At 37.0% G+C, this 487,587-nt stretch overlaps 2 protein-coding genes and 1 pseudogene across 5 annotated transcripts; 2 read left to right on the top strand and 1 right to left on the bottom strand.

Annotated features, from left to right (window-relative positions):
• Positions 1-389: 389 nt before the first annotated feature.
• Positions 390-169,850, bottom strand: GPATCH2 (G-patch domain containing 2). 2 transcript variants are annotated; one of them, XM_055334027.1, is made up of 10 exons: positions 169,692-169,850; positions 158,746-159,462; positions 153,270-153,331; positions 150,277-150,459; positions 149,771-149,850; positions 66,273-66,340; positions 50,807-50,846; positions 43,936-44,006; positions 15,688-15,776; positions 390-5,311 (listed from the first exon to the last, which is right to left on the bottom strand). In XM_055334027.1, exons 1-10 carry the CDS (start codon positions 169,745-169,747, stop codon positions 5,091-5,093), a joined length of 1,587 nt encoding a protein of 528 aa, XP_055190002.1. In that variant the 5' UTR covers positions 169,748-169,850; the 3' UTR covers positions 390-5,090. The 2 variants fall into 2 exon arrangements, with proteins under 2 accessions (XP_055190002.1, XP_055190003.1); XM_055334028.1 differs by lacking the exons at positions 390-5,311; positions 15,688-15,776; positions 43,936-44,006; positions 50,807-50,846; positions 66,273-66,340 and adding an exon at positions 147,566-149,643.
• On the top strand, positions 61,187-61,982 carry LOC129515121 (high mobility group protein B1-like; annotated as a pseudogene).
• Positions 169,851-170,036: 186 nt separating the features above from the next.
• Positions 170,037-356,803, top strand: SPATA17 (spermatogenesis associated 17). 3 transcript variants are annotated; one of them, XM_055334108.1, is made up of 11 exons: positions 170,037-170,227; positions 183,551-183,640; positions 184,791-184,872; positions 197,918-197,968; positions 209,318-209,421; positions 243,002-243,125; positions 267,261-267,464; positions 274,047-274,195; positions 296,339-296,474; positions 340,066-340,148; positions 356,535-356,664. In XM_055334108.1, exons 1-10 carry the CDS (start codon positions 170,160-170,162, stop codon positions 340,144-340,146), a joined length of 1,089 nt encoding a protein of 362 aa, XP_055190083.1. In that variant the 5' UTR covers positions 170,037-170,159; the 3' UTR covers positions 340,147-340,148; positions 356,535-356,664. The 3 variants fall into 3 exon arrangements, with proteins under 3 accessions (XP_055190083.1, XP_055190082.1, XP_055190084.1); XM_055334107.1 differs by lacking the exon at positions 340,066-340,148 and having other exon boundaries at positions 356,535-356,803; XM_055334109.1 differs by lacking the exons at positions 183,551-183,640; positions 340,066-340,148 and having other exon boundaries at positions 356,535-356,803.
• Positions 356,804-487,587: the final 130,784 nt, after the last annotated feature.

Here is a 487,587-nt window from a genome sequence, read left to right as displayed (position 1 = left end):
TCTGACAGACCCGAATTCCCATCCTCACCCCAAACTCATTTGCTTACCGTAATTATGAAATTCTAGCATTTGAAGAAGCCACTTCAATAAGGGATGTAAGAAATCGCTATTGTAGGAAGCATATTTTAAGTACATGTTGAGTTAGCAGACTGATTCTCACCTTCTCTGCCTCTACTAAAGAATGCTGCCTCCAGGAAGAATAAACGTTTCTTAGAAATTTAATAAAAAAGATGAAAAATAGGGAGAAAATAGTTGTTGGGGGCGCTGTCTTTTTATTTGGGATACTATCATAATAGTCTTATCTCTACCATCTTATACCTGAAAAATCAAGTATCACACACACATTCAAAATTCTAGTGATTTATTTTGAAAACGCGAACCACAAAGAAACAAAACAAAACAAAACAAAACAAAACAAAACAAACCCAAGAAACTTAACAAGCACAAAAATCGCTTTCAACTGTTTCCCAACTTCTTCCTTGAAAGATTAAGGGGTAAACACAGGATGTTCTGATAACGAAACAGGAGTGAGGTCTGTGAATCTGGGAATGATTTAAACTGACAATTCAAAGACAGAAGACAACTCTAATGTACAGATAAAACTAAAAGTGGCAATAGTAGATCATACTCCTGGCAGTTAATGGCACTGGCTCACTAGAGACAAATCTGGATCTACTTAAAATGTCAGGTGTGTAAAGTAATGAGTCTTTGCTTAGTAGGAACCCAGCAGAAGGAGCCTTCATGGTCCACTTGTCAGTTGAGTATATATTACTGCAAGCCTGTTAAATAAATGAGTATTTAATACCTACTGGAAAAAAAAAAAAAAAAAGCTACTCACTCTAACAACTCTAGTCTTTCAGGAGAGAAGATAAAATTTTATCAACATAGCGAGATGCTTCTTACAAGCAAACAAAACTCAACACTTTAGTATCACAGAGTATTTAAAATATCCAAGCACGTTTGTGGAAGGTACAATGTTCCAGGGGGAAATGGAGTGACTGGAATGTATAGGATTCTCAGTGACATTTCGAGTGGCCAGAGAGAGGAATGTGTACTTGCTCTTTGAGAATCAGACAACGTTTGAGTAGGAGGGCCTTGAATCAGTCAGTTTTGCCCAACTTCGGAGATAATAAACACATGACGAAAATGTAATAGAACAGGTCACAGTCAGCTGGGAATAAATATGTTTTTCATCAGTCCAATATAAATATGTTTTTCATCACTCAAATATGTTTGCCAATTTTTTTCTCTAAAATTTTTTGTAAATACGGAAATTTCCCAGGGATTAGAAATTAAACAATGAATTTAATTGTTAGATCTTAATTGTCAAAGGGTAGTAATTAAATATTTTTAAAAGTACTTTCAACTCTTATCTTTTATTACCTTAAGGTCAAGAGGTAAACATTTAACACACAAAGACAATGACTGCTTATAAATAACATTTTTAAACATTGTTTTATTTTCTCATTCTTCGTTGTACTATTAATATAGCTTTCTACCAAAAGGAAAAAAAAAACACCTAAAAAAAAATCCAAAATACTCTTTGCTAACCAACTTCATTTTACAATACTAATTTAGATCACTTTTTGTTTTTAGAAAGACAAAATACAGGAAGAAATGGTTTTCTCTTTCATGAAATATTAGCGCAAAATGAAAATGTGTTGAAGAGAAGCAACTGTCAGTTCAATTAATTACAAGAATATCAATTCACGATGTTAAAATAAACATTAATAAAATGCAATATTTTGCAACCATGTCTGTTTATTGCATACATATGTGCCCTCTAAACACACCTCTAAGTATACATTATGCATATCTTTAACCCGACTGTCTTAACTTCGGTTTGATAACCACAGAATGAGTTATAAATCTATGTATTTAAATATTGAGACTAATTAATTGGTAAATTTTAGTTAGTTATGTTTTTTTAAAGGGGTACCATGTAACTGAAAAATGAAAGCAAACAAATTTGAGGGGAAACTAGCCTTGAAAATTATATTTGGGGGAAGGAAGGAGAGAAGGAAGGAGGGAAGGCGGGAAGGAAATGACCCGATCACACGGTCTCATCAGTATCAAGTATAATATGTATACAAAGAAGAAAAAAGTGGAACTGCTAAGGTAGTCATGTTCAGCCTCTCCGGGGTACAGCTAGGGATGGATATTTATAAAGGAAGAGACCTATGTATTCTCTAAAGCTTTTGGCATGACTGATTCATTTGACTTTGGGCTTTAGATACTGTAGCATAGACAAGTGGCTTCACATATGAGCAGAGAAAAATCTTACCACCTTCTAAGGAGACCTGAATGTGCATTCTAAATCATGAATTCCTTTGGATGCTTTGGGTTCTGTGTGCATAGTAACAGGTAAAAATTAACTATATGTGAAACACATATTAGTGAGCTTAATATCTTAAAAAGAGATTTGATTTACATTAAAAATGGAATATTTTAATTATTTCTCCAGTTACGTTTGGGTACAAACAGAACATCAGGTCTGCACTGATTTTTCTTGAGGACTGAATGGGGAAGGGATGTACGTGCTTCTGATGTATGTTTGTGTGTGTGGGATGGGTGGGGCGGGAGATGTTGTCACTTCTCTACTTTGAGTATTGATTCATGTGTTTGGTATAGTTAAATACTTCTGTAACATAGAAAATATCTTAAGTCCTCCGAGAGCTGCATAGAGGGACTCTAGACATCAAGAATAAGACCTTTCTTCTGCTTGCTGAAAATGAACTAACTTGGAGGGAGTGTTCGAGAACAACACCCAAGCTAAGTGAGCATCACAGAGGGGCTGCTTCCGATGACTACCGCCTTTTCAAAGGGGAAACGATACACCATGCTCATAAAGACTGTGATATTTAATGAAGGAGTTTCCCCATACCAGTGGGTATATGTTCTGCTCTTCCTATGAGGGTTAGAACATCGCAGAATGAAAAAGAACAGCCAAGTCTTCAGGAGTTTGGGACTAGTCTCATAATAATGTAACTGTGTGTTATCAGTGGCTCCAAATTCTGCTTTTCAAAATTCTAGGGTTTTAGAAGATTTTCAGGCAATGAATTAAAAAAAATACTTTGAATAGACCCTAGAGCACTATACACTATCATAAAGAAGTTTTTACCTGGTATATGGATGATCTCCTCCAGGTTTTACCCATTACATAGTTAGAATGAGTATTTAACAACAAAATTTTTAAAAAAAATTTTTTAAATGGCTGATTTCAAAGAGACAAACATAAAAGATTCAACAGGGTTATTCTATTTAATAAGAATGCCTCAAAAGAGCTATTCACTTGGTAGTCTATAATCCCTTAACTAACCTGTCCTCTTACCACAATATCCCTAGGAAAGAAGGTAATTCTTAAAAGGAACATGTACAATTCGCAAACATAGAGGCTCTCAAATGGCAGGATGACCCTTCTCCCCAGCTGACTGCTAGGGGACCACCTAGGAAAGGTCTATACTCTCCGCACAAACCTCCTCTCCCCACTTTAAAAAACTCTTGGGGATGTGCAAAATTTTCTAAAACCTACTAGAATGGAGCATCGAGGATTTTCAGGACAGTGAAACTGCTCTGTGTGATAATGTAATGGCAGATCCATGTCATCTTACATTTATCCAAACCTATAGAATGTACAAGACCAGAGTGAATTATAGTGTAAGCTGTGTACTTTGGATGATTAGGATGTGTCAACGTAGTCTTGTCAATTGTAACCAATGTCCCACTCTGGTGGGGGATGCTGATAATACATGTGTGGGGGCAGAGGGTATGTGAGAAATCTCTATACCTTCTTAATTTTTCTGAGAACCTAAAAATGCTCTTAAAAAATAAGTCTTAAAAAACTCCATTAGAAAGGTGATTCTCATGTGTTATTTTGACCTTTACTCAACCAATAAAAGCCATTATAAATATATTATCAGTCCTTAATAATGAAGATCAACATCTTCCAAGCTAACAGCAATTTAGAATCTCTGGCATTATGAAGCAGATGATTCAAAAATAACAATAGGAGGCACATAATAAAAATGACTTGTTTTGCTTGATTTTAAAGTAACTACTTAGATGTTAGAAAGGGCAAATCATTACCATTCATTCTCTTGTTCACCTTGTAAATGGGCTGGATCATTGCCAGAATTCTGAATTCTTGGGAGAGCCATTTAAATTTTCAAATTAATTGATCCAGTAATCCTAATAGGCTACCCCAATGGTTAAAATTGAAAATTAGCTTACCACCTTTGCACCGATCTTAAAAAAAATATCAACCTTTGGGAAGAGAGAGGTAGAAGTCAGTCTAGATCAACAGAATTTCCAGTTCAGTGATGGTAAATTTAAAAAATACATTTTTCTTTCAATCATTATTTTATGTTCTAGATGAGGTAAAATTTGTAAAATCTGCATTGAAGTCATGTTGTGGGCACTCTGGTGATAACAATGATGAGGTTTATTTTGGTCAAAACGTCAGAGGGAAACATTAATTGCTATTTTTCCACTGTGAACTTTATACTACATTGTCCAAGGATAGATTCATTGGTACCACCCCATTATAGAATCCTCACAAAAAGGCCAAATTTGAGGAATGTGAAATTGGCAAGCCTTTCAAACAAAGACTTGATTAGGACTTCACTGATGTGATGATAAGTCTCTCAAGTTCTTGGGATGATTGGAAACACCATCCTTTCTGGCCTATCCCATTTGAGAAACCTGTGGGTGTGCTCACATTTGCTTGGGCATTGCACACGCGCACACGCGCACACACACACACACACACACACACGAATGAATCAAGCTAGAAATGATTGACCTATGAGATCAAAATAAATAGGAGAAATGAGCTCTTCTTTATACCTAGAAATAGCTGAAAATTGCTGCAAAATTTTAAAAGGTAAAGGTTTTCACTTTAGCACCAGGAATTGCAATGGAACCCCATTTCTATCACTGTGGCAGGACTGTATGCAGTTATGACGCTAGAGTGATAAGTTGGAGGCAATGTAGATTTTTGCTTCAAAAACAGAAGCTATGTTGAAATTTTAAAACAATGGGATATATATCATGAATAAAAATGATGAACCGTTTCTTCTTTGCTTTTCTTCTTAGGCGGATTTTCCTGAATTGGGAGTGGCAGTCGCCTGGGTGCTTTTTGGAAGAGGGAATCCGAGACCTAATCCTTTCGGCCTCTGCAGGGCTTGAATTGGCTCAGCGATCCCCTTGCCACCTCGTCCAAGGCCTGACCCAGGTGTCCAGCCCATATTCTGGAGCATTCGGTTTCCAATGTTGTTTTCTAGGATTGGCTGAGCGTTTTCCCCTACAAATCCTGAAATTAAAAAAATGACAAAAAAACACAACAAGCCCCCAAACCATATTAGTACAGACATAGGTGAAGATTCTCTCAAGTTAAGAAAATCATATTCTCCTAAGTTTTTCTTCCAACAAGTTTATTTTATGTGGTGCTTTGTATCTGGCATTCTGGGGGAGAGCAAGTGGACTGCTTCCCATGATTCTGACTTGTAGAAGAAAGAAAGTGCAAAGTGCTAGAAATAAGTTTTAATAATGGACATTCATTTGCTATCATCAGCTGATTTTCAAAGCCATTTATTGGACATTGTGAGAGCCTCAGTCTTCAGTACATTGTAGGACTGAGAATGAAATGCACTATTGCCATTTGCTGAATTAGTAACAGGGAATAGATGAGAACCAGGTGACCACATAATGAGGCAGTCTGGGACTTGTCAAATGGGGTCTTAGCTCACTGAAACAAGCATCCTAATGTGTACTGGAAAAAACTTTCAGTTGCAAAAGGCTTGAATGGCAATGACAGGTATAAAAAAATTCATAACTAACATTATTTACTGCTAGACCAGGGCAAAAGATGCATTTCCAAAACAGACCTCCAGGATAACTAGTGTTTTCTGAACAGCCGCTGGTCAGGTATGTCAGGCTGAACAGTGCACTAGCAATCCTATCCCATATCCCTGATTTTTAAGTAATTGCCACAAATTAGTTTAATTCCATCTCTAAGGTCAAATCACATCAGAGGTCTAATGGTGCTCTGGGCTACACATCTCTTTAATCATATTTTATCATATGTTGGATTTAAGAGCTTGCTAAAGTTCAGGTGTAAGGTTTGTTTAATATTTAAGAAAAAAAATATGAGGCCAGTTGAATACACCCCTTCAAAAATTGCTAAATTGTGGTCACTTCTCAGTCCTAAAGTGAACAGCAAATGGTGAATGAGTATCACCATGTAAAAATGTTGATAATTTCCAGCACGGGGGTCCCAAGATTGGCCACTGTAATCCTCCCATCCTTGTTGTTTTTTATCTGGGTAGAAAAGAACCCACTCTCTTTTTTAGGTGCTGCTTTCATCTCTCTTCTTAATGAAAATAAAATGAGATAAAGCATTATCTTGTACTTTGAAGTAAAACAATAAAAAATGGGAGAACATCTAACTTCTCACATGTTAAATCTTTCCACATGTAAGCATGGATTCCTGAAAGAATAATAATAATAATAATAATAATAATAATAATAATAATAAAAGCTTTTCTATGCAACCTTAAAGACAAGCTAACAACAGTTAGTTCATTTTTCATGGACAGTGATTCTGGAGTGAGATCTACTGTTGGTCTCTCATCCTTTTTATGAGATTAAGGCTTAGGAGGGGAACAACTCAGTCTCCACACAGCCTCCTACAACCATAATTTCCTTTCCTTTTGCTCCTGGCAGTGCTAAATCTTTTAAGTCCTTTCCTGGAAGGCTCTCCTCCTGCTCCAGCAATTTTAGCAATACCTAGCCTGCTTGCCCGCCCGCATGCTCCCCATTCCCAGCCCCCTTGATGTGGGATCTCTCCTTTCTGTGACAGGTGACTCAGTCCTTTCCCCTAAAATCTTCCAGGGAGTATCGTGGATGGTAATTCACTGGTGTAATTGGCTCAAGAGATGAAAATCTTGTATCGGCCTCTCTTAGCTGCTAATCTGTCCAGCTGACTGCAAGCCTAATTGGCAGCTTGTTTAGTAATTTGGCTCCTAAAGTGTTGTATTGATGTTGGATAAACAGCCAATGGAAGGGGAGGTGACACATGCTGCTTCCTACATAACAGCTAGTGCACCCCGCTTCAGTCCCTCCCCTGTATTCAGAACGCATTTGTGGTATGCGCTCACTCTTTCTTCCCATCCTCTTTTCCCTCTTTACCAGTTAGCTGGGGGGCAGGGCTATTAATAATAATAATAATATTATTATTATTAGTGGTTATTAAAATTACGAGTTATAATATGGCCCTCTGTTCTTAATAACTAATTTAAGGACATGGTTTTTTTGATTACTGTTAAGGAAAGAAACAGCATTTAGCACAGTTTGAGATGTGAGAAAATGGTAGGTGTTACTACACTTTGTCAGATGTTTTGTTTTATTCTTAATATAGAAAAGCCTGATTCAGGCCATTCTGCATCTTTTCTGCAATACTGTAGACGTTTCTCATGTGAGTTTTGCTAACTCAAATCAGTTCAAACCCTTACTGGCTTAGAATACAAGGCACATAGTTTTTAAATAATAAAAATTTAATGTGGAACTAATTTCCTGTTTTTTTTTTTTTTTCAAGGTGAGAAAAACTTTGTGACGAATGAAAGATGTAATCTATATTGACATGTTTGGATAAGGAAATATTTTTTTCTAAAGATTTTATTTATTTATTTGAGAGAGTGAAAGAAAAAGAGAGAGTGAGGGAGTGTATGAGCTGGGGGAAGAGGAGGAGGAGAGGGAGAAGCAGACTTCTGGCTGAGCAGGGACCTCAGTGTGGGGCTCAATTCCAGGACCCTGGGGTCATGATCTCAGCTGAAGGCAGACGCTCAACTGACTGAGCCACCAGGTGCCCCAGGAGTGTTTTTATTAATAGATATTTTGATTATACAGAAATATATATATTTTTTAATTTTATTTATTTATGATAGGCACAGAGTGAGAGAGAGAGAGAGGCAGAGACACAGGCAGAGGGAGAAGCAGGCTCCATGCACCGGGAGCCCGACGTGGGATTCGATCCCGGGTCTCCAGGATCGCGCCCTGGGCCAAAGGCAGGCGCTAAACCGCTGCGCCACCCAGGGATCCCCAGAAATATATTTCTTATGGAATCATTACGAATCAAAGAAGGGTTAAAAAAACTAAAACATCTTAAAATTGTATTGGTTCTGAAGGCACACAGTTATGTCTATTTACAATAATATAATCAGGATCATTTATGGTCTGCCTACTATGTACCACACACATCGTTTACTTGTTAGACATATGGCATTCATTAGATCCATTCCTCGTAACAACTGTGCTAGGAAGGAATTCTAGTTGGGCTTGGAGACATGATGTCATTTGACCATGACTACATAGTGAGTAAGCTAAGATTCTAATTTGGTTAAGTTTACTCCAAAAACCTACACACTTTCCATGAGAATTAATGGCAAATAAACAATTCTAGTGATGATGATGCTTCAAACAACTAAAATAAAAATTAACTGGGTTATAGGTGAATTGTAATAATTTCTCTCAATTTGCATATACAACAAACATATACTGATATAGGTGGATAACAAAATATGATGATATCTACAGCTTTTCAGGTTACAAATGCTTTCATATTCACCATTTCTTTTGCTCTTCCTTATCAATCTAAAAGATAGGTATTATTGGTTCCATTTTATAGATGACACTGAGGTTTGAAGAGGTAATACACCTGCCCCAAGTCAACTAGCTAGAAAGTGTCTCAATTAGAACGTGGACTTACATTTGAGTCCAAATCTTATCCATTCACTGACTGAACATCTGACTTAAAATATTATATCACCAATATTTTCTCTTATGTCATTTCTCCTGCCACATTCTCCCAAATGACTTGGATTTTACTGTTCATAAATTTTAAACCCCTGGAAATTACTAGTGTAACCTAGCACATAGCAAGTCTGTCTGAAGAGAGTGGTTCAACTCTCTTGTGATACCTAAAGATTCATTTTGCTTGCTATAAATCCAGCTGATCTGGTGGGTATTTAAATTACAATTTAAGTTTTAGTTGTACTTGTTGTAAACACAATTCACGGGGGTTTGTTTTGCTTTTTTTTTAATCTATTATAATAATCCTTGAATTTAACTGAGGCCATCTACTCCATTTACATTTATTGTGATCCTCGGTATATCTGGATCTATTTTTCCTGTATTATTTAATGCTATTTGCCTTGCATTCCTCTACATTTTTGTCTCTTCCTTTCTGGCACTTATTGTTTGCTTACATCAGCTTGAAAATTGTATGTTGCATTTTTATTGTTTTAGTGATTACCTTTAAATATCAACATGCATAACTGACTTATTTCATCACATGTCCGCATTGCTGTCTAGAGTTTTACTTCCGCTTATTTAAAAAAAAATAACATTTTATTTATTTATTTATTTATTTATTTATTTATTTATTTATTTATTTAAGAGAGAGAGCATGGGGAGGGGGGAGTAGAGGGAGGGAGGCAGGGGGAGGGAAGGGAGTGAGGGAGAGGGAGAAGCAGACTCTCCACTGAGCAGAGAACCTGACACAGGGCTCCATCCCAGGACCCTGAGATCATGACCTGAGCTGAAGGCAGATGCTTAACAGATGAGCCACCCAGGTGCCCCTCCATCTTGATTTTTGATTCTCTCTTTATGAATTCCGTTTTCTTCTACATGACATATTAAGTTTAGTAATAATTGGTATTTACCTGAAATTGTCTTTATTTCATCCTCACTCTTAGGAAGTGGTTTAACTGGATATAAAACTCTATGTTGATTATTATTTTATCTCCACACTTTGAAAATATTACTCTTATCTTCTGGACTGTACTGATGTTTTTAAGTCTGCTACCACTGTAATTTCATTCTGATGTAGGTTCCATCTTTTTTCCCTGGCTGCTAAGTCCTTTTCTTTCTCTTTGGTGTTCTTAAGTTTTATTACAATGAGTCTAGATACAACTAAATTTATATTTATTGTTTCCTGATAAGGACTTGTACTTTTTTGAATATGAAGATTCACATTTTCCTTCAGTTGTATAAATTCCATCATTTTCACTGAATTCAGTCAATATGCTCCTCAAATAATGGACCTCCCTATTCTTTTTACTCCTCCTGGAAGCCCTATTGGATGTATGTTGAACTTCATCCCCCTCATAATCCTGTAGCCATTCTATCTTCTATATTTTTATCTCAGTGCTTCTTTTAGGCAATCTTTTCAGATTGCTCTTACAATTCATTAGTTTTGTTGTTGTTGTATGGCTAGCTGTATTGAATGTGTCATCTATCCAGTGAATTTATAATTTTCAAGATTTTTTCATAGTAAATAAGAATATCAAATTTCTCTTTGGTTCTTTACCATGCTTGTCTTACCTTTTTTCTATAGTTATTTCCTTCTGTTTTTAAATCCGTTTATAATTTCCATTTTTTTTTAAGTTTTGGTTTATGACATCACCTTCAGTAGGTTTTCATTTGTGAAATTAAATTAAGATAGTCATTGGGGTTTAAGGCATGTACCACTAAAGTAGCTTTGCATTTGCTTCAAAGTCCAGTTTTTATGTTAATTTGTTGACTTGGTATAATTTTAAAGTAGAAACTCATGTGAGGATAAGCTCTTGGTTATACATCTTCAGAGTCTTTTACTTGGAGCTCAGGTAGAAATGAGATTCTTATTTTCCCATGCCTGTGGGTAAGTTTTGTTTCTAGCCTGACTTCTTCTGAGGATAGAGCTTTCCAGATGTTCTTTTTTTTTCTTTTTTTCCAGATGTTCTGACTTGATACGATCCTTACATCCAACTCCTCAGCTTAGCTCCCTTCCTATGGGGCACTAAAAAACCCACCTCAGGGTTTCCTAGATTGGCAAAACTGGGCATGGGCATGGGGGCTCCATAGGAGCATTTCTGGTCTGGAACAATTTCCTTCAGTCTCAGCTATGCATCTAAAAAGATTGCTTTACACTTTGTTAGGTATGTCCAGGTATTCTGTAGTTTGAGAATTTTCTCATTATTTAGTCTTTCATATTGTCAGGAACATGATTATTTTCTATCTAATGTGGATGTTTACCCTCTCCTTAAGTATACCTTGTACCAAATGGTAGTGGAGAGTTAATACTCTCCTAAAACACCAAACTGAAAGGCAGTTTGGTGATGCATGTATCAAGAGGATGAAGGTGAGGGTGATCTGTTTGGTTTCAAAATTAAAACCAACAACGTCTTCAAAAGTCTGCCCATTTTAAAATCCTGGAAGAGATAAGATAATCTACATTGATCATATAGATCCAGTGGTAAAAGAAAATAAAAATACAATTATTGATAAAATAAATTTTGGACAACTGAAGAGATACAGCAGGAAGGGAGCTTGGTTACACTAACCATTTCCTGATTAAGATCAGTAAGACTTTTAATTAAAAGCACATCTTTAAAAAATCTTTACCCATTATTATGGTTTGCAACTTGCCTTTATTGCCTTAAATATTCCGAGATTATTTTATTATTGAAATACCAGTAGAATGCTGAGGAAGAAGTCAAAAAGTCACAAAAGGCTGTAAAGCAACCTCTTGCAAAGAACTTGCATGTCCATGAAAACATAGCCTGGAGCAATATCTATACCAAGATATTAAACTTCACTAGGCATCTCTACGCAATATAAAATGAATAGGAAAAAGGTTGACTCTTTTCAATGAATATTTTCCCTATGCTATCAGTTCAATAGAAAGCAAAATAGTAACAGCAAATAATAATTGTGGATAACAATGAATTTAGTAATGCATAGTGGACTAAACCTTTAAACGAATGTGGTAGCCATAATATTTCCAAAAGCACGCTTATATCTTTTCACTATGAGATCCTTACTAAGCTATGACTTCTACCAAAAACACAGACCATAACCAACATTGCTGACTGCCTTTTAAAAATGTGTTAATAATATTCTTCCTATTTTGTTCACTGCTTTTCTTCACCTTTACAGGTGACATTTTTCAAACTATAAAATGCATTCTGCTGGCAAACCTTCTTGCTTCAACAGTTCTCAATTTTATAATAGTAAATCTACATCCTTTGCTACTGAGACATCCACTATCTTTTGGTATGTGACTTTGAATGAGGCAGAGAACAAGCCATAGATTTAAAAATCAATATCTAACCTTATCAATATTCATTTTACTTTGTCGATACAAAATACAAAGGTGAAAGAGCAGTAAATAAGCTAAAGCACTGAAATAAATTTGGTGTTCCTGTCACAATTAATAAATGTTCAACCGATAACACTGCTGGCTAGACTATAGCTGTACAAAGTGAATGAAATTATGCTTCAATGCTATTGCTAAAACAGGGTGAGTAAAATTTTCAACACACTAGCAGGTAAAGATCAGATTTTGGGTTATTAATTGCATCGGTGACTTTTAAAAGTATTTATTACATGTATAATACATAACTGTTTATTCTTGGAGTCTACAATTGTTGCATAAACCCTGTTCAGGATTATAAAGTTAGAGTGCCAAATTATAGTCTTCTGACAATGCTTTGGTAAATATTTTCTAAAAGTGCTGTTTAACTGCACAATATTTCACATATAAATCAGAGGGGATGATTAAATAATATTCAAGCTGTCTGCCTTTTAACTCTTATCCCCCACTTCAGATGAGAGACTGTTATCTTTACCTGCATTTTTCCAGCTTAGATTGAATGTTAACTAGAGGCAACACAAAGTGTGAAAATGTATCTCAATTCAATGTGTTTTGGGGGGGAGGTCTGAAAGGGCCTATAAAATGGGAAGAATATTCATTTTGAAATAGTTCTACATGTTAACTCAACTCTGGAAGCTTACAAATATAATTGACTATTATGAGACCGAATATACTTCAGAATTTGAAAATTATAATTTTCAGAGACAAGATGATCGAGGATTCATAACCTCATTATCAAAGTGTATTTATGCAAAAGCATTTCTTACTTGAATTTGGATAATAATCTTCACCTTAGAGTTGATTCATTAGTATTAGAAGATATTCTTTTTAAAACTGAGGACTTTTAAATAACCTCATTCTCTTCCTCTTTGAGAGGAACAGTTATGCATGGATTTAAAAAATGCATTTGAAATGAGTAACATAATTCTCTTACTCCACTACTGTAATTACAAAAATGCATTAAATTTCTATGAATTTTATTCTTTAAGGAAAAAAAAATCTAGTAATATAATCAAAATCCTGAATCTTAAGAGAATCACAACAGTTTTGAAATATAATGTCTGAAATATGCTGGTATAGGCTTATGAATGTTTTAGGCTAAAGTTTAATGTTTAGACCCATACTCCGTATAAATGATTTCCTCTGATGCTACTGAGTTGTAACGTCAAAATCACCTTGTAGAAATAATTATATTATCCTCTCCTCAACCATTATGCATTTTCCTTCTCACTTCACATATGTTCAGAGTGTTAGAACCTGACCCTGATATTCTCTCTTCCTTATTGTTGGCACTAAGGTGCTTTAGTCACATCCCTAAGATTGTTCTTGTACTATTTCTGCCACTAATGTTTGAATCATTGAAACATAAGAGAATTCAGGGGACCATTCAACTGGAATGGGGATATTAAAGAATTCTACACCTGCCTTATGAAAGATTTGAATTGAGGAACTTATGACATGTATTCGATCTAAAAGTGGCTATCTGTCCCTGCGTAAAGAGATATATTAGAGGTATTCTCAGGAATGTTCTGTATCTCTACATAGCAATATTTAAGTAACTCTTCTATGAAACTTAAGACATAATAGCAAGTTCAAATAAACGTACACAACAGAACAGTCTTTACAAACACATTCTTACAAAAAGGTCATATGTTGTCATGAAAGAATAGGGATTTAGGGGTCATGTGGGTAGATGTAGGCCTGAAACCTCCCTTTGCCATTCAATAATTATGGCTTCTTAGGGAATGAAGAAAAATCTAACACTTCTCTGCATCTTAATGTTATGGTATAAAGTGATGCTCATACCACCTCGCTCACAAAATTGTTACAAAGATAAAGTGAAATAATAAAGTTCCTGTTACAGAGTAGGCACCCAATAAGTGGTAAATATTATTCTACATAAATACACATTCCATACACAGGTGTTCCTTATTTCCAAATTCTGAAAATTCAATACAGCTACAAGATGAAGATCAATATTATATTTACTCATAACTACATACATAATTTCCTAACATCACCCTTTATATAGGGTTCCAATTTTAAGTTATTCAATTTTTTAGGTCCCCTAAATGGAGAATTAAAGCTTCACATCTTTTATTTCTTTGAAAATCACCATGTCAAGATTTTTTTTTCCCCTTTCTCACAGTTTATTCTCCTGGTTGACATGAATCTTATTTTCATATTCTATAATTCACCATGGAAAAAATAACTTTTCCTATAAAAGGTTTCCCAAGTGGAGTTAAGAGAAAGTTTATAAATCTGAATTGGTAAGGATCCCAGGCAATAGGTCAAGGTTAGTATTTCTTGTAACTGACCAAGTATCTAAACTGGAAACATTTCAGCTGCACCACAAATCCATGATGGTTAATTGTACTTCATTTCTAGGTGGATATCTACCTTATAAGGCCCAGTTGGCTTCCTCCTTTCACTGGTTTTCATCTCTGCCTTTCCTTACCATTGCTCTTGCATGAGATTTTGTTATACATACTAAAATTATTCACATCCTTCACTTCCAAGTTTGAGACTTTGCCCTGGGAAGGCTTCCTGTCCCCTCTGGTCTAGTGACTTCTCTCTGCTCAGCACTTGTGGTTTCTTCTAATCCACACTCAGAATGGCCTGCTATTAGAACGATGTGATTTGTGAGGTGGAGATAATGAGACTTTTTATTCTAATGCAGATTTTCCTTTTTTTTTTTTTTTTTAATGGGCTCCACACCCAACATGGGGCTTGAACTCAGGACCCTCAGATCAAGAGTTGCAAGCTCTACTAACAGAGCCAGCCAGGCAACCCTGTTTAAATAAGGAAAGACAAATCTAGAATTGCTGCAGAGCTGGGACTAGAAACCAGACTGATGCATTCATGGCTAGCTTTGAATCTTCTATAATATGAGACCTTGAGTTTTGAGACTGCTCCTTATACTTTTGAATTTTTTACTATTAATCTCTTCTGGGGTTATTTTCCTTTTCATCTACTTATGCCTTGTTTTCCCAACCCGTCTATAAATTTCTGGAGGCCAAAGATACAGCCTTTGAAGTTCTGAACCCTTTAATACCTCACACAAAGTCTTGCATTTGGGCAGGTGTGTAGCAAGTATTTTATTGATTGGCTGCCTGAAAAATCTACACAAGGAACATGCAACACAACCTGTCACCAAATGCAAATGATTTAATAGTTGCTTGTATCTGTGCCTCTTCTTACATGCAAATGATTTAGAATTATCTATATTTTCTTCTTGAGGATTTATGAACTTTATTTATTTATTTATTTATTTTAAAGATTTTATTTATTCATTCATGAGAGACACAGAGACAGAGAGGCAGAGACACAGGCAGAGGGAGAAGCAGGCCCTGTGCAGGGAGCCCGACGTGGGACTCGATTCCGGGTCTCCAGGATCAGGCCCTGGGCTGAAGGCAGTGCTAAACCACTGAGCCACCCAGGCTGCCCGATTTATGAACTTTATATTTGTGATCTGCGCCAACCCATTTTTGCTTTACCTGTAGTAGTAGGTCCAGGCAAGGGTGCTGCTTTTCTTCTTCGTTTGATATCTCCTGTGCATAAGGATCCTAAATGCATGCTTGTTTGCCTACAAGTAATTATCAGAAAAAACTATTAACAAAGGAGGAAAAAAATGACACATAAATACACAGCTTGTATAATCTGAACCTAAATCAAAACATTCTCAACAAAGATGGAGCAGCATAGTAAAACCACCAATCTTGTTTATATCGAAACATAATTACGTTTGTTGACAAGCGTTCAGCAGCTAAATGCGCCATCATAAATTGTTACTGGAATGAATAATATAAAAGGAATGCTTTTTAATTTTCAAAACTGGCAATCTTTCTAGCTCAACATAAAATCAAGCACTGTTGCTTCTGACAGGAAAATAGCTAAGATTAATTATCTAAAGAGATCACAATATTGTTGCTAGGTTATCAATTGGTTACTAATGCTTTACTGTCAGAGCAACATTTATTACAGGAAAAGTATGATCAATTTCTTTTGGGATATTATGTGGCAGTGAATTCTTTTAAAACATTTTAAACAGATAGAAGGAAATAGTGATGTTCTTTCTTATAATTCATATGATTAGAATTCTTTAGTTAATTGTTTATTAGCTAGGTGAGGAGACATAATTTGAATATGTGAATGCTGTCTACTGCTACCAAATAGGCTAACCTGATATTGGATTATATTTGTAAAGACATAATATATAAGAAGAGAGAAGTAGACCTTCTGATAGTCTTGAAACTAGTTAGAATGGGATCCTTTTGCCTAATCATGGATCCTAAATTAAAAAGTTTTGGAGGAATTAGAGATGGCCTATTTGGAAATCAAGAAAAAATACAAAAACGGAAGGGATTTAAAAGTCTTCAAACATTTCAGGCTATAGAAGGACTCTGTTCATTTCCTGGATCATAATCCCAGATGGAGGGTTGGGATAGTGTCTGGGGATCATGAAGCAGAAATAAATGATGCATGTTTATTATAGCACATGTTCTTTTAGTAATTCATAGAGATATCTGGTAGTATCCTGAAGTTTTATATTTAACCTAGCAAGGCCTGTTGGATCAGGGTCCTCTCTCCATCCCATTGTTTCTGAATGGCCCAATAAACATTGGTTCACCAAACATTTTGACTTGTTTCATCTTATGAACTGTATTCCTCCATTTTAAGTCGCAGACTCCTATTCCCCTTCTCCTTCGTTCAGGATGACATAAACACCTCCTTTTGCCTCATTGTCTTTGGAATCTCCTGTTTGTGTGTACGTACAAAGTTTAATTTGATTACTCCCTGTTAATCTGTCCCATGTCAGTTTGATTCTTAGCCCAGCTAGAAGAATCTTGAAAGACAGAGAAATATTATTTTCTCTCCGACATACCCAGATTATTAGAGAAAAATTTTAAAGGAAAAAATTAATTCAGGTAAAAAACCAAGATATATATTTATACACATATTCTCAGGTGTTTAAATATAATGAAAAATTGGAACTGGGGGGAGTAAAATTACAAATAAGTTCAACCTATAAAGTACAAAGTACGATAATTATCTGGGTGATCCACAATCAAATAAATACATCATGAAAATTTATCAACATAGGTAATAGCAAATAGGCATTTGTGTCGTTCTCTTCCTTTTGTAGAGTGTATAATGTTTCCCTGTTGTTGAATACTTACACCTATTAAAATAATTTTAAAAATTAGTTAATTCAGGATGCCTGTGTGGCTCAGAGGTTGAGCATCTGCCTTCAGCTCAGGGCGTGATCCGGGATCCAGGATCGAACCCCACATCGGTCTCTCTGCAGGGAGGGAGCCTGCTTCTCCCTCTGCCTGTGTCTCTGCCTCTCTCTCTGTGTCTCTCATGAATGAATAAATAAATCTTAAAAAAAAAGAAGTTCATTCAGGTAGTGACTAACTGCAGAAACACACGCACACATACCATATGTCAGAATGTTAAGAGACATGCAAAACTAGCATTTTTATTGGCTTCTGAGGTGTGATCTTGGCTCCAAGGCCAAGAAAAATGAATGGTTGTGATCACATTTATTTTTTAAAACTCTTAGAAATTTAAAAAAACGACAGTAATATCAGAGAAGACACATCCTTTTTATACAAAATTAATGAATTCATTTATTCAGCAAGTACTTACTAGTATCTACTACTGATTTAGCATAAGAGTTCACTGAGGTGGTGACAATGTGGAGAGCAGGGAAGAAGAAATGGAAGACACGAAGGACATGGAATGTTCACTTCCTATTATTGGAGGAGTTTACGGGCTGAATGGGGAGATCAAGTCATGAGTACATGAAATAATTAGGGATAGTGGTGGCAGTGGCAGGCAACACCAACTTTATTAGCTGTTAGTAGAGACTACATTATTTAGGTCCTTATAACAATTCTAAACATGTTGTGTTGAATATTTTTTTTTCTTTCATAGGGAAATATTTTTGCATTAGTGGAAAACTATACTTTGAGAGCACACTCTTCTTGTCATCAGACTGATTCTATGGGAGCTAGTTTACAACTCTAAGTTATAGATATCTGAAAGCAATGGGAAATAATTCCTGTGTACAGAAATGCAAATGAATTCTCCTGAGGAAGGGCAATCCTCCCTCCTGTGGAAAAGTCTTGCATGCATTTGCGCATTCATGTCTACATTCCTTATTCCTTATAAATTTGTGTTTGACTTCTCTTTTGAACTCCTTTTATGTTGCTACAAATAACATCTGCCTGGTTCCCTCATTAACTCATGAGTTAAATATCTCAAACACATCCTCATTTTTTATTCGTGAAAGTCATGATTTTACTGTTTTGTACAAAATTATCCTTTACCATCTGTGAGCCCCCATGAAATCTCCCCCTAGCCTAAAGACTGCAGTAACACTGACCTTTGGCAGAGCACACACCAGACAGGCTCAGGCTCGGATATCAGGAATAGTGGAGGAGGAGGGAAAGGTAACATTCTAAAAATGGGAATAAGGTGGGAATCTGAATTCTGAGGCATAGCTCTTTTGTTATTGAGCTGTAAAAGTCAACCCATGGACTATCTACTTCTGATCCTCTTGTTAAAACATTATAAATATCCCTAATTTAAGCCATGATTGCTTAGGTTTTCTATACTTGTTACTGAAAGTATTTTTTAAAAGATTTTATTTTTAAGTAATCTCTACATCCAACGTGGGCATCAAACTCATGTTCGAGATCAAGAGTCACATGCTTTGACTGAGCTAATCAGGTGTCCTTGTTGCTGAAAGTATCTTCAACAATAAAGAGTTTTTGCTCTGGCCAGAGATTTAAGAGTAACTCAAAATGTCTGAGGAGCACTGTTTTGAGAAGAGACTATATAATTTGAAGGAAGAACAACACTGGGGCTGGATCATGGGCCATAAATGCCACATATGCCCATGAAGGTGTCTGGATTTTATATCTGACGTGGAGTCATTAAACAATATTTGGCAGGAAAGAAGGTTGGACAGATTAGAATCCTCGGATGCTGGTAGAGAGAGGGGGGCTGTTTTGGTGGAGAATAGCACGTAGCTGCTGCGCCATGGAACTTCTCTGTGCTAGTCTATCTGAGAGAGGAGGTGGGCAGGGGTGGGTAGGCAGCCCATGGAAAGTCCTGATTCTGGATTATTAAGCAAAAAAACAAACAAAACTATGTGAGGTTTTATTACTTCAGATATACTTGAAGCTCAAAATAAGGTAAAAAAATAGTAGCCAGGAGCATCCTTCTTAAGAAATATATTTCTAATATATATATATATATTTCTAGAAATAATTAGAAGACATACTTGAGGGTCTGACACATGGTAGGTACTCATTGTGACTATTAACACTGCCAGCTTCCACCTCCACTGTTCCTGCACTAATGGCCCGTAATCAGAGTCTTCTCGTTGCTTGAAAATCATTCTCCAAGTCAATATTGCTGTTAAAACTTTATCACTTTTTTTTACACTATTCAAACTTATTAGGAAAGGCCTCTTGGCAAACATGGTGAAACAAACCCCAGGAACAACTAACTCCCTCTTTTAAACATCTTTGCTCATCTACTGGACCGAAAATTCTCTTTTGGGTGTCTTTATGGAAGAAATGGAATATAACATTTTCATTCAACTCCCCTCCCCTGCCCCCAGTGGAGCTACATAAAGGAAAAGAGACAAACAAACATTCAAGGAGAATAAAGTTCAAGTTAATAAAGTCAGTACATTGAACCCCAAGACCTGAGCCATAAGAAAAACAGCTGGCTGTATTTCAGTAATTCTATCAGGAATTGACTATCTGCTGCAGCACATCCTGCGATCTGGATTATTGACCAGTAAGATTACCCCCTTCAGGCTGGTCCACCCCCCTGTTCCTTCAAATAGGTGCAATGAAGTTGCCACAAATAACACAAGTAAGGTCTACTCTGTTATTTGTTGTCACTCCTAATGTAAAACATGGCAGTTATTTTTTAATTTAAAATCAATGAGTGTCTCAAAGGCAGCCTTGTTGCTTCAGTCTCAATGAGTCCTTTGTTTTTGCAAAGCAGAGTACTTGCATTACTATTCAAGGTGATAGGTGGCTTTTTTTTTTTTTTTTTTTTGCAGTGATGTTTTCAAGAAGGATAATGCACTGTCCTATCAACAGTGTATTTGTTTCCATCAACAGTATTTGCTTGCAGGGGAGAGGAGGGGAGACGAATCAAGACCTGATCACTGTATAACTACTCACACCTTTACTACTGAAGGTAAACATATCTTTAAGTGGAGAGGATCGAGAAACAAAGCCGTTTGGTTCTGGATTAGTAAGAGTTGTCACTTAGTTATGATTTGAAACATGGCTTCCCATTACCAATTCTGAAGATTTTCCTATTCAGCATTAGAAAAGCTCAGAAATAAATCTTTTGCTGTTATTGTTGTTGTTTGTTTTGCTTTTGAAACAGACTTCACTTGGTTTTTATGCCCTCATCCTTTTCAACGGTGTGGTGGTAGGAAACTGGACATTTTATCTGGAGGAAAAAAACAGAAAAAAAAAAAAAAAAAAGCAAAAACAAAACAAAACAAAACATCCTAGCGAAAACCACCTTGCCTGAAAACTTGGTTTTCGACAGGGGCTGACAGGGACAGAAGCAGGCAGTGTCGAACACAATAATATTAAAGAGAAAAGAGTAAGAACTTGTCTCTTCATTGTACGCATTTACAGACAGAGGCTTTTCAGAGAATTAGGCCTAGTTAAAGCTGCCCCCTGGATAAAATGTGTTTCCAAGCAGCCGCAGACAAGCTGCGGAGGAGAGACAAACAGATGTGACTATGGGCCCTGGCATTTGGCAAGAACACTCACTGTCAGTTAGAAAAATATAAGCCTGGACAGGGCATCAGCTGCACAGAAATGAAGCAGGTCTGCGGTGTCACTGGAGGAGTTATCTGGTGGCAAAGAGAAGTACCGGGGCTGGAAAATCCAGCTCCCCAACTTCCTCTTTTAGATTCAAATTACCCTCTCCTCCCTTTATTTGATGTCGCTATGTCTCAAGATATTAAACTCAAGGAGTTAACATCAGTATCTCTTTTGCTTTTGTACCAAAACGCACATTAAGTAACAACTACCATTTAGCATAAGGATTTTTTAACTACTAAGATTGCATTGAGTCCATTTTTTTTTCATTTTTTTTTTAATGGTGTTTTTTTCTAAGCCTCTTTTTGTGCATGAAACACGCTTTGCATTTAGTGCTGTGGACCGCACCCTCCTCCTTGATTCTGGTGCCTTCTCTCTCTGTGGCTTTGGTCATTTGACTTCCCACTCTGCCTTGAGTTCATTTCCCCTCTTTCACCTGGACTCATCCTGATTTTAGCAGGGAGCACTTGAAGTTTTAAAGCAGTGCACTGAGTCCCAGAACCTTGAGTACTTGAGTTCTCCCTTGGTACTTGAGTCCCAGGAACTGGGCCCTTACTTTATTCTGGACTTACCTACTAGTCCTAAACCTCCCAGAATCTTAGTTCTTTTGGATTTGGGTCATGCCTGGATCTTCCCAGATGCTAAAGTCTGGACCCAATGAGCAACCTGGTAACCAAGGTCGTCTCTAGGGCTGTGGGCAGACCCCAGTCCAAGCATCAGCGCTCCTGGCCCCCAACTCTGCTCACTGCCCACTTGCAGGGACCATTCTTGACTCTGTGTCCATTAACCTTCAACCCTGTGTCCTGGTGCTTCCCCCCCCGACAGTGATCTCACTTCTGCCAGCATGTGGTTCCTCTCCATAGCCCATGGATCTGCCCTGTCAGTGCCTCTTACACCCAACAAGAGTTCAGGTCCAGACCTACTTCTTCCTAATCTGCTCTACCCTGCTACAGGACCGGGTGACTGCTGTGGGAATTGGGGGGAGGCTGTGCTGATAAAGGGATGACTTCCCTTCTGGTAGCGCCCAGTGTTGGTGGCAAGTGGGGAGCTCGGGGACCAGCTGCACTGCCCAGCCAGTCAAGGGCTGTTCTGGCTCCTCAGAGCAGAGTCCTAGGGGATCGGCTATCCTGAAGGAGGTGGAGAGATGGGCGAGGTGTGGGGGGGGGAACCTGCAGGTGGTTCAGGAACCCCCCTCCCCAATACCACCATATTTGTCAATGTTGGAAGAAGATTTTACCAATCTTTGGCATGTTACTTAAAGTCTCTTTGCTTCCATTTTTTTTTTTTACCTTCAAGAACTGTGATTAGACTAAGACTTACCTCAGAGATTTATTTGAGGATTTTATTTAGAAATCATTTGTGTAGAACATCTGGCACAGTGCCTACATAGAGTAAGCCATCAGTAACTGCTAGCTACTACATTTACTGTTACTGTCATGCCCACTTCACAGATAAGCAGCCCAGGACACAGAAAGTTCAATAATTTACTCGGGATCACACAGTTAAGGGGAACTGATGGTAGGCCTTTGTGGTGTAATACAGCCAGAGGAATGCTAGTGTAGTGTCACTAAACAGATACCAGATAAAAACTCATTATATCTAAACACTCTCAATATGCTACAATAGGGATATAATAAGGATCATTTCTAAATAACAAGTAGGTATTTTTGGGTAGTTAATAGAAAAGTTATATTTTTCTCTACTGTTTGGTTGTTTGCTTTGAGTGTGTCATAGCCTGTAAGAATAAGTCCTCATTTTTCATTTCCAAAATTCAATAAAAACCCAGGAGAGTCTTACTAATCTGAGGCCCATTGCCTCAAATTTTCTCTTGGCCATCACATGGTATTTCCTACTTCAAAGAAATCTTACTTTTCTCCAAGTGGTGTGTTCCATGCTTTATCTAAAGCCCTGGGGGCCTGCTATCCTAATGTTATCATTCCTTGTGTGTGTATCAATAAAGCCAACTTCCATATCCCTAAACAGCTCTTGGAAAAGCTTCTTCTTTTTGTATCTCCTTAATATTCTAAACAAAAGGTTCCTAAAAGATGGGGTGATTTTCTTATGCAATTCAGGTAGATATCCTGAGCTAAACCTTAGAACGTTCTGAGTGTATGTAAGTGAAGACATTCTCACATCTAGAGGAAAGTTAAACTTTTCATAGAGCAAATTCTTCAGGAAGGTTTACAAAACATCTATTTGGGAGAACTGCTGTTATATCTTGGCTTCCGTGGGGCTGACATTACGCTTCCCGTATTTGTCCAGGTCCTACGCATGTTTTTAAGGAATTGCTCGTCACCAAGGCCATGTATATGTGCTAACACTGGAGAAATGTATTCTACTCACTTGAAAAAATCTTCCTTTCTATGTTTCCTAATTCCACCTATCTTTGAGAGTCTGATCTTTCACCCCTCAGAGTTCTCCCACTGCCCTCAAATCTAAATGTTCTTTCCCACTTTTAAACTTTCCTAACCTCACTTTCCTTCCAAGAGTTCTTTCTCTACATTTCATCGCACTCTATGCTTATCTCTGTTGCTACATTTATCAAATGGTCTGGCCTCAAGTTGTTTTCAGATTAGAAAGGATTGTCAGCTAAGAACACTGGAACAACTTGAGGCCAAGAACCACGTGTAATTTTGCAGAACCTAGTTTTGCTTCTGTCATGTAATAGAAGCACAATAACAAGTTACTGAACTAAAACAAATCAAGCTACTTTAAAAACTGTTGCCTCAACATTTCATTTGGCAACTAATCATGCATTTTTTGGTGATAACACTTCTACTTTCTTGAAGTGTTACTTAAATTTACTCAAAAACATTCATTTAACAATTAACAAAACTTGACTATGAATCAGGTATTCTACTAGATGCTAAAAAAAAACAAAACAAAAAAACCAACCCACACAGAGTAAGATGGCTCTTACCATCAAGGGGCTCAGAGCCTAATGCAGGAAACATAGGAACGAGAAATTACTATACAAAGTAATAAGTCCATAGGGTTATGGTAGCAGACCACCTCTTTGGGGAAACTGAGGAAAATTCGTTTTGCCTGAGTTCAAATTTGGATATTTTCTCTCCAAGCAGAATCTAAGATAATTTGAGGCATCTTGGAGTATTCTTTTATTCTTCTTACCATAGTACCTAGGAAATAGTAGGCACTTAGAAACTGATAATGATTTAATTTATTCAGTTCCTAGCTACAACTACACATTCCTGGAATCTGTTTATCAGTGATATTTAGTTCAGAGTTTCAGCAACAAACTTATTCTAATTTCCTTTAAAAATGATATAACAAAACTAGTGTTGACTCTTAGGAGGGATTAAAAATTACTCAAAATAAACATGATCCTTTTGAATATCTCCATTAAATGCAAGAAGATAATGTGTCTACATTTAAAAAATTGGAGGTTGATCCTGATGACATCTTGCACCTTATAAAGAGGAACTATCAATTCAGATCAGAGATTCAGATATAATTCCGCATTCTCTCTCTGATCATGACACTATACAGTATTTCTTAAGATATTATGGTTGGCATTTTTAATATCCATTAATAAAACTGTGGGGTATTCCTAATAATATTTCTTACTTTTTTGAGTGAAGTCCATGTATTACTCATTTTCATATCCACTTCATCCAGTGTAGTATATAATACTTGAATATGTTTGTTCAATTGACTTCCTACTTTATTCTCCTATTTGGTATTTCTGACTCTAAATGAAGCTTTAACAAGTTCATTTTTTAGGGAATATTTTGGAACAGAAGTGCTGAGTTTCTTTCTTTCATTAGCTCCAGGGAATGAAGCAGTTAAAGAGGCAGTGCAGAAAACATGTTACATTTTTTTTTAATGACTTTGAATACGTATTGGTTTCTTAAGTCTTACAATTTATTACTGAATTACTAGGAACATCCAAACTTATTCAGTGTCAACTACATATGGGGTATTATGCTAAATATTTTAGCATACTTTAATTCTCACAGAAACCCATTGCTCTGAGGAACCTGAGGTCCAGAGAAACTGTTACTTGTCAAAGATCATATAAACAGAAAATGAAGTTACTGGATTTGAACCAGGGAATGCATGCCTCAAAAGAATCATTTTTCCTCCTATACCATACTACTTCATTCAACTTAGTTTATTATACTCCTTTTAATAAATGTCTACTGAAAATGTAATGCATGCCATGCCCTATGCCATAAAACAGGATTGAGAAATAAAAAAGATATGGCTTTCATTTTCTAGGGGTTAAAGTCTACCGATCATGTAGGAAAATGATTTCAACTCAATATTCAAAGGGAATTCCAAACCAGAGTGCGAGGCACTCTAGGCCCCTAGGTGAAAGAAGACATCTAAAGAGGCACAACTCTCTTGAAATGCATATACCATATGCCATCTTCGGGGCCCTGTAAGCGACTGTGTAAGACAGGAGCTAGAACATATAGAGATGTGGGAGGAGAGGGCACCTCCTTGCACATATCAAATTTCAATAAATTCAATGAATTTTTCCATTCACAATTAATTTAAATTCTTTGGGAAAAAAAGAGTGAAGTGGCCTATTTGGCTGAATTAATCAGCTTATTAACTAAATTGGTAGTTGAATTCAGTGGAAAAAAAAGCCTGTCCATAATTTTTTGTAGACATAGCTTTGGATTGTTTTGCAGCTATAGTCAAAAAGTTATTGCCCTAAAGCAGAGATCGAGTCACATGTAGATCCATTTCCAAGGCAGTTTTGGAAGTGGAGAGGCATAGCTCATTCAGTAGAGTTGACAATTTACTTGTATGGTCGAGTTGGCAAATACAGGTTCAGAGCTCAGCTTTGATGTTCTGTAAAGTGTCCCATGACGACTTGTTGAGAGGGGAGTTACAGTGATACCATAATTCTACATGCTGTAATGGATTTTTGTAGAGTATGACCACCAAAGAGCAAAGGTTGCCACTTTTACCTCCATATTGAGGAGATAATAATCAGATATTTTAATAGTAGGCCAGAATGTCTTAAACTTCTGAAACATGTAAGGAACTATTTCTACTATGGAATATGTGGAATGTTTAGCATTACCATTAAATAAAAACTTATTTGAATTTAGGTTAAATCATTGTTTATTGGTGGAATTCAATTGGGAATCTATGACTCAGCTGAAATATCACCTTCTTTATGCAGCCTTATCCAAGTGCAATTGCCAGAATAATCTCCCACTCCTAGGAGAAAACAATGATTTTTGCTTTAAGCTACAGCTATATATCTACATGAACCAATATTCTACTCAGATTGTATATTCCTTGAATGCAGCGGGGCGCACATTTGATTTATTTTTTTTTAAGTAAATTTCCCTCAGCACTTATAAGCCTTGGTAACAACAGGCACTTATTTAACAAGGCATGCCAGAGTTTTGATAGTAACTTGTTTTTATGATAATCAATATCTTTATTGAGGTTTTGATTTCTGTAATAAATAAATGCTTACTGATGGGAATAGAAAAATCACAAAACTTATTCAGCCTCTATCTTGGGCTTTAAGATATAAATATGTGCAAAATCAAACTTGTACATGTAAGTCAGCTTTTAAAGTATAGGCAGGCATCTGATGCAAAAGTGTCTCCCTTTTTACATAATTTTGCATTTTGCAAAGTTGCTAAGTGTAACTTTATGAAAAGAATGCTTTTGGTTCCTTCTCTTCCACGGTAGTTTTTGGCAGACGAATGAACAAAATGTACATAAAACTTTTACACACTTGTTAGCAAATGTTTACTAGACTGTGAAATATGCTGTAATAGCTATGAAAGGTACCAGAGGGCTTGTGCTGACTATCTGAACACTAATGTTCAATAATCAAGAGAAAGAGTATTCCAGGAATCCTGTAATTCAATTCAATTGTAATATTTACAAAGTTGGAATGCATTAGCTTATATTTAGGATTAGTTATGCCATCAAGATCTCTGACCAGACATTCTTTCTCATTCTGGTAATTCAAGTCTACTACTCTTTATATTTGGAAGGTCCATTGTCTTTAAATGTATATGGAGAAATATACTAACAAATATTAACTTCAAATAAAAATGAAGCCTTTCCTCTTCTCATTTACATAATGCATTTCTTTAGAAAAACAAGCAGGGCTCTATATTCTTTAAAATTCAGAAACTGAATGTCAAATAGACAATAATCATTTTAGTAATGTTTTCAAATGTTGCCACTTTCTTTCCTAAACAATGTAGAAATAATCTAAAATGTCTAAAATTACTATTTTAGAAGAATCAACAGTTTTGCTTAAAAACAACATAGTAGATTTAAAAACATGGTCAAGTACGTTAATAAGACTCAGGGAAAAAGATTATTACCATGTAAGGTATCTAGCATTTGACCTGGGAAAGTTACTGGACCCCTTTCTCTGTTTCCTCACATGCAAAATGGGAATAATAACAGTATCTACTTCACAGGGTAATCTTGGAAATTAAATGAGATAAAATAAATGCATTGTTAACACTTGGGGGAATCTCAGCTATTTTGGTATTTAACTATAAAAGTAATGGGAAATTTTTTCCTTCAATTTCAGGTAGTATACTTTATTTATTTTAAAGATCTTATTTATTTATTTATTTATTTATTTGAGAGAGAAAAAGAGAGAACATGAGCGGGGGTGGGGGGAGGGGCAGAAGGAGAAGCAGACTCCCCACTGAGCAGGGAGCCAGACTTGGGGCTCAATCCCAGGATGCTGGGATCATGACCTGAGCTGAAGGCAGATGCTTAACCTAGTGAGCCACCCAGGCGCCTCTAATATACTTTAAATTCTCTGTCTTTGGTCCTTCTTACCTACATATCCATTTATTTTGAGAGGCAATACAGCACAGTGGTTAAGAGTGTGGATCTCAGAGCCAAAAGAGATGAAGTTTTATTGGTGCTTCCCCATTTAACAACCTGGGCAAAAGTGGGCAAGCTACTTAATTTTTACACCTTGCCTTTCCCATCTGAGAAATGGAGATAATAATGGAATCTCAAAGAACTGACGTGAGGGTTGAATGTGTGGCTCACAGCATGCTCTCAGTAAGTTTTAACTATAATTTCTCACAGACAAAGGGAATTTGTGTATGGTAAACTCAATATTGTACTGATTCTGTCACCTCCTCCCTCCCCCCACCCCAATCATAAGCCCAAAAAAGTAGAGAAACTCTGTGGACCAGAACGTATTTTGTTGTTACGCTGCGAATGGGGAATATAATAGATTCATCATTAGCTAATGAGGTCTAAATATATTCTATAAACAAACATACAGATGTGTCATTTATGTAATACAACAGAACACAGTATATCAAATCATAGGTTGTCAAGTTGATTTCTCACAGGACTTTATATCCTTTTTATGAATCTTAAATTTGACTACAGAGAGGGCGGAGTTTATTTGAGGAACTAAAACAAGTTCATTGCAGTTGGTATATAGTGTTCAAAGTAGGGAATATTTGGAGATGAGGCTGGAATCATGAAACAGCTAGATCAAGACAGGCCTTGCAAGTCACATTTAGGACTTGATCCTAAAGGCAATGGGAAGCCATTATGAATTTGTGTGTTTGTCTTTCCATCTATTTGTTTGTATGTGTTTTTTTTTTTTTTTAGTTTTATTGAGAAATAACTGACTTATATAACAGATATTAGTTTAAGGTGTACAGAATGATGGTTTGATTTACATATATTCTGAAGTGATTACAGTAGGTTCAGCTAACATTCATCTTTTCATATAGTTACAATAAAAAGAAAACAAAGAAAAAAGGAAAAACCACTTCCCTATAATCATATAGGTGTGTTAGCTGTGGTTGTGATGTCTTATATTCCCTGGTACTTATTTATCTTACAACTGGAAGTTTGTTATCTTTCCATCACCTTCTTCTAATTCCCCCTTCCCTACTCTCTGCCTTTGGTTAACTATAAATGTGATCTCTTTTTCTATGAGGTTTTTTTCTCTCTCTCTTTTTTTAATTTCACATTTAAGTAAGACTCTGAAGTTTTATCTCCCTCTGACTTATTTCACTTAGTATAATGCCTTTAAGGTCCATCCATGTTGCCTCAAATAGTAGCAGGATTTGCTCTTTTCTCCTCACCCTATGGCTAAATAATCCATTGTGTGTGTGTGTGTGTGTGTGTGTGTGTGTGTATATGTGTATATATATATATATATATATATATATATATACATACATACATACAATTTCTTGATCCATTCATTGCTGATGGACACTTAGGATGTTTCCATGTCTTGGCCACTGTAAAAAAATTCATATATGGGGGACAGATATCTTTTTGAATTAATGTTTTGTTTCTTTTGGATATATTCCCAGAAGTGAAATTGCAGGATCATATGGTAGTTCTGTTTTTAATTTTTTGAGGATCTTCCATACTGTTTTCTATGGTCACTGCAATAATTTACAACCTATGAACAGTGCACAAGGGGCCATTAAGAATTTTTTGGGATACAGAACCAGATTTGGGTTTTCCAAATGTCTTTCTGGCCATGTTATGGAGAATGAATGAAGGGGACCAGAGAGAGAGACTAAAAAGAATAATGGAGGGTGCCCAGGTCTTCCTGACTAGGATATAAGATCCTGGAATGCAAGGACTGTACACAGTATGTAGGTTCCAAATGTATTACCTAGACAAGTGCCTTTTATACACTTGGTGCAAAAAGTCCTTAAAGGTGTGTGGAAGTAGTGCATGGTGCATCATTAAAAAAACCAAAAACATAGACAATACTATGTCAAAAGACTAGAAAATCATGACACACTAGATGGGTCAGTAGAGGAATGGCAGCCCTGATCTCTATTACTCCAGTCACTTTTTCCCCACTTATAAATAAAGATGTTAAAAAATTGAAGAAGTTCTGGAATCCTGTAATTCTAAGAAAAAAATCATAATCAGAATATTCTGGGAGTATGGTAGCAGTGGCACTGTTGTTTTTGAATCTATATAATAACATGTAGCATAGCCCAAAACCCCTGACAATAACAACTAGCCAAGAGTGATGACAGCATCCAGGAAATAATTAGAAGTAAAAGTAAAAAAAAATCATTTCAGAAATGAAACTAAACTAGAATATAAGAATGAATAAATAGGATAAAAGAGAATAGGAAAAGGTAATGAAAAATAGGATGCAACATATATAACATTAAAAATAAGAGGGAGAAAAAGGATTAGATAAGTGATAGCTATGAAAGATAGACAAAGAAGATCCAATATATGTGTAAGAGAAACTTCTGAATCAAAACCAAAGCAATGAAACAAAATGAATATGAAAAAGTATAACTGGAGGAATTCTTAAGATTTATTTCAAGAATAATAACAACTACCATAGTTCATTCTTGGGAAAAAACACCCAGAATGACTAATACCAAAATACAGTCTAGTCAAACTCCCGGGCTTTAAAGAAAAGGAATATATCATTGAGCATCCAGCCAAAACCAAGTCACTTAAACATGAAAGAAAAACAGACTCTATCAGGCATTGAAAACAATGTTTTATACAGACAACGGAGGAAACTATGTATTAAGGAAAGATATGAACCACGGATTGTAAATCTGGCCAAAGAGACCTTTACATGTACAGGTCATGGAAAAGCCCTTAATAACATGCAGGAACTCAAGGAACATTGTTCCCATGAGCCCTTCCAGAGGAAAACAAGAAGAACTAAAGAAGCACTGACATCAGATCTAAAGGGGATCGTTAACACTATATTTATTTGCAGAATTTATACAAAATGAACTGGACTAGAACTGAAATGAAAATTAAAACTAAGAAGACAGCACAGGATTGAATGGTTATATGCTTCAGTCAATGTACATGGAGTAAATCTGCCAAAAAAGGGAAAGAAATGAAAAGTATATAGGAGGGATACCTGGGTAGCTCCGTGGTTGAGCATCTGCCTTTGGCCCAAGGGGTAATCCTGGAGTCCCACATCGGGCTCCCTGCATGGAGCCTGCTTCTCCCTCTGCCTGTGTCTCTGCCTCTCTCTCTCTCTCTCTCTCTCTCTGTGTGTCTCTCATGAATAAATAAATAAAATATTTTTTTTAAAAGAAAAGTATATAGGAAAATAGAATGAGTTTGCTGACTGGCTGATAGCTATTAGCAGAGTATCATTTACTCCATATCCAATACTTTAGGATAAGAATGAGAAGGGCAGAAGAGGTTAGTAGCTAACCTAAGTACAGGTCACAGTAGGGAACCAACACCAAATAGCCTCTACTGTCCAAAGTGTTCATGTTAAGGTACTTATTAGAAAAAATAGAAAGTCTTCTGAAATGTCAAATGTTATGCCAGAGTGCAAGTAAGAGCAAGGGAAAGGAAAAATAGAAAGAAAGACATATCTGCTTGTCCTAAAGATAGAAAAAAAAAAAAAACGGCCAATGGAAGGATAAACCATAAATAGAACAAAGTAGAACAACAGCTACCTACCCCCTGTTGAGGGGACAGTGTAGAGGCTAGACTTGTTTGGTGGATTTTTTGGTGGAGATTTGATTACAAAACCTGTAACGATTTTTATGTCATTATATAACAAAATTAAACTTTAAAAAAGCAGCTCCTGAATATTAAAATGAAACTAAAGAACATAATTATACATTGGTATATTTATATTTAGAAATTATTTCAAGTGACTTTATTTTTTTTAAAGATTTTATTTATTTATTTGACAGAGAAATATTACAAGCAGGGGGAGTAGCAGGCAGAGGGAGAGGGAGATGCAGGCTCCCCGCTGAGCATGGAGCCTGATGCTGATAAAGGGCTCCATCCCAGGACCCTGAGATCATGACCTGAGCTGAAGACAGACACCTAACTGATTGAGCCACCCAGGGAACCCTCTTATGAATTTTAAAAGGATTTTTATTTATTTAAGAGACAGGGAGAGCATGAGCAGGAGGATGGATAGAGGAAGAGGAAGAAGGAGGAAAGAATCTCAAGCAGACTTGGCACTGAGCATGGAACCCTACTTGGGGCTGGATCTCACAATCCCTGAGATCATGACTCTGAGATCATGATCTGAGTCAAAACCAAGAGTCAGACACAACCAACTGAGCCACCCAGGTGCCCCTTCCTTCTGATTTTCTTAATAACATTTTTTTCTTTAGCTTACATTATTGTAAGAATACAGTATTTAATACATATAGTACACAAAGAATATGTTAATCAACTATGTTATCAGTAAGACTTCTGGTCAACAGTAGGCTATTAGTTGGTTTTAGGGGTGAAAAGTTATCAAAGAAAATCTGACTGCACAGAGGGGTGCCCCTCACATCCCCATATTGTTCAAGGGTCAACTGTAAATTAGGGTGTCACTGAGAAGTAATATTTTCAATGTTGGAAGAAAAGACTGTAATCTATGATGGAAAGTACGAAGACACCGAAGGCTTTTATTTGAGCCAGGACTATCAGTATAAGCCAGTATGTTAAAAAAAAAAAAAAAAAAAAAAAGAAAAAGAAAAAGAAAAAAGATCCTAACTCATTTCATTAAAAAGGGCTAGAAATAATGACATCACTACCATCCAGATTGTACTTTCTAAAACTATTTCCCTTCTTAAAGAAATGGCTGATTCTTGGTCTAGGCCAGGAAAGGTCCAAGGTAGCCTTGAAAATGTAAACATACCAGATGGCTAGGAAGAAAAGCAAAGACTAGTAGAAACAGACTGAGGAACCAATATAAATAATCTTCCATTGCCCAGAAATGGGCCAATTTCAACATCAATTAGGATAATAAATAATAAACTGAAACACATCAAATGTGTTTAAAATAAATGAGTTAAAAACAAAATAGAATCAAGTTTCACTGGTCACCTTTGGAAAAATGTAAGGAACCAATTAATTCTGAAAACTGATAACTGAGGGAAGAGATCAAGTATTTATCTTGCGTTTCCTACATGATCTGTGCCTTCAAAGTAATCAAGCAGTTGAAGAGGGGGAAATTTTTAACAGAAGTAATCCAACCAGTAAGCAAAAGTGAAATGATAGAATTAACATATCACCATTTGGTAACCCTTAATGAATGAATTTGGGATCATCATGGCTAATCAATCAGAGAGAGACACAGAAACTAGAGAAGTACAAGATACAGCCTTGGCCAAAACAAAACAAAACAAAACAACCTGAATTTAATCAATTCTCTAGATTTAAATACCAATTACAGGAAACACAAGGGACAGAAGGAATATGGGCAATGACACAATGTAGATAATATCAGCAGCATTCCTCAGAGGTGACAAACTTTATAGAACAAACAATGATTTCTGCCATCGAAAACTTTCAAGGAAAAAAAACAAAGGCTGGCAGGAGGGGATATTTATAAATCAAAGGGAGCTTTAAAGAGATGTGTATCAACCAATTATAAGAGATAGACCTCATTTGGATCCAAATCCAAACAATGCATAAAATAAAACATTACAAAATAATTGGGGAAATGTGACTATCAACTGTATATATTAATATATATTAAGAAGTTTTTAATAGATGTGATGATGGTAGTGTAGCTTCTTTTCCTTTAAAAGAGGCTATTATTTGTTAGAGAAACATACTGATGACATTTCAGTTGAAGTGATATACTGGATGGGCTTCAGGGCTGGAGGAAGGGATAGGTAGGGATATAGATGAAACCAGGTTGGCCATACACTGATAATTACCCAAGCCACTTGAGAGACACATTAACTTTATATTTTTCTCCATATCTCTGCATATGATAGATTTTCCATAATTAAGTATTGTTAAAAACTGCTTTTACCACCCTGACATTGTAAGTGAAAAGCACCTTTTCAACTCTTAAAACTGCCATTATGAAGTCATTCTAGGTTTTCAAATCTTAGTGACACTCTCCATAATTTTTAAGTGATCAAACTTGAAATTAAATTAAGTTATCCATGAAGTCTGATGTCTTCTAGTCTGAGTACGCCTCTGGACTGTAACTTGATATAAAAAGATTACAGAAATCCCTATCTGAGGTTTATTGTCCTTAGAAAGGATAATGCATAGTTTTTATTCCATCTTTCTAATTAGTAATTTAAGCATATGTTCAGCATTTAACTCTAAATGTTTGCCTTTTCCCCAAGCTCAAAGACAGCTGTCCAAGATTTGAATGCCAGAAAACATTTAAATATCAACATCTGTTGAATTATGTTAATTTAGTGTAATATAATTGGGCATGAGTTGGAATTGATCAGAAGTATATGAAATAAACAACGTAAATTCCCAACAATATCTTGCTATACAAACAAATCACTACAGACTGATGAAAAATATTTCTGAAGAGAAAGGATGAGGAAAAGTACTGATTATAAAGAAGTGGATTCTTTTAAAAACATAGTTCTGAGACATTATTTTCTGATTTATTTTTAAAAAATAATTGCCTCCTAATTGAAAGTTAATTAAAGTCAACTACAACAAGGAATAGTTAAGTGTTTAATATTTGAATATTTTTATAAATTATTACATAAAACTTTCTAATAACTTATATATGGAGTATCTGTTTTGGACTGCAGGACAATCCCTGCCTATAGTAGTTACGTATGTCAAAATTCAAGAGTTGGTGTAATTTCTTTCCTATAGACATAAAATAGTATTTTTAAATTCAAAGTGCTTCAATGCGGCAGATGAATTTATGAATTTATTCTCCAGGCTGTAAGGTACAGATTATCAAGTAGTAATTGTTGTTTATTATATATCTGGTTTAAAATATTGACTTGCACAGCACCTCTTTTACTAATAAATTAGGAATGCTTATTGTTTTGGGGAGTGTTCTGGCACATACACACATTGGATGATCAGATCCCCAAACGTACCCATAACGAAGTTATAACCTGGGCAGCAGCGGAGATACAGCTGTTGTTAATAGATGGCCCTGCAGGTGGACCACCATCATTTCCTAGGGGAACCATCTCTGGGAGTTAAAGGTTAGTTTTGTGTCCATGCTCATTTAATCACAGGACCAATTTGGAAAGTGCCAACTGTGAAACAGACACCTGTCTGAAGGACATGGACTCCACGAGACACATTTACTGAAAAGGTTTTCACGTGTTACTTTCCATTATTAGAGACTGTGGCCAAATTCAACTGCTGTTCAAGAGGTGAGAGGCTGTGCATACTTTTAGTTATTTGAAAATATCTAATCTATCTACCAGATTTTACAAAAGAGGGGACATCGTCCTGAATATTTCACCAGGAAGTACTTGATTGCTTTTTTAATTTACCACACACTGGAAACATTACCTATTTCCAAATGGCAAATCCCTTTTTTTTTGGTCTGAGTGTGTTACTCATAATACACTGAAATGCAATCTCTCAAAATTCTAATTGGCTGATTAAGTAATTTTATTTAGTATAGTCATAATTTAAATAAGTCTCTGTAATCATCAATTTAAAATTTTGGCAAGGAAGGTCAGAATTTCTAGATGCCAAAGGGACAGGAGGCATGAGAACTGGCAATTTGAGAATAGTGTCTTTTTTTAATACAACGATTTGATCATATAGTATAAAACAGATTAATTCCTTAGAAACCACTTTATGCTGTATATGGGATATTTTTCTAATTATTCTACTATAAATATCCACACCTAGGAGCTATTCAAAAATTTTAAAAAATTAGAACACATAAACAATTAAATATATTCCAATTAAGCAAATATGGAATGCATACATTTTTATTAAAGGGAATATGTAAATATATTCTATGTGTTCATTCATGCATACATATGAATGGATTAAAAAATCTAAAAGACTCTTTTCTATCTGGAGGATTGGGTAAACTTTTTTTGAAACAATGAAATTTAATGCTAATTTTAGATTTAGAAAGTAAAAACAAAGCACTAGACCTTTTACTTTTAACATTAGTATTTGAAAGCAGTTTCAAGTCATTATTTTGGACATATAAACATAAAGTATATAAAACATGAAATGTTATGTGATCTAGGTTGCTTTAAAATATGGTGTTGGGTCATTAGTTTAATATGACAGAAGAGGATTTGTTTTAAAATCCTAAATTTGTTAACATAGGGTAGGTAACTTCTCATCTCAAAAAATTAACATGAAGCATCACTTTTGTTAATACATTTAATTTTGTTGATACATTTCTGTGAAAAGCAACACTGAACAGATCTAGTCCATGTCATTAACCAGTACTCTAATGAACAGTTATTCTGTCCCAATTTATTAACAGCTGCTCAAAAATGTAGTAATTAATAGTTTCATTTATTTTTGGCAAACCTGCAAAATGACAAATAGTTTTGTATCCATTGCAAATTAGATCTCCTTCTCCAATAACAGATGACACTATGGGGAAGACTAAGCAAACCCAATCCTTGAACATCTTTGGATCTTTAGGAGATCAAATAAAGAACAGCCATAATTCTTTGTTACAGTTGCAACACAACATAGTGATCTGTATCATTATATAAAAAAGAATATGTTCTATATTCAAGGTTAGAAGACCTGATGGAAAAAAGCTGACTTTGGGGCAGCCTGGGTGGCTCAGCAGTTTAGCACTGCCTTCAGCCCAGGGCCTGATCCTGGAGACCTGGGATCGAGTCCTGCATTGGGCTCCCTGCATGGAGCCTGCTTCTTCCTCTGCCTGTGTCTCTGCCTCTCTCTCTCTCTCTCTCTGTCTCTCATGAATGAATAAATAACATCTTTAAAAAAAAAAAGAAAAAGGCTGACATAAATGTGTGTGTGTGTGTGTGAATGTGATGGGATTCTGTTTTGATTCTCTTATGGAATCTATTGTCATTTTTTCATTTTAGGAGACTCTTTGCTAATCAGGCAAGATGACAGGAAAATAAAGGTTCATTTCTTCCTCCTCAGTATTAATCACTAAATTAAGAAATAGAACACATAGTATCCAGGGATTATCAAATTATTTGATGCTGAGTAAATGAGAAATGTAATGTTACTAAAAACTAAGTAAAAGTGAATTAACACAGTTTTTAAGAGATATTTTAAGATACTAAGTAAAATTTGATAATATCAACAATAGAAATGTTCTTGCTTAATTTCAAATTATATATCAGTTAGATGATTCAGCCTTTGTGCCTCATAAGAGTAGTGACAAAAATCATGTAAGTAAAGGAACACACACACACACACACACACACACACATACACACAAGATACCAGACCTGAAAGGGAAGGCATAACATGATCTAAACAATCCAATAAAATTGCTGCCAATTTTTGTCAAACCATCCTTTTGTATGCATTTTTAGAATAATTATGACAATCATAAACATAAAGAAGTATTTAAAAAAGCAAGACATTTTCAAGAATGGCTCATGACTTAGTATTAGGCATCACTTAATGCATGTTTTACTGACTTTCAATTTAGTAGGCTATATTGAACTTTCTGGTACTAACCAAAGGTTATGACACAAGACATAATATGAAATTATCTAATTGGAGTTTTGAATGAGGTGAAGGCAGAGAAAAAGAACTTTCTAACTCTGAGAAGTATACAATTGTATTTGACTACTGAAATAAAAAGGGGAAGGTCTGGATTCAAAAATGGAATTTAGGAGAAAGATAAAGGTTGAAGAAATAAATCTAGATGTCACTAGGTTTTCTATAAAACACTTGGATGCATTGCCCCAACGGTTAGCTGAGTGTGTTAGTGAGTGTGAATGTGTGTGTAGGTATTTCATTTTGGCTAATAATCTCTTGCATGCAATGGCCACTCAAAAACTATGTCTGTTAATTATTAAATATTGACAGTGATAGGTAATAAGCAGTGGTTTTTAAAAATTACAATTATTTGCACTTTCACACATTTGTTTTTTGAAAGAATTTTGTGTTTCCTTAAGCTTCATTTCCTTAAGCTTCACTTATGTTTTCAAAGGTTTTAAGGTATATAAAATTTGAGAACAGCATGAACAAACTCTGAGACACTCATTCAATATTAGATGAGAAACAATATACAATATTCCTAAGACAAAATGCCATTTAAGAAAATGATAGAAAACTCTGAAGAAATGGAAGAATGACTGGCAAATCGAAGCTCGGACTAGTCAAACGGAAGAATCAGATGGGAATAATCAGTACAGATGAATGCAAGACAGGAGACACGCAACTTCGTGCACTGGCAGTGCAAAATCTTGGGCGAACACATCAAGTGAACATAAGAGGATACGGTTATGATGAAAATTTTTCACTCAGTCTCTGGCCCATTTACTGTATGATAAAGGGCTCCCCGCCGGCGAATAAAAATGAAGCAACAAACTAAAAGGAAGATGGGTAAGACTATCATTTGAATCAATGGGATGACGTTGTGCCTCTGTTTATAGTTAGAGTTTGTTTAAATGAGTTAACATTACATCTATGTTAAGAATCAGTCGGAAATTTGATTACAGGACCCATTAAGTATCATGTCTGAGAAGAAGGAGAATGCTAATTATGTTTACAACAAACGTAAGAACAAATAAAACACATTTATATTTCATTAACAACTGTCTGGATATGATGGGATGGTGTGTGATGTCGGGCACTGTTGTTGGCTCCTGGAGCACAGGGCAATGTGCAAGGAGTGAGAAGCCAGGTAAGAAATCCAAAGGAACACTGTCCTTTTGGAGGAGGAAGCACAGGATTCTATGAAAACCAGAGTCCGATGTTGATGAGATAGAGCTTCCCGGGAGAAGAGGCTGAAATGATCAAAGTAGGCTGTTTGTTTAAAGGAGACTCATAGGTTGTCACCTCTTCCGTACTGTCAGACATAAAACAGTCTCAGAGTTGGAAAAGACACAATTCCCCTGCACCCACCATCGTCCATCAATGGAAAGAGCCTAGAAGAATGTGAAAATGAAGGTGGGCAGAAGAGAGAAATGCCCTAAGTTGGATATCTAGAAAACCACCCGGCTGCATTATTGTTAGTGGCCTTGGTAAATAAGAAACCCATCTATGCAGGTCTTGAAAATCCCTCTGCAGAGCTGAGGGTGAGAGGTACTACCCTCCACAGGCTAGAGCCATGACTGGGCCACCTGTATCCAGGCAGAGCTCTGAGGGGGTGGGGGGCGGGGGATGCCTACCTGAAGAGCATGCTGTGGCCATGCAGGTCAGGAGTCTTGGCTCTGAGTCATTAATGGCAGACCACTTGTGCATTTATCTTTTCTTACCTGCCTAGTATGGTTTGGGAGTAAATGATCCCAAAATGTATTGATTTAAGGCATTACAGTTCTCTTCTCTAACCTTTATATTTTCCACAAGTTGAGAAAGGGAAGTGCAGTCCCTCATCCAAAAGGGGTAAGAAAAGTCAGGGCAATATTACAAATATTAGAAAGAAAATGGCTTTCAAGAAAGCAACATGGAAAAAAATACATGTAAATAAGGAGGGTGAAGAATTTTTGTCTCGCACTTAATAAAACTTAAAACAAAAATGAAAGGCAAGTAAGTCTTTCTCTCCTTGTGCTTATTTCTCCTTCACGGATTGCCCTGTGCCTAACACAAATGTTACCCTTCGAGACACAAGAAAATAAACTACATCCGCAAAACAAGACACAGAGGATATACGAAAGGAATGTTCAAAGACACAAGGCGAGCTCTTAGAAATGAAAAGTGTAAGTATTTTTTGATCGATGAAAGGTTTGGGGCATCGCATTGATTACATTGCCCAGAAATCTTTGAAGACAACAATATATAAAAGAGACATTAGGAAAAATTGGAGGATCACTGGAAGGCACTCCAAACATCCCAATCCTAAGAGAGCAGAGGAAATGGACATCACAGAGAACTCCAGGCACGGGAGTAATGGCTCCAAGATCCTGAGGCAAGATGGCTCCCAAACCAGAATTCCATCCCCAGCTGAAGCAATCAGTGTAAGACTAGAATAAACAGATTTTCAGACATGCAAAGTGAAACTGTTCTCTTTCTCAGAAAGCTTAGGAAAAATAATGGTGTGGGATCCAGAGAATAGGAAATCCCATGTAGGAGAGATGAAGAACATCCCCAGGATGAAAATGAAGAGAGAGATCACAGGACATCAGCTGTGTCGCAGGTCCAGACGGCAAACAGTTGAGAAAGGATCTGAGGGGTGGACAGCTCCAAGAGGGATGCCACCCAAAGAAAGAATTGAGAGGAACTACACTTCTGTGTAGAGGTGGTTGATGAACGGGGATGAGGCACACAGAAAACAAAGCAAATGAAAAACAAGACAGTTATCTCCATGACAACGGGAAAGTGATACATCTATGAATAATATTTACATACATAATCACATTAATGCAAACAATGAATATTGATTTGGTCTGACGATTATGATATAGCTACTAGAGAGAAAGAGAGAAATGCAGATATGGGATGTGTGTGTGTGTGTGTGTGTGTGTGTGTGTCTGTAGGACAACAGCAGGAAGTCAATAGTAACACCAAACTAAGAACTTCAAGAAAGAGTGATATAAGCATGTAATTTAGGTTGATACTAGAAGAAATGGATAAAATGGTTGAAAGTGGTTTCCTCTGGCTGTTGAAATTGGAGAATGGGGAAGGACAGGGCTGAGGCCTGCTGTACTTTGTCATAAGTCTTACAGAATGATTTGACATTCTAAACTAGGTACAAGAAAAAATGATAAAAAAAATAAAATTGAAAAATGCTGAAAAAACACACACATGGGACTAACAATACCATACTTGAAATAACATACTTGATTCAGAATTGAGCTCCTCCATTTTAAATGCTTTATAGGAATTTATAGGCACTAATTCATCTACATCTGACAACAGTGTTATGAAGTAGGTATGGCCATTTTCCCTATTTCATAGATAAGTAAACTGAGGGACAGAGAAGTTAAGTATTTTGCCCAAGATCACCCAGCTCTAAGTGGTGAAATGGGGAGCAGAGTCAGGCATTCTAACTGAAGAAACCCCCACAAGGACTCAATCAGAGCACTTTACTGACCCAGAAGCAATTTTGAGTGCATTCTACAAATACTTTATGTAATGAATACTTCTTGCCCATGTATCAGGTGTTGTTTTTGGTACTGGGGATATACCAGTGAGTAAAGCAAAGACCCTCCTCTCATGAAGCTTAAAGGGAGGGGTAAGAGGGCCAATCAGGAAGACAGATCAAGTAGAGTCTGATGGTTTGGGTAGAGAGTGAGCACTTTTTTACATTGAGCAGAGACTTGAAGGAAATGGGGAGCAAGCCATAAAGATAGTTGCAGGGAGAGGGAACAGCCCGTGCAAAGGCCCTGAGATGTGAGTGGGGTCAGTGTGCTGGGGGAATAGGACGGGGCCACTGTGCAGGAGTGGGTGAAATGAGAAAGTGAGAGAAGATGTCAGGGAGGAAGCAAAAAGGTCCGGGCCAGATCACAGATGGCCTTGCAGGCCAACATAAAGACTTTGGCTTTTACTTGTAATGATATGGAAAACCAAGGAGGGTTGTATTTAAAAAATTTTAAGAAGATCTTTATTGAGGTGTAGCTGACATAAGCAAAATGCACAAAATGTACAATTTGATAAGTTTTAACATATATACATGTGAAACCATCATCACACTCAAGATAATGAAGATAGCCATTACCCCAATAGTTTCTTTATGCCCCTTGGGAACCCCTGCCTCTAGCTCTTCCCTGGCCCTCGTCCCATGGCCACACAACAACTCTTCTGCTTCCTGCCAATTTAACCTGCTATTGTTGTCCACTCTTTTAGACTGTCTTTTGAAAAGTCCTATGAATCACAATTATCATCACTTCATATAAACAATGGTTTGTTGACATTTACCTAAATCTTAATCAGTTTATTTGCTCTGCATTGATTCTTGAATCTAGATTTTTCTTGGGAGATCAGTTTTTGGAAACCCATCCTTTAAAAATTGTTCTAGTCAACATCTGTTGATAGTAAATGTTCTTAGTTTTTGAAAATCTGAAAATGTGTTTAGTTCACCTTCATACAGGAAAGATATTTTTCTAGATGCCCAGTTCTAGGTTGTCAATGTATGTTCACCTAGAAATCTGGAGATGAGTCTACTGTGTTCTGGTTTCCTTGTTGCCATGGAGAAATCTGATATATAGCTATCATGCCTTTGCAGACACTTTGTCCTTTCTTTCTGTATTCTTTTGAGATCTTCTCTTGTTTTTGGTGTACTACACTATACTACTAGGTGTGGATTTCTTTTTATTTATTCTACTTAGTATTCACTGTGCTTTCTGTATGTGTATCTATGAATTTATAACTTTAATCAGCTTTGGGAATGCGTAGCCAATACTCATTAAATATATTTTTTTAGCCCTTTTATATTCCTTATCAAAGACTGATTAAATATATCTTAGATATTTTTCCATCTCCTTGTATTTTTATGCTATATTCTGGTTTATTTCTTTGGATATATCTCCATTTCATGAATTATCTCTTAATAATCATATTTCTCATTTTATTTATTTTTTAAAGATTTTATTTATTCATGAGAAAGAGAGAGAGAGAGAGAAAGAGAAAGAGAGAGAGAGAGAGAGAGAACGCAGAGACACAGGCAGAGGGAAAAGCAGGCTCCATGCAGAGAGCCCGACGTGGGACTCAATCCCGGGTCTCCAGGATCACGCCCTGGGCCGAAGGCAGGTGTCAAACCACTGGGCCACCGGGGCTGCCCATATTTCTCATTTTAAATAATTATATGATTTTTATTCAATTTTGCCTGATTAATTCCAATAGCAATCTGTTGCTTGTTCATTTTATTTCTATAAATATTTCATCCATAATTATTTTCAAATATTTTATTTTTATTTTATTCATGAAAGAGAGAGAGAGAGAGAGAGAGAGAGAGAGAGAGAGAGAGAGAGAGAGAGGCATAAGCAGAGGGAGAAGCAGGCTCCCTGTGGAACACGGAGCCCGACATGGGACTTGATCCCAGGACCCTGGGATCATGACCTGAGCCAAAGGCAGACACTTAACTGACTGAGCCACCCAGGTGCCCTTCATCCATATTTATAATCTGTACACATTTTGTACAGATGATTGCTCTAATTTTAGAAGCTGCCATTCTTAGGAGTAAATACATTGGTTTTATGTTGACTATCATTGGGGGTCGACTTATATGTGTGACAGTTTTTGATTATCTAAACTAGGCTGCATAGATAGGATTTACATTAGGTTCTTCAGGTATCGAGTGGGTTCTCAGTTGAGGTCAAGTTGTCCAACATTGTACCTTAAAGCAATACTGCTTGCTTGGGAAGGTTAAACACAGCGACTGGCACAGTAGCAATGGGAAGCAATGGGATGGAGTGGTCTGAGGGTCTGAGGTCAGTTGTCTTGTTAAAAATGGAGTAAGTATAAATCTCAGGGTGGTCATTCTGATCAACATTGTGATGGCCATTTTCATCTAAATAAAAGTCAAGTCTCCAGAAACACCACATGCAACATTTGAAAATATATGTCTAAAACAACTGAGGCAAATTCTTTCTGTTAAAGAAAAAAAATAACATTTCTGGCAATATAAAATGAGTAAGAACCTAGAAGCACGTCTTAAAAAGAGTGTATTTTCTAAAGATTCATTTCTATCTTATTAGAATAAATATACATGTTGCTCTCTCATAAGGTCTAAGTACCATCTAAGTTTGGGGAAGAAAGATTAATTCTACTTTTTTAAATTAAAAGCTAAAATGATTATTCTAAATCTTGATCTACTATTCATTCGTTATGAGAAACAGAAATTTTCTTTTTAAAATTCATTCTTTATTTTTCACCAGCTTCTTCAAAATAGAAATAAAATGGTATTTCTCATTACTAGTAATCCTGAAACAGATTCTAATAAACGATGTGTAAAATATTTCAAACTGGCTCTTCAGAAGGCAACTTCAAAGGCAACTCAACTCTAACTCATCCATTCATATCGGTATGGGGGAAAGAAAAGGCACATGACTTAATGAGCAGAATTAAAAGTGGTTTTGAATTGCTTACCTGCTGGCTGTTTTCACAGAACAGTTTTTCTTGTGTCCTCTTTCAGCTCGGTTATCTCTCAGAAGCTGATGCTATACAAAGTGTTAAGACAAAGTTGTAGAAACAAAAATATTTTCATTATATTATTTTGTAATTAGAAGAGTGTGTTCTTCTCACTCAAAGGGACACCACTTGTGCACTTCTGTTCACTTTTTTTTTTCCCTACTGGTTTGTCTCAAAACAAAGACCACTACTCTTGCTGGAGATGCCACTGCTACTAAAACTGTTTTTAAGGGTTGGCAATCCAGCGCTGTCCTGACAGTGAAACTGCTCTTGTAGTCACTTAAAATACAGCCCAGAGCTGGAAGGTGTAGAACTCACTTATGATCCTAGTTCTCTGGAGTAGTCTTGGGTAAGTAATATAACCTCTCTTGTCAATGGCCTCTACCATTGCATTCAGCTGTGAATTTTCTGAGACTGTCATTTATGCTGACATAAAAGATCTAATATTTTCTCTGTATCTTCTGGCCTAACATGGTAAGGGAACACACTTAAAAACATTTGTTTTCAATGAAATTATTGGCTTGGAAATATATAATTAGAAAGTATGTATATATATTTGATCGCTTCCTCAAAATGCCTCACCATCCACTTGCTTTCACACTTGCTTTACCCTAACTAATTGGAAAGAAAAAAAACCCGAGTAGTCAATACTCTATACTATGTGTTCGCTCAAACTGTAGCTTATCTTATTTATGCAGAAATATAATTATACACAAGACTGGGCCAAAAAGAAGTTGCACAGTTTTTAGAAATTAACTTTTTAAAAAACTAGAAATCTTAAAAGTAATAATGCAGGATAGATCTAGGTTCTAACCCCAGCTGTGCCAGGAACTGACAAGTTACTAGGTTTTTTTTTTTTTTTTAAAGATTTTATTCATTTATTCATGAGAGACACGGAGAGAGAGAAAGAGAGAGGGGCAGAGACACAGGCAGAGGGAGAAGCAGGCTCCATGCAGGGAGCCTGATGTGGGACTCGATCCCGGGTCTCCAGGATCACACCCTGGGCTGAAGGCAGCTCTAAACCGCTGCTCCACCAGGGCTGCCCAAGTTACTAGGTTTTAATAACAGATTTGCCATTCACAAACTGGATGGTCTTAGGCAAAGTATTTAACCCGCATGTCCATCTGTAAAATGGAGATAATATTATCCACTGGTAGGGTTGTTGTGAGTGTTAAACAAGATAAATCATAGAAAATGCTTAGCGCTAACACCAAAACATAAGTGGAGAGCAAAATGGTTCAAATACTACAATTATGATAATAATTAATGAACCTGGTTGTCAGTGGGTATTGTCTTACCAGTAACAATACCTTTTGATAAAAAACTACTTTAAACTATTTAATGACATTATTTGGAATCAATTATTAGTGTCATTTGGCCATCTTTGAGGGAGAATAGAACTTAATTAGATCATCAAGGATGTGGTTAGGTCGTGTATTTTTCCAGGACTCTCTTAATTAAGTAAGTGTACCTTAATTTCTCCTGCATAGCTACTTCGTTCTTTCCCCTCTACTACAATCCATCCTGGTCCAGACCATCATTTGCTCTTACTTGCAATGGCCTCCCTGCGCTCTTACTTGCAATGGCCTCCCTGCCTCCAGACTCACTCCTACCCAGTCTATTCTCCACACTGCCGCCAGTAATTCTAAAATTAGATCTGGTTCCATTACTCTCTGCAGAGAAACCCTCAAATCCTGTACAAGGCTTTCATGGCCCTTCATAATTTGATTACATTTCTAAATTCTTAATTTATTATGCCTCCTCCTATCCCCAACCTAACTAACCTTCCTACTTCCTCTTCTTCTTTTTCAAAAACTTTAATCCCAGTAAAGTTAACATGCAAGTTATATTAGTTTTAGGTGTATAAAATAGTGATTAGGCAATTCTACACATTACTTAGTGCTCATCGTGATAAGTCCACTGTTATTCCTCTGCGCCTATTTCACCACCCTTATACCCACCCCTCCCTCTGGTAATGGTCACTAACGCCCTTCTTTCTAAATTACATATCCCCACCATATGGAACTTTTTAGTTTGGGGTGTGTACCACAATCTCGCTCACCTTTGGCCCTTTGCTTCAATTATTCATTCTACTTGCTCCAAGGTCCAGCACAATGTCTGATACAGTTTTAGTGCTCAATAACTATTTGTTGAATGAATGAATGATTGAATAAATGTGATAAAGAAATAGGGAGTGAGATTTAGTATCTGATAGGTAGCTGAAGCTCTATCTCATTATCACTACATATAGAAAATGGCAACCATTTATCTTAAGTCCATTAATCTGAAAGTGTTTCAATTTAGAAACACTTCGTACCATGAAAACGAAATTGTTTCTGAAAATAAAAATAATTAATTACTTTGGCATTTCTAAGTCTAGTGCCTTTTAAAAAATATATATACAAACCAACATTTGTGACACAGATAGCCAGAGGTGAGATGATAAAATCTCTATGTCCACCTGAAATTAATAGTAGTGGTTAACTAACTTTTCTAATTTTAAGATAAAAGACAGATATGTGAACGCTGTTTCTGCAGTTTGTTAAGACAGTTACAGCAAAGAACTCAAAATCCCAAACACAACTTTATGAGATAAGAATTCTATAGTTTAGTTTTGAAAATGCAACTATAATGACCAAAATAAATATTAGGCTCTACCTACTTAGAGATCTGAATAGTTCTCAGAGAGGCCACCATTTGGATCAACTTAAATGAGACAGCACCTTCTCTGAACTCTGTTAGAGCTCCTTCTATGAGATTCATGTGAGAATTTCTTCTCTTCCTCAAATTTACAGTTTTGATGGACTTTATGTATAAAAGGAGACAAATACCTGAATTATGAAATGCAATGCTTTTATATTAAAAAGCCATCACAAATTTTCTCACTTTATCAATAAAAGTATAAATCTAGGTGCACCTTTGCAAATTTAAAATCAAACCCAGATAAAAAATACAAACTCAGATCTAAGGTCATGAATCCAGTACGTTAACATGGGAGGCTAGACCTTGTAAGGGGCAACGATGAAAAAAAATTAATCCAGAATGTTATTAGAATAGAAAACATATATTTGTATTTGAAAGATTCTCAACACATTTCTGCTATGGCCCAAAGAACAAGAAAAAGGACGGACGGCAGGGTCAGGGTGGGGTAGGGGGCCGAATCAGGTCATGAGTTCATGGTCAAAGACACAAGGGTTCTTGAGCTCTGCTCTAAGAAGCAAGAGTAGCTTATCAGGTTTTGAGAAATTCCTCACTCTTCTTACTGATAATTCTTCTCTTTCCTTGGCCTACTATCCGTGTCACAAGTGAGGTCAACTTTCAGGATTCTGACTCAACCATGTCAACTCTGATTAATAACAGAACTTCTGAATATGGTGCGAAGTGCTTCTTACCTTCCAACTTTCAGATTGCTGGACTTAGGCCAGATGGAGACAGAATTCCCTGATTAGTGACCTGCAGATGTATATTAAAAAATGACTCACATAAGAATTACATTAAACTTCATAAACACAAAACCTAGCGCAATGTGAGGTTTATAAATGGTTCACAATTTTTAAATCTACGGAGTTAAATCAGGAAGAGAAGTGTTCCTTGTGGATAATGGTTCTTACTATTGAAAAGGGAGCTGGGAATTTCTACAGCTCTTCATGATATTTTTACAAGATTAGTAGATGTTTCGAATCCATAACACAAGGGAAGAAGCCAAGAGAAGAATTCTTCCACAGTAATCCTGTCTTTACCACCTGATATTCAGAGGTGTTCACTTAGGACTGTTTCTGTTAGTGGCTACTTCTCAGAAATTTCTCAAATGCCTACAAAAGAGTTTCAGGTCTCCTCACACATGGGCTCTCAGTGTCCTCACCCTGAAAGGAAAACTAAGTACTATCTAAACTGTGATTTATGACACCTTAAGATACTTGTAAATTTGGTCAAAATGTCAAACCATCTGATGTTCAAAGAGGAAAAATTAGAATTCAGTAAGACCAGAAAAAAAAAAAATCTTCATATAGCTTTCTTCTTCCTTCCACTTCTGAACTGGCTTTATTTCTCTTTTGAGGCCTTTGTAACTGCCCTCTCTGTGGTTTTCTCAAACATTTCATAACCTTCTATCATTATTGCCTTCCTGCCCCAGATGACAACCACCACCATGTGGTTTTTCTAAATACTTTCTTCTGTAAAGCTAGAGAGTACCTTATGGATAGAGGCTGATGGATAACAGTTATTTACTGAATATGTAGTACAAGAGTGAGAAATACCCCTGGTGTCCGTGGATATGGGATTTAGCACTAAAGAACAGAAAGAGGAACTCTAAGACAGGGGAGGTAGAAAGGCATGGGCTTTCCAAAAAAAAAAAAAAAAAAAGTGGGGTTAATGTCATAGTTTCTTTATGTTGCTAGGTGGGTATAGGAAAAATGAAAGGTGATCATGCATGCTAACAGTCATTCATTCAACAACATAGTGAAGGATTTTACACTTCTTCACCATTTTGCATTTCATCACTTGCACTGAGGTCCATTTAGCAAGGTTTACTGTGCTAGAGTTGGATTTGAGTGGAATTAAATTTTTCTCCCTCAAAATATAAGTGGTCTGTATGTGTGGTTTGTACATGTACACAGAGGAGCAGACATTCCTCAGAATTCGTTCCATATTTACAAATTTGCCTATCTGCTAAAATTTATTTGTACTGCCAGCATCAATACTTCTGACACTTTTGCAGTCCTTCACCGACATGTGCAAGGTGGTAAAAATTTGGGTCTGCTGTTTCACACATTCTCAGCTGAGGCCTGGGAAGTCCATGCTTTGCTTGTTTCAGCTCTCATGGTGTAAACAAGTATCCTTTTTTTTTTTTTTTTTTTGCAGTCTGTATAGTGCTGCATTTTTCCCATTTTTGTGTTCTTGTTTTTGATTTTTATCATTTAAAATGGTCCCCAAGTAATAGCCTGAAGTGCTTTCAAGTGTTCCTAAGTGCAAGGCTGTCAGGGACCTTACAGAGGAAATATGGGCATTAAGTAAGCTTCCTTCAGGTATTAAGAATCAATGATATATATTAAGGTATCATTAAACATAAACATACATCAAACAAGAATATCTATTGATCGATCAGTAAATGAAAACGTGGTGACCTCTCAAGAACCTAACTTTATATTTCCTGAGGAGCAGTGTCTCAGCATTTGCTACTTTACTGTTCACATGGACTTTAGAGAACATAGCTATTGCCCACAACAAGAATCAACTGTACTCATCAATTAATGATCTACATTCGAGACAGAAATCTGGAATCATGTATCAAAGTTTAAACAACAGCCAATTCAAAAATTGGTCAAAATGATCTTAAAAATTAAAAAACAAAAAAGAATTGGTCAACTTTCTTCTCTATGTGATATTGGCGTTAGTTGATTTTTAACTGCAGGAAGACAGCTTGGCTGGAAGCATCCAGTTATACTGTGATCTAAAACACAACTTTATAACATAACATTACTTTAGCATTTCTAAAGGGTAGAAAAAGAGCTTTAAAAAATGTATATTGGGATAATCTATATCCTGATATGACATTACCCAGAAGCAGGATCTTCTTGTAAGCATTATACATAGACATGAACCTTTTGGGAAAGCAGAAAATCTGATTCTTACATTCTGAATAATAAGATAAACATACCACAGATGAAACTTAGTCTGGTTACTTTCCAAATCTTTAGAAATAGTGGTCCATATCACATTATTAATGTACGAGGTATCTTTAAAGAAGATAATCACTCTTATGGAAAAGGGCAAGTTTGCAAAATACCATTAAAACTGAATTTACATGATATTTTTCTTTGCCTAGGCTCATGTGTGTTAAGAAATTAGTATAGTTTATAATGAAGTATTTAGCACCTTCCTTTTATAAGCAAAAGGAATGATGGTATATACAACCAACTGTGGCTCAGCTTAAGAAATAAAATATCATGAATATATTAATGTTACCAATTACCAAGTACAACCCCGTCTTTCCCTACCTACCTATCTACCTGCCCTTCTCAGAAAATGATCCCTGTGGATGTGAGGTTACATTTTCATGTAGTTAAAGGTATTTCTGACATATTGTATTTTTTTTGACATATTGTATTTTTGACCCACTTAAAAAATAACTTTTATAGTTCATAATAAAAAAAATCAACAAGGATGCCAAGTCTAAAATGCATATGCTTTAAATCTATCAAAAGTTTAAGCCCTAAATTACTATAGCATGGTGCAGACAGACAACTAATACATTCAAAGGAAAAAGAAAGAAAGAACTTTTTTTATATGTCAAGTTCACTGAAATGAATGTTCAGTTCTTGTTAAGGCGACTAACCATCGTGCTGCCATGTATACTAGTGAGCAATAAAAAAAAGAAAATAAAAAACAAACCCAAACCAAAAACCTCATGGAAAAATATAACATAAACTTGTAATAAACTATTACCATCTTCTAAACTTAAAAAATAACAATATTCTCTTGCTGGCTGACCTTCATGTCTAATACAAATGCATTTTTTTTTCAGCATATGTACCATCTTGATACTTTAACTTTGTGAAAAACAAAGGTAAATGATGAAGTCCCATGAACAAGAGAATCCCAGAGTCTTTCCGTGGCAGAAAGTGACTGAGGAGGGTGGTGGTAAGGGAGCATTCTGACGGTCACCGAGGATGATTCATTTCAGCAGTGTGTGAAGTACTGGAAAATCTTCTTTTTAAATAAGCTGGGGTTTATATCTTTTCACAGAAAGCTAATCTGCTACCTTGAAGGAAGATAGTTAAATATTTGAAAGAGACTAAGCAACTTCCTTTTGGATTAGAATGTTCCTTACCTGGCCATGCTCTGTCCTAGCACCAGGGCTAAACCAATGGCTGCAGAGGAAAGAGAAAACGAGTTAGCATGAGCCTAACTAAAAGCACACGCTTTCACACGATCTGCCTGCATGTGCTTTAAGAAATGTATTTGCCACCAGCAACACAGCCTTAAATATGCCTTATTTTAATGGATATTTCATGTAAGTCTAGACTTACACCAATTTTGACAGAATTGTAAGAGTGCTCATAACCCAGTAATTTTCAATTTAATAAGCAAACTCAGTTAGAATTACATTTCCATTTAATTATGTTAACATAAACTGCTGGGACTGTATTCATTTTATGAATCAATTCTGGTTACAAAATCTTCAAATGCTATCATTTACCACAACTTAATTATAGCATCGTTACAACAAATTATGACCTTTGGATTGCTGGAGTTTTAAAAAACATTAAAAATACCAGAATAGTATATCCTTTGGCTATGCTGCCTGGAACAATCACACAAAGCCCCTGATGTGAATTCTGGAGCATCAGCTGATGGTACCTTGCTTGAACCTGTTCCTTTCATTATGATGACAACTTGGGGTCTGGCTGAGAACAAGTTTGACAATGTTCAAAATATATGAGTTGCTGCCCAGTTGACACGTTCCCTTGCCCTGCATGGCCCACCCACGTTGCTTCGGCTGCTCCTTGGATCCCCAGTAGGGACCTATCTGCAAATACCTTTTCAACGGGAGTTGTGATTAGCTGTGTGCCCAGCCCTTTGGCAGTCTTCTAGACCCAAACTACTCATAAACATCAAGGAATATGAACTCGAGAGAAACACTGTGGCAAATAAAGCACTAAAAGCCTACAGAGAATGATACCACTATGATTATTAATGCTATTTGTTTCGTCAAGAACAATAATATTGAGTACTTCTATTTACCAAGCACTCTTTTGACACATGACATGTATGATTTTCTATCTTCATGAAAACCTTACAAGGCTGTTCTCGTGTTCCAGGTGCAGAAATGAGGTGTAGACATTAGGCTATTTGTCTGCGGTATGCATTCACCATACCATACTGCAGAAGGACAAGACACTTAACATTAAAAGGGCAGATTTCCTAAGACTTCTATGTAATCTCTAGCCTCTGTGTTCTAACACCTGGGAATAAACAGCCTCTACATTAATAGGATTTATCTATGCTCTTACTGGAACACTTTTCAAGCTTATAGACAGTGATGCTCCTTGGCAGGTCACATTCTACCTTGATGTGGAATAGACACTTTTGGTATCTGTTAATGACATCTGGATTAATTACCAACTAGAAAAAAAAATTACCAACTAGAAACAAATTATTTGCTGCAGTTACCTCATAATTTGACTACTATATTTCCCCCCTGCAATGGATTGTGCCTTTATGTGACCAATGTATGATGTACTAAATCATGATGTGTAAGTGATCCATTCAGAGCTCAAGATAGAACAAAAGATTTAATAGAACAAAAAAAAATCATTGATATGTTTTCAGATTATACATTAAAATTAACTTTTGAGAAACAACCACTCTGTATTTTAGTGTAGTATCAGAGAATATCCATAATCATCTGAAATGGAAAGGCTATCAAAGTACTTCTTCCTTTTCCAACTACTTATCTGTGTGAGGCTGGATTTTCTTCATATGCTTCAACCAAAATAGCATCTCATCCCAGGTTGAAAGTGGAAGCAGCAATGAATCTAAGCTGTCATCTATTAGGCCAGACATTAAAGTGATTTGTGCAAACAATGGCACATTCTCACTAATTTTTTGGGCTAAAAAGATCATTAATTTTCATTAAAATATGCTATTTATATTAACATGTCATGGGCTTACTACATATATATATATGCATATATATATAATTTCTTTTTTAGAGAGAGAGACAGGGTGTGCATGTGCACACATGCATGTGTACGTGGGAGTGGGGGTAGGGAAGGGCAGATGGACAGAGAGGGAGAGAATCTTAACCAGGCTCCATGCTCAGAGTGAGGCCCAATGTGGGGCTCAGTCTCATGACCCTGAGATCATGACCTGAGTTGAGATCCAAAGTTGGACACTTAACTGACTGAGCCACCCAGGTGCCCTTGGGCTTACTATATTTTTGAAATAAATACATAAAAACCTCAAATATTCTTTTTGTTACAAACTAATTCTTCATCTAGCTAGTGCACTAGCCCAGTAAACGGCAGCACCAATCTTCCAGTGGACAACTAAATTCAGCTTGGACACCTTTTTCTTTCATATTCAAATCATCAGCAAGTTATAACTTTTCTTGTACCTACTACCTTTAATCCATTTATCATACTGCAGAGCTAGAGTGATGCTTCAAAGTTAAATTTTTCAGTATTTCGTTATTCACACCCTTGCATCAAGCAAACAAAAAATAAACAAAAGCAAACTGAAGTCTGAAGTGGCTTTCCACAGCTTTTAGGAGAAAAAAAATCCCTAAATGGCCCACCAGGCAGTCCTTGCCTACCTTGCTCCTATCTCACTGAATACTCCTTCCTTCTCTGCTTGAGATTCTCTCCCTTTCCCTCTGCCCCTTCCACTCATGCTCTTTCTGTCAAATAAATAAATAAATCTTTATTAAAAAAAGTTCTCTTTTAGAGTACTTTTAGCTCACTGTATAACAATGCATTTGTGTGTATGTAAGTACACATTTACGTGCGTGCTTACTGATGAATGTCTATTTTCCCCAGTAGGCTGTGCCATGAGAACAGTGATGCTGTCTGTCTTGTTCATTATTGTAGATCTAGCACCTAGCACACAGTAGGACCTCACAGATATTTTCTGAATGGATGGATAAATGGATGACTTGAGATATATGGCAGAGTTTTGACAACTGGAGGCACCATATTATTCTATGAAATGAGAAGAACAGCACTGGCTTAGGTGGTCTTTAAGATTATTTTGGGTTTTCATGTTCTGTGGACCAGATGACCAGGATGTAAAGATATTCCTCATTAATTTTTTCTACAAAACAAAAAGTCATTCTAAAACTATGCTCAAATTATGCTACTAAACTGCAAATGTAAACCCAGGAAGTAAAGCCTGGTGTGGATTAAAATCATGGATTTTAGAATCAGAAAGATCTAAGTTTGAATACAGGCTCTGGCACTTACTAGTTAGGTGAACTGAGACAAATTACTTTTATTTTCTGAATGCTGGTGCAATACTGCGATTTATTTATAGGAAAAATATGTATTTGGTTACTCAGATGATCAAAATGTATCTCATCCTCTTCCATGGTTCCTGGCTCTGGCTCCCAAGACCCCTGGAATTTCCTAACTGTTGAGAGTCACAGATTGTTATGTTATGTTATTGTTTGTTATGTTAATGAAGTGGCTTTTGGACATTACCTAAGGATGTTAGCTAGTTGCCAGGGGCACCAACTTTGTGATTAGGGGGTTGGATTTTTCAGTCCTAACCCTTGACAGCTAGGGAGGGTAGAGGGCTGGAGGCTGAATCAATCCCCAGTGCCAATGATTTAATCAATCAGGCCTTTGTCATAGAGCCTCCATAAAAATCCAAAACGGCAAAGTTCAAAAAGTTTCCAGATAGGGGAACAGATGAAGATGTGGGGACAGTGGCGTACCTGGAGAGGACTTGAAAGCCCACAACCCCTTCTCCCATACCTGGTCTTATGCATCTCTTCCACCTGGCTGTTCCTGAGGTATATTCTTTTATAATAAACTGGTAACCTGGTAAGTAAAACATTTCTCTGAACTCTGTAAGCAAATTAAATACACCAAAGGAGGGTGTTGTGGGGACCACTGATTTATAGCAAGTCAGTCAGGAATACAAGTAACCACGTGGACTTGCAATTGGTGTTGTGAATTGGAAGCAGCTGTTGGAACCTCCAGTTTGTATCTAGTGAGTCAGAAGCACAAGTAACAGCCTGGGCTTCCCAGGGCATCTGGAGATGTGGAGGGCTAGGGGGCAGGGCAGTCTTGGAGGACTCAACTCTTAACTTGTGCAATCTGATGCTATGTCTGGGTATTAGTGTCAAAACTGTGTAGAAGCAGGACAGCCAGCTGGTGTCCTCTCTTGTCATGAGGAAAAGCCAGTGTCAGAAATAAAGTGTTCTGTACAAGTGTTAAAGACACATAGGAGAGGAAAAAGTAGGAGGGACAAATCTGAGTTTTCCCATTACATTTGGCTTCTTCTTCATCTATACAATATAATTAATCCTACCTCTCTTCTCTTACAGTATTGGGAAGCTTAAACAAAAGTAAGAACCTGGCAAAGAATAGGTGTTTGAAATAAGTAATTTTCTTCTCCTATAGTATACAGTGGAATAGAGTAACATGTGAACTTTTATTCTGTGAATTTTTGTAATAACTACCTATTTATTCCTAAATGTCAGTGGATACACCAGTGTTCATGCATAATATTTACAGGTTCCCCCAACAGTTTTAACATTTATCATACACAATAGGTGTTGAGTACATGGTTGTTGTTGTCTTTTTTTTTTTTTTTAATTAACTTTTGGTTGAGTTAATTTGGGTTTGTGACTTTCTAAAAGTCAAACGTCTATAAAAAGGGATTTTATAACTGTTTCAGAGAGGCAGCAAAAACACTGAAGAGAGTGGTGCATATGAAATTACTCTGAAAAATACATGCTGTCCAAATAAAGCATTAACATCCTAAAATGTTTTATACCTAGTTTAATAATTTTTCTGTATTTTGTATAAGTAACTTGTAAAAATGTCTTAACATAAAGAAGAACTATTCTTATCCTCATTCCATAGCTAAAAATTAAGACACATGTAAGCTAAATTGACTTCCCAAGGGAATCACAGTAAATCAGAGGAGGAATTGATCTGGTATATTTTATTTATCTCAATCGGAAGTTAAAGCCACTTTTACTATAAAGCAATGGATGCTAAATTTCAAAGTATGAAAGTATTCCCAATGAACGAACCTTTAATCTAGGCAAATCTTGCTTTCAGCAAACTCGGTATTTATACAAAAGATAAAATAAAGTGTAAATATTTGCTTTATAAAGGAATTCATCATAGGATTATAGGTAGCTACTCACTTGCATTTAAAATTAGTTTTGATTTACATATAATGGTTCAGGTAAATGTCCTATACTTTAAAATGAAATAAAAGTAAATATAAATATCATTTTAAAAAGTCAGTTAATATATCGTATTGACTCAATTTAGAGAGTTCATCTCATAAGGGATTAGGAGAAAGGAAAAAATCCTGGAACCATTTAGGGTTAGTACAGAAGGGGAGGTAGAGTGAATACAAAATAACTGCAAAAATGAAGCCTTCCATATTTTTAAAGAATACGTAGTTATATGTTAATTTTATTTTCTGCATTTTAATATTTGTATTTTCAGAAAGTCAACAGAGTAATTAAATGTGAATTTCAAAACTTAACATTGTTATTTCTTCTCAGAAATTAGATACAGATTTCTCTGCTTTAGTTGGATTGAGGTTCTTGTCACTTTTTGTGTACCTTCTATAATCATTTTAATGAATGTTTCACTTACCTGGGCTAAATATTTTCTATTAAAAGAGACCTAGCATATATTAACAACTGGACTATATATGCAACATATATATATGATCATATACGATCATACAAAAGACAAATATATGACCGGTACAATGTTAAGTATTATTTTATTAAAACAATCGTGGTTTCAAAACTGAAATTCCTAAACATTATTGTGTTGGAACCTGTAAAATACTTTTTTCCTCTCTCATTAGAATCTGCTCTGAGGCCTGAAACTCTCTGCGGTAAAATTAAGTACTGTGGAATCCGACTGTTTTTGAGGTGACCTTCTAAAGCAAAGCACATACTGACTTAGAAGAATCACAGTTTAACTGAATGAAAGTAGCACTTGTTGCTTACTCCCAATTAGGAGTTGCTCAACGTTGGTAATTTAATGATCATTTCTAGCCATTCTTTCAAGTTTGTCAATACAGTTTTGAGGTAAACTGCAGTTGAGATTACACAAAACCATGGTTAGTCTGTGATCTCCCTGTGTTTTTATGCAAGTGTCAGGAAGGGGATGTGTCTTTCTATCACTAGCCAGTAGAGGAACTGGATAACCTTGACCCCAGAGCCTAGGATTTGATGCATAAGGTATTGTGCTGTGTATTGTAAGAAACTTAAAGAACAAGACAAAGTCTCCAACCTTGGCAAACTTATGATCCATATGAATGGTGAATGAAGCATGTATATAGTACCAATATTCTAGAGAACAACGTGATAAATAATATAATCAAGTAGAAATAAAAACCCAAAGGGAGAATATAGAACATACAGGGAATGGCTGGTGGCACTTCTGTGGAAAACACCAAGGATTCCTTAAAGGATGTTGTGGCAGACACTGTACTGCCCTCTCGATGGCCCTGGACCTGCCTATAGTTTCACACTTCTGGTAATGTCAGTAAACCAAACTGCAATTTGTAGAACATTATACCATTTATTTGTAGAATATTCCATTACTTCTTCCTGAAAGCAGTCTATACAGCACTGGTCTTCAATTATTTTTGCGGAAATGATAATTATCTGGTGCAGTTATGAATATATCCTCCTCACATATTTTAGGGAGAAATCTAAAACTTTTCACCATAATTATTTAAATATTTACAAAATATTAGTTTTCTATAAGTTGTATATATTAGTATTTTAGAATAAAATCATGACACCACTCTCTTAAATACACACATTGGAATCCAAATTATCATCACTGATTTGATATCCACCATCAATACATTTAAAAACAAAACAAAACAAAACACAATGAAGAAAGCATTTCTTTAACAGCTGAAAATTTACCTGGCTTATTTTTCTCTTTGAACTCTTTGAATTTCCAATATTACTGTTTCATAGAAGTTTAACCTAATGTAATATTTTTTTATGTTTGAAAGCCTTTTATTAGTAACCTTGCCATATTCCTCTGCACAACATGTGTCTTATCTATCTGTCTAATTTTCTTAAGCTTCTATGATCAAAAGACTAGAATTAATAAAGTATTCTGATGGATTTACTGGTCAGTCAACACTGATAACTACTGTTACTTGATAACTGTTTTTAAGGTCTGAAAAATTATCATTAGTATTTAATTAATGAAACTAGCATAAGCATATTTTGATAGTTCTAAACATAAAATAATATCATTTTATTAGGAATGGCACCATAAATAACCTTTCCCTGAAACTAGTTGATGTAGCCATTGATGCATATTATCCTTTAGCATCAATTCTATTCATATTTTTTATTTATTTAATTTATTTATTTTTTAAAGATTTTATTTATTTATTCATAGAGACACAGAGAGAGAGAGAGAGGCAGAGACACAGGCAGAGGGAGAAGCAGGCTCCATGCAGCGAGCCTGATGTGGGACTCGATCCCAGGTCTCTAGGATCACACCCCGGGCTGCAGGCGGCACTAAACCGCTGCGCCACCGGGGCTGCCCTATTCATACTTTTTAAATTTTATTTTTTTCAGTGCTTGGAAACCTTGTTCACATAAATTGGTGTGCGGAAACAAAAAGAAATTTGGTTAGAGCAGCCATTAGATTATCAAACTCCTTCAGAGATTTATGCCAAAAATCACACAATGATTTTTAGATTATGGAGTATTTTTACCAATCTACCAGCCGCTGAAAACAAAGAACTAGAAACTACATAATTTGCAAAGGGCTTTGTGATTTGGTCATAAGATTCAATGTGTTAACATCAATATCAACATAATATCTGGAATGTCCCTCTATTTGGAACCTAAAATGATTTTATACCGTGAAGCAATGTGCCAAAATAAGAGCAGGACGAGGGGCAGTGGGGAAGGGGGAGGGGGGAGGAGAGATTGTCTTTTTTTTTTTTTTACCAAAGTGGAAGAAAGGCAATTGTGAAAAATACGAATCAGCAAAATAACCAGGGCTATTGATTTTGGAAAACATATATGCAACAGAATCCGGAAACTGACTCCCTTAAAACTCTTGGTGACCAGGGTTCCCTTGGAAACTATTTGCATATCCTGAGGGTATGAATGCCTTGTTTTTTCTATTATGAGACACTGAATGTGGCAGTAAGAGTCGGTTTTACGTATCTGACTTTATAAAAGGAAGCAGGTTGAATGAAAGTATGTATTAATTACCTGGGCAAGAAATTTGGGAAAGTATCTACCTAAAACCATGTCTAGACTTACCTTGAACACCAACTATATACCTTCTCCTGTTAAAGGAAATTCTTCATGTTTTCCAAATTTTCCATGTTAGGAAAATTTCAGATATTGGGTTTCCTCCCCAGGACAACGGAAGAGCCAAACTGAAGCAAAATGTGTTTTTAAACTGTGTGTTTTTAAACTGACTAGAGAAAGAGGCTAGTCCCTAGAAGAGAACTAACAGGTAACTCAACTGGGGCTGCATATGTGTGTATGTGTGCGTAGTGCAAAGCATGCACTTATTTATTTGTGTAAAACAAAATACCCATAATGTTGTTCCTATGGTATCTTCCAAAAAGAAACTTGTAGAATGAGGCCACCAAGGCACCTTCTTCCTTTACTCTACCTAGGTAAGGAGGCAGGCCTAGGGAAAAGGATGAAAACATAGATTGGCTAAAAGAGGCACTTTCAGTCTATAGATTACAATTCAAGTTTAACTTTTTCCACTGCAGGTGGGAAAATCAGGTTTGGAACTCTTATATAGCAGCAGGTAGTGGCATGGAAGCTAGACTGAACAGGGATATGATTACCATGACCAGGGCTCTGGTCTAGATCTTCCTCAGAGTGCCTCTCTGTAGGATTTCTCTGACAGAGTGAACTCTCACTAGAGGTTTCTTAAAGACCTGTACCTACCCTCTGGAGGTCATTTTTTCACATGGTCTCAGGGAGAAGTCTTTAAGCTAAAAGCTAAGTCAGGATGTAGGAGAAACATCAAGGCCTGTAGCATTTCCAGGCAAGGAATTGCAACCGTAAACACAACAGAAACACCACAGAAACAGAAACACAAGGAACCCTAATGCCTAAGTAAAGAACCTGGCCACTTGTGACATTAGTCTGTGACTTTAAACTCCTGCTGATGTTCACTAATCAGAAAGGGGCTGCTAGGGAGGAAGATGGTGACAGAGGAGGCTATTGAACTTCTTTCCACGGACACATCAATTGCACAACTACACATGGAACAATTTTCTCTGAGAGAAACCCAGAAACTAGTTGAGTGACTCCTACATGTTGGGCAGATGAGAAAAAACCCACACTGAAGTGGGTACGAAGGCTGAGACATGCTCTTACCATAAATCCCATCCCTGGCACTAAGCCATACACTCAGGAGGAAACTCCAAATTCCCAACCTCTCCCTGAGGAGCCAAGGGTTTAGAACGCACACCTAGTGTCCCAATTTTTAAGACTCCCACCATGGAATGGGGCCCCAAAACATGTAGCTCTGAGAGCCAATGGGATCTGTGTCCATGAGACCCATAGGACTATAGAGAACAAAGAAGCGGTTCTTAATGGGCACGCCAGCATCTATCAGAGCAAAAGCAGTTCTAAGAGGAAAGTTTACAGTGATAAAAGCCTATACTGGGGGAAAAAAGACCCCAAATAAACAACCTTACACCCCCAAGGAACTATAAATAAGAAAAGAAACTAAGCCCGAAGCTGGCAAAAAGAAGGAAATACCAAAGATTAGAGTGGAAATGAATGAAACAGAGAGAAAAGACAATAGAACTGATAAATGAAACTAAAGCTAGATTTTGTAAAGATAGAACAGACAAAGCTTTAGGTAGACAAAAAAAAAAAAAAAGAGAAATCTCAAATAAAATTAGAAATGAGAAGTCATTACAACTGATAATACAGAAATACTAAGGATCATAAGAAATGACTGTAAAAAATTACAGGTCATTATATTAGATGATACAGAGATGGATAAATTCCTAGAAATACAGTTTACCAATTTTTAATAATAAGTAGAAAATCTGAACAGACCAATTTCTATTAAGGAGAGCGAAGCAGTAATCAAAAATCTCCCAACAAAGAAAAGTCCAGAACTATATGAGCTTACTGGTGAATTCTACCAAACATTTTTTTTTAAAGATTTTATTTATTTATTCATGAGAGACAGAGAGGGAGAGAGGTAGAGACACAGGCGGACGGGGAAGCAGGCTCCATGTAGGGAGCCTGATGCGGCACTTGATCCCGGGACTCCAGGACCATGCCCTGAGCTGAAGGCAGTGCTAAATCACTGAGCCACCCAGGGATCCCTAAATTCTACCAAACATTTAAAGAAGAATTCATAGACAGTCATTGTAGTACACTGAGCTCCACAAAGACAGCTCAGGGGTGAGTGAGAGAGAGCCAGACAGGCAGTGGGTGACTCTGTGCCTCACTGAAGAAGAATAAGTAAACATGGGGGAAGAAGACCACATGAAGCCAAGGGGCAAAATTTCATCATATCCATTCCTCCTGCAAACTTTCCAGGAGAAGCACAAGAAGAAGCATCCAGATGCTTCAGTTAACTTCTCAGAGTTCTAAGAAGTGCTCAGAGAGGAAAAGAAAAAAAAATTGGGGGACCCTGGTGACTCAGTTAAGTGTCCTACTCTTGGTTTCAGCTCATGACATGATCTCAATGTCAAGAGATTGACCCCCAAATCAGGCTCTGCACTCAGCGTAGAGTCTGCTTGAGATTCTTCCCCCCCGCATACCTCCCCCTACTTGTACATGCACTCTCTCTCTCTACAATAAATAAAATCTTAAAAAAAAAAGAAGAAAGAAAAGAAAAAAACCTGAAGACATGGTAAAGGTGGATAAGGCCCATGAGGAAAGAAAAATGAAAACTGGTATCTCTCCTAAAGGGGAAACCAAGAGAAATTCAAGGATCACAAAAGCCCCCAAGAGGAGTCTTCTGGCTTTTTTCTTATTTTGCTCTGAGTATCACCCCCAAATCAGCATCCCAGCCTATCCATTGGTGATGTTGTGAAGAAATGGGGAGAGATGTGCAATCACTCTGCAGCAGATGACAAGCAGCTTTATGAAGAAAGCTGCTAAGCTGAAGAAAGGTACAAAAAGGAGACTGCTGCATAGCAAGCTACAGGAGAGCCTGATGAGCTCAAAAAGGGAGTCCTCAAGGCTGAAAAATAAACAAGAAAAAGATGAAGAGGAGGAAGATGAAGAGGATGAAGAGGAAGATGATAATGCTGAATAAGTTGGTTCTAACACAGGTTTTTTTCTTTTTTTCTTGTTTATAAAGCATTTAAACCCCATATACACAACTCATTTCTTTTAAAGATAAAAAATGTAAGCCTGTGTAAGTCATGGTTTTAAGTTGTAAAGTGTCTTTTTTTTTCTTTGGTATAGTTAACACACTAACAAATGTGTCTTTAGATAGCCTTGTCCTGGTGGTATTTTCAGTAGCCACTAACCTTGCCTAGTACAGTATGGGGGTTGTCAATTGGCACGAAAATTTAGAGCAGGTTCTTTTTTTTTTTTTTTCCATTTCATTTATTTATTCATGAGAGACGCAGAGGCATAGGCAGAGGGAGAGGCATAGGGAGCCTGGTGCAGAACTCAATCCCAGGACCCTGGTATCAGGACCTGAGCCAAAGGCAGATATTCAACCTCTGAGTTACCCAGGTTTCGCTAGAGCAGGTTCTCATGGTGCACGCCATGAATTAGTTATATTGTACTGTCAGGAACCATAGGTACATAGTTTATATGGTACTGTTAGGAACTGTTAGGTACAACAGGAATGGTACTGTTCTCAACTTCTCTTGTCTCTGAAGCAGCTAATAGAAAATAATTGTTCTTTTAACTCAATACAACTCTGTAGTTGCAAAAAGAAAAAAAAAAAACCTGCACCTTGTTTTGTTGACATTCTAATGCCTCTAAGCAAATACAATTTTTTAAGTTGAAAATAAAAAAGGATTAATACAATATGCTTCTCAAATCTTCCAAAAAATAAATAAGGAGGGAATACTTCCACACAGTAACATTGTGAGATCAGCATTATATTATATAAAAGCCAAGTAAAGACTCTACAAAAAAAATTATAGGCCAATATCCCTGATGAATATAGATGCAAAAATCTTCAACAAAAAATATCAGCAAACCAAAATCATTAAAAGGATCATACATAATGATTAAGTGGAATTTATTCCAGGGGTGCAAGGATGGTTTTTAACACCTATAAATCAATAAGTGTGACATATTATATTAACAAAAAGGATAAATACCATATGATCATCTCAATGGATGCAGAAAAAAGCATCTGACAAAATTCAATATCCTTTCATAAAATCTCTCAACAAATTTATTATAGAAGGAATGTACCTTAGTATAGCAAAGGCAATATAAATGACACATCAGAAAGGAAAAAGTAAAATCATATCTGTTTGATATATAAATAGAAAACCCTAAAAACTCTACCAAAAAGATGTTAGAACTAATAAACAAAATCAGCAAAGTTGCAGAATACAAAATCAAGATTCATACATCAGTTTTTTATACAACAAACTACTAGAAAGAAAAATTATAAGAATAATTCCATATGTAATAGCATCAAAAAGAACAAAATATTCAGAAATAAATTTAATGAAGGTGGTAAAACATCTACACTGAAAACTATAAAATATTAAAGAAGGAAATGAAAGAAGACACAAATAAATGGAAATATTTTATATGTTCATGGACTGGAAAAATTAATATTGCTACCATGCCCCTACTACCCAAATTGATCCACAGACTCAATGCAATCACAAAAATTCCAATGGCAGTTTTCACATAAACAGAATAATACTAAAATTTGTATGGAGCCACAAAAGACCCCAAATAACCAAAGCAGTCTTGATAGGGAATAAATCTAGAGGCATTACACTTTCTGGCTTCAAACAACATTACAAAGCCATAGTCATCGAAACAGTATGTAACTGGCTAAAAACAGACACAAAAATCAATGGAACAGAACAGAGAGCCCAGAAATAAACCCATGCATATATAGTCAATTATTTTGACAAAGGTGTCAAGCATATACACTGGGGAAGGACAGTTTGTTCAATAAGTGGTTTGGGAAAACTAAACAGCCAACTTGCAAAAGAATGAAACTGGAGCCCTATCATATACGATACACAAATATCAACCTAAAATGGATTAGAGTTGAACGCAAGATTTGAAACCTAAGACTCCTAGAAGAAAACATAGGAAGTAAGCTCCTTGACATTGATCCTGGCAATGATGTTTTTTTGGATTTGACACCAAAGCACAGGCAACAAAAGCAAAAATAAACAGGTGGGACTACATTTAACTAAAATGTTTCTGCAAAGCAAAAGAAACCATTGACAAGATAAAAAAGCAGCACCCGGGGGGCAGCCCAGGTGGCTCAGCGGTTTAGCGCCACGTTCAGCCAAGGACCTGATTCTGGGGACCCAGGATCCAGTCCTATGTTGGGCTCCCTGCATGGAGCCTGCTTCTCCCTCTGTTTGTGTCTCTGCACCTCTCTCTATGTCTCTCATGCATAAATAAATAAAATCTTAAAAAAAAAAAACAACCTATGGAATGTAAGAAAATATTTGCAAACCACATATCTGATAAGGGGCTAATATCCAGAAGATACAGGATGCTTGTACAACTCAATAGCAAAGATCTAATAATCCAGTCAAAAGATGAGCAAAGGACCTGAATAGATATTATTCCAAATATTTGCAAGAACAAAATCCCAAGCTAATGAGGACAGTGAAGTAGAGATCATATTCAGAGAAAAGAGGCAGACCAGAGAGCTGGACCATTATCTATAAGGGAGAGAGAATGATAAGGTGGAAAGGTAACGGGAGCCAGATTGTGGAGAGTGTTTAATAATATGCTAACAAGGTTTCTCCGCTGTTAAGAAGTGGTACTGGGGCTTATAAATAGGGAAATAAAAGAATTGGAACTGAACGTAAGTAGTAGAAGTAAGTAGTATGTACTCAAATAGTGAGAAAACAGAGAGAGAAAGATTCACTAGGATCCTATAGTAACAGATAACAGAGCTTATTTCAAATAATGGAGCAGGAAGTAGAAAAGATGAGGAAGAGACTGGACTGAACCAGCGGCATGTGGGGTGTAAGGTAGTAAAGTGACTCTATTTTATTGGCGAGTGTGGATAGAATGGTAATCAAACACATTGGGGTAACCTAGGAAACTCTAAAAATAGTGACAACTGAGTTCCCACCCTAGAAAATCTTATTTAATTGACTAACAACCATTGGGGAGATGTATGGAAGGGATGTCAGGAGAATACAATGGCGGTCATACTTGCTAATTTGAGAAGTAATATTCAGTTGACATTATCCAATTTGTTCCATTTTAAATTCACAGTTTCATGTTTTCATTCACTCAATAACTACTCGCTGTCGAGGGGGCACTCTTAGCATAGGAGGACTACAGATCTGTCTGCCCTCAGGGTGTTTACAATCATTATCAAACGAAATTTTTGGTTTAAAAACGTCTCTACGTCTACTTGCTAGAATTCTTGATTCGTGTCAAAACAAAACATTAAGAAGAAAATATACAAGACTTTTGGTTGTCAGTCTGAGTAATAAAAGCTTCACTCTTTTTTGCTTTTTGTCTGAGAAACAATAGAGAAAAAGTCTTATTAGGATAATAAAAAGGAATGAAATAGACTATTAAAAGGGAATATTATGACATTATAATCTATAAAATAAATACTGTGGAAAATAATCTATGAACAATATATTATATAAATTCTGTTAATAATCTATATAAAATAAGCTATAGATGAAAAATAATTTGTTTTACATTGGTTAAGGAACGATTTACAAGCCAGGATCTAATGGATCCTAATAGGATTGCTCGCCAGAGGAAAATTCATTCAATCATTAATTCATGTCTTTCCACATTTTTACAGCCTTTTTTCAAGTTCAATCAATTTCACAGGAGACATGGTATTGACTCAAAATATATAACTTTTCAAATTCTTCCAATAAAGACAAATAGAATTAGCACCTAGGAATTCACCCAATAATTCACCAAAATTAAGCTCAGTTGCTTAATTTTTGGAATTACATAGTAAATTAGACTCTCCTTTCCATTGCTAAATGAAAATACATCCTGGTCCCTTCACAGCTCATGCTGGGCAGAAGCAGAGAGCAGAGAAGTATTGAGTTAAATAGTCACTTCTTCTGCATTTTAGTGCTTTAGAAAGAGTGAGGAGGAAGGGAGAGAGGAAGGATGAGGAGGAGGAGAGCTTGATGCTACTTAATATAATGAAAATGTAGAAATTCAAATTCTGTCACAAATAAAAGAATGACCGTACTAAAAAATCTTTATTGACATTCCTGCCACAGGTTGAAATGGGACCTGCACAACAGTCAATGGGATAAGGTATTTACTTTTTCTCAAGAGAAGTACAAAATGAAACTACTTTACTAGCAATTGCTTTCAATTTTCCACAAGAAGGATGTAGACCATCCCAACAAGATTATACAAATCAGTGCATACTCACTCATGGTGATGAGAATCTGGGGAAAAGTGAACCATCCTCTTGTTACTGACAGGGCCAGGGGAGCTCACCTGAAATGAGAGTTGAAACAAAAATGTCACAGATGAGTTTCTAAAAACAAAAACAAAAACAAAAATGATTGTGAATAATAGGGACATTTCCGTTCGAGGGCTTCCCATCTAAAATAGAGAATAAAATATTAATTCTCAAAAGCTAAACAACATTGCATGTAAGAACGCTGTAGTGTGGTTCCTCTGCTAGAATTTTAAGACTATTTTAAAAGTACCTTCATAAGTGAAAAAAAGAGGCTCAATTAGAGTTGAGCAAGCAATATTTCCAAAAACCAATTAACCAAAGTTAATTCCTACATACAAAGATGTTTTAAAATGTGCACTTCTTAAATGCATATAAAAACTCAAGTCAAGGAAGTAGTCACGAGTCCTTTTCATAGTTTCCCCATGAAGTCAGGAATAATCTGTGTATTTATATAGAACAACATGTAAGAACTAAAAGAAGAATATTTTATTCCTCTGTTTCTAAATAAAATTAAAATCGATAAGGAACTAAAGGCTCAACATGTTTTTCATAATGTGGGCTACTCTCATTAAAAAAAACACTCAAAACTTTGATTTTATGGAGAGTTCTCAAAAGGGAACATAAGCAGCACCACGCAAGAATGAATCTACAATCCCAGTCAACAAGGCATATCTTACAACAAAGGGTCATAAGTTACATAATAATAATAATAATAATAACCCCCCTCCACAATTATAAAGTGCCACTTAAAGTATACAATCAATAAAAAGGCACGAGGAGGCAGAAAAATGCCTATGTAAAAACACCTAACATCTGCGAAAAATTATTTATTCTTTTATCACTTGGGTAACAAAGATGCCAGCACACACTCTGAAATTCCAAGAAATGCAAATATTGCAAATGTGCACAGATGATGACATTAATAACTCTATGGTTTGGGCACCACAGGTAAACATGTGGCCCAACTCCAGGACTACATCCTGCATTCATCTCAAAATGAGGTTTTCATGCTATTCCGGTGGGTATCCCAGGAATACAGTAATCCATTTTCTACACTGTGGCTATGAGAAAAGCCGACTGTGCCTATGTCATGCTTTGTTAGAGGTTCATGATCACATTATCTCATGGTGGACCTGACACTTTTATTCAGTTTACAGTATGTTCTATGTACAGGCAACTTATTTCCTTTGCCAGGGCTGCTGACAACCTTTTCCACACTATATTAATCTTGTTTACTGACTTTATCTTGGTACAAATATCAGAAAACTGAACTTTTTATCTCAGAGAAAGAATAAACAACGTGTTGACAGAAGCAGAAGCTATTTTCAGGGCTAAAATTGCTTGTTTACCTGAAGCTATACTTATGGAAAAATGTTTAAGTCTTGCTCTGGCTTGAAATACATAATCTGAAATTTAATAAATGAAGAAATTTCACATACACCCATGTGATAAATTGCCTGATGAAAACAATGCAACTGAATACAATAAAACAGAATTTCTAACTAATTTATCCCACAATACAAATGTAAGCTTTCAATCTAGTCAGAAATAATCATACTACGTATTTCTCAGAAATCATATATGTATGAACTGTAAGCTCAATTCAATTGCTGCAGATAACTCACAAAAGATTTACAGTATGAAAGGTAGAAATTTAAATAACTTTACAAATTCACATAGTATGTGGCCCTTTTTTTTTAAAAAAAAAAAAGAGGGGTGAATGCCCTTTACTGTTATTTCAAGTCAAATTTTGTTTTACTTTTGAAGGTATGCCAACAGTCATTATTTAGAATATTTGTAAATGAAATTATGCAACACTGAGGTCCATGCATGATGATCTTCTCAGGGTTCATGTCACTGGTCTCTGCCTCAGGAGTAAAATGTTTTTACTCTGGGAACCTTTTGCAACTTTGTGACTAGAAACCCCATACTGAAAATCTGAGAATAAAATCTTAATACAGAATTCAGCCCATGGAAAGCAGTATTATATTGACGTTACAGTGTGTTTTAAACGTGGAAGCATGGATTATTAGGCGATGATTCAAAGTATTATAAAATATCAAGAAACACTGTTGTAAAAATTTATAATTTAGGGTTAGATAATAATCTTCATAAAAATAAATGAAATGATTTTAAACATCACATCAAAGTTATAATTTCTAGTTAACAAGTAGGTGATTATTTTATTTTCTGAAAAATGGTGGCTTCCAGTTATACCAGAAATGTCTTAGAAAGAAAGAACACATTTAAAAACATCTCTTTAAAATATCCAATAAAATATTCACACAGTAAAGTTTGTTAGAAAAAGCAGATTTTATTCCACAAGATTAGATAGGGAGCAGGTATTCTGTTGTTAAGACTCTGGAGACATTTATGTAATTAGCCAATATTTGCTGATGGCAGTCTTAGACATCACACTATATGCCCAGAATTCTTATAATTCATTTTTAAATGTCACTACATCAATAGAGACTACTGTCCTAACTACAGTAGGTATAGTTCTTCTCATTACCTATGTTTGTTACTCAAATTAGTAAATTAAAAAAAGAGATAACCCAACCTAGAAAGGAACGGATGGTCTCTACATAACAAAGCATTTGCTAACTTCTGGCCTTTGTGGATTGTGAAACAAAATGTAAAGTTAAAAGATCACGTGGGTCTTAGTTTTTGCTATTGTTATTTACAATCAAGTGACCAACCTCAGAAAACAGGAATGTGATAGTGACAGACAAACACTGAGTAAGAGCTGTACAAGTAAGTACCACTGTGGAAATTCAGCAGGCCATTAAGAATATATGGGACAGGGCAGCCCTGGTGGCGCAGCGGTTTAGCGCCGCCTGCAGCCTGGGGCGTGATCCTGGAGACCCTGGATCGAGTCCCACGGCAGGCTCTCTGCATGGAGCCTGCTTCTCCCTCTGCCTGGGTCTCTGCCTCTCTCCCTCTCTCTCTGTGTCTCTATGAATAAGTAAATAAAATCTTAAAAAAAAAAGGGCCCAATAAATTTAGCCCACAATTAAAAAAAAAAGAATATATGGGACACTTAGCTAAACGACATCAATGACAACATATCTGTTCTCTCCATTTCATTAAATACATTAAAACAATTTCTTATCCTATCACTGATTTATTGATACCAATTTCATAACTTTCCTCAAAAGATAAACAGAACACAGCCCATCCCATTCTTCTACAATTACATAACTGAAAAAATTACTTCCCAAATCAGGTAAGCATATGTGAGACACAACGGTCTTACAGGATTAATGCAAAGCTGGATCAGTATGGAGGATATCCTACTCATATTTTCAAGGATTAAGAGTCCTGTAAATGAGTGAAGTGCTATGTCCCCACGTAAGCACACGGAGCCATTCCTCCTTCTTCTCTCCCTCTAATATAGTCATTCTCCTTCAACTTTGCTCTTATTTGCAATTACATTTTATTTGCTTTCCAAATGCTATTCTGCTCCAGTGCCCACACTGACAAATACTTAGGGTGGCAGGCTGCCATTCGAAAGAAGGCCTTTCAATTTTGTGAGGACTGGTCAATCAAATCCACCCGGCCTCCAGGCTACAGGGAGACATTGTATGAGCCTCCTCGCCAGTGTGTCAACACCCAGAAGTTTTCTGCTTCTCTAAGGACCAGTATTAATTTGACTCAACTTCTCTGAAATAAAAAACAAGCCCTTAAAGTTTAGCAGGCTCTGCATGCAGGCCCCCTGGTACATTCAACAAATGTGTCAGTCAAATATATGTGACAGATATTAAGGAAAACAACTCAATGAAACCAGGCTTAAAAATAGGACTTGAAACCCTGGGGGTAGAAAGTAAGGGAAGGAGAGCAAAGACATGGGAAAGAATTTATTATAGTTGCTCGTCTACACATTTATCTTCATTAAAAAACAATCATAAGAAAATAATACCCTAAAAGTTTTGCAGTAACTGATCCTAATTAATAGCTGTTAAAATGCATGTATAAAATGTTCATCTTTTAACCCCATACAGAAAAATAAACAAAAAGATTCTCCAAAAGTATTTCAAATGAGTTTCATATCAGTGTTCTAAAAGGTTCTCTTACAAGATAGGTGGAGAATGAATAAAATATCTCATTGTGTCATCTATTCTGATATATATTACAGAGTGGTCACAATTCACAAAAGGCACAATCTATTTGGGGAAAGAAAACATTCAAGAAGATAACACTAGAATTACTTTTAAAACAACGTACAAAAAAATAAAAATTACTTTAGAATTACTTTTAAAGCAATACAAAAATGACAATTCAGGTAGCATAAATGGATATCATTTATAAGATTAAAGGGAAACAAAGTAGTTATCTGATTTAAGAGGAATAAGGGGGAAAAAAATCACCTGTGAGAAGGGAGTTGTATGCAATTATCTCTCCCTGCTCCAATCCATCTTACCAACTTGCCAAATTCAACTTTCTAAATCGCTGCTTTTCACATGTCAGTTTTCTCATTTCCAGAGCCATCCATAGCTCTATGCTGAAAGTAAAATTAAAACTAATGAGAAATGCATTCAAAGCCCCCTCTAATCTGATCCTTACTTTCCAGTGTGATCCTTCTCAGGTTGTAACTATTTTCTATGTTTGAAACCCAAAACTGCTCTACTTGATACAGTTCAACAAATATTTACCTACTATGTATGTAAAATTAGGCTTATATTTACTATATTAGTGGTACATAGTTCCCATTCTGTTGGCTTAACTTCGATATATTGTCCCACTGAGTCATCTTTTTGATGTCATGATAAAGTCCTAAGTTTAAGGAGCCTTTCATTCCAAGGTGTTTTGTTTTGTTGTTTGTTTGTTTGTTTAAGAATAGAGAAAAAATCAGCAAATGATCCATGTGCTAATTCATATTTTACCTTCATTTGTTTAGATTTATATTAAAGTAAAATGTGTATTTATACAGCAGACCAGCCCCAATCCTCTTTATTGGCTACAAGAAACTAAAAAATAGTAGGTACATGAAGAATGCCTGATGTGTGCTTGGGAATGTGTTGGATAGGAGGGAGAGGTCACTGTACATCTTTTACCTATCAGGAGTTTTAGCTTCAGACAATGCCCTCCCAGAAGGAAGACTCAGGAGGGAAGATGATCCATTTCTGAGGACAATGGAGTTACCTGAGTTGTACTAAATGACTAAATCAAGTAATTTATACACTTTCCTTGATTCTCCAAATAAGAAAATGCCTTACCAAATGTAATAACATTACAGAAAGATGTACCGCTTTTCATTTTAAAATTTACCAACATTCACAAACAATCTTACTCTTAATCAACAGATCTCACACTGGAAGATTATTAAGGGGGAAAGCCTCTTATTAGGATCAATGTGTCATCTACTATTCATAGCCTTCATGTTAGCTGGATGATATTGTAGTGGATATAACCCCATGCATGAATCTGGTTCTCAAGGTATCGTTCCATTATATTTTTAATGATTTTTAATCCTTCTTGGAAGGATGTAAACATGAATAAATGAGCAAAGAAAGTGTGATAATGACCACTGTGACACATCAAGAGTTAATAGAGTTGGTAGAAATATTATTACTATTATTTATGATAATGACTCTCCTAAACTTTATAACTCTTGCCTGCTTGTAAGATGTTTTCACAGGCAAGGTGGATAGAGTGAGTAAGCATCATTATTCTCAAATTTCAGATGAGACACACACACTGGATCACAGACTAAAAGAGAGCTAGCTCTGAACCTAAATTGTCCTATCCACAACCTACTACTTCTTTCCCTAGGACTACACAAAGGAGACAATACACCAGAATAAGTGTTTTCTCTATTTGAGGATTTGCTGCAGGAGATGCTTGCCTGGATCTAGAATCTACTCTTGGAAAACCTTCAGCCTGGATGATACTCTGGTCCTCACACGTAACTTCAGGGTAACCTATGGGGCTATTTTAGATAATAGGCAAGGAAGAACACAGTGGTCCAAATAGAGCTCTTAGCACATGTTATCAATTGATTAACAGGAATAAGAAATAGCCCTACTATACCAGGCATCACAACCAAGGGGGTAAAAAATTTAAAAACTATACCAGAGCTGGGTAAGCATTCCGTGATGACAATATGCGAAAGAACTTGGAAAATTAGAGAACGCAGACTATTTTTTTTTCCTTCAAAAGCAGGTATCAATGTAAATGTGAGATTACACCTTCAAACCAAGAAGGTTTTACAAAGAATCAAAAAATCAGGGGAAATAAAGCACAGAGGAGCACAAGGCTTGCCTTTCAATTGCGGATTAGCCTTCCTAGCAGGAATCCGTACATGTCAAAGGGAAGATGCCAACCTTCCAGCTGCCAGGATCACATGAAGTAGTGAATGAAGACAGACTTTGGATAATCTGCAAGTAAGCTCCACACATGTTCAAGGAACAGCAGCAAATACAGTTCTTTAAAAGAATTGTCAAAATGCGAATTATACTAAACTGATGAAGGATTAGAAATATGTATGCATACATATATGTATATATATGACAACAATGGCAACTGTTAGGTTATTTATTTATTTATTTACTTACTTATTTATTTATTTATGATAGTCACAGAGAGAGAGAGAGAGGCAGAGACACAGGCAGAGGGAGAAGCAGGCTCCATGCACCGGGAGCCCGACGTGGGATTCGATCCTGGGTCTCCAGGATCGCGCCCTGGGCCAAAGGCAGGCGCCAAACCGCTGCGCCACCCAGGGATCCCAACTGTTAGGTTTTTTAATTTAAAACTAAGCAATGTAATTATTTCAAACCTTACTTTAAAGTTTTTCTTTCCCTAGTTAAAATTAAGTCAGCATTAATAATTAAGAATTTAGAATGATTGGCCTATTAGAATAATAATACTTCTAATTATTAAGTGCATAAATTCTCATTTCTGGTATACACTAATAATGAATGATCTAAATGCTTTAATAGAAAAGATTAATCACTACATAATTAAAAAACAAATACAGGAACAACTTTTTTTTCATACTGCTCCATGGTAATATATTTTTTTTTTTTTTGAGTAAGAAACTAAAAATTAACCAGCTTGAAATGACGGCCAATAGTGATTAAAGGAGTTTCACTTTGCCGTCCAGTTTAGTAGCAAGCTGTGAGTGGCCTCTGCTGGCTGACCAAAGACTTCCTAAATCATTCATTTATGATGTTTGCAATGTTATGGGCTTCAGAAAAATAAGGATATGCCCACATATATTTATACAAAATCCACTGTGAATTAAGACCAGCTTTTTATAAAAGTAAAGGCCAAATAATAAACAAAATGTACATAAGATGGTCTAAAAACTTTATAATTTCATCCCAGTTCAACACACTTAGATTATACTCAGTATCTTTATACATCTTCTAAATTTTATAATATATGCCTTGATAGTATGTGGATTATTTTATTCAATTCATGTTGAGGAATCATATCTACATTTAATAACAATTATTTTCTTGAGTTTCATTACACACACCTGCATACACAAGCAAACTTTTTCTCAAAATTTAGTGTATGTTTAGGTTTGGTTAGTGACTTTGCAGGGAAATACAAAGGAAGACTGAATAAAAAATCCCTCTGCCTGTGTCTCTGCCTCTCTCTCTCTCTTTCTCTGTGTGTGACTATCATGAATAAATAAATAAAATCTTTAAAAAAAATCCTTTAGAGAATTAGATTTTTTTTTTAAAAAAGCATTAACACATTTTATATAATAGTTAATGAAGATACTGTCCTGGAAATGTAGTAAGTGAAGCAATTTTCAAGATTTCTGTATTATTGCACCTATGTTTGGGTACAAGTAATTTTAGATTCAAAACTTAAAATTGCAATCAAGAAGTTGAACCTTAGTAGTATCAAGTAATGTTAATTCAGTGATCATAATAGAAAAGAAAAAAAAACTGTTTCCAATTTTGCTCAGTAGCTTTCTAAGTAATAAAAATCCACTACGGCAGAATTTATGATTTTTTATTTATCTATTTAAATTTACAATTATATGTGATTCACTTCATACTCTCTACCCTATCTATCCACTTAAAATATACCCCATTAAAAATTATTATCAAATATGCCTAATGATGTCAAAAGGTGACTACATTTATTTTTAAAAAGTTATTGTTCTCACATGTGACAATATTTCAGCGTATTTCAACCCTCATTTCAGAATTCAGTCCCATTATCTTGCCTGCTCAAAATTGTTCACAGGGTTAGCTAGCTGACATATAAGATAACCCTCCATCTCACTAGACACCGCTGGGATATGACACACTGACCCACAGTAAGCCCTTATTATTAGCCTGAAATATATAGCACGTAATGTAGCTCCTGCCAGGGAATTTGTTTATAAAAATCCTTTTATCTCTCTGGACATTCAAAATGCTCTTAAAAGTAATGTTCAACTGTTTAAAGGAATTTCAGACAATAAATAAAAATTCTAATGGGTGCTTTGAAGTCTCCCCTCTTGTCTCCTACTATTCTGCAGAAGTTAAAAAAAAAAAGGCATCACATATACAGAAAATAGAAGCTAGATAGTGTTTCCTCTTTGGAGCTTAGCTTATACAGAGTCTATTATATGAAGGATAGAACTAAAACAAAAAGAAGACTCAATATTTCTCATTCCTAGTGAGAATTACAACATATTGAAAAGCTTGGTTCATATGAAATTAATTTTTTTTTTGTAGTTAGAGGAAGTCAGGGGGTAACACAGCAGTAAAGATAATTATGATATGCAGCAAACACAACTGGCAACATAAAAAATTATTAAGATGGCTTTTTAAAAAATTTTTATTTATTTATGATAGTCACAGAGAGAGGAGAGAGAGAGAGAGACAGAGAGAGAGAGAGAGAGAGGCAGAGACACAGGCAGAGGGAGAAGCAGGCTCCATGCACCGGGAGCCCAACGTGGGATTCGATCCGGGGTCTCCAGGATCACGCCCTGGGCCAAAGGCAAGCGCTAAACCGCTGAGCCACCCAGGGATCCCTAAGATGGCTTTTTGGATGGAAATTCTATCATGTACATTAAAAAATTACTTTAAAATATAAGCAGACTAAGAAAACATTTAGGTGCTTAGTTATAAATACTTAAACTAGACTTAAAACACTTGATCAACATTTCAGTAGTTAAAATTATTCTGTTTCTGTATTATTTGATAATTTATCACAATATTGATAGCTGTGCATATACCTTTTTGAATTGTGTATTTTTCTTTTTCTAAATGTTTTTATAAACTCATCAATTTCTTTCTACCGTAAGTTGACAGTGATGCTGTATGCAATCTTAATTTACATAGAGAAAAAAATACAGCTGGTTTTGATGTTTAAAAGATTGTTTCTAAGAATCTCAAGGATATACTGATGCTAATTTATGGTAAAAATGCTAATAGTCTCCACATTTTAAAACTGATTATCTTAATATGGTTTATATTTGGCAAATAAAACACTTAAGATACTATATTCAATAAGGTGTTCTCCTAAAGCAAACATGCAGGCAAACACTCAATAACCTGTAATGTATTTCAAAACCTGATGATCATACTATAAACTGCACTAAAATCTTCTTATAACAAAAAAAAAAAAAAAAAAAAAAAAAAGCTTGACTTGAGAGGGAAAGAGACAGCAAGTATAATCATATGCAAACTAGCCCCTAGGTATAAATTATGCAAACTATTCCCTAAGGTATAAGTGAGTGAATGAGTTAATTAAAAAGAAATCAAATATTAGTTAATCAATAACTATATAATCTTAGTATAGTACATAATATTATTCTTCTTGATTTGCAACACAAATCTCAAATAGTAACTTTAACTTTTAATATCCTTTGGCCAACATATATTTCAAGTAAAAAAAAAAAATCACACAGTAAAATTCTCCATATTTTGGGGATGCTTATCAGTAAAATTTGCTTGAAATCAAAAGAAGTTAATATCTAACTTGACTCTGGTTGGCGTAATAAAATCAATCAGCCAGTCAGTGGTGGCTATGTGAAGTGAGTTCTGGTCAATAAGAAAGAAGTACATGCAATCACTGGTGGAGGAGCTTCTAAGGAAAGTTCTTTCAGTAGGATTTACTTAGTTGGCATGAGCCTTGTGCCCTTCTTTGTACATTAGGTTGCCTGGGATATAGACAAGAGCATCCATCTTTTTTGAGTAGGAGTGAAAGATAACAAGAATCAAAGGTTTCCATTGGCCATCCTTTATCTAGGTAATGAAGCCATCAAATACCTTCTCATAACACGAGGGGAAAAAAAAAAAACAAAACAAAATCCCTTCTTGTGCAAGCCTCCATTGTTTGGGCATCTAGTTACATCTAGTTACAAGTTCAAGCCCAAATGAACAATAATATTAACGATGATGCCATTAAATTCTACTTTTTTTCTTAAAAAACTAAAAATATACCATTAAGTGGGTCAGGAATCCACTGAAAGGGAAGACATACTGAACATCTAATTTATATGCCCAGCATAGTGCTAGGTGCTACAGAAGATTTTAAAGAACTGTATAATATAAACCCTGCTAGGAGTACTGAGGTGGCTCAGGCTGTTGAGCATCTGTCTTCAGATCATGATATCAGGGTCCTGGGATCGAGCCCCACATTGGGCTCCCCAATGAGGGAGTTTGCTTCTCCCTCTCCCTCTGCCCCTCACTACACTCTGCTCTCTCTCAAATAAATGAAATCTTAAAAAAGACAGACTCTGCTAGCTAATATGTTGCAAACATAAAAAATATGAAACCAATGCAGATTATACAGCTGCTAAAATGTGTGCACTGAGTTCATAACTGCAACAGCAGTTCACAAAAGAGAGATCATTAAGGCCCAACTCAGAAAATAGGATTTGGGGAGGAGATGGGGCTTATTAAGTGCTAGAGACTGGTAGGGTTTAAGCTGAAGGATGGAGAGTAATTATACCCTAAACACAGATATAAGGTATTGATCATAAGAGTATATAGATTGGAAACAAAGAAATAAGCCTGAGTAGACTAGAAGTCTGTTGGGGTAAAAAGCTGGGCAGGTAATAAAGCTTCAGAAATCTAGCAATGTGGTTCATTGTGTAAAATAACCTATATGCAAGTCTCCCAAACTTATGCTAGATTATCCACCTAGTTGATACTGTCCAACTCCAGTAGAAAAAAAGAGCCCCAAATAAAAATGAATAAAAACAAACAAAAAAGGAGATAATATTTTCCTATTTTAAGATCACTGTATATTTGCCTTCACTAAATCCTTATTTGCTGCTTTTGGATTTCTGTATCAAGAGCCTGGGAGATGCAAATACAGTTTCCTTTAACTACTTTCAGCATGGAGAGGTGACCCCTCTTGCCTATGATGGCTGGGCGGTGTGGCACTTCCTGTCCTCTCACTCCTGTGCAACATGAAAGAAGAGCTGAGGCTGAAGGAAGAGGAGTAAGTTAGAAACCAATGTTCTAACTGCTCCCACTTGTCCGGGGGCAAGGTGAAGTGTGGTGCAAGGTCGGAGAATGTGGGGAAACTGAAGCAAGTCAGCCCCCCCAAGGCACAGCTGATGAGGAGGCAAGTCTCTGGGAGAGGCCACATTTGAGTTGGCACACTGACCAATCTGGCACAGGGATAAAAATGCCGCATCTGTGGAAGGAGGGGGCTAGAGAGATAGCCTGAGAATGCTACTGGTCCCCCCAGGCTAGGTGGCCCAGGAATTTCTGTAACCCAGTGTGGGGACTCAAAGAAGCACAGGGACTGGGGATCAGGGGCAAATGACTGGAATCCATGGGATACAGTAATGGGTACCAGCATGATACCTCAAGACCAAAGAGAACCAGGTTCCGGTAAGTGGATAAGGCACCAGGGTTCAGAACTAGACCAGCCAGCCAGAGATCAGCAAGGACCGAAAAATAATGAACAGATGCTAAGAGGGTGCAAAAATCTAAGGTAATCTTCTCTATCACCTCCATGGCACCTAAGCTCCCCACTGCCATTTTGGAGAGAAGTAGATGGAGGCAAAGAACTGCAAGACCAAGCATTTGTTAGAAAAAGGATAAGCTGTCCAAAGAAATACGTCATACTGAGATACAGTAATTGGCAGATGTACATCACTTTCTCCAACCTCTGCTCCCCACTCCATGTACTCTTTCCCTTCACTCTCCCTTCACCTAGCAGTAGTAAGTGGGACCTCATGAGAAATATCAAATGTCCTAAATTAAAAAGCTACACTTTCTTTTGTCCAGGTATTAAATTTTTGCCCTATGACACTATTATAAACTGACAAAAGCCCTTTAAATGATTCATAAATAGAAGAATTATCCTTACATGAAAATTGTGATGAAATAGATGAAAATCTTCCTATGTGATCCACAAGTAAGCAGTAAAGCGTACATACTTTACTAGTTTAAGCTTTCTCAGTGTTTTACAGCAAAATTCCACATAAGGTGTTATATTTTCAATCTATAACACCTTATAGATTATTATTATAATAATATTAATAATAATAATTATTAATTATTATAATTATAACACCTTATAGATTATTATTATTATAATATTAATAATAATAATTATTAATTATTATAATTATAGATTATAATTATAAATCAATTGTGATTTGTTTATCTATAAGTTGTGGAAGTTATAAAATCAATTGTGACCAAAACATACTTTTATAATTAGAAAACAAAGCAATATAAAATCTTAGCAGTAATTCTTGCTGTCCAATGAAGTGATCACAATGAGATATGCAATCTACCAGGTTTAACAAAATGAACTAGAATTTATGGATTTCATCCACTCTTTCTTTTTCTCCAGTCCAGGAACACAGTATAGAGCGATTAAAATGTGGGCTATCAGTCCAGACTGCCTGAGTCCAAATCCTGAATCTTCCACATTTCATTTTTTTATCTATCTATCTATCTATCTATCTATCTATCTATCTATCATCTTAAAAAGAAAAAGGAAGGGAATTCTGACATAGGCTACAACATGGATGAACACCAAAGACATGATGTTGAGCAAAATAACTCAGATAGAAGAGGACAAGTACTGCATGACTCCACTTCTAGGAGGTCCGTGGAGGAGTCAGACTCACAGGGACAGAAGATAGATTCCTGAATGCAACAGGATGGGAGGGGAGTCAGTGCTTCACAGAGACTGTATCAGTCTGTTGTCTTCCACATTTCAACTCTAAGATAGCCTCAACTCCCACATCTACAAATGGGGATGGAAACAGTATCTATTTTATACAGTTATTAGGAGAAGTAAATGAGACAATCTGAACAGCACATACATCAGAGTCTGCCTATTATTATTGGTATTAATTGTTTCAAAATTTAATGCAAGACACAACTACAATAATAAGATGACACAAATAAGTACTACAGTAGATGTAGGCATTGACTGAGGAGCTTCCATAGGATTGGAGGGAGTTGGGAACGAGCAGGGTATGTATGCAAAGTCATAATGCAATTGGAGGTGTTCAATATTGGAAATATCATCATTCTTTTCAGTGAAATATTTAAAACACTCTTGGTTAGGGTTGATAAAAATCAGACGAGCAACTGTTTTTCATGAGCATGTTAGAAATGCAGATACATGTTGGACATATAAAACACACCCTATTACAAAGAGGAGTTACTTTACAAATTAAGTAACAACTACACGATAGCCAGTCTAAATCACAAAACTTCATTCGGTAATTTCCACAAAGACATTATTCGTGACTCCATAGGCTGGTGCTTTTCTGATGCTTTTCAATTAGTGTAAAGGTCATGAGTTTAAATAAAATAGAGTTAAGTATCTTATCTATAATAATGGTCTCTAAATTGAATGTTTTACAGCTGATTTGCTGTTCTTGGCCAATTCTAAGGGCCTGAAAGAAACCTGAACTCGTAGACCATTTGAAAACATGGTATTGAAGTAATAAAGGGAATGCATCTCTTCCACAACCAACTTCAAACACACACACACACACACACACACACACACACACACACACACAATGATTTTACACAAAAGTGAAAAAACCTTGAAGGCTTCTCTGACCACACACAACAGCAGTAGACTCCCTCCCCACTTTAAGTTCATATATTTCCTTGTATTTTATGTCACATAACAAACTGCCTCATGTTAAAACTGCAAATATGTGTCTGTCTCCTTTATAAACATACACATTTCTCAAGAGCAGTGGCTTTTGTCTAATTTATTGTTGTATCACCCACAGAACCTGGTACACTGGCCTACACAGAACCATGGGTTGAAGTCATCTAAAGCACAAATATAGCTCGCCACTGCTGATTAGCATTTTGTGATAGCCATAAGGCAACTCGGCATATATTTCAAATAACTCACAAGCAGACTAAATCCTATAGTCTTTAAAAATCTGGATATGTTATCTTACATGCCAGGCTGCTATCTGTAAAGTTAAACCCATTCTAACACCAGTTCCACAAAATTAAATAATGCAAAAGAGAAAACCTACTAGGAAGTATGTAGAGAATAAATGGAGTAAATGAATATAATTTACTAAGTGCTTTGCATAAAGAATAGCCCACGATTTTTAAAGTACAGAAAATGAAAGAGATGCAATAACTCTTTAATGAACTCCTGGAACAGTTTCACATAAGCTGGCCAAATGTAATAAGGAAAAAAAGACTATAAGAAAAAAAGAAGAAAAAGTTGGTGAATAACCTTTCTGGCGTACCGCACTATTAAGAGAATTCCTGGACAGAAAGAAGCCTGTTGAATATCAGCATATACTGAGAAATTGTCAGAATACTACATGTTCTTAAAATCCATTTTAGAAGGAGCTATCCATAAAGCAAGAGTAGCATCTAAGCATTGACATAACTAGAGAGATATAACTAAGAGACCACCTATTCTAGAATCGTCCCATAGGTGTTAACTATGAGCCCCTTGGACCTTAAGCCCCACTATGCAATCAGAAACCATAAGATCTTCTGTGAAACACTGACATGATGTCATGACAACCCAACTCTGTGGGAAACAAAAGGCTACGTAGTATACTCCACTGGACCAGGAACCACGCCAAGTGCAGAGATAACTGTTTTATTTTTTCCTTTTGTCCTCTGGGATGAACCCAGGATGTACTAACTAAACAGTATCCATTATTATTGATTTTCCCAAACACTGATTGAGCACTTTCTGGGTGACACGGGCTCTCAGAAGCTGCACATATACACAGTATTACTACTGCTTGCAACCCTGCAAGATTTTAATTATTATCTCAATCTCGCAGATGAGGCTCGAAGAGATTAGAACAACCCACCTGAGGCCACCTACTTAACAAATAGTGGAGACAGTACTTTAGTCCAGAAATGTCTGGTTCATTTACTCAACAAGAAAATATTGAGCCTTTACTATGCGTCCTGGGAAAAGGAAGATGAAGAGACACACTGGCGAATAAAGACTGACCAGGATCCTGCATTTATAAGATTTGCATTTCAGTCTAGGGAGACACAATGAATTAAAAACAAACATATATACAAACACTATAGATTGTGGTAAATTCTATGAAGGAAATAAATCAGGAGAAGGTGATGGGGAAGTGGAACCCCAGCTGAGTCCGGAAGCATGGGATGGAGCAGCCAAGCTAAGGGTAGGAGGAGTGGGACACTCCTAGCCAAGGAAATAGTATAGGAAGGTATGGAAGCAGGGACAAGTTTACATGTTCCAGGAGTGGCAAGGAGATCGGGTGGGCAAGGAAAGATTGGCCAGGTGTAAAGTCAGAGAGCATGAAGGAGCCAGAACACACAGGGTGATCTTAGTTCTAAGTTAGAAGTGTGCTTTCTTTGGAGTACTTGGGTGGCTCAGTTGGTTAAGCGTCTGCCTTTGGCTCAGGTCATAATCTCAGGGTCCTGGGATCGAGCCCTGCATCCACTCCCTGCTCAGTGGGGAATCTACTTCTCCCTCTCCCTCTGGCCCTCCTCCCACTTGTGCTTCTCTGTCTCTTTCTCACAAAAATAAAGAAATCTTAAAAAAAAAATAAAGAAGTTGTGCTCTTTATTCCAGCAGTTCTCAAACTTTATACTCAAAAATAACTGAGGACTCCAAAGAGCTTTTGTTTATATGGTTTATATGTGTTGACATTTGCTGTACTGGAAATTAAAACTGTTAATTTTTCAACTCAAGAGTATCCAATACTCTTCTTGGAAACTGCAAAATACCACCATGTTCTTGTGAAAAATCGAGGTGAAAAAGACAAATATCTTAGTACTACTATGAGAACAGTTTTACCCTGTGGACACCCTGATGAGACTTGGGGATTCTCTGGAGTCCTCAGACCACATTTTTGAGAACCACCACCATACACCATGGTTGTCCAACTGTGGTCCCCAGGCCAAGAGCACCAACATCACCTGAGATCATGTTAGAAATGCAAATTTTCAGGCCTCTCCCCAAATCTACTGAATTAGAACCTCTGGGAGTCAAGCCCCACCATCTGTGTTTTAACAACCCTCCACGTGATTCTGATCCTCTCAAAAGTTTGAGGACCACTGTTCTAGATTTTACTGAAGATGGTAAGACAAAGTGGGAAAAATACCAACAGAGAGATCATAAGAAATGCTTTTAAAATATGCAAAAATTGGCTGTCACAGCATAAATACAGAACTTGAAATCAAGTGCAGGAAAAAAAAATTAAAAACCCTGTAGCAAGAAGGACAATCAATAGAAGGGTGACTTCTTTTTGAACAAAGGTTTCAGACTGCATGAAAATTGAAGAGGCAAAACTGGAAACACTGACAGATTCTGCAAATATGTATGGCAGCAAATCCAAATGTCAATCTTCATGGGTGAATAATACCAAAAGCGCTGGTGTTAGAGTGTCAGTCTTAGGCATATGGAGTCCCAGAGATAATAAACGATATCAAAGGTGCTAACCAAGATAATAAATCTATGAAGAAAAGAAAAGCTAATTTTTATTGAATCCTATCTCATTTCTCACAAATAATTCTTCTTAAAGGGAATAACTCCACATAACTTGTCTTGTTTAGCAGTACAAAGGAACAAACAAATGAGTTTGTTTGGTGATGCATATTAATATCTTAATTCATTAAAAAACTGTCACTGTGTACACCAAATAATATTTTAGTTCCTTTCACTGATTCTTACCTAAATCCTATAACATAACTATGTACCTGTATCCAAAATGATATAATAATTATCCTCTGAGCCCTTAGCAACATCTGTATACTCCAATCATTGTACTTATATTATTTATTACATTGCATTTTAGTTAGCTGTTGTGTATCTAACCCTCTTATAGACTATAAGCATCTAGAGACTAGGAACCATGTGTTACTCAACGGTCTCTCCCTACATTGCATAGTGTGTGGCACATGATACGAAATGAACCAATATTCACTTGTTGATTTAAGTATTTATGTTTTATCTTGACATCTACATTGAAATCTCAACAAGGGCCATGGCTGGTATTTTAATTGCTTTGAAATGCAAATAACAGAATCCTAGGTACACCTGTTTTCAATAAGCCCTCGGTTACTGAATATAGATACAGATACATATCTCTTGTAAATGACAATGGGAAGAACAAATACAATTAGTGGGAAAACTCAACATGCTCATTTAATTATGTATGGAAATATTTCAATGAATATAAAATAAGACCTACCAAAAATATTCTTACAGATCACACAGTTAATTGCCCGCACCCTATATTAAAAAAAAAATCATACCACTCACATTTTGAAGATATAGAAGCAAACATAAAAATATTCCAGCAATTCTTATTTATTAATTCTCAAATCAGAACCCTTGACTGTGACTTAAAATTATTAGCTGGGTAAGGTGCTAGCTTCATAACCAAAAAGTGCCCATCTTCTTATTAGTGATCAGGTTGTTGATGGGCCAATATGAAACAGGACCACATTTCATACTCAAAATGAAATTCTACTTTAGGTTGTTTCTTATGTTTATCAAACTATTCATTGTCTGTGCAAAAATGTTCAGGATGTCTAAAGATAATAAAAGCTCATGAGTGGTATCCTATGGACCCATGACCACTTGGACTAATAAGCAACAATCAATTGTCCTCTTTAAATCCGGACCCTTTTGGTTCTCTCCCAAATCTCTAGGGTGACCAGATGTCACATGACCGCACAGGTGGCTAGGGTACATACAATTTTTACTGTAATGACCTGTAAAGTACTATCTGCATTCAGCGTAGCATTTTACAGACACCTGGCTCAGCTACTTGGTTCAACTTAGCATCGATATTTGGAGCTTAGTGTGGATTTTAAAGTCACACTCTTGTTCAAATTCATGCTTTGCCACTTTCTACCTATACAAGTTTTTTTTTTTCACTTCTTTTTATTTTTGTAGACTTATGTGTAAAAAGACAATGAGCAATAATCCTAATACCTGCCTCCTAGGTCTCTTATGGGAGTTACAATAGTTAGTACGTGTCAAATACTGATAAAATGCCTAGCACATAGGAAGGACTAAAAAATGCTATTATTAGTAGTAGTACATCTAGATTTCATAGCCCCAATCTGCTTTACCAACAAGCTTGACATTTCAGTGCAGACAGTTGGTAAGGCTATTCATTCCTTTGTTGTTGGTTTTTAGTTCCAACCACTAAATCAATCTGAATGAAAAAATAACTTCTGTATTCGGTTGTTACCTCAATATCACACACCTGCCTACTCAGTTTGAGTGCATGGGTTCTTGTTATTTGGTTTAATAACAAGGAAGTTATTGTTTTCTTTTTAGGTTAATATACAAAAGAAAGTCAAAGCCAAAGACGCACCTTTTTGTATCTAAATAGTACCTACAATATTCGCTGAATGAATGGACAACTGACTCAAGTTTTCTGTGGGTGTTCAGTATATTTGGAATTGGAACTAAAAACCAACAAGAAAGGGATGAGCAACCTACCCCAAATTCTAGCAGTAGATTCACAACACCTCTATTGATTTCAGATTTCAAAGATATTTTAGAATCTTTTTTTCCTTATCACTTTACCCTTACTCTTTTTTCTTCCCTATCTTGCTTACATGCTCCTTTTTTAAAATTCTTTCTTTGCATATATGGTTTAATGCAACACCTACAGAAGCTCCTATTTGTATGGTTACTCACTATGAATCCTTAATCCTTACATAACTGGCAAAACTTTAAACTCACATGTGTATCACCATGTATGAAAAACTTCCTGGACTACAGAGGAAAGTAAGCATAATTAAAATATACATAAAATTTGGTAGTTCTGAACCATGATGCACTCATATAAAACAAAAGACAAAAAAATAGAGAAAATCTTGCCAAAATATATGACAAAACCATCATATCAACACACTTCTTAATCTCTTCTAATTGAAACTATCTCTTCCAGTTTTCCAGGGTGATATCTTTTGCCTTTCACTCCTTTATCTAAGTACTTGCTTTTTGGGAAAGTGCATTACTTTTTCCTACTTTCAATTATCACCTTCTTAATAATGGATCACAGACATATAGCTTTTTCTCCTCTAAAGTTCCATACTTCCAACAACTAGTCCCACACTTCCAGGAACCCTTTTGGGTGTTTCTTTCTGGAAATTCTAGAATCACCTCAAGCTCAAGCTCACGATAGCCAAGTAAATTTATTAAATTTCCTCTCTAATTAACTTCCCATCATAAAGTTCAATTCTTAATTTTTAAAAACGAGTAAATGAATGAACGAATGTATGTATGAATGCATTTATGGCTACTGGTCAATGGCAGCACTTTGCTAGTTTCACAAAGGAGAAAACGTGAGCGTCATCTGGCTTGGAAAAATTTGGTTTTTATCTTCCATCGTGGAATAGAAAATAGAGTGAGTACTTTGCAGTCAGATGAAGTAATCTTGGCTCTGCCGCATATTAACTATATAACCTAGCCACATAAATTAATTTCTCTTTGCCTCAATTCGTTTCATCTACAATTGGACCTACTGGTGATGCTGCAGGTTTTCTGTAAGGATTAAAAACAGACTATACAGGAAAAGAGGAAGCACATCACTCTGGCACAGAGCAGGCAAACAAACTGAATATTTTATCAAGACTTTTATGTCCAGGATTGTCACTCTTAAAATTCAAATTCCTTCCAACCTCTTACTTCACTTTTCTTTTATTTGCACTGTACCTCTTACACTCTCCATCTGTCCAGGCCTCAGCTACCCTGAAGCCCTAATTCGCTGACATCATCTACAGTGCATTCCCCATTTCTATCTATCAGCCTACATTTTCCTATCCTTTCTGTGAATTCATATGGCAGTATGGAGAATACTATACAATTTTGAACTTAACTGATAGCCCTCTAGACATTAGGGAGGTTTTGCCTAAATCGTAAGCTCTAGGAGTATGCTAAATCCTTAATCAATGACAATGTGAAAAAAACCCAACCTAGACGTATGAGCTTTGATAAGTCACTTCATGTCCCTGGACCTCAATTTTCTAATCTGTTAAAGAAAATTCAATATTTCCTCTAAAGTCTTTTACATCAAAACCATTCTGTGATTTTAAGTTGAGTGCTTAGATCATTTTCATAAAGATTAGAAATCAAAGAAAAGGAGTCCTTTTTTGACTCCTTACTTCTCTCTGAATTTCCTTAGCCCTTTGTTCATTCCATTAATAAAGCACTTACCTTACTGCATTAGATTAAGTACATGTCTACCCTGCTAGATAGTAGATCCCTTGACAGTAGAGCCTATTTCAATTAATCTTTGTACCTGGGGTTACTTAAGACAACATGTGGCACACAGTAGGCTTTCAATATGTATTTGCTAAATTGAAATTAATTAGCTTAAGAGGTTTGAGATGGGCAAAGAACAGATAAATTTTGCTTTGTACTGAACACAAATACTCTCTACAAAGCCCTGTTCACAGGTGTTGCCCCGTCCCCATTTCTGTAATATCTTGACTCTATTCAAAATATTAAAATATAAGAAGTGAAAGACTCATCACGACAATAAATAAAACTACTTCAAATAATAAGGATAGTGGAGCAGAAAAGTCAAACCCCTCAAAATATAATCAAACCACTTAGGACTTCAATGCCCATTTAAATTATATAAGAAAAAAGGAAATGCTTCAATTGATTTGGTAAATACAGCTTTCCCACTGATTCAATACTTTGGATAATTACAAGTATTTTAAATTTTGACAATGATAGTAATTTCATCCCTCAAGAATTTGATATTGGAAACTAAGAATCTTTTTAAATTTCAAAAATTAAAAAAAAAAAAAGTCAAGAAACTAAAAAGACAACCCAATGATCGGATTATAATATCTGAAGGCCTTTTAGATTTATTTTTTTTTTTCAGGTAAAATTTTTAATTACATAGACTTTCTGGTCTTCCTGACCAGGACCTTTTATTTTCAGACTGTATAAAGAGAAATAAGTATAAAACTATCACCTTAGCCTTACCTTTTCATCACAAAATGGATGGATTCTTTTTTCTTTTTTTAAAACAGACTCTGCCTTAGATGGATTCATATAGGTATCAATAACTGGGAAGTCTACATCCTTAAAAAAAATGAACTAAAAAAAAAGAACTAAAGTTTCACAAAAGAATTTAATTATTTTTAAAGTTTATTATTTTTTTAGTAACCTCTACAATCCAAAGTGGAGCTTTAACTCATGATCCTGAGACCAAGAGTTGCATGCTCTTCTGACTGAGCCAGCCAGGCACCCCCTCACAAAAGAATTAATTCAAGGGCCCCCAAAACACATCTGATTTTGTGGCACTTCTAAGGAGAACAAATGCTTGGAGTGAGTTCATGACAACAAAGCTGAGCACTCATATCTCAATGTTATCCCTAATGTCATTACACCAATACTGCTCACGATCTGCAGATTCTGCAAATTTGGGGTTAATATTACTAAAATAATGTTGTCATGTGGCATGGAGTTTATTTTGGCAGCAGAATTTACTTTAATAGCTTTATAAATACTTTGGTCTTGCGCTGATAGAATCATTAATGGCCTGAAGGGTCACTTAATTTTCTTAGTTTTACTTTACTGGATTTTATGGGGAAAATAACATGCTATGTTACATTTTCTTATTTGCAGTACATGAATGTCTCAGGACAAATCTCTTGCAAATGTCAAGGGTCTACTGTAATTGTTTCTAGTCTGCCCACTGAAACTTAGCAAATGGGTAATATCCTGGCCTCTCCATTCTGACAGTGACTTGTGTTGGAGGGTTAATCACCACGAAGAGCAGAAGAGCTGAACTTTAAGCGTTAAGATGGGCATAAATCCTAACGTACAATGTATACTTTTTTTTTTTTTTTTTTTTTTTAGCAGTAGGCTCTTTTAGGTTACTATGGGCCAAGTAATGTCCATCATAACTATACTTAAGATTGTTGGGCCATAATATTTCACACTGTTATGAATGCTGCACTATCAAAAAGCTTGGGTATTTAGGGAAAGATTCATGCTGATGCCTTCTGCTGACTGCTATCACCTCTTCCTTTATCAAATCACTTTCTAGAACTCTCTGCCCATCTCAAGGCAGATACGGTTTATCAATGTGGATGAGATACCTATTTTTTGGGGGGGTAGATATCGGTATAGTGCATGGGTTCAAATTTAGATTTTTTTTTTGTGGTGAAAACTGAGTAGTTCAATGGTTGTTCAATAGTTGAACTAAAGCTGTAAATACACACAGGAAGACATTACTACCAACAGGTTTTTCTCAGTAATTCAGGAAACAAAACATTGACCAATGTGAGTTCAAGTATAATATAAAAGCTAATTGCAGGAGAAGTATCTCAATATTCCTCCAAAATATAACTTCAGTGTTGAAGAAATGATTACTTTCTCAGTAAAAGGATCATTAATTTTTAAATCAAAGCATGATTTATATTTTTAAAACAGTATATATTTGCTCAATTTAATATCTGGCAGTTCTATCACCAAGATAGAAACGGACAGACTACTTGAAATTTGAAAAGGGCAATGTCCACATTGTTCCCCTGGCAGTATACAATGGCAGGTCAAACTTTTGTTCCTCTTGTCCTACAAACAATTTTCAAGCCCACGCTCAATAAATAAATTTGGTCTCAGCACTCCCAATCAGGGCTGCACAATCCCCTCAGTAGCAGACCTATGATAAATGGACTTATTTTCCCAAATCAAACACTTGAATTTAAATTCAGATGAGTTAATGCAAAGGTCAACATTGTAATCAGTTCTTTTGATCTTTATAGAATTTCTGGAGTAATACATAATAAATCTGAAACAAGGCAATTTGCAGCTCTGTATGTGTGGCTGGCAATAAAAATCTTAACGATCAGAGCCTTTATGTACTTAGGGAACGTTTTATAGTAATGGCTATGGTGAGAGCTTCAATGCATAGGAAACAATGGCAATAGATAACCCTGAAAGACTTGGTTTCTTGATTGTTTCTACAATTTATTTATATATGTATTTATATAGAAACTTAATGCACACACATCCATGCCAACTGTATTTTTGAAATAGTCACTACGTTTGTTATAATCCCCTAGTTTTGAGTTAATAAGTTAAAGATAAAATTGCTTGGGGCAAAAATTAGTATATCAGATTCAAACTAAAAATTTTCAATACCTAAATGAGGATTCCATTTCTTGGGAGTTTTTTTTTTTTCTTTCTTTCTTCTTTTTTACATTAAAAAGTTTCAGGAGGTTAAGCTATTTAATTAAAGTGTATACTTCAATTTCACGACTGATAAGGAAAGCGCAATTGATTATGGTACAATCACAAAGGGGTTGCATGCTCTTTAAATTGAGAGTTAAGGAAGGAAGGAAGGAAAGGCGAAGAGAAGGAGGAACAGAAGGAAGGACAGAAAGAAAAGTGAAGGAAAAACAGACAGACGGGCAGCTGAGGGCCACCCTGCAGCTAGCTGCTGGGTGCTATTGGGTACTACAGTATCAGGCTGTTCCCTTTCTCTGCATGTCTTAGCACCAGTCCCTGATTTTTCAGCAACACACTAAATTATTATGGGTGGAATAACATGAATTTTTATATTGACAGCAGTGATGAGTAATAGCCTGTTAATTTTTGAAAAAAAAAAAAAAAAAAACAAACAGAATCCACTCCACCACCTTTTTAGAGCAATACAGCAGTGATGACTTCTCTCTAAACTGTAAAACCATTTTGTGAACTTTATTACACTAAAATGCACAGTGCTTGCACAGAGTGCTACTCTTTGATCAATTCTGATTCTAGTTCATGAGAATACTTTGAACCGTTCTGGCGGTAAATGGGTTTCAACAAGGACTTTATTTGACTTAACATTCAAGGTAAGCCTTTGATGAAATTAATACTATGAAAAAAAATTCTGATTTCTAGCAGCGAGGGATCTAGTGTCTACAGACTTCGAGGTTGTGTGTGAGGGCTGTGTCACTGGAAGTGAAAAGAAAAAACAAAGTCCCTAAGTGTCATCGGATATCTGTGGTTTCACATCTTCTCTCCCCAGACCTATTCCAGGGGTAACTGCCCTAAATCTAGTCTTGGTGTTGGTTCTAGCAATGAGGCTGAACTCGGGCCTCCCACCAAGATTTACTATAATTTGGTTTTCTGGAAACTCAATGAGAATACTAGTATTTAAAAGACAGAAATATCCCATGTACCTGGGGCTTGGCAGTTATGATTCCAATTGGATCCAAACACTGCACAGGGTTTGGTCACAGAGCCAGACATTTTCGAAGAAATCTGGGATAAATACATCACCTGTGGCTCATACAATGAGTTCTTTCCTTGACAGGCAAGTCTGATTCAGATTCGTTGCAGATTAACTCCTCGCGCAACACTACTATATTGACATAGCTTATATCATTCTAAGGTTTGATCTTTGAAGACAAAGAAGAGAAAAACATAACTCACGGTGAGAATCCTGTCAATTTCTTCTGAACTGTGACTTAATTTCCCCAATAAGGCTATGCTGCCTTGTAAATCCCTGGCTCCCCTGAACTCAAGAAAATTTAGCAACAATAAATGACGGGGCTCCTGTGCTTTCTAAAGCAAATCAGCAATGCTCTTGTTTTCTTCTCCTGCAGTTTCAAATTTTCGGTGTACAGATGTCCTGTCACAGCAGTTAAAAAGTACAATCTTGTGAGTCACTAGGGGTCTGACAAGTCGAGTCTCTCAAAGCCTGACAATACAGAAAGTCCTTGATCTGAGGAAAGAGATCATTCGAATTTTTTTCCAGCAGTTCTACGATGCAGCCTATATTAAGAAAATGAGAAAACAGAATCATAAAATTTAAGCTTCCACACTTTGTTCAACCTCGTAAGTAGCCTAGAAATTGCAAATAGTTAAACATACACAGAGAAAACATTCTTTTTCTTAATCCATGCAAACACCACTGTGCAAGAAAATGGGCTGAGTAGTTCATTGTATCACATAATAATCTGATCTGCAAGTTCACGGTACAAACCTTCCACGTAAACAATGCAGCAGAAGCTGAGAACACTCAAGTTTAATTAGAATAAAGTGTTAAAGCTTCTCTCCTAAGTTATATTTTAGGTATTCCATCTGGGCAGAGGGAGGAAGCATTTCCTCTATGAAGACCAAACCTCCTATCTTCTTAATAGCATGTCCTGTGGTCCAATTCTATCACTGACGCTCAAAAGTGATAAAAACTCTCATTTTGGTAAAATTATTTCTAAGGTGGGCTATATATCCTGAGGTCAAGAAGGTCTTGATTTCACATTATAAGTTTTAGTTTTTAAGGAGTACTTGCTGGTTTTAGGCTGACTGTGGTGCACACCTATTGGGTGAAATCATCTATCGTTCTTATGATAGCACTCTGATTTGCAAATAGCCTTTTCTGGAAGGTCTCCAGTTTCCTGGCCCAGGCCTGAGCATTCACAGCATGCCATCCCATGTTCATTGTAGCTGGTTCACGGATGTGGATGTGGTGTAGTTAAAGTCATTAAGAACCAACTCTAGGGAATTTCTGGAACTATCGGAAGAGAAGATTCTCCTTTATTTTGGGTCGGGGGAGGGTGGGGGTGAGGATTATAGAGGTAAGATATAAGCTTCAAGAGCTCACAGCCATTTTGCTTCTATAAGCTGGAAAGCCTGCCTGAGAACAAAGTTAACCCAAGGGAATGCAGAGTCAAGAGATAAAAGGAGCAAGACTTAGTCCCATTGCCAACATTTGAGCCTGTGGTTCGGTGCTATAGTTCCTCTGAGCAAGAAATATCTCTCTTTAAGTTGCATAAGGCAGGCTGAGTTGGATTTTTGTTTCTTGCAACCAGAAAAATTGTAAGGATTAACACGAATGTCCTCAACTGGAAATTTCTAATAGTGCCTGTGGTTGAGCCATCTCCCCCAAATTTGCCAACATGTTTTTTCCTTCGGCGAGCTCTTGCACTTTCCCTGAACCTGCAAGTTTTTCTTCTACTTCCTCACTGGCAGGACAGGGCAGAACAGCTTTGGGAGGAGAGGCAGCCAGCAATAGTTCACCAACGGTGTGATGCCACTCCTGAGCTTAAAAAAATGCAGGTGGCATTTGGGGCTGGGAAAGGGAACTCAGATTGCAGAGCACCTGCCGAGAGCCAAGCACCGTTCTGCTTGCTGCACAACCATCAGTTCCCTTGACCTTCTTTCCTATCTGCACAGTATCGTGAAGGAGAGCGAGACACCTTACGAACCAAGAAATAGCTGGTCAGAGAAAACTGGTCAGAATTCAGTCCAGAGTGTAGCGAGCTACTGGTGTCAGCCCCGGAGTCAGTTTTAAATTTGTCTCAGAGGCCACGTCATTGAAAAGCATGATCATGTGAAGGTTTTCAAGCCCTTCTCTGCCTCGGCTTCCCAACTTGTGATGGAAATTATCCCTTAACCTGAGTGACAGGGATAGTGTGAGGTTGACTGAGATGTCTTCATCAGGTGTTTCCTCCACTACTTGGCACACTGTGAGCTGTAACAGCAAAGCCTGAAACGCAGACATGCCCAACAGACAGCTCAACATTATCTGTAAGAGGATTAAATAAAATGAAATGAGGAAATGGCCAATCTGGTCCAGTTTCATGAGACAAGAGCAGGACAAAGAAGTGAAGGAGAGCTACAATTATAACTACAGAGAAAAAAAAATACAGATCAAGGATGGTTCTCTTAGCTTCATATGGTTAAGATTGTATTGGTTCTGTAACATAAATGGGCTGGAAGTTCATACTTAGGATGTTACTATATCTTATTTATCTTGTGCATGTATAGTTATACTTGAGTTGCTATCTTTGTAAAGTTCTGACAAACTGGACTCTGGGTGCTCTTACATTAGACCTCTGGACTGAGATAGGAAACTGCAATCACAACTCTTTTGCCTAGAAAAAGTGGAAGGGCTAGGAGTACCCTGAATGCTTCTGTGACTAGCTTCTCATGGGCTCTAGGTGTGTCTCATTTAATGAAAATGTAATTGAATTTGAAGTCACATGACATCTCACTCTGATGAAAATTCTATCCTGTCCCATTCTTTTGGGGAAAAAAAAAATTCAATTCCCTTTGTCGACTCACCTTTCCAAACACCAGCCTAATTAAGTCCTAGTGATGAGCAAACCAAGACTTCGCCACACCCCCGTACATTATCTGCCCTCCTGTACCCAGGTTGTTAACAGCTCTTGTAAGAAAACCATACAACTGCGATGAGTGGAACTCCAAAAATGTACACTCAGGAGGGCTATCCCAACTCTCTTGAATTCACTCTCTTCCATCCTTCACATGAGATATTTAAAACGTTCTCAAGTTTCCTCAAAGCTTTTGACTGGTTCCTTTACCCCACATCCCATCTTAGGGAATGAATCTAGCTCGTATGTTGCAAATAAAGCAGAAATCCAAACACATTCTCACTTCCTGTCCTGAAATTTGTATACTTGACTTTAACCCACCTGCCCACCCCTTCTGATCCTCCTAATACGATGGAAGATATGTCTTCCCCCTGCTTAAGGCCAATCTCTCCCTCTATGCTCTGGCTCCTGTCATCTTCCATCGAATGAGGAAACTCATGGTCTATCAGACCATCTCCTTTGGGTGTTCTCAACCTCTCCTGAACTCCGGGAGCCTTCCCAATCAGCATTTAAACATACCCCAGGCCTCCCATTATTAAAAATAACCCAAACTCTGAACAGTGCCAGTTTTCCTTTCCTTCTCTCCCTTCAAAGCCCAAGTTCCTGGAAGAACTGCTGGCTCATGCCATCTCTGCTCTCTCACAGGTGTCTGAAAACATTAAATCTGGCTGAGGTGGCCTGGCAGCCAGGGATTCCAGGTGACCCTACAACTGAGAAATGTGCATGGAGAGCAACAGTGAAGTTTGTTCCTTCACAGCAGTTCCACCAATGGACCAGAGTGCCAGGGAGGGGCCGGTGGGGGGCTCTGGGAAGAGGACTGGCCGGTGGGTGAGAGCTCATGGCCGTTGCTGTCCTGGTCACAGAAGGTATCTGGCAGCAGCATCGTCTGGGAGCCTAAAGATGCATCATTTCTCTGCTCTTGCTGCAGGAAGGGAAAACCAAGGACAAGAGCTTTCTTAAGAAAGCCAGAATTTCCCCAATCAGAACTGATCTGTCCTTCATTGAATGTCTAAACACTTAACAAACAGTAATTTGACTTAATAGCCAGTTGTCTAAAGACCTCACTACTCTCGATTATAGGCTTCGTGGCAGCAGACTATGCACTAGTTTTCTCCAAGTTGTCCATGGCACTGAGCACGATTAGTCATAAAAACCAGCCGAGAATCATAAGGCCAACTGCGAATTTGAGCCATTCTGACCTATAGATAAAGTGGACAAAGTACATAAGAGGTATTATAAACTGTGAAAATTATTTCACACACAGCTAGATTGCAATATATATATATGCTGAGCACATGGATAAGTGTTAACAGACATTTGTTATTTTACAGAGCCAACAATGGCACTTTAATAATTTCCTCTGGTTGAAGAGTTGGACAAATGGGTGGAATGAATGGTGGGTCTGAATCTATGCCAAATCTTCTGTTCTTACTTGTGCTATAAAAGATTCTCTCACAGGTGAGTTTTTACATCACAAAGAATAGTGAATGATTACATGTGCTGCAAATACTAAGAGACACCTGCTTCTCTATCTATCCAAAAAAAAAAATCGTAAAAACAATACTTTGAATATTTACAGGCTTCATAAAATGTTTTCAAGAACTTACTCGTTTAATACGAATTTTTATGGAATTTTTTTTTTTTTTTACCTTGACTGAGAGAGTTCAGCTTGGAGATAATGTAGCATTTTCTTTAAAAACAAACAAACAAATAAACAAAAAATAACTCTAAGAATGATTATCATGTGAGGACATTTAACTGCTAAGCTCAAATAAGCATCTGCCTTTGCATACAATTGCCTGTTCTTTTTCTCCTTCTATACAAGCTTTGTCTAATAGTATCTAAACACCTTCTTTTCAAAATATTAAAATTTTGCCTTAGTCTCTCCAGGTCTATTTATATAGCCCTGATTGAAGGCGACAAGTCTCTCAGTTCAATTACAGCATCATTTATGGAGCACCTACTATGAGCTAGGCACCATGTGTGATATGTTTTAATTAATCCCAATGAATGACCAACTGATAACTGATAACTCAGATAAATATTTTACAATTTTTTGCAATTTAATTATATATTTATATTTCCCTCCAGGGCGTAGGTTTTTCCTCCTATATATCTTGCCTCAATATTAGAATATGTATTTCAGGACTGTCAGTTATATCCAACATTTGGGAAATAAAGATGGTAAATGTTGCTTTGGGATGAAAATGTTCCAGAAGCATTTAAGATATTCCTGCTACTGTGCATAGGAAGATTAGTATTCCATGAGAAAAGTTTATTTGATTTGATATCTTCCTTTTCCATCTTTGACCTTACAGTACAAATGAATGGCTCTAGTCCAACTGAATTTCAGCTCCTATAAGACCGTTTGGACAGAAATAACAAAATGCTTATGGCCTCTTGTTATTCATTCACCAATTTGTTTATTCATCTTGATTTGCAAGCATGTACTGGTCACTCCTATTCCTTGGCAAGATAAATATACTCAGATAGTGCTCTGCATGAGATAAACCAAGAGTCAATGTCAGTCATTAAGGTAAGGAATATACACAAAAAATAGGAAAATTTCTTAATCAGCAAGTGAATCTAAGAGCTGACTTGCTCTGTGCAAATGCATGCAAGTTAGAAAAAAACCCAACAGTTTCATGACTGAAAACTTTCACTTCATCTAGGTTCACGGGTTAGTTGGGTGTAAAAATCATGCATTAGTTGGATGCCAATTGCTTTAAATTATGTGCAAACAAAATCAAACTGCATTCCCTTCCGATGAGTTCTTTAATGGAAGAGCTCCGCAAGGAGCAACTGTCTATTCCCCAGTTTGTTTCCTATCTTCCTAAATGTCAATCTCATAAGTGTTCCATTTGTCTCTCCCTGAACATTATCGACGATTCTATTCTACCCCCAGAATATGAGACTGAGACAGCACGGCTTGGTGGCAAGAGCCTCAGTTCTACAGCACAGAGACAAGTGTCCACCATTTGTCAACTGTGATATGGGATGGGTTTCTAATTTCTCTAAGCCTCAGACTCAGCAGTGGTTAATAAGATCTATTTCTGCAGGTTGTGATGAAAATTGAAGACATATGCAAACACTCAGCAAAAGACCTACCAGACAGTAGCTGCTTAATGAGGTAACAACACCAACACCAATAATAACTCCGATTATCCACTTATTCACCAAATATTTATTGATACCTGCTCAGTGCTGGGCACTGATTTGACCTGAAGGACATAGTAGTCATCAAAAAAGACACTTGTAGCCCTCAAAGTTGTCATTCTCAAGAAGGAAAACCAACTATAATAATATGAGAAAGGGGACACCTGGGTGGCTCAGCGGTTGAGCATCTGCCTTTGGCTCAGGGCATGATCCTGGAGTCCCAGGATTGGTCCCTCATTGGGCTCCCTGCATGGAGCCTGCTTCTCCCTTTGCCTGTCTCTCTCTCTTTCTCTCTCTCTGTGTCTCTCATGAATAAATAAAATCTTTAAAAAATAATGCTAATATGAGAACATACTGAAGAGAGTCTTAAATACAAACTTTTATATTATCCTCATTCACTGTAATTATTTTTAGGGATGGATACTTGTCCACAAGGAAAAGTCGTATTTTCTTATTATCTTCTTGGTTTAAAAAATGAGGTAACAAAATCTACTGAGGGATGTCTGGCTGGCTCTGTTGCTAGAGCATGGGACTCTTGATCTTTGGGTTGTGAGTTCAGGCCCCACTTTGGATGTAGAGTTTATTTTAAATAAGTAAGTAAGTAAAATCTACTGATAAATAGTGTGTTCAGTAACTTGCTTTAGAAATGGAAATTCAGTAAAATTCACTTCAAAAAACACTGTAGCTTACTTTGTCCTGGAAATACTGTTATTTTTAAAATGTGATTTTAGGAGCACCTGGGTGGCTCAGATGGTTAAGCATCAGCCTTCAGCTCAGGTCATGATACCGGGGCCCTGGGATAGAGCCCCCAGTTGTGCTCTTTGCTCAAATGTGAGTCTGCTTTTCACTTCTTCCTCTCCCTCTGGCTCTCCCCCACAGTCCATGCTCTCTCTCTCGAATGAGTAAATAAAGTCTTTTAAAAAGAAAATAAAATGTGATTTTAAAACCATTTTTTACTTCTAATGGACAAAGGTCTGTCTGTTTTATATAATCTTAACTGAACAAATATTTCAGGATGAGCAAGAAAATGTCTGTGATACTGAACTGTTGCTTTTGCAATTATATATTATATTAAGACAATTATTTAAATACATGTAGAAAGGCAAGTAAGACATGTGATAATTAAGATATGCAATTACATGATTAGTAAGTGTAATTACATAGCATACAATCAGAGATGTTATGGAGAATTTTTGCTTACACGGACAGATACATTTTCACACACTTTCATGTTATGAATCTGAAAAGATTCATAATTTGAAATTATTTTATTTTAATCAAAATCATTCCAGAACCCCCAACTTCTTAAGAAAATAAAACAAGAATTTTTTTCATTAACTCCTTAATAAAACAGAGAAAAGCCTGGGCCAGGCAGGAATACAGATCTGGTATGTCAGCCAACAAAGACCGCTTTTTGTAGCCTGTGTGGGCATTCTGCCTGGGTGCCAGCATCGCCAAAGAGCAAATGCAGGGCTTATACATTAGTTCATTTCACTCTTATTATGTGTTAAGGAAAGGGTCTCTCTGGATCAGGGTTCGTGGAAGCATTAGCATCACTTGGGAACTTGTTAGAAATGCAATTCTCAGGCCCTAACCCTGATCTACTGGCTTGACAAACTCTGGGGGTGGAGCCCAACAACCTCTGGTTCCACACCCTGGCAGGTGATTCAGTCAAGTTTGAGTACTGCTGCTCGAGGTTAATGCATTCAAAGAATCAAGACTCCTAATCCTTCCTATTTTTTTTAAATTTTTATTTATTTATGATAGTCACAGAGAGAGAGAGAGAGAGAGAGAGAGAGAGAGAGAGAGAGAGAGGCAGAGACATAGGCAGAGGGAGAAGCAGGCTCCATGTACCGGGAGCCCAATGTGGGATTCGATTCCGGGTCTCCAGGATCGTGCCCTGGGTCAAAGGCAGGCGCCAAACCGCTGCGCCACCCAGAGATCCCATCCTTCCTATTTTAACCTGGAAATGGTGCCAAACAGTTCCCTTGGCCAACTGGGTTAGCTCTCTGAACCATAATCTGGGAAACAAGAACACAAATGTAATTCTGTGTTGTACTTGAACGATAATGTACATTTTTTTATTAAAAGTGTGGTGCCAGAAATCATGTTAAACAGTAAAATGCAATGAGAGAAATACTATTATTAGCCAACCTTACAAGGGGAAATACAAAATTTCGCTAGAGGAGTTACAAAACTTACAGAGACGGCAAAGTGGCTAATAAGTAAAATAGAAGGCTTGAAGATTACAGAACAACTACAAGCATGTAATATCACCCATTTTGAACTTACTTAGTTTTCAATTACCATAGTCTTAGATCTCACTGGTAATATTTCTCAACACTACCCACCAAAAACAATATAAAGAAATTAAGATAAATTCTTCAATCATAATTAATTCTAACATAACTAGAAATCGTATGTCTAGATGTGAAGTACCTGAAGAAAATATTGACCAACATACCAAGAGCCCAACCTGATGGGTAGGAATAAAACTACACATACTTTTGTTCTTCCTTCTTTTTTTTTTTTTTTTTAAGTTACAGAAATAACCTGAACTCTGAACTCAAGTCCAACCTTTAGATATTTAGGAGACACTTCAGTAAATTATTATTTTCTAGATTCTTACACAGGGTCACAGGACATATCCATAGCTATACATATACTATTCAAAGTGTATTCATATCATTTAATTTAGTGACTGATCTAGTCGAAGCTGTATGTGGTCGAATACAAAGTGCAGGCTGGTTTACCTGTTCCAGAGGCAGTAAAGACATTGAAAGGAGCCAAAGGAAAGGCAACAGAGAAGAGTCTATGCACAATAGAGAATTTTTGCTAGACAGTGATGAAAAGTCCATATGTTACAGTGCCACCATAAATTATGTGAGAACGAATGGTCAGGCCACAAAGGGGTTCCAAAAATAGGCTGAAACTGCCCACAGTCTGAAAACAAATTGCTTAAATTCCAATATGAGAAAACAGTGTTCTTGACATATACTTTCATGTGGCCACTACTGGGTGAAGCCAGGTCTGCGAGATGAAATATAATATGCTTTAGCTTTAAAACTGGAAGTTGTTATTCCGTCAAGAAACTAAAATGCAAAGATATCTGCATGAGTCTGATGCCTCAAGGCTTAAAGATTTATTATGAAGGAAAGACAAAAAATGAATGATGGCTTGTCAGTGGGTCTGAACCCTAAAAGTGACCCTGCATTTTAGAGAAATGGAAAACTCAGAAGTCTTACTTTTTCATCATCTTAGGAATTAAAAGTAAATTTGAATTATACAGTTACTGGTTTATCTAAAAATACATATTTAAGTGATAACAGGGATATTATAAATCAAAAGCAAAAATGCTCAAAGGGTTTTACTGTCTATTATTGAGTTCATTTTTCTTAAAGACCAACATTAAATCTAAAATGTTAAGAAACAATTATATGATCTTCTCCCATAAAAGGTGGAAAGTAAACAGGAAAAAAAGGTAATAAAAAAACACACTAAGAGGATGCTTATAATCTTTATTAAAGATGGCCGTGGTTAATAGGGAAATCAATCACCTATTGCTTACTAAATTTTCAAATTTTAAATTTAAGAACATCATACTCGTAATACAGACAACATGCAAAACATATAATCATATTGTCTTCATGAATGAATTCTCAACAAACTAGATGTTTAAAAACTTGATATTCTTCTAAAGGGATAACAATCAGTCCAAGAATATTATATTGATCAATCTTATCACAGACTTAAAATGTTGAAGGATCAGTGACTATGGTTTTATTTTAAATAAAATGGTAGTCTGTCGTCAGAATACTTGATCTTGACAGAAATGCCACGGCACATCATTATTATTAAGGATGCATAGACTGTATGTATCAACAACAGTAGAGTATTTAGGAATATTAAGTAATAGTTTACAATAATTTTAAAGCTCCAGTAATTTTGCATGGTCCGCATCACTGTTTTAAAAATTAAAAGTAATGAGTTATATTATGCTGAAGAAAATATACGTTGCTATTACTGAATACGATAACTTCATATGATTCAGGACACAGATTTCAACTGTGATTCGGGGTGTATTAAAATTAGTTCTCATTTGAGAAGTCATTCATCAATGATGGAAAATATCCTTAGCTCAGTTTTGTGAAATAGAACGGCATTTTTACGTAACTGAAAAGTAACCAAAAGCTCTCGTACAGGGTAAAAATGTTATATTGCACTACCAAGAGAGAGCCAAGCAGTGTAAAGCCATATTGTCCCACAGCATGAAGTGATCAGATACCTGCCTAAAATGATGGACAGCTCTGGCCTAGTGAACAGGCAAAAAAAATCCCATTTACTCTCGTCCAGATGGGACCAACTGGACGCTTCAGCGCAAACAACTCATCCTTCTTCGGACCTTCTTGTCCAGCTCTTGAGCTAGCTCCAGCTGATAATGATGAATATCAAGGCTACAGTAAAGTGGGTGACAACAGAAGCCTTGTTATAGCTGCCAGTCTTCCAGTCTTGTCATTATTACACATTGAAGATTTATTTGAGTTTATTGTTGTGCACAGGGTCTAGCCATTTGCAATTCATCACCTACTACAGAAAGTTCAAGATAGTGGCCGAAGCTATAATTGCCACCTCCACCTGCTTCTGGAAATTATGAGGTCACTAGCTAGGGCAGCCCAGTCTTCGATGAGCCCCAAAAGTCACAGAAGTCTCTAGTATGAAATACTCAGGCCCTATTTTCACTTGAGCATCTCTTGAGATCACATTAATAATGCTACATTGCCTGGCAATTGATTAAATTGTATCTATAGTACAGTGTGCTCTATGGCAAACACTAAAAGGTTACAGCTACAGGAAGGAAATAATGAAACTATTATAGCTGCCACAATCTGAGCATTATTGTTATTATTGTAAATGCTATAGTTACTATGTGTTTGATTCAGGAATATACAAACCCATTAACAAGGCACATTTCTTTTATTTAATCTGATAGAATCTTCTAATCTTCAGATGTCAAACCAGTCAACTGTAAATCTGTTTTGGAAGCAGGTGGAACATAAATCCTATATATAAACACACAGTACTTTGGTAGAACTGCTCGCATAGCTAAAATCAAATGTAAAGACGTCGTTTTGTTTCTATTCAAAATTAAAAAAAAATTTTTTTTCAGACATTTAGGATTTGAATTATTACTATGCCAGTAAGTTAAGGGAGTTACTCAGAATAAAAAAAGTCAATCATAAAAATAACCATTTAAAAAAATTTTAAACTAAGCCTCTCTCTCCTCCACTTACTCATTTTGTATTTTAAAAAGGTCTATTTTTATTTTTCTTCCAAAGTCATGGATAAATTTTGGAGAGCTTTCACCTGTACTATTGAGCATTCAAGGTTTTATGGCCAGCTACAAAGAGTAGGAGCTTATCTGATTTCCATTCATCTAAAATGTATGATTCACTCATCAGTGTACTTAGGGTACAGATGGCTTGAAAATTTATGATGCCTCAATCTTCTCCTGCTTTGTATTATGCCTTCGCTTGGTTTCTACATCCTTACCATTAATGACTTTCTAAAACCAAGATTTACTGAGATAGGTATTTTTTTGTTCCAGGTACTCTTTTTAAAAAATCAGTGGAAATGATAGTAATGTGTAAGTAAGTAGTGTGAGAAAAAGGTAAGCTAGCATCACAATGTAATATAAAATCCCAACTATTTATAAAGATTGCCTATATCTTATTTTATTCCCCAGAGTCTAATGATATTCAATGATTTCATTTTGTAAGGTTAGAGAGGAATCAAAGTTCTAAATGGAAAGTTTCTGTCTGCAAATTCTTTTACAAGTGGCCTCCTCCATATATTATTATAGTTTTCCACTATGCTGACAGGAGAGCCAGCTAGGCAGGACGTACTTCCCTCTTGGTTCCTGCTTGTACGTGAGGGTATGGAGGTTGGGATATTAGGAGGTATTTTTGCCAGCCAAGACTTGGTCCCATTTTGAACCTCACCTGTGCTTTCCTCAGAAGCACCATGAGGTAAGAAATGGAAATGCCCCTGATAATCCAATCCAATCCAATCCAATCCATCCCAATCCAATCCTGTCTTCAAAAACATAACAAGAACATAATTATCATAAATTAACAGCTCAGTGGGTTACCGTTTGCTGGAAGGCTGCAGAGAACTGCATGCTGAAAGCCCTTCTCCTCAGCTCCCCCCCCATTTGCTGACCAGTGCTGTAGGGAACCACCAACCAACTACGTGCCAGTGAAGGCTGATGGGGAGAGTGCCTGCCAACATGGGAGGACAAGTTCACAAACTCAGCTGTCTCTACAAGACTGAGGATTTATGGAGAAACAAATTAAGGAAGTCTATTCCTCTCCCCACTGAGGGACTTTTTAGGGCTCAAAAAAATAGTCACTCACAATTTTCAAATCAGCTCCCACAAACAACACTCTTCTTTGAGTAAGGCGTTGCTAGGGGGACACTCAGCAACAGGAAAGTGTGACTGGAATTCTGACCTCATACATATATTCTTTTTAAAAAAAATATTTATTTATTTTTGAGAGACACAGAGAGAGAGGCAGAGACACAGGCAGAGAGAGAAGCAGGCTCCCTGTGGGGGGCCCAACGTGGGACTTGATCCCCAGGACCCTGGGATCACAACTTGAGCCAAAGGTAGATGCTCAACCACTGAGCCACCCAGGTGCCCCTCACACATATATCTTTAACTAACACCTGTACTTCATCTTACAGTTTATACACTTCTTTCACAACTACTATCCTACAGCAATCTGGGCTGTGGAGATTAATATTATATCCACTTTACCAAAGGGGAGACTGAGGTTCAGGGAAGGAAAGGATTTTTTCCAAAGTCACAAAACCGGCCAGGTGATAGAGCTGGGTCTTGGTCAAAGTTCTCACTCCAGTTTCTTTACTTTATACTCAACCACAGAACACAAATAATTCAATTTTAAAATCACTAGAACTGCCCCTTCTTTCAGAATACTGAAAAGATTTTTGGGATTATGCTATGATGGATTTACGTGTTTATATTTTCTCCCAGAAAGTTTATCTTTTTTCTAGAACATGGATTTAAACAGCTAATGGTACAGAAACAGAAATATAGAAAAGGTAATAACATATAATGTCTTTACAATAAAAACTGAAATATAACTTACGTAGTTAAGAAAGACTGTATGAAAACACATGAACATTAACGAAACACATCCCAGGCCAAGCACTGGAATGTGAACCGATTCTAGATGGCCCATCCACCTTATCCCATTTATATCATCCCCCTTCTCCCCCTGAGTCTACCCTGAATTGTGATAAAATCATTCTTCTTTATTCATTACTCTTAGTGCCGGCTTAGTATCCCTACACAATATAGCTTAGATTTTTCCAATCTCAAAATGGAATCATATCATATGTATTACTCTGCAACTTGCTTTTCTCTTCTGAACAATTTGAGATGTATTAATGTTGATGCATGCAGCTGTGTTCATTTATTTTTTACTCTGTTTATTTTTACTATTGATACAGTATTACACTCAATGAGTATCCCACAATTTACACACTCTCCTGCCAATACATCGTTGTGTGTGTGTGGTTTTTTTTCCCCTTTGGTCCAATCTTTCACTCTTTCAAAGATTGCTACTATGAATATTTTTGTACATGATTTCTAGCACAAAAGTGCAAAAGTTTCTGTAGGGTATAGAACTCCCAGGAGATTGCAAATTTATAAAGTATGTGCTCTTTATTGGCTTTCACCCTTCCAAAATAGTTATACCAGTGCACATTCAGAAGCAGTCTTTCAGGGATCCCATTAATCGTTACCTTGCTAGCAATTTGGATTGTGTGTTTTTAAGTTTTCCTGATCTGATGAGGAAGAAATCATATTTCATTGTGATTTCAATTACATTTCCCTAATTTCTAGTAAAGTTGAACACACTGCATGTTTAAAGGTCACTGTGGTTCCTCTTTGGTGAAGTGCCTGTTGTTTTCGTTTGTCCATGTTTCTATCAGGTGTTTATTTTTCAATTACTAATTTATATTCTTTATATATTTTAGATTCTAAACTTTGACAGCTAAAAGCTCCTCCCAGTCTGTGGCATAGGGTGTGGAAGTGCATGCACGCGTGTGTGTTTTCACTCTCTTTTACAAATGTCAAGCTGTTAATTTAATGTAAATTTATCAGTGTCTTCCTTTACAGTTTACAGATTTTTGTCTTGTTTAAGAAATTCTTCTGCTTTGAGGCCTTAGCATTGTTTTCTTAATAATTGTTCTAAAAGTTGCTCTGCCTTTCAATTTATGTGCTTAGTCTACCTGGAATCAATTTGTATATGTGCTGTGAGGTAGGGATTCTAATTCCATCTTCCTCCATATAAATAATTGTCTCTTATTTAAAAATTAAATCAATGGTTAAAAAGTCCATCCTTTTCCCACTGATCTATAAAATCACCTTTGTCATATGTCAAACAATACTAATTGTGTGTGGGGGTGTTTTTGAACCCCTTGTTCTGTTTCATTTGTTTACTCCTGTATCAGATCCCACCTGTCCATTAATGCACCATTCATAATACTAGCAAAGTCAGGTATCTTTACTAATCTTTACTAATAGGGTTTAGTCTATAATAACATTATAATGGAATCAAACATCAAATGTACAAATTTTATTATCTTCTGTTGTACTTAAATGCACTCTGGAGCCCAAATGCCAGCTAAATGTATCCAACTGACTTAAAATGTATCTAAGGACCAACCTAACAAGTTCACCAGCCATCTTGCAACCCAATTACCCTTGAGCATCTATTTTTTTAAAATTCAACTCTGATATCTTCCCTGTTTAGAGATTCCATGTTCCACCTCACTAAAACTCAAAGAAGTTGTGGATTGTTATTAAAAGAAAACAAAAGACTATAGTCAATCGACACCAAGGCAAAAGTCCAGAAATCACCCTGACTCCTCCTTCCTTTCACTTCATCCAACTATACTTTGAGGGAATCAGGTCCTGTTCACCAAATCCACTAAATCTCTCTCAAGCCAATGTCTCCCTCTGTACCATCAACTGGCCATACTACTCTACACTGTAACAGTAATGTACCCAATCATATTACTTTACACAAGCAATTGAGCAATTAGTTAAAAACTGGACCTAATCTTCTTAAAAGGTACAATAAAATTCTATGAAATGATGTGATCATTTTGAGCTGAGAACACTGAGGCACGAAGAGGTTAAGTAACATGTCTAGAGTACTTATCCTTATACCCTTATAATGACCCAGCAATTAGAATTCATACTAGATCAGCTAATGCTAAAGTACACCTCTCAACTACTGCGCCATGCCACGGGCCATGAGTTATCATTCTACATTGTAAACATATCACCTCCTTGATAAAAATCCCTTGCAAGGTGTTGAGAAATGATATGATTCTGGAAATATTTTGACTATAGATCCTTCTGTCCAGGGCCTCTGTACCTAGGACGTGAAAAATCAAACTCCTTTTTCTAATAGTCCATTGAGAGCTGGCCAGTGCCTCCCTGAGTCCTATTTCTCACTCTTAACCACTTTATGCTCTCTCTCTGTCCTTAGCTTTGTTTTATCTGTCACATTACAAACATAGAGAATGGATGAAAGGAATAGGAAAAAAAAAAAAAAAGGTAAAAAAAACTGACAGCAAGAGGGCAAGTGGATGCAGGAGAGCCCAAGCCTGAGTGTGAGTGAAAATGGGAGGGAGCCCGACAGAGTGAGTGAGCAAGTACAACCTAGTAGTTCAGGGAGACATGGAGACTCGGTTTGGCAGAAGAGAGAAACCAGTCAGCCAGAAAGAGCCCAAAAGTGAGCGGGTGCCATGCAAAAGAGACTCAGTAAGCCGGAGACACAAATTCCAGGAATGGGGGAGAGGTCTACACCCCATTCTGTCCCTTGTCTGGGTATTCTGTGCCTGGTAAACCTTTTCCTCCCAACCTCATGTTCCTGGTTACCTTACTTGTCTTTCAAGGCTCAGCTCAGGGACCTTCTACTGCAAAGTTTTCCCTGAACCCACATGGTGAGTGTACATCATGCATCCTTTCCCACACCCCACAGGAGCCTGCCTTTACCACTAGCAGAACACTCAGCAAATAGTACTGAACTTTTCTCCATGACCTGCTTCATCTTTTAACAGCAAATTCCTTAGAAGTATTTTTCCCCCTCTTTAATCATCAGTGTCATGCATATAGTGGGGTTTAATAAGTGCTGAATGAAAGCCCCCTTTTTCAATTTCTCCAAAATTTTCCAAGCATAATGAAGGAATGTGCTATCTTACTCTCATCTCTAACACACACACATACATTCTCTCTCTCTCTTTTTTTTTTAAGATTTATTTATTTTGTGGAGGGGGGTGGAAAGGGAGAGGCAGAGGGAGAGAGAGAGAATTCCAAGCAGACTGCCTGCTCAGTGGCAGAGCTTGGGCTCCATCTCATCATCCACAAGAACATGACTTGAGCCAAAATCAAGAGTTGGACGTTTAACCAATTGAGCCACCCAGGAGCCCTTCATGTGCACATATCCTTAAACTGATTTTCTTTAATCAAGATGGGATGATTTATTTGATAAAAATAAAACATTAAATGAAGAAATGAAACTCAGGATGCCTGGGTGGCTCAGCGGTTGAGTGTCTGTCTTTGGCTCAGGGCATGATCCCGATTGGTATTGAGTCCCACATCAGGCTTCCTGCATGGAGACTGCTTCTCCCTCTGCCTATGTCTGTCTGTCTGTCTCTCTCTGTGTCTCCCATGAATAAACAAATAAAATCTTAAAAAAAAGTGAAATAAAACTCAAATATTTTGACTATAATGACCCAGCAATTATGACTGTGGCTTTTATATTGCCTTCCTTAGGGAAGAGATTCTCAATCCTCGCACTATTGTCATTTGGGGATGGATGATTCTTTTGTTGGAGAGAATCTTGCGTGTTATAGGATGGTTAGCTTTCTCCCTAGCTTCTTCCCACCAAAGGCCAGTCACATCCCACCGAGTTCTGACAACCATGACTGCCTGGTTTCCTATGAGGGGAGGCGCAGTTAAAGTTTCACGTTACACTTTCTTCCCATATATGGCAGCTCCCTTTTAAGACCTTACACTTGACATAGAGTGTGGAATGGGTTATTTGACAGATAGGAGGACAAAAAGCTCAGTCGAAACTTCATTTCAAAAGACAAGGGAATACCAGAAGTTTGAAAAGAAAGTTTTAGATGTGCAGCTATGTGTGGTGATGAAGTTAACTACTGCGGCAATCACTTTGCAATATATACATACAGCGAATCATTGCATTGTCCACCTAAAACTAATACAACATAACAGGTCAATTATATCTCAATAAAAAATACAAAAAGAAAAGAAAATTTTGGGGCTTCTGGGTGGCTCAGTTGGTTAAGTATCTGCTTTTGGCTCAGGTCATTATCTCAGGGTCCAGGGGTTGAGCCCCATGTCAGGCTCTCTGCTCAGTGGGGAGCCTGCTTCTCCCTCTCTCTCTACCCCTCCCCCTGCTCATGCTCTCTTTCTTTCTCTGTGTCAAATAAATAAATAAATAAAATCTTAAAAAAAAAAAAAAGAAAAGAAAGTTTTGGTAATGCAATTCAATTCACTTTTGGGAAAAAAAAAGATACCATTTGTGCACTATTTACACCTTTTTGGAATGCTCCAGTTTTCAAAGTCATTTCTGTGATACACTTGATTTTTTTCCCTTGTAGGCAGAATCAAAGCAGACATCTAAAATTACAACCCAACATGGGAGTAAATAACTGCATCTGCTACAAAACTTAATAAAATAATCACAAACATCAATGCTTTGCTGACAGGAGGAGCTCTGATGTCATTAGAACCGAAGAAAAGGTTTATCTGAAAACATATGCACAGCAGTCACTGGGATAAAATTAAATTTGGAGAGCAAAAACCTGAAAAATATGTGGCACTTCAAGCAGTGAGAAGATTTATGATGACATTTGTCAAAATGGTATGTGTGTGTCTACTTCATGCATTTCATGCAAGCCCACCATATTTGGCTGAAGCGCCTTTTTTTTCTTTTTACGTGCATAAAAGAATCCCATTCCTCTTTTCAAAATCTGTGGCAAGTTCACCTTCCAAATTTGATCTTCACACATTGGTATATTTATTTCCTCTTCTGCTAGAGGAGTTCTTCTGAGATAAGCTGGTTATCTAGAAGCTTCCTGAAAGTCTGAGTGGCACACCTATGGACTATGTACCCATTGGCTGGATCGTCCCCTAGTTCCTACACCCTGACCAGTGCAGGAGATCAAACAGAGCTGAACAAGGTACACAGGTCAAAGACTCTGCTCCTCTGCAGGGGATGGCTAGCTTTTGGCTTTGCTTCTGATGGACTCAGAGGACCTTTCCTGGGTAATGCCAGTCTTTAGAGACAGAAAATTCCCTTCCCTAAGGACTGGTTCCGGTTTGTGTTCCTCAAAGCACTTGTATGGGGATTTCGAGGAAGAACATACCTCTCTGATCAGGCATGCTGAGTTCTGGCCCTCACTCTCCTGTTTATCACCAGGTGACATGGGCACAGGAGAACAGCAGCCAGACTTGTGCCCTACGAGTCAGGCTCAAGTCCCATTGATCCCAAATGACCTGAGAAGTGCCCTAGTGTTTAGGAAGGAGACAAATTGTTTGGAAATACCACCAAAAAGTGGCATTCAAGGATGCTCCTCTCTGTCTCTCTTGTTTAATTACATGGAGTAGAACTTTTTTTTTTTTTTTTAAGATTTTATCTATTCATGAGACACACAGAGAGACAGGCAGAGACATAGGCAGAGGGAGAAGTGGGCTCCCCACAAGGAGCCCAACGTGAGACTTGATCCCAGGACCCTGTGATCACGACCCGAACCAAAGACAGATGCTCAACCACTGAGACACCCAGGCGTCCCTAGAACATATTATTTTATGACTTTTTGGCAGTGGAAATTTTCCTAATAAACTCTTGCTCAGAACTCTAAGGGTCAATGAGTTACTATGACTGAAGGCAGGCTGAATTCTTATCCTCTTAACCACTTCCTGGAACCTTCCCAGAGCAATCAAGGGCTCCACAGAACAGGCTGGAAAACTACTGGGACAGAAAACACTGATCAAGAAGACATGAAGTCCTGAATATCAAACACAGCAGAATAGCCACAAACTCAGAGTCGGAAAATTGCTATGTGAATCACAGTTGTGCATTTACTGTCTCATCTGAAACAAGCCGATCAACTCGCCGAGTTTCCATTTGCTCATTAATGAACCAGAGACAGACGTGCACGTCCCAACCACGCAGTCTCACACGAGTCACTTATTAGCAGTGTGACTCTGAATAAGCCACTTCACTTTTCTGTACTTCACTTTCTTCACCTGCTAAAAATGGGTGACACTGTCTATCTCATATGGTTACTGTAGAGATCAACTGAGATACTCAGCACATAAGAAAACAGTGAAGGTCAGCTAGTCCTCCTATTATTTTCTAGTAGTAAACTTTTAAAACTCTAAAAGCAATATAAAATATCTGGCAATGTACAGCTTCTGTTATATGATTAGCTTTGGTTGTTGCTGCTATTGACAGTGACCCTGGTCAAGCTGCTAAGTTGCCACGGGGTTTCTGTTGAGCTCCAGTCTGCTCTGGAGATTCCAAAAAGTCCCCACTCGTCCGATCTTTATTTTCGAACTGAAGCTACCCCACAAGGAAGGAAAACCCCCCGTCCTGCTGCACTTGTTTGCTAATCTCAGCTTGAATTCCTTTTCAGAATATTACATTAAGCGAGGAGATTCCCCAGCAGAGCAACAATTTGTCCATTTACTTGAACTACAGTTCTACAGCCAATGTTGGGTTTTTCCTTGAGATAACAAATTCCCTTTAGTACATTCAGGAACATCAACCATCGTAAAAACGAGCCACCCTGTTCAACACTTCAGATTTTTCAAAAATAGAAATTTTTACTGTATATGATGCTGCCTCCTCGTGGACTGAGCCACAATTAAGGAGACTAGTCCTAATAAACATCTTCCTTTCTACGAAGAGCTACCAAGATAGAAGAAAAGACTTGCAGGCTAATGAGTACAATCCTAGAAATCCAAAAGAAAGAAATATGATATTTTAATTCAGTTGACTTTGCTAAACAAAGCACTCCCCCCCCATCATTTGAACTGCTATTTTATTTCCCATACCTAAAAAATCCTACAGTTCCAGAAATGAAAGAAATAGGAGACAAATACATTTTGACTGAACCTAACTATAATGTTCTGCAAAATAAACAGGAAACTAGTATTGCTCTCTCCTTCAACTACAGTGTATAAGCACGTCAGAAACATGGAGAGAAAGTTTGAGAGAAGTAGACGTAAAAAGGATAATTTGTTCCAGAATAATTTACAGATCGAAAAGAATGTTGCAAATTACTCAAACAGGTCCAAAAGTTTCTTTAATACCTTACTTGAAGTCTGATAAAAATCCTCACTTAAAAAAAGGGTAACATTATTTGCAAATTGAGCAAGAGGACCCGATGATAGCCATATATAATCAGTTGTCACCTTGCAGCTCAATTAGCCCTCATGTAAAAACGAGGCATGTAAGGAGAAATGAGGTTTTGACATTATCTCTGCCAGCAAGATAATTACACAGCCTTCATTTAACAGTAGGGCAACACTACTGTAGCAACAAATTAACTCAGCTCCATTTGCAATTCATGGTGTGTTTTCTCATTTAATACCATTTGTCTTACCCCAAGTGAATGTTTCCATTAGTTTTCTCTAGCACAGCAAATACTCAGTTTGACTCCACATATTACATCACTGAGTCAATGCTCACCTTCCAGCAACTCTTTGAAAGCATATTCAAAATGTGATAGAATGTCCTGTTTTTCCATTTCAGCTACAACTTTCTCTGGTTTATGGCCAAATCATACAGTCAGTGTATCTGTGTTGAACAGTCAAAGGGCATGAAATTCCCTAAGCCTACAATTGATTTCAGAGCAGTTTTCTCTTTTTCACAAAGAAAAATCAAGAAAGAAAGAAATGTTAGTGAAGTCCTAATGTGGGTACAATCATGTATTAGGTTATTAATATATTTCCAAAAAGACATTTTAGGAGAGACATATTTTTAAAACTGTGCTGGCTATACACGTTAAGTAATTTTAAGTATGTACTCACCTAACCAGATGACTCTGTGTTCTCATTTATTTTCCTTTCCACATTTTGCATTACAAGTTTTCCTTGGTTTGAATTTAAAACCCACTATATGTCCTTAAAAGTAAGCATGACTGAGGAGAGTTTAAAAGCAGCAGCAGAATGTTAAAGGGTCATGGGTACAGAAGGCAGAACAGAGTGGGATCCTGTATCGTCCTGAATAGACTCAGCATGCAATTTCATGTTCAACTCCAAAAGGTCATGCTAGTTTGGCTACTGATTTATCATTTGAGATTTTATACCCTGAATTACCTGCTACTGACAATACAAGAAGCCCTAAATAAAAGTCCTAAGAACCCCAAGTTCCTAGAATCGCTTTAGTCAATAAAACTTAAACCCACACAATATGGTGTTGAGCTTCAAACATTCAAATTATAAAGGCAAATTCATTTATTTATAGCTAGTGTATGTTAGTAGGGGAAAAAAAATGAAGATTTAACTTTATAAGTGAATATACAAAGATTCCAAAGAAGGGGATTTCAATTTTCAAAAACAAACGGTCCCTCTACTGCATGAAATTTAAGGAAACTTGTGAGAAGAAAAACACTTTCCAGGAGTTTTATTTTGTTTATCACAACAATAGCAATTGGCAAAAATATCTACTGAAAACTGTATTATATTCTCAAAGAATGAGGAACAAAAAGATACGTATGCATGCACTTCAAGCAAAGTTTCACCGTAAAATGGTTACTTTAACATTGTGAGCTAGCAAGGAAGTACCCACAATATGTTAGTTTTCGTTTTTTTCTTTAACCACAAGATAATTCAATACTTCTACAGTCTTAGGGAACTAACTGTCCTAAGGAATAGATTGAAGTCTTGAAATTTAACTTATAAACAAGATGTATCAAAAATAAGGTCCATGCTCTTCTCTGTGGTTTGACTGGTTTTAATTCTCAGGTCCAAGTGATGCTAAGTGAAACAGAAGATGAAAGAAGGAACGCTTTATGCCTGTTCTTAGAAATGCATTCTTTAGTGGTTTACTTCTCCATACAGGAACTTATTTTAGTCATTTGACTAGCAGTCATCCAACCTTGGCTCAAGCAATTCAGGTACAGAGAAAAGATACAAAATAAAAGTAATATAAAGTTAGAATTTCTTTCTGTGTTCCCTTGCCCCTACCAAGTACACATTTATCCAACTGCTATGACGGGGGTAACCTGTTTAATGTCTTGTATCAGGAATTCTGAAACTGACTATGTGTTACCACTACAGGCCTCTATTTCATGTACTGAAGTAGTAAATTATGGACAAATATGATAGAGAAGAAATTACCATATTTGTTATATACAGTGAACACAAATCAATACTGGGCAAAGGATATGAATGGATATCACATTCAGCATATGGAAAATTAACTCATCAATACAATTATTAATAAAATATATGGGAAAATATTCATTCTTTTGTTTACATTCTTTCATTACTCATTTAATCAGATTGATCACTTTGGAAAAGATCAAGAAAGGCATGAATCCAAAAGTGGTATTTAAATTAGTACCTAAAGGCTGAGTATGAATTATTTTAAAGTATTCAATTAAAGTAGGCAAGTAAAACATTGCTATGCCATATTTTCATTTAAGGTAAAGCACACAGTTAAAATATGAAATAGGCTGTTTTATTATTGCAGGAGTTTGACTGCTAAGAAACTTCCCAATTTTTAATATAATTAAAACAATTGTTTCGATGGGAAATGTGGTTGGAGGATTACTTTTAGACTCACAATATCATAGTTATTTTTAGGGAAATGGTTAAATATTACAAGGTTTGTCACTGACTGTAGAGCTATCAAATCTAAACATCACTCAGTAAATACGGCTCTTAACTATACCTAGCTTTTGTGTAAGAGTACGGGCCTCTCTTTTCCAATTTATAATCAGCATTATCATTAACAAAGAAATTTATAACTTTTTTTTAATCATCTATGATAAAGCATAAGCCACTAAAACAATGCAATTGTGATTTATGGGGGAAAAGCATCTTACCTTAGTTGTTTCGGTTCAAATGATATTCTCTTATATCCAATTCACTTTATTTATGAACATGCATACATAGTGTCCATGTATAATGTTGAGAAGTAACTGATAAAACATTTATTTAGACACTACTGATAAGCTGATATAAGCTTTTTGACTCTGAATATTTAAGAATATCTACAGTCATCAACAAAGTAATTTTATTGAAGTAACTTCTGAGGAAGTAATTTTGTGTGTGCCTGTGTGTGTTCTTAGAAGGGTGAAACTTTCATGTACAAAGATGTTCACCAAGGCATTATTTATAACAGTTTAAAATGAAAACCTAAAAAAATAAAAATAAAAAAAAATTTTACAGCAACATGATAGAATATTATGCAACCATTATAATCTATTAATAAAAGCATATATCAGATTAAAATGCATGACTCAAAACTGCATTATAGTTTGCATTCATTCATTCATTCAAACATTGAGTATCTGCTATATGTCAGGCACTGTTCTAGGCCATGGGCACATAGCTATGAACAAAACAAACATGAATCTCTGCCTTTATGAAGCCTATATTCTAGTTAGAGGAGACATACAATCAGGATATACTGAGGACAGTTTGGATTACTTACAATGGAAAAAATACAGCAAGGAAGTGAGATAGAGCTGGGATGGGAGGCTAGTGGCTTTTTAGAGTCAGAGAATGCCTCAAACAGGTGAGCAAGTGAGCCAGGCATTTACCCAATGGAAGAACATCTGGGGCAGAGGAACAGACAGCTCTGAGTGGAGGGCACCCAAGCCAGGAAGCCCATGTTGCTGGAGAAGTGAGCAGAGAGACAAGCAGTAAGAGGAAGGAGGTTGGGGTGGCGGTGGGGTGGATGTAAGGTGCTGACTGGTGAGCAACTGTAGGACATCTGCCTCTACTCTAGTGAGAAAGGAAGCCACTAGAGGGTTTTGAGTAGAGGAATGATGCAGTGGAGCTAACATTAAATTGATCACTTGCTGTGGTTTGAGAACAGACTTGAGGAGAGTGAATGCAAAAGCCAGCAGCTTCTGTTATCAGGACAGAGATGAAGCGATGTTAGAACAAGGAAGTGATGTGGAAGGTGATTCAAGGAGGCCCGATTCTAAAGACATGTGAAGACAGACCAAGTTAGATTTGCTAATGGAGTAAGAATACGACAGGAACAGAGGAATCAAGGATGACACCAAGGTTTATGGTAGGAACACCTGAAAAGAGAGTAAGTACTGCCATTTCCTGTCTTGAGGAAAAATAATAGGAAGAAAATGGGTCAAAATTTAAGACTCATCAGAAGTTTTGGAAAACATATTTCCAATTAGTTAAGTAACAAGTTTGATTTGGATAAAAACACTAGAAGAAACTGTATCTGAAGAAAACAAATACGTTACTATAATCGAAGTTCCAGATAAAAAATGATGAATCGTTTCAGGAAGTGAGCAAGTGGGTGGGGAGGGGGTGGAGGTGGGCAATTTTATGGAGTCAATACTTAAGATAATAGGTAAATGAGCCCAGACGTTAAAAAAATATGTATACTATCCGGAATGAAACCAAGGATGAACATAAAACACCAGCATAAACTCATCATAATGCCTGGAGGACTGAAAGAGTCCAATTGAATCCTCCGAAAAACATAAAGGTCTCACTCTCATTAGTAAACGAAAGGATAACAATCGTTACTTTGAAAGGTATTTTGGACAATACCTGAGATGACAAACACAACTCAGAACAGGTACTTGAAAGCCATGTTCTTGATCCTTCCTTGGCTCAAACGCCACTCCACTCTGAATCCTTCTACAAATACTGTAGCCCAAGACAGGGAAGAGAGAATATTTACTGTTTTTAAATGAACTTAAATCTCTAGGTTCATACACATATTCTAAGATATTATTAGCATAATCCTGGAATTGCATTTTTATATCAGTAAAAATGTCCAAGGATCTATAAACTATTAAAACCAGCACAGTGATGACAAGTGAAGGTCAAAGTCTGCATCATGGCATCAAACGAAGAGTTTATGAGGGCTTAGAAGAGGAGACAATAATCGGTAGGAGCCAGCAGAGGTTCACTAAGAATAAATTTTGCCAAGGGAATGACATTTGATTTTATAGGCAGGGAGGGACAGTATCATGAAAGGAAGATGGCAGGAATGTGGCATACTAGAACTTCAAAAGGGTATCTAAGAAGTCTTTAATAGTAATATTTGCAATAATGAGAGTCAACTGTGGCTGGCTAAGAGTTCAGTCAGGTGGAATTACAGAGAGGAAAGCAGCTTGATATAAAGAGAATGGATTAACAGATTGGAATAACCTGCAAAGAAGCCTCAGATGGCAGGCATTCTTGGCCCCTTCGGTTATTCAACATCATTATTACCAAAGTACTGGAATGCAAAAAGAAAAAGTATGCTCTCAAACTTCACAATGCAAGACCACATTAAGTGATAGAATCAGATTTGGAAGAAAACCTTGACAATTTAAAATTTGGCCTTTAACTAAAAACAAGAAAAGTAATAGAGACATTAGGCTGTGTAATTACCTAACAGAGTAAGACAGACAGATAGACAGACTGCTTTAGAGAAAATGGAAGACTTGTACCTCAACAAAAGTTTGTATAAATTAGGGGTTTTAGTTCAAATCATGAGACGTGCTCAATGAAATGCTAGCCCAAATGTGATGTGACGAATCTCATCTCCACCTCTACCCCTAAATGAAGCATTTTTTTCCTTTTTTTTTTTTTTTAAAGATTTTATTTATTTACTTGAGAGAGAGAGAAGGAGAGAGGGAACCCATAAGGGGGGTGGGGAGAGGCAGAGGGGAGAAGCAGACTCCCCACTAAGCAAGGAGACTGATGTAGGGTCTGATTCCAGGACCTGGGGATCACAATCTGAGCCAAAGGCAGACACGTAACTGACTGAGCCACCCAGGTGCCCTCAAAGGAAGCATTCATGAAGTAACTCATGTGTCCAGAGTAAAAGTAACCATGAATCCAGTGGTATTTTACTTCCAGGTACTGTATTTGAAAGATATTAACAAATAAGCACATTTAAAAGAGAAAAATCAGAAGGGTGGGTGGGTTTGGGTTTGGGAAAATGTGAAAAATAACTGGAAAGAAATGAAGTGATCCAGTATGAAATGGAGAAGATACAAAATTGCCCCAAGTATTTGTGAGAGAATCGCATGGAACTCTTAATTACTTTCCTAATATCTTTCTATCTTACAAATGAAAAAAAAAAAAAAAAACAAAAAACAAAAAACCTGAGGCCTGGAGACATAACAGAGAGCTACTAGAGCCACATACACTTAAATTTACATCTTTTGAAAACGAGGAATCCAATTTATTCTGCATAATTCCAGAGGGAGAACTAGAACCAATTACACTGTGAAGCCGGATATCAGGTCACTATGAGGAAGAAATGGAAACAAAACCAAAAACTTAAAACCTTATATGATCATGCACAGTTTCCACAAAATCTGGACACAAAGGCTAATACATATATATGATGTTATCAACAACTTCAATCTTCAAAAATATGTTATCTGGGTTTCCAGACTTCATGGGCATCTACACTATGCGGAGTAACCATTACACCAAGTGTCCTATATCCCTTCACCTGCACAACTCTCCCAGTGAAAAAAACAGAACCTTAATAACCACTATAATAACTTGCCCACAGATCCAAAGCAAATCATCACAGGTCTTCCTGATTCTTCCTTCTGTAGTTCTTGCCCGCTTGCTACACATTAAGATCATTCAATGCTTCTTAAAAATACTAATTTCTGGGTTCCATCCCCAAGAGGTTCCAATTTAACTCATCTGAGATGGGGCCAGTTATTGAAACCTGTACAGGACTTCCTAAACTAGTGGGTGCAGACAGGACAACACATATAGGAGAGAAAAGCTACTTTTCTTAGGGATTGAAAGGGTAACAGTGAAAAGGTAAGAAAGAAATCTTGGCAAATGGAACATTTAAGTATCTTTATAAAAAATAAATTTCAAAGGCAATTTTGTACTTACTTAAGATATAATAAAACAAAATTCAGATATCCCGAGGCCCAAAACATCAGAAGTTCAAGAAGAAAGGCAGTTTGACACTAAAGTTCATAACCCACTCAACTAAAATATGCTTTTTAAACAAATAAAATGACACTTTTTAAAGTCAAATACTGTAAAAGATTACTTGTCTTTTGCACAAGTGGCAGATCTGTTATCATTCTCATCATATTGAAAGCTTATCCAACAGATGCCCTCTCTGTACCCTCCAATAGCTCTTTGTGCACTTAAAATTAACCCCACTATCACAGTGTTTCTTGGACTAACCAATGTAAGATATTTGAAGAGAGTCTTTGTTGTTGTAAAATGAGAAAAGTTGCATTAAAAGCATTAAAATAATTGTGGTTACTTGGGAAAAAAAATCAGCAAAATACCATGCCAGCATTTTATGTAAGCCATTCCTTGCCAACAACTAATACAGTTTTCAGCTCTTTAATTAAAGAGATATTCTTTAAAATTGGGAAGAAATGTTAAGTTGAATGTCATCCCCTTCCTCCTAGAATGAATGACCTCTGATAAGTATCTGAACCATTTAAACACAAACACACATAAAATGTGATTTTTTTTTTTTATTCAACAAACATGAACTTTGGAGTGGTCGAAGAAAATCAAGTACTATTTTCTAAATTTAATTACACAGAAAAAGACAGAGCTGACAAGCAGATGAGTTGTCTAAACAAACTTTACAAGCTAGGTATTCAGAGGAGTGTCATTTTTGTTATAAGAGCCCAAGGTGACTGCTTATGTTTTGAACTGCTAGTTAATTCTGGCCAGAGCACAAATCTGTCTTCTCTCTTATAATTAATTCTCAGTGTCAAAACTGTAGATGTCCTTTTCAGAATCAACCTATCTTGCCTGTTAATTATATTACAGAAATATGTTCAAATAATGTTAACGGCCTGATTCTAAAATGCTCACAGAACAATTTATAGGTAAAGCCCAATTAATGACTTAGCTAAATATGTTTACTTAATTATTTTGCAGAGAACATGAGAATGATTTGCTTTTTGCAAAGATGAAATGAGGAGATTATTTTTAAAAAGAAAAGAAACATGCAGTCTTGTGATGGATACAGGATAAGAACCACTGCTTGGATATTAAGACAAATACCGATTATGTTTAGAAGTACGTAACACTGAAATATTATTTCTTAGATTAGAGGGTTTCTTATATGCTGAGGAAATGGACAAATAAGACAGAATGGCCAAGGAAAAGTCTTTTGAAGGGTAGTAGAACAAAGTATGTTTTTTAAACATTTTTCTATATTCAAGTTAAAATAGTCTTATTTTCTCAATGGTTCACATTTGTGAAAGCCCCAACCCAGATGAAGTGCCTCTGCAGCTGCCATGGGAATTTAGATGGATACCAGGAAACCCATAACTGCCCCAGAGAGGGCTTGGAGCTGACATGCATGACTGGGAGTCCCACAGAGCTCCAAGACAAGTGTAGGTCCAGGAAGTGCCCACCTATTGATGCCTGTGATGCAGAATGACAGTCTGGGACTGCAATTAGTTTCTGGATGCTTTATCTGCTTGTGGATAGCTGTCCTGTAATTTATCAAAGCGAGATAGAATGATAAGTGGAGTAATCATAGGCCTCAAGAGAGAGAAGGGGGGAAACAGACAGTTCTGAGCACCTGTAAGGGGCAGGTCTTGGTGCAAGGTACATCTGTAATATCCATTCAACCTCTCTTCTCTCATACACCTTTTTAGGTAAACATTACAATTCCCATTTGGAAAAGTAGAAACTGAGGTATGGGGGGGGGGTAAATTGTCCAAAATCACTCGGTCAATAACGGCCTACCCAAGCAGGATTTGGGTCTGAGTCTTTCTGGCTGCAAAGAGCATGTTTATCTAGAAAACTACAAAGTAAAGCAAAAATCAAGATCAGATTCAGTGATAAAGAAAATATAACATTGAAACTCATATGTTCATACTTGAAATGTTTCTTCCCTTTAATTCTTGATAAATCCACACATGGGTTTGGGAGTTTGATACTTAAATGTTTTTTTTCTAGGTCTGGGAGTGATTTGGGCCTATGGTGACATTTGCACTCAAGAGTCATACCATTTACAGGTTAAAAAAAAATCATAAAAGAAGCCTTGAGGCTTCTTGGTTCCTACAAATGAGGAAACAAAGACATAAAGCACTTCAAATCTTGCCTGAAGTCACGGTGGTAGGTTTTTGTAAAACTGCGATTAGACCTCCATTCTAACCCAGGGTCTACTGTTCTTTCCATCACAAAGTGCTGGATTTTTGTTTTGTTTTTTTTTTCCAGCTCTGGAAAAGGTTTTAACTGTTAATTATCTCAACAACATGGTTCAACCATGAGACTATCATTAAAGTCCTACAATAAATTAGCATATTCAATCATTACCTTAAAAGGAAACCAATCATCTTGCTCTGTATCAACTTTGTTTTAAAAAATAAGCAAATACCAGCAAGAAAAACTAGGTAAGCTATTTAACCAAAATAAAATTTGGATTTATTGGTCAAAATTCCAGGTGGCTTAGATTTAAAATATAACTGATATAAAAGATCAATGCATCATGACATGAGAAAACGGTTACTGATTCTTTATGTGCTTCCAATTTGATTGCTTTGGCCTTCTAAACAAATAAATGGAAGTACCAGAAACCTATTAGTATGATTGATAATAAAGCCTCGCTCCTGAATGTGTACAATCTCTAAGCTCGGAGGATAACAAACAAACAAACAAAAATCAGTGTAAAGATCTGCTCTAAATTGTAATAAAATAATATTTGAATTAGTCATAAATGTAAAATTTTAAAGACTTTTTGAATAATCAGATCATCTTCACTTTAAGTCTCTACAGAAATCCATTTTTATGTCTTAAAAGCTAACAGCTTCTATCTTTTAACTCAGCATTCCTATTTTTAGTTCATGTCTTTTTGAAGTTCAAATTTTTAAAAATCCAAACATAATAAGCTTCAGATTATCATTTATTACTATTCAAAACTCAGTGACAGTGGGTCTTTTTATATACAGAATAGTATGGTTGACAGGAATATGTTTATTAATGTTATGAGAAAATGGAAATATTTATAAGGCATAAATCTATACATAGATAAATATATACACACAAAGATATCATACCTTTTACATTATACTTCATATTTGGAATGCTTTAGCTTGGATTACATATTTCCTATCCCCCCAAATCAAAATAGTTTAATAATTTAACAATGCATTTTCTTATTATGAATACTATTGTTCCAGTTACATATAATGAAATAAACTTGGAACAGCGAGGACAAACTGGCTGGTAGTAATTCAATAATCTATTTAAAGAGAAAGTATACTTTTCTAGAACTTAATACTGCTAAATCATACTTCATTACCACAATTTATACACTATAAAATGTTGCTTACAAAAAAAAATGGGTACGGGTTTTCCTATTTTTGTTCAACCTGTGTAACTTTAAAAAAGAAACACATGTATATACCCATGCAAATGAGGTTCCCAGATGTTTATATATTCTATTTACTCAGTTGCAGCCAGCTACATAATTCACATGCAGGGCTATCCCCCTTTGAACTAAATGAATTCTGTTATAATGGAGAGTGGAGAGTTGAAAAAATTGCTTACAATTGCACATACAAGTGAAAAAGATAGCTAAGTCTAAATTAAGATGTTGGCTATGAGGTTTCCAATAGGACCTTGACATGACTGTTGACCTACTCATGACATGATCACACCAGTACGGATTTGGAATTCTATTAGTATTACCAGAGGAAAAAAAGTCAAGGAGTCATCAAGAAAACAAATCTATATCTTCTACTCCATCAGCCAATTACTGTTGTTAAAGTGGAATTAGATGGGTATTGACAATGCGAAGGGGATGAGGATTAAGCAGATGACTGAATATATCGCAAGCAATGGTGATCATAGTTTAGTTTTTTTTGCACTGTTTTGTTTCTACTGCACAAAGTATTTTACAATTCTAAAACAGGAATGTGGAAAATATTTGCTAACCAGATAATAAAACATATTCTCATATAAGGTACTATTTTATACAAGGATATTCTCAGCAGAAAAGATCATAAAATCTGTACCTGCCAATGAATAAAGGACCCCTGGAGAGATTAAATAAAGGGTTTTTAAAAATTCGTTAATATTTCAAAGCAGAAAATTCTCCAACTGCATTCTGAAAACTGTATCTTTTCTTAAAATGTAAGGATGATACAAGTCAAGTGAGTATAACACAACAATAGTTCTATTGCATGAGGAGGCAGGATAGTGTAATATTTAAGAGCACGATCCTCGGACTTTATAAAGACCTAGTCTCAGGTCTGGACTCTGTCATTTGCTATAGCTCTGTGACCTTGAGGAAATTACTTACCCTATGTCTTAATTTCCCAATCTGTAAAACTGAGAGAGAACACCCGTGACATATGGTTATTGGGAGAATTAAATGAGTGTGCTTAGCATAGTATTCTGTTATTGTTAGCTTTTGCTATCATAAAATGTTAGTGCTATATTTCTACTGAAATCAGCCAGTTATTTTGTCTACAGGTAAAATCCAGTTTTGTTACACGTGGTCATTTGGAATTCCTGACGTGCTAAGTGGTCAAAGTCAAGGAACCCATAAAAGTATCAGTTTTCAATGCCAAAGTATTATATAAAACCTGGTTTTACTTTACATTACAACCTCCATTCTGCCTGGGGGAAAAATTACAAAGCATCCAGCAGATTTGATATAATGGTGGGAGAAGGATTACAAACCTAAACTGCAAATAATACCATTATGACACAAAGAATAGTTTTGGTGTTTTAAATAGAAACATTTTCTCCAGTTTGATTAGTTCACTCAATCCTGGTTAAAGTTCCTGGTACCATTTTTTTTGCCATTTTCTTCCTACATCAAAGTTTTTACCCATTTACACACTGTATTTTATTACTGACTACATAAGACTAGCACCTTCCCCTTGTCATACAATTCACAGATTTTGATATTAAGTATATTCATTACAGCCTTTGTCTTTTAAAGTGAACTTTAGATGGAGTAAGAGATAAGAGATAAGATTTATGCCAGACTGAAATCTTTAAGTAAATTTATAATATTAATAAATATATCAATGAACTTAGAGTAATATTTAAGTAAAATTAAAATCTAATGAAGATGTCACTTGATACTACTGGGGTCTGTTTTCTTAAATGTGTCAGTGAGTGATCCTCTCCTCTATTCTAAGTATGAAAGAACTGATATTTTGAATTAGCCAAAAGATATAAACAATGCTTTCACTTATAATAGAAAAAAATAAATGCTTTATTCATATGCACACTTAGAAACTATGGTGAATTATGGCTCAAATTTTTAAATCCTCCTGAGACATTTCTTATTTCCAATGAACTGAGGTAGCTTTGCCTCATAGTCTGATTTTAACTTTAATTTTAAACTTAAAATTTACAAAAAAAAGTACATAAGGGAAAAGTGCTTAATTTTGTGATTCAACTAAAATTCAAACAGTAATATATTTTTCAATAATATAAGAAGACTAAAAACACATTGTTTTAAAAAAGCAGTAGCAAAGAATGCCAGGAATGCAATAAGGAATGTTATGGCTTCCAGTGGCAATTCACTCAAGACAATAAAATTCCCTAAAAGTACTAAGAGGCAGGAAAGCATGTTATTAAAATTTTAGTACTACCTTAAAAACAAAATTATAATCGAGAATAGAAAAAGCAGAGAGCTACCTAAACACAGACAAGAAAAAAAAAAAAAAACCCTCTAGCAAATCTAATAAATTTAACTTGCCCTGCCAGATCTTTTCAACTTATTGGAAAATTCGCTTGACTTAATATTGACACAGAGATGTGTAAATCAATACATTCAGAATGAAAGATATATTTTAATTTAAAAATGTTCAGACTGCAGCAGTAAATCTATGCACTTAGCACATAAAAATCATCAAGACTCTGAATGTTGAGACATAGTAGTTGGGCTCACCAACATCTAAAGGTGAATGCCAAACACCTAAATTTTTACCATTAAAATTTCTACTTTTTATGACACCTGTAAGGCAATCTTTACAAAATTTACTGAAATATATTTATAAGAACCCAGATAAGCTGAATTTCATTGAGAATCCATCAAAGTCTGCAACCAGGGCACCACCTATCTGCTGTTTATATAAAGTCCTATTTTTATGTACAACTGACAAGCTATTGCAATCTTCCCAAATGAAATGAGAAAAATCAGAGAAATGAAGGTACTTCCTAATCTCGGTGGTTTTCTATATAGTGAAAAGCTTTAACTGTCCTATCCAATATGGTAGCCATCACTTATATGTCTATTAAATTAAGACGTATTAAATGTATATGATACACTGTAGACTTTAAGTACAAAATATTTCATTATCATTTTTGCTAAAATAATTTTACTATTACATACGTGCATTTTCAAGGTACGAAGCCAGAAATAATTGTGTTCCACCTAGGAAGGTATTACATAAGAAAGCAAGACTTCTACAGACAAGCGTAAGAATATAGTTTAACTTTATCTCCTTAAATAAACTAATGTGCACAAGTTTAATTTGGTAAAACACAACATAAATTAAAATGATCTTGCATTTAAACAAATCAGGAATATTCCCACTTCTCTGTCTCCCACATCCTGTCTACTAGGTATTATAAAAAGATGAAAAGCCAATACTCGTAACTGTAATCACTAGTAAATTAACCTTTCAAATGACAAATTTGAAAGCTAAGAGGGATATGTTATACTTCTAAAAAAATCTGTATCACATAAAAAAGGTTAGGAGGTGCATATATTTACTAAAGTATATACATCATAGCCGACTTTTCCCAATTATCCAAGATCACAGCAGAGATCTGCTTCTCACATTCTGCCTATAACCTCTCTTTATAATTACTGCGTAACTTTGCCTTCAGCAATCTCTCCCCTTGAACTCTCACCATCCTTCTCCTTGAAAGTTTTTCTCTTTCCCCACCACTTTCTCAAGCTTTGCTAGGTAAGAGCGGTTTGCTAAGACCAGCAATAGCATTACCCAGGAGTTGGTCAGAAATGCAAAATCTCAAGCCCCATGTTAAAACTTACAGAATCACAATTTACCTTTTAACAAGACCCACCCCCACCATTTTCCAAGACTGGTCTGGAGGCTAACTTTCAAATCCCTGCTCTAGGCTTGCAGAAAAGGGTTTGTACCCTCCCAGTCTGTTTCTCTTGTCCTTACCTTTTACTGGGCTTTACTGGTCTGCAGGTCAAACAAGGTTAGAGAGCATTCTAGAAACCCCTAATCTCAAAATCTGCATTTCACAGATAAGCAAACTAGAAATAACTATTAATCTCTAAAAGACCCTCAATAAATGAATGACAAGTTGTAAAACAAAAGGCAAGAGCGGAAGCTGAAGGTAAAGGAAGTTAAGGACTTACACAAATTCATGTAGTTAACCAGCTGCAGGATTAAAACATTATATCCGTCTCAAACTGACTCCTAAATTCAATGCTCCTTCCAATACCTGATGCCACTAGCGAGACAGGGCCAGAGATCAGAGCTTCCGCTCTCCTCCTTTCTCACTGGGCCGTTGGGGGAGACTATGTCTCTCTCGACTGGGTGTTATCTGCACACAGGTGAGTACATGTGCACATCTAGTTCTGGAATGCTTTGCAGAGGAACGGTTTTAACTGTTAAAAGCATAGTATTTTTTCAGTTTAAGGTCACATTTCCTTTTCCACATTCTTTGATCATTTTCAATTCTATCAGAAAATAGCAGAGGTACTTGAGAGGTGGGAATCAGGAAGTAATGAGTCAAGGTCACATGAGGTAAATTTAAAACACAGACACAAACAAATGGTAACCAGATTGGGTATCATTACTCGAGGTGGTCAGCTGTTCATCATTTGCCCCTACTTCTTTCCTTTTATATTCTGATTCTTCTTTGTTACCCAGTTTCCTGTTCCACTTACCCACTGCTTTTTTTCTTTGAAGGCCACAGAAAAGACAAAATTGAAAGTTACTGGTATAGTGCTTGATACTACCTAATATTACAAATAAGAACTTACAATTCTATAGTATTTTCACTTTTGTACCAAGTATTTTTATAAAGTAGTTCCATAAATATTTTCATTAAGCCATTATAACACCAAAATGCTAAAATGGCTGACAGTGAATATAAAGAATGATTCCATGTAAGAGCGTTCCCTGGACATGGTAACTCTGTTTACACTTTCTCAATTAATCACATGTTATGAAAAGCTCTAAGAGGAGGAAAATATCCAGGCAATAAGCCCCAAAAAACGAAGAATGGAGAAGGCAACACCACAATTTTACTAATACTAAAAACTTTAATACTTAGTATTAAAGGTGGTAAAAAAATATTGTAAAGCTCAAAAATAAATGCTTAATATCAAAATATTGTGACAATCAATATAAGACAATGGACTGAATCGTGTGTTATCAAAGACCACAAGGTGACAGGTATTTAAGCATTCCACAGTATAACTAGCCAACAAGTCAGTAAACAGATAACTAGTTTTATAAATATAATCAATTCAATTACTTAGTGTCTTATTCTCAACTAACATTTGAGTATAAAATATATACTTAAATGTGACTAATAGGAGCTCCTGATATTGCAGAGTTTATAGAAATAAAAGAACAGAAATAAAAGTACAGAAACACACCATTCTTTGTAAAGATATCAAATATGGTTGAGCATGTTATAAAAGCATTAAAAATTAGAATATCTTGAGTCTATAAAACTCTTGGGTAAAATGCAGTAAAATATGACTGAATTAAAGACTACTAGCATCTCATGAATAATTAGTATTAGATTACACCCACTTAATAGCGTAAGGTGAATTAAATAGCAGATTAGGCACAGATAAAAAGAGAGCTAGATAATGACGGCAAAGTTGAAGAAATTACCTACAAGGCGGCACAGAAAGACAAAGAAATAGAAACCCCCGAAAAAGGGTTAAGACACACTGAGAATAAAATGAGAAAGTTGCAACATCTGTCTGTCTGGAATCCTAGAAAAATAGGAGTCTCATAATAAACAAAAGACAATATTTAGATGAGGGCTGAAATTTTTTTTTTTTCTTTTACAGCTGGTTAAAGACAGCTATCAGCAGACAAAGGAAAGTCAACAAAAAACCAGGGTAAATAAATTTACATCAATACATCATGTTGTGAAACTACAGAATATCAAAAACAAACAAAAAAAAATCAGTGGGGGCGAGGGGGTGAGGGTGGAGAGGGGGCGGGAGAACTAATCTGACAATAGATTTCTCAACAGCAATGATGAATGCCAGAAGACAGTAACAGGGTATTCACCAAGTGTTGAGAGAAATTGTTGAACCCAGAATTACATATGCAGAAAAAGTATTTTTCACAACCAAGCATGAAAGGAATCCGGTTTCAGATAAAAAAGAACAAATTTATCAGTTTTAGAACTTCACTAAAATACCTTCTAAGAACGTATTCAAAGAAAAGTGATAAACAACAACAACAACAACAAAACAAAGAACAGGGATCCTATAAGGAAAAATATGAAATGTTAGTTGAAATAGTAAGAAAGAATCTGGTAAATCTTGTAGATCTAAAATAAACACTGTATATTAATACTAATGTCTAATTCATAGGTTTATAAAACTAATAAGATTAGAAAGCAAAGGAATGTTTGAAGGATGATCAAAATTAGTGTTTTAAGGTCTCTGTATTGAACCGTCAGAAGTTTGACATTATTACACATGAACATGAAATTTAACACACCCATGTACTCAACTAGATGTTAAATTAACCATGCATTTTTACAACTGTTTATCTTCAGTTACACTGAATTTAAGCACTCGAGTTAGAATCAGATGACCTGTCTGTTCACAAAAGTAATACCTACAAACAAACCTATGCTAATCTTCACAAAAATCCATGTTTATTCAATATTCTCACTGAATATTGAGTTCCCCTGATGTGTCAAGCTCTCTTCTAGACACTGAGGAGAATGGTGAACAAGAGAGAAGAGTCCTTGACCCTGGAAGCTTCTATTCTAGTAGTTGGAGACACCAGACAAGGAAAAAAAAAGGATAATTTCAGATTATGGTGAATGCTATAAAGAAAAGAGAGGTCATATGAGGGCAAGTAATTAATTAAGAGATGGGGGAGATAAGAGATCTAAGTAATTTTGCCTAAGACTTTGAAAGGGTGGCAACTCAAATCGAGTCCCTTCTAATTCCAATTGCCTGGTCTTCCTACTGTATTATATTACTTTCTTATTTTGTGGGAAGACTTCATCAGTCAAAGGCAGAGCTCAGATACTCTTTTTGCATTGCCCCTTAGTAGAAGTGATCACCCTATTTATTCTGTTCTCAATAGTGCAAATGGCTTATATCTCTGTTACGGCACTCACAATTTTTCTTAGCTGAGCGTTGGTCTATACATACCAATAACTGTAGACTCACTAAGATTAGAGATGTGTATCATTTGTTATTTTGGGCTTCCAGACCTTCCAGAGTATCTGGTACATAGTAAATCTCAATACTTTCTTGTTCTGAACCTCAATGATGATTTTCATTTAAAATGTGATCGACATAAGTACTACTTATATAAACTAATCTTCACTTAAAGGTTTCGGCATGCTTTAGAAGAGACAAGAATAAATAATGGCTATCAGGTCAAGTCACCATAGTAATAAACTGATGGAGATGACTATAAAAGAGGTGAAATTTTCTGGGGGTAGAAGGGTGATTCTTAAATGCTGGAAGAAAGGCAGAGATCAGGATGAGGAAAAGGGACCTGACCACAGGTCATGGGTCATAACTACCTTGATAGGATTTCCAAACTATACATGCTGTTCCCAATGTGGAGGTAGGTGGTGGGACTGAATTATGATACCCACCCATGGTTAAGAACTTCTACCTACTGAATCATCATAGTGAGGTAATGTGTTATTATCTCTCAGGTAGACTGGAATGGAAAAAAATACCTAGAGTTACTGGGCTAGAGGGCACATGGCACAATATAAAAAGGCATCATTGCCTTCTGCATAGAGGTAAGAATTGAAAGCTGTTAGAATAACAAAAAGCACAGATAGAAAAGATCTGACAAAGAATAAAAGCAAACACCAAACAAACATGAGAATGACAATATCCAATATACGGGGAAAAGAGAAGCCAGGAAAACAGGTCAGAGGCAGAGGAGTGGTTGCAGAGGAAGGAGAAAACAGAGATGGTATGATCACGAAAAACCAGGGCAGGAGTGCTAACAGGATGGAGCTAAAATGACAAATAGTAAAGAGTAGCCGAGAAAGGAAAAGATGAGAAAGGCTTGGAAGAATCATTGTCCAGGATGTCAGCAGTGACCTAGGAAGAGGATGATAGGAGTCTTAAAGGAATTTGAAGAGGATGGAAAAGATAAGTCAATGAAGAAGAGAGTTATAGTCTCTGCTTAACTTAGAATCTTCTCAGTAGCCCAGCCAGACACTCAATTGCAAAGAACTATTGAGGGCAGTGACTTAATTCTGATACATGAACTGTGTTGGGTCCAATGACAGTGTCTCAGAATATAACCAAGAGTACTGATCTACCTACTGGGAAGCTATTTCAATGGGAGGGAGTTTTTTTGTTTGTTTTTTTTAGTATACAGTTGTGTTTTCAAACATTATTATTATGACCATTAGGATGACTTCATCATTAAAAAGCCTAAAGGTTGTTACTGTTTTTATTGTTTTTTAATGAAGCACTTAACCTATTCAAGCTTAACTGAACCATAAGACATCATCCAGTGTGATATTCTCAAAAACAAAGAAAAAACAAACAAACAAAAAAAAACCAAACCAAACAAATAATTAAATGCCCTTCAGAATGAAGAGTAAAAACAAAATGAAACAGATTGCAAATCTTTAACTCCGTAATATCTTCTATGTCGTTCTTTATCTTTATTCAGTACCACCATTCATACAGAGCACTGTACATAGCAACTAAAATAGATTGTAACTTCCTAAAATAATGGACTGCAAGACAGGTGACAGTCATAAACTAATGTCAGCTGATGTCAGAAGAGGAAACCTACCCCCTCAGGGGGAATAATTCGATGGAGATAGCAAGTTAAACAAATACTCCATATGAACATTAAAACCAATAGTGTATGTTGTGAACACAACTGAAATAAATATAATCAAGTATGTGACTAGCAATAGTTATGCAAAGCCATATTTACATGAGTCAGACTGAGAACAACTCAGTTGTCCTTAAGAACAACTTAAAAGGGTGTTTTTAAGACACTTCTGAGGAAGGAGGAAAACTTAGGCGACTATGAACAGGGCACTATATCAGGAAGTAAGAAGGAAGGCTTCCAGGTAGGACCAATTATTTCAAAATCTGAGAAGCAAAAGTTGTTTGGTCCTGTATTTTTTTTCTTATGTATGAAAGAATGTGAACCCACATGTCATGTTGTTAGAAATCTTCCAGAGGGTCTGACTGCCTTCACTGAATTGTACAATCTCCCAGTGGGCAAGAGCCGCTCTTCCTGCCTCTTCTGTTTATCCCATGCACCTCCCTTTCTACAAGTCCCACTCCTGAAGGCTTGATTGCCTGTGGCTGCTAGCAAATGCCATGCTGCTTCATGCCATGCACCATTGCTCATGCTTTTCCTTTTGTCTAGAGCATCTGTCCCACTCTATTTGCTAATTAATGTTTAAATAAATATTTCCTAAATGGAAATAAACTGGATGATTGAAAGACATCCACTTGTTCTATACGCTCTACAGGTCCCCCAACTTAAAAATATAATGTGTATAATATGGTAAACCAAGTGGTTTTAAATTTGTATAAGCTGGAGAGGTCTATATTTATAAACAGGAAAACTATTTAGGCAAGTGAAAAAAACTAGACCAGAATCAATTAATTACTTTATAAGTGAACAAACACTCTAAAAGAGAGTCTAAGAAAATATGGAAATAACTTTAAGGGAAATTTTTTAAAAATGAATTTGTGCCAGACAGCTTGCTAGGCAATGGTTTTAATGTCTCAATTATTCCTTAGAGAAGCAGCATCCTTTCTTTATTAGACATTCTAGGGCAGTTAAATAATGTCAAAAGATATTACTTCTCTTTCTTGATGTAAGCATTTTAACCACTCATATCATAAAGGTCAAATTAACAGAGCTTTCATTTATTTGTACTCAATTAACCTAATACAGTCAAGTTTCTCCTAATACGTTAATACTACTACAGCTAAACTTATGTCTGATGACTTAGTTTTGCAAAACAGCACAATGATTTCAGTCACCATACTGTAATATAATTTTCCTTTTATCAAGGTCATTCAGCACCAGCTTTCCAGACTTCAACTGCAGAGATGGGTCATTTCATAGGTAAATTTGAGAAAAATAAAAGGGTACAGGCACATTAGAGACCTTGGGTCTTTGGTTTTTATTTTAGCATTGAACTAAGCCTATAATACTTCCTATGAAAGACATTAAGAATTAATTGTACCTAAATCTAAGTTTTAAAAGTGGCTTCTAACACATTGGATAAGATACATATAACTCTCTAAAGATGAGAAAATAAACAGCACCTATTTCTCAGATCTCAGGAAAAAAATCATTAAGCCTCAAGTACTAGGCTTTTCTTCAGCCAACGGTCAAGGATCAGAGGGAAAAGCAATTGAATGGAAAAGGCACTAGACTCACACAGCTCTATTCAGTCTGCCAGAGCCCACTCACACAGAGGACAGAGAAAATAACATCCTTACAGTAAAATGTCTGAATTCTCAATTAACTATAATAGTGCTTCTGTGATCAACACTACTTGAAGAAGACTTAAGCACATGCACTGGAAGTTTTCACTAGAGGACCAAAAGAAAAACCATGATTCATATAATGTCTTTATACCTCTTGCTTGATCAGGAAAACAGATTAGAATGCAAATATCTAATTTCCCACATTGTATGTTGAAACTTCACTTACCCCCTCCATTTAAGTCGTCTACTCGCCCACCAACCCTCCCCAAAAGTTCATTAAGTATCTGCCTCATGAAAGGCTCTGTGGAATGCAATACTGCTTTACTCAGCTGTGGAAAGGGATGTATGTAACACAAAGGGGCAGCAGTATTTGGCCAGTAAACTGGTTTTTGTTGTTTTCCTTTATCTTCCTTTTTCTTTTCCCCCCTATCAGAGTATCTTAAAATGTTTTGAATTTGAAGAACTTTACCTAGGAATGCCCTTGCTAGTGTGCAGGTACATCCCCAACACAAAGCTACTTCATATTATATGTGTGTGGATGTATGTACATACATATGTATTATCTGCCTGGACCCTGAAGGCATTTGAGCTTTGGACTCCGAAAATAAATGAGTAATAATAGTTTCTTTACAGTTCACAAAGTCCTATTACATACCTTATTTCACCTTATCTTTTATTATCCCTATTTTAGGGATGAGGAAACTAAAGCTCAAAAACTGATTTCTTCAAGGTTATGCAGCCAGTAAATCATGGATCTTGGAGAAGTTATTCCGATTTCTGGCTCCACGCTGTTTTGCTTGCACTCTACCAGAAGTGGCTACCACATGGTCCTGTGAGTAATGAGGTGATGGGAGTGAGGCCTCTGAATGACAGGAGAGATGCCTTTCTGGCAGGGAGGTTTTCAGATAAGGTTTTAACTGAAATGTATTTTGATGAATGGGCAAGATTTCCACAGACTGACATGAAGTGTGATGTTTCAAATGTAAAAATAGTTGGAACAAAGTGACAGAAGCTGCAAGGCCCCAGACACATTCAGGATGCATTAACCAGGGAGAATAGGGACGCAGAGATGGAAAGGGAAGTTGAAGCTCTAATGGCAAAGACCCAGAAGGAAGAAGAGGAACTTACATTCTATCTGGTAAACCAAGGGGTGGCACTGGAAGATTCAGAAGTCAAATGGGTCAGATGGACCATGTTAGGATTTGAGCAAGAGTTGATGACAGTGTGAAAGAAAGCAGAGAATAAAAGACTAAAAAAAAGAGTTTGGCTGAGTCAGTGGCCAAGAGACCGAAGGAGAAAATTGGGGGCAAAGTATGTAGGTTACTTGTTGACCTCCTTCAAAACGTTTATTTTGCTTGAAAACAGTAAAAACTTACTTGGCAGTTGCTAAAATGATGGCTGAAAATATTAACAGAATTTCAGCCTATAGGATGGATTCACATTCAAGCAGAAGGACAGAAAGGCAGGTGGGCACATTGGACAGTCTATGGGACCAGGAATCAGCAGGTTGGCCTTGGCTCTGCGTCTTCCTATTCACGTCACTTCCATGTCTTCCCAGAACCTTAATGTTCTCTCTTGAAAGGTGGGCAGAACAAATCTGTTGTCCTTCACAAAACTGAATACCATGCGAAGGTGACAACTGTGATACTACCGCTGTTGTTAAAGTCTTCATAACTGACAGTAACACAGAAACTTCAGCAATAAATTGACTCTGTATCATGAGCCAATGTTTATAAAACCACCAGAGAAGTAACACTCATATCTGTTATTGGAGTTTCAAAGGAAGGCCACGGCATTTCCGTTTATCATTTTTTATTTAATAGAAGATGACTGAACTTACTTTCATATTTAATGTGATCGAGAAATCAAGTTAGGAAGTCCATGTAAGTTGGAGATTATGTTTAAAGTTTTTACAGCTAGTTAAGATTATCAAAACTTGCCATTTGTTAAAAGAGACATTAATTTGGTAAATCCAAATGAATATTACATTCTGTATTAAAGAAGCCATATATCAAAAAAGTTATTAAGTTCACAGCTTTAAAAAAAAAAAGCTCTATTTTTAGATGAATAGCAAGACCTCTAATTCATGTCTGATCTTTGCACCTTAGAAAGCATCTGTTTTCTTCACTGGATAGTTAGCCCAATCAATGAATTCTATTTTGGCTATTCTGGCTACAAAAATCACCTTTTTAACTGCTAATTTCATCATATGGCATCTTATATATTAGCAATGACACATATCTGCTAGGGAGTTACAGGTTTAATTCAAATTAATGTTACTTTCATTTCTAATAGGATCCATTCCAAAATTCTATTTTAGAATTTTATTTGATAAAATATAAGAAAGCATAGACTTAACCACCAAGCCTCAGAACATGTTAATTGCAAACACATTTTTACGTACTTTGTGGGCAAGTAAACAAATTCTTACTTTCATTTTTAATTTTTTTGTAATAGCACAGTGGAGGTGGAGATGAAAAAAAAAAGGGTACCACTATGAATTTTACTGTGGAATATGTGTAGGAAGGTATAAAATTAAAATGACAGGAGTCAGTGTTTACCATACAGTATTTCAAGGATTTATTTTAAGTCTAATGATAATCTTAAGTGTATAAAGAATGACAGATACTCATTTATTATGTATTAAATTAAAAACATAACAATGATTCCATTCCAAAACATAGTGTATGTGAAAAACCAATGTGACTGCATACTTAGGATATATTAATAAAGAATAATCTGAAATGTATATACAGAAATTAAATAGTGTATCCGGAGATTAACAAGGGGAAGACCTCTGTGTAAGAAACAAACTGAACATAGCTGGTTACTGTGCTTCCTTTCAATGACACTTCTGGGTAACTGCAATCAAAAGGAAATAAAAGCAGACACTCAATATGATCACTATCTGATCCTGATTCAAATAGGCATTTCCTCTTTTTTTGTACTAAATACTTACATGAAATGATGATACAACCCCATGTATTTCTTTCTCCTCTTTTTGATTCCAAAATGGATCTATGGCAATGATCATCTAACAACCACCTAAGTGCTTGTTTTATGAATCTGGCCCTTACTCAAGAAGTTACATTGAAAAGTCTTTTAATCTCCTTCTGAAAAGAATTTACTGGATTGCATTTAAGTTCAAGTTCAAGGGTATTAAAATGTACAAAGGAGAGTGAAAAAGGTGCTAGGTTATAGATTTTAACTTCTTAACTAGAAAACTGACTCAAAATAGATTTTCTAATTTACAATGAATCAAAAGAGAAAACATTAGACCATAGCAAAAGTGGCACAAATGTATCAAAAACCAAATGAATAAACATTTGAGGAGATTTATTATTAGAAATTGCAATAAATTTTGGAAAGATGAATTGATTTTAGTTAAAAGGTATAACTGACAATTTATTGGGCGGGAAGATGCATTATTTTCCAATTGTTATCCATCTACAGTAAAACTGATTTGTGTCCTATTGTATTTTATGGAAAAGGAGAGTGCAACTTTCAGTGATTTAGATTAAATGTATTAATCATAACCAGGCACTGTGAACTATATATCTACTATTAAAGAAGATTTTTGACATTTAATTCTGTAGCAATATTTTGGCTCTGTACCACTCTTCCTAAATCCAATTCCTGCTACAGTTGGCAGATTTCTCCCTTTTAATTTTATGAGGCTTAAAGTAGCATTTAACCACCCATGCGGTAAATAATGCGGGATTAGAAATATTTAGTGTTTTGTTTCCCTTTCAAGAGTGGTAATCCATCAAGTCCAAAAATGTTCTCTAAAATTTTTCTATATTTTTGGCAATCTCTAATATATGAGATCATAAAAACTATAAAATTAAATAAAATGCATTACATAGCCAGAATAGATCTGCTTTCTAAAGAACTGCCTTAACCTGAAAGAGCAGGGAGAGACATTTTTGAACCAGAAACATGGAATCCTTATTGAAACACAAAACAAAATAAAATAAAAGATATGAATTAAAACATGATAACTAGATTAGAAGCTTTTGATTTTGTTCCCGCAGGTAACAAATCTTAATGTCGGTGTGTAAAATAATTCTGAAACAGCTTGGTCATTTAAGATCTATCTAAAACACACACTCTTACAAGACAGGGTATTCAGATTCTATAGGAAAATGATTACTGAACACGTAAGATGTGCTAGGTATTTGGCTAAGTGCTCATAAGAGTAAAAATGAATCTTAAGTTTAGTACAACTATCACATGATGGACATTTACTCCCGCAAAATAAATGTGGTAAAAAAAAAAAAAAAAAAAAACAAGAGTGAGGCACAAAGACAAAAATGAACTGATTAACCTATGGAAGCTAATATTCTAACCACAATTTTGAGTAGTATCGAACATTTTTGTATTTAACATGTGAGCTTAAAAATAATTAAAAACCTCAATTAAAAGTCTGTTACTAAATCAAAATAATCACCAGAAGTGAAACTGACTTTAAACAAAATCAAATTCCTATTTTAAAACTTTAATTCATATGCAATGTTAATTTTGGCTATTAGGGAATCCAAATTATTACAATAATCACACTATAACTGCATGTGGTCCTTTAAGATCTACCAAAGTAATAAAGTAACCTGTCAAACAAGTAATTATCTATATTTAATCTATATATAAAACAAATGGCCCAGAAATGAGTAAAGTCTGTAATTCACTCAAGACATGTTGATGCCATACATACATTCATGGTGAGAACATCTAATTTCTTCATACATATTCATATCTTCATTCACTTTTAACAAAGTTTATGATTATGACTATTGGGAAAACAGTGTCTGTCCTTCTAGTGTCTAAATGAAATCTTGGATTACTGACCAGCAGTAAGATATAATATAAAATATGTGTGTGCATGTTTGTGTAAAAGCCCCTTTTCATACATAGTGTCCGCTGTGCCCTCCATGCCCTTCACAGTGCTACACCATGGAGCTGGGAGTTAAATGTCGGGAGAAATAGAGAACTGATCCAGTCAGCTAGACACCCAGAACCTTAAGGATCATTCCAATGGAAATAAAAGCATTTTGATTGCAAACATTAGACACAATACATACAATAATGTGTTGGCAATGTGTTTGTAACATATACAATTACATGCATTAAGTTGCTGAGGAAACAGGATGACTCTAAGATTTTGTTTGATCCAGGAAGAGTTAGATTAATTGATATTTCCTATAAACAGCCAACTCCAAAGGCTGGGCATATCAGTATTTTATGAAGCTACACGGGGAAGTAGGTTAGGGAAAAGTTGTGACATTAATAAATATGAAAAAGGCAAATGCCAAATTTGCAGCGTGAATTAAATTGTTTATTTCAATGCAATCAGCAACAATTTAAAAGGGTGAACTAAAGATTCAATGACAAAAATTCTTCAATCTTTCCTTGAAATGATAACGCAATCATATTTTGAAGATGACAACTTTTACAAGTTGACAAGAAATTTAAGTTTCAAGCCTCATGGTATTTTCAAAAGACAATCACTATAGCTCCCGCTAAAACTACAGAAAAGAGTATAACTTCTGGAAATTTTCATCACTAAAAGTATTGGAATTCAGACCTAGCTCTGATCCTTCTTAATGAAGCTAATGCTTTGAAAATCTGTGAATCCATAAAATGGGAATAACCATAACACGTCTATCACCAGACGGATGGAGACTGTAAAGGTGCTCTTTACAAAAATACCCAATGCTATTTAAATATTTATTGCTGCACTGACCTTTACAGATAGGAAGAAAACCTAACTGACAGGTAACAGAAACTTTACCTTCTAATAGAAATGTTAGTGTTGGCAAAAACCTAATAAGTGAAATCCACGTGTTAAATCAGAGGACAGGAGAGAAAACATGTGAGTTGGAAGTAGAAGAGTTGATGGGAGGAATGCACAGCCTATTTATGTGGTGAAAACTCTTACACTGAAAAATAAAACCTCTATCCAATTCAACAGATTTAACTTCATCAACCAAACTCAGAATGATCTTCCCAATATATTCATTAAATTGATCAAACTACCTGACTGAAGTGGATTATTTCTAGGCCATTAGGCCTAGACATTTTTTTGAGACATTAAAAATTTAAGTGTAAATATATTTTTTACCCTTCAATGAGACATTAAAAATTAAGTGTAAATATATTTTTTACCCTTCAAGGAGAGGCTGTATAGCTTGATGGGTAAGTCCTTGGGAAGCTGGCCATGGGCTAGAGAGTCTGTATCCTGACACTACCAGTTAGAAGTCATGACCCTTAAACAAGTCATTTAAACCATTTGTCCATGTTTCCTGGTTTATAAGATACAGTGGAGAATAATATTTACCTCGGTAGGCTTTTTTTGAACATTACATGAATGAACATACATAAAGAGATTAGAATACCACCTGGCAGATAATAGGAACTCAAAAAATGGGGAGAGAGGGTGGCAACAAAAAGCAAGCTGACTAAAGCAGCAGATTCCAGGAAGGTTCAGAAATTGGAGGTGCCAGGTAACTCCGAAACAGGGAATTTATTAAAAAAAGAAAAAGTTGATCCCGATTCCAATCCTCAGTCAGTCTTATCATGTTACCACTGCTACCGTATACCACAGCAGAAGCTCAACATTTATATAAAAATGTTAAACTATAATGAGTACTGGGTGTTATATGCAACTAATGAAAATCACTGAACTCTACCTCTGAAACCAATAATACATTATATGTTAATTAACTAGATTTAAATAAAATAAAACAAATTTTTAAAAACCTAAATAATAAATAAATAAGTTAAACCAGAAAGGGGCCATACTGATGGGTAACATAATATACCTTTACTAGGTCAGAGGAATTCAGTGGAAGTCAGCACACTGAATGCTCCCTGTCGCCTGCTTTGCAAGTAGAATGTTGGCTAGTGGACTCAACACTGTCCCACTCACCAACCTTGAGGCAGGAGAGTACTTAATAGAATATTATTTCCAAGGGAAATCCCTATTGAATAGCAACATTTAAGGATTGTCCAACCAAAAGGTACATTAAGCCCTGCATCTGCATACTAGGCATCCGATAATTTTTTTGTTGTTGTTTTTTCTTTAGTGCTTTGTGAAATGAAATCCTATCTGCCGTTGCATCAGGAAATACATAAAAGGACAAATTAAAAACAATGAAGAATTTTGACACTAATATTGGGAGGAAAGGATTTTACTTAAGGGTGAGATGGCTATGTAACCAAGTGGTGGAAAACTCCCTAAAAAACAAAGGGGAGGGGGGATGCCTGCGTGGCTCAGTGGTTTAGCACCTGCCTTCAGCCCAGGATGTGATCCTGGAGTCCTGGGATCGAGTCCCACATCGGGCTCCTCGCATGGAGCCTGCTTCTCCCTCTGTGTCTCTGTCTCGGATGAATAAATAAATAAAATAATAAAAAAAACCCACAGAGGGGTGATAACCAATAATCGCCAGCAACACTCTCAAAATTATAGAGCACATCTGTGCCTGAGCTGGATTCCTGTCGCAGGGGTGCTATATGCACCTGTGGATATAATACAAACATAAGCAGAAGAATAAAACAGGGGCAGGAGGGAAAATGCCATTTCAGAAGATGGAACAATCTCTCAAAGGTGAAGAGCTGGAGGAGGTTTTGAAGAAAAGGCAAAGAATTTGATCTGTTCCTTAAGGTGCATGAATCTAAGAGTAAAGAGAGGGATGTGCTGCTGTGAGCAAAGGTATAGAATGCATGAATGTGGCTGAACAGGAGAAAACGGAAGGCGTGGGGGTGTTGAGAATATATAACCATCTGGGAAGGAGTGAAGTGGGTGAGACTTCCTAGGTGAGCAGTGAATTTAGAAAGGAACAAACCTAGATTTTTATGATGAAGGCAGTGAAAACTATTTATTTATTTATTTATTTATTTATTTATGTATGTATGTATGTATGTATGTATGTATGTATTTATTTATTTATTTATTGGTCGGGCATCATCATGTTTTAAAAATGTTTACTTGGAGTTACCTGGGATATGGATCTGAGGGAGGAAACCGGAAGACAGACCAGGGACATGAGTAACGTGTTATCAAAATGTAAGGTTATAAGTAACTACCCCAAGGCACTGATAGATGAAACTGGAAAGAAGGGGTTAACAGGACAGATAAAAAGGTGAGATTCAGACATCTCTAGATGAGGAGAGAGTCAAGGATTAAAGAGAACACATACACTTAAATTAAATTGAAGAAGGAAAAACCACTTAGGATCAGTGCTTCCCTTCACAAATGTTAGGTCTCCCTTCTCTCTGTGTCTTTCTCAGTTAATTTTTGTTAACCAAACTGAACGGTACTGAGGACAAAGGTGTGTCTTACTTATTTTGTATTCCTGGCCCTTCCCACAATAAAGATATCAGAAGCCTTCACGATATGTGTGTACAACTGAACCAAGAAATCTGTGGCTGAAAACACATAGGCAAGACACCAAGTTTCTGGGTCAGATCTAACATATACTTATTAGTATACAACAAATGATATAAAATACTCTTATAAAATGTTTTGTGGATGAAAAAATGAGAGGAGTCTATGAAAAATACGTGTAAATGAAACGGAAGGGGAGGAAACCTAAGTAATAATTGTTTACTTTTTAAAGACTGTAGATTCTAAAGAAGTATTTCCAGACTACATACTTCAAAATCTATACAAATATGAAAGACCTCAAAAAGACCCAAGTGCATGCTATTAAATATTACTACAGTTATACTGCAACCTAAATATAATGCACCTGTAAGTTCAGACCTGCATTCACCTGGAACACTAAAATGGTGAGCTGTCTATAACCAATGATCAGATTTAAATATGAAGTTCTAAGACAAAGATGCTGTATTAGGAATGGCTAACGTCACTTCTTTTGTATCCAAAGAGATCATGAAACTTCTACTTTTTCCCTCAGGAAGCACTGGTCAATGATTTAGACAGCTGTCATTTAACAACAAAAATACTTATAATACTTATAAAATACTTGTTGGAATACATCTCTGGTTTGTCAGAATCCCGTCGCCTGGATGACAGGCAACAAATATCTGGTTGGCATTTTCTAACTATAGCACAGGGAACCCCTTTTATTTATATGGCTTCTTTGTGAATTCTCAGTTGTTCAAATTGACCTTCAGTTGGAGGATTTGCAGGTGACTTCAATACAGAAAGCGCTTGTTAAATATTATTTGGAAGTGTTCTACCCATCATTGATTTTGAACTTTTCTGATATTAGATATCCGACATATCTGAAGGCAAATTAGAAAACTGAGTTTTATAGACCATCAGAATAATTCTATCAGCAACATAAAAGGCAGAAAACCAAAGTTGAAGCTTTGAAGAAAGTGAAATGTTTGCAACATTTCTGTTTCTCTGATTTTGATTAAGAAAGAAAGAAAGAAAGAAAGAAAGAAAGAAAGAAAGAAAGAAAGAAAGAAAGAAAAACTAGTGGGGACTCTGGCAATGTCACCACCGTTTTAAAGAGCAATGAGGAAGAAGGGTATTGAGTCTTCATCTGTGAAATCCAGTGGTTACCAAACATCAGTCTTAATTTCTAAAAAAAGAACATTTTAGAACATATTTCAAAGGTTTCTCAGGATAAAGAGAGTAATTTTAAAATGATAAGCATAATCCTTACATTTTCTAAAAACCTCAAATGTTTTTTAAGGAGACTCAAATCCCCTTTCCAATCTTTAAACAAGCCATTTCTTTTCCAACAGTGTGATAACCTAAGAACTTAGGGACAAATACCAAAATGAAAAAAAAAATTAAATGAAAGCATGGCAGTTCATGTATTTTTGAAAATGTAATAGAGACTATTTGCCCTGCACAATATTTAAGTGGCCACAGAGGCAGAACTACTACACTACGATATTAAATTTCAAAGCAGACATTATGATTAAATCCAAAAAAGAAAACCAAACACTATATAAATGCATGGCACCCTCAAACTTTCTTTTAATGAAAAAATTTTAAAGCATCAATAGTAATTTTGTTCTTTATAAACAAAAATGACATTCTTCTATGTGCAGGCATACCCTACAGTGACATTTAAAAATCATGATCAGCCTGGTCAGAAAACAGGGGGAAAGTCTAGGACCTATGCTAACTTCGTGAATAAATGGGTTAGAATGATGCACACCCTTGTTTCTTTTCCCAGGTTGTTATAAGAGTGATGAGAGGAAACCACTAGATTAGCCAAGGCTGAAAATTATTCCAGCCAACAAATCATATACCTCTAATCAACTTCATGTTCTGTAATCATGTCACATTACCCTGTTGAATCTTCTCCATGGCCATTCTGTTTACTTACTCACCTCCTCCCCCAACCAAGTTTATTTTTACTCATTAAAATATAAGCTCCTGGAACCTTGTCTGCCTTGCTCACTACATTAACCCCCAGGGCCTAGAACAGTATCTAGCACACAGTAGAGACTCAGTAAATATTTTTTGAGTAGATACTGTTTAAAAGTCAACCAGATTGTTGAGTCCAATAAAATACAGGGGTTCGATTTACTGTGGATCCCATCTACTGGGGGGACAGGGACATAGCTTAGATCCCTGATATAGAACGATAACCACCCAATATACCCTCTATACTGCTGTCCATGTGATCTCTCGAAACAAATCTGATTACCTTAACCATCCCGCACCCCCCAGAGATTACATCAGTTTGTATCCATTCCCATGGACCAAAGAGTCTGAAATGATCTAATTCCTGCCTACCTCGCCAACCAAACCCTGTCTACCATATACTTCTCCACACAAATGTATACCTTATATACACTTCAGCAATACTGGATTCAGTTTCCTGATATTCCATGCTGTTTTATATATAAGCCTTGCCCATCCATGCCCTTCTGTCTGCCAATTCCATCCCCAGTGAGTTAGTACATAACTCACACCTGAAGTCCCAGCTAACCAATCTTCCTCCTGTATGAAGTCTATCCAAGTTTCATTGAAAAGGAGTAGGAAAAAAAGGAGCAGAGCAAGGGAGATATTGAGAGTATCATCATGGATGAAGCACACATGTGACAGCTCTCCAGTACACTATACAGGCTTGGAGAGATAATGAAGGACCATGAAAAGTAAGCAGAGAAAACAGTAGAAAACAAGGCAAGAAAACAGACCAGAACTGGATGATGTTAAAGATCAAGAACTAGGCAGTATAGAATACCTGAGAAACAAAGAAAAGGATTGGAATGGCGGACTTGGTTCCAGTGATTATTCCGATTGAAGCAGTAAAACATTTTAATTATCATTTTTATTACGGCACACAACTTGATTGTGCTCATTCTTCAAAATAGCAAAGAATGCTGCAGTTTTCAAAATAACTCACACTTCCAATAGCATCTGGTAACCAGGAATGAAGACTATTTTATAAAGAGAATTTATTTATATTTATTAGCAACATGACAACAGAGTGAAGAAACTTCCAGATTTCATTAATTTTGTCATAGCAAAGGAAAGACAAATTTGAAAATGTTTAAGTCTTAAATGTTAATAGGATTAAATGAATTAAAAAATATATATATAACTTAGAAAAGCATCTGGCATATAGTAAGCATCATTGTGAGTCATTACTAACATTCTCCTTGCTAGGTTCCAGATTTCTGAAGCATCACAAACCCAATTGACAATATATGAAACCAGGCCAATTCTAGTGGTAAGTAACCAGAAAAGCAAGGACAAATATTTTAAATAGATAAAAAGTATAAGCGGTCAAATCTGGTAGTATTAAAATACTAAGATTGAACATGTTTATGCATTTTTTTCCTAAAGGATTTTAAAAGCTAAAAATGGAGAACAGAATAAGTATTCAAATACTTGTTGAATGAATAAATGAATACATTATAATATATTCTGTACTGTTAAATATGTATATATTCCACTTTTAATAAAGTGTAATGCAATAAGACTAAATATCAATATTAATACTGATACTACTTTCAGTGGGCCAGAATGAAAAACTATTAGATTCAAATGTTCAAATATCAATTAGATATTAAATTCATATATAAAGTATAAAGTGAATAATGACATCAAAATAAGAGAATTTTAAATCAAACAAGAGACACTATTAAAATGTCTTTTGTAGAAGAAATATTTATTACAATTCTACTAAGCAGTACTGCTGTATGATACAAAATCTACTTTATCTCAAAACAAATTCTAAGAAAAAGTGTTAATTTCCAGCATGAAATCTGGATCTCAAGCTGACTTTGAGATAAAATAAAAACTATATTGTTAACATACATAGTAATAAATTAGAATATATGTGATATAATATATATTTAGAATATAAGAGGATTCTAAATATCAATTCTTCTTGGATTCTGCAAAGTATCCAAAAATGCGTTAAGGATACAAATACCAGTTCACAAAGATTATAATGAAGCACTTACGTATCAAATTGCACTGAAAAATATTAGATAATTAATTAGCACATGGTCAGATTACAGCTGAGGACACACACCGTGTGTATTTGTCAAAATCATTTTAGATTTGTTTTCTATTACCAAATTTCTTAGACTAGTCTAAGAGAAAAGTTTATGTAGTTCCCTTATTTAAACCAAATCCATTTAGAATGGCCCCTTCTGTTGTAAAAGGTTGTAAATCAGACTACATATTCCCAGTCTAGTATCCTAACAAACAATAAAACAAAGGTTGAGCAAGACATACAGAGTAAATCATTATAGTATCATTATCGATATGCCACTCAGGAAATCTGGTCTGGTCTTTCATGATATACTTCAGAGAAAGAGAAAATATATACAATATCCCCTTCTCTTACACAACGGAATGACTCAGGATTCTAAACAGATATAAATTATTTAGAGGGCTATTTCGTTGTTGGATATAACAGTATGCTTACTTGTACAGCATGACAATTTAAAGGGTTGATGTTCACATTTTTTTTTTGGATATTTAACTTGAGAAACATGTATGAATAAACAGTCCCTTAAATCAGATTTGTTTTCTTTGACAGAATAACCATCACCGTTACCACTATACTTGTTCTCATTTCATCTATATAAAAAACTGGACTGAAATGATGATACGATTTTTAACAGAACCCTACAACCTTTAAGTACAATTCCTTATGTAATATTTACTTTGGATTTCAGGTACTATATTTTAAATGGAGTCATTTATTTCCTGATCTTTAACAGACCACTCAATTTGAATGCTAGCTTAGAAAAATTAATACCTGTTCTAAGATCATCAGTTTAAAAACTTTTTTTTTTTTTTTTTCAAAAATCTCTCGCCTATAGAAAACTCTGATTAATTAGGATGCTCAAGGGTAGGCTATCTTGGCTAACTGAAATGCTATGCTTAAGTCAGGGTAATCGGATTCACTTTATAAAGTACTATATGCCAAAACAGATTCTCTGATGGATCTATTCTGAGGATTATTCACTCTGAATTGTACTTGATGAAAAAATTCTGGAAATACAGGAGGTTCACCCTATATCTCCTGGATAATGGTCCCAGAATATTCCTCAGAATTAATTATCACTTGCTTAATTCTACTAAAAAAGGTCAATATTAGGGGCTGGGTCAGCTGGCCTCCAATAAGCCAGTGTTTTATTCTAACAGAAGTACAGCAATAGTTAATTCCTTTCAACATTAAATTCTCAGAACTGTGACTGCATTCACCACTCATGTATGTGGGCAAAATAATTTTTAAAAACCAGGTAACTCTGGATCAAAAGCTCCTAAACAGCACAGGTCTTTCTGCAAATGAATGGCCTAATGACTCAAGGTTAGGGAGAGGTTTTTTTTTTTTTATTTTTATTTTTTAAATTTTATTTATTTATTTATTTATGACAGTCACACACACACAGAGAGAGGCAGAGACACAGGCAGAGGGAGAAGCAGGCTCCATGCACCGGGAGCCCGACGTGGGATTCGATCCCGGGTCTCCAGGATCGCGCCCTGGGCCAAAGGCAGGCGCTAAACCGCTGCGCCACCCAGGGATCAGTTTTTTAATCTGCAGTCAGGGTTTGAGGTTTAATGCAGTGGCTGTCAATCTAAAATTCATTCAAAATTATTCTTCACAGGCCAAATTAGAGATAACATCTGGCTCATATATAAATGAAGTATAAAAGAAACATAAAAGGTTATAATAAAAAGCACTTTAAATATTAAATATAAAGGTATATCATATATAAAATATGAAAAGTTTAGAAGATTCTGTATTTTGAACAATAATACAAATGTTTTCTAAATCATGAGATTCTGTGTTTGGTATCTATAATAATGGTAACTATTTTATTTAATATATACTGTGTGACTAAAAAGGTTCCCAGCCTATGATGTATATATAATCTCATTTAATCCTGATAACACTTCTGCAAATTAAATACTGTATCGATTAAACAGAAAGAGAAGGTAAAGTTCAATTTATAATTTAAAAGTAAAAAAAAAAAAGAACCAGAGCAGGGATTCACCAAGTTCAGACTTCAAAAGCTCTAACTTTTCTGTAATACCACTTTTTCCTCAACAAAAATAAAGAGTCGATTCTCATTACTATTTGTGGGTTCCACATCTGCAAATTTGCCTACTCACTAACATTTATTTGTAACCTCCAAATCAATTTTTTTCAATTTTATTTTTAAGTCATCTCTCCACCCAACATGGGGCTTGAACTTACACCCTGAGATTAAGAGCTGCAGGCCCCAATGACTGAGCCAGCCAGGCACCACATTGTCAAATCAGTTCTTGTAGCACTTTTATGGTCATTCAGGAGCAGTGAAAAATTTGTCACCTAGTTCACGTGTGCATTCTCAACAGAGGTCACATAAGAAAACAGTATGCATTCCTGTTTCAGCTCTAATACTATAAACAAGGGTCCTTTTTGTGATTTATTCAGTGCCACATTTTTCAGTTTTGTGTTTTTCGTCAGCAATTTTTTGTTTTAAATGAACCCCAATACAGTGCTGATGTGTTGACAAGGGTTCCTAAGTATAAAGAAGGCCATGATGTGCCTTATGGAGAAATACTTGTGTTAGGGCAGCCTTGCTTGGGCATGGGTTATGGTGATGTTGGTCAAGAGTTTAATGTCAATGAATTAACAATATATATTAAGGTGTTTTTAGACACAAAGATAGCTAAAACAATGAATTATGTATTGATTGACTGATAAAAATGTTGTGACCAGAGGCTCACAGGAACCTAACCTGGTATTTCCCTTAGGAGCAATGGTTCAGTACTTGCTAATTAGTGTCCAGGGGCAACTTTATAGAACGTAAGTACAGTGAATGATGAGAAATCCAATTGAAAACTTTTCCCCTAAGAATGTATCCATTTCAGTAAAAGATTCTCCTGTCATTTCCTTCAAAGTCATCATTATATCTGTGTAGTCACTACTCATCTGTATAAGAGAAAGAAACCTTTTGTTGCCATTCCATTTAATGGGTTTTAGCTATGTGTTGACTTTTCTCAGAAAACTAATCTCTCTTAAAAGCAATCTAGACTTCTGGTGTGAAAGTCTAAGGAATTAAATTTCATTCTTATGTCATGGGTACTGTTTAAAATGACTGTTTTGTGACATTATAATTTTTAAGACTAGGTTGTTACATACAATATGGACAGTATGAGCAGCAGCAGCAGCAACAACAACAACAAAACTTAGCAGAGGAATTTAAAAATATCAGCACAAATTGGAACTCTTACCTTTCTTGTCCGAGTCAGATATTTTATTGAAAAAAAAAAAATTACAGTACTTAAAAATCCAAACAAGGACAATTCAGGATTGAAAGAAAGAAAACCTGAAGGAGCCCATTGTCTTCAGTAAAATTTGAATACAAAAAAATGTAGACCAGGAAAACAGTTTATGGCCTAATGCACTAGTTCCATGATAAACACACATATATAGTATATCTCCATCAAGTGACACTTAATCACCTTTTTACAATTTAGAGAGGGAAGGCAGCTTTTACTATGGTTAAGCCATGTATCATCAATACCATGAAGCTAGCCTATCAGATGTAATAGCTTCTATAAAATACCACAGTGAGATTGCAATAAGCCTAGAAAATGGGCTACAAATCCCAGCTATGCTCAAGCAAGCAGTGAACCAAAAATAAAAATAGGTAAAACTGAACCAAGAACTAGATAGCATTCATCTAGATTCATGATTGGTAAGGCAAAGTTCATAGGCCAAGGTTTTAAAGTGACTTATTCAGATCTAAAAGACAGTCATTATACAAAATAAAATAAAAGCATTTATGTAATTCAGGAAAAAAAAAATGAATTTTTACTCCAAAGGACATAGCACAAATAAGCTTACTTACAATGACCAAACACCACATTATTGTACCTCTAAAATATCACTTTAAATATGCAAAGGTAAAGATACTCAAAGTTGCACTTTATCATATTTAATCTCTCCAGTTTAGACAAGCAATCTAAAAGATGTCATACACTCTCTGCTTAACACATTTTCTGAAATCTTTCAGACTGTAATACCTTTGGGTAAAAGAAATGTCAACTTTAAGTTTCTTTTCCAATCATAATATTTATGTTAGCCATTAAATGCTGAATTAACAATTAATCCATACAACAGTATAAAAATACATGTATTAAATCACAGTTTTCATCAATTATTGGAATTTAATAAAAATATTAGTCATTTTAATATACCATTTTGAAGAATTCAAATGGCCTGAATGTTGTATACTGTCTAAATTATAGCATCAGTAGAAATGTTACATTTTCCCCTCTGTTTATGAAAATGAGCTCATGCAAGTATTTCTGACACTCACGGCGACACATACGGTCTGCCAAAGGTGTGCAAGCAGTGCTCACTTTTAAACATGACAATAGGATTCAGAGGCATACAGTATTAGTTGAAATACCAGCTTTCACATGATTTCCATAAACTCTAAGCCAAAATGATAATTTTGAGTGGTTTCAGGTATCAAACAAAGCAGATAATTTAAAAAATAATAGTAAATGATTCTACTAGCACAGACTAGTTACCACTGTGGTTAGCTTAAAACTAGGATGATTTTTTTTTTTTTTGTAGTACAATGAACACTATACTATAAAATACAATGGGTTTGTAATACAGAGCAGATTATTCAAGTAGAAAGCAAACTGAACAAAACAGAAATTCTAGTAAAGATTATCAACCTTACCTACTACTCATCTTAGCCCTTGTTAAAATACCCTGAGTAAAATGCAAATACTTTAAATAATGCTGGTTATATAAGACTTCTCTAAAAATGAGCCATAAATGTCAATGCATCATGTTTATTTACAACAGTCAGATATGTAAAAATTAGTTCTTAACCAATCACAATATAAACATTAAGGAATACTTATGTGAGATCTGGAAGATTTCCATTTTTCTAGCTTTTGTTAGCATTTTGGCAAAGCAAGTAATACATAAATGGATTCAATGTAAAAAAAAATCATAAAAGAGAAAAATATATAAAATTTACAGTAGTTCTACCCACCCTGGGCCAACCTAGATCCCTAGAAAGCCTCCCCAACCAGGTTCACTTCTGACTAAAGGAAGAATACCAGTCCTCCAGCAAAAACAGCCCCATCTTTTCATCAAAGAGGCTCTCACTTCAATGATATTCCTCCAGGGGAAGAGGACAGGAGCCAGGTTCCCTCGAATGTCATTCCCCAGATGTTCAAAACGTAACTAATTTATTAGCATTAGAAGATTTGGTTTATAGGGGAATCTCACTGGTCCAGTTTGTAGCCTACAAAAAAATGGATTATTTTTAAGTATAACATTAGAATATGAATAAAAGATGAGGATGTGGCTTTTTATTCCATAGAAATGGATACATTTCCAAACATGACAATTAAACAAAAAAGCATGCCTACCATTGGAGTTGTGGTCCCTCCTGATTTTTTAATGGTCTTAGAAGGCATTCCATGCAGGCGACTGAGTCTAGCTTGAAAACCTGGAAAATCAAAGTCTTCAATTTAGGAGATTCTATGATCATTGTTCCTTTCGAAACAGAATGCAGAATGAGTAGAAGGAAACATCTTGAAACTATCTGAAGCAATGTCTAGTAGGGTTCTAATGAGCTTAGTACACAACTACGGATTATTTAAGAATTAGGACATTATTCAGGGCTTTTCTTTCCTCCTGATTTACCTTTCTAACATTTCAACATTGTCATAATGGTCTTAGCAAGAAGGCAAGTTAACTTCTCCAATAATTAGAATGCATGATAAATGTAGTAGCTGAATTACTGTTCAACATGTTTCTTAACAGCATCTTATATTTAGACGCTTTCATTGCCATTTCAGCCTATCCTCTTTAATGATTATTCCTAGAGTCACCATAAGCCCACCATATTCAGCAGTCAGCAGGTGCTACTGACCTCTTCTTCCTGGATGCGACATAAGAGGGAAAGAACCAGTTAAGATACTTTCAAAGACAGGATCTGGTAAATTTTTGTCTAGCTCGGTAGGATCTTCCTTTTCCCACCAGGGCACAACTCCAGTGATGCCACAGGCTCCCCCTGATTCCTTCTCGTAAAACCAGTCACTCTGCTCATCATCACCTGTGTGAATACAAGAAATCCCCCAAAGATTCAGTTTTATTGTCCAAATACACAGTTATCAGATTTAGAGTTAAATACAAGAGAACAAATGAATTTGAATTTCAGAGAAACAAATTTTAACATCAATAAATAGTATCCACACAAAATTTTTAGTATGTCTAGATACTACATGGACATACTTATACTAAAGGAAGGATTTGTTATTTAATTAAAAGTCACATTTAACTGGGGATCCTGTATTTTATCTGGTAATCATTTATGTAATCTATACAGAAAACTTATTCTACATCATGACTTCACTAAAAAATGTTTTTTAACACTACAAGAACTGCCACCACAACAAAAACACAAGCTTTTCTGTTTTAGAACCAATTAAAAAATGTGAAGAAAAATAAATGTGGCTAATTCTAGGGCAAACATTGTAGAGAAATCCAGTTAAGTTACTACCCTTTCCAAATTAAAGAAAAACAAGCCTTAATCTCCTATGGAGAATTAAAAGTATAAAACTGTAGAACCTGTTCTCTGCAGCTGATAATGGCATATAATTAGCTTAATTTCATGATTTGTATGGAGTGTAAAAGGGGAAACAATCATGAACAGATGTGACTAAATGAAATTAATCTGATTAAGTTCATTAAGAAATAGTTGTGAAAAACTTGATTTTAAATGAAAAGTGACAATACCACAGAATTTACAAAGAAACTACACTGGAATACAATAAGCAAGATGTTTTTAAAACAGAACACAATCCATAGTAAGTCTGACTTTTGGGAACATCCATGAGTGTAACCATGGAGAAATGATCCATTTAAAATTCAGTTCAAAATGTACTGGTGAGTGGACAGTATTTTGTTTTTAATACCAAAAATATGAATCAACAGATTTTTGTTTTCACAATAGGAATAAGGAGGCAAAAATACAGAAGACAGATGGCTTTTAAAAATAAGTGACAAACACATTTTGAGTATGATCCTTGATTCATTAAAGTCTCCGTGATTCTCTGAAAAACTACTAATTCTGGTTTTTAAGAGGGTCATCACAACTACCATAAAGTCTTTCCCTTTACTGAAAGAGATTTCTGACTTCTAAAATATCTTACTACAAATATTTTTAAAAGCACACTAGAAAAAAAACAAAGCTTCAATCAAAAATGACTTTACAGGAAACAGCCATACTTCAAATTGTGAGTGAAAAGTTTAAAGCATTTGGAAAACCAAAGCCACCAGTTTATTTCAATTGAGGATTTAATAAAAATTAATTTTTAAAAATGACCACATTTCAAAGCACATAAGTATTACTTCTTTTACTGATAATTATATTAAAATTTCCCAGAACAGGTACAGGTACAAGAAAAGAAAAGGAGTCACTTGAAGCTAATTATCCTAGATGTTAATTCCAGTGGAGACAATGTTATTATGGAGAAATGAGGTTATTTTTTTTTTATGTGATATACAACTTTGTTCTTAATAGGGAAATCACATAGTGACAGATTACAAACTTGAGCTCTGAAGTCAGACCAATTAGAATTGCAGTGTCTGCAACACTGGGGAAGGTATCTAGACTCTCTGAGCCTAGGTTTCACCAAACGCCCCCAAAAAAGACTCTCCTGGAGAAAAGCGTAAGTAAATTGAATTACAAAAATGCACTTAGAAATGTAAAATATAATAAGCTCATGATAAATGGTAGCATATTATTCTATACCTTTCAGAGCTTTTCAAAGAGGGACAGATTTCTCTAAAAGTTATTTTTCAAAAGTTTTTTTTCATTTCATTTCAGTACCAAGTACAACATTTCTAATAACTTTGAGGAGACACGTGTATTTAAATGAGAATTTCAGTATATTATCAAGGTATCAAAGCTCACTCTGAGCCTCAGGGTTCTAACATATTTCAGCAGTCTCTTAACTTTAAAAAGTCTATGGTCTTTAAAACAGTATGCACCTATTTACCTGGAATATATATGGCTTTATAAGTAAGCAACAATGATAGATCATTTATTTTATTCCTACTGCCAGGAGGATGAACAGACTAAGAGAAAAACGCATAGGTAGCTACTATTTCCTTCTTTTTTTCCTATCATTAGACTATAATTTTTTTAGACTATTTATAATTTAAAACAAAGTTTTGGTTTCTTTTTTCCCCTTAGAACTTACTGCTTTCCTCTAAAGATTCTCAAGAAAGGCAGATAACATTTGCAGGTATGCCTCCTGCCTCCTTACTCAGTTTTTTCCTATTTTCTTCCCAAATAGGTAGCTTCAAAATAATGCCATGGGAAAGTGTGAAAAGCTTCGGGGAACTTCAAAGATGTAAAAAGATCTAAGTGGTAAGACATGACTGTTTAACAGTTTACAATATTGAACTCATGAAAAGTGTCTAATTACTTACGAACTGGATAGGATGAATAAATGTCACAGCTGAATAAAAATGACAAATGACTTGCAAATCCACCTTTATTAATGCTTACACAGTATTAAACACATGTGGAATCAGGTGGAGACTGAGAACCGGTGTCTTGTGAACTTGCTGAGACAAAATTGAAAAGACTGATGTACGTAAAGCTTTCTTAAAGAAGATGATCCTTCCTTAATATTATTAGCTCTACATACTAGCTTTTGGAGATAATCAATTACTTTAGGTCATGAAGACAGGGTACCCTGCATAGTATAGAAAATAACCAAACCCCAGTCCACTGACTAGGTGTGTGTAACTTAAATGGATTGCAGTCCTGAACCTAGGAAATAACTAGTAAAAAGCACAACTTTAAAATGAAGACGTTTTCCCAAAAGAATAAAAGAAATAGCATTTCAGTACCTTGTCTTCCCTCATCATTCGTAAATAAGCCAGCATCAGTGCTGCTGAGACTGCTGGAATCACTGCAATAAAGGAAAAGGAAAAAAAAAAAAAAAAACAAAAAAACAAAAACAAAAAAAAAACAGATCAAAAGAACAATTGATCTCTCAGTCGTAAAATTTTAAAGAGACATGGCAGTTCAGAGATGAAACTTAAGCCTGATAAAGATCGGAAAGAAAACAAGATGATTTTTTTTTAATCAAACTGCAAATATTCTGGTTCCATTAACTACAGAGCATATTATTTTTGGCACATAAAACCACAGGAATCTAATGGGACCCTGACAGTAAGCCAGATGTGACTGCGACGAGGTGCTGACACAATTGATGCATTTTATTATCTGCTTTCATTGAATGCTCACTGCTCCTTTCTTATGTCATGCAATTCAGCCTGAGTGTGGAACACCACTGCTCAATAAAATGGGCAAAGTCTCAATCAAAGGCAGGCTCAGCCTTTCTTCAGCACATGACATGCAAGGGCCCAGGATGAAATTACTTCTCATGACCACATTTGCAAATATTCTGGAAAAAGACATTACTTAAGAATTCATAACAACTCTATTACTTGGCAAGGAAGAAAAAAAAGTTTACAATGGTAACAATCCATTAAATCAACGTTAAAATCTCTCTGAGTAATCACCGAGCAAAATATGGAATACTGCCAATATTAAGGAGGAGGTCTAAAAAATAACAGGTTCTCCATACTTCCAAAGAAGTTCGAGTATGATACAATGTCAAATTTCATATACAAATTAAACAGTAGATATTCAACTGACATAAACTGTCAGTACTAGTTCTAAGGGAAGCAATACTTAATCTAGTTAGTTAAAAGTTGAAAAAACAAGATCATGTAACAAGAGGTTTGGCCTCTAAACAAAATTGATAATGTTCTTTAAAAATTCTCATATACTCTTTTCTTCCTGTAATTCCTAATGTTAACCAGTCAGGAAATTGCCCCAGGAGAATTTTGTCATACTTTCCCATTAACGTGTACAACCCTATAACCTGACATACTAAACAAAACTGATCTGTTTTTTTAAAAAAAATTAATCTGCTTTAAAAGATTTAAATTGAGAGTTTAGGATTAAAAGTATAGATGAGATCTAAATCCCTGTTATCTGAATATAGGATATCATTTCAATTATTTGATTTTTTAAAAATAAAAAGCATAAGGATTTATTAAGTGGTTCATTTTCCCAAAGAACTCTAAGTACCATTTTCTTTAATTTTCTTCATATTAGGAGAATGTATGAAGCTCCCTATACTGCACAAGTGTTAATGAAAGAAAGGAATACTTCCTTAGACAATCACACTCATAACTGCTATTTACAAACATGCACGTTCTCTTAGGCACAGAGATGTCTGAGTATTAAAAACACTTCGAAAACTTCATTTTATTTGCTATCTAGCTGGGTAAACTACTATTGACTTTTTTTCTCTTCAGTGACTGATTAGTTCTTTCCTGTCTGCCTGCATCAACACAACCCTAACACAGGGCCTTATCCTACATACCCTGAGTCACAATTCTTTTTCTGAAATCCTTGAGGCAAAATGTATTTGAAATTCACAATTTTTCAAAGTCTGGAAAGATATGTTCTAAAATGCCTAAAAGGGGTATAGGGTAGTGTACCAGTATCAAACCTATTAATATGGTTTTTCAAATAAATGAATGAATATCCATATTAAATCCAGGTCAAGCTAGGTCTGGCCACCAATGAATTAGCTTTTCACAGCTTTCAGAATTCAGATTTACAGATAAAGGATTGTGAAACTATGTGCTCTTTTTTTTTTTTTTTTGGAGGGAGGCGGGATACAATGGTCTTCTAATTTCTGAGTTCAGATTCACTTCTTTTAATATTCTACATACAGCCAAGCTCATATTTTATAAATATAATTTGCTGGCCAAAAATATTATGATATCCTGGATGGGATCCTGGAACAGAAACATTAAAAAAACAAAAAACAAAACAAGGAATTTCTAAAACAAGTACTGACTTTTGTTAATAACGTGTCAACATTGGCTTATTCATTCAGACTAGTACATCACAGTAATGTATGATATTAATAATAGGGGAAACTGGGTACAGATATATGGGAACAGGATATACAGAAAATCTCTGTACTATCTTTACAATTTTCTATAAATCCAAGTGTTCTAAAAGAAAAAGTTTATAAAACATACATGTGTATATCTATGCATATATACATATATAAAATAAATAAAATAATAAAGTATTTTCTATTAAAAATCTAAAATTACTTCCCCAAACTTGTTGGATTAAATATAGATTTCAAGGCTCTGTATGGATGAGACCTACCTAAATTCTTCCCATCTCTATTTCTGGCTTATGTTCTTTCTCCAAGTGGTATCCCAATTTTCTCTTTCCTCTCTCTGCCTTCGTACTTTTTTTTTTCCTTAAGATTTTATTTAAATTTAAGTTAGTTAACATATAGCATATTCTTAGTTTTAGGGTTAGAATTTAGTGATTCATCAGTTGCATATAACAGCCAGTGCTCATCACATCAAGTGCCCTCCTTAATGTCCATCACCCAATTACCCCAGCCCCCTACCCAGTTCATCTCCAGCAACCCTCAGTTTGCAACCCTCCTATATTTAAGAGTCTCATGGTTTGCTTTCCTCTCTGTCTTTATCTTATTTATTCTTTTTAAAGAGAGAAGGAAATCAAACTTCCCCTTCCAAGAGCAGCTTAGTCCCTAATGATCCTTATCTTCATTTGGCATCTTTTCACATGTGTTTTAAACAACATGTCTCCTTATTTATATTTCACCTCATTGACATCTAGCTAGTTGCTCCAAGTACATCATGTAGTTGTTAGCATGTTCAATAAATCAGAACAAGAACTTATATATGGAAGCAAGTCTTTTCATTTTTGGCATCTGACAGCCATTATGGCTTATCTCCAAGGACAAGTCTTCCCACATTTTTTTTTTTTAGCATGACTTTTATAGCACAGTATTTGGAGAATATATTCCACAATGGTTGTCAAATTAATGTTTGTACACTAATCCCAATCCTCTGCCCCAATCTGTTCATTTCCTGTATTTTTTATTCTTGACACCAACACACTGAGAGTCCTATTTCTCATTCATCCTCCCAAATACAGTCAACTCTCCATTGATTCCAACTCTTAAAATGGCTCTCCTATTGTTTTCCCCTCTACTATCACTGCCACAATTTGGCCCTCCCTTAAGGATGAACTGGAGGTCGGTCAAAACCAAAAAAAAAACGACATTACTGTGCTATAAAAGTAACTCAAGAAAATGTAAATCTAATTGAGTTTCTTCACTATTAAAAAGTCTTCACTGGCTTTCCTTTATATGATGAAATCCAAACTACCATAGCACACAAGATCTTCAAGACACACTGCCATAGGCTCAATGCCACTTTGTTCTAGTAATAATCAATTATATGCCATTTTCCCAGATATGTTCACTTTGCTTCACAATCCACACCTTTGCATAAGCTGTTCCTCTACCCAGGAATGCCATTTCCCTTCAACATCTGAACAATACTTAAACCTCAGCTCCTTTAGGAAATTCTCCTTTACCAGTACTTTCTGCCTGGCATACTTCATTTTCATCATTTGCTTATCTGCTATTCTAAACAACCGGGCTGTAGGAAACAGGGTCCGTTTTTAGTAATCATCCCACAGAGGAAACCTGCATCTAAGTCTTAGGTAACAATAAAAATAGTTTCATAGCTAAGTTTAAAAAAAAAGAAGGGGCACCTAGGTGGTGCGGTCTGTTTAGTGTCTGACTCTTGGTTTCAAAGGTTCAGGTCATGAGCTCAGGGTGGTGAGATTGAGACCTGCTTCAGGCTCCACGCTCAGCATGGGGTTGGCTTGTGATTCTCTCTCTCTCTCTCCTTCTGTCATGCACCTCCCCCCCCCCCAAAGTGTACTCTCTTTAAAATAAATAAATCTTTTAAAAAAAAGACTAATAAAAGAAAAATATTAAAAAAAATATTCTGGAGTGAAAACATCCTCTTCGAAAATTTGTACCTGGGCTGTTGACTGCTGGGTAGCCTGATCATATCTAATAGATACTCAGATATTTTTTACAATGAAGAGAAATGAGAGTTTCATCTCATTTTTCTTCCAGGATAGATGTCTGTCAATACAAGGCAGATATCAATAAAAGAAAGGCTTGGAGGATCAATACAAAAGGCAAGTAATCTGTAAATAATCCAGAAATGAATACTATCTCCATTGCCACATACTCTCCCTCCCAGTGACTGAGCAAAATAATCACTTTCAAGTCAAGCTAGGTGGTCCCCAGTCATAATGGCCCAATTACCATACAAGTAATTTTCATTCTGGTATAAAAATGCCAACTTTTTTGGAAGAAATGCAGATATCATAAAATTTTCAAAGCTTTCCTGAAACATTTTATTTTGAGCAATTTTTACTTCTTTTGAAAAATTACCTAAATAGCAAACCATCACTGATAAAGGGCCCATCCTATAAACTTCTATCAGGTCCTATTCATGTTTCTAATCATATCTATAAGCCAATATATATATGTATATATATATATAGCTATATATATTATTAAATATATACATATAAAATCCATGGTTCATAACCTACATGATTAAAATAATGCCAATCTTACAAATCAAAATCAAATACTCTTTGTCAGCAAGGATTTTTTTTTCTGGATCATAGTTCTGTGGTTTTAAGAACATGCCTATAAGGATGAACAAAGTCAACATTTTCTCATTTCTTGCAGTAGCATTAGTTCTGTGTAAAAGAAAAATGATCACTTACCTCTGACGCTGTTAAAATTGTACTTAATAATTATCATTGTGGTATACCTGCTTTCTAGGATAGATAGATTAGACTAGCTGCCAAAGGATCATTGTTTTCTCGTTTGTCTAATGACAAGATCAAGTGTTTCTAGACTATAAATTAGGTTTTACAATTCATAAATAATCAGATTTCTCAGCCATCTAGAGACTTCTTAAAATACCAAGCCATACATGTTGAAATGGTATGAACTTTTGATTCTCAAGTATCAATATAAACTGATGAATTGTGACCCTAAAAAGCACCAAAGGCTAAAGCTCTATAATTAAACAAATAAATAATTATAAATCCAATTCCAAGAGTTACAAATGTGCTGTTATTCAAAAGCACATTCTTTCCCACTGAAAAACTATTTCCTTTTCTCTTTATAGCTGAAAATTAAGTCTTTATAACACAATCAAAAGATGTTGTGTAAATCAAAGAAGCAATTTTGTGCTAAACATTGTAAATTATAAGGAAATATAACCATGGTTAAAACAGTAATATCACTATTGTTATATTTTATTATTATAATTTATAATTATGTTAAAATAGAATTAAAATACAAAACACATTCAAGCACAAACAATGGAGACACATATTTTTATACTTAGAGAATATAAAAGTCACCTTTCACTCATGAGTTCATCTGAGACTTTTTGCTCTTCATAGTCCATTTTGTCCTTACTGGTCTGGCTTACTTCCTCACTTTCTAAAACTACTCCTTCATCTTGGATTTTTGGCCCTTGTCTAATTATTTTCAATTTCCTTTTTTTGACTTTGTTCTTGGTAAACTCTTGATATTGGTAAGCTCTGTCATTGTCCATGTCCTGGTCTCTACAACCTTCAAGGGGCTGGGTCATTGTCCGTTTGTTACAGATGTCCTGTGGGAGGTCCACTGCCATGCGTTTGACCTTTCTCCTTCTGCGCAGAGTTCTGTTCCCAAGGTTGTCCATGGCAAAATCTGATTCGTGCCATAGAGGTCTTTTTCCTCGTATATTATTATTTAAGTTTGATGATGGCCTGCGTTTAGCCACTAACATTTGGTCATCAGAGTCACTATGATCTTTTTTATTATTATTGTGATTCTCTCTATAGTCCTTGCTTGGTTCTTCTAAACTAGAATCAGAGCCTTCACTTAAGCAGTGGCCAGGCTCCCATGGGTGATGAACATTATACGACCTTCGTTTTCTCCCTCTCCTTTTCCTTGCTTGGCGTTTCAGAGGACAAGACATACTTCGAGAATGATCGCCTGTTTCAGCAAATCCACCTCGAGCTTGCTCTGAGCTCTCTTCCAACGCGGAGACAAGATCATGAACCAGTTCTTCCATGGTTCGACTGAAATGCCTACATTTTAAAGAAAGAAAAAAAATTAAAGAAAATAACCGTATTAACCCAGTTTATTACAGCAGATAATTCACTCTAAGTCTAAAATTAAGTTATTATAAAGCATGTTTAAAAGTGATTTTTCTATTCAAGATATTATAGTATCAAATATTCTGACTCATTTTTAAGTTCCTTTTTCTTGTACAAGTTCTTTTATTAAACATAGGAATTACTTCAAGGCACAGTAACTATATTAGCAATGAAATATCCCAGTAATTTCATATTTTTACTGTGTAATTATGGGAAAGTTGTTTCTGCTTAAGTCACTTTTCATTAGTCTACTCCTGCTCTTGCTCTACAGTTCTCCTAGAACAGATATAGAGAAGACTTTCTCAATCCTTCTTCCAACCATCCCCTCCTCCTAACTGACTTCTAAGTGAAGAAGGAAGCTGTATAATTCTTTACTCACCACATGCTCTACCCAGTCACTACCACAATAGGCAAGGGAGATGGAAAGACTGACAGGTACTTTCAAGATTTGTAATATATGTTTTTTTTTTTTTTTTTAAAGAGTTTAACCAGATACTAGGCATATATTTAGGCCACACTAATTTCATAACTCAGTCAAGCAGAAACTATGTTCTTATTCACACTGGAGCCTCACAGGTCTAAAATGGCCCTTCATTTTTTCTTACAATTCCTTCTGAGACAGTTTCTTGGCTTTTTTTTTTTTTTTTAAAGAAACAAACAAAAACCTCTGAATTATGTTACCAGTGAGAAGATTATCCACTTGTCAGTTAGGATAAACATTAAGCATTCCTTAGGAACTTTTATAAAGCATACTGGCCTTTTCCAAACCCAACTCCCAAAGAGTCTAAATCAGTTGGTGATGGAGAATCCAAAATTCTGATTTTAATTTTAAACCTTATAGGTAATTCAAATATGTATCTTCGTTATAAAAATTGTGATTCATCATTTCTGAGTTCTAGAAGCACCTAGGGATCAAAATATTCCGAACTACAGAGGCAGGGGTAGGCGCACTTTTCTGTAAAGGGCCAGATAGTAAACATTTTAGGCTTTGCAGTCCATTAGGTCTCTGTCATAACCACTCAACTTTAGCCACTGTAAGGTGAAAATAGCCCTAGGCAAGACATAAATGAATGGATATGGCTATGTTCTAATAAAATTTTATTTACAAAACCAAATGATGGCTGGCCATAGTTTGCTGACCCCTGGTTTATATAGTCTCTACAGTCTATAATTTTAGGCATTTGCAAGTTCCCAATAATAACTTTTAACTTTGTCTTTTCATTTTAACAACCTGAAAACAAACATACATTGTAATTCAACCAGATTTACTACTTATTAGATGATGTACACATACAGCTTCTAACACAAGTACTTACTATGTGCTAGGCCCATTTTAAAGTGTTTCATATGCATTAGGTCATTTCATTCTCACATAATAAGTGTATAAGGTGATATATGAGATACAGAGACAGAGACACTAAGGGCAATTGGCCCAAAATGACACACCTAGGAAATGGTATAAACAGGTCTCAAATTCCAGCAATCTGATTCTAGAGCCTGAAATCTATAGCCGAGAAGAGCATCCTAGTACTACATAATTCCAATAACCAGTTTGCATTTTTGTTGATGAGTGATGTAACAGCAGGTGGTACTATTTTATTTTATTTTATTTTTTAAAGATTTTATTTACTTATTCATGAGAAACACAGAGAGAGAGAGGCAGAGACACAGGCAGAGGGAGAAGCAGGCTCCATGCAGGAAGCCCGATGAGGGACTGGATCCCGGGACTCCAAGATCATGCTCTGAGCCAAAGGCAGACGCTCAACTGCTGAGCCACACAGTTGTCCCAGGCGGTACTATTTTAATTGTTCAGACAGATTTAATATACATCTATGTAAAGCCAAATTACTCAAGTTTGGCATCATATTCTTTTTAACAGAAAAACGAAAAAATGGAGACCTGAATCAACACATGACACAGGGCAGAAAAAGTGGTGAAGGTGTGATGAATCCGAAGGACCAATGCTGTAGCCGTCAGTAGAACGTACACTGTGAGCAATTCACTAAATGGACATATTCTTTCATTTAATGAGTTTGAATTTTCCAGATCTCCTTCGGCATTCTGAATGAATAAAAGCTTACGTGGACACACCTCTTTAAATATATATGTTTTATATAAACTCTGGAGAACCACTAAAAGGATCCTATATGTTACTAAGGTTTCAGAACACTGCATATGATTATGAGAAATATGTCACATAGAATTGTAGCCAAAAGAAAGGCTATAATCCTGACTAGATAATCCAAATGGGTGTTTTCGCCATTACCTCTGTTATAATTGCCTTTTTGTTTTTCTTTTATTACATCATTTGTTCATTTTGTTCATTTCCTTTAATACTATTTCTTCGGAAGAAATGTAGTCTGAAAGACCTATTATCTCTGAATATAATATAGTAAGATATAATTCATTTGAAGCCAGTTTAACATGTCTTATAATAAAGATCCCTGTCTAAAAGAAGACTCAGTATCACCTGGTTCTCAAGTAACTTACTTTTTGAAGATTCAGTTTTCTTACCAATGGGTAGGTGACTAGGTCTAAAAATTAATATAAAATTAACTCAATGCATGAATACAACCTCCAACTAAATCTGCAGGTTACTTTGGAAGTCATAATCCAGTGCTTTACTTTAAAAAGAAAATGTGGTGTTCCTAACATTAGGTAAAGGTTAGCAATCAGGTTCAACCAATTGAAATGTGTCTTCAAATAATTTCATTTAAAAATAACTGCATGGAGCCTGCTTCTCCCTCTGCCTGTGTCTTTGCCTCTCTCTCTCTGTGTGTGTGACTATCATAAATAAATAAAAAATAAAATAAATAAAAAGAACTGCTGTAACAGACATAGCTTAAGAAAATAGAACTGATAATATTACTAAGAATGAGTGCAAAACTTCTTTTGCCATCATTAAAATTGTCACCATGATTTTATATTTTCTTGAGAGCTTAAAAAATTTTAACCAGAAGAACCCAATTGATGCCATGATGTCACTCAAGTAGGAATCCGATATGAATATCAACGAATACAATTACTTTAAGAGAGTTTTTGGGGTGCCTGGGTGGCTTAGCTGGTTAAGCATCTGACCCTTGATTTCGGCTCGGGTCATGATCTCATGGTTGTGATATTCAGGCCCACGTCTGGCTCCACAGTGGGCACAGAGAGCCTGTTTGAGATTCTCTGTCCTCTTCTTCTACCTCTCCTCTCCCTCTCAAAAAAAAAAAAAAAAAAAAAAAGACTTCCTAAAAACCCAATAATAATGCAGAAAAAAAATACATTTAACATAAGTGCCATTCAGAGCTCATCAATTTTTTCCCCTTCAGTTTCAACTAACCAGACTACTGCAAGCCAAAATCCCTGTTAATAAGCCAGTAATATTAGTCAAGCTGCTTCACTTGTATCTCTCAGGGAAAACTGCCATCAACTGCCCTCACAGAAATAAAGTCGTTATAAGAGATCACCATATGACCAATAGCTCATTTATTTTCTTGGCGTTTACACTGAAGACCACTGTATGGAGACACTTTATCTTCAAGATAGTTTATTAAATGAGACCTTTCCTATTGAAGAGGAAACCTGGAAATTCCTAACTTTCTTGTAGAAAAACCTGTGTTTATTAAGCATTATTGTTGTAAAGTTTAAATTACGGTAAAATTCAGTGAATTACCACTTAGCTAATTAGAACGACAGTCACATTTATAAAACCATTTCTCTTTATTTGGAATTCAATGGAAATGATACCTTTTGAGAACAGTTTGCATTGAGCACAATGTCTCAGATACCCCGTACCTAACAGTTTTCTTAAAATACTCCAAATGAATAGAATAAAATTATAGTCCCACTATCCATATAAAGTTGGATTTCATAAAAGGAAATGACCTGAGTAGATAGGCATTTTGGTTTTGTGTAGGTATTACATTGCTTATGATCAACCCAAAACTTGATATGTCAGTTTTGGGTAGGAATTTTTTGCCAAATGTTAAGTTTGTTTGTCCTCCTCTGGGCAATATTAAACTTCCAACAAAATGAGTCAATTGCTCTCTCTGGCTTTCTTAACACGGAGCTCTAATTAATTCAGACAAAGGCCTTTCCTAAAGATGCATGTTTGAGAGTGAGGATGGTCAATGAGTGTAGAAAAACTGGCACTGAGTTTAGGGTTTTCTTTCAAATGTTTCTGGTTCAAGAGAGAAGATGCAGGAAGCTGCCTTAGTCCAAACTTACTGTTCCTATGTTCCCAAAGAACTGGCAGTTGACTGATAAACCAAGGACTCTCAAACAGCGGTCAACAAGGTATAGGCAGGCACAGCAGGAGATGAAGCCCAAGGAACCCCACCCCCCAAACTGATCCCCCTAATAACTAACAACTGTCAACGACTATTACTTTTTAAAGACTCTCTTAGCAATAACCACTATTCGTAGGAGGATAAAATATAGCAAAATCTCCTTGCCTAGATACTGATAAAAATAATTACATAGTAAGATGATAGGCATGTGTGTCTACTGAATAAACCCAACAAGTTCATTAGTAAACAAAAATCTTCTGATAAATAAAAGGTAACTGACTACAGCTGACAGATACCTAGAAAAGGAAAAAGAAATCAAAGACTCCTTATCACTTAGTACACAGTAAAATTCTCATCTTCATCTCTGTAAAACATGAATTCACTCTTCTACAAAGTTAAGGAACTCCAGCAGTGGAGTGCTAAAATGAAGTTAAATGTTGCCAAATACAACTGCTTAATTGGCTCTTAAAAATTTAAGGATATAGTCATTTATGTGTTAGTTTCTATATGACTAAAAACTCAACGTGTACAAAACCAATGTACAAAGAGTACCTAGTCAAGAGCTATGCTGATGAATATATGCTATGATTGATCAGAAACTTAAGAAAATAGTCTCAGAATTACGTATCTCAATATTCATGTTAGCTTTTGCTTAAGACAGGAAGGGTTGTTTGGTCATAAAGTAAAATCAAAATTAACACGTAACAGTGTAGACCATGACAATGGGTGATTAAACATGCAAAAAGTAAGCCTGAAAGATGCCCCATCAAGGGCTAAATTTCATGACTAATTAATCAAAATATGGTCGGTCTGTAAGGATTATTTTATGTTGGATTAAAATTTCTGCTGCTTATAGGAATTTATAAATTTCCTTCTTTAATGGTAATATATTTGTCAAATAAGTATTTATCTCAGCCTAGTAACCTATTAAATGATGAATAGAATTATCTCCTTTTATATATCTTAGGGAAGGTAATCTTAGGAAAAACAATAACTCTAACATTAAATGTTAACATTTAAGCTAGTTTAGAAATTCCTTGACCTATTTAAAGCATTCATCAGAAGTAACATTATCTCTCTTTTTGAAAGAGGTAGCAGGGAGGAACTTATTATGAAACATGTAAAAGCTAATTACAACTTTACATTAACACTAGGCAATGCATATGGTACAGAATTCTCTAGATGGGGGAAAAGGCTGGGAAGAACCTGTAGAGAACATGAGCTTTAAAGTCAAATCTATGAATCTGGAAGCTAAATTTGACTATATTCATTAGCTAGAGGACCTTGAACAAATTACTTATCTTCTGATTCTGTTTATTCATCATAAAAAATGGTATACTTTCTACCTTGACGGGATTCTGTGGGATGAGAGTGGTTACTTAAATGTGAGAGCAGTTATTTCATCTTTCAACAACCTCAATATACAAATAGAGTGGTCAGTGAAATATCAAATCATTTTGCTTTTAAGGTAGAACCACATTATGAGTCCTGAGGATATCATAATAAAGGCACAGACCTGATCCTTTCTGTGTTCTTGAACCACTCTGAATCACAGGGAGAGGGGGAATAACAGATATTCGCAAAAATCTTGTATGTGATTTCAAAAAATTCATGTACTCCTTAAAGGTTTTCATAGATCTTAAGAAAAAAAAAAACTAAAAAACACAAAATTAATGCTGTATATCTTAGTCTACCTTAGTAACACACAAATAAAAGAAAAAATAAACTACAGAAAATCAAGCTTCCAAGTTAAGAGTTCTAAGTTCTCTACCAAACAGAAAAAGTCATTTCCCATAATGCTCAACTGACTTGCACTCAACTGGAGGTGCTGATGGTACCTGCTATTTTGTCACTTTTGTTACCACAGGTACACCCAGAGAGCTTTCTTCTTCCTTACTCTAGCACTCTAGCACTTTGGGGGTAAACAAACAAACAAACAAACAAAACAAAAAAAAAAACATACATGGGTTTAGAAAAAAGTCTAATTCTACTTTCGAAAAAGTGATTTAATAAATCAAGATCATTTATAATTTAAATTTGAAGAACATTCTTCAATTTGACTTCATTTAATGACTTCAAGAATCATTCAAAATTTCTTATGCTTCAATCACTTTTGAAATGTAAACTATTGAATAGGAGGTGGCCTAAATGAAATAAAGTCAAAGTCTAAAACAAACACAAATAATTTAGAGTCTAAAAAAGAATTTCCAATTCTTGTCAACACACACGTATTAGAGCATCTGTGGGCGTGCTTCTAATATGTACAAGATGAGTTTCATTCATTGCTCACACATGGTATTTATCGAATATGTAATATATTCTGAATCCCTAGAATAAGAATGAAGACAACTAAATATTAATTACAAGTATCCAGCATAACACTTGACACAAAACAGATGTAAAAAAAAAAAAAAAAAAAAAAGAGGTCTGTTGGACAAACCAATGAATGAATGAATAGGAAAAATACAACTTCATTAAAAATTTAGACAATCCAGATTTCAAATTTTCTGCCACATTAACAAGCCAGACACACTTCATTTTTTTTTTAGCTAAGTAAATGTGATGGTAAAGGACAAGTTATCAAAGATCATGTAAAGGTTTCCAGCTTGCTGTACAGAAAAATGCTAAGAAGCTATACTAATATTAATGAGTTATTCGGTCAAAATTACAGTGGCTACTGCTTTGATTCCTCATTGTTGAAACAGAAACCTGATTCAAACATACCTGACAGTATGGAATTGACCTCAAGATAAAAGACAAAAAAAAAAAAAAGGCAGTAATTTAAATGATGCACTTTTCCACTATGCACTTTTAAGACCTGAAAAAAAAAATCCAAATACTTAAATAGGAATGAAACTACAGAAAAAAGAAAAAAGATTCAGAATCAATATAGTTTATTTTTAAGGGCTTTTTTTTAAAAAAAGTAAACCACATAAATTTAAATAAATAGTTTAGTTCAATATATCAATAATTCGGTATTTTCATTATCAAGGACTTAATTGTAAAATGTTTAGTTCCACTTTTAAAGTCTTAAAAACAAATCAGAAATTGACTTTAAATATAAATCACTAATAAAGTAAAAATAAGTGCATCTAAATTATAAATGCTTTATCCATTAAATGGATCAAATTTTAAAAGACAGGTTTACATTCTAAGTACCAAAATACTTATGCTTTTTGGCCCCTAATTTCAAAGTTGTATGTGAATGATGAGGCAGGAAAATGAGATAGACACTCTCAGCTGTATTTGATAAAAATATAATATGAACCACTTATGAGAACTTGCCCAAAAATAAATTCATTTCCTGAGACACACAAAACCAGAGGATTTTTATTATTTAATTATATAAAACTTGTCTTCAGGAGGAATAAATTACAAAATAAAATATCAGTTCTACTTTTCAGCAAATTGTTAAAAGAGAGGTAAATCATTTACTATTTACGCATTTTGTGTCTAAAACTGTGAAAATTTAACCTCGACATTGGAGAAAAAACTGAAGTCAAGATGAGAGGTAAATATAACAGGAATTCTAGGTCGGTTTACAAATCTGGGCATGTTCTTTCAAGTTTAGATATTCCCATGATATTGAATCATATTCAGACAGATAGGACGTATACCAGGAGGGTTAAGAATTGCTTTTAGATATAGTGTAATCATGCTGCAAATAAGGTTTTTGGACTAGTTATTTAAACTATATTTGTTCCTGTTCCACCAATTATAAATGCAAAAACCGACAGCACCTGTCTCAAAAGATTTACGTGAGATATGGGTACATAAAACCTGGCACGGAGTGATGACTCAGTAGTAGTATCATCCCTAGTGGCACTGAGATTTCATAACTAGGATAAAACATAACACTCATAGCATGATAAATGTCTGATCAATGAGGGAGAAAGAAAATTCCATTGAGAAATAACCCAATAATGGGATGGTTGTGCAGATAAACTAGAAAATGAAGGTTCCACTTTTCTGGAAAGTGTTTATTCTGGCAAATCAGGCATGATTTTAAAACTTTCATTCAGAAGCACCGACTAAGCTCTAGGCACTATGTTAGGCTCTGATGCCATAGGAAAGAATGAATTTTATGCCGATAATTGAAAATAGGAGCAGTACTTTACCGTAAGTGAAGGATGGTTTCTCTGTATCATAGAGAGGTACCTAACTAGGCTTTGGGTAGGAGGTGAAAGGGAAAGGAACTCAAACTTTTTAATTAACTAGTCATCTATCCTACAAATCAATATCACTACAGCAAGAGCAGACCAAGAGCACACTTTGGCTCCCTTAACAAGGCATTGATCGAATGGTGAAACATGAAGAAAAGTACCCACTAGATTACTGGAGAGGAACTTCTGGGGTCATGGAAACGTCCCAGATCACGTTTTGTGTGGCGATTACGCAGTGTATACAATCGTCAAAACTAAAAACACTAAACACATAAGAAGAATGTTATGTGATGCTAACGACATACGACAGACACCATTAAAAAAATATGGCTCGTTCAAAAAATAAAAAATAAAAAAGTGCTCCCTGCTTTCTCGCTGGAAAATGAGAGAATTTAAAAGTACGACCAAATGTATCCCCATTATAAAGTGAACTACAGAATGATCTAATCTCATTCACAACATGTGATATTCTTTTAACTTCTTTAAAAAAAAATTTCGTCTATTTATTTATGAGAGACACACACAGAGAGAGAGAGGCAGAGACACAGGCAGAGGGAGAAGCAGGCTCCATGCAGGGAGCCGGATGCAGGCAGGACTCGATCCCAGGACCCCGGGGTCACGCCCTGGGCAGAAGGCAGGCGCTCAACTGCTGAGCCACCCGGGCGTCCCTCTTTTAACCTTCAGTGCTACGTGATGCAAAGAAAACCTTTGAGATCCCAGACCACTGGAATCCCTCCTGGTCTCATTCACCGCACAACCTAAGAACGGACATACATCCTTCAGCCACAGTTCACCTGTTTTTTTTTTTTTTTTTTTGATGCTTTCGCGTTTGAAACCGTCAGCGGGAAATCTGCCTGCTTGTTTCACTGCCTGTCCCGTGCATGCTCGGGGTGGAGGAAACAACAGGCCTGGCATCGCAGAGTTTTCAAACAGAATTCCAAAAACCCAGCTTCTGGCTTGGGTATTCTGCCACCCCTGACAGTCTCCTTATCCCAGGCCTGTCCTGAAGACAAAGCGGCTCATTAACCTGTGCAGGCGCTCCGAAAAGTCCAATCAATTACCTCAAAGCGGCACCGGCCCTGCGGTCCCTGCGGCCCTAGCCAAACCCCAAACCGAATCCTGACATTTATACGTTCTTGGGTGGATGGGGGGGGGGAGGGGGGGGACTCAAGACACATCTCCTTTGAAACAGAATGGAGCAAACAGACGTTGGAGGGGCAGAAACGGGTAGGCCCACTCCCACTCCAAAAATTAAAAAAAAAAAAAAAAAAAAGAGGGTGGGTGATGAGGCCTCTTCCAGTTAACTTCCAAAACTTTAGATTTCTGGGATCAGATCTTCCAAGGCACCTGGCATAATCTGGTAAACCGAAAAAAGGGAAGTGAGGCGTGAAGGCCTAGAGTAAGAGAAATTCTTCTGTCCCTCTAGCCTCGTCGCCCCATCAGCGAAGAAGTGAGGGCACAGAGGGCACGGAGACCTTTGCTCCCCCCCCCCCACACACAAACACACCGTAGGGTGTAGGGGGCAATCAGCAAGCACGAGCTCCTTCGCTAGTCGTTAGCACGCACCCCAACGCCTTCCATCCCGGACACGAGTGGGAGCAAGGCCCAAGGAAGGGTGCTGCGATCCACGCGTCACAACCCCTCCCCCTTCCTCTCCGGGTCCAGCGGCCTCGGGCCATCACTCCCTTCCCTCATCCCCCATCCCCGGGGCCGCCAGCCTCACCAGCTGTTCCCGGCGGCTGGAGCTCCGATCGGCTGGCGCCCGGCGGCCCCGAACATTAACGACACCCAGGAGCCTGGCCTCGAGGCTCAGGCCCGAGAACAGACCCCAACTACCACTGCACCAGCCCCTTCCAGCAGCACTTCAGCATTTTGAGCGGAGCTTCCGGAAGCCGACGGGAGGCGGAAACCGGAAGTCCGGCGCGACCATTACCTGCCCCCCCCCCCGCCCCGCGCCCGCCTCCCTGTCGCCCCCCCGCTTTAACTCACAGAAAACAGAGAGCTTTCCGCTACGCAGAGATGTTCTTAGTTTTCGCCCTCGTATCCTGCACGCTTGAAACGGGGTGGGGAATAAAAGTGGCGAAAGCGAGAAGTTGAACACCACCCCCCCCCGGGACGGGCTTTGTGGTTCAGTCCGGTTGCCGTGGAGACGGAGAGTAACAGCCGGGCCCGGCCGCTCGCCCCCGCGGCCATGGCCACGCTGGCTCGGCTGCAAGCTCGGGCGACGTTCTTAGCGCATCAGTACTACTTCAGGAGCAGGTAAGGCGTCCGCGGGGCACAGCGTGGAGGGCTGTCTGCGCCCCAGCCAGGGGCTCCTCAGCGGGAGAACAAAGTTCCGGAATCAGGAAACACCACCCCCCCCCCCCCCCCCCCGCTTCTCCCCTGCGCTTGTCGGACTCCAACATAATTGCAAGTTTAGAAGTAGGGATACAGGGATCCCCGGGTGGCTCAGCGGTGGAGCACCTGCCTCTGGCCCCGGGGTGTGATCCTGGAGACCAGGGATCGAGTCCCGCACCGGCCTGCCTGCATGAAGCCTGCATCTGCCCCTGCCTCTGCCCCTGTCTCTCATGAATAAATAAATAAAATCTTAAAAAAAAAAAAAGTTTAGGATAACAAAAAGAGGTTGTGTAAAGTATAAACAAACAAGGCTAGAGAAATAAGTAGGGATCCCTGGGTGGCTCAGCGATTGGGCACCTGCCTTGGGCCCGGGGCGTGACCCCGGTGTCCTGGGATCCAGTCCCGTATCTGGCTCCCTGCGTGGAGCCTGCATCTCCCTCTGCCTCTGCCCTGTCTCTCAGGAATAATCTTAAAAAAAAAAAAAAAGAAAAAAAAGTTTAATATAACAAACAAAAGGAAGTTGTGTAAAGTATAAGCAAACAAGTAGAGAAATAAGTAGGGATCCCTGGGGGTGGCTCAGCGGTTGAGCCCCTCCCTGCCTTTGGCTGAGGGCGTGACCCCAGTGTCCCGGGATCGAGGAGCCTCCTTCTCCCTCCCTCTGCCTGTGTCTCTGGCTCTATCTTTGTGTCTCTCATGGATAAATAAATAAAATATTTTTAAAAAGTAGGGTTACCCTACGTGGGTGGGGAGGAGTCATAGATGAGAGTGTAGGGTGAGGGAGAGACATAGTTATCGGTGGAGATGATTTAAGAAACATAAAATCGTACATTTTCTCTGACATCATCACTCCAGTTTGAGGAAACCAATGTCTCCCCTGTTGGAAGTTTTAATAGCCTGACTGGGGTTCCCCCCGGGTTCTCTAGGTGGAGGAGCTTAGTGTGTGTGTGTGTGTGTGTGTGTGTGTGTGTGTCCCACCTCCCTGGGGATTTGAGCCCCCATTGTTTCACCAATACCATTGAACTCAACTGTTCTATGACTCATTTGTCTGCCAAAGTGACAGTAATCAGCATCCACATGTTAACCCCTAGAAGAGGAGTAACACAGACTCTAGTCGCCTTATCCACCCCGCTACACCCAAACTTCTCCCTGAGGAAGAGTTTTATTTTGACTATGGCTTTCTGGAAGCAAGGCCTCAGGGGATTTTCCAACAGAAGAGAACCTGCATAAGAGTGAATTAGACAACAGTGGACTATGGTGAGATGGCCAGCCAAGGGAAGATACCTCAATAAGACAGGATTGTGCTGAGCTGTTCTTAGTCTAACATTCATCTTCCCTACTACATTCTTCTAGCATGCGTGCCTCTTACAGTACTTACCACAATTCAGTTTTACATTCTGCTTGGAGATATCGATGGTGCCTCTTAAACTAGAAGTGGGGAGAATCTGTTTTTTGTTTTTTTTTTTTTTGCTTGTCATTTAGGTCTCTAGCATCTATCATAGTTCCTCATACATGATAGATGCATAATAATTTTTTGACTGGTAGCTCCATGAATGAGTCTTTGAATCAGTCATTAGCCCTGTTTAAGTAAATGTACTAAAATTGCTCGATATAGAAATTATTCTCTGTGTATGACTATAATTACAGATAAATACACTATTACCCATTTATTGAGCATTTATTGGGAGAACACGCCCTATGTTCAAGACATACCTATATAAAGAAGTAAACTGCATCCCTCCTTATGTTCACGGCCTAATAAGGAATACAGGCATTTAAAAAGTAATTACAATAGAATAAGGATGAACAGGAAGTGAAACAAATAACATTTCTTAAGCAGTGATTATATGATTATATGCTAGGATTTGTATTAGGAACATAAATACCCCATTTGGTTTTCACAATGTTACAAGTTAATGTTTTTTTTTTTATTTTTTTTTATTTATGATAGTCACACACACACAGAGAGAGAGGCAGAGACACAGGCAGAGGGAGAAGCAGGCTCCACGCACCGGGAGCCCAACATGGGATTCGATCCCGGGTCTCTAGGATCGCGCCCTGGGCCAAAGGCAGGCGCCAAACCGCTGTGCCACCCAGGGATCCCACAAGTTAATGTTTTAGTCTCTATTTTTTAGAGCTCAAGAACGCTGTTCTAGAAAAGGCTGGTGAACTGCCATAGAAATACAAATAGACATATTTTTTTTCCTACAGATTACAGTATCAATTTTTGTTCCCATCTCCTGGCCTTTGACAATGGGTACATTTCCCCAAAATTGGAGGTTACTTGGAGCAAAGACTAGACCTATGAAAAGACCATGATGAAAAGGCTGGCATTCCTTCCATTTCTTTTATTATTAGTATTAATATTTTAAATATAAAAGGAAGTCTCTAAAGATCATGAAAGAGTCAAAATTACAAAGTTTGCCTAGTTAAAACAATAATAACAAAAATGTATTGATGACTTTAAGGACAAAAATCATACAAAATACTAATATGAAACAAGTCAACAGGCAGTTTCTTTATGAAATCATTGTCATTTCCTATGTGTTATTGTCTGGATCAGCTCTTTGTAAACTGTAATGTACATTAGAATCACTTCAAGATGTTGTTATAAATACAGATTCTGTTTCAGTGGGTCTCAGTTATGGCAAGAGAATCTGTATTTCTCATAAGAGTTCCTGTGAAGGCCCATTTTGCAGGAAAAAATGGGAGACTGTAGAAAAGGAACTATGTATGGGTCTATCATTTAACTCTCAAACATCCTTAAAAATTATATATATTTATTCCCTCTGCATGAGGGAAGGAAAATGAGATTCATATAGAGAAAATTTACAAGCCATTCAAAGTAATGTTAGTTTTATGGAAGGAGATTAAGCCAAGAAACCAGAACAGGTGGCTACTGTCAAGTTAGAATTAATGGTTTACACACGTGCAAACTTTAATAAAAATGTAGTGAGAAGTTTTACAGAAATAAGAGGGAAAAGAGTTACTGTAACCAATTTTTAAAAAATATATTTTATTTATTTTTTCATGAGAGATACACAGAGAGAGGCAGAGACATGGGCAGAGAGAGAAGCAGGCTCCTTGTGAGGAGCCTGATGTGGGACTTGATCCCAGGACCCCGGGACCACGACCTGATCCAAAGGCAGATGCTCAACCACTGACCCACCCAAGTGCCCTGTAACCAATTTTTGAAAAATAAATATTTTCAGTTAAAAAATATAATAAATGAATTTAAAAATAGAATAGTCACCACTAAATGTAAATATTTTAGGAAAGCAACATAGAGGACATATCCAGGAGATTTAATATGTCAACGATAGTTATTGAAGAATTTGGGAATGGGGTTGAGAAAATAAATAATAAAGAAATAACTGAAGAAAACATTCCTAAACTGAAGAAAGAATATGGCTTTGAATGGAAAGGACTCTGAGTACCAGACAAGATGTTATTTTAAGTCCTACTTCTTATATATTTTCTGGCAAAATTTCGAGGATACAGAAAAATTTTTCCAAGCTCCTAATCTAAGACAGAAAAGAAAAAAAGTTATTTGCCAAGGTAGAGAGAAGCATTGAATGACTCATATGCAACACAAGGGACCTAGAAGATAAAAGGACAATAATTACTGGTTATTCAAGGCAATATCTGAAAACTTAAACTGAGCGAAGTTCTTACTCATTTTTTTTTTTTGATGAAAGAATGACATTTCAGTTGTATAAAGACTCAGAGTTATGTCATCATATACTCTATTGAGGAAATGTATTCAAGAAGGCACTCTCTGAAATCAGGTGAGAATTAATTTGGAACGAAGATCTCAAGATAGGGGAAGAGGAGCAAAAGAAATAATAGAAACAATAATGAACAATTATGCTTGTACTATTTATAGTTAAATCTAGATTCACACTGTTAAATTTATGTGATACCCTAATTCTATGCAATTAAAAGAATCTAATAGGCGCTTGCAGTTTACTTCTGAGACATCTCCTTGTACAAGTTCAAAAATTCATTAGTACATTTTCCACCTCCCAAGTGGTTATAGCAACAGTCTTGCTAATTGTCTCACTAATATATAAGGCAGCTCATTCTTTATCCAATGTGTAATATCACTTTCCTCCCCACTCTTCCAGCCAATGTGATAATACTCTAGAAGCCAGTGTCTTTAGTGACCTTAGAATTCCCCACAGTCTCTCCATCACCCAGTCCCAAAGACAATGCCATATGTTTAAAGTTTATAGTACTGCTTGCCATAGTAACTTTCAATTTTTAAAGTTTTATGTAGCCAAAGTTGTCTATTTTTTGGCTTTGAGAATTTTACCTCTCACAGAATGATCTTCCCCAACCCATGGTTATACGAAAATTCTCTGTATTTACTAACAATATTTTAAAAGTCTTTTTTTTTTTTTTTGTGATGAGGCCTCTTTTTTTTTTTTTAAGATTTTATTTATTTATTCATGAGAGACACAGAGAGAGAGAGACAGAGAGAGAGAGAGAGACAGAGACACAGGGGCAGAGGGAGAAGCAGGCTCCCTGCAGGGAGCCCTACCTGGGACTCCATCCCAGGTCTCCAGGATCACACCCTGGGCTGAAGGCGGTGCTAAGCTGCTGAGCCACCCAGGCTGCCCTATTTTAAAAGTTTTATTACATTTTTCTTCACTCTTGAATTGTGTTTCTGTGCATATATCGTATGAGAGAAAGGCTTACCCCTCAGTGTAAACATTGTCTCAAACCCTTAATTGAACATTCCACACGTTCTTTACTGGCTTTAAATATTGTTAAAGTTTAAGTAAAAAGAGGTAAAATTGGCTTTATTCACCGACAATATGATTGTGTATATAGGAAGCTAAGCTACTTACCAAAAAGATCTAGAAATAAGTGAATTTAGCAAATTCTGTAGGACACAATACCCAATACACAAAAATCAATTGTCTTTTTATGTAATAGCAATGAGCAATTGTAATTTAAAACTTCAAAAAAAAATAAAATAAAACTTCAAAAACATTTCAGTTTATAATAGCATCAAATGCATGTCACTTTATCTTTTGACCTTGTAGATATCTTGTAGAATATTTTGTATACACAATTGGTGCACAAAATTATTTTACGTACAGGATTATGTATAAAGGCATTCATTAAAGCATTATTTCTGATAGGAAAAAAAAACCCGAAAGTAACTTGTATATATTTGTAACTAATCTATGCTTAATAAATTAAGGCATATATGCATAATGGAATATTAAGTAGCAATTTAAAAATGAAAAATTTTATACATAATGATGTAAAAAATCCCTGAGACAAATTAAGTTTAAAAAAAAGGTCATGGAAAATATATAATACATGAAGTGTGAAATTTTTATGTATACATTAAGAGAAAGACAATATCTGAAATCATATATAACAAACTGTTAACAGAGATTAGATTTTGAGAATTGGAGGATAAAGAAGGTTGAAATAGTATCTTAATTTTTTTCTCTAGAATTTTCTGTATGGCTTAAAATTATATGTTAAGCATTATTCATTTATTGTTTATAAAATAGGGAAATAGGAAAAAATGTTCTAGGACAAAAATTTTATTTTGGAAACATAAAATTAAAGATAAAATAAGTGGCCATGAAGATGTAACTGGTACAAAACTTGGCTTGCCACCATGAGAAATTAGAAAACTGAACAGAATGTGTGGAAAATCATTTTTAGGCATTTGATACAACAGACAATGTAGGATTATGATCTCTTAGAGAAAGGAGACAAGTGAAATTATCTAGACAATTACTCTAGCTTTATGACTGGCAGTAATTTCTGAACAAAATTCAAACTCAATAGCATAGCATTCATATTGTTCAGCATCTATTCCTAAATTAGTAGTAAGAGAAAAATGTAGTAAACCGTGACCTATAACCTGGAGGAAAAAATCAATTAATACCAAAGTTATAGAATTAGCCTATAAGGAGTTTTAAATAGCTTTCAAAACATGTTTAAGGACTTAAAGGAAAATATAAGCATAATGTGAAGTTAAATGGAAATAAAAAGAAGCAGATGAAACTTTTAGAGATAAAAATAACAGATGGTCTGACACAAACAAAAAAATCAGATGGACTTAATATCAGATTAAAATCCTGCAAATAAAACATCAGTGAACTCGAAGACCTTCCACATACATATTGTTGGGTAGTGATCTATAGAAGTTAATTAGATCAAATTGATAAGTGTTGTTCAGGTTTTTTATATAATTATTGATTTCTTGTACAGTTAGTTGTCCTATCAATTATTCAGAGAGGCATGTTGAAATATCCAACTGTTATGAATTTGTTCTTCTTTTAGTTTTGTCGGGTTTTGCTTTACATATTTTGAAGCACTATTATTAGGTGCATATGCATTTAGGATTATTATATTTTCTTAATAAATCAATCTCTTTATCATTAAAAATGTCCTTATGGATGTTAATTTTCCTATCTTAAGTCTACTTTAAATATCAAAATTATCTTAAACTCTTAAAAGTATTTGAATAAAATAGTTTTGGGATGCCATTCTTTTGTGTGCATATACTGCATACACTTATATATATATACACATATATATTTAAAAATACTGAAATAAGGATGCCTGGATGGCTCGGCAGTTGAGCGTCTGCCTTTGGCTCAGGTCCTGATTCCAGGATCCAGGATTGAGTTCTGCATCTGGCTCCTTATGAGGAGTCTGCTTCTCCCTCTGCCTATGTCTCTGCCTCTCTCTCTCTCTCTCTCTCTCTCTCATGAATAAATAAATAAAATCTTAAAAATTAAAATACCAAAATAATCTGAAACTTACTAAAGCTGCAATACAGTACAGAGGGTTTTCCCCCCTACAAATCATATGAGGATAAGTTGCAACCTGTTGGACTATTGCCCTCCAAAACTATTTTCACTTAAGGACATTGTATAACCACAATTCCACCATCAAAATCAAGAAATTAACATTGATACATTTTTACCATCTAATCTTCAGACTCCATTCAAGCTTTGCCAATTGCTTCATTAATGTTCTTTATCCTATGTATCTTATCTCTCTAGTTATCTTTAATATGGAACATTTTCTCAGTCTTTCTTTGATTTTCATAACCTTGTTACTTTTGAAGATCACAAATCAGTTATTTTGTAAGATTTCACTTGATTTGGGTTTGATTTTTTTTCTTCTTGATTAAATTCAGGTTATGTATCTTTGCAGCAATATCACAGAAGTGATCCTGTAATTCTTTTATTGCATCCTACCAGATAATGTATACTTTTGATTTGTCCCATTACCGATGGTATTCATTTAGATCAATGACTAAGATCATTTCTGCTAGGTTTCTCTACTGTAATGTTCTCTTTTTTCCCCTTTGTAATTAGTTTATATTGTTAAAAAGCAAGTGATTTGAAACTGTGTATGTATTCTGTTCCTCATAAAACTTTGAATTTTTGCATACTATTATGGACTCAGGTTCCTATTCAGTGGGTTAACATTACTTCTTTTACTTATGTTCATGCTAGCATTGTTCTAGATTTGTCCAATGGAAGCCTCTAGAAGCTTTTCTTTGTGTCCTGATCATTGTAATATTTTCTTGCTTTCTGACACCCACACAAAATGTTCCAGGCTCATCTCTTTTCTTTTCTCGGCCCAGTTCTGAAGTCATCCATTTCTTCAGGGTGTCCCCCCCCCTTTTTTTTTTTAAAGATTTTATTTATTTATTCATGAGAGACACAGAGAGGCAGAGACACAGGCAGAGGGAGAAACAGGCTCCATGCAAGGAGCCCAATGTGGGACTGGATCCTGGGTCTCCAGGATCATGCCCTGGGCTGAAGGTGGCGCTAAACCGCTGAGCCACCTGGGCTGCCCTCTTCAGGGAGTCCGTGCTGCTTTCAGTGGATGGATGCCTATTCCATTGAGTGTTGTTACTCTGAGGCTCTCTCAAGTGGACTGAGCTAGAAAATATATGTATGTATGCATTTGCATGCTGTTTACATCTGTACTTTATCCATCCACCCACCCATGTATATATTGAAATCTGTGAGTTTAGATTGGCAATTCTATTTCAAATCCAGCAACAAAGAATTCACTCTACTTTATCTCCCTTTCTTTGCTAACACTGAGAAACCTGGCTCTCATTATCCTTAATATACTCACTTATTGATGTCTCCTTCTGCATGTAATCAGACTCTGTTACCATTTCTGCCCTCTTTTTTTATGGTTATCCTTTTCATGCAGTGTGGGCCCTACCTCTCCATGCTAAATTATCACCTGTTCACCAACTTGGATACTCTTTCCATCATTTGTGGGTTCTTATTCCCTGTTTTGCTGCCCGTCCTTGTGGAACCTTTCCTCACCTTTCCTTGACACGCAGAGTTAGGCCTTCTCTTCATGGGAACACTGTCCTTAGGTTGTGACAACCTACCCCAGGGCGCCCCTACGTGTGATCCCATCTTGGCCTACACAGGCTTCGCTGAGCCACTGTGGCTGCCCATCCCCCAACATCCCCATCCCCTCCAGTACAGGATCCTGGTTTCCTTGCCCACTGCCAATTTCTTTAGGACTTCATTGTTCAGGAAAGGAAGAGAAGGTAGAAGGAAGATGCAGAAAAATGAATCATAAAACATTTTGTAAATACATTGTAAATCTGCATGTTAAGTCCTACTTTGTGACCTAATACATATGTATTTATAACTCATTATTCATTGAGCTGTGAAATAATAATAATGAGGACTATTAATGAAAGCAAAACGTGGCTTCTAGATTTGAAAATGTAGTTCTATTTTTCAACAAGTCGTTATTGACCTCTTATTAGGCACATGAGTGATAATTAAAACACAAAGTATAGATTAAACAGAGTTTCTGCCTTTAAGAAGCATGACATCCTTAAGACCTAATAGTGAAGTGATATGCAAAAATTATTTTTTACATTGATATATTTTGTAATACAGGGCAGCTAATATTGTAATTTTATTCCTAGTATCTACAGTAGTTAAAAGTTATATGATAATGAGAAAGAGATGATTGGGTTTTTGATCTACTTTTTATTCAATAGCTAGTACACACATAGGTCAGACTAAACACAGTATGTTGATGTATAAAATGTATTTTTTGCACATTACTGGAAAGATATTTAACTACACATTTTTTTCATTTTCTATTTATTGACAATTTCCAGCCACTAATGATACACATGACTATAGTGTTATCTAGGGTGATAGTACTTATTTCTAGTTGATGATGAAGTGACTGGAAACTTCCAGCTTTTTTCAGTGTTTTATTACATTCCTGGTAATACTTTTGGTCTTTCATCATTATTAATTCATTTAGTATTCATTGTGATAATACTGATCATAATAAATTTATTTCAAATTCATGTAGATGTCATATTTTATTCACTGCTATAGGATTTCATTGTAATTTGGAACTAATTAATATACCATTAAAATAAAGTGTTACCCACATTTTTCATTTTAAACATAAAAAGTCTAGCAGTTCATGACATATTGTATGAGTATTCAGCATCCCAGTGGTAACCCAAGTATCTGTAAATTTCATTTTTCAGCAGTTAAAAAGAGGGCAACAGAGAAATGTGTATGGAAGTGGAATTACAGCATATAAATTAAAACTTAGAAGTAAGTTAACTACTAGTTATTCCAAAAATATTTTCCTTTAATTAAGATGTGTAGTTCTTATTAGTATGATGTATCTGTGTTTATATACATTGGTGTTCATAACTCCAATAAAAGATCATTTAATCTTCTTTTTGACTGTATTACATGTTAGCGTTATTATCAGGAGAGATTAGAAAACAAAGTCAAAACAGATAATTTGATTGCTTATTCTGCATTTCTAATGACAATAATAAGTAAAGTATAGGTTCAAGCTATACATTAGTTTAAAACTATTAGGTGTATCTGCATATCTTATTCAAATATTTTTCTCCCTTTTTCTGAGACTTTATTTATTAGAGAGAGAGAGAGAGAGAGAGGGTTTGAGCAGGGGGAGGGGTAGAGGGAGAAGCAGACTCCCCACTGAGCAGTGAGCCTAATGCAGGGCTCGATCCCAGGTCCCTGGGATCATGACCTGAGCCCAAGGCAGATGCTTAACCGATTGATCCACCCAGGTGCCCTTCTCCCTGTTTTGAAAGGTGGTCACTTGATTGTTGATGGGGTAGGAAAGACCAGCGTTTTCAGTAATTTAAATAGATTACATGAAAATGAAGGAAAACATATATGATCATATGTTCATGGAAAAAAAGGGTTAAATACCCATAAGAAACTGTTTTATATCATTATTATGGATTTCACTTCATATCAGCCTTATTAAATAAAATTATTCATTCCTTCTTCAAGCACTATCATCTGTGAATTGCCTGCTGTACTGGACATTTTGTTACTGTATCTTTTCTATTTTTGCCATAATGACATTTTATATCTTGCACCATCATATCTTCTTATTGGCTAGGATAAGATTTTAAAAGAAAAATGAAAGAGTCCCTCTAACCCTGCAACTCCTGGGAACATTGACCTTGTCTTCATAACTTCTTTACACCATTTGGAACTACTCCATTCTTCCTGGTACCTTACCATTAACTTCTATCACACTGCAAAATACTATCTTTTATAATTGGGCCTTCTTTTTTCTTTCCTTATTTAAATCCTAAAATCTTGTTAATTTTTTCATTTATATCAATGAAAATTTTCTGTATGTATTTAAAGGCTGAATTATCTCCTACCAGCAATATTATGAGTTTCTATTGCACTACATTCTCACCAATACCTGGTATATCCGAAATTTTTGTTTTTTGTTTTTTGCTATCTTTTGATTTTGATATCTTTTCACATCGTAGTCTCAGCTTTTCTTATTTAGGAGATTTTATTATTTAAGGAGATGAGTACTCTTTTATGCCACAGGATTTTAATATTATATTTGAAAATGGCTTACATGCACTCTTCTTTTTACCCTTTTCCCCTTTCTTTCTCCCCCTTCTCCTTTTACTTCCCTTTCATCTCCTCTTTTTAATCTTTCTAGTCTTCTCCTTTAGGTGCAGTGATGGGTAAAAATCCAACTTTCGGAGCCAGACTATCTAGAATCAAATTTCAGCTGTGACATTTGTTAAGATGTGACCTTGGACATATCCCTACACCTCTGTCTCCCTTAGTATATTCCTCTGTCAAATGGGGATAAGATTTTAACGTTGTGAGTAGGTGTAGTGAGGGAAGCTTGCGAGTGGCAGTTTTCATAGGGATTACATGTCTGTAATATGCATGCCATTCCCCAAGAGAAAGCAGCTTTGGTAAGACAAAAACTGTTAGGAAAAACAGTTTTTGTTAATGGTTAAAAAAGAAAAAAAAAAGGGGGGGGGTTACTTCTGGAGCCCCTGGGAATGCATGTGGGACAGAATGGATAATATTACTGATTTGCGGATTTTAAAGTTTAGTAGAAAGACATTATTAGGGCAGCCCGGGTGGCTCAGCAGTTTAGCGCCGCCTTCAGCCCAAGGCCTGACCCTGGAGACCTTGGATCGAATCCCTCGTAGGACTCCCTGTGTGGAGCCTGCTTCTCCTTCTGCCTGTGTCTCTGTCTCTGTCTCTCTCTTTCTGTGTGTCTCAAATAAATAAAAATCTTAAAAAAAGAAAGAAAGAAAGACGTCATCAAACAATCATTTTGCAGGACTTTGTTAAATATTGTGAAGAGCTATGAGGTTATACAATGGAAAGGCCTAAAGTGGTCTGGGGCATCAGGGGAGTCTCAGGGTGAAGGACTTCAAGCTGTTCTTTCTACCATGTGGAGCACAATCATTGGAACTGAGAATACAGTTTATATATGTCTCTGCTATCTGCTATAATTCTGTACATGTAGTACAAATATACAATGATTTTTTAAAATTTATTTATTTATGATAGTCACAGAGAAGAGAGAGAGAGGCAGAGACACAGGCAGAGAGAGAAGCAGGCTCCATGCACCGGGAGCCCGACGTGGGATTCGATCCCGGGTCTCCAGGATCGTGCCCTGAGCCAAAGGCAGGCGCCAAACCGCTGCGCCACCCAGGGATCCCCAAATATACAATGATAATTGAACTTTTGTTTTATTCCTGATTGTCTTGAGTGTCCTCTTAACCTTACTGATTTGTGTGAATTCTCTCCACTATTCTTTTTCACATCTGGTCACTGACTGATGCATGATTTTTGTTTTTCTTTTTGCTTTTGCAAGTCCTTTAGAGTCAGGCTTTCTAGGTAACTTTCTTTCTTGCTTATTTAGAACTATAAACCATCCACTTGTTTCTCAGCTATTTGCCATCAACAGCTTAACTGCTCATCTTATTTTCTTTCTCTTAGCCAACTCCATAGTATTGTCTAAGAATTTTATTGTTGGAAGGTTTTTTCCCCCCTTCTGTTTTTGTTCTAAATATGAGTGTAATGAAATCGATATGTTTAATCTAGCATATGACAATGAAAAAATAACCTGTTCAAGGAAACACTATTTTGAGGAATTAAAAAAAAATGAAGAAATAAATGACTAGCCACTCTTTATTCATTCAGCAACCATAAAATGCTAATTAGGTGCCAGCCAGCATTCTAAGAAAGAAATTACTTTGTGGTGCACAGTATGCCTTAAACAGTATCACTGTATCTACTAGGGATGGAGAGGGAGAGTTGTAATGACTGGTAAAATTAAGATAGAGATCTGTCTTGACTAAACCTTTTTTTTTTTTTTTTTGCTGTCAGTAAAAATCTAACAACTGAACTTCTTGCCTTTTTTTAAGCCCTTTGGCCCTGCCCCTGCTTTAACTTAAATTCTGAGAATTCTATCTAAAATAGGCATTCTGTGATGGATTCATTTTATTTAGAGGCAGTTCATTTAACTGATGCATTGAGGGAAATATGCAAGCATTTTAATCTTGCATGATATGTGTAGTGTCATTCAAATAGGAAATTCAAGTAATCACATTTTTAAAGTAATGAAAAAATACACATTATTTTCTTACAAAAATCACTGGTAAATTAATTAGTTTCAAAATAGGTGATTATAAAAATAAAAAAAAAAATAAGCTGTTGAAAGTACATGACCTCTCAGAGAAAGGTTAATTTTAAGAATATACCTTATGATTTCTGAAATGCTTTATTTACTATTTTAATTTTATTTAAAATGACATTTGAAATATATTATCATTTTGGAAGAAATTAAAGGTTAAGTTTAACAGGTTGATTTGCTTTAGAATTACATTAGTCAACTAATGAAATGCTTTAAAAATTTTCTTTTTAGTGTTGTAGATTTATTTAGGAAAAAGGAGTATGATGCAGCAGTTAAGATCCAGAGCTGGTTTCGAGGATGTCAAGTTCGGGCATATATCAGGTATATGATTTTGTCATGGAAGCGTCAGATATATCATAAAAATATACTCCTTAGAAAATGTAATTTATTTGTGTAGGTGCTCATTGCAAATAATCTTTTATTTTACTTATAATGAAGTTAATAAATTATATGATGTCCTTTTTAAAGAAATAACTATTTTGGTCTTTACTTACATATCAAAAAACTAAATTATATCAACCATATCTCCAAGTTTAAAAAAATACTCAATATCATAAATACACTTGATGAGATTCTTTTTTTCAAATTCCATAGGTTGTGACAAGTGACTAGACTTTATGTTTAGTGGTGAATTCACTGACTGATAAGAAAGGAAAAAACAAAACAAAACAAAAAGGAAGTTATTGCAACCTTCTACAACATGTTGATAGAGTAGATGATACCAGGGTGCTGCCATCTTGGTTATCAAGGGACTAAAACTGATCTCTTTATCTTAATTGTTCTTGCTTTTTCTTCAGTGCTTAAATTTTCCTTCAGTCTCTCACAATTCTGAGCATTGTGCTGGATAAGGAAGAGGAAGAAAATGCCTAGTACATAATCATTCAGATGGTGAAATGGGGATTATACTCTATAGTTCCTTCTGTTAGGTCGTAGGACTTCCAGATGCAAGTGCAAAGATGTGATTTCTCTGTTGGCCCCTATACAAATGAGGAACATGGTGGCAAAGAGAGCATATATATATTTTTTTAATTTAGCAGATTAACATGTCATTAGCTTGGATAGACTGGGAAATATAAGTGGAAAAGGCAGTGTTTCCTGACCTCAAGAAGTATTTCTAAGTACTTACAGTGATTCACCTCAGTAGTGCCTGGCTTATTTCTCAGTGTGTTCCTTTGACTTGTTTTATAATCTTAACATTCAGAGCTATTTCCAAGAATTAGTATTGAAGAGTATTTGAAATGTAAAGATGTTTAGTCATAAGCCCCAAATGAACACTGAGTATCTCTGCCCCTTTTGCTACTTCTAGAAATGATTAATTCTATTGTAGAATGATAGCTCTGCCCTTTAAAAGTGTATAAAAATTTGGATTTGATTTTGAGTTTTTGTATTGTAGAAAGATACAGTCTAAGAAGAAACTTAAGCAATAATCTGGTTCAAAGAAAGCATACTAATAAATTTTTTTTTCACCCAGGCATTTACACAGAGTAGCAACTACTATTCAAAAATGGTGGAGAAGTTACTTAGGCAGACAACAGTATCAAGTAGTTGTGAAGGTAAATATAAAACTTAAGTATGCTAGCATTTGAATTATACAATATGCTATAACTTCCTAAAGTTGTATTTACATGTCTCTGCATAACATGATTCTCTCAAGTTCATATACTTTCTTATACTAATACTGTATGTTCCTAATTAATATATGTCACTTGACATATATGTTTTTAAAATCCACCAAAAGGGAAGTTTATTCTTTTAATTCAAGTAGCTAAGTAAGCCCACTGTCATGTCTGCAATAACTTTAAAGTGCTTCTCATTAATCTCATTAGTTGTTAGCATGGATTTCCTGTCTAGAACACTAATCTCTTACATCATTGACATTTCAGGCTACTTAAAAAGTAATATTTAAATTTTGAAATAATTTCAGATGCACAGAAAAGTGGTAAAATATTGTACAAAGAATTCCCATATATTTTTCACTTGAGTGAAGAAATTTGCTTTATCATTTTCTCTCTTTCTTTCTTGGTATATTTTGTTTTTGTTCTTCCTCATATATCGTTATTTACAATCATTTAAGATAAGGTTGCAGAAGTGATGCTCTTTACCTCTAAGTTTTCAGTGGGTGGTTTCTACCATAACCATATTAAAATGATCAGTATCAGTTAAATAGTTTCCGTTTAATACTATAATCTGTAGACTCTATTCACATTTCTATTCACATTGTCCCAATACTGTCATTTATTATAAAAACATCTTTTCCAAGGTACACACCCCGATTTTACATTGTACTTAATTGTTGTGTTTCTTTAGTCACCTTAAATATGCTTAGTCTGTGTTTACTTTTAATGACCTTGATATTTTTGAATGGTGTAAAATATTTTTTGAATTATTTCTTAATTTTGGTTTAATTATGTTTCTTTATTGTTAGATTGAGGTTATGCATTTTTTTCAGAAATACATCTTGATACATCATTTAGGAACATGATGTCAGTTTGTCCCATGACAGCGGGTGTTAACTTGGATAATTTAAAATGGTGTCACTCTCACTGCAGATTTATTTTATCTTATGAGGGATACTTTTTTCAAGATTTTATTTATTTACTCATTAGAGAGAGAGAACATGAGTGGGGGGAAGAAGAGAGAGAGAATCTCTAATAGACTCTGCATTGAGCCCGAAGCCTGACATGGGGCTCAGTTTCATGACCCTGAGATCATGACCTGAGCCAAAACCAAGAGTCAGATGCCTAGCCAACTGAACCTTCAGGTACCCCATGAGGGGATTATTTCAAGACTGTATATATGTATGTATATATGAATATATGTATATATATGTATATACAAGAAGATAAATCTTTCTCATCAAGTTTTGTTATAGTAGGTTTAGCATTCAATGATGGCTTTGGCCAGAATCTATTGTATTTGTCAAATAGCAATTTTCTAACTCTGTCATTTCTTCTACATTTACTTGTTAGCATATTAGTATAATAAAAAGCTTTTTTTGTCCTATTTTTAAAAATTATTTACATCAGTATGAACTCATGGATTCCTGTTTTATTCAATAATAAACTAGTATCACTAATTGGTTTGGTGTTCAAATTAATTTGGCCAGCAGAAGCTCCTTCAAACCAACTTTCAATAGAAACAAATTACTTAAATGGAATGATCAAAAAAATTAAGTTGTTTTGTTTTGTTTTGTTTTGTTTTATGGAGTACCGAGTTATCTTTGGCCCCATTATCCGTTCGTGGTTGGGGATCTATATCACTGTATAGACAAGACAATAAAGTGTGTGTATGCATGTGACATTTCATGAGTATTACTGTCTTAACCTCCATTGCTGTAATTTCTACTCTCAAGCCACTAGTCAAAAGGTTATGAATGATTGAGACTTCTTTTTGATCAAATTGAGAGAGTATAAACATTTCAGTGATTATTGTCAAAGTATTCAAGTTGGGAATCTATATTTACTCTAATGATGCTGAAGTTACTGGAAAAAATGTTCTTAAAAATTTATATAATGATCCATTCTAGGAAATTTGTTACTTTGGTATTCTAACTAAATTTGATCAAAAAGAATGTCACTCATCATAATCACTAAGTTATTCTCCAATTTTGGGTCTGATTATTTTTGGAATTATGGGGGAAAAAGATGGAGATTTTCCTTATTTAGATAGGTTCTTGACAGTTTTTAAGTTTTTGCTATTAGGTACACAGGATCTCACATAAGGATCTCAACATAATTGGACCTTAATAAGTAATTATTGAATGAAATTAAAATAGCTGTTACTGATTGACTATTATGATTAAAATATTGTAGTAAACATTTTACATATTTTTTGAAAGGTTTTATTTATTCATGAGAGACACAGAAAGAGAGAGACAGAGACATAGGCAGAGGGAGAAGCAGGCTGCCTGCGGGGATCCTGATGGGAGGCTCAATCGCAGGACCCAGGATCATGCCCTTAGTCAAAGGCTCAACCACTGAGCCACCAGTCGTCCCAACATTTTACATATTTAATGTATATACCAACTAAAGTCTCAAACCAGTCCTTGAATATTTTCATCATTTTATAGATGAAGAATTTTAGTGTCAGCTGTGGTTACTTCCCCAAGGTTATACTGTTAGTGATATGTGAAGAAAAGTTCAAACTCAGTTTGATATGGTTCCAAAACTCTTATTTCCTGAGCTGGTAGGCAGTTGAAGTTCAGTTCAGAAGATTTCCCTCCTTTGGGTTATACAGAGGTCTATGAATTCAGCTTAAGTAGTGCTGACATACCAGAGATCCCCATCTTTGTGGAGCCTTCATTCAGAGAAGGTCCACTGTCCTAGCCCATGTATTTGATCTCTCAAGGTCCATCCTTTGAGAACTCTGTGGCTAGTGGGCCACGTAAAGGGAATTTTTGTTAGAGTCAATATCCCGATATCCCTAATGCTTTGACTCCTGTTTCCTCCACAGCTGCCACCAAGTTTATTCCAAGTTTAGCCACCTCTTGGAAGCAATAGGAATGCCAAATGTGGTATTTCCTTATTTTAAAATGCTAATGCCCAGCTCTTCCCCAAACATGTGGAATCTTTGCTACTTTATTTCTCTTTTTCTGCCCACAGCTCCCCTCTTAACTTTTCTTCTTCCATTTCAAGATAATTTCTTCAAGCTCAGGTTTTAGAAAAACAAAGCCTAGTAGGGGTGAACAGTCACATGTAAGCCATTTGAAGCAAGAACACATGAAAGGACCTACTACTTTCTTGGATTAAAGGGTGGGACATGAGTTAAAGATATTTTTAAGTCTACATTAATTATCCTGTCACACACAGTAGTACACACTGTCGCACACATAGTCTGTAGTAACTATGTTTAAATCATCATTTCCCAAATTTATTCTGCATAATTTTTTGGCCTGACAGCTCTGTAGAATAATAATAATGCCATATAGTACATGATTAAGTTATAAAATGAGTGATATAAGTTAGCAATTTTAAAAGTTGAGTAGCAGAACTCTTCCTTCACTAAAATTTTAGCAAAGTTTTTAGCCCTATGTATGAAACAGGTGTAAGCATTGCAGCTGTTTTGTAAGTTGAAGAAACTCAACTACTTGGATTTTCTCTGCAGCCTCTATTGTCATTTGAGCTGCCACAGCATAATTTGAAAGCCAGTGATTTAATTTGCTCATCTGGGAAGGGATCACAGAAAACTGATGATATTAATTGCCTATGGGAGAAGAAAACTAGGTACTTGAGGAATAAGCATAAGAGACTTTTTAGTTCATTGGTGGCTCAGTCAGTTGGTTGTCTGCCTTCAGTTCAAGTCATGATCTCAGGGTCCTGGATGGAACTCCACATCAGGCTCCCTGCGCAGCAAAGTCTGTTTCTCCTTTTCCATCTGCACCCTACCACCCCCCATTAGGCACTCCTCTCAAATAAATAAGTAAAATCTTTTTTAAAAAAGAGACTTTTTTTGGGGTCACCTGGATAGCTCAGTGGTTGAGCGTCTGCCTTTGTTTGGCTCAGGTCATGATCCCGGGGTCCTGGGGATCCAGTCCCGCATCAGACTCCCCTCAGAGAACCTGTTTCTGTCTTTATCTCTCTCTGTCTCTGTCTCTCTCTCTCTCTCATGAATAAATAAAATCTTTTAAAAAATTAAAAAATAAAAAGAGACTTTAATTATAAACTCTTTTATAGCTTTTGAATTTTAAACAGTATGAATGTATTATCTGTTAAATTAATTAAAAATGGAAAGTCAAATTAGAAGGGACTCTCCCACCAAACACATGGACAGATAATAAGTGCTTAGATGGGGAGTTAATGTTATCTCCAAAGATCAAAAAAAAAAAAAAAAAAAGCGAGAAGAACTGACACTCAGAGGATCAGTAGGTGAAAGACTGGGGAGAGGGAAGGACATTACAATTAGGAACAGCATGAATGAGGTTTTGAAATTGGGAATGAGCATAGTGTGATGGGAGACAGGACAAATGTTGATCTGGATGGCACAGAGAGTTTGAGGAGTAGCAGATGGTTGGTCAGGAGTTGAATGTGATCTTTATAGTTTCCTACATTTTAAAAGGAATTTCTTGTTTAAAAACTTTTTATATCCCTTATTTCATATTTTCTAGCAATAAACTGTCAAGTAGAAAGTGTACATATTATTTTAATTTTGTAGAGAGAGAAATGAGGTCTCAGGAAGATTCAGTGATTTGCCTTAAGTTCTTAGCTCCTAATCCATATAGACCAACATGCTAACTATTTATTAAAAATCTTCTCTGTGTGTGTCTTTTAGGTACCCCAAACCTGTTCCTTCTTATATATTCCTTTATTCATATACATGGTACAACCATTCAACCAGGAATCCAGTCATCCTAGACTCTCTACTATCTCCTTCTCCCTACCCTTTATCTGCTATCAGCCATCAAACACTTTCCATTTCCCCTCGTGAAAGTCTCTTGACTTCAGTCTAAACATCATCATTTTACTCCTATGCCTATGGTACTTGCCATAGTGTGCAATATAAAGTATACACTTTTACATGACATGTCAGGGTTTTTCATAGTCTCTTGATTGCTTATCTAACCTGACTTCTTGCTACACCTGTATAAAATATACTTTGGACACGTGAAATCATTTGCCATTGCCAAAATATGCAGTGTCCTACAGGATTTTTGAAAATGCCCTTTACCTTACCTGGAATGCCCTTCCTCCTTCACTGTGACCTGACTCCCATTGTTCCAAATCCTACTTGATATCCCAGACTTAAACATCAACCTTACCTGATCTGAAGCTGAGTGTAGAATGGGGGGAGACTGCAGATGTCAGGTATGCTTCACTAGCTTTGTTCATGTAGGCCTTTGTACCACTGTTATACATTTGTTTATCTACATTTCTTATTTCACTGGGAGCTCCTGAATGGCAGTGACTGTTCAATTTACTATATCTCAAATATATCATATTAAATGTCACATAGAAAGCCTGCAGAAATTTTTGCTAATAAATTACATGATTCACAGGGATATATGTTGGAAGACTTTTGCTATGGTCAACATAGCTGGTGATTGTATCAATATGTGCCAAAAATATTCACTATGCCCTTCTTCATAAAAAAATGATTTTTTTCTCATCTTATTGATTTGGGCTAAGCCATGTGTTGTGAACAGATGGGACATATGTGACACTCAAGATGAAGGTTTAGAAGTTTCTTTCTCTTTCCTCCTGGCATAAGAATGGCACATCTTAGTCTTGGGCTGTTGTTCCTTCATCCTTGGGGTTAAGATGAAGAGATGGAGAGCATAGATAGCTACAGGGAACCCTAGCTTACACATGTGAGTGAGAAACTTTTTATTTTGTAAGCTACTAAGATAACTGCATTTTTAGCTTAGCAAACCTGATTAATGGTTATAATGATAACAAAAGCATGCATGTTTATGAGAAACATTCCGAATGGGGCATTCAGTGAAGCTTACAAAAAAAAAGATGTTTTGAGCTTTTTGAGTTTGTGATGATGTTAGGACACCTCCATGTGGTGATATCTTGTAAGGCGATTTTGCAGAGTCTCTTCAGAGTGTCTGGCATATAATAATTAACACTCCACAGATGCTTATTAAAGTGAACTATTGAATGGAAGTTTAGACTGAGAGTCAGCTGGAGACAAAGATTTTAGAAACATCATTGCAAGATGACAGGATTTCCTACCTGATGGAAAAAAAAAAATATATATATATATATATATATCTCAAGAGTAGAGCAGAGGTCCAAGAATTGAAGCTTGTGGAAAACAATAGGTAGGATTTAGGCAGAGGAAAGGGAATTTTAGGCAGATGATAGCTAGAAAAGCAGATATACAATATCACAGTAATTAGAGGAAAGAACTGCTACCAAATTTGGCATCTTCAGCAGTCTCAGATGTGGCAAAGGTCACACAGAAAGTGAACTGTGAAAAGACAGATCCTAGGATCTCCTTAGACAGGCTTTAGATAGCCTCACAAAATTCTATTAACTAAATTATTTCTATCCAGGTTTTAAATATTTTAATAGTGGCACCAACTGGCTTATCCAGTCCTAAAGGATCATGGGTTCTCCACTACAGTGCCTTCATTAACTCACAATAATCAATCATTTCCAGTTTTCTTTTGTGAATTGACTCTTGCTTCCTTGATGACTATTGTTTTTGCTTCTTTTTATTCTCAACCTCCATTTCTGGCCTTTCTGCTGACTTCTAGGCTGCTGTATCTGGCAACATAACCCAAATTTGTCCATCTTACGATTAATTAATTAATTAATTAATTTAGGGTTGTTGATTCACAACCCTGAAACTCTTTTCCTGTTAGTGAAAATTGTTGGTTATCTGATATGTGTGCTCAGTGCACATGCGTTTCATACCTGCCAAGCTCTTTGCTCTAACTTTAGCACAACTCGCTCTTCCTACTGGATACACAAATGGGCCTACTGTTTTGGGAGATTTCTTGTTGTTGTTTTAAGATTTATTCATTTATTTTTAGAGAGGCAGGGGGCTGGGAGAGGAGAGTGAGAAGTGGGGAGGGGCAGAAGGTGAGGGAGAGACAAATTTCAGCAGATTCCACACTCAGTGTGGAGCCCAAAGTGGGGCTTGATTCGATTCCAGGACCCTGAGATAACAGCCTGAGCCAAAACCAAGAGTCAAAAAAAAAAAAAAAAAAAAAAAAAAGGCAAAACCAAGAGTCAGACACTCAACCAACTACGCCACCCAGACACCCCTGGACCTTTTTGCTTTCAACTGTATTGTGTTTTATGTGGCTTGTCCATACTGCTCTCTGCTTTATTTTATAAATGATGAGGTGAAAATAGTCATTCCTAGGTGACAGTACCTGAAAAATACTGAAATATTTTTTTACTCATGTCATTTTGAGCACTAGCATTTTGAGTGTTATCTAAGTGAATTCATCACTATAACCTATAACAGGATAGCTGCATGCATCTTGTTATCCTTTTAAATTTCCTTTTCTTATATTTTATCATTATGTAATTTACTTTCTGTTTAATATCAAATACACTGCTTTTTTAATCACAAGACTCTGAGAGCAGTAAAGTATAAACACTACCCTAATATACATGATTCATTCTATATGTATTATTATTAAAACATATATGTGTATATATGTATAATTATATAATTATACTCCTAAACAGCTCAATGTCTTGTTTTCAAATGGAGATCATTCAGTGAATAACATTTGTATGGCAACCACATTAACAGAATTTAATTAAAGCTTTTTCCTTGAATGTGAATAGTCTATGGTAGAACTATTTCATTTACTAAGACACTTATTTAAAAAAAATGATTATTCTTCAGATTCTGAACAGTCTATATTGCTGAAAATAAAAGCTCACAATATTTATATAATGCTTATCATTTTATTACTTCTTAAGAAGTTTTTGTATTAGTTTAATATTTGAAAAAGTAACAATGGAAAGAAATTTTATTCACTTTAAGTGGAACAAAGGATGCCGTCTATAAAATTTCATTATATCTTGTTATGATAAATACCAGCAGGTTTTTTTAATGTACAGTAGAAAATATATAAAATATTGGTTACTAACTTTAAAACCAATAAGATTGATATGGTTACTTCTATAGACATTTTTATTACTCTAAATTAGGTAAATAAAATTATCTCTTCGGTAGTTGAGAAAATGCCCGAGTCTTCTTATAAATTTCTTTACAGGACTTCTAAATCAGTTATAAGTTAATAAGGCAACATTTATCACCCTTTAGCATCAGTGCAGAAAATTGAAATGTATTTTTTCTCTTTAGAGTCTTACAGTTTAGTTAAATACTAAAGGCTAGATAGTAAAGATTCTGACATGCTAGTATTAATTTAAAATTATTAATATATGTTCATAATACTTATGAAATGAATTTAGATTTGATTCTCCTGCTTTTAAAGATTATATTATTAATAACTGTAAGAAATAATAAAATTGGCTTTTAATTTTGTGTGTGTCGGAAAAAAAGGGTCTTTTAAAAATCAGCTGTTGATAATGAACAGATTCATATCAGTTGCCAACAAACAAGGCAAAGCATATGCACAAAATACTCACGATTATTTGATAATAAATCATTTTAATGATTATACTCAAAATTATGAAATGAGGATAGCACTGATGTGGAAAATAACAAAGGCTCATGCTCATCAGATCTGTTATCCATATGTGCATGGCTTCTGAAGGTTCCACTGTCATCACTTTAATGCAAATATTTTCTTTGTACTGCCCAATCTAACAAATAAAGCCAGCTAATTTGGTCGAGTTTATATAGATAGATGTGTTACTCAAAATTATTATAAATATATATTGCTTTAAGTGTTCTGCGTTTTGAGGAGCAAAGGAAGAAAGAGAAAGAGATAGAGAAAAACCAAACAGCAGACTTAACTATAGAGAACAAACTGATGGTTACCAGAGAGGAGGTGGGTAGGGGGAATAGATGATGGGGATTCAAGAGTACCCTTAGTGTGGTGTAGAATTGTTAAATCACTATATTGTACCTTGAAATTGATAGAACATTGTATGTTAACTATGCCAGAATTAAAATAAAGCATTTAATGAAAAGTTTTTTTTTTAAAGTGTGCTTTTGAAAATAATTGGCAATTTCCTCCTTGAAACTCATCTTTTTTTTGTTTTCAACCTAAACAATCAATAATAAAGGAAATATTAAATCATTTATGGTGCATTCATGTAGCAAAATACCATGTAGCCATTGTATATAAAAATATGTGAAGAAGGAACTTAAAAATGGGGAATAAGAAATATCTGTATTAAATCTGTCTCAATCGGATAGAACAACTTTCAAGAGAAGTTAAACCATCAGGGTTTAGGAGAGGAATTTGCATTACAAGTTTAGACTTAAGAGGAGTAACATTTCTAGTTCATAAGGTCTGGAACATGGCTATGGTAATGGAAGGCTATAGGTCTTTGGGACTGAGAAAAGCAGCAGTTGTGGGATTTAGTGATTAAATATATCGTCTACATGAATTTGAAAGGTTGCAAGATAATGGCAGGAGTTGTGATGAAGAGTTAGACCATTAGCTTGATGTCAAAATCTTTATAGCATATGATTGGAGCAGGTCAGGGATCGAACACCTGAAGTATGACAAACCAAAAGAGATAGAGAGTCTTAAATGTGGAAAGCTGGAGGTTCAAGAGTAAGGTTTCTTGCTCTTATGGTTTGTTGTTGTTGTTGTCCTTTTCAAAGGAATACTTCTTACTGGTTTGAAATGGTTTGAAAGTATGCTTTGGAACTAGAAGAATGCCAGTTTCTTCTGGTTGATGGTACTTGGAGTAGGAGAGAAAAGATAGTTTCTCCTATAAGTGCTTGCAAGAAAAACAGGAAAGATAAGGTTTTGAGAGATGGAAAAGAATGGTAAAACATTTCCAGTAAGGGGAGTAATATGGACATGGAGGTGAAGAATAAAAATAGTAATTTGATCAGATTGAGCTTTAAAGGAATGGAGTGGTGAGAGATAATTGGGGGGGAAATTGGGATCTGATTGTGGTAAGCTTTGAATATCACTTGACCTCTAAGAGAGTGGTTCTCATTTATCCCCAACTACCATCCCATTATAACTCACCTGATAGGAAGAAAAAAGAAAGAAACAAATAAACTCAAAATATGAAACATGCCTCTATCAGTAATCACGGTCAATCCCACTGAATAGCAGCCCTGTCTAAAAGACTCACATGTATACAAACCACCCAGAAAATTATGTTTTTAAAAGAAATACATCCTCCAAGAAACATTTCAGAAGCCTTGTAAAAATACAGGCAGTTGCTGTGGCAAAAGCCATACAGCTAACAAACGGTTGATTTAGTGTTCAAATGCTGTTTTTCACTCCAGAATTTCTTCCTGCCCTATCTATTGTAAGTGTGCAATATCAATTCTGTTTATCCTTCTTTCTCTCTTTCTTCTCCCCTCCCTCTCTCTTTCCCTTTCTTTATTTATTCAACAAACATTTGGGGAAACATCTATAATTGACAATCATATTTTCATTACAGTGAAACTCATCATTTATGCTTGAATTTCAGTCCAGATTTTTAGTCTTAGTAAACTTAGTATTTTATGATAAAATGGGAAATGAATAAATAGAAAAATTTTAAGAATTTTGTCTGTTGAGAAATTACAATAGCTTGTCATTGTTGGATATACTATTAATATTTAGTAGCTAGGATATGCTTTGTTTATCCAACTCCATGGGATAGAAAAGAAAAACACATTTTGGGGACAGAATTCTAGCCAATAATATTAAGAACAAGAGCTTTTATATGATTTATATTAACTCCTCATGTAAGCAAAAAGACACATTAATAAAGCATCATTACTTAGAATGGGAATAAAAAGACTTAGCTGAAAGAAATTTTGTAAGATTTTAAAGTGTCTAGATGTGTCTCAAAAATAGCTTATGGAAATGAACAATTCATATTCACAAATGATTTTTTTTAGTGTTTTTAAAATCATAAAATGCACATAGCATAAACTATACCGTATTAACCATTTTTAATTGTAGGATTATTCAGTGGTGCTAGGTACATTTACATTTTTATGCAACTATCAACACTACCTATCTCCAAAAGTTCTCCTCCATCTCAAATGGAAACTCTACCCATTTAACAAAAGTTCCCTCTTTCCTCTAGTCCCTGGTAACTGCTATTCTTTCTATCACTGTGAATTGGACTATTTAAGATACCTCGTATAAGTGGGATCATGCAATATTTTTCACATAAGTATATTTTTGTTACTTTCCAAAACAAATTCAATATCAAATAGTGGTTCACTTGAGAATGATACACTGGAATCAAAGTGCTATTCTACCTTTTAGCTGTAAAACTCAGAATCCGTTCACTTAAAAGCTAGATCTCTCTCTTCTCCGTCTTCAGAATGAATTTTAACCTCTTACATTTTGGAATTTTGCTGTTAAATTACATACTTTTAGCTACAAAATGTATAACAGTCCTTTTATAATCATCATCAACTGCGTCCCAAGCATCTTAAATATTTTATCTCATTTTAATCTTCACCCAAACTCCATGAAGTATGTACTGTTCCATTTTGTGAGCATGGAAGTCAAGACTGGCAGGTGTTAAGTAATTTGTTCCAAGCCACATAGCTGGTAAAAGCAACATCAGGACCTGCACTCAGATCTGTGGCTTGAAAACTCACACTTGGTGCTGCTTACTGAATAGCAACATAATAAAGATAAGAAACACTGCCTCTTTCAAATCCCAAACTTTTTAGATAGGTAATTTTTAATATGTTTCTCCTGTATAAAGCCATTTAATTGTTGTATCTGGGTCAATATGACTTGAAGAAGTACGGTATTAAAGGAAATCTTTTAAATTCACCTCAAATGCCAAGAATTATGCCTTGCTTGCTATGACGAAGAAAGAATTTAGAATGAAGTAACATCATTGTGTTCATTTGTAAATAACATATTGCGGCCAACTGTTTCTTAATTGCTCAGACTGTTGATAAATAATCCAGCCCTGCTGCTCTCTACAGACAATTTGCTTTGGATCAGACCAGGCAATTCAAACAATCCTAATTACAGTGAAGCCCTTTTATATGAATTTCTGCTTGTTGCAGGGAAGAAAACCCCTATGTAAAAGGTAAAGGCACTTACTTCTGATTTTTGCCTGAAACATAGCACCTATTACCTAAACTCAAGTTATATTAGTAGAGCGAATTTCAATTGAGTAAAAATGGATAAAGTAATATTTTGTATTAAAATGTATATTTCATTGCATTTACTCTTTATTGTACTGTCGTGGATTATGTTAATTTTATGTTTTTAATTAAAAGATATAACAGATGTAGAAACTTCATTTAAAGCAATATTTTCCTTGAAATAAGCTATGTTGCTAAGTGATTATGTAGTGTAACAGAGATTTGTATGTTAATAGACAAATGTGTCTATACTAGAAAGAAACTAAGACCTTAGGAAGTCTTCACTATATCAGGGGATTTGCTGTAACATGATATCATTGTATTTATGATTTTATGGTGTTAAAATGAATATTAAATGAAACAAAATTCCCAAGGATTACTCAGGAGGCAGCTAAGTACATAACATTTTGTACAGATGGTTGGAAGGCACAATTTTGCTCCATCACTGCATCCATATCCTTGAACGATTTCGACTGAAGACAGCATTTCTTTGAATTTTTCATTAAACCAGACGTCTTGAAATATGAATTCCTTTTATGTTTCTGTGAGTTTTGGCTAAAAGAACCCCAGTGAATAAATCATACAATACTACGTGTCACCAGCACTTGTGAATATTTCTGCTTTGTTATTCTATTCTCAGTAGAGCACCATTGATTATCAAACTCAGCGGAGAGCATTTTATGATCATATATCTCCATTAGCTCCTAGTTTGACTACCATAGATTTTTCTGGTTAAGCCTGCATTATGTATTAGGAAGCCTATCTCTTCAATACAAAGTTTGATTTCATTTTTCTAAGCCTAGAACTCTTATTATGTATTATGTATAAAGATTCTTATCTTTTATATGTAAAAATAGGCTGCACTGTCTTTGTGTAACTGAACTATATGCCATCTTTTTTTTTTTTTTTTTTTCTGATTCACAGTTAGCATCTTGTGCTATGAAGATGAATCTCTACAACGCAATGGCTGTCAGGGTAAATATTTCTTCACTTGTTAAACAAATGAAAAGTCAATTGTGCCCTGAATTCGCTTTTAATAAAATGAGCAAGCCAGAATAATGCAAATTTGATTGATATGCTAATGGTTAGAGAGAAAAGAGTACATAGTTAAAAAGTTAGTTATACTAAATAATCTTGGCAGTATTAAAAATTAGAGTAAAATGTAAAACATGTAATTATCAGTGCTTATGTTTTAGAATGTTAAATATCTCTGAGCCATAACTAGACAAAGACCGTAAATATTAATGAAGCAATGTATTAGTTTCCATATGTCATATAGAATATTGTGATAAATAGATGAACATGGTTCTGGAATATAAGATGCCAGCCCAATACAAATCAATTAGAAATTATTCATATGATTTAGCAGTAATAAAGGCAGTTTCCACTTTAGAAGTTTTATTTCTATCATCTCTATGTTCATTTTTATGTGTTATTTTCCTAATGGAAAGCTGAGTCTAGTGATTATGGGGCTGGTTGGTTTCTGCACTGATTTTGGGAATGGGCACAATAAGAGTATTATTTATCTTGTCTCAGACGGTATGATAATAGCTTAATTGTAGAGCTATCATAAATGGAGAAATTACTTTGGCGAATTTCATTAATGTTCTTAAAACTTATGTTGCCTTATATTCTCTTTCATTCATCTATTAGTTCTTACTTTCACTAATAATAGATTTTATTTTGGGTGAGGCAAGGTAGTAAAATACCTTCTGAAAGTCCTGTACTGAACTATGGCAGGTAAATCACATTATTTTGATTATTTATATTGCTTTGGGAAGGGTGCTTTTCACAGTTATGGGTGTGTACGGAGTCCCTATCCCTAGGGATGGTCTCTTTCTTTCTTCTTTCTTTCTTTCTTTCTTTCTTTCTTTCTTTCTTTCTTTCTTTCTTTCTTTCTTCTTTTCTTTTTTCTTTCAGATTTTATTTATTTATTTGAGAGAGAGGAAGATAGAGCATGAGAGGGGCAGAGAGACTGAGAAGCAGACTCCCCAGTGAACAGGGAGCTCTACTGGGGCTCCATCCCAGACCCTGGAGAGCATGACCTGAGCCAAGGGCATATGCTTCCCTGACTGAGCCACCCAGGTGCCATTCTGCCCACCTTTCTGCTCTTCTGTGGTTTAGGGAAAAAAGCAAGAGGGAGAAATAGATCTTCTTACTTCTTTTCCTGAGCCAGAAGCAGATACTATAGCTGCAATGGGCTCTTTATTCTTGTTAAAAATATTGTAGTATAGGAAAACAATTTGGTTTTCTTTTTTTCAATGGGAATGCTTAAATCTGGGAATTTAGGAGATTTTGATTCTCTGTATAGTTCTTACAAAGACGTAACTTCTGAGCCTTCATCACTGTTAGATTATTTCTTTTCTGCTTACTTTGTGTCAGGTATGCCTGCAAAGTAAAAAGCAGTAGATGACTGAATGTGAAGCACTTGATGTCCTAAGACTTAGATGTCTGCATAGATCACCAGGGGAGATAGGGACACAGAAGACAGGGTTAGAAAAAATGCATTCTATTGTTTGCTAGTTAGCCCCCATTCTTCGTCTTGAGTTCTGACCTGGCTTGAATCATGATTCTGTTTACCTAGATGAGGCATATCTAAGAAACCCACATCAATATAAGCTACTTGGAGGGCAGAGTTTTTGACTTAAACCAACATCATACTAACAGCTGCATTTCCTACTAACATCACTGACCATCAACTTGTCTTTGATTAATGTTAGTGAACAATGTTAAACTTTACCTGAGTCCTGTGACCGTGGAAAACAACAAATTAACCCCCCCCAAAAAAAAAAATCTACCTACCTTTTGGGTTCTGAAAGGGCCTACTGAAAAAAAAAATTGTCCTTCACCATAGGACTTGGATTAAAGGCACAGATATGTCCCTTCTTTACCTATGTCAGACCAGGGACAGCACCCCCCTTCGCAAATTTCTGTTCTTTACCTCACAAATGATTAGCTCAGCTGCTTGTCCCCATCAATCAATTGGAAAAAACATGTTTATTAACCAAACTGTGGTTAAGTTCTCTCCTTCCCCTGGGTCTTTGAACTTTAGCCAGCATATAATCCTGCCACCCCCTGAGAATAGGCTGGCTTCCTGGTAAAACATTGTTTGATCTACTATACAGTTACGCCATCCTTTCATCCCACTTCCCCATATCAGATTCTTTCTAGTCTTGTTTACATCTTCCTAATAAAATAGATCTTATGGTCAAAGTGTTCTTCCTACTGCCATAGTCCACTTCATCTATTGTGATGGTCACTCACTCCCTCTCCCTTATAATAGTTCTTTCAAGTAAAGTCTCTCTTGCTATATCTGGATTTTTATTTGATGCATTCCAGGAGAGAAGAGTAGAGGTGGGGATGCAGTGACCATTAAAGTGAGGCAGAAGTCTTGAACTGATCCATGAAGCCGCACAGGACTTTCTGTGAGGCTATGTGGAGGATGTGAACACTACCATGAGAAATTTGTAATAAAAACACTTCTCTAATGAAGATGCTCAGAGTCTGCCTTGAGAGGCTTGGATGAGTTGACTTGGTAATAGACTAGGTACTTAATTCATGTTCCTAACATTAGGAATGAGGCTTACTTGCATGGAGGCCAAAATGATTACCTAACAAAGATTAAATTTTAGCATTGGTTGATCACAGTGACCAGAACTGAATTTGTTTGTGAAGAGTGCATTTTTGCAAGATGGTACTCTGAAGATTTTGCTTTCTGCAGGAGTGAGTGGCTGAAGAGACCAATGTGTGATCCATTTACCTTCATGTTGGGCACATTTGAAGATTACAATCCTGGCGAGATACCACTAGCTGAAGTTTTACTTCTAATGTCTACACCTCTGTCTTTTTAGTTCCATCAGTTACCGAGTAACCTTGTTCAAGATAATTATCCCTTAAATACTTTAAATATGGGTGGCTGTGCGTGTCCAGGAGGAAGAATTTCTAAGAATGATAGGTAACTACCAGAAATTAATATGGCCAATAATATTCAAACATATATCTGCACTCAAATCTTGAATAAGATTTTCACATACAATAGAAAAGAAAAACTTTTGTCTTAATTTGCCTTATATACTGAACTGATTACAGATTATGTTTTACTATTGACTCCTAGCACAACAAATTCTCATCAATTGTTAAAGAGGGTAGTGGAGCATTCCTGAAGAGAGGGATTTAAAAAAAATATTTTTAGCCTATCCATTCCTATATAGATGTCACTTTTTTACAATAAAGAATAAATTATACATATATGATTTTTTTAATATAATAGGTATTCATATCCTGATTTGCTGCGTTTATTTTTTAAAGGGTCACCTTCTCTCTAAAGACTTTACGATCCCTCTACCTATGTAGAATTGATCACTCTCTCTTTTTATGTCCTATTTTACTATCGACATACTTCTGTTATAGAACCTGTAGCATTTTATTATCCTTACTAATTTACATGCCTGTATCTACCCCCCCCACACACACTGTAAGTCCCTTGGGGCCCAGATCCTATCCTCTTAATCTTTGTATCTACAGTTCTTGGCTTATAGTATGTAGTTAAATAAATTTCCCTGAATAAATCAGTGAACGTTGGGCCATTCTTTTCTAAACAAGGAATAATAAAAAAAAAAAAAGTCATTTGTTTTAAATGCTTTTTAAGTCTCTCAGTGTCTTTGTTAGAAATGATTTAAGCCTTTGCTGGGGGACCTTTCAGACTTTTTTGAGAATCTGATGAGGTTAATGTTGTATAGATAAACTGGACATGGTAAGGTACTATTTGGTTAGTGCAATTCTCATGTGAATGGAAGATCTCATGAACTTTGGGACCTTGCTAAAATATCATAACATGGAAAGGTTTGAAGGAGGTTTGCTATGATATAAGCTGCTGTCAGAAACCACAGTATGCCTTTTCAAAATTCCCGTTACTGATAATGCTGCTAGGCCAGTGACAGTCAATTAATACAGCAATAAATTGCTCAATAAATTTTTATCTTAGCTCCTGGGGCCCTATTCCTCCTGTTTCTGTGTGTGACACTTTATTGCCTTTTTGGTCTTTAATTCAACTTTACTCCAGATTAGGATTCTGCTTTTTTCCAGCATTTTAACTGTTCCATTGTGGATCTTGTCTAAATTTGGCCCCCAACTTTTTTTTTTAGTTCTCTCTTTTTGAACAGCTGTTAGTATCTTATACAAATGTCATGAACTGATTCAGTTGCTAAACTCATTTCTCTCCACATTCCACTTATACAATTGTATATCCTTTTACAGCCTGGCATAGAACTGACCCTCCATTTCCGATGCCAGTGAGCATCTAATTAAGCACTTGGGTGTCACCTCAGGTCCATCAAACACTGGGCTTAGCAACTCAGCTTCCTAATAACAATACTATAAAGATCAAGGCAAAATTACTGTATGTATAGAAAACCCACTAAAAAAAACATCCCCAGGTGGCAAAAAAAAGTATAGTTTTAGTGGTATTGTTTCATCTATTCGAGGGTCTATTACTTGTTCCTTTTCCCCAGTACCTTGATCCATGATACTCAACATTTAGTATTTTCTCTAGCTTATGACTTTTGGTTACTGGTTGACCCCATCCAAGATGAAGCCTCTTCTGTGGAATAGTATATATCGTATACTTCTTCCGTTTGTTGGGGGGAAGATCCCCCCCCCAAGAGACTGAATGTATATCCAGCCTCACCTTTGTCTTGGAAGCTCCTATTTCCCCAATAGAATTTTTCCAGATTTTCATACTTATTACACTAGTGTGTGTGTGTGTGTGTGTGTGTGTGTATTCAGCAATATATATATTGCTGACAGATATCTGAGCATACCTTCGTCAAACTGATGGCCAATGGGAGCTATATGTTTCTTTTTTTTTTTTTTTTTTTTTTTTGAGCTATATGTTTCTGAGGCCAGGCAGGAAAAAGATTGCAATACCATGTATTCCCAAATCTTGGTAAGTCATAACCATTAGTAAATAACAGTAAGAGTTAACAATTGCACAGCAGCTACTACCCTCCAGGCACCAGTCTAAGTATTTTAAATATTTTAACTCCTCTCTGTAATCCTCACAACTAACTCTCAGAGATAGGTATCATTATGATTCCAAATAGAAAGATGAGGAAATAGAATCACAGAAAGGTATCTTGCCCAAGGTCACACAGCTAGTAAGTGATAGTGTTAGAAATTGAATCCTTGTGGGTTGGAACCCACCGTTCTGTTACTTCTGACCACTTGTACTCTTGCTTTGACTGCCAGTCTTTTCCTTCTCTCAGGATCTGGATGAAAACAAATATGTAAACCCTGGACTGAGGGTAAATTTCCAGTGGAAATTTTATTATGCTCTGGTTTTCTTGGTACACTGAATTCCTGGTCCTCAAAATTCATGAGTATCTTGCTGCTAGTACATTTTACTAGGGAATTCCAAACTTAGTAGGAGACCAAGTTGAGTGTCACATACTTCCCCTTGCAGGCAGAATTGGATAGCTAAGATGACAAACTCTCCTTGTAAAAGAAGGCTGTGGCCTTTACATGCTGCTTTTGCTAGCATCAAGATTTGACCTCCATCATCACCTGAGGACTGATTTTCAACTACTAATCTCTCTATACATTAACACTTATAGTATACTGGTCTTCAGTAAACTAAACATAATGAGGATATATAATCTGTTACAGAGTTTGGAAGTTAACAAAAGTAAACTCTCTGCAAATTATATGCTCCTTATAGTCTTTGAAAAGCCTCCATTGGGTTATCTTCTACATCTTGAGGCCTCCTTTGCTTGTCTGTCCTAGGACAACTGGCACAATATCATGTTAATGCAAATTTAAGGAAGTGCTAATGTGTAGTGTCTGAGAGATCTCTTAAAACGTATGTTTCATTAGACTTTTTCTTATTTCAAAACCTATGAGAAATGAAAACTGGAAATAATTTAAAGCTTACAGAGTTTTAAAAAAGCTATAGATATAATTGATTATTTCAAGAGAATTTTTTTTTTACCTTGGAAACCTTGTACATATTACTGATCAGTCATATATACTTGTGTAATGATATTCTTCTGGAACCTAGACCATTTTGGGTGATCCCCTATTGTTTCAGTTGTTTTAAATGATTTGCCTTGAAATTAGTGTCGCAAAATATTTTAGCTCAGATAGAAATCTTCACTCTAAGAAAAATAAAGACTATAATAACAAGAGTATCACTAGATTAAAGATCACTTAGAAACAACCAATTTGCAAAGTAACCATAACTTTATTGACTCTTCTTAGAGGTCTGGATCTATGAATACAAATTTTAAATTATAAACACTAATGTACCTTGAAACATCAAATAACCATTTTCTTTTGTTTCCCACTTTTGTCTAAAATATAAAAATGTAAGAAATGATTATATGGTGGCTTTAATTAAAAAATAGTTGAATATGTGTCAGATATATAAAGATCCATTTCAGTCTTCTATTTATAATCTGGTTTTCATATTTGTAATACTATGAAGTAGGTACACTTAGAATAATGACTCCATGATTAGATGAATAGACTTAAATAGGAATTTATCAGAAATAATTCAAGAAATAATTAAAGAAATAATTGAGGAAATAATATTGAAAGTCTCTTATATACTAGATATGATGCTAGGCTCTAGAAATACAAATTAAGACACAGTCCTATTCACTCAGAGAAAGCTATCCCAAAATGTCAGCCCAAGGAATAAGAGGAAAAGGACCGTATAGACCACCCCAAGCTTTTGCCTAATGATGGATGGATATTTAAATGTTCTATTACCATGCAAAGAATATCTCTTCTCCCCTCCTACCACTTCTAGTACCAATAACATTGTGAAATGATTAAGTAAATATGTAGTGAAAGGGGGTGTCAAGTCAGGTACTGAGTGGGGAAACAATATTGAAGAGAAGAAACTGCTTTTGGAATGATTATCCAGAATCTTCTTCTATTAGTTAAAAATATCTAGCTAAGATTTCCATTCATAAATGTATGCTTTGACATGATAATGCAGTGACATCTAGTATGAAATTTGAATACTACTGTTTTTTAAACACCTTTGAAAATTTAGTAAACTTACTTTTCTGTGCTTACTGTATAATTTAGAATGTTGAGCGTTCTAATGATTAAGAGTATAGTAATGAGTAAGAGTTCTACTAGTATGCTCTCAAATACATGCAGAGAATTGATACTATGTAGATTATCGTCAGTAATAGAAATTTTGTTTTCCATGTCTTCATTTAAATTTTAGGTGAGAGGACAATTTTTTTCTCTTTTGATAACATTAATGTTACTATGAATTTTGAGGAATAAAAGTAAATAACGGAGGGAAAATCTTTTCTATGAGCGGATGGCTTTTGGTATATATCAAGGTCTTGCCATTTGTTTTAGTGCTTAAAATAAACATTATTTATAAGACCACTTACATTTTGATGTTACTTAATGAGGAATATGCATCATTGATTTGACTAGCTTAAGAGGTCATTTAGAACTTGCCCGTTAACAAGCTGTAATCTGCTGAGCACACAATGACTTTGTTTGAAATTATCTATTCAGAGCTGATCAATGACAATAATTGTTTTATACCAATCACTTCTGAAAGTTGCTAATTACTTTGAAGGACATGAATGCTAGTCGTTTTTTTTTTTTTTTTTTGAAGTCATAACCCATTCACCTTGAAATTAAGAAGAAATGTTATGAAAAGTCATCTTGCCTCTTGAAAGAACTTTTTTTTTTAATTAAAAGTTGATCTACTAGTACTGGGATATCAACAGGAAATTTAGGCAAAATTGAAGATGTCATTTGTTCTTGTAAGAGAAAGTATAGTAGACTGTCCACTGTACTCTATCTTAATTAGGGATTGGTTAAACTGATCTTATAATATAAGAAAATGATATCTCTTAAATGAAAGAACAGATACACATACTTTTTCTTTTTATGTGTTACGTTCATAAGATGTTTTAGTGGAAAGAGTCTGGGCTTTTGAATAAGACAGAGATGGGTTTGTATCCTAACTTTGCCATTTATTCTTTTACTGGTTATGTGAACTTGATCAAATTACTTAATCTCAGTTTCTTCATTTTTAACTTGGAGATCATGCCTCATATACAAGGTTATTCTGAGAATTAAAGCAGTTAATGTAATACCTGGCACATTCATGAACTCAGTAAATCTTAGATCCTTTACTTCAACTGGATGACAGCATCTTTACCTGGTCAAGCAATCAGTTTCTATCTACTTTTACCACCCACCTCTATGAAAGCCATTTAAAGATTGATTGAGGGCAGCCCCGGTGGTGCAGCGGTTTAGTGCTGCCTGCAGCCCAGGGCTGATCCTGGAGACCCGGGATCAAGTCCCACATCAGGATCCCTGCATGGAGCCTGCTTCTCCCTCTGCCTGTGTCTCTTCCTTTCTCTCTCTCTCTCTCTCTCTCTCTGAATAAATAAAAACAAATAAAGATTGCTTGATTATCAATCATTATTATTAATGTGGATAAACTTTAACTTATTACTTTAACTGTTGCTTAGAATATGCTTTAGTTCTCAATTCTGAATAAGAGGATTTGTCTTGGAACGGCATTTCAGCCTGTGTTTGGGTAGATGTCTAGGGAGTTTGGATATTAGAAGATCCTCCTGAGAACAGACCAATTGTAGACTCTCTGGAAAAGGTTAGTGCTGTTTTTAGTATTTGCCTGGTTTGAAGTGAGAGGAGACCCATGCCACTGGCTTTTTAAGGTATCCTTCCTCTTGGCATGGATTCGGTTTTACTTTTGTCCTTTCAGTCTTCTTTTCTCAGAATGGGCATACCAACCACCCTAGTGTGACCTAATGTAAATCAACATCTTTCCTTTTACCTTCTAGTACTCCAGCATGGATCTTTTATGTCCTCTGGAACATTTAATTTTATTTTATTTAAAATTTAATGATAAAAAAATTAATGATATTTTTATGTTATAAGTAGTTCCTACTTTAACACTATTTGATATCCTAACATTTTTCCATTCTTCCTGAGTCACTTGTATTGCTGCTGATGGATTTTTCTGTCAGTACTTTTGTCTGAAAGTGTTATTTTCTTTTATTGTATGACTGTCACATGCAGTAAAAGTATGGTGTAATATTTGAAGTCATCCCACCAGCTCTATGACTGAAGGCAAATTATTTAACCTCTCTAAGTATCAATGTGCTCTTCTATCAAATGAGGCTAATAATAATCTCTACCTCAAAATGATACTGTAATGATTAAATTCCATGAGCCAGGAAAATATTTATTTATTTGCATGTATGATTTATATACATATACATATTCCAACTGATTATTATTTTTCATTAGGAAAGTGGTTTGTATCAATTCCTCATCTTTCTTTGTCAGCTGTAATACAGTTTTGGCCAAATTGGAGGGAAATAGTTTATAAAATGAGTATATAACTTTAGAAAAATTAACTTTTCTTATTTAATGAATTTCTAAGATAAGATCATGTGAAAAATATTTGGAAAGACATTTTATAACATTGTTACACTAGCTTGCTTTTCTACTTGGTGTTACTTTTTAGAATTATTCTCTCTGATTTAATTGTTCTTACAAGCTATTTTGCATATCTTCAATTATATTACTCATTCTTATACTAGGAGGTTGGCCAAAACAGTTCTTCAGGATTTTCACATTCTGTATCTCAGATTGTAAAATACTTTTTAAATGGTCATATTTTGAAACAGAAAAATACACAATACAATGAAAACATTTTCCTGTTTATTCTTATAGATCAATCATCCAAGTTATAAAAAATTTTAGGCTCAACATATTTAGTTTATTTTTTTTAATTTTTTTTTATTTATTTATGATAGTCACAGAGAGAGAGAGGGAGAGAGGCAGAGACATAGGCAGAGGAAGAAGCTGGCTCCATGCACCAGGAGCCTGATGTGGGATTCGATCCTGGGTCTCCAGGATCACGCCCTGGGCCAAAGGCAGGCGCCAAACCGCTGCGCCACCGAGGGATCCCAACATATTTAGTTTAAAAAGCATAGGGTTTTGGGATAACACTCAATAGACAAGCATAGAGTGTCTATATTAATCACCCTTTCCTATTGAAAAAAAAAAAGTTTAGAGTTTGTGTGTGTTCCTAGCTTAGCTAACTGTGCAAAACACTGGAGGGACTTCATATCCATAAAGAGAATCAATCATAATATGTGAATAATTCAAAAATAATATAAACTGCCATAAAATTCTAGAGATTGAAGTTAAGTCTTTATGTACAGTTAATATTTTCCCATTTTGTTTCTTCTTCCTGTACTCCTTTAAAGAAGTTGTGTTTTTTTTCCACAAAAATAAGATCTAGGCATTATTTTGTTTTTGTTTCGAGTTTTTCTAATAGAGATTATTAATCTAATAGAGATTATCTAATAGAGATTATTAAAGATAAAACACAAAGAGATTGATTCTCATGATTACTAGAGCATAATAAAGCAGAGGTAGCCCACTTAGGTTTGTTCTCTGAGGCCTTCTTCCCATAGTCCACCCCATTCTAAAAAAAAGTAGGCTCTTTGAACAGAAATGTTTGTTCATTGAAGGTGTCATTTCACTGGTCCCAATTCTATATTTTAATGATTTAGAGAATGGGTTCTGAAGTCCTAATGTAATTCCTGGATCCATCACCAATGGCTATGTAATTATGAGGAAATTTTATAACTTGTCTTTTTAGCAGTTTTTTGTCTATAGGTAAGAATACTTCTCATAGAAGCATTCTAAAGATTAAATGCATAAACATAAGTAAAACTCTTAGAATAGTGCCTCACACATAATAAAAATAATAAATGTTACCTGTTGTTACTGTTAAAAAAGTATGAAAATGTCATGATGAAGATTTAAGACAACATTTGTTTAAAGATTTTGAAACCACCAAAATTTAAAAGCCCATTTGAAAACTGATTTTAATCAGACCAAATACAAACTTAAAGCCAATGGTTTATGAAAACTAAAAAATCCGTTTGGTCAGGAAATGGAAGTGGTAGAGATTGATAAAGCAGATTTTTAATTGTTCAGTCGGTAATTTCACATTTAGTGTTTGTGAAAAATTATAATTTTTAAAAATATAATAACCTCTAAGTATGTTTTATCTTTATGATATTTTGTAATAAATCTGAGTATACTCTACATTTATAGCTGTGTGTATATATATATATATATATATATATATATATATATACTGTTGGTGGAAAAGCTTAAGACTTTATTTGATGTGAGTTATCATTCATCATTACCTTAATTTTAAAGAACTGTTTTTAAAGAACTGTTTATGTTTTCACTAAAAATGCTTATGGCATATATTTTTATTTGCTTCAATAGATTCAGAGGCGATGGCGAGGCTATAGGATTCGGAAGTACTGCTTCAACTATTTTTATTTGAAGGAGTACCTGAGAGCTGTTTCAGAGACCAATGATGCAGTTAGGTGAGTATTTCGCTAGTAACACTTTCAAAAAGGTTACTTAATAGATGTTGATCAATTCCATATTTAGGATTATTTTCAAGGACTCAGTATTACTTTAGGTAAAAATTGATTGATAAGATAGACATATGATTCTATTCACCTTAAAAATTATTCTTGTTTTACTTTTAAATGTATTGTACTCTTGACTATAAATTAATTATGTGTTCAGTAGGCCTATCTGATTTCATGCAAAATAGTTTCAGTAGAATTATCTCATTTTGAGATGGATTTATCTGTAAAATGATTCCATAGATAAAGATTTAAGTATGATAAGCCTCAGATGTATTTTGAGAAATACGATCAATAGTAAGAACTTTCCTCTTAAAGGAGAAAATATCATGGAACATAATTAAAATGGACTGCTTACTATCAACCTTTGCTTCTTTGAACACATAGAAAACATCTGGATTTAGATCATAGGATGATGTCTTTTGTAGATTTAGGCAAACTTATTGTAACACTAATTCAGTCAACTTTACCAAAGAGCTATGTATTAAGTTTTTTTTTTTTAATGAGCTCTGAGAACTCTAAGGTTTTTTTTTTAATATTATATTTATTTATTCATGAGAGACACAGAGAGAGGCAGAGACATAGAGGGAGAAGCAGGCTCCTCTTGGGGAGCCCAATGCAGGACTTAATCCCTGGACTGGGATCACACCCTGAGCCAAAGGCAGATGCTCAAACGCTGAACCACCCAGGCATCCCTGTATTAAGTTTTCATATAAATTCAAATATAGTTTTTATCCCCATATTAGAGTATACCCCACTCTAATAATATAAGTGACCATAGGCTTATGTTTAGGTAAAAAGGAAATAGTAGCTAATAACGGTTACGATTTATGTAGTTTTAATTTTTCACATATTTTATTCTAAAGTTCTTTAAACTAGAGAGAACAATTGCACAATGAATTGTTAAAATAAGATTTTGCCTGAGACCCCAAAGTTATATATAAGAAATATCTGAAAACTGATTTTTCTTTTAAATTTCTCACATATGCTGTGTACATAAGAGGATCTGATCTCTGAAGATTAATTTCAGGTATTTGTTGATGTTGGTTTCTTTGGAAACAGCAATAAAGATCTAGGAGGGTTGCAATAGGATTTGGTCCATTGGAGAAGTTGGATAAATCTCATGTGGGCCCCAGGGGACTGCTATTTAATTTCTTCCTTAAGAAATCCAAGGTCCTAGAGATGGGCTGGCTGTCTACAAATGGCAGATGTGAGCCTGTCTGGAAGAAAGAGCTAGCAGCATATGCAAGAGAGGGAGTTTGCACAGGGCTAGGACTAATGTAGATAACTGAGGCACAAAAGTTGAAGAGGTGCTTACTGGCTGGGCATTGTAGGGGCCAACCCTGCCCTTCTACGACTCCAGTAAGTCATCCTTTACTGGTACGCTGGGGTGGACTCTCTTGCTTCAGCCTAATCCCATCAACCAATAGGAGAAGGTTCTCGAGACAAATATGTGAAAGGCTGGCTTTGAAAAGGCCTGTATCTTCTTCTGGACAGGCATTTCTATTCATCCTTGTGTTTCTTCTGGTTTTACTGTGTGTATCTCTAGTTACTAGGGAATCCAGGGTAATAATGCTGACAATTTGCTTTACCCCGATATTCTTTATCAGATCACAGACTAACTCTTTTTTTCTGCCTTTCTTAGAGGTTTTTTTAAATAAAATATTTATTTATTTATTTATTTATTTATTTATTTATTTATTTATTTATTTCGGGAGAGAGAGAGAGAGAGAGAGAGAGAGAGAGAGAGAGAGAGAATGAGGGGGAGGGGCAGAAGAAGAGAGAGAAAGAAACTCAAGCTGACTCTGCACTGATGGAGCCCCATGCTGGTCTCGATCTCATGACCCAGAGATCAGACCTGTGCTGAAACCAAGAGTTGGTTCTACCACAGCGGAATGGACTGTGCACCCAGGCTCCCCTTTCTTAGACTTTTTAAGCCAAATTGGAAGCTGAATGCAGCAAATCGTTTTTCATTATCTCCTAAAATAATTATATATGATGTTTTTCCTTTTTGACCTATTGACATGTTATAGAATGTATTTTTATTAATAGATATATTAAATAGATATACAGGTACTGTGTACCATCCTGATGTAATTTACATGACAAGGTGGGGTTCTCAAAGCCTCTCCCTTTGCAACCTGGTCTTCATTTTAGCCCAGGATGCCCTTGTGGGTGCACTCAGATGCCTCTTTCACCACCTTCTTGGCATCTTTATATTTGTATTCACCAGGCAGCAGGTTAAATCATGACTGACACTTGTAGGGTGGGGATGCAGAAGGCCATGCCAGTGAGTTTCCCATTTAGTTCAGGAATTCTCTTACCCACAGGCTTGGTGAAGCTTATAGGGGCAGCTCCTTGGCTATCACACCACAGTTTTCCAGAGGGGCCATCCATGGTCTTCTGAGTTGCAGTGATGGTATAGCTATGGTCCTGAGTTTCATAACTGTGGTTGACCTTGGCCTGCAATTGGTGGTGCAGGAGACATTGCTGACAATCATGAGGGAGTTGTCATATTTCTCATGGTTCATACCAATCACGAACATGGGGGCATCAGCAGAAAAGATGAGCCTTTTTGCTCTACCCTTTAAGCCCTAGCCTTCTCCATAGTGGTGAAGACATCAGTGGACTCCACAATGTATTCAGCACCAACATCACCCCATTTGATGTTGGCAGGATCTCTCTCCTGGAAGACAGAGAGGGGCTTTTTTCCATTACTAAGAAGTTTCCCATTCTCAGCCTTGACTGTGCCATTGAATTTGCCATGGAACTGGTAGATTGTGTAGTTGATGTCAATGAAGAGATCATTGATGGCAACAATATACACTGTGCCACAGTTAAAAGCAGCCTTGGTGACCAGGCACACAATATGACCAAATCTGTTTACTCTGACCTTCACCATTGTGTCTCGGGAACATAGCTGGCACTGCACAAGAAGATTGAGCTATCTGTTGAACTTGGAGGAATAGAAGAAATAGACTAATATTAAAATCATCATTCTGTGTTAGGACTATCTAACTGAGCCATTATTATTCTTTTAATTTATTAGTAAATTATATCAGTATTTTACATAGGATATTTACGTCCATTTTTATATACATGATTAGTTATAGTTTTCTTTCTTGTGTTGTAATTTACAGGTTATCAATTTTTTGCTATATTTACTAGATGAACTGAATAGATTATATGGCATGATAATCGGAAAGGAAAAATACTGCTCTGTTTTCTGTCTACTCAATACTTCTGGTCACCAAATGTGTGGGTTTTCCAAGCCAATGAATCTCAGACATCAACTAGGTATCCTGCAATTTAACTCAATTCTAAAACTACTTATCTAGTGATAGCATCATTTCCTACAGGTTAAGGGCTCAGTCCCACAAGACTGTCTTCCTTCCCACCCCTGTCCAAACTGAAGATATCAATCCCAAGTGACATGTCACCATTTTACCCACAACTTCTGTTCAACTTGGCTACAAATCAGAGATTCCTAGGACCTCCTCCCCAAGGTCAGTCGTTTACTGGAACTGCTCAAGAATTCAGAAAGACAGTTTATTTACTAGATTACTGGCTTATTACAAAAGGATACAACTCAGAAAGAGCCAGGTGGAAGAGATGCATAGCGCAAAAGATGGTGCAGGGAGGCCATCTTCAAGCATCAGCAATCCAGAAAAATTTCTGAATTCTCTAAGTTAAGAGACTTTTATGGAGGCTTCCTTAGGTGGGTATGATTGATTAAATATTTGACCACATTAGTGATTAACTCAATTTCCAGCCCCTCTCCATTCTGGTGGATGTTGGAGGTAGAGGGGTGGAGCTAAAATTTCCAACCTTCTAATCACATGATTGGGTCTCCTGGTAGCCATCCTCCATGCTCATTAGCATGCACAGTCATCTTATTAGCATGCAAAAAGACACGCTTTGAAGAAATTTCTAGGAGTTTGAAATCAGGTGTTGTAAAAAGACTGTTGAGGAAGGGCCAAAGGAATACTCTGGGGGTGTTAGGAAGTCCCCTTGGCTCTGAGTATAGCCCTACAGATAACGTAATATATCTCTATGTATGTGAACTGGTTTAGCTTTTGTTGTCTTGATAGTAGTTGGCAGTTCTAGGACTGCTTATTGCTTTACACTCTCCTATTTCTTAGAGATCTATGCAAAGCTACCATTCCTGTACATTTCTTCATTTAGTCCTATGTCCCCTGCCATTCTGTGGTGTAGTTCAGGAAATCTGCCACAGTCGAGTTTTGCTCTACAATATTATTCTGAGCAAGGAGGACATTGCTATTTTTTCTCCCCCAAGTATGCCACCTAATTTTGCACCTGACAATCTCTCTCTAAAATCTGCATCTTCAGATATCTTGTCTCTGTGACATCTCTGATCCTGCTTGAATTTTCACTACTCTTGCTAGCCCTTCTTCATATATATTACTCTTAAGGGTTTCTAATTTTACTGATGATAGAGTTTCCTTTTATTTTCTTATGACCTTTCTTATTTTATGGCAGTTTAAGAGAGGAAGGGGTGGGGATATATTTACTCCACCATCTCAAAATTGGAAAAATAAAATTAACTTCCTAATATAAGTCACCATTTGTTTTCTTTCTGTTACATAAAGTTTTACAAATGTAATGAAAGTATGCTACAGGGTACCATAGAAGAAGCACAGAAGAGGAACATCTTAGGCAAAAGTGATTGGTATTGATCAGAGTAGGAGTGGGAGCCTGGGAGTTAGGGACATTTCTCTGAGGCTGTGAAACTAAGCCCCGAAGATTGTGCAGAAATTAGAACATTAACACAGGAAATCTCACTGAGGTTGATGCATGGAAGATTATAGAAGGTTCCGTTAGAGATAGATCCAGACAGTTTAGCAGGAACCATATCAAAACAGGGCATTTTAGAGCATATTAAAGAGTTTAGATGCTATTCTAAGAACATTGGAGTAGACTTCCTTTTTTTTTTTTTTTAAGATTTTACTTATTTATTCATGAGAGACACACACACAGAGAGAGAGAGAGGCAGAGACACAGGCAGAGGCAGAGACACAGGCAGGCTCCATGCAGGGAGCCCGATGCAGGACTCGACTCCAGGACTCCAGGATCACTCCCTGAGCTGAAGGCAGGCACTAAACCGCTGAGCCACCCAGGGATCCCCAGATTTTCCTTTTAAGAAGAGGAGTGGCATGATTACATTTGTGTTATGGCATGCATGTTTGATTGTATTTTTCATATTTAAATAGTCTGGTGAATATTAAAAGCATCATTGGGGTCATTAATTTTACTGAGATAGTGTTTTCCTTCTCATAGAAGAATATTTGTATAGTTTATTTCTTCACATTTCTTTATTCTATTTTTCATTGAAGATCATTGGAATCAGGATTCTAGTTATCTTTTCTCACATAACAAATTACACTCGAAGCAGCCTAAAACAATACACACATAGTAGCTCATCACTTTGTAAGCCAGGAATCTGGGAGGGATTCCATGCCTAGACTAAGGTCTCTCATGAGGTTGCAGTCAGCCTGTCAGCCAGAGCTGTAGTCTCATATGAAAGCTCAACTGGGGGGAAGATCTTCATTTATGCCAGCCTCCATTATTCTGGCTGTTGCTCTTAAGTCCCTTGGTTTCTTGCCAAATAGGCTTTCCTGTAGGGCAGCTCTCTGCTGGAAATTAGGAAGTGAACAAGGGGGACAGAAAAAAACATGAGGATGGAAGCCACATTCTTTTGATAAACTAATGTCAGAAGTGACATTTCATCACTTTTTGCTGTATTCTGTTCTTTTGAAGCAAGAGACTGAATGCATCCCACACTTAGGGAGGGGATTATGCAAAGGATGAATACCATAGTGGGAGTTATTGGAAGCCGTCTTACAGGATACTTTCCATACTCTATGACTTGCGTATAGAATTTGTTCAATAAACATGTTGATTTTCAGCATTTTGCCTTGGAAAAATGTTACTGTACATTGTACTGTACATTGACTTATGACAGAATTTTTAGGTGATGTCTTTTCAAGATTATATTTCAGACTTTAATATTGTATCAAAGTAGTTTTGATGTATCCTGATTATTTATACCAGCAAGGATTAAAATGTGTAGTTTCTGGATTTCAAAGAGAAAATAAAAGGTCTAGTGCATTCTTTCATCTTTGAACGGGGTAAAATAATTTACAGAACAAAAAGTAGTAAGATATATTCTACATCAGAATATATTTGATTTGAATTATGTAGGATACCAGACAACATTAGGCTTAACTTTAATTTATGTGCTCTTTTATTAATAGAAATAGTTTATTTATTACATAGTTAATAGTGAAAAAAATATGTATAAGTATACAAGAATATATTTTTGTAACCAAATGTGGACCTATCACAAAGATAAATGGAATTGATTAATTTGAGGCTGAGTTTGCACTTGGTAGGCATGTTGCTTTATAATATGTAGCCTGATATGCAAAAATTGCCCCAGGTTATGAATAAGAAAATTACATAATGAAATTAAAAATTAGCTAGAGAGTTACAGATTGCTAGCATTAATAAAACATTATTAGCTTAAAGTGCAGAAAATGGACTTTTTTGACAGAAATTTAAGCTAGAAGTAATATAGTCCCTCAAATTTAATGCTTCAGTATAGTTTTTGATTGTTAATACCTTACAACATTAGTGCTGTTTTGAATATAAATTTGTCATTCATCAAAGTGAATCCAAGTTTTTCAGCTTGTTGATTTTGTATAACATGATTTGACTAGAAAGATTTTTATGGATAATATTCTTTACCTATCTTTTCATGTATCACTAGAGTCTTTTTAAAGGATATATTTGTTTTGTTTTTCTTGTAACAGCTTTATTGAGATATAATTCATATACCATATGGTTCATCCATTTAAAGTGCACTACTCTATTGTGGTTCGTATATTCACAAAGTTGTGTAACCATCACCACAATCAATTTAAAAATTTTTATTATCTTAAAAAGAAATCCTATGTCCTTTAGCAATGACCCACCCTCATTCTTCCCAACCCTGATCAGCCATTGACAACCACTTATCTATTTTTTCAAATAGTGATTTTTTTTTATTTTTTTATTTATGATAGTCACACAGAGAGAGAGAGAGAGAGAGAGGCAGAGACACAGGCAGAGGGAGAAGCAGGCTCCATGCACCGGGAGCCTGACATGGGATTCGATCCCGGGTCTCCAGGATCGCGCCCTGGGCCAAAGGCAGGCGCCAAACCGCTGCACCACCCAGGGATCCCCCACTTATCTATTTTTTATCTCTATAGACTTACCTATTGTGCACATTTCATATAAGATGAATCTTACAAATGTGGTTTTTTGCAACTGATGTTAAGCCTGGTGTTTTCAAGGTTCATTGATGTTGTAGTATATAACAGTACTGCATTCCTTTTTCTTTCTAATTAATATTTCATTCTATGGAAAACCACATATTATTTATCCATTTATCATTTGATATACATTTGAGGGGTTTCTACTTTTGGACTATTATGAATAATGATGGTATGAACATTTATATACAAGTTTTTGCATGGACATAGGTTTCTGTTTCTCTTGAGTACCTCATGAAAGCTTGAAGCTAACAAGTTTAAGACATAATTAGCTAGAAACATTGACTTTTGAATCAAATTGATGTGGACTAATCATGCTTATGTCACTTTCTAGTTGTGTAAACTTGAACAAGTTACTTAATCTTATAGAAATTAGGTTTTTTTTATCTGCACATTGAAGCAACAGTATTTATTTTGCAGAATACTTGTGAGGCACGCAGTACATCAAGCACTGGGCATATAATTGACTCTCAACCAGTAACAGCTATTATTATCAAGGACAAGGAAAAAAAGAGCTAATATTTATAAACTTACCTCCCTATGATGTTATAAAAATAACATTCAATTTTATGTGAGGCTTTCTTTAATTCAAAGTAAACAAACATAAAATTTCATGAATTAGCTTGTGTATTTTAAAAGAATTTATAGAAACATTAATTGCTGAGTACAGTCTAAATCGTCAGTATTTTTATGACATTAAACCATGGCTAAAAATTTTCTTTCAGAGAACTGGAAGGAAAAGCAAAGAATGGAGCCCAGTAAAAAGTTGTAAAAATATAATAATGAATACATAAATATCTTTTTTAAAAAAATTGGAATTATTTTACATCTTTATTTATTTTAATATGCCATATATGATATATCATATATCTATCTATCTATATCTATCTATATCTATCTCTATCTCTCTCTCTATATATATATATATATATATATATATCATAAGCAGTGGGAGGAGCAGTGGGAGAGGGAGAGAAGGAATCCTAAGCAGACTTCAGGCCCAGCATGAGCCCAATGTGGGGCTCAATCTCATGACCCTGAGATCGAGCCTGGTGTTGTGGTCCACACTCAGCAAAGTCTGCTTGCTCTTCTCCCCCTGTTCTTCCCCTGGGCTCTCTCTCTCTCTCTTTCATAAATAAAGAGAACATTTTAAAAAATGAAAAGGAACATATGATGACATAATACGTACATATTATTATATATTACACCTATTACTAAATGTTTATCATAGATGAAAGAATTGCTTTGTCATATCCTTACTATGTTCCGAGTGGTGACCATTTTTTTTCTTTTAGCTATTTTTTTTACACCAAATGTTTCTAAACTATATGATTATCTGATACTGTCTGATTTTACATCTTCAGATCTTTTAATTACTTTCACATAATATGGTAGATGAGGGTTTAACTTAACAGTTTTCCCATCTCCACTTCCATCTATTTTCAGAGAAATTAGTATCAGTGTTTACATTATCATGATTATAGAAGCAGAGTTCCTTACAAAGGCAATTACTAAAGGATGGATATATTTACCTTATTCCATTTTAAAAATAAATGTCTATTTTCCTTATTTTTTTTCTTCCTGCCCTATATGCAAATTATATCTGCCATTGATTGTTTTCCAGGTATTCTATATTACCAGGAAATCTAGTAAGCTCCCTTTTCCTCTGGAGCCTGTCCTCTTTGGCCTTTCTATCATCCCGCTCCAAACAGACTACATTTGCTTTAGACATGATGCAGATCTCTTAACTTGCCTCCTCTTAGGGCGAACTCACTGTTTTGTAGATCTGTGTTGTCTTTTTATGATTTATTTTCTCATTTTTCTGGAGCAACTTCTATAATAATGGGCATGGAAGGAAATTTTGGGAGTCTTTACTTCTTTATGTCTTATTCTATCCTTAAACTTGGTTAGTAGCTTGGCTGGATAAAACATCCTACGTTGCAGATCATTTGTCCTCAGAGTTTTGAAGATATCTATTTCTCTTTCCTTTGAAAATGACCTATTTTTTTTTCAGCATGTGTTAGTTCAAGTCCACCAGGAAGCAAATACTAAGATGGAATTAGATGTACAAGAAGTTTAATGAGGGGGAGGGGGTAGAAGCAGAAAAATTGGGGAAAACCTTTAGTCCACAATGTAAGCCTGACACCTATGAAAAGAAAAAGAGAAAGAAGGAAGACTGAAAAGAGATTGGGACTGCAGTGCATTTTTAAGAAAGGCTGATGGCTGATCTCAAGCCAGTTATCCTTTGGAGGGGTCTGCTGTCTTGCCAGTAATAAGTACCTCCAATCCCCATTCTCAATCACTGGCTCAGGAAGGTGTGACATTGATCTGATCATGTTGGTGGATTCAGTGGTACAGTTTTATGGGCATTACAGATTGTTTTGAATTTTTCCCCTGGAACTTTTGAAATTTCTTAGAATTACTACTTTTATGAGTATTTTGTCCTGAAGAATCAATGGATCCTTTAGTTCTAAGATATTTTCTTATATTATTTATGAGATAATTTCTTCACTCCTGTTTTATTCTATTCTTTTTTCTTGTGGTTATTAGTTGGATGTTGGACCTCCAGAAGTAATGTGCTAATAAGTGTCTCAAACCTTTCTGCCCCCGCTCCCTTCACCTTGGGACTTTGTCCTTTCATTCTATATTTTTAAAAGACTTCCTTCCGACCCTACTAAAATTTTGACTTTAGCAATAATTTTTAACTTGCATTAAATATTTAAACTATTTGGATCATTTCTTCTCTCATATCATCCCATTCTTATTTTATTAATAAAGCATCTCGTATTTCTCTAGAAGTACTAGAGCAGTTAGGATCTTGATAGGAAACAGAATTCATTTCAGGATTTATTTTTCAAATAAAGGGAGTTAAAGGATGATTCAGAGGTATGTGCAGGGTTAAGGGTGCAGCAAAGGATGTTTTGGCATTCAGAGACAGGCAACAGTGAGATGTTGCTACTGCCAGGGTCAAAGAGTTACAGTGAAGAAATTGCATTAATGGTTATAGTAAGAGCCAAGGAGAAGTTTACAACCTCTACCCCGGCCATTGACCTATACTTGTAGAGGAATGCAGCTATTGTCAGAGGTGTGTGGCACTAAAAGGGAGAGGGAAATGAGGTAAAAAAAATACCCCAAATTTCTTCCTCCTGAACTTCAGTCTTCTGTTAGATTAAGTCTATCTGAAAACTCACCAAAATGTTACAATTTGTAGGGTTTAGTCTTTTTGGTCACAGTGCAGGGCACAGAGTGCATAAAATGAAATGGGGTGTGGCAAATGAAAAATAATCAGCATAGGTAATAGCAGAAATTTAGAGTTTAAGTTTTATTCATTCAGTTCTGAGATTCCTCAAAGATGTTTTTTGTTTTTCTTCAGATTAAACTTTTTTCATTTTCCCTTTTTAAAATATTTTTATTTATTTATTTATTTATTTATTTATTTATTTATTTATTTATTTATTTATTTATTTATTTATGAAAGACACACATGGAGAGAGAGAGAGGCAGACACAAGCAGAGGGAGAAGCAAGCCCCGTGCAGGGAGCCTGATGTGGGACTAGAGCGGCCCGGACTCCAGGATCACACCCTGAGCCGAAGGCAGATGCTCAACCACTGAGCCATCCAGGCATCCCTCATTTCCCTTTTATACTAGAACCTATCCTCACACAACTAGTGTGTGTGTTCATTTATACATGAGTGTGAAAAATCGAAGCACCAATTTCTTCTTTTTTTAAAGATTTTATTTATTTATTCATGAGAGAGAGAGAGAGAGAGACAGGCAGAGACACAGGCAGCGGGAGAAGCAGGCTCCATGCCGGGATCCTAATGTGGGACTCGATCCTGGGACTCCAGGATCACATCCCGGGCCAAAGGCAGGCACTAAACCACCGAGCCACCCAGGGATCCCCAGAAGCACCAATTTCAATGTGTACATACATAAGCAGATTTTGTTGACTAGTAGGTTTTGTTTGCTTTTAAGGTGATTAATCGGGGAGCTGACTTCTTTTGCTAGAGGATGCCCAAGTGCCAGTATATAAAGGTCTTTCTTTTAGGCTATTTAGTTTCTCCAAAGAAACTTCTGTTGCTCTACTGAAGGAGTAGATGCTTTTGCTGCCACTGGGTGAAGGGTAAGAGAAGATTTCTTGTGCCTCACATCCACAAGTTACTATAATCTAAGACCTGTTTCTTCAGAGAGCACAACCTTGATCCCTCACCTTAGAGATTGAAACCTGAATGCTGGCATTCCCTGCAGGTGTGTGCTGAAGAAACAAAAGGGTGTAGCTCCTGTAGATGTAGATGTATAGCTTTTGGTTAAAGTGCTACATCATAGTAGAACTGAGCTGGGATTCTATATCTTAAATGATATCAAGAGTAGTGCCTTTTCTAGTATCTTACTTTTTGTGTATGCAGAACTAATGAAATAATAGAAAGACCTTAGGAAGTTAAAGTTCCTCAGTTGGATTACATTTGATGCATAAATTCTAGATGTCACTATTTGTGGTGAACATTGACAAAAAAAAAAATCCACATCCAGCAGAAATGCTGGATGTGAAGAAATCATGAAGAGTTGGTCAAGATTGGAAGACAGAAGCCTAAAGCAAGGCATGCCATCTGTCTTCAAATTTCAATGTACCACCATGTACTACATTTATAAAAAGGGAACAAATTAGGGAAAGTGCTAAGTTTTAGTTCAATATGAAAACATATTTCCAGTAATAGGCTGACTTGTGAGATATAAAATGTCTGAAAGAAGGATTCATCTACAATGCCTGGACTTGTGTAGAAAGGATTTCTGAATTTGATGGCAAACTAGATGATTTCCAATTTCCCTTTAAATCTGAGATCATGGGCAGCCCAGGTGGCTCAGCAGTTTAGCGCCGCCTTCACCCCAGGGCGTGATCCTGGAGACCCGGAATCGAGTCCCATGTCAGGCTCCCTACATGGAGCCTGCTTCTCCCTCTGCCTGTGTCTCTGTCTCTGTCTCTGTCTCTCTCTCCCTCTCTCTGTCTCTCATGAATAAATAAATAAAATCTTTAAAAAAATACATCTGAAATCACTTGTTTAACATGATAATATGTTTAAAAGATACAAATCTATATATTTATTTACCTCAGAACTCAAAGCACTTTGAATTCCATAAAAGTGCTAGGAGAATTTAAATGAGACTAATCTATGGCATAAGGGATTCATGGTAAAGTATATGGTACAAATTACAAAGTTAAAAATTCTCTGTCTATTATGAAATTTTAAAAATGTTTTTAATACTAAATATATTATTGAAATATATACTCCTGAAAGATAAAGACTCCCTTACATTCCCATAGATAGAAAAACGTTGTCACAGGTGGCAATACCTCCTTAAATACTATATTAGTCTTTCATAATTTTGGAGACTGACTAATGGATTTATCATTAGTAGGACCATTAGTCTAATTTTAATATGAGTTTTTAGATTCATCAACATGCTTGCCAAAATACCAAATCAGAGAAGTAACGGCTATTAAAATGCTTGTTTTGACTTTTCATAATCTGAATAGTGCTGATAAAATAACACATGTAGGAGAACAGCCTCCAGTTCTGTCAAGATCCCTGTGCAGCTCTGCCATATTGAACATGGGCTGTGTGCCTGGTTTTGTTGGTTATTCTGGAATCCATTGATCCATACCCACAATCTGGCATATTAAAAACTGACTTTCTCTTTTTTGCCTATTGCTCTTATTTATTTGTGAACAACTTCCAGTTGAACTATGAGAAATTCTTAGTTTCTAAAGTTCACAATTCCTTTCTCTCTTGTATTTCCTGTTAAACTATCAGTGTTTGTTCCCAATGAAGATGGTCACCATCCAGAACTCACAGTTAACAGCTTGCTGTTTCAAAATATTTATATCAATATTTGTGTTAAATGCTGTCTTTGTAGTCTGCTAATTTGCATTTGTTTTCAAGGATAAAGCAAAAAAAAATGTTGAGTGATTTTTATGAATATTCATCTAGTTTCTAGGAAACTCAATTCAAAAGACTTGAACATAATCTCTCATTCTTATAATGGTTATCTGGGGCCCTCAGTATGACCACCATTATAGCCTTTAAGTAATCTTTCTCTGGTATAAAATCATACAGAGTCAACAAAGGCATTAGGCTAATGACAAACCGAAGAACATTGAGATCACTTAACATTGCGTATCAGGGAAACACAGTACTAAATACATTTTTAGTTCTCTGAGTTGAAGACTTAACATTAAACTATCTAGGGAGCACATTTCCAATTGTGCTTTAATTAACAAAGAAATATAAACATGAAGGAAATTAGCATGTCTTCTCAGACTGGTAAGATATGCAGCCCTCAAAATCAAAGCAGAAACTACTAGAGTGGTGTTGGTTTCACCTTCCTTGTGCTGTCACTGATGGATTCTTCAGAACTCTAACTTCATTCTTAAAGTCGTCAGGGTTAATAAGGGAAAATACTAATGTAAACAATAAGATCTGGAATATATCTAGTATATAAATATTGGGCACATGCTTGATAATAACTTCCTCTTTTGACATATGCACAATGTACACAAAAGCATCATAACTGAGTAGTTGCTTAAATCATATAAAACATAAAAGAAATATTTAATTTCAAAATCATCAAAAATTTCAGCCTGTTGGTATAGCATGTCGATGTGTTTTTGGTAAATAACAGTAAGAGAAAGATCAGTCTGGTTTGTCGTAATTGTAAATGTCATAATTATCAAGCTAAAAGTTTAATTTATATGGACAAATTTAGACATTGTAAGCAATGAAGAACTTGATAAATAGACTAATCACAGTAAATTGTATTTACCAAGCATCTGTTGTGGGCATGGTGTTTTCTATGTTATCTATCCGCACAAAACTCCTTTGGGGATATATATTACCATATTTTAAAGATGAAAAACTAAACCTGAAGGTTTAAGTAACTTGAGTCACACAACTAAGAAATAGTAGATCTGGAGATTTGAACTCAGTGATTTTTTTTTAGAAATCAAAACAGCCTCTTTGTACTTATGAATTATTGCAAATTGTATCAGTCATATTTCTTTTTTAAAAAAGATTTTATTTATTTATTCATGAGAGACACAGAGAGAGGCAGAGACATGGGCAGAGGGAGAAGCAGGCTTCTCACAGGGAGCCTGATGCGGGTCTCGATCCTCGGACTGGAACCATGCCCTGAGCCAAAGGCAGAGGCTCAACCACTGAGCCACCCAGGCATCCCTGTATCAGTCATATTTCAACCATGGCATACACCATCAGTAGGCTCACCATTACAAGCCACTTATAAATGAATTGCCATCTCAGCTGCTGGGGCTAGAAAACGAAAAACTTACTTTCTTAGACTTCTTTGCAGTGGAGGTTCCATATGACTTGGTTATGCCCACTGAAATAAAGTATTAAAAGTAGTAAAACTGAACAGGAATTTGACTATTGGAGGCAGTTTCATGTCAGATTAAAAAAAACATTATTATGTGGTGTTAGGTATTTTTTCAGATCCCATCTGTTTTACCACATGATATAAATTGTTAACAATTGAGGCTTTACTGAGCATTAATTGAAATCGTATGCAGATCTCACAATATTGGTGTATGCTGCTTCCTCCTTGCCTTTTTTTTTTTTAAGATTTTATGTGTTTATTCATGAGAGACACAGAGAGAGGCAGAGACATAGGCAGAGGAAGAAGCAGGCTCCCCTCAGGGAGTCCAATGTGGGACTCAGTCCCGCGACTCCAGGATCACACCCTGAGCAGAAAGCTCAACCACTGAGCCACCTAGGCATCCCCTCCTTGCCACTTCCAGCCAGTTTCTGTGAGGAATAGATGAACGTGGACTGGACATAGCTAATCTGCAAGCAGAGATAGAAGGTTGTACTGCTTTGCTAAGGGAACGGCTCTCTGTGTATAGTGGGTGTTTTTTGAGAGTCTTACAATTAGGAACTTTATGGTATTGTAAAACCCAACTGGTTCTGTACCTCAAAGTGATGTTTATTAGCAGTGACTATGAAGTTTAGGGCCTTAGCTGGAGATAACCACGAGGCCTTGGTAGGTATGTAAGCCCAAGACAAATTTCAGAATCAAGATACTCTCTTGTCTGATAATGACTAAGTTAGTTCAGAACCACCATCCTCAGAGTGACATCTAAGCATCAAAGAACTATCAACATACTAAATAATTTACTAGCCAAAATATAAAAGAAGATGAGAATCCAGAGACATAAGTCTACAATCAAAGCTGCTTTTGCTTTGAGGGCATCAATAATTTCTTTTTTTTATTTCTTCTTTGCATGGCTTTAAAAATAGTCACCCATATTTCTTTTGATATTGTAGGGTTTCTTTTGTAATTTTTGATATTGAATCCAATGGAATCTATTTAATATAAGGAATAAATTTAAAATTCATTTTAAGATTTTTTTAAATGGGTAACAAGTTATTGCAATAGTATTTATTAAATAATTCAATTATCTCTAACACAGAAAGATATCATCATCACATACTAAGTTCTCACACATGCTCAGATATGTCTCTTGACTATCGATGCCGTCTGATTTCTCTCTCTTTGTTTATAATCCTGGATAGCATTACATGGCTCAAGTACCTATAAATTACTTTTGTTTTTCAGAAGATGCTATGGCTACTTTTGCTTAATTTTCATCCACCTAAATTATAAAGCATTTTGGTATGTTTCAAAAAATATCAAATTGTAAATTTAAATCAATTTAAATTAAAATTGTAGACTAGAAAAGGCAAAAATTATACGTTCATAATTCAAGTCATTCCGTCAAGGAATTCATTAATTTATGTGGCTGTTTTTTAAATGTTCATTAGTAAAATTTTATTATTTTCTTAATAGAAGGTCTGCTTTTTTGGTTTATCTCTCTTTTTCCCCCTTTGTTCCTTTGTTTTATTTCTTAAATTCTACACCTGAGTGAAATCATACGGTAATTTGTCTTTCTCTGACTGGCTTACTTCACTTAGTGTAATGGTCTCTAACTCTATCCATGTCATTGCAAATGGCAAGATTTCATTCTTTTCTGTGGCTGAATAATATTTCATTGTGTGTGTGTGTGTGTGTGTGTGTGTGTGACATCTTTTTAATTCACTTATCTGTTGATGGACACTTAGACTGCTTCCATAATTTGGCTATTGTAAATAATGCTGCTTTAAACATAGGATTCATATATCCTTTAAAATTAGTGTTTTTGTATTCTTTGGGTAAATACCTAGTACTGCAATTACTGGATCATAAGGTAGTTCCATTTTTAATTTTGGGGGGAACCTCCATACCATCTCCCATAGTGGCTGTGCCAGTTTGCATTCCCACCAGCAGTGCAAAAGAGTTCCTTTTTCTCCACATCCTTGTCAACACTTGTTATTTATTGCATTTTTTATTTTAGCTATTCTGACATGTGTAAGGTGATATATCATTGGGGTTTTGATTTGCATTTTTCTGATGATGAGTGATGTTGAGCATCTTCTCATGTGCCTGTTGGCCATCTGAATATCTTTATTGGAGAAATGGCTGTTCATGTCTTCTGCCCTTTTTAATCAGGTTATTATTGTTGTTTGTTTTGCTTTTTTCTTGGTATTTTATAAGTTTTATATATTTTAGATACTAACCCTGTATCAGATATTTGAAATATCTTCTCCCATTCTGTAGGTTGCTTCTTAGTTTTTGTTGGTTGTTTTCTTTATTGTGCAGAAGCTTTTTATTTTGATGTAGTCCCAATAATTTATTTTTATTTCCCTTGCCTCAGGAAACATATCTAGAAATATATTGCTATGGCCAATGTCAGAGAAATTACTGCCTGTGCTCCCTTGTAGGATTTTTATGGTTTCAGGTCTCATGTTTAGGTCTTGAATCCATTTTGAGGTTTTTTATGTATAAGGTTAGTTTGCTTATTTGAGATTTTTCACTTCTTGAAGTAGACCTCTATTGTTATAAACTTCCCTCTTAGAACTGCTTTTGCTGCATCCTCTGTATTTTAGACCATTGTGTTTTCATTTTTTCTCCATGTAATTTTTTATTCTTTGATTTCTTGGATGACCCACTCATTGATTAGTAGCATGTTATTTAAGCTCCATAACTGTTTGCTCTTTCCAGACTTTTTCTTATGGCCGATTTCTAGTTTCACAGTGTTTTAATCAGAAATGATGCATGGTATGACTTCAATGTTTTTGAATTTGTTGAAATTTGTTTTGTGGCCTGATATGTGACCTGTTCTGAAGAATATTCTGTGTGCACTTGAAAAGAACCTGTATTCTGCTGTATTGGGATGGAAAGTTCTGAATATATCTGTTAAATCCACCTGGCACAGTGTATAATTTGAAGCAGCTCTTTCCTTGTTGATTTTCTGTTTGGATAATCTGTCCATCAATGTAAGTGGAGTGTTAAAGTCCCCTACTGTTGTTGTATTACTATGGATTAGTTCCTTTATGTTTGTCATTAACTGTTTTAAGTATTTGGGTGTGCGTATGTTCAGTGCCTAAATATTTATAACTATTATATCTTTTTGTTAGAACGTCCACTTTGTTATTATATAGTGTCATTTTTTATGTCTTACTATAGTCTTTATTTTAAAGTCTATTTTGTCCAATATAAATATTGCTACCCAGGCTTTCCTTCAACATCCATTTGCATGATAAGTATTTCTCTATCTCCTCACTTTTGATCTGCATGTGTCATTAGGTCTGAAATGAGTGTCTTTTATGCAGCATACAGATGCATCTTTTTTTTTTTTTAATCCATTCCATTACTCATGTCTCTTGATTTGAGTTTTTGGTCCATTTACATTCAGCATAATTATGATAGGCATGTGTTTTTCTCTATTTTATTTCTTATTTTGTGCTTATTCTTGTAGTTCCTCTCTGATACTTTCTTTTCTTGCTCTTCTTTCATGGTTTTCTGGCTTTAGTGATATACTTGGTTTTCTTTTTGTTTGCATATCTATTATTGATTTTTGATTACCATTAAGTTTGTATATAACATCTTCTGCATATTGCTGTCTATAGTAAGTTTATGGTTGCATAAGTTTGAACCCATCCTTTTCTCATCTCCCCAACATTTTGTAGGTATATGGTATCATACTTAACCTCCCTTTATTTTTTAGTTTCTGGACTTATTTTTACAAATATACATACTTTTGCTGCTTTTATACTTCCTACTCTTCTTACTCTTACTTATGGCAATTGCTTTCCACTCAGAATCCTTTAACATCTGTATAGGGCTGGTTTAGTGGTCATGAACTCCTTTATCTTTTGTTTGTTTGGGAAACTCTTTATTTCTCTTTTTAATCTGAATGATAGCCTTGATGGACATAGTATTCTTGGCTACAGATTTTTTTTTTTTCTTTTTAGCACTTTGAATAGGTCATGCCACTCTCTTCTGGCCTGCAAAGTTTCTGCTGAAAAACCTCTGATAGCCTTATGGGGTTTCCCTTGTATATAACTGTCTTCTTTTCTCTTAATGCTTTTAAATTTATTTCTATATCACTAATTTTTTATTCTAGTAATTATGTGTCTTGCTGTGGACCTTCTTAGGCTGATTTTGTTGGGAGATCTCAGTGACTCCTGGATCTGGATACCTGTTTCCTTCCCTAATTTAGGGATGTTTTCAGCTATTATTTCTTCAAATAAATTTTTGCCCCCTTTTTTTTCTTCTGAGAGCTCTATAATGCAAATATTATTACGCTTAATAGAGTCACTGAGTTCCCAAAGTCTATTCTTATTTTGCATAATTTGTTCTCTCTCACCTCAGCTTGATTACTTTCCATAATGCTGACCTCCAGGTCACTAATTCATTCTCTGCTTCTCTAGCCTGCTATTTATTCCATCTACTGCATTTTAATTTCATTTATTGTGTTCTACATCTCTGATTGGTTCTTATTTACCTTTTGTTAAGGGTCTCACTTACGTCGTCCCTTCTTTTTTCAAGTCCAGTGACTGTCTTTGTGACCATTACTTAAAATCTCTACCAGGTAAATTACTTATATCTGTTTCATTCAGTTAGGTCTCTTCCTGTGGTTTTGTCCTGTTCTTTCATTTGGGACATATTCCTCTATCTTCTCATTTTGTCTGACTCTCTGTCTACTTAGAAAGTCAGCTATATCTCCTACTCTTGAAAGTAATAGCCTGAATAAGAGGTCCTCTAGTGTCCTGCAGTGCAGTATCTTGTGTTCACCAAAATCTGGTACTTTGAGGTGTCTCCTATGTATGTTATGTGTGTCCTGTGTCCTGCTGCTGTGTCCTGTCTGCTTTTCCTTCAGTTCAGTAGTCTGCAGTGGTGCTGTCTGCCTGTAGTAGACAGTGTTTGATTCCCAGCCTGGGTAGGATGTGCAGCTTTAACAAGGTGCCCACTGGTCCACTTGCAAAGTGAGACCTACCATTGCAGCTGCCACCTGACTGGGCCACTTGGATGGCTCTGCAAAGTGCAGTGCACATGGGTAGAATTCACAATTTCAACAAGGTGCATAAGTCTGTGGGGCCTGCTGCTGGACTCACCAGGACCAAAGTCCTGCAAAGCATATGGATCAGGAGATATGGTGTTGGCAAAGTCTGTGGTGGTCTTCTGGGAGAGGAGACCTGCAGCACTGGGACTGAGGAAGGCCTTTCTGGAAGGGATGGGTTCCTGAAGCTCAGGGTTGTGGGACTTGGTATAAGCAAGTTAGATAATAAATATATTTGTTGTGCTTGTTCAGGCAGGTGGCCTCGTGTTTATGGTGGGTGATGGGGGAGAGAAATGGTGCCTGCAAGCTCCTTTGTTCATGGCGGAGTTCCCCTGGGAGCCTTGCCTTTTCCCAGATAGACTTTGAGTAAATAATTCTCCTTCCTGTATGCCCCAGGTGTTTTTCAAACTGCTGATTCTAGGCTGAACAGGGGGCTGTGTGTTGTGCTATCTCATTAAGGCTGGAGACTAAGCTCCCAATGGCATCCAGCTCTCCCAGAACCCAGCCTGCTGATTTTTAATATTCCAGGCTTTAAGTCCCAATAATTATAAGAACTCACAAAATTTGACCCCTCTTGCTTTCAAAGCCAATTTTTTATGGGAATCGTCTTCTTCATGTAGGCTCCCCATCATGATAGTGTGTTTCTCTCCCCTTTTTAGGCTTGTGGCTTCCTCCTTCCCACAGTGACTTGGTTCAGCTTCCCACTGCATTTCTGTTCTTTCTACCCTCTTTGATATGGCCTCTTCTCTATCTTTAGTTGTAGAATTTGTTTTGCAAGCCTTCAGGTCATCTTCTGGGTTATTTACTCTGATATGAATGTTACCTATCCATATCTGTGGGACAATGTGAGCTTATGGTCCTCGTATTTATTTTTTTAAGATTTTATTTATTTATTCATAAGAGACACACACACAGAGAGGCAGAGACACACGCAGAGGGAGAAGGAGGCTCCATGCAGGGAGTCTTACATGGGACTCAATCCCGGATCTCCAGGATCATGCCCTGGATTGAAGGCAGCGCTAAACCACTGAGCCACCCGGGCTACCCTATGGTCCTCTTATTCCACCATCTTTCCAGCCTATTATTATTTTTACATATAGGAAAGCAATTATGTTTTGAACAGAGTAATTCTATACTGAAATTCCTACTTAAGTCTCAGAATTCTTATACTTTTTTTTAATGCCTCAGCTAGGTATTGATGATTTGTTTTCCCATTCAGTCATTCAACAATCTGATGAAGGGTAGAGAGTAAGCTGGAGCAATGGAAAGCTGTGTTCTTGACACTTCTTCCCAAGTTCTGATTGACCTCCCGTCATTGTGGATATTGATTTCATGAAACAAGATCAGTGTGAAGTTCTATTGCTCATAGACTCTTTTCTTCTCTGAGTTTATTTTATTCAGCAGCTCTCAGGCTACTTTTCCTCATTCTCCAGCCCAGATTTGCCATCTGGTCTTAACTCAGTCAGAAGCTCTGATTAACAAAAAAAGAAATGACTTGGCTGCAATTTCTTTCCTTTAGTCCTGCATCTGGTTATTCCTATCTTTATCCCTTTTGGTTGGAGCTCTTACTAGATTCTTTAAACTTGTTCAGTTATTTCCCACATACCATCCTGACTTTGTGATTAAGGAAAATGCCCTGTATTTGTGGTTTAAATTTGATTGAATATGAATTTAAGTAAATATTCTTCATTCATTCCATTCCTACTTACTTTTTTTTCCTACTTACTTTCTTGAGTTTATGATGGTGTTTGTGACTGTTCCTTGTTTTTGCCTATATTTTTGTTTCTTTTTATTCATTTAGTTGATTTTGGGAACAGATTGTAGGCAAAAGAACATTTGCAGTCTCCTCCTAGAAGTCCATACATAATTATTTTAATAAGCACTATTATTTTATGCTTTCCCTAAATGAAATATCATTTCTTAACTTTTTAAAACCTTACCCTCTCTTCAAGGTGTGGAACCTAAGTTGTTTTACACTTATAAAGACTTTTTTTTTTGAGATTATTTATAAACATGGCTCTTTTCTTATTTAAAGCAGTTTTATTTTGACCCTTGATTATAGTATTTTTTTCATTAAGATATGGAAGTTTTATCTTGATAATACAAATGAAAATTTTCCTATCTCTTATTGTTGTTCTTGACAAAGGGTACTCACTAAAAAATATTTGTCTATAAGTAAATGTATGAATGCATAAATTATTTGAAGATGGGGTCACATTTTCTTAGTACATAAATGTTTGTTAATTAAGTTAAATATTATAAATTTAGAGGAGCCAAATTAGATTTTTCAATAGTGGTAAAATCTGATTCTTTTAAAATATATAATATATAATACTTCCCTTATATATTTGTTTCGTGTTTTACAATAAGTGTATAATTAAACAAACATTTACAGTAGGATTGTGATACTATGTAAAAGGTCAGTTCACACATTTTATAATCTTTGAGTCTGTATGATGTAGATGAAAGAGGAAGTGTAAAGTCTTAGCAGTCCTCAATGTGAACTTACCATTGAAAACCCTAGGCATCAGTTTTTTTATTCAGATGGAGATATTGCCACTCAAACACATTATCAATCACTAACATGTATTGAGCACTTATTGTATACCAAGTATTGTGCTAAGCCCTTTATTCTCATTATCTCCTTCAATTTACACAACAAACCTATGAGGTCAGGATTATTAGTCTACAATTCAAATAGAAACATTTTAGTTTTGTTTCATTATGTCTAGGACCTCCCTCTCAGTGGTATTTTTCATAGGATCCTTATCTGGCATGGAAATATTTGTATAGATGTTTGATAAAGAATGAATAGTGACCTTAAAATAAAGCTAAGCGTAGAATATAGACGAGGAACTACTGCATCATTAGTTATTTGGTAAAATTAAATGAAACTCATTCAAAGTCAATATTAAGAGTAATTTCTGTATTGTATTCACTTTCTTTAATAAAGCCCATCCATTTACTTTTTGAAAGATACTTTATTTTAAAGCTAGTCAATAAAACCATTTATTTTTACTAAACATACTATTTTAAGTCAATGAAAAGAGTGGTAAATTTTTCTATTTTTATTATATGAGAAATATTTAAATCATAAAAACTGGCTGTTTGGTAGATTCATTTGGTAGGTAAACTGTCAGGTAGCCTCCATAAATAGCTTGTCATGTTATTTCACTTATTTTTATTATTTGAATTCAAATTAACTTCACAGTTTCACAATTTATCTATTGTGAATCTGAACTAAGTAGGACAGAAGAAAAGGTGCAGTTCCATTAAGCTCTAACATATCATTGGCTGTCAGGTAAGCCTTGTTATGCTGTCCATCCTCATTTAACTATCCCACAAGATCTCTTAATGAAGTTAAGCCCCAAGTTCACTCCAATAATTCTGTGGCAAGAGTTTGTGCAATGTAACAATTCATCACTTGTCAGGAAGGCACTTTTAGTTTATACATTTAATAAGGGCATCCTCTAGCTTGGTTAATTAGAAGTGAACAGTTTGCATATTTACTAAATGCAGAGTGTCATTGCCACCACGGCCTATTGCCTACATGAATTATTTCTCTATCTGCAATAAACAGCTGGGTAATTATTACTGCCATAATCAGATAAATTCCCTCTGTAAGGCTTTTCTTACATGGCAATTCTTTGAACTCATCCAAAGCTGAACAAAATTTATGAACTCCAGCAGCTAGGCCACTTTTTCATACTATGGTGTCCCTGTTCACTATTTCAAGGACATAAGTAGAGAACCATTTGTATTGTGTAAATAAGGAGAATAAATATGATTACCTAAAGATAACATTTCAATAAACCTCATTTTAACAGTATAATATTCTGATCTCAGCCAACTAAATGATAGTGGTTTGGCTTTATCTAATTGTATCTAGATTACGGGCTCTTTTAGTAAAGAATAACCTGTGATGTAAAGAAAACAACATTTTCCTTTTCAAGAACCAAATTAATCTGAAATGTTAGCTGTACATATGACTTTTTCTCTGTAGAATCATTTTATATGTAAAAATACAGAAGGTAAAGCAATTAACTTGGTAGAATTTGGATAATAACACACTAGAGTATATAAATTACAATGCATATTCTTTGCTTTAGAAACAGTCTGTTACTTATCCATAATTAGTAATTAATGACATAATCCATACAATCACTTTACAGTATGGAATGATATCTACCGTTTGAACACAATCTTTCCACGTATTTTTAATGGGAATGTATTACTTTTAACATATTGCTATTGCAAAAAATTTTCAAAGCCAAGTGTATAAAAAAAATCCTCATTCCTGAAATAGAATTAATAAAAGGAAAAAGCTTATAGCATTGGACATAATTTTTATATGTATGTATTTAAATTTTTTCAAATTTAATTCTTTACACAATGAATTTTAGGCAGTTTACAAAAAGTTACGTAAAAGAAAGAAGGACCACAATAAAGGAAAATAAGAATGATAACTATATTAGTGTGACTGATCAGGAAATGTGGTTAATTAAGTATGTTCCATTGTGAAAATGTAAAAGATTACTGCATATGCCAAAAAACAGCTTTTTCTAGCCCTGATCTAAAATAAATTTTGCATACGAATTTTCAGTAGGATATAACTAGTAATGTAATGGACAGTAACAGTGACTTTAGTAACTTTTAATTTTAAACAGGAAAAAAAAAAAGCTGTCTGAATTTCAAGTCCTCTTTTTTATGGTGATAGTAAAAAAAAAGAAGAAAAGAAAAAAAAAAAAAAAAAGCCAGAGTATAGCATTAAGTTGTTACTCATTTGAAAGCAAGGAACTAAAATATGTTAGTTTGTGAATTTAGTCGTGTGGTTGGCCAACTTTAAGGAATGGTTGAATTGAAAGTTCTTATGTCTCACTTAGCTGATCTTTTGATATGAGATGGATGGAAGAAAGTTCCTTTTTTCTCCTTTTTAATTCTGGGATAAAGACTGGTAAAGTTATTGTTAATATTGTTGATTGAGAATGAAGGTATAGAGTGGAAATCAGATTCAGGTACTTGATATATTTGTGTACAAAATTTTTCAGTCAATACTTGAGGATATGTTTAAATTATTGTGAAAATGTATTGAGAAAATGTAGTTGTTGCTAAAAAATTATTTATAATTCTATCCAGTAGGCTATTGGGCCTTCATATTATCGGGTTATTTAAAGCATAAGGCAACTGATGATCATTCTTTTTCTCTAATCTCTCTCACAACTTAGATTTTGTGACACCACTTTCTCCTGGTTTCCTTTCTACTTTTCTAATGGTTTCTTCTTTGTTTATTTGTGTACTCATCTTTATTTGCCTGATCTTAAATATTAATGTTTTCTCTTTAATGCATTTGCCTTTTCACTGTCTGTGCCCTGGACAGTCTTTTCCACTTCTGGGACTTTAGCTAACACTTGTATTGTGATGATCCATAAATCTGGATACTCTCCTGCCCAGCATTTTCTTCTGACTTCTTAGACTGATTATAAGACAATTGGCCAATAAATAGTATTATAAAACCCATTAGATAATTTTCTGAAATGATATGTGATATACTACTACATGTGGTACTAATTTAAAATATATTGACAGCATCCTATTGTATATTATTGTTTTACAATAGCATCCTGATTAATTTAGAGATGTGCCTGGATTGAATGTTAAATGGATTGTATGCAAAAGCAGCAGCAATTATTTTTGTTTTAAAATGAAGTTAACACATTTTAAATGAGTGGCAATGTGTGATTTTTGAGTGAACACAAAGTAAATAAGAGCTTGCAACTTTTTATATGAAATAGAAATTTAGCTACCTCAACTCTAAACTCCATCGCAAATAAAGTGTCGCTAACTTGATCCTCATCCTCTACAGCTGAATCACTGTGAAGATATACAATGGAGAGAAAATATGATGTGCCTTGATCTACCTTTATGCAGGAAGCCCCCATGCTGTGTCTCAAAGTCACCATCTGTAAAGTCATTTCATTTCACAATGAAGAACAGGAACCTTGTTAATAATACCTGCCCCTTACCAACCTCAGTGGAATGTTGTGAAGTTGAATTAATGTCTGTGAAGCACTTAGAGCTCCTGAAAATAATACACTATGTAAATATATTTTATCATTATACCCACTGTTGTACTTAGCACAATGTCACTCTCAATTATTTGGCATAGTATATATTATATGAAATTTTACTTCCTTTTACAGAAACTATCCAGAATAGTGAAAAGAAAATAATTTTACAGTGAAATATGTGCATATTTTTAGGAAGAATAGTACACAAAAAAGTTCTATTCAACTAAGTGTATTCAAAGGAACCAGAAGAAGAAAAAAATTGATTTTCATGAATGATCTTTGAATGGAGTCTTATTGCTTTTTAAAATCATGCAAAGTAGGCAAATGAAATAATGGAGCAATTGGATGATCCCTTTTTATGATCAGAGTGAAGTCATGGTATTGTAATTTTATAACATTGACCATTATCTTCTTTTTAACTTTTTTCATTCGCAAAATATCTAGTCTATAGAGTACAAATTTGCTAGCATTACCCTTAGGGAGCCCATTTACCCTAGGTCAGGAAACCCTTTTTCTAGTCTAAAGTGCATTTCCTTCATTTTGCTGTTGATGGAGCAGGTCCACCAAAGATAGCTGAAGTTTCCTGTGAATACTCCAGGCTCATTTCCTTACCATACTCCTCTATCCCAGCTTTTTGGTTCAGCAACCAGTGCTGCCACCTATAACAAGCCTCTTCTAATGTCTCTGAGTTTAAGCACTGCTTCTATATTTCTTCATATTCTGTCTGTAGTCTAGTTGGTTATCTGTTGTTTTATTATGAAAGCTCCTTGAAAGCAGGGATTGGCTTTTACACATCTTTATTTCTTTCATACTTAAACATATTTGGGCCTGCCTGACTGAATAAACAGGTGAATGTTCATGTTCTTCATGATATGAATTTTTAAAGTAGCTTAGGCATTTTGAAGAGAAGTTAATCTATGCCGCAACAAAGGATTTTCAAGAGTAGCTAAAAATATTTTTTGAGAGTACTCTTCTGAATGTTTTCAGACTGTTAAAGTCTCACCTGCAGTTTTCAGAGTAAGGCATGAGGCTCAGGAGCAACCTGAGTGCTTGAATATTGACGACGGTGTGCTACACAGTCCTTAATTTTAAACTGTATTTTTCCGTCATAAACTGCTGCCCTAATGAAATTTGCAAGGCCTGTCCAACAATTCCAGGCCCTGGGTAACCAGGTAGACAAAACAACTGGTTTAAATGTTTTGAGTGACTTAAAGGGAAGCTTTTGTTTCTAATGCAAATGTCTTGGATATTTTTCTGGCTTCCAGATAATCTATTCGAAGGTTTTATCAGTCCCCGAATTGTTATGAATATTATATACAAAGTCCAAACACATCATTGGCTTTATCTGTGGTTAATAGTTTTGCTTATCACATACAATAAATTTAACTAAAATACTTTTATGTCATAATATACCATAGCAGGAAGTAAAGCTTTTCAGCTTTTTTTTTTTTTTTTTAAAGGCTTCTTGCACATCACTGACTTCATTTCCCATCAAACCAGAGTGAGGCCTCTGGAGAATTGTTTGAATCCATTTCCTTAGAATTATTTTTTCTTAAAGACAGCACAGATGATGGCATTGTGTTTTTATTTGAGAGATTATATATAATATTATTACCAGTTCCTCTGAAAATTAGGGCGCTTGTGCTTTTAAAACAATCTCCATATTTTTTTAACTTTCCTGTCACAATTATGATTTCTATGAAAATACTGTAATGTACATATCATATCTCCTTTGTAGTACTTCTCAGTGCTTTAACTTATATAGTGATGCTCATATTAAAATTATTAACTGAATATAATGCATCTCTTTAGGATGTTGTACTAGTGAGTTGGAGTGAATCATCTTAATTCCTCAACAGAGTTGATAATTTTCATTGCTGCAGGCTAGCACTTCTCAAACTTGAGCAGGCAAGAAATTGCCTCAGGGTGCCTCCCCCTAGGATTTCCGAATTGGTCTGGGGTGGAGCCTGACAACGTGCATTTCCAACACTTCCCAAGTGAAACTGATGCTGTTTTCTAGATACCACACTCCAAAAACCACTTTATAGGCCAAGAGCCAGAATCCTGGTTCTTCCACACTTCCCAGGAGAGGCTTTCTCAAGGTAGCTTCTTCCTTCTTCTAATTAAACTACCAAAAATGATAAAATGTACTACTAGTCAGCTGAGAAATAGTTCAAAATGATGGTAGCACCTAATTTATACCAGATATTAGACCAAATACTTTGGGAGGGACACATCAATGAATAAACTTTAATTCTGACCTTCAGGACCTCAGCACTTGGTTGGGAAGTACAGGAAAGTCATGTATGTGTGCAGCTATAATATTGTAGAATGTAACAAATATATGAAAGAGAGGATTATGAGAGTGGGAACAGCTAGAGATTAATCATGGTTGAAGTTATGAAACCTTTTTAGAGAAAAGGATGGACATTTTATTTTGGAGTTCTGGACTTACAAAGACAAGAAGATAAAAACTATAAAGATTTTTTGTTTAAGTACTGTATTTTGAACTGAGTAAGAAAATCAAACAGTATGGCAAAATATACTTGACTCTTGAATAATGTGGGAGTTAGGGGCACTGACCCCCTGTGCAGTTGAAAATACACATATAAGTTTTGACTCCCCCTAAACTTAACTACCAATACCCAGCTGTTGACTGGAAGCCTTACCAATAAGCATATTTGCATGGTATGTGTATATATTCTGTATTCTTATAATGAAGTAAGGTAGGGAAAAGAAAATGTTACTTTTTTAAAGATTTATTTCAGAGAGAGTATGAGGGGAGGGACAGAAGAAAAGGGAGGGAGAAAGGGAGAGAGAAACCCAATCAGACTCCCCACTGAGCTCGGAGCTGAATGTGAAATCAATCCCAGGATCCCTGAGATCAGATGTGAGCCAAAATCGAGAAGTGAGCACTCAGCTGATTGTGCCACCATGCACCCCGAAAAGAAAATGTTATTAAAATTGTAAGGAGGGAAAAGTATTTATTAAAAAAATCTGCATACAAGTGGACCTATGTTGTTCAAGAATCAGCTGTATGGGATTTGGGCAAAATGTGTGATAAGAGTATAGTATTGTGCATAAAGCCATAAATTTTGGTGTGAAACCTATATTCAGGTTCTAACTAACTCTCACCTTCTAGTTTGGGGGTTTGGGCAGAAATTTAACCTCTGTGATTCTTCATTTCTTAATCTATAAAATGGGAGTGATAATATTTGCCTCACTGGATTGTGAAAGGATTAAAAGTGGTAATGTGTATGTTTTAACCAGGAACTTCTTGGAAATGAAATGTAAGTGTAGGATTAAACTGATAATACTGTATTTATTAAGCTGATGATACTTTATTAAACTGATAATATTTCATCCTCACTGCCCTGAGTATTAGTATAAAGAAATAAAAAGGGAGTGAAGCATCAAAGATTGAAGCAGACTCTGAGTGCAATGATTTGGTGCAGGACTGTATTGGGGAGCATGTGAAGAATAACACCTGTAAAGTGGTGGAGAAATTGAACTGCATCAGAAGTCTCAGCCAGTCTCAGAAAGCTCAGGATTTGGATGGGTCTTTGTTTTTTTTTTTTGTTTTTTTTTTAAGATTTTATTTATTTACTCATGAGAGACACAGAGAGAGGCAGAGACACAGGCAGAGGGAGAAGCAGGCTCTCTGTGGAGAGCCCAGTGCAGGACTCAATCCCAGGACCCTGGGATCACGACCTGAACCAAAGGCAGACGCTCAACCACTGAGCCACTCCGGTACCCCTGAATAGGTCTCTAGAGTGGACCCAAAGTGAGGAAGGCTCTGGGTCTGTACATTCCCTCAATCACCAGCCACTAGGTGCAGGCTGGAGAGAGAGAGTGACAAAACCTGAGACCGGGCAGCTGATTTTCTCCGGTGGCATACACCTATAAACTGTCTACTGCCAGTACTCATGCATTGATCCTGTAAGGAGGAATGTGATACCATGAGCTTCTGCAGCCCTGGCCACCACTTCGTCCAGGGTCCCATAGTGACTCAACAAGGTATAGCAGGTACATGCTGCATTATCCATTAGCCAATGCACAGGTTTGCTAGAACTCTCAACAGTGCACAGAAGACAGAGAAAAGGGAAATTTATTTGCATAGCTCTCTTCCATGCCCTGTTTCCCACCAGTCAAGGTTTACCCCATGCCTCTGTGCCTCTTAGAAAAACCAAATTCCATGGTTTGCTTCATGGATTTCACCTAAAAATTGCACACTGATCAGGAGAGAGAAAAGAAGAGATCACTGAGGGAATTTGAGACAGTATAAAAGATTGGTATCCAGTTGAGCTGATAAAGCAAGTAGTCTAGGACATAGCTTAGAGTGAAAATTCAATATATAGTAAACACCCATGTAGTGCCTTCCTGTGTGCCAGCCCCCCTCTGAATACTTTACATAGATTAATATATTTGTTCCTCACAATAGCTTGATGAAGAAAACTCTATACTATTTACATTTTATAGATGAGGATGTTGAGGCTCAGATACCAAACAGTAGTGTATAACACAGCAGAGAGTTTATAATCAGGTGTCATTTCAGAGTTTATTATGTGAACCCATTCACTGTATTGCTTCCATGTGGCTATTATTATTATTATTCCTATCATAATTAAAATATGTAAACATTTTATCATTGTAAATATATTCAAATATTTAAGACTTTATAAAAGTTTCAGTAATTTTTACCTTTATTTTTAAACTAACCTACCCAAGTTTCGTTAGGTATACCATAGAAAACAGGACCATAAAATAAAAGAAAATGTATGTGGTTAATTCAATAAAAAAATATCTTCTGCATAGTATTTCTTATATCGGGATGACTACAGCCTGCAATTAGAGAATCTGTAAATCTAAGGATTCTAATTCCATTTCTACCATTAACTGATTTGTTATTCAGAGTACGTCATTTCATCTCATTATGTGTTACCATATTTGTAAAATAGTGTAATTAGTAGCATCTCTTCCATATATGTCACAGGATTGTTTTTTAAGGATAGAAATAAGACAATATATGTGCCTGAAATGAAAAAAATTTTATGAAAACAACCTGGAATTATTTGAGAAAAAGTTTAAGTGTTTTAAAAGCACTGCATTAGAAAAAAAATCCCTGGATAAAAAAAATCAATAATTTTTATAATTTTATAAAGAAGCCTAGTTAGAATAGTTTTCACCTTTTAATCCGTAATGGGATCATAATTTTTTATTACATCCTTTACACTGAGACATATCTTCATTGCTATTGATGTAACAAAAACTTGTATATCAGGATAACAATTTATTCAGCTCTTCCTACTTGGTCATTAAACAAAGACTATTTGACATGAGTATAACTGTGGTGTTCAATATATCTGTACAGTCTCAAGTATGGCAATAAATCAGGAACATAAGATTGATTTTTTTCAAAAATTGTACAAATTTATTAAATTAATTACTTTTATGTTTTGAGATTCGTTTTTCTAATGTTTTGTCAAATTTCTTGGATTTATTTTTAGGGCTTCTCAGTTCCTTCTGGGTTTATAGCGCACTTTATTCACATACTGGAAGCTGACATTCTTTTACATATCTCTCAGTTTTAGCTTTCCTTGTCAAGCTCCCTGGGTACACACTGTTTTTATTTTACATTTCTGTATCCAGAAGATGGACTGTTTTTATGACATCAAATAATTTACACTTCTGATTTTTGCATCCAAGTCCTATTACTTCTTTGCACCTTACCTGTGCATGTGTGTGTTTAATTATATTGGGTACTTTTTTCTTATGTAAGATCTCCTCTTATTCATTAAATCATTTATAGATACAAACTTCTTTGTAGATTTTTTTTTATTTTTGTGATTGCTTGGAAAATTACTGTGCTTATCTTTAGAATGACATAAAATTGCATACATGCATATCTGAGTAATTATCCTTGTAGAGGCAGTTCATCGGTTCTTTTAAATTATCTTAAAGACTTATAAGAGGAATTATCGAAGAAATATTTGTACATAAGATTAAAAGGGAAGATGGAAATTAATAGTATATTTAGTTTTTTAATATAACATGTGATTGTTATTTTTCCTGGTAAAAATTCTCATTTATTCATATGTAACTGCCTTGAAATTTGTACCTTAAGGACAAAGAAAGGTCACCAGTCCTTCTAACTCCTGGTTCTTTGTCAAAAATGGACACAGTTAATGAGGTTTGTTTGGTACAGAACAAATTCTCAGACACAGATAGAGATCCTTTCAATGGAAACAAATTTGTTTGGCTTTACCAGGTTACTTAGCGATTAATAATAGCCTTGAGATGCAGGTCAGAAAGGTCATTGTACCAGCTTGCCAACACAATCTAAACGTGCAGCTAGCCCAGCTCTGTGGGCGCAGAAGCCCCCAAAATACTATGCATAAAGTAAAACAGGCTATTTTCTGACTCCTTTTTTCATATTAATAAGCAATTTTCAAGAGAAGGGTGGCAAAATGAGGGCCATGCCACTCCAAGTAATTCATTTATTTTGCAATTTAATCTTATGTTGAAAAAAATTGCTCTGCTGCAATAGCATAGCATGGTGATTTTTAAACGTCAGTGTGTTTCATAAGTAACCTTGTATGAAGTATTGTATTAGTAGCCTTTAACAGAAAATCACAACAAAAATATTTCTAGACATGAAAGTAGAAATGAGAATCTCTTTTTTTTTTTTTTTGAATCTTTCCATCTCCTTTTCCTTGATATCTTTATGGTAAATGCTCAGATGACTTAAAATTTTACTTAAAGAACTGGACACTAGGTCACATATATATCATTAAAGAAGAATAACAATAATTTCAAAACATTATTTTAACATGAATAGTTAAATGTGTTCTGTGAAAAATAAAAGATTTTTTTCTATATTTGATAATTTCTTCTATTTATCAGGCATTTTTCACATAATGTATTTTAAAAATTTATTTTTTGTTTAAATGTCTTAGATACACACTCATAAATGATGCAATTTTCATGACTTTAATGAAATTTATTCACACTTATTCACCTAGTTTAGCTTTCTTTAAAATTATCTATATAATTGAATAAAATCTTGCAAGAAAATATATGTAATCATGTTGGTATTTTTTAAAGTGTTAACTGAAATAAACTTACATTAAGTATATATATATACATATATATATACTTATATATATATACTTCATTAAGTGTATATATATATACTTATATATACTTCATTAAGTATACATATATACTTTCCCATCCCACTTTCAAAATTAGCCCATTAGTTAGTACACAGAATAAATGATCAGAGATTTGTTAATACAAAATCAAAATTTAAAGGAAATTAGTAGCTCAGCTGTTTTCTTGGGACATTTAGGTATGTCCAAAATAGCTCATTTTCAACCAGAGAAAATGGTAATGGAGTTGTTCACTTACTTTGCACTTGATATATTTCCTCAGCTGTTGAATTAATTAGAATAGGTAGATATTTGATTTAAAATCTTTAGCCACCGAAAAATCACTTAAATGCTTTTTAAAGATTGCAAAGATTCAGTGGAATGTGCAGGTAAGATCGATTACACCGCTGATTTTGATGGATGTGGATGATGGTAGCCCCTCAAAAACTTACTTGATTATCATCAGTGGAAGAGTGAAAATGTTAGCAGATTTTTAGTATCATAAATAACGGCGGATTGTTTTGATGCAGGGAGGCACTCGAGGAGTTTGCAGAGATGAAAGAAAGAGAAGAGAAGAAGGCCGACCTCGAAAGGGAGGAGAAGAAAAGAGATTACCAAGCCCGAAAGATGCATTACCTCCTCAGCACGAAGCAGGTTGGTCTACCTGCCCCTGACAGCTCCCGTAAACCACTTGGGCCCCTAGCCTGACAAAGATAAAGTAGCAGGCTGAATGGGACATGACTTGTTGAAAAGATATCACAAAGACACTACTTCGAGTTCAATTCCGTGCTTGTGTGTAGGTGCATGCAGGCACCATGACTCGTCTGTGACAGCAGCTTCATAGAGGCAGGCGCCTTGACGCTGGCAGAAAGGTGCAAGTCAGCAGGGTGATCTGCCTCTGTGATAACACAACACGAAGGCCGCAACCTCGCTTTTCAAACCCATTCTGAGTGGCTTAGTGCTTTGCGAATTGATCAAGAACTCAGAAGTTACTAAACCGAGGTCACTTTCCTGTTTTATTTGACATTAAAACCTTTCCTGCACCCTTTCTAAATTTCGGTGCCCGTTTTCCAGTAAAGCTTTGAACAAAACTGCTTCAGTAATTGCATCCTCATATTGAGATACAAATGTGGAATTCGGTCTTTAGAATTCTTTCTTCTAAATGGTAAAATTTTAGGGCCTCGGATCTTGTCATAGTTGCTAAAAAAAAAAAAAAAAAAAAAGTACATCGGTGTTTAGAATATTCTGCTTCCAGAGAAATATGGTTAAAAAAAAAAAAAAAACAAACAACATGGGGATCCCTGGGTGGCTCAGCGGTTTAGTGCCTGTCTTGGGCCTAGGGCGTGATCCTGGAGACTCGGGATCAAGTCCCACGGCCGGCTCCCTGTATGGAGTTGCTTCTCCCTCTCCCTGTGTTTCTGCGTCTCTCTCTGTGGCTCTCTCTGTGTCTCTCATGAATAAATAAATAAAATCTTAAAAGAAAAGAACAAACAAAAAAAATACGACTTTGGGGGTCGAGGTAGTTTGGTTAATTGCGCTTCAGGCAGGAAACTAGCAATTTGTGAGTTTCTGTTCTTTTTCATCCACTTTCAAATCCAGTCTTCTAGTTCCAGCCAGAGCCACTAGTTCAAATGTCTCAGACATAGGCAAGTCCAGTCCATTGTGGAGGGTGGTGGAGGGTGTTAGCTGAGACTGAATGTCATGCTTAAAGGCATCCAGATTCAAAAATCTTAAGTACTGGACTGGCCTACATTTGGAACAGAGGCCTATACTTCTAGCTTCTATTTGGTTGTATAATTAACAATACTCTTGATAATGATGACTATCTTAATATTTACTTAGATTTTTAGAGCTATTTGTTATCTCCATTTAACAGGTAAGAAAACTGAAACTCAGAGAAAATTAGGGGAGTAATATATATAGACACAAAACTAGTAGTAATAGGTCTGGTACTCAAACTGAGATCCTTAGATTCTAAATACTTAGGGAGTAAAGATAATAATAAAAAAAAGTTGAGGTATTTTAAGCCTTGATTGTAAATGCATAGCAATGTGAAAATTTTATCTGTATAGTTGGTGGGCTACATTTTTTTAAAGGTAAAAATCACAAATTAAGATTTTTTTTTAACTTCAGTTATTAGTAATTTCAATTTAGATGAAATAAGGGAGGCATAAATATATCCTTTATGCCTTTATGCCTGATATATCCTTTATCACATTTAGAGAATTCTCTTAATGTGATAATAATTACTGGGTAGAGTTGTTTATTTTGATAACTCTGAACCCCTTTTTTGCTTTGAATCTTTCTTAATCTGAGGTCAACTTCTGCTGCTTATACTTAACGATAGGTAGTGTATAGCAAAAATCATTTTTTAAATGGCGAAATCAGATTTAATGAAAACATTTGTTCACTCTCTTTTTTTCCACATTAGAAAGTCTATAAAGAGTTGTTTTACTAATAAAAATAATGCAATAGCAAATATCCATGGAATACTCACCATGTGCCACAGGGTATCGTAGATACTTTATATGCATTATTTCTTTATTTTTATTTCATTTCAGTTTTAAATTTAAACACCTGGTTTAACAAATTTCCAAAAACTTGACCATGTGACTTGACTCCTGGACCTTAACGAATTTGTAATAATACCAGTGTTTTAGTTATGTTTGTGCTAACAAATACAAACTGTTATTGCCCTAGCCCATTTTCCTTCTTGTTTATACCTTGCAGACTGCTGCTAATATCCATGCATATAAACATTAGTTTAGTGATCCTTTGTCTCCAGAAATCCTTGGCATCCAATAGAACGGTTGTTTTTGCGGCACTGTGGTACAACAGAAAGAGTATGGTCATTGACATCAGACCGAGCTAAGTTGGCATCCAAGCTCTCTGGACCACTTAGGGTAAAATATCAGGAGATTACCTGGAATTGTCTGTTTCACTCTACAATTTGAAAGAATGCTCTAAGGACTGAATGTAATACATTTAAAATACTACCTGGCCCTTAGAGAGCATTCAGTAAATAATAACAATCGTATTATTAGAATTTAACCTGTCACGGATAGACGAAGATTCTACAATTTCATTTTCTTCTGTTTTTCTTAGTCGTTGGAAGCATTCATTTTCTCATTTCTTTTCTTTGCTTTTCCTTAATTATTGATCAAAATTAGTTAGAAATATTTATAATTATCTTTTCCCAATATTCCCCTCCCCCATTTTACATCAGGTCTCACAGACCTGAGGGCAACAGAGGGGAAATGATGTTTTTAAATCCTCTTCCTTGGACAGGAATATTATTAAAATATTAGAGATTTTCATTTGAATCCGGCAAGTCGGTATGTTTTGTCATAGTTATCTTCATATTTGACCACAAGTAACTGGAGATAAAATGACAACCCTTTGAACCTATGCAGACACTTTTATTCCCAAAGCAAACTTTTTTTTTTTTTTTTTTGGTAACGAAATAGAATAGTGGTATCATCTTAGTCTCATCTGTTGACTTTCTTCAGGGGATTAGTTGTACTAATGGGATGATACTGGAAATTTCAAATGTTTTATTCCTTTTAACTACCAGATTTTCTTCACTTAGCTTTAAATCAGTATTTTTCCTTATGATATAAAAAGTGGCGAATATTAAACTGATATTACAAGTAGCAATTATAAACCATTTTACCCATGCAAAAGTATGTAATATTCACCTTAACCTAAACAAAGATATGCAATAACATTAATAAATAAATTGAATATAAATCTTAACTTTAAAATTCATCAATTATTCCAATAACATATTTTTGAGTACTGACAATCTATCTGGTACTGAAACAGGACTAGGACATATAAATGCATATATAAGGTCCTTAACCACCAGAAACATTCACTCTGATTTCAGTCTATGCCAATCAAATATTTTCACTAGAGAAAAATTTGACACCTTTCAATTACAATTTATATAGGTAGTTTGATTGAAATTAACAGCCATTTATTTTTATGACTTAGCTGATTCCGTTTATGATTTTATTTTCACAAAAACCTTTACTTTCCCTAACCGAAGGAAGACTCAGAAAATGAAAGACACATGTTTCAATTTGATTATTATTACCGATTTTCTCAGCATGACTTGGCTATTGGGGAGAAATTAACTTGCAGATTTTAAAACATTCCTGAGATGTTTACAGATTAATTTCATTGCTTGTTTTTTAAGAGTTTTCATTTCAATTTATAGTAAATATACATTTAAGAACAAAATAAAAGCCAGATATGAATTATTTGTTTTTAAAGGCTTGTGTCAATTTTAACTCTCAATTTGTTCAGTTGTTTGAAAATTTGCTGAGTAAATATTCAAGTGTAAATAATTGTTATAAGAAGTACATCAGGATAGGAAAAGTTTTGCTGATGTATGTAAAGAGAATAATGCTAATAGCCTTTTTAGAGCTAGTTTATTGGTGATTTCAATAATTTAGGAGTGATTTATAGTGATATATAATGATAGTTTGTAAAATACTAATTTTCATATTAAATTTTCATAGATCTAATATAGCTTCACTTATATGAGTAGAAATAAAACATTAATTCAGACAAAGAATACTTTATAAAAGGTAAGGAATTTTCTAAGCCAAAATTATATTGTGAATTCATATATAGATAATAAATTAAGGTATGTGTTACTTAATGTAGTAATAATTTTAGCACTATTATGCTGATATACTGACATACTGATAACCTAGTTTCAAAGTCAGAGTTAGTACAAATCTAATATATATCTTAAAATAGTTCTAAAATCTATTCCTGATTTTTACTGATATTAAGTATCTCATCTTTATGCAAGCAAATATGTTAGCATTAATAGATATTACACAAGTAAATAACTAATGTTGCAATGAGTGAATTAATAGACCCCTCAGGGTTTTATTAATTAAAAAGTTCAAGTCATATTAAAGCACCTTTTGTATATGTTTATTTCAATCAGAAAGCTGAACATGGTAACTTATTTGCATAAATAATCAATCACCATTTACTAGTAGTAATAAGGTTAATTTGTTGCTACAGACATAATAGGATTAGTCAATTATATTTCCCAGAAAATACTATTTGTTATGCACCCCATCACCTGTAAAACAGAATTGGGTTTAGCACCCTTATTAAATGAACACATCAAAACATCTTTGTCCCTGTAAAAGTTTTATGAAAAGAAAGCTAATTTTAGTTGATTTGAATAAGTAAAATGCAAACATTGCTTCCATTTGTAAATTTAATTTATCTTTCTGCAAAGATTGATTATTTAATAAAGTTATTTATTTTGATTCAGTAACCAGTCAAACTAAATCTAACACATATAGGACATATTTTCTTTGAAGAAAATCTCATTTGCAGATTTGTTTTATTTCAAATAAACTGACTTTCATTCCTGTCCTTGTTCTTGGGTAATAAATTATGTTGTCTGCTCCACCTACTGGTAGATACATGCAAAAGGCCTATTGTTGGACTCATTAGAAGACACTGCCTCTAAAATGTTGCCAGAATATTTACAGATCCTCCTAGAGAACAGCAGAGTTAAAAGTACAAATGTAAGATTCAAAATCCACATCATAAATAATGTTTAGAAATATAGCTTATTATATAGAATTATATACATTGTTTCCTGATCAGTGAATATTATAACCCTGTTTTTTATTTCAATGTATTAATAAAAAAGGGTAGATACAAAATATATTCATAACCAAGTATATTACAAGTATGTGTATTTTATTTAATAACAATGGCTTTTGATAATTCATACATATTCAAGTTAAAAACTAAAATGAAATATTACAAATTTAATTAAAATTTGTACACATTTTATGGAAATAATTTTCATGTCATTATTTATATAATAATTTTTGATGTTTTTTTTCTTTAATGGATAGTTTTTATAAGGACACTGAGGTAATGCTTTTCAGCTATTTAAGATTCTTTAAAAAGACCCCATACTCCAATTAATATTAATAAAATGTTATCTTTAATTATTGTATTTTTTGAGAGAAATAAATGGTTTCAGCAACTTTTTTTTCTTTTTTTTTAATCTTTTTTTAATTTTTATTTATTTATGATAGTCACAGAGAGAGAGAGAGAGAGGCAGAGACACAGCAGAGGGAGAAGCAGGCTCCATGCACCAGGAGCCTGATGTGGGATTCAATCCCAGGTCTCCAGGATCGGGCCCTGGGCCAAAGGCAGGAGCCAAACCGCTGCGCCACCCAGGGATCCCCAGCAACTTTTTTTTCAAGGTTATATCAAAACGTGTATGCAGAAGGAAAGTAGCTTAATTTAAAAAGAAAGTAACATAATAAAAATAACTGATACCCTTGATACAGATACCATATCGATGTGAATAGCATGTTTATAAGACAAATTTCAGGTAAGGTGAAAAAAATGTAAATTAATAAATATAGTAAGTCTTCTGAAGATTCTCTGTTGTTCATGGGATAAAATCCAAAGTTTTCAGCATACACATTTGAAGTCCTCCAGACTAACTCTACCTTGCCTATCTAGCCTTATCTTCCTTCCTTCCTCAGGGTGAGCATGCAGATACAGTCTGATTTTATACCCTAGAAACATTCATCACAAGGGTCTCTTTATATGAGACTGGTGACTTCTTGTGGATTGTCATATTCTGGAAACTCAGAAGCTTCTCTGTTACCTCCCCACACCCCCGGAAAGAGTCAACATCTCACATATGTTCCAATAACACTTTGATTTTACCATTATTTTATTGTTAAAGATACATTTCTTTTCCATTATTAACTTAAAATACTTTTAGAAAGGAGACAACTATTAAGGTGTTCTTATTAATATAGCTTTGTGAAAATTAATAACTGTGAATAGGTTATTATAGGAGGAGGGGAGAGAGCCCTGAGGCAATGCCTGGAGTATGAAGACCAAAATGGGCCTAAGATGGGTAATAAAGGGAGCCAGAGATGCTAAGGTATATTATGACTCTATGGAATATCTGGGAAGAAAAGTAGATCTTATAAGGCACTATAAAGAAAATTAGAAGGACATATAAGAGAAACTTGGCAATTTTGTCAATTTGCTTAGCATCCCTGCTATTAGGTATTCCTAGTTAACTATGTCCCTCTAGATTCCCCTTATTTCTTTCCTACGTCTCATGGCATTCTCAACAATGAATTCTTAATTCTTACATTATCTGCTCCTTGGTTATGGCACATTTCTTTAGGTTGAAAAGGTCTGGCAGTAAAACAGAATTATAGAAGTAGGGAGTGGGAGTAGATCATAAGTCTTACATGAAAGATGTTATATTTGTTTTTGCCAACTTCCCAGTAGTTTGTGTGTTGCCATGGAGAAAAATATAAAAATAGGAACTCACACTAACAGAGGACAGGACCCCTCATAGGAATATACTACAGAGGCATGGGATATTTAGAGATTACCTTTCTAGCTCTTTCTGTTAACAGATTAAAGAAAGTAGGTATGGAAGATGAAGCAACTTGCTCATGGTTATATAACTAGTTGATTTACACTCTGTGCTGTTGGGCATCCTCAGTACAATGCAGGCACTGTGAAAATTTGAGTCAGTGGTCTACACTGGTGGGCTACACATGATTCACCTAAATAAACTCTGAAAGGGACTTTATCCTAGTTTATGGCTATCCTTGAAAACACTAACATTCCAAGTAAGTACTGTTCCTTGAGTAACCCTCAATTCATTGAGTTACCTTTCTCTGAAATGTTTTAGTACTTAAAAGGAACATTGATTTGAATAAGTTTGTGGACAAATAGAAAAACTAGGGCCTGCATATAAAAGAGTGAATGAAGCAAGAGAGAACAAACAAAGTGTAGATTTCTGTGGTGCCTTTCTGTGAATAGCTCAAAGCACTTTTATTACATTTATCCCCACAATATTCTTTAAAGTAGCAATTATCTTTCTGGTGATCGAAATGCTATTGTTTGGTACTCATTTTTCCTCTGGACACTTGGCAGATTTATTCTTTCCAGAAGGCTATGTAGTGAATAAAGATCTGACCTACGATCTTTGGATCCATAGTTTAAGAGGCAGGTCCTCAAGTTTGGTCATTGGCTCTTGGTCCCAAGTGAACTGTCCACATCACAAAACCATCACATAATTTGTTACTATTGGCATTCTCTGTTCAGAAAAGGCCAAGGACTAAACTAGTGTGGCAAATGAATTAGCTATTAACTTTTACATTTTATTTCCTCCCTCTTTAACATTATAGTTTTTATTATCCTGTAATATATGAAAGAGATAAAATTATTGTCCATTGTCAGTACTCTTTGAAGAGATAAAATGAAGTGGTTAAAAAAAAAAAAGTCTTGTGTTCCCAAATAAGTCCCTTCCCTACCCTTCTTCTTGCCATCATTTATCCACCGTGCATCTAAGAAATGGAGGCAAAAATACTGATGGAAGCAAAAATAAAATAAAAATTAATTTACAGAGAGACCACTCAGGTAGAAAAGTGCCTTAGCTACTTTTCTTATATGTATTTTCTTATTCAGCATGCTACATTTTAAATGTTATTTTTAAAATTGTTCTTTAGCTAAACATACTGTAAACCTCTCCTGTGCATGTGACCAGGGCAGATTCATGTGTTTTTGGACCTGACACTTATACAATTTGAGGATCTACCTTCATGAAGAAACTGTACAAAGTTGAAAATACAGGAAGATGAATATTTTTTTCTAATGAACAAAAATTTTTTTTTTAATGAACAAAAAATTTTAAGCACGTTTCAAATTTTAACATTTGAGAACACCACAACTCAAAATCTAAATATAACAGTAGTTTTATTGACTGCTTGATACCTCTATATAGTATTTGTTCATCATATTTTGGTTTCATACTCTTTGATCACCTCTTTCTTCAACAATAATTTTGTTATATTTTCTAGAGTGAAAAGAGAAAGTTATTCACTCCTTTTTGTAGGAACATTGATCTAAATTTTTCATTAATATAAGAAAGTTAAATGATGCATTTCTTTTTGCTTATGCTGCATTATTATGTTTTTGAAAGGAAATATATTCTGTTTTGTATAGGAAATGAGAAAGTATCAAATTCTCCATTTGAGAAAACCCCACTTCTCTTCCACTAGCCACATACTTCTGGGCCAGACAGTTTAGGACGTTTGTATTACAAGACAGCCTCTTGTCCTGCACCTTTATTTGTGATGCCTGGTGGGTCTACCTGGGTTCAGGAATATTACTGAAAGTTATTCCTACATTGTGATTACTAAACAATTTTAAGTATACTTGGAAGTAACTGGAAAAAAGGTGTATAAATATACCCAATCAAACCTAAATCAAATATATACTCACCTTAGCTTTTTCCTAGCTTGGTCTCCAAAATGCCCATAGCCACTCTTGTGCCAACCAACCCAAGTATGATAGAGGGTAAGTCAGAGTATGAGAGGCAGTGGAATTAACTCATGTCTTACTTTCACAAGTTTTACAGAAAAACATAATCATGTGAACACATTGTCAGGGTCCCTCCTTGTGTTATGAAAAGAGCCTGTGAAATATAGGGCCCCGGAGATTAAGTTGAATCAATTTCACTGTTACTTCACCTCTTGTTATACTATATTTTTACATTGTGTTAACATTGCTCAAAGAAGTTTTAACTTTATTAACTTTTCATTTATTTTAAATTAATTCAATTTTATATGAATAGTCATCTGCATATCAGATATGAAATTTAACAATCAGTACTTTGACACTTAGTCCTATCTATAAAATTGAGGCGCCTGATTTTCTTTTTTCTTTTTTTTTTTAATTTTATTTATTCATGAGAGACACATGCAGAGAGAGAGAGAGAGAGAGAGAGAGAGAGAGAGGCAGAGACCCGGCAGAGGGAGAAGCAGGCTCCATGCAGGGAGCCCGATGTGGGACTCCATCATCCCGGGTCTCCAGGATCACACCCTGGGCCGAAAGCAGGCGCCAAACCACTGAGCCACCCAGGCTGCCCCAGGCACCTGATTTTCTTTAGTTCTCTATTCTGTTTTATTTTTGGACATCAAAATCAGGGTCTATTATTTCCATCCAGTAAAATTTTAATTGGTTAGGTATGGGATGGAGAGAGTTCTTGTTAGGTATCACAGGTATTAAACAATAACCTATATATATAACCTATGTATGTGTTATCTGTGCATATGTGTATATACATATATACAAATACACAAATATAGGCTTGCATGAAATTTCAAATACAGCTTTAATAGAAAATTCAAAAGTCAGAAAACAATTAGAAAAAATATAACGAAAGTAGTTTCCATTTTCTACCTTAATGTTCCATGTTTCTTGACTTAACTCTAGCATGCCATATTTTATTATTTTTTTTAAATTTTTTTTCCATATTTTAAATTGTATTGTATGTGGACGCTTAATACAAGGTAATTGACGGTTAACTGGTATATTCTAATTCTATTGGTATTTATAAAATTAATGTTATTGGTATGTTAATTGTAATCAATTTTTTCAACTTCTTCATTGATTAGAGAAGACTGAGTTTCTGGTGGTTCTTTTTCTATCCCTAATTATAATACAATGAAATCTAAAACTTAGAAATTCAAGGAAGTTATACCATTGCTCTAAATAGATCTGATGAAATAGTTGGGAGTATCATAGTTTCATAGATTTGAAGATCTATTCCTATTATTATTATGACTACTTTTCTCATTTTAAGACACTTCCGAAATATTTTAGGATGAGACCAGTTAGACATTAGATACTGTTATAAATGGATAAATAATGAAGAGGTAGAGATGGTCAGCTCATGGTTTATCTTAGCTCTTCAGCAAGTCCAGAAGAATAACTTTATGTAGATAAGCTCTGCTCACTCCATGTTCTTGATATTTAATTCACTCTTTTGGATTGGAAAATGTTAGAATTATTTCAACTGAATAGCTGCCAGCCAAATTTTAAAATCTCAATCTTTGGATTAATCTATCTTCTTTATTTCTTCTTCTTCCTTTAATCTTCTTTATATCTCCTTCCCCAGCCCTTGTGCCCTACAGTCAAAAACATTATTCCTTTTTATTAAAACTAGGGACACAGGGAGAGAGTTTATACTTTCAAATGTTATCTTAGAATGATCTCTTAACTAAGTCAGTGATCAAGGTACTCAAACATCGACTAACATAGCTTATTTGATCATTTAGGTCACTACTAAGGACATGAGTATTTCCTTTTTTTTTTTAAGATTTTTATTTATTTATTCATGAGAGACACAGAGAGAAAGAGAGGCAGAGACACAGGCAGAGGGAGAAGCAGGCTCCATGGAGGGAGCCCCACATGGGACTCGATCCCGGGTCTCCAGGATCACACCCTGGGCCGAAGGCGGCGCTATACCACTGAGCCACCTGGGCTGCCCAAGACATGAGTATTTCTTAACTTTTGAGTGTAAATTATGATATAGTCCAACACTATAGAAATTGTCTATGACCTTGAGATTTTATGCAGTATAAGGTAGACAAATATTTTAAGACATAGAAGGTTTGTACAATATTTTATATGTGTATTGCAGTCACAAAAGAAACATAAGCAAAGAAGAAGTGCAATTGTTTATTTAGAAATATATATTAAAAATTAGTTTCAGAGCACCTGGGGTGTTCAGTTGGTTAATCATCTCACTCTTGATCTCAGCTCAGGTCTCGATCTCAGGATTGTAAGTTTGGGCCCCGCATTGGGAGCCATGCTAGGCGTGGAGCCTATTTAAAAAAAAAAAAAAAAAAAAGTTTCTTTTTGGTGTGAGAAACAAGACTTTAAATATTTCAGTATAAAGTGGTAGGTTTTCTGCTAAATAGTCTTGTCAGTTGATATTTCTATTTCTAGCTATATATCTTTTGACAATTGGAGGTATTTTTCCCAAGAAGGTGTTATGTTACCTATGCAATATCACAGAAGACAGTAAAATAGAAGATGAGAAAATGGAAGGAAGCTATGAACAAAGGAGAATAGAGACAGAATTTGTCTTTAATGTTAATCTCTTAATATCTCTTGGGCCTAAATAAACTGCAGGGCTCAGTAGCTGTTGCTAATAGTAAAAGGAAAGTCTTGTCAAAAGGATATGATTGTTCTTAGTTTAGACAAAAGTTACATTTTCAAAGTGCTTATATAGTGTAAAATGTTCCTGTATAGTTTTAGTCCTTTTAACAAGTTGAATTTACAAGTTTTTCTCTTAAGTTTATTCAGCTTTATTTTCCATCTTCTTTTAAATTAATACATGTATATATCTGTGTATAATTTCAGTATTAATATATCTTTGAAATTGTAAATCATTAAGATAATATAATTTTGTTGTACTCTTATTTATTGTTTATGCTTATGCTGTATACGCATACATTAAATTATGGTAATTTGAATTAGTCTTAAATTCACATCATTATAATGATTGTTTATTTTACCTGGTTTATCCATAGCAAAATATATAATATATATATTATCCATGGTAAAATATATAAATATTTATGGGAAGCTTGGGTGGCTCAGCGGTTTAGCACCGCCTTCAGCCTAGGGTGTAATCCTGGAGACCCGGGATCGAGTCCCACGTTGGGCTTCCTGCTTGGAGTCTGCTTCTCCCTCTGCCTGTGTCTCTGCCTCTCTCTCTCTCTCTCTGTGTGTGTGTGTGTGTCTCACTCTCTGTCTCTCATGAATAAATAAATAAAATCTTAAAAAAACTAAATATTTATATATCCATGCCAAAATCAACTTCTCTGTTGACAATTATCTGAATGCTAAAATTGTGGTTCAGCCTTCCCTGATCTTGCTAGGCATGGTTGTTCCTTTTTTCCTCCATGTCTTTTTTTTTTTTTTAAGATTTTATTTATTTATTCACGAGAGACACAGAGTGAGAAGCAGAGACACAGGCAGAGGGAGAAGCAGGCTCCCTGTAGGTAACCCAATTCAAGACTCAATCCCAGGACCTCAGGATCACACTCTGAGCCAAAGGTAGACACTCAACCACTGAGCCACCTAGACATCCCTCCTCCATTTCTTTATACAATTTTTACCATTGGTATTATGATTATATCTACTTCCCTTTAACATAGGTGAGTTCACAAAGGAGAGCAACCATGTCACTTTAATATCCCAATTTCTAATATCAAAGTCATATTTCTAATGCATGTCCTACTTAGGATTTATAGTACTTTCATATTCAGAACAAGAAAAACAGCTTTTATTTCAGCCCCAATTATTCACTATTTCTTCTCTGAATTAAATATAAAATATAAATAAAACAATCATTTTGACAGATGTAATAATTTTTAGTAACTGACACCTGTATTTGGTGAAATATATTCTGTATGATTTTTAAAGGGGGAAATCTTATATTCAAAGAAAAGGCAAAAGGGAAGCTAACATGTTTTTTCAATTCTTTAATGTGCCAGATTAAAACAAATTACATAACTAGATAGTTTGAAGATGAAATTCAAACTAAGATCTGGCTATCTTCAAAACCATGCTTTGGTTTCCTTAAGGTATGGATGGCTTAAAGAGGGCTGAGAAAAGTCCTAGCTCCACATTATTTTCCTGGATAATGGTTGAAATCATATCTTTAAATTTCTATTTATTTAAAGATAATTACTAGATAATATATTCAGCATTATTAGCTTTTGATATTTTCTGTGTGAATTAGCTTATCAGTTCCTTTAAGCATCAGGAGGTGGGAGGCATAAGTCTAAGATGCAGGGCCCTCTCACAGGAAGGCAAGCAAGCCCTCATGGGCACTTCTGGATAGCTTTTGGGCTGTGTGTTTGTCTTCTTGGAAAAAGAGCCATGAACAGAGGAAGAAGGGTGAGTACTTATATTACCTATTAAGTATTTTCATCTTGAGGCACCTGGGTGGCTTAGTCATTTGAATGTCTGATCTTGATTTCGTCTCAGGTCAAGATCTTGGGATCATGAGATCGGGCCCTGAGTGGGACTCCATGCTCAGGGAGGAGTCTGCTTGAGATTGTCTCTCTCTCTCTCCCTCTCCCCCTCCCCCCACCGCACCCCAAATAAATCAATCAATCTTTTAAAAAGCATTTTCATTTTTGAGGTATCAGCTGAAAATCTGAAACCACAGACATCCTATTCAACACATTGGATACACATTGTTTTGTAATTATGTGATTTGAGATGAAGAGATATCTATAAGAATATAATGTTTTTGTCATTCTCTCTTGCTCTAACTAGTAATGTGTAAAGGTGAGGGTCAGTGAAGTTAAAGGAGTTAAAGAACTATGAGGCTAAACTGTAGAGATGGGCTACCTACCTATACATGAAATCGCCCAGATGTTATCCTAGAGCACATAGTAGAAAGGAAGGCTGAACTAAGTGCCAAAGGCTATCATGAATATGGGTAAATGACCAGCGAGTATGATATGATACAGATCATATCATATGAGTATGTATGATAATCACAAGGAGCAACAAAGGTTGCATATTTAGATTGCAAGATCGAGGAGTACTGGTTTGAGAATGACATTCGGTAACTAAGAAAATGCAAATCTCTCTTTAGTCACTGTGATACAGGGAGTACTAAAACGCTTTGTTCAGTAGATCTGCAAGGGAAGTGGTTCTAGAGGTGAAGGAAGCTTCAGTTATATAAAATAAGTAAGTAAATAAGTAAGGTAGAGAATATATTTATTGAAAAGTTTTTGGGCAAAGAAAAGTTGTTTAGCTTAGATGGTAGGAACGTTCCACAGGGCAAGGTTGAAAGGATTATGGGCCAGGGATCAGAAGTATTGAGGGAAAGGAGCAGTGTAGTTGAGGATGGGTATAGACATTGTCTTTATATAGACAATATAAAGGAAAGCTGGGATTAATTTGGCAGACAATTATTTGGGCATGAGCAATTTGACAAAAAAAGCAAATAGATAAATAGTTCTTTAATCCAATTATCTCTTATTGGTAGAGAAATTTAAGTTGCTGTGTCGATTCTTTATTTTCATTTGCACAATATATATTGGACTGAAAGTGAATTAATGGATTAAAAATTACAAGAGAGGGATTATTTTCTCATATTTTTGAAATGAGGAATGAAATGGAAAAAAAAAAAAAAGCTCACATAAAAACTTGTGAAAAAGGGCAGCCCAGATGTCTCAGCGGTATGCGCCGCCTTTGATCCCAGGCATGATCCTGGAGACCCGGGATCGAGTCCCACATCAGGCTCCCTGCATGGAGCCTGCTTCTCCCTCAGCCTGTCTCTCTCTCTCTCTCTCTCTCTCTCTGTCTCTCATGAGTAAATAAATAAAGTCTTAAAAAAAAAAAAACTCTAAAACTTGTTAAATAACCCAGTAGTATACTGAAAAAGCCAGAGACAAGACTATTACTCATTTTAGATCAGATCAGTTTTTTTATCAAAATATTATGTTGATCAACTTTCTTCAATTAAATTACATTCCTTCTAATTATGTTTGTGGCCAAATTGTGTTACCGCCAGAGTGGCTTACATTTGAGTTGAGATAAAAGATAATAGGGTTGTGAAACATAGTGGAATTTTCTGGGCTCCCTACCACCAAGGATGTAAAAACAAAATTAAGAAAGCAAAAGATAACCTAAATAAGATAAAATAAAATTTTTATTGAAGGATAACACCAAAAAGTACAAAAATACTAAAGACTCTGCTCAATTATCACCAAGTGGCAGGTATAATCTGTACCTAATAGGTACTAATTAATAATTTTCATACAGGAAGCCACAGGTCTACAGAACAAGACTGTGTGAGAGCACAGTAGTCTAAAAACGAGGTGGTCTTTGAGATCTGGTCACAAGATTGCAGCCAACCAGATTAAAGCAGCAGAGCATTTCCCCATGAGGCAGTCAATCCTATACTTTGATAAAACCTAAAATGGCTTCCTCCTGTTTGCTTAAGAAATCTTTCTTCAAAGACTCTTGGGAAATCAGTTTCTTGCAGGGCCCCGGATAACATTGGGAATAAAGTTTGACAAGTGCTCCATTCTGTTGGTACATTTTCTTTAACAAAAGAAAATTTTCAATTCTGTCGCCTGTTTCTGAGATGCTAAGTGTTTTTCTTTGAACAATTAATTGTCTTGAGAGTCATCTTTGAACCCCAAACCATGATATCATTTTCAAATTAAATCATCTGTGGAAGAACTAAGCAAGAGAAAATAGTAGGTTTCCAGTGGGGGGAGAGGGGTGGTATATAATGGAAGATTTGGGGTGGGTGATGGTCATAAACATGCCTTACTATTTTCTTAGATCATTCAGACTTCATTAGTATGTATAATAAGCCAGCACAGAATGTGTAGAAATTGTGTGTTAGAGGCATTGCAATAGGGAGTTTTCAAATCACTGTGAAACTAACTGGGTGTCCACTCTCACTGCTCTATTCAGAATAACTCTTGCTAAGGTCACCCAGGAATCTCCTAACTATAAATCCACAGGACTCTGGGAGATTTGCACATTGCTCATCACACCTGTGGTGCTGGAACTTCCTTTGGCCTTGGTGACACAATGGTCAGCCTTTTCTTCTAATATTTGGTCATTTCTTCTCAATCTTCTTCAATATTTATTCAGTAGTGTTCAGTGTGTGTCTTTACTGTGATATTATATAGGACTATTTATAGTTCTTTAATATCAAAGTTCTTTAAGTTTTCTGTTCCTTTAAACATCTTCCTGTTTTCTGGGAACACCTTCACTCACCATACACACCAGATAACATCCCTTCTCTTCTTTCATATTGTCCAAATACCAGCCATCCTAACCCCACAGAATGGTCTGTTCTCAGTATGGGTATATATACATATCAATGCTCATGTATCAAGTAATAATTATTTATAAGCTGTCAACAATATAACTCAAATGGAAAATCGGGAATCCAGGCCAAATCTGGAGAGAGTGCCAAGGTAGCAGATAGAGGAGGGGGGGGTAGGTAAATCAAGCTGTATTGGGAGGAGTAGTAGGGGGGTTGCTAAGTGTTAAGGAAAGGAACAGGCCTAGAAGGATTTCCTAAGAACATAAGCAACTTTCATCCAGTCCTTGTAGGGATCAGAAGAATAGTGACTTGACATTTACAGAGAAAAAAATATAGGAAAGGTTTAGTGGGGAAGATTTCCCAAAAAGTCTTTTACGTGGAATCTACTCTCAGATACTCTTTCAAAATACAATATAGTTAAAGGGAAACCTTGACTGAGGGGGAGAAATGTTCTTTGGGTCCCAAGATTCTCTGACTCATCATAATATTGCTATATTTTAGAAGACTCGAATCAGTCTCCACTTCTTTTTCTTTCCTCACATTCAGTGAATTATGATGTGATTTGTGCCACAAGAACACAATTTGCTTCTGTGGAGGTCACCTGTCACCTTCTAATTACCATGCCAGTTGTGCATTCTTTGTCCTCATGCTGTTCCACCTTTCCTGAGCTTCTGACACTGCTGACCTCTTTCATGAAACCATCTTCTCCCTTGTGTGCTGCCTCTCCTCCCTCACTGTTTGCTCTTTTGAGTGTCCTTCATGGGCTTCTCTTCTCCCACTTATTTTTTTTTATATGTACACACTCCTAAGACTGTTCCCCTGAATTCCCTACATGCTATCCTTCCGTGACCCCATCCATTTTCAGACCTTCTGCTATTTTTATTCAGAAAACACTCCAGTCGTTAACTGTGACCGCTTTCCCAAGTTCCAGACCTACTATATTACAACTATACACTGGACCTTTCAACCTGGAATTTGGGGAAGCTCAATTCTAACTCCAAAACAGGTAGTAATATTCCTGCATAACTGCTCCTCTTTCTACCTTCTCTGCTGGGGTTCTAAGCCCAAGGTTTTTTTTTGTTTGTTTGTTTTGTTTTTTTGGTTTTTTTTTAAGCCCAAGTTTTTCTGTAAGTCCACATTCTCTATGTTCTTCAGATTCTGTTTCTATAGAATGCTCCCTGTCCATGTCATTCTTCTTTTTCCACTGTTCTTTCTTCTTACCTTTCAGTAAGCAGTCTTCACCTCCTTTACAGACTTTGGGTCTATATCACTTATTCACATAAGCAAAGATTGATTGTCTAGTCTGAGCCAGGTATTGAGATATGCACTGTTCCATGTTTTTTCACCCCTCTGGTATAGATTCCCAGAAATGGAATTGTTGTGTTATATACTAAGCAAGTGCTTAACTATTTTTATAGGCTTTTAAAAATTTGAGCAATTTTGGGTTCATAACAAATTTGGTAAGGGTGTTGCCATATATTTTTTACACCCATATATCATTATTACGCAAAGTTTGTAGTTTACATTAGGGTTCACTCTGAGCGTCTTGTCTTGCTTGCATGGTTTCTGAGGAAGAGTTAGACGAAATTCTTATCTTCACTCCTCTAAAGGTAAGGTGTTTGTCACCTCAGCCTCTCACAGTATTTTCTTATCTTTGATTCTTTGACGTTTGAATATGATATGCCTCTGTATATGCTTGTGTGTTTTTTGTTATTTATTTTACCTGGTGTTCTCTGGGCTTCCTGAATATATGGTTTGGTGTCCGATATTAATTTGGGAGAAATCTTCAGTCATTATTACTTCAAAAATGTCTTCTGTTCCTTTCTCTCTTCCTTCTTCTGGGTGTTCCCATTATGAGTTTATATACCTTTTGTGGTTGTCCTGCCTTTCTTGGGTATTCTGTTATATATTTTTAACATTTATGTATTTTTATTTGAGAAAGAGAGATAGAGCGCAGCCCGGGTGGCTCAGCAGTTTAGAGCCTGCCTTCAGCCCAGGGCTTGATCCCGGGGTCTTGGGATCAAGTCGCACGTCAGGCTCCCTGCATGGAGCCTGCTTCTTCCTCTGCCTGTGTTTCTACCTCTCTCTCTCTCTCTCTCTCTCTCTCTCTCTGCCTCTCATGAATAAAGAAATGAAATCTTAGAAAAAAAAAAGAGAGAGAACTAGAATGGAAGGGGCAAAGGGAGAGGAAGACAGAATTTCAAGCAGACTACATGCTGAGTGCAGAGCCTAACTTGGGGCTCGATCCCACACTGTGAAATCAAGACCGGAGCCAAAAACCTAGATTTGGGTGTTTAACCGACTGTACCACACAGGCACCCCTATTCTATTTTTATCAGATGTTTTTTTCTTTGCCTTTCCATTTTGGAAGTTTCTGTTCTCTAAAGAACATTCAGAGGTTCTTTAATCAGCCATGTCCTGTCTACAAATAAATCCATCAAAAGCAATCTTTATTTCTATTGTCATGTTTTTGATTCCCTCACATTTCTTTTTATTTCCTAGAAATTCCGTGTCTCAAAAAAAAAAAAAAGAAATTCCATGTCTCTGTTTTCATTGCCTACCTATTCTTGCCTGCTGTCTACTTTATCCACTAGATCCCTTAACATATTAGTCATAGTTGTTTTAAATTTCTGTTCTGATAATTGCAATGTGCCTGCCATATCTGAGTCTGGTTCTGACGTTTGTTCTGTCTCTTTGAATTGTGGTTTTCACCTGTGTTTTCATGGAGTTGTTTCTGTAGGCTTTGTGCCCGAGTAGGGCCTGCTTCAGACTTCTTCCTGAGTTTACCTTCTAAAGCAGAATATGAAAATCAATAGATTCCTATTTTATGCAGATTAAAGTATAATTTGCAGCCTTCTAGAGTTTGGCCCCAATTTATCTTTATAAGCTCATCTCTGACAATAGCCTCATGTTTAAACTGACCAATGTGATATTCACTGAACAACTGCCCTGTGTTTTCCTACAAATATATTTGTCTTTATCTTTACCCTTCCCCTAACCTGGAATGCCTTTCTTCTCTTTTTATTGCCAAAATTCTATAGGTACCTTCAGAAGAAAGTCAGATACTTTTTCCACAGAGTTTTTAAAAGATGTATATACCTTTACTGCAGCCTCTGGTGTAAACCTCCTTTATAATAATAATTAGTGGTTATTTCCTGCAGGCTTATTATGTTATTGTCAGTCACAAAAACACTCTCTTAACCTCCCCTCCCCAACCACTGAGAATGGCTTGGTAGAAGTGATCACTTTTTATTCGTCTGTACCCACCTTAGATCCAGTAAAGTGTTTCTAAGTTAGTAGATGCTTGAATTGAATTACTATGATTAATTGAATTACTATATAGATGATAGTATTTTATTTAAATTTCATTGTTTTAAATCACATTTAATCAAATGTTGTAAACCATATTTAATGAAAATATTTTAAGATATGATAATAATGACTGGAATATCAAAATGATTTGTAAAAATCATTTGTTAAACTAAAGAAGCCAGCTGCCTCTGAGATCTCCATTTAACATGACCCCACTCTATGCTTTGACTCAAAACATTTAAAAAATTCAACTTCTTAACTGAGGTAACAGAAAAGCATGTGTAGTTGGTAATAGTTTTTTTTTCCTTTTTAAATCTTGCTTTATATAGATAAGTTTTATACCAAATAGTTTCCTTGTGAATCCCAAATGTTTGCATGAAATCCTTATTCCTTCTGGGGTACTATATCTGAGGGTTAACATGACTGTTGTCTGAAATGCATGTGGAAGCATATAACTGCTGTAGTGAGAAATGACCATGTTTCCTTTTAGTTCTCAGCAAGAGTAATTGAATGTAGAATATCTTACTAAACACTGGACTGTGACAGTGTGTTAACACTCTGACTATCTCCTAACAGCAGGGCAATTATTTGCTGAGTGGGATTTTTATAAATCCCCTGGCACTAGTATGTCCTGATAATTATGATGAAGTGTGTTGGTCAGTGTTGATTCAGCAGAACCTACCCTCACAAATACTTCATTCACAGTTCTCTGGCCCACTTTTGACTTTCCTCGTTAGTAGAGTTCTTTACTGCTCTTCTGTGCTGGCTTAGTGTCTAATTTTAAAAATAATTTTGATTAGAGCTTAGATCCTGAACATACTTTAATCAGCACTCCCCATTCCTTAAAACTGTGTATCTCTCCCAGTATTCACAAATTCTGAATCCTGGTGCAAGAAAATACTTTCCGATTTTGTTCCTTTGTGTGGCAATCAGCAACTCCTGTTTGCTGTGTTATTGTCATTTGCAAAGGTAAAACTTGAACTCTCCCACCTATCCCATGTACTTTCTAGTTCTTCATTCCTGAGTGAGCCATTACTTTCAAATTATGAGAGATTATTATTTCTCATATGGTAAAATATGAAATTGAAAGACTAATCATTGTCCTTTGGGAATTACAGGTGTACAAAATCATGTTTTAAATTCTTTCTATTTTATGGCAACTTGTTTTAAAAGTAAGCCTCAATAACAAAGAGAAGAGGGAAGAATTAGAATATAGCTTCCTCCAGGCAGTTACAAAATGAAGGTCTGTGTCTGAGTGGAAAATTCGCCCTGAAAAACAATCATAAAAACATTCTCCCTGAAATAAAACAGTAGATGCTCCAGATCCACCATCCATTTGTTTTGAAACCAATTGCGTTTGTAAAATACTTTCCCGTACAATACTTATAAGTCTAAAGAATAAAACCTGAGAAGAAAAGAGCAACTGATAGATTGTTAGAAATATGGAATGGTTCAAAATATTAATGTAATGCTAAGGGTGACTGGGTAACAAATGGTACATTTGCTCGTTGCTCAACCTGACATAATTAATATTCCAGGTCATGCTTAAGTTCCCATGATGGAAGGTCTGAAGGGGGGAATTCAAGAAAAATATATATCTATTATATAACTCATTGCCTTTTTTTTTTTTTCTCCTTTTGACGAGTCAGAATCATAGCCTTTAAAAAAAATCAGTGCTTTCACACCTCATTTGCCGTATTCACCACTGGGCCACCAGTCAGCAGCCCAGCCTGATGCAAGGAGGTCAGTAAGAAGCTATTAGCAGAGTCCTCTCCCGAGATTTCTTGGGTCTTATTGAGTTGAATGTTAGCATGACAGTACTGCAAATAACTCAGTTGTAGGCTTTTTTTTTTTTTAAACAGTTAGCACAGATTTCCCCATAGTGTTGGTCACTCTAGAAAATTATTGCAGAAAATGAAGTCCCAAAAGCTAGCTTTGCAGTAGCCCTTCTAAGTTGTGAAAAATGTGAAAACTGAAAAATATGTCATGGTCCCTTAGGATTAACTTTGTCTTTTGTGACTCATAGTAATATTTTTAAAAATCGACAACAAACCATTATTCACAAGTGGCTTACAAATTATGAAATGTAGCAGTTGAGACAATAGTAAGTTAAGGTGGTTTTATTTACTTAAAGAAGCAATAGTAAATGCATTCTATATCAATAAAAATAAGTAGGGTATTTGCTTGCGGTAGGGATGGAGGGAGGGCTGGACTGTTTTCATTGACGCTAAGTTAGCAAATGTATTAAATTAATTTCTAAAATAACCGACACCTTGAAGATTTTAAATGATACATTTTAAATTCAATTAAAATATATTTTCTACCTATATTTGATTTAAATTGCAAAGAGAATACACATGAGGAGGTCTCCATATAGGTTGCAAAATATAATTTAAGAAAGCTATCATGTCTACTGATCTATTTGCATTTCCCATCTAGCCTATGTATACATGTGCATGCAAATGTGGAAGGAGACCAAAGAAGATTTCTAATGGGGTAAAGTTAATGGCTGGTAGCACTTATTCAAGTAGATAGATATTTTTAACTGATAAATTATAATCTAGTTAAATTATATGTATTTTACTATTTTAATCTGCAAGATTGTGGAAATGATTAACAGACTTAAGTCAGCTAGATCATCACTAAATAGAATGGCATTCTCTTATCTTTTTCATAGACTATGGAGATTTTGTTTTATTTATGTCAGAATAGTCTTTTGATGTAATACTTATTGGTTTTCTTCTCATTACAGTTGATAGATTTTCATCAGAGAAATTTGCCCTAAAAATTGTCTTAAAAATTATCACCCACTTAAAAATTATACTAAAAACTATTTTAAATATATGCGTCCATACTGTCTTTTATTAACATCATTTAAACTGTTTATGAATCTACCTTGTTTGATATTTAGTATAATAGTAAAAGAGTGTTAGCATGACATTAAACATGGCTTATACAATTGCCTGTAATGTCTCAGCACCTTTTTTTGGTATAAATTATATAGGGAAAAATAACCCAAAGAAAACCTAGTTCACAAATTTTTTTTAAGATATATAAGTATATTTACATTGGCTTTGTTTAATCTAGTAAAATTCAGCTTTAACACAGGAACAGTTGAGTTGGAGGTGAGTCAAGTGGGTCTTTGATAATTTAGTTCTAGATCACAGTGTGTTTGAAAGCACAGCAAAACTGATACATTAAGAAAGATAAGAAGAAAGATAAGAAGGGTATAATCTATAATTCTTTGAAAGAAGTTGGTAAGATTTTGAAATAAACCTCCAAAATTTTACTGAGATCTTGATGTGGCTTTGGAAAACAAGAATAAAATAGAGGCTTCACAGGCCCTTCTGCTGAGTACATTGTTTTTTAGTGTCTATTTTGTGCTGAGTTCTCACAAGGCCAAGCAGATACAAAAATACCTAAAACAGAGGCCCTGTACTTCAGCTGCTTGTGACAGAGTTGTTCCCAGGCTATTACTGTAGCATTAGGGATAGGACACTGAATCTAGCCTCCATTGGTATTAGATAAAGGTTAATACTTAATTGAAAAATTAGGCTGGAAATATAAAATATTCTCAGGTAGTTTTTCAAAGACAACAATCTTAAGTAATCATAATACTTTGGAACTACTGATTATATCAATAAATATAGTGACCAGAAAAATTTATGCATATAATAAGAGAAAGTCACATTTTAGAAAAAATATGTGAGTTTAATGGATACATTCTTTACATTAGTACAGAGTTTCTAAACAGAAACCAAATAAGTCTTACTATCCTTTAAAATATAACTTCTCTGGGGCTCTGGGTATTCAGTCAGTGAATGGTCAGCTATTAACTCAGGTCATGATCCTACGGTCCTGGGATGGAGCCCCACTTAGGCTCCCTGCTCAGTGGGAAGTCTGCTACTCCTTCTCCTTCTCCCCCTCACAAATAAATACATTTTAAAATCTTTTTAAAAAGCAAAAAATAATTTTTTTTCCTTATGACTAATGGATTTGTAAATATCAAAAGAGTCTCAAAATATGGTTCTATGCCATTTGTGTACTCAAATACCATTGAATTTTCAGAAAATGAGTATCTGCTAAACTTGAAAATAACATTTGTTATACATACATCTCTTGAACCTCTGTTGCGTAACAGGTGCTGTGCTAACAGAGTTGACCTTTGATACAGTGTGTGACAAGATCAATGACAGAACACTAAGGGTAATATGACGCTACAGAAATACAGCACCTAATATAAAATACCAGTTTGATTATTATTTTAAAGTAAAGAACTTAAAATAGCTGCTATTAAATGCATAATCATTAAAACAATCAAGTATTTATTGAATGCATATTTTGTGCCTGAAACTGGTTCAAGCATCACATATTTGAGTTTGTGTGAGTGAATGTATGAGTTATGGGTGTGATTAAATATACATATACATAGTTAATGGGTAGAAGACAGAAAGAATGACTTAAGGCCCTTCTGTTATTTTTTCTTAAATACAGATATATACAATATGCCATATATGCCAGGTAGAAGCTATAGCTCAGTGGGTTTTTAACATCTTTAGTCTTTAACTATGAATGATTCTGAAATTGTTGGTCTGGAGTATAGACAAAGTGAGTATTTTATAATCTTAGATGAATCTAGCCAGCCTCCAGGTAAGAACTAGAGTTCTCCTTAAAAATACTCCTTAAACATATGAAAATTTTTATGATACAACTTCATCTTCCTTTTATTTCATGTAAAAGCTAAGGATAAAAATTATGTTCTTTTTCTTTAGATTCCAGGTATATACAATTCGCCATTCAGAAAAGATCCTGATCCATGGGAGCTGAGGTTACAAAAAGCAAAGCCTTTAACATGCCACAGGCCCAAAGTTAAGCAGAAGCGCTACATCAGCCTTAGCAGTTGGCTGGCTTGTACGAGTGCCCGTTCCTTTCCTCGTTCGGAAATTCTCCCACCCATTGATAGGAAACGATGTCAGGTACTCATTGATTATATTCTTGCTGTTTTTAAAGAAAAGGTTATTGTTGTTTCGTCTTTGTGACAAGAAAAGAGAATATTTTTTTATGGAATTGAATTGTAAATAATAAATACAAAGTGTTTTAAAATATATATGGGGGAAGTAATCAAATAATTTTATGGTACTGAATTTTATTTCAAATAACATAAGATTTTTGGCTAGGATCTAGCCTTTTTCTTTAAAAACATTGTTATAATTGTACTTGTTAAAACGTGTTGCTAGAAAAATATGACGTATTATCAACTTTAACTTCTCATCTGATGATTCATATCTTTATATACAATTGTAAGTGTAATTTAAAAGTGTAAGTTGAGAGAATTATAGAGGATCTAAAACAATACAAAACTCAGGGAGAGACAAAACAAAACCAAAAACCCTCTTCCCTGTAGATTGCTATAGAGCTAGATTGACAAATGGCTTCCTAAGGTGGAGTGGGATATGTTTGTTGGGTGATGATGGTCACTGTCCTAAAAGCCCCAGAGAGAAACAGTCCTATCAGCCCCATCCATATTTAATCTGGAATAGACAACTGCCACCAGGGCTCATGAACCTACATTTGGGTTGATTTTGGTTCACATGGCCAGATTCTCGGAACTCCCACCTAGTAGTTCCCCAGGCTTTCCTCTGTATATCCTTTGTTATGTAATAAATGACTTCAAAACTTGATGGCTTAAACCAACACATGTTTCTTATCTCACAGTTTCTGTGGGTCAGTGCTGTAGTTACAGCTTAGGTAAGTGCCTCTAACTCAAGATCTGGCATGAAGTTGCAGTCAAGATGCCAGGCAAGGCTGTGATTTCATGTTAAAATTGAGCTGTAGCGAAGAGCAAGAGGAAGAGAAGATTCTCTCCTGAGGTCATTCATATGGTTGCTTATTTTCATACCTCAGCCCCTCCTCTCATTGGCCTCTCTATAGAGCTGCCCCACTGGCTGCTGGCTTCCCTCAGGGGAGAGATCTACCAGAGAGAGAGTTCTCAAAACAGAAGCCATAACCTTTTTATGACCTTATGTCACAAGTGACCTCCCATTACTTCTACCATATTTTATTTTTTAGAAGTGAATAAGTCCAGTCCACACAAGGACTTGAATCCCAGAAAGTGGAATCATTGGAGGCCATCCTAGAGATGGTTTCTCACACCCTCAGCTATTTCATCAACTTGCAAGAAGACAACCTCTCTATGCCATAAAGTAATTTCCCACCTTGCTGTAATTATTTGTAATGTTATATATTCACTTTCTCTAAGTGGGTCTTTTATTCCCTTTATTTGTGCATTTTTTTGCTCTCTTAAAGCTACTAACTTTATAACTGATACTATTTTTTAAATAATATTAACTGATGGCTTATACTCTTATTATAGATAGATCTGTAAAAAAAAAAAAAAATCTATCCAAAAATACATAGAAGCTGAAAGTGCTCCCTCTTTCTGAAATAAAGTGTCAGGGAGGGGAGAGTTGAGCAAGGGGACAAAAAAGAGATAATTGGAAAAATTTCAGTTTATTTTGGGACATATCTACAGAGTGTTTTCACTATTCTTTTCAAAATGTAGGTTATGCCAATATTCTAATAAAGGTACTTAAAATAGTAACTAAATTTTTACCATTTGAATTATGCATATTACTATTTCAGTTGATGCAAGAAATGATTTTACATGATACTATCAGAATAAGCAATTCAATTTACTATTCTATAAAGAAGATAATTCTAGTATCTCCATTGCTTGTGTATTAAGTGTCCAATGATTGCTAATCATTGTATATTTGAATATTTAATAGTCCATATTTTATGCTAGGGTCAATGAGATGGCTCTTTGTAATACATAGAATTCATAGAGTACTTCTGAATGCAACTTTTTAGGAAATGGGAAAAATGATATGGTATTGATAAGATACAGGCATATAAATATTTCTGAGTTGGAAACACTCTAGAAGTCATCCGAACCAAACTGCTACACTGTATAATCTCAGTGTTAACTGTATACATTTAATATGATTTTATGTGTTTTATAACACTGATATCTCATATTAACTTTACTGCTTTGCTTTTTTATACTTTTATAATATGGCTTATTTTATACTAGTTCATATTCACTCTTCATCTCTATTAATGTACTTTTCTCAATACAACTCTTTTAGTACTTTACCTGTCTTCCCTCCCATGGCATTCTATTTATACATGTCTGTATTCAGTATTTACAGAATGCACATGCAAGATAATAATATACTCATATGACTATATATAAGATATATGTGAATAATATACGTGGAAATTTTATATGTATATAATATATATGTAAAAATGGTTATATATTTACATGGAAGATGTATGCATAAATATTTATATAATAAATATAGTAATTAAATATAATAAATGTATAAATATATGTGGGGAAAAAAGATGTATGTGAGGTGTTTTCCAACACCAACAACTAATTCTCTGATTCTCTGAATACCATTTGGTGTCCGACAATTCAAGCCAGTTCTAACACCAACTACTAAGGAGTTTATGCAGACTCTGTAGCTTAAGGGCTTAACCCCACAAAACTGCTTTTCACTTCACACATCAGCAGCAATTTCTGGGTCTCCTGTACTTCTTACCAAACTGGCTATAAATTGAGGAGTCCCGTGACCCCATCCTAAAGTTTGATAATTTGCTAGAACGGTTCACAGAAGTAGGGAAGACATTTTATTTACATTTACTGCTTCATTACAAGGGATGCAAATAAAGATGAAGAAGAACACAGAGTGCAGTCTGAAAGGGTCCAAGGTGCACAGGCTTCTCTTCCTGTGGAGTTAGGTTGCGCCACTCTCCCAGTATATAGATGTGTGTACTAGTTGAGAAGCTCATCAAATCTCCTTGTGTAAGAGTTTTATAAAGCTCAGTCTTGAACTCCATTACCTTTCCCTGGAGATCAGAAGTGGGACTGGAAATGTCATCCCTCTAATCCTTTGGTCTTTCTGGTGACCAGTTTCATGAAGAGGTTACTAGGGGCCCAACCTAAATCACCTCATTAGCATAATTTAAAGTGTAACCTTGTTATCAATAACAAAGGCATCCCATCACTCAGGAAATTCCAAGCATTTTAGGAACTCTTTATGCCAGAAATCAGTGACAAAAGCCATAAGATATGTATTTCTTATTATACCACAATAGTATATATATGAATACACAAAGAAAACATATATATATATATATATATATTTATATAATGGTATATATGTTAACATATAGAGAATATACATGTATATGGAAGTATTTATATATGTATATGTGTATACATACACACATATTTGCATATATATACATACATGTGTGTATACATACACATACACACTCATAAATGGCCTTTGTCTAGCCTACCACAAAGTAATGATCCTTGCTAATTTTCTTTTCCTTTTCTACTCCCTTCTTTCTTCCTTTTTCTCTCTTCCCTTTATTCATTTTCTCTTTCCTGATTTCCCTGTCTCCTTCATTCCTATCCCTGGTCTTCCTCTCTCCACTCCACACCATTTTCTCTTCTCTTTCTTTCTTTCCTTCTTTTTCTTCCCTTCCTTCCCATTCTTCCTCAGCCCATCATTTCATCCCACCTTGTCTCTCAGCTTCCTTTGGTTTCTTGCCTCACTTCATTTCCGTCTTTCTTTTCTTCTTTCCATTCTTGTTTTCACAGAATGGGAGTTTTAATGTTGTGGTTTTATTGAACTGAACCATAGTTCCTCTATGTTACTTGATAATATTAAAGGTACATACATCATTAGGGAGATTTAAGTTTATATATGCTATACTCCAGATGATAATATTTATACTCTGAAGGTCTGTCTGTACTTGGGAGGTATATTTCTTAAATGTATGAGAAAATCCTGGGAATTTAAAACATAATTTCATTATTATTTAAGCTTTGAGAAAAATTTTAAAATGCAAGATGACTATAAAGTAACATGGTTATTAAAAATATAGAATAACATATGAGGTACCTGGGTGTCTCAGCAGTTGAGCATCTGCCTTTGGCTCAGGTTGTGATTGTGGGGTCCTGGGATCGAGTCTCTCATTGGGCTCCCCTCAGGCAGCCTGCTTCTCCCCCTGCCTATGTCTCTCCCTCTCTCTCCGTGTCTCTCATGAATAAATGAATAAAATCTTTGAAAAAATATAAAAGAACATAAATATATTTGACTCTCGTAATCGGGATTTGGTTGGACACAAAGTCAAACTTTGGAAAACAATAAGTGTCAAAGAAGACTTATAGATTCAAGTTGAGTCTGGGCACTATAGGGATTAGTATCTGGAAATGAGTACACTGAGCAGATAATGAAGTTTGAAACTGTGTCCAAAATCACAAAAGCCCCATGTCACTCCAGGTATGATCAGTATTAGTGATCACTTGAGATCTAAAAGGCAGTCCTATCAACAGAAATGCAAATTTACAGAAACTTTGGCATAGATGAAGCTTGACAGGAAATGTCATTTGCTAATTAGGGAGAAGTTCTGTTGAGCTCAGAGGCAAGACACTTGTCTAAGTGCCTAAGATATAAATGTATGGACTGGGCACTGAGAGATATAGAGAGATGGATGTGATTATAAGAGAATTAGGGTCACAAAGATTATACTGAATCCACCAAGAAGACTGGGTCTATTTTTATTCTAAATTTTTCTGCTTGAATAGGGCTTCACCTTTTCATTTCCTGGTCTCTTCAGAAATAGTAAGTTCCAGAACAAGTAATGGGGTAAGTCTACAAATGGATATGTGTTATTTTGATACACCAACAAAGAAGGTAGGGCTTGGGCACTTAGAAGACCAAGTGAATGGTCTTTTGAATGCTGGTCCCTTCAGAGTCCTAGCCTTGTGGATTTTCTCATGTATTTGATGCTGCTATTGTTCAAACCTTTTCCAAACTTCTCTCGAAACTAATAATGAAAATAAAGCCAGGGGTATCATTTGTGAATGTTTAGTATGTTCTCAGTACAATGCTAAAAGTGTTATTACATTGTCTTATGTATCTTAAGAGCACTTTTGTGAGACAGTTATTATTCTATCTTATGTATAAGGAAAAAAGGTCTAAAGAAGTAATTTCCCCCTGATAACACAACTATGCATTAATTTTAAACCATAGAATTTCTCAAAGTAAAACATTAAAAATCTGTAAAAAAAAAAAAAAATCCCCATTCGATTTCTTAATAGTGAACTTGGAATCATGTTACTGTATCTTTAAAAAGTAAAGTTCCAATAAAAATCCATTAACTACTTTCAAATATAGCAATCCTCCTGTCCAGCTGTGAAAAGTACTAGATGATACTTATTTGCCATTTGTGTTATTTACGGTCCATGACTTTTATGGTAACTGGTTCCTATTATTGGTTTCTATTAATGTAAAACATAAGTGAACATAAATGAGGCGTGAATCATTTCTTTTTATTAGCCCTACAGTCTTCACTCAGTGCTTGCAGTAACTCCAGCTGTGTCTTGTTAGTGATAACCTATTTAAAGAAGAGATCTGAAAGGATAAGGAATATGATTAGGAATCTTTGTCCATCTTATATCACTTCTGTCCTGTACAACAGTAGTGGTGAAAAAAGAAAGCAGTATGTAATTAATGACATAGCAAAATCTGGAGCCACCTTTGATTTGTATTGTGTTTAATATGATACTAATTATACAACCAGTGGATTCCAGTAATTAGTATAAGTAACTACTAATTTAAAGGTATGGTATGTTATAAAGCACTTTTCACTGTTGCAGTTTATGGACTTTGTATTTGTGTCATTAGATGGTTGCTATTGTATCAGAGTTATTATGTAATAGAACTTAGAATTTTAAGTAAGGAACACTTAAATTAATTAAAATTATGGTCCTCTGTTTTGGAAGGTCACCAGTTATATATGAGGTGCGGCATTCACTTAAAAGCTTTATTTTAATGAAAAAAACACTTGCTATCCTATTTCAATTGATAGGAAGTCTTTTTGAAAGCAAGGCTCAGAATCTTTTCTAATATTTTTATTTTTATTTTTTTAAAGATTTTATTTATTTATTCATAGAGACAGAGAGAGAGAGAGAGAGAGAGAGAGGCAGAGACACAGGCAGAGGGAGAAGCAGGCTCCATGCAGAGAGCCTGACATGGGACTCGATCCAGGATCTCCAGGATCACGCCCTGGGCTGCAGGCGGCGCTAAACCCCTGCGCCAATGGGGCTGCCCTCTAATATTTTTATTTACTAAAAAAGGGAGAGAATTTTTTTTCAGTTATCAGAAGAAACATGTTTTTTTAAATTAGAAAACAAAGCAACGCAACTATAAATTTAACAGTTTTAGCATGAAAAGTCTTTTGATGTAAGTAGGCAAAATTCTGGCTAATTTAAAATATTTTAAAATAATCACTGTGGCAACATTTCTTGAAGACTCGATATTTGATGTAATTTCTAATTCAGAGAACAGCTTGTTCTTTAAAAGCAATTTGGTAAACGTGGTATACTTTGTAGATATTTAGCACTCTTAGTCTTCAATAATATGACAAAAAAAATTTCCACATTTAAAGATTTCCCCATTCTTTCTTGTCAGGGACCATTCCGTGATATCACTGAAGTATTGGAACAGCGCTACAAGCCTTTGGAGCCAACGTTGCGAGTGGCAGAACCAATCCATGAGTTAAAGGTGGCCAGAGAAGAGCTCCAAAGACAGGAATGGATGCGCAATGTAAATGACAATATGTGAGTTCTTAGCATAAAAAAATTAGCAGTAGCCTGTTTGGTGCCATAAGTGACTTAACATTTTGTATTTCCTGATATTGTAGAGAATCTTCTATTTGTGAGAAAAGGTAGTGCCACCCTTGCCCTATTCAAAAGCAACCATTTTTCAATATGCAAATATGCCATTTACTTATGTATATATTTTTATATATATTATGCACATATATATAAATATATACATGTATATGCACATTTATATGTATAAATAGATGTACATTTATGTTATATATACATTCATATGTAATATATATTATATTTAACATTTAGTTTCAAATTAATTAAATAGTAAAATTCAATTAATATAATATCCACTTAATTTAATATTAATACTGAATTTAAAATTAATATCTAATTTAAAATTAATATTGGATAGATATTGTATTAATATATAAGCTATATTATATAATATGTAAATATAATATGTCCATATTATATAAAGGCATATATAAACATTTATAAATCTGTATATATATATGTGTGTTAAATATATAACTACTCAAAGAAAAAGAAAAGAATGAATGGCATTTTGAGGGCATAAGTGACTATATGCATCTGTGAAAATAACTACCTTAATTATCTGGTAAAAGCCTGTGATACTTCTAAAATAAGATCCAACAGAACAAAACCATTTCCCTTAATGTGGACTAAATTTAATTTGGAAACATTGATATACATTTAATAAATCAGGTGCAGTGAAAGAGGTTAGCGTCTTTACTACTGAGGAAGATGACTGAAAAAGGAAGATCTAATAGCATATGCAATTTAAAATTATTTTATTAGCCTCACTAATTTGGGTCTCAATTCATACATCTTTCTCCAAATTACTTCCTTTCTCTTAAGTCATTTGTCATCAATATAGTCGTATGTAATTTATAAATAGACCATTTAAAATCTAGAATGGCTTTTTAAAGATTATTATTATTGTCCTATCATATCCTGTAATTATCTTTGTATTGTGCCTATAATAATTCTTTAATATTATATATATTCTAAATAATAACAAGATAATTATATTATTCTAATATAAATTATAATTATGTGAGAATTATAATATAAAATATAAATTATTGTATAAGCCAACATATAAACTATTATTTTTACATAATATAATATATACTAGCCATCATAGTATAAGTGTTACATAATGATAATTACAAAATACATTGCAAAATATGTTTTATTATGTAAAGAAACTAGAATTACCTCTCATCCAACACAGTGTATTTTGGATCATTTTATCAATCAGGAAGTATATATAATGTGCCTTATTTTAATAATCCATTTATTTTTTTTAAAGATTTTATTTATTTATTCATGAGAGACACAGAAAAAGAGAGAAGCAGAGACACATGCAGGGAGCCTAATGTGGGACTCCATCCCGGGACTCCAGGATCACGCCCTGGGCCAAAGGCAGGCGCTATAAACCACTGAGCCACCCAGGGATCCCCCTAATCATCCATTTCTGAAGAGTCTTTTCAAAACTAAAAATTTTCACACAAACTCAGATGACAGATAAAATTGACATGCATCTCAAGTAATTTTTATAAATTTTTTATTTTATACCAATTACTTGATGTGAAATAATTAGCTACAGAGTATTCCATTGCTTCTTTCAGTACTTGACAGTAACCCAACGTATGATGAATAAGAAAACAAATAGTGTTTATTCCCAGTTGGTTTAGGGGAGCTAAATTTGTTTTATGAAAGAGATTATAGAAGATTAATGCTGCTCAGATTTAGTCAAGCAAAATATGCAATTTAGTGATGAATATCTGAAGAGTTTTCAATGATGCAAAGGTTTATGAAATAATAAGGCTAATTCCTCAAATAATTGGCCACATTGCTATTTCTACAGAAGTCACTGTGTATCCTTTCACAGTATTTTCCTTGATAAGCCTAGAAGGATGAATTATCAATATTGTCCCTCAAGAAAGATGTTCCACTTGTACTTTCCATGCAATACTTGTAAATATATTCAACCTCTGCGGGTTGATAACCCTTTACCCTGAAGCTTTCAGATTGAAAAGTGCTTCTAGGATTATCAACCAATCAGGAACAAATCCAGTTGCGAATATTCAAATTACTTAAAGGTTTGAATCTACCTTTTTTTCTTTTCTTTTTTTTTTTTTTTTTTTTTTTTTTAGCAAAGGGTCTTAGCAACTAGCCTATAGATAATTACTTTTTTTTTTTTTTGAGAATTGAAGCAGTGATATATTGTAGATTCTTCTAAAACCATTTTAGTTTTCATATACTGTATGGCATAATTGTATCTTGTGAGGAAAAAGAAGTGTTAGAAATTTAGGTTCTATAACTTTACTGATAATAATTCTGTATAGGAATTAGGAAAAAAAATATTCCTTTACCACAGAGATGCATAATTTTTGAATGCAGAGGGTCCTATCTACGTTGAAGCCCAATCTTCAGTATGGCCTCATCTTACTACATCTGAAACGGTCCTCTTGCCAAATAGTCACATTCTTTATGTTCTTTAAAATAAGCAAGAGAGGGATCCCTGGGTGGCGCAGCGGTTTGGCGCCTGCCTTTGGCCCAGGGCGTGATCCTGGAGACCCAGGATCGAATCCCACGTCGGGCTCCTGGTGCATGGAGCCTGCTTCTCCCTCTGCCTATGTCTCTGCCTCTCTCTCTCTCTCTCTCTCTCTGTGTGTGTGTGTAACTATCATAAATAAAAATAAAAAAATTTGAAAACCTTGTTTTAAAAAAAAAAAATAAATAAAATAAAATAAAATAAGCAAGAGAAAAAAAAATAAAAATAAATAAAAATAAATAAAATAAGCAAGAGAGTGGGATCATATTTTATACATTGAGTATAGATTACCGAGGGTTTTTTGGAAGCATTTTAGAGCTTTATTTGTTCTTTTTCTTAAAGAAACTCATTCCAGTTTCCACTTTTTCTTAAAGAAAATTATTTTCCTTATTCATCTATCTTTATGATACCAGGAAATTAAATAAGCAATTAGTAAATAATTGCTGAGTAACCTTTATGTGAGAAATCACTCTCAACTAGATATTGTGAAAAATATAGAGAGGCACTTATTGATTCAACAAATGCTTGCATGTCTGGAATCGTTCTGGGCTCTTGAAATGTAGCAGTGAATAGAAGAGACAAACTCTCTGCTCTCATGAACTTCTATGCTTCTAGCTTTAAACCAAACCGAAAACCTTAATGAAGTTCTGAGTAAGAATTGGCATAGATAAGCACTTGAAAATCATCAAGTGTATATTAAAGACAGTAAGTGTCATGATTTGTTTATTATTTTTTTATGTAGCATTTTCTGTGATCTCTTTTGTTCTGGGAAGGTGGTTCTTCAAAGAAAAGGAACTGAATTGGTTCTGTGAAAGGTGGTTTAGATTTGATAAAGAAAAGAGAGAAGCAGATTGACAGTATAGAAAAAAAAAAGACAGTGAAAAAAGTTCACAAAACCATAGAAGTTCACAGAAACAATGAAAAAGACCACACTAATTTTCATGTGGGAAGCAATAGAAAGAAAAAGCGGATAAGGCTTCAAGGCCGAGGATTTTGTTTATCTGTAAATAATGAAGAATTATTTAAGGTTTTTTTTTTTTTTTTAAACAAAAAATGTGGGACGCCTGGGGGCCTCAGTGGTTGAGCGTCTGCCTTTGGCTCAGAGCATGATACCGGGATCCTGGGATCGAGTCCTCATGGGGCTCCCTGCATGGAGCCTACCTCTCCCTCTGCCTGTGTCTCTGCCTCTCTCTGTCTCTCTGTCCCTCTGTCTCTCTCTCTCTCTCTCTCATGCAATAAATAAATAAAATCTTTTAAAAATATATAAACATTCTAAATACAGAGAATATAATTATGCAGACTAGAACTGGGTTCAAAATAAAATGGATTTAAGATCTTGCAGTAGAAGTCAGTGCCGGTCTGTGTTCTGGGAGGCAAAATAACGTGTTCCTCCCCCACCCCAGAGTCTACAACCTAATCTCAGGAACCTGTGAATATATTGCTACCTTCTATCATGAAGAGGACTTTGCTGATACGATTAAGAATTTAAAAATGGAGGAAATTATCCTAGATGATTTGGACGGGCTCAATGTAACCATTGAGGGTCCTTAAAAGTGGAAGAGGGAGGCAGAAAGAGATTGAAGACATGGAAGGTCGGAGTGATGTGACCTTGGGAAAGACAACTAAGGTTGGCTGTCTTTGAGGACAGAGTAGGGGCCACAACTGAGGAATGCTGGGAGATGTAAAGAAAGGAATTCTCCCATAGAATCTCCAGAAGCAATGCGGCCCTGCCAACACCCTAATTTTAGTCCAGTGAGACCCATTTCAGACTTCTGACCTCCAGAACCTTAAGATAATAAATCTGTATTCTTTAAGCCACTAAGTTTATGGTGGTATTATTAGAAGCAATAGAAAACTGATACAACTCATTCTTCAAAATGAGATACTACCTTGCTAGATCAGACTTTGGTGTTTAATTATAAATTTGAGCTAAACTGGAGGGAAATTTTTGGATTCCAAAGAATTTCAGATTCTTCTATAGGTTTAAGGTATGGACACTCAGAGTATTAAAAAAATATATGAATGTGGCTTGAGCCTCCCTATGAAGAGAAGTTCGTGATTGAATCCTAGTATAGGATATTATATCTTAAACTTGTATAGGCATTCATAAGAACCTAGGAGTGGCTCTCATAAGAACTCAGGTTCTTAGGAACCTCAATAGCTGTCTCTACATCTTTTTGAAAAATAGAAGATGTTAATTTTCTGATAGTTGTTGTAGGGGAGACACAATTTTCCCTCTACCCTCTTAGGGTCCTCACCTGGGCCTAAGAAGTAAATTAATGTAAGACAGATTAACAGGAAAAACACACATATATTAAATGTAAGTTATTATGTGACACAGGAGCCACATAAAGCAGTGAACACCCACTAAGTGGCAAGTCTTAAGTGTGTATACATTAGCTTGAACAATGAGAAACGACTATAGAAAAATAAAATGTGTGAGGAGTCCAAAGGAAGATAAAAGCTATTTAACAAGGTCTTTTTGTACAAAATTCTCTTAGTCTTGACTCCTCATCTCTGATGATAAGAATGTTTCTTTCCTCCTGGTGTAGGAAAGTCAGCTGTCATATGGGTGTGTTATTGCCTGATTTTAGGGGGAAAAAGGGGGAGTTCAGATCACTTTTCTTGTACTTATTCTTTTTAAGTGCCTTTAGCTCAAAATAATCCTTTGCCAAAGTAGCATTATTTGGGATGGCATGTTCTGTCTCCTTCTATTATTCAGATTAGGTGAAATGAGAGATGTCGGATACAGATTTAGTTACAAAGCAGAACAAGGGACCCCATTTCTTGAGCTTTGCCATTTGCTGGCACTTAATGAAAAACTTTTAGTAACAGTGAATCTTATGTATCTGCCTTCATTCCCTCAAATTTGCAACCTAGGTTAGATGGAAGGCTTGGTAAGTAGATTAGTCATTTTTAAACATTTTAAATATTGTTTCTAATGAAGTATCAATATCATTGTATAGTCAGTTACTGTTGGAAAAATGTTACCGGAAAGGTTAAGAAACTAGATCTTAATAGTTTTTTAAAAGGGCATTTTAAAAATGTATGTAGAGATGAGATCCTATTATATATATATATATATATATCACGAAAGAATAGTGATAGAGAAATTTAATACATCTCAAAACTTTTTTGACTTTTGGGATTTTCACACACTTTAGACCTTTATAATTTGCATATTTTCTGAACTGTTATTGTATTATGATAAATAGGGATTATCATATATTTTCAGATAATGTTTTCTTAACAATTCAACTTTTATTTGTAACTCTTCCATTTATTTTAATTACTAGCACAGTGTGCAACATTTATTAATCAGCAGAGCCTTTTTAAGTTAAAATACTAAATTAGCTAACCCCATTAACACAGAATACTCCAAACAAGCAGTAATAGGAGAGGTAGTTACTGTGCAAATCGTATTAAACATGCGGGTGCTCTAGGGCACAGTTAAGCATGATTACCCTCTTTTGATCCAGTATTCCTCTGCCTCTCCCAGCTAATTTCCAGTGGAAATTTACAAAGTGCTGCCTTCATTTTTCCAGCTTAATTTTTCTAATGAAGTTCTGGTACTTTATAACACTGGAGATATAGATAATAAGCCTGTTTATAATTAAGAAGTTCTAGAATTTGTCTACAAAAGAGTCCTTTATTACTTTGGCTGTACAGTGAGGACTGTGCTCTTGTTTTGCTCACTGTTTCCCTGAAAAAAAAATTTTTTTAAATAAATGACCACAGAATACTAGATTCTGTTTCTACAGACATCTAAGGCTGAAGAAGTTTAAGATTTATAACATCAACATAATGGTGATAATTTGGAATACTTTTGGTGATATCCTGAGAATACTACATACGCTTTTGGTGTATGTAATTGAACAAGTCACAGAAAGACACTTGCAGTCTTTTTAGTTAGATACTATCATATTCTCTACACTCTTCCTACTACAATGCCTTAACATATGCTAGGTAAAAGTTTGCTAATTGACTTTAGGTCAGTTTATGAAGTATATGGAATTTATTTTTTGAAAGAAGTATACTCATTTTGTGCTATACTCAACATTCTTATATTGGTATATATGGTATTAGTTTATACATCCCAGATTTTCCTGTTTCAATTTAGAGTTTAAAAGTGTGTTGAAAAAAAAAATGAAAAAAATAAATAAATAAAAGTGTGTTGAGGTCAGAAGAAACTTGAAGCCTGAACAGAAGTTTGCCAGACAGAACAAGGAGAGTGGCCAGAGGAGGTTACCTGGATAAAGCCATCTCTTGTTAAAAAATGCATAACTTATGAGAGTTTCAGCTTACCTTCTGAGGTATCTGGTGAAGCTCAGCTCATGGCTTTGCTACCCAATGAAATGTGGAAAGTATAGGGGGAGCCAGAGTGTAAAGGGCCATGTGAACCATGATAAAGTATTTGGACTTTGTCATATATAAGGCAGTACAAAACAAGCACAGTATTTTAATCACTGGAGTAAAGGAGTCAGATAGATTAAAAATATCACTCTACTAGCTCTGGCCATGGTTAAGATCTAGGACTCCGTGGTGATGAAGAATGTGTAGGGAACTATTACCATAATCCAGATCAGAGATAAAGAGGATTTGCAGTAGAACAAGGATGTTGGTAGTAGAGGGGAAGAAAAAGGTTGATAGACAGCTTTATAGGTAGAATCCTATAAACCCTAAAAAACCTAGTAAAAACTAAATTTAGGGAACAGCCTTATAGGGTGTGGATGGTGTGGACAAGAGCACAGATATATTTAAAATCACTGTCTTAGAGCTTTTCTTAGCTGCAAAGGACAAAGATCCTTTCAAGATAACTGAAAAGGTTAAGGATGTGTTTGAAAAGATATAGCAAGAAATCTTGCTATATCTAAAAGAAACTGACTGAAGACCTTGGAGGCTCCAGGGGCATGGTTTCTGTCTCTAGTAGCATGTCTACTTTTCTTTGCATTTCTGCCTTTTATCTTCTTTCTGCTGACTAGCTTTATCTGCTGGTATTTTTTTTTTCTTTTCATAAATGTTCAGCTTGCACTTATTGTGACCATTCCAGGCCTGATTCCAGCTCTAGAACCCACAGCTAATTCTATTTTTCAATTAAAATTACTGACAAGGAATCTGTTTTGCTCAATTTATATAGTCAGACTAGCCCACATAAGTTGTAGGATTAGAACACAGTAAATAATAAATATGTGTTAACATAATGGATATGTTAAACTAGCATATTAATAAAACATAAATAAAGCTAACATAGAAACATAAAGTATAACATATATAATATATAAATAAACCACAGTTGTGATCTAGGGGAGGATGTGTTACACTATATCAAATACAGTGTTTTATGGGAATAGGGCCATGAACAAATAAATATTTCTTCAGATTGAGGAGTGCCAAGCAGGGAGTCAATGCCTTGACCTGATGGCTTCTGGAAGAGTTGACTGGCTAGATGGTGATGTCCTTACTTGATTAAGAAAAAAATACAGACATACCTCAGAAGTATTACAAGCAATAAGGTAAATATTGCAATAATGTGCAAGTCAGATGAATTTTTTGGTTACCCATTGCATACGAAAGTTATGTTGATACTGTAAGTAGTCTGTTGCAACAGCAGTATGTCTAAAAATGTGCATACTTTAATTTAAAAATACCTTATTATTATATGTAAGTGATGAATCCCTAAATTCTACTCCTAAAGCCAATATTACACTATATTTTAACTAAGTAGGATTTAGAAAAAAATTTGAGACAAACAAATAAAAACTCTAAGGGTTCTAAAAATATAAACGTATAAGGATATTTAATAAAGCAATCTTTTCTAACAAAAAATATAAAAAATAAAAATACTTTATTAGTAAAAAATGCCAGCCATCATCTGAGTTTTCAGCGGGATATAATCTTTTTTGCTGGCTACACAGGGTTTTGCCTCAGTGTTAGTGGCTGCTGACTCATCCAGGCAGGTACCGAAGGTTGGGGTGGCTCTGGCTTTCTTAAGATGAATGAAATTCGCCATATCAATTACCTCTGCCTTTTGGGAACGATTTCTCCGTAGCATATGATGCTGTTTGATAGAACTTTACCTGCAGTAGAACTTGCAAGATTGAGTTAATCCTCTCAAACTCTGCTACTTCTTTATCAACTAAGTTTCTAAATCCTTTGTTGTCATTTCAACAGTCTTCAAAGCATCTTTACCAGGAGTAAAATATCCCTGTATTATCAAGAAACCACTTTCTTTTGCTCATCTGTAGGAAGCAACACCTCAAGTTTGATCACAAGATTGCACAGTTCAGTCACAGCTTCAGATTCCACTTGTAATTCTAGCTTTCTTGCTGTTTCTACTACATCGGTAGGTACTTTTGAAATCTCTGTTGAAATCTTGAGTCCCTCAAAGTCGTCCATGAAGATTGGAATCAGCTTCTTCCAAACTCCTATTAATGTTGATATTTTGACCTCTTCCCATGAATCATGAATGTTCTTAATGGCATCTAGAATGTGAATCCTTTCCAGAAGCTTTTCAGTTTATTTTGCCCACATCTGTTAGAGGACTCACTATCTATGGCAGCTATAGCCTTACAAAATATATTTCTTAAATAATAACACTTAAAAGTCAAAATTACTCATTGATCCATGGGCTGCAGAATGGATGTTGTGTTAGCAGGCATGAAAACAACATTAGTCTTGTACATCTCCATCAGAACTCTTGGGTGACCAGGTATATTGTCAGGGAGTGGTCATTTTTTGAAAGGAATCTTTTTTTCTGAACAGTAGGTCATAATGTTGGCCTTAATGTTGTGAACAGATGTGCTGTTCAGGTTTTGTTCTTTCATTTACAGAATATAGAGTAGATTTAGCATAATTCTTAAGGGCCCTGGGATTTTTGGAATGGTAAATGAGCACTGGTTTCAATTTAAAGTCACCAGTTGCGTCAGCCCTGAACAAAAAAAGTAAGCCTGTCCTTTGAAGCTTTGAAGCCAGGCATCAATTTCTCTCTACTATAAGTCTTAGATGGCATCTTCTTTCATTAGAAGGCTATTTCATTTACATTTAAAACCTGTTTTTTAGTGTAGCCATCTTCATTAATTATCATATCTAGATCTTTTGGATAACTTGCTGTAGCTTCCATGTTAGCACTTACTTCTTCTCTTATACCTTTATATTGTGGAAATGGCTTTTTTACATAACCTGACTAACCAGCCTCTGTTAGATTGTTAGATTCAGACTCTTTTTCTGCAGCTTCCTCACCTCACTCTGCCTTCACAGAATTAAATAGAGTTAGGACCTTGCTCTGGATTAGGCTTTGGGTTAAGGGAGTGCAGTGGCTGGTTTTATATTCTATCCAGACCACCCAAATTTTCTTCCTATCAGCAATAAGGCTGTTTCATTTCTTTATCATTTATGTGTTCACTGGAGTAGCACTTTTAATTTCCTTCAAGGACTTTTCCTTTGCCTTCAGAACTTAACTGTCTGTTTGGAGCAAGAGGCCTAGCTTTTGACACACCTGTTTTTTTTCCTTTTTTTTTTTTTTTTTTTTTTGACACACCTTCCTCATTAAGTGTTATCATTTTTAGCTTGTGATTTAAAGTAAGAGACGTGTAACTCTCTTTCACTTGAATACTCAGATGCCATTGTAGGGTCATTAATTGGTCTAATTGCAATAATTTTGTGTCTTAGGGAAGGGGAGGCCTGAGGAGAGGGAGAGAGGAAGGAACACCAGCTTGGCAGAGCAGTCATAATGCATGGAACATTTATTGAGTTTCCTGTCTTATATGGGCATAGTTCATGGTAACCCAAAGCAATTATAATAGTTATATCAAAGACCACTGATCACAGATCACTGTAGCAAATATAATAATGAAAAACTTTGGTGTATTATGATAATTAAGTGTTACAGAGATACAAAATGAGCAAATGCTGCTAGAAAAATGGCTCTTGTTAGACTTGCTCAAAACAAGGTTGCCACAAACCTTCAATTTGTAAAAAGCGTAATATCTGAAAAGATCAATAAAGCAAAGCTTAATAAAATGAAGGATGTCTGTATAAGATGAATTACAGGTTTGATAGGATGGAGGTTTTGGATATAGGTTTAATTTGGGGGTAGCTCTGTTTCAGATGCCTATTGTGCACCTAGATAGATATTTCTAGTAAGCATTTGAAAATATGGTCTTGAGTTAAAGAAAAACATCGTAGATAGCCATAAGATTTAGAAATCATCACTCTAAGGGAAATAGTTAAAAGTCAAAAGTTTCTTCCAAGTCAAGAAATTGAGAAAGCAAGGAAGAGAACCAGGAGACACCGTACAGATGTAAAGAAAAGAGAATTCACTGCAAGGACTGGATAAAGAGCATGATGCAGCAGTCAAGTAAAGTAAGAACTAAATGTATTGAATTTGGCCATTGGGAAGTCATTCATTGATACCTTTGCTCTCTTCTAACATCAGCCTGTTCTTATTTCTCCCATGTTCTTCAGGATATCATAAAAGAACTTGTCAAATTCTTTGCCAAACTTCAGGCATATGTCTAAAATTTTACTCTTACTCATGGTGACATATGCCTATATGTATATACATCTCTTTCTATATTTATATATATATATATATGTGTGTGTGTATATATATGCATATAGTGTACACGTTAAAATATCCAGATATTTAAATTTATATATTAAAATTACATTTAATTTTAATATGAAATTAAAAATTAAAAATTAATTTTGAAATTTGAAAATAGACATTTAAAGTATTAAAATGATGCCATATCATATATGTGTCCCTGCCATATATATGTGTCACCACTTTTCTAGAATTTTATTTTAATATTCCACTTTAGAATTATGCTGAAAATTAGCATCAAATTAAGCCACCTATATATTGTAGAATCTGTATTCTTTTGCTTTTAAAGACATTTTGGAACATCTTTGGGATAGTCACAATTTCTTAAGGATAACTGATAGTGATTTGTATTTCATCCGTAGGTCTGCTCAGTAACTTGAGATACAATATATTTTGTTTAGAGACCTTGCATTGAAAGTGCTAGATTCGGGAGTCCTTGGGTGGCATGGTGGTTTAGTACCTGCCTTTAGCCCAGGGTGTGATCCTGGAGTCCTGGGATCAAGTCCCACATCAGGCTCCCTGCATGGAGCTTGCTTCTCCCTCTGCCTATGTCTCTGCCTATCTCTCTCCTCTGTATCTTACATGAATAAATAAATAAAATCTTAAAAAAAAAAAAGAAAGTGCTAGATGCTCACATGTAGATTTTAAATCAGAGGTTGCAAAAGAGTAGCTTCTGAGTTGCATACAGTCTCCAGGTACATTATATTTGGATCCTACAATTTTGTATAAATTAAATTAATTGAAAAGTAATATAAAAATGGTAATTAAATCTTTTGAAAATCCGTATTTTCCAGCTTATATTCAAAACCAGATGATATAGAAAACAGTGGGTCCACACTCTGAGATGGTAGTAATTAAAATTTACATTCTTAGTTCTTACATCTGACTCATTAGTGTTACCTGCGTGGCCTTTCTAGTTATAAATACTGGAGACCTTTGTTCTAGAATGGTAAGCTCCTCAAGAACAGAGCCCATGACTTATGCAGTACACTGGGCACAATGCTTGACAGATGGTAGGTGTTAATTTTTTTTTTAACATATCTAGATTGAGCTTGAGCTAAGACTCATTTGTTTTGTCCTAATCTATCTGATCACCAAAATTATTCTCAATGAAAGAAAAATCAAACAAAAGAAAATGAGTTCAATTATGATTTCTCTTTGATATTTATTAATATTACCTTATTAATCCCGGGAATAGGTGGGCCTATACTTCTTTCTTTTTTTTCTTTTTTAAGATTTTATTTATTTATTCATGAGAGACACAGAGAGAGAGCCAGAGACATACCCAGAGGGAGAAACAAGCTTCCCACAGGAAACCTGATGTGGGACTTGATCCCAGGACCCCAGGATCACGACCTGAGCTAAAGGCAGATGCTCAGCCACTGAGCAACCCAGATGCCCCCCTTTGTCTGACTTTCAAAAGCATTTCCCAATCTGTGTCTTTTAAAACACTGTTCTGGAAAATGTTAATGAGTTTTTTGTCAAATAAATTTGGGAAAAGTTATATTTAAAACAGTTAAACTGGTTTTTGTTATGTGTGTGTGGCATTTACAGGCCTTCTCAGTCTTAAATATACTTTTATTTAGTGCAAACTTCAAAGAAGGAATGTATGATATACAGTGTTTTGCAAGCTTATTCTATAATTCATTCAACAAATATTATTACATGCCTAATATGTGTCAGGCACTATATTAGGCACTGGAGACAGAGCAATAAACAGATAGACAGAGATCTCCCAGCTTTGTAGATCTAATAATGTAGTTGGCCATGAAATTTCCTCATCCATAGACCATAATTTGGAATATGCTACGCTGGATTATTACTCAGCAGAGAATATTTGATTTTCCTTAATGATTTTTTTAAGTTTCAGCTTATTTTTTTCCTAGACCTTCTTAACAATAATTTGTACAACTGTTTCCCACAGCCTTATTTTCCTTCTTAATTATATGTTCTTTTTTAATTAAATTTTTCATTTTAATTCCAGTATAGTTAACATGCATAATTATATGTTATTTATATCAATTATACAAGTCCTTAAAATATCTTGAGCTCATCCTTTTTAGCTATATTGGCATCTTTGTTAGTTTAAAACATCTGATATAAATGGCCCAAAAGAAGAGCCTGTGTAACTGTTACTTAGCTAGGACATTTAAATTTAGTATCTTTTAGCAGAGATACTAAATTTTTTCAAGGTTTTCACAATTAACTAGAGAAAAGTTAAGTCTACAAAACATATGTCAGAAAGTTGTTGCATGGCTATAATGAAATTACTGAGTCAGCATGCCTTGACATTGATGATGATGATGATGATGATGATGGTGATGATGATGATGATAATAATAATAATAATAATAATAATAAATCCAGGAATTCTATTTTTCTTAACCTAAGAAAAATGTAAGAATACGGGCAAAATATGTCTTCCAATTTAAATTTAGAAGCTCGCAATATAAGCTTACTGTCTAGTTGAACAGATAGTCTTGCCATTTGTGTTCCTTAAATATTCCATTTCTGTCTCCACCCTGGGGGAGAGACCTGTGCTATTGATATTACTGCTTAAATAGTTTAGGAGTTTTAAATTTCTGCTATGAATTCCAGTCTAAGTATAAAATACTTTGTGTTTTAAATACTTAGAGCTTTGGTTACATTAAAATCTCAACGAAAGCTGTCTTCATAAATGAAGTCCATCTAATTCCTATCCCAGTCTGTTGCTCATTTCATTAACATCTTTTCAGCCAAAATTCTAGTAGACTAAAACATCTTAATAGTCCTAAAACAAACATCGTCTATGTTTTAAGGTCTTTCTATTGATATTAATAAGTTACACATTAGGTTTCTCTGGAAACTTGTATTTTTCATACCAACAGTGAAAATACTTTATTTCTCATTTTGAACATAGTAAAAAAGAGACATACTTGCTAAAGTTATTCTAAAATTTAGATTATTCTGTGTTTAAAGGAAAAATATTCAGCTTTTTATGGCCCTTTTTTTATGAATCAGACCTGAGTCAATTAACCTGATTAGTGTTTTAGTAGAGCTAAAATTATTCAGTATTGAGACATAATCGACAAATAGCACTAGAAAAGTTTAAAATGTACAGCATAATGATTTCACTTACAAATATTGCAAAATGATATGCATTCATTATTTGTTCATTATATTAATTCAATATTCATTATTAAGTATACACACTACAAATCTAAAACATCTCAAAATATAATTGACAAAAATAATTTGCATATTTCCAATTACATGGTTTTTCAAAGGCTTTATCTTTTTTTTTTAATTGCTCTGATTGGTTAAGGAGAACTGAGTCATCTGATAGTGAGACCAGAAATGAACTGGTTATAACTCAGCCCTCAAAACATTAAATTTACTGTTTTCTATGTTATAATAATGATTATAATATTAAAGTCTAACAGAATCATTTTCAAGCAGGTGTACTTTTAAGATAACATGAAAAGTTTTTGTTGATTGGTTTATTAGATTAAATCAATTTGCTTGATTCATGTTTAATCTTTCAATTCTTTCATCATCTTTTTCCAAACTTTTACACGAGGTGTCTTTGCTTGTCAAATTAAGTTTTGTAGACTAGAGACAATTCCCTCTGGAATTAAAGGAAATGTCTTCCCTTAATTAGCCCATAGTGGATTTTTTCCCTCCTATTTTACTTCCTTTGCCAGCAACTAAATAATTTAATATTTTGAACATTACAAAGCTCCATATCCTTGCTCCTTTTGGGGGGAAGTATCTTAGATACAAGACTTTTAAGCAAAGATCCTGAGATGAATTCTATCTAGCACTCATTCCTGTGTCCCCATCATGGAGTGTCTGTCTTTCCAGTGTTGTTAATGATTGGGAGGGGCTGCTCATAAACTAAGATCTGTGTAATGCGGCTTATGGTGTTTTGAGCATATTCTATACTTCTGCTACAAAAAACAAACCCACACAAAACAAACAAACAAACAAAAAACTTTATAGCAACCATTATTGCTATAAGAAAAAAATAATTGGCATGATTCCCACTCTGAGTTGTATATAAGATAAAACTGAGTATTGATTTTCTGAGAGATTCTTTTTTAAAAAGATTTTATTTATTTATTCATGAGAGACAGAGAGCAAGAGACAGGCAGAGACATAGGCAGAGGGAGAAGCAGGATCCATGCAGGGAGCCCGATGTGGGACTTGATCCCAGGACCTCAGGATCACACCCTGAGTCACAGGCAGACGCTCAACTGCTGAGCCACCCAGGCATCCCTCTGAAAATTCTTTGGTCATTTGTATTCTCTCAGTAGTGCCTGGTCAAGAAACAATATTATCTTAGAGACACTCTTAATAAAGTTAGAGGTAAACTACTGCTTGCACATATGAAGTTCAGTTTCTCAAATATTAAGACAGTAAAACTCATAATACCTTATTTTTTATGCCATTGTCTCATTACTTTACATTTTCTTGTCTATAAAGTATAGGAGGTTTTAAAAAATTTTGAAGACTAAATTAAAAAATTTTGAAGACCAAATTATTTTATAACCAATCAGACATGGGAAAGTCTTTTTGTTTCCTTTTCCTACATAAAAGAAGTAGATGTATTGATAGTCACTTATTATGTAAGAGTCCTGTGTTAATTTTATAATTCATAAGAAAATTTTTTTTCTAGTAAAAGGTAGAAATGTCAGACATGTCTTGGTAGCAAAGGATCACAAGGCATCCAATTTAGCAACATAGTTTAGAGAAAGCTATGCAGTAATAGGCCACCTTTCCTTGATCCCCAGTATTCATTAGCATTTGTAATGACATAGTCAGGTCTGCCTCTCAGGGAGAGGATCAGCTTAGAGCCCAAATGATGAGTCTACTTTTGGTGGTAGTATTTGTGAGGAAAGGATGAAGTAACCTGGACAGTATTTCCTACAGATGTGAAGTAAGATAAAACTGTTGAAGCTTAGCCTGTTCCAATAGGAGCCAAAATGCACCCTGTGAAAAGCATTCTTTCCATTTTCCAACCAAATTAGCTACACACTTATAAGACACCCCCCCCATGTGTGTTCCAGGTTCTTACCTCTGAGTATCTACTCATACGAGCCCCTGACTTGCATGCTCTTCTTCAATTTCCATGTATGTCTAATGAGGTCTGACCCATTTGTTAAAGCTCAGGTTAGATATTGTCTTGCTCTGGTTTACTATTTCTCTTGCCTCTGGCCTAAGCAAAAAACTTATTTGCATAGCCCCCTGGAAAATTTATTATGGTCTAGAACCAAATTCCTAACTTGCAATAGTGTTCTTTTATCCTGAATAAAGTGTCCTTTTATCCAGCCGTGGGGTTAATGCGTATATTTTACTAGGAGCTGTTTAACAGAGAGAGGGCTGATCTAGGGCATGTTTGGTGTTTGAGACCTGTAGGCATGTATCTTGGTATCTATAAATGTTATCACTGTGTCCATTTAAATGATATACCTAGCTAGAATCCATTGTAACTTGCATAACTACCCTCCTGAGCAGTCAAAATTTATGTAAATGTAAATATAAAGACAAATGTTTTATAATGTATAAAGATCTATAATATCTAACTATACATATTCTCCTTATTTACCATAGAGTCATCTGCACCATGGGACTCTACACGATCTACTTTGTTTCCTTTATAAAGAACCCAATTTCTAGCTGTGTTGAAACCCTGCCAGTTCCTTCAGCATTCTTTTTTTTTATGCTCTAACTCACCTCTATATCTTTGTATATATTATTTCTTTTGTCTAAAATAGCCTTTACCAGCTCTTACCTTGACTACTTGTTTTTCAGCTCTACCTACACAGTCTGAAAAGATAACTTTTCTATGTCCCGTCTCCCAACTCCTTGCCAATAACTCCCTAAAATATATGCATATTATGAACACATACATGTATCTAAACATGAATCTTCCTCTGTGTCTTAGTAGCCTTTTGTGCATACATCTATCACAAAATTTAACCCTTTGTACTGTGTTGTCTCATCCCCTCCCCCCCACTAGAAGGTGAATTCTCTGTAGGTATAGTGCATCTTCCATCATCCTATCTCAGTATTTTTCAAAAGGCTCAGTATAGAAAGGCATTCATTATTTTTTTAATGAATGAATATTATTAAGACAGTACAGAAATCACTGTGGACTGGAGTGGGATAATGAGGCTGTCTAGGAAAACTGGGTGTTTACCTGGATTTTGAAAGATGAGACATGTATGGATCAGCATATCAGGAAGAGAGGAGTACGAACAAAGGCAAAAGAAGGATGGAAAGTTGGAGAGAAAGAAAGACAGGAGTATGGCATCAGTAGAATGGCAGATAGGGGTGCTTGCAGAGTGAACAGATCACGTACATTCTAAGAAGCCTGACAGCTGGGCTGAAGAATATGTAGGATTGGATCAGTAGGCAAGAGGATCTCATAATTTGTAGATTTCAGTTAATTGGTAGTGAAATAAATGGGGTGGAGGAAAACCTAAAATGAGTGGCAATAGTTGGACTGACTATAAGAAAAGGGGAAATTGGGGCACCTGGGTAGCTCAGTCAGGTAAGCGTTTGCTTTTGGCTCAGGTCAGGATCCCAGGGTCCTAAAACCAAGTACTGCATTGGGCTCCTTGCTCAGCAGGGAGTCTGTTTCTCCTCCTGCCCTTCTCCTCTGCTCGTACTCTCTCTCTCTCTCTCAAATAAATAAATAAATAAATAAATAAATAAATAAATAAAATCTTTAAAAAGAGGGAGGGATATAAAGGAGTTATAAGAGAAAAAAGTATAATTCATTAGTCCTCTTATTTAGAAAATAATATTAAGTATATTAATACTCAAAGTAGAAAGACTTTGTATTTGCAGTGAACCCATTTTCCCTGAAGCTAATTGAATTTAATTTTTCTTTCTGAGACCTCTAGCAGTTCTTCCCTAACTGCCCACACATTCAGGTAATGATGTGATCACTATATCTCTACATTATATTTTAGAATTTCTTTCAGATCTGAATCTTTGATGAGATCATAAAATAATAGGCTAACCCATATCTTCATTAATGTGGTATCAGGCTAATTGAAAATAAATCACTACAAGTATGAGGTAAATCTGAATATGTATTTAAAACTGGTAAAAGATACCATTTTAGAAAGTAATTGCTATTTATCTAAAAGTTTGATTACAAACTAAATTGATTTTTTAGGGTGTTCATCTATTTATATTTTTATAGAGCATATCCTTTTTGAGAATTAAGTAATTTCTTCCTAACTTGAAATTAATATTTGAAAATTACTTATAAGACATCTAATTATTTTAAATATATATTCCTATATATGTACATATGTGCATATACTTAAGAATACACATACATGTTACTTCAGTGAAAGATTATGGCTGAATGAAAGTAAAATTAACTCATGGACAGGAAAATACTTAGTCTTTCAGCCTTGTCTTCTCAGCCATCCATTCCCTTGAGAAAGCAAATTTTGTTCAGACACAAAAGAAAAATGTACTATTAAAATGCAATTCAGAAGTGATAAAAACTAAGTGTAGCAGCCGGCTCACAGTACCCCCTTTGTATACTCAGGGACATTGGGGCCACATTAATTTTTGTGTGTGTGATGTCCATCCCATGTGCAAATTAGCACTGGAAGGGCCATAATCTGTCTTATATGAGAGCTCTTTTCCCAAGAGCATGTATAATAACACATGCTTGTGTAATTTTGTGTAATTCAAAGCTCTCTGTTCTGTTTATTTGTTTTTATATTTTAAATAGTATTAGAGAATGTTTTCTTAGGAAAAATATTAAGGGATTTATTAATAAACATTGAAAGGAAAAAACATGAAAAAGGAATCATGAAGTATAAAATTAAAATAATGCTACTTTCCTTTATTATTTTTTAAACAAATTTATGAGTATAATGGAAAAGAATCAAATTTTCAGCTGAAGTGAGATATAAAAAAAAACCTTCCTTGTCCTAATTAGGTGAGATGATATCTGAGAAAATATTGACATATGCTTATGGATCAATATATCTTTTGAACCTCAACTTCGTTTTTTCAGAGCCTGAATTTCAGAACATTATTCTCAGCAGAATATTTCATTTCACTACATATAATATATATATATGTGTATATATATATATATATATATATACACATATATATATATATTATTGCCCAGATCTTTTTCTCTAGTTTCTTTTATTTAAAACGCATCTAGCTCCAACTTCATTGGTGCCATAGCCTCTTTGATTATATTAATTGAAATTTTTTGATATTTACTCCTATCTCCTTCATTAAATCTCTTTCCTCCAGATTATCTTCTATTTTGGGATATGTGTCTTTCTTTCATGTTGGTACTTTTCCCAACTGATAATCCATTTTTAGATTTATATTAAAGGAGAACTCTAGAAATCAGACTGGAATGTATTTGTATGCGAGAGTGGCTTTGTGACTGATCAACTTTAAATTAAGAATTCTTCAAATGTTGATATTCAAAGTTGTTTTCTGGGCATTCCTAGTATCTTTTGAGAAGATTCATTCATCTGAACAAAGTATTTAAGCTCACATAGATAAGAGCGAAAGAAAAGTTCAGTGAATAAACATTGATTTAAAAATCCATATATCTCAGGATGCCTGTGTTGCTCAGTGGTTAAACACCTACCTTGGGCCCAGGCGTGATCCTTGAGTCCCAGGATCAAGTCCCACGTCGGGCTTCCTGCATGGAGCTTGCTTCTCCCTCTGCCTATGTCTCTGCCTCTCCCTCTCTGTGTGTCTCATGAATGAATGAATGAATGAATGAATGAATGAATGAATAAACAAACTTTATTTACACAAAAATTGTATTACGATCTTAGATGTTCCATGGGTTTCAAAATTTTGATCCTTTATGTTGATCAGGATAACACATTAAAATAATAATGCTGATGAAAATGATAATGATGAGCATGACAATGATGAGCATGACAACAAGCTACTTTTACATTTACTTCTACTTTTAGCTCCCCCATTATTTATTGGGCACTTGCTCTTTTAGTCTCCATGTTAAGCTTTACATATACTAAATTATCCATTCTTTACAACCACCCCATATGGAAGTAAAATCTCCTAGAGGTCAAGTAACTTCCGTGAGGGAACAGTGGTAGCAGGGGCAAAGCTAGGATGAGAATATTGGTCTGGTTAGCTCGAAAGCCCCGTTATTTATAACCCCTACCAAAAATGCCTTCACTATTTGGATTAAAGAATGAAACTGAACCACTATCTTATCACATACACAAAAATTAACTCGAAATGTATTAATGACTTGAATATAAGACTTGAAACCATAAAGCTCTTAGAAGAAAATCATAGGCGGTAAGCTCCTTGTCATTAACTTAGTGATTATTTTTTTGGATTTGACACCAGAAGCAAAAGCAAGAAAAGCAAAAATAAACAAGTGGGACAACATCAAAATGAAAAGCTGCACAGCAAGAGGAACCATCAACAAAATGAAAAATCAACCTACTGAATGGGAGACAATATTTGCAAATCATATATTTGATAAGGGGTTAATATTTAAAGTATGTAAAGCACTCATACAATTCAATAACAAAAAAGGTTTAATTTTAAAATGAACAGAGGAATTAAATAGACATTAAAAAAAAGACATACAGATGGCCAACAGGTATATGAATAGATGTTTCAACATCACTAATCATCAGGGAAATGCAAATTAAAACCACAATGAGGCATCACCTTACACCTGTCAGAATAGCTTGTATCAGAAAGAAATAACAAATGTTGGCAAGGATATGGACAAAAGGAGACCTTTGTGCACTGTTGGTGGGAATGTAGATTGGTGCGGCCACTGTGGAAAACATTATGGAGGTTCCTCAAAAAATTAAAACTAGAACTACCATATGATCCAGCAGTTCCTCTTATATATATTTATTTGAAGAAACAAAAACACTAACTTAGAAAAATATATGCACCCCCATGTTCATTGCAACATTATTTACAACAGCCAAGATATGGAAGCAAACTACATGTCCATCAGTAGATAAATAGATAAAGGAAATGTGTTATATACAGTGGAATATAATTCAGCCATAAACAAAAATGAGATCTTGCCATTTGTAACAGGATGAATTGACCTTGGAGGTATTATGCTAAATGAAATAAAGCCAGACAGAGAAAGACAAATACCATAAGGTCTGACTTATATGTGGAATCTTTAAAACAAAATGTTGGTAGATACAGAGAACAGATTGGTGGTTGCCGGAGATGTGGAGTAGTGGGTGGGCGAAATGGGTGAAGGGAGTCAAAAGGTACAAAATTCCAGTTATAAAATAAGTGAGTTATTAGGACTAAATGTACAGCATGGAGACTATAATTTATAATACTGTATTGCATATTTCAAAGTTGCTAAGAGAATAAATCTTAAAAACTCCTCATCACAAGAAAAAAAGGTAGCTATGTATGGTGATGGATGTGAAATAGACTTGCAATGATCATTTCATAATATATACAAATACTAAATTATGTTGTACACCTGAAACTAGCAGAACTAATATAATCTTGTATGTCCTTAATACCTTAATAAAAAAAGAAAAAAATATTTGAAGAAAGCCCATTACAATGAAAATTTCCTACACGGGCTCCTTTACATTTTTGGGTACCATTTTAAAATTAAGAACATTTTTATTTACACAATAAATTTTACTTTATTTGGCTTCATTAGTTAATAAATTTATTCTTTAAAATTTTCCATATTTCCAAAATATTTGAAATTTATAAATATTCTATGTAAAAGGTATCTCAATTTGCTGAATAAGAAATGAAGATTCATAAAAGTAACAGAGATAGTGTCAGGTTGAAGTGGAATCCAGGTCTTGTGATTCCAAGCTATGTTTTATTTTTCACTATGCTTTACTATTTCTCTAAATTCTAATGTTTTTAATAAAATGTTTGCATAAATAAAATTAACATCACTTAAATGTTCCTTTAGGTTTTTGCCATTTTCGTCCCATCATAAAAATAAAAAGTACATCCCATTAATGCATTCATCAAGCAAGTATGGCCCCAACTCTTATGGAAGTCAACATTTTAGAGATGAAAATCCTAGGAAGTGGATCTGTGACAAGGTAAGATAATGCAACATTAAAAAGATGATGTTCCTTTTTAAAGGCTAAAAATATGCACGATTACAATAAATATGAATAGTCTCATTACAGTTAATACCTTCATGGTTATAAAATTATTTATAGCTATTTTATGTAAAGATGGCAGTGCTGATCTGTGGCAGTAAGAGATTTATATTTTTGTTTTTTAGTGTTATATGTTTTTGTATGTAATGGCTCAGCTGCTCTATGTTCTGTGGCATGCATCATGGCTTTGCCAAAGCCAATCAGGTTCAAAACTTGAATCTATGGTCACAGAATAGTCAATCTTTCAGACATAGAAATCAGTGCTTGATTACTTTCTCTCAATCTCTGTGTGTGTGTGTGGATGGATAGATAAGTAAATAAGTAGGTAGGAAGATAGACAGGAATACATAGAGATATGTGACATGTATATATTTGATATAGAAAAGAAAAAAACAAATATTTATTAACTGATTCTAGAGTTGTATTTGTTGCTATTTAGATAAAATTTTCTGATTAGGGAAAACACCACGATGTCTTACACAATAGGAGGTAAAAGGAAAGTTCTTACCATGTGTGTAGCCTATTATCTAACAGAAACTGTAACTTATTTATAAAAATAATTACATAGACGGACGCCTGGGTGACTCGGGTTGTGTCTGCTTTCGGCTCAGGTTGTGGTCCTGGGGTCCTGGGATCTAGTGCCTCATCGGGCTCTGGGTATGGAAGTCTGCTTCTCCCTCTGCCTAGGTCTCTCCCTCTCTCTCTCTCTCTCTGTGTGTGTCTCATGAATGAATAAATAAAATCCTCAAAACAAAAAAAAAAAGAGAATTACATAGATAAAATGAAGTTGTAAGTGGCTTTCTAAAAGGTAATTAAAGCCACTGAGTTTCATAGAGTATATCAGACACATTGGTTTTATTAATAATCTGTCAGTGAGGATTTACTCATTTATACACAGCCTCCTTCCAGAAGAATTTAAGACACCTTACTAAAATCAAATACAGTAAAGGTTATATTTTAGAAATAAAAATAGAGGAAATGATCTTAGATAAGAACAGTGTATATGCTCACAAAATAAAAGAAACCATTACTGCAGTGGGAAGGGACAGGAATTTCAGCTTGTGTATGGCAAAGATGAAGAGGAAACACAAGTTGCAGACATATCCTCATTACTCAAGAGGAAGACACATGTTAGACCCTTAAGAAAAATGAGTTCTTTCTTTATTTTACCAAACTCTAAGATAAAGTCTTTTTTTAGGACATTGTAAATATGGGATTACCAAGGATAAGTCACTGGGGAGTAACAAAGATACTTTAGAAAGTGCCTAATTTTCTTTTCCACCTGCAAGGTCCTCTTTCTTAAAAAACTATCTAAAATACTAAATAATAATTCCACATCATAAGGAATATGTGCAGTGAGTGTACTGATTGGCAAACCAAAATACTGGTGATGATGTTATTCTTGGCATTTGTTTTTACCTAATATGCAACAATTCAGAAGATAGGCTAAATACATTTGCCGACTATTTAATTTCATATTTAGAAATGTGCATAACATGATCCATATCTCATTTGCTATTTGACATAAATTTTTTTTTGCCCTCTCACTATTTTATTTAATTCAAGGAAGTATTCATTTCTTTAAATATAAATGACTTACCATAGGACATTAAGCTACTTCAGAGTAAATAAGATCCTTGTGCAAATGTTTCTTTCCTAAAATAGTACAGTACTTTCTGGTTTTATATGACATATTCACCTCATATACTCTGACATATTTTGGAATATACATCTATCTTAGGGAAGTAAGCAACTTCATGGAAATATAGAGACTGTGGGATACTCACTAAAGAGAAAAAAATTGTTTATTTCATTCTTTTGAGAAATCATCATGTGCCTCCACATACTTTTAGAAAGTATACATATTTAAAGTTACCCATAAATAGTTGTTCTTGTAGACCCTGAAAAATAAGAGAGAAGAGTATAGGGATTCTTTAAATCCTAATAAATCATTAATCCACTAAACCCTACATAAAAGCATGTAGAAAAATACTAAATGCAAATGGAAATTCCTTCTTCCCTGCTTCTCTCCATTCATTATTTCTTCGTACTTTCTGATCTCTTCAAATAACCATATTAAGTCAACAAATCATCCTTCTGTGTGGCTAATGTAATCCGCACAATGTAGAGGCAGCCATTTTATTGTTTATATGTTAAATCTTACAACTATTAGACATAATTTAATTTGATTTGATGTTAAGTGATTTGGGTGAGAATTGGGTTCAATAAATTGCTAAAAGCAGGCTTCTTTTTCTTTATAAGACTTAGTTTCTTGATTACAAGGTTGGAGGCCACAATTTATTCATTATTAGTAAGAACAGTTTTAGGGAGGCTAGAGTTATTAAGGTCAAAATATTGAAGAAGGAAAGGCTGACCTGGCTTTATGCCTCCTCTGGGGAAGATGGGCTGTTTACAAACATTTAAATATACATAACATTTATTGAAAGCAATAAATTGATTTCAGCCAAGAAACAGCTCAATTAAATATAGTTGGTTCCTGTTGCCCACCTTTCCCGTCATGTTTTAAGATTATCTACGTGGAGAATTTCCTTTTCTTCTATCATCTATAAACACAGAGGTTATAATTTTCAGGTCATTTGTTATACAGTGTTAAAGGGTATCAGTTGAGAGAAAATCAAATGTTAGATACTCTTTCTCTAACCACATTCACATTAAATTAAATATCAAATATTATTTAATATTTTTGTTTTATTTTTAATGCTATTGATCCAAAGAACACAAGGACATCAGAAAGTCAACAAAGGGAGAACAAACAGTAATTTTTTCTTCATGCTATGAAAATTAGTAATGAAAAACAAAATATCATTTTTCTTAAAAGCATAGAAATCAGTAATAAAAAGTGTAATAAAACATATATAACTTACATTTCTTTTTTATGTAATTAGTGATGATGACTTAAGTTGAATATTTTTTTAAAAAAACTTTATTTAAATTCAATTTAGATAACATAATCTGTACTATTATTAGTTTCTGGCGTAGAATTTAGTGATTTATCAGTGCTCATTACATCAAGTGCCCTCCCTAATGCCCATCACTCAGTTACCCTGTGCCCCTACCCACCTCCTCTCCAGCAACCCTCAGTTTGTTTCCTAGAGTTAAGAGTCTCTTATGGTTTTCCTCCCTGTCCATTTTCATCTTATTTCTCCTTCCCTTCCTTACTCACATTTCTTTAATCTGTTTGTAAAATGCCCCAAGTTTTTAGACTCTGGGCCTGTGCCTTAACTGGTAAAACTTTATCAGTTCAGGTAGATAATGTGTATTTATAAATTCTTTATTGTGCCGATATCAATATTTAAAATAGAAGTGAATTTCAATAAGGAGTATACACCAGTCAGTCACTATTAATTTAATCTATTTGGGTAGATTTAAACAAGTTGGACAATACAAAAACTCAGTATACTAAAAACATTCTTTTGGTTGTCAAAACATTCACATATGTTCATATTTACTGAAGCAGAAATAATAGTCTAAGGCCTTTATCTGAATTGGAATGAGTTCTCATATGCATTTTAGATGACTGATTTTAATGGAACTATTTCATGTTTTCCCACGTTAGCAGAATTCAGGAAGAGACTTTTAAGATGGTTCATGTTGATAGAGCCTTTCTTCATATGTCTTATTGTAAGTGAATTACAACAGTAGGGCAGCCCTTTTTTGTTATTTTCACATGCATTTTAGTCCTAAACAGGATTTCATAAGCTACAAAGCATAAAAATATCAAGTACTCCAAAGAATTAATTTAGAGAACCTAAGCATATTGCACAGAACATAAAGTTGACCTTTACCGTCTACGGCTTTTGGAATGGAGTGGGATGTGGAACACATCATAGATTTAATGTGGCACATCGCTGTCTGCAGAAGCTTGGGTGGGACTGGGACTGCTTGCCCATGGCACCCGGTGATTGAATCTGCTGTCACCAGCATCCTGATAATAATGAACATTCAGCTTAACGACCGTGATTATGATTATCATAATTGATGTGCAAGTGCAGTGTGTGGGGATCATTACAGCTGAACTGTACAGCAGAGAAACATGCCTCAGTTATGGATAATTTTACTTTTATGCATTGATTGGGATAAAATATGCCTTTCTATTTAAACAGACCGGCTTCATATAATTTTAAGAATCTTTCTGTACATGTTGATTGATGATTATGCACTTGGTGAAAAACAGCCCCTTACAGTTGTTTGTTTTGTGTTGTTTCGTTTCATTAGTAAATGTAAACAATTAAATAATTAGGTGTAATTGAGGGAAAATATTTTGCTTATGAGGATGGCCTTCAATAATCAAGTATTCAGTTTAAGTGTTGGGGTTTTTTTTCTCTTTCTCTCTCACAATACGCCAGGGACTGAAATTCTTCAATTTTTTTTTTCTATGATTACCCTTTTATCAATCTTCTTGAGGTCACTGGGCTTCAGGAAAAATAATAAGTTTAAATAATTTTTATTATAGATCTATAGATGCATTTGCATATGCATGTATTTATACTCTGTTATGCATTTTAGAAAAATGAAACCCAATATTATTGGAACCAAATATTATTTATCAAAGTAATAGTTACCCTATAGAATAATGTTAAGATATATATATTTACACTACCTCTGCTTTTTATCCACCACCTTCTTGCTTATAGATTTATTATATCATAATTTTCAGTTATACTTTTACAAAAGATTCCTGATTTGAATTAACTTGTGAATGAAAATAATATGCACAGTGATGTATCCAAGATTTTCAGTAGATTAGATCTGACCATATTAGTCTATGATTATTAACCTAAGGGCTTCATTTGCATTTGAGTCTAAAATATTACATTTGAGTGATGAACAAACATAATGGAACACATTTTCATAAAGCCTGGTAAGCCTTTAAAAAAAAAAAAAAAAACCTTTTATTTTGTAACTGCGGTAAAGGCTGAGATTGAGAGATCTCTCCATCAGATTATTAATAACTGTAGAGCTCTAAAGAGACTATGGCAAACATTTCCTTCTGAGATTTGTTTAAGATTTACATTACCCCAGGTAAGGTGCATGCCCTAGATGTGCAGCTGTATAGTGTAGTAAAGGACAGAATCTTTGTTTGAGAGCCAGGGTTTTTTTTTTTTTTGTTTTTTTTTTAAATTTATTTATTTATTTATTTGAGACCCAGGGGTTTTATAGCTTGTCTATAAAATTCTCCTATTGAAAGTTTTTGGCCCTAGTGTGAGTCTTGAACTTTATTAAGAGTTCCTTTTTTAGTTTGTCTCTAACAAATCAACATATGCCAGTCTTTTCTGCATAATTACCAATCTAATATAACAAGAATTAAATTCTTCATCTGAAGAAATCTTGGAATATGTTATCTGTACTTCCCTGCAATTAAACTCTTTAATTAAAAAAAAAACTTTAAATGCCTCAATTAGTTTTGTTATTGTTGTTATTGGAAACTGGGTTAACATAATATTGAAAATTGTAGGCTTCTAGACCTTTTACCCTCATCTCTAGGTATAGGATCATAGCTTCAATTTCTTTCTGTGACTTCCTGGTGATGTCTTTATGTAACCTGGCAAAAGAAAAGGTTAACAAGAATCAAGAGCCCCAAAATGACTAGAATTAAAGCTAGTGAATGTTTTTGATACCTTAGAAAGAGGCTGACTTTGATCTTAGGGAATCATGGACATGTCTGAAGCATTATATGAACATAAGAGTTAGCATTAACAGTGTTTATTCAGGTGTCATTCTGGCTATGTCTGCAGGTTTGGCATGGAGAAATCAGAGGAATATTTGTATGTCCTTCTAGATGGGCCCCTATCAAACCACATTAAACAATAATATTTGAGCATTTGTACCACAGAGAACATTCTTACACCTACATCTTTGCCCTAATGAATTCCCAAAAGTGAATTTTTTTTTAAGATTTATTTATTTATTTTGGAGAGAGAGAGAGTCCATGTGTGGAGCAGAAGGAGAAGGAGAGAGAGAATCTTAAGCAGACTCCTCACTGAGCATGGAGCCCTATATGGGCCAGGACCCTGAGATCATGACCTGAGCCAGAATCAAGAGTCAGACGCTCAACTGGTTGAGCCACCCCAGGCATCCCAAAGGTGAAATTTCTGCGTCAAGGCTGTGATGATTGATTTTATATGTCAGTTTGATTAGACAATAGTACCATTATTTAATCAAACAGTAATCTAGGTGATGCTGTGGTTAACATCTACAATAAAGTTGACTGTAAGCAAAGGAGATTACCCTCAATAATGTAGGCTTCAGTCAGTTGAAAGCTTTAAGAGCAAAAATTGAGGTTTCCTGAAAAATAAATCCTCCCTTAAGACTGTATTAACTCCTGCCTAAATATTTAGTCTGCCAGGTTACCCTGCAGATTTTGGACTTGCCTGTCTCTATAATTGCATAGGCCAATTCTTTAAAAAACTCTATCATTCATCTATCTATCTATCTATCTATCTATCTATCTATCTATCTATCTATCATCTATCTATCATCTATCATTAGTTCTCTCTCTGGAGAAGAGGGACTGATATAGAGGGCTAGCACATTTGTTTTCTAATATTTTGAGTTTTTCCAGGTTTATAGATATATAATTGATCTATAATATTTTAGTTTGAGATGTACAACATAATGATTTGATATACATATACCTTATTAAATGATTACCAAATACATCTGTCTGCTTATAATTACCTATCTGTGTGTATGTGTGTGGTGAGAACATTTAAAATACACTCTCTTGGAATGTCTGGGTGGCTCAGTAGTTGAGCACCTGCCCCTGGCTCAGGATCAAGTCCCACATCAGGCTTCCTGCCTGGAGCCTGCTTTTCCCTCTGCCTAGGTCTCTGCCTTTCTCTCTCTGTGTCTTTCATGAAGAAATAAACTATATATATATATATATATATATATATATATATATATATATACACACACATATATATATATTATATATTATATATAAATACACTCTCCTACTGTTAGTTCTCTGGAAATTTTTCATCTTATAACTGAAAATTTTTTCCCTTTGACCGATATCTCTTCATCCCCCACCTCTAGTCCCTGTTCACTAATCTACTCTGTTTCTGTGAATTCAACTAGTTTATATTTCATATAAGTGAAGTCGTATAATATTTGTTTTCACTTATTTCACTTAGTATATTGCCCTCAGAGTTCATTCCTATTGTCTCAAATAGCAGAATTTCCTTTCTTATTGCTGAATAACATTGTATGAGTGTGTGTGTGTGTGTATCACATTATCACATTTTCTTTATCCATTCATCCATCAGTGGACACTTAGGTTATTTCTTAGTCTTTTTATTTTATTTTATTTATTTATGAGAGACACAGAGAGAAAGAGAGGCAGAGACACAGGCAGAGGGAGGAGCAGTCTCCATGCAGGGAGCCTGATGCGGGACTCGATCACAGGCAAATGATGCTGTGAAGTTAAAGAAGATAAGGACTGAGAAAGCCCCCCTAGATTTAGCAGAATCAGTCATTGGTTACTTAGCAAGAGCTGATTCAATGACAATATGGGGAACTAAGCCTGGATGGAGTAGCTTGAAGAGGGAATAAAAAAAAATGGTGGGGGGGGGGGGGGCGGTGGAAGTGAGGGGAAGGGAAAGATCGATCAAGTGTAGATAGTAATTTGAATAAATTTGGCTAGAAAGGGAGAAGAGAGATTGGTAGGGCAATGGCTATAGGGAGATATATAGTGAAGTATCTTTTTTAAAAAAATGGAAGAAGTCTAGCATGAATAAATTTTACTGTGCTGTATGGATATTATTATTTAACCAATTTCCTATGATTTTATATTAATTGTCTTCTAAATTAGTCTTTTTGAATTTTCCTATTTGGAAGCAATGTTGAGGACCAGCGCTCCTGTAGCCCAGCCTTTGCCTACAAATGTGTTTAAAGCAGTTGTTCTCTACCAGAGGTGATTTTGCAATTTGGGCAGTGTATAAACACGTTTTCATCTACCACAACTGGGTAGAAGTGGGTGGAGGTGGGTGCGACAGGCATCTAGAGGCACCCACCTCGAGGCTATGGATTGCTAAATTTCCTATAATGCACAAGACAACTCCCCACAAAAAATTATTTGCCTAAAATGTCAGTAGTGCCTCTTGGGTTTAAAAAGTATGCATGTTTTCAAGACTTTTGATTCATCTTCCTAAATGTCTAACAGAAAGAGTAAACCAATTTACATGTCCAACTGGCAATTTATGTGAATTTCTATTTCCCTATAAAGATTTATTTATTTGAGATAGAGAAAGCACAGATATTTGCATGCATGGAGGTGGAGGAGGGAGCAGAGGAAAAGGGAGAGAAAGAACCTCAAGTAGGTGGCCTACTGAGCGAGAAGCCAGTTTTATCAAAACTATTTTTTATGTCTCTTTTCAGTTGTATGTGCCCTGTTAATCCATGGGATTTCTATTCTCATTTTTTTTTATATACATATAAAGAGAGGTTCTACTTGATTCTTTTTCAAGTAAGCCTGGTCAGTTCTGATACTGTCTTGTTCATTTTTCATTCTTTTAATTCTCTTTTAAAAAATAATTCTTTGGTATCTATCAATCAGCCCAAAGGTTTTTTCCATTATCTAATTCTGAAGTTTGATATTCAGTCAACTCTAATTCATGATGGATTCTTTTTCATTTACGGATTTCTTTTTCACTATATTTAAATTTTTGTTTATCATTGTTTATTGTTTTAAGTCTTTAGCTTGTGAGTTTTTGATCTCTGGAACTTTATGTAGGGGAATTCTTTGATCCCTGATTTAAGGTACATTTCTTCAGAAGAGGTCCTGTTTATTTCTGCCAAGAGCTTAATGGACAAATTAATTTTGGTTTGCTATACAAACCTCTATGAGTACAAGTTCATTGTTAGGCACTCTCAGGAAATACTTTTTGATTTTTTCCCCACTCAACCCAGAGCCAAGAATGAGACAGCGACATGTGTCAAAGTCTCCCTTGTAAGGTCTTTTTCTAGTTCGCCTACTAAGAATGTTATTTTTCAGGAGTGCTAGTTTCATACAGAGGTCTCCAGTATAACTCCCACACTCTGCTGTAGCCCAGTTACCAATTTTTTTACTGTTATGCCCAGACACTAAGACTATAAATAAATACATATCTTGGGACAAACACTGACTGTAGTCCTCAGTGAATTTGCTTTTGTGTGTGTGTGTGTGTGTGTGTGTGTGTGTGTGGTCAATTCTGTCCTCTTCCAAAGAATCCCCTTATTTTTTTCCAGGTCATCTGTGCATTGAAAAGATCTCAAAAAAAAAAAAAAAAAAAGATCTCAAAATCTTTTATCCAGAAATTTTAAGTGAGAGAAAGTTTCTTGAATTTCTAGTTTGCTTTATTGCCAGAAATTAAAGTACTGACTCTTTCTTATTTCAAATGTTGGAATAATTTTTGCTAGGTAACAGATTGTCTATTAATTTTGCGCAGTTATTTTAGAGGGAAATGTTTATTCCCTAAGGTATGCTTGTAAAATCTTTCTAAATATTATATGATCACTTATTTCTTTTGCTATCATTAATATACTATACAATGATTTGAAATTTATTCTTGTGTGAGGATGATTCAGTTTTACATTTTTTTTTACAAATAACTCTTGAGATTCTTTAATACCACTTATTTTGTTGTTTCTTATGGTTAGTGTTTCTATTTTTATTCTTAACTTCATTTAGTCTCTTTTATTTACTTTGATATTTTTATAGATTTTTTTATCATCTTATATTAACTCTTTTATTGTATGCACCACACTTACAGATTTATATATTGTATATTTTTAAAAATTTATCTTAAGTATGTGTCAAGGATATACAGAATATCAGAATATTATTTATAAATATAACAGTACAATTAACTCTCCACCTAACTTAGAGAAAAAATATTCCTATTATTTTGAAGTCTTATGTAGCACTCTCAATGATTCTATCCTTTCTGTTGCTAACTAGAGTTATCTACTATCCTGAATTTTTAATAATGTCTTTGCTTTTATCTATACTTTTATTACATATATTTATATTCCTAAGCAATAGTTAGTTTCGCATAATTAGGCACTTTACATAAATGTCTTTTTATAAGTGTGTAAATTATAGCATGTGTTTTTTTTAACGACTTGCTATGCAAGATACTGTGTGTAGCTGCATTTTATTTTCACTGATATAAAGTATTTCACACATTAATTTGCCACAATTTATCCATTTTACTGGAGATGAATGTGGGATTTTTTTCACCATTTTGCTCTAATAAACTATGCTGATCTGAATGTTACATTGGTTCTTTTACATATCTCCTGATTCCTATATGAGAGAAAGGAATTACTGATTGTAGGATATGTGCATACTTAAAGTTGTTCATAAAAACATACTTTTCCAAATGTTTTACAGATTTAATGTACAGCAGGAATATTCAGTATTCCTGCCAAAATGTATTATTGTTAACTGTAACATTTTTTGCCAGTATCAGATAGGTGTAACATCGCAGTTTTAATTCACATTTTCTTGATTTTAATGAAGTTGTGCTTTCTTCTCTAAGAGCATGCTATGTCTCTCAATAAAAATTATAATTCTTTTCACATAGATTCTTCACATTAGTTACTAGGTTTATTCCTAAACAAATTATGTTTTGTTATTATTGTGAAAAAATTCTTTTCTCATTCATTTTCTAACTTGCTCTTGTTGTATAGTCATTTTTGTTGTCCATATGTGTTTTTGTTACTGTATTAGTTTATTCAGGTTGCCATAAAGTACCACAAATGGGGTGGCTTAAACAGCAGATACTTTTTCTCACAGTTCTGGAAGCTGGAAGAGCCAAGATCAAGGTGCTATCTGGGCTGGTTTCTGGTGAGGACTCTAGCTTATAGACAACTGCCTTCTTGCTGCCATGTCCTCACGTAGCCTCTTCTCTGGACATGCATAGAAAAAGAGAGTGAGATTGAGAGAAAGAGAAATATATCTCTTCTTCTTCTGTGATACCAATCCTATTGATTACTTCCTGGACTCAGAATCTCTTGTTTCAAATTACTACTTTAGTGCATAATTTTAAGCAAGTTATTTGAATTCTTTGTGTCTCAGTTTTCTCATCTGTGGAAAGGGAAAATATTTTACCTTACAGTTTGCTTTTATGACAGAATTAGTGAATTGTATAAGTGATTTGGACTCCCCAACATGGTAAACACCATACCTTTTAGTTATTGTTGTGTATATATACACATTTTGTTATCTTTTCCTATTCTATTTTTGTTTCTTTTCCTATTCTATTTTTCTATTAGTATCTTTTGATCACTAATGTTGTAATGATATCCTAAGTCTCTAATGCTCTCTATGTCATTTAAAATTTCTCCATCATTAGCCCCATTTTCATGTGTTAACATTATAAAAGCTATTTAGAAAGTAATAATAAAATAACATTAATACATTGAGTCCTAGATGATTAAAAGATTAATTTGCCTGTATTAACATAAGTTTATTTTCCATACTATATGTATTTCATTTTTTACTATTACAAAAACTAAGTACTGCAATGTAAATATATTAGACATCTAACTTGTGCTACTCCTAAGACAAGTATGTGAAAGCTTGCTATCAAGCTGAATTTTAATTTATAGATAACATTTCCTATCCTTATGTATCTTCAGTTGGTTTTTATATCAGAATATAAAAAGAAGTACTTTAAAAATAATTTTTGGTAAATTTCCAAGTTGATACTTAATATTTTTAACTCTTACAAAAAAGAAAAGGAACCAGCAGTAATACAGACCATAAAAATAAAGGACAAGTCAAACACTTCTTTTGATTTTATGTTACCTTATTGTTTCATATCACTTTATGTAATGTACAGACAAGCTCAGAATTCCACCTATGTGTTTCATAAGCTGGGCTTCCTACTTGAGAATTCATTTAAAGAAATTGTGAAAATTATTGTCAATTTTTTAACATACTTAACTCAGTATTTTCCAGATTATGCCTAAATCAGATATATTTTCTCCCAAAAATATTATTGAGTTATTTAACTAAATATTCGTATTTTAAATGATACTGGAAGCCATACTATCCGACTGATTTTGAGAATTCTACAGTTAGTAACTTTATACTAGTGGGATTATACTAGTGGCATATTGAAAATAGGGTCATTAACTCTAGGTTAATCTACAAGCTATTTTTAGGTGGCTGTTATAAGGTTATCAACTCTTAGGGAAAAACTTAAATCTGCTTAGCATGCTCAAAGGTTAACAAAAGTGAAAGATCAGATAACTAAAAAGTGATAACTTTTCATAGTCTGGATAGCAACTAACTTTAAGGGTATTGATTAAATAATATTCAGGTACAAAAACAGTGAAAATACTTCACGCTGTTGGCTAGAAAGATACAAATGTTGACCTTACTTTCTTATTAAATCTATTCCAAGAGCTATTTACAAAGGTTTTGCTCACAATTGGAATATTTAGTAAAATCTAATTTTCTTCCTTTGTAATTCCTCAGTTGGAAAATGTGGTCCCTTGATGATGATCTAAGGCTTTGAAGAATAAATGGATTTCAAAGAGAAAATTAGATGGTACTTATTATGCTGTCTAACTAGCAATGCATTGTCATTTGTCTGTTGTATTATAAATGTCTCGCTTTCCCTACCTTCTTCATTTAATCATGTAACTTGCCTGTAAGCAGCATTAGAGAAAAAGTTGCTGTGTTACTCCTTCAACTGTTGTCTTTTGTCTTTGCTTATCGCAGAAACAGCTCACACGTATGCCCAAGCAGAATACTCCATGTTCTCCCTGACCTCTGGTGTCTTCTGAATCTCTTCCACCCACACCTTCAGTTGTGCCAAATCCTAGGGAAATATACTAGTGTCCTCCATCTACTTCCTTCAGAAGGTTCTTCCTAACTGCACCCCTCTCCCAAATTAAGTAATGTATGACTGTCAAGTGTAGTAGTTTAAAAATTAAACTTAATGTAAAAACCACATTCTAGTCCAAAATTAAATCTTCTCATCATAAATAAGATATCATTTCTGTGCATTTATCCTGTATTTTATTATACATTTTTTCAGAGTATTTTTTGTTAATGCATCTAATTATTTGTCATTAGAAGACTGGCATGTCTGTCCAAAATTCTTTGCAGGTTACCAGCCTGGTGCCATATATCAGGATGATATTTATTGTAGCAAGAATGAAGAGCAAATAGCATTTGCCGTATACTTTTTTCCTTCACTTTTATGTCATGCTTACATTAAGAAAATTACTTCCACTTTATTTGTCAACATTTTCAGTAGAAATTCTTATATTGCTAGCACCTATAAACCATTAAAAAAAAAGCTAAAGTATTTTCTTCAAAATACTATTTTTAAAAGAAATACATGGAATTTAAAACCATCCTGTTTAATCTGAAGCTTTGCTTATTTTATCTCTATGATTTTTGAAACATGCATATTGTTTTTCTAATTGAATTCAGAAATCATCTGTCATTTTAGTTTTGACATGTAATATACATAAATAATGTCCAAAGGATGGAAGCAATCTAATTTGCAAGTATTAATATACTTTCTAATTCTAATAGCATTAATTGGGGAGTTATAAAATACTATATGTAAAGTGTGTGTTTTGTTTTTTAAGTATTTCTTCATATTTATGACTAGCATTACCTAAATATCAAGGTACAGTGAAAATTCTAAAAATATATCAGAAAAAAAGATGACAGAATAGCATATTAGATATACTCACAGGTAACATATATACTTTTTCTTTTTACCCCAAAATATTACTGACAAAATTTCCTTGCTTTAACTTTTAACTCTCATCTTACTTATCTATAATAGACATAAATGCTTACAATAAAAAAGGATCTCAAGTTGCATGAATCTGTCAGATTGGGAGATTTTCAGGTATCAAATGTTAAGTATTTGGTATTCTATGAAGAAATTCAACTCAGAATGTAGTTGCCATATTAGTGTAAAGTTATGGCTTAGTAGCATTAAAATACTCAATGGTAGCTTTAAGGTTGATTTTTGATAACATGGTCACATAAAAATAAAGTTCACTTTCGAGAAAATTTCTTTCCCCTGTGAAGTACAATATGACTTATAGTACAACCTCAGTAAATTCTACTATTCTAAAGCAACGAAGGGTATTTTTTAATGTTAAAAAATTTTAGTATAAATAATCATTATTATTGTTGTTATACATCATGACCTCATAGTCAATAACAGTGTACTTAGTTTTATTTTTTTTTAATTTTTTTTAAATTTTATTTATTTATTCATTGGGACGCCTGGGTGGCTCAGCAGCTTGGCACCTGCCTTCAGCCCAGGATGTGATCCTGGAGACCTGGGATCAAGTCCCGCGTTGGGCTCCCTGCATCGAGCCTCCTTCTCTCTCTGCCTCTGTCTCTGCCTCTCTCTGTGTGTCTCTCATGAATAAATGAATAAAATCATTTATTCATGAGAGACACAGAGAGGGAGGGAGAGAGAGGCAGAGATACAGACAGAGGGAGAAGCAGGCTTCATGCTGGGAGCCGGATGTGGGACTCCATCCTGGGACTCCAGGATCATGCCCTGGGCCAAAGGCAGGCGCCAAACCGCTGAGCCACTCAAGGATCCCCCTTAGTTTTATTTTTAATTGATTTTTTATTGAAGTATAATTAGCACATAGTGTTACATTAGTTTCAGGTGTACAATATAATGACGCAACAGTTCTGCACATTACTCACTGCTCATCAGAATAAGTGTACTCTTAATCCCCTTTATTTCACCCATCCCCTCAGCCCCTCCCCCTCTGGCAACCAACAGTTTATTCTCTGTATTTAAGCAGTCCGTTTTTTATTTGTACCCTTTTCCTCTTTGTTCATTTGTTTTGCTTCTTAAATTCCACCTATAAAATGATATGGTATTTGTCTCTGTCTAATTTATTTCACTTACTATTATACCCTCCAGGTCCATCCATGTTGTTACAAGTGGCAAGATCTCTTTTCCTTTCTCATGACTAATATTCATTGTGTATATGTGCAGGGACACTTGGGTTGCTTCCATATCTTGATTATTGTAAATAATGCTACAATGAACATAGAGTTGCATATCTTCTTGAATTAGTGTTATGTTTTCTTTGGGTAAATACCCAGTAGTGGAATTATTACTGGATCGTATGGTAATTCTGTTTTTAATTTTTTGAGTAATCTCCATACTATTTTCCACAGGTGACTGCACCAATTTGCATTCCCATCAACAGTGCATGAGGGTCCCTTTTTCTCCACAACCTCGCCAACACTTGTTTTTTCTTATCTTTTTGTTTCTAGCTATTCTGCCAAGTATAAGGTGATGTATCTCATTGTGGTTTTGGTTTGCATTTCCCTGATGATGAGTGATGTTGAGCATCTTTTCCTGTGTCTGTTGGCCATTTGTATGTCTTCTTGGTTTTCTTTTTAAATATCATAGCCAAAAAGCTTATTATCTCCAGAGCATGTTGCCTGAAGTATGTTGCTCCATATACTCAGAGTTCGTCTGTCTTTGCCCCACTAAGCTCACAAATCCTTTCCTGTACAGCCATGAACACACATCCACGTATGGAAAAGACATCACAGGGTGTAGAGGAAAGGAGAAGTAACTGAAGAACCAACTTTCTCATATTGAAACATATATAAAAGTGATATTCTGTGCTATGATTATTTTCTCATTGGAAGTGTAATTGTTAAGTATACTTCCATTACAAGCATGTGTTACCTGGTGGTGGATTTGGACTTCAGTACATGAGAGCTGTCCACTTATGTAGACTCACTAGATCACTAATATAGCTCAAGTCACTAGCTTCCTTCCACTTAACCATATTTCTCTTTGTAGGAAATCATTTTACCTACCTCACTTCTTCTACTTATTTTAAGTAGGAAGTTTGATTTAAAAGCAGGCAAAGTGGGTTTTCAGTTTAAATCAGGAGATGGCTATTTTCTTCAGAAATAATGTTAAGACTTTACATTAATAGTTTGATTTTTTTTTGATATCTGACTCTTTAGATACATGATTGAAGCTGTGGGCCTTCTGTCTAAAACCAAAGTATGAATACACAAAAGCGTACAAAATTTGTATGCCGTCAATTTAATGTTATTGGAAACTAATTTCCTTTACCAAACAAATTAAAAAAAAAAACAGTAGTTTTTTTTTTTTTTTTTTTTTTAGTATTGGTTTACAATTATTACTCTCAAATGGCTCTTTATAAACATGTGGAAATGAATCCAAATTTTGCAAGTAAAGAAATGAAATTGTATAGAAGTAAATTTTAATGAAAACACTACCATGGTTTCACTTGAATAAAAAGTTGAGGGGGCACCTGAGTGGCTCAGTGGTTGAGCATCTGCCTTCGGCTCAGGTCGTGATCCCAAGTCCTGGGATTGGGTTCTGCATTAGGCTCCTTGCAGGGAGCCTGCTTCTCCCTCTGCCTATGTCTCTGCCTCTCTCTCTGTGTCTCTCATGAATAAATAAATAAAACCTTTAAAAGAATTTAAAAAAGTCGAAAGGTTGAGGTAGCCTTTTAATATGGCAGTGCACTTCTCTTTGGAATTAATTTGATTTTAATTGTTCTAATGACAACAAATGCTAAAAATAATAACTTACCTAGGTATGCAGTGTCAAATGGAATCAGAACTCCAATAACTCCCTTTAAGGTTGAGTAAAGGGATAAAATAATTTTTCAAGAAATCTCGAGATGGAACTATCATTTCATTTCTTTTGTCCACAAAGCTTTAAGGTTATGTGTTTAGGAGTTGGTATTATGGAGTCTGTGACAACTGAAAGTTATGAATCCATGTATCTATGTTAGGGACATTGAAGCAAAAGCAAATTCAAACAGACATTTGTGATATTCCTAGGTGTTCAGAGATTTCTGCCTACAGAAATAAACAAATTATGATTTTCCACTTCAGCTTGCAAAAGCATTTCCTCCAGAATTAGAGAGTTGGCATAATTATCTTCCTCTAGTCTTATTTTACAGAGTGAAAACTTTCTCCAAAGAATTCATGACTTTTCAGCCCCATGTATAATATGGCTGTAGTGCATTGAAGAAGAAAAATAAAATTATCTAAATGATCCAATTCCTTATCATATGTTCTGACCATGACTTCCTATTTCTTGCAAGTCTTTTTAAACCTCTACTTAAAGTTGAATCCTTATCTTCAAGACTTTCATCTCATATTCTGTTATCTTCTTATAAAAATTCCCTGTAAGGTTTATGGCTCTAAAGTTGACTACAGAAATATATATTCTGGATTCAGAATATTCAGGATTCAGAATATTCAGGATTCAGAATTTGGGGGCAGTATCTTTGGCAGTAATTCATGCTGATGTAGAAAGAGTTGATCAAGATGGTATGTGGAACTGGTTTTTCATCAAACCGTAAAACCAGATGGTTTCACAAAGATTGCAGATACTATACCTAGTCATTAAATTTGAAGAGTTTCCTTCCAACCGCAGTTAATGCTCAACAATAGAACTATTAGTCATTTTGGAGACAGTAAGAATCTATGTAGTTTCCAATAGGGACTCACAAAATAGGATTTTTTTCTATCACGATGTTAGTAGGAATATACCAGACCAAATCCATAAGTTGGTTACTCTCAGATGCTGAAGCAAAGTATTGGTTCTGTCATTTACCCTATGACCTGTTAGAACATATCAACTATTTGGGAGAAAATAAAGTATTTCTTCTATAGTATTTGTTTGTTCTAAGTTACAAATCAACTTCAACATTTATTTCTTATGCCTCATGATTTCTTCCCTGTGATATGTGTCTTCTTCCATTCGCATTATGAGAGATTTTCAGACACAAAGTCTTTGGAATAGGGCAAATCATAGTTTGGTTTATTTCTAACCCTTTCAAATCAACCCACTTATTATGACAAAAAAAGCCACATTCTATGAAGTATTTTCATAAAGGGCAAAAGTGCTCCAGCTCTATTTACTTCATTTTTTTAAAATTTTTATTTATTCATGATAGTCACACACACACAGAGAGAGAGGCAGAGACACAGGCAGAGGGAGAAGCAGGCTCCATGCACCGGGAGCCCGACGTAGGATTCGATCCCGGGTCTCCAGGATCGCGCCCTGGGCCAAAGGCAGGCGCCAAACCGCTGCGCCACTGCAAATCTTCACTACTGAAGAAGTTTTTCAAATTGTGTGCTATTTTATAATCTATATCTCAAGATGCACTTTGTGTGTAACATTAAGATGAATGATTCAACACAACTTTGAATATTATGTATGAACTATAAAAGTTACTTTGGGTATATCCCCCACTGCTTAAAAATTAAATCAAGGATAAATAGTACAGATGTATAATTGTGGAAGTAAAATCTTCCCCACACTGCACTACCCAAACAGAAATAATCTATATAATGTCTTTTGAATAGCAAATGGCTTAGCATTCTCCATTGAGATTAGTTTCTATATGCCGTTGTATGGCTGCTTAGAGCTTCTAAATTTAGATATCTTGATTCTGAACATGTTTCCTGAGATTTTAGGAAAAAGCAATTTGATGAAAAGATTAAGAAAAAAAAAAAACAACAATGTGTCTAATTTAGCCACACATTTACCACATATCTGTGGTAATATGGCCAGCTAATTATGTATATACTATAGGCATGATAATATTATTTACTAACCATGCTTCACAAATACTAAACAATCAGAATGGACAATAATCCCAGAGCTCCTTGCTGGGGTATATGGTAACTGTTTAACTGCTGGATTGTTAGGAATGATGGAAATGATGCTTGGGTTTACAGCTATTTATTGATAGTAATGGTAAATGTGTTAATGACAGATAGGACTATACCAAAGCATACGAGCTCTGAATACAATGTGGATTTCACTTTAACCATTCATTCCTGCCCAAGGAATGGGCACTATCTTTCTGGCCTTGTGTGTAGCTATATCCAGTGTCAGTGGTATGCAAGGCCTGTTGATTTCTTGTCTTACATGATCTTAACTGATTGTTAGGATTCTCATAATCTATTTGTATTTCATCAGTGTCCATTTATTAAGACAGAGGATTTTTATTCATCATTGTAAAAAGGTGATTTAACTGCTATTGCATATGTTTGTGTATGTAACTCTATAGAACCCCAGAATTGTTCTGTTTACTAAGTATCAGAAAAACTAGTTTTTGGGAAAGAAGTTCTACATTCTCTAAATTTGTGTTGTTTGGTGTGATACCTCTGTAGCTATTGAGCTCTTCTAATGTGGATAGTCTGAACTGAGATGTACTATTACGTGCAGAATATGCACTGGATTTCAAAGGTGTAGTATAAAAAACAGATAAGTAACATATTCATGTTTTCAGGTTAATGACATGCTACGTTGATGATGTTTTTAGACATATTGGGTAAAAACATCTTATTACCATACAATTAATTTGACCTATTCCTTGTTACCATTTCTAATATGGCTACTAAAAAATCTGCATTACTTATTTGGTCCACGTTATATTTGTTAGTACTGCTCCATACTACATATTTGCCCAACTGTTTGGGATAACAAAGACTTGATCTTAATTGAACCTATGGAAAATTTCCCTCTGGATTTTCAGATAACCGTTTTTCTCTGATGTTGTTGCGTTTTTTATTTTAAAACTTTCTCACTACAATGTAGTGGATTTGAAAATACCACTGGTTTCTTTGATTATGTTTGCTGCTTCCCTAATACCTCATTAAACTATTCCTTTCCATTTATTGTTGGTCATAGAAATAAGTTTTTTTTTAAAAAAAAAGGTATGTAAAGTGGACATTTTTGGTTTAAAAATAACTCTTCTAACTCAAATAATTAAATAACAGCAACTCCAGGGGAATTAAAAATTAAGGCTTTGGTGAAATTTTTAGTAACACTATCTATAAGTATTATACCATGAATTTTGGATCAGCCCTGGTAGTGGCCAAAGGACTAAAAGAAATCCCTTTTGTTCTAAGGAAACTACAGAGGATTTTCCTTCTTACCGTCCCTTTTGATTAGACTTCATGAATTTACATTGTGGGAAATCAAAGTATATTCCCTTAATCTAGGGATAAGATTATAGTGCTATCTTTGTAAATATAGTTAAATAGCTTTATAGGTTGGCTTAAACTTTTATATCATAGAAGATTTATAAACATACTTGAAAGTTGCTACTATACAATTATAGAAATATATGAAATCACTCATTTGCTGATCTTTAAAGGGGGAAGCTATAACTTGAGGCAAAATGCATTAAGCAAACTTCTCAATATGTTAGAGACCGTTTTAAAATTCTGATATAAATAAATAGGTGTGAGGCTTGGTCCCAGAAAACAGGAAGAAAAATCAATCAAAAATAGCCTGGATATTAAAACCGACTTTGTGCACTAATGTGAAGCTGCTTGATTGAGTAGTGCAGTGTCAACCATGTCTTTCTTCTAATGCTAAAAGTAATGCACATAGACAGAGTGACAATCACAGCACAGGCTCCCATCAGCAATAATTAATCTTTTAGTTAACAGAGACTAGAAAAGCCTCTCATCAGCCTCTTCTGAAGTCTGAGGGACCCTGTTTTTTGATGTTTGCATTCTGAGGAAAATTGTCCCCACCAGTTCTAACAAATTGAAACACCAGGCTAATTATGGCAGCTAATGAAGTGTGTGGAATGGTCACAGCTTGTCGTGAAACTGTTCCTTCAGCTTGGATTAGAGTTTCATCAATCACTTTTTTAAACTGATCCAGAATTGCTTCTGCCCGGTGCTTGGCATTTTTAATGCTGTTTCTGTAATTGGTTTTTTCCCTAAAGCTTAGACTGTTTTTTGAAATATTACAGTCTCGGGACAGGACTTGCAAACTCTAGTTTATAAAAAAAAATTTATTATTAGTGATATCAGCTGATCAAGTGGTAGAAAGCTAATAAAAGACCACCAAAATAAAATTTGATATACTATTTCAATCCTGCTAAAGGTAGCAATAAAGCATATCCATGTCTATCATTTTTTTCAAATGTATGTATAATATATAGAAGAATCATAGTTGGTAGTTAGGTGACTAAAATCCCAGGAAGAGTTTCTGTGAAATTAATACATAGATGGTAGCTTATTGTTAAGGAAGGATAGCTCTCCCTTTATCATACAATGCCATTTTATAAAATGTCTACATTTTGCTTTGAGCCAAACATTTTAAAGCATTAAGACCGAAGATCTATATATTCCCACTTAAATCACTCTGCATAAACCTGGAGTTCAACTACTTAAAGGTTTTTATCTTCTCTACAAAAGGGAGAGTGAGTCATTTTACAGGCATGTCTGCAATTTCTACTAACAATTAAATCTCATTTTTATTGTTGATTCATCACTAGCAACTATTTAGTGCCCACTAGGTGTGAGGTACTGCCTTGACTGGTAGGACAATTCAATGAAAGACATATGAAATTCTACTTCCAAGGGTTATGTCCTTTAAAATGGCAAACAAGAAGAAAGAAAGAAAAGAAACCACTTTTGGATGTTGTCTCTAATTGCTGTTTCCTTTGAAGCTTGGCTATATGAGCAGCAAAGGTTCTCCATGTTTCAATTCTTCCCTTTTTATTGATAAAATTGCCGTAGTAAATAGACATGCATTAAGGAAGAGCTTTGGGTGTATTATCACTTTTATTTATTTTTTATTTTTTTTTATTTTTATTTTTTTTTATTATCACTTTTAATCTCTGGAACTAACCTAGATATTTCTATCACTATCATTTCTTCTCAGTAGATTACAAATTAAGAATAAGTAACGCTAATGATTGCCAAAGTCTGAGCTATTAACCATGACACTATACTCTGAGAAGAGCTTTGACTACATTTGATATATTTTGATATTTATTTTCTCACAAAGGATCATACAAAATTCTTAGTTATGAAAAATTTTACATGTATCTATATATATACATACAGTACATAGGTACATAAAATACAGCAAAATATATTGGTTAAAGCTCAACGGTAAGTACATGATATAATTTATAGCTAAAATATACGTAAAAGATATCATACTTTACGTTGTTTTTTGTTTTGTTCTGTTTTTACTTTTAAACAATAGACATTTATTTCTCACAGTTCTGGATGCTACAAGTCTAACATCAAGGCTCCAGTATGGTTGCCTTCTGGTGAGGGCCATTTGCCTGGTTCATAGCTGGTGACTTCTTGCTGTACACTCATGTTTTGGAAGGGGCTGGGGACCTCTGTGGGGTCTCTCTTTTCTTTATATATTCTTTTCAAACTACTTTTCCCAATTCTGACTTTATATCCAATGATTTTGCTAAGTTCATGAATAGTAATAACTTATCTGTAGATTTTTTCCACACGTAAACATGTTTCTTGTAAAATAAAATTTTATTTCTTCTTAATCATTTCTGATGTCAAGTGAATACTTGTACTATTTTTTCAATAATCATGCTTTATCATACTTTATTATATTAAAAGACCTTTTGTTTCTGTTTTAGGAGGTGACTATCTTTAAAATCGTAATGGATATTAAACATTATCATAGGTGTCTTCTACATCTATAAGATGATCATATGATTTCTTTATTCTATTATTGCAGTCATTTACATTGTTTGATTTTTTTTTTTTAATGTTAACCCGATCTTTTATTCCTGGCATAAACTCAACTTGATCTTGAGATGTTATCATTTTTATGTGTTACTGCATTCAATTTACTAATACTTAAGTTTGTGAAATAGATTCGTCCCTACTTCTTCTTATAAAGACTTTGTCAGATTTCAGTGTCAGAATTATGCTGGCCTCATAAACATATTTGGGTAGCGTTCCCTCTATATCTATTCCTTAAAGAATTTGTATAAAATTGTGTTATTTCTTCCTTAAATATTTGGGAGTATTTACTAGTGAACCCACTGGATTTAGGGGTGTTCTTTCTGGGTAGGTTTTTATTTATTCAATGCTTATAATTTATATAAGACAATTCGCATTTGTATTTCTTATTATGTCCTAATGGGTTAAGTTGTGTTAATCTAAATTTTCATGTTTCCTGACAAAGGCTGTTCATGATCTCCTTTATTATATACTTAATGCCTGTGGCATATATAGTGATGTCCCCTGTTTCATTCATGATATTGATAAATGTTTTATTATCTTGCTAAGGACTCAATATCATCAGTCTATTCATACAATTCTCAGTTGAGTGGTTATTTTCTATTTATTAATATATGCTCTTTACTTTTTTCTTCCTTCACCTTTTTTGGGTTTAATTTGCTTTTCTTTTTTGTTACTTCTTGAGATAGATAATTAAATAATTCATTTTCAGTCTTTGTGTCTAGTATGTGCTTATAAGGCTATAAATTTCAGAACGTGGGTTTAGTGACATTTCACAAGGCTTCACCATAAATCTTAAAATGTTTTCCATTTTAAATCATGTTTTGGTTAGAAGTATATTATTGGATTTTCTATTATTTAGAGATTTCCAAGTTATATTTTTATTAATTTACTAGTTTAATTCTTCTGTGGTCTAAGAACAAACTCTGTGATTTTAATGTCCTGAAATTTGTTCAGAGTTGATTTATGGCCCAGGATCTGGTCATTTTGGTAAATATTCCAAATACATTAAAAATGAATATATTTTCTGCAGTTTTGGGGTACAAAATTTACTGATCTCTTGAAATTTGTTAAAAATGTTCCAATCTTCTACATTTATGTTTTTTGTTTGAGATCATGTTAATATTACTGATCCTTCTCCTGGGATACTAAAATGAATCACTTCTTTGCTGTATGACTTAAAAAAAAATAAGGCTTTATTTAAAGGAGGGCATGGACAGTATATTTTCTGAAGCCTTAAATATCTATAACAAAGAGTTTGTTGTCCCTTCACATAAGGCTTCCCCTTCTATACCACGGGTCAGCAAACTCTCTCTTAAAGGGCCAGATAGTAAATATTTTAGGCTTTGAGTGTGACGTGGCCTATAATACCCTACTCAAGTCAGCCATTATAGCACCAAAGCAATCATAGACAAAACGTAAAAGGATCGGCATGACTGTGTTCCAGTGAAACGTTATTTAAAAATTAGGCAGTAGGATGGCTTGGACCTGTGGGCCATAGTTTAGTAATCCTTGTTCTATACTAACAAAACCTCTGATTTCTGTACTAGTGGAACCTGGGTACCTGGCTTCCTGAAATAAAAACTGAATTTATCAGCCACCTTTTAAAGCTAGTATAATCCTGTATGCTGTAAAGTGGAATGTAAGCAAAACTGTGGGTTCAACTCCCAAGAATTATTTGTCAGAATTTTTCCCTACATAAATAAGTCTTATGGTGTACAGCACGGTTAAAAGCAGTACTCTCACTAAAAGAACTGTACAAGCTAGTAACAGTCTGACACAGTGCCATAGGTGCTGGTAAGAGTCATAAGCCTCCTATGTCAGAGACTATTCCTCAGAGTAAAAACAGTAGGAGTTTAGTTGTACTAAGTTCCCTAAGCAATGTCAAATGTCATAAGGGGATACAGAGAGCCAGGTATTCCCTGGCCTGCTTGTGCAAATGTACCTTAAGAGGATAACCCCGAATATAGGAAATCCATTACTTTTATAGGAAGAAATAAGAAAGCTGGCTCTGTCCAGTGGGAGACCAGGTGCTTTGTAGGACTTTGTTGCCAGTTGCATAAACAGTACCAAGAAGTGACCCTTATTCCAAGTGAAAGAATGATCAAAACTTTGTGACTTTGACACATTCAGCAAGATGCATGGGAACTCAAGAGCTCCATAGTAGGCAGGCTCCCATTATCTTCTTGAAGAAAAATGAATGTCATTCTCCTCATTTCTTCCTTCTGGATGTCTAGAACAGGCCACAAAAAAGTAGAGCAATAATATGAAAAATCCTGGGTCCCTTATCCTGTACAGTATCACACCAACCGTGGACTTTTGTGTAAAAGAGAACTAGACACTCTTCTCTTAAATTGCCATTAATTTGGGCTTTCTATCAGTTGGGGTTGATTCTAATCCCAATTAATACAATATCTAAGAGTACTTTTCTGCTGCTCTCATATGTAACTGATAACTGGAATATGTATATTCCGGGCTCAAAACATTTTCCTCTTAACTTTATAGATACTACTTTGTGACTTTCTATCAGTTGCTATTCTGAAAGAAATATTTCAGCTGACTTGATTTTGTATGTGTGTTGGGGGGGTTGCTGATTTTTTGAATTATTTTCTTTATCCTAAAATATAACCCTTACCATCCATTCAACTTTGAAATAGTCAATTGTTGCCTCCATAGTGAATTTTAGTTCTGCTATTATGATCTTTGTTTATTTCACTGAATATCTCTGACCTTGTTTTTATGGGCTCTGTTTTATAGAATCCATAGTTTTAGAAGCTGATTGAAGTTGGCAAATATTCTCAAACACTTAAATTTTCTTCAGGTTCCTGGAAATGATGACTTTCAGATGTCTGCTTTCATCCAAGTCTTTAACATGTGAATTGATTTTTCTTCCATGGGCCCTTATCATTTTTTTCCTCTTATCCTTTTCCTATCTGAAGACCACTAGACACTATCACTGGTTTGCTAACACAGAGAGCCCATGGATTTGGGTCTTTTATCTCTTTAGATCAAGACCTCGTTCCAGCCTCCAGTTGGAAGGCAACCCAATTCACTTGCCCTTATTTCATAGTCTTCCAGCACTAATAATTGGTGGAAGAGATGAAAATTTATACTTCTAACCTGGTCCTGCCTCTTATATGCAACTCTTCTGTACATGGCTCAGGGGCCTTATATGTAGTCAGTCTCTGTAGAACCTGTGTAAATCCCAGCCCACACATGGTTTCTACAGTAAGTTTATGTTTTCCACTCATTATCCTAAAAATATCTTGGAGAGATAGAAAAATTTTTTTGAAAATAAAATGCCCCTAAAGAAACCCAACTTTAAAACTTGTGATTAGGACATAAGTAAGGAAAAGACCCAGAACAATTTACTTTTACTGAGAATTAGATCTGTTATTTGAAAGTGTCAAAAAACTTGCTGGTATAACTGTCTGAGAACCATATTGTTTGTTGGAGATAATTCTTTGATGACTTTTTCAGCTCCACTTGTGGAGACATAGACATTACTAGTTGTTTGATATTTTCCCCCCACATCCTGAGCCAATTCTTTTATGTGTTATTGATGACAGAGATGGACAACATTTTTCCTAGGACTCTAAATATAATATTACATGGAGAGGAAATTCCTCCTGTAGACCAATTAACTAACCCCCATGATAGATAAGAACTTTATGGGACATCATGAAGTTAATATCCATTAAATCACATTAACTGTTCTGAAAATTTGGATAGTCTCTAACCATAGTTGTAGAGCAGACAAAACCAATTGAAATACTCTACCATTAATTTCCAGGCTCTTGGAAACTAATGAGTTTCTAGAAATACCATTAATGATGACTAACACCTATATCATGATCTATATTAGCTAAACATCTGTCCACATAAGAAATATATACAAGTGTTATGCATTAATATCCTCAACTACATTGCTAAATAATGTTTGCATAAAATCTAAATTCATAATTATTTCAGTCTACCATATTTATATTATGTTCATGTTAGAGTTTTAATGTAGCTTTCCAACATGAAACAATTCTTATACTTTTCCTTTCTTTTCTTCAGTAAAGTGAATATATACCTGTCAAAATGTTACTTAATAAAGTGTAGAATATTCTGGTTCTTATTTGTTAAAAAGACCCTATGAATTATCTCTGAAAGATTTTGATTTGTTTGGGACACTTTTAACCTATCAAGTTTACTTGAGAGGTGTTTTCTACGAATAATTCATGTTATCCTTCAAGTTGCTTGTGGCTACAAGATATCATAATACCCCAGTAAACTATTTGGCCTGTTCACATCAGTGCCAAATCTGGACTACTTAGAACTTAATGTTATGTATGCTTGCTACTTGTTTTATTTTTTCTTATATTGAATCTACTTTATGCTTCTTATAAAAAGGGTCTTATTAAGTAGAATAATAATTTAAGCAAATAATTTAAGCAAATATTATTATATTAAGGTTAGGTTAACCTACCTAACAGTTCAGAATTTCTTGTTTGTAAATATCAACTTCATATAATTTATTTACTAAGAATATAACTTCTATTAGTGGTTTATTTTCAAAACAATTTTTAAAAAGCTGTCAACTAATTAGCATGTTATTGTATATTGGCCACAGTGAAACATAACATGTTTTACTTTCTTTCTGATAAGTTCTTATTTGCAGAACCAAAGAGATATGTCAATACAATGCATACATAGTTGTATTCAACTTTATCCAAAAGAATTTTTCTCCTATGTTGTGTGACCATGCCAACCAGAGTTTCAAGAGGCTATAATTATTTAAATCTTTCCATTTTATATCCTCTCCGTATTTAAATAATTTTTGTATTGCTCAAAAATAATAATGAAATAATGTATTGAATATTAAGATTAACTTTTTATATGTATCATAAGTTCTTAATTTTGACAGTCTTTTATTTATAAAGCTTAAATACATTACAAGTTATATATAAATGTTCTGCAGTGAATTGTGCTTTGAATGGCAATAGCAAATAAATATTCCTTAGTATTTTGAATATCAAAGTATTTTACCTACACATGTTTTTAGTTCAGACTCAGTAAAGTTCAAGGGCATCCAAGTATGAAATAGCTTATGAGGAAATTCACATTGCTTTCTTAATTTGATTTAGTTGGAGAAAAGGACACTAGTTCAGAAAATAGAACATCATCTTTAATAATTTTGGTTTAAATATAGACATTAATTATTGTACATAGACTAATAAATGTGTATATAATTTTCCAAAAGTTTATAAATGGAGTTGGCATTATAAAATACATTAATTCCTTTTGACTATCTTATCTGTATCTTAATATTATATAGACTTGCTTATGGGAAGCATTGTTAAAATGGTCAGAAAGGAAAATATGGCCTTAAAAAATAGCATATGGAAAACCATACATTTAGGTAGTTAGCATAAATGTATCTTATATAAATGATTTAAAAAGTAGGACATCAATTACTGAGAAGAATGTAGTTGGTAAGTATCCAAATAGAGAAAGGAAATTTAATTCTAAGAATAGTAAACTCGGTGCACTAAAATTATTTACTTTGTTTACATCAAATAAAACATAAAAATAGTAAAAGTAAAATAAATATTTTCAAGACTTAGCATGTGAAGAGGCATACTCCTGACCCATTCCTCCTCCACCCTTCACGTCCAGTCTTCCTTCCCAGAAACCATCACTTTCAATTATTTTATCTTCTACCTAAAACAATGTGCTGTCTCTTAGTTTATCAGTTTTAGATGTTAGCTATTTACTTTCAGCTATGGAAGGTATGAATTTATCTCTTTTATACCATCCTCTCTATGTTTTCTTGAAATAATTCTGAGTAAAAAATATTGACTTTCTGTATTTTTTTAAACTATGGAAATATTGTTTCTTACTAAGCCAAGAAGTGTCCAATGATGATTTTTCTTTCTTGTATAGCTTTCTATATTCCCTGGAATTAATAATTGCATTATCCTCATTTGCTTGATTTTCTTCACACTTCTTGTCAAGTTTCCCTGTACCCTTAACAGACTTTCAGTATAATTGTTATTTCTGAAAATTCCATCCCACATGTAATTGACACTGATTAGATATAAAATTTTAAGTTGAATGTTATCTCTACTCTTTTTTTTAAGCCACTGGTACATGTCACTTTGTTCAGAGTAATTTTCTTGCATTCTTTCCTAATTCTTTCCTACTTGCTTTCCGAGATTCTTTTTACTAGAGTTCCTATAGTAAGAGATCAAATTCTCTACATTGATCATCAAGTTGTTGTTGTTTTTAAAAAATTTTCTTTCTTCTATTTCCATTTCATTGTCCCTTTGTTTTACTTCCTGGGATCATTCGTTGGTGTTAAATTCCAGTTTTTCTATCGGACTTCTTTTCTGCTTCTGTATTATTAATTCAGTAAATCTCTTTCTTTTATTTTTTTATAGGAGCCTATACTTGCTTAATGGATGCAATATATATTTTAATGTCTCTTAGAATATTTTAGATTTTAATAATACTTTGTTCTGCTTCTTGCATTGTTTCAGTCATCTAATTTTTTTGACTAACTTTTTTTATTTTAATGTCTCTTAGAATATTTTATTTTATTTTTTTAATAAATTAATTTTTATTGTTCAATTTACCAACATACAGAATAATACCCAGTGCTCATCCTGTCAAGTGTCCCCCTCAGTGCCCGTCTTAGAATATTTTAGATTTTAATAATACTTTGTTCTGCTTCTTGCATTGTTTCAAAGTCATCTAATTTTTTTTGACTATCTTATTTTTTGTATTTTAATGTCTCTTAGAATATTTTAGATTTTAATAATACTTTGTTCTGCTTCTTGCATTGTTTCAAAGTCATCTAATTTTTTTTTCTTATTTATAGCTATCTCTGCCTTTTAGGTTGGGTGTTTCCCAAACATTTGTTAATCTTTGGCTGTTCATTATATGTAAAAATGAGATACTAAAATGCCAGTTGAACTCTCTAGGTGCCTGAGTAAGGCTTATTTATTTGATAGCTTTCACCTCAAAGGAGACTTTCTATGGAGGGGCACTACTCATAGGCATTCAATTTCTCAACAAAATTCCCTAATTTGCCAAGTGTGCTAGTGTTCTGGGAGTTGGGAATGGGGCTGGGATGTAGTATGGTGTTCTCACTATTCAGTGTGAAGACTTTACCATAATTAGTGCCTTAACCCTCACCCTCTACTATGCCTAATGTCTCCAGTTTTTTGTTTTTGTTTTATTTCCCCTCAGAAAACAGACCTTCTAAACCTGAGGGAGAAAAGGAGGGACATTCCTGGGGAATATTTGGGGAGGGAGCTTAGAAGTGTTCCTTACAGAGACTTTCAGCGAAACCCTGTGCCTTGCTTTTGTCTTCTGAGATAGCTGAAGATTTCCATGCCTGAGAGTTATGGGTTTGGAAGGAAGAATATGATGGAATTTCATTGGTATTCCCATTTCCAGACCCAAAGGTATCTCTGTTGTCTGTTCCCTTTAGGGCTGGTACCACTCTTCATCTGTTTCTCAATATAAATTATAACTTGGGGTCACTGCCATCTCCCAGTTTCATTAAAGATTTAGTTTTGTAGATGTTTATAAATTCTCCAGGTTTGAGGTCAGATTTCTTTTTTTTTTAATTTTTTTTATTTATTTATGCTGGTCACACACAGAGAGAGAGAGAGAGAGGCAGAGACATAGGCAGAGGGAGAAGCAGGCTCCATGCACCGGGAGCCCGACGTGGGATTCGATCCCAGGTCTCCAGGATCGCACCCTGGGCCAAAGGCAGGCGCTAAACCACTGCGCCACCCAGGGATCCCCTGAGGTCAGATTTCTAAGAGGAATAAGACAGGGCAAGAAATTTATTGCTCTGCCATCTTGAAACTGGAAGTCTTCTAAATGAGTAATTTTGAAGTACAGGTATATACAAAGTTTTATAGAAAGGCTTTTGTAATGATAGTGTTATTTCCCAAAATATAACACCCAGAACATTTTATTCATACCAGTAGGTTTCCATTTAAAGTATATTTGAATGTAATCTATGGAGGATATGAAGATAAAAAGTCTGGATCCTACCCCCAGGAACCTTATCATCTAGTGTGGGACATGAAACACGTGTGGGAATTATTGTGATACCAACCAGAAAACATAACCAGGGCAGTGAGAGTGAGAAGGGTATAATTATGCACCACAGGCATGCAGGGAGATCTAACTTACATCTGGAGAGAGAAGGATTTCCAAGAGGAGGTAGCCTTTTTGCATGGGACTTCATGTTTGGGTAGGATGTGCACCTAGTGAGAGCTTAATAAATATTTTCTGAATATAATTAATGCTGTTCAACTTTGGTGATTTGACATTTTCCTCTCTACTTCTGTTAATGGTAAATATTCTTTTCTTCAGTGCAGTATATCAACTGCAATCAGCTTCACTTATTCTTGTCTTAGTTTCCCTGAGAGGAATTAACAAAAATGTTTTTATAGAGAAAATGCACTATTCAATGACAGTTATTGATATAGCCTATAATTACAAAAAAAAAAAAACCTTCCTGTGAGAATTCCATTATATTAATGATGCGTGTATATTATTAAGAATTATAAACATTGAGTAATAAAGCTTCAAGTTCACATGTTCCCAGATGTTATTTTGGGGCTTCTAGATTAGCAATTTTTTCAAAAACATAAGCAGTAATTAGAAATCTTTCATAATTTCTTTCAGAAGCAGCACTTGATTTTAATTCTTTCATTTAAAAAAAAACTTGTAAGAAAAAAATGATGTCAGAACTATTGACATTTTTATAACTTGACAAAAATTAAGCATAATTAAAATGAAATATTTGTTGCACAAATTAAACTGCAATTAATATGTTTTCTGCCACTGCTTGAAGGATAAGATTAAAATGGTGTTGTTAGCAGACTCCCTGCTGTGAGACTAATTTCTTGATTTTTATACCATACATTATCACAGACATTCTCACAGCAAAAGAGTAAACCAACAAGTAAAAAACATTGTTTGATGAAAGTGGTATACAAGAGGAGATAGATTGGCTTTTATGAAGGCAAGACAATATTACTTTTATTTTAAAATCCAATGACTAGTTGATTCCAAGGGTAAGATTTGTACTTTTAAAGCCATTAAAATAAGTAGGAAATTGCCCTTCATTTTAGTTAGCTACGCCTTTTAAATTATCCAGTTTATTGTTTCAGGGGTGTTTGCATTTTCAGGAGGTAATTAGAAAATGAACAAGATATGTTATGCAGAGGCCTCCCCTCCAGCTAACCAAGAAATAATAATAAATCCCATCACACAAACTCAGATGTGAACAATTTCAAGGAAAGTGGAAGAAAAATGCATCTATTACTTCTGTAGGAGGATCACTTTTTCTCATTGGAGCCCACAGTGGAAAAGAAAAATAAAACAAAACCTAACATTGACCAAAATCAGTTATTGTTATAAAAAAAAATTCTCCAGCTGCCACTTACCCAGATAATGCATCAAGTATTATTTCTATGTGAATATTTTTCTGGCTAATTACTTTTTGACATTAGACACCATTTGTGGTTGAATGAAAGGAAGAAGTAACTATTATTAATAGTCCCCTTTATTTCTCCGAATGTCTCTCTTGGGCAGTGCTACTTAAGGGATGTAAATGCACCAGTGGGAATTGGAAGTTATGGGCTAGGGTCCATTCACTGGCTGAACTGTTGCACTGCTCTTCCTGAGGAGCCGGAAAAATATCAATGTGTGTTGCGTGAGGATAGCATTAAGCCATGGCAGTGCCCATTGAAGAAGTGATGAATGGAGCTCTGCTCATATACACAAGGCCACGGTACCCCTTTCTCACTGCATATAGAGAAAAGGCAATGAAAAAGATATGTTAGCAAGGCCTCCATTCTAGCTAGGCAAGAAATAGTAATAAATCGCATCACAAAAATTTGCTTGATGCTTACATACATTCCGCACTGCTAAAGCCAAATATACAAATGGGTTTCAGATGTCAGAAAATTTTGCCCTCCAAAATCTAGCAGCAGATAAATCAATCATTTTAGTAGCTTAGTGGATTTTGGTTACTTGAAATGACACTAATGTTGTCACGACCACATGAAATGAAGTTGCAAGGCCTTTCATTCCATCGGCCCTTCTCACTGCCCTGTTTTGTTTTCCTTCATACCACTTATTATCTGACTGATTTATTTGCTTACAGTCTCTCTGTAGTTACTAGAAATTTAAGTTTCATGAAGACAGGCATTTATGCCTTCTTCATTGCTGTATCCTCACAGTCTAGAGCCGTGCTTGGCCTAAGTAGTCATATAACTTTTTTCTTTTTTTTAAAGAATGAGGGAATAAATGAATGAAATCAATTATTTAAAAAAGAGCAGAAAAATTAAAGATGATAACTCTTGATGATCATATGAAGATCTAGGTTTAGTAGAAAGTTATGAGAATTCTGCTCATTAGAAGCTTCATTTGTATTTTATTTTTTTTTTACGATTTTATTTATTAATGAGAGAGACACACACACACACACAGAGAGAGAGAGAGAGAGAGAGAGAGAGAGGCAGAGGCACAGGCAGAGGGAGAAGCAGGCTCCATGTAGGGAGCTCGACGTGGGACTCGATCCCAGGTCTCCAGGATCACGCCCGGGGCTGAAGGCAGCGCTAAACCGCTGGGCCACCTGGGATGCCCTTGTACTTTATTTTTAATCTCAGAGAAATTATACTGAAATGAAAACCTTCTCATAAAACTAGAATGTCAGGGTATAACTGATATGTAGTTAGTGTTCATAGAAAGTTATTTACAACCCACTCTGTAAAGAATAGTAAGCAATACTATGAATCCCTTAGCTCATATTTTTGTGTCCTCATTCATTCATTTGTTCATTCAACATAACTTGTGCCCTAGGAGGCATGGCATCTCTAGTATTCTGAAGAATGTACAAGTCCACACAACAGTGAGTGCATCATGATATAGCTTGACTGTGCAACAGGCATACAGCGGATTCTTTTATTTGAGGTGGTCATGATCTATAAGGTCAGCGTGAGCAGAGCCAGTGAATACCGAACCATTGCTCCTAAGGAGAATACAGGGTTAGATTACTGAGAGCCTGTGGTCAACATTTTTGTCAACTAATGACATTGTTTTATGTGTGTTTCTGTTTAAACTTATTATTTATTTATTTTAAAGATTTTATTTATTTGAGAGAGAGTGAGAGCATGAGAGGGGAGAAGGTCAGAGGGAATGGGGAGCCTGATGTGGAGCTCAATCCTGGGCCTCTGGAATCATGACCTGAGGTGAAGGCAGCCCCTTAACGGACTGAGCCACTCAGCAAACCCTGTTTAAACTTATTTAATATATATTGTTTCATTAACATCTGACTCCTGGCTAATAGCACTATAACTCCTGTCCAAATGCAGATTATCTGACAAACATCTTTTGCCCACAAGGAATATAGTAGCCTTTTTGCACTTAGGAACACTAGACAGCAGTGCAGCACTGGGCATTTTAAACAGTCAAGTCCCCAACAGCAAGCAAAGAAAGATAAAAGAGGTGGCAGTAAAATTAGAACACAGGGGATACTTGTTTATAGTGTGAGAGCTGAAATGAGAAAGCAGACCTCAGCTGGGATGTGTGCATCCAGGGACTCAACTCTGCCACTCTGCTTAGATCTGTGAATGAGTGTGAAAGCACCATGAGTATTGATTTGGGGGTTACAGATGAATTTTCGTAAATTTACAACTAAGGAATCTGAATGGTGAGGATCAATGGTTAGTGTTCTTATAAAGCTGTCATTCTTGAACACATTGCTATAGGGTATTTACTAGTGAATCTGGGCAGTATCACCTTTGCAAAACAGTATCACAATGAGAAGTCCTATATTTCCGTTTAACCACAATTTATTGAGTCCTGCTGAGTCAGACACTGTAATGGTGTTGGCAATGGTAATACAAGACAAACACACGCTCCTGTTCATTTAAAGTTTGTTTGTTTGTTTGTTTGTTTGTTTGTTTATTCATGAGAGTCACAGAGAGAGGCAGAGACATAGGCAGAGGGAGAAGCAGGCTCCCTGTGGGGAGCCCAATGTGGGACTCGATCCCAGGACCCCAGGATCATGACCTGAGCCAAAGGCAGACAATCAAACACTCAGCCACTCAGGTGCCCCCTCCTGTTCATTTACCATAGAGCTCATAGATGAATGTCTACTACTCACCTTTTCTCTGCTTTATTTTCTCTTCTTCTCTTCTCTTCTCTTCTCTTCTCTTCTCTTCTCTTCTCTTCTCTCTTTCTCATTTTCTCTCCTTCTCTTTGCCTTCCTGTTTCTCTGTCTCTTCTCCAAATATGTTTAGACCCAGATTACTGAAGACACTGAGAGGCCTGGGTATAGCATCTACTATCTGGAAGAAGGAACGTTCCAGAGTGTGGAGTGGACTTTAGGAGGAACCTCTTGATGATGGAGAACAGGATACACAGAGTTTCCATCTCTTCTTGGCTTTTAGAGTCACAAGGTTGAATGAGAGGATAAGGAAGTGCTATTCCAGAAGGCTCAAACTTTAAGCAGATTTGTGGTTTACCCAAGGTCATGTCTGTTGATTATCATTCAGTCACTCTTTGAGCCAAATATCATTTACCACACCCCTACAATACACTGTGCTCAACCTTGGGAACACAGCTTGAACACAGTGTGACCAGTCTTAGCAGTTATTTCCCCTCTTAAGAATTGTCTTTACCAGACTATGTAAGGGCATTCAGTTTCTTTCGTACTAAGAAACATGCAGTATTTAGGAATGTCACAATCCTGGTTTCACTTGTTATTCCCCACTCTTTTTTTTTTTAAGGTTTATTTATTTATTTGAGTGAGACTGTGCAGTAGGGAAGGCAGAGGGAAAGAAAAGAGAATCCCAGACACATTCCATGCAGAGCACAGAGCCTACACAGGGCTCAATCTCACAACCATGAGATGACCACCTGAGCTGGAACCAAGAGTTGGACCCTCAGCCAGTTGCATCCCCCAGGTGCCCCTGTAAGTGGTTTTCCTTAAGCCATTCCAATAGCTTCTCTGAACACTTTGGCAGCACATTTTCCAGTATACTAACCAGGTGCAAGCCCCAACTTTCCCTTTAGTGCTAGTTTCATATAGCATTCCCTTTATTTAAAATGGACTGTCTTTGTATATGAAAATAATGTTCCTGGAACCTCTTATCCTGGTATCATTAGCTTTGTTACCAAACCAACTAAAAGGCTACAGATCATTCTAATTACAGCACTGTATCTAGTTGGATGTTCCATTTCAGTGACTTTTATATAGATGACATTTTTACTGTTTTTATTTGAAATTAAACAGAAAATATGTACACATTACTATACGTACACATATAATAATATGTGTACATTTTATGTGTACAAATATATTTCTATATCTAGATCTGTTCCATCTGATAAATCTTTTTATCCTGTATCTCTTTTATTATGGCCATAATACATATATACCATAATACAGTGAACTGGTCAAACAAGAAATTCCATTATTTATCCTTCACTTTACATGTCTGACCTGCCATTTCCCACCTGTGCATTTATAACCAAGGCTATAAAGATGGAGGAGGACCATGAACTAAATAAAAGAAAACAGATAAAACTATTAAAACTACGGCAGATAAACCTGTTAAGAAAGATCTATGAAAATGGGAAAAGAGTCAATAGAAACTCAAATATATAATATTAGATTTCAAATGTACCCTCATGAAATAAAAGCAATGTGTACACCAAAGTCAAATATAAATGACCTTTGAATAAACAACTATTTAGGATTATTCATCCACAACTATCCCCTCCACCCATCCCCTCCTCCCATCCCAAGAAAAATATCTGAGAATTTCTTAGTTTGAAAATAGCTAACACTTATAAAGTCCTTGCTATATGCAGGCACTGTTTTAAGTGCTTTATACATATGGACTTTTGCAATCATTGTAATAACTCTATGAGTAGAGTGTTATTATTTTTGTTATTTCATCTCTTTCAAATGAGGAAACAAGAATTGCAGAGGTTAAATCAGTTGTCCAGGATCACAGAGCTCTTAAGAATACAGCTGGATTTCAAATGCAGGCAGCTTGGCTCCAAAGCAGTACCGCCTCAGAACAGAAGCCATAAGTAAATTTTCAAACCACTGTTGTGAACACCATCAGTGACACGCTAAGCATAATGTACTATACATATGAACTTGGTTTCCTTTCCACGTTCAGACTGACGATGCACCGTGAACCGTGAACTCAGGATCAGCTAAAAATGGTTTCTTTGGGAACGTAGACAAATGGTCTTCAATGGTTTCATTGAGGAGTAACATGATAAATCCTAAAGCTATGGGATTGAGAACACATAATAGAGAACGCTTTAGGATATTTTCCTGAAAACACAGAGTAACCAGGGAGAAGACAGTAACTCCCACAACCTATAACCATATTCTTTTTTTGTCAAAACTGTAGAAATGCTCATGCCATCACAACATCTTCCACATGTAGAAGAGAGTTTGGTTGTGCAGGAATAATGCCAGGCTATCTTTTAAACCTGCCTATGAATTCTTGTTTGAAGACTATAGAAAATCCCAAGTGCAGACTAGACTTAACTGTGGTCTCTTTTGGGAAGTATTTTCAGTTAAAATAGTATTTAGTATTCAGCTAAAAGTTATCATCATCCTCTCTCTTTCTTTTTTTTTTTTAGCTCTAAGAGAAAAATCTTCACAATGCTTCAGAGCTGAATATTTTTTAAAAATATGTTAAGCTGAACAGTATATGCATCACCTTTGATTTCTGTCTGTCCTTCCAGTCTCCGAGGTTGTGTTTGCTGTGGTGTATCGGCACTGTCCTGCTTATCAAAACTGAAACCGGTTGTTGAAGTACTCAGTTGTGGGTATCTGGTGAAAAACCTTCAATAACTAGATAAACAGCCCAGCTGCCAACCTAAAGTAATCTTACACTTAGGGGTGAGTGCCCCAGGAAATTTGCTCTTTGTCATTTTGACTTGGGTTTGAAAATGGACCTGGGCTGCATTCCAGCTCAAAGAACCGTTCACTTCCAAAGACTCCTAAATTGTCCCAAGGAGCTCATTTTAGCAGTGGATTATTTGTGTTTGGCTGGGCATCCTAATAGCAAAAGCTGTCTGCTTTGGCAAGCATAGGCTATGGCAGGATTTAGAATTACTGTCCCCAGTGTTTTTCTTGATGAGGTTATTTTTCAGAAAAGCAATCCCCCACCCTCTATCTAAAAAGTGACACTGTGTGAGTGTTGTGCAGGTGGTTTTCTTGAACTCATAAAGAGCTTCCCATGGAAGGGTGGCCTGTTTTATGTATCAACGGCAAATTTTAAACCAATGAGAACCAGTGCCGGATTTTGTCCAAAACCAAAACTGTCTTAGTGGCATATTCCTCTTTTCCTATACCAGAGATAACAGTTACTGGTTAAGAAGAATTTGAGGCCAACTAAGAATTTGTAGTTTTAAATTAATAAGAGTGATAAAGAGTTTATAAAAAAAAAATTATTTTAGGGGATAGAGAGACCCGAAGAGTCAATGCCTATTTATCTACATAACTGTAAATGCCTGTTGTCTGACTCTCCTAGTAGCCTGTGAGGTCTCCTGGGAAGACACACTGAGATTTGGTTCCCATTAGTTGGAAGCTGACTAGCATAGTACTTGTACACTGTAGATGCTCAAATGTTACTGGAAGGCACAGGTGAGACTAACACAGGATCAAGTCACGCTTCATTGTATTAGCGGAGTCCAAAATTAAGTACACAAGAAGATCCACAGGAATGAGGGAAGAACACGTTAGAAATTTATATCTTATAAATATAAATATTTTATATAAATATTTTAATGACTATTAATAAATATATAACATATTTTATAGATTAATTTTATGTATTTATATATGAATTATATACGTGATTTAATATATTGATAATATATAAATACTTTATAAATATAAACTCTATTTATATTTAGTTTTACCTCATTTGTTTACCTGTTTAACATGACGTTTTACCATCACAATATTATCCATGTGCTCAAAATATTTTTACTGTTGGGGGATAGGATCAAAATCCTTTGAGTTCCACTTCACTGCATTATTTCTCCATAATTAGTCTCTCATAGGTGCCAACGGAATTTATTTAATTTGATTTTTAAAGAATATGATAGGTAGAATATGAATAGACTTTTGCCACTGAAGAAAAAGGGAAGGAAAATATTAGTGCTAAGTGCCAGATGTTTTATCTGGGTAATCCTCACAACGACCCTGCGAGGCCAGTATCTCCATTTTATAGATGATGAAGCAGAATGAATTAGGAAGTGCTTCATGTGCTATTATTTTCTGGAATAATTTAAACAGAATTGGTATCATTTCTTCTTTATCTGGTGGAATTCATCAGTGAAATCATCTGGGCCTGTTTCAGAAGATTATCAATTATAGGTTCAATTTTTTAAATAGATAGGCCTATTCAGATTTTCTGTTTCTCCTTGTGTGAGTTTTAGTAGATTGTGTCTTTCAAGGAATTGGTCCATTTCACCTAAGTTATCAAATTTGTGATTACGGAGTTGTTCATCATGTTCCTTTATCATCCTTTTAATGTCTTTCAACTCTGATATTAGTAATTTGCATCTTCTTTCTTTTTTCTTAGCCTTGTTAGTTATTTATCAATTTTACTGATCTTAAAAAAAAAACTGGCTTTTGGTTTTGCTGATTTATCTCTATCCATTTCTTGTATTCAATTTCACTGATTTCTGCTCTGATTTTATTTTCTTCTCACTTGATTTAATTTCTTCTTTCTCCAGTTTCCTAAAGTGGAAACTTAAATTAGTGGTTTTAGATATTTCTTCATTTCTGCCTTATGCATTCAATGCTATCAGTTTCCCTCTCTGCACTCCTTTTGTTGCATCCCACAATTTGGTAAGTTGTATTTTAATTTTAATCTAGTTTGAAGTACTTTTTTATTTCTCTTGATGCTTCTTCTTTGACCCCGCCTATGTTTGGAGGTATTTTGTTTAACCTCCAAATATTTGGGGATTTTTCAGCTATCTTTCTGTTACTGATTTCTAATTTAATTCCATTGTGATATAAGAGTATGTATTTGTATGACATTTGTTCTTTTGAATTTATTGAGGTATATTTTATGGCCCTGAATGTGGTCTGTCTTGGTGAATGTTTCATGTGAGCTTGAGAAGAATCTGTGGGCTATTGTGGTCTATAAATGTCAGTTAGGGTTAATTGACAGCTGTTCTTTTCAATTGTGTACTTACCGATTTCCTGCCTGCGGGATCTGTCAGTTACTTAGAAAGGGGTGTTGAGATCTCTAACTCCTACAGTCACTGTTTCTCATTGCAGTTCTATCAGTTTGGCTTCATGTATTTTGGTGCTCTGGAGCTACACACATACACATTAAAGATGGTTATGTCTTCTTTGAGAACTGACCCCTTTATTGTGAAACACCCATCTTTATCCCTGATGATTTCTTTTCTCTGAAGTCTGTTTTGTCTGACATTAATATAGTTATTCCAACCTTATTTTAATTAATGTTAGCGTGGTATATCTTCTCCCTCCCTTTACTTTTATTTGTTTTTAATTTTTAAAATTTCTTTATTTTTTAAAATTTTTAAATTCAATTTGCCAATATATAGTATAACACCCAGTGTTCATCTCATCATGTGCCTCCTTAATGCCCATCACCCACTTACCGCCCCCTCCCAGCTTCTGCAACTGTTTGTTTCCCAGAGTTTGGAGTCTTTCATGGTTTGTCATCCTCTCTAATTTTTCCCCACTCGGTTTCCCCCCCTTCCCTTATGGTCTCTTTCACTATTTCTTATATTCCACATGTGAGTGAAACCATATGATAATTGTCTTTCTCCGATTGACTTATTTCACTTAGCATAATACCCTCCAGCTCCATCCATGTTGAAGTAAATGGTAGATATTTATCCTTTCTGATGGCTGAGTAATATTCCATTGTATATATAGACCACATCGTCTTTATCCATTCATCTGTTGAAGGACAGATTGGCTCCTTCCACAATTTGGCTATTATGGACATTACTGCTATGAACATTGGGGTGCAGGTGTCCCAGCGTTTCACTAGATCTGTATCTTGCAGTAGTGCAATTGCTACATCATAGGGTAGCTCAATTTTTAACTTCTTGAGGAACCTCCACACTGTTTGCCATTTCCATTTTCGTCAGTTTGATCAAATGCTTCTGGACAGCTCTTCAGAATATGAAAGTGGTTTACAAGACAGATGTAAAGATGATTTGGAAAGGTTGGAAAGTGAGGCCTTTGAAAGAAAAGCACTCTGTGTCTAAAGAAGAACCTAGGGGGGGTCAGTTGAATGTCTCCAAGCACATGAAGAGCAGGCCCACCTCTAACAGTTATAGAGCACAAGGTCAGAACAATGGAAGTCACATGTCATATGATGGATTGAAAAGTTACAAATCAGAGCACCTGAGTGGCTCAGTGTTTGAGTGTCTACCTTTGGCCCAGAGCATGATCCCAGAGTCCTGGAATTGAGTCCCACATCAGACTCCCCACAGGGAGCCTGCTTCTCCCTCTGCCTATGTCTCTGCCTCTCTCTGTGTGCCTCTCATAAATAAATAAATAAAATCTTAAAAAAAAAAAGTTGCAAATCAACTTAACTGTTAAATATGTCCTGTCACCCTACCATAATAAAAATACTTTTATTATAACAATATCAAGAACTATGAAATTAAGACTAAAAGTTGGCAAGGTATTAGAGACAACAGAATTTAATAATTGTTCCCATGACCAAGTTATCTATTGGTGAGTCTATGATATTTGGGTGAGTAATAAAATAAAGACACGCATAAGTAATGCATAATTATATATTCCATATAATTTACTTTCTTGTATTTATTTCAGCAGGATCATGAATTATATTTTTCTATTTTAAATTTTATTTAATTATATTTTTAGAATCAAGATTTTTGGTTTAATTATTATTACATTAACAGTAACAATATAAACTGGATTTTGAAGGAAAATATAAATCAATTTAAAACATATGCAGTTTGAATACATTTTTAGCAAGTGCACATTAAAGTAAATGTAAAAAACAAAAATCTAAACTTATTTACATGTTTTAAAAATGAGTTATTTTAAATACTCAGAATTACCTATTATATCAAAATGAGGAATAAGTATAAATATCAAAAGTTTAAACTAAGATAGTTTAAATAAAATTCACCTTTTAATTTACTTTTTCAGAAATTAAATTGTTTGTATTTATAAAACAAACTATTCACAGTTCTAAATTCTGAGTTTATCAAGTGCCTACATAAAAAATCACTACCCTGTTTCACAAGTATGCCTAAATTTCATACATTCAAATTTGAGTAATTTGAATTATTAACTATTGCAAAGTGCCCCTGCCATGTCAAGGTCAACTCTCATAAATACTATATCAATTCCTGAGTACCTCCAGAGTCACAATTTGAACTAAAAATAAGGCAAGAGTATGGATGTTCAGCACCACAGACAAATAATACCTCATTATATGAAGTTCTATTGCATTTATGGTATCCAAGAGGAAGAATTTTATTCAAATTAATTAATTTTTTATCGAAGCATTTTTGCCACTTACATTCTTTTCCTACTTGAAAGCAGCATCTGTTACAGGGTAACTGTCCTTCATGTCACTTGGGCTTAGCCACTTTTGTTTCACTAACACAGAGCAACAGATGTGGAGTTCTCCCTGGGGCATTCGTCTTAAAAGCAGATATTTATAAGAGCTCTGCTGTATCAGAGTAAAGAGCCAGATCCCTGGTAACAGACACACTTGCATGTTCTTTAGTACATTTATGTTTTGTGTGTTTGTAATGTATGAACTTCTCTAATGAGGTGGGCTGATTGGTGGAGATCCTTCTTTCCAAGGTTTTCTTAAGTGAACAAACAAAAAACCAAACAAAAACTGTCACAAATCATCTCCGTTAAGGATTGGCCTCCTTTACAAGGAAAGACATGCTTTTATATGGTCTGGCCATTTATTAACAATATTCACTGCTTATTTAATGCTTTACATCATTAATTTATTTGCCTTTGTAACATGCATGAATGCTCATTCATTTCTATCCTCAATCAAATGTTGCTTCTCTGGTTACTGAGTAAAAGAATGATTGTTTCTCTCTAAACTCCTATAGCCTTCTTTTGAATCAGTGCTGTGGTACTTACCACAGTCTGCCCTCTATTTACAAGTATTTGGCTACATCACCTTTCCAGTTTCATTCATTCAGTCAAGAAATATTTATTTTTTACAAAACAAAGTATCTACTCCCATGAAACTTATAATCCCATGTGGGACACAAAATAAATAGATATGTGATATCAAGGAGTGGTAATTAAGAAATAGAGGTCAGTTGAGGTGATAGAAAGTTTCAGGAGTGCTATTTTATATATGCAGGTAGTCTGAAAGGGCCTCTGAACAGAGATGGGATAAAAGGAGGGAATGAGTCAAGGAAATAACTGGAGATAAAGCTAAGTGGAGGCATCTGTAAGTATAAGGACTATGAGAAAATGTGTTCAGTAAACAGAAGTGTTGCTTAAAAAGATTAAATGAGGGGAAATGCAGAGGAAAATAGGTCACATCAGAAAAGGACCCAAAAGCACAACTATAGGATTATAGGTCAAGGTAAAAAATTTAGATTGTGAGTTCCTTTATGACAGGTGACTGCATCTGGCTTTTGCATTGCTCAAAGGTTTTTAATAGTACCACCCATAGCTATGGCAAGCTATGTTTAAAGAAAGCTCGGTACTTCTGGCTTTCAACTGATAAAAATTAACTGCTAATTTTGTCTTATTTGAGGATATAACGGGAAACTTGAAGTACAGTTAAATATCTATCTAGAATTTAATATAATACAAATTATAATAAAACGATAGTAATAATACAAAGTCATTAAGATCTCTGTGGTAATCTTTGATCGTTTTCTTCCCAGGATTTCCAAACTGTACTACCATCATTTGATCTCTTCTCAAAATATGGAAAATCATATTCAAAAGCTGGACAAATTATATAAAGGTATGCATTTTGCTAAGAAGCACTTCAGAAAGTATATTAAAAACATTTAAAAAATGAAGTGAGATTGACTTTAACTTTCAAGCATTTTAAAACCATGATATAACATTTATATATAATAAAACTCCCATTTTTCATTCTAATTTAACGGTTTTTAACATTCAAAAATCATAGATTTTATTTTCAAATCTCTTGTCCAAAACAGACTCAAAATACATTAAGAAATAGAGGGGTACCTGGTGGCTTAGTGGTTGAGTATCTGCCTTTGGCTCAGGTTGTGATCCTGGGTCCCTGGGGTGGAGTCCTGCATCTGGTTCCCCGCAGGGATCCTGTTTCTCCCTCTGCCTATGTCTCTGCTGCTCTCTCTGTGTCTCTCATGAATAAATAAATAAAATCTTTTTTAAAAAAATGCATTAAGAAATAGAATTGACAGAAATCTGAAGTCATCTTTAAATTAACTAATACAATAAATAAATAGTTTTAGACGATGCAATGAAAAAATATTGATAGTGTCCAAAAGCTAAAATAGTTTAAAATATTTTAGTCAGTATGTATGTTACTTGAAGTACAAGTTGTCTCTAGGGGATTCCAAATAAATAGTGTCTAGGATCTCTGATTATCGAAGTTTACAGTATAGAGAAGGACAGAGATACCCACATAAACTTCAAGATCACAAAATAAGCTCTCAGTGAAAACCATTTAATTGCTGAGGAGCTTTAGAATAGGAACTGATTAAAATCAAATTAAGACTAATAGGTCTTCTGGCACTTTCAGCCAAATGTGAAGGAGGTTCCAGATGAAAACAGCAAAGCTCACTCTAGTTGAAGGAAAGAGGCAGGAATGAGAAATCATGCTGAGTGGAATTCCCCAGGTAACGTGCTAACCTCAAGAAGCAAAGGAAAGCACCTATCTGTTGGAAGGAGCACAGCATAGATACAGGCAACTTCTGTTCTGTAGATTTAGTGTTAGTGTCACTTCTCCCCCTCCTCCAGCTTTAGACGCTTCAACTCAGAAATTAGTATGTTAAATATAAATAGTAGTATCTACCTCTTAACTACTCCAAAGGAATATAGGAAGGGAAATATGAAATACTTCGAGTGAATAGAAAAACATAGTGTCAAGTAGAATTGCTATTTCAAAGGTTTATAAAGTACCATTACATATCGGGGCATTTACCTAGTATTTGTGACTCACAATAGAGGAAATAACATTTTTCATATTCGTGTCTGATTCATGTTAGTTCAAAGATACAGCCTGTTCATAATGGTGAGAGCTTGAAAACAACATGGATACTCAGCATATGCTGAGTTAAATAAATAAGACATAAATACAACACCATGAAGACATTAAAAGTGTTAACATAGATCTTTACCCTGAATTTGAAAAAAAAAAAATGCCTGTATTTCTAAGAAAAGGTTAGATTCAAAAGAACTGGTGTAGTCTGATTCCTTAAAAAAAAAAAAATGTGTTTGTGTGTGGAGGGGGTGTCTGGGTGGCTCAGATGGTTAAGCATCTGCCTTTGGCTGAGGTCATGATCCCAGGGTCCTGGGATCCAGCCCCGCATTGCATCGGGGCTCTCTGCTCAGCAGGAAGCCTGCTTCTCCCTCTGCCTCTCCCCTCCACTTGTGCGTTCTTTCTCTCTCAAATGAATAAATTAAATCTTTTGTAAAAAAGTGTGTGAATGTGTGTGTGTGTACACATACATATATAACATATATGTATGCATAAAAACACACTTGCATGCATTTATTTGTATATTGCAGGTATATGTATACATTCTTCAGGCAAAATGTTAATGATGGTTATCTCTAGATAGTGAGATGATGATTGCCTTTTTGGGTGATACTTCTTTTATAGTCTCATTTTATAAAATTTTTATCTAATCAGACAAAAGCAAAGTGTTAAAACACTCCAGTAGGGACTAGTTGCTCTTCTCTGCCAATTACAAAAGCATCTTGACTTTATTTTATTCAATCATAATAATTTAGAGACAATTATCTCTTTTTTCTGAAGACAAAATAATCACTTGCTAAATTATTTATAAAGAAGACAAGGATGAGTAACAAATGTTTCACATTACTTTTAATTAAAAAGAGTGCACAATGCACAGATATGTGACAGAAATATGTGATAGAAATTTATAAAAAATTTTGCTAACGCTTCTCTTGGAGTTTTAACTATTTTGTAAATTGAAAATATTCTCAAAATGTCCTCTCCTCTTCTTGGAAAGGAAATTAATGTCTAGTGTTTAATTTTGGTAAGTGAAGGGTAGCCGCCTTAGCTGAGGCTCTCCTATTAAGATTTAATCTCACCAAATACAACAGAGTGCTTCTATTCTTTGTAAAGAAGGCCAAGACGGGGACACTTACACCAAAATGTTGAATAAAGATGCCATAGTAATTTTTTGAGCTATCTATTTGATTGCTTCAGCTTCAAGATAGTTCATCACTTCACTCTAATTCACCCTACATTGCCTCTTACACTCACACTGCGTTTTCCCATCAGTCCGATTAGCATAGCGATGCCTTCACCAGATTAATCTTTCTTTCCTTAGAGTGTCTGCATTTCGGATAAACAGAGCCTACACTACCCATTTTGATTAATACACTAAGAGTTCCGCCACTGAAACTGCTGAGAGTGAATTAGATTTTAAACACACACATATTTTAAAATCTACTCTCTGACTAGAATGTGACTCCTTTTCATTTCCTTAATTTTTCTTTGTAACTGGTCATTTTTGTGACCTTTGATAGTTTCCAAGCAGCTTGGTTGAAATCAGATTATACTATGTTGCATCAAGAGTATGTATTGCTTGGCCATCTTTTTAGCTACATTCATCTTTCCAGGCAGAAGACTCTCTTTAAGGATTTAAGTGAAGAAATCATAACAAAATGAGGTGAAATCATTGGTTAGTCTGGCATCAATGTGAGTTTTCTTGCATTATGTGCTCCTCAAGCTTTTCACATTCTTCTTTGTAATGGGCCTTGGTCTATGCTCTTTCCGCTAAATGTGGTTCAATTTTGAGACCAGATGAGTTACGTTTTAATTAAATTATGCATGAAAACCAATGTATTCCCCCCCCTTGTAGGAATTTGGCATATAAATGACTTACATAGCTGAGAAAAAAAGTTAAAATGGAAAATAAGTTTGGTTATCACCTGAATTAAGGAACAGCCAAAAAAATTCTATTGTTTTTTTTTTCCAGAAGAAATAAGATTTTAGCAACTGTGTAAGGAAAATGAAGGTGTATGAGGAGAAAGTAATAATCAGGCATATAAGCTATATATATGCCTGTTGGAGGGTAATTTTTTAATTTGACAAGAGGAATGATTAAGTCTTGTCATTCAGCTTGACACCATGTGAATTTATAACCCTTTCCAATTTAGTCATAATGAATTGGCAAAAAAACAAAATGAAACGAAACCCAATATTCCTTTAGTATGTTTTTTTGGCCTGATGGTCCTTTGAATAAAGATGATAGAACAACCCACTTGCCTCTAGGAAAACATTCTGCTGTGTTTCTCCATGACTGAGGCAAGTGGGCTGAGCATTCTGTATTTAGATAGATTGGTATGCACAATCAGCATTGGTTGCCAGTGTCTGCAGCAGTGTAGACAGAGATTAGAGAATCGGATGATTCCAGCAGACCTAGACATGAGTCAAATCACGGCATAGCCTCCCAGACTTCTAACTGAGCTAACTCTAAGGGAGGAAGATTTAAATAGAGATTTTGAGAACTCATGTTACTGGGTTCTTTTCTTCTTTCATTGTACTCTTTGTTTTTAGAAAATAAGACCAAATGTAAAAATGAGTTTAAAGTGTGAGTGTGGAATAGAAAACCCCCACTGCCTGAAATCCTGGATTCTACTTCTGTAGCACAAGTCTCTTAACCTCTGAAGTGTGTGTGTGTGTGTGTGTGTGTGTGTGTCTTTCTCTCTCTCTCTCTCTCTTCCTCCCACCCCTTCTTTCTCTCTCATTTGTCCATAGGAGAAATAGGAAGCATCTTTGGTTCATTCAAAAATTCTGTAGTCTAAAAGTAAAATTAAAATGAGTACCCTACAGAAAATACACTTAAACCATACTTCTTACAGTGATTCAATAAACTGTAATATTTTGCATCCAACTGCTCATAAATTAATTACAGTGTGGATCTATGTGCACATAGTATGTGGATAGTGAGTCTTTTACTTCTGAGAATGTCTGTCACGATTCAGCCCCTGGTGCCCAAAAGTGCCATAAATGGTTCCACTGAAGTGGCCATATTCTGACCCCATCTACCTAGTCACAACCAATGAGACCAGTGTTGGGTACTCAAGTTAAGGGCAGCCAACAGGTAAGTGTGAATGATGAATGGTTGGAAGTATGAATGGCATGAAGTGGTTTGGTGGGAGAGCTCTTGCCTAAGGAAAATAGGGACCAATTAGAAACCCCTCAGGACATGAACTTGCAACATACAGACATACACCTGTGAGTGTGGTACCAGAAACATAGGCTCCCTCAAATAGAGAAGACATTTGCAGGTCTTGCTGCAAAGAGAGTGAAAAGGTAATCTGGTCATTAGGGTTGTACCTAGTACATTGTGTTCACTTAGTAAGTAATTTCTGAATGAAAAGCAAGTGTCTGACCAATTAAATTGTGGAATTTTAGAGTATGTCTTCTAACCCATTGAATCTTTCATAGCAATTAGCGGTCTATGAGGTATTTTGTAGGTGCTGGAGAATATTTGTTGATTCTGACTTCAACACAAACTCTAAAGATGGTAGGCTGGTGTTGGAAAGAGTCTGAACATTGCCCACTTCAAAGCTACCGTGGCAAGTCTTATGATTCCGTCCATAACTTTGCCTTTGTCCATATGATAGTTTAAGTTAGAATTTTAAAACTTTAATGTAATAAGGCATTATGCAAGGAATTATGATTTGTGAAGTTTTATAGGAAATAGGTTCACTTTTAAAACATCTCCAATGTTACTTTTTAAAAAACAGTTGACATTCATTTAGTGCCAAATTTGGTGAATATGGTGGGAGTTATAGTAAGTCTGAGTTTGCAGAACATTCAAATAAGTAATAAAAGCCAATGCTTTTCTTAATAAGATAACATTCATTGCAAGGAGAAATTTGCTGACATTTGAGGATGGGGAATAGAAATAGAATAGGAAAATATGTTATCAGGTATTATACAAAATAATGGAAGATGATAAAGAATTATTCTATGTTGTAAAGTGTAAAAATTTGAATAGTAGTAGCTAGATTCAGAACAGAGCAGAGTTCTTTGAAACATGCATGGAGTCTATCCCAGATAACAGAATGGATAATTCAACTATCAAACTCCATTTACCCTGGAAACAATTAATGAAAATAAAAATCAAAATGACATTCCTGGGAGGGGGGGTGTATAACCTGGTCTCTTGTTATAATGGCTCCTAACTCCATGAAGCTTCTTTCTCTCTTCCTTGATTATTATTATCTTTTTAAAATAGGATATATCACTTTATAGTAATGGAATCGATGATGCTCGGTTCTCTATAATAATCTTAGGAGACTAGAATCTTTTTCTAATGCTGCTGCCAATGCTCACAATGTTTTGGAACTCATTCCTTTCAAATAACCTTCATCATTGGTTTATAAGGTATTACAAAGTCTCAGTGCTCCAAAGTTACCTATTCCTGGAAATTCGGAAACAAAAGTAATTGTGAGGGCATCTGACTTCTCTCTCTTTCCTCCCCCTTCCCATTCCTCTTCATCCCCTCCCTCCTCCTCTTCCTCTTTTTCCTATTCATCTTCAAAGTTATATCAGTACACCCAAGAAAAATAATTCTAGCTCTCAACAGATGTTTGGGAACTGCTAAGTATTTCATTGTTCAAAATGTCGGTTTTATCTTCTTCACTGATACCCAACCTCTTGAATGCTTCAGGAGCCCTTAGCCAATCTTTGTAATGTTGATTCTTCACCACCACCTCTCAGCAAACACACACACTCAAGCTCCTGATAACTACAGAGGTTTCCAGAGGAGTCCAGAAATGCCTTTGTGTTGAGTAGAGATTAAGACTGAGTTGCGGAATCTTACTAGAGAATATAATTGAGGAAAGCAATCTGTTTCATCTAGAAAACTGCTTAGCTCCATCAACTCCTATAAAATCTCCTTCCTACATTCCCAATATGAGCCAACTCAAGAAAGTTAGTGAGACATAGCGTCTGACCAAAACTAAGTGATAACTTGTTTACTTATCATATTTACCGAACTCCGTTCTGAATGAATGTTCATTCACCTCCATTAAAAACGTTAAGAGCACTGTGGGTGTTTGAAGGAATATATCTAGAGAACATTGAGAGTTGGATCTCCAGTTCTTCTGAAATCAAAATACTAATCAACTTTCTTATAGTTAATCAGGTAAATGTCTTTCTCTCCTCCCCCCACCCATCTCTAATTTCTTTGAGGGCAAATAACTATCTCTCATGATAAATGCCCTCTAACATCTCGTAGAGCACCTGGCACAGAGTAAAATATCTGTTGGATAGATGTTGTTAAGGAAGTTCCAAAAATCTTTCAAAGAATAGAAGCTGTAAAATAGCAAAGAGCTTCCTAAAATAATGCCTATAATGATACACCATTGCTCATTTGAATGCATACTTTGTGGAATGGTATTTTTAAACTCTCTCATTTGTAGTTACATTGTATATGATTTTGCATACACATTTGGATATACACTAAGTTGGTTGATCCTAGGTCAAGTTATGATTGCTGCTTGGGTAAAGTGTTCCTTCTGGGAAATAATCTTTCATATCTGTAAATTAGTAATTATCCTTAATTATCCTTATTTATACAATGTAGTATTATAGTTGTAAAATCAAGATTGCACTTTTATGTGAGAGAAATCGTGAATCTTTCTTACTGATTGTTTGTTCTGGTCCCTCACATTTATAGCCTATCTCTCACTTCCACACAGTGTCCATTTAGGCACTAATTTTAGCTTCAATCACAATTTGTTTCTCTTTGCCCTCATGTTCTCTTCCAGTTTACTTTTTTTCCCCATCATCAAATAGCTCAAAATGTTTTAGGAACAAAGTGAGATATTAATAAAATCACCAAATTATAGGTGGAACTTGTCTAAGATCATAGTGATACCTAAAAGCAGCCAAATTGCTAAGCCAGTAGAGCTCATTTGGTCCAAGTTCTGGTTTATAAAAAACTATAGCATAAGGGCATCTGCTGGCCTCAGTCAGAAGAGCATGTGGCTCTTGACCTCCAGGTGGTGAGTTCGAGCCCCATGTTGGTAAAGAGAATACTTAAATAATATTTTTTAAAAGGCATCAGAATAAAATTTTGTTTAAAAATGAATGAGCGAATGAACATCGTTTGAGTTGGTCTGTATTCCATGAATTAAATTCTAATTAGCATGTCTCTTTAAGCTCCTCTAAAACCACAACTCATCACATCTGTGTTACAGCTTTAATGATAAACTTTCTAACTCTTCTGCAGTAAATGAACTCTTCTTTCATTTACCACTGCTGATGAAAGATTCTAATGAGAGAAATGGCATTAATTTAGACTGATAATGTAACTGATTATTTGTTGTAGCCTACAAAAAGTGCACAATGCCAAAACACTTATCTGGTCTCTCATTTTATAATTCAAAATGTTTTCCTGCAAGAATGGAATGAAATCCCAACTTGGCCTGTGGCTTATGCTTGGATTACTCCTTTTGGAACTCAGCGTCCCCAGCAGGATCCCTCACAAGGCATAGTAGGGTGTTGCTAAGTACTCTTCCATGTCTTAACACTTCAACTTATTGATGAGGAAATCACCTTGCTGCTGGTGCCAGCAGATACAGTCATTTATCAATACATTGAGTTTAGTGTATAGTTCTCAGACTCATATTTATGATTGTGAAATGCAGCTCATTAGCACACTGTGGCATTAAGCAGTCCTTGCCTCAAAGTCAGGTGTCTGTACATTAAGGAATCCTGATATTAAGAAAGGACAAGGGTCACTTGGATGACTCAGTGGTTGAGCATCTGCCTTTGGCTCAGGTCATGATCACAGGGGTCCTGGGATGGAATCCTGCATCAGGCTCCCTGCAGGGAGCCTGCTTCTCCCTCTACCTATGTCTCTGCCTCTCTCTGTGTGTCTCTCAGAAATAAATAAATTAAAAATCTTAAAAAAAAAAAAAGAAAGAAAGAAATGATGAAACTGTGCACACTGTTTGGAATTAATCACTGAGGCAAATAGAAGGGAAGTATACAGTGTGTGTTTAATGTTGAGAAGTTAATTTGCTGCCTTATATGGAGATCGTCAGACCTTACAAACAGCAAGTGAAACCCAAGCTCTTATTATGAAATGTAATAATGATTATTTCCTAGGCTTTCATTGTTCCATAGTTAGCCTATTTTCCAGCTTGAACATAGTCTGTGCTACTTAATATATCTAAAGCATTTATATTTAATTCCAAACTACAACTACCTGACAAAAATTAATTTTCACGCCTCTTAATGTGAAAATAATCCAATTGGATGAAAGATAGATAAAAATAATTTATAAAAATATCATCCTTCATACATACTTCCTATTATAAACTACTAACATCACCAACAGGGAGAAGGGAATACATAGGACAAGATCATTTTTAGACCCTAAACAGTTTACTCATTCTTTTGAAACCTGGATATTTATGCAATAAACATAAAGGTTCTACTATAGCACCTTTTATTTTTGAGTGTTACTTTATTACAAGTCATATGAGTACAGAAATTTTTTAGTGTACAGAGGGTGAAACTGCTTCCCTCAAAGAGTTACATTCAGTTGACATGAAGAATCTGAGGAGTGATTAAAAGTAAAAAAAAAAAAAAATTAGTATATATATTTTTTAATTTGATGCATGCCTAAAATGTGAGAAAGTATGATTAACATGGGGCAGGAATAATTAAGAATAATTTCTTGGAGGAGACAAGAGTTAAGACATATAGTAGCAAGGACTTTGGGTGATTATGATGTGTCAAAGTAGTTCATCAATTGTAACAAATGTGCCACACTCCTGAGGGATGCTGATATTGGGGGAGGCTGCGCATGTATGAAGGCAAGGGATATGGGGGATATTTATGTACCTTCCTCTCAATTTCCCTGTGAACCTAAAAACTACTCTTTAAAACAAAGGCTTTTATCTTTAAAAAAAAAATGGCAATACCAAAATTTTGTGTAACTAAAATCATCCAATAAATTGGTAGGAATATAAGTTTATAGAATCTTCATTAAACTGTTTGTATATAGCCATTAGAACTTCACATATACATATTCTGTGACCTAGAAGTTCCTCTCCTAGATATATACCTAAAAGAAATGTGTACATATGTTCACCAACAAAAATGTATGAAATATTCATAGCCCTCTTTCTCACAGCAATAAAGCAGAAATAACCGAAGTCCCCATCTGCTGATGAGTGGATAAACAAAATGTGATATATCCATACAATGGAATATAATTAGCAATGAAAAGGAATGATGCACTGATACATGCCACAACATGGCTAAAACTCAAAAACATTATGCTTAGTGAAATAAGCCAGTCACAAAGGCCACATATGGCATTGGTTCTATTTTTATGAAAGGTCCAGAATGGGCAAGTGATGGAATTTTCTATAGTTAGGTTATGTTGATGGATGAACAGCTCGGTAAATATACCTAAATCCCTGAATTGTACTTTTTTTTTTAAATGCAGTGAGATACTTGTACATTCTCATTATGATAGGTAAAAATTTTAAAAGAGTGGCAACAAGATAATGGCACTGCTGTAACTCTCATCCAGTAAATTGGTAGAAGCATAAATTGTTATGTTATGGTGGAAAAACTTTCTGGCTATAGACACAAAAACTTAACATGTATATGTCCTGTAACCCAGTTATTCTTCTCCTATGTCTAGTAGATGTGTGTATATGCTCATTAAATAAAAAAAATACAAGAACGTTAATGGAAGCACCATTTTTAACAGCCGTGAAAAATTGGAAACAACCCAAATGGCTGCCAGTAGAAGAAATGATAATAAATTGTGGCATAATCGATTCATGGTGCATAGACTACAATGAAAATTAACTCTCCTCCTCCTCTCAATAACATAGAAGAGCTTCATAAATATGTTGTTTACAAGCCATCAGACATACAACATACATTGAAGTATATCAGTGCATTCCTTTAAAGTGGAAAAAATAGACAATCTCTGGTGTTTGGGGATGAAGCCATACTGACAGTAAGGAATTCAAGGAGCCTTCTGTGCATGTAGGTGCTGGTCGTGTTCTACTTCTTGATTTAGGTTATAGATAGACTTGTTTTATTTGTGAGAATTCAGTGAGCTGTATTTTTTTTTAATGAATTGTGCACCTTCCTGTATGTAGATTTTACTTCATTTCAAGTCAGACCAGTAAGAGTATAAGGGGATAGAGGACAAACAAAAACAAAAGCCCTGGAGGGCACTCATTCTCTCTGAGGATGACAGCCACTCCTCAGCTCCATCTGGTTTTGCCTAAGAGAAGGCAGGCCTAGTGACTTCAAACTAGGTACTTTTAAGAGAAGCTGGAAATATTTACATAATATTCTCCATTTTTAGGTGTTGGCAAAGATTTCAATTATAGAAATATTGTGAAAACTGTGCAAAGCACAACCAGAGCTGGACTTTGCCCTTGGTTGGTAGTCTTGGCAACTGAAGTGGCCAGTTCAGGTGGTTCTGTCTCTTACTGTGTGCGTGGGCCTAGCAACATTTCTTAAACCTTCCTGAGCCTCAATTTTCTCATCTATAAGAATTAGAATGATAATACTTTCCTCTGAGGGTTATTAAGAGGATTGACTGCATGTTAACATCACTGAAGACTGTGCCTTTAATTTAGCAGGCTCTCAATAAGTGATCATTGTTATTATTTTTATTGCCAGAGTACTCTCAGGATAACAGGAAAAAAAAGGGGGTGACAGCTTGAAACAAAGACATACAGCCACAGCTTTCCACACCTATATTTTCTTGTCATCCCTATCTTCCTCCTCTCTCACTAACTGCCTTCCTATCTTAAATCTCCTCTTGCCATAGCCCAACTAAAGGCCATCGTGGCCACCACCCCCTGTCTAGAATGAAAATGGGAGTAGGGCAGCTGGGAGATCAGTTTCTATTTCCCCATATTGAGTCTCCAAACTCATGTTTTTAGAAATACCATGATATGTGGTAATTTATTTCTAAAATTTTATGCCTATTCTAGAAAAAGTAGCATATGATTTGGATAGGTTTTTCTGGACTGCTCTGGACACTTGACCATGATAAATAACATTATTTTCAGAGATGCATTCAAAATTTTAATTTCCACAAAAAGAAAATGGTACATACCAGTTTCTTGACATGAAACTTCTTATACCACAATATTAAGACTCTTAAATTTCATACACACACAAAATGCTAAAAGTAATTTCATGATGCGAAACCCCATAGATAATTAAATTTTTATTTCAGCTTTTGTAAGTCAAATTTTACAAACACATGTAACAAATAAGAACATTTTATATTCCAAAATCCCTGATCCTGTATTTTTATAACATTCTATTGCATAAATAGGGAAAATAGAAGACAAGCCTTGACAGAGAGATATAAACCTTAAGGGTAAATCAGAAAGTGAATAACAACCACCTATATAATCAAGAATCTGCTCTACTGAATTTTGACCGTCCACAATTGATTTTAGGCATTCAGAAAGCATTTGGATATGCTTATCCATCTGGCCCCTTTACCCAATATTTACATTGAAGTTCAGTAAGTTCAATAATTAAACACTGTGTGCGTGGTGTAGTTCATCATTATTCTGATTAATATTTCCAAAGCCATGTAAGGTTAAGACTTATTATAACCCATATTCAGATGAAAAAATTAAGACAGGATGAATAACTAAACTGATGATATAAAGAGAAAAATTAGTATTGGATTCAAGTCTAGTAGGACTCTTCAACTCAGGTGGTTAGTTGTTGCATTAGAATGATGCCCTGGTGATAGTTGTTAACAGACCTCCAAAGGCCATGTCTTTGTCTCCTTGATAGGAAACAGCATTCTAGAAACCAAGACTATTATCAATTTACTCCTTCCTTTTCATGAATATTTCTATTCTTTGGCACAGATTAGGGGGGTGGTGGTGATTTCTTCTGCTGTATATATAAGGTCCAGCAAAGTCGGTCCATTTTCTTGTGCCATTGTTATGAAGGAAGAAAGTGGTTTTTTTTTTTTTTTTGTTATAGTGAATTATTTCATTCTTGTGAGGCAGAGCAAAAAGAAAGATAGCGAGGAAGGGGACATGAAATCTCATTTGGGGATAAAGAAAACAACTATTTCAAATAGTATGTAATTGTGTATAAGTAAATGTGTGTGGAATAAAAATGTAGAATGTAATTAAAACATTTGAAATATCTCAGCAAAAATAACAGATAGAGATCCTGTGTTCCCACATCTTTACCACCCTCCTCTCTCAAGCCGCTGGCTTAGTACACCAAAACATCCCTCCTTTAAAGAAAAATAAGTGGAAATAAAGAGAGCAACCCAGCATCAAGAAGAGAAAAAAGTGAGAATAACATATTGGGAACAGAAACTGCAGTCTAACTAGTGCCTCCCCACCTTCATTACCATCCTTCCAAATAAATCTCCCTGCTCCTCTTGAGCTGGCAAATAAAAAAATCAGCCCACAAGATATATGTGTGTGCTTCTCCTGATGAGCATCACCATCCATCTACAGTACGTCCCACATGCCAGTTTGAAGATGGGCTAGAGGGAGAATTAAAGACTTCAGAAAGTCCACAGCATAATCAAGAAGGCTTTTTTCTTCTGACTACACAGCTTTCATCTCTGTCTTGTGTGATTTTCTCTCCATCTCCTTCAGTCTATGGCAAAGATGCTGATTGCTGACGGGACAATAACGAATCATATACCTAACCTTCCAGGGCAACCAATTGGTTTCCAATATATGGCATGAATGCTTTTGATAAGTTTCATTTTGGCAAGGACTGTTAGTTCAGGTGTAGCCACACTGACACATTAGAATCCTGAATTCTGAGGTTTTAAAAGATGATGTCCAATTTCAAATGCATTTTTTAAATTTCAAATATAAAATAGCTTTCAAAGTACTATGGCAAGGTACAGACATTGCTTCAGATTAGGACGAAATTCAGTGGCAGTACTAAATATTTGGTCTGAACTAGTTGGACATTTTCCTTTGTTTGTTTTTATCTCAGTACAGGTAACCCTCCTCTAAAAAGTAATATTTATCATTGTTGAGACTTGATGGCATGTGGTAAGATCCCTAAGAAATAATTAATTCTAATTCTCCATACTTGCTGGGATCCTTTCTATGATATCCTAGTATGGGTTCCATTTTGGACTTCTCTAATTATTTAAAAGTTCTTTGTTATATGGAGTTTGTGATTTTGCTTACCAATATTAATTTCACGTTAGAAAAAGTTGATTCTGTCTTTCGTATAGCTGCCCTTCAAGCATTTGAGGAAAATACCATGGCTCACCTGAGATTTCTTTTCTCTGCGTTAAACACCCTTAGGTTCCAGAATTTTGTCTTCTAGCTGTTTCTACTACTACTACCTCTCCATGGCAGACAATGCTAATCACAATCCTCATGTCTACTGACCTGAGCCTAAGATCCCTTTCCACATAGCTCTCCAAGCAGTCACTATTCCATTTGAATTGTAAGTTGAAACCTATTTACTAACCTTGGTATTTTGGTTTCAATATGATAAAGTTCAGGGAAGATGGACATGGAAAATGGATTAAAGCTCTTTAATAATTTGAACATGATGTAGTTTGGGTACTGGTCCAAGGTTGATGTCACTCTATTTCAAATTGAATTAAGGAATTATATAGAATGTCAACTGTGCCCTTGATAATGCAGCTTCCATTAAAAAGAACTGTTTCTGAACAGATCGTTGGAGTCAAAATACCCATATTTGGCAAGATTCTCAGTGCTAAGTTATTAAAAGAACCAGACAATGAAAGTGAATGACTGAGTGATATCTGTAAACATTATATCAGAACTTTGGTTTGGCTTAGTTTAAGGAATGATTAATTAGCTTTTATCCATTGTTATTCAAGTTTACAGATTTCAAAGCTGCGTCGAACACTTAGAATCTAGAATATCCTTCTTTGATAGCAATCTATACCTTAACTTCATGGCAGGTTTCATTTAGGAGTTCTACTTCTTTATAAAATACTTATAGAAGATTTTTAGAAGAAAATATTGCTTAGAAACTTAATCTTCTTTTATACTCCTCATCATCTTCTGCCAAAAGAACTGGAGAATGTTCTATCTTTGTTGCATGAGATCATGCATATCTACTGCCAAACTTCAGAGAGGCCACCTAGAGTATATATTTCTCCATCTGTCAGGACCAGGAAACCATCGAAATTTGTGGATGAATGATCATTAATACAATTTTGTGGCTCTTTCTCTGGGTGCAAGTTTTTGTGAAGAAGTTAGGCATTCAAAGAAAGTGACTATCTGAGGTAAGTATACTCATTAGGTTTGATTACTTTTTTAACAGTCAAATTTCCTTCAAAAAGTAACAGAACACTTAATATCTCCCCACTTGACCTATATATTCTATACATGCTGGTGGCACAGACTGGATACAAATCAAATATCTCTGCTTGTGGCTGGAGTTCTATGTAATATCAGTTTGTTTACTTAGAATGATGACCCAAATGTCTTTGCTTAAAAAAAAATGGAAAAGCTATTACTTCAATGAATCCTTCAGTGAAAGTATCTTTAAAATGGCTCCAGAGATGGGAGGCCTGGGTGGCTCAGTTGGCTAAGTGTCTGTCTTTGGCCTTGTAGTACCCAGGATTCTGGGATCCAGCCTCCTGTGGGATCCCTGCTCAGTGGGGAGTTTGCTGCTCCCTCTTTCTCTACCCCTCCCCCTACTTGTGCTCTCTCTCTCTCTCTCTCTCTCTCTCTCTCTCGTAAATAAATAAAATCTTAAATAAAATAAAATAAATAAAATAAAATAAAATGGACTCTAGGGAGATGGTTGGATGGAAAAAAGTAGGCCTTGGTGATGAAATGGGTAAGTCCCCCGATGATGAAGCATCCTGTTGACTTAGAGAATGTTGACACCATGTAAATCCTAGAAAAGGGCCTGGTTTAGGAGGGAAGATGATTCAGTCTGAGATATATTTACTTTGAAGTGATTGTATGATATTTAAGTGAAAATGAAATGTGATGTTGTGGTTCTGGTGAGAAATCAGGACCAAAAATATAAATTGAGGCATCAATCAGGATATAGGTTATTTCTGAGTCAATGACAGGGGATTAGGTCACTGAAGTGGTCAAAAGTGAACAAATCCTCGGAGTTCAGCATAAGAGAAAATAATGAAAAGAAAAAAAAAAGAATTGGAGTAAGAGTAGAAATCTTTGTGACTGTCACAGAAGCTTGTGGAAAAGAGAGTTAAGAGAGGCAGTGGTGGGGATCCCTGGGTGGCTCAGCTGTTTGGTGCCTGCCTTCCGCCCAGGGCATGATCCTGGAGTCCCAGGATCAAATCAAGTCTCACATTGGACTCCCTACATGGAGCCTGCTTCTCCCTCTGCCTGTGTCTCTGCCTCTCTCTCTCTCTCTCTCTCTCTCTCTCTCTCATGAATAAATAAATAAATCTTTAAAAAATAAAAATTAAAAAAAAGAGAGAGGCAGTGGTCCTGAGCTGCTAATGCTGCCTAGAAAGATCATGTCAAATGGAAAATTTGAACTGATTTTTCCTTATCACTGATTCCTTCAGTTGCTCCCAATTTTATACAAAAACCAAACCATTCTCATTTGTTTTTGTAACATGCTGCTCTTCATGGTCACAATTCAACCAGGTCACCATCACTAGGACATGAACTTAGAAGTACTTTTGTTGAATAAATGTGATGGATTGCATCATTTCTATCTCTTGATGGCTTCTTTCAGCTACTTAGCCAAGGATAAAGATGAGAGTTCTGGTTATAGAATAAAGTCTGTTCCTGCATAACACTAACTTGACTATATAAAAGTAAAGTTTAGGATTTAGGGATCATTGATAAAATTCCATGGTCAACTAGGCTAATCAGCCTAGACATTTGACTCAAGTTGCCTGCTTGATTCAACACTAATAAATAAACAGGTTACTTCATTTGAAGAAATATATGTTTAGGCAGAAAGAATACAGTTCCTTTTCACAATTGGTTCCTACCAAAGGGGAAGGACAAAGGACAAATATATGGACATGATTTCTTCCAAGTAAATAGCTGAATAACATAAATCTTGTGCTCATTGGTTTTAACGTTGATCCATCTTGTGAAAATTGTGCTCATCAAATGAAACAAAGGCCCAACGAACTCTTCACTTTTCTCTTCTCCATCTCAGCTCTTCAGTCTTGCAGTTGACTTCCTGCTCCTCATGCAGAGATCAACTAAATTCTCAGAAACAGATGGTGTTCCCTCTACCACCAACTTACCCTTCTGCAGTTCGGCAGTTGGCAAGGCCAGATGGATTAACATCCTGGAATTAAATTTTTCACCAAATTCTTTTAAGTAAGCAGACGTTTTATTAATATGGACTTCTGGACATGGAACAATACCCAGAGATGATTGATTGGAAAATCTAATTAAAGGCAACAATGTGGAAGAACCGAAGCAGTGAGTTCATTCTGAAAATAAACAACATACTTGTATCTCATACTCTTTGAATAATAAAACTGAACTGAGAATATATTTTACAGTGGTTGGATGGATAGGCATTGCTTGCCGATGACTTGCATTCATCCTCAGACACCTAGAACTGACTACAGATAAGTCCAACAAAAATAATAATATATTAGTCTCAGGCTAATTTTTATATGGGGAGAGAAAGTTGGGCTATCACTCAAATTCCTAACTTCTACCATTCTACTGTCCAAAATTCATTAAAATCAAAAATTAATGATGTGCTTAGTGTTACAAATTTAGCAGGGTGCTCCCTACAAGAATCGAAAAGGAAATACATTGTCCCTACACATAAAGCTGTAAAGCCAACGCAGAACAGGACATAAATAAACAAGCTAAGGCTGGCTCCGTCTTCATTATTCATGTCACACTTTAAATACTGTTTTATCAGAGAGACCTCCCTTCCCCAATCAACATAACATCTCTACGTCTCTGATCACTAGTACTTCAGCCTTGTTTTATTTTCTTCATAGCCCCTATTACTACCTGATGTGCATTTGTTCACTTGAATATCTGCCCCCCACCCTGTGCCCACCCCCAAGAGTGTGCTTCCTAAAACCTGGGATCTGTCTGTGTTGTCACTAATTGAATCTCGGCACCCCAGACAATATCTGACACCTAAGAGGCACTCATAAGTATTTGTTGAATAAATAAATGAGTGAGTGAATGAATATGGAAGAGGTGGGTGATTCCTACTCCAGGTACTCTGCTCTACTATGAGATTGCAGGTATTAATGTATCTGCAGAAAGGTCAGTTAGAACATGGGGGCAAGAGGCAAAAGCTTGGGGTGTCCATGCAGGAACTACTAGGAGGAGAGGGCACTTGGTCATCATGTCACTAACTTTTTTGCTATGAATAATTGGAAAAAGGTAGGCTTTGCTTTTGCCCTTAGACCTCTGTTCCTCCAGCTTTGTCTTTGCAATTCTCCTGTCCTGCTTTCCTCCTTCCCTTCCTTAAACATAAAGATATACTAGGCACTGGAGCCTAATTTCCCTGGGTTCACTCTTGACTCTGCCATTTATAAGGTGATGTTGGACAAGTTAACCTCTCTCTGCTTCACTGTCCACAAACACAAAATAAGAATGATAATAGTCTCCAAGTATGTTTTGAATATTGAGTGAAGAAATATGTATAAATCACTTAGAATAGTGTCCAGATGCTCTAGCACTAATATTAAGCGCTAGATAATATTAAGTGCTAATATTAATAATTAAATGCTAATATTGTTATCTTTATCTTAACTAATGTCTTGACATATTAACTATCGTGTTACTCTATCTTCTGTTGGCTTTCAATTCTGACATCTAGTAGGAACTCAAATGTTTTATTTACTTAAATTGATCCTTTTGTTTCCAATGTCTATCACCTTTTGCTTTAATGAATTTTCCATTTTTCTTTTCTTTATATAAATGTATTGTTTACTTTTTTTTTTCTTCTTTTCTGTTCCAGGATGTACCATCTGGTTTTATTCTAGCACTTTGTTAACAATCCTGATCTACTACATCTAGGCCTTTACTTATCTTTAATTCACTTGTATCTCTCCACTGACTTTTTTTTAACTTCAGTTCATACAGGGGCAACTCTAAATCATTAACTTTGTCTAATTCTTTTCTGTCTGAGATGTGTGGTGGGCATAATTTTGAGGTAGCCCCCCACATTTACTGCTCCCCTGGTATCCACACCTTGCATGATTCCCAGGAGTGTGAATTGGGTGGTTTTATGAATGAATGGTTTATTAGTGTTAATGTTACATGGTATGGTAGGGAGATTCTCCTGGTTGGCCTGACCAAATCATATGAACCTTTTAAAACAGAGCTTTCTCTGGCCAAGAAAGAACTAAATCAGATTTTTTTTAAATAAATTTATTTTTTTATTGGTGTTCAATTTGCCAACATATAGAATAACACCCAGTGCTCATCCCGTCAAGTGCCCACCTCAGATTTGAAACATGAGAAGAATTAGATGCACTGTCTCTGGCTTGAAGATGGAGGGAATCATGCAGCGAGGAATGTGGGTGGCTTCTGGGATCTGAGAGAGGCCCAAGATTAGAGCCAGCAAGGAACGTAAGGCCCCTTTCCTATAACGTCAAAGAACAAAGCCCTGCCAACAATACTAATGAGCTCGGAAACAGATTCTTCTTCCAGAGACTCCAGAAGAAAAAGCCCAGCTAACACCTGATTTCAACTTTGTGATTCCCTGAGCGAACCCAGGCATTCTACTCCAGACTTCTACCTACAGAACCTCAAGTTGATAAGTAGGTGTTGTTTTAAGCCCCTACATTTGTGATAATTTGTTACACAGCAATAGGGACTAATGTCATGTGTTTCCCTCAAGGTATGCTAAGTCTGTATTGATTATTACAGATGCAGTCAAATCACGGTTATGTACCAGGAATACTATCAGCCTAAGCTGGCATTGACCCAGATTATTGAGAGAGAGGAAGCAAGCTATTCTATTGGTCTCTCCAACAGTAAAGAAATTGACTTCAAAAATTCATTCTCATGTCTTACATGGCAATATACCTATATTTTAACTTATTTCTGGAATTTTAAACATTTAAATGTGTAATACTCTATGATTTCTTAAATAGCACAATTATTACATAACCATTAACCATTATTACATAACCATGTGAAAAGAATAGAGTAGTAAATTAATGAAATATGTCCAAAAACGGACATTATTTTTCCTCACAGATCACTAAAAAGGGCTTTGGATAGTTAAACTAATATCTATCTGACTGAATGAGATATCTATTCACATAGCAGTTCGTAAATTAACAAAGTATAAACCCATTTAGGATTCCAGATTAACCCAGGGTCTAGAAGAAACCATTGATTTCTCCCTTCTGGGGTTATAAATACATTTAAGTCTGTTTTGTAAGTCTTGAAGGTATGAGGTCTTGTAAACCCATGAATAGGATGCTTTCAGGGATGTGACCATATTACATCTGCCATTCCTGCTTCTTCATATCTTTATTACTGATGTCAAGGAAATTTGAAGATTTTTCAGATGTCTCAATCTCTCTGTCATGTTTGGCTTTACAGAAGTTAAATTTGGACATCTATATTTTACTCTATATTTGCTGAGAAAAGCCCAGGACAGCATCCCCACAGAAGCAGAAGATGGAAAAGGACAATGGAACATTCCTTTAGACTTTTTTTAGTGAGATGAGTGATTAAAAGAAGGGAGGAGGAAATGAGATCACTTTCCCAGAGCTCTATATGCTGTCTGATATAATGCTCTCCAAAGAGGCTTGAACAGTGAAGTCATTCTGGCTTCGGTGTTGTGTTTTGTGAAAGCGATGGATCTGAAGGAGCTTTCTGAATAGAGCTCTATAGTAATATGTCAATAAATCGGACCTATTATTGAGAGCAGCATTTTTAATAGCAGGTTTAGAAAGGGAAAATAAATTACAGATTACATGGCTGCTTTGTTTTATAAGGGAAAAAAAGCAATTATGCAAACGCTAATCCCACAGATATAAATTACTTTGTAATGACTCACAGAAACCAGAATATACCAGGCAGGGTCCAATCGCGATACAAAACCACACAGTAATTTGAACAAGAAAAGTTTAATATAAAAAATTAGTAATTCTAGCATAAGGTTGGAGTGCCAAGGGATTGGCTGATAAGAAGAATAGAGAACCCTAAAAAGATAGGAGTAGCAAGGAGTAGCAGGGGTGCCTACGTGGCTGAGTCAGTTGAGTGACTCTTGATTTGGGCTTAGGTCATGATCTTAGGATCATGGGATCAAGCTCCGTTTTGAGCCCCAAATCGGGCTCAGCTCAGTGTGGAGTCTGCTTGTTCCTCTTCCTCTGCTCCTCCTCCTCTCTCTCTCTCTCTCTCTCTCTCTCTCTCTCTCTCTCTCAAATAAATAAAATATATATTTTAAAAATTGAAGCAGCAGAAAGGAGAAGCCACCAGCCTTCATGCTGATATAGAACATCTGAGGAAGAGCTTCTGTGTGCTGAGACTGGTAGAGGGCTTGGCTCTGCCTCAGTGAGTGGGAGAGAGATCACTCTGATGTTGCACTAGTAGAACTTGCTATAAATCTACCCTTGCTGGTGCTAGGAAAAACTCTTCAGAAGAGGTGTCTCCCTGGAGCCACTGTACTACACAACTGCCCAGGGGGGGCCTCCTGGTGGAAGTGGCTGGCTGAGAGTGCTACTACTGGCTTCCAGACACTGCAAGAGTCATGCACTGGAGAAGCTGTATTGCAAGAGCTGGGCACTCAAAAAGCTGCACACATTGCAGGACATGGGTACTGGAGAAGCTGCCCATCCTGCAGGAACCAGATGCTGGAGAAGCAGGCCACACTGTAGGAGTCTGGCACTGAAGAAGTCACATGTGCTGTGGAAGCCTGGTGCTAGAGGGTCACGGGAGTCTGGTGCTGGAGAAGCCAAGCCATGCTGGAAAGGCAGCACAGTCTGCAGAAGCCTGCCAGTTGAGCACTCTAGAACCAGGAGGGATGGCCAGTCATCCTGATGTCTCTCTAGTGCCCTCTACTGACAACTTCTAACATGCCAGTTGACGGGGAAAATTCATATTCATAGGCGATGAAGATGGAGTTGGAGCTGAGAGGCAATGAATTAATATCATCCTTTAATGCAACCCCTATACTTGGCCTGGTGTCTTTTATCTGTTAAGGAATTCTCCTTGATATTTGTGCTAGGCCGACTGGTTGGCAATTGCTATCTCTACCATCAACCCCAATCATTTGAGAATGTTTACATTTTTATGGCCAATAGATAAAACTTTTTTATTTGTAACATGCCGCTAAATCCACCCAGCTCTTCACATTCCTGTCTCTTAACACAGACGTGCTTCTCCCCCTTCTCCTTGTTGAAATTGTCCCTGAATGAGCCTTTATCTTTACCATTCTGAGCTTTCTTCTCCTGGCTAAATATAACCAGCGCTTCTGGTGCTAGACAAAGTAGGCCAGACAGTATGATATTGTTCTTGTCCTGACTGATTTGCTGGAGTGATCATGAGTCTCAGAAATCAGACTCTGCTCTCTTTAGCTTTTCTTGCCTACAAAGGTGGATGTGGATTGAGATGGGTTTACAGAGAGCTTCAGTGGAGCTGAGGACTTTTGAGGTACTTTCATTTTGGAAGGTACAGATTATAGGTTTTTTTTAAAAAAAAACCTGTTCCGTTAATTGTATTTGGGGAAGTACAATGTGTGAAAATATATTTCATTAATGAAAATGTTTTGCATGTTTAGGTGTTTGCTATCTTCATTGTTAAATCCCTGGAGACCTTTGTTTTATTCATTGAGTTTATCCCCTGTGTTTAGTCCACAGAGACTTTGGAGACCATTTGAACTTGATGGCACTTTTCTATGCTACCAAACGTTCATCCATTCATCAGCTACTTATTCATACATTAATTTATTATACAAATGTATATGGAGCATAGTTTTCCATGAGTCCTTGTGGGGAAATAGGTGATTGCAAACATGCATGACAGATTTTCCCATCTGTACAGCACTTAAAATCAGCCAGTACAACTGTTATAATACAGAAGAAACTGGGGCACTTGGGTGGCTCAGTCGGTTAAGCATCTGCCTTCTGCTCAGGTCGTGATCCCATGGTCCTGGGATTAAGTCTTGCGGTGGGTTTCCTGCTCAGTGGGGAGTCTGCTTTGCCCTCTCCCTCTGCCCCTCTTCCTCCTCTCCCAGCTCATGTGCTCTCTGTCTCTCTCTCTCTCTCTGCTCTTTCTCTTTCTCTCTCAAATAATTAAATAAAATCTTTAAAAAAATAATACAAGAAAAGTATGATAGATTTTTTTAAAGAGATTCACAATGGCAAACCAAAGAAGAGACACAACAAATTCTTGAAGAACTAACTAAAACTGGTATTTCAGGATCAAAATCATGTGAGAATATGAAGATCACAGTAGACTTGGTAACTCCTTATGGAAGAAAGCTCATCACGGTTGCCATTGTTTTCATAGCTCCTGGTCATGATAGACTCCCTTTAAGTATTTCATGGTTGCCCACAGGGACAAATGCATTAATGAGTAACTAATTGGTTGGGTGGAGTTGTAACAATGAGTGAGAACGGTTGGTTGGTTCTAATTCTGCCACAAATAACTATGAACTTGGAAAAATCACTTGTGTTCAGGGATCCCCGAGACCACCCTAGCAAGTTCAGTGACTTGCTAGAAGGATTCACAGAACTCAGCAAAGCTGTTAAACCCTGAGACCACCCTAGCAAGTTCAGTGACTTGCTAGAAGGATTCACAGAACTCAGCAAAGCTGTTAAACTCATGATTACCATTACTACAGCAAAAGGATGCAGATTCAAGTTAGCCACAGGAAAGGAACATAGGTCAGGGTCCAAGAAAGCGGGTATAAGCTTCTCGATGTCTTCTCCTAGTGCAGTCAGCGCTTCTTTTTCCCAGCAACAATGTGTGACAACACTCGTGGAGTACTACCAACCAAGGAAGCTCACTGAGTCTTGGAGTTCAAGGTCTTTCCTGGAGGGTTAATCTCACAGAGGTGGCTGACCACCTTTGTGGCTGAAGTTAGTGTCCAGCCCCTTCAGGGGTAACCTGAGAGCACATGGGCCAAATGCCCCACCATGAATCACATTGTTAACAAAGGTTCTGCTATGGCCCAGGCTTATCGGGAAGGATAGTCCAAGGACTTACATGTTACCCCTCAGGAGTCTGGCAAGGCCCCCACATTTCTTTGAGATGTGCAGAGTGTGGACAATGCTGAGGTAATCCTTCATTGTTGATCATTTGACCTCTGTCTGTGCCTGGTTGTTTTTGTTTTCATCTATAGACTAAGGTGAAGGCAGACGAACAAAGATGATTCCTAGCTCTCAAATGCTACACTGATTTAAATTTCTAGTTAAGCAGCACAGAAGTAGAGTAAGATTTAAGGACCATTCTAATTCAACAGTTTAAAAAGCATCAGTGTACAAAGCAAGGACAATTTTTATATATATCTTACAGTTAGACAATAGTTCTCTTTATCTTTACATTCAGCTGGTAAAGACAAGTGGTGGTGTTCTTGCCACACTCCTTTATGGCCCTTCCACCCTGCTTAGAATCTCCACCCAAATCTCTGGAAAATGAGTGCCTCTCAAGAGATTTGAAGATTAGTTCAGGCTAATTGCTGTTGGATAAGTAGTGTTTAGCAGCTGTTTAATTTTTTTTTTTTTTAAGGAAGATGGGTTTATTTTGCAGCAAGAAGAATTTAGGTTCGATTTAAGGACAATTTGCTAACTGTGAACATGAGAAACTAAAATGTTACTAAGGTTTAGGGAGTCTCCAAGCCTAGAAAAAAACAAAGTGTACTCCTTTATTTTTCTGGATAGTTCGAGTTTATTTTTTTTTTAAATTTACGATAGTCACAGAGAGAGAGAGAGAGGCAGAGACACAGGCAGAGGGAGAAGCAGGCTCCATGCACCGGGACCCCGACGTGGGATTCGATCCCGGGTCTCCAGGATCGCCCCCTGGGCCAAAGGCAGGCGCCAAACCGCTGCGCCACCCAGGGATCCCGGATAGTTCAAGTTTAGATATGAACTCACAAAGATGCTGGGTTTTTGTTGTAATACTCCTAAAATCAGAAGATAAGCCACAACCAAAATAAACTCAGCAGATTAGGCTGCAAATGCAAACTAGAATGTTTTAGTAGACAGAACATTTTAATTGCACACTTCAGTTAAGTTTCAGATTGAGGGTGGATTTTAGAGTGTTATACTAAAGTTATTTGGGATAAATGCTAGGACATAGTCATGTTTTGAGCTGGTATTCCAGCTCTCTGCAGGAGCAAGCTTCTGCTCACAGGAAGCCAAAATGAGTTTGAAAGCCATCACTGCCATGCCCTTAGAGAAAGATTTTCTACTCAAAGAGCAAGACAGCCAGTCCCTAGTTGAGCAGCTAAATTTGACTCAGCATTAGGCAAGGCCAATTAGCATCTACTACCTACCATCTGCTTCCAGCCAATTGGTATTTCCTTCACTGGTTTTATAGAATGGCGTCTTTACAAATGGTATAGGAGGCCATCATAGGAAGTCATTACTCCAGAGTAGACTGGGAGAGTATATCATTAAACATCACCATGGAAAGTGAGATGTAATGGCCAGTTTGTGTAATTCTAGACCAATCCCAATCAGTTAAGAGCTCATTTATTATAAAAATGAGAGAATGACACAGACTCTAACCAGGGAAGAATTGCTCTTAGTCTAAGTAAAATTAGCATTAAAACTCACTAAAACTTAAAAAATAAAAAACAAAACAACTTACTAAAACTGAAGTTCAAGACTCAAATCAGTACAGATCATCAAGGATGCATGGAGTTAGAAATGGTAAAGGTATATTAATATGAGCTAGTTGAAGATTTTGAGAAGTTGACAACTGCTACAGACAATGTTTGTGTCCCACCAAATTCATATTTGAAACATATTCCCCATGGGATGGTATTTGGATGTGGTGCCTTTGGAGGATTAATACCCTTCTAGAAGGAATCCCAGAGTGCTCCTTCATTCCTTCAGCCACATGAGGACACAGCCAGAAGATAGTTTTCTATGAACCAGGACCAAGGCCCTCATCAGACACTGAATTTCCCACTGCCTTGTTCATGGACTTCCCAGCCTCCAAAACCATGAGAAAGTAATGTTTTTGTTGTTTAAACCACCCAGTATATGGTATTTTTGTTATAGCAGTCCAAAAGGACTTAGCACCCTACCTAAGTAGATAAGTGAAATAAATATAATGGTCCGATGATCATAAAAATTTCCTAAGTTACCTTTAACTTATGTGTTCTCTGTATTGTACCTGGAAGCCTGTTAGAGATGCAAAATCAGGCCCCGGTGTACACCTACAGGATAGAATCTGCATTTTCACAAGATCCCTGGGTGACTCATGCCCATTCAAGTTTGAGAAGTGCTGCTTGCCAACCTGGCAAGCTGCCTATTTTTGTAAATTAGGTTTTTATGAGTCAAGCTTTTTCAGTTACATATTGTCTAAAGCTGCTTTTGCAGGACAGTTGCAGAGACCAGTACTTATGACAGAGACTGTATTTTCCACAAAGCCTAAATATTTACTATCCAGCCCTTTACAGAAAAGACTTGCTTGTTTCCTGGATTTGTTGAGATAAGGAAACTGCCCTTTATTATCTACAATAGCATAGGCTTTTAGATGTATGCTTTTTGTACCTTTTACTTTCAATTTTCATAATAATCACTTTTGCAGATAAAAGTAAACAGTTTGTTCAAGATGCTATACCTAATTAGAAATAGAACCAGAACTCAAATCTAGGTAGATCTGACTCCAAGGGCCATGATCTTTTCACAATGCACCATGACTTGCCCTCTAGGAAGTTGGGACACTTGGTGCTTTGCTTATCCAGGAGTTAATTAGCCTTGGAAAAGAGAATTAATGTTTCCCAGACTCATACATGATAGAATTGTTGCAAAAAGTCAAGTTCCTAACCTATACAGAGAAATCTCCCTGCCCTGCAGATGAATAGATGGCATATATACTTGAGAAACCACATCAAGGACAGAACGACACTTGAAGAGTTTCTAGAATCAGAGCTCAAGTGGTCCCTGCAGTAATAGACTTCCCTGGTCCACTGCAATGGCCAGGGCCCCACTTTTCCAGTTTCTAATGAAGATTAGAGCCTGTTTCACCTTGAGAAGTTCCCTATTTTCATAATTCAGTGACATATTTTAATATCAACTTTGTATTTAAGAGGTCCCCAGTTGTGAGAAGAGTCACACTTATTCATCATACTAGAAATAAGTTCCTGCCTTACAGAAACTAACAATACAATCAGTTGAAAAACAAGGAAAAGGGTTAAAACTAAGAGCTAGTTCTTTGAAAAGATGAACAAAATTCAGAATAGAAGAAACTAGTAAGGAGGTTGAATCAGTAATCAAAAATCTCCGAATAAGCAAAAGTTCAGAACTAGATGGCTCCACTGAATTCTATCAAATATTCAAAGATTTAATACCTGTCCTTCTCAAACTCTTCCAAAAAAATTGAATAGGAGGGTACACTAACAAACTTACTCTACAAAACCAGGATTACCCAGATACTAAAACCAGACATAGGTACTACACACACACACACACACACACACACACACACACACACAAGGGGAGAGGGGAGAAGAGGGAGGAAGGAAGGAAGGAAGGAAGGAAGGAAGGAAGGAAGGAAGGAAGGAAGGAAGGAAGGAAGGAAGGAAGGAAGGAAGGAAAAAAGAAAAGAGAAAAGAAAGAAAGAAAGAAAGAAAGAAAGAAAGAAAGAAAGAAAGAAAGAAAGAAAAAATTACAGACCAATATCCCTGATAAATATAGATTTAAAAATCCTCAACAAAACCAAATTCAACAATACATTAAAAGGGTCTTATACCATGATCAAGTAAGGTTTATTCCAGGATGCAAGGATGGTTCACCATCTGCAAATCAATCAATATGATATGCCACATTAACAAAATGAAAGATAAAAATCATGCAATCATCTGGATAAATGCAGAAAAAAGCATTTGACAAGATATTATAGCTATTTATGATTTTTTAAAAATTCCACCAAAGTTGTTATTGAGGAACATACCTCAACATAATAAAGGCCATGTGAAAAGCTGAAACTTTCTTCTAAGATTAGGAACAAGACAAGGATGTCCAGTCTCACTATTTTTATTCAAAATAGTATTGGAAATCCTAGCCATAGAAGTTAGACAAGGACAAAAATTAAATAAAAAGCATCCAAATTAGGACAAAGTAAAACTGTCATTATTTGAAGATGATTTGATCTATGTATGGGAAACCTTAAACCCAAAACACTGTTAGAATTAATAAATGAATTCAATTAAGTTGTGAGATGCAAAATAAATATGCAAAAACATGTGGCATTTCTATACACTAATAACAAACTATCAGAAAGAGAAATCAAGAAAAAAAGACCATTTACAATTGCATCAAAAAGAATAAAATACCTTGGAATGAATTTAGCCAAGAGGCTGTAACCAAGGGTTTAACCAAGAGGGTTTAACCAAGACCTGTATACTGAAAACTATCAGACACTGACAAAAGAAATCGAAGAAGACACAAATAAATGGAAAGATATCTGGTGCTTATTAATTGGAAGAATTAATATTGTTAAAATGGGGGCAGCCTGGGTGGCTCAGCAGTTTAGCGCCGCCTTCAGTCCAGGGTGTGATCCTGGAGACCCAGGATCGAGTCCCACGTTGGGCTCCCTGCATGGAGCTGCCTCCTCCCTCTGCCTGTCTCTGCCTCTCTCCCTGTGTCTCTCATGAGTAAATAAAATTTTTAAAAACATATATACATTGTTAAAATGGGCATACTACCCAAATTAGTTTACAGATTCAGTGCATTCCCTATCAAAATCCCAGTGGCATTTTCCACAGAACTAGAGCAAACAATTCTAAGGAACTACAAAAACCCTAAAGAGCCTAGGCAATCTTGAGAAGAACAAAACCAGAGATGCCAGGATCTGATTTCAAACTATACTACAAATTATAGTAATTAAAACAGTATGGTATGAGGTTAAAAGCAGACATATATATCAATGGAAGAGAATAGAGAGCCCAGAAATGAGCCCATGCATATAAGTTCAAATAACCTACAACAGGGCAGCCCCGGTGGTGCAGCAGTTTAGCACCGCCTGCAGCCTGGGGTGTGATCCTGGAGACCCAGGATCCAGGATGGAGGATGCATCCTCCATCCGTTCCTCCAGGATGGAGGCTCATCCCTGCATGGAGCCTGCTTCTCCCTCTGCCTATGTCTCTGTCTCTGTCTCTCTCTCTCTCTGTCACTCATGAATAAATAAATAAAATCTTTAAAAAAAATAATCAACAAAGGAAGCAAGAATATACAATGGAGACAGGACAGTCTCTTCGATAAAAGGTGTTAAGAAAACTGGGCAGCTCCATGTGAAATAATGAAACTGGAGCACTGTCTTTTACCATATACAATAATTAACTAAAAATGGATTAAAGACTTGAATGTAAGACCTGAAACAATAAAATTCCTAGAAGAAAACAAGGCAGTAACTCCTTGACCTCAGTCTTAGGCAATATTTTTTGGATTTAACTCCAAAGGCAAAGACATCACAAGTAAAAATAGGCAAATGGGGCCACCTCAAACCAAAAAGCTTCTGCACAGCAAAGGAAACTCAACAAAATGATAAGACAACCCCCTGAATGGAAGATGATGTTGGCAAATCCTGTATCCGATAAGGGTGATAGCCAAAATATATAAAGGACTCGTATAACTCAGTAACCAAAAACAAAACAAAATAAACCCCAAAACAAAAGAATCTGGTTAAAAAGCAGGAAGAGTATGTTTACAGACATTTTTCTAAAGATGTCCAGATGGCCAACAGACACATGAAAAGATACTTGACCTCATTAATCATCAGGGAAATGCATGTCAAAACCACAACGAAATATGACCTCCCACCTGTCAAAATGGCTATCATCAAAACTACTGGAAATGACAGGTATTGGTGAGGATGTGGAGAAAAGGAAGCACACACTATTGGTAGGAATGTAAATTGGTGCAACTACTATGGAAAATCATATGGAGGTTCCTCAAAAAATTAAAAATAGATCTACCTGCCTTTCTACTTCTGGGTGCCTGAAGAAAACAAAAACACTAATTTGAAAAAGATACATGCACCCCTATGTTCTTTGCAGTCTAGACACTACTCAGCCATAAAAAAGAATAAAATCTTGCTACTTGCAACAACATGGATGGTCCTCAGGGTATTATGCTAATGTAATAAGTCAGACAGAGAAAGACAAATGCTGTATCATTTCACTTAAAAACAGAATCTAAAAAACAAAGCAAACAAATGAACAAAGCAAAATAAAACCCAGACTCATAGATACAGAGAGAACAGAGTGGTGATTGTCAGAGGGAAGAGGTTTGGGGGGTAAAGGAGGGGCAGTGGGTAAAATGGGTGAAGGGGATCAAGAGGTACAAACTTCTAGTTATAAAATAAGTAAATCATGGGGATGTGTGGTTACTGCAGGTTAATGGAATGTTCTGTTTGTAGGGTGGTGGAGGGGGATGGTGGTATAGGTGGTTAAGGTACAAGGTAGGGGGGCGTGCTATGGATTTCGGTGTATTTGGGACTTGGATATAATTGTGGAGGGTACTCCAGGTTTAGGTTGTGGTGCGGGTAGGACTTGACTAGGATTGTATAATGTAAGTAGGGAAAAATTAACAAAGGGTGTATTAGGTAAAGCTGTGATTCTAACGTGGTTAAGTGTGACGGAGGGGGCAGAGTGGTTAGTGTTGTGATGGGCTTATACGGTTTGTGGTTTGGGGGGGGGGTATATGTGGCGGGAACGGAGGGTGAGGGAGAACTGAAAGGGAGGATGGGGCGAGTGAGAAGAGGGTGGGGGACAAGATTGGAAAGATTGGGTTGAGTGTGAGGGGGTCAGGACTGGGGGTGTTGACTGGTAGATGGAGGGGAAAGTGGCATGGCGGCGTCTCTTCTTTTATTGAAGTTCAAGTTTAGTGTGAGGTATTTGGCGTTTTTAATTTGTTTCGCGTGAGGGATTTGTATATTAGGGTTTCCCGGTGTTCCCCATTGTTTCTGTAGTGCTTGATTTTATAGTCATGCTGTCTGGGACGGCCAATGGTGATTCTATTGTAGTTTTGATTTGTCATTTCCATGATCGGGGACTGATGTTTGTACATCATTCTCAGTGTTGTTGCCATCTTTATGTCTTCTTTGGATATAATAGTGGCTTGGCAGGGCGGCTGTTCTTAGCTGTTTGAGTGGCATATTGTGGCATTTTTTTTTGAAGGGGGCGTGTGTGGGATGAGGTGGGGGGGTTTGGAGTTTTGGTGGTTTCGTTTCACTGTGTAATGTGGGAAGCTGTGGGTGTTTTAGGCAGGTTGCGGCAACAGGATGGAATGTGGGATGAAATTTGCAGAGTTACCGGATTTGTGGTGCCAGAAACAATTAAGTACAAAGATATGGGGGAGGAGGAGGGGGAGGGGGGAGATAGAGTTTGGTGTCTACTTGAACGCAAGAACTTAGACGTACTATGATAAAGTTTTGAGTATGGTGGGGTAGTGGGTTTGGTGCAAAAGGGTTTGGTGACGGCCTCTTTTATAAAGTCTTGTTGGTGTTTTGGTCGTCGAGGGAGGGGTGCTTTGGGGTCAGCGGAGCGACGGCCTTTTCTGTGGGAGAGCGTTAGTTTAAACTCTGAAGAAACATCTTGTCTGGAGTTTCACAGGGGATATTATTTTGGGATGTTGTGTTGGTGTGTCCAAGTTAAATATCAGTATTTATCGGTAATACTTCTCTAGTTGGGGAACTATTTAGTTTTTGTGTCAGCGGTGGTATTTGTATTTTAGGGCCTGTGTTCTGTGCAGATAGAGACACACTTGGGTGTGTGTGTGCTCTAGGGGTGGGGTGACTTATGGCGGATTAACACTATCTGGGCTGCCTGTGCAACCGTGGTTCTCTGGTCAGTTCTCTAGTATTCCAGCGCTTCTGGGTTGTTGAATATTATTTATTGGGGTTATCCTCCGCATTGACTGGGGGATATATTTAATTGATAGTTACTGTATGAGTGGCGTTGGTGGAGTGTGTAGGTGGGGTTGGAAGGTTGGTTAAGGCTAGGAAGGATAGGAAGGATTGGATTGGTAGGTGAGGTTGGTTGGATTATGGGTGGGCTTGGAGGGTGGTTGGGGACGTGTGGTAGGAGGGAAATGCGTGTGGAGCGTGTTGCCAAGCAAATGTTGTCAGTTACTTGGGCTCTTCTGTCTGTGACTGAAACCAAACCATTGTTGTGATGTTGAGAGTCCAAGGGTTGCAAGGTTATGTAGTGGGGGATGTATTTTATATCGGGAGGGGCGGGTGGCGCTGGGTCCGGAGGGTAAGGAGAGGCAGAGAAGTGGACTTTGCACAAGATTTCACTGTGAAGAAAGGATCTGGATGGAAAAAACACCAAAAAAAAATCTGTTCTTCCTGACATGAGCAGTACCAGCAAGTCTATTGCTCTAAATATTTGGCAACCACCACAAATGAAAGTCAAATCCTCCTGTTTATCATTGGAGACATTTACTAAAGGACCATTTATTGTGAGAGCTTGTATAGTGTGAAACTACCCATGTCCTCTGCCCTCGAAAAATTACTTTAGGAAAGATTTTTTTTTTTTTTTTTTTTTTTTTTTTTTTACATTCAAGAGGTATTTATTGAGTCTACTATGCTGGGCATTGTTCTTCAAGCTGGGGATAAAGTAAACCCAAATTCCTGATTTCGCAGAACTCACATTTTAGTGGGAGAGAGACCACACGGAATAAGTAAAATGAACAGTGTGGGAGGGGGTGCTCAATAGTAAGAGGTACAGGAGAAGGGCTAGACTGTGATGTAGGACGGTCAAGGAAGGTCTGCCTGAGAATTTGGCTGCCCAGAGCCTACCATCTGAGTCCTTCCAATGGAGATGACAATTCCAGAATGGCACTGAGCTTCTCTGCTCCACAAATACAACAGAAAAAGTACGAACAGCTAGGGATGGAGGGCAGCACACCAGCCATTAGCACTGTGTGTTAGTGTCAGCCAGGGTGTTAGCCGAAGGAACGAGTGTCCCTGTCAGGCAGGCACTTAATTACGATGGTGTCATAGAGGAAGCGAGGTTGAAGGAGCTCCTTGAAGAAGAGAAGGCTGATGCAATCTGACCACACTGTAGAGTTTCTCTGGAATAACAATTGTCTTGGGACAAACAGAATGTTCTTTCCATGGAATATATTAGTTGAAACTCTTCAAAAGGCAGCAAAGTAAGTGCATACTCACTGGTTCACCCTTTTCCTGGCCACCCAGGCCCTCACTCTCCGTGTGCAGCTCACTCCCTCTGTGCGGCCCCACTCAAGGGCCTTGGGGAAGCTAAGCAGAAGTCCTTTTGTGGCCAGCCCCATGCTTTCTGGTCCAGTCCCATGCATTCTGGTCCAGTCCCATGCTTTCTGGTCGGGGAGGGTAGAACTAAGGAGCAAATACCAGAGCAGCTAAGCAAGAGGTTAAGAAATAATACAAACACCTTGTTATGTCAGATCCTCTCCATTTTCATTCTGCAAAGCCAAGAGGGGGCACAAAGATTTTCCCCCTTTATTTATTTTACAACAAAATATAATCTCCATTATAAGCTGGTACTAGCTGGGTGCCACTCCTGTTTCCTACTGCTGTGAGGCACATATGGCTGTGTGGCCAGGACCCCACAAATCATCCAGTAAGTTCATTTTTATTAGTAGCTTCTGCTTAATTAAGGGATGCACCATGCTCCATCAATCAGCTTCTGTGCATTCCAGTCATCCCCAGTCACTCCACCACTAATAGATGTACTTCTGCTGTAGGAAAAAGAAAAGATGCGGGGCATCCTGGCTCCAGAAGCCAGGGGGGTAACGTCTGACAGCTGGAGCAGTTCTTTAACATGAGACCGTGACTACAGAGGCAGGTAGTGGGTGACACCCTGAGTGTCTTTACCCTTCAAATATGTGAACTTTGAGGCGTTGGACCACATGCTTGTGAGATATACAGTGCTTTAACATATTAGATCCTCAATTGCATGCAATAGAGTGGACTATAGTTTTCATTATTTAGAAAATGTTTTTTTTAATGCAAAGTATGTGGAATCCCATGAGGCAGAGTAGATGGACAAGAATGGGATTGACAGAGATATTTTTTAAACGCTTTTGCCCTTATGTAGACACCTTATTCAAGATAAGGCTCTACATCAAAACTACTTTATAGCATCTTTTGCCTGAGTTGGTTTCCAGAAACTTCCCAAGTAGAGTCCATCTTCATTATTCATGGATTCTGTATTTGTGAATTCACCTACTGCTAAAATCTATCTGTAACCCCCAAATCAGTGCTCCCAGCTCTCTCACAGTCTCATTTGTGGACATGCTTGGAGTGGTGAAACATGCGAGTTGCCCTTCCCAAACAAGGTAGAGCAAGGTGAAGCTCCCCCTTGGGTCAGCTCTCATGCAGAGTTGAGAGAGGCAGGTCTGACTGGAGAGGGTGGTGCGGTGCAAGGAGGCCCCACTCTGTGGCCAGTTGGCCCAGAGAGTTGGAAGTACAGCTGTGGTACTTGTCAGTGCAACCCTTCCATCAAATACTTAAGGTTTGGGAACTTACTTTTTTCTTGTGTAAAATAAAAGCTAGCAGAATGAGTTGTTTTTAGTATTTAAGATTATAAGCTATGTGAGGTATATGTATATGTACACATTGCCCCTGGGAGCAGTGGTTCAGTATTTGCTCATTCAGCATCTGTGATGACTTTTTGGAACATAACTACCATAAACAATGAGAATTGACTGGAATATCTTCCCCACTGGTGAAAAAGATTTGCAAAAAAAAAAAAAATATATATATATATATATATATATATATATATATTGATATAAAAAGTCATATTGATGAAGAAATGTTTTTTTAAAGAGTTTATTTATATATTCATTTACTTCAGAGAGAGAGAGAGAGAGAGAGGGAGAGGGAGAGAGAGCACCAACAGGGGGAGGGGCATCAGGAGAAGCAGACTCCCCAATGAGCAGGGAGCCGGACACAGGGCTCCATCCCAAGACCCCGAGACCGTGACCCAAACCAAAGGCAGACGCTTAACCAACTGAGCCACCCTGGTGTCCCAATAGGGAAATATTTATTGAAATTAATTTTATAAGAAAACAATATAACTTAAACATTGGCAAAACCCAGACACTGCCCCAAAGAAGATACAGTGATGGCAAGTGAAAATAATAAAGCTGGCAAATGAAATGATGCTCAACATCATTTGTCATTAGATAAATGCAAACTAAAACCACAGTGGAATACTACCACATACCTCTTAGAAACATTAGGATCATAAAAAGTGACAATACCAAATGCTGACAAGAATGAAGATCAACAGAAACTCTCATTCCTTGTTTCTGGGAATGCAAAATGGTACTGCTGCTCTGGAAGTCAGTTTGGCAGCTTCTTCTATAAACATATACTTAACATATGACCCAACGATCCCATTCCCAAGTGAATTGAATTTATCTCCCAAGTAAGTATATCTACCCAAGTGAGTGGAAAACGTGTTTACACCAAAGCCTGTATGTGAATGCTTCCTGTAATTTGATTCCTAATCACCAAAATTGGAAAATAACCAAGATGTCTTTTAACAAGTGAATGGATAGCACATCCGTATAACGGAGTACTACTCAGCAATAAAAAAGATGAGTTACCTACTTCATGCAACAATGTGGAAGACTCTTAAATGTATTTTGCTGAGTGAAAGAAGGTAGAACCAAAATGGTATAGAGTGGGTAATTGGTTCTATTTATGTGACATTAGAGAAAAGGGAAAATTGTAGGGATGGGAGCAAATCAGTGGTTTCTGGGAAATGGAGGAAGAAGAGAGATTAAATATAAAGCAGTCACACAGGGGAATCTTATGGTGATAGAACTCTTTTGTGCTCTCTTGTGCTGTGTAGGTGGTTACATAACTATGAATTTATTAAAACCCACAGAACTGTATGTAAAAACGAGTAACCTGTGTACAAGTTAAAAAAAATCAACTAAAATGTTGGAGATCCCACAATAGAATGAAGATTGTACTTGATTTCATTATAATAATATGGCACAATAAAAGGATTGGGGAAAAGGAGTCAATATAATTAACTTTGGAAAAATGGTGTTTTGACTGCACACTGTAAACATAAAGAAGGAAAACTGTGAATAAACAAAGTGACTCTGGGTGATTTTTTTTTCTCATAGGGGCATGCTTTTATCAATCTGGAATTAATCTACATGTATACTCAAGCTGTTTAAATAAATTGGAAATGATGGAAGCCAGCTTTTTCAATGTTAAAGAAACAAGTTACAAATAAGCAGGCACAAGTGGGGGAAAGCTTAGAATAACACCTGTGTGGTGGCTTAGAGGTGGAGATATAGGTATGAGTTATGCTAACATATATATACATAGATAGATACAGAAATTGAGCTAGGTGTTTATACATGGACCATCTTAGCCCTTCTCCTGAGATGGCCTAGAAGCAATGATACGTTGGTAGCCCTGAGCACTCCCAGTGCCCAGGGCTTGGTTTTTAAACATTCTCAAACAACAGTTACGAGGTATCCTTGGAAAAATAGATGGTTCTATGCTTGAGCCAAAGAAATACAAGAGCATCCTGTAGAACTGTAGTGTGTAGTGACAAAAGCAAAGGGAGTGCCGGAAAAAAACCAAGGGGAGATCATGGCAAAAGAATATAGGGATCAACCTCTGAAAGAATCCCAAGGTGCCCAAACTAGGATGATTGGAGGGACCAAGTAATAATGACAGTAATGGACTATAATCCAAAGAATAATACATAGATATGACATAAATATGTAAATGGAGAACAAACAAATCTTTGTTATAGAAGAATCTGGAATAATATAGGAAATAGATATTTCCTCCTCTAGGAGATGAAGCTTAATGCCCTTCCCCTGTGTCAGCCGGACTTAATGACTCACTTCCAAAGGATAGAATATGCAAAGAGAAACTAGTAACTTTATAGTGGAGAAAGCTGGCAGGTACCACTATAACCAGATAATCAAGATTAACATCACTTGGAATAAATTATATTGATTTCATGTGCTCTCTGATACGATGTGTACTTTACATCTCTATTATTTTTCCCCAAAATTTATGAGCCCATTATAAAATAAAATGGAGAGGTGTTCTGTAAAGCTTCCACCCAGCAGCCTTCTAAGATGTCAAAGGGATGGAAAAGGGCGAAGAAACAATCACAGATTAGAGGAAAACAACGGAGACATGATGCAGTGTGGGATCCTGAATTGGATCTTGGCGTAGAAAAAGGACATTCATGGAAAAACTGGGGAATTCCGAATGGTCTGTAGCTTAGTGGCGTTTGTGTCAGTGTTAATGTCTTAGTTTTAGCAAGTGCAGTGCAATTATGTCAAATATTACATTAGACAAAGCTGGGTGATCCAGGAAATTTTCTGCACTATCTTGGTGACTGTTCTGACAATCTGAAAAGTGTTCCAAGATAATAAAAAAATGAAAACATACATACATAGTAAATAAATTGTATAAGATGTTATTTAAAATAATTCACGGAAAATGGGAAGAAATGACATATGAGAATGTAAATATAATTAAAACTTTCACAACTGTACAAGCCACAGGTAATTCTTCCCAGCCTCTTGAGCATCGGTATGGTTCCAAAAAACAGAAATAATGAAGGTCAGCAAAACCAAGGGTGCTTCAGAAGCTGGAAACGAACTCTGAAACTCGAAATTCAGCAGTCCTGCTTTGGCTTGGCTGTCTTTGACCTGCCTGCCTCCCAAGTTCTGTTTATATGCAGAATAATTACCTTCTTATCTTATGGAGTTTGAGGTACCTTAGATCTCAGTGGCTGCATTTGTTTTGCTCTGCTGCTATTTAATTACAAACCATAATGTTTAGATCTTTTCAGGGCAGAACAATTCAGTGACAACACCACTTATAGAAAGAGCGAGAAAAAAAAAAGTGATGGAAAATCTGCAAAAAAACAACCAAAAAAAAAAAAAAAAAAAAGAGTAATGTCCAGGGTTAAATTTTGGCTTTGACACGTTGGGCACCAGCACCAATGACCACATACATGACCACTTAGTCCAATCTTCATCCATGCTGAGTGGTGAGAAGCCCTCTTTGAGGAATAGCCATGCTAAAAGCCTCTTAGGAAGACTGTTTTGTGGGTTCCAACGCACAGTTCACTTGGGAGGAAAATCAAATTCTCTTCAGTCCTTGAGCAGTGAAAAGGTGGCACACTAACCCCCTGCATTCTGTGAATAATGAGAAAAGTAAATCTAAGTCAGACCTTCCAATGAATGAAGCTCTATCGTCAAACATAGGTCAACATTTCTCCCTGATGCTTTTTCACAGTCCTTTTATCCCTCTGCATTTTATGATGATGATGGTTATTAAAGATCTCATGCGCTGTGGAAAGTGTGAAAAATGGCATTCAAACATTGACTATGTATTTTTATGATATAAATAAAAGCATGTTATGTTATTTGATGTATATTATTATATACATTCATTATTGCAGTAAATAGATGAAGGAAGTTTTATACCAGCAGGGCGTATCTCAGGCCATTTCCCCCTCATTTATCCTGAGAGAGATAAATCTTTCTCCCCCAGGGACTGTATTATAAGAAGTTTTGTGACTTTTGGGGGAGAATATATAGGTGGCATGATGTAGCCTTAAGCTTCCTCCACTTGCCACTCTTTGTGAATTGAGTTGGATTATGTCATTTCCTCTGATGCCCTATAATGCAGCCTTAAGAATAATGACCCTGCAATGTGGCTCTGCTGAAAATAGCTTTTCCAGTGCCAGAAAAAGATGATTCATACTTGGCATAGGAGCCATTTCTGGAAACTGCCAGAACAAAGGACAGAGGTAATTCACTAAGGGGCTCCATCATCATCTAACTCAGTTTGGATGGTACATTTAATGATGGTACATCACTAAATACAGACATTTCAATTGACATATTTACATATATCCATATGTCCTATGCCATGTCCCCATCTGTTTTGTGTGTATATATTTATATACAGATGTGTTTATGCATATACCTATGTATGTATTTACTGAAGGGCAGAGATATAACAGGTTGTGGCTAAAGTTATTTATCATTCCTTAATTTTAATCATGTGGTCTGAGATCATTTGAACGACAACAACCTGAAAATAAGAGCTCAGTTGAACGTATAACTCTGGCACCATATGTATTCTTGTTCCCAGAAGAGTTACTAAAACCTTGGGGCACCTGGGTGGCTCAGTGGGTTGAGCGTCTGGCTCTTGATTTCAACTCAGGTCATGATCTTGGAGTTGTGGGATCGAGCCCCACTTTGCGCTCCCACTCAGCAGAGTCTTCTTGTTTCTTTCCCTCTACTCCTCTGTCTCTCTCAAATAAATAAATAAAATAAAACAAAATAAGAAATTGCTAAGACCACAATGGTGAAGAAAAAAGACATGCATGGTCATCTTTTCTACTTCTATACCCCGCCACCAAAGTTCAGAGACTGTAGGAACTTTATCTCCACATTCCTAGAGAATGTCTTCTTGGCAGTGTCTTGTACACCTCATTGACCACCCAGTTATCATATTCCTCCTTGGCTATGTGTCAAATTGCACATTTATTTTTTCTTAATCTTTTCTCAAAAATCAATTCTCTGAGTCCCTTAATCATTTTTATTGATCTCTGTTGAATTTCCTCTAATATGATGGCACCTATCTGCTCCTGAACTACTTACTTTACTCGTCTTTACCATTCAACATTCAACTTCGGCTGGGTACCACATAGTACCTAGCATGGAGGATGCCAGGTGATATTTGTCTCAGAAGACATCCCCTTCCTACAAATTTGTGAACCTCAAAAATACATTATATAAACATGAAACCTAACAACTTGCTGTCTGGCCGTGTATGGTATCTTTTGTGGGTTTTTTCTAAATCAGATTCCACTACGAACATGGTTTCCCATCACTAAGTAGTTAGTGCATTTTCCAGCTCACGACTCTCCAGATGTGTAAAGCCCCATGTCTAACTTTCCATCTGTAATTCTACTTCCCATCTCTTTACTAAACTGCACTGCACATCAGTTGAAAATTTTAAAACATGCATTAGAAGAGGAATAAAATGCAGACTTGTTTTCCAGTGAAAACTTTCCTGTTTTGCAAAGATGAAAAGTTAGTTGTACATGAAAAGAATTCATCTGGTGAGTATCAAAGAATACCTGGGAAGTAACACAAGAATCCCAGATTCATGGTTAGGTCACTGGGTTCCAGGATCTGGGAAAGTGGCAGCTCAAAGGGGTGGAGTTGCTGACTGGCTGCATGTGATGATAATTGCTGCCATTTTGTGAGTGTTTATGAGGTGATAGCTGCCATTCTAAGACTTTTTTCCAGACATCTCATTTAAACTTAAAACAGGTATTTGTGAGAGACGCAGTCATCATGGCCATTTTTATAGATACAGACACAAAAGTACAGAAACACTGAGAATGTGCCGAAGGCCAGTCTGGTTGGCTACTAAATTGGCAGAGTGTGGAACTCAAATCCAGGCAGTCTGCTAAAGGACCTGCAGATCCATTCACTTAGCATCACAAATAAGCCCCCAGCTAAAAAGTGTAAGTGGAGCCAGGTAAAGGGTGTGTGTGTGTGTGTGTGTGTGTGTGTGTGTGTGTGTGTGTGTGAGATTATCAAAACTTCTTGTGAGAAACTTTGAGAGTCAAGTTGCCAACAGTCTTACATCAACTAAGGATTGTTCAGCGAAGTAGACAATTCTGACTATAAAGCTCTACTAATTGCATGTGGTGCATTTTTTTAAAAGGCTTTCTTCAATTAATTTGTTTTTATTAGTCAGCAATAGCAACCAAGTTTAGTACTTTATTGAGGCTTCTAAAAATTCTTTGCCTGGATATTGACAGATTGACTCTCTTTCAAAGGAATATTCATAAAACGACCCTAGATTGTAAAATCTTTCTTTGTGAACTTTGCTTCTTATATGTGCATCAAGGTTCTTCACCACTTGTTTGTACAAATCAACCGAGAAGGAAGGATAGAGATTTTGCTGGAAAGGATTACTTCAGCTGGAGAGGCACTCGATCATTGGTTCTTCTCAATCTACAGTACCCCTTTGGCCTTCACTGGGAAAGCAAGAGCAAGCCTCCTTCCCCAGATTCAGCTAAGCTAAAATGAAATCCATATTCATCAAAATCTCTCTGTTTGGATCACTTATTATGTTAAAATGAAAAGTAGTATTTCAAGGAGATTCAATTTATGTTCCAAGGGACATAAGAACCATTCTTAAAATATGAACGATTCTTGCAGTGAATTATTAGTGGCAACCTCTGGTCAAGTCTCTTAGAACTGTTCCAAGGAACTAAAGATGAATTTCCCATTTCTCATTCCCAGAGTTTAGAGGCCTACAAGAATGAGTTTTTTTTTTTTAAATCTATGACTTACTGCCTGTTACTAAGTGATTCTGGCTGTGTCAATAAATTTGTTCACAGCTCTAATTGTGTTAATGAATTGAACATAATTAAACTTACAACATGTCATGAGTTTCTTCTGGCAGAACTCAGTAGATTTTTCAAAAAAAGATCTCTGTGGGAAAACAAATAAATGTACTGCACGACTCCTGCCATCTTCATCTACTGATTTCAGAGAAAAGATTGAAATAAGGGATTCTGAAATTGATTTTTTAAAGAATTTTCCTCTTCGAAGTTTCATTCAATTTGCAATGAGTGTGACCTGTCCTTTGATTAAATTCACTAGATTTCCAGCTCCTTTAGGACAGAAAGTATATATTATTTTATCATGTCCCCCAATATTTAGTAGAGGGCATGTTACATAAAATGTATGGGGAGTGACTATGACCATGTGAACAAAGCCACCCTGAAGAGTTCCATGTGTGGGCTCACAGGTGGGCAGGGAACCTACCATATATTCGGTCATCTGTGTGCTAGTCACCATGCTTGGCGGTCTCACTTACAAAATTGTATTTAATCCTCACAAAACCCACTGAGGGAAGGGGCACCTGGGTGGCTCAGTGGTTGAGCGTCTGTCTTCGGCTCAGAGTGTGATCCGGGGGTCCCAGGATCGAGTCCCACATCGAGCTCCCCGCAGGGAACCTGCTTCTCCCTCTGCCTGTGTCTCTGCCTCTCTCTGTGTGTCTCTCATGAATAAATAGATAAACTCTTAAAAAGAAAAGAAAATTAGCTGGCAATTAAGAAGTGTTTGCAAGCTTTCTCAAGATATTTTATTTACATGTTGTCATCAAAGTTAAAGGTCATATTTCCTCTCTATCTGCTGCAGTGCAAGGCCTGGCTCTTGCACACTGTGAGAGGTTCATACGTGCTTATTGGTGACAAATGTTTCATTTGAATTATTGTTTTATGATGCTGCTGCCAAAAGAGCACTGCTTTTAACGTATGAGACCTTAGAACTTGTTTGACAAATAAGGGAAAAGAGTCAAGACCTAGATAATATTTGTTATTTATGGGTGTGATAAAAGGGAAAAATCCCCAAACCTCTGGCTTAGTCAGAAGGTTTATATTCACTTCAGTTTTGCAAAAACCATTCACACACACACACACACACACACCATATGTCATGAGGTTGAGTTTTGGCTGTTTTCTTAAGGGTGAAAAGCTTCAGAGACAGAAGAAGAAAAAGAAAAGGAAGCAAAGGGCCCAAAGAAACTATAATCATCCTAATATTTATATACAGTTTCTAGATTCCTCCAACACACTATCTTATTCCAGCCTAGTAAGAGAAGCCCCGTGAAGAGGGCAGGCAGTTACCATTGTCCCCATTTCCTAGATGCAGAAAAAGAATAATAGAATGTCCTACTTAAAAAGCACAAACCAAGATAGGCTAAGTGTATTCGCTCCCCTTGTGTACCTGTCAACCTCTGGAAGTGAGTTTGCCTTGGCTCATCTGCTGAGAAAGTTCTGTGAGTTCGAGGCAGGCCAGGACCATGGGACCTGGAGGCACGAGGCCCACAGTGGATCCGAGGTTCCCCAGTAGATCCATCCGCAGCAAGGGGGGGACGCATTGGAAAGAGCTTGGGGACCTCTGTGCATTGGGAGAGGCTAAAAGACTGAGAAAGTAAGATGCATAATTGAGGGTAGATCAGTTGGCCAAACAGCTTAATTTGTCTAAGGAGCCCAGAGAAATGATACAACTTAGGCAAGCAATCAATAGCCTTCAGATATCCCAGTGAGTACTGGGGGACCCAAATCTCTAGCATATCTCCTTGCCTCAGAAGGTTAGCTCTTTCATAAACACAAATGATACTTTTTGGAAGGCCTGTAAACAACATTGCCTCTTAATTGATTTTTCAGGCATGATTTTTTTATATGAAGTACAGTCAACTCTCATTATAGGTGGATTCTGTATCTGCGAATTTGCCGACTTGCTAAAATTTATCTGTAACCCTCAGTTCTTGTGCTTGTGTGATCACCTGAGGACATGCGCAGAGTGGTGAAAAACTTGAGTCACTTGGGGTTGGACAAAGTGATGCTCTGCTTTCTTGTTTCGGCTCCACATACTGTAAACAAGTGTGCTTTTCATGGACTATTTAATGGCACCTTTTTCACAATCTTGTGCTTTTTGCTGGTGATTTTCCTGCTTGAAGTGGATCCCAAGTGTCATGCTGTACTGCTGTCTGGCGTTCCTAAGGCCCAGAAGGCTGTGCTGTGCCTTACAGGAAAAAGTACATGTGTTAGATCAACTCCGTTGAGGCATGAGTTACAGTGCCATTGGCCATGAGTTCAATGCTAATGAATCAACAATATTAAATAAGGTGGCTTTAAACAGAACACACATAAAACAAGATTAGTGCTAATCAGTTGATGAAAATGTTGTGACCAGAGACTTGCAGGCACCTCACCGTGTGTTTCCCCTAGAAGCAGAGGCTCCGATTCACTACTTCGGGGTTCTCGGCCACTTTATAGAACACGACTCCTGCAAATAATGAGAATCGACTGTGTGTTTTAAGGGCTAGACCAACGAGGATCTGGCTGGTGACCGTTGACGATGAATGGTAGCGTCAGACCTAACAGACTCTCAATAAACGTAGTGAGCGCATAACTGAAGCCAAAGGACTTGCACTGTGTAGTTTGGTAAAGAAAAGATGTTAGCTGGAACCTACGTCAACTGGTTACTTCTATGAACTACCCGGGGTGGAGGGGGGGTGGAGAGGGGCCCAGGCTAGCAAAATATGGTCTGAAATGGACTCCCAGAGAAAAGACTGGAGGATAAAAACCCATTTAGCGCTACAGCCTAGGAGAGACTTTGGAGGTTCAGAGACCATGGAGGTTTGGGAAAGATCCTCAAAATTGAAACAACCTATGACTCTTGGGGTGGAAAACCAGCCAAGCTCCTCTCCCTTTGGCTGGCCCATGAGAGAGGGGGCTGGAATTGCAACCGCCCAACAGGAACTAGCAGTAGCTTCTAATATCTTGTAGAAGTAGTGCCAGCCCGTAACACCAGGCAGATGGCCAAACAGTCCTTGACAGGGGGTGAGTGGTGATCGGCTGTCGGAGCCATTACAGTGGCTGCAATGGCCCTTGAAAGATGTCCATGTCCTGGTCCCCAAACCCGTGCCTATATTACATTACATGGCAAAGGGAAATTAAAGTTGCCAATGGGACTGAGGTTTCTAACCAACTAACCTTAAAAGTCAGAGATAGCCCTAGCTTATCTGGATTCTCTGGGGTGGGAGGGGAGCCTCAGGGAATGTTGGCACCAGGGTCCTTACAAATGGCAACTGGAGACAGAGGAGTCAGTGTCAGAGCAATGTGATGTGAGCAATGAGACCCTACTTTCCACTGCTGCTTGGGCGAAGGAAGGGAGTCGTGGCTAAGGGATGAGGACACCTTAAGGCTCGAGGAAACAGATTCTCCCCTGGAGCCTCCAGAAAAGGATGCAGCCCTGCTAACCCCTTGGTTTTAGCCCAGTGAGACCTATTTTGGGCTTCTGACTTTGAGAACCGTGAGATAGGGTGAAACCACCAAGTCTGTAGTCCTGTGTTATGGCAGCAATAGGAAATGATCCCTCTATTCATGTGGTGCTTCTAGCTTTTTCAGACACTTTTGCCGAGGTGTATGATCTCTAGAATTGCCAAACTCAGAAGCTTGTGACGACTTAGAAGTTGAACTGGACCCAAGTCCAGACCCAAGTCCAGACCTTATCTGCCTCTGTGAGAGCATTCGTTTAGTTCACACTTAGGAAATCCTAGAATCTTCTGGGATCACACCTAGATCTTTGGGGACCTTATCTGCCTCTGTGAGAGCATTCGTTTAGTTCACACTTAGGAAATCCTAGAATCTTCTGGGATCACACCTAGATCTTTGGGGACCTTTGAGGTCACTTCATAATCTGAGTGATCTTTCCCAGGACAGCCAAGTTAGGCAGGGGATCAAAGCCTGGCCACAGCAGTTCACCATTAACTTCAAGCTAGCACCATCGCGGGGGGCTGCTCAATCGGGTGATAGATGGAATTTTGGTCCCTATGACCTTCACCCCCTGGTGTTATGCCCATGAATATATTGTGTTGCATGAGAAAAGGAACTGGGCAGTTGCCACTGGTGTTACTATCAGGGACCTTAAGAGAGGGAGATGATCCCAGATTATCCTGGCCAGGTGTCGTTATGCAAGCCCCTAAGACTGGGCTTTTCCCATCCTAGATGGGGGACACACGGAGACTGAGAAGGACATGAGTGCTACCAGCACCCAATGAGCTTGGAAGAGGATCTGAGCCCCAGGTGGCACTGCAGCGCTAGCAGACACCTCAGCTTTCACCCAGTGAGACCATAAGCAAAGAATCCAAATGAGCCACACTGTGTGCTCAGGCATCCGACCTACAGAACTGTGACATCATGATAAATGTGTGTTGTTTTAAGCCATTAAAAATGTGATCTTTTGTTATGACAGAAACAGCGAGCTAATCCAATAGGAAATGCACCATAATAGAGACAGAAATAAAGGGACATTATTCAAGAAGGCTTACACTTACATTTGTAACCAAGGGACCAGGAAGGAATCTGGATATGAGATAGGATGAAAGAAGAGCCTCCACGAGAAGATTTCAATGATAAAATGGGGCAAGTGGAAATTTCCAGAGAAGGGAGTGGCTGGGGTAAAGGTACGGGGAGGAGGAGCCCGGGATCTATCCGGGGGCCAGAAAATGCTCTAAGCATGGACAGAGCCGTAGTCTCCTCATCTGCATTCTGGAGGATAATTCTGGCACAGGCTGACCCTAGGATGAGGATCCAGAATGAGAATGAGAATTCCAGCCTGGATGTCAATCCAGTCTCAAGACCCCCAGCTCAGACAAAGATCAATTCCAGGTTGGGCTTAATCCCAGATGAAGCCCTCTCTCCCTGCATGTGACGGTCCCAGGACTGGAAAGTGAGCCCTTGCGCTGGGGCCACTATCTCAAGCTGAGCCCACAGGCAGGGGACAACTGGGTGAGAAGCTGGGGCTGGGGGGCAGGTGGAAGGGGGGCGGGGGGGCAGCACCGGTGGATGCCGGGGCTCTGACTGCCAACCTTTGGTCTTAGCCAATAATATCCGGCCCACCCGTTCATTCCTAACTGTTCTGTTGTCCTGCCAAGTACACAGGGGAGCACGATTAATAGAGTGAGCACGTTCTACTCGTGCAGAATCAGTTAGGGGCCTTGGGATCACCCTGGGCCATGGGTGGGTGGCAATCCGTGGTCCTCCATCGAAGCTCCATCAGCTTCGATGATTCAGGTCAATGCTAAGCACTGGAGATGGTGACTCGCTGGGTGTTCTGATGCCCAGTCATCCGTGTCCTTGGTGAGGTGATGAATGCGTCACTGATGCTAGTTGACCGATGGCTAACTTCCCACACAAGCCTGGTTGGTCGTGACAGTGCCAGTGAGCCCCCAGGGCCAGAGAGGGTGCCCCTGAGAACTCTCCGCCACCCCCGTCATCTACAGTCGCAGAGGTGCCTGATGAGTCTTTTCTGCAGGTGGGGAGGATAAGGCAAGGACTGTGTCTGCTTGGAAGTCACACCCAGCAAGCTGCCCCCCCCCCCCGTCACCTGCCTGCACTCAACCAACATGTGTCTGCAGGACAGAGAACGCACTTTTAGCATCTTCTCATTTGTGCAAAAGACAATTCAGTGGGAGTCTCCAACAGTAGGGTGTTTTTTTTTTTAAGATTGATTGATTGATTGGTTGATTGATTGATTGATTGATTGATTTATCATAGAGAGAGAGAGAGGCAGAGACACAGGAGGAGGGAGAAGCAGGCTCCATGCTGGGAGCCTGACCTGGGACTCGATCCTGTGACTCCAGGATCACACCCTGGGCCAAAGGCAGGTGCTAAACCACTGAGCCACCCAGGGATCCCCCCAACAGTAGGTTTTCAAAATAAAGGTTTGGTGAGAGGAGTGGGAATGGAAAGACGTTTCCAGCCGAGGCAAGAAAAGAGAAGCTCTGTGTGTGTTTGGGGGGGACCAGGCGTCCTCAGAGACACCTGTCCCATTGGAAAGGGACAACAGTTTTCAGGATGACATTCTGTGATGCTATTGTCCCGAGTGTCTCTGGCTTAAACCCCGGAAGGCAGAGTGAAGCCAGCGCTGGCTGTGGAGTCAGGGGGCCGTGAGCTTGAGTGGTGGCTCCACTGTCCCCGAGCCGCATCCCTGCGTCACCCAGGGTGTCGTGAGGCTTCGGGGAGAGCATGTGCGGGTGTGCTGGCGGGGTGCTCTCCAAACACGCCCGGCGATCGTGTCTCTGCATCCTGCAGTTCCTCCTCTGCTGTCTTCGCGAGCCTTGGGGGACAACTGGGACAGGTGTCCTGTCATGGTAAACGGTGGAGGCTTTCTGTGCTCCTGGGGGGAGAAGGTTGGAGCAGGGAAAACTCTGCCAAGTGGCCAGCAGCCTGAAAATGTGCCCAATTTGTGGACATTATTTCACTTGTGTCTACTCCGAGGGAAGTTTCTTTCTGTGCAAATGAGAGCCAGTCTGTCACCTTCGCTCAGGCATCCTGTGCGCACCGTCATGTCCGTCACGCATATGGTGCCTGGCAGGGTGCTCCTCCACTCCAAGGCCCTTTCTGGAGAGCATCTGCTAACCCTGCCAGCCTGATGCCTTCCAACCTCAGCATGACCTTTTCCCAGGTTTCTTGCTGAATCCACCAATTAGCTCGAATCGTGTCTGACTGTTTTGAACTATGTCTTGTTAAAACATGGGTGGATGGGGACCTGGTGAAGTCCAAAAGTCACTCCAAGAGAACCAAGCCTCCTAATACAGCCCTGATGCCACGAGCGCTCTCCTCCACCGAATGTACTCAGAGGTCTTTGTGCTCGAGTCGTCAGTTTGACTTCTGGATGAGTCTGGGTATGGATTTGGAGCTTCTCGAAGCATTCCTCATGATACTTCCTCCAGGAGCTTTCGGCAGCTGAAAAGCTAAATTGCATTATTTTTTGGAAAAAAGAAAATCAGTAACTGACTGTGTGCTCAAGTAATCAATGTATATCACAGATTATCCTTTTCTGAGCAGCTGCACTTCAGCTCATAGGATTCCTATGACAGCCCCAAAACCTGCTCCTCAAAGAGTCCAAAAAAAAAAAAAAATCACACTAAAGTTTCAATAGCTCTGTGTCTGGTGGCCAGTTGGACTGAGCTCTCTGAGACGACACGACATAGGGTTCCTTCCACTTTCCCAAGGAAGGTGGCCCTTGGGGTACCTTGTACTTTTGCAAGTCAGGTGGGGAGGTGGGGAGCAGTGATGTCCTGTCGTTATTGGGAAATCTATCTAGTGACCTGGCATTTTGCCTTCTCCGGAGTTGTTGCCCTGCCCCGATTCCAGATATTTACTTCCTAAGATTCTATGGAGGGAAGTGCAAAAGCTAAGTGGGGAAGCTTCATACCCAGGAAGCCAATAAAAACATGCTTTATCTAATACATGAAAGACTCTCATAAACTCCAAAATGGCTCTCTGGAGGTTCTTTATTTTTTTATAAGGGAAGTATTTCCATTCATAGATCACCTTTCACTACTACTGATGTTTATTCTTGCATTTGAGAAGTATTCTGATTTGTTACACGTGGGAAGTGCAGGCAGGACGTGCCAAGCAAATCTACCCGCCAATTCCCCACGCAGACTCCTGAAACTTCCACCAATGAAAACTTCCACCAACACAGCACAAACAAAACCTACATTTTTTTAAGGTGATGTCTGCCTGAATGATTTGCAAATTTCTTTGATATCATAGGTGACATCAGTAAGGGGGTGAAATATATGTATATATATAATATATATATGTAATATATATTATATATATATATATCTCAAGGTTTTCTGTATATTTAAACAATTTCTTCTGACCAAATGGATTATTTTAGGTTACACACTCAGAGTAATTAGTGCATATGGTCCAGCTGTGAAGAAATAGCCGAGGATTCCTAACTTATTATTAATTAGGCTCATTAAAATGCAAGTAAGAGAACGTTGCCTAAGTAAACAATACCTTATGTCAAAAAGTCATTCCTTGACAAGAGCTAGTCTTCCTAACTAAAGTCATTACTGATATTTTGTGGAGGTTTTTTTTTTTTTTTTTTAAGGCACCATGGGTGCCAGTTAACTACTTCTGACTGACATCAAGGACAGACACGCAGAGCTGGAAGGAGCCAGTGGTACAGCACAGCAATTCTTTTCACATCATTTCAAAATACGTCTGGGGCAGGTTAAAGGTTGACAGCCCAATGACAGGCCTTCTTCAACTGCCGGGGTGTCACAGCAGGAGCGTGTCAGGAAAATTTTCTCGGCCCCTCTGAATTTCTTACATGTTCACATTTCTTTTCCTGTCTCATAAGTAGGGAGGGATTGGCAGCTTTGTGACAAACACCTGGGCAAGTGAAATGTGCATTATCCCTGTTAGGAACCAGGGGGGTGGCGAGGGGAAAAGACACCTGAGCTCAAGCAGGAAGACTCCCCTGGTGTTTTGCCAAATCAAGGGGAGATCAGGATAGACGAGTCCAGAGGGACACTGAGCACAGGTCCCATGTCCTGTATTTCGGGGCACTTATCCAAGGGGAGTATATAGGCTAGTTCAGGCCTCTGCCTCCCCCCCCCCCCCGGAAATGCGGCTCCACTGTGTGGTGGCTCAGGAATTAACTTAGCTAACTTGGTGGAAAAACTTCCCAGGCTGATGAGGGTGAGAACACAGGCTCCAGGGGATTTGAAGAATCAACGCTGGGCTTCAGTCCTCAGGTCCTGGAGGGTGCCCAGCTTCAGGGTCCGAGCTATAGTCAGGATATTTGAAGGTCTTGGGTATTATTATTCCCCAGGTATAATCTTCTCTCCGGGGTTCTTTGTTTGAAAGCAAAGAACAGAGCTGCAATCCCCGTGCCAGCTGACTTCTAGAGTTCTAGAAATGTTTCCCTGTCTTTAAAAGTCCATGCACGCGTCAGTATAAATCACTACAGGGATGCAGGCTCTGGTCTAAATGGATCAAAAGAGGCTATTGACAGATGCTGAAATGAGTGTCTACCTTTAACACCGGGTCAATTGATAAGTGTCTGACCTAGACTTTTGACTGACATGAAGAGCTGTCAAGAAGAAATCGTCTATTCCGGTGATGACAATGAGGTAGGAGCAGAGGAGAGAGAGGCAAGGAAGCCCAGGGAAGGGCCTCACTCCCCGGTGGACGCATTTGTGTCCTCCCAGGTGCATCCCGGGCAACTACATGTTTGATGATGACATCTAGCACTTGTGCTGGATAAAGGATTGGACGAGTCCAGTTAAATATGGGAGTTCTAGGAAGGAAACTTGGAAGCAATTAATTTGTTTCAATCGAATAGAACATTATCAGTAACACTATTTTTAATTCTTATTTCAAAATGATTAGAAGAAAAACATTGAATCTAAAGCAAAATTTTCCTATGCTGTCACATGGAAAAATTTGCAACTTCGAACAGAAATCTACATTAGCATGTTAGAAAGGTCCAGAAGCACCCAAATCTGTGCTACTCCTAGTTCAGCATTTGGGCTCATGAATTCCCCAAAGCAGGTGCTGTTGAGTGTATCGTATTTTTGCGATATCACTTATTTTATATTTTTATCTAAATAATATCTGCCAAGTTATTTCCTTTAGGGGACTTCATATGCCCAGAAGCTACACTTTTAAAGATCAGGTTTTCACTGTTGTGTTGTGCTGCTGTGTCCTACAGACAGGAGGATTCAGTTGTTAAATCATGATGTCACCCAAACCCAGACTGTCCTTCGCTTGGGGGCTGTCACCACTGCTCCACAGGGATGCCTCTTCCCCAACCAGACAGGTCAGTATCATCACCGCTACTTTACAGCTGGAGTGGGGAGACCGTGGCTCAGAGAGGTTGAGGAACTGACCCAAGGGCACTCACGTACTTGCTTTTTCATATAATTGAAATTAAGAGGATGATGAAAAAGAGGACTATTTTAGAAAGATAGTTACCTTTTGAAGCTAGTTATTAAGACTCTACTCAAGAAGATTCTGAAAGGCTCTATCATACTGTGGTTTTCACCTAAAAGACAGGATCAAACAAGGTTGCATATTTACACGCTTAATTTTGATAATAATAATGACAAAGATTGTGATGGTGGAACTAGTCTCAACATTGTATTTAGCTGAGGTACCACACCAGTGAAATATTTACTTTCCCTCTATGATACTACCAGATGATTGACAGCTCCTTACAGATATCCTATATAATACACATCCTGTATGATCCATTTATTCAATATCTTCAGGATATTGAGAGAATAAAGGCATCATATGGATGAATGATTTTTTTTATATAAATGAAGTATTTCCGTTAATAGGTTACCATCCACTACTACTTGTGCTTTTTCTTAAACCTGGGGACTCTACTTCTAAAGAATACCTAAAACAGTGAGTTGGTGCCATCTTCCTATGTATCCCATACTTCAATCTGTTTATTCACTGTCAATGAACAACTACTAATCATTTTCAGGCATGATTAGGTGCAAGAAATACAAAGATGAGGAGGTTATGATTCCTGAACTCCAAACCCTTGGAGTCTAGATGAAGTTTAATGACCTGTATAACCCTAACACGATGAGGCACTACTGCTATTGTGGCCGACTTATATGCATAACGGGAAATGGGTCATAGGTTATTCAAAAGAGAAAGTCCTGTCAGGGACAGCAAGTTGGGGAAAATGGTGGAGATGGGTTTTAAAAGTGAATCTGAAAACATGAAAGATGTTGACCGATTGGACAAGGAGGAAGTTAAGGAGGATGGAAGGGTACACGAACTCATGAGTATGAAACAGGCAGGTTTGTTTGGAGCACTACAGGCAGTGTGGTTTGGCTGTAGTGCTAACAGGTCGCGAGGAAGGACAAAGCACGAGTTGCAGACAGAGAGGTGGGAATGTGGACATTGGTTTCTTTCTTTTTGGTCATCTTGCATTTACTCACCATTCTGGGAATCATAGCCCTTGATTTTCATGTGGGGATCCATTTGTACCATTTTCCTCTCAATCTACGTGGTTCCGGAGAAAGTGCTTCCACCACCAGCTCCAAGATTGCATAGGACTCAAGTCCTAGACAAATCAGAGCACTTGGTGACCATGTGATTGGCTCAGGGATGGGCACGTGCCCCATCAGAACCAATAAGGTGTCACAGGATACCAAGAGACAGAGGTAGTTATTCTTTCCTTGCTCTTGAAGTTGCAATAGCATGAGGCAGGTGCTGCCATTTGCCTTCTTACTACCAGGACAGGAGAACCCAGCTCCAAGAGCAGCCAGCCCAGAGAAATGGGAGCTGAAATATGGGTGGGGAGAAACTAATTCCTGGTGCCTCTATTTGAGCCCTCAATCACGTTCTCCCAGAAAACTGCCAAGGGCTTTTCAACTTTTGTTTTGCTTCTGTTTTGAATCAGGAGGAGTTCTAACTGGTTGAGGGAGTTAAGGGTCAGTGTGTTTCCTGAGGAGGGCGGTGGGTGAGGGGACTTCGGCCAAAGAGTTTGGATTCTGCTGTATGGCAATGAGGGGGACCGTTAAAATATTTAAATCAGGTCACATGATTTAAATGACATGGCCACATTTTCATTTCGGAGAGATTGGTCTGGTGGCGGTATAGAGGCTGCCAGAAGACAGGCCCAGAAGAAGAAAGACTATTTAGAACCTTAAGTGATGGAAGTGAAGTCTGGGGTTAGACAAGAAGGTTCCAGAACCTGGTATCAGTGAGACAGATTCTATTTGCCCCACCATGTTTTATTTCTTGAGTGTGTTCTCACTCAGACCCACACCTTGCTCTTCATCCCCGCCCCATTTGAAGAGACCAAGAGTATAAAGTGAATACAACTATCCAGACACTCAGATTCTGAGGATGCACGGGGGCAGATTATGATGAAAGTCAACCCAGAAATGGCAGAAGCAGAGTCCACCCAGGATTCAGTGTATGTGCGAGTGAGCAGGGCGGGGGTGGGGGGTGTCATGGAGCAGAGGGGCGTGAAGGAGGGACTCTCTCCACTTTTCGATTCATACCCCTCTCATCTCAAGCCGTTGGTGATACGTGCACATTTGGGAAATGATTTGTAAAACCCATCAAAAGGAAAACTTTCAAGAAAAGTAACGTGAAAGAACAAAGCTGGCACTGCCCCCAGGAGGCCTTCACACTGTGAGCAGCAGCACAGACCAGTCTGGAGACAGACGGGGCTGGGGTGGGGGCAACCTGCTTCTACAGGAACAAATGCTCAGTCTTTTCCTCTCCTTTTCTAAAGTTAATGTTCTCGGAAAGAAATGCCCAGGTCACACTTTGCAGGAGCACAAAGACTAGACCAGACAATTCCCAGGCTTGAAGGGCAGAGGGGGACTCGGGAGCCCCAGAAGGCTGGGTTAAGGGTGACAAGCAGAGCCTGCGTTGGTGGCCCCCATGTCCACCCTGCTTCCTGTCCCCCAACTCTGACCTCTAAGGACTGCGGCCAGGGCTCCAGGGCCCTCCTGCATTTGGTTGATTTATCTCAACGCAGTGTCCCAGCACAGAGTGAGGGAAGGAGCAGAATGGGGCCATGGTATGAATTTTCCTGACCTCCCATGAGTGGCCTCTATAAAAGGAACAGCTCTTCTCAAAGAGGCCAAGTCTATACAACCCTTCTAGTAATCTCTTCCTCTCCTCGGTCTTTTGTGCCTAGAGGTGCTGACAGTTGTACTACAGCTAACTCCTGATTCTCGGTATCTCCAGGGTTTCCCCAAACCCACCACACATTTGTGATTAGTGATTAGCCTCTTCATAAATATCCTTACTTGGGCATGCCCTCTGTTAGGACCTCCCCTGTGCAGGGCTCCTGTGTATTCATCTCCTCTCTGTCTTCCCAAGCAATTTATTCTATTTCCGCTTGGAAATCAAGACAGGTGCACGATACAGGATGAGTTCTAGGAAAAATGTCCAGATACTTCCCTGTAATAGTTATAGGGGTCTGCAAAAGCCCACATTTCCCTCCTGTCCCAAAGTGTAATCCCCTTTTATTTGCTGCCCACAAGCACTTTATATATATTATTGTATCTAATGTAAATCTTATAACCCTCTTCTCAGGTAGGTATGATTTTCATCCCATTTTATGGATAAGAACACTGAGTCTAAGGCGAATAACTTGGCTGAAGTTGCAAGTGAATGGCAGAAAATGAAAGTGGCCAGGGACAAAGGACCTGAGGTTCTCAGGGAACCTTGCCTGCTTGTAAAAATGGCAGAGGCTGGCCTGACTCCTAGGGCATTCTCGAGACCCCTCTTACTTTTGGTTTTCCAAATTATAAAGAACTTTAAAACGTGCTATTCCACATAAAAATGGTAAGTCTGTGATGACATCAAGACTTGCACATCCACTTGCCGACCTGACACCTCTACTTGGATGTCTAAGCACATCTCAAGCTCAAGGTGACCCAGGTGAAACTCTGCGCAGCCTCCATGGCTCCTCCCACAGTCATTCCCTCCCAGTAAAGGCCAACTCTCCTCTTCTAGTCCTTTCTGCTGAAACCTGGAAACTTCTTTGCTCGCTCTCTCTCATGCCTATCACCCATCCTATGTGGAGCCCTGTTGTTCTGTATGTGGCAGGTTGAATTGTGCCCCCCTAAGTTCGTGTCCACCCAGAACCTCAGGATGTGACCTTATTTGGAGGTGGTAGGGTCTTTGTAGGTGTATAGTGAAGGGTGGAGATGAGATCGTGCAGCATCAGGTGAGGCCCTAAATCCAATGACCAGTGACCTCAGGACAGGAGAGAAGGACACAGAGAAACAATGTGTAGATGGAAGCCAAAGCTGGAGTAATGTCCTCAACGTCCTCACGTGCCCCGACGTGCACAGCACGCCGCACCCTACGACGCTGGCCCCCACAGCCTCTTGGCTTTCATTTCCTCCTATGTCTCCCCTTTCTCTGTCAGCTCTGGCCTCACTGGCCTCCACCCACCTCCTCTAACTAATGTCAGGCCCGGTGCTGCTTCCGGCCTCTTGCACTGGCTGCTTCCTTCGCCTGGACCACTCTTCCTTCTGCTGTCCCCACGGCTCGCTCCTTCTAGGCTTTGCTCAGAAGTTGCCCTCTTGCAAAATAAAATAAGATGAAAACAGAGAGGGAGGCAAACCATAAGAGACTCTTAACTCTAGGAAACAAACTGACCGTTGCCGGTTGGGAGGTGGGTGGGGGGATGGGGTCACTGGGTGATGGGCACTTGATGGAATGAGCACCGGGTGTTGTATGCAACTGATGAATCACTAAACTCTACCTCTGAAGCTAATAATACACCATGTGTTAACTAACTTGGATTCAATAAATTTTTTTTTAAAAGTTGCCTTCACAAATATTTTGGATAACACCCCACACACACACACATACAAGCCACACTTCCTCTCTCGCTTACTCTGCTCACTTCCATCCGTAGCAATCATCATCTTCTAACATTCTATGAAATTGAATTTCTTATTGTGCATAATGACTCTTGTCTGGTCCCTCCCTGTGCACTGGAATGTAAGCACCGTTAGTGTAGAAATCTTTATCTTGTTCATCGATGCATCCTGTGTACCTAGGATGGTGCCCAAAAACATAGGCGGCTCTCAAAAATAACTGTTGGATGAAAATGAATGAATGAACGAACAAATAAGAAATGGTGGAGGAGGACATTAGAGAGGTATCAGGGGCCGGATGTAGAGACTTTTAGATTTGGGGAAAGATTGAAATTTCATTCCACGTGAAAGGAGTAACAGCATCTAACCTGGGCGAGGTGTTGCATCCTTTCTCTACCTGTCAGAGGAGTTCATATGGTCCAATTTCCTCTGCCTCTGAACAGGGTCATTTGAAGAACTCTGAAAACTTACTGATAGTGTCTTAAAAGGTCCTCACAGGAGAACTTGCCTCAGATTACACGTGGATGTATAACCACGACTTTGTGTATATGTGCCTCAAGGATCTTAACCAATTAATTTAAAATATGGAACAGGGATGACAAAGCTAGGAAATTTTCAGAGGAGCGGTAACCAAACCTTCATGACAAATGAGGCCTGATTTGTCATCAGAAGGGTTGAAATGATGGTATAGGTTAAAAAAGAGAGAGAGAGAGAGAGAGAGAGTGGGTTTCTGCACCTCCCTGGTATTTGGCAGCAGGATCTGGCTTCCTGGCCTGGGCGCCTCTGCAAATGTTATCATCCTAAGACAATCCTGTACGTGGCCACAGAAATTGAGAATTTCTTCCAGTATTCCAGAATTTCCAGTAATTGAGAATTGCCTCATTCTCAGCTGGCATCTTTTTCTGTTTGCCCATCAAATGTTCGTGACTGTACCCTGGGGTAGGGGTGGTGGGGGTGGGGGGAGACATTACCTTTTAGAGGCCTCATCTAACTTTCCTCTGAGCTCAAAAGTACATTTTCCTCGGAGCCCAAAGAACACATCCCTGGTAGAATTTGTCATCACTTTTTCCTTCCATTTCGGTGCAGCAAATTTGTTATCACAATGCTTCCCTGACCTTCTCCTTCCCTCTCCATCACGCACTGACACATCTAGCCTAAATTTGTGTCTTGCATCACCTCAGGAAACTCATGGCTAATTTCATTATTTGGGAGAGAAAAATGCAAATGAAGCCGACAGCTGGTGCTTTCCTCGGGCAGAGAGTGATGGAGGGGCCGAGGCCCACCTCATCAGAGGCGCCCCCACCCTCCTGCTCGCAGGGCCCGGCGGGGCGAGCGCAGAGGCCGTGAGCCGCAGGAACAGATGGCTGGGGCGGGGGGAGGCCGGCCGGCTGGCCACGGGCTGGGGCAAGGTGGGGTGTCAGCTGCCTGGGCAGGTAGATGGGGCACACGGGGCGCCCAGGAGCCTTCAACAGCGCCCCTTCCTTAGGGGCTAAGGGAGCCCTGGACGCAGCCGGAGGGGCTCTGGCCCACCCAGCCCACCTACGGCTCATCTCCCACGTCTGTGCACTCAACATCTGTTGTGCCCCTAAAGGGGATACACATCGAGACAGAAAGGGGAGGAATGTGAGAACTCATTTCCTTCCCCCCGAGTGAGTCTCTATCTGCAAAACCAAGCGTGCAAGACGTCCGACTTGATCCTGCTATAACTGAAGGTGCTTTTGCTTTCTGATCCTATCCTGCTCCAGACAGAAACCATCGCATTCAGCATCCCGCCTCCCTCTAGAGTTCCCTGCAATGCACGGGGACTTAGAAAGTTCCAGGGGGTGGGGGGGGTGAGGGGGGGCACGACGTCTGTGTGTCATCTATCCAAATTGCTCTCCGCTAAGATACCCATCAGCCCCATCAGCCCTGGGACATTGGCACGTGCAGATTGCTACCGAGGGGGCCTTAGCTGGCTGCTGCATCCCTCCTTCTTACTGCCTTCCAGGTCCTTCTAGGATGCGGAGCTGCCCAGTGCACCAGGGCTGGGCCAGGCCAGGGCAAGCTCGTGCGTGGTCTCGGGCCCACCCCGCCTGTGGACGCTCAGGTGCAATAGGACCTGTTCCATTCCTGCCTCTTTTCCTCAAAGAAGCAAAGCAGAAGGCAGGTTCCACCCACACCGGGACACTCACACTTCTCTAGGTCTTTCATCTATTCTGGGCCAGAAAACCCCATTGTTGCTCATTCTGTTTTCTCCTAAGATTTCAACCAAGAGCTGAACCCAAGGAAGAAGCAAGGGGAAGAGACAATAATGAAAACAAAGAACAAACCCAGAGCAGGGGGTCAGGATTTCAAAGATGTTCCCCTATCAGACAGAAAAGAGGAAAAGATGGGCATGCGAGAGGGAAGCCCTCGGCCAGATCCAAGTGGGATGGGTCTGGGATTCGGGTGTCTTTGAGCCTTTGGTTCGCTGACGGGATGCTTTGTGTTGAGGGAGGCTACCCTCGAGCACCCCACAGTCTCCACCACCAGAAACTGTCTCAGAGGCCCCTCGGGCTTTCTGGGGAGTTTAAATGACATATTGATCCGAGGAGCAGATATGGGATTCCTGTGGTCCAATTTACCCCAGGACGGGCACCTGAAGTCCTGGAAATAGTGAATGCAGCTAAACATGGTTGGAGAAAGTCGAGAGAGAGAGAGAGAGAGAGAGAGAGAGAGAGAGAGGAAGGGAGGAGGAGCTGGATGCATAGATTCAATCACGGCCTTTGAATCATCCCACGGAGGACAGAAGCCTGGACAGGGCTTGCTGGGGACCCATCATCATTCCCTAGGATTGCACTGGGCCCTTCACATTTCAGAGCACTCCTGCTTTGTTTATCTCGCTTTGTACTGGCAGCACCTCCATAAAATCAGGTTGTTTTAAAGGCCGGGAACAATGCAAAAGTGTTCTAAGATGTAAAAGGCCCAGTGCGGGTCCTTAGTGGCTCAGCTGGGGTTCCTGAGGCCCCTCGTCCTGAGCCGGCCTCTCCTGTCTCCTCTTCCTGCCACACATCATAGGGCCCAGCAAACTTCCTCCTCTTCCCATCATATTGGTTAGTTTGTCCTGCACTGGGTTGGCATGATCGTATGTCACCCTATAAATAGCCAAGTGAGATAGGCCTTCCCGGTTCCTGATCCCTGACCCACGGGACACAAATAGTAGGGTCCCTGTGGCAAAAGCCTAAAATGACCTTGGTTCTTCCCATCTACCAAATATGCTTTCAATGGTGCCTGGTCTTCGAGAAACTGGCCTGGCCTGACCAGCACCATCCTGTCTGGGGTGGACACCATGTACACGCCACCCCATTTGTCAATCCACCTCCGGCCCATGTAAAACACACACCCTCCTGATGTCTCTGGATGCACACTGCCCTGTCTCCAAAATCATCCCCCATCGAACAAATGAAAGGTTTTGATCTCTATTAAATCTGATAATATTCAGGAGGAAGGGAAGACTGAGACACAACAGATGTTTGGGCTCAGGGTCATGAGGCATGGGAAAAAAAAAAAAAACCCAGAGCGTTCATATTCAATTCTCTTAGCTTATATACCTGTTTTTTTTTTTGTTGTTGTTGTTGTTGTTTTGTTTTGTTTTGTTTTAACCTTTAAACTCTTTGCCCTTTCCCAACCTCTTTTTGGGCTGTGGGCTACAGGTGCATGGCATCATCATGATCTCCTCTTTGCAGGGTGGGGGTGAGGGGGGCAGAGAGGCTCTGGGAGGTGGGGTGGAGGGGCCCCGGGGCTGCAGGGGCTCCCCCCAGGCCTGCTGCTTGGGAGGGCACACCCGGGACCCCACTCCTGAGCTCGGCTCAGTGGCCGCGTGCCCCCCTCAGAGGGCAAACAGCTGCGGTGAAGCTCTGTGGATGCCGTACTAGCATCTGCTAACCGCTTCCACATGATTTTTAAAGCAAATGTCACCCTGCATTGTACCAGCGAGCTAACGACACGTTAGCGGGTCCTCGTTCTCATTCCATTCACTTTTCCAGCGCTGGTTTACGGGGCCGCTTGCAGGGCCAGCTCGTTCAGTGGATGCTCGGCAGCTGGGTCACTTACTCCTTCTCTTGTCCCCCCACTGCCTCCCTGGGGAGTCCCGACCTTTACCCATTTCTGAGCTTTCTCTCGTGCCACTGTCCACGGGGAGAAGATAGCAGTTGGCTTAAGGGGGACTCAAGCCTCATGCCCAAGGCCCTGCAGAAGGAGGCCCCCCCACTCTGGCCCCGCCACTCAGGAGGCCTCCGGCCACTGTGCTGCTGCTGTGCCCCAGGCTGGCCTGGAACCCGGGCTGAGCGGTGGCTCTGCACCTGCCCCATCTGAGGCTGTCGTGAACTGTGTCCCCAAGTCACATGTTGAACTCCTAACCCCCAGGACCTCAGGACGTGGGAAGCAGGGTCATTACAGATGTCACTGGTTATTTTAAACATTTATTTGTTTTTTATTTATTTTTTAATTTATTTATTCATGAGAGAGAGAGAGAGGCAGAGACCCAGGCAGAGGGAGAAGCGGACTCCATGCAGGGAGCCCGATGCGGGACTTGATCCCAGGTCTCCAGGATCACGCCCTGGGCTGAAGGTGGCGCTAAACCGCTGAGCCACCCGGGCTGCCCAGATGTCATTGGTTAAAAGGAGTTCCCACTGGAGTAGAGGGGACGCTTAATCCAATATGACAGCCATCTTCAGAAATGTCCTTAGGAAACGAGGAAATTCAGACACAGACACAAGTGGCACAGGGAAACGTCCTGTCAAAAATGGCATTGCACTACCACCAGCTGGGGAGCCACCAGAGCCTTCCCTGGCGGCTTCAGAGGAGCACCTGCTGACACGGCGATGTCACACTTCTCGCACCCAGAGCTGTGAGACAGTAGATGTCTGTTGTCTGAGCCACAGTCTGTAGCTCTGTTATGGCAGCCCTAAAAAATGACACATACTAAGATCTGATCCACTTTCCTCATTCCTTGCACCCAACGGAGCGTCTGAAAGAGCCCCGAGAAGTCAGCACTCGGGGTCCCAGTGATGGCATCATAGGGTGGGCTCTCTGCTGTCACTGACAGGGCCCAGGGCTAGAAACCCCTGCACAATAGAAAGTCCCAGAGAGCCCTCGTGGAGATCTATGGAGGAGCTCTTAGGGGTGCACAGTTACAGCTAAATTATATCTACCCACCTACCCGGGCCTGTAGAGGGTACCACGACCATCCCCCCTGTAACCTGGAGCCCCCTGCACACTCTCGCCGTAAGGCTGTACTCTGTGTCCAGCCCACAGCGATGCAGACTTCGCTAGGAGTGTGCAGTAGTGAGGCTATCGATGTATTATTGTTTTCCCAGGCCCATCGCAACAATGACAACAATCATAATGACACCAATAACTGCCACTACTGCATTGAGCACCACTGAGCATTAACTACATGCCAGGCCCATGCTTTATCTCACCTCCTTGCTAATGACCTTGGCAACTCATCTAACTTCTCTGTGCCTTGGTGTTCTAATCTGCAAAATGGAATAGGAGCATATAAAACATTTAAAAGTGTTAGCTATTACTATTACTCATAATTTTTTTAAAGGTTTTATTTATCCATGATAGACACACAGAGAGAGAGGCAGAGACACAGGCAGAGGGAGAAGCAGGCTCCATGCAGGGAGCCCGACGTGGGACTCGATCGCGGGTCTCCAGGATCAGGCCCTGGGCCAAAGGCAGGCGCTAAACCACTGAGCCACCCAGAGATCCCTACTCTTATAATTAATATCATACATGAAGTAAGGATAATGTTCCCATTTTAAAGATGAAGTAACTGAGGATGGGATGTGCACACAACTTAGGAAAGGCCCCTGTCAAGTAAGTGACACCTGGTACCTCCTCCAAAGGAGGAGTCCACTGCATGGAAGATGGCAAAGAGCATAACAATGCCTGTCACCAGGAGCAGCAGGCCCAAGACATGACCCCACTGCAGGATTTTCAGGTGTCAGAGTCCCTTCTGAAAGACACAACTCACACAGGCAGGGAAAGCCACTGCCAAGGAGACAGGCCCACCGTAGGCTGTGAGGACCCTGTCTCTGGCAAGAAGGCACATTCTTGTGGAACTGTATGGGGGTCAGAAGACTGCACACATGTGACTTCCTCAACCAGCAGTCATACCCTGAGAAATCAGCGCAGCCAGGACTTGAACTCAGGTCGTTTTTTCCAGTCATTGTATGTTGACTACCAACAGGGTACACGACACTGTGCCAGGCACTGTCATGTCTACGAAACTTTTCAGACACAGAAATCACACTCTTCTGCAAAAAATTTGCAGTGGGGCACCTGGTGGCTCAGTTGTTGAAGCGTTTGACTCTAGATTTTGGCTCAGGTCATGATCCCGGGGTCGTGGGATCGAGCCATGCGTCCAGCTCTGCACTCAGCTTGGTGTCTGCTTGGGACTCTCTCTCCCTCCACTTCTCCTCCCCCTACCTCTACTCTCATGCACGCACACTCTCTCTCTCTCTCTCAAATAAGTAAAATATTTTTTTAAAAAAAACACTTACAGGAACACCTGGGTGGCTCAGTCAGTTAAGTGTCTGCCTTCACCTCAGATCAGATCCCAGGGTCCTGGGACCCAGCCCCATGTCGGGCTCTCTGCTCAGCGGGGAGCCTGCTTCTTCCTCTCCCTCTGCCACTCCCCCTGCTTGTTCTGTCTCTCTCAAATAAATAAATAAAATCTTTTTAAAAAGCTCACAGTAATGGGGCAGCTCCGGTGGCCCAGCGGTTTAGTACTGCCTTCAGCCCAGGGCGTGATCCTGGAGGCTCGGGATCGAGTCCCACGTCGGGCTCCCTGCATGGAGCCTGCTTCTCCCTCTGCCTGTGTCTCTGCCTCTCTCTCTCTCTCTCTCTCTCTCTCTCTCTCTCTCTCTCTGTGTCTGTCATGAATAAATAAATAAAATCTTAAAAAAAAAAGCTCACAGTAATGGAGAAAATAAAGGTGTACTCAAAAATAAAACAAATTCCTCTATTTGAAAATCCGTCCTTTAAGAGCACATTTAACATGCATCTATTGGGAATCTACGATGTGCAGGGGCCATGCCAAGCATAGGGTACGATGATGAACAGGACAGCATTCTCACCCACAGAGCTGACGGTGGACCCACAGTGCCGCAAGCCGGCAAGGAAGCTAGCACTCAGTGACGTGAGAGGCGCTGTGCTACTCCCAAGGGATGCAAATAGGAAAGCTCAAGATCTGAACCTATGATCAGGGTCCTCAGCGGGCACGCAATCTAAGGAGGGACAGAGAAGAATTGAGCGCTTTGGCCTCCATGGACACCATGAGGGAGAACCTGCAGGCTGCTGTGGGGCCGGGCGGAGAGGGCAGGAGCCAGGAGTGGCTTCCCAGTGGAATGACGCTTGAGTCAACCTTGAAGGAAAATAGGTCTTAGACCAAAGAAAGGGGAAAACATTCTTTCCAGGAGCAAGGAGGACCTGTCCAAAGGACACCAGTGTTATGCAGAGTACTGCACCCTTTTGTGTGATTGTGATGAAGGCCACAAGGAGGGAGCAGCTAGTGAGGACAGAGGTGGGCCCTGAGGCTTGGGACCATGGAGGCAGGGGCCGATCCTGGAAGACCTAAGCAGATAAAGTGCTCCACTCAGCTTGGGAACGTTCGGGAATGATGCAAGGAGAGCCAGAATTTGAAAGACACGGGAATAATTTGGATCCATGAGTGGAGAAGGGGGATTCTAAAGTAAAGAAGATGCTGTGGCACAGCTGGTGAGGGGAATCATGGGACCCCGGGTGTGTGTGGGGGGGGTGTTCTGTAAAGCTTGGAACACCAGTGGGCACCAGCGACACATTGTCACCCGCTGGGCACTATCTAAACTGAACTAGACACGATCATCACGGAGCTCCACACACACATGGGATACATGGGCAGACTATAAAAATGACCAGGTAACTGCAATGACCAGCCAGTTGGTTGTCCTGCGACACTATTGAGGGGAAAGGAGGTGGAATACATAAACATTGCAGGACAAGAGGACAGCCTTGGCAATTGGAACGTAGGGCCAGGATTCAAATAACCAAAGAGAGTGGATGGAATATTTATAGGAGTGAAAGGCAGTGGATGGGAGGTTTAAAGAGCACGTGTTGATATAAAATTGACAGGAATTTTCTGCGGAAACATAGCATGGAAGGTTTGGAGAAGTCATCAGCGCACTTCTAAAAACACACACGCACCCACACACCACACACATACTCCACACACACACCACAAACACACACATTCAATCATTTATATATTATGTAGGTAGAGATAGATGTACACAAGCATTATGACTGCCACAAAAATAAAATGTTTGCTTTGAAATAGGAGATTTAAGATTTTTTTTTCCTTTCAATTGATGGAATGCAATAACGGACAATAGTTAAAGGCTTTAGAATCGTGTATATCTTAACTTGCATACGAGTTCCACTACTTAGCACCTTGGCTGAATTTTTTTTTTTTTTTTTTGGCTGGATTGTGTAACTTCTCAGAGTCTTCGTTTCCTTATCTACGGGATGGGGATAATAATATTCACTTTAAAGCGTTATTGTGAGGGTTAGTTATATGCATTGCCTGGTACATAGTAAAACCTTCAGTAAATAATATTTTACACACCCTTTTGAATAGCTTAGCTATGTACGTATATATTACTGGCTTTCCACGTGGCACATACCACAAAAAAGTCAGCAAATAAAGAGATATATTAGAAGTAAAAAGTCATCTACGGAACTCAGATCAATCTGGCTTACATAAAAAAAGGAAATATTTTAATTTGTGTAACTGAAAAGATCAGGTGTGAAGTCTTGGCTTTGTGTAGGACAGTATCCAGAGGCCACCTCCTCCTCATCAGGGCCCTGTTTTGTATCCTTAACCAGCTCCCTTCCTGATGGAGCCAACGTGGCTGCTGGGGGGGGCCTCAGATGGGCCCATCACTGGGGAAGCAATCCCAGTGGAAATAGAGCTTCTTCTCCAAAAAGTCTCCCCCAAATACAGAAAAAGTCTCTGAATAGCCCATTGTGGGTCTTTTGTATTGACTTTGAAATCATCTGGATGCTCTGGTAATGCCAAGGTCCTGTGTCCACTTCCCCAGCTGAGGTGAGGAGGAAAGTCAGCCCAACCTGAATCCAAGAGAAGAAACTTGTGTCACCTGCAAATGAACCAGTTAATGCTCCTGCCACAAGGTTACCCGCCTTCACTGCCTCCTACCACCCGGAGAGATCACTGCTGCTATCTTGGTGCCTCTCCTTCCAGATTTCTTTGGCTACACAAATGTAAATATATATATGGCCTTCTAAAACTGTCTCTGCCACAAAAATAAATCAGATTGCACACTGGTTGACACTTCTTTTAATCAGTTACCAATATATCATGGGGTTTTTTTTCATGTGAATAAATACAAACCTAATAACATCCTTTTAAGTGGTTGCACAGCATGCCACCGTGTGACCACATCACAGTTTATTTCTGTGGTTTTATTAAGTTCTCTGAATGGGATGGACCCTCTAAGAACAATAGTGGGACTGGTTGGAAATAAGAGGGGTCCCATCTCTTCTTATCTGCAGCCTTGGATGGTGTGTGTGTGTGTGTGTGTGTGTGTGTGTGTGTGTGTGTGTGTGCATGCACCAGTGTGAGCATGTAAGTGTGCAAGAGGAAATGCACAAGGATGTTTACATGATTCAGAGTCCTCAGAAAATGCCCCTAGGCTTGAGGCAGAAAAGGGGTCAGCAGCTGCAGTCACTCCGTAGGCTAGGACCTAGGTTAGGCCCCTTTCACCTGCCAAGGTTAGGGGCCCGGGTGAGCCTCTAAAGCGCAAGACTGACTCCCAGGCCTCCTCAGAAGGGGGTGGGGACCCATGTCAGGGCTGACTCCCCAGGAAGACAGGAGAGCTCACTCTGGTTTTTTTTAGAGATTTTATTCATTTATTCAGGAGAGACACAGAGAGAGGCAGAGACACAGGCAGAGGGAGAAGCAGGCTCCCCGTGGGGAGCTCAGCACCCCGGGACCCCCACCTGAGCCAAAGGCAGAGCTCAACCTCCGAGCCCCCAGGGGTCCCAGGAGCGCTCACCCTTAGGGGCCTTACGTTTGATGGCCTCAAGGTACGGGGGGACACGAGCCCCTGCAACGAAGACAGGACTACACATGTCTATTGTGGGCCACCAACACACGAAGGACATTTGCAGGGGCCCCGGGAAGGAGGGGAGCGCCGAGCCTGAGGGCCGAGCCAGAGAGAGGCGCTTCCTTCAAGAGCAAACAACAAAGAGAATCATCTCCACGAAAAGCCGTGGGTGACGCACGAGTCTCCTTAAAAGGCTCCCGTTCCACAGTCCCCAGAGAACCGCGGCTTTCAAAAACAGAAGGCGGCCCGCCACCGCGGGGGCCACACTCCCCAGGGGGCGCCCCTTCGGGCGGCGGCGAGCCAGGGGAGTCAGCCCCCGCGCGCACCCCCCACCCTCGCCGCCCCCGCCACCTCCGCGCCCCCCGTGCCCTCCCCCGCAAGCCCGCCGCACCCACCCCCGAGCGCCCCCACCTGCAGACCCGCCGCTCCCCGCGCTCCCCTGCGCCCCGCCCCGCGCGCCCCCACCTGCAGACCCGCCGCTCCCCGCGCGCCCCGCCCCGCTCCCCTGCGCGTTCCCCGCCCCACCGCCCCCACCCCCGCGCGCCGGGTCCCGCAGGCCAGCTCCCCCTCCCCCCCCACGCGCGCTCCCCGCACCCCCGCCGCCCCCCTAGCTCCCTCCTCCCTGCCCCCCCGCCCCGCAGGACCCCCTCCCCCCCGCGTGCCCTCTCCTCGCGCGCTCCCCGCCCCCCAGCGCCCCCCACCCCGCGCGCCCCCCGCGCCCCCCCGCCGCCCCTCAAGCTCCCTCCGCCCCACTCCCCTCCCCCCCGCCGCCCCTCAAGCTCCCTCCGCCCCACTCCCCTCCCCCCCGCGTGCCCCCTCCCCCCCGCGTGCCCCCCCTCCCGCGCTCCCCATCCCCCAGGGCCCCCCACCCCGCGCGCTCCCCGCCCCGCGCGCTCCCCGCCCCCCCAGCGCTCCCCCCGCGCGCCCACCCCCGCTTCCCTGCGCCCCCCCAGCTCCCTCCTCCCCGCCCCCCCAGCTCCCGCCCCCCACGGCCGTTGAGAGGCCCCCGGAGCGCAGCTGTGACGCGCGACGGTGCTCGGAGGCCGCGGACGCTCCGGGGGAGGCGGCGGAGGGGCCGGGGGTGTCCCAGGCTTTGCGTCGCTCCCGCCGGGGACGGGGCTTCCCTGGCTCCTGGCCGGGCGGGGCCGCGCTGCCGCAAGGCTCGCCAGAAAAATTTAAAAATGGAAAATAATACTAAAACGTGAAGCTCGCTGGGGCTGCACCTTCCCCGGCGGCGCACCCCCCCCCCCCCCCCCCCCCCCCCCCGGCCTCGGGAGCGCGCGGTGCACGGGGGTATGGGCGGGGCTCCCGGGAGGGAGGGGGAGGGGGAGGGGGGGAGGGGAGGGGAGCCCTGTGCACCTGAGGCTTCGGGCCTCTGCTGCAGGAGGGGACGCCCTCTGCCCTCGTTCTCACAGCAGCAGCCGAGGTTCTAGGCCCGCTCGAGCCCGAGTCACACGTGTGAAAAAGGAACCGCTTTCTAACTCGCTCACTGCGGGTGGTAGCCGATCAGGTCCTGCGCACGTGGGTGGGGATCACAGGGGACCAGAGAAGTGACAAACATTTCCGACACATAAAAATAGTTTTAGGGAGAACTCGCTTTGTAGAAAGAGCCTCTCCGTAGCATCTGCTGACAAGTACATCACTGCATGACTGGTGGTGGGTTTTTTTTTCCTTTAATAAACTCATTTTTTTTTCATTTCATTTGAACTGAGAAGTGGACCTATAAACCATTGATTCAAAATCCTTCTCTCAAGTTCAAAAATCCCACTACGTGATTTGCAAGCGACCAACTCCTTTCCCGGTTATGATTTGGTTAAACCAAAATGGTCCTAGGAGTACATTTTAGCTGTGTTGGGAGATGAGGCATTTTAGAAAGCAAAATCAGAATAGTGGTATGGAGGGAGCCATCCAGATTTGTTATATGGGACAAAAATGGATATTTCAAAGCAGTGGATTATCCAAATGCAGAATTGCCTGTTGCAATTTGGAATGTGGCATTCATGGTCCGCCCCCCACCCCCACCCCCACAAATTAGACATATACACGTGTGTACGTGTGTGCATCTTATACTGTTCTCTGGAGGACAAGAAGAGGCCCAGTTCCTGACCCCAAGGAGCAAGAATGTAACTCACATAAAATGACACTACAAAAGAAATAACAAGTTTTAAAAGTTATGCGTGAATTGGTGCCATAGGAGTTCAGAGATAAATCAGATCCACTCCAAAGCTAGAGGACTACCAACTTTCTAACTTTCCGACCTCTATTTATTGGCCTCCTCAACCCCAGGACCTTATCTCCCCTCATCTTCAGGAACCTATGTTGCCTAAATACTCGGGGTGATTCCATCTTAGAATATTAGCTAAAATCTTCCACTCCCTTGACAAAACTTTCAATCCTCCAGCTGTCTTCCTCTCTGCTTGGTCTACTGGTCTACTTGGTTACTCTTAAGGAGAGCTCCAAATCTTGATGACCCGATCTCTCAATCTGTCTTCACTCCCTTTTCTCTCTCCAACCAAGTTCTTAGTTTCCTTCATCTCACCTATGGCCTTGCTCCCCTGTCTCGGGCATGCGCAGAAACTTCAGCCCATAGTGGTTCTGCTCGTCTGTCAACTTCCCCCATTTAAGCAGCTAGACAGGTAGTCAACCATGGCATGATGAAGATGTCATGGATGAAAACATCCCACTCCGATCTTTTTTGGTTCAAATAATCCAGATAGCAGATGAGAAAGACTTGGAAAAGATATGGGATGATTTATTAGAATCTGTCTTTTCTTGCTGACCGCCCCCCCCCCAAGGGAAAAAACATTCCAACTGGAGAGAAGAGAGAAGGAAGATGGGAAATGAGAGGAATGAAATGTGGGTGTGTCCTCAGCGAGGTAGGGGTGATAATCTATTGTGTCAGGTATTCGGGGATCTGAGAGCACAGGGTAGATGCCCAGCTTCCATCTATAGCCCTGAGAGGGAGTGAGCCTTTTATAGGTGCTCTGCAACCAGAGCACCAGAATAGTCTATGGCAAAATCCTAACAGCTGATGGGTTACTGGGGTGAAGGGGTCCAAGAGGGAGTCTCCCGGAGCCACAGATTAGCAAAAAGAACAGTTAAATTCCTTGTGTCTCTAGCAGCCCTAGAGGGAGCTGAGAACGTTAGTTTTACCAGCTGGTAGATGCCCGGGGACGTTTGCAACCGGTGTGAAGAGAAGCTGAACAGGGGGAAACCACCTAGGCCAGCAGGTGGAAATCAGCCATTATCTCTCAAGAGAAGCCACGTGGAGATAACACAGCAGAAAACCAGAGACGGCCAAGAGAGATGACAGGGTGGAGCCCAGAGGATTTTTAGGGCAGTGAAAATACTCCTTACAGTATCATAATGATGGGGAAATGTCATTCTATATGTGTCCACAGCCGCAGAATGTTCAAGACCAAGGGTGAACTGTACTATAGACTGTGGACTTCGGGTGATTATGATATACCAGCGTTGGTTCATCAGCTGGAACAAATGTGCCACGCCGGTGGGGATGTTGTTATGGCTATGCAGGGAGTTTATGGGAAATCTCTGTACCTTCCCCTTCTTGTTGCTGTGACCTGAGACGGCTCTAACATTACAGTCTTAAAAAAATTAAAAAAAAAGATAAACGATTGGGAAGACTGACATGTCCGTGTAGTACAACATTGGACTGGAGACCCCAACTGTTGGTCAGATACCCCCCTCCACTGGAGCGCTGCCCTGACACTTTGAAAACCCCAGGAGCAGGAGATAGGATGACCCCCCAAAAAACCCAAAAGAACAGAACTTGCCTCTATTTGCATAAAAAAAAGGCTGATACGTGAGCCAATTTGAGTTTACCCTGAAGTTTCTAGCCATGAGAAAGCAATAGAGGGCTCAAGATACCAACTGAACTTAGTGATAGGAAAAACTACATACCTTGTCACCTACCGGCTTGGGGGACTCAAATTTGTACCATCTCATTGTCTTTCTGATGTGTGGACCCCTTGAAACCTCAGTCTTCTTAATCCTCTATTGCTGTCCCCAGGCTGCTGAGCCCCACTGAAGACAAGGACACCAAATGAAAGAGGATGGGGGCGCTGGGAGGGCAGGGAGGCGGGCTCTCAGGTCTACCCTCATTTGATGGGTAGGTTTAGACAGGTGAAGGGAGGAAGAGCAACACGCACAGCTGGATAGAAGGTGACAATTGACAAAGAAGGCGTTTCATGTGCGTTATTGCACCCGGTGCACCCGATAACCTAGGAGGGAGATAGACACCCCTGTTTGCTAAGGACCTAGGGCATGCAGCCTGTCAGCAAGAGAGCCTAGACTCTTCACTACCTCTCCCTCTCATGCTGTCTCCACTGTCTCGTGCTCAGGATCCCTGTCTGGCGTCCAGGAGGCTGGCTTGGCCTGATGGGAGTTTCCTTTAGCTCATTTGATGAAAGGTCAGTTTTCACCTTCGGAATCCCACTGGACCCACGTGGGATTTACTCCCATTTTACCAACGAGCAAACCGAGGCCTGTGCATTTGTTCAAGGTCACAGGATTGAAAGCAGATTTCGCTCGCCGTGATTCAGCGACCTATCCGTCATATCCTGCTAATACTAAGCTGTAATAGGACATCATTACCGTGAATTAGAATTAAATTAATTCTAAATTTCGAGAAGCAAAATACTGCCTGATTGCTGGAGAAACGTGGATCACCGGCTGCACTTTTTGCTCAGACTGCTATGAATGCCACACATGCGTCACAGTACAAGACAGTTATGGTTGATTCTATTTCCTTTCCCTTTCCATGAACTGCACGAAAATTACATATTTTAATCCAAAAAGGTGAGGAATACAAATGGGGTTTCTGGGAACAATGCTTAGAGTACGCGAAGCCTTGCTCTGTAAGTAGCAAATGGTGCAAGTCAAATGCTGATTATTTTTAACCAAACAATTTCTCCACCTTAACTCTGAAGTCAGTGGCAAATTTGTCCGTTTGTTTTCTTAAACCATTTCGCACTGGTGCCTTCTCCTCTTTAGATCATTTTGCTGCACTTGCAATTTGATATCTCATTCATGGCTCTCCTGTCTGCAAACTCTGTTTAGTGCAAAGCTTTGCAGAAAAAAAAAAATCTCTTATTTGACCATGAACTTTCGATGATCTAGTTAGCGTTACTGTCAAGCTTCCCGCGGTCTTTTTGAAAAGCAGGACTTGTCCATGCTGCCCTCTGGCCAACTTCAGTGGGACTAAAGCGCTAGCAAGAGCCATCAAACTGCCTGACGGCTTGTCACCAGCGAGGCTCCATTAATTTACACACATTTTCCACTGTTTGGCATCTACCATGATAACTCTTTTCTCTTCCAAGCAGCTCCTGTTTGCATTTAACACTTGGGTTAATTTTCATCAGAGTTTAAATTTAGCCATCAGTTATTTCAGGGGAGCTGTCAGCCAACATATGGAGAGAAGAAGAAAAAAATCCTTCTGAATTTATAATAAAGTGGAATCTGTTGAATGTGAAACAAAACCAACTGCAATATAGTGAGGCCCCGGTGGGGAGAGCAGGGTCAGCAAAGAATTGCAGAGTGGATTAGCTGTTCTATTCACCAGAGCCGCATCTGGGCACCTCGGAGCTTCTTGATATATCAAAAAATGATGGAAAGACACAGTTCAATTTGTCCCCCTTTTATAAAGGATAATTAACCTGTCAGTCTTGCTACTTTAACAACTTCATTAAATTGGAGGCGAAATGGGTGCTGAGAAGTCTTGTCTTTATCCAAAAGGAACACAGGGCACTTGTGTAAATGGTGGGAGAAGAAGGAAAACACAGGCGCGCGCACCCCGATAATACTGTCTGGTTCCTGAAAAATGGAACATGCTTCTTCCAATTATATAATAATCTTGCCTTCGCTATGACCTGCTAAAAGTAATTTTCTTAACTCGGAAGGCAGAGGAAATAATGTCACAGCCCAACTAGGCCAGAGAAGCACACCATTGAAAAATTGAGGTTATAGGGTTTCAAATGCTGTTGGGCCAAACTATTTAAGACCTGGAGTGTTGGCTACCAAAGGTGAACAGCATTTCACAAGTAATAGAAAGAAATAAAAACAGAGCTCCCTCAGTTCTCAACAGCTCCCTCTGCCGCCCCCCCCCATATTTGGCTTCCAGCATTTGTGTGTTGGCAATAAATCATTTTTTTTTTTACTACCTCAAAGATTCTAAACTTTAAAATGCACTTATTCAAGAGTATAAGAGTCTCCAAATCATTTGAGTGTTTGAAACCTTAAGTGACCTTTGTCTTTTTGAGTCATTGAAATGGCTTAAGAGTTTAGGGGATCCCTGGGTGGCTCAGCGGTTTGGCATCTGCCTTTGGCCTAGGGCGCGGTCCTGGAGTTCTGGAGTCCTGGAGTCCTGGGGTCGAGTCCCATATGGGCCTGCTTCGCCCTCCTCCTGTGTCTCTCCCTCTTTCTCCCTCTCTATGTCTATCATAAATAAATAAATCTTAAAAAAAAAAAAGAGTTTAGTCGTCTTCTCTTTAGAAATTCCACTCCGTATACATGAGTACAAAGAAGAACAATTACAAAATATTTTTCAAATGTTATTAAAGTCAAAATTATGTCAGTGCTAATTAAAAAGGAAATGGTTTTGTGCTGTTGTTCATACAGTTCTAGTATTGCGTTTAATTAGTACAAATAATAATTTATTATAAAACAATAATAAGAAATTTCAACTAGCAATAGTAAAGATAAATTTTAATATGCATTTCATGTCAAGATAGTAAAAATTCGGGGTCTCATCATATAATTTTCCAAGAAAACAATTTCATTTTTAACTTAGAGTGATTAAAAACGCGAACCAATCGGTATCTTCCCAATTTCTTTCTTGTTAATACTTTTATGAGATTATTAAAAAGTAAATACTCTATAAAGCAAATATTACCTTGAGAGGTTATTCTACAGTTATGATCCTTATGAACCATGATATTTTTATTTTAAACTCTTTTAAAATAATTTGGTTTTGATAATTCATGAATATATAAGGAAGGCAAAAATAGAGCAACTTATACTTCTTTTGGTACAATAGATGCCATGGAGATGAAAACCCATTTTATTACAAGGGATTTGTAGAAAGACAGTGGCACTGTTCTTCACTAAGATATTTGCATGCTTTTTTTGGTGAAGACATCAGAATTCATCTGTTTTTTGATACGTTTGGAACAAGATTCGGTATACCTTGTAGAATAATTATAACTACCACAACAGCTACTCAGTTAATATTTAAGAACATAGCTATTCTTGTTCGTGCCTTTTGCAATGAAAATTGCCTAATTTCACAGAAATAATCATTTAAAAAATGAGAGATGACGCTTGTGAAGATCAGTGGCATTCAGAGATTTCTTTCAGAGCACATTTGGCTTTGTCGTATCAGTTACAGGGTTTCTATTTACCTCGCCTATCCAAGGATTGTATTTATCATTAAGGAAACCATTCATTTTTATTCCAGTTTTTGGAGAAAGAGCTGCTTCTCAGCCATCCCCAAAGTGACTTTTTCCTGGTCCTGAACTTGCCTGTCTGTACAGTTAGACAATAATTAAGATGATACACTTTGCATTGTTCCAACTTAGACCTCTGTCTGCATGCATTTGCAGAGAAGAATTAAAATCTTTATTAGCCCCTCCCCCGTAGCACCGTCCAGAGGGGGACCGTGATTCGGAGTGGCAAATGTTCTTGCCACTGGTGCTTTTCCAAGCTGTACGCGATTCAGAATCGCAGTGGTGGACACACACCACCATGAGTGCTTTTCCGCGGCAACGACATCCCACCTTCTTATATATAGCACTTGGCATGTTTGCTTGCTGTGCCTTTTAGAGGAAAGACCCAAGGGCCATTGAGATTAGCAGGCTCCTCAGCCGTGTCACCCTCTCCAGCTGGTCCGACACCAGGGGCACTGCAGCCTGAAAAGTAAATGACTCTGATTCCATCTGAACTAATGTCGGGAGACTGGGGATGTTAAGAAGGGAAGCGGCACCAGTCAGAGCTTGTTGGACATTCACTACCTATAAATGAAATGGAACAGGGACAAGGGACAAGAGGGAAGGTTTTGTGAGATTCAATCCTACTTCAGGGTCCCCAGCCAGGTTCATTTTACCAGGCCTCTGAAAGAACTTAGGGAGTGACCTGGACTTTAATTGTCGAAACCAGGTGACTCTACTTGCCCAAATAAAAGATCCCAAACCAGAAGCAGCGGCCACCTCTGTCAGCATGAGTCTGGGAGGCAGTGGGCTTCCACGGTTCGGGATGTACACATCTGCCCGATTGCAACTTCGTTTTGAATGCAGAAGGTGTTGTTTTAATTCAGCTGTGCATATCCTTCTAGTGTCTTATTCTAAGGCAACCAACCGCTGCTAATTTTAGACAGTAAAGACAGCCCAAAGCTAAAATGAGCCGGTAGTAGCACGAACTAAACATGGGAAGAAATGCCATTTCCTATTGTTGTTTTTTTTTTTTTTGCCATTTCCTACTGTAACAAAATATTTAAATTGCCTCCTATCTAATCCCTGTAATTTAGTGATTTTTGTGAATGTAGGTCAGCCATTTGTTCGTGGTGATTTTTTTAAAAAATTTATTTAGAGGGCATATTTCTTTTTCACTAATAACCTCCAAATTTGCAGTCAATTTATTTCCAAAGAATTACAAAATTATCAACGAAGCATAAATGCAGTTAGGTCTCCTTATGTAAAGCCTGAGTAAAAGTATCCACAGAAGAGTTCTCTGAGCCTGATTTTAAAAGCGAGTCCTCATAGCCTGTGCCTGCATTGGTAAGAGAGGATGAAGTGGTGGTTTTAACAGACATGGGTGTTTGCAACAACCGGTGAAAGGCCGTTATCTTCAATCCCCGATTTTCTTTTTCTTATGTTATCACCAAACTATGTTGTAAAAATCACCTCCACTCCCGCGACCAACACCACACTCAAAAAGAGGTGTGATAATTATCCGAGACGCTGAATTCAATAAGCTTATCTATTAGCTGGCTATTTTTTGAAACTATTGATTTGGCTTTGTGTTTGGATGGGGAGCCACACAAAAGCCACGAGGCACACAGGGCCACAGAAGTGGATTAAACCAGTATCCCCTGATACCAGTGGTAACAGAAATGCCCCTGCTACTTCACATTTCCTTTGCTCATATTTTGGAAACAGGAATATCCTGAACCAGATCAGCAGCTATCCACGTGTAGTCCTCAGATTTGCCAGGACAACAAATGACTCATTTCCTTCCAGGCTGCTGGAGGTTTTGTGCCGTGTTTCTGTGTGTGTGTGTGTGTGTGTGTGTGTGTGTGTGTGCCATGTTTCAATGGGCATATCCCAGGCACAAGAGAGGAGCTGAACCTCTTCACTGGGGGTTAGTAAAATTGCAGGGTGAAAACTGGATCCTGGTTTGGAATCACCTAAAATAGCAATGTAAATTGCATATGACTTGTCTTATAACTTTCGAAATACAGATTTGCATTGTTAATTGAGACATGAGTTTGAGGAAACCTTATGTTTATCAAAACTAAAGCTCGATTGTTTTGAAATCGTGATTAATTCACACATGCTTGTATTTTGGGTTGGCTGAAAGGTAAATTTTTCATGGCACCAAGTTCAATTTGGTTCCAAGGGTCCCTCTTTGCTTCATTTCATGACAAATAACTATAGTTATATATGGTAATATATAGCCTACCTTTTGGGTAAGAATTTTAGATCCTCATCTTTTAGGACTCATTTCTCGTTTTTTTGTAACATTTTAAAAAGATTTATTTATTTATTTTTTTATTTGAGAGAGAGGGAGAGCACAAGCAGGGGAAATGTCAGAGGGAGAGGGAGAAGCAGACTCTCCGCTGAGCAGGGAGCCCAATGTGGGGCTCGATCCCAGGACCCCGGCATCATGACCTGAGCCTGAGGCAGATGCTTAACTGATGGTGCCACCCAGGCGCCCCTTTTAGGACTCATTTCTACAAGTGTTTCATAACTTGCTCTTAGCCACCCTAGTAAGTGTTGGGGGGCATCATTGCAAATTAAATGTTTTAGATAAAGAAGCACTGCTGTCCTCATGTTCTCTCTCACTAGCCAGCTCTCCAGACCACCATTAGTGGCCACTACTAATCCGCGAAGCCCTAGTGGTGATCTTCCTGCCCCGATCCCTATAGCAAGTAAGATCACTCACTGTATATTCAAACACACACTTCCTCCTGCTGGTCATGATCTCTCCATGTGGACTTGTCTCATCGCCCCAGTTAAGCATTCTAAAACGCTTTCCATTCCCTGCAATCTAGCGAGCTCCTGGGTAGGCACTTAGGTAGGCTGTTATCCTCACAGTCATACGCAGAAAGCAGGACAACACCCATTTTACAAATGAGAATGATCTGAGTCTCAGGGATATTAAATAACTTGCTCATGGTGACCTAATTATTCAATGATGACGTCAAGATTTGAAGTCCGGCCTTTTGACTTTCGTATCCACTGGTATTGCTGCCTCGTGTGTTCATATGCGCGTCTTGAATCTAGCACAACAAGTCATTCTTCTATCTATTACCTCACAGTACCCAGCACGATGTCATACCCATAGTAAGTACCCAGTGGATAAGCCATGATTCCATAATTCCTTGGTGTATAGAGTGTGAGTCTATAACGAAACTCAAACACTTTGTCTTAATCATTGACTTACCTTGTCTGTCCTTTGTGTGAGACTTTCTTTTATCTTTTGCATCACTGTACCCCCAGGGTCCGACACCCAGCCATGTCTCAGGATTCAAGAGATCCAAGACAGGGAAGCACCCAGAGAGGAAGGCAAATTTTGCCAGCGGGGGTGGGCATCAACCTCTCTGTGGCATTTGGAAGATGAAACTTCAACAGTTTTCTGTTTCTGAACCCCCAGCATTACCAATTAATTAAGTTTTCCATTTAAAAGGATAGAGACCTTGAATATATAACCCTGGTGCCATACCTTAATTGTAGGTGCCAATGGCCCATGAGATCAAGTGGATTCTCTGCGGACAACAAAAAAGTCCCAGAGGATAATTTTGTCTGCTTTTACTGGATCACTAATATTAGCTTACTTTCTGGGCAATTGTAACTCTCCTTAAATATACTTCTAAAGGCCGCTTCCCTGTTTAACGACACAGGTGTATCTCTATTTGTTGTTGAATCAGGAACTTGGAAGTGACACCAGATGTCACTCTGCATACCTGCCTTTGACCTCGCATAGTCAGATAAAGGTACACATGCAGCGGTCCACATACGGGACAGCAGTAAAATAGGACTTGTTCTTAGGGACTGAATCACATCCACCCAAAAGATGTTGAAGTCTTCACCCTCAGGATCTGTGAATGTGACCTTATTTGGAAAGAGGGTCATTGCACAGGAAATCAAGTTATGATGAGGTCAACAGGGTGAGTTCTAATCCTATATCACCCGTAACCTTATATATGGAAAAACTTGAACACGCAGACACACATGCACAGAGGGAAATGTCATGTGAAGATGAAAGCAGAGATTAGGAGGATGCTTCAGCGAGCCAAGGAGCTCCAAAGTGACTTCCAGCAAAACACTGGCAGCTAAGAGAAGGGCAAGGAACCGATTCTTCCTCACAGCCCTCGGAAACCAACCCTGCTGACACCTTGACCTCGAACGTCTAGCCTCCAGAACTGTGTTAAAAATTTCTGTAGTGTACGCCACCCAGTTTGTGGGTATTTTCTTATAGCAGATCTAGGAAATAACCAAACAGACTTGCACTAAGATTTATAGACAATGGCCTAAAGGCTTAAATGGCTTCTCTCTCTACTTAAAATTAAAAGAAAAATAATTTTTGTTATGTTTCTCATTAGCCCAAAGATACAAAGTCCGAGTCATTACACACAAATGTCATAAAGAAAATATACTAATTTTAGAGTACTGAAGATCAAGTCACTTTTGACATATCTTTTGAGTACCATGGGAATAGGCCGTATGCCCATGATGGTCTATGACAGAATGTTATTAAAGATGCTGCAAGATATGATCATTTATTACAGAGGTGAATAAAGAGAAAATATAAGTATGATTACGTAGAAAAATAGAAGTTGGTCAATATCCAAATATGACCATCATCTACTCCGTGTTGTTCCGGGTATCAGAGACATTGATTGAAGGTGAGCACTTCAGGCAGTCAGCTTGGATGCCATGCAGAAAGCTTACTGGATGGCACTAGAGTTTCTGGAAAGATATGGGGGCCGAGAATGAAGGGAAGGCCTTGGGGGCTCTACTCTCCACTCTGCATCAGTAAAAGTAGCTCCTATTTTACTGGTTTCATATACTGGGGTCGAATAAGGTTTCATTTGAAAACAGGGCTAGGCTGCTTCAAAAAAAAAAAAAAAACATTGAAATTACTGCTTCTGCATTGTTTCCTGTCATGCCTCAAACCTGCCAACCTGCAGAGCCATAGGTAATAGGTAGATAAGTACATGGATAGAACAACCTCAGGTTAATTAAAATACAGTTTTCCGAGGTCACACAATTTCACCCTATCCCTTAAACTCACTGGATAAAAGTTTGAGCATATCTAAATCCAGTCTCAGGAAGTAATGCTTCTTCTAATCATAACTTATTTTACAAAATTCAAACCTTTTGAGAGAATTAAATTAATCTGCTGGTATATTAATTTTCTGATTTGAAAAATTCAAGGACCTCTCGGCTCTGAGAATCCTCTGTTCATTTTGATGACTCTTTTCTTAAAAATGCTTTCTAATAAGTGATCTTCCTCCTTCTGAGTTTGAAATTATATGTGTATCTTCTAAAACCAGGCCTATTTTCTGATGTATAATGTCAGATCCTTACTGGTTGGGACTCTTCTTTTAAGCTATCAGACTGTGTAACGAACACTCATCAGAACCAGGACCTCTGGTGCTGGGTGCTCCCCGAACAGAGCCAGGTCTCAGCCACTTTGGGTTATAGCAGACAGTGTGCTGTACTGTGTTCACCTGTGCTCTGTCGAGTTGTGTACCCTACGGGCCCAGTACAGTTCAGCTTCCCTGGACACAGCACCCGACCTCAGACCAACTACTCTCGGGGTTCCTACCTTCGTCTCTTGCTACTTCAAACTATGACTATTTTGCCTCAGAAAGGTAACCCCCAACTATTCCTTCTTTCCACTCTTTTTATTCCTAGCTCTGTGTGTTCACTCGGGCTGTTCCTTTGTCCAAACACGTTGACCTACAACTACTTCCACCTTTTAAAAAAATCAATCCAAAGTTCCTTAAAGTGAAACCAAGCCTCTTTGTCTCCCCTTCTCTTCTGTACAGAAGCCACATGTTGGACAGAGTCAGGGAGGGCACAAGAAGATGCCTGCCTTTCTGATCTGCCCCCCTCTGTGTTCCCCTTTCCTCTGCCTAGAACGCCCTTGGGCCTCAACAATGTACCTGAATGCTTCCTACACTTAATTTCCTACAGATTCAGGTAGATTTACTGTCTTTCCCTGGTTAGATTTTAAACTATTTGAGGGCATGGGATAAGCCCTTTCCTTAATTTGGGTCCCACATAGGGCTGTAGTGCCAAGCATGCTTGAGTATTCAATTAATACCTAAAAGAGAACACTGGATTAAATTAGCTGAATTCTAAAGCTTTCGCAGATGCAGAAAACATGTCTGTAGTTTTTCTGCTCTTGCAGCAAAAGTAGGAGTGATGGTAAAGTCAATGTCAGTGGATATTCTTGACAGGATAATCAAGATGACATTGATGGCATATCAGGAACGTGCGCTCTCTGGTTTCTAACACGGGCCACTCCTTCACACTCATGGCTAGTAATAAATCATTCACCTTTGACACAAACCTTTTAGCAACAGAGTTTTAGCTTACAAACTAGGAAGATCCTGAAGGTCGGAAAAAGGGTCTCTGTTGTAAACCTTGTCCGATTCTGGGCACCGAGTAGGTACTTAATAAATGCCTGTTAAAAATGAATGGACTAATATAAGCCTAGAGCCATCACAGGTGACAGTTGCACAGAGCAAGTGCCATTCATCTCAGTAAGCCAAAGATTCTTTTTTGCTAATATTTCTGTCTTAAATAAAGTGGATAATAGATAATTAAATTGCCTTCAAGCAGCTCTCTGAAATACGACTCGGAAAGCTTCAGTGATTTTCTTTAATATCCCGATCTGAATCCATTTGTTCCTTTTAGAAAGACAAATTACAATACAACCACTTGAACACAAAACAGAGTCCTCTCCTGTCTGAATGTTCCTCTGTGGCTGCAGGGAGGAGCACTAATCACCATGTACACAGTTCTCTGAAATAGCCGGCTCTTCCCTGTTCCCTTTGCTGACAATTTGGTGACAAAGTGACATCACTCTGATTACACAACCCCTGAAAGATATTTACACAGTTCACAGCGTTGAAGTCCCATGTTGGGTATTTGGGTTGGGGGTGTCCTTTGGCTCAATCCAAAGGAATTGACTGGTAGTTTCTCGTAGTCTCTTGAAAGTCCTCTACTTAATGCTCTGTGCTTCCTCATCACCAACTTTGTCTTTCCTTATTATTTTCCAACTTGGAAAAGAAAATTCTACATATTTGGGGAGCAGCTGCTGCACATGTCTTATTCATTGCATGCCACCATTCTGTCTCCACAGCAGTCTGACTGCAAATTTCAGTGATCACATAGGTAATGGGGCATTGGGGATTTCTGGAATAAAACTAGCTGTGTCCCCATAACATTTACCCCTGGATCTCCTCAGCATTCAGATAGGATATTCCATTTACTCTTATCCATATGGTTTTAGCTGGAGCTGCTTCATGTATTTCATGTGTTCATTCTGACCTTGCCTGAGGGACTTGCCCATGGCCTCAAAGGCAGAGAGAAGGCATTCTTTGTCCCAGCAAACCCTAAAGAAGCTCACACGGCTCCTGCACGTATTAGGGGCAGGAGTAACAGAACAGGTTGACTGCATAATATCTCATTTTTAACACAGTCAGCCCGGGAAAGCAACCACTTCTCTCTCACACACGCACACACACACGCATACACGTACGCAGTAACTTAAGTGACTTTACAAGTTCTTTAAATCAAGATACCCTTTCGCTTCTTCCCCTGACACTCACAGTAAGTCTTCTTAGATTTACACCGGCCGGTATCTCCTTTCTGGAAAAAAGAAGACACAGTAGTCCCTCTCCTCAATATAGGGGAGCCAAGAAACACACCTGTAGTGGAGAATGAATATTCTAATGTTTCCGAACCTTTTGGTGAAGGTGAAGGGGGCTTGTTGAAAACATTGCTGTGAGCAGATGGACCCCTGAAACCATCTGCTATGAAGCAACTAAATGTTCAATGATGCATTACGGAATTATTTAGCTCTCAAAGAGCCTGAAAGTAGTTAGTAATGATGGCATCTGTACCGAGAGCAAACAACCTACTTATATATGATCTATTACTTCATAAACTGTTTGGAGACCCTCACTCCTTAAAGAAGCAGCAGCCTTCTTGACTGCAGGTATACATTGTTACTAAAAAACAATAAATTATCATCTTAAAATTAGCATATATTTTCCTCCTTTGAGTTAACTGAACTTTTTGTTGAACCCGTTTTTTCTCATTCCTCAATAGGAGTGTAGATAAGTCTTTTTGATACCACTTAAATCAAAAGGAAATAACGTGTATTTTCATTTCTTCAAATGATATCCCCTGGATATCTTAACAGCTCAATCAATGTATCATCTTTTTCAAAATAAAGTCTTTTTAATTATAGAAATGATATGTGTACTTTATGAAAAAGTAGATAAGTAAAAATAGAAAAAAAGAAAAGAAGTTACTCCCAAAGACAATATCATCATTAGTATTTTTTGATGTATTTTCTTCAGGTCTTTTCCCATAGTTGGTTTGAAAACAAACAACTAAATTTAGTTCTATAATCCCTACAAAGTCGATGTATTTCAGAAACTTGGTTTTGTGATATATAGCTGGATATTCCCTTTATTCATGATCCCCTGGAAATACATAAAATTCAAACTAGTATATCCATATGACAGAATACTATAAATAAAACATCCCCAACAAAACAGAACAGGCAATTAATAAACACAACGGCATGGGTAAAACTCAAATGCATTATCCAAGAGAAAGAAGCCAGACCTAAAATACCACATGCAGGGTGGTTGCATCTGTATAACATTCTGGAAAAGACAAAACTGTAGAATAAAGAACAGATCAGTGGTTGTCAGGCATTAAAGATGAGGATAATATTTGAAGCATGGGTTTTCTTTCTCTTTCTTTCTTTCTTTCTTTCTTTCTTTCTTTCTTTCTTTCGGAATGATGTTATTATTCTATATTTTGTTTGATGTAGGGGCTACACCACTACATGCATTTGCCAAGTGCATAAAACTGCATACCAAGAAGACTAAAGTTCACTTTTTGTACATTAAAATATAAATTTCTGGGCAGCCCGGGTGACTCCCCGGTTTAGCGCCATCTTCAGCCCAGGGCCTAATCCTGGAGACCTGAGATAGAGTCCCACGTCAGGCTCCCTGCATGGAGCCTGCTTCTCCCTCTGCCTGTGTCTCTGCCTCTGTGTGTGTGTGTGTGTATGTGTGTGTGTGTGTGTGTGTGTGTGTGATGAATAAATTAAAAAATCTTAAAAAATATATAAATTTAAAAAATATATTCAAAAGAGTCTATTGACCATAGAAATGAGCAGTTCTCAATTTTACCCTTGCTTAAGGAATTGTATTTATTCATTTAGTAATTATTTATTGAGTACTACTCTATTCCAGGCACTGGTAAGTCCTGGGGATAGAGCAGTGACCAAAGAAAACCCTTGCACTCAGGAAGCTCATGTTCTAGTGGTGGGAAGCAGTAAGCAAAATAGAGTTAAATTTTATTAGTTCATGGAAAGTGCTATAGAGAAAATTGAAGCAGAGAAGACGATAGGGAGGAGGGCATTTCTAAAAGGTAACATTTGAGCAAAGTCTTCAAGAAGATGAGAGAATGAGTCCTGTGCTATCTGGGAGAAACCCCTAAAAGGTCCTAAAGTCCTGAGGGAGAAGTGAGCTCGGTGCAATCCAAGAACAAGAGGAGATATGGCCGGCCTGGGGGCCGGAAGGGAGAGCAGTGGGAAATGAAGTCAGAGGAGCAGTGGCAGTGGGTCTGTGAGCATTCTACACGAATAAGAGAGCTTGGCTTTACCCTGTGTGAGAAGTGTTAGTGGAGGCTTTCAAGCAAAGCAATATGATCTTACTTCCGCTTAAGAAGAATCAGTCTGGCTGCTGTGGGAAAGTAGAGTGTATGGTTCAGATGGGGGGAAAATCAAAGAGGGAAACCAATCAGGAGACAAGTACAATCCACAAAGAGATGAGGGTAGTTTGGACCAGGACGGTGGTGGCCGAGCTGGTGAAGACTGGTTGTAACCTAGATATTTCTGGAAGTAAAGGGATTTCATCACAGAACGGATGTAGAATGTGAGAGAAAGAGAAGCCAAGGATGACTCAAGGGTTTTGGGTTGATTATTTGGGAAGATGGAATTTCTGTTAACTATAATGGAAAAAAAGAATAAGTTTGGAAGAGAAAATTATGAGTCAAAATACAAGCTTAGTTTTTAATTTGTTACATTTGAAATGTGGACTTCTGAGTGGGGCTATCTGATAGGTAGTTTGATATATGAGTCTGGAGTTCAGGGGCCACATCCAAGGAGGAGATATAAATTTGAGTGTTGACAGTACATAGATGGTATTTAAAGTCATGGGATCTATTCAAGTAATTTCCCCATGGCTGTATCCGAATGCTCGCACTCTTGCAAAACAGAAAACAGTTTCTAAGCTTCCATATACTACATCCTCCCCACCCCCTTGGAAATCTCAAGAAGAAGCATGAAGTGGGCTTTTTGAAGCATTTAACTGGAAAATGAGAGATCAGCCTTGAAATAATAGCAATGGAAGCTTCTTCTCCTTTCATATCCTGCTGCCCGAGAATTTCCCTTTGTTACGATCCCTGCTATGCATATAATATACCATCTATTAACTGTGTGAAGGGTATTTACACAGCAATGGCTTTTATTGTGAGGTCACCTTAGGAATCTGCTGTGTCTATGATATATATATATATATATATATATATATATATATATATATATTCCTTCCACATATATGTGGAAGGAATTTTTTATTTCAGACAATTTTTAATTAAAATCATTTTCATTTGGTTACGTATGGAATTATTTAGATGTAAAACTACAGAGAGAGCCTGAAATATGCATATAAACCAAATTCACAGTGTGCAACTATGTATAAAGATACATTTACACAAATAATACATGTAAAACAGAAAAATTAGCTTATACTTCTCAGTAGTTGACAAGAACTTTTCCTATTTAATTCATTTTTGTAAATTAGATGCTTATCAAAGCTAGTTTTAAAAACTCATTAGTTTTATTTATATTATTCCAAAATAATATTCTGAAAAGAACATACATTTCTACCATCAAAAACATGGAAGAAGGCTGTCCAAGGCGGTGGCAGTGGAGACACTGAACTTACTATTCCCACGGACACACCAAATCCACAGCTAAATACAGAATAATTCTCACTGGGAAAAAAAATTAAGAAGACAGCAGCTTCTATAAAAGGGATAAAGAGCCATATCTAGACTGTAGGAGAAGCAGAAACAGTCTCATCAAAACCCCACCCCCCACCCCCATATAATAGAGAAGGATGTCACAGATTCAGAGCCTCTCCCTAAGAAGTGAGGGGTTTGTGTCATCAAGCAACTCAACCCTTGAGACCTGTCCCAGAGCAATGTGGCCTCCCAAATACCAAGCTTTGGAAACCAATTGGCCTTACATCCAGGGGACCTGAGGGCTGTGAGGAATCTGAGATTCCCCTTTTGAGGGGGTTGCATGTAGACTCACTTGTCCCAAGGCCTAGTACAGAGGTAGCAGTTCAAGAAGTGATGAGATTATACATGAAGGAAATTCATTTGCTAATTTTAAAGCATCTGTTGGAGGAGTGGTGACTAGTTGAGACTTTCCTGGGATGGAGGGTCTGGTGAGCACCATTTTTGCACTCTCTCTCTCCCTTGCTAGCAGAGAAGCCATGATGGGGACACAACCTTGCTCAAGTGGGCAGGTGAGTGCAGTCCACACAGGGGATATCCTTTGGTTGCCTGCCCTTGGTGGTCAGAGGGACTTGGGTTTGTAGACATGACACTACAACAATCAGAAAGATAGTCCGGCACAGAAAGACAAATACCATGTGATCTCACCTACATATGGAATCTAAGAAGCAAAACAAACAAAAGCCAGACTTAGAACAAAGAACAAGGTGGCAGTTCCCAAAAGGGAGGTGGGTGGGTGGGGGGAATGAGTGAAATAGGTGAAGGGGATCAAGAGGTACAAACTTCCGGTTATAAAATACATTAAGTCACAGAGATGAAAAGTACAGCACGGGGAATATAGTCCATAATATTGGGATACCGGTGTATGGTGACAGGTGGTGACTCATCGCGGTGAGTACTGAGGAATGCATGGAATTGTCACATCACTGTTGTACACCTAAAGCTAGTATGACATTGTCATTTATACTTCAGGGTTTTTTTTTTTTTTTTTTAAGCGCAAGACAGACCAGTGGATTTTAATATAACAAACTTTGTTCATGTTTCATTGAAAGTTCATGTTTCAATTAACCTTAAGACACTGCCACTTGTTGAGTTTGGGTGTACAGTCCTAGGGGGGAAAAAAAGACAACGATAGGCTACCATAGCCAGCACACTGCATAGACCACCCACTGAAAGACGCCCCCCTCTGCCTGTGAGAAACGCCCACCTCCCTGTCCTACAGCTTCAACCCAAGGGACAGGCTTCAGCTTCACCACACATGTGGGAGCTACAGGGCTGCTCTCAGGGAGCACAGGCGAGGAGTCACCATCTGTGAACCTTCGCTTGGCCTCACCACAGTTTGCTGATACCTCCCGGAAAGGAGCATATACACCCGTCTGAACCCCTGATTTTTGCAACTGTCACCCAGGGGACACCTCCAGATCTCCTGGTCTGGGAATGAACAGCGTCTACAACTGTGGTCCCACAGGACTGTATCGATTTGCACACCCCAGAAGTTGCTTCCTGATGATCTTGCTTCCAACCAGCCTGAAACTAGATGCTATCAAAATCACTCCCTTTGGGACACTGGCAGGTCTTGGCACACCCTCGATGACCAGGAACTATCAAGAAAAAATCAGAAACCCATAGATACAGAGAACAGAGTGGTGGTTATCAAAGGGGGTTGAGCTGTGGGTGAAATGAGTGAAGAGGGGTAATTGTCTGGTGATGAATAATAACTAGACTTCCTAGGGTGATCGCTTTGTAGTGTATACAAATATTAAATCATTCTGTACACCTGAAACTAATATAATGTTACATCCAGATTTTACCTCAATAAAAAATAATGAAAAACGTGGAAATTGTTCTTTATTGAATTAATGATTTTTATTTCTGCTTCTCCTGAGCTTTCCAAATCAAAATACTTTTTTTTTTTTTTTTACATAATTTGAAAGCACTATCTTTTACTGAGATATACCTGAGAAAGTTTTCTCTGGTAAAAGATCATCTGAATTCAAACACTCAAGGTTTTTCCAAGTTGGGAGCCAATAGTTCTCAATGGATTAACCAATCAAGTGTTTATCAAACAACGTTTGACAATTCTGACACCCAGTTGCCCTGCGTTGCGCGTCTTGCTTTTAGAAATCTTTGTGACCAAACACGAGACCTCTGCATTACCAAATGCAATTAACTTCTCAGACATTGCAGCACTGGTCCTTAATTTTGATTTTCTTATTTTGATTAACACATTAGATAAAAGCGTTTTAACATAACGAAACATTCTTCTGTATCTCAGAACTCAAGCATCCACCCTCTTCATTTTATTATAAATGAAGAACTTATAAAACTCAATTCTTCACTTCAAACTACAAATTGTAATATAATGAAGCTGTGATATAATGAAATACAATGTGATGAAATTGTAAAGCAATAGAAGAGTTAAAAATACTTAAACATACAATTAGCCTTCTCCCACTGCCCTCAGAATTAAGCCAAGAAAATATTTTCTAAAGGGTATAAGCATCCCTTGCCCCGGCCCCCCATTTGTGCGGTGGGTCTGTTTTATGTTGTTTTTGTTTGGTGTCGCACTTGCTTCAGAAACGAAGTTCCTGAAATATAGGTGATAAATCTGAAGGGGAATCCACGCGTGAAGCCTCAAACAGGTTCCCCAAACCCACAGAGGTGAAACACAGCTCTCCCCATCTCCCCACCACGCGCTCCAACAGGCTCCACGTCACCTGTCAATCCATCACTAGTCAATCAAGAGAAAAGTCACAATCAGCAGCTTAATGACAGCCAGATGGCACCTGCCTTTCATGAACTGTGTTCCGAAGTCAGAGTCTGCCTGGGACTGGGCTCCGTGTTCTATCCCCAGGTAATAATGAGGTGTTTTTGTATTCAGACTAAGCTGTGATGGCTCACACCTCTGACAGGACCCCCTAGCCCACACCCTCCAGGAAGAGTGGAAGATTCTTGGCATCCGTTGATTTGACATAAACAGAGTGGTCTCCGATCATTAAAACAAGCGACCTCCCCTCGGTCTTTCCAATCTGATTTCAGAATGAGAGGGTGTTGATTGACCCTGCAAAAGTGGTAGGCAAATGTGAGGGCAAATAGCCAGCCTGCGCTTCCAACAGCTAAGTAAGAAGCAGTGCTGACATTTAAATACGGACTGAAGTGCTCTTCCTCACGCTCGGGTTTACCAGAGCCTTCAACCTTGACCTGAAGGGAACACCTTTTCTAGAAGTGACAGGTAATTTAGCCTTCTTGCTAAGTTCTGGGGCTCTCTGGTGGTGAATTATGTATGGTGCTTCTATGATACAGACACCTGTCCACTGAGAGCCAAACCAAAGCTGATAGATTCCTCTTAAAGTCCTTAGATTAGATATAAACTACCTTTTTCCCCCTGGAAAAGTCGTCATGATGCCAATCACTCTCCTTTCCTTCCCGTCTATGATTTCAGGGATCTGAGTGAGGCCTAAAACAAACCGAGCAATGTTTGCTTTTATGAAATGATGCTTTGTGTAGCACTTGGCTTTCTCTCTTTCTCTTTCTTTTTTTTTTTTTTTCATTTTTTCCTAAACAGTCACAAAGCCTTTTATGTTTGAGCACCAAACTTGTGAACTGTGAATTACCAGCGTTTGTCCTCCCACCTTCACGCTCTGTCTTAAAATAATTCACTGTACTGTAGAAATAAGTGCATTACATTAATTATATCGGAGTTTCCAGCAAGGTTGCCAACCGGCTCAAAAGCAGCTTTTGGACTAAACCAAGCAAAATTACATCACGTTACATACGCACTCCTGGTGTACGTTGCAATTTCAGACAAGGCAATCAAGTGTTTGGGATCTGGAAAATAGGAAAAGGGTGATGTCAGTGGCAGGGCTAGAATCCTGGAGGGTGTAGAGAGGAGCTAGTTAAACAGACATTGATGAAGTGGTTTAAATGTCTCATTTATGAAATGGTTTAAAGCTCATTGTGGGTGGGGGGAGGGTAGAGGGGGTCAAGGAGCACTGTTTTGGAAGTGACGGCTTCATGTTCTCCAGATGTGGTTCTCCAATATAAACTTCATATTTACACTTCCCTCTGATGGTCCTGGGACGGTCTCCCTCCTGGCTCCAGACTCTGGCCAGGCCTTAATCTGGACTCCACGGAACCACCTCAAGTGCCACAGGAATGGTTCAGGAAATCTGGTGTCCTGGGGAAGGCCCTTTGAAATGGTATTTCTGTTGCTCACCATTTATAATACTGATGGCAAAATAGTAAAGAGTGCAATCCCACGCAGGAGCAAAGCTCTTTCTGAAACCTGATTTGAGGCTGGGAATTTGGTTAGAGCACTTTCCATGAAGTACTCAGCCCAGCACTAACCTTTACTATTGGTTTTTACCGACATCACCCCCACCCCAGCCCCCCAGCCTCAGGAATTGGAAAGAGGGCCTGCCTTCTTCTGTAGTGGTTATAGCTTGCCCACTTCCTGCCCAAGAGAGCCCAGGAAGGAAAATATGGTCATCTTATGACTCAAGGGCAGGCAGGTCCATATCCATTAAAGATGGGATGTAAATGGGGGAAAATCTCCTGAGATGATCCCCTCCCACAGCCACCGTCCTCCAGAGTGCAGACAGAGAATCTCATTAGGAACCTAATACAATAAAGACATGTAGATCTTAAGGGTGGGGGTGGAGTGCAAATCAAATTAGCTTCATTACTTTATTCTGCACCTCACAGCGCTTCTGCCAGTGGACAATTGCATTAGATCAGTGAGGAGATCAAAAGGTAAAATACTCCCTGGAAATTCATGGTCTGAAGCAAGACCAGGGGCGGAAGAGAACTGCGGGGAGGAGACAGGAGGAAATTGTGTTGACCCAAGACATAAATGGAGTACATCTCCCCACACTCATGCTGGGCCTTATTCTTTGCTTTTCCAACTCCCAGGTCAGCGTCTGGTTTTACGTTGGCCATGGGAGCTGGAACAGAGAGGCCTAAAGGGGGAAGCCAGGAAACAAAGCTCCTACCTCTAACTTGGCTATTGAGCCATTTGGGCTTTGAGGGTTTTGCTCTTCCACTCTTTAGGTTTCAGAAGGCCCTTAGAATAATTTAAGTAAATACACAAAGCCATTGCTGAGATGTCTCTAGACTTCTTGCCGATAACTGAAATATAGTGGGAGAAATGTTCAAGAAGGAAATGTAAACTTTGGTCAAAAGTTATCCTTATAAGAGAGAAACTGCAACCAGAGGCATTGCTGTTTTGGCAAATTTAACTGTGGATAAGTATGGCAGCAAAATGAGCTTCACCATAATTCAGTACATACTACATCAACTTAACAAAATAGTTAATCGAAGTACTAAGAGTTGCAGGTGGACAGAAGGGAATGACATGCACCTGAAAGTAAGGAAATGCTCAGACAATATCAAAATGGGTGTATCAAGGGGGTACAGGAGCCAACTGAGAGAGATCCCAGTAGCCAGAATTGCCACAAATTGAAGAACAAAATAAAGCACTACTGGAACCCAACGTATAAAATAATAAGTATCTAGATATCCATGAGTCCACATTAATATTATTAATAAATGGGGGAGAAGTGACAAATATCCTCTGAATTCCAAATAGTTTATGCTGATACTCCGTCCTCAAGGAAGTGGAACATAAACTCCCCACTTCGTTAGGTACAAGCTGCATAGAGTGACTTCCAAAGAGGACAGTAAGGAAAGTAGGGGAAAAAGAGACTAATTTCATGATGGAAAAACCTGACAAACACTCCCTCAGCTAGTTGATCTAGGTCAACATTAAGAGTGATGTCATGTTGACAGTATGTACCCTTGATACAATGTGATGGAAATAGCACTTTACCTCTGTGACCATCCTCCTAAAAATCCATAGCCCCCGTTGAACCATGAGAGAAACTTCAGACAAATTCCAGTTGATGGGAATCCTGTGAGATACCTGGCCCATACTCCTCAAAACTGCCAACAAAGGTCAACCAAAACAAAGGTAAAAACAAAGACACTCTGAGAAACTGTCACAGCCAAAAGGAACCTAAGGACACATGATGACTAAATGAAATACAGTATTCTAGGAAGGAGTCTGGAAGAGAAAAAAGAAAACATTAGTTAAAACTAAGGAAACCTGCATCAAGTGTGGATTTCAGTTAATAATAATGTAAATATTAGTCCATTATTTGTGACAAATGAGCCGTTCTAATGTAATGTATTAATAAAGGGAGAAGCTGTGTGTTTGGGTAGATGTGCACTTTCTGGCACGATCTCCTCAATTTTTCTGTAAATCTAAAACTATTCTAAAAAAATAAAGTCTATTTTTAAAAGTGAATAACATGACTCTGCTCTGAGAGAACTTTCAATCAAGTGGGAAATATTCCAGAGACCTCTATAATAAATTCCTTTCAAGTAGGGTTGGTGCTCATCAGAAAATCAAACCATCAGAGTATTGCCAAACTGAACTTACAGAATCTAATTTTAATATTTAAAAAAATTAGTGAATAGTTACTATTGACATCATCTAAAACTACCTTATTATTGATTGTATAATTGCAGAAGAAAGGTTGTAAGAAATCTGCTAGGAGGTTTTGTTTTCTGTTTTGTGCTGAGAAGTAGGTCTCATTTCACTGTGTAATTATTAATTAAACACTCCACACAAACCAATAAGTGACATATAATACTATCCAGTGGTCATCTGGATTTCTCTCTCGCTCTCTCGCCCTCTTTTGTCTCTCACACGCACATAAACACTCTATCCCCAACCCCTTCACCCAACTCTCTGAAGATAATTGTAGTTGATCTAATAACCTCTTGGGTCAAAGGCCCTTCTGGAATTCCATGCAATGGAATGCATCTACCAATCAATAGATACATATTAACAATCAATTTTGCACACCTGCTAAGGGCAATGCAAAAGAAAATAGAGCATAACATAAAAAAAAAAGTTAAAAACAAAGCAGAAATTGCAACATTTGTGTAATCTCCAAATAACTAGTATAAGTATAAGAAAATCTACTTCTAATGACTGTAACTTTTTAAAGCAAAGTTTTACAGAAAAAGATGAACTTGAGCCAGGTCTTGGAAGAGTGTAGGATTTGAATAGGGTAGGAAATTGGGAACTCAGGACAAGAATGCCATGGAAGTGTGGAAAAAGGATAACATGAGAAACAATGAGTATTGTGATTTCGAAGTGTGGAGGTTCTAACGGCCAGAATGGGCCATTAGAGCTCGTTGAAAAGACTATGGAGGCCACCAAAAAGCTTTGATGATTTTATCGGTAATGGGGATTATAAACTGGGGAGCCGTCAATGAGCAGCACAGTATCATGAAGAATTATTTGGTTGGGGAGCACCTGGGTAACTGAGTCAGTGAAGTGTCTGACTCTTGGTTTTGGCTCAGGTCATGATCTTATGGTCATAAGGTCAAGCCAGGCTTCAGACTCCATGTTCAGCTGAGTCTACTTGAGATTCTTTCCTGCTCTGCTCCTCCCCTTCCCCGCCCCCCTTACTCAGCTCTTTCAAATAAATAAATAATAAATAAATAAATAAAATCTTTTTTAAAGAAAAGAATTCTCAGGGGGCCTGGGTGACTCAGTTGTTTAAGTGTCTATTCAGCTCGGATCATAATCTCAGGGTCCTGGGATCGAGCCCTGCAACAGGAAGTCTGCTTGTCTCTCTGCTCCTCCTCTACTCATACTGTTTGTCTCTCAAATAAATACAATCTTTTTTTTTTTTTTTAACTCTTTGGTTGGGTCATGCATGAGTCATGCACAGAGTATGACAATTTTGTTTCTTATAGGACAAATTGTCTCATGAATACATATATACATGGTTATTCATATGTATTCTGACCTTACATACCCTCCATGATTTGAGTGATCAAACTTCAGAAATTCTGTATAATACGTATGCTATGACATCTACCTAGCTAGTCAGTCCAGAATTAGCAGTTTGACATACAAGGGTGTCCCTAGAGTGTGCAGGACCTGGGACAAATATTTTTATGAGACTCCAGTTTATATTAACAATTTGATTAAAAGATTCATAAGCCCATGTGAGATACAGTGAAGATTTAGAATAACCAGTAGGATTTAGAATAAGGTGTAGTTGTCATGACCAGAAAAAGGAGCTGGTTTCTTAATCACATTGAGTCAGAGGTTTACTTATCTCTGGACTTCTGCTTTAGGTGAACTACTACTGGATCCTTTTTTACTCTTGAGCCAGTTTGAGATGTATTTTATTTTTTAATTACGTAAAATGGTGGAGACCTTAATAGACAAAACCAGACTTAGCTGGAGTTCTCATGCTAGGGAGAAAACAGCAGTAACCAGAAGGATGGGCAGCCTGCAAAAACTCTGAAAACTGGTTAGAAGCCCCTGAGGGCCTTTCATAATTATTCTGACATGGCTAGAAGGAAACGAGTCTTTCTGTCCTTGTACATTCACAAAAGCGCCATCGATCTTCATTAATTACATTCTTCCTGTGTTATGTTTATCTTTCCTGACTCTCCCTATACCCATTGACCGTATCATATTTGGGGATTTGATGAAAGTTTCCCTTTTCTGTTTCTCATATTGCCCCAATTTATTTGTATTCTTTGTCCAAAGAGATGATAAGCCTCTTGTTATGAAGGCAACTTTCAAGGAGGGTCCTCAATGACCCCTCTCCTTTTATTCACAACCTTGTGGGATCCCCTCCCCTTGAGTGTAGGCTGGCCTTGGGGACTTGCTTCTACCAAACAGAATACAGCAAAAGTGATAGAATGTCACTTCTGTCATTGGGATATACAACCTTGTGAGTCCTGTCTTGCTGGATTGTTGCTCTACAAAGGGAGAATATTCAAAGTTGCAAAATAGATATGAAAAGAAGCATTTAAACAATACCACTGACGTCTAAACCATAATAAAATATGACTGGCAAGGATCTGTTTGACTCTCCTTCGGTTATCTTTTCATCTGCAAGTGAAAAGATCATCTCTGTAGCACAAGGCTGTATCTATCTATTATCATTCCTTAAAATGGTCCCTTAGGGACTGGCTGAATGAAAAGTGTGCTTTTCCTAATGTCTCCCTCTGTCTTCTTTGTTAGTTTGCATCCCCCCCCAAACCCCATCTCATTCCCCTCCCTGCTCCTTACCCCCTCCCAAAGCATGTGTGTCACTCTGTTCCTGCATTTGGCTGGCTCTTAACTTCTGAACTGAACTTCTAAGAGAGTTTAAAGGGGAGATGAACCGACAAGGAGATTTGCTTGTCTCAAAGCTCGGCTGTGCCTGCCTTTAATTAAAAATGGTATTGATTTTTCTCTGCTCTAATGATAGGCACTAGTCTGCCCTCCCAATGTTAGTCACTGACAGTTTAAGTATGAAACAAAGGGCATTTATTCAGCACTTAATGCAAAATTATGACTGATTAAAAAGTGATTTATCATAAGAACTACATCTGTATAGGCTTTGGGGTTTGTTTTTGTCTCGAATAATTCTCACTCTCACCAGAGTTTGGAAGGGATAGATGATTGAAACAATTCTCTCCTTCTTTCATTCAGTTCTCCTTCCTTGGCTTCAGCACAAAATTTAGAGCCAAAATTTCTACTGAATTCAGGAGCAAAAAACATGGGAAGAGAAAGAATTCTAGAAGTCAGATTAGTAGCACAGCCCAGATATCAACTGCTAAGTTACCAAGTTGCCTTCAGGCAGCAAAACAGTCAGAATTTTTCCAGGACTAACATTCTGACATCTGCCCCTCTCTTTTCCTATTTCGCATAGTGTTTGACACTGTGAAATTGACCCAACATCCTAGATGAGAAAAATAAAACAAACAAAAAGTGTTAGAAACTTGAAAGGAAGACATGAGAACAAGGGAAGGATTATGCCCACATAACGCAATCAACCTTCATTAAACCTTTGTAAATTCACCTCCTGTCAGCCATGCATCACCAGTCTACCCCCTTCCCAGGAGCAATGGGGGCCAGTGAATCTTTTTTGGGTTAAGAATATGAGTTCTGGAGCCAGATCCTCAAGGTTCAAGTCTCATTTCTCCCATGTATTAGATACATGGCTTTGAGCATATTATTTCACCTTTCAATGCCTCAGCTTATTCACCTGCAAAATGGGGTGAATAGTATCACTATCATGTGGGGTTCATGGGAGTATTATAAAGTGGGAGTATTAAACAAAACAATTAGAATGGTGTCTGATGTATAAGAAATACCCCCAAAACATTATTGAATTTCATTAGCTATAACACGCTATTAACAAGATATACCTTGATTTCAGAGATGTTAAGATATGAAAGAAATTTTAGAATTGATCAAATACTATATGTAGTTATTGCTGATCATGCCTGCTTATTTCCAACTGTGAACTCTAATCCAGGAGTGAAAAGATAAGTAATTGATGCTGTCAACTTTCATAAATATTCAAATGAAGATAGTTAAGACTAGGTACATTCCACAGTCATGTCTGCTACCTCATGTCATGCTCAGGTGGTATACAGTAGTACAGACTCCTGGATTTTGGTATTAGAAAGGCCTGAGGCCCCCACCAGCTCTGATCAAGTTACTTCCCGTTTTAAGTCTCTCTGGAGTGATGCCCACATCATAGTGTCTAAATAACCCCTCAAACAAACAAACTTGGCATAGTGCTCAAAAAGCAGGGGCACATACAAAAATTTGGGGAGAAATTTTTTTTTTGGAAAAATTTTTGTATTTTGTGTGAAATTTTTTAAAGTCTCAACATAATCAATGCGGGGAACATAATTTTACTCAACTACACTACACTCCCTTTACGGTTCAGAATTTTTAAAACCTTCCACAAAGTGGCATAATAGAAGATGAAGTGGGGAGCACCCCAATTTCCTCAGGATATGGGGCTTCAATGGGTTAACTCATTTCTGTATCAGTGGTGTAATAAAGAGAAATCAAGAGTAATAAAGATAAAATGTATAGCAGCTAAAACATAGGGAGTGGTATATGGCTCACTCTTTTCCTCTATACTGCCCTTATTTTGCAGTGAAAGCAGGAATGAAAACAAGTCAATGACTTGCTAAATATCCTAGGGTTTATTAGCAGCAGAGCCTCTGGGAAAGCCCATGTCTTAAAAATATCAAGTGTTCTTTCCACTAAGGCACAGAGAGGTGATAACCTATGTTTTTAGCATTAATGGTAAATGACCACAAGCACAATATGTGAGATAAATTATTAATTTAGAGACCAAGTCCCAGTTACAGATAAATTCCTTGGATGGTGTTTTCCAAAGCAACATTATATGTGTGTTTCCAAAAGATAATGAAATATCTATCTATGTCTGTGGTTGTTGGGAGAAAATCCCCAAGAAATTAAGGGAAGAATGATAAGTTCATCAGATGTCCTACTAAAGAGTTCCCTAAGAGAAGAAAGCATGCATAGGAGACAAAATGATGGAAAGTAAAGAGAAGGGGGGGGAAAAGGTCCATGTTTGAGAAGACATCAGAAACAGTGAGTACAAAGCCTAGAGATCACTAAGTGAAAAAACAGAATAAGGAAGAGAAAGAAAAAAAAAGTCAAGAAAATAGAAGGCAACACAGGGACAAAACAAGTGGAGAAAATTCATTCCTTTATTTAGAGATCTTTATTGTGTACCTACTATGTGCTAGAGTGTGTTTTGTGTATTTTGAATATGTCACTTAACAAAATAGATAAAGATCCCTATCCTCATGTAGCTTACATTATGGCAGGGAGATACAGGCAATAGAAAAATAAGTATAAGATATAGATATAGATTAAGCAGATCTGGTTAGTGCCACAAGTATTAAATATGATGTGCAGGAAGGCTTTTCAGGGTGACATTTGGACACATGCTCAAAGGATATAAGGATATTAGTTAAGCATACAACTGAGCAAAGTGCATTCCAGGAGAGGAAATACATCCAGGGTAGAAGCATACCTGGCATGATGGAGGAACAGCAGTAAGGCCAGTGTGGCTAGAACAGAGTGAGCAAAGAGGACAGAAGTAGGGGTTAATGTCAGAGACCATGGAAGCCTGGATCATATAAGACCTATAGACCATTGAGTAAGGACTATGGATTTTACTCTATTTCGAAGAATATGATCAGACTTAAATTTTGAAAGAATTACTCTGGTTAATATGTAGGGGAGCAATGGAGGAAGTAGTAGGACCAGTTAGGAAGTTGTGGCAGTAATGGACAGAAACAAGAAGTTAACTTGATCTTATTTTAGTGGTGGATCTTACTTTAGTGGATTTTAGTGGTGGAGCCAGTGAGAAGTGGTCAGATTCTAAATACATTTTGAGAATAGAGCCAATAGGATTTTCTCAGAGGTTAGATGGGATGAACAAAGAAAGAAATCAATGATGATCTCAAGAGTTTGGCCTGAGTAGTAGTATTATGAAACTGCCATAAATTGAGATGGGAAATTTTGTCTGTGTGCAAGAGAGACTCTCAAAGGTTTAGTTTAGAACTGAAGTTTGAGATCCAAAGACTCAAGTTCGTCATTCAAAAGAAGATTGTTGATTAGGCTACTGGATGCTCAAGCCTTGAATTTGGAGGTATATCTGGACTAGATGCAAATTTGGGAGGCATCAGCATTTATATAGTACTGAAAGCTATGAGACTGCAGGAGAGCGCCAAATGAAAACAGCACACAGTGAAAAGGACCAAGAGCTCCATATTGGTCCTCCTTGGCCACTGTAACAAAATACCACCTGACACACACTTATTTCTCGTTTTGGAGATCTGGAAGTCCCAAATCAATGTGCTGGCTCATTTGGTTTCTTTTTTTTTTTTTACAGATCTTATTTTATTTATTTATTTATTTATTTATTTATTTAAGAGCGAGAGAGTCCCAAGTAAACTTTTCACTGAATACAGAGCCCAACAGGGGGTCGATCTCATGACCCTGAGATCATGACCTGAGCAGAAACCAAGAGCCGGTCTGAACCACCCAGGGGCCCCTATTTGGTTTCTAATGAGAATTTAGTTCAGAAAGGAAGATGATAACTCAGAAAATTTTAGAAATAAAAGAAATGATCATTTCAATATAAAGATTAGAAGGAATACAAGAGCAAATAAATGCAACAGACAATGCCTTGAGAAAAATAGAAAATGAGAAAGAATAAAATTCTACAAAAAAATATTTTTTAAGCAAAATGATTTGAAAAGAGGGAAAAGCTATGGAAAATAAGCAGTGATGTTCCAAAATATATATCATAGGAATTCCAGAAGAAGAAAACCATATCAATGGAACAGGATCAATGTTAGAAATATTATCTCAAGGAAACTTTCTTGAAAGGCTTAATATGGATATTGAAAGGGGACACTAAACTTAGGAAAACGGAACCAGAATGACCAACACTGAGATATTGTAATAAAATTACTGAACATTAAATTAATTAAAAAAGCAAACTTTGTCCATGCAAACAAAAGACCAGGAGGAAATGGATATAGTTTTTTTACTAAGCCTCTCCACATGAAAGCTTTATTCTAGTGGACAATAGTATAATATTTAAGTTACTCAAAGCAAAATATGTAAGCCAAGAATTTTATATCCAGCTAAATTTACTTTTAAAAATGAAGGCTACAAACTATAATGTATATGGAAAGACTTCAGGATATTTCCTGAGACACCTGATGTTAAATAAGCCTCAAACAACCAAAACAATAAAGACATCAGCATGAAGATAGTTATATAGTTTCCTATGGAAACTAGATTACATAATAGTTTTAAAGGAGATATTATAAAACATAAATGATTTTATTCTAATAATACCAGCACTACATTACATACCTACACAAACACAGGCAGAGCTCAACTTCTGGTTTTGGACATGATAGAGTGACTGTGGTCCCTTTATCTCTGAATTACTAGAAAGTAGTGGCAGGGATCTCACTCCTAGGGAAACCAGGGAAGTGACCCCATCTATTCTTCTTGCCACTAGAGACTCGTAGCTGAAACTCTGGATTAAATAGAAAAATGATATTTATTAGAAGTACAGTCCTTTTATATGGAATGCTGTGTACATGATGTCCTCAATTTAGGACTGTTTGTGGTAAACAAGCCAAAATATAACCTAATCATAATGAAGCATGGCTCCCTGGAGAATGTCACGTAGGCTATACAAATTTGAGACATAAAATGGGATATTCCATAGCCTAGTGATTCTACATTGTGTAAGATGACTCACTGAGTTCACTTAGGGACCTCAGCTATCATAGGGGTGCAGAAAGCATGTATTCAATGTAGGAAGGAAGTACCTGGGGAATTGTGAGTTTTCATAGTCCTCTCCCTGCTTTGCTTGTGTCTCTTGATTGCTCATATCCTTGAAAGTATTAGTAAAGCTTGATTGTGTGAGCTGGTTCGCTCAGTGTGTTAGTTCAGTTGCCAAGTGGGGTCTGTGCCAGGTATGCAAGTTTGGGTTACATTAAAAAAAAAAAGATCAGTGTGATTCATTATAAAGTAGAGTAAGAGTGACAGATATAAACAAAATGCCATCTCATAACTCAGTAGTCATATATTCTATAAATATTTATTCAGTACCTCCTATGCAAAGACACTGCCCAATACTCTGGGTACAGCAGTGGGATAAGCACTACACACACCAGCACCACTACCACCATCACCATCACCACTACCACCACCAACAACAAAGCCCCTGTTCTCGCGGAGCTTACGTTCTATTCATCTGAATTTTTTGCATCTATGCAAAAATTCAAACAGATATTTCTCAGGCATTTCAATGCATCAAATGGTAGCTGTATACATCTAGCTATATAAATGATTGAAATCTCACCAATATGTGTCTAGTGTGAGGGCATGAGGAATTCTGACTTCTTAAGATTTCCTGAGTGGACTGCTTGGGTGACTCAGTTGGTTAAGTGTCTGCCTTTGGCTCAGGTCATGATCTTAGGGTCCTGGGATCGAGCACCGTGTCAGGCTCCCTGTCCAGTGGGGCGTCTGCTTCTCCCTCTGCCCCTCATTCCACTTGTGCTTTCTCTCTCAAATAAATAAATAAAATGTTTAAAAAAAAAAAGAAGAAGAACAAGGATATTAGAGATAGGGTCTCAGCCCTGCTGGACAGCCTATAGTCTACGAAGGAAGATTGGCTTTGGTGTGGTAGGCATCTTAATGGAAAAGAGTTTTTAACAGACTCAGGATGGTCCGGTGGTTGAGAGAAGGCTTCCTTGAGATTATATTTATGTTGAGATTGAAAAACGAGCTGAAAAAAGGGGAGAGGACATTTGGCAAATACTATCAGTTGGCCGACCCAACTACAATTTCTAACCTCTTCATCTTGCCTGCCTCTACCATATAAATAACCATTAAAAACTTCTCTCAGGCCTCTTTCCAGCTGGGGTTGCCATGCAGCATGGTTCTAGCTGCAGGGACAGGGAGAGAAATCTCTGAGAAGGATTTCCCTTCCTTAATGAAAAAATAAAGCCTTGAAATGAGAAAGCTTTTTCTGTCCTTCCAACCTTTTCCCTTTGTTCTGTTTTTTTTTTTTTGTTGTTGTTGTTGTTTTGTTTTGTTTTGTTTTCAGTTAACCTCTCTTTCCTACCTCTCTGGTACATAGGCTTGACGCCCCAGGTACAACAGCCATTTTGCCTCAATGGGGTGATAAAACAAACAAACAAACAAACAAAAAGGCAAATGAGAAAGTATGGCAGTGGCCCCTGAAGCGTTGTGGTGTAGTTTTCTCAAACTTGGACTTCTTTGACAACTGGTGCAGATTTTTTGCTTGTGGAAAAAATAAGCCCTGTCTTCAGGCTAATGTTATTTGGATTTTCAGTTGTTTGCAGCTAAGTGATACAGGAAGGGAGAGATGATTTGAGTAGTGAAGTAGGGCTTAATAGTGCTGGATCTGATAGGATATTTTAAGGATTGTATCAGTCAGGATCCAATCAGAGGAGAACTGTGTGTGTGTGTACGCACATGTAGGCATGCTTGCATGTATGTACACATACACATATGTACATATACACATACATATCCACACACATTGTTTGATTACTTACACAACTGTGAGGAATGGCTGAGTAAGTCTAAGGTCTAGAAAGCAAGCAGTCAGGAAGAGAAGATCATGAGTAGCTGGAACCCCACAGGGATGAGCTGTTTGGAATCTCTCTAAACTTGCTTTTAAGAGCATCATCTGATTAGGCCGGGCCCATCCAGGACAATTTTTTGGTTGATTTAAATTTAATTTATTAGGAATTTTAATTACATCTGAAAAATCCTTTCACAATAACACCTAGATGACTGGAGACTGAGTTCAAACTCCTGATTTGAAACAACAAAAGCCATCACATGGATTTTATTACTAGGCCAATGGGAAGCCTTTGGGTTTTAAGCAGAAAAGTAGCATGATCACCTTTGCAATCACCATGGTTAAAGTGTAAAAGGTGGATTGGAAGTGGGATAAGTTTGGCGAGTAGAAAAATTATGTAGGAAGTCACTGCAAGAACCTAGGAGTGAGATTATGAAGACTTGAACAAATATGGTGAACATGAGGATAGAAATAAAAAGAGAAACTTGAGAGTCAGTTAGGACTGGACATGGTGAGTAGCTGAATATGAGGGAGAGAGAATTGAAATAAACTTTGGCTTTCTGATGTGCGAAAGGGATTGTTCACACATACTGGGACCTACAGGGATGGAGAGAAAATTATGCGATTTACTATGACATTGATAAAGAGGAGTGAATTTAGAGGGAAAGAATATAACCTCCATTTTGGCCATGGTGCCTGCGAGGAGCCAATGGGATCTATTTGTGGATTTGTAAGGAGGCGGTTAAATGGCGAGGGTGTGTTGGTCTCAGTCTCAAGAGAGCAGTGTAGACTGGAGACATCAATACTGCACTTGTTGGCCACAGGTAGTGGAAATCACGAAAATGGATTAATGGGTCTGGAGAGAAGACTAGAGTGAGAAGAGGAAGAGTCCAAGGATGGAGCCCCAAGTACATCCAGTATTTCACCGTAGGGTAGCAGAGGATCTGGGAGGAGACAATGAGAATAATCTTGAAGAGAGGTGAGGACACATTTGTGATTGTAAACACTGAGATGGCCCTAGGAACATGGAAGCATCTACAACAGTCCTTGGTGAATAAAGTTTCCTTGGGAGGGTAGAATGTGTCTGTGGGTATGGAGGAGGAGAAGGGTCCACGTCTTATCATGAGGCTCAGCTTTAGAGTCCCGTGGGCTTATCCCAACTTATCCCAACTCTGTAACCTCAGCTACATCAGTATCTCTGAGTCTAGGTTTCCTCATCCATTAAATGAGGCCACCTCATACCACTTGAGGTGAAGATTAAATAATGTGTTTCACACAGAACATAAACAATACCCACAAAATAATTTTTACAAGGCTGATTCTCAGGGCACCTGGGAGGTGCAGCTGGTTGCATCAGACTCTTGGTTTTGGCTCAGGTCGTTATCTCAGGGTCTTGAGACTGAGCCCTTCAGTCAGTGAGAGTCTGTTTGAGATTCTCTCTCTCTCCCTGTCCCTCTGCCCATCCTGCTCAAAGTCTCTCTTTCTTTCTCTCTTCTAATAAAGAAATCTTAAAAAAAAAAGATTGATTCTATCATGTACCCAAACATACATTATTCTACAACATTTTACAAATATTTTTTAATGCACATACTATGCAGGGTAAATTCCAAGTATGTTACATGTATTAATTCCTCTAACTCTCACACAACCCTCTGAAGTAGTCCCTCCTATTCCATGTCTAAGTGACTTGGGAAGAAGTTTGGAGCAGGATAAAGGGAACCGCTAATGCCAGGTTTCAGGCTAAGGGTGGTGTGTTACATGAAACAGGGCAGTCAGAGTAGGCTTGCTAAAGTCTACACCTGGACAGAACTTGAGTGAAGGAGCCAAAGGAACAGTGAGGGGTCCCTTTGGCCAGAGTGAGGTGAGCAATTGAGAGAACCACAGAGACACGTCTAGAGAGGTAGTTGGTGTCCTACGGGGGTCAGGTCTTAGAGGCCATTGGAGGACCCCAGCTTTATGATGGGTGAAATGGGAGCCACTGAGGAGTTTTCACAGAGGACATCTTTTGATTCACATACTGAAAGGATAACTCTGTCGGTTTGATAAAAGACTGTTGTAATGGGAGCGTGCTGGCAGCTCAATCAGTTGGAAGGCTATTGCAAACACCTGGCCAGAGATCACCTGGTGCTTGAGCCAAGGAAGTAGTGTAGAGGTGGTGGTAAGAGTTTGGATATAGTTTGGAAATAGAGCTAATAGGGATTTTTGATTGGATGAAGACTAAGAGACAAACAGCGGAGTTGAGGATGAGCAATTAGAAGAAAAGAATCAATGTGAATTAGAATGGGCAAGAATATTAGTGGAACAGATTTTTGTGTAAAAGTTTAGAAAATTAGGTTGGGACATGACAAGTTCACCATGAACCACTACCGCTATACAGTCTATCATATTGTTTCCTCTTGGGTCTTTTTTTTTTTTCTTTTTAAGGAGACATACCTCCAATATTTATTCACATGAAAATAATATCTGACGACTACTTGCAGACCATTTCTACAAAGGTAGACGTAATCCTATGTTTTGGTTAATTTGGAAAAAAAAAGTGTGCTTTAATAAAAATCATGTTCTTTTACTCTAACACATCTTTTTACTAGAGACTCCTTCCAAAGTTCCTTGATGGAGGATGGCTAGGATAGGGCTCAGTCTGGATGAAGCAGAGGTTGGGGACTTCCTACCGAACTCAGCAAGGCTCTGGTAGTCAGGACTTGGGTTCCCAGGAGCTGTTTCCAGCCTCCTCTTCTCAATCCCTCCATCTTCCCCTCTCCCATCTCTCACCATTAAGCATCCTTGGACTCCATGTCTACACAGCAGATGAAGCTCTGCCCTCATCTACAAACTGGAGTTCCACAAGTTTTGCTGGTTAGAGACTGACGCTTGGCCCCAGCAGGATGTGGAGGAGGAGAAGGTGACTGCTCTGGAGTGAGGGGACAGAGGAGCTTCCTTCCTTTTCAGTACCCCCCACCAGTGAATACCCATAAGCGAAACACCCATTTTTCCTATTTTTTTTAATTAAAAAGAGAATATTCTTTCATTAGGAATCGTCTGTCCTCCCCCTGCTTGACCCAGATGCATTCACCAGTACTGCTTGTCTCACGCCAGAGCTTGGCTCGCATTACAAGTCACCAGTTTGCTGAAAATAGCTTCCTCTTACTGAATCCTGTGGTCCTTGTGTTTTTGTTTAGTTCCGGGTTAATCCTGATAGAAGGAGAGGATTTTCCACTTAATCCTGCCCTTCATAATTAGAAGAATAAAATGGGCTGAATGATTACAAAAGACTAAATTAAAACAATCCTCATACATCCATCAAAGCATTTGGATATTAATTACAGACACTAGAATAAAATAAGCACTGGAGAATGGCTGGATTATGAAAAGTAAGAATCCCTTTAATCTTATATTCTAGATGTATTTTGAGGAGAGTCAAGATGCTAACCTCGGTGAATAAATCGACAATGCCCCTTATCCTAATATTTTGGTCACAAAAACATGGTCTTGCTCTGGATGTGTTTATCACAGCACATGTGAAGCTGGCCCTTCCTTGTCTTGGGTTGACGCCCTTCAGTTGCACTCTTTTTTGCTTCCTGTTCAATCATTCCTTTCTACTGGAACTCTCCTCTCAGCCTGTAAGTATTGTTTATGCTCCCTTAACTAACAGAACTGCTTCAATGTGTCCACAACCTCTTCTGAACATGGTTCTTACCCAGTATGTCGTACTGGTCTTACCCAGTATAACAGTACTTACCCAGTACCCAGTCGTAACCCATTTGTCTTACCCTCCTCATCCAAGACTCACCATGGGGAGTGAAGGACAGCCATGGAATCTTTGGACTTTGCCCATCAAAAATGAGACAGAGAAAACAGAGGGGCCCCATATGAGTGGAGGACCCCATTGCTTTCCATATTTCCAAAGCTCATCATTCTTCTACTGTGCAAAATTTCTCCTGTCCAGTTTCTACACAAGTACACTAAAATTGTCCCCCCAAGTTCATAATCTGCTCCTGCTCAGAAAGCATCCATTTGGAAACAGATACTTAGCTTGAAAGCTGGCTAGGAAACTAAGTTGGCTCAGGTACTGGCCAGATCTTTCATAGGCTGCTCTCTAAGAAACTATTTGAGGAGGCAGTTTGATGATTCAGTTTAAGAATTTACTGAGCAGTTATTTACTTATTTCTGATTCACTTAATAGCCTAATAAGACCTTTCATAATTCAGCCACATTCCACGTGCACTTGAGTGTATAAAATTGGCACTGCCGTCCTGGAGAGCATTCTGTGAAAAAAGAAGGCAGCTATTAAGCACTTAGAAAGAACTACTTGCATAATTATAAAGGCACAAAGTGCAATTATAGTATCTAAAAGGGGAGGGGGTCTTAGTTATGAACAAGAACCAGAATTATACACAAGTGACAAATGCCAGTTGCGTAAGATGTGTGTTTAGCGTGATTTGAAAAAGCAACACAGAAAGCAATGAGCTTTTCTCTTGCACCTCTAATTGAACCATTGAATTCAGCGCTCCTCATGCCCCATTTATATGATCTGCAAAACAATCCTAGCAACCAGAAACTTAGTGTCCTCATTTTACAAGATGAGGAAACTGGCTCAAAAGAGGTTAAATACTTCTGCAGGATCAGGAATGAAACCGAGGAGTGAAGATCTGTGCTTTAAAGGCTTAGTAAGTGCTTTTCTTAAAAAAATAAAATAAAAAAAAAATCAGGGTAACTCAATAATTGAACTAGAAGTTGCAAAGTTTTCTTGTCTCTTGGAGAACATCGGCCAGCCTTACTGGGACAAGGCTGTGGTGGAGAAAGGCATGGAAACAACAGCAGACGCTACTGGGTTGAAACAATGACTTGGCTTGGACCTTCTGAGCCTCGGTCTCCTTATTAGAAGATTCAAGAAAATAATGTCCATGTGGTGGGATCGTAGTGAGGAGTCACTAGGGCCTCCATCCACTTGTTTATCACCCAGTTTTGAGCAGGGGACGTAGTAAGGTGCTGGAAGTACTAAGATGAGGAAGGCGAATCTCCAGTATTTAACAAGTGTACCTGGGGCCACAGACAAGGAGAAAATGAGCAAGTGTGTCAGGATGCTGAGGGAGCACGTGGGGTGTGCAAATTCCCTACCCCCACAGCCACTGGTCAACAGAGTCCCTTCTCGTCTGCCCGCCTCACTCTAAGCCTTCCCCTCTAGCTGTCGTTTCTCATCTCTGGTTCTCCAGGCTCCTTGGAGGCCCCAACGCTGCCAGGAGGAGAACTGGCCTCTTGTCAGAAGCACAGGGTGACGGGAGAATGATCTTTCCTTTCCACAAGTCTCCCTCCCCTTTGCTCTGAGGGGCCCAAGTGCCAACCAAGGAACAGCATTTCACGGTACCTGCCAAAGCCCCTTCCCAGAGTTGCTTTGCCATCTTTGGTTTCTGTTAAGACAAGGCCTCTTGGCAATGATATCCCACAGCCTGAGGCCAGTTGCTCACTGATTGTGCTGGGCAGTCACAGGTCAGAAACCTCCAGATTTCTGTTGGATCCCATTCAGTGAGGCCTGAAGAGGTCCCTGGTCCCCTCAGTGGAGCACAGCGAGACAGCCCAGAAGCTTCTTCCAGTCAGGGGCCCTCCAGCTTCTCACCCCTCACCCCCAGGTGGTGGCCCTTCCTCTGGCTTTGGGCCTGGTATGGGTGTGTGGGGGGACAACAGGCGGTGGGCCAGAGATGCCCACTGGTGACAGAGGGACACCTCTCTCCCAGGACCCTACATGGGGAGCCTCCCTGCTGAGGAGAAAGTTGCCGGGGCTGAGGGCAGGGGGAAGGCACTTCCTTTCAGAGCGCTGCTAATGACCTGTGGGGACACCGCACAGCAGTCGTTTCGCAGATCCGATGGCAGGTCACGGCGACAGATGTTCCCAACATATGTGGAGAATTAATTACCCACTAGTAAACAAAATCTGTGATGCGGAGAGTCATTTTGTCCAAATTTCTTACAATTTTGCTGTTATTAGGAGCTTAATTTTTCTTGATCATCTAGATCCTCTTGGATTAAAGCGCTCCTTAATGGGCTCTGAGGAACATTCCAAAGAGAGATAAGGGCCTAGTCAGCTGCCAAGGAAGGAGGAGGAGGAGGAGGAGCAGGAGCCCAGGTCTCAGGCAGCAGGGAAGACTGAGTTAAGGGAAGGACTAGTCAGGAGGCTACACCATACTGAGTGATTAGCAAATTATTTGATTAAAACATTGGATGCTAGTCATATTTTTAAAATATTCTAATGGTTACCTCCTATTTAACAGCGCTTACACTTAATTTAACTGCGTGCTGTGGAACAGCTGGAGTTTCTAAAGGAAATTATAACACTCTGAGAGAAAGAGGCTTCCAGAAAGGTTTTCTTTTAAGTCGCTTTCAAGATTCTGGACATGTTTCTGTCTCCAGTCATGGGAGCAAATCCTGATATTCATCATTTAAGAAAATAGATTTTCTTTAAAAAAAAAGGGGGGGGTGGAGAGAGAGAGAGGGAGTCCTTCAGTTTTTGTAAAGCAATTATTTCCTTGGCCATTTTCATCAGTCACAAAAACTGTCAAAAATGCAATGATTCTCTAAGCAAATAAATCTGAAAGGAGGTTTTTTCCAAAACAAAACAAAACAAAAAAATTCCTTATCCATTCACAGGTTTGTGATTCCTCTAAATCTTAAATTCATAATTGTCCCTTAAATCTTTTATTTAACAAAATAGAGTAAATTAAGGAAGAAAACACCATTCGTTTCATCAAACACTTTCTATAATTACACACACCCCTCGTTTTTCCCACTTACTCACTTTCTCATTCATTCAGCAAACATTTGTTGTGCTAGGTGCAGAGGAGCAAAGGTGAATAATCTAAGGTCCATACCTTCCAGGACTTATGCAGAAAACAAACATGCAGACAGTTACTTCACCACAACTAAACTCTTGGAGCTGATTAACTGAATACCAATGGCACCCCCATCATGTGACATCCAAAATACCCCCGGGGTGGGATTGCCCCCTTTCCTAGGTCAGAACCACAGGCTTGGGCTATACTCGGTGATACTAGAAAGACACAGCCAGGGCTTCTTCTGGAATGTTGGTGACAACTTCAGGGGAGGACATTTCTGGGAACATGGGCAATGAGAGGAAGGTCTATTGTTTCAGTGATGAAACAGAAAGAAACAAAGTCTATTGATCACAGATAAAATGAAAGGAAACAACGTGCTTAGGACAAAGCCCACTTTTATTGCATTTCGTACTCCAAGCATTGATTTCCTGTCCTTCTTTTCTACAAATTTGACCCATCACAGGAAACAAAATTCTTTGTAAAAAGGTCTATGATCTATAACATCAGTTTGGTATTCATTTTTGCTGCAAGTCACCAGGATCTGACAGTTGAAATTTATTTGGGCAAAACCTCCCTTCAAAAATCAAAATTACTTATCACGCTTGCTCAGGAATTCTGAGTTCCATCCTGAATTCCCAGAATTTGAGAGGCACGTCAGCAACTGTGATGGGTTTTATGTGGCAGCTTCGTTAGTTGGAACAAATGAACCCGGCTTTATGAATATTTTATGAGGTAACACTTCAGCTCTGCTATTTAACTTGTTTGATGCTATATGACACGTCTCTACTCTTTTTTATAGTGGCTGGCATTAGACTGCCATAAACACCTGATAACCTACCGCGTTATGGATATGGTCAGAATGGGAGAACAGTCTCTGTCTTGCAGAGTGGGTATTTACAAGAAAAAAGCTCAGAGTGTGAAGAATCACAGGCCAGTGATTTATGAACTTGCTACAACTCATGTTTGAACTTTATGAGATCTTAGTCTCATAACCTAGATGGAGTCTTGCCCACACATGAACCAGGGCTCTGGCATTTTGCCACAACTTTGCATTTCCTTCTTCCTTCATCAGGCAAAACAATAACGACCTAATGTAATTCCCGTGTTTTCCTGCTTCTCGTCTCCATGCCATTGTTTGATTTTTCATTTCAGAGCTTACACATCATTGTCCTGTTTGAATTTGATAACATGGTACTCTCTGGTAAATGTTTAGAAGCAGGCCCACCTAGAGCTAGTTCGAGAGACAGAGTCGAGTCTTCAGCTGCAGTAATTTATTATTCCTTCCAACAAATGATTAAACCAATTCTCTGATTAATCAAAACTGTACTTTGGAACTAGCCACATGAGACCAGAATTTTAAATCATGTTATGCAGACTGTAGCAACATAAAGAACACGATTGAAAAATTAATTCTATGAGAAATATTTGGTAAATAAGCGTTAATCTTCCCTTAGACTTCCTGAAAGATCAAAGCCACACTCAAGCAAACTTTAAAATATATGCCTTGCCAAGCACCAAGGAAAATGTCACATTCTTTTAATAGGTGCACAGTGTTACTGTGAATCATTTCTCCTTGAAGGACCTCCATACTGTTTACGGCTTTCCCTCATGACACCTCTTCCCTCACCACCTTTTCTAGTTACTGTTTGCATCCCCTCCTCAGCGCTGATGGGAAGGGGTTGAACCCTTCTCTTTCCCTATCCCTCCCTCCACAACCATGATTCCCTAACACTCCCTCATGGGAAGTTAATGCCATTTAATTAGACCACCATTTCCCATCCTCATGTTGTCCACTGAACTTTGTCTTCATTTCTCCCTCCAAACTTTTTTTTTTTTAAGATTTATTTATTTATTCATGAGAGACACACAGAGAGAGGCAGAGACGTAGGCAGAGGTTGAAGCAGGCTCCCCATGGAGAGCCCGATGCAGGACTAGATCCCAGGACCCCGGGATCACAACCTGAGCCAAGGGCAGATGCTCAATCACTGAGCCACCCAGACATCCCTCTTTTTCCAAATTTGACCTACAGTTTTCTGTTCTGTTCTATTCTTGCTCCCGCTAGTTCATTCATTCATTCGGTCCTTTATTCATCAAATATTCATAAAACATTTTCTAAGTGTCAGAGACTCTGTTAAGTGTCAGGAATACAGAGATAAATGTGACAGAGCTGATGCCCCCAAGGAACTTAAAAGAGTGGAATCATCCCACTCTTTAAAAGTAAAATCATCCCAATGACTTTACTTAGATGAGGTATAGTTAGCATGTTGGTAGACCGGGGCCCCTCTCACAGCATAACATGATTCTCAACATCCCAACATACTATCCTGGGATGAGAGAAGGAAAAAATGATCTGCATAAAACATGTAACATGATAGTATGTGATTCATTAGCATAAATGGCGAATATAAGTGTAGTTCTATTTATTCTGTAGAAATACACCTTATGGCAAGATCTAAACTAAAACGAAAAAAATTGATGCCTAAAATAACTACCACCACCTCATCCACCATCAAGCCCTCACCCTCAGGCATCTTTTTCTTTCAGTGGAGAAGGGGCATTAACTGTAAGATCTTCATTCCCACAATTAGATCAACCATATGTGAGGTGCCAACCTCCAAGATTACAAATTCTGAAATTCATCTCTTTTGCCAAAAACAGGTTGTTTCACCAGGCTTCTTGCCATATTTCCATTGGATAAACTTTGTTCTCCAGTCATTTAACCTCCCTTAGTCACAGATTCAGCAAGCCCATTCTACCTTTATTTTCTTCCCTCATTTGGCTGCTAGACACCATTTCAACCTTTCATCACTAGCCCTTTAGATTAGTCCAGCCTTATGATGCTAGGACATATGTCCTGTCCCTAAACATGGATTTATCCAACTCATCATTTTCTTCTCTTTTCATTCTGATCCATTACAGAGACAAGTAAGGTATATGGCTGCGTGGGCTGTGTCCAGGGGGAGTTAACTGTATGCACCGAACCTGGAGCCACAAAGTAATTCACAATTCTTCAACTCATCCGTAAACACCTTGTGCCATTTCCTACCCCCTCATGCTCCATAGAAACTACTACAAACATTATTAACTTTACTGACACTTTTGAGTGAGGAGAATAAGGCTGCTTTATAATTATCCCAATTTCCCTCTCCCTCATTATAAATCTCCTTCCATTCTTTTTTTCCATATTAGAGGATAAAATGCCTTTATTTGTTGTTTGAGATAAGCTACTTAGCTATGTTCCTAATACGTTGATGACTCCTTCCCTCTCCTATGAATCCCATCAATTATTCTATCTCCTTCCCACATTGCCCATCTATCAGAATTCTTTTTTTTTTTTTTTTAAGTCAGCTCTACATGGGACATGGGGTTTGAATTCACAACTCTAAGATCAAGAGTTGCGTGGATCCCTGGGTGGCTCAGCAGTTTAGCACCTGCCTTTGGCCCAGGGTGTGATCCCGGGATCGAGTGCTACCTCAGGCTCCCTGCATGAAGCCTGCTTATCCCTCTGCCTGTGTCTCTGCCTCTCTCTCTGTGTCTCTCATGAATAAATAAATAAAATATTTAAAAAAAAATAAGATCAAGAGTTGCATGCTCCGTCAACTGAGCCAGTCAGTTGATGGGTACCCCTCTCATTATTCTTTTCTCTTTTCCTGACCATGGCCATGAACTTCTGGGATACCAGAAAGAGACCATGAGAAAGTTGCTCTCCAATTTCATGATAGCTCAGTAAGTAGTTATGGCCACTAATGCAAGATGATGGATCATTTCTTAATTTTCTTGTATATACAACATTATAATATTGCAACTTAAACACTTATCTTTCTTTATTGCTAGATCAATAGGTATATGGAGCCTGAGAAATTCATTTCTTTAGGTAGGTAGACTATGTTCTAGTTAATTCAAAGAGTAATTTTGTGACCACGATATTTACAGGGTTTTTTTCCTATTGGTCGCAAGTTTAAATGCTCCTTGTATTGTTTTACACTTCAAAGTACAAGATGCTTTGAATAACTAAATAAACATATTATAGACCTATAATTAGGGCTAATTATAAAGTGGGCAAGAGGAGACTTCTGTGATTGGCAATTAAGAATCTTGGGCATTGAAATTAATTCAGTTTAATTCCCTAATCTGAATATACTGACTTCATAACAAAATTAAAATATAAAACATTAAAAGACATTTATAAAAATTATGGACAAAACATGAAGGAAATTAACTTATCTCTGATTGCATTAACAATAATCACTTCATATCCCAAGCACAACTGAATTCATACCCTGTTATGAAATGTTGGTTTTTTTCCTCTTTCCTATTTTAAAGGTGAGATCTACACATTAGAATGACTTATAAAGTATTCCTCTTACTTTCGGTTTTTCCCCTCAAAGATTTGCTTATTTATTTATTTGAGAGGGAGAGAGAGAGAATGAACAGGAGGGGCAGACTGAAAGGGAGAGAGAATCTCAAGCAGACTCCTCACTGAGTGCAGAGCCTGATGCAAGGCTTAATCTCAAGACCCTGAGATCACGACCTGAGTTGAAACCAAGAGTCAGATGTTTAACCAACTGCACTACTCAGGCACCCACACTTCTGTTACTTTCTAACAAATACCAAAAAGCATCAGTTCCAACTGATGAACATAATGCAAGTATGGAAATATCCCAATTTTGCTAATTTGTTCTGCCATCTTAAACCTCACTACAAGTCACAAAGTTCTCTATGCATCTTTTGATTCTCATAACAAATATTTGTTGAGCATTTGCCAGGCACTGTTCTGTGTGCTGAGCATTCAGGAATGAGTAACACAGACCAGGCCCTCCCTTTTGTCTGTAAAGAACGTTTATGTGCAATACTCCTCCAGACTAACTCGCTTCAGCATAAGGTAAACTCCTGACAGCAAGTTCATAAGATCTGTTTTGATGCTACATATAATATTGAACTGTTGCCCTATTGATAAACAGAATTGAATAAGATAAAGGCCACAGCAATGGGATATAGATTATAATCTGTCTCACGCAGCAGAGACGAAAGGAGAGGAACATCTGCAGTCCCCTGCAACTCGATGCCTTTCTTCATACCTGTCTACTTTCAGTTCACTGTCATTCTGTGTTCTCTGTCATCACCTTGCATAGATTATTTCATTCATTTATCCCCCTCATCATCCTTATGAAGAAAGGTTTAGCATCTCTAATTTAAAAATGAGGAAACTAATAATCTAGAGAAGGTAGGGAGAATGCCCAAATTCACACATCTAGAAATTCTAGGAGCAGAGTTAATAGGGACTCATGACCTGTCTATAACACTGTATTCTCCTAAAATCATATTCTCCTGTCCTAAACAAATATTACGTACGTGGAAAATGGGTAACACGCATCTAAAATTGATAAATAGTTGTAGATAAGCCCTCACCCGCCCCCAGAAGAAAACCCAACCTAGTGGCTTCTCCTTTTAGTTCTAAAGCAATTTCTCTAGAGAAAGTCTGTTTTTGGTGGGCAACAGCAAGAGACACAGTCTGTTTTTCCTTAGCAAGCTGCACTTCCAATGAGCTCGAACATGTGCTTTGAAATTTGATGTTTCAAAGAAAGCTCGGTCTGTGACTCAAAGCTCCCACCATCTTTTATGAGTTGTTAAACTTGTTCGAGTGTTTGTTAAAATATAAAGTTAAGGAAATTTGATTAACATTTTCTCTCTAGTCTTCAAGAAGGAGACAACAAATTTGATTGTCATATTGAAAAAAAGTGATAAACGGGGAAATGGTGGTGGTTCCCCATGCTGACTCTTAACTCATTTTGTCTGGAAACCTATTGACTTAATTTGCAATGATTTTGTACGGTAAGTGGATTACTGTCAATGTGAACAGTTTGTAGATGCAACTTTTGTTCCCACAGCAAAAATGTTGGCTAAGATGCCAGCACCATTAGCTGCCTGCATTTATAATCGCCCAGGGAACTCCCATTGAACAGCCACCAAACGAGGACAGCTTAATGTAAATTGAATAGTGCCCCTAATATTACACTGCCATTTAGCACTCAACTCCTAAGTAAGTGTCAGGGTGGCACGAGCCAAGTTCTACTGTGGGACCCGAATAGTGATTCATGAACTGCTATTAACCTCACCAACCGTTACAACAAAAGCATATAGTTGAAGAAACCATCCTGGTTGTGATGCCTTTTTTTCTTCTTTTCCTTCTTTATTTTTTTTTCTTTCTTTTTTTTTTTAATTTTTTATTTATTTATGATAGTCACACACAGAGAGAGAGAGAGGCAGAGACACAGGCAGAGGGAGAAGCAGGCTCCATGCACCGGAAGCCCGACGTGGGATTCGATCTCCGGTCTCCAAGATCGCGCCCTGGGCCAAAGGCAGGCGCCAAACCGCTGCGCTACCCAGGGATCCCTTTTTTTTTCTTTCTGAATGCTCACCTAATACACCTTTCTGTCTCATTTAGTGCAAAGAATATCAATGTGAAGATAGTTGCAGTTAGGGCATGCTAGGTCCCTCCAGCTAAACTTTTTTGAGTGGGTACATTAGGTGTGATTCCTAGGCCGGAGCAAAGAGAAGAATATAAGCAATATTAAACCATTAAGCAAAGGACCTTGGGTCAGAAAAACGAAGGTCATACATGAGGAGAAGAGAAGGGATGTAAATGCAAAGTGAAATCAAGATCACAATCAGAGTCAAATTGCAAAGTTATCATCAAAGGCAGAAAAGTCAGCATTGGCACAGAGCAGAGAAGGCATCCAACACCACCTTTTAAAATTTGTGGGGCCCAGAACAGTAGTACAGAGGGAGGCTCATATCCCATATGTCTTACATTTAAAAGTTATAACTCAAGCTCTCCCCGAGGCCCAGTTCACCTTCCCCAGTTGGATTTTCCCACCCTGGGATCCCTGGTGCACTCCCAGGGGATGCTCCTGCAAAGCCATCCTGCTGGCTGTTAGCTTGAGTGTGAACACAGATCTGCTGGGGCAAGGCCTAGACCCGGGCACCAGGACAGGGACCAGCCCAAACCCAGAGTGGACAGTGATCAAGTCAAGCTCCTCAGGAAGTCATGAAGGATATGTTCCCTTCCCTATAATTTTCTCAAGATCCTCAAGCAGTTCTAAATGCCCCAAAACCAAGCCCCTGGGCACAAAGCAGGGAACAAATGCAGAATCAAGAACTTGATCTGCCGAGACACCCACCTTGGAGACTGGAGCAGCCAACTTTAAGCAGACTCAGCTCGTGAGCCAGGGCAGGAGCTGGATCTTCTCCTCCTTCACGCACACTTGCATGCCCTTGGATCTGCTCTCTTGGCCTGGGGCACGTAGTACCAGACTCTCAGGAGGGTACCTCATCTGGAATGCCTGTTTGCTCAATCAGTAACAGATCCTTCAAAAACTTTCTTGGGAAAATAAAACTGGTCTTGTGTTTCCATGTTTATGATATACGGTTCCCTCTAGCATGAGGACCCAGGACTCTCTTGATTGACTGTAAGGGCCCAACTAAAAGACTTCAACATTTTTAGGTCTGTAGAAGCTGATTGCAAACTGAGAAGAATATAATTGCCTTAACCACCTGGTATTTCCCTGATGGTGGCCACCACCTGCCCCAGGTATACCACCAACTTGAGTCTCGGGAGTGTTGGTGGAGCACCACTCCCTTCTATAAAGGAAGAACATACTAGCGAAGGTTAGAGAGCACTAGAGCACATTTTCAAATAATGGGACAGAGTCATCTTTTTGTGGAAAAATCAAACTATGGGCAGATGGGTCTGGCCCATAGTTTTTAGGGGTAAAGTAATTACGATGAGGCACAAACTTTAGAGGAAACTCTCAGGCTATGAGGAAGATTTTTGGACAGCTGTGGATAGTGAAATTATAATCCCAGTTCTAGAAAGATTAGTGGTAATCTACTATTTTAATTGATCATACCCATGTACAAAAATAGGGCTCACAGATCTAGCACTTTCAATATAGATTTCATGAATGCCTACAATTTGTGCTTTGTTTGATTTGCAAGAGGGAAGAGATACAGAAGCATTTAGATAATGTAGCACAAAAAGCCAAGATCAAGAGGAGAACCAACTTCCAAAGGTAATATTTCTTCCAATACCCACCACAGTGGTCTGCACACAGTTGATCCTCAGTACATGCAAATGATTAAAACTACAACAAACAAATTTTTTTAGACTTCAATGTAGCAAACGTCAAGCTTTTCCAAAAGTAAACATAATTTTGAGCTATAAATAGGTAGAACTCTTAGTATTGACCCCCTCATGCTCCCCTTTTCACTCAACCAACGATTCTCAGTTAAATACGTGCTTCTGCTATGCATACTTGTGCTGTGACAATATTGATTCTGTAGCCCCTTTAGAAAGGAGGTAAATACAAAAATTACTTTAAAAAGCTGCCATAGGGGGAGGGGCAAGATGGCGGAAGAGCAGGGTCCCCAAATCACCTGTCCCCACCAAATTACCTAGATAACCTTCAAACCATCCTGAAAATTTACGAATTCGGCCTGAGATGTAAAGAGAGACCAGCTGGAATGCTACAGTGAGAAGAGTCCGCGCTTCTATCAAGGTAGGAAGACGGGGAAAAAGAAATAAAGGAACAAAAGGCCTCCGAGGGGGAGGGGCCCCGCGAGGAGCCGGGCTGAGGCCGGGGCGAGTGTCCCCAGGACAGGAGAGCCCCGTCCCGGAGGAGCAGGAGCTGCACCAACCTTCCCGGGCGGAAAGGGGCTCGCAGGGAGGTGGAGCAGGACCCAGGAGGGCGGGGATGCCCTCGGGCTCCCGGGGACACTAACAGACACCTGCGCCCCGGGAGAGTGCGCCGAGCTCCCTAAGGGCTGCAGCGCGCACGGCGGGGACCGACCGGAGCAGCTCGGAGGGGCTCGGGCGGCGGCTCCGCGGAGGGGGCTGCGGGGCGGGAGCGCGAATCCACCAGCGCAGGCCCCGGAGCACAGGGCGCCGGGACACAGCCCAGGATCCGGCCTCCCCCGGGACGGGCAGAGGCCGGGAGGGCCCAGGACAGCGAGGACGCTCCTGCCCCGAGCTGAGCAGATCAGCGGCCCCGCCCCGGAGCCTCCAGGCCCTGCGGACGGAGAGCCGAGAGCTCCGAGCCCCGTAGTTCCTGCGGAGGCTGAATCCAGGCTTCCAGAGTTGCCATAGCAACTGCGGCTGTTCCTCCTGGGGCCTGACGGGGTAAACAACCCCCGCTGAGCCCTGCAGCAGGCAGGGGCAGAGCAGCTCCCCCAAGTGCTAACACCTGAAAATCAGCACAGCAGGCCCCTCCCCCAGAAGACCAGCTGGACGGACCAGTGATACTCCCCCGTGTTCCAATACAACTTGTTTTTGGCCACTCTGCACTGAGCAAAATGACTAGAAGGAAAACCTCACTTCAAAAGAAAGAATCAGAAACAGCCCTCGCTCCCACAGAGTTACAGAGTCTGGATTACACTTCAATGTCAGAAAGCCAATTCAGAAGCACTATTCTACAGCTACTGGTGGCTCTAGAAAAAAGCATTAAGGCCTCACGAGACTTCATGACTGCAGAATTTAGATCCAATCAGGCAGAAATTAAAAATCAACTGAATGAGATGCAATCCAAACTAGAAGTCCTAACGACGAGGGTTAACGAGGTGGAAGAACGAGTGAGTGACATAGAAGACAAGTTAATGGCAAAGAGGGAAACTGAGGAAAAAAGAGATAAACAATTAAAGAACCACGAAGACAGATTAAGGCAAATAAATGACACTCTAAGGAAGAAACACCTACGTTTAATTGGGGTTCCCGAGGGCGCCGAAAGGGACAGAGGGCCAGAATATGTATTTGAACAAATCATAGCTGAAAACTTTCCCAATCTGGGAAGGGAAACAGGCATTCAGATCCAGGAAATAGAGAGATCCCCCCCTAAAATCAATAAAAACCGTTCAACACCTCGACATCTAATAGTGAAGCTTGCAAATTCCAAAGATAAAGAGAAGATCCTTAAAGCAGCAAGAGACAAGAAGTCCCTGACTTTCATGGGGAGGAATATTAGGGTAACAGCAGACCTCTCCACAGAGACGTGGCAGGCCAGAAAGGGCTGGCAGGATATATTCAGGGTCCTAAATGAGAAGAACCTGCAACCAAGAATACTTTATCCAGCAAGGCTCTCATTCAAAATGGAAGGAGAGATAAAGAGCTTCCGAGACAGGCAGGAACTGAAAGAATATGTGACCTCCAAACCAGCTCTGCAAGAAATTTTAAGGGGGACTCTTAAAACTCCCCTTTAAGAAGAAGGTCAGTGGAACAATCCACAAAAACAAGGACTAAATAGATATCATGATGACACTAAACTCATATCTGTCAATAGTAACTCTGAACGTGAATGGGCTTAATGACCCCATCAAAAGGCGCAGAGTACCATGGACTTTCTTCAGAGACTTAGAACAAATTATTTTAAGATTCGTGTGGAATCAGAAAAGACCCCAAACAGCCAGGGGAATTTTAAAAAAAGAAAACCATATCTGGGGGCATCACAATGCCAGATTTCAGGTTGTACTACAAAGCTGTGTTCATCAAGACAGTGTGGTACTGGCACAAAAACAGACATATAGATCAATGGAACAGAACAGAGAACCCAGAAGTGGACCCTGAACTTTATGCTCAACTAATATACGATAAAGGAGGAAAGACGATCCACTAGAAGAAAGACAGTCTAGCTGCCATATAAAATTTCTTAGAATAGCTTGAAAAAATAAAAAGGGAGTCTCACTACTTTCTTTGCACTAGGCAACTGGTTTTACTACTGAATCCTGAACAACAAAAACTGGAGGTAGGGCACCCAGGTGGCTCAGTAGGTTAAGCATCTGCCTTGGCTCAGGTCATGATCCCACGGCCCTGGGATCGAATCCTGCTTTGGGTTCTCTGCTCTCCACGGAGTCTGCTTCTCCTTCTCCCTCTACCTCTTCCCCTGCTTGTGGTCTCTCACGCACTCTCTCTGTCAAATAAATTAACATCTTAAAAAAATAAAATAAAAAAAATAAGAAATAAAAACCTGAAGGAATCACAAGTCCTTGCTGTTCACAAAACACAGAAGCTGCAATTAAAGCCATCCTCCAGTCAGAGCCCAGAGTGAGGTACTGAATCGGGAGATGAGAGTTCTGCATTCAAGGATTGACAAATACTTGGCAGAATGAAAATACAAATTTATAGACACATGTACAGAACCCAGAGAAGAATTTTAGTACTTTGCTAATGACCTAAATTTCAAATAAAATGAAGCTAAATATAAATTACTTCTAATTTTGTTTGAAAAAAAAATGGTGACCTATCCACAGAAAATATTCCCGAAAATTGGAGGATCATGCAAATGTTATCTCTGTACCTTAGACAGTAAATCTTCCTTTTGACCTTGAGACTAGGACCCACATGTAATACACTTTTAGTCTACTATAAAGTCTTTCTGGGTTAGCATAAACCAGATCAGGCCAGGACAGACAAAACTTACCAGTCCGTTCAGACTGGTAAATACAAAGTCTCACACACCCACATCTACTGCCTGCTTCCACGGAGGAAGGAGATACAGCAGCCTATCAATCTATAGAAATGATCTATCTCCATATTCTCTACTGAAGCTCACACATGGTGATAGCTTGAACAATTTTCCAGTACATAAAGAGAATAAATAAATAACAAGGCAACATCGAGCTAAAGCTTTTTCCTTCCTTCCTTCTTTCTTTCTTCTTTCTTTCTTTCTTTCTTTCTTTCTTTCTTTCTTTCTTTCTTTCTTCTTTTTTCTTCTCTCTTTCTTTTTCCCTCTGGCTTTGGGCTGCAAAATGCTTAAGCACTGAAATGAGCAAAAAGCAGTTTTAAGAATATAGGTCAGGACATTAATATAAATTTGATCACCTCCTTTTTATTGTCTAACATTCCCCACAATAAATCAGCTGGCTTTCCTCCACCCCCTCCTCACACACACTTCACCCTCCCGTCCTGATTTCGGATCGCCGAATGTAAATCTGTGACAAGGGTATCTATATATAATATTAATGGTGCCGAGGAGGGCTGGTGTGAAGTGTGAGCGCTTGCCAAGAAAGGAGCGATCCGGGCCCAGCCGTTCATCCTCTGCAGTGTGCTCTACATCATCTGCAGGACAAATGTAACATCATTAGGGGGGGTGGAAAGAAAAAAGAGGGAGGGAGGAGGTGGTGGGGAAGTAGCCTTTCTGCAAGCAAATGGCTAAGTTAGAGGTTCCAATCAATCTAACTAAGTCAGGTTTCCTGAGACACTGTCAGCTGCTACAGACAAAACAGATTGCAGGAGAGATCACGGAGAGTCAAACAAGCAAACAAAAAACTACGGAAAATACAACTTTGTTATCAGAGATTTACTCAAGGACAGGTTAACATGTTAAACCCGTTTGCCAGTTTAGCCCTACTTTGCATGCCTAGGAAAGAGAAAGAAGTTTGCTTTATCCTTAAATAAAAGAATCCAGGCTTCAGCACTCTAGGGGGCTCTTTATTACAGTCAATAAGCACTCGTTGTAGATATCAAAATAAATTATTGCAGGTATTTTGTGTATCAAAGTAAAAAAAATGCAAGAAGGATAGAAAGCTGAAGTTTCTATCTTTACATATGGCCAGAATCTAGCTTCTGGGTTGGTGTGTGCCTGGGTCTGTAAGGTGGAAAGCGGTTCCAGTTCCTTTGGCTCTTCAGTCAATTGCATGTATAAGGACAATGTCCAGCCAGAGATCTCTAGGCAATGGAACTATAGATCATTTCCTGGCCAGGTCTCTGTTGGTCAAATAAGGATCATCTGTGTAAAATTTTAAACCAACCAATCCACTGATAATCAAAGATAACCAATGTCAAAACAAAACAATGAACAGAGAGAATGGAACTAACGAGTCTATTTGAAAAGATTAAATAAAATCCTAGTTCCATTATCCCCCTGATTCCATTTGCTCACTTGTGGCTTAATTCAGAGCATGACAAGTTGTTCTGATTTGTCATTTAAACTGATTCTAAAATTATGCTACTGTACTGTTGCAGCTCAGTGGGTTTCCTCTTACAACTATTTCTAGCATTTGCTTTGCATGATTCCCTAGTCCTTTAACCAAGGGTCAGAACTGATCTGAACCCAATTCAGAGTTTTCAGATCTGAGAACTCTTGCTTTCAAATCAACAACTTCAGTCACTATTGATCAATCAGTTTTATTTCAAGTTTTAATGAATGAATACCCAGGATGACTCGTAAATTAGTTACTGAGCACTTAAAGAATCTGTCCCCTCAGGGTGTCTGGGTGGCTCAGTCAGGTGAGCCACTGACTCTTGAGTTTGGGTCAGGTCATGATCTCAGTCATGAGACTGAGCCCCGCATCAGCTCCCTGCTCAGTGCAGAGTCTACTTGAGATTCTCTCCCTCGGCCCCTCTCCCCTGCTCTTGTGGTCTCTCTCTCTCTCTCTCAGGTAAATAAATACATAAATACATAAAATCTGTCCCCTCTTCTGCATCCAGTATATTTTTAAAGTTTGTCCTCCAAGTTTAAAGTAAAAGAAATCAGTTTTCTCATCTTTTATAATGGCCTTGTTTCCAAATTGTGATAAGCAATTTTAATGGCTCCCAGAAGCCATGAAAATTAGAACCCCAGTGAATGGAGAGGACTTGTGGGTAGTTCCATATTTAAGCTGGTGCAGAAAAACAGCACTTAACACACTCAGACTGAGAAAATGCAAGGCCATATTTAACCGTATCAAACTCTCTTCTCTAAGCTCTAACAGAATTTGGTCATTAGTAACACGTGAAATGCTCAATTTTTCTATCAATGATTCTTTTTCCTTCAATAAATGACCATACTTTGTACTTAAACAGAGATGTATAAAATTACGGTGACAGTTGTAGAAGAAAATCAGAATAACAAACTTAGGATAAACATTTCTATCTGCAGTTATATCAATAATTGTGCAAGTAGGTACAGTGAGTCTCTAAGTAGGCAATGTGAAGACAGGAAACTAAACTAAAATGTGATTGTGACACACACAGCCCATTATCTAAATTCTGACTCCAGAAAGAAATGTTCCCTAATCATAATTTTCACCACACTAACAACTCACCAATCCATCCCAGAAAAAAAACCACCCAGCAGAACCAAACAATTAAGGGGTCGTAGGCAAATGTTTTATCATTTCCCATTATAGTCTCCTTTGTAAAATGAGGAGTAGATGGACTGAAACAAGAGTATCAAGGCAGGATGAGAATTATTTTCATATTTCTCAAAACAAACAAGCAATGGGTAAATGCTATTCACATTAATTTAAAACAGATATAATGTATTTGCTTCCTCTGTTTAATTTTGTGTCACTTGCTTATGTAACAGTGGAGAAATTTGCAAAGTTACAATAATGTAATCAAATATAATCTGATTCAGATGAACTTGGTGGCTCCTTTTTATGGGTCATCTCTTTTAAAGTTTAACTAGTAGGAAATCAGTTTATTTGCTAACATTTAAAAAGCATCCCTTGGGATCCCTGGGTGGTGCAGCGGTTTGGCACCTGTCTTTGGCCCAGGGCGTGATCCTGGAGACCCAGGATCAAATCCCACGTCGGGCTCCCAGTGCATGGAGCCTGCTTCTCCCTCTGCCTCTCTCTCTCTCTCTCTCTCTGTGTGTGTGTGTGACGATCATTAAAAAAAAAAAAACAAAAAAAACAACTCTACATTTCCCCTCCTATAAATAAATAAATAAATAAATAAATAAATAAATAAATAATAAAAAGTGTCCCTTGTCTCTCCAAGTAGAACTAATCTGTTATATTTTGGAAACTTTAGAAAATATATAGTACACCGTTCAGATTTTTTTCCAAAAAAAAAACCAACCTGTGACTTGTTAATTAAATATGTGCCACATCATCACCACGTTATTAGTTTCTTATGGGATAGAACTGTCTCTCATTCATTGTTTTATCCGGGGCACTGATGCAGAATTGGGCTTTCATGCGGAATTGAACTCTGTGTCTTTGAACAAGTTACTACCTGTCTGAAGGCTCTTACCTCCTTTATAAACTGGAGGTCAGGATGAGGCAGTCTGTACAATTTCTTCTATAAAGAGAGCCGTGCTTTGATGAATTATGAACGGAGGACACGGTATCTGCTCTACTAAATCTTAGTAGTTGTGGGTCTTTGTAAGGAAAAAAATCATGTAAACAAATAGCACTTACATAAGACAGAAACAGGTAGTTGAATGGAAAAATTGCATGGGAAGAGCTGGGATTCTTAAAGTAAGACTAAAAGGAAGAAAGCTTTGATCTGGGTCTTGAATGATAAGTAGCATGGCTGGTAGGGAAAGAGGGGAGAAGGCATGTCAGGCTGCAAGAACTGGCTGAGCAAAGATAAAGTGTGTTTGGAGAATGGTTGATTAGCCTAAGGGAGCTGGGGCACATCATAGGTGCTCAGATGTAATGGAAGATGAAAATAATACGGATACTAAGAACTAGGATTTGAGAGAAAGGAAAGAGATCAGGTCATGGTGCACAAGAAAGCTTTAACAGAGGAGGTGGGATTTGAGCTGAATCTTGGAAAATGAGTAGGATTTAAAGAAGAAAAGAAGAGGATAAGAGTGAGTTTAATATAGAGAAAAGTATATTTGATAGATACATTTAGGTGAGGAAAACAGCTTGATTAGAGTGAGCATTCATGTGAAAATCAAGACTGTGGAAAGAGATTAGGAAGATTTTGGAGAGATCAGAGTTTTCCAGGCTAAGGAATTTGCCTATTTCTCATGTCTGGAGTAATGTTTGCTACATCATATGCAGAGAAATCAAGTAACATCAAGTCGCAATAGCATTGGAAAGCTTTGGGCGACAGAAATATGGGGAAGCCTAGAGAACAGAAAGACTGGAATGGGGGAACCGGTGGGGAAACAATTCTCCAGGTCCAAGCGTGCGGTGATTAGTAAAGCAAAAGAAAAAGGAATTTCAGGGGGACCCGGGTGGCTCAGTCGGTTAGGTGTCTGCCTTCAGCTCAGGTCATGATCCCAAGATCCTGGGATCAAACCCTGCATCAGGCTGCCCGCAGGGAGCCTGCTTCTCCCTCTGCCTCTGTCTCTGCCTCTCTCTGTGTCTCTCATAAATAAATAAATAAAATCTTCAAAAAAATAAAGAAAAAGAAAAGGAACCTCAGGACTTAGTTGGTAAAACAGATGTGGCTTGGGAGGCAGAGAAAACATTCAGAAAAGCTATGAGAATGTCACACTTTGCAGATCTTGTGTTGTTTATACATTTAAGGTTTGTGGAATCCCAGCATCAAGCAAATCTTTTAGTAATATTTTTCCAGCAGCATTTGTTCACTTCATGTCTCTGTGTCACATTTTGGCAATTTCCATAATACTTGAAACTTTTTCATTATCACTGTGTTTGTTATGGCGATCTGATCAGTGATTGCAGCTCAGTGAAGGCTAGAAGACCATTAGCATTTTGTATCAATAGAGTATTTTTTAATTACATTAATTACATTGTTTTTTGAGACGATGTTAAATTGCACACTTAATAGACCATAGTGCAAAAATAACACATACATTGGGAAACCAAAAAATTCATTTGACTTGCTTTTTTTCGATATTTGCCTTATTGCAGTGTTCTGGAACTGAACCTGCTGTGTCTCGGAGGTGTGCTGGTATGGAGGGTTGTTGCAAAACATAGCAGGCAAAAGCAGGTCTCATAAAATAGAGGGGGCTCATTGAAAACTAATAAAACTGGCAGAAAAATTACATCTGTTGAAAAAGTATTCAGCAGCATGTAATATAAATCCCCAATCATGGGTTGCAAAAATGGAAGCTTAATTATTTCACATAACAGGAAGTCTGCTAGTAGGTATTTGTTTAGGTTCAGATACTTGGCAGTCTTTCTACTTTGACATCCTTAAGTTACAGCCATTCACCTTTATACTTCTGACCTCCTGGTGATAATATGGCTGCTGCATCTCCAGACATTACATTTATTTCCAAGGCATTTATGTCCAAAAGACATAAAGGTTTTTCCTCTTAAATTAAGGAAGCACAACCTTCCCTAGATATACCCAGTAGACTTTCCTTTGCATCTCTTTGGTCAAAGCTGCTTGACATGGCCATTTTAGCAGCAAGAGAAAATGGGAATGTGTTTTCTGGGTACATTGCATACCAAACAAAGTCAGGATTCTGTTAGCATAAATAAAGGAAAATGGATATTGTATGGGCAACTAGATTTGCCAGTCCATATTTTATAGCATTGCAAATAAAGGTTCTAAAAGGTGATTGCTTTCAAGGGATGAAAATTTGTTGTCATTAATACTTGATACAGTTGGTGACCCTTCTGAGCCTCTCTCCAAATTGTTCTTTCTCTGTCTCCCCCCCTCTTCTTGAATGCTACCTGTCTGGCTTGGACTATGGCAATGATCTCACCTGTTCAATTTGCCTCCATCCTCTTGCTCTACTATTATCTATGTCTGCACAATAATAATGATATTTTTTATAGGAGGAAGTTACAACTCAATTTATAGCTTACCTAAAAAGCAGTGAAAATAGGAACACTGTATATTGATGAGACCAAGATACTTTATTTTTTTTAATTTTTTTTTATTTATTTATGATAGTCACAGAGAGAGAGAGAGAGAGGCGCAGAGACATAGGCAGAGGGAGAAGCAGGTTCCATGCACTGGGAGCCCGATGTGGGATTCGATCCTGGGTCTCCAGGATCGCGCGCTGGGCCAAGGGCAGGCGCCAAACCGCTGCGCCACCCAGGGATCCCGAGAACAAGATACTTTAAGGAGAATCCTTAGCTTTAAATATTTTAATACAAAGATTATAATGATTTAAATAGCATTCATTTACCTGGAAAAAAACCACAATGAAATATACTAAAATTAAGTGGGAATAAGCGATTAATAATAAAAGGCAAAATGGTTATGAAAAAAATTGGTAAAATTGATCGGTAATAAAAAGAACTAATATTAAAAAAAGAACTAATATTTTTTAAACAACTAATAAGTTAAAGCTCTAACAAGCACCTTCAAGGAAAAAAGAGAATATACATATATTCATATATGTATGCATACATCTATTTATATATATAAAGCAAATAAATTCTCAAGTATAACAAATGACATTAAATATGAGAAATATGTAATAAATTTCTCAAAATATTGTTGTAACATGGAGAAATTACTCTATACAGTTTCACATAATAAATCTGAAATGAAATGTATGATTTTCAAAAAAATGTCCAAAAACCAATATTACTTGAGATAAAAATAACTGTAGAAGAAAATGATGCTACTTGTAGCTAACTTCAAAAAAGAAAGCTCAGATCATTTTACAACTGATTGTTATCAAATCTTCAACAATACAGTATTCCCTGTGTTGCTTACCTCATTCCCAAGCACAGAAAAAAGGCAGCTAGTTTTCAATTTATTTTTTTGTACCCAACATAATTCTGATACCAAAACCTGATCAAGACTGTACCAAAAATGAAGCCCATGAGTTAGTCTCAGTCATAAATATTTCTTGCTCTCTTACAGTTTACAAAGCTTGTCTCAGTCCTTCTTCATCTTTCTTGATCAACCGTCTGATCTTCCTTCATCATTGTCATGTATGATCTTTCCAATGAGAAAATGAAAACCAAAGTCCTTTAAAATTTTTTAAATTTTATGAATTTAATTTTTTCTCATTTTATTGAAATGTAACATTGCATTAGTTTTAGGTGTATGATATAATGATTTTATATACATATATACATTATTGCAAAATGATTACCTGAGTTTGGTTATCATCCATGAGCTCGCAAAGTAACAATTTGTTTTCTTGTGAGAAGACCTTTTAAGATTTACTCTCTTAACAACTTTCAAAAAATATACAGTACAGATTGATTAACTAATGTCACCATGCTGTACCTTACACCTCCAAGACCCATTCCTTAATCTTATAACCGGAAGTCTGTACCTTTTGACCAACTTCACCCATTTCACACATCCCACCATCCCCCACATACAACCATTAGTCTGTGTCCTCTGTATCTACGAGTTTGTTCTTTTTAGATTTTTACATGTGAGATCATGCAGTATTAGTCTTTCTTTCTCTGACTTATTTCACTTAACATAATGCCTGCAAGGTTCATTCATGTTACAAATGGTAGATTTTCTTTATTAGGCCTGAATAATATTCCACTGGACATATAAGCTACACTTTTTTTATCCATTCATCTGTTGATGGACAAAGTTAATTTTCATGTCTTGGCTATTGTATAAAATGCTGTCATAAACAAGGGAGTGCAGATGCTCTTTTGAGGTAGTGACTTTATTTCCTTTGGATATAAACCCAGAAGTGGAATTGGTGGATCATGTGGGAATTGGTGGATCATGTGGTAATTCTATTTTTAATTTTTTTGTGGAAGATCTGTACTATTTCCCACAGTGGCTGCTCTACCTCTTTGGAATGTTCTAGTTCCTTAATTATGCCCTATCATTTCTGCCTAGTTAACTCCTATGCATATTTGCTCTTTGATTTAAATATTACTTCTACAGAGAAGATTGCTTTAGGCTGTCAGGCCTCCCAAGTATATTTTCTTTTAGTACTTTATGCTCTATTTCAATTGTAATTAAATAATTAGCTTTAAAATGTAGTTCCCCACCAGACTGCAAACTCTAGGAAAGCAGGCACTGTGGATCTTCATTCAGTTATCTTTTTAGTTCCCAGTGTATAATGCCTCATACAAAGCAGCCATTCAACAAATATGTGTTGAATATAAATATATGAATATAAAACCACCTATCAGCAACTTAGTCACCTAAATAGGCAGGTTTACTTCAGGAATGCAAAGATGAGTCAATAGCAAACAGTCCATTAATTTAGTTCATAACGAATTTATTGTGTATTTTTAAAATTGAAGTATAATTAACATACAGCATTATATTCCTTTCAGGTGTACAATATAATCACTCAACAATTCTATACATTGCTTGGTGCCCATCAAGATAAGTGCCCTCTTAGGCATAACTAATTTATTAAAGGTTTAATCGTACATAAATATGCCAAAAGTCATCTGATAACTTGCAGCTGGACCTAATACAAAGGCTTAGTAAATTTGAGAATAGATACATATAAATAAAGACATAACATGATAAAGAATTATGTCATAGAATGTACCTTTTTTAAGTAAGAGGAATACACTAGACCCATTCCTATTATAGTAAGGGAAAAAATAATGTTTATGTTGGAGATTATATTAATGTTCTAAATCTTCTCTTCTCTTTACAGGTGGACTATAGATCCGTACTCCTTCAATGGCGAGACTAGCCATGTGACTTGCAGTGCCATTCTCAGAGAAGAATGACATATTCCCATCTCACTGATAGTAGCAGTTGGCATGTAATTTGCTTTGAACAATTTACTGTGAGCAAAAGTAATGGGGACATCCCTAAACAGAAGCTTTGAGAGCATCTCATGGTTCTGCTACACTGTTCTTTCCATCTCCCATGAGACCACAGGTAGGCAGTACAACTACAGCCTAGGCTGAAAAGACAAGACAAAATGGAAGAGAGGTAGGGTTGACCAATAATGATAGATGAGGGAGAAGCAAGCCTTTGCTTTTGGAGGCCACTGAAATGTGGGGGAACATTTGTTTCTAAACTTAGCTGAAGTTGACTTGATTCCACATACTATCTCCATTAGTGTTCCACATTTTTCTGTGTGTTCAGGATGTGATAAGGCCAGAGAAAGATATACAATATACAAATATGGGCAAGGATAACAAGCAATGCCATTATTTGATAGTGATATATTACTATCTAATAAGACTTCAAGAGAATCAGCTGAAAATCTATTAAGATGAATAAAATTTGGATATAAGAAACAGTTATAAAAACGAAGCCTTTCTTTATAATCACAAATGACCAGTCAAAAAACATAACAGTGAGGCTCCTGGATTGCTCAGTGGGCTGAACATCTACTTGGAGTTGTGAAATTGAGCCCCCCGTGGGGCTTTATGCTAGGCATGGAGCCTTCTTAAGATTCTCTCTCTGCCCCCCCTTACTCTCTCTCTCTCAAAATTAAAAAGAAAAGAAAAGTATTAACAGAACAATGCAATAAAATGGGGCACCTGGCTAGCTTAGTGCGTAAAACAGGGTATTCTTAACCTCTGGGTTGTGGGTTCAAGCCCCATGTTGGGCTCAAAAAAAAAAAGTAATAAAATAATTAAAATACTAGAAATTAATAACAAATGAGCAAGATTTATCAGCTATATTAAGAATATAATTCATTTGACATTCAATACAAATGTACTAAGTGCTAGGCATTATTATAGGTTCTGGCAACAGAACAGTGAACAAAATGCTGCCATCCTGGACCATTCATTCTACTTGGGGATGAAAGTCAATAAATTAATGGGCAAACTGATATATAATATGTGAGGTAGAGATAAGTACTACAGAGAAATTTTAATGAGATTAGGAGGATGAGAAATGTGGAAAGAAGTGGGAAGACACTATTTTTTGGTAATATTTGAGTAAAGACCAAGAAACATTTGAGTAAAGACCAAAAAAAGGTGATAAGTGAGCCATGAGGCTTACCTAGAAATGTAACAGCTTTCTGTGTAAAGGGTGTAACAAGCAAGAGGCCCCAAGATGAGTGTGGCATGACCCTAGACCATCAAGAAGGCCAGGAGGGCTGAAATAGAATGGGTGAGAGAAAGTTTGTAGGAAATGGAATCTCAGAGTTCACTGGGGGGGTTGGAAGGGCAACACTACTTATAAAAGACTGAGGAATTTTACCTCGAATGAAATGGAAATCATGCAATTTTATTGAAGAACATTGGATAGGAATAAATGCAGAGACAGCTTTTGCTTCCAGGATTGAGAGGCTCAATTTTCTCAAAATGCCATTTCTCTTCATATTAATATATAGATTTTATACACTTCCCTCCCAAAATCCCAATGAGGTTTTTTTTTTTTTTGAAATTAACAAATTGAATTTAAAGAAAAAGTATAACGAGAAAAATATACATAGAGAAATACCCTAGAAAGATTTGGAAATACAAATCAAAACCACAATGAGATACCACGTCACACCAGTGAGAATGGTGAAAATTAAAAGGCAGGAAACAACAAATGTTGGAGAGGATGTGGAGAAAGGGGAACCCTCTTGCACTGTTGGTGGGAATGTGAACTGGTGCAGCCACTCTGGAAACTGTGTGGAGGTTCCTCAAAGAGTTAAAAATAGATCTGCCCTACGACCCAGCAATTGCACTGCTGGGGATTTACCCCAAAGATTCAGATGCAATGAAACGCCGGGACACCTGCACCCCGATGTTTCTAGCAGCAATGTCCACAATAGCCAAACTGTGGAAGGAGCCTCGGTGTCCATCAAAAGATGATGGATAGAGAAGCTGTGGTCTATGTATACAATGGAATATTACTCAGCCATTAGAAACGACAAATACCTACCATTTGCTTCGACGTGGATGGAACTGGAGGGTATTATGCTGAATGAAGTAAGTCAATCGGAGAAGGACAAACATTATATGGTCTCATTCATTTGGGGAATATAAAATATAGTGAAAGGGAATAAAGGGGAAAGGAGAGAAAATGAGTGAGAAATATCAGTGAGGGAGACAGAACATGAGAGACACCTAACTCTGGGAAACAAACTAGGGGTGGTGGAAAGGGAAGTAGGGGGGGGGTTGGGGGCTGGGTGACAGATGAGGGAGGCACTTGACAGGATAATCACTGGATGATATGCTGCATTTTGGCAAATTGAACTCCAATTAAAAAAATTAAATTAAAAAAAAAGAATAAGAAGAAAGTAGTCACCCAATCAAATATCAAAATATAGCTTAAGCTATAGTGAATAAGTGTTTCTGGTACTATGTAAGAATAGATTAATTAAACTAGATAAAGCCTCAGAGTCTATGGGAATGTCCTATATGAGAAATGAATCATTATAAATCAGTGAGTAGAGGATGGATTATTCAGAAGATATAATCAAATCAATTAATAGACATAAGGGAAAAAATAAATTTAATTTTCTTTTTCATACTATATAAAAAACATTCACAATGGGATGTAAACACTTCAACCATAGGAATACAAAAAAAAAATAGGATTTTTTTTTTTCTAATTCACAATCTCAGTTACGGAAAGCTTTTCTTTTCTTTCTTTCTTTTTTTACGTAGCCTCCAGACCCAGTATGGAGCCCAATGTGTGGGGCTTGAACTCATGACCCTGAAGTCAAGACCTGAGCTGAGATCCAGAGTTAGATACTTAACCAATTGAGCCACCCAGGGCCCCAGGGAAAGCCTTTCTCATCATATCAATGAAAGGGACTATGATATAAATAACTGAGAGATTGATTATGTAGAAATTTAAAACTTCCATGTGAGAAAAAATGGCCATAAAAGACGTGGAAAAACAAGCCACAATTTAAAAGAACATTTTCCGGGCTCAGTAGGTTAAGCATCTGCCTTCAGCTCAAGTCACGATCTCAGGGTTCTGGGATCAAGCCCCACATAGTGCTCCCTGCTCAGTGGGGAGTCTGCTTCTACCTCTCCTTCTGCCTGCTGCTCCTCCTGCTTGTGCTCTCTTTCTCTCTGTTAAATAAATAAATAAATAAAATATATTTTTTTTAAATTAAAAATGTTTTCAACACATGTAACAAAAGGACACATACCCTGGTGATAGAGAACACCCCCCCACACACACACACACAATAACTAATTCAATAGCAAAGAGCAAAGTTAACGTTTATGGTTTCAACTGGCTAACATTTATTGAGCCAATGGCTTCTCACTACACTGAACGAAGCATTTATATCAAAGGATAAAATGGACAATATGTACATCAGAAAATAAATGAATAAATAAGCTGAGACTTGAATAACAAGATGGAGTCAGCCTGAAAATGCTGAAGGAAAATTCTAGGAAGAGAGAAAAGGAAGATTCTGGATTGCGAGAAAGCATGAAGGTGGATAAAGAAAGCCAATATGGCGAGGGAGAATGGAAGGAAGAAGGTGAGCTGTCAGCTATAGTCAGGGTGGGTCGCCTGGGTGGCTCAGAGGTTGAGTGTCTACCTTCAGCTCAGGATGTGATCCCGGGTCCAGGATTGAGTCCCACATTAGGTCCTTGCAGAGAGCCTGCTTCTCCCTTTGCTTATGTCTCTGTGTTTCTTGTGAATAAATAAAAATAAAATATTTTTAAAAATTATAGTCAGGGCTTGTTAGGCTGTGCAAAATCATTGGAAAGTGAGACGCAGGGGGGATGATATGATCTGATACTTGTTTTTAAGAGATCAGTCCACCTAATATGTAATGTGTGGAATGCAGGGAAGTAAGGGTGAAAGCTGAGAGGTCAGTTAGGAGGTGTGGATTAGAAAAACACCAGGGTTGGGTAGAAAAGGGGGTTAGGTTGGCCTCTAATTTCTGCAATGGGACTGACTCCTAAAAGAGAAATGTCTGAAATGACAGTTGTATACATGAAATTTTTTGCTAGATATTGCCCAATTGCCCTCTAGAAAGATAAACAACTCTATAAGAATGGTTATTTCCCCCTCATCATTATTAACTGTAGATACTGTTTTTTTTTCTTTTTCTTTTTTTAAGATTTTATTTATTTATTCATGAGAGACACACACACACACACAGAGAGAGAGAGAGAGAGGCAGAGACACAGGGAGAGGGAGAAGCAGGCTCCATGCAGGGAGCCCGACATGGGACTGGAGCCCAACATGGGACTCAATCCCATGTCTCCAGGATCCTGCCTGGGCTGAAGGCAGCGCTAAACCACTGAGCCACCCGGGCTGCCCTATTTTTTCATCTTTAGTAAGAGACAAAAATTATCTATCTTTTGAATTTCAATTATTTTTTAAAATATTTTATTTATTTATTTGAGAGAGAGAGAGAGAGAGCACACAAAGAGGGAGAAGGAGACTCCCTACTGAGCAGGAAGCCTAATACACAGCTGGATCCCCAGACACTGAGATCATGACCTGAGCCGAAGCAGACACTTAATGGAGTGAGCCACCCAGGTGCCCCTTAAATTTCAATTATTTGAATAAAAATAAGACCAAACAGGTTTTTAATATGTGTATTTAACTTACCCTGTCTGAAGCATACTGACTTGCAAGGCTGTTCCTGCCTGGTCTCCCTTGGTTCCTCCCTTCCCTCAGTCACCCCATCTCCCTGTTATAAAACAAAATTCAACTGGCTAGATTTTAAAGATTGTATTAGCTTTATTCAGCGATTTATGAATAGAGCAGCATCCAAACCAGCAGAGAGAAAGGAGCTCCAAAGAGCTATTTAAAGCAAGAGATTTTACAGGCAGAAAGAAGCGGGAACAAGGAAGTGGTAGTAGGCAAAAAAAAAAAAACCCAAAAAAACAAAACAAAAAAAAAAAACAAAAAACAAAAAACAAAAACAAAAAAACAGATTATCGCAAGATTACTTTTCTTAAAGGTGATGGCAGAGGTTTATTCAGCAGATTACCTACCTAATGCAAGTCAAATGATTCCTGATTAATCAGTTGAGGATTCCATTTCTGGGAGAGCCAGAACTTAAATGGAGCCTCAGTTTGGTGACATGGGTCTAACCACAAGTGACTCCATTTTGAGCTTATTGTTAGTCTTCCTCACTCCTTCCACTACACACTTTTAGGGATCTGTCCTCTGTAAACACAGCAGGTAAGAGCCCAAATGTAAGGACAAGAACATCTACGTGGCATTGCTTATAATAATAGAAAAAAAACAGACTAAATATCCATCATAAGAAAGTAAGTAGGTCATGATATAATTGAGCAGAATCAAAATATGCTACCCCAAAGACGCCATTTGGGGGATATGGATAATTTCAAGACAAGCAAGCTAAAACGAAAGATAAGTTTCATATCAGAAAGACTTACCTGCATGGCATGACAAACATTCGTTTCCCAGATATCTGCTCTTCACCTCTTCCTGTGAGTTGTCTTCCTTCTCTTTGAAGCCCCTGACCCTGACCACCTTGTCTTTAGCTCAGGACGGCATATAAGCCACAATCGACGTGTCTTTGGGTAGCGGGTCTCTGGGACTCCCATCTGTAGGCAATTTTTCCCCCTGTTTAGCTATCTTATGTCAATTTAATCATTAAACCAGCCAGAGAACCTAGAAGGTAAGGAGAGAAAAATATTTCCACCCCTACACAATCATGAATGGGAGACTGAAGCCTTTACAAAACACAGAATAGATACACTGTTAAGTGAAAAAGGCAAGTTGCAAAGCAGTATCATCTCAGACTGAGAGATTACAAATCAAACTGCAAAATGGAAAAGTTTTCTTCTGCAGGTGGGATTCCAAAGTAAGCTCTTTGAACATCTATGTTTTGTTCAAGTTTTTCACGAGAAGAATTGTCATTTTTCTGGTATAAACACAAAACCGTTTCAAAAATAGGATTGGCAAAATGGAGTTAAGTGAAGATGAATGTATGGGATTATAAACACGTTTTTTCCGTGTAAAATTTTCATTGGAAAACCACAAATAGGGTTTGTAGGATGTTACTGGATATCTAGAAGCATTTGGCCATGGAGGGCTGAGACACCAGTACCAGGGAAGGTCATGTCACACTTCCTAGCCCTAAAGCTCCTTCTAAGCAAAAGATCTGGAGACATGTTTAACAAAAAGACCAAATGGAAAAAGATTATGGGTGTTAATTGTAAATTATAGGAGGCTGGGGCATATACCCAGCTATTTAAGTATTTATATTTTAAGCACTAGTTATCCTGAAGTTCTTGACAAGAGGGTGGATGGCATGGTCCAGTAGGAAGAGCACCGGGCCAGGAGCTAGAAGTCTTTTGTTCTTGGATATACCCTCTCCTGCGTGACTTTGAGCTTGACATTTTATCTCTAAGCCAGTTTTCTAATTTATAAAATGGAGTTACTGTGTCTGCCTTTCCATGCCATGTGCTTATTGCCGGGCCAGATCAACTAATGAATGCAGAACCACACCAATAGAGAGCTAGTCAATACTTAGAAGAATCTTGAACAAATTTGTTTGAATTCCAATTATAGTTACTTCTTCTCATGCTATTATTATGAGCCTCTCCGCCCTATGGTGAAAATAGTTTCCAAAAGGTTATACTTGCAATTTACTTTACACTTCATAAATAAAATGGATTGACGGATGAACAGGAGAACAGATACAGATATGTCAAGAAGAAAGGAAAGTAAACACAAATGATAATATGGAGGTGGTACCCACATCAGTGTACGGGTGCTGATAAAGTTGATTCATATACAGGCACCGACCCAGGGGAGACCACCCCCGTGGCCTGGCTCACATAGCAAATCTAATCCTAAATCAGCCCAAGCTTAAAGGAAATGCTTGTCATGGAAACCTAACATATGCCAATCGCAATCCTCCACTTAGCTTTAGCTAGCTTAACTTACCCTACAAAATAGGACCCACTGGCCTTATAAGGAAATCTCTAATTTCCTAGCCAACCATGCCCTGTTTCTGCACTGCCTCATCTAACACTCTGTAAAACTCACTCTTGCCCAGAGTCCCCAGAGAAGAGTGTTCCACTGCACTCCCCCAATTTAGAGATTGTTTTCCCTTGAACAAAAAACATCAAACTCACTACTAGATTGCTTTAGTTTTATCATTTGGTAATGCTCACTGTAAAATACTTTCAATTTTTCTGTATATTTGAAAATCTTCACAAGAAAATGTTGAGGAACATTTGTCATCAAAAATAGAAATATGTTGTTTCTGTTTGGTCATAAAAAAGCAGGGAGGTTAGACTCATTTGCATCCTGTATTGATAGAAGCCCAGTTGTATTATGCTCATTGAAATACCAGCAAAGGGCAGCCCCGGGTGGCCCAGCAGTCTAGTGCTGCCTTTGGCCCAGGGTGTGATCCTGGAGACCCAGGATCGAGTCCCACGTCGGGCTCCCTGTGTGGAGCCTGCTTCTCCCTCTGCCTGTGTCTCTGCCTCTCTCTCTCTCCCTGTCTGTCATGAATAAATAAATAAATAAATCTTAAAAAAATAAATAAATGCCAGCAAATTTATGTGAATTAATTTTGTCCTAAATGCCAATTAATAATCTCCACCAAGCCAAAGTAAAGGTTCCTCCCAGCCCCCAACACCAAGGACTGTTCCAGGGGAGTTTAACACAATCAGGAGATGACTGTTTACAGTTGCATTTGGGAGTTTGCATCCCTATTGCTGTGTGACCTTGAGAAGAGAACTTAACCTATCCCTCCCTGAAGCGTCCTATCTGAAAATGGTGGTTGCTATTAACCATGCTAAGACCACTGTCCATGGTACAGAATGATTTTTAAAGCACCTTGGACGACTCCAATGATTCTTTCCCTCTTTCCTATTGATTTCACATTTGAGAATTTGAGAATTTAAGATGAGGCTCAAGATGCACTCCCTGTCCCATTCTCCAAGGGCTAGCATAGTGCCTTATACATAGTAATCACTCAATAAATATTTATTGATTTGATCTGATAACCTAACAGTGTTAGAATGCATTTATTCAGAAAACATGTTAGTCACTCGATCATTACAACTGCCTCATCCTAATGTGTACATGGCAAACCTTGAGACCTGTCTGATGCAGCAGAAACTAAGCTCAGATACTACTAATCCTAGGAGACCTTGAAGCCAGGGCAACATTGTGTCTGGGGGTTGTTGGCTTTTTTTTTTTTTTCCCACAGTGATACATACCATCGAGTCAACAGAAGAGATAGTAAATCTAATTGATTGCCTTGTATGTTATCTTAACACAGACTCAGGCACACCCTGTCCTACAATATTTAAATGAAAGCCACACAGAGTCAACGTGATGCTGGGGAAGAGAATAGACTGATATTCTTAATTCTGAAAAACTCTATTGGTAATCAATTGGAATGTGAGAGCAATTGAAAAGCTGTCCAAATTTCAATTGCAGTATAAGTTGGGAAACAATTTGAAAATAATAGCTCATACAAAGAGTTTTTGAAGCAGTCAATATGGACTTCATGTGAAGGACAAATAGAAATTTGGCAACATATGCCACGCTCAGCTACTGTGCCTCAGACAGCGTGTGTAGCACCCACGGAAGGATCTCCCCTCACATCAGAATGCAAAATCTTTCAGAGCGTGGCTCTATTGAGACTCTATTAAATGGGATATTCACTGAGAAAGCATTTCCAATGAATGCACATTAACGGGACTGTGAACATTCCTATTAATGTACAATCATTGCAAATGTATTTACATATGTGGTTTACTGAACTGATTCACATTAGAAATGTTTATCTTATATCTTTTACGGTATAGTGACGTTGCAAAACTGCTCGTAGAGCTTGAAGATAGCTCCTGCCATCACCCACAGACTCAGATCCAGTGCTAGGATTTTCTTTTTCTTATACAGGAGGCTAAATAGGTTGAAAAAAAGAGAAGGACACAAAAATTCCCCACGTTGTGATTCATCGATTCATTTACATGAAGAAAACAAAGTTCTCTGGTTAGATTTCACCTTATCACAAGCTATGGAAATAGAGAAAGTTTAGAATTCAATTATACATTTGACTTTGAGAGGATGTTGCCCCCCCCCTTTTTTTTTCCAAAGCTGATATGATCTCAGTGGGTCTAATGCAAATAATGTAGAGGATCCACATCACGTACAACCCCCAGGCCTGCTGACTCTTCCCAATATTGAGGTCCTGTTTGGTATCCTAGCTTGCATGATATATGTAATGCAAATATTTATTGCAGTTGAAAGGAAAAAACAGCAGCTAACTGATTTGGATATTTTATTCTGCTGCAAAAGGGCTTTCAAACTAGTTTTTAAGATAGTGTATTCCAGAATGAAATCGTGGTGCAGGTCCCTCCTATCAGGAAGAGAATACCCGCCCTGTCTATCCACGTGTCATTCATTTCTAACTCTCTTTAGAGGTTTAATCTTGTCTAGTGATTTTTCACCAGCAGACTAATGCCTCCCTCTGGGATGGTCTAAGGGTAGTGTGGCTGAGGATGGCCTGGATGGCTCCCGAAACTCCCTTCCAGCCCTAAGTTTGCAGTTTTGCTAGAGACGCCTTTTCCGAGGGCCTCACTCACGGATCCACACAAACCCAGAGCAGACGGCAGTTTGCCCACAGTGACTGCACTTGTACCTGCACAGACATGCAAATCAGGTGATGCATACTTAGTACAGTTGTGTGTTTATTAAATTTACTCACATCCTAATAGACCTGCCTGACAGGGGAGGAAGGAAGGAAGACGTTTTAAATGTTGATGTAGAGGGTGCTCTTTTTTAAAAAGACGTCTTGGAAAAACATAAATTAGGTGACTTCAGAGGCTGATTTCTTTCATCTCTAACTTTAGTGGCTAAAGAAATCCATGATCCCTAAATGGTTAACATGGATTGAAGTTAAGCAATGATGACATTTGTCAATGTTTATAGCATATTTTCTCTGTGCTCCGAGTCATCTCTGATCACAGGTATTTCAAATTTGAGCTCACCCTAAAAACAGATTTCCTTATCCATTCACGATGATGTTGCATTCTGGAAGGAAAGATGCCTAACAGGACAATTGTTACTTTCTTTAGAAGGGAGGGAGTCCTTGTGGGACCCCAAGGAGCTTCCACCAGTCCATTAGCACTAACCATTGCCTCCAAGGTGAAGACGTAAACGCTTGTTCAACATGTGTGTATAAATACTGTGATTACTAAAAGTCTAAAAAATTGATTTCAAAGTGTATGCATTGTATATGTGCAATCATGTGTTGTTCTCCAAGTACTTCCAAATGAAGAGACACTAAGATAAAGGCTACCATATGCAAAGTGTACAACTTTGATAATTTTTTTAATTAAAGTTTTCCAGCATCCAACTGGATACAGTTACAAACCACTACTTTAGATAATCTTTGCTTCTCTCCTTTCTGTTATCAAAAGAGAACAAATGCAAGAACAAAATTTTATAATGACTAGAAAATCCCCAAAGTGATGCTGACATAGGAATAATTACACCACTCTAATGTCTTCCGAATTCTAAATTTCCTACCAGATATCAAACCTAAGAGCTTCATGAAGACGATGACCTGCCCAAGGCTCCTCTGTCCCCACCCCAGACCTAAAAAGCCAAAGAAGCCTGTCTAATGTCCTTGTGACTCTGTCAAGTAATTTAATTGGTGGGACAGGTGTGGGGGGCTCTGAGGAAAATGTATCACAGAGGGTGCAATTTATAAACAGAAAATGTTAAACTGAACTCGCTATTCAATTAACAAAATCAAATTGTTGTTTTCCAGTTGATATTCTTTCACTGGAAGGATGTAGACTGACTTCATAATATTCTTATTTTCAAAGCCAGAAAGGGACATTTTATTTTATTTTAAGTATTAACTTATTTATTCATGAGAGACACAGAGAGAGGCAGAGACACAGGCAGAAGGAGAAGCAGGCTCCCTATGGGGAGCCAGATGTGGGACTCGATCTCAGGACTCCCAGATCACACCTGGCAAAGGGAGACGCTCAACCACGAGCCACCCAGGTGCCCCCAGAAAGGGACATTTTAGTCACTTCTTCCTTTGACTTTATTTTCCAAGATCTCCAGGAGAAAATAATTTCAGACCTTTTCTAGGCACAAATTTCAGTATAACAAAATCTTTCCCTGACCGGGCTGTCTTCGGGATTTCTAACTTCTAATTGTGTCCATTCACTTTTGACTTGCCCCCTCTTTCTCCCATCTTGGTGGAAACTGGAACAACCTGATCATATTCTCTGTAATCTCTTAGAACTTTTTACATACTAGAATATGAATCTCAAATCATTTCTTGGCTTTCGTGTCACCAAGCTGGAAAACCCAAATTTCTAAAGTTTTTGCCATGTGTCTAATTTTAATACCCCCTTTATGCTTCTGTGACTCTCCTAAGAATTATCTATAATTTTAGTTATCCCATTCAGTTAGAGACCTTGACACTGAGTTCTGATCATTGTCAGTGTATTGCGTGGGTCAGTGAATTAGTTTTTGGTTTCTTCTATTTGCGCCTTCAAGATATGATCTTTCAAAGATGCCACAGAGCCAAATTAGACCCAATTTGTGAAACAGGGAAATTGCATCCTTTTCTGCAAGATTCCTGCATATCTACTCATTTCTCAAGCTATATTTTATTTTCCCAGAAGCATCTATTATAAATGAACAACTCTTTGGATAAAGGTGTTTGTTGTGGTTACACTTGATGAAAATCCAGAATATCTTACTGAAAAAGCACTGTGCATGTTCCAAACACATCTCTCTCTCTCTCTCTCTCTCTCTCTCTCTCTCTTCAATGAAGATCTCACTAATACTCTTAGCAATTTGCCATTTTTAAAGGACTCACCTTGCAAATATTTCTATCCAAGTCCGTATAATTAAAGAAATCCATGAGAATAGCTTAAGGGGAGACCTTCTAATAAGTGGCACCCATTGGAGGAGCAGGAAAAATACCTTCAGTCCCTGATCAAGCCACTTAAGACTTTAGTTTTGATCCTAATCCTAATTTTTCAGGATTTGGAATTTTAAATGTTCATTGTTAGAGCTAAATCAGTATAATCAGCATTACGAGACTGTTTTCCTGTTTGCTAGTAACCAAGAAGCCAGAAGCTCTTCCTGCCTTCACAACTCGGAGAAACAACCCAAACTCTAAGACTATTAGCAAAGTTTTCTGTTTTCTGCATTCCGTGCATTTATTATTTATGCCATAAAATGTATCACTTAATCGTGTGTTGTAATGTTCCATGCAGCTTTTTCTTGTGTATTAGCTCTTGCTCCTCAGTAGGATTTTAAGATATAGTCATCATTAAATCATGATTATTATATTAAGTAGGTGATAAATAACATGAAAGCCTTAATAGATGAATGAAAGGAAGGGTAACCAATGTAACTCATTTATTCTTAGCACATTTTTTTTTTTTTATCCAAGCAGGCTCTTTATTGCCATAGCACTTAGCTAGCTCTCTCTACCACCAAATGTGCATGTGCTCCAAAACTGAGAGCTAATTTTAGTTTGCCTACAGGAAAGGGGAAACTAGTCTCTCTTGAGTGCCAATACCCCATCGGGCTCTCCGGTAGGCACCTACCACTGACAACATCCAGATGTTTCCAGATGGAAACAACTCCATGCTTCTCTTATCCCAAAGGCTCCTACCGTCCGTGGTCACGGGGTTTCTCTTGGTTTGCTTGTCTTTGCTAAGTCTCATCTCCAATAAAATAGAGAATTAAAAAGTCGCTGTAGCCTTGCACCAGATTTAATCTTTACAGAAGAAAACTGAGGTATCATTCAACGAGACTAAGCCAAAAACAGGTCTTTCGGAGGAAGATAACTTACTAGTTTTCATTTTGCGGATTGACATCACAGAGGTTTCCCAAATACTCGCATGTCTTCCCAGGTCTGTAGAGATGCACCACAGGTTCCATGAGGCTCCAGGGCACTTGCAGCTGCCTAAGAAATAACTCGCCATACAACATCCACAACAGCAGTGCTGAAACGAGTAGAGTTAAATAAAACCCTCACTCCAGATTTCTTTAATGAAAGGGGTTTACCTTTTTTTTTTTTCTTTCCCTTGGAGTAGCTTTGAAACAAGGCTCATTCTCCAGGCGAGAATGGCTATGCTTTGTTAGCTGATTGCTTGTGACATAATTAGCTGACAATCTGGCACCAGGATATTATGTGCAAATAGGACAACAATGCAGGAGAGTGTGTGGTAAGGGTAACCAATTTGGAAGACTTTCCACATTAAAAGAAACCCTGAAAAAGTGAATTATACCCCGGTGTTGATCTTTTAAGCTAAAATCAATCTGAGTCATTATGATGGCTGTAGAAAAAAAAAAAAAAAGGAGCAGTGCCAATCTGTCACAGGTTGAGAAACATTTGCCTTAGGAAATGCAAAACCTCCAAGGCGATAGCCCTCTTCCTTCCCTGGTAGCAGTGGAGAAGAGTCAGGACAAGTGCTAAGCTAATGATTAGGAATCAGGGGGCTGGTGTTAGAATCCACCACCCCGACACCCACTGGGAGTGTGCAAGCTTAACGTTGGCTCCCTGGAAGAATTTAAGTCATTTTTCTCCCTCTGACTTTATCTTCACATGTTATTTGGGGGGCAGATGATCACAACTCTCTGATAGAGGATGCAAACATGGAAACTGGAGAGGGAGATGGAAAAACAGGGATGCAGTCTCTGAGCCATGGCTCATCCCCATTAGAGAGAAACAGAAAAGTCCCTATTTTTAGGGGAAAAAGAAAAAAAAAAAAAAAGAACCAACTTAGCAGCCTGCCTTTAGCAAGTTTGTTTTGACATTCAAAGTGAAGTCTGAATTTCTCTTTGAAAGGCAATACACTGTTCAGTTGCTGCCATCTTATGTCCCAATCCATAGCTCGTCTTTTTCTCTCTTTTCTGTCCTTTTCCAGGGTGGAGTTTGCTTGGTGGCTGTTTTGCCACCTTTTTCTCCTTCTGGGCTGTCAGGTTTCTAGGGGGACCTGGACGGAGGATGCTTGAAGCACTTGTTAGTCGCAGCTGCTTCTCTGGAGGGTCTGATGGAGGGGGAGCGCCCCCCTGGATTTCACAGGTCACATCAATCACGCTGATCAGCCCCCGAAAGGCAACATATTGTCTGGGACCCGGCCAAGGAGGAGTATCAATTTCACAATTGCACTTATGTCTTTCAGCCAAGAACCGGTTTATTTTTGGCTCTTGAAGTCTGAGACTCACTTTGGAGCAGCATTTACACGTTCACGCTCTATGCCAGCCTCTCTGAGCGATAACTTCCTCTCGAGTCAAATAGAGGCATCTTTCCATAGCAAATAAGCTCCTGCCTCACATCCCTGCCCCCAGAGCCTTGTGTTCTATTTTGACAGAGTTTTGAGATTTTTTTTTTCCTTCTTCTTTTCCAGGATTAATTCTTCCCTCCAAAGGGGACAGATTTCCTGATGGAGGGGCCTCCTTTCAAACAAAGCTGGGAAAAGAAGCATCAGAATCTGTATTACTGTAAGAAAAGTTCAAGAGAACAGCAGTGCTTCTTCAATTTCTGCTGAGACCATTTAATAATAATAATAATAATAATAATAATAATAATCAATAACACTATGAGAAAGTTAACCCTGATGACTACATCAATTTTTGGTCAGGTACATTGTATGTCTTAAGGTATCTAAAATGATTGTTTAATACTGTACTTTGCAAACTGTGGGGAATCACATATCCTATCTCAGGACTGTGTTGAAATTCGACGTGGTTTGTTCATGTAAAATTCTGACCTGCGATTGCTTTGTATTATCTCCTTGCTTTAAAATATATACTCCTCTTAATCCATTTATTGCGATTGCTTTTCTATTTGCCCATTTTTCATCCTGTGCTCTTCTTGTCTGGAGTCCTGGCTCATTTAAGGAATAACATGCTTACCAGGAGATGTATTACCATGAAAATGAAATTAATCATTGAAATATTTGCTGAGGAAAAAATAAATAAATAAAAACATAGCCCTTAGAACTTCATGAGTAAAACTGCATCTTCCAATGACTGCAAACATCTTGCAAAACACTTCCGGTTAATAAATTAGAGCAGATGATGAAAGTGTATTATCTAGCCATTTTTGCTTTGTAAATTATATAATGAGTTACAGAATTAAATTCAATGACTTTTTAAAACAAGGTCCTATTTGGTTTTGATATTCACGAATTTTAAAAAATAACATAAAAACTCAAAGGCTGAATACTGTTAAATCCTTTTGTAAGAATAGCATCCCTGTAGCTTTAATGCCTAGTGACAGCAGCTTCTGTAAAACTTCTTTAATAATCAATGATTAAATACTTACTATGGCATTATTTTTGAGTTACATTTATTCAAAGTTGACATAAACCTATTACTGTCAGATACTTTTCTTCTAGTTCTGAATATTCCGAAGCAGATTTTTAACGCCAGTTTCAAACACTAAATTTAACATGTTCTTTTAATAATTAAATAAGATAGGTTTCAAGTAGAGCTATGTTTAGGAAATACTGTTTGATCATGTTATTTTTTTTTGAATCATCAGAGGTGGGTGATACTTTTTTTTTTTCAATTATTTTCTCAGATAGCAAACCATAAAAAGACATCATGATGATGTGTTCCTGAAAATTAACTCGAGAGTTCGGCTTTCGTTTTAGTGTGATTATATTACAGGCATTTGGAGCTGTAATAAGTGCTGAAACCTTATTGTGTTTAAATGAGGTAAGATATGTTAACTACCATCTGCAATAACTATCTTTGAAATGTACTGCAGGATTCTTTAAATACCTTTCAATGCTTTCCTTAAATTATTTTAAAATGCTTCCTCTGAGTTCTGGGAATAAAAATGATGCTTTTATAGCCTATGTTTACAATTTAACCTTTATATCTATAAACAATCTTGTTTAATTTTTTTTGGCATGGGGATTATTTAATCTAGCATTTCTTTTGTATTAATTCAAAGTACTGCAAAATCTAATTTTAAATTCCATGCTTATTATTTCTCCAAAGGAGACTGTTGTGCAGTCAAGTTCATTTTAGAGGACACAAATGTTAATTAACACTTTCATATTAACCAGTATTTTGATAAAAATCTTTATTTTTTAACCCCATGCCTTACATCTGTTTTTAAATGTGAGTGACAGGGATGTCTTTTCCAAATTGCATATAGAAGAAAGATAAACGTTTGATGTCCATCGCATGGCATTATTTGTTATAGTGAGATGTTCCTGAGAATATGCGGTGAGTCCCATGTCTCCGAAATGTGGACTTTGATGGAGAAAACATTTTAATGTAGTTTTAATTAATTATACTCATGACACTCTCATTGATAAGTTAAAGCATTTGTTTCTCTTTAAAACATATATTAAATTGCATAACGTAACATTGAAAGTAGAGAAACGCTATTATTTGCCTAAGTGAATTTCACAACCTGTGATAATTTATCATTAATTTAACGGAGTTCCTTGACTTTCTTCATCTTGATTTTCCTGTTAGATATCTACTACTTCAATGCATAGCCAATATTATCATGCACTGAACTAAGTCAGCAGTTTTGACATCTTCATTTCAATGTCCTTTTCTGTACCTTCAGCAATGTTAATGTTACAAATTATAGGAGGGCATATTAATAGCCATACCCAAGAAGCAGAAAGAAAAGTGCATTTTTTTAAACTAAGTACTAACTTGGGATTTCCCGGGCCCATTGTCAAGTCAGCCGAACCCACAGCTCCTCCATTGTGATGATAATGGATTCCGTGTTGTTGGCGCAAAGGTCGTGAGGTCACCGTAAGCTCCTTAATGGACTGTGAAATAACTTTAACTGCATTAACCTCTCTGGATCACATGGGTGGCACCAACAGCCACTCCTGAAATTCTCATTCGCTTATAGAGACAATACCATTAGATTATTATATTTTCCATTTCGAATAGCAATAGGCTCAAAGCAATTATGCAGCTAAGCATTTCCATTAAGTGAATAAGATCTTAAAGAAGATTAACTAGAACATCACTTGCATCCAATGTGTGGGGATAAGAGTGGAGACTTCTGAAAATTTCACTGGACTTTCAGATACCTTAAACCCACAGGGTCTCCTACCTTACGTTTTAAGCTATTAAGTCATTGGGTGAATTGAAAATATCTTACATAGTATTGCCAGGCTGGAGGGAGTCTCTGTTCCCTAAGCTGAGCAATATACTTACAAGATAAACATTTTCCCCATCTACTGATTTTCCTAAATAAGAGAAATCATCAACTGTGAAACCACAAGAACTGAGAACCAAGAACTCTAGCCAGGAAAAACCACATTGAAGCCATATGCTATTTTTTTCCTGAGACTTTCCCCCAGGAATGTCCATGCTGTTGTTCTAATTTCTGTCTGCTGGTTGTTGTGTTTAAAAGACCAAAGGCTTTCCTTTGAAACCACCCAGAGCTGAGAAGCTTTTATTACCTGAAGGACAAGAATAAATGGTATGAGTTTGCATAGATATAATCAGACATCTATTTACCCACAAGTTAAGCCCTGTTGGGGAAGTATCCAAGTGAGATTTAAAGAGTACTCTGGTCATCAGTATTATCATTAAAGTACCTTATTGTCATCTATATATGACATAGCGAAAAATATATATTAAACACATTTTAATTGCTTTGATTTTCTAATGGGATGCCATGAACTGAAAAGTGAAAACAGACTATATTTCTTGGTTTTTAAGATGCATATTTTAATGTTCTCAAAATTAGGATCCAATGTGCAATCAATTTTTATATTTACCTAGATTTTTTTTAATTCTGGGAAATCTGCTATAATTGAAGTTGTCTTAGAATTAGGAAAATCTAGTTAACTAATTGAAGGTATTAACATCCTTTCTTTAACCTTGATCTGCATGTATATGTTTTAATCTTGGAAAAACTGCTTTTTGAGGGGGAGATGGGAGTTCATTAATTTTTTTTTTTTTCTAGAATGAAAGGGGAAAAGCAGGTGAGCATAGCACTTTGGACTTTGGCATTGTTTGTGCTACAAAATCTGACAGAGGGGTTAAGTCACACTTCTGCTAAAGCCAAACATGTCAAAATCTATTATTTGATCACAGGAGCTACTATCAGAAAAAATATATTTTGTGAAAATCTTTGCCTCTTTCTCTGAGAGCTGCTTTGCTTTACTTGGTCAGAGCTATGCTGCCTCTAACTTTTGCCCACCAAATGGATTAGCCAACTTATTATTCATTTGTTCAACAAGCAATTATTGCACCCTTTCTGTATGCCAAGCATTTTTGATAATCAGACATCCTGATGATAGAGACTAGCAAGTAAATTAGCAGTGAGGTATGATGAGTGTTATGCCTAAGGCCTGTAGAGAAAACATGGGAACTCGGGGAAGGGCGTCTATCGTGTACTTCCTTAACATTTGTTTTATGTTTCTCTGTCTCCCTTTCAATCCAGTTCACATTAAACGGGCTGGGTTTTCTGAACATGACAAAAGGGTTTAGAATAAGTTTTCTCAAAATGTGCCACTTTGGCTTGTGGACTGTTTTGAGCTGGAAGCAATCAAGACCCAGCAGACTCAAGACAAACTTCTAATTCTCTCTTAAACTACTTAAAAGAATCTAGATAGGGGGCCTGGCCCAGAAAGAGAGCTATTATCAAGAGATGACTTTTAAAAAAAAAAAAAATCTAAATGACCTATCTGTATGTCAGGACAAACATCTAATTACCAAACATCTGCTCTTCATATGGTCCTGTGAATCACCCTCTTCCCCTTTGAAGTCCCAGGCCCCTATCCCATTTCTTAGCTCAAGATAGCATATAAACCTCAATCGTCTGGCTTATCCTTGGATCTTATATTCTTCTTATGGGATGCCTGTATGAACATAATTAAATTTGTCTTTCTACTGTTATCTGTTTATGTTAATTTGATAATCAACATAAGAGCTAATCAAAGAACCTAGAAAGGTAGAAGGAAAATTTTCTCTCCAATAATGGCAATGCTTACTTTGCTCCTCCTCTAACTTTCTGAGTTGGCTTTTCCAGCCTACTGGAGTCTGATGCTATCTATATGGAATTCTAATGAATGTGTTCAAGATATCAGACATGACACGTGAGTTACTTGCTTGACTCAAGACCCAATTACAAAACACAGAGCAATCAATTAATTTGGCTACAAATATGTATAAAGCATCTATCCTTTGATACAGCAAATGGCCAAATGGACTTTTTTACTCACTTGGTGGATAAAACCTATTTAAAAGTATATAGTGTATCCAGCAATGTATCAAAAGAATTATATATCATAACCAAGTGAGATTTATTCCAGGGATAAAACGTCAGTTTAACACCTGAAAATGAATTAATGTAGAACATCCTATCAATAGAATAAAAATCAAAACCACATAGTCATCTCAATAGATGGAGAAAAGCATTTAGCACAATCCTACACTTTTCCATGTTAAAAACATTCAACAATCTAGAGACATCAACAACAACAACAAAAAAAACCATAGCTAACATTATACTTAAGGGTGTAAGACTGGATGCTTTAGATCAGGAACAAAACAAAAAAAAACTACTCTTGGCATTTCTATTCAACATTTGTACTAGAGGGGATCCCTGGGTGGCTCAGCGGTTTGGCACCTGCCTTCAGCCCACTATGTGATCCTGGAGTCCTGGGATCGAGTCCCATGTCGGGCTCCCTGCATAGAGCCTGCTTCTCCCTCTGCCTGTGTCTCTGCCTCTCTCCTCTGTATTTCATGAATAAATAAATAAAATCTTTAAAAACAAAACAAAAACATTTGTACTAGAGATTCTAGCTAGGGTAATTAGGCAAGAAAAAGAACTAAAGAAATACAGATTAGAAAAGAAGAAGTAAAGCTATCTCTATCCACAGGTAATGTACACTTAAGTATAGGAAATCCTAAGTAAACTACACACACAAACAAAACTATTAAAACTAATAAATGAGTTCAGGATACAAAGGTTTCAGGATACAATACAATGAAATACACAAAAGTCAATTCTATTTTAGTTGACTTGCAATGAACAATTTGAAAATACAATTAAGAAATAATTTAATTCACAATAACTTTATTTTTTTTTAATTTTTTATTATTTATTTATGATAGGCACACAGTGAGAGAGAGAGGCAGAGACACAGGCAGAGGGAGAAGCAGGCTCCATGCACCAGGAGCCCGACGTGGGACTCGATCCCGGGTCTCCAGGATCGCACCGTGGGCCAAAGGCAGGCGCCAAACCACTGCGCCACCCAGGGATCCCCACAATAACTTTAAAAAGAATTTAATAAAATTTATGAATAGAAATACATGAAAACATA

Source organism: Nyctereutes procyonoides, unplaced genomic scaffold (assembly GCF_905146905.1).
Source record: "Nyctereutes procyonoides isolate TBG_1078 unplaced genomic scaffold, NYPRO_anot_genome, whole genome shotgun sequence".
In the NCBI taxonomy this organism is placed as follows: Eukaryota; Metazoa; Chordata; class Mammalia; order Carnivora; family Canidae; genus Nyctereutes; species Nyctereutes procyonoides.
Note: the sequence above shows the minus strand (reverse complement) of the source record. Positions and strands in the feature narration are given on the sequence as shown.

What these genes read in the sequence shown, in the direction of transcription:
- SPATA17 (XM_055334107.1), top strand. Translation starts at nt 170,160, where the DNA reads ATGGCCACGCTGGCTCGGCTGCAAGCTCGGGCGACGTTCTTAGCGCAT. An exon ending in CAAGTTCGGGCATATATCAG is followed by an intron (nt 183,641 to 184,790) that starts GTATATGATTTT and finishes TTTTTCACCCAG; the next exon opens with GCATTTACACAGAGTAGCAA. An exon ending in AGTATCAAGTAGTTGTGAAG is followed by an intron (nt 184,873 to 197,917) that starts GTAAATATAAAA and finishes TCTGATTCACAG; the next exon opens with TTAGCATCTTGTGCTATGAA.
- GPATCH2 (XM_055334027.1), bottom strand. Translation starts at nt 169,747, where the DNA reads ATGTTCGGGGCCGCCGGGCGCCAGCCGATCGGAGCTCCAGCCGCCGGG. An exon ending in GATGAACTCATGAGTGAAAG is followed by an intron (nt 153,332 to 158,745) that starts GTGACTTTTATA and finishes CCTTTATTGCAG; the next exon opens with TGATTCCAGCAGTCTCAGCA. An exon ending in GCCTGGACCTACTACTACAG is followed by an intron (nt 5,312 to 15,687) that starts GTAAAGCAAAAA and finishes TTTTAATTTCAG; the next exon opens with GATTTGTAGGGGAAAACGCT.